At 38.2% G+C, this 565069-nt stretch overlaps 9 protein-coding genes and 1 long non-coding RNA gene across 52 annotated transcripts; 8 read left to right on the forward strand and 2 right to left on the reverse strand.

Moving 5' to 3' along the window:
- Window positions 1-27076: 27076 nt before the first annotated feature.
- On the reverse strand, window positions 27077-31994 carry LOC309632921. Of its 4 annotated transcripts, XR_014247141.1 has the most exons (7): window positions 31860-31994; window positions 31565-31639; window positions 30988-31132; window positions 30327-30429; window positions 28778-28918; window positions 28421-28520; window positions 27077-27398 (listed from the first exon to the last, which is right to left on the reverse strand). It is a non-coding gene; the product is annotated as an uncharacterized lncRNA (long non-coding RNA). The 4 variants fall into 4 exon arrangements; XR_014247143.1 differs by lacking the exons at window positions 30327-30429; window positions 30988-31132 and having other exon boundaries at window positions 31860-31979; XR_014247144.1 differs by lacking the exons at window positions 30327-30429; window positions 30988-31132 and having other exon boundaries at window positions 27077-27416; window positions 31860-31979.
- A 124-nt stretch (window positions 31995-32118) lies between these two features.
- IPPK (inositol-pentakisphosphate 2-kinase) lies at window positions 32119-88762 on the forward strand. 7 transcript variants are annotated; one of them, XM_082400937.1, is made up of 15 exons: window positions 32240-32366; window positions 35794-35998; window positions 40080-40127; window positions 42244-42339; window positions 45264-45330; window positions 47427-47548; window positions 48932-49021; window positions 57236-57294; window positions 57718-57790; window positions 61279-61558; window positions 63488-63638; window positions 64382-64484; window positions 70311-70406; window positions 83552-83631; window positions 86038-86319. In XM_082400937.1, the coding sequence occupies exons 2-15, from the start codon at window positions 35864-35866 to the stop codon at window positions 86261-86263; spliced, it is 1626 nt and encodes a 541-aa protein (XP_082257063.1). In that variant the 5' UTR covers window positions 32240-32366; window positions 35794-35863; the 3' UTR covers window positions 86264-86319. The 7 variants fall into 7 exon arrangements, with proteins under 7 accessions (XP_082257060.1, XP_082257059.1, XP_082257061.1 ...); XM_082400936.1 differs by having other exon boundaries at window positions 32261-32366; window positions 35797-35998; XM_082400938.1 differs by having other exon boundaries at window positions 32296-32366; window positions 35860-35998.
- On the reverse strand, window positions 88595-303923 carry CENPP (centromere protein P). Of its 5 annotated transcripts, none has more exons than XM_082400955.1 (9): window positions 303818-303923; window positions 281949-282130; window positions 279308-279396; window positions 267806-267894; window positions 244302-244398; window positions 106810-106923; window positions 90499-90578; window positions 89271-89362; window positions 88595-88924 (listed from the first exon to the last, which is right to left on the reverse strand). In XM_082400955.1, exons 2-9 carry the CDS (start codon window positions 281959-281961, stop codon window positions 88794-88796), a joined length of 705 nt encoding a protein of 234 aa, XP_082257081.1. In that variant the 5' UTR covers window positions 281962-282130; window positions 303818-303923; the 3' UTR covers window positions 88595-88793. The 5 variants fall into 5 exon arrangements, with proteins under 5 accessions (XP_082257081.1, XP_082257079.1, XP_082257077.1 ...); XM_082400953.1 differs by having other exon boundaries at window positions 303814-303880; XM_082400951.1 differs by lacking the exon at window positions 303818-303923 and adding an exon at window positions 303445-303807.
- On the forward strand, window positions 123137-164236 carry ECM2 (extracellular matrix protein 2). 4 transcript variants are annotated; one of them, XM_082400930.1, is made up of 10 exons: window positions 123137-127619; window positions 138850-139162; window positions 142851-143039; window positions 145210-145773; window positions 148077-148192; window positions 149832-149967; window positions 155406-155563; window positions 157734-157873; window positions 159229-159555; window positions 163174-164236. In XM_082400930.1, the coding sequence occupies exons 2-10, from the start codon at window positions 138874-138876 to the stop codon at window positions 163340-163342; spliced, it is 2088 nt and encodes a 695-aa protein (XP_082257056.1). In that variant the 5' UTR covers window positions 123137-127619; window positions 138850-138873; the 3' UTR covers window positions 163343-164236. The 4 variants fall into 4 exon arrangements, with proteins under 4 accessions (XP_082257056.1, XP_082257055.1, XP_082257057.1 ...); XM_082400929.1 differs by lacking the exon at window positions 123137-127619 and adding an exon at window positions 127669-128011; XM_082400931.1 differs by lacking the exon at window positions 123137-127619 and adding an exon at window positions 127669-128011 and having other exon boundaries at window positions 145213-145773.
- On the forward strand, window positions 176921-199206 carry ASPN (asporin). 2 transcript variants are annotated; one of them, XM_082400948.1, is made up of 9 exons: window positions 176921-177509; window positions 181016-181065; window positions 184378-184650; window positions 187802-187914; window positions 190106-190319; window positions 191378-191488; window positions 195037-195130; window positions 195521-195659; window positions 197938-199206. In XM_082400948.1, the coding sequence occupies exons 1-9, from the start codon at window positions 177463-177465 to the stop codon at window positions 198133-198135; spliced, it is 1239 nt and encodes a 412-aa protein (XP_082257074.1). In that variant the 5' UTR covers window positions 176921-177462; the 3' UTR covers window positions 198136-199206. The 2 variants fall into 2 exon arrangements, with proteins under 2 accessions (XP_082257074.1, XP_082257075.1); XM_082400949.1 differs by lacking the exon at window positions 181016-181065 and having other exon boundaries at window positions 177247-177509.
- Window positions 202915-220463, forward strand: OMD (osteomodulin). 2 transcript variants are annotated; one of them, XM_082400947.1, is made up of 4 exons: window positions 202915-210044; window positions 211801-211838; window positions 214104-215058; window positions 217656-219197. In XM_082400947.1, the coding sequence occupies exons 3-4, from the start codon at window positions 214119-214121 to the stop codon at window positions 217982-217984; spliced, it is 1269 nt and encodes a 422-aa protein (XP_082257073.1). In that variant the 5' UTR covers window positions 202915-210044; window positions 211801-211838; window positions 214104-214118; the 3' UTR covers window positions 217985-219197. The 2 variants fall into 2 exon arrangements, with proteins under 2 accessions (XP_082257073.1, XP_082257072.1); XM_082400946.1 differs by lacking the exon at window positions 211801-211838 and having other exon boundaries at window positions 202916-210044; window positions 217656-220463.
- OGN (osteoglycin) lies at window positions 225451-241188 on the forward strand. The gene is given in 10 exon segments (XM_082400950.1): window positions 225451-225589; window positions 225592-225644; window positions 226668-226704; window positions 226707-226732; window positions 226734-226916; window positions 228326-228422; window positions 233773-233931; window positions 235954-236156; window positions 238449-238544; window positions 239354-241188. Coding segments are annotated over 10 exon segments (1149 nt in total). The 5' UTR covers window positions 225451-225465; the 3' UTR covers window positions 239525-241188.
- Window positions 303924-303966: 43 nt separating the features above from the next.
- NOL8 (nucleolar protein 8) lies at window positions 303967-329006 on the forward strand. 9 transcript variants are annotated; one of them, XM_082400907.1, is made up of 17 exons: window positions 303967-304308; window positions 305194-305417; window positions 306135-306197; window positions 307574-307652; window positions 309384-309519; window positions 310042-310110; window positions 311743-313620; window positions 314900-315013; window positions 315499-315621; window positions 315908-315998; window positions 318826-318964; window positions 319614-319691; window positions 324261-324532; window positions 326070-326196; window positions 326772-326842; window positions 327974-328053; window positions 328526-329006. In XM_082400907.1, the coding sequence occupies exons 2-17, from the start codon at window positions 305279-305281 to the stop codon at window positions 328574-328576; spliced, it is 3510 nt and encodes a 1169-aa protein (XP_082257033.1). In that variant the 5' UTR covers window positions 303967-304308; window positions 305194-305278; the 3' UTR covers window positions 328577-329006. The 9 variants fall into 9 exon arrangements, 8 of the variants coding, with proteins under 8 accessions (XP_082257033.1, XP_082257031.1, XP_082257030.1 ...); XM_082400905.1 differs by having other exon boundaries at window positions 303967-304304; XM_082400904.1 differs by having other exon boundaries at window positions 303967-304209.
- Window positions 329007-332166: 3160 nt separating this feature from the next.
- IARS1 (isoleucyl-tRNA synthetase 1) lies at window positions 332167-412255 on the forward strand. Of its 6 annotated transcripts, none has more exons than XM_082400898.1 (34): window positions 332167-332277; window positions 338812-338937; window positions 339489-339645; window positions 340206-340325; window positions 341434-341516; window positions 344926-345043; window positions 349240-349387; window positions 357903-357990; window positions 358259-358319; window positions 361196-361291; window positions 364277-364399; window positions 364918-365009; window positions 365940-366038; window positions 368191-368317; window positions 369601-369674; window positions 370054-370248; window positions 372186-372272; window positions 373992-374075; window positions 375208-375352; window positions 376968-377088; window positions 381742-381833; window positions 382609-382686; window positions 383610-383731; window positions 384177-384279; window positions 384527-384610; window positions 386830-387004; window positions 389340-389452; window positions 391242-391337; window positions 392166-392342; window positions 393111-393216; window positions 400864-400989; window positions 402914-403057; window positions 403786-403938; window positions 411726-412255. In XM_082400898.1, the coding sequence occupies exons 2-34, from the start codon at window positions 338819-338821 to the stop codon at window positions 411806-411808; spliced, it is 3789 nt and encodes a 1262-aa protein (XP_082257024.1). In that variant the 5' UTR covers window positions 332167-332277; window positions 338812-338818; the 3' UTR covers window positions 411809-412255. The 6 variants fall into 6 exon arrangements, with proteins under 6 accessions (XP_082257024.1, XP_082257023.1, XP_082257022.1 ...); XM_082400897.1 differs by having other exon boundaries at window positions 332173-332310; XM_082400896.1 differs by having other exon boundaries at window positions 332201-332372.
- Window positions 412256-483490: 71235 nt separating this feature from the next.
- ZNF484 (zinc finger protein 484) lies at window positions 483491-519706 on the forward strand. Of its 12 annotated transcripts, none has more exons than XM_082400920.1 (6): window positions 483491-491783; window positions 501625-501669; window positions 503828-503929; window positions 509749-509875; window positions 510151-510246; window positions 516794-519706. In XM_082400920.1, the coding sequence occupies exons 4-6, from the start codon at window positions 509842-509844 to the stop codon at window positions 519019-519021; spliced, it is 2358 nt and encodes a 785-aa protein (XP_082257046.1). In that variant the 5' UTR covers window positions 483491-491783; window positions 501625-501669; window positions 503828-503929; window positions 509749-509841; the 3' UTR covers window positions 519022-519706. The 12 variants fall into 12 exon arrangements, with proteins under 12 accessions (XP_082257046.1, XP_082257047.1, XP_082257043.1 ...); XM_082400921.1 differs by lacking the exon at window positions 509749-509875 and adding an exon at window positions 509933-509999; XM_082400917.1 differs by lacking the exon at window positions 503828-503929 and adding an exon at window positions 497329-497474 and having other exon boundaries at window positions 483491-491717.
- Window positions 519707-565069: the final 45363 nt, after the last annotated feature.

Here is a 565069-nt window from a genome sequence, read left to right on the forward strand (position 1 = left end):
TTCTAGAGCAGATTGCACACAGCATGTGGGAGCAAGGGTGGGTAAAAAAGACCCTGTCTTCCAAATATTGGAGATCTGTGTTCTGATTGCTGCTTCTGATCATAAACGTGCAAAGATGTGGGCAGCCATTGTTGTTCCATCTCCTCCCCTTGTTGCAATTCCCTCCTCCTCTGGCTTAACTGACTTCCAGAGATTTAAAGGGCTAGCACCCTTCCCCCTGCCCCTTCTTTTTTTTTTTTTTCTTTTCCCCTTTCAGGAACCAGACTTTCAAGACTAGGACATTTGAAAACAACTGCATATATGAGGAAAATTACAATAAAAAGTGACTGTGCATGCCCAAGGAAAGGCTCAGAAAAGACCTAAAAAAACCCATTAAGTTTACACCTCAGACTGATCCTCAGCACAGAGACAGCCTACAAGAATAAAAATAATAATAACAGAAAGTGGAAAACTCTGGGAAAGGGGGAAGTCTCATTTAGCACATTTTTAGATCCAAATGTTCAGTGTTCAACAAAAAAAAAAATCACAAGATATACAATGAAACAGGAAAATATGACCCATTGAAGTAAAAAAATAATAATAATTTAACAATCTGTTCCTGAAAAAGACTGAATGGCTGAGGGACTTCTCTGGTGGTCCAGTGGGTAAGACTCTGTGGTCCCAATGCAGGGGACGTGGGTTCATTCCCTGGTCAGGGAACTAGATCCCACATGCATGCCACGACTGAGTCCACATGCTGCAACTAAAAAGGTCCCTCATGCCACAACTGAGACCCGGTGCAGCCTAAATAATAAAATAATTTTAAAAAATTTTTTAATTTAAAGAAAGACATAATGGTTGATATTATAGGCAAAGACTTTAAAGCAACTGTCTTAAAGATGCTCAAAGAACTAAAGGAAGATGTGGAGAAAGTTTTTAAAAATGTGAACAAAATGGAATTATCAATAAAAAGATTTTAAAAACTGAAAAGAAACCTAAAAGAAATTCTGGAGCTAAGTGAAAAAGAAAAATTCACTAGAAGGATTCAAAGGCAGATTTGAACTGGCAGAAGGAAGAATCAGTGAACTTGAAGATAGGACAATGGAAATTATTGAGACAGGAACAGAAAGAAAAAATGATTAAAGTGAACAGAACCTAAGGGAGTCCTGCAAATTGAAAGGACACTAGATAGCAACTCAAAGCAGTGTGGAGAAATAAATTTCTCAATAAAGGTGAATACATGGGCAATTATAAAATCTAGTATTATTGTAACGTGGTTTGTAACTATACTTTTTGTGTTCTACATGATTTAAGAGACTAATACATTTAAAGAAAATAAGCAATTATTAGTGTAAAAGCTAGTATTACTGTAACTTTGGCTTAAAACTCCAAATCTTGTTTTCTAAATAATTAAGGAGACTAATGCATTTAAAAGAATTATTAGTTTATGTTTGGGGGCACACAATGTATACAGATGTAAATTGGTGACATCACAACTGAAAAGGATGGGGGCAGAACTGTAAAGGAGCAGAATTTTGTATGTTATTTACGTTGTTATACATTCAAATTAAAATGTTATAATTTTAGGATATTATATGTAATCCCCATGGTGACCACAAAGAGAATAGCTAAGAAATATGCACAAAAGAAAATAAGAATGGAATTTAAACATTTCACTGCAAAAAATCAACTAAACACAAAGGAACACAGGAATACAGGAAATGAGGGACAAAGATAGCCATAGGACTATAGAAAACAGATAGCACAATGACAGAAGTCTCTCCTTCTCAGTAATTACTTTAAATGAAAAGGGATTAAACTTTCCAATCAAAAGATAGAGATTGGCAGAATTTATAAAAACACATGTTCCAACTATATGCTTCTATAAGAGACTCACTTGAGATCTAAAGACACAAACAGGATGGAATGTGAAAGAATGGGAAAGATATTACATGCAAATGGTAACCAAAAGAGAGCAGGAGTGACTATACCAATATCAGACACAATAGACTTTAAATCAAAAAAACTTACAAGAGACAAAAGAATCTTAACAAAATACTAACAAATATAATTCAGCAGTATATTAAAAAATTTATACACCATGACCAAGTGAGATATGTTCTTGGAATGTAAAGATGGTTCAATGTATGAAAACTGATGAATGTAATGCACCACATCAATAAAATGAAGGGGAAAAGCATGTAATCATCTCATTGAAGAAAAAGCAATTGACAAAATTCAACATCATTTCATAATAAAAACACTCAAAAAATAGGAATATAAGGAAACTATCTCCACATCGTAAAAGCCATATATGAAAAATCCACAGCAAACATAACACAATAGTGAAAGGCTGAAAGCTTTCCCTCTAAGATCATAACAAGGCAACAATGCCTGCTTTTATTACTTCTATTCAATATAGTACTGGAAGTTCTAGCCAGAGAAGTCAGGCAAGAAAAGGAAATAAAAGGCATTCAAATGGAAAGAAAGAAGTAAAATTATCTCTTTTTGCAGATGATATGAACTTACGTGCAGAAAATCCTAAAGAACCCACAAAAAAGATCTGATAAACTGAGCAAAGTTTTAGGATACAAAATCAATGCACAAAAATCAGTTGCTTTTCTGTACAAGAACAATGAACAATCTGAAAAGGAAATTACAAAAGCCATTTCATTTATAATAGCAATGAAGGAGGTAAAATACTCCTTCATTGCTATTATAATTTAATGAAGGAGGTAAAAGACTTGAACAACAAAAACTACAAAACATTGCTGAAAGAAATTAAAGAAGACATAAATAAATGGAAACACATCCCATGTTTATGGATTGGAAAACTTAATATTGTTAAAATGTCAATATTACCCAAATCAATCTACAGCTTCAATGCAATCCCTATCAAAATCTCAATGACATTTTTTGCAGAAATAGAAAAACCCAACCTAAAATTCATATGGAAATCTAAGGGACCCCAAATAACCAAAACAATCTGGAAAAAGAAGAATAAATGTAAAACCTAAAACATTAAACTCTTAAAAGAAAACATAGGACAAAACTTCATGACATTGGATTTGGCAATGATTTCTTGGATATGATGCCAAAGGTACAGGCAACAAAAGAAAAAATAGACAAATAGGATTTAATTAAATTTTTTAAAAAATTGGTATATCAAAAGTCCTTATCCACAGAATGGGAGAAAATATTTACCAATCATATACCTGGTAAAGGATTAACACCCAGAACATAAAAAGAACTCCTAAAACAAAAACAAAAAACCAAACAACCCATTTGAAAAATGGAGAAAGGACTTGAGTAGACACTTCTCCAAAGAAGATATTCCAATGGCCAATAAGCACATGAAAATATGCTCAACATCACTAATCATCATGGAAAAGCAAATCAATACTATGAGATACCAGCTCACACCCATTAGGATGGCTACTATCAAAAAACAGAAAAAATAAAAAAACACAAGTGTTGGCAAGGCTGTGGAGAAATTGGAACCCTGTGCACTGTTGGTAGGGATATAAATGGTACAGCCACTGTGGAAAACAGAATGGAAAATGAAAAATTAAAAATAGAATTACCATATGACCCAGCAATTCTATTTCTGGGTATATATATCCAAAGGATTTGAAAGCAGGTTCTCAAAGAGATATTTGTACACCCGTGTTCATAGCAGCATTATTCACAATAGCTGAAATGTGGAAGCAACCCAAGTGTCCACCACTGGATGAGAGGATAAACAAAATGTGGTATATACATATACTTAGCCTTAAATAGAAAGGAAATTCTGAGACATGCTTCAACATGGATGAACCATGAGGACATTACTGAGTGAAACAAGCCAGACACAAAAGGACAAATATTATGATTCCACTTATATGAGGTACCTGGAGTGGTCAAATCATAGGGACAGAAAGTAGAAAAGTGGTTGCCAGGGACTGGAGGAGGGGAGAATGAGGAGTTATCATTTAATATGTACAGAGTTTCCCTTTCATAAGGTGAAAAGAGTTACGGGGTTGGATGGTGGTGATGGCTGCACAACAATGTGAATGTGTTTAATACCACTGAATTGTACACTTAAAATGGTTAAGACGTTAAATTTTATATTATGTGTATTTTGCCATAATAATTTAAAAACTAAAAAAAGAAAAAGTACATTGAATCATATCACTCCCGTCTAAAAATTCTTCCACAGTAGTGGGGTAGGTTGTGTGTGTTTGGAACACATATGGGAACACTGTACTTTCTGCTCAGTTTTTCTGTAAACCTAAAACTGCTCTAAAAAGTAAAGCTTATTAATTAAAAAAAAATTCTTCCAGGACTTCTTAGTGCACTTAAACAAAGACCCCTCCTCCTCATCCTGCCTTCCTTTGCCCTTCCCACCTAACTTCAGTCCTGCTGGCCTTCGGTCCCCTGAGCAGGCTTTTCTCACATCCCTACTGTCGATATGATACCCCCCCTCCCCCATTATAGCTCTCATTCCTCTCTTCTCTGGGATGACATGCACAATGCTCCACCATGGGCCTCAGACAAACCAGTGGTATTTTCCTTCCTGGGAATGTATGTACAGTGGTCAGTCTCAGGAGGACAATTTCCACCCAGGGGGCATTTGGCACTATTTGGAGACATTTTTGGTTTGGGCAGTGTGCTACTGTCCCCTACCATAATCCAGCTCTTTTTCATTACTGCCTACAAGCACTTGCATTATCCAAAGATTCAAGGAAGTTCCATTGTGCCTTGGACCTTCTCCCCAAGTCCCCAAAACCTCCTCCCTCACCGACCCCTGCAGGGGCTGGCTCTGGTGACCCGCCTGCTTCTTATACTATCCTGGCGAGGCCTCCTGGGCATCTTCTGCTCCCCCCTTCAGTCTCTTGGGGACTTTGCTCTGTTCCTGCCCTTCACGCACCACTAGGTCAAGCTGAGTTCAGAACCCAAGTCTCGACTGTGTATGTTCTCTGACACCAGGGGTTCATCCTCACTGCTTCAAGCGTGGGTCTTCACTCCACCCTGGTCCACTGCTCTCTGTGGCCCAGGCGAGGGCCAGTTGCAATCCTGCTGAACCACAGGCAGGCTGAGATGTTTCCTGACCTTCTCTTGGCTACAGAGTTGCTCACCCACAGCGCGCAATGGCAGGGAACACAAAGTCCAGGGCACCCTGCTGGACACGTGAGGCTCTTCCCTCCTTCACTTTTGCTAAATCAGGTAAATGAGCCAACACCCTCAGCCCAGTCTGCAGGCCACCATGTATCCCCAAGGATGGCCTTTGTCTCTGCCTTTCACAGTCCCCCCAGAACAGACACCGCCTCCTTCTCCCGGTCTTGTGCCATAGTCCTCTACCACGTTCATTCTCCTTGCTCATCATTTCTTAGTCACCGACTGCCTGGAGCACTCCTGAGAAACACCATGCACACTCGGCATGGCAAAGCGGCGGTGCTACGTGCATGTCCCAAGGGGAGAGAGAGAAGAGTTTGGTTTTATTCACTCATTCATTCATCCATTCACTGGACAGGTATTTATTGAGTGCTTACTGAGAGCTAGGCATGGCTGGACACTGGAACACACGGGCACCACAGTGGCTGGGCAGTTATGGGGTTAAGGTCCAGTGTAGGATGGGGGAAGACATTGAAGAAATATACAAACAAAAAATGAACTTGTGTGGTGGTAGATATATACATCCTACCCATCCCCTGGTAACCACCATTTTACTCCTTTTTTTTTTTTACAGCTTTAATTTTTTTTTAATTTTAATTTTATATTGGAGTATAGTTTATTAACAATGTTGTGTTAGTTTCATGTGTACAGCAAAGTGATTCAGTTATACATATACATGTATTTATTCTTTTTCAAATTCTTTTCCCACTTAGGTTATTACAGAACAACCAAGAAGGACCTACTGTGCTATACAGTAGGTCCTTGTTGGTTATCTATTTTAAATATAGCAGTGTGTATATGTCAATTCTAAACTCCCAATCTATCCCTCCCCCACCCTTCTGCCCTGGTAACTATAAGTTCATTCTCTAAGTCTGTGAGTCTGATTCTGTTTTTTAAATAAGTTCATTTGTATCATTTTAGATTCCACATATAAGCAATATCATATGATATTTGTCTTTCTCTGTCTGACTAACTCCACTTAGTATGATAATCTCCAGGTCCATCCATGTTGCTGCAAATGACATTATTTCATTCTTTTTAATAGCTGAGTTATATTCCATTGTATATATGTACCACATCTTCATTATCTATTCATCTGTCAATTGACATTTATGATTTTTTTAAAGATTCTACATATGAGTGATATCATATAGTACTTGTCTTTCTTTGCCTGATTTATCTCTCTTAGCATGATGTGATCAAAGTCCATCCATGTTGTTGCAAATGGAAGGATATTTTCCTTTCTCAAGGCTGAATAATATTCCATTGTGTATATATATTATACCATATCTTTTTATCCATTCATCCGTTGATGGGCATTTGGGTTGTTGCCATATCTTGGCTATTGTGAATAATGTTGCAATAAACATGGGTGTGCATATATCTCATCGAAATTCTGTTTTCATTTCCTTTGAGTGTATACCCAGAAGTGGAATTGGTGGATCATATGGGAGATCTATTTTAATTTTTTGAGGAACCACCATACTGTTTTCCATAGTGGTTGGACTAATTTACCTTCCCACCAACAGTATATAAGGATGCCCTTTTCACCACATCCTATCCAGCACCTGTTGTCTCTTGTCTTCTTAGGCATAGCCATTTTAACAGGTGTGAGGTGATATCTCATTATGGTTTTGATTTGCATTTCCCTGATGATTAGTGATGTTGTGCATCTTTTCATGTGTTTGTTGTCCATTTTTGCCCGTTTTAAATTGGATTTTTTGTTGTTAAGTTGTGTTAGTTCTTTATATATTTATATATATTTATGTATTTTGGATACTAACCCCTTATCTGATATTTGGTTTACAAAAATATTCTCCCATTCTGTAGGCTGCCATTTCATTTTGTTGATTGTTTTTCTTGCAGTGCAGAAGCTTTTGAGTTTGATGTAGTCCCATTTGGTGATTTTTGCTTTTGTTGTTTGGCATCATGTCCAAAAAATATCATTGCCAAGACCAATGTCAGTGAGTTTTTTTCCTTTTTTTTTTTTTTTAAATGTTTTCTTCTAAGAGTTTTATGGTATCAGGCCTTTGTTTCTATGTTTAAGTCTTTGATTCATTTTGAGTTAATTTTTCTGAGTGACATGACATAGGGGTTCAATATCATTGTTCTGCATATGTTTCTCCAGTTTTCCCAGCACAATTTGTTGAAGAGACTATCCTTCCCATATTGGGTGTTCTTGGCTCCTTTGTCAAATATTAGTTGACCATAAATGCTGGGATTTAATTCTAGGCTCTTTATTCTGTTCCACTGGTCTATGTGGCTATTTTGTGCCAGGACTATATTGTTTTTATTAGTATGGCTTTGTAGAATAATTTGTAATCAGGAAATATATTACTTCTGGCTTTGTTATTTTTCCTCAGGATTGCTTTAGCTATTTGGGATTGTCTGTGGTTCTACACAAATTTTAGCATTGTTTCTTCTATTTCTGTGAATGCATTTGTTATTTTGGTGGGAATTGTATTGAATCTGTAGATGGCTTTGGGTAATATAGTCACTTTAGCAATATTTATTCTTACGATCCATGAACACAGGCTGTCTTTCCACTTGTTTGTGTCTTTGATTTCTCTTTTTTTAAAAAAATATTTATTTATTTATTTAGTTTATTTGGCTGCACTGGGTCTTAATTGCAGCATATGGGATCTTCCTTGTGGCATGTGGGCTCTTAGTTGTGGCATGTGGGATCTAGTTCCCTGATCAAGGATAGAACCTGGGCCCCCTGCACTGGGAGTGCAGAGTCTTAACCACTGGACCACCAGGGAAGTCCCATGTCTTTGATTTCTTTCTGCAAAGTCTTGTAGTTTTCATTGTATAGATCTTTCACTTCCTTGGTTAAATTTATTCCTAGGTATTTTTGATGCTGTTTGAATGGGATGGTTTTCCTTCTTTTCCTGATTTAGTGTAAAGAAATGCCACTGATTTCTGTAAGTTGACTTTGTAACCTGCCACTTTACTGAAATCATTGATTAATTCCAACAGTTTTTTCATTGACTTTTTTGGGATTTTATATATAAGATCATATCATCAGCAAACAGCAACAATTTTACTTCTTCCTGCCTCATTTGGATGAATTTTATTTCTTTTTCTTGCCTAATTGCTCTATCTAGGACTTCCAGTACTGTATTGAATAGGAGTCGTAGGAGTGGGCAACACTTTCAGTTATTACCCTTTCAATTTTTCTCCATTGATTACAATGTTAGCAGTGAGTTTATCATATATGGTCTTTATTATGTTAAAGTATGTTCCTTCTATACCCACTCTGTTAAGGTTTTTATCATGAAAGAATGTTGTATTTTGTGAAATGCTTATTCTGCATCTATTGAGATGATCATGTGATTTTTAGCTTTCAGTCTATTAATGTGATGGATTACATTTATTCATTTGCCTATGTTGAATTCTCCTTGCATTCCAGTGATAAATCCTACTTGGTCATGGTGTGTAACCCTTTTTAATATATTCTTGATTCTGTTTTCTAATATTTTGTTGAGAATTTTTACATCTATATTCATCAGGAATTTTGGTCTATATGCATCTATATTCTTTTCTTGTGATATCCTTGTATGATTTTGTTATCAAGGTAATGCTGGCATTGTAGAATGAGTTTGGAAAGATTCCCTCTTCCTCAGTATTTTGGAAGAGTTTGAGGAGGACTGGTATAAATTTTTCTTTACATGTTTGGTAGGATTTATTGGTAAGGTTATCTGGTCCTTGAGTTTTTTGTTTCGGGATTTTTTTGTTTTGTTTTTTTTTATTACTGACTCAATCTCTTGACTCGTTATTGGTATGTTCTGATTTTCTATTTCTTCCTGATTCAGTCTTGGTAGGTTGTGTGTTTCTAAAATGAATCCTTTTCTTCTAGGTTGTGTAATTTGTTAGCATATAATTGTTCATAGTAGTCTCTTACAATTCTCTGTATTTCTGTAATATCAGTTGTAATGTTTCCTCTTTCATTTCTTTGTTTTTTTCATTTCTAATATTATTTATTTGAGTCTTCTCTCTTTTTTTCCTTAGTCTAGTGAAAAGTATGTCAATTTTGTATCTCTTTTAGAAGAACCAGTTTTTAGTTTTGTTGATGCTTTCTATTGTCTTTCTGGTCTCTATTTTATTTCCACTCTGATTTTTATTATTTCCTTCCTTCTGCTAACTTTGGGTTTAATTTATTTTTTCTCCCTAGTTCCTTAAGGTTTAAGCGTAGGTTATTTATTTGGGATCTTTCTAATTTCTTAAAATATGCATTTATTGCTACAAACTTTCCTCTCAGAAGTGCTTGTGCTGCATCCCACAAAATTTGATATGTTATATTTTTATTTTCATTTGTTTTGGGATAATTTTTTATTTCCCTTTTGATTTTTTAAATATATTGGTTGTTTAGAAGTGTGTTGTTTAGTTTCCACATATTTGAATATCTACTCACATTCCTCTTGCGTTGATTTCTAATTTCATGTGATTACGGTCAGAGAAGATAGTTGGTATGATTTTAATCTTAGATTTGCTGAGTCTAGTTTTGTGGCCTATGATATGATATATCCTGGAGTATGGTCCATGCGCATTTGAAAAGAATGTGTATTCTTCTGCTATTGGATAGAATGCTCTATATATGTCTGCTAAGTCCATTTGTTCTAAAGTGTGGTTCAATCCCAATGTTTCCTTGTTTATTTTCTGTCTAGATGATCTATCCATTGCTGATAGTGAGGTATTAAAGTCCCCTACTGTTTCTGTGTCGTTGCCTATTTCTCCCTTAAGATCTGTTAGTATTGGCTTAATATCTTTTGGTGCTTAGATGTTGGAGGAGTATATATCTATGGTTGTTATATCTTCTGATATACTGACTCCTTTATCATTATATAACATTTTTAGCTTGAAGTCTATTTTGCCTAATATAAGTACAGCTACACCTGCTTTCTTTTGGTTACCATTTGCTTGGAATATTATCTTCTACCCCTTCACTTTGAGCCTATGTTTGTCTTTGGAGTTGAAATGAGTACCTTAAAGACAGTAGATAGTTGAGTCTTGTTTTTTAATCCATCCAGCCACTCTGTGACCTTTGATTGGTAAGTTCAAACCATTTACATTTATGGTGATTGTTGATCTATGAGGACTTACTACTGCCATTTAATCTTTTCTTTTCTGGTTGTTTTGTATCTCTATTGTTTCTTTTTCCTTGTGCTTCTGTCTACCTTTTTAAGTTGGTGGTTTTCCATGATGATTTGCTCAGTTTCCCCTTTTTAAATGCTTCATGTTTTTTCTCTAGATTTTTGTTTCGTGGTTACCATGAGGTTTGTATAAAATGTCTCAGAGATAAAATAGTCCTTTTCTGCTGAAAGCAACTTGTCGTCATTTGTCCACACAAATTCCATTCTTTTTCCTCCTCCCACTTTATATTTTTATTATCACAAATTATTCCTTTTTATGCTGTGCCTTGCTTGCCAAATTGTAGTAGCTATGGCTATTTTTAATGCATTTTTCTTTAACCTTTATGATATAATTAAGTGTTCAACACTCTATTCTAAAATAAAGTTACAATTTTCTGATCCTGTCTATTTATCACCTTACTCAAAGTTTTTTGTACTTTTGTCTTTTCATTTCAGGTAGAAGAGCTCCTTTCAAAATTTCTTGTAAAGCAGGTCTAGTGGTAATGAACTCCCTCAGCTTTTGTTTCTCTGGGAAAGTCTTTATTTCTCCTTCATATATGAATGATAACTTTGCTGGTTAGCATATTCTTGGCTGGCAAATTCTATCTTTCAGTACTTTGAATGTATGGTTCCACCCTCTCTTGGCCTGTAGAGTTTCTGTTCAGAAGTCTGCTTATAGTCTAATGGGGAGCTCCTTGTAGGTTACTTTCTTTTTTCCCTGGCTGCTTTTTAAATTCTTTCTTTATTATTGACTTTTGACAGTATCATTATAATGTGTTTTGGAGAGGGTCTTTTTGAACTCAGATAGTAAGATGATCTTTTAGCTCCATGGACTTGTATGTCTAGTTCTTTTCCCAGGTTTGGGAAGTTCTCAGCTATTATTTCTTTAAATAATCTCTCTGCCCCCTTCTTTTCCTTCAGGTATACCCATTAATCTTATGTTGGCTCTCCTAATGGAGTCTGATAGCTCTCCTAGTGTTTCTTCACTTTTAAAAAGTCTTAGTTCTCTCTCGCCTTCCACCTGAATCATTTCTAGATTCCTATATTCCAGATCACTTATTCCCTCTTCCATCTGATCTGCTTTATTTCCAATGCTTTCTAATGTAGTCTTCATCTCCTTTATTGAGTTTTTCAGCCCCAGAATTTATTTGATTCTTTTTTTTTAGAATTTCAACACCTTCTGTTTATTAATTTTATTTCTGAGTTCACTGAATTGCTTTCTGAGTTTTCTAATCATTCATTGAATTTCTTCATAGCAGCTATTTTGAATTCTCTATCAGGAAGATTCCAGTCTTCTGTGACATTGATTTTGGTTGCTGGAAAATTGTCATTTTCCTTTTGTGATACCATTATCATGATTTTTCACGGTGTTTGATGAAATATGCCTTTGCTGCCACAGTTGAAGTATCAAACCCCTTTCTTATTTAGAAAAGGTTTTGCTTACTTTGATTTTAACAGTTCAATGGGTTGGCATTTAGAGGCATTTCTTTTGTTTTACAGCAGGTGGCACTATAGCAAAAGTTTTTGGTTTCTCTTACCTGTGCCGCCTCTTGGCTGTATTTGGAGCACATGTTCCACCCTCTACCTCTTCCGCAAGAGGGGTTGCTGGCACCCGCATTGCTGCTTGACCACCAAGGTCACTAGTGACCTATCCAGTTCTGGAGTAGTTGGGGTTGCAGGCCCCCCACCACAGGGTTTCTGGGGGTCTCAGGCATTGCTGCAGGGGAGGAGGGTTGTGGGGGCATTTAAAATTTTTTAAGTAACTTCCATTCTGATTTCCATAGTGGCTGCACCAGGTTACATTCCCACCAACAGTGTACAAGGGTTCCCTTTTCTCCACACCCTTCCCAGCATTTGTTATCTCTTGTCTTTTTGAGAATAGCCCTTTAACAGGTGGAGGTGATATCTCATAGTGGTTTTGAATTGCATTTCTCTGATAATTAGTGATGTTGAGCACTTTTTCATGTAGCTGATGGCAATTATAATATCTTCTTTGGAAAAATGTCTATTCAGGTCCTTTGCCCATTTTTAAATTGGATTATTTCGTTATTTTGCTAATGAGTTGTATATTTTGGATACTAACCCCTTATCAGATATAAGGTTTGTAAGTATTTTCTCCCATTCCAAAGGTTGCCTTTTCATTTTGTTGATTATTTCTTTTGCTGTTCAGAATCTTCTTAGTTTAACGTAGTACCACATGTTAATTTTCGCTTTTTATTGCTGTGCTTTTGATGACATCCAAAAATCCATTTCCAAAGACCAGTGTCAAGGAGCTTTTTCCTTATGCTGTCTTGTAGGAGTTTTATGGTTTCAGGTCTTGTATTTAGTTTTAGATTCTTGATTTTAGATTTAGATTATTGATTTTAGTTTTTTCTTTTTTCTGCTATATGCATTAACTGCTATAAATATGCATCTAAACTTTGATTCCACTGCATCCCACAAATTTTGGTAAGTTGTATTTTCATTTTGTTCAAAATATTTAAAAAATTTCTCTTGAAATGTCTTCTTTGATTCATGTGTTATTTAAAGTTTGTTTTTTAATCTTAGTTCACTCACGCTGCTATAACAAAAATACATAACAACAGAAATTTATTTCTCACAGTTCTGGGGGCTGGGAAACCCAAGATGAAGGTGCCAGCAGATTCAGTGTCTGGTGAGAACCTGCTTTTTGCTGTGTTCTCACATGGCAGAGAGCTCACAAGGGAGCTCTCTGGGGCCACTTTTTTTAAAGGCACTAATCCCATTCATGAGAACTCTACCCTCATGACTTAATTACTTCCCTAAGACCTTCACCTCCAAATGCCATCATGATATTCAGGATTAAGTTTAAAATTATGAATTTTGGAGGGTCACAAACATTCAGTCTAAAGCAAATCCGCATGTATTTTGGGATTTTTCAGCTATCTCCTATTATTGAATCTAGTTAAATTTCACTGCGGCCTGAGAGTGTACATTGTATGATTTCTATTCTTTTAAATTTGTTGATATGTTTTGGCGCCCAGAATGTAGTCTATCTTGGTGAATGTTCCATGTGAGCTTCAGAAGAATATGTATTCTGATGTTGTTGGATGAAGTAGTCTACAGTTGTCAATTACACCCAGTAGATTGATGGTGCTGTTGAGTTCAACCATGTCCTTAATGATTTTTTGCCTGCTGGATCTGTCTATTTCTGTTAGAAGGGTGTTCAAGTCCCCAAATATAATAGTGAATTCATCTATTTCTTCTTGCAATTCTATCAGTTTTTGCCTCATATAGGCTGATACTCTGTTGTTAGGGGACTTCACATTAAGGACTGTTATAACTTCTTGGAAATTGCTCCCTTTTATCATTATGTAATCACTTCTTTATCCCTGATAACTTTCCTTGCTCTGAAGTTTGCTGTGTCTGAAATTAATATAGCTATACTCACTTTTGATTAGTGTTAGCATGGTATCCCTTTACTTTCTCCATCCCTTTATTGTTCTCTTAAATAATATAGAAAACAAAAAGTACAGTTACAAGAGACTGTTATAACAATATTAGATTTTAGAATTGCCCATGTATTTACCTTTATTGAGATCTTTATTTCTTCATATGGCTTTGAGTTTTGTCTCCTGTTCTTTCCTTTCAATCTGCAGGACTCCCTTAAGCATTTCTTGTAGGACAGGTCTAATGGTCATAAACTCCCTTAGCTCTTGTTTATCTGAGAGTGTCTTTTTTTTATTGATTAAATTTTATTGTAAGGAATAAAAAACAATGTAATAAATATATCACCAATCATGTACATATACTGTAATATATACATAGTCATAATTCCTTTTTAACTAATATGTTTGATATAAATGATATTTCTACTGTGCTTAAAACCATCTTTTTTACGTTTAAAGTTTTCCTTTCCTATCTTTTTTGTTTGTTGGGATTTTCTTTTTTAAATATATATATATATATATATTTAATAATCACAGCGTGCATATGATTTTTTAAATTTTATTTATTTATTTATTATTTATTTTTGGCTGCTTTGGGTCTTTGTTGCTGCATGTGAGCTTTCTCTAGTTGCAGCGAGTGAGGGCTACTCTTTGTTGCAGTGCACAGGCTTCTCATTGCGGTGGCTTCTCTTGTTGTGGAGCATGGGCTCTAGGTGCGTGGGCTTCAGTATTTGTGGCACGTGGGCTCAGTAGTTGTAGTTCATGGGCTCTAGAGTGCAAGCTTTGTAGTTGTGGTTCATGGGTTTAGTTGCTCCGCAGCATGTGGGATCTTCCCGGACCAGTGCTTGAACCCGTGTCCCCTGCATTGGCAGGCAGATTCTTAACCACTGTGCCATGAGGGAAGTCCCTTAAATATTTTTTATACAATTTTAAAGGTTACATTCCATTTACAGTTATTACAAATATTGGCTATATTCTCCGTGTTGTACAATACATCCTTGTAGCTCATCTTACACTCAATAATTTGTACCTCCAACTCCCCCAACCCTATATTGCCCCCTCCCACTGTAACCACTAGTTTGTTCTCTATATCTGTGAATCTGCTTCTTTTTTGTTGAGTTCACTAGTTTGTTTTATTTTTTAGATTCCACATATAAGTGATATCATACAGTAATCTGTCTGACTTCTTTCACTTAGTGTAATGACCTCCAAGTCCATACATGTTGCTGCATCTTCTTTATCCATTCAGCCATCAGTGGATACTTCAGTTGCTTCCATATCTTTGCAGTTGTAAATAATGCTGCTATGAACATTGAGGTTCATGTATCTTTTTGAATTAGTGTTTTTGTTTTTTAAGGATGTATATGTAGGAGTGGAATTGCTTGGTCATATTGTTCTATTTTTTGTTTTTTGAGAAACCTCTACACTTTTCCACAATGGCTGCACCAGTTTACATTCCCACATTCCCCAGTGTGTGAGGTTTTCCTTTTCTCCACATCCTTGCCAACGTTCGTTTTTTGTATTCTTTTTAATGATAGCCATTCTCACAGGTGTGAGGTGATATCTCATTGTGGTTTTGATTTGCATTTCCCTGATGATTAAAGATGTTGAGCTTCTTTTCCTGGCCTGTTGGCCACCTGCATTTCCACTTTGGAAAAATGTCTGTTCAGTTTCATTTTTTAATTGGGTTGTTTGTTTCTGTGATGTTGAGCTGTACGAGCTATTTATATATGTTGGATATTAATCCCTTATTGGTCATATCATTTGTAAATATTTCCTCCCGCTTACTATGTTGTCTTTTCATTTTGTCAATGGTTTCCTTTGCTGTGCAAAAGCTTTTGAGTTTAATTAGGTCCCATTTGTTTGTTTTTGCTTTTATTTCCTTTACTTTAGGAGACAGATCCAAAAAAACATTGCTGCGATTTATGTCAAGGAGTGTTCTGACTATGTTTTCCTCTAGGAGTTTTATAGTATTTAGTCTTACATTTAGGTCTTTAATCCATTTTCAGTTTGTTTTTGTATATGGTGCTAGAGAATGTTCTAATTTCATTCTTTTACATGTAGCTGTACAGTTTTCCCAGCACCACTTATTGAAGAGACTGTCTTTTCTCCTTTGTATATTCTTGCCTCCTTTGTCATAGGTTAATTGATGATAAGTGCATGGGTTTATTTCTGGGCTCTCTATCATGTTCCATTGATCTATGTGTCTGTTTTTGTGTCAGTGCCATATTGTTTTGATTACAGTAGTATAGTCTGAAGTCAGAGAGTATGACTCCTCCAGCTCTGCTCTTCTTTATCAAGATTGTTTTTGCTGTTCAGGGTCTTTTGTGTTTCCATACAAATGTTAAAATTATTTGTTCTAGTTCTGTGAAAAATGCCATTGGTATTTTGATAGGGATTGTATTGAATCTGTAGATCACCTGGAGTCGTATGGTCACTTAAACAATATTGATTCTTCCAATCCAAGAACACAGTATATCTTTCCATCCCTTTGTGTCATCTTCAGTTTTGTTCATCAGTGTCTTATAGTTTTCTGAGTACAGGCCTTTTGCCCCCTTAAGTAGGCTTATTCCTAGGTATTTTATTTTTTGATGCAATGGTAAGTGGGATTATTTCCTTACTTTCTCCTTCTGATAGTTCATTGTTAGTGTATAGAAATTCAATAGATTTCTGTATATTAATTTAGTATCTGGCGACTTTACCGAATTCATTGACGAGATCTAGTAGTTTTCTGGTGGCATCTTTGGGAATTTCTATGTATAGTATCATGTCATCTGCAAACAGTGACAGTTTTACTTCTTCCTTTCCAATTTGAATTCCTTTTATTTCTCTTTCTTTTCTGATTGCTGTGGCTAAGACTTCCAAAACTATGTTGAATAAAAGTGGCAAGAGTTGGCATCTTTGTCTTGTTCCTGATCTTAGAGGAAATGCTTCAGCTTTTCACGATTGAATATGATGTTAGCTGTGGGGTTGTCATATATAGCCTTTATTATGTTGAGGTAGGTTCCCTCTATGCCCACTTTCTGGAGAATTTTTATCATAAGTGGATGCTGAATTTCATCAAAAGCTTACATCTACTGAGATGATCATATGGTTTTTATTCTTCAGTTTTATTCTTAATGTGGTATATCACACTGATTGGTTTGCGGATATTGATATATCCTTGTATCCCTGGGATAAATCCCACTTGATCATGGTGTATGATCCTTTTAATGTATTGTTGGATTCAGTTTGCTAGTATTTTGTTGAGGATTTTTGCATCTATGTTCATCAGTGATATTGGCCTGTAATTTTCTTTTATTGTGGTATCTTTGTATGGTTTTGGTGTCAGGGTGATGGTGGCCTCATAGAATGAGTTTGGAAGCGTTCCTTCTTCTGCAATATTTTGGAATAGTTTCATAAGGATAGGTGTTAATTCTTCTCTCAATGCTTGATAGAATTTGCCTGTGAAGCCATCTGGTCCTGGACTTTTGCTTGTTAGGAGTTTTCTAATCACAGATTCCATTTCAGTACTTGTAACTGGTCTGTTCATATTTTCTATTGCTTCCTGGTTCAGCCTTGGGAGATTGTACCTTTCTAAGAATTTATCCATTTCATCTAGGTTATCCATCTTATTGGCATGTAGTTGCTTGTAGTAGTCCCTTATGGTCCTTTTTATTTCTGTGGTGTCCATTGTAGCTTCTTTTTCATATCTAATTTTATTGACTTGGGCCCTCTCCCTGTTTTTCTTGATGAGTCTAGTTAAAGGTTTATCAATTTGCTTTATGTTTTCAAAGAACAAGCTTTTAGTAGTTGATCTTTTCTATTTTTTTTTTTTAGTCTCTATTTCATTTATTTCTGCTCTGATCTTTATGATTTCTTTCCTTCTATGAACTTTGGGCTTTTTTTGTTCTTTCTCTAGTTGCTTTAGATATAAAGTTAGGTTGTTTATTTGAGATTTTTCTTGTTTCCTGAGGTAAACTTTTTAAAAATTAATCTTTATTGGAGTATAGTTGATTTTCAATGTTGTGTTAGTTTCTGCTGTACAGCAAAGTGAATCAGTTATACATATACATATATCCACTCTTTTTTAGATTCTTTTCCCATATAAGTCATTACAGAGTATTGAGTAGAGTTCCGTGTGCTATATATTTTATATATAGTAGTGTGTATATATCAATCCCAATCTCCCAATTTATCTCTCCCCTGCTTCAGCCTTGGTAGCCATAAGTTTGTTTTCTACATCTGTGACTTTATTTCTGTTTTGTAAATAAGTTCATTTGTACCATATTTTTAGGTTCCACATATAAATGATATCATATGATATTTGTCTTTCTCTGTATGACTTACTTCACTCAGTATGACAATCTCTAGTCCATCCATGTCACTGCAAATGGCATTATTTAGTTCTTTTTAATGGCTAAGTAATATTCCATTGTATATGTGTACCACATCTGCTTTATCCACTCATCCATCAATGGACATTTAGGTTGCTTCCATGTCTTGGCTATTGTAAATAGTGCCGCAAAGATCATTGGGGTGCATGTATCTTTTCAAATTATGGCTGAGGTAAGCTTGTATCGCTATAAACTTCCCTCCTAGAACTGTATCCCATAGGTTTTGGATCATCATGCTTTCATTTTTATTTGTCTCCAGGTATATTTTGATTTCCTTTTTGATTTCTTCCATTGGTTGTTTAGTATCGTATTGTTTAGCCTCCACATGTTTGTGTTTTTTACAATTTTTTTTTGTAGTTGATTTCTAATCTCATAGTGTTGTGGTCAGAAAAGATACTTGATACAATTTCAATTTTCTTAAATTTAAAGAAGCATGCTTTGTGGCCCAGCATGTGATCTATCCAGGAGAATGTTCCATGTGCACTTGGAAAGAATGTCTATTCTGCTGCTTTCAGCTGGAATGCTCTATAAATATCAATTAAGTCCATCTGCTCTAATGCCTCATTTGAGGCCTATGTTTCCTTACTGATTTACTGTCTGGATGATCTGTCCAATGATGCAAGTGGGGTGTTAAAGTCTTCCATTATTATTGTGCTACTGTCAATTTCTCCTTTTATGTCTGTTAACAGTTAATTGCCTTATATATTGAGATGCTCCTATGTTGGGTGCATATATATTTACAACTGTTTTATCTTCTTCTTGGATTGATCCCTTGATCATTATGTAGTGTCCTTCTTTGTCTCTTGCAACAGTCTTTATTTTAAAAGTCTATTTTGTCTGATACTAGTATTGCTACACCAACTTTCTTTTGAATTCCATTTGCATGGAATACCTTTCTCCATCCCCTCACTTTCAGCCTGTCTGTGTCTCTAGATCAGAAGTGGGTCTCTTATGGACAGCACATATATGGGTCTTGTTTTTGTATCCATTCAGCCAGTCTGTGTCTTTTTAAAAATTATTTATTTATTTATTTACTTATTTATCTGCATTGCGTCTTTGTTGCTGCGCATGGGCTTTCTCTAGTTGTGGCGAGTGGGGGCTACTCTTTGTTGTGGTGCATGGACTTCTCATTGTGGTGGCTTCTCTTGTTGCAGAGCACAGGCTCTAGGCACACGGGCTTCAGTAGTTGTGGCATGTGGGCTCAATAGTTGTGGCATGGGCTCTAGGGCTCATGGGCTTCAGTAGTTGTGGCACGCAGGCTCAGTAGTTGTGGCTCACGGGGTCTAGAGTGCAGGTTTCAGTAGTTGTGTCACACAGGCTTAGTTGTTCCACAGCATGTGGGATCTTCCCAGACCAGGGATCGAACCCGTGTCCCCAGCATTGGCAGGCGGATTCTTAACCACTGTGGGAAGTCACAGTCTGTGTCTTTTGGTTGGAGCATTTAATCTGTTTACATAAGGTAATTATTAATATGTATGTTCTTATTGCCATTTTGTAAATCATTTTGGATTTGTTTTTGTAGGTCTTTTTACTTCCTTTCCTCTTTTGTTCTCTTCTCTTGTGATTTGATAACTTTCTTTAGTGTTGTAGATTCCGTTTTCTTATTTGTGTGTATATCTATTATAGATATTTGGTTTGTGGTTACCATGATTTTTTGATATAGCAGTCTATATATATATACATAATTGTTTTAGGTTGCTGATCTCTTAGTTTCAAATGCGTTTCAAATATCCTGCATTTGTACTCTCCTCCTCTCATGATTATTGGTTTAAGATATCATATTTGTGTGTGGATAATTTCCTACCTTTACTGTATGTTTGCCTTTACTGGAGAGCTTTCCCATTTTGTAATTTTCTTGTTTCTAGTTGTGGCCATTTCTTTTCCACCTAGGGAAGTTCCTTTAGCATTTGTTGTAAAGCTGGTTTGGTGGTGCTGAATTCTTTTAGCTTTTGCTTGTCTGTTAAGCTTTTGATCTTTCTGTTGAATCTGAATGAGAGCCTTGCTGGGTAGAATATTCTTGGTTGTAGGTTTTTCCCTTTCATCACTTTAAATATATTGTGCCACTCCCTTCTGGCCTGCAGAGTTTCTGCTGAAACATCAGCTAATAACCTGATGGGGATTCCCTTGTATGTTATTTGTTGCTTTGCCTTTGTTGCTTTCAATATTTTCTCTTTATCTTTAATTTTTGTCAATTTGATTACTATGTTTCTCAGCATGTTCTTCCTTGGGTTGATCCTGTGTGGTACTCTCTTCACTTCCTGAACTTGGGTGACTGCTACTTTTCCCATGTTAGTGAAGTTTTCAGCTATTATCTCTTCAAATATCCTCTCAGGCCCTTTCTCTCTCTCTTCTCCTTCTGGGACTCCTATAATGCGAATATTGGTGCATTTGACACTGTCCATTTACATTTAAGGAAAATTTTTTTAAATATAGATTCCAGATTCCATTCTTTTTCTAAAAAAGTATTTATTTATTTATTTTATTTATTTGGCTGTGTCAGGTCTTAGTTTTGGCACGCAGGCTCTTCGTTGTGGCATGCAGGCTCTCTAGTTGTGGTGCATGGGTTCCAGAGTGTGCAGGCTCAGTAGTTCTGGCACAAGGGCTCCAGAGCACATGGGCTCAGTAGTTATGGCACACAGGCTCTCTAGTTGTGGCATGTGGGCTCTAGAGTGTGCAGGCTCAGTAGTTGCGGCACGTGGGCTTAGTTGCCCTGCAGCATGTGGCATCTTAGTTCCCCAACCAGGGATTGAACCCACGTCCCCTGCATTGGAAGGTGGATTCTTAACCACTGGACCACCAGGGAAGTTCCCATTTAAAGTAATTATTGATATGTATGTTCTTATTGCCATTTTGTTAATTGTTTTGGATTTGTTTTTGTAGGTCTTTTTTCTCCCTTTCTTCTTCTTTCATTCTCTTGTGATTTGATGATTATCTTTACTTTTATGTTTGGATTCCTTTTTCTTTTTTTTGTGTGTGTATATCTTTCATAGATTTTTGGTTTGCAGTTACCAAGTGGATTTTGTATAGCCATATATATATTAAGTTGCTGATCTCTTAATTTCAAATGCATTTTAAAAACCCTGCATTAGTTCTCTCTTCCCTTCATGACTGCTTTTTATGTTATCATATTTTACATCTGTTTTATGTATCCCTTAACTGCTTATTGTGGATATATATGATTTTACTACTTTTGTCTTTTCACCTCCCTACTAGCTTTGGTGTGGATGATTTCCTACCTTTACTGTATGCTTGCCTTTACCAGTAAGCTTTTTCATTTTGCAATTTTCTTGTTTCTAGTTGTGGCCTTTTAATTGCTTCTCGGCCTTTTGGCTAAGATCAAGTGTAGTTGTGGCCTTTTGCTTTTTGCCTAGAGGAGTTTCTTTAACATTTCTTGTAAAGCTGGTTTGGTGGTTCTGAACTCTTTTAGCTTTTGCTTGTCTATAAAGCTTTCGATTTCTCCGTCAAATCTGAATGAGAGCCTTGCTGTGTAGAGTTTTCTTGGTTATAGGTTTTCCCCTTTCATCACTTTAAATATATTGTGCCACTTCCTTCTGGCCTGCAGAGTTTCTGCTGAAAAGTCAGCTGATAGCTTTATGGGAGTTCCTTTGTATGTTATTTGCTGCTTTTCCCTTGCTGGTTTAATATTATCTCTTTATCTTTAATTTTTGTCATTTTAATTGCAATGTGTCTTGGCATGTTCCTGTTTGGGTTCATCTTGTATGGGACTCTCTGCGCTTCCTGGACTTGAGTGATTGTTGTTGTTGTTGTTTTCCCCCAGGTTAGGGAAGTTCTCTGCTATTATGTCTTCAGATATGTTCTCAGGCCCTTTCTCTCTCTCTTCTCCTTCTGGGACCCCCATAATGCAACTATTAGTGCATTTGATATTGTCCCAGAGGTCTCTTAAACTGTTCTCATTTCTTTTCATTCATTTTTCTGTTCAGCGGCAGTGATTTCCACTACTCTGTCTTCAATTCACTGCTTGTCCCAGAGTAAGGTCTGGCCTGCTGTGGGCACACTGGTTCTGCAGGCTGTGGGATTGTGGTTTTCTTGCATTTGGTGTCTGCCCCCTCGAGGGTGAGGCTGGTTTAGAGGCTAGTGCAAGTTTCCTGGAGGGCCAGTGCCTGCCCCCTCATAGTGGAGCTGGGTCTTGGCCTGGTGGGCAGGGCAGTGTCTAGGGGCATGCCTAGAGACACATGAGATTTTGTGTGTGCCCTTTAAGAATGAAGTCTGTATTTTCCCCAGTACTGTGGGGCTTCTGATAGAAAAGCCAAATGCTCTTGGGTCTTGTCTTCCTGGCACACGATCCCGGGGCTGGGGAGCCTGACGTGGGGCTCAGAACTCTCACTCTTATGGGAGAATCTCTTCAATATAATTATTATCCAGTTTATGGGTTGCCCACCTGGGGGTATGGGACTTGATTGTATCATGAGTCCACTGCTCCTACCTGTCTTGTTGTGGTTCCTTCTTTATGTCTTTGGTTGTAGAAGATCTTTTCTGGTAGGTTCTGGTCTTCTTCATTAATGGCTGTTCTGCAGATAGCTGTGATTTTGGTGTGCTCCTGAGAGGAGGTGAGCTCAGGGTCTTTCTACTCCACCATCTTGGCTGATCTGTATTAGAGAGTGTCTTAATTTCTCCCTCACTTTTGCAGGACAGCTTTGCTGGATATAGGATTTTTGGTTGACAAATTTTGTTTGTTTTTTTCTATCACTTTGATATATTGGTCCATTGTCTTCTGGCATCCAGAGTTTCTGATAGCAAATCTGCTGATATTGAGGATCAATTGTATGTGACAAATGACTTCTCTCTTGCTGCTTTCAAGATTCACTCTGTCTTTGTCATTTGACAGTTTGATTATGTGTCTTGGTGTGGGTTTGAGTTCATTTTACTTGGAGTTGGTTGAAATCTTTGGATATTTATGTTCATGTATTCCATCAAATTTGGAACATTTGCAGCTACAGTTTCTTCAAATATTCTCTGTGCCACTTTTGTTCTCTTTTCTCCTTCTGGTACTCTCTCAATGCATATGTTGTTCTGGGTGATGGTATCCCACAGGTCCCTTAGGTTCTATTCATTTTTCTTGAATCTTTTTTCTTTCTGTTTTTCAGCTTCAATAATTACCATTGTCTTGTGTTTAAGTTCACTGATTGATTCTATCTTCTGTCTGCTCAAATCTGCTTCTAGTAGTTTTTTCATTTCAATTATTGTAATTGAACTAAAATTGTTTTAATTATTATAATTGAACTAAAAGTTCTTGAATTGCTTTTTAGCTTTTCTATCTCTTTATTGTTCTTCCCATTTTGTTCATACATCATTTTCTTGACTTTTTCTACGTCTTCCTTTAATTCTTTGAGCATTTTTAAGACAGTTGTTTTAAAGTCTTTTTCTAGTATGTCTGCCAGCTGGTCTTTTTTCAGAACAGTTTCTGTTGGTTTATTTTTTCCTTTGAATGGGCCATACTTACTGTTTCCTTATATGATTTTGTCAAACACTGGACATTTGAATCTAATAATGTGGTAACTCTGAAAATCAGATTCTCCCCCTTCCCAGGGTTTGCTTTGTTATTATTTTTGTTTTTTAGATTGTTGTAGGTCGGTTTTTGTGCTAAGAATTAGCCTGAGGTATAAACTTAAGGTCTTTTCTCAGGTTGTGCCTTTCCTTGGGCTTACACAGTGACTTTCTAATTTCCAGTATACACAGCTGCTATTGTATGTCCTAGTCTTTAATACGTTTCTCCCAAAAGGGGCAAAAGAAAAAAATGAATGGGGTGGCACCAGCCTTTTTACTCCCTTAAAAGTCATTTCAGCAGAAGGGGGAAGGGCTTACAACAATGAGGAGGTGTAAAAATATTGGCCACCCACCTCTTTGTACCTCTGTGATCAGAGGCAGCAATTAGTGATTAGAACACAGATCCCAAATATTTGGATGACATGGTCCTTATTGCCCAATCTGACTTTCTGGAACAAATGCATGGCTGTCCGCTATGAGTCAGGAGGCTGGGGGATGGGTAGCTACTACTGTGCTAAGAGCTGAAATTGACCAAAATTAACTGCAATTTACCATTCAAGTTTGCAATAGACCCTAAAGTTACCAGATAGTTACATCAGACAGATTCTGCTAGTGTAATTGTTGTTTGGGGGGAGATAGATTCCTGGTCCTTTCTACTCCCATCTTCCTAGAATCTTTTCTCTCCTTCACTTTTGAAGCTAATTTTGCAGAATACAGACTTCTTGGTTGATAGGGTTTTTCTCTCAACACTTTAAATATTTCACTCCATTCACTTCTTGCATTGTTTCTGAGGAGGAGTCAGATATCAGTCTTATCTTTCCTCCTCTATAGGTAAGCAATTTTTCCCTCTGGTGTCTTTCAGGATTCTCTGTTTTTAATTCTCTGCAGTTGAATATCATATGCCTAGGTGTAGTTTTATTTTGGCATTTAACCTGGTTGGTGTCCTCTGAGCTTTCTGGATCTGTGGTTTGATGTCTGACATTAATTTGCGGTAATTCTCAGTCATTACTGCTTCAACTTTTGCTTTTGTTCCTTTTGCTCTTTCTTCACTTTCTGGTATTCCCATTATACATATGTTACACCTTTTGTAGTTGTCTTGTGTATTCTTTTTTTTTTCAGACTTTTTACTCTTCACTCTTCAGTTTTGGAATTTTCTCTTGACATATCCTCATGCTTAGAGATTTTTTGATCAGCTGTATCCAGTCTACTAGTGAGTCAATCAAAGACATTCTTTCTCTGTTTCAGTGTTTTTGATCTCTAGCATTTTCAAAATTCTTTCTTAGATTTTCCATCTCTCCATTTACTTTGTTTACCTATCTGTCCTTACATGTTGTCTACCTTTTTCATTAGTGCCTTTAGCATGTTAATCATTGTTATTTTAAATTCCTGGTCTGGTAATTCCAACATTCCTGCCATATCTTAGTCTGATTCTGATACTTGCTCTGTCTCTTCAGACTATGTTTTTGCCTTTATTATACCTTGTTTTTGTTGAAAGGCAGACATGGTGTACTGGGTAAAAGGAACTAAATAGGTCTTTAGTGGTATAATATAAAATGTGGAAGTGGGGGAAGTCTTCAACAGTCCTATGATTAGGTCTCAGTTTTTTGTGGGCATGTTGACCTGGGATCTGATCTTCATAAGTAGCTCTCAGTTTTTTCCCCAACTTGGGTGGGACAGGATGTTTGGAGGGGGTTGAGAGTGGGGTAGTTCCCTCCTCCACATGGAAAGCTAGAAGGGGTTGAATATTTATATTAATATTATTAATAATATTTAATATTATTAAAGGATATTACCCTTTCCCCAGGTTGGTTAGACTCTGATAGAACCCAAATAGGTTAGGCTCTGGTAAAACAGTTTCTCCTGAAGGCAGACCTTTTAGGAAGTACAGAATGCTCTGTGTGTTTCAAAATGATTACTTTTCTCCTCCTCCTGCTGGAAGCACAAGGGGATTTTTCTCCAACATTCACTGTGAGAAACCTGCTAGTGCTCCTGGAGGTAAACTTACAAAAAGTGTGGAGGCCCCCAGTGAATGGGGCCTATGGAGTTTTTAATCTCTCATACTTGTCCACACTGAGCCTCCAGCAATTAGTCAATTACAATTCAGGTTTTCCTACCCAACATTGGTTCCTGCAGATGTCTCTGCCTGAGGGTTTCTACTCCAGTAAGCTGATTCTCTGTATCTACCTGTCTCCCCAGTTTTTGTGGCAGCAATTTGCCCTGTGACCTCACTTCTTCGACAGAGTTAAGATTTGTTGATTTTCAGTTTGTTCAGCTGTTTACTTGTTAAGATAGAGTGACAATTTCCAAGGTTTTTACACGTCAGACCAGAAACCAGAAGTCCTATTTTTAATAGGCAGCACATATATATGTACAAAATTTAAAAAGGAAAGTTACACAGAGTATACAGGATTTTTTTTTTTGCTACCATCACATTTTACTCCTAGTATGTTACCAATTTCTTGTATCCTTTCAGATACCCTATGCTCATAGAAATATTTGGCTGATCAGATATGTATGTTTGTGTTGTATATTTTTATATGAGTGGTATCAATGTACACAGTATCTTAAAATTTACCTTTCTCATTTAACAACGTATCTTGGAGACATTCTTCCTTTGTAATAGCTGCATAATATGTCTTTGATGGATAATTTAGATGTTTTCAACTTCCTTTTTTTTCTTTTTTAATGTTATGTGCATGCAGTTTTGTGACTTTTGTTGTGCTGAGATTTTCTTTTTAGTGGTATTATGTACATTCATAATGTACATTCACCACCCTCCATCTCCAAAACTTTTTCCTCTACCCAAACTGAAACTCTGTAGCTTTTTAACACTAATTCCGTTACCCCTCTCCCCAGTCCCTCGAAACCACCATTCTACTTTTGTCTCCATGAATTTGACTACTCTAGGTATTGATACCTCAAGATTTTAATTTTTAATGTAGACAAAAAGTTATCAATCTTTTGTTTGGATTGTACTTTTCTGTGTTGTCTAAGATGATAATGATGTCCTGGGATGCCCTTATTGGAAGGGTTGGGCCTCCTTAGTCATGCTGTGGCACCATCACCCTTTCCCCTGGACTTTCCTGGAGTGTAAAAGCTGGAGAAAGGAGAAGGTGGATGGGGAGCAGAAATTCTGGGCATCAGACCCCAGGAGAGTGACTAATTCAGGTAACAGTATGCCCAACATCATCATATCCCTGTGTGGAAAGAGGCCAAGTTCCCTCCAAGGACTCTTGACTCACCTTCCAGTCAGGATACCTTGGAGTTGGTGGGATTACCTGAGGTCAGCAGTTCAGGTGGCCTGAATATCCGGGAGTCCACCCTCAAGAGCACCTGCCTAATTCTATGTAGTTGAGCATCCTGAGGCCACTGCATGCAGAGCTTTATTATTTTTTTCTAATTACAAAGATAACTCATACATTTTATGCCAAATTCAAACGTTACAGACACATGTAGTGTAATCAATGCACATCACCTGTGGTCCCATCCCCAAAGAAAATCTCAGTACACAGCAAGGCACATATTTCTTTTTTTTTTTTTTTAGGTTTATTTATTTATTTTGGCTGTGCCAGGTCTTAGTTGTGGTTTGTTTGTTTATTTATTTATGTATGTAGGCTGCGCTGGGTCTTAGTTGCAGCACGTGGGATCTTCGTTGCGGCATCTTTTAGTTGCTGCATGTGGGATCTTTAGTTGTGGCATGTGGGCTTCTTAGTTACAGCATGCATGTGGGATCTAGTTCCCGGATGAGGGATCCAACACGGGCCCCCTGCATTGGGACTGCGGAGTCTTACTCACTGGACCACCAGGGAAGTCCCAGGCACCTATTTCTTGATTGTTTTTCTTTTCTATTCAAAGACAAACACCTATTTCTGTATTAAACATACCATGGCCATCTTTCCACATTCATACATAGTGATAGATCTATCTAATTTAAAAAGTATTGAGAATGTATTCATTTAAATTTTTATTACAGAAGTGTTACATGAATACATACTCTGAGTCAACAACATACAAATATAAGAGGAAAGTGACATTCTTCTTTCGTTTCTCCTGCTCTCCTCTTCCCAGATGGGAAAATTTCCTTTCCCTTTTCTTTGCATTTACACACAGACACAACACATACACACACACTTGTTTCACTTAACCATAGACCTTGAACATCTTTCATGTCAGTACATACCTAACTCATTTCCTTACTGCCTGTATAATTTTCAAGTATACCATAACTCAGTGGTTCTGGGATTCATGTGGGGAAGTTGTTAGAACATGGGTTGCTAAGCCCCTCTGCAAGTCTTCTGCTGGGGTGGGCTGGTGCAGCCTGAGGCTGTCCTGAGGTGCCCACATTGGGAACCAAGTACTGTCCATCACTCTTGTGTTTGTACAAACATCCTGTACATATCTCTGAGCACTGGAGGGTTTTGTAGGGTAATTTGTAGGCATGGAAATGGGTCAAAGGGGATTAGCTATAGCTACAATACTTTTAATGATATGGCCAAACTGGGCTCCAACAATGCAGACCCTCTCCTCCACAGTGCACACGTCCTGCCTGTCCCTTGTATACCACTCGTATCAAACATTGTGCAAAATTGTTTTTATTTTGCCAGTTTGATATATATTTTAAGATATATACTTATTTTAATTATTTAATTATGAAAGAAGCTGAACAATGAATGCCTTCCTTTTTGTGAACTTTTAATTTTGGATTTTAGATTTATAGAAGTGTTGCAAGATAGTACCAAGTTCCCAAATGCCCTATCCCAACTTCCCACCATGTTAACCTACCTAACTATGGTACATTTCCCAGAACAAAGAAATTAACAGTGATCCATTACTATTAACTAAACTCCAGATTTTATTTGGATTTTACCAGTGTTCCCACCAATGTCCTTTTCTGTTCCAGCATCCCACGTTGCATTTAGATGTCTTGTCTCCTTAGGCTCCTCTGGTCTGTCCATGTCTCCTATGACCTGGGCAGTTACAAAGACTCTTGGTCAGTTATTTTGCCAAATTTCTCTCAATTTGGGTCTGTCTGATGTTTCTCTAATGCTTAGACAGGGATTATAGGTTTAGGGGTGAGGGGAATACCACAGAGGTGAAGTGCCTTTCTCATCATGTCATGTCATATCAAGGGATACATGATATCGCATGCTTCCTTCAAAAATAAAAACTGTTTAGTAAGGAAAATTCCAGACACACATAAAAATAGGAAGAATAGAGTAAGTACTCATCACTGGGCTCCCAGTCACTAGTGTTTTGCCACTTTGGTTCTGGATGGCTTTTCAATGTGGTTGGAAGATGAGTTTCCCATCTCATCTTTCTTCCTTTTCTCTTCTCCTCTTTCCTTCCTTCCTCTCTCTCTCATTTCCTTTTTCAAACAGAAAGGGGACACTGATTAACTGTGGTGGGAATCTAGCTGGGACCTAGATGGAGGAGCATAAAGAATCTAGGCAAAATGTCCTCATGTAGGAATCCCAGCTAATGATGGCCTTTTGGTCTTTGCTTCACTTCTAGCTTTTTCTTGAAGAGGTGACTGGTCCAGCCCAGGGTACCCTTATTATTAGCTTGGACTCTAGGATCTGAGTGAAAGGAACCCAACTCAAATTGTTTAAGCAAAAGACAGAATTCACTAGCTCAGAAAATTAAAATCAACTGAGTTGGACTCAATCCTCTGGCTCACTTTGTGTCCCCTTTCTTGCCACTTTCCAGCTGTTTCCCCTCTGTTGCTGCCACCTGTGGTGCCTGGATCACTGCTGACAGCATGTGGTGACCCCCCCCCCCCCAGCTTCTCAGCTGAGGTTGATTCTCCCCACAGTCATTTCAGTGCAGGCCAAAGGTGTGCGCTTCGTTGGATAAACCTGGATTACTTCCCTGCGCTTCCTGAACCAACCACTGGGAATGTAATTCTTGATTGCACAGCCTTGAGGCTAGAATCAAGTTCATTTAAGTCAGACCACATGGGTTAAATAAAGGAAAAGGTACTTCCCCTAATAAAAACTGGGTTTATGCTATAAAAAAGAAGGGAGTGTGGATCCAGGGTATGAAAAACAACTGATAAACCCTGTTTATCTGGGACACCTTTCTCATGTCTTTCTTTTCCAGCCTTTCCTTCTCCCAACCCCTGCAGATGAGCCCACTCTCCTTTGTGTCCCTCACTGTTACCCCACCATGATTCTTTCAAAGCACTTGTCCCTTTGATAAGGTGGGTGTGGTCCACCCTAGGAGCATCTGTGGAGAATTTTTAAACAATCATAAAATCAAGATTTAATCTTTTAAATAACCATACACTAGTAATTCTAAACAGTGTCAGCGATAAAATGTTCCTTGAAAAAAAACCCCAACAAACCAAGATACAGAACATTTCCAGCACCACAGAGGCTTCCTTAAGGAAATGTTTTAATACTTAACAATCTGATCTGAATTCTGCATTCACAGATGCTGAGAAAATCTCAGACATGTTTACGGTCCCCTGGCCTTGTGGTGGTGTAGGAAGGCCTTCTCACCCTTTGTGAGTGTCCCCCCACCCCCACCCCTTGGGGATTACTTACCTCCAGGAGTGGCCTGTTTCTGCCCCCATTTCTCAACCATCCCTGGAGTGGGGCCTGAGCCTACCTGGGCCAGTCCTTTGGGGCCCAGGGTGGGGGAGATGTTCAAAGCTATCAGCTCATTTTCCTGACTCACTGGCTTCATTTCACTACTATTCCCAAGGCCTTGCCAGGTGCTCTAAGCTGTTCTCAGAGTAGGGTCTGCAGGTCTTTCCTTGTTGAACCACATACCTGAGGCTGGGTTTTCTTCATATACTTCAACCCTAGCAATATATTGCAACAGATTCAATGCAGAAGCAGATGTGAGACTCCAGCTATCTTCTATGAAGCCAGACTTTAAAGAAATTTGCAAAAATGTAAAACATTTGCCACTCTTCTCTATATTTTGGGGAATTATAGCTACTTTTCTAAAAAAGGTAATGTTTATTTTAAAATGAAAATAATTTTTAAAAATTTGTTTTAATTTATAATATGGTAAACATGGAAAGATATAACCCATATTAGCAAAAACTTTTTGAGGCCCTCAATCTTTTTTTTTTTTTTTGGCCACACCACGCTGCTTGAGGGATTTTAGTTCCTCGACCAGGGATTGAACCTGGGCCCTTGGCAGTAAGAGCATAGAGTCCTAACCACTGCACTGCCAGGGAACTCCCGTCAATCATTTTTAAAGAGTATAAAATGGTCTTGAGAGTAAGAGTCTGAGAATCGCTAGTCTAATTTAATCCTCATAGCAGCTCTATGAGGTGGTCTCATTAGTCCCACGTCAACAGTGAATAAATTGAGGCCCAGAGAAAGGAAGAGATCTGCCCTTTGCTTCACTGTCATTAAGTGGCAAGGGCAGAATTCAAACCTCCTGCTCAAGGTTTATCCCTCAAGATTCAACGAAACCTACTCCTCCTGTAGGCAGATAGGGTAGGGGAGGTCCCCGGAGAAAGAAATCCAGGCATGGCTTTCTCGACATAAGAAAAGCCATTTTTGGCCTAAGTCATTTTAAGCCTGGCCACAACGCTTGCCCTTCAACAGGTCTCAGTAATGATCTTAAGAGAAAAAAAGAACAAACTGTTATCAGGCAAGAGAAGTAACAGTAGCAAAGATAATATATCGGTAGTAAAGACTCTCAATTCTGTTTCAATGGTAAAGATTAGTCTGAAGTGCTCAACTACCAGATCAGTTTGGACCTAAGGGATGATGTAGACCTTTTCTGACCCTCATGACTTCAACTAAAGCTTGGACTCTGACTGCCCAAGCCCTTTATGAATACGCATGTTCCCTTAGCTTAAAACTTCCTCAATTTTGCTACCTGGGGAGACACTGCTTTGGGAAAAAGCCGCAGCATTCTCCTTACTTGTTGCAAGAAATAAATCCTTCCTTCTCCCACTCTTTGTCTTCTGGCTTGACACCCACCAAAAGGCAAAGCCAGTTTTTCAGGTAACACTCCCAACAAGAGCGCCATTTAGGAGTCCACTTGCCTCTTTGAGCTACGTATCCTCATTTGTAAGGTGTGGACCACAATGTTTCTACTTCCTGGGACTACTGGGGTGATTCTGCATCAGGTAAAGAGCAAACGAGGATATTAATAACCCGATGAGTGAGAAATGTATCCCATTCTGCAGGAAAGAAGGCTGAGGCCCCATGACTGAGCGGGCTCCAGCTCTAGGGACCACCCAACCCCCGGCCCGCCTGGACCGTCCCCTTCCAAGCACCCGGCTTGCCTGGACGTCCCCCGCCCCCAGCCCCACTGGGACCCCCTGGCTCCTAGCGCACCAGTACCACTCTAATCCCAGCCCGCCTGGACTCATGCTCCCCAGCAGGCCAGTCCTGTTCGCCGGGTAGCAGCCGACTCCTCCCGCTTGCCTCACTTCCGGCGCCCAGGCCGGAAGCCTCCCTTCCGGTTCTCAAGATCGCGCTCCGGAAGTGAGTCACTGTGCCAGCACCTAAGATGGCCGCCAGTCCATCCACCACCGTGGTCAACAGAGGAGAAGCGGGCGCGAACCCGGAAGTTGCCCGGCTCGGCCATGGGAGATGTCGGGGGCGTGGCTTCCGGCGGCCAGCGCCTGCGAGTGCGGGCGGCTGGGTCTAGCTGAGGCGGCGGCTGACAGGAGCGCCTCCCCGGTCGGCTGCGGCTGGTGCCTAGGCGAACCAGCGGCCCCCAGCTCGTGGCCCCGCGAGGCTCCAGGGCCGCACCGTGGGATGGACGAGGGGAAGATGGACGAAAATGAATGGGGGTACCACGGTGAAGGCAACAAGAGCCTAGTGGTGGCCCACGCACAGGTGAGCGGTTGACTGTCGGCGCGGTTCAGGGCCCTTACCCTACTCCCGGTGGGTTCCGCGTCCCCCAAGCACCCCCTCCACTCAGGTCGGTTCTGTATCCCCTCAGGACCCACTACCCCCGGATCGGTTCCCCAGCAGCCCTTCTTCCGGTCGGTCGCGCGTTCCCCCAGTGTCACTGCCCCGCAATAAGTTTCGCGTCCCCCCAGCATCACCCCTCCCCGTTGGGTCAGTTCCGCGTCCCGCTGGTGTCACCGCCTTCCCCCAGAGCAGTTCCGCGTCCCCCCAGCGCTCTCCTCCGCCTAGGTTGGTGCCATGTCTCCCCAGCACTCTCCTCCCTCCAGATCGGTTCCCTGTTCCCCCAGTGTCACCTTTTCCCTCCGGGTTTGTTCCGCGTCCTTCCAACGCGCCCCATCCCGGCCTCACACGGTGCCGCCTCCGACTGCCCAGCTGCGGTGAGGCCGTCCGGAGTAGCCTTAGGGAAGATACAGGGTACCGGCAAGGTCAGGAGAAAGAAGCCAAGTGCTTGGGGTGCTGTTACCTCCCTGAGATGCAGGGAATTGCTGTTCTCCTGCTGCTGTTGTTAATATTAATGGAGCATTGTCTGCAGGTTCTTCTCCAAAGTCTTTTAGAATTTAAAGAATTTCCCTTTCTTAATTCAGTAAGGAAGAGAGTTTCTGAGAGTGCAGTGAGGACTCCCAGTGAGTTGAATCCGGGAAGAGAAGCTTGTGGATTTGTGTGAAGGCCCAGATCTCTCTGACATCTTGCTGTCTGATACAACCAGGCAGGAATGTGGTGGGCTGGGGGAGGAGTGATAGGTGTCATTGAGGGCTTAAGAGTATGGGAGTTGCAGTTACACAGAGCTGGGCAGAATCCCAGTTCTACCACTGCCTGGCTCAGGCTCAGTTTCTGCATTTGCAAAGTGGAACTAGTAACAGAATCCCCTTTGCAGAATTGCTAGAAAGATGAGGAGCTGGACAAGTTATGCAAGTGATAACTATCACCCACCTTGGACTTGGCGGTTAATAGCTCTGACCCAGCCCAACAGCTCCTACGGGAAGCTCATCTTCCAATTCCTCAGTAAGATTGCATGGTATATCTTCACTTTATGTAAAGCTAATTAAGACTTCTTTTGGCTAATGTACTGAGTTTCAAAAGTAGCGTCAGATGAAGTAGCAAGTTCCAGACTCAGTGTAAAAGAACACCAGGCCTTGGGCACTCAGATGCCTTCTCCATTGTTCCTGACAAGCATGTGTCTACCCTCCAGGACAACTGGCCCCTTCCTTTGTTGCACAGCCCCAGATGTTAGGGTCATGTTTCTTTTTCCTTTTTTTCCCCCCACTTTTAAACTGAGTCATCAGGCTATCCTGTACCTGTTCTCTTCATTATTTTAAATCTAAATTTGCTTTACTATGCTCATTCCTGCTTGGTTGTCATTTGAATTTGAAGATTATCATCACGAGTAGTCTTGTAAGAAAAGGTTCCCACCAAGTGAAGATGCTGAGTAAAGGGAGAACTCTGCACCTTGAGTGTGGAGAAACCTTTGTGCTTTGCCTGGGCCTTGAGGGAGGACAGAGCCCTGGAAGGCAGCTTTCAGGACCCTGCTGTGCCCAAGGAGAGGGTGTGTGTGTGTGTGAGTGGGATAGAAGAAGGTGGGTGAGCACCAAGTATTTCTGCTCCCATGGGTGGACTCTCCAGACCCACCTCGTTCATTCTGAAGTAGAGGGTGACCCTCACCAGGTTTCTTTCAGATCGGGAGACGATCTCTTTCTCAGAGGGGGAATCATCTACTTTCAGAATTGAAAGGTCCTTAAAAAATGATGAGTCTGTCCCCTCTCCTTTCCAGTGTCAGAACCCGACATACCTTCAGCCAGCCAGTCCTGAGGCCTGGCATCTGCACTGGAGGAACATGGGATAAGACACAGACAGACAGCCTTCCAGGCTGGTGGGTTGGGAGGCTTCCAGGAGCACAGGACTTGTAGAAAATGGGGCCTGGATATGGAGGAGCTAAGTGCAGGCCGAAGGAGGGCCATAGTGTGGGGTGTGCTCAGGGTTGGGCAGTAAGAGATGACAGTGTGAGACCTGAACGGTATGCCAGTTCTTGACAGGTTGCTGTCAGTTTTCCTGTGGCCCAGTGCTCAGCATCCTTGGGTCCAGCTGTGCAATTTAACCCTTTCCCAGGCACTGGCCCTTGGCCCTGGCACTGACCCTCTGAGGTGCTCCAAGGCTGTGGCCAACCTGACACTGTACTCTAGTGGGTGCCTGGAGTCCCCGGCACTGACCCTGCGGGGGGTCTTGGGCGAGGACATTTCCCTTGTGGGCACGTACTTTCCTTTCCTTACTGTAGCCTGAGGGTGCTGTCACTTGTTCTAGTGGCTGTGCCATACTTGTGTTCATGCTGAGCTGTGGTCACGAAGCCTGGCGCTGCCCTCAAGTGCGCTGCTGCCAAGTGGGATTTCTCTCCGTGTGGTGGTGTTGCTTTTTCATCTGCAGTGACCCTTCTTTACCTTGGTCTTGTTCGCTTTGGCTTGGCATCCTGTCCTGTGAAGGTCACTGTAAGTCTGGTTTGTCATTTGATCTCGTATGTGCCTTCAGTTGGGGGAGTCACCCAGGGCAGGCCAGGCAGAGACTCCTCCCCAGGCACTGAGCTGCCTTCCAGCTGCCCTTGCCTCTGGGGTGCAGGGCAAACAGGGGCCCACTCCCTTCATCACACTAAGCTATTGTGACGTTTTCCTCCTTATTGACAGAGGTAACATGAAAGACCCGCCAACCAAGATCTTTTATCAAAAGTTTGTGCCTGATCTTTCAGGTTTTATAGCTTTTCTAAGATTCTGATCGGGCTTCAGATCCTTTCTGCAATTGTTTTGATGCCCTGGGGTGTTTGTCCTGAAGATATGGGGTTCAGGCAGTCAGGAGCTGTGTGTTTCTCTTCTCTTGTGTTTTAGGATTTGTAGATCATACTTCTTAATGGAGCTGTTGGAAGCAAATGAGTTGTTCTCTCTTTTTTTTTTTTTTTTTCTTTCTTTTTTTAATGGCGTATTCCCAAGTCTGGGCTTAATTTTCTCCTGAATCTAGTAGAAAGAGTCTTAACGTTCTGTTGCCTGTAGTATTTTTTTTTAACAAGTAACTTATTCTGCATTTGAGATTTTTAATGATATTCATACAGGTTGATACAGCTGATGTGACTTCTTGGTGATGTCTCATTGGAGAGCTGTGCATGTAACCCTGTCTTTATTCCTGGGATCACCTGCAGTTGAATGGTTAGGATTTGTTATTTCCAAAATATATTCCCTTTGGTGGTTTCCAGTCCTGGCCTTGGTGAGTGCTGAGCTCTGCCTTTCTAGCATGTGGGGGTCTGCTGGTCTAGGCCTGGTATCCTAAGGTGGCATGGTCACTTCCCCCGCCCCGACTATACCTTCTTCCTCCTCAGCAGAACTCAGGACAGCAGCTGCCCCTTTTACCAGGAAGGTAAGGAAGGTTTCTGTGTCTGCTGCAGAAGGATGAGACCACAGCACTGGGTCACCTACCTCTTGGTTTGGACACCTGCTCTGCGGCCATCATGTGGCCTTGGAGAGCCTGGGGTCCTTGAAGGCTCCCCTCTACAACACCCTCACTGTGCGTTCCATGCATTTGTGGTATGTCTTTATAAAACATTCTCATTTTCTTCTGGCTGTTGGATTTTCCATCTTTTAGGGACCATCTGAACACCTCTTCTGCTGCAGCCCCCGAGTGTCCTGTCCCCAAATGTCACCTGGGCTTACACCTCCACTGTCCTGTCCCCCACCTCACAACTTGCATCTGTGTCTGCTTCAGTCCTGAGGCAGCTGTGGGTCCATACAGGCAGGTGAAACTTGGGAAGGAAAATGTCCTGCCCATTCCAGACACCTGCTGTCCCCACCTGTGGTCTCCACCGCCTGTCTGGCCTCACTTCGGAGTCCTTGGCTCCCCTCTATGACAGGGGTTCCCAACCCCCAGGCTGTGGACCGGTATGGGTCCGAAGCCTGTTAGGAACCAGGCCACACAGCAGGAGGTGAGTGGCGGGCAAGCGAGCGAAGCTTCATCTGCCGCTCCCCATCGCTGACGTTACTGCCTGGACCACCCACCCCCCGGCCCCTGCCGTGGAAAAATTGTCTTTCACAAAACTGGTCCCTGGTGCCAAAAGGGTTGGGGACAGTTGCTCTATGAGATGTCTCGAGTCACCCTCCATCTGTTCTGTCTGAGGCTGTCAGCCCAACAATGCATCCCACACCTTGTCCCTCTTATCCTTCTGTGGGCCCTGGGGTGTGTTTCTGATTGCCTCTGGTCAGCAGAGCCAAGTGACTTGGCTTGGTATTCTGTCACGGGTATTCTGATGGAAGACCTGGGCTGTGCCTGAGTTGGGTGTCTGTGGGTGGTGGCCTCACTGAGAAGCATGGCTGAGCCATTTTGGGATGCCTGGGGCAGCACCCTGAGGGTCGATTCCTTCTGTTGTTGTGTTTATCTTAGTCTCCCTTTCCCTTGAAAGTTGCCTGATCTCTGCTTCCCTGGGGTCTTCTTGGGGCCCCATCCTGGGTTATATCCTCACTCTGGTGGAAGACCTGACTTGGGCTTGTCCTCCAGCAGTGAGGCTTCAGCGATTGATCACTTCACACCTCGTCTTTGCCAAGAGGCCCTGGGCCCTTAGGCTTCACATGGGCAGATGACCCTTTTATATATTGTTTTTGTGGTCTTTTATTTTTATTTAATACCAAGCATTTGTTCCTCTCTCTGCCCCAGAAAATACAGAATACTAGAAGGAAGAAAGTAAAAAGCATCCAATGTCTCCCTACTAAGAAAATAATTTTTGTTAACACTTGGTGCCCTTCCTTCTATTATATGCTTTTATTGGGTACTTAAGCATCCTATCTGTCTGTTTTTGTTTTCTGCTTTTTCACTCAACCCTACAGCATAAATATGTAGATAATTCTTCAAACAAGTTTTTAAGGCTGCAGAGCACTTAGGCAGCCAGAGTTCCTGTGCTGTCAGACATTCACACTGTTGAGCTGTTGTGAGCCAGGCTTTGCTGATGTCTCGGTGTTTTGAGGACCTGGGTGGGTTCTCAGAGGGGATCGAAGGAACATCTCCTGGCACATGACATGCCAGTACTCCCCCACCCCCGCCATGGCCTGGGACCCTCACAGCACTGAATGCTTTCTACTCCTTTTATAAGTGGCGTGTTGTACGTTTTGAGGTTGTTTAATGTGTATGTGTTTATATGTGTCATTTCTCCATTCACTGACTTTTTCAGCTTGTTTAAAGTCTTTGATTTTCATCTAGTGTTCCACGGTATGAGAGAGCACACCGTGATTTTCTGTCCTCAAGGACAGAAAAGGTGTGGCCCTGGCCTAAGATTCCCTGTCCTGCTTTGGAACAGGGAAGAGCTGCCTCTGCCCCAGACTGTGCAGAAACTCTTGTTAAGCCCCTCTTCTTAGTCTCACCCTTTTCTCTTCACGTTCTTAGCATTTTATCCTAGACACTATGAAGAAGGTATGTTTTAAAATCTGGTTTCAGATATTTAGTTTAAAAGGAAAGGAGTTGTTTCCTTCACAACTGGTTAAGACCTTGTGAGCTGGCAGGACCCTGGTGCTTACCAGATTATGCGTTGGTTTCGGCTCCTTCATGGGAATCTCCCCGTGGGTGGCTGGATCAGTCCCACTCCATGCCATGGGTGGCCCTTGGACTAACTGCATCTTTGTGCCAACCAGGGCTGGTGAGGTTCATTTCTCACCTTTTCTCTGCTGTCCACTTGAATAGGTGTTGTCTGGGCCCATGGCCAGCCTCGTGGCATGTAACAGGGCCACCAATCCAGCCCAGGCAGACCTTTACAAGGGGCAGTTAGCACTCGCCGTCCAGAACAGGTGTGCCCACTGAGTGCTTGTGTTTGTGGAGACTGGCCTTCAAGGCTGACACTGCAGCTCCTATGGGGCAGGTGGGCAGTTTCTGGCGATGGTTTTAAATGGGTCCCTAGAGAAAGCAGTTTTCCTTGAAGCAGACACAACATGACACTCAGAATTTCTTAGCAGGTCTTGAGAAACAGTGAAGTCCAGGTGAGAAGTGAGGGTGCTTTTAGGGGGGCTGAGTTTCTGGAAAGTTGCCTAGAATTAGGGTTTCTGCATATCAACTTTTGTTTTTCCTTGAATTTTGATGGACTCCTTGGCCAGTTGATGCCCATGATCGAATATTGATGTCTGCCTGGATTTGGGAGGGGTTAGGGGCATGTGCACGTCCTCGACCTTTGCTTCCCCAAGTCTGGGCTTGGGGCTCAGGGAGGTGATGGATGTCTGGGGTTTTGAGAGGAGTGTGCGTCGTCTGAGTAGGGCAGGAAGTGCCAGGGGGGCTGTGGGCTAGGGAAATGGATCTCATCTCTATGGGCCTTCCTTGCTGTCAGCCATGTTTTGGGTTCTAAAGCTGCACTTTCTGAGCCTCTTCAATCACCAGCTCCTCCCACCCCGCCTAGATCCCAGTGCTCCAGACGGTGCCTGAGCTCCTGCACCTCTGCTCTCCTCCTCCTGTTCACTGCTTCTCTCTTGGCACAGTCCAGGTTCCCGACCCAAGCCCTTCTGCCTGGAACTCCCTGTCTCCATGGGAATGGTTTCCAAAGTTGTCCACATGGAATTATCTCCCCCATTACCAAGGCTCCACAACACATCCAGGTTATTTCCTTGGAGAATGGCCATTTCAAAGGCTGTACTAGTTTAAAAGGTTATTTTTTTCCATTTTTTAAAACTTTTTTTTAACAATTTTGTAATGTATGTTATATGAACATTGTAAAAAATTGGAAAACCCAAATAAACAGAACTTTAAAAAATAAGTTCCCAGTTGGTGCTACCTGGACACGCGGTTACCTATTCTGAAGCCCTTTCAGACAGTTCATACAAACTCAGCATGCACATACTTTATTTAAGATTTTTTGTTTTACAAACTTTAAAAAATGAAGAGTAATAAATCTACAGAAAAGTGGTCAGATCATATGCGTATATACAGCTTGATTATGACAAAATACATGGACCCGTGTTCTCATGACCAGCCGCTTCTAGAGCCTTTCTTAGGGACCATCCCACCTGCCAGAGATCTTAGTCTTGTCTGTTTTTGAGCTTTACATAAATAGAACTATACCCATACATCATTCTCTAATACACACACACACACACACACACACACACACACACACACACACACACACACACGTGTATGTACATATTTATAAAGATAGGTTCATTCTATAAGCCCTATTCTGTCATCTTTTTCATTTATCAGTAGATGATGACTGTACCTTTGTGTCTGTGAATATGGATCTTCCTTATTTTCTTGTAAATGACGGCATAGTATTCCATGGTCTGGAATATGTCCCTCCGTATTTAACCATCCTACTAATGTTGGACGTTTAGGTTGTTTCCATTTTATTTGGAATTATAAACAGTACTTTTATATGCAGTAGCTAAAATCTTCTGTGCATCTTTAATTAAGATAAATTACTGGGAGTGGGCTGGCTAGGTCAGAGAGCACAGGTTTTCCTGGTTGCTCTGTGTCTTCGGACGTGTGACCCAGTACTGGCCCCCACCTCCTCCCCGGGGCACTGGCTGCCTGTGGCGCTTCCAGCATCTGCACTGCTGAGGATGGCTCCTTATCCACAGCCACCCACCCTTATCCCCGGGCTTTGGGTGGGTACTAATCAGACTTTGTTTTATTTTCCAATAGCGTTGTGTGGTGCTTCGTTTTCTGAAGTTTCCTCCTAATAGGAAGAAGGTAAGATCAGTGGATTTGCCACCCAATCATTAAAATAATTATTTAAGAAAACTTTGATTTTTTTCTGATGCAGAAGTTTTAATGCTAACTTTAGAAATTTGAATATGATACAAGCATTCAATGCCGAAAGCAGTGTGTCCATCTTTCTTGCTGGAATCAGCACTTTGACCTGCTGGGGTCACTGTGGGTCATCATGGTTAGTCCCTGGGTACTGAGCCAGGAGCCTCCCTGACTAGTTCAGAGAGCTCTGCTTGTGGCTGGGGAACCCAGGGCCAGGTCTTGGCTTTGCCTTGGTGATTTCCTTACACCCTGCTGCCTAAGTTTCCCCATCTGTGGAATTGTATCAATGAAAATGAAGTCTGTGATGCTGTGGTAGACAGTCAGTGTTACAAGTCACAACAGGCAGTTCAGATGGAGCCTTGTGTTTCTATTCACTGAGTCAACCAGGCAGAGTACCGTGGACACCCTCAGAAAGCCATTGTTGTTCTGTTGTATGCCCGCTGACCACTGAGTTGCAGTGTCTCTCTACATTGAGGCGGGATTTCATTGTGGTGTTTATCTAAGTGGTCTCAGCGGTCAATATGGCATAGCCCTGTGGGATCCTTTCCTCTTTCATGGTCTGGGGGGAAGGAGGGAGGTCCAGAGGGGCTAGGTGTGAGCATAGGCTCTTATCTTAAAAGGGGAGAAAAGGCAGGAGCTGCAGGTCACACCCACACAGTGGGGGCAGGGCTGGTGGTTGCTGGGTGGTGAGTAGAAATTGGGCTCAAGATAAGGGTGTAGGAGACATGAGTCACCACCTCACCTCGTTTGAGTTATGGAGAAACAGCCAGAAAAGAAGGTGAGGTGGATGGCTGATGGGTATCAGTGGTGGCTGATTGTGCAAATGAAGGGCACACTTGCAGGTTAGCTTCATAGAAAGAAAAGCGGGGACTGTGGGAGAAAGCTGGGGGCTGCCATCACAGTGGGGCTGCAGTGAGATCTGGGGACAGTGTGGTTAGTGCAGAGAAAGATGGCACAGGATGGGAGGGTGCAGCGGCTGAAGAGAATTGTGCAGGGTGGTTCTGTTTCTGTGGAATCCAGGTGGAAACTAGAAACATCTCGGAGGCTGCCTCTAGCCCCCCTCCCCTCCCCTCTATCCCCACTCAGGGTCTACAGAGCCTAGCCTCGGTGAAGGGCCAGCGTTCTCTGGATGCCTCTATTTTCAGTTTTTCCTGTTTACATTTATTGAGGCAATGTCTTCCAAGGTAACAAGTCGCCTTTCTTTATTATATAAATGGCACTGTGTGATGCCAGCTGCATTATTTGTGGGGAGTTGTGTGTGTTAATTCTGTCAATAAGAAGAGCTTTTTGTCAGAAACCCTGTGTCCACAGCTCTACGTATGGAGCCACTGGGCGTGTTCTGGGGTTTTTTGTCAGGCTTTGTTCTAATACAGTAGTCCCCCGGAATGCAGACTGTGGTCTGCCTGTTTTATGGTGCCTGGGTGGCAGCTCAGACTGAGACCTCCCCAGAGCCTGAGCCATGTGTCAGGCACCTCCCAGCCTGTGGTTGAAGAAGACAGCCCTCTCACTCCTGAGCGAGACCTGTGATCAACCCTTTGTACTTCTCGCCTTGGGTCAGAGTGAGGGATACAGGAATGATTTCCTGTCTCACCTAAATCTCACAGCTTATTGATTCTTTAAGAACCTCTGAGGAGAAAATATTTTATTTCTACATCTGGAAGCTGAAGAATAAAATCTAAATATCTATTGATTTTTGGATGGGACAGATTTTTAAAGTCGAATTCCTCAGAAGGTGTGCACGGGCCACTGGCGGAATCCACATGTGTTCCTGGTGGGGAGGAAGGCAGGGGCACAGATATGGTTCTCAAACTTACGGTTTCACAATCACATGGGGCCCTGAGTACAATGCAGAGGTGGGCCTGGGGGCCTTGTGGGACAGAAGCTCCAGTAAGTGTGGCATTCTTCATGGTGAGGCTCACCTTCCTCCAGGTCCAGGGCCACTGGTGGCTTTTTGTGGCCACATACATGGCAGCCCTGTATGTGACGGGGGCTCGTGGTGGTGTCAGAGTCTAGGAGGTCCCGGTCGTTGAGGTCTTCTTGTCCTTCTCTTTTGCAGACCTCGGAAGAAATATTTCAGCACCTACAGAACATAGTGGACTTTGGCAAAAATGTCATGAAAGAGTTTTTGGGAGAGAACTATGTTCATTGTGGGGTAAGTGATTTTTTTTTTTTTAAATGTAGTCTAAATTCATGGGCCTGTTCTGTATCAAAGTACCAACTTCTCAATTATAGTTTGGAAGTTGCTTAATGATACCGCCCCCCCCCCCACCCCCACTGTGTTAGTTACAAAGTTTCCAAGTGCTTTTCTCATTTGTTGCACTGTGAAGTAGCAGAGCAGATAGTGTTATTCCCATTTTCTAGCAGGAGGTTCAGAGATACTTTGTCAGACCTTCACTTGCTGAGACGCCTGGTCTTCACCATCCTGCCCTCATGGAGGCATTCAGTTTGGTGAGAGCTCTCTAGTGAGGTCCAGGCAGCAACACTGACCTTCAGTGGGCACCTTTGAGCAAGTTAGGGAGAAAAGGGGACCCCCATGCTGGGAGGTGTGACCTGGTCTCGTGGGAGAACCCAGCTGAAGCCCATGTGGGGTGATGGCCTCCACCTACCTGCAGGTGGTCTGCGTTGCTGGCTTTTTCTGGTCTCAGTGACCGAGAGGAGTGCCTGTTACAGGCAAAGTCTGCTGTTCGGACACTCATGGAGAGGGCAGCGTAAGAAGCCACAGTGGACTGGCCCTGTGATCCTGGCAGTCCTCAGAGCCAGTGGCCTTGGTCCATGCCTGGGACAGCCATTCTTCTGTCTCCACTTTGATCACTGCTGCTTCTCTGCTTACGCTGGCCTGACTGCTTGTCTTAGATCAGAGCCCTGAACAGACTAGCAGGTTTGTCATTTTGAACAGAGAGAGCACTGCCTCTGTTTTGTAAATTCTGTACCTTGTGTCCATCCTGAGAAAAATGATACCAAGAAGGTTGAGTACAAGTTTCTTTGAAGCTTCAGCATTGCCTAGCAAAGTAGAATTTAAATGGTTCCCACGGCAAAACATCCTCCAAGGAGGGTCGTCCTTTGACAGCTTAGGAAGTACTGTGGGTGGTGTTGCTTTGGGTCCCTTAGGGCTGTAGTCTAATCTGTAGGCTGGGGCTAAGGATCCTCCTCCAGGGTGACCCAGAGCCATGGAGCTGGCAGTGTGGTGCTGGCTGTTGACTGGGGGCCTCAGCACCTCCCAATGTGGACTCTCTGAAGGGCTCTGAGCATCCTTGTGACTTGGCCCTGACTCCCCCAGTACACCATCTGAGAGATGACATGTTCGGGAGTTGTGTCTGTCGTTTCCATGGCATCCTGGGCCCTTCTCGGGTCAGCCCAAGGCAGTGTGGGACTACACAGGGGCAGAGGTCACTGGGGCCATCCTGGGGGCTGGCACCACCCCTAGTGAGGTCCCCAGCTGTCCTGTTGAATTGTGAAAGCCTGAAACCCACCACCTGTGAGAGCCTGAGTCTCTGAGCTATCTGCATGCTGGGTGCCACCTACTTCTTGGCCTGGACGGTGTGTGAGTGAATGCAGGTATGCCGACTACCAGTGTCCTTCTTGGGGAGAGAGCATGCTCATCTGACCAAGTGGAAGTGTTTCTCTGTCTCACAGCACTTGGGGGCTCTAGACCTTTCTTCTAGGAGGGGCCAGCAGTGAAGGATAATGGTGAGGAGCTTGGGGTTCCAGCCGATGGCAGCCCGGTAGGTGGGAATAGCATTAGGATGTCCCCCCAGGGCCCAGGGCGTGCTCTAGTTCCAGGTTTGATTCTGTTTGTCCACAGTGCACAAGGCTCTGGGCATATGAGGTGAGCCCACCAGGTCACATTTCGGGAATATTCATCCCGTTGACATACCTCCTTCGCGTGAAGACACTGCCAGAGTGAAACACAACCTGCTTTTCCTCCAGGTGGTTGTAGTGTCAAGAGAGGACTGCCACTCAGGCCCAGCACTGTTGAAATGTGGGATACAGAGCACATCTCTGGCCCGAACAAGACCATGTTCAGGCAAAATCAGCATTTGTAAATGATGCTGTTTTCTCTGACTGATGGCACGAGCTGGGTTAAAGTGGAGCCCTGGGGAGAGTGTTTCCCTCTTCTGTGTCCTGGGATGAGACATAACTAGCACAATGGTGAGAGAGCAAGGCTCAGACAGAGTGACAGACGCACCCCTTGTGCCCGTGCTGCCTCCAGCCCTGCCTGGCTGGTTTGGGGACTGGTCTAGGCCTGTCTTCATGTGAGCTGGAGGTTAGGTGGGACAGGGCATGATGGAGAAGGTGTGGCATGTAGGTGGACAGGATCCCGGCATTCTCATTCTAGGCAGGTATCTTGTGTCCCCTTGGGATTTCTTTAGAAGTCAGAATTCTGCCACCCTGGAAACATTGGGAAGATGATGAGCAATGTGGATTAAATAGAAACTCTTAGTTTGGGAGACTGCAAGAAATAGTAGAGAGTAGTTGCTCCTTTGTTTTTTGCCCCAAAGCACCAAATATTGGCCATCCTGAGTCCTGTGGCTGATGGCCGCCCAGGACGTCTCACCCAGAGATTAATATTTGATCAGACCCTGTTCCGTGAGCTGCTTCTCAGATGGAAATGTGAGGAGCCTCAGGTTGTCTGAGGAGATAGCTGGTGAGGAACTTCTTGCAGGCAGAGAACTGCCTCAGGCCCCTGCTCTGCCGTCCACAGACACTGAGAATGAGGATGAGGTCGCCGTGAGAACAGAGGAGCCGGGTGAGGAGCGCCCTGTGGAGACTGACTGTGGGTGACATGGGGCACGCTTCTGGCCACCACCACTGTGGACACCAGCTGCTCTGACGAGGGCCTGTTCCTCTTAGTGCACAGAAACTTTAGCATCTCTGTTTAATCTGGACATGTCCTTAAAATAACAGAGCAGCTTTTATTTCTAAAACCCACATACTGAGTATTTTTTTTAATGTGGTAACATATACATAACATAAAACTTACCATTTTAACCATTTTTAAGTGTGTGGTTCTGTGGCATTAAGTATGTTCACATTGTTGTGCATCCCACACTGAGTATTTCTTATTTGTTCTTACAGGAAGTTGTTCAGCTGCCTTTAGATTTTGTGAAACAGCTTTGTTTAAAGATACAGTGTGAAAGACCAGGTAAGGGTTTCTAACTTACGAATTTATAATATTTCATTTGAAATGTGTTTGACGTTATTACTCATGTTAGGTAGATATAGATATAGTTTTTAGCAATTCTTTTGCCAGGAACTTTATAATCAGGGGTAGAAATCCTAGGAGCTCATGAATACAATTCTGGGCATCAGATTTGCAGATCACTGCAGGGAATATATGACCAAGAACAAATTAATAAAAATAAAAATGCATTTGGGAGCCAAGAGGGAGCTGAAGGAGTTCAGGGAGACTTAGGGAAGGGAAGGTGGGCTCCAGGGGGGGTCCTGGAGGAGTCCAAAGGAAAACCGGGGTAGACCTGAGCCATGGAGGGTGGGCTAGGCCCTAGAGGGTGGCAGTCCTGAGAGCCTTCTCCCAGAAGCTGGTACCACCCAACCTCCTCATCCTCTTGAGGTAAGGTGGGAGACTTGAATTTTTGTACCTCCCCGCTTCACCTCATGTACTTCCCCACTATCACCATACATACCCCACCCCCCATCACCATACATGCTTTCCACCCATCGCTACACATACCTTCCCCTAGTCACCTCCCAGACCTTCTCCTATCACCTCCTGTACCTTTCCCCACCTCCCGTACCTTCCCCAATCACCACAAATACGTTCCCCCATCATCTCCCAAACCTTCCCCCCATTACTTCCCATACCTTCCACTCATCACCAAACATACCCTCTCCCCATTACCTCCCATATCTTCCCCCATCACCACACATACTTTCCCATCACCCCCCAAACCTTGCCCCCCTTTACCTCCCACACCTTTCCCCTATCACCACACATACCCTCCCCCATCACCTCACGTACCCTCCCCGCAGTCACCTCATGTACCGCCCCACGTCACCTCACGTACTTTCTCTCAGTACCTCAGGTACCTTCCCTACACTTGATCGTGGCAGTAATGACAGTAACCATGTCAAAGCTTTTCCTTTCACAGTCAGAGGCAAAGATGTAAAATCTATGCTGTTGAGGAGTGAAGTGTCTCCTCCTAAAGCACAGCCAGGCAGTCAGGGTGTGCAGTGAGTCAATATAAAATCCTTTCTGTATTTGATTAGGAAAATGAAAGATAACAGGATACTGTGCCCTGGAGCCCTCAGTTTGGGGAGCAGTGAGGAGCAGGGCTTCATGGGTGGAGAGGACCAACGAAGAGGAAGGAGGCAGCAGCTTTGTTTGAAGCCTGGACTGTGTCTTGGCTCTGTTTTCCCCATCTAGACAAAGACAGACTGAGGCCTGCTGTGGTTCTGCCATCTAGTTACTAGTGCCAGTGCCACACAACATCATTAGTTTTATAATTGGCAGTTATACAACTTAACAGTAATAAGACCGTCCCCTGTTGTAATAATGACTCATAGTCAGCCTTGTTATGTGGAAGGACGAAAGCTGACTTCTCCTGGGACCAAGAGGCCATATCTTATGTGACTGTCTACAATAGAGCTTCTAGCAGTCAGTGCTGAGGAAATATTGGTGTTTGCATATTCTGAAGGAAGCTTTAAAAGGAAGGTAGTGGCTGTTGCCTCCTTCCTCTCTGAGCTCCTGGGTTAAGGGAGTCACAGAATTGGGGGGCAGTTCCCAAGATCACCCTCACTCCTGATGACAGCTGCATGTTTGGGGGTCCCCAGGACCAATCTCAGGTCTGATAATTTGCTAGAAGCACCCACAGAACTCACTGTTATCCTCATGGTTATGGCTTATTACAGGTAAGGGACACAGATTAAAACCAGCTGAGATAAGAGGGGTTAGGGTTTTTGCTGGGACTTGGGCATATAGACACAGCTGACCACCTATGTGGCTGCCCTCAGCCTCCAGCCCCTCTGGAGGTCAAGCTGATACTACAGGGCCCAAACTCCTACCACAGGTCACAGCATTATACTCATGTGACTCTAGGTCCCCAGGTAAACTCCTCAGGCAAGACATCCCAAGGCTTAGAGGTGACCTCTCAAGAGTGGAGGCCAAGGCCAGCCCTCTCTTGGGCAAGGCTGATCCTTCCCCAGCAGGAGTCCAAGTTGCCATGGAGTCATCTTGTCTCTCTTGCACTGATCCTCAGTTATTTTCCTTGCTCTGTTTTCCAGAATCTCGCTGTGACAAGGACCTGGACACTCTCAGTGGTTATGCTCTGTGCCTTCCCAATTTAGCCAGACTTCAGACCTACCGTTTTGCAGAGCACCGGCCGATTCTGTGTGTAGAGATCAAGGTGAATTTCTGTCAAGGGGGAAATGGTGTGGGGGAAAAGGGAAAGGTGGGTCCAGACTGTAAATCCACAAGTCATCTGCCTGGAGTGCACTGTGCCCATGCTGGGCCCCATGACCTAGGCAGCCCCCCAACTCCCGGAGAGTAGGCTTACTTCTTGCTCCTTCTGTGTGTGCCTCTTGCACCGTGCTAGTCTGGTTCCTTACCCTGGCCAGACCTGAGGGGCATGGCTTCCCAGACCCCCAGATTTCGGCTTGTTTTCAGGTGTCATAACAGGGAACCAGCCAGGGACAAGCCCTAGCCGATGGCCACCAGAAGGAGGCATGGGTTCCACTCTGCTATTTTCCTTGGAGGATGCAGCTTGCCAGGGCCTGTCTTGACCTCCTTCCCAGCTGTGCCTACTTGGCTGCTTGGTGACAGTGCATGCCATGCTCCAAGAGCTCAGCTTGAGGACCACCGTTTAGACTGGGTGACACTCTGTTCCTTTGCTTCTCAGGAGAGCCCTCCAGGAGGCATAGAAGCCTCTGTGACTCTCAAGGCCCTGGTTTGTCATGGCAGGAATCCTCAGGAGGAGGCAACAAAGGATGTCGCTTGTCTAGTGCAGGGCAGTGATTGCTGGATAAGGGCCAGGCCCCTGCTTCAGCTCTGTGGCTGAGTGTCCAGAGTGGCCACCTGAGTCTCCCTCAGGAAGCCTGCCAGATATCTTGTTATTTGTTTCCTTCCTCCAAACCTCTGGTGGTGACTTGTGGATCATGCTCTTGGCCCTGAGCATTCACATCCCTGGGTGTTCAGTGTGGACTGATGTTCTGTTTCTCCAACCAGAGGGTGAGTGTCTCAGGCGTCACAAATGATGGGCAGCGTGATCTTCAGTGCCCCGACGCTAGGCAGTGGTCTTTCATATTGTATGTGCCCAGAAATCATGGCTTTTAAAAGGCAACTAGAGTTTCAGATGTTCTGGGAGCCCAGCAACCATCAGATGGGCACCTTCCCATTCACACATTCTTATCAGAGGGACCAAGGGTTCTTCTTCTTGGGGCTGGAGTGTGTGGCATATCTGAACTCCTGGAGTCTTTCCAGTCTTGTTCTATGATGAAAACACAAAGCTACTCTGTGTTGTCAAGCTAGCAATTGAGGCATCACTGTTCTTCCCCAGTGAGAGTTCTGGCTTTGGATTCTCTAGCGGCAAAGAGATATTTATGTGATGCAGTGGGGGAGGCATCAATTCCCACTGGGGACTGAAGATAAAAGCAACTTTGGAGAATGTTTATATCTAACACTTGCTGATTCTCCTGGGAGCTGCACTTCATTATCCTGTAGTTATATGTCTACCTAAAGGTATGTGTTTTCTCCCTAAGCTTTTTTTCTTCCTTACTTGTTTATTTTGCAGCCAAAATGTGGGTTTATTCCTTTCTCCAGTGATGTTACGCATGAGATGAAGCATAAGGTGTGTCGTTACTGCATGCACCAGCACCTCAAGGTGAGAAGAGTTGACCAGCTGGGTTCCCTCCCTGCACAGAGCCTCGTGATGAATGGCTGGGCCACCTAGAGTTTTCAGAGGAGTAAAATAAAACATAGATATTATTTACTTTTTATTTCAAAAGTACTTTGTGTTCATCTTTTTCGTCTCAATTGAGATATTTGCATATCCTAAGATTTACACTTTTAAAGTATATAATCCAGTGGATTTTAGTTTATTCATAAGGTTGTGCAACCATCACCACTATCTAATTCCAAAACATTTCATCACCTCGAAAAGAAGTCCTGTGCCCATTAGCAGTCACCCCCTGTCCTGCCAACCCCTGGCAACCACCTGTCTCTGTGGATTTGCCTATTCCGGACATTTCCTATCAATGGAATCACACAAATTATGGCTTTTTATGACTCTCTTACTTAGCATAATATTTTTGAGGTTCATACACATTGTAGCATTTATCAGCACTTCATTCTTTTATGGCTGAATAATACTACATTGTATGGGAACATTTTGTTTATCCATTCATCTATTGATGGACATGTGGGTTTTTTCCTTTTGGCTATTGTGAATAATGTTGCTATAAATGTGCATGTACACGTACATATTTGAGTCACTGTTTTCAGTTCTCTTGGGTATATTCCTAGGAGTGGCATTGCTGGGTCTTAGGGAAATTCTGTTTAACTTTTTGAGGAAATGGCAGATTGTTTTCTACAGCTATAGCACCATTCTGTATTCCCACCAGCAATGAATGAGGGCTCCAGTTTCTCCACATCCTCGCTTGCACTTGTTATTGTCCCTGTTTGTGATTATAGTCATCCTAATGGATGTGAAGTAGTATCTCATGTGATTTTCATTTGCGTTTCTCTAACGATTAGTGATGTTGAGCATCTGTTCATGTGCTTATTGGCTATTTGTATAGCTTCTTTGGAGAAATGTCTGTTCAAATTCTTTACCTGTTTTTGAAATGAGTTGTTTGTTTTTTAGTTGTTTTAGGGGTTCTCTGTTTATTTTGGATGTTAATCTCTTTATCAGATATGTGATTTGCAAATATTTTCTCCCATTCTGTTGGTTGCCTTTTTACTCTGTTGATAGTGTCCTTTGTTGCACAAAAGTTTTAAATTTTGATAAAGTCTAATTTGTCTTTTTTTTCTTTCGTTGCCTATGCCTTTGGTGTCATATCCAAGAAATGTTTACCTAAACCAAGGTCATGGTGCTTTTCCCATATGTTTTCTCCTAAGAGTTTTATAGTATTAGCTCTTATGTTTAGGTCTTTGATCCATTTTGAGTTAGTTTATGTGTTTGATATTAGGTAAGGGCCCAACTTCATGTGATATCCAGTTTTCCCAGGACCACTTGTGAAAAGACCGTCATTTCTCCATTGAATGGTCTTGGCACCTTTATCAAAGATCTATTGGCCATATATGTGAGGGCTTATTTCTGGCCTTCTCTTGTATTCTGTTGGTCTATATGTCTGTCCTTATGCCAGTACCACACTCTTGATTGTTGTAGCTTTGTAGTAAGTTTTGAAATCAGGAAGTGTTAGTCTTCTAGCTTTGTTCTTCTTTTTCAAGATTGATTGTTCACGATTGTTTTGGCTATTTGAGGCCCCTTACAATTACATATGAATTTGAGAATTGGATTTTTCATAACTGCAAAAAAAGACTTTGGAATTTTGACAGAAATTCCAGGAATCTGTAGGTCACTTTGGGTAGTACTGCCATGTTAGCAATACTAAGTCTTATAATCCATGAACACAGGCTCTCTTTCCACTTACTTAGGTTTTCTTTAATTTCCTTTCAGCAATATTTTATAGTTTTCAGTGTACAAGTCTTTCACCACTTTGGTTAAATTTATTTCTAGGTATTTTATTATTTTGGAATATTGTAAATGTGGTTATAAATAGCTTCCTTAATTTCCTTTTTGGTTTGTTTACTGCTAGGGTATAGAAACACAACTAATTTTTGTGTGTTGATCTGGTACCCTACAACTTTGCTGAATTCATTTATTAGCTCTGGTAGCGTTCTTGTAGATTCTTTGGAATTTTCTATGTACAGTATCATGTCATCTGTGAATAGAGTTTTACTTCTTCTTTTCCAATTTAGATGTCTTTAAGCTTCACAATTTCCAAGACAGTGGCTGGGATTTTTGATAAGGATTCCAATGTATTGCAGATTAGTATGGGAAGTATTGCCACCTTAACAGTATTCATACTCTGTGAACACAGGATGTTTTTCCATTTATTTAGGTCTTTAATTTCTTCCAGCGATGTGATAAAGTTTTCAGCCTTTAAGTCTATGTGTCTTTTGTTGAACTTATTCCTAAATTTTTTATTTTTGGGGATGCTATTGTAAATGGAATTTTTAGAAATTTCATTTTCAGATTGTTTATTGCATAGAAATACAACTGATTTTTTAATATATATATTGTGATGAAATACACATGACATAAAATTTACCATCTTAACCGTTAAGTGTACAGTTCACTGGCATTAAGTACATTTACATTGTTGTGCAACTGTCACCATCATCCATCTCCAGAACATTTTTCATCTTGTAAAACTGAAACTCTGCATCCATTAAACAACTCTACATTTCTTCCTTTCTCAAACCCCTGGCAACCACCATTGTAGTTTCTATCTCTATGAATTTGACTACTGTAGGGACCTCATATATGCGGAATCACACATTATTTGTCCTTTTGTGACTGGCTTATTTCACTTACCATAATGTCCTCACGGTTCATCCATACTGTAGGTTGTGTGAAAATTTCCTTCCTTTTTAAGGCTGAATAGTATCCCATTGAATGTATATACCATATTTTGTTTATCCATCCATCCATTGATGGGCACTTGGGCTGCTCCCATTTCTTGGCTATTGTGACTAATACTTCTGTGAACGTGGGTGTACAAATATTTCTTTGAGACTCTGCTTTCAGTTCTTTGGGGTATATACCCAGAAGTTGAACTGCTGGATCATATGGTAATTCTGTTTTTAATTATGAGTACAGTATTGTATAGAAATAGTAAGAGTGGGCATCCTTATCTTGTTCCTGATATTAGGGGGGTAAAGCTTTCAGAATTTCACTGTTGAATGTAATGTTCTCAATGTGAGTTTGTGAAAGATGTTCTTTTAGAGTTTTTTTGTTTTGTTTTATTTTTATTAATCATGAAAGAATGTTAGATTTTGTCAAATGCTTGTCCTGCATCTGTTGAGATGATCATGAGTTGTTTTCCTCTTTCTATTAATATGGTGTATTACATTGATTGATTTTCGTATGTTGAACCACGCTTGTATTTGATTGATAAATCCCATTTGATGATAGGTGTGTAATCTCTTTAATATGCTGCTAATGTGGTTTGTTAGTTTTTGTTGAGGATTTTTTCTAGAGGGATATTTGTCTGTAGTTTTCTTTTCTAGTGATGCTTTTGTCTAGTTTTGGTACCAGGGTAATAACTGGCTTCATAGAATGAGTTAGGAAGTGTTTTCCATCTTTTACTCTTCAGTTTTTTGGAAGAGTTTGAGTATTGGTGTTGATTCTTCTTTAAACATTTGGTAGCATTCAGCAGCAAAGCCATCTGGTCCTGGGGTTTTCTTTGTTGAAAGATTTTTTTTAAGTCTTTATTGAATTTGTTACAATATTGCTTCTGTTTTTTTATGTTTTGTTTTTTTGGCCCCAAGGCATGTGGGAATCTTAGCTCCCTAATCAGTGTTTGAACCCACACCCCCTGCATTGGAAGGTGAAGTCTTAACCATTGGACTGCCAGGGAAGTCCCCGTTGAAAGATTTTTGATTACTGATTCAGCCTTTTGTTATGTCTGTTCAGATTCTCTATTTCTTCTTGAGTCAGTTTTGGTAGCTGTATGTTTCTAAGAATTTGTTCATTTCATCTAATTTGTTGGCATATAATTGTTCATAGCATTCCTCAAATTCTTTTTATTTCTGCAAGGTTGGTAGTAATGTCTTTTCTTTCATTCTTGGTTTTAGTCATTTGAGTCCTGTCTTTTTTTTTTCTTGATCTAGCCAAAGGATTGCCATATTTGTTGATCTTTTCAAAGAAAGAACTTTTGGTTTTGTTTCTTTTCTCAAATTTTCCCTTTCTATGCTCTTGTTTCATCTGTCTCTGCTCTAATCTACTACTTCTTTCTCTCTGTTTGCATTGGATTTAGTTTGGTCTCTAGTTTTTTAGGGTAGAAAAGTAGGTTATTGATTTGAGATCTTTCTTCCTGTTAATATAGGTGTTTACAAGTATAAATTTCTCTCTAAACATTGCTTTCTCTGCCTCCTATAAATTTTTTTATGTTGTATTTTCATTTTCATTTATCTCAATTTATTTTCTGACTGCTCTTTTGATTTCTTATTTGACTCATTGATGATTAGGAATGTGTTTAGTTTTCATGTATTTGTGAGTTTCTCAAATTTCCTTTTATTATTTGTTTCTAGTTTCATTCCACTGAGTTTGCAGAGTCATATCTTTTAAAATTTATTGAGACTTGTTTTGTGGTTTAACATATGGTTTCTCCTTGAGAATGTTTCATGTTTACTTGATTAGAATATACTCTGCTGTTGTTGAGTGGAGTGTTCTATAGATATTTGTTAAGTCTAGTTGGTTTATAATGTTGTACAAGTCTTCTGCTTCCTCGTTGATTTTCTGTCTAGTTGTTCTACCTATTGATTTAACATCTTAACCTAAACAATCTAACTCAATAACAATTCAGTTTCAGTAGTATACATAAACTCTGCTCCTATATAGCTTTGTTGTCTTCCCCCTCTGTTGTGCTGTTATTGTCATACAAATTACATCTTTATGCATTGTACGCTTGTCAATACAGATTTGTATAATTGCCTTATGCAGTTATAATAATTGCCTTATGCCATGCAGGGGACATTCTGTCTTTTGAACCAGGTAGAAGAAAAAAGTTACAAACAAAATATATTTATATTATCCTTTATACTTACCTATGTAGTTCCTTTACCCAGTGCCCTTTATTTCTTCATGTGGATCATAGTTACTGTCTAGTGCCCTTTTAGTTCAGCCTGAAGATTTCCCTTTAGTATTTCTTGTAGGGCAGGTTTTCTAGCAACACGTTTTTTTACGTTATTGTTTATCTGGCAATGTCTTAATTATTGCTTCATTTGAAAGGATAATTTTATAGACAAGACTTCTTTTTTTTATTTAAGAATTTTTTTTTTTTAATTTTATTTATGGCTGTGTTGGGTCTTCGTTTCTCTGCGAGGGCTTTCTCTAGTTGCGGCAAGCGGGGGCCACTCTTCATCGCGGTGCGCGGGCCTCTCACTATCATGGCCTCTCTTATTGCGGAGCACAGGATCCAGACGCGCAGGCTCAGTAGTTGTGGCTCACGGGCCCAGTTGCTCCGCGGCATGTGGGATCTTCCCAGACCAGGGCTTGAACCCGTGTCCCCTGCATTGGCAGGCAGATTCTCAACCACTGCGCCACCAGGGAAGCCCGACAAGACTTCTTGGTTGATAGTCTTTTTTCTTTCAGCACTGTGTGTGCCATCCCAGTGCCTCTGGCCTCCATGGTTTTCAGTGAGAAATCAACTGTTAATCTTATGGAGGATCCTTTGTACATCATGAGTCACTTCTCTCTTGCTGCTTTCAAGATTCTCTCTCTCTTTGTCTTTGGACAGTTTTATTATGATGTGTCTAGGTGTGGAGCTCTTGGACTTTATCCTAAAATCCACTGATTGTTTCTTCTGCCTACTCAGATCTGCTGTTGAGCCCTTCTTGTGACTTTTTCATTTTAGTTATTGTATTTTTCAATGACAGAATTTCTGTTTGGTTCCTTTTTATAATTTCTATCCTTATTAATATCCCCTGTTTGTTAATACATTGTTCTCCTTGTTTCCTTCAGTTCTTTGTCCTTGGTTTCCTTTAGCTTAAAGCTTATTTAAAATAGTTGAGTTAAAGTCTTTGTCTAGTAAGTCCAATGTATGAATTTCTCAGGGACAGCCTACTGATTATTTTTTTCCTGGGTATGGACCATACGTTTTTGTTTCTTTGCATGTCTTGTAATGATTTGTTGAATACAGGCATTTTAAGTAATATAACGTGACCACTCTGGAAATCAGTTTCTACAACCTTTCTAGGATTTGTTGTTGCTGCTTGTTGTAATTGTTATTGTTTTGTGATTTTTCTTTGCCAAGTTTGAGAAGTCTGTTCTTTGTTGTTTGTGGCCTCTGATGCTCCATTAGCTTAGGTGAGCAGCTAATGGTTTAACAGAGATTTCTTAAATGCCTGAGACCATTAAGTCTCCCAGGCTTTACTGAGGGGCTCTGTGTGTGTGTACTGGGGCCTGCCATCAACACTTATTAGCAGGGCGGTTCCAACTCTGCCTTAGCCTTCACTTCTGCAGAGCCTCAGATCACCAGGAGGTGGTGGCCTTTTCAGGTCTTTCTGGAGCTAGTGCATGGCCTCCTAGATGCCCAGGATATACTGGAGCTTTTCAAAGCCCTGTGTACATGTCGTTCCTCTGCTTTTTCTTTTTAGTTTTAGGTTTGCCACAACTGTTATCCAGTATCTCAGGAAGTCATGAAGTTAAACAGTTGCCTCTGAATATTTTTCACAAATGTCCCTGGGGGAAGATGCCCCTTTTGTAATTGGTTAGCTCTGAGTCAAGTCAATGAAGACAGGAAACCAAGAGACAGGTCAAATAATGACAACTTTCTGGGAATGAGGCTTTGGAGAAGCTCCTACACCATTTAGCCTTCTCCAGTGGCTGCCACACTTCTGTTTTCACTGTGATTGGGGATGTTGGTTTTTAGGGTTCCCTTGGTGCTAGACAGAAGGGGTAAGAATAAGGCATTAAAAGTGCCACATAGCTCACTGTTCTTATTTAGATATGGCCATTTTTCTTGTATAATACTTTCCATATTGTTGTAAGCCTTTGGTTAATTTTCTGGTTCCTGAAAATTTTGATCCTGACTGTTTTTGCCAGTTTTCTCCTTGCCCTTATGGGGGAGAGAATTTCTAGAGGTCCTTAGTCCATCTTTTCTTTGTGGTGTTATAACTTTCTAGGCTCTTAGGAAAAAGAAGGTATGTGAGCCATTCCCTTTAGGAGATGGTTTTCATTGTTACCATTCATTTTCAACATATATGATGGATTTTTAAGAACTGTTTTTTTGTTTTTTCTTTTTTGCTATGAAATTGTACCTGCTTGTTTAATTGATAAAATATGTAATTTTATGAATTAGGTCTCCTGCCTTGCCAGAGGTAACTCACATTGTCAGTTTGCATGTCCTTACAGACTTCTTCCTGTGCCAACAAAAATATACGTGTTATTCAAGTGGAAGTGAGGTGATGCCTTTCCATACACATATTCTCATGTGTGCACACATACCCTTTTATGAAGCAGATATGGAGTCTTGCCATAAGATATTGTTCTGCTAATTGCTTTTTTCACTTAAATAATCCTTGGAGATTGATTGTTGTGTATCCTTCAGGGCTTTTTCAATGCATATTTGGATACATGCATGTATAGATGCACATATCCTTTTTTTTTTTTTAAAGCAAAAGTGATTTCATGTGCATTGTTCTGCCAATTGCTTTTCTCCTTGAATAAATATTGGTGATTTTGAGCTCTGCCTCTTTCTGTTAGTGGCTGCATATTATTTATTCATTCCTTCATTCAACATGTGGCTTGCTGTGTCCTGGCCCATACGAGCAGATGTCCTTTGATTTATTTAGTTGTTTCTAGGTCTTGCTGTCAAAGTTAGGTCGCAGTGAATCCTTGACCCAGCGATTCCTCATACATTTGCCAAATCAGGGGGCACGCACATTTAAAATTTTGATGGAAACCAGCAAGTTGCCTTTCAAAAGGTTGCACCAATTTATCTTCTCGCTGACAACATGAAATTGCTAGTTGGGTGCACCCTCCCCTTCCTGGATATTATAATTGTAAAGATTTGTTCATCTGATTACCAAAATTCAGCCATGTCATCTTATAAAGGTGCTTGCTGCCGCTTCTCTGCTCATGTGGAGGGGCTGGCAGCTACGTGAGGCTCTCAGAGGAGGGCCGAAATTTCCTGGGGTCACAGTCAAGCCCCCTGCCCCAGCTAGTGATGTGCACTTGGAGGTGGTATCATCTGCTGGGCCCTTCAGCTGCCTTGGTCATCTCACAGTCACTTGGGCTGTTTTGTGTGTTAGAGTTGGAGTGCTCCCCCAATCCACCCATTGACACTATATGGTGGTTTCTTAACAGGTAGCAACTGGGAAGTGGAAGCAGATAAGTAAATATTGTCCCCTCGATCTCTACTCAGGGTAAGCGAACACTTCTCCTTTGTCCCTAGTGCTGCCTTTCTTGGTGGGGGGTGGCATTCTGTGCAGTGGGGGGTGGGAGTGGGCCGCATTCTGTGAGGTGGGGGCTACTTGCCTGCAGATAGCCAGGGCCCTGGCAGGGCCCAGGGTTCTTGCCTAGGGTCAGTGTTGCCTCCATAGGTTCCTGCAGATTACCCGTGGGAGCCAGTGGCTGGGGAGGTATTGCCAGAGGAAGGGGCAGAGAGCAGGGTGGGGATTAGGGGCAGGGATGGGGGTGCCTCTGTGAGGAGGGCTGGGGAGAATGCAGCTCCTTAATCTGCAAAGCTCAGAGACCTCGAGTGGCAGCTCTTGGGCATGTCCCCTGAGCCACGGGCAGATGAATGCAAAGTCTGCTTTAATTCTGTCGATAATACTTTCTCTTTTTAGAAATAAACAGAGAATGTACTTTGCTTTGAAAAGCTTGTTACAGGAGGCACAGAACAACTTAAAGATCTTTAAGGTAAGAGCTGCTTCTGTCTTATGGCACTTTTAGGGTGGGGCCTATTGGTGTCTGAACTGAGCTGGATGAACCCATGGTGCTTTGGTCCCTGACAGGGCTCTGTGACCTTGCAGGTGAGGGCATCTGGGCTGGGGCTGGCTTAGCATGATACTTTGGGTCCTTTTTCCAAGCCTCATTTCATGGGCATGTCATCCTGGGACTCCTGGGGTGTGTGACGGTGACTCCTTGACCACTGGGTGGCCTCGGGCTCCTTTGACACATAGACCCTGACTCTGGTTCTTGGAGAAAGATGGCCCTGACTGCGTCCCAGGAGTCCTGTGTGGTTGAGATGGGAGCAGGAGCTGGGGCAGGGCATCCTAGAGGGTGGCCACACCTGTGCCTTTCCTCCCGAGTAACTTAGGGAACTTGTAATTTGGGGATCTCCTTGTCAATTAGTGAGTTCTCAGAGTCCTGCATCCTGATCGTGAGAATGGTTCTGCCTGCAGAATATTCACCATGTGGCACTGGCACCTTCTGCTTCCTCATTGCCACCTGCTGCTGGCACCCTGACCAGACTTGCTGAGGCCCTGTGGTCCCCTGGCCTGCTGCTAGCAGGAGGAGGTGGAGAGGCTGAGGGACAGGAGTGTGGAGAGAGGGGGTGCGGGGAGAGGGGAGGAGGGCTGGCCCAGATCTGGAGGAGGGCTTGGTGTGGCCTGTGTTGGAAATGTGTCCCCTGGGATCCCCCTTGTCACCTCCTTTTCTGCTTACCACTGACTGCCCCCAGTCCTGGTTATCTTCTTATTAAGTGTGACATATAAGCGAGAGTTTGTGACAGGCTGCAGGTTCACAGGCTCTGGATCTGTGTGGAGTAGCAGGGCTGTTGGGTCAGGACAGCGTTGTGCCCTCTGTGTCCTGCTCCGTGTGGATAGTGCTCTTCTGCACACTGGATGCCCCTCAGAAGTGGGCTCAGAGAAGTTGGCAGGGAAGCCTATTCTTGCCTTGCTTCCCCTCATGGTTCAAAAATCTGGTCAGAGTGAATCAACTTTACCTTGTCTGCCTCCACCTTCCCAAATCTAGAAAAAGAGGAAATTTTAAAATCAGTTTTTATTTCTAAATCTTATAAAGACTTCAGGAATTGTATATTTAAATCCTAAAGATAAGTTCCCTTTCATCTGGGGATTTATTTGGAACCTATAATGAGGCTGGCATTTTGTCCTAAATGGACCCTTTTCTGACTGCCCCCGCCTAGGCTGGCCTGTCAGGCCCACACTTAAGCTGAGTGGCGAGTCTGGCTTGGCCCCTGGATGAGCTGACCTGTCCTGGGGCCTGGGACCTGGGACTGAGAACGCTGGCTATCTGCTGCTTCTGTTGAACTCAGCTTGAGGAAGAAAATCCAGAGGTTGAGATAATAGTTTCAAAAGAGATGGATTAAAAGAAGTGACATGGAATGGCTTTTTAAAATAATACCCGGAGCAAGTCAGTACATTATTGCAAGTGCCAGCACCTCTCAGGAGCAAGCTCTCTGGTTCTGAAACTCACGCCTTCCCTTGTTGTGAAGTTCCATGTGTGGAGAAGTTTCCTGGGCCACGGTCGGTGCTGCCACCGTGCTGTCTGTTGTTGGAGCCTTCTCCTTGTCTGTCTGAATGTTGTTCACAGACTCCATGTCTGTGGCTCTGTCCACTAATACTGGACACTTGTGAGATGTGGTGGGGGACATGCGGGGTTGTCACAGAGCCCAAGACGATAGCTCTCTGCCAAATGTCACATGAGGTGCTTGAGCAACCATATTTGTATATGTAAAATGCCCATCTACCTGGATTCCAGACATTGGGGAGAAGAGGCCTTCTATTGTCCAGGGGTCACTCAACTGCTTATGGGCCTGGAGGAGAGAGTTTCACGGTAGGCCAAGGCTGCCCCTGCACTGGACCGCAAGCCAAACTCTGGCCCTACCTCCTGGTTGCAACGCATGTTGAATGGTTTTGGCTTGGTACTTCATCTTGGCCTGCTTTCCTCCTGGGAGCTCCTGCTTTTCCTTTGCCTGGCGTACCCTCCTCCCTCTGTAAGGCCATCTCAAGGGTCAGCATCTCTTGTTGGTTTCCCCTGGTCCTTTGGCCAGCAGTGGCATCAGTTGTGTTCCCATCTCCCTGGACACCCACATCTGTGAACTCTGATGGTACTAACAGGGGGCTCCCAGGGGAGGCATCATGCTGCTGAATCCCAGGAACTTGCTGAGGGAGGAATGTCCAGTCCACACTTCTCACTGGATTGAATTGACCCCCATCTGCCACCTGGGGGCAGAGCAGGGATCGTCCTCATCATATTATCTACTACTGCATAACAGCCACTTATCATCTCACAGTTTTTGTGGCCAGGAATTAAGGAGCAACATAGCTGGTTCTGGCTCAGGGTCCCTCTTGAGGCTGCATCCCATCTGAAGGCTCAGCTGGGGCCAGGGCTCTGCTCCTAGGATGGCGCCACCACAGCCATTGGCAGAAGGCCTTAGTTCCTGGCCATGTGGGACTCCATGGGGCTGCTCAGTGCGGCTGCTGTGATCTGAGAAGAGAGTCATCAGGACAGAAGCCACAGCATCCTTTATAACTTAATCTTGCTGGGGGTATGCTATTGCTCTGCTCGTATTCTGTCAGTCACACAGACCAAACCTCCACAGTGCAGAGAGGACTACAGAGTATGAGTGTCAAGGGATGGGGGCCATTGGGGACCTACCTGGAGGCTGCTGACCACACTGTCTCACAGACAATAGGGGCAAGGGATTCATCACTCCCCTGGGATTGGCTGATGCTCAGGGGTGTGGGGACCAGGATTCCCTTAGGGGTTTTCCTCCTAGATACCACAGACCCCTGTTAAAAGTCACAGGGTTGCACCCACTGAGCATCCCTTCCTGTAGCCCTGGGAACATTGGTGCCATAAGGAGTTTCTTTGCTGAACTTGGTTTTAGAAGGCAGGATGGCCTCAAAGATGAAGATTTCTATACTAGTGATGCTGTTGGCCTTACCCACCCTGGCTGGAGCCTGGCTTAGTCTTTCGCAGAGGACAGAAGCCCTCTGGGATGCTGGCGGCCGATGTCCACACTGGCCGAGAAGTTTGCTCAGGGTCAGATGACACCATGTGTCCCTCAGTAGCACAGTAGTGTCACTTGGCCTCTTGAGTAACAGGCTAGGGCCTTTGGGAGTTTGTGCTTTGGGCCGAGTTTGCTTGAGGTTGCTAACATCCCAGGTGTTCTGGTCTGAGGGTTTGTATCTCAGGCCCAGGGCTCTGATCTTTGGTTCTTGAGAACTTTTCTCCTTTTTCATGTTCCAGTGGGATTTTTCTCTTGGTCAGTGACATGGTACATGAGGGTGGGTTTCCCCAGAGGGCTGCAGTATGCAGAGACCCCAAATGGGGGCATGTAAAATGTCTGGTCCTTTGGCCTGTCTAGTGGATGGGGACGGAGGTGTCTTCCTACCGGCCTGTTGGAGTTGACGTTTCCCTGTTTCTTTCCCTTCCTGAAGAATGGTGAGCTGATTTATGGTTGTAAAGATGCCCGCAGCCCTGTGGCTGACTGGAGTGAACTTGCACACCACCTGAAGCCATTCTTCTTCCCATCCAATGGCCTGGCCAGTGGGCCCCACTGCACAAGGGCCGTGATCCGGGAGCTGGTGCGTGTCATCACACGGGTGCTACTGAGTGGCTCGGACAAGGGCCGGGCGGGCACCCTCAGGTCAGGGCCTGGGCTGCGGGGCCCACCCGTCTGTGAAGCCAGCCCTTTCAGCAGGAGCCTGCGCTGCCAAGGTAGGCCTGGTGGGTGGGCTGGGTGCAGGGGGAGCAGAGCCTGTGGCATGGCCTGCGAGGGTCCTGCCTGGCCTCACGGAGCTTCTGTGGGAGCAGCCTCAGTCTCATCAGGGCTCCCCAAAGCTGGGCCTCCCTGTCTCTCAGCCCCAGGTGGGGATACTGCCTTTCTCATCTCTTATCTGGGTTTATAAGTTGCAGCATACATTTGGGCTATAGGGTTTTCCCTAAATATCATCCCACACATCTGTGCATCCTCTGTGGTTTGCTGAGTGTTTTCGCTACATTGTCCTGTTCCATCTCATTGCAACCCTGGGGATAGGTTTTCCTTGGCCTTTTTCTTAGATGGGGAGAATTGAGGCCCGGAATGTTGCAGTCCCACAGTGCAAGGCCCTTTAGGGCAGGTGGGTGGCCTCAGTGGGTGGCAGTTTGCAGACAAGTTGTGAACACAGACGTGAGGGACCTGTGGCTCTGGGTGCCTCCTACTCAAGTCCCCGTTCCTCACAGACTCGCTGTGGGCTGGCTTTGACTCAGTGGGCATCCAGACTTCAGGGTGATCTGGTGACTGATTTGGGTTTTTGCCATGAATGTTCATGGCCTCCTCGTTTGCCACCTTTGTCGTCTGCTGGCGGGCTCCACAACACACTCAAGTATGTGGCATGCGGAGCCATAGCCAGGAACTTATTTTGAGGGGCCAACTAGGAAGATTCAGATTATTCAGTTTTTGTGCTGATGATCCCTGTGGGTTCTTAGAGCCTCTGAGGATGGCCGTGGGGGTATGACATAGGAAGATGGTAGCCCTGCTCCTGCGTGGATTTTAGGTGCTACTGTTTTGCCGCACAGCTTCCTAAGCACAAGTCACCCTTCTTCTGTCCCCCATTTCACATTTTTCTTAGTACAAATGAATTTTGTGGGTATTTTTCTTGTTGCAAAAGTGATACCTAGTCATTTCAGACAATTTTGGTAAACTTATGCCCATATTTGGGTACTTAACTGCTTTTAAGTAGATGGAATGTGTTTGGAAGGACACACAGATGGACACTGGTCTCCGAGGCACTGTTGATACCTGTGGACTTTTCTTCCAGACCTTCCCTGCGTATGTACACACACATAAACCTGACCCATGGGATGTGCAATGTGTTCTACATGCTATTTTGTAACCTGATGTTTTTGCCTGATTAGTATAAATCTGTATCTATATCAGCAATTGTATTTTTTGAAATTTTATTGACCATGAGGTAGATATTCCACTGTATGAATAGCCTATAATTTTAACAAATCCCTTCTAGCTGGGCCTATGCACTTTCACTCTGTCTTACATGACTGAGCATGTTTTGCCAGAGGTGGGGGAGGTCAGAGGTCACAGTGTCAGAACTGCACATGGCCACAGCTGCTCCCTGTGACTCGGAATATTTGTTTGTTCATAGGACGTGGCTGTTTCTTTGAAGGGTGGGATAAATGGGCTGGGACTCTGTCTCCCCAGCCCTCGAGGCCCCCGGTGCATGGCAGGGGCCCGAGAATGCTCGAGTGTGGAATGGACCTTGTTTCCGCACCATCCCTGCCATGACAGCTCCCTGCTCAGTGTGGCCACTCGTCTCTCAGCATGGGCTGTGGCTCTGGGCTCCGCAGATGCAGTCTTGCAGTTTTGACGATGTCAACATGGTCGTTTTAAATTTTGTGCCTTGTCTTATTTAGACTGAGGTTCATCTCTCTAAACTCAGATCTGGGCTGGTGTGATGGAGGTTGAAGGATGTTGAGAGGAAGGAGAGGCACAGAGTGAGGTGTGGGTCACCTGCCTTTCTTTTGTGCCCGGTCCTGAACGTCCGCTTGTCCCAGCCCCAGCAGCTCCGTGAGGCAGGGTGCGGCCTGTGCCCGCCACCTTCTTTAGTCCTTGACAGTAAACCTCTCGTTTTCCCCTGATGTTCTTGGTAGGAAAAAACACCCCGGAGCGCTCAGGGTTACCGAAGGGCTGTCTTCTGTACAAAACCCTCCAGGTGCAGATGTTGGACCTGCTGGACATCGAAGGCCTCTACCCTCTGTACCGGCGGGTTGAGCGGTACCTGGAGGAGTTTCCTGAGGAGAGGTGAGGCCCAGGTCCAGGGCTCCCCTGCCCTTTCTGGGCCCACATGGGGCCCCGAGCAGCCCTAAGGGCAAGATGGGGATGAGGGGAGCAGGTCGCCCCAGTGGGAGGACAACACTGGCCTCCCAGGAGGATGACTCACCCCAGCTACCTCCCTTCCCTGCCCCCAGATGCCAGGCTCGGCCCAGAGATTCAGTGCCATGTGAAGGAGGACCAGGGTCCTGTCAGATCTGCGGTCACTTGCCCATTTCTAGAAAGGAAAGCACATCTTGTGAACCTGACAACCCTGCATTAGGCAGTTCCATGTCCTGAGTTGGAGCTGAGCCTGCAGGGGGCAGTGCTGCTCCACAGCCAGTGAGCCACGCTCACCCAGCCGCCGCAGGGCTTTGGCCTTCAGGCACTGCCTTGTCCATCTCCTGGCCATCTTGATGGGGGTTGCTAGGGTCCACACCTGTGGCATGTGGTGGAGGCTGGGGCCACTGCCCTGGCCTGGCTTCGCTTCCTCCCTAGCACCCCTTCACTAGCATCTCTTACCGGGACACCACTTGTCATAAACAAGAGACGTTCAGCCTTGGCTCTCCTGGTTCTGGTCTTGCAAGACGCTTCATAACGAAGTTTAGCATTAGGAAGAGATGAATCCATTAATGTTCTTTAAAACCAGATGAATAATTCTTAAACTGCTAACAGTTTAACAAACGATTTCCAGGCAGCTTTGTTATCCTGTTTTTTTGTGCTTTGTCCTTCAGAAAAACATTGCAAATAGATGGGCCTTATGATGAAGCATTTTACCAGAGGCTGCTTGATCTTTCCACTGAGGATGATGGCACTGTGGCTTTTGCACTGACAAAGGTGGGTAGATCCTTCCAGAAACACACTGTGTGCTTCTTAGGCTCTTAACACTAACTCGGGGTTTTCCTAAGAAGTGTTTCCCAGTACCTACCCCTGATGGTGAAAGCAGAAAAATTGGGGATTAAAAAAACGTGGCTAAAGTTTCCCCCAGATGGACTGGGCCGGGTGGTAATACGTTACTTTAGCTTCTAGGAAGCATTTCCCTTTGTTCACTTGGCTCCAGGCCACCCTGGGCCCAGCCCTCTCTCCACCCTCCCTGTACTGGGGTCCAGGACCTGAGGCCACTGCTCTGTGCTTCCTTCTTAGCAGCCTTAGAACAGGCTAGCGCCAACCATTCCTCTCCTTACAGCCCTCAGTGGGACTCTAGGCCCGGACCCTACCTGTGGTTGTGTGTGGCTGGCTTCCTTCCTCCCCATACCTCAGGCCAAGGGGCACCCTGGGAGAATCTCTTAGGGAAGAGGCCTGATCCTATTCTTTCCGGTTCTGTAAAATCGGAATTCAGGGGCTCCATGAACTTGGATAGGAAAAAATTTACATCTTTGTTTTCACTAACCTCTAATTGAAATTAGTGTTTCCTTCCATTACGAATGTGGCAACAAGCACTGTGTGGTCAGCAGGACCCCCAACTTTGCCATTAAGAGAAATCAGACCTTTTAATTTCACACTGTAGTTGCTACAGATATCTCATGATATCTTTATATTCTTCACTCCTGAGATTTTGTTATGTAATACTACATAATATATTTGTTTTAAAAAATAGTTCGGTATTTGACATGGTCAAGCCTCTATTTTTTATTTTCTGCATTAAAAAATGTTATTCCAAGAGGGATCCATAGGCTTCATTGGGCTGTCAAAGGTTTTGCTAAAACGGTTAAGGAACACTGTTCCAGTGGGAGCAAAGTGACAAAAAGGTAGGAACAAAACAGAGTGACCTCCTTCTCTACATCCTCTGGGCAGCTGCCCTGGAGCCCTTAGTTTAACTGTCCTGGTCCTGACAATGTGTCTGTGGTTCTCACTTGTTAAGAGTCCTCACTCTTGTCTTTGGCTGGGTGCTCCCTCTTCTGCAGCTGTTGGGCTTTTGAGGAGGTCCCCTCCAAAGCCAAGGGCCCTGAGGGAATAAGCTGAGGTGCTTGGGGTTAGAGCTGTCCTCAAGGTGGGGAGAGACCCAAAAGGGAGCCTCTGTCAGAATAAAGTGACGGACTGCCCTGCATTGTCTGCAACTTGGGTACATTGATTTAGGAATAAGTATCAGTATTCCATTTTTCAAGAGAAGAAGCATAGGACTTTACTTCCTTTTTTAGACATTTCTATATTTTTCAAAATTGTAATAAATAAGCATGGATTACTTTTTAATTTTATTGCAAGTTTTAAACCTCATATGTAAACATAATCTTGTAAGAGATTCAAGCAATCATTACACAACTATCAGAATGACTAAAATAGTAACATTGAAATAACACTGAATGCTGGTGCAGAGAAACTAGATTTGCAGACCTAAACATGCATGTGCCCTATAACCCAGCACTTGCACTCCTGGGCATTTGTCACAGAGAAGGGAAGACTCAGGCTCACCCAAAACCCTGTACAGGAGTGTTCATAGCAGCTTTATTTGTGATAGCTAGAAACTGGGCACAACTCAAGTGTCTGTCAACAGGTGGCCTACAACAGGTTATGTAAACTGGAACTGTTGAGCAGTAAAAAGGAATGAAATCTCAATACACACAACAATGTGGGTGAATCTTCAGAGAAATGTGCAGAGTGACAAAAGCCAATCCCAAAAGATCACACACTATGATTCTGTTTAAATGACATTCTTGAAATGACAAAGATGAATGGTTGCTGTGGGATGGGGAGGAGGTGGAAGGAAGGGGGTGTGATTATAAAAGGTCAACAAAGAGGGATCTTCTGGTGATGGAACTGCTCTGTATTTTAACTGTGGTGGTAGATGCATGAACCTACATGTGTGATAAAATACACATACGCAACACACAGGACTACATGTAAAACTTGGGAGATTGGAATAAGATCATGGAGTGTATCAATGTCACTATCCTGGCTGTGATATTATACTATATAGTTTTGCAAGATGTCACCATTGGGGGAGACTGGGTAAAGGGCACTCAGGATCACCTGCATGTGAACCTACAGTTATCTCAAAACAAATAATTTAATGAAAAATATTCAAGCAGTGAGTATATTGTATAAAATGTGATGTTATTCCTGCCCAAGCAATAGGTGTCCACTGTTAACAGTATGTATCTTTTCAGAACTTCACACTAACACGCACACACACACTCACTCATACCATTTGGGGGATTATCCACATTATATGTATTCTTCACTAGCTTGCATTTAACCTAACATGGCTTGAAGTCTGTGTTGGAATATAAGGGTCTGCCTCTTTTTTTGTTTTAGGGATTTAGGTTCTGTTAGTTGGAATCTGAAGAAGGTGGATGTGAAGCTGAAGCTGGGGGAGCAGGTTGAGAATATTCCTAGGCCACAGACTATTAAAAGTTCTTTCACGAATGCTCTTTATCTAATTGAACTTTGTACCTCTGATGAAATGAGAGTGGTGCGAATATTGTATTTATTTCGAAGCTCAGGAAACTGCAGCCCAGCGTAATTCTTGCTTTTTGACTATTGTTTAGTATTCTGTAATGGATGGAAGTCAGCAAACTTTTTCTATAAAGGGCCAGACACCACAGCTCTCATCCCAATCTAGAAAACTGATACTGGTGCACAGTGGCTTGGAATGGGCTGCAAGGGCCCATACGGTGACTACTATGGGCAAGGCACATGAGTCTTATCTGGAAGGTAGAGGAGGGTATATCCAGGGGGCCTGGTTTGGGGTTGACAAAATGTGTTTAGGTCTTCTTTCCAAGTTCTGCTTTTATATGATCTCTGGACCCCTAAACTGATGGTTCTCAGTCCTAGCAGATCCAACACTTTTTTCTAGCAAATACTGTAGCAAATACTATAGCAAATACTGTAACTCCCCCTTTACTATCTTGAAATGAAATTCATAGATAAAACCTACCTAAACACATCTTAACTGTAATATAGTTTTAACTGTAATATAAGAGGGGAGAAAAAAAAGGAAAGTATTTTGTCATAAAATAACATGTATTTAAATTAAAAAAAAAAAAAGGCAGGGGTGGCAGACAGTAAATGCTTTAGGCTTTGGCCATCTGGTCTCTGTTGTAGCTACTCAGCTCTGCCATTATATCTCAGAAGTAGCCAGAGACAAATATAAATGAGCATGGCTGTGTTCTAGTAAACCTTTATTTACAAAAACAGGTGGCAGGCTGGATTTTGCCCTTGGCCTGTAGTTTGCTGACTTCTGTTCACTTTTGCTTGTTAGTTTTTATATTCATTTTTTTCTCTGTTGTTTGGAAGTTAGACATCCTGCTACTGTCATTTTTCTGGTTACTTGTCCAATTTGACCATGCATATTTATAGACTAAAATTAATAATTTAACCCCCACTCCCACCCCAACACCTGCCACACAAACACATAATATTGGGTTGGCCAAAAAGTCCATCTGGGATACTTTAATTCCAGTTATCGCTCCCAACTTATATGCAGTTATTGTCATATAAGTTTTTGTCATATAACTTTTCTTGGGCGTATACCTAGTAGTGGAGCTGCTGGGTCAAGTGGTAACTTATGTTTAACTTTTTCAGGAACTGCCAGACTGTTTTCCAAAATGGCTGTACTATTTTACATTCCCACCAGCAGTGTACAGGGGTCCAGTTTCTCCGTATCTTTTACAGCACTTGTTACCTGCCCTCTATTTGTCTTATTCTTTAAAAAGAACAAAAATTGCAATTTACAGTATTATTTTATACAGGTGTTTGTTTAGATCTACCACGTTTACCCATATCTTTGCTTAACATTCTTACATCTCAGATCTTTCCTCTTTTTCCTATGAAAGTTTTATTGTGATATGTTACATACGATACAATTTACCTGCTTAAAGTATGCAATTTGGTGGTTTTTACTATATTCACAGATATGTGTAAGCAGCATCACAGTCAATTTTAGAACATTTTCATCACCTAAAAAAAATTCTGTACCCTTTAGCCATCATCTCCTTATCTTCTCATCCCCAACAGCCCTAAGCAGCTACTAATCTACTTTTTAAAAAACCAATTTATTTATTTTTGGCTGCATTGGGTCTTTGTTGCTGTGCGCGGGCTTTCTATAGTTGCGGTGAGCGGGGGCTACTCTTTGTTGTGGTGCGCGGGGTTCTCTTGCTGCGGATCACGGGCTCTAGGCGCGCGGGCTTCAGTATTTGTGGTGCGTGGGCTCAGTAGTTGTGGCTCGCAGGCTCTAGAGCGCAGGCTCATTAGTTTTGGCGCACGGGCTTAGTTGCTTTGCAGCATGTGGGATCTTCCTGGACCAGGGCTAGAACCCATGTCCCCTGCATTGGCAGGCGGATTCTTAACCACTGCGCCACCAGGGAAGCCCCCTAATCTACTTTTTATCTCTATAGATTTGCCTATTCCAGATATTGCATATGAATGGATTCATTCAATAGATGGTCCTTTATGACTGGCTTCTTGCACTTTAGCATAATATTTGCAAGGTTCATGTGTATTGTAGCAGGTATCAATACTTCATTTCTTTTTATGACTGAATAATATTCCATTGTATAGATATACTGTATTTTGTTTATCCATTCATCAGTTTGATGAGCATTTGGGTTGTTTTCACTTTTTGGCTATTATGAATAATGTTGCTATAAATATTTGTGTATAAATTTTTGTGTGGACATATTTTTACTTTTCTTGGGCATATACCTAGGAGTGGAGCTCAGGAGTTTCAGGAACTGCCAGACTGTTTTCCAAATGGCTGTACCATTTTACATTCCCACCAGCAGTGTACAGGTTTCCAGTTTCTCCATATCTTTGACAACACTTGTTACCTGCCCTTTTGTTTAGCCATCCTGGGGGGTATGAAATGGTATCTCATTGTGGTTTTGATTTGTATTTCCATGAAGACTAAGAGCATTTTTTAATGTGCTTATTGCCCATTTGTATATTTTCTTTGGAGAAATATCTATTCAGGTCCTTTGATCACTTTTTAATTATATTATTTGTTTCATTGTTGAGTTGTAGGGATTCTGTATATCGTGGATAGTAAGCCCTTATCAGATATATGATTTGCAAATATATTCTGTCAGAGAACTTTTCACTTTTTTGATAATGTTCTTTGTTGTAAAATATTTGCAATTTAAAAACTTTATTTGTTCATTTGAAATATAGTTGATGTACAATATTATGTTAGTTTCAGGTATACCACATAGTGATTTGACATTTGCATACATTATGATATGATTACCATGATAAGTCTAGTAACCATCTGTCCCCATACACAAAAAAGTGTTTAATTTTGATGAGGTCCAGTTTGTCTGTGTTTTTCTTTTGTTGTTTGTGCTTTTGGTTTCATATCTAAGAATTCATTGCTAAATCCAAAGTCATGAATATTTTCCCCTGTTTCTTCAAAGAGTTTTAGCTCTTAAATTTAGTTCTTTGATCCATTTTGAGTTAATTTTTATATATGATTTCAGGTAGAGATCCAACTTCATTCTTTGTATGTGGATATTTAGTTGTCCCAGCACCATTTGTTGAAGAGACTATTTTTTCCCATAAATGTATGGGTTTATTTCTGGATAGTCAATTGTGTGCCATTGATATATATGTCTATACTTATGCTTGTACCCTGCCTTGATTACTGTTGCTTTTTAGTAAGTTTTGAAATTGTTCTTTTGCAAGATTGTTCTGGCTATTAGGAGCCCCTTGTAATTTCATTATGAATTTTAGAATCAGCTTGCCAAGTGCTACAAAGAAGCCAGCAGAGATTGTGATAGGGATTGTGGTGAATCTGCAGATTGCTTGCATATGGCCATCTTTATAATAGTAAGTCTTCCAGTTTGTTAACATGGGATGCTGTTCCATTTATTCAGATCTTTGTTTTTCTTTCAACAGTCTTTTCAGAGATACATTTTGTACTTTGTTAAGTTTATCCCTGAATGTTTTCTTTTTGCTGTTGTAAATGAAGTTGTTTTCTTAATTCCATTTTTAGATTGATCATTGCAAGTGTATAGAAATACAATTTGTTTTTGTATATTGATCTTATAGCTTACAACCTTGCTGAATTTATTAGTTCTAAAAGTTTTTTAGTGAATTCCTTAGGATTTTCTCTCTATAAGATCATTTAGAGATAGTTTTACTTCTTCCTTTCCAGTTTGGTTGCCTTTTATGTCTTTTTCTTGCATAACAGCCCTTGGCTAGAACCTTTAGTGCAATGCTAAATGCAAGAATAGACCTCCCTGTCTGATTTGTTCCCGGTCTTATTGGGACAGCATTCAGTCTTTCATCATTATGTGTAATGTTAGCTTTGGGCTTTTCGTAGATATCCTTTATTGGGTTGAAGAAGCTCCCTACTTTTCTTAAATTGTTGAATGTTTTTATCATGAAAGGATGCTGGATTTTGTCAAATGTCTTTTCTGCATCAATTGGTATTTATTATCATGTGTTTTGTTTTTCTATAGATATGACATATTAATTTATTTTTGGATGTTAAAACCAACCTTGCATTCCTGGGATAAACCCCACTTGGTCATGGCATATGATTCTTCTTGTATATTGCTGATTCAATTTGCTATTATTTTGTTGAGGCTTTTTGTGTCCATTCTCATAAGAAGTATTGGTCTGTAATACTGGCCTTGTCGAATGAGTTGGGAAGTATTTCAGCCTCTTTTTTTTGGAAAGGTTTGAGAAGGATTGATGGTAATTCTTCTTTAAATATTGATATTTGATAGAATTCACCAGTGAAGCCATCTGGGTCTGGCCTTTTCTTTGTAGGTAGTGTTTTGATACCCAGTTCAGTCTCTTTACTTGGTATAGAAAATTGTGCTATTTATTCTTGAGTCAGTTTTTGTAGTTTGTACCTTTTTAGGAATTTTTCCATTTTATCTAAGTTGTCTAATTTATTGGCCTACAGTTGTTTACAGTTTTCCTCTTCTTCTTGAAGTATATCTTTTAGAAGTTACTTTAGTGAATGTCTTTTGGTAAATTCTCTTTGTATCTGTTTATCTGGATATATTTATATTTTGTCATAGTTTTGAAAGGTAATTTTTTCTAGGTACAAAGAAGGGGTTGATTGTTTTTCTGTTAGCATTTAACCATTTTATGCAACATTATCTGACTGTGGATGTTTCTGCTGAGATGTTTTCTGTCAGTCTAACTGTCCTTCCTCAGGAGGTGATTATTTTCTCTATGGTTGCTTTTAAAGTCTCCTCTTTTTAAATTTGACATTTTAGTGCAATGTGATTAGGTGTGGTGTACTTTTAATTTATTCTGCTTGGTGTATGTTGTGCTTTCTCTATTTGTGGATGTGTCTTTTATTAGTTCTGGAAAATCCTCAACCATTTTCTCTTCACATATTTTCGCTTCTCCATTATCCTATTTTCTTCTTCTGGGACTCTAATTAGATACATATATCAGACCTCATTTTTATCATTTTCTTCAGTTCTATCTTCCCATTCACTGATTCTTTCTTCACTTGTGTCTAATCTGTTCATTCATTTGTTCAATGAGTTTTCCATTTCATTAGTTATATTTTTAATTTCTCAAAGTTCCGTGTGGTTCATTTTCATATCTGCTTGGTATTTTTGATAGTTCCTTGTTGCTTGCCCTCTTTTAAATGCCATCTTTTATTTCTTTAAACAATTTATGAATAGTTATATTCTGTATCTAAGATACAGTAAAATTTTGGAGGTAAAAATCTCTTGTTATTTTGCTGACTCATCCTTGCTGCTTTGTTTGCTTGGGTTTTTAATGATGTATGATTGTGAGCTCATATTTGTTTGATTTTGATCTATGAGAATCTTGGGGACCTAAACAGGGGATGCTTTCCTCCAGAGAAAATATGGATCCTTGACTTAAGGGAGAAGTTTCAGGTTTAGACCCTGTACTCCATGGCTTATTCCTAGAAACCATGCCTGCACTGACATTGCCTACAGGGCAGCTTAGCCTTCCAATTGCTTCTTGCTCAAAACTCTAGTTTCAGATCTTTTGGGAGTGAGTGTGAGAAGAGGGGATTGGGTTGGGGATTTCCTTTACCTTCTGCAAGCCTAGCAGTGCATTAAAAGTGTTAACAGGGATATCATTGTTTTGTAGGAGGTGCCTTGGAAGTTCTCCATACACCTAAAAGTGTTGTTCTTTTTAGTATGGTCATATAATTAATTGTCATTAATTTGGGTGTTATCTTTAATTTGTTACTGTTAAAAATAATGTTCACATTCACATTTTTGTACTTTAACCCTTGTGCACTTAAGCATATCTTCCGGAGTGATTCTTAGAAGTTAAATTGCTAGATTTATTTTTTATAGATTCTGTCATATTGTCCTCCTGAAAAGATTTTGCCAATTTATAATCATTCTTGTAACAGTCGAGGGTCCTGTTTCCCACATGCCCTCCAAATTACTTGATATTTCTAGTATTTAAAAGTTTAATTTTAATTTTCTAAGCTTTTGTTTCATTAACCATTTGTAATGTGAAATATAACACATATAGAAAAGTGCACAGAAAAAGAGGTAAAGCTCAATGATTTGTCATAAAGAAAACTCTTGGAGAACTACCAGTTAGGTCTGAATATGGAGCACTGGCAGCTAATTAGAATCCCTATTGGTTTCCTGTACAGTTACTCCTCTTGCCTTTCTCCCTCAAGTTAACTATTGTATTGACTTACATACCTATAGTTTAGTTCTGTTTTTGAACTGTATTATTACAGAATCATGCATATATCTTGTGTCTTGTTTTTTTTTTATGTTCTATATAACATGTATAAGATTTACTCATGTTATTGCCTGCATTTCCATATTTTCAGTGCTTTGTAGTGATCTATTTAAATGGATATGCTACAATTCACCCATTCTACTGTTGATGGATATTTGAGTTGCTCCCAGTTTTGACTTATAAATAAAGTTTCTGCAAAACATTCTTGTACAGATCTCTTAGTGTACATGCACATACGTTTCTCTTGGGTATATTCCTAGGAGTGGAATTTCTGGGTCAGAGGTGTGAGCATATTTAGCTTTAGTAGGTACTATGAAATAGTTTTACCTGTTTATATCCCCTACAACAGGCTAGGGTAGTTCGACAGACTAGGGGGTTCCTGTGGCCCCATACCCTCTCTGCCACTGGGTTGTGGGTCTTTTTAATTTTAGCCATTCTAGTGAGTGTGTAATGGTGGCTTATTGTGGTAATGAGATTCAGCACCTTTTCATATGTTTATTGGCCATTTATATTTTCTTTTCCATGAGGCACCTATTTAAGTCTCTTGCCCAGTTTTTTGTATGGTTGTCTGTCTTTTTCTTATTGGTTTGAAGGAATTCTTTATGTATTCTGGATAGAAGCTCATTGTCAGATATGTGTGCTACAGATATCTTCTTCCACTTGCCATTTTACTCTCTTAATAAAGTCCTTTTCAGAAGGGAAGGTCATAATTTTAAGGCCTTTTTGAATAAATTTTATTTATTTATTTATTTATGGCTGTGTTGGGTCTTCGTTTCTGTGCGAGGGCTCTCTCTAGCTGCGGCAAGTGGGGGCCGCTCTTCATCGCGGTGCGCGGGCCTCTCACTCTCGCGGTCTCTCTTTGTTGCGGAGCACAGGCTCCAGACGCGCAGGCTCAGTAATTGCGGCTCACGGGCCCAGCCGCTCCGCGGCACGCGGGATCCTCCCAGACCAGGGCTCGAACCCGTGTCCCCTGCATTGGCAGGCAGACTCTCAACCACTGCGCCACCAGGGAAGCCCCTAAGGTCTTTTAATTTACATCTTTTTCCTTCTTTAGCAATCTTTATGTTTTATCTACCTTAAAGTCCCACAGATATTTTAGAAACTTTATTGTTTTGCCTTTCACATTTGGTGGGTACCTTCTGCAATTGATTTTTGGTATGGCATGAGGTAAGGTTTTATTTTCATATGCAGTTGTCCTAGAATCATAGGAATTGTCCTGATCACTCTAGAGTCAGAATGAATCTTGATACCCAGTAGAGTAAATCCTTCTACTTTCTTCAGGAATGTCTTTCTTTTAATTAATGCCTTGGCTTTTCTTGACCTTTTGCTTATCTATATAAATCTTAGAATCAACTTGTTCAAAAAAAGAAACAGACTCACAGATACAGAGAATAAATGAGTGGTTATCACTGGGGAGAGGGATGAGGGAGAGGCAAGATAGGGGCTGGGGATTAAGAGGTACAAACTACTATATATAAAATAAATAAGCTATAAGGGTATATTGTACAACACAGGGAATATAGCCAATAGTTTATAATAGCTATAAATGGTGTATAACTTTAAAAAGTTGTGACTCACTGTGTTGTACACCTGAAACTTATATAATATTGTACATCAATACACCTAAAAAATTTTTTTTAAAAAAAAGAATGAACTTTGTTCAGTTCTACAAGGAAAAGCAACAACAGACCTTTTGGGATTTTGATTGATTTGGTATTAAAATGATGACAAGAGTTGACATCCATACAATATTAAGGCTTCCAACATGGGCGTTTTCTTTTTATTAGGTGTTATTTAAAATCTGATAAAACATTTAATGATTTTCTTTAGAGAGATCTTATATTTTATTAGATATATTCCTAGATATTTGATGGTTTTAGATATAGATGGTATCTATGTGGATATATAGGAATGTAATTGATTTTTCTACCTTGACCTCTTTATCTGTCAACCTTGTTGAAGTCACTTACTAATTCTAACAATCTATAGCTTCTGTTGGATTTTCATTATATATAATCATATTGTTTGTGAATTTGATTTTTTTCTTTCTGATCCTTATACTTTTCACTTATTTATTTTGTTTTGCCTAACTGCATATAGTTAATTTTTGATTATGGGAATTCTAGTCTTGTTCCCACTCTCAAAGAGGAAGTATTTACCATTAAGTAAACTGTTTGCTGTAGGTTTTTTTGGGTGTTGCTTGGTTTATTTTTAAAATAAATAACCATTATCAAATTAAGAAAGTTCCCTTCTATTCCTGATTTGTTAAGAGTTTTTATCAGGAGTGGGTGTTGAGTTTTTCAATGCTTTTTCTGTTTCTGTTGAGAAGATCATGTGACTTTTCTCCTATTTTCTGTTAATGTGATTACAGGTACACCTCAGAGATATTGTGGGTTTGGTTCCAGACCACCACAATAAAGCAAATATCTTAATAAAGCGAGTTACATGAATTTTTTGGTTTCCCAGTGCATATCAAAGTTATGTTTACACTATATTAAGTGCACAAGAGTATTATGTCTTAAAAAATGTATACACCTTAATTAAAAAATACTTCATTGCTAAAAAGTGCTGACCATCACCTGAGCCTTCAGCAAGTAATCTTTTTGCTGGCAGAGGGTCTTGCCTCGATGTTCATGGCTAATGACTGATCAGGGTAGTGATCAGGGTGGTGGCTGCTGGAGGTTGGGGTGGCCATGGCAATTTCTTAAAATAAGACACCAGCGAAGTTTAACACATTAGTTGACTCTTCCTTCCATGAATGATTTATCTGAAGCATGAAATGCTCTTTGAAAGCACTTTACCCACAGCAGAACTTCTTTCAAAATTGGAGCCAGTCCTCTCAAACTCTGCCGCTGCTTTATCAACTAAGTTTACATCATATTCTCAATTCTCTGTCATTACAGCAATCTTAGCAGCATCTTCACTAGTAGATTCCATCTCAAGAAACCACTTTCTTTTTGCTCATCCAGAAGAAGCAAGTCCTCATCCAGTAAAATTTGCTCATAAGATTGCAGCAATTCAGTCACATCTTCGGGCTCCGCTTCTAATTCTAGGTCTCTTGCTATTTCCACCACATCGACAGTTACTTCTTCCACTGAAGCCTTGAACCCTCAAAGACATCCATGAGGGTTGGAGTCAACTTCTTTCAAACTGTTCATGTTGATCTTTTCACCTCGTCTCATGAATCATGAATGTTCTTCATGGCATCTAGAATGGTGAATCCTTTCCAGAAGGTTTTCAATGGACTTTGCCCAGATCCATCAGAAAAATTCACTGTCTATAGCAGCTTTAGCCTTAGAAAATGTATTTCTTAAATAATAAGACTTAAAAGGTGAAATCACTCCTTGATTCATGGGCTACAGAATGGATGTTGTGTTAGCAGGCATGAAAACAATGTTAATCACATTGTATATCGCCATCAGAGCTCTTGGGTGGCTAAGTGCATTGTCAACGAGCAGTAACATTTTGAATCTTTTTTCTAAGCAGTAGTCCTGAAGAGTGGGCTTAAAATATTTAGTAAACCATGTTGTAAACAGATGTGCTGTTATCCAGGCTTTGTTGTTCCATTTATAGAGCACAGGCAGAGTACACTGAGCATAATTCTTAAGGGCCCTAGGAATTTTGGAATGGTAAATGAACATTGGCTTCAGCTTAAAGTCACTAGTGGCATTAGCCCTGAACAAGAGAGTCAGCCTGTCCTTTGAGGCTTTGAAGCCAGGCATGGACTTCTCCTCTCTAGCTATGAAAGTCCTAGATGGTATCTTCTTCCGATATAAGGCTGTTTTGTCCACGTTGAAAATCTGTTGTTTAGTGTAGCCACCTTCATTAATTATCTCAGCTATATCTTCTCGATAACTTGCTGCAGCTTCTACATCAGCCCTTTTTGCTTCACTTTGCACTTTTATGTTATGGAGATTACTTCTTTCCTTAAACCTCATGAACCAACCTCTGGTAGCTTCAAAATTTTCTTTGTAGCTTCCTTACCTCTCTCATCCTTAATAGAATTGAAGAGAGTTAGGGCCTTGCTCTAGATTAGGCTTTGGCTTAAGGAAATGTGACTGCTTTGATCTTCTATCTAGACCACTAAAACTTTATACCAGCAATAGGCTGTTTTGTTTTCTTATCATTTGTGTGTTCACTGGAGCAGCACTTAATTTCCTTCAAGAATGTTTCCTTTGCTTTCACAACTTGGCTGTTTGATGCAAGAGGTCTAGCTTTCAGCCTGTCATAGCTTTCAACATGCCTTCCTCACTAAGCTTGATTGTTTCCAGCCTTTGATTTAAAGAGATGTGTGACTCTTCCTTTCACTTGAACACTTAGAAGCCATTGTGGGGTTATTAATTGGCCTAATTTCAATATTATTGTGCCTAAGGGAATAGGGGGGCCTGAGGAAGGGAGAGAGATGGGGGGAATAGCCAGTCGGTAGAGCAGTCAGAACATGCACATTTGTGGATTGTTTGTCATTTTATGTGGTCCCAGTTCCTGGTGCCCCAAACCAATTACAATTGTAACATCAAAGATCACTGATTACAGATCACCATAACATATATAATATAATGAAGTTTGAAATATTGCGAGAATTACCAAAATGTGACAGAGAGATATGAAGTAAACAAATGCTGTTGGAAAAATGGTGCTAATAGACTTGCTTGATGCAGGGTTGCCACAAACCAATTTGTAAAAAAACACATCTGCAAAGCACAGTAAAAACAACGTATGCCTGTAATCACACAATTTGTAATGATGTAATAATCTTTTTATATTTTATGATATTTGGTTTGCTAATATTTTGTTTAGGGGTTTTTGCATATATATTTGTGAGTGGTACAAGTTTTTGGTAATGTCTTTGTTAGGTTTTGGTATCAGGGGTATGCCTGCCTCCTAAAACATTTGAAGAGTGTTTGCTCATTTTCTGTTCTCTGGAAGAGGTGAAGTAAGGCTCGCATTTTTTCTTCCTTAAATATTTTGTAGAATTACATGTGAAAACATTTTGGCCCATAGTTGTCTTTGTAGGATAATTTAAAATACCTCAATTTTAGATTTTCTATTTCTTCTGTCAGTTTTTTTTTTTTTAATTAATTTATTTATTTTTATTTTTGACTGTGTTGGGTCTTCGTTTCTGTGCGAGGGCTTTCTCTAGTCATGGCAAGCGGGGGCCACTCTTCATCGCGGTGCGCGGGCCTCTCACCATCGCGGCCTCTCTTGTTGCGGAGCACAGGCTCCAGACGCGCAGGCTCAGTAATTGTGGCTCACGGGCCCAGTCGCTCCGCGGCATGTGGGATCCTCCCAGACCAGGGCTCGAACCCGTGTCCCCTGCATTGGCAGGCAGACTCTCAACCACTGCGCCACCAGGGAAGCCCCTTCTGTCAGTTTTGATAAGTTGTATTTTTCTAGAAATTTATCTAAAATTTTCAGAATTTTGACATATAATGTTTTGGTAATATTCTTTTATTATCTTTCAAAGTTTCATAAGATCTGAATAACACCTTTTTATTCCTGATCTATGGTATTTGTTTTCTCTCTCTCTTAATCCATCCCACCAGGAGTTTATCAGTTTTGGTAGTTTTGTAAAAATTAACTTATGTTCCTTTTGTACTGATCATTTTCTATTTCATTAATTTCTGCTCTTATTTCCTTTTTCCTTTTTTCTAGATAATTTTTTCTTTCTATAATTTCTTCCCAATATGAATGCTTACCTAAATAAGTTTTGGCCTTCTTATTTTCTAAAATATGTATAAAGCTATATATTTTCCTGTACACATGGCTATAGCTATATCCCACAAGCCTATTTTCAATATCATTCAGTTAAAATATACTCTGATTACTATTAAGATTTCTTCTTTGACCCATGGAAGCATTTGGAAGGGATTTAATAACACGTGGGGATTCTCATTATCTTTTTTGTACTGATTACTAGCAAAATTGCATTATGGTCAGGGAGCATACTCTATATGGGCCTTTAAAATTTGTTGACACAGCTTTTTGGTCCTTTGAAATTTGTTGTGATTTGCATTATAGATTAATCTTTTTTGAAAATGCTTGTGTGTGTACTTGAAAAGGCATCTCAAATTATTAGTTGCAGTGTTTTATATCTGCCCACTAGGTCAAATTAATTGTACTGTTCAGATCTTCTGTGACCTTACTGATTTTATGGTCTGCTTGGTCCATAAGAAAGATGTTTTGAAACTTTACAGAATAATTATGGATTTGTCTGTTTCTTCTCATTTATTTTGAGGCTATAATGTCAGGTGCCTTAAATTTAGAATTGTTATATCTTCTTGGTGAATTGAATTTTTCATTTTTAAGACATCATTTAGCATGTCTCTGGTAATAGTTTTTACTTTAAAGTTTCTTTTGTCTGATATTAATGTCACTTCTCTAGATTCTTTTGCACCCTGTATCTTTTTCTATGCTTTTATTTTTAATCTTTGTATTTAAAATATGGTTTGGTTTTCTATCCATTCTGACATTTGTCTTTATAATTTAATTGGACTTATACTTGGGTTTAAACCTTAATTTTTTTGCACCTGTCTTAGATTTCTTTTTCTCTCCTCTCTTAACTATCTTTTGGGTTGATTAATTTTTTTATCGTTCCATTTCCCCACTGTTTGCTCAGAGGTTTTAGTCTTTTACTTTCTTTTAGTGGTTATCCTAGCTATTGCAGCAAGTCTAATTAAAAGTCTTTTACTAAAGTCTAATATTTATACCTTTAACTCTCTTCTTGGACAATGCAGAGTTCTTAGAGTACATTTTACTACTACTCCTTACTTACACTGCTATTGTTGCTGTGTACTCTATTGTTTTAAACTCAAGAAGACATTATTATTATTATTGTTTTATACAGTCAGTGTCCTTTTACCCACATATTTAGCTCTTGCATTACTCTTCATTCTGTCCTGAATCTCTGACCTTATATTGGGGATCATTTTTTGTTTTTCTCTGAAGAATACCCTTTAATGTGTCTTTTATTGTAGGTCTGCTGGTGATTCATTCTTAGTTTTTGTTTAATGATATGTATAAGTGATTTTTTTGCATCGTTCTTGAACCTGTGTCCTGATGTCTTTCCTCAGTTTTGGAAAGTTTTTGGCCTTAACTTTTTCAAATTTTGTTTCTGCCCGTTTTCTCTCTTCTTCTTCCAGACTTCAATTACATATGTATTAAACATATTCTCTTTATCTTCCATGTCTCATGCCCTTTTCTCAATATTTTCCAGCTTGTTTTCCCTTCTGTGCTTCATTCTGGATTTTTTTTTTTTTTTGACCTATCTTCCACTTTAGCAAGTCTCTTCCGTTTTTTCTAACCTGCTGTTAAAACTATCTGTTGAATTCTTAATGTTGATTTTGTGTTTTTTAGTTCTAGAATTTTCAAACAGTTCATTTTTATAGTCGCCAGTTCTCTGAAGTTCTCAATTTTGTCTTTTATCCTTTGAGCAGAGCAGCATGTGTGTTTGGTACCTCCAATACCTGGAGTCCATGTGTATGTACCTCTTTCTACTATCGTGGGAGTTTTTTTGGGTTCATTTTTGGTTTTTTTTTTTGCTGATTTTCTCTCATGGCATCATGTTTTGGGCCTGGGTATTTTTGCTTGTGTGTCAGAAATTGTATTTGTATAATTATTTTAGAAATAATTTGAGGCCTAGGATGATGTCTTCTTCTACAGAGAGTTTTAGGTTTGCTTCTGCCAGGGACCTGGGAAGCACTAGCAAGCCAGGGTCATCTTAATCCAGTTTTGGTGACTGATGTCTTTGAAGCAAAGTTGCAGTTCCTGGTAAGGCCTGTCGAATTCTGGCTCACCCAGTCTTAAGGTGCAACATTTTGGATACTAACCCAGAGCGGGAATTCACCATGGTTACTGTCCCCATAAGCCCTGGAAGTTAGTTAAAAGTGCCTCTTGGCCGACCTTCCAGAATTGTCACCCACTCCCTGGACAAAAAACCCCCAAATGTCTTTGCCCTCCCCCTGGTCCAGCAATTCTTGCTGGTCTTATTAGCTCTGCCTTCAAGCAGATGTTTTTGATATTTTGTCGAGCTTTTTCTACTTGACTTCAGCAGTTGGGTTGGCTCCAATTATATACTCCAGCATTGCTTGAAGTGAAAGTCTAGCTCTTTCATTTTATGTCAGATATATATATATATATATCCAATGAGTGCAAACATTTTCACTGTTATAATTTGCATTTCCTTGATTAGTAGTAAGGTTGAGCATCTTTTCATATACTTACTGGCTATTTTTTCTCTTTTGTCAATTTATTTGGTCCATATCTTTTTTGGGTAGTTTTCTTTTTACATACTGATCTAGCACTTTATATATTCTCTTTTTTAAAATTTATTTTATTAAAGTATAGTTGATTTACAATGTTGTGTTAATTTCTGCTGTACAGCAAAGTGATTCAGTTATGCATATGTATACATTCTTTTTCATATTCTTTTCCATTAGGTTTATCACAGGATATTGAATACAGTTCCCTGTGCTATATAGTAGGACCTTGTTGTTTATCCATTCTATATATAATAGTTGCATCTGCTAATCCTCAACTCTCAATCCACCCCCTCCCCTAAACCCCTTCCCCTTGGCAAGCACAAGTCTGTTCTCTATCTGTGAGTCTGTTTCATAGATACATCATTTGTGTCATACTTTAGATTACACATATAAGTGGTATCATATGGTATTTGTCTTTCTCTTTCTGACTTACTTCACTTAGTATGATCATCTCTGGTTGGACCCATGTTGCTGCAAATGGCATTATTTCACTCTTTTTTATGGCTGGGTAGCATTCCATTGTATATATGTACCATATCTTCTTTATGCATTTTTCTGTTGATGGCCATTTAGGTTGTTTCCATGTCTTGGTATTGTGACTAGTAGCACTTTATATATTCTTGATGTTGATTGTTATATGTTGCAGATATCTTCTCCTATTCTTTAACAAGTCTTTTACATTTGGATTATGACTGTATCAAATAAAAGCTTTTAATTTTTAGGTATTCAAATCTCTCTGTCTTTTACGGCTTCTATGTTTTGTGTCTTGCAGATTAGGACATAATAAATATTTTATATTTCGTTTTTAATATTTATCTCTTTAATTCTTTTGGACTGGATTTTTTTGTGTACATTGTGAAATACCTGGTTTCTTAGCTAAATGAATAGACTGTTGGGAGAAGAGCTTCTTTTTCCTTCTACTGTAAAGATTTTTGTAGGCCTCAGGTAACCCACACTTGGGGTGCTTCCCTCTCCTTCCCACACACTCCTGCCTTGTGGAATAAACAGCTTGAATGTTGTCTTAGGGCAGTCCTCCTGGCTGTGTGACATGGAGGGGAATGACTGAAAGGGAGACAAGAGGTTATGATCTGCCATCACACAGATGTTGAGGCCAGTGATAATGTGTAAGGCCTACATCCTTTTTTGTAACTAGTTTATTTTTGTAAAAGTGAGAGGTATTCAATCTAAAAAATTCAAATGTTATATGAAAGTTCAAAGAAGAAAGGGGAAAGATGCCCCCAAATTGTACACAGAGGTGACCGTCTTTTGGCTCTTTCCGTGTATGTCTGTGATACGCATGTGAGCGCACACATGGCTTTATGTGTTGGATCCTACAAACCATTTCTGTGTTGTTTGAGTCAGCAGCCCTAGTGGACGTTGCTCCAGGCGTTACACATAGATCTATATGTGCTCGTAGCCCAGTGTTAAGAGCATGAACTTCAGAGTCAAAACACCTGGGTTTGAGTCTAGCCTAGCAGTGCAGAGTGGACAGGTCGATCTATGTCTGTTTCCTTATCCATAAACTGGGACACTAGCAGTGCCTGCCTGTGGGGTCGCTGTGGGGATGAAGTGAGTTAACACACAGTTGGTGATCCCTCTGTTTGCAGTGTCATTCATGGAAGCTGCATGACATTCTAGTGTGCTATGTGACCTGGGGACAGGGCCTTGGTGTGTGTCTGTGTGCCGCTATCTTGAGGTATAGAGTGATACGCTCAGTGCTGTCAGTGTGGCTAGCACATCAATAGCTGAGGCCACTTACTGCTTTTTCTTCCAAGGTGGGCTGTGATTGTCTTGCCGAAGACAAGTCCTAGGTCCCAGGTTTTGGAATCAGGGTCCATACACTGCCTGCAGTGAGAGGTCAGAGGGCAGCACTGGCCTCTAATGAGCTCTTTGGGACTGGGTCTTCCTAACCCACCCCCAGGTCTGGGACCAGTTCTTGGACCTCTCCAGTGGGGAAGGGTGTGTGTGGCGATGCTGTGGAGCTGACCTTTCCTTCCCCTGCAGGTTCAGCAGTACCGGGTCGCCATGACTGCGAAAGACTGCTCCATCATGATCGCACTCTCTCCTTGTCTGCAGGATGCAAGGTGAGGCACCTGCTACTATGTCGTGTGTCCTTGGTCTAGCAGGGTTTTGTGGATTGGCAAGAGAGTTGGTGTCCCTATATTTAGAGAGGCTCTGGCAGGATCATGTTTATTAAACAGAGGCCGATTTCCAAGGCCTACTTGATATCATGGGGATTATTAACTCTTGCTCTTTAGAAGTTTGTAATACAGTCAAAAAGACATTATTGAGAATAATTTTAAAAGCTTGTTCACTCAAGTTTACTATTATTTTCTAAGAAAATATCTCAAGGGCTTGGATACTGTGGTCCAAATTCCTTTCTCTCAAAGAAAACCCCAAGCTACCATCATGGCTCAGAGGCCCAAGAAGCTGTAGGGTCCTGTGGGCCTTATTTTTCCTCCTTTTACCAGGTCCTGATGTGCCAACCTTTATAGTCATTTCGAAGCCTTTAAAACAACATTCCATTGTTCTGCTTCCTCTTTGCAGCATCTTTTCCTGGACATCATTATTCAGTCCCTTCTCTGCCTTTTTTAGGAATTTAGGATGAACCTGATAATCTTCTCTCAGTGATTAGATGGCATCTTCAGCATTGATCTTCAGGGTGCCAAACCCCACACACAGTTTTGCAGAATGTTTCACAATCTTCTGATGTGTGTTCCTGGGTCAAGATGATCTCGTCACTGGCTGCCAGCCACCTGTTTTTCTGATGCTTTTGAACTAAACATTCCCAGGAGTCCTGCTTCTTGGCAGGCACAGAATTGTCCACTTTCTGATAGGAAACACAGAGGGACATTTATAGGGCATAACTGAAATATTAAAAAAAAAAAAGAAGATTGTTCTATTTAGTTGAAAACTCTCATTATCCCCTAAGAAAATGCCCCCAGTGGTTAGTGACAGGAATCCATTTGGATTAAGCAGTGTTGTTAGATGAGAGAAAACCACACAGATGTGATTATCTGTTGCCCTTCCTGAAGCAAGGATGCAGTCAGGATACAGAAATGTGAGGGGCTGAGGGCCAGGAGTCCTGACACCCTTGACCAGCTGCTCGGCAGAAACCGACATGGTGGGAGAGGAGCGGGGACACGTGTCCAGAAACTTCTGAGCCATGTGGTCACCAGTGTCATCCCCAGGGCAGAGAAGCATTTCAGGTGTCAGGAACCTCAGGCCTGGGCTCACTGGGAGCTTGAGGTCAACAAATGGTCAGACTCTCCTCAGCAGTGGGTCTTGGGCCGTGCTCCCACCAGCCTCTGTGTGATGGACTCCTCTCTTTATTCACATCATCTTATTGGGTGTTGGTTCTGATGTGACGTGAGGTATCCTATAAAATGTGCAGCCCTGTTGAGGGCCGGAGATGTTCACTGTCCCAGCCCTGCTGTGTGGAGCTTGGGTTTCCGGCTCTGAGACTGAGACTCAGAAGCAAGACCTTAATTTGTACATATGTTCTCTGCTGTTCAGGAGGGAGTAGCTAAGACCCCAGCAACTGAGCCTGGGATTCATTTTTCCTGTAAATAGTATTTCTGAGCAGGAATTGAGCTAGAGTCTAGGCCTTGATTAGGCTCATTAAATAGGAATGTTTTACCTGCCTTCCCTCTCCCAGGCAGGAGCTTTTGAAATTGGAATTTTGTTGGCTTGTTTTGTTTTTTTAATAATTTCGACATCTAGAAGAGTAGTACACATGGAGAAACCAGGACTCCTGAATACTTCTCTTGGGCTAAACTGAGCTTATATAATGTATTTAACCAATCATTTGGATGCATACTATGTATCAAGCACTCTGAGAGCTAAGTGATATATATAGCAATCTTAGTACAAAATTCAGAATTAGCCTGAAAGTGTTTTTTAAGTACAAGTAATTGTTCATATTTTGTTATAAGCATACAACTATTACAATATTTAGAAAGACCACAACTAAACCCTAAGAAACAAAATACCGAACACTGCAGATACAATGTGAGAATAAAACACGAAACTAGATCTCTCTCTCCAAATGTGAAAAAGTACAAAGGAGCAAGAGTTTCTCACCAGACATGCTAAAGGACACGAAAAGAGAAGTCTGTCCTCAACATTTTATCCATTTGGCTGTTGAATAGCCAGATCTACTTTCTGCATTTTCTTAGGTTTTGTAATACTTGGCTCACGATAAAGTAACTTTCTTAGCATTCGTTTATACTACTGGGATATGGTGAATATCAATCGAGTATTCTACATAATTGCTTTTCCATCTTTCTGCACATTAACTCTCTCTTGTCTGGTGTGCTGGCGGGTATCACAGTAGGTGCCTCTCTTGCAGAAGCTTCTAGCACTAGTGCATACAGTTGGCACAGACAGAGATGGAATGCATATTGATGCACAGAATGGGTGCTCTTTGTGAGTTGGGTTGAGAGGATTTGGGAGGTTTGTGTATTCTGAAATTGCTCTTTTGCTTCCAGCTCCGATCAAAGGCCCATTGTCCCTTCATCGAGATCCAGGTTTGCCTTCTCCGTGTCTGTGCTGGATCTTGACCTCAAGCCCTATGAGAGCATTCCTCATCAGTATAAACTGGATGGCAAGATAGTCAACTACTATTTAAAGACTGTACATGCCAAAGACGCCACCGTGATGTCGACTAGGTTCAAGGAAAGCGAAGATTGCACATTAGTTCTCCATAAGGTCTAACTTTTTTCCTGTAGTGGTTTTGAAACTTGAACATAGAATGTGAAGGTTGAATGATAGAGTTTCTGTTGCGTTGGGTGACTTTTGGCTGTGAATGTTTTTGCTTTTCAACCCCTGCTCAGGTGGGACTGCCTCTGGGAGACACAGAATGGAAGAGCACTAAAAACATCTTCCAGGACAAGGAATGTTGGACATGAGCCCAGCAGTGTGCTGTGTCCCAGGAGGCCCCTCTGGGCATTTCTCCCTTTCCACCCAGGGCTCACGTCTCATCCCTAAAAAGCCTTATAAGACACAAGGTTTGGATCTCCTACCACCAGAATCCTAACACAGAAAACTTGAATTGTCACATATACCTTAGAGTTCGGACTTTTAAGAAAACACAGATACTACTGGAACTTTCCCAGCTGAGTTACTTGGTCACTTTCCCAATGCAAGCCATGTGTCAGTGCAGGTTTAGTGGTTCCCTGCTGTGGAAAGCAGTAAGTTGTTGATATGGACATCAGTTTTGAGCAGTGGACTCGGAGTCCCTGTGGAGATGCCATACCCACCGCTCTGCACAGGGTCAGCAGGGAGCGTGGGACTCAGGGCAGGGGTTGACACCACTCATGCGAGCACTGACTTTTTTTTTGTGCTGAATGATTTATATCATCTTTAACTTTAGGGGAGACAAGGTGTTCTTTCCCACCTGAAATTGCTGCTGTGGGAGCTGGAAGCAGAGCTGCAACTCTGAGCTGCTGTGCCCAGCGTGGGTGTCATGGGGTGGCTGTGCTCCTGCCAGCTCTGTGTTCCTGGCATTTTTGGGTGTTTGGGAAACCTCAGCTACTTCTGCCAGAGCCAGCATCGGGTTTTCCCTCCTTCCCCATACCTGTTCCTCCCTTGGGTTTCACTAAGATGTGTGGTGATAGTGGCCTTGAGTGGTGCTGGACCACCTCCCCGTTGGGGCTGCCCAAAGCCCTGCTTCCGCAAGACTCCTGGCTGGCACTAAGAGGGTTCTTGTTGGGGTCACCAAAAGTGTGCCCAGCTGCTATGAAAACTGTTGGGAATCTTGGCTTCAGTTTTTTATTCTATGGTAGGTTGTATAGATTATTTATATCATCATTTTGAGGGACTAATGAAGGCTTATTGTAATATAATATTAGTGAAACCATGGGATTGTATGAAAATACTACACAAAAAATGAGAATATTTTGCTGATTGTAAATTTTTGTGGGGAATTTTGTGATAAATTGAGAATTATGCTTATTAGAATCAAGCCAGCTCTTCCAGAATTTATTCTCCAATTCTGTCCTATCATTTACTTCTTACTACCATTTACCACTTACTACTTAACTTCTACACTCAGAGGTTCAAAAACATATTCAAATGACACACACCTCTCATTCATGTGGTGTGTTGGGGTACAGGGGCTTTGGAGATTCCACTCATAGGGGTGTGCATGGAGCCGCGTTCTCGTGGGCAAGTTACAGGCTCCAGAGTGCGTGGAAGTAGGCAGCTGCCAGAGTTGTTTTGGCCTGAGGTTCCTTGTTGCTGGCCTGGGGTGAGGATGGTCTTGGCCAGGGTGTGCAGAGGACCCTGAGTGCCTGTGTGCAGAGCTCTGGAACGCCAGCTCCTCAAGGAGGTGGGCTGGGTAGCCTCCTGTTGCCTGTCCTGGCTGGTCTGGACTGTCTGAAAACCATCACCCTCTACTTGGGGGGAAGAGGTGATAGATGAGTGTCCCCTGCTAGAGGGTCTTGACCCAATCCTTTGCTCTCCTCACACTCCACCTCGGCCCCTGCTCTGAGGCTTTCATTTGATTGAAACAATGTTTTCACCCATTCTACTTTAAACTGGCAACTCAGGTCAGTGCAGCACTTAGACTCTGGGGGACTTTAATGAAAACACTGTTTCTTCTGTGCGGAGGGACCAGGGGTGCTAAGGTCCTGTGTGAAGGGACAGTGCCGTATTTGCTGTCTTACTGTGTTTTTTTATGCTAACCGCTCTACTTTTTTGTGGAAGACCAAGAAGAGTGAATGTCAGAGGACTTGCTGCTGAGAGGTGCTGTGAAAGCCTCCCCAGTGCTGCTTTCCAGAGCCAGGAGGCGAGGCGGGTGGTGTGGCTCTCCAGAGGTTTCCGAGGAATGTCTACGAGATGAGGCTGCGTTGGCAAGCCCTCCAAGAGTCCCTAGGTGGTGGGTGACAGGAGGAGGGCCGACCTTTGAGATGGGCTGGGGCCACCTCTGCCCTCATATTCATATCAAGGGGGGCGCACAGTGGCTCCCCACATCCCAGGGTGGACAGCACTCCTGTACTTCCTCAGATGTTGAGTTTACTTTTAAAAATACACTATATGTGTCACTTGTTTGGTATTTTGAATTTAAATAACTGTATTTATTTTTCATGTCCTGACAACTTATATATAATGTGCCATAACTGCATAAACATGTTCTAGAGGTAAGGTTTCTAAGTGGAAAAGAGCAAATTTTTATATTCAATAAAATCACATGCCTCCAGGTGCAGCATCTTACTTCTACGTGTAGTTGTTCCGTGTTCGGGAACTAGTTGCTTGCCTCTGTGTGAAGTGATTTAATCAGACTTTCCAGAGTGGCTTCAGTGCCCAGCACGCCCAGTAGGGCTCGGAAGCTGAGAGGAGCAGTTTCCATGACTCCGTTCTTGTCCAGTTCCAGGGCTGTAAAGAAAACAAACACCTGGGTAAGAAACTTCACCGAGACAATGCCCTCATTCTCTGCTGGCCACACTGAATGGGAAGGCAGGACGACTGAATCATGACCTTGAACAGAGCACTTACCCAAATGCCTGAGGCAGAGACATTGAACACTCAGCCTAGGAGGGCCGTGGGGGAGCAATCCCCCTTGCCTGTGCTTTTTGAGTGATTATGGACAAAAATATTTTGAAAACCGATTTAAAAAGTACATTAATGAAATTTTTGACTTTTGATTCTTGCCATGTAAACCCAGATGAAATAAGTAGGTGTCTGTGTTGAGCATAGTGAGAAATCACCAGAACATCCCTACCTTGCAGTGGCACTTTGGTGAGAAGATCCAGCTTTGGCAAAACCTTCCCTTCTTCATCTATTTGTATCCTCCAAACAATTACTAGTTCAAACCTGAAAGAGGTAAGATGCATTGCTAAGTGCTCTTGAAATCAGACTAAACTCTATGCAGCACCTGCCTCTCTCTCTAGAGGAGAGAATGCCCACCCAGGCAGGAGTGCTGCTCTCCTCCCAACCATCCTTGGAGTTCCTGCCCTTCCCCAAGGCCGTGCTCAGACTCCCCTGATCTTAAAGACCCACAGATGAAGAGAGAGTATGGCCAGTTAAACATGAAAAGATGTTCAACATCATGAACAAACAGGAAAATGGAAACTCAGACCATAGTAAGATACTGTTTTGTACCCACTGCATATTAGTGTGATCATACAAGTGAAGTACAGGATATAGAGCAATAAGAACTTAAAAATTACTGGTGGGAAACATAAATTGATAAACTACTTTGAAAATAATTTGGCAGTGACAGCTGAATCTGCCCTATGACCCAGGAATTTCACTTCTAGGTATATGCCTAAGAGAAGCTTGTGTACTTGTGTGCCAGAGGACATGAACAGGAATGTTAGAAATAGTGGAAAATGATGAATAACCCAAATGCCCAAGACCTGAAGAATGCAGAAATACATATATTCACCTAATGGAGTATAAGCACTGAAAATGAATGAACTACAGCTACATGCACCACCAGAGGTGAATTTTGGAAATAACGTTGAATAAAGCAAGTTCCAGAAGCTTACATAACTACAACACCATTTTAAGGCTTGGAAACAAAACATCTTTAGGCACAGGTCACAGAAGCACATCCTGTCCATGTGCACATAAAGGTGCCCATGGTGGGTGGAGGGAGACCCAGATGAGTTCTCCCCTCACTCAGTGCTTGCTGACTCCCCACATTTCTTGAAATAAGTTGGTGAAAATAGAGCTCCACCCCTCGTGGCCTCCCCTCCTTGGCCTCCTAAGGACCCCAGCAGTGAGACTGGCACCTTTTCCTTACAGACCCCTTCTGTATTTACAGTCCCCACATGGTCCCGCTTGTGCTCTCCTGCCATCGGCTGCTTATCTGTTATGACTCCACAGACATATCTCAAGATGTCAGTTAGGTGGTTTACATTTGTTTTCTATTTGTAACCCTCATTTTTAACAGGAAACAACCGTCTGGGTGTTGGGGAGGGACTTGGTGGGGCCTGTGCACTCACCCTGGTCGGCTGGGGCTCCTGATGCCCATGCAGCTGGAGGAGGCCCCCTCTGAAAGGTGCACAGCCTCTGGGTACTTTTCCTGTGGGGAGAAGAAACGGTTAGTGAAATCTGTGGGGCGCAGGGACGCTGTTCCAGGTGACTGAAAAGAAGCAAGAAACCCTTTTCAGGTGTCTCTTGCATTCCCTGAAAGTCTTTAATTTTCAGGTGTGCCATTTTCTCATCCAGGCATCATGGCGTCCTGGCCATGGCCATCCCCACTCCTGCCTTCTGTGGTCATCAGCACTGCCTGTTCTAGGTCTCCACTGACACACAGCCTCCAGGATTCCACACCATCAAGTGCCCAGTGTTAACAGGTTACACAACTCCATTCTGATTTCACTGGCTTGTCTACTCAGGGCCCCACAGCGTTTGGCCGACCTGCTTCCTTTGTCTGTCTTGTGACCTGGACAGCTTGAGGAGGCTGGTCGGGCATGCTGGCCAGCTGACCCACCAAGGTGATGCTGATCCTGATGACTGAAGTGAGGTGCTGTCTGCCAGGTTTCTCACTGTAAAGCAAATGTTTTTCTCTAGAGTGCTAGCATTTGACCTTAAAAGCCTTTCAAACTGAGGCCTGTGGGTTGGCCCCCACCACAGTGGATGCTTCCACCATCTGTCCTCACACTTGCTGCCGAATGGCCCTAGCCTGCATATTGGTAACTGTGGGCACATGGCTCCTGCACAGCCAGTGCGGGGCCACCTGGACTCTCCCAGTGACCTGTGTGTCTCCCCCAGGCATGGTGTCTGGCTATTCTGGATAATAGGGTTTCAGGGAGCATGCTCTACTAAAAGTTAGCTTCATGATGAGATCGTGTACCATTTTAGAGTCAAAAGTATTCTCTCTAAAGTGGAAATGAAGTCGAATTTCACGAGTTTCTAGGCTTGCAACTCTAAAGTAGGGTTGGCTTTTCCCTCCATGTAATGTAATAGTTCTGGAAATGTCTGCTTCTTTCTATTATTTGTAGCAGGCTCTGGGAACCTCTAGTATTAGACTTGACTTGTAGGTCATGAGAACAACAAAGCTTTGCAGGAATCTGAACAGAATGTTCACAACAAATAGAGTAATGAGTGGCCCCAGCTTCTCAATTCTTGGAAAACTTATTTTTGTTTGTTCTTGTGAGAACAGATTGCGGGGTTGGGGTGATATGATAGAGACTAAAAGTAGGCTCCACAGTGAGATTCTAAGTTCCAAAAGGGTCAGCTTTTGAAAGACACATTTTCTTTCCCTCTTCTCACAGCTCAACAGACACCTGGACTGATGCTGAAATCACATGGAAGCCTGGCCATGTCCCAAATCCAAACCCAAACCCAGCCATCGTGGCTGCCCCAAACCTCATGGAAGGAAAGTGAGGTGTGCTTCCTCTGAGAAATGTCTGGTCTAGCAGCCAGTCAGAGAAACCCCTCCTCCTGCAAGACAAGGGGCAGGGCTGGAACTGTGGGTGAGCAGAACTTGCCTGCTTCAGAGGATGGGGCCTTCCTGAGGATGCAGGTACTTGATGGGCTGAAGAAAATCAGCTCCGTCAAATGAGGTCTTGTGGGGACAAAGATGTGTCATAACTTCTAAAGGGTGAGCCACATATCAGTGGGTTTGTTGCCAGCGTGTGAGGCCAGTGCTCTCAGACCCCTGTGTGAGAAAGATGCTGATGGAGCGAGAGCACGTCCAAACACCAAGCCATTCTGACCAAAGGCTGGGTTGGGCCTGGTTTAAACTTAGATGATTTCTAATTTCAGCGAAATAGTTTTTATGAGAAAATATATACCTAAGTTTTTTAAATGGAAAGAGTGCTGGTTGATTTTTAAACCTCAGGCTCTTCTAAATTAGTAACAGCTGTATGAGGAATGTAAAGGAGAACATGTGAATGTGGCAGTGTAACTTCCAGGCTGAGCTGGAAGCACGTGGCCTGGGCCAGTTCCAGCCTGAGGCTCAAGGGCTTGGTCTGCTTCCAAGCAGACCTCACAGCCTCTCTAGGCCTTCTCCTCATGAGCAAAAGGAGGGTTTAGATTAGAAACTTCCTCTAAAAAAAATAAAATTTACTCCCTTTAGTTTATAAAATAAAAAACCAAAAGTAGAAACACTAACGTTAGGAAGAGATCAGGCATTTAGTATGTGTTTCTGGAGAGCTTTTAGGGGCTTGTGTGGAAAGTTCCCTTTTATACAAGTTAATAATATTGCCCTGTTTATCCAGCTTCATTCACTTGTCTGGTGACCTCAAATATTCAAAGCTGACAGAAAGAAAGCAACTAAAGGCTGAAAAGTAGCCCAGAGACGCAACATAAAAAGCACAGTCTAGATACTGTCAATGATAGTTAGAAATACAAAGGGTGGGTCTCATCCACATGGGACATGTACAGGTGGCTTTAAGGGAGAAGACAGAGAAATTGTGAAAAGTGATACAACTCCAAATGCAAAGTGGGCCTAAGGTCATAGCATAAGATCAGCACATTTCAATAGCGATTGAAAGTTTTACATATTACCATATTTGACATTCAGAAAAGCCAAATGAATCACCAAGAAAGGATTAAGATGATGTACTCTGATAAGGCAGCAATCTGGCCAAAATATTTTAGAATATTTAACATGAAAAAATAGCTTCACACAAAAAAAGTTGACTGGAAAGTTATCAGCCTGACCTGGACAGCACCTTAGATACTTCACATGCTGCCACTGGTGAAACTAAGGTCGAGGTCTGGTACCTAAAGGGAGCAAATGGGAGGCCTGTGCTTCCCAGTGTTGTTGGGAAGGCTGGGAACAGGCTGCATGGTGCAGGTCCTTTGCACACACTGGGCCTGTCAGCCTTCCATAGGCAGCTTGTCCTAAGCGGTGATTCAAAATGGGTGTTTATTTAGCTGCTTGCCATATGCCTGGACTTTGCAGTCAAGAACTCTCCTGGTGTTTATGATAGAAAAGATGGTAGCTGTGAGAAAGTTGCCAATTTGTTATTCATCCCAGTTTTCTACCTGAGATCTACTTTGCTGTTGGAATGTCTGCTGGATGCTGGTCCAAAGGGAAGAGAATTTTAAACAGAACTTTAGAGAAAACCAGCCTTGTGTTACGGATCAGTCATACCATCCTGGTTCACCCACCACCCCCACTTAAATGAATGGGAAACCTTGAATCTTTAGTTTAAATGTACCCTTGAGTGTCCATAGATATACTCATTCATCTTGACTTTAATATTTTCCCAAAGATTATGTCTGTCTGATTCAGTAATTTTTTCCCCTAAATTGAGGTATAATTCACATTAACAAAATTCACTCCTTTAAAGTGTATAATTCAGTGAGTTTTGGTATATTCACAAGGTTATGCAACCATCACCAGTTTCTAACTCCAGAACATTTTCATCCCCGCCTCCCCAACCCCTGCCCCGTAAAGAATCCCTGTTCCCTTTAGCTACTGTGCTGTTGGGGAGAGGTGGGCATGGGTAGGAAGATGTGGGACTCCCAACACAGGTCAGTCTGTGGAAGTGCCCATGAAGATGGCAGAGGTGGAGGCCAGGTGTGGGACAGGGACCACAGGCAAGGCTCAGGGAGGAGGGAGTGGTTGACTATGCAGCTCCATCTGTGGTGCTGGGACAAAGGTATTGGTGGGGCCATGAGGACTTGTGCTGGATTCTGGTGGATGAAGAAGAATCCAGGGTGAGGAAGGACACAGACACAGGCTGTTCCACAAGGAGCCCTTGTTGCCAGGAGAAGCAGGGAAACAGTGGAGCTGCCAGTGAGGGATATGAGGTGCTGGAATTGGGTGTGTGCAGACGGGAATGGGTACAAAGGATGGTGGCCAATCCTCAAATCATCATGGCATTGGGACAGACTTAGGTGGATGGTGGCAGAGGCAGCTGATAAAGTTAATTTGTAAATCAGGACCCATAAAATGGAAGTTACCCCTGAGGCCTGGCCCACGGCACAGATCTAAAGCTAAGTCAGCCTGCATATCTGGACAACACCTAACCCCAATCATAGTCCTCCAATTCAGCTTTAATGAGCTCACAGTACCCTAGAAAATGGGATCTCCTAGCCAATCCTTCCTTGTTTTTGTGTGGGCTCTTTAACAAGTCTATAAAACTCCCTTGGGAACAGTGTTCCCCTGCTTGTGAGGCCCTGGACTTCCCCAATTCATGGATTGTTTCATTTGAATAAAGCACATCAAACTTGTTACTCAATTATATTGCTTTTGTCATTTGACACCGTACACGGACTCCAAGTTGCTGGGTGTAGGAAGAGGAGGGAGAGCCCACCTACCTGTAGGCCTGGGTTGGGGCATCACCTGTAGCAGCTCTAGGCTGGGGGCCTGTGCAGCTCTGGGAGGGTGTGCAGCCAGAGTCAAGCTAGGCATCCACACTGTGCCCCACACCCAAAAGTCCTGAGACAACTGTTCCAGTTGTTCCCAACATCAGAAGGCTTAGAAATGCCTACAACATCTGCACTCAGAAGACAATTTGCTCTTATTTTAAAGATGAAGCTAACAAACGTTAAGTGGTTCCTCTGTGCCAGTCACAGGTGCAGTTTCTTTTTTTTTTTTAAAAACATCTTTATTGGAGTATAGTTGCTTTACAATGGTGTGTTAGTTTCTGCTTTATAACAAAGTGAATCAGCTATACATATATCCCCATATCCCCTCCCTCTTGCGTCTCCTTCCCACCCTCCCTTTCCTACCCCTCTAGGTGGTCACAAAGCGGCTATGCGGCCGCTTGCCACTAGCTATCTATTTTACATTTGGTAGTGTATATATGTCCATGCTACTCTCTCACTTCATCCCAGCTTACCCTTCCCCCTCCCTGTGTCCTCAAGTCCATTCTCTATGTCTGCGTCTTTATTCCTGTCCAGGTGCAGTTTCTTTACACACATTTTACATCTATATAATCACAGATGTCACATAATGATGTTATGGAGTGAACAAGTGTACGGTTTCGGGGGCTCTGAGGCCATTCTGCCCAGGTGGGACCCTCTGTTATCTCCCTGCAGGCTCACCCACAACCATTACACCCACAGTCAGTGGTCCGTTTCTAGAGTGAGCAGTAGATACGATACCCGTCACCCCTGGACACTCAGTGGGCGTTTCCCCAAATGGGGCCATCTTCCTGCTTTACCAAAACATAACATTCCAACCAGAAAATTTCAGATGTCCCCAGCTCCCCTCTGTGCCCGTCACAGCCCCTGCCCCCACCCCCAATCCCCAGTCTGTCCCTGCTTCAAGTCTTGGCGGTTTGGAGAGTAAGACCTCTTGGGCTGCAGATGGGCCTCAGTCCAGGTCTGACGTCGCCTCATGATGCTACATCGGGAGTGCCACAGAAATGCTGCCGTGCTTTTGGGGTGACCCAAAAGTCACCCTTTTCCCTCTGTAACTGGTATTTTCCAAGGGGACATCATGAGACCAGGCCACTGTCTGGCTCCTCAGCCAGATGTCCACTCACCAGCCTGGGCCTGCTGCTGCCTCACAGCTGAGTCAACCACACGAGGGTTGCCAAAGGGTGACAGTCTGTCTCCATCATTCCTTCCACATTGACGAGAAGATTTCCACCAGAAGAACGAGCTCTTACTTCTCCCTTATTTATTTATGTTTTATCAGTATTGACCCTAACTTATTCAACAGGTACCAGTGTTTCTCCAAGGAGCTAAGACCTGGGCTCGTTGCTCGTGGGGCTTCAGTGCATCCAGGCCCTCTCAGGGGAAAGAGCTTGGTAAGACAGGTTGGTGTGACACACGCACACACCACAGCCCCTTCGGAATCCTTCTGCACATGCATATTAACAAGCAGGAGATCACCCCAACACCTCGGTCCACCCCTCAGAATTCTCTAGCCTTCTTTCTTCTGTGGCTCTAAAATCACTCTATTCCTAGGAAGGAATAAAGTTTACACATATAATCCTTCTATAACTTCCCTGTTTAGAATGGAGAGGGAAAGGTTAGGCAAGCAAAATCAGTCATATGTACAGCCAAGAAACATACACCATGCAATCAATCTGAAGGCAAGTGTACCCTTAAAAGATCAACCCCATTAAGATTACTAGACAGTAAACATCACTTCAGGTGGGGATACAAGTCCAAACAGTAGTTCTGTTTTTAAGATTGTTTTTTTCATTCTAAGCTAATTGGGTAGCAATTGTATGCTTTAAAATGTAGTCTGTTCCCTCCCAGACTGATAATTAAAAAGGCAAGCCAAGTTGGTTTCTTTTAAAATAGTCAGAAATGATAATTAAGCTGAACGCACACACACATAAAAACATAATAATCAATGCTAGAAACTCTTTAGAGGTAATTTCACAACTTTCTCTTCGTAAAGTTTTTAATATGTAATTATGCAAGCAAAATAATGAAATGCAAGCAGATAATGAAAGTAATATTCCAGATATTCACTGGCAATTTTATCATTACTAAGGTTAAAACTCTCTCATTATTTCATAAATCTCAATGTCCAAAGCATTGAAACTGATTATAATTTAAAGTAACTATGGTCTAATTTAAATTTTTTCATAGAATCACAGACTTTTTGAGTTTTTAAGGTGTTTAGTTTCTTTTTCAAAAGACAAGTTACACACCCACACTGCCACACACAATTTATCGATCTCTTAACATTTGCAGGCCCTATGCACTTGAAATGCATTAGCTCATTAAATGTTCACAGCAGTCATATGAAACCATTGGTATAATGCCCATTTAAATGAAACTGAGGGGACTTCCCTGGTGGCACAGTGGTTAAGAATCCGCTTGCCAATGCAGGGGACACGGGTTCAAGCCCTGGTCAAGGAAGATCCCACATGCCGCGGCGCAACTAAGCCCGTGCGAAACAACCACCGAGCTTGCGCTCTAGAGCCCGCGAGCCACAACTACTGAGGTCTGCACGCCTAGAGCCCGTGCTCCCCAACAAGAGAAGCCACTATGCAATGAGACGCCCGCGCACCGCAACGGAGAGTAGCCCCTACTCACTGCAACTAGAGAAAGCCTGCGCGCAGCAACGAAGACCCAACGCAGCCAAAAAAAATAAGTAAATAAATAAATTTATTTAAAAAAAATAAATAAATGAAACTGAGGCTTGAAAAATTAAGATACTTGCTCAAGATTGCACAACTAGTAAATTGATTCAAACCTAAGGCAAACGGATTCCAAAACCTGAGCTCATAAACAATTCTACCATTTAACATTTCTAAATTCAAATATAGTTGTAATACACAGGTCAAGTGTGATTACAATCAACTTGTAGCATAATTCATGCTGGCAACTGATTTTGATGGTAGGAACAGAAACATATTTGTTGGGAAACATAATAGCCCCTACAGGTTTGTTCATATATTCCATGTGGTATAAGACTTAAGTCCCCAACAGTAAAGGGCTCCTCATCTAGTGAAGGCAACTTATTGTGTCTATTTTTTTTTGGGGCGGGGGAGAGGGGGTGGCCCGCACCATGTGGCTTGTGGGATCTCAGTTCCCCAGCTAGGGACTGAACCCCGGCCACGGCAGTAAAAGCCTGGAATCCTAACCACTAGGCCACCTGGGAACACCCCTGTGCTTATTTTTATTAGAAGTCCACAGTTTTCTCTCCAGAGGAGTCAGGTTGCAGTGTCCAGGCCCTTTCTGGAGGTTCCTAGCTTTTTCACATAGGCCTTCTGTCAGGGTGAGGATGGACTGACTCTCATATAGACTTTCTACTACTTCTTCTCCTATCCATAGTCGCTCTATCAGAGCTTCCACAGAACAAATCAACTTCCTTCAAGGGTTAGGTCTCAGCTTTCTCCGGTCCTCATCAAACAACACACTGTTATCTGCTTCCTGTATGTCACTGCTGCCTTCCTCTGGCCTATTCTTCATCCTTGTAAATTATGTCTTTTAAAACACTCTCTACTGTCATTTCAGAAGGGTTTTAGCAGGGTGCTCAACAAAGGCAGTGTGTTTCAATTGTCCATTTTTGAGGCCTTCCATGTTTATATTTTCAATTTTCCCTCATACTTGATGAATAGTTTGGGTACAGAATTTAAGGTTTAAATAATATTTAAATTACATTTTATATATAGAGCTAATGATATATGTCTAAACTTGTATTCTAGAGTCCTATGTTAAAATGCCTTCAGTTTTTAAAATGGGAAGAAAATATATGAACCATTGTCAACTCATGTCCGTACAAACAGAGAAACCCCCCACCCCACCTCTGGGACAAAATGAAATAGGGCACAAATAATCTATGTAAATAAAATTTTAAATGGTTGAAATTTTGGGGGCTTCCCTGGTGGCTCAGTGGTTAAGACTCCGCCTGCCAATGCAGGGGACACGGGTTTCAGCTCTGGTCTGGGAAGATCCCACATGCCGCGGAGCAACTAAGCCCGTGCGCCACAACTACTCAGCCTGCGCTCTAGAGCCCGCGAGCCACAACTACTGAGCCGGCGTGCCACAACTACTGAAGCCCACTCGCCTAGAGCCCATGCTCCGCAACAAAAGAAGCCACCACAATGAGAAGCCCATGCACCGCAACGAAGAGTAGCTCCTGTTCGCCACAACTAGAGAAAGCCTGTGTGCAGCAATGAAGACCCAACGCAGCCATAAATAAATAAATAAATAAATAAATAAATAAATGGTTGAAATTTTGTATTACATCAAATCCTGATGATTTAAGGAAAAATAAAATAAAATGAATATTAGGCAAGAGAATTAAAACGTGAGAGGGAAAACAAACCTTGGTAAAATAGTCCAAAGGACGATAATAATTTATTCTATTTGCACAATACTTTTAACTTTGCCAGGTCTTTATACATTTAATCACAGGATAACTTTATGAGTCAGGGATATAAAATTATGCCCATTTTAAAAATAAGAAAAAAAAAAGGCTCAGAGACTTGCAAGGCTGCTCCAATGACCCCAAGCCCAAAGTAAAGAAGCCAAGCTGAGCTGGCCTCCTGACCCCAATGCCTTTCTTGAAGCAAATTTCAGGTGACCCACAGTCTGGCTCAGTGCTGATCAAAGTGAGGGAGGTCAGAGTGAATTCACCCTAAAACCAATAAGGCTTATGCTTCAGGGACCAACACCCACCCCCTCATACATGGGTTGCTTTCAAGCCCCTCTACTGAATTTTTATTTTAAAAACAAACTTTTTAAAAACAGTTTTAGACTGACAGAAAAATCGGGAGGATAGTAGAGAATTCCTATATGATTAACATCTAATATTGGTGTGGTATATTTGTTACAATTAATGAACCAATCTTAGGACATCACTTTTATAACTAAAGTCTATACTTTATTCAGCTATCTTAGTTTTTGTTTAATGTCCTTTTTCTGTTTCAGGATTCCCACCCAGGATCCCACATGACATTTGTGAGAGAGATAGGAAAATTCACCTAGATCCTTACTCTATACACCTCCTTATGTCTTGCCATGGGTGTAAGTATTTTGCTTATTATTATTATTATTTTTAATAAGGGGCTCCCATTTTTCCCTTAAAGGCTCAAGAGAAAATGCATAGTTGTTTTTTGGGTCTTAGAATAACACACGTCTTGTCATCTGGCCACAAATGATATAAGCATCCCCTTCAGGACTGGGCAGTAGGAAGGGGCCAGCTGATCCTGGGCTTGACTTGAGATTCAAAACAGGTAACAGGAGAGTAGCAAACACGGAAAATGCTTTCATTTATGCATTTCTCTATAGACCATCCATGAATTGGCAAAACGCATCTTGTAACAATTCAAATTTTCAGCATGGAGTATCTCTTAAATTGATTGAGGGCAGAAGGATTTTCTTTGCTGCCTTGTCCTGAAACTGCTTTATTCTCCTAGAGGACCTCTTTATTATTTTTTTTAATGTTTGTTTATTTATTTATTTATTTATTTTGGCTGCTCCAGGTCTTAGTTGCAGCATGTGAACTCTTAGTTGTGGCATGCACGTGGGATCTAGTTTCCTGACCAGGGATCAAACCCGGGCCCCCTGCATTGGGAGCGTGAAGTCTTACCCATTGGACCACCAGGGAAGTCCCTAGAGGGCCTCTTAAGTAAAAGTATTTCAAGATCATCCTCTCATACATGATGAGGCCTACACACATGATGAACTTGGATTGACTAATTCATTCACTCAAAATGATTTGCAGAGTGTCTACTGTGTGAAGCTATTGTGGACTGTCAGACCTGTTTTTCTTTGCCTGGCAAGCTTTCTTATTACCCCTCCTCTGGTAAAAGACCTGTCCCTGTTCACAGGATTGGCTCAGGTCATCACAGACTGTCAGCTCCTCACAAACAGCATATGATGTGTCCTGGGCCAACTGACAGGTAGATGCTGGGAGGACAAAATCTTTTCCTACAGGGGTTGCTCAGCAGACAGCCTCTTCCAGGCTGTATGAGGCCCGTGTGTTGTCCTGACAGAGAACCAGCAGAGAACCATGCAGAGATGAGGGCCTCTCAACGGCAGGGAAAATCCTCTTATCTTGGTGAGATCCCCAAGCGCAGGCAAACTTTCTTTGATTGTCTGAACTACTCCAGCCCTCTACAACTACTGGAGTGACTAACTTTCCTTTTTTTTTAAAAAAATTATTTATTTATTTATTTATTTGTGGCTGTGTTGGGTCTTTGCTGCTGCGCGCGGGCTTTCTCTAGTTGTGGTGAGTGGGGGCTACTCTTTGCTGTGGTGCGTGGGCTTCTCATTGTGGTGTCTTCTCTTGTTGCGGAGCACAGGCTCTAGGTGCGTGGGCTTCAGTAGCTGTGGCACGCCAGTCCAGTAGTTGTGGCTCACGGGCTCCAGAGCACAGGCTCAGTAGTTGTGGTGCATGGGCTTAGTTGCTCCGCAGCGTGTGGGATCTTTCCGGGCCAGGGCTCCAACCTGTGTCCCCTGCATTGGCAGGCGGATTCTTAACCACTGCACCACCAGGGAAGTCCCTAAATTTCCTTTTTTGCTAAGCCAATGTGAGTTAAGATTCTGTCCCATCCTCTGTCACTTGCATTGAAAGAGCTCTAATAAAAACCACGGGCACTTTGTTATATGCTGGATATGTCCTGGTGAACAAAATAACACTGAGCATCAGGAAAGTACAAATAAAAACCACAATGGAATACCACAACATAAACACCTGAATGGCTACAAACAACTGACAAAACCAGTGTTGAAACTGAATTGAGCAACTGGAACCCTCACACCCTGCTGGTGAGAGTATAAATGGGCACAGTTACTTTGAAAAACTGTTTGGCAACACCTCAAAGCTGAACATACATCTGCCCCAAGATTCAGCAACTCTACCCAACATAAACATGTACATGTGTCACCAAAAGACATGCACACAGCAGCACTATTTACAATTGCCAGGACCTGGAAGGGCCCAGGAACAGAATACTGGGTGAATGCTTTGTGGCTTATCCACAGGACGGAAGGCTATATGGCAACGAGGTGAATGATCACCAGTTATACTCCACATGGACGGACCTCATATGGACACCGTTTGCAGTGACAGGTGCCAACCCTGTCCTGTAGAGTCCTGTGGCAGGTGGGTGGGCCCTGGCCCTGGCACTGTGGAAGAAATGACAGAAGGGCGCACAGGGGCTCTGGGGGCTGCTCTTGCTCTGCTTCCTCTTCTGGCCGGTGGTTCTATGATTTTGTAAGAAATTATCCAACTGTATATTTATGATATGTGCCCTTTTCTGTGTCTATATATTTCAACAAAAAGTTAAAATACAAAAGACAGCATCCCTGAGCCCATGAAGCATACGATCTAGTGGAGAAGACAAACATTAAACAAGTAAATACACGAATGCCTCCCCTCTACCACTGCCATCCAGCGTGGAGAATGCTTTGTTCTTTTCTTCATCTGGAAGCTCTGTAGCCATCAAGAGTACTTTGCTGTCTCTTTTGCGTCTTTTCCAACTCTTGTCATGTCTGTCCTGAAGAGCAGTGACCATAAATGCATGAAATATTGTGTACAGATGTTCCAGGATTTGGGACAAAGAACATAAAATCTATTTTCTTTTACCTGATCTTCCTAAATTAAGACTAGCAATCTGCAAGCCTTTCTTGATGTAGAGGTATCTGAAATACTGTTTTGGGAAGCAGTCAATATGTCTTTTCTTGGGTCACGATTAATAGCCAAGGGCACATCTTTTTGTTTTTTTTGGTTGCTGCGCAGCATGTGGGACCTTAGTTCCCTGACCAGGGATTGAGCCCGGGCTCCCTGCAGTGGAAGCTCGGAGTCTTAACCACTGGACAGCCAGGGAAGTCCCCAAGGGCACATCTTTTGATAAGTATTTTCTGGATTTTTTTTTTTTTCTTGAAGGTCTTATCTTATGCACAATAAATTTTTATTACTTTTATGTGTGCTCTGGATAATGTTTTCAGTGCATTCCCACCCTCTGGGTATTTCAATGTGTGGAAATGCTTAAAGTTGTCTGAAAATATGGAGATCTTACTGTTGACTCCCTCTTGGCTCATTTACATAGAAGTGCAATTGTTTAACACTTCTCTATTCTGAAAATATGGTCACATGATTTTGTTCAACTGGAATTAGTTGAATCACATTTGAAACAAAAAAGGGCCAAAAGATGCAGCTTAGAAATTTTTGTTCCATGAAAATTTTACTTGTAAAGACATTTGTTTGAATGTTTATAAGCTTTCTACTTATCTTTCCTAATCTCTTTCTATTAAAGTTCAGCTAACTTGTACATTTAAATAATATTTGAAGAAACATACTAATTTCCAGAGGCTGAGGCTGACCAAAGAAATGGAAAAGGCCTCCACAAACTTTAGCTTTATTTGGGAATAGAGAGACATCGTGTTGAAGGGCTGGAGGGGAACTCGGGCCCCAGGACCCCAGAGGCTTGCACAACTGTCCAATGTGGATTATGCGCCCAGCAATAAGAGAAAATGGAAACAGAGGATGTGAGCCAATAAAGTCAAGCTTTTTTTTTTTTAAAGATAAAATAGCCAAAGAACAGATTCTAATTTCCTAAAGGTCATACTTTAGCCTCAGACAAACACATATTCCATGCTGTTTTAAATATCAAAAGCTGTAAGCAGAGCATTTACACATTTGTAACAGAAAGAGGGTTCTTTACTTACAAGTGCCATAAGCACTGAATACTAACCAGATGTAGTTTACTGCCTCTTATAAAGAAGAAAACATACAGAGAAGAAACCAAAGTTTGAGCTTGAAAAAAATCTTAAAACAAGTGGTTAACAATTTGTTATACTAACAGAACTAGAGGAGTTGAAAGCCCTTTGCTGAAGCATGCCTCCACTGACACACTATTAGTGAACTTGCTTAAGCAGGGCCCTCTTGTTTCTTCCAAGAGCACTTGCAAATATATAGGCTTTTCTGCCCACACCTTTGTATGTGAAAGTGATGATGTTCTGGTAGGATGCTCCTAAATGACTGGCCTGAAGACCCTGACTTATGCAAACATGGTTATGAAGGTCTGAAAGCATTTAATTAATTACAAGAGAAAGGTGATTACCTCAAACATGTTTTTCCGAAGTAACCAATCTTCAAGTTCTTGAGGCAAGAAATATAATCAGCCTTTTCTTTTGGGGGGTGGGGTGGGCAGTGATGGTGATACTGTGCAGTTCGTGTTTATCAGAAAAATACACTATTTTAAACATGTTAAAAACACTGTAATCAAAGATTGGATAAAGACTAATAGAGTCAGGAAATGCAAACATATGGTTATTTTCAATTTAAATTACAACTAGACTTTGTAAGATAAGGTAGTTTAGAAATGCATTCAACAACAATTTGAACTATCATAAATAGCTTGAAGTAAAATAGTTCAGGGTGAAAAATAGATCTGCAGGATGCTTAGTTTGAAATCTACCTTAAAACCATACAGAACCACTTCAGATCCACTAGAGTATCTATTATAAAAAAGACAGACAGTAGCAAGTGTTGGTGAGAATGGGGAAAGTGGAAACCTCAGACATTGTTGGTGAGATGTAAAACGGCACAGCCACTTTGTAAAACAGTTTGACAGTTCCCTTTTTCCTCTTTTTTAAATGTCCTTTATAAATTCTGAGATGATACATTCACATACAAAGTAAAGTTATAATTGTTCCTTTAAACCTAGTCCCTCTTTTCACACAGAATCCTGTCATTCAAATCTTTCTGCACTGGACAAACAACTGAGGATATCTGACAAGGTAACATTCTTCTCTTTAAATATAGCATCTATTTCATTCTCTTTGTCTGGAACTCTCATTAGATTACGCTGAACCACCTAATTCCACGCTTCTTAACTGAACTCATTTATTTTCCATCTAACTACCTTTCTGTTCTTTGGGTGATTTCTTCAAATAAATCTTCTAATGTTCTCTTTAGTAATATTTAACGTGTTGTTTGACTTATCCACTGGTTTCTGCATTTTTAAAATTCTAATCACATTTAAAAAATTTAGAGTCAATTTGTTTCTTTTTCCAATAGGCTTTTGTAAAAAAACTGTCCTATATTTTAAATTAGATCTATTTGTTTAGTTATTACTTTGATATCTTAAACCTTGTACTTTGTAGTTTTTGTCCAGATTGTTCTATAATTCTCACTTAACAGAAGTTTGTTTTATGCAATTAATGTATAATTTTTAAAAAAATATTTTTTTAATTTATTTATTTTTGGGCTGCGTTGTGTCTTAGCTGCGGCACGCAGGATCTTTTGTTGCGGCGCCCAGGCTCTTCAATGCGGCGCATGGGCTTCTCTCTAGTCATGGCACACAGGCTCTGTAGTTGCGGCGCATGGGCTCTTTAACTGTGGTGCACGGGCTCCAGAGCGCATGGGCTCAGCAGTTGTGGTGCACGGGCTTAGCTGCCCCGCGGCATGTGGGATCTTAGTTCCCGGACCAGGTATCGAACCCTCATCCCCTGCATTGGAAGGTGGATTCTTAACCACTGGACCACCAGGGAAGTCCCAATTAATGTACAGTTTTTTAATGTGCACTTGCTTCATCTGGGGTCATTTTTGTCTGTGAGTTATGTATGTGTGAGAATTTCCCTCCAGGTAAGTTTCAGGGTGGCTTTTCTCAGAGCCTGGAGGAGTCCCTGTATCTACAATTTATATTCCTTTCCAGACTTGGGCTTCTACCTAGCCCACACGTAGGCAAGGTAAACTGAGACCCTGTATATATATCTATGTCAGGGATCTGAAGAGGTGAGTTTCTCCACCTGCCAAGTTCCCTGCAGCTTCTTTGGGGTGGCTGGCAGTTTTTCCTCTTCCTCTTTCAACTGACGGAAGTGTTTGAGGCCCCAAGCTCTGGGAGGAGGATCCACCCTAGCATCTGATGCAGCCCAGGCTGTCCTCCATCTCTGACCCAGGGCCCAGATCTGCTCTGAGATGCTGTGGGCTGGCCAACACCAGCTCCTGCTCTCGCTTTGATTTTTCTCCTTATTTCTGGCTCTCAGGACATTTTTACTTCTTTCTTTTGAGCTTGACTATGTACTTAAAACATGTTGTACTTAATCCAGAATTTCTGTAAGATTAAAATGGCAGGGGAGGGTACATATGGTCATCTCGGCCTGCCATATTTCTTTTTTTTTTTTTTTGGCCGTGCCACGAGGCATGAGGGATCTTAGTTCCCCGACCAGGGATCAAACCTGTGCCCCCTGCAATGGGAGTGTGGAGTCTTAACCACTGGACCACCAGGGAAGTCCCTGCCGTATTTCTTTAAGTCTCCTCTTGCTTTCTTTTTGGTGAGAAATATCACATTTTCATTTCTCTTTAATTATACAAGTAATTAACAAATGCAGTCTCACTATAAAAATTAAATGGTCAAAGCTAAGTTAAACTCTTCTTTGATATAAGCCCAATTCTAGTCTCCACCCCTCTCTCCCTGGATGAGTATCTTGCAGATCTCTTCTCATATTACAGATCTCTATGGACCCACAACAAATAGGAAAGTTACACCTCAATTAAAAATACCTCAATAGAGAAAATTTAATAAATACAATCATACTACACCATATTGTTTTCACATTTCTTTTCTTCACTCAACAATGTGTATTGAAGAGCTTTTCCTGTGAAGATAGAGTTGCTGTGTTCTTTTTAATGACTGTGTAGTATTCCACTGTGAATAATTTTCAAGGGTGTGTCAGCCTATGAGGGAAAAGTTCCTCAAAGGAAGGGGGTGCTTTCAGAAGAAGGAAGGGAAGGTGCTGGGCACCAGACAACTGATGTCCACCCTCTACTACCATGTTCTACCAGGCACTCATTGCTACATACTCTAAGTATGGTGTTGAGACCATTCCACAGAACATGATGGACACCCCCCACCAAACTTGGGGTCGGATGTCGACATTGATGGTTCCACACATTGCAAGAGGGTGTGAAGAGATTTATTACTCACATAATGAGGATTCTGGGAGGGAAGGGCAGCTAGTGTCCAGCTGTGGATGACAGTCATGAAATGAGCCAAGTTGATACTGGGGGCGGGGGGCAGTGGAGTAGTGAGGAAGAGTCCCTGAGAAAATATGAGGAAGCAGGATTAATTACAATGGTTTGATTCAGTCTTTGATTCCTATCTGACATGGAGCATAATGCTTGCATAGGGTTTGTGATGGTTCAAGAAACTGAACTAAGATGGATGGACTTGGAGGGCATTACACTAAGTGAAAGAAGTCAGACAGAGAAAGACAAATACTATATGATATTACTTATATGTGGAATCTAAAAAATACAACAAACTAGTGAATATAACAAAAAAGAAGCAGACTCACAGATACAGAGAACAAATGAGCGGTTACCAGTGGGGGCATGGGGAGAAGGGTAATATAGGGGTGGTGGAGTGGGCGGTACAAATTTTGGGTGTAAGATAGGCTCAAGGATGTATTGTATAATACAGGGAATATAGCCAATATTTTGTAATAACTGTAAATGGAAAGTAACCTTTAAAAATTGTATTAAATAAATAAATAAACTGAACTAAGGAGAGTCATCGAATTGTAGACAGAAAACATGGTCACTGCTAAGTGCTTGATTATTGCTATTTCTCCCTTCCAAAGACATAAATAAGCCATTTTCAGCATGAAAGCAGTTAAAATTTACTTTCACTGTTCTGAATTACAGATATCAAATGGCATACCAACATAAATAGATGATGGCATGGCTCCTCCTGCAATCGTGCTGGTGATTTCATAGTGAAAATATTGTTTGTTTCACTAAAGCCTGCTTGAAATTCGTCAGTTTAAAAGCAAAACAACTCTTAACCAGAGAGGAATTTGCTTTTTGTGTGTTATAACGAATGGTTTTTAACCACCTCTAAAAAAGAAAAAAAAAACCTCTCAGTAATTTAAGTATATATTCAGAAAAAATTAAATAAAGCAACCACAGTCCTTGAACATTGTATATAATAATTAAAGGACAATTCTCATGAGAAAGAGCTAAAAATTATATAAAATCTCAATAATTGGGACTTCCCTGGTAGCCTACCAATGCAGGGGACACGGGTTTGATACCTGGTCCGGGAAGATCCCACATGCTGCAGAGCAACTAAGCCCGTGCAACGCAACTACTGAGCCTGCGCTCTAGGGCCCGCGTGACACAACTACTGAGCCCGCGTGCTGCAACTACTGAAGCCTGCACACCTAGAGCCCATGCTCAGCAACAAGAGAAGCCACTGCAATAAGCCCACGCACCTCAATGAAGAGTAGCCCCTGCTCGCCACAACTAGAGAAAGCCTGCACGCAGCAACAAAGTCCCAACGCAGCCAAAAATAAATTTTAAAAAAAATCTCAATAATCACTTATAAGTATTGTTGTAAATGAAACAAACTAAAAAGAAATAATCAGTAAATATTTACTGACAGATTAATAGGCACAAAGCTTGCCTTAGGCTATACAATAGAGCACTCCAACAGTACAAAGATGTTCTCTTCAGGAAGTAAAGATAAATACATGCTGATTGAAGAAAGTTATATTAAATTTTAATAACTTTTCTCTTTCTTACAAAAGCTTTACCTGGGCTAGTCTATGTGAAAATACTTTTGGTAAATATATTTAACTCTGTACTATATTATATCACCAACACCCAGCCAAGCTTTTATGACCTGCACTTGCCCTAGAGTTCATAGTTGATAGGACCAGGGGTGAACACATGACCCAAGCTGGCTAAATCAGGTTTTCTGGAAAAATCTGAAATTGAGGGCCATACCACCAATCTGGGAAGTTGCTTGAACTGAAGGTAAATAGGCTTGGGTTCTTTGAAATGGGCCATTGGCCACATGCCTGTCAACACAGTGGGAGCTGTCCTGCAGAAGGCAAGACCTACTGAGAGGAGAATGAAGTGAACATACAGAAAATGGTAGAGATGATTTAACTCAGAAAAAGAAAGCAAGATGAGAGTCCGTGAGGACTGCCTGGACCATGAGGGTGACCTCATTCCTGGTCCCAGGCCCTTGGGAACCCCTAATGCCCTTCAATAAGAGGGTATTCTCAGTGTCCTTTCAATACACCCATGTTGTACTTAGGCTTATTTGAAGTTTCTATTACTTGCAATCAAAATGCATTTACAAACAAAATGGTCATTTCAATTCCATTAGTGACAATAAAGAGTATGGGATGGATAAGGGAGATATTTTTGCAGAAAGACTATCTAGGTCATCATGAGTGAACATAGATATTAAAAGAGAGGCAGAATCAAGCTCTGAATTATTTGTTCTTTGCCTTTGGTCAATCTCCTCAGTCCTGAAACAGTTCTTTTTAAACAATTTTTCCAGCTTTACACTTATTTTCCTATGGAAACAATTCAGTGACCTCTTCATTCTGCCATAGTTGGAAGTTCCACCACAACTGACTTTTTAAATTTTATTAAAAATTTTTTAATCTCTTTGCCTCTTTTTGATTAGCTTTTTAAAATTTTGCTTTTTCCCATATATTAGCTGGGATGTCACATGCTCTATTTCTGTATGTCAAATGGTTACCTTAGATATTTTATCATGCATACTCATCAAAGTCCAAATTAATCCATGTCTCAATCCTCCTCATGAACAAAGGACTTTACAGCGTTTTAATTTCAGTCACACTTGTACTTTTGAATTCTAGCTTAAAAAAAAAAGACTTCACTTGACATTATTATGACTTTATTATATGGTCACTGTTTGCTGTATTTACCATATTCTTTGCTCCTCTTGCTTCTTACATCTCAAACTTTCTTAGATCATTTTCCCTCTGCCTGAAGAATATCCTTTAATTCTAACATGAACATCTGTTAGAGGTAAATTCTCTCAGTTTCTACTTGTATGACTTTCACTTTTATTTTTTCCAAGTTTTATCGAGATATAATTGACATATAAGACTTTATTAGCTTAAGGTGTACCATGATTTGATATATGTATATATTGCAAACGGATCACTGCTGTGCCATTTTAATGCATGTTTCTGTATATACATGTGCACACGTTTCTTTCGAATATATACTTAGGAGTATGTGTATCTTCAACTTTTATAGATAATATCAAAGTGTTGGTACCAATTTACCATCAAACAGCAGTATATGAGAATAGCTATTGTTCCATATTCTAACAATTGGTACTATCAGTCTTTTTACTATTAATCATTTTGGTGGGTGTGCAATGGTATCTGATGGTGATTTAAAATAGATTTTCCCTCATTTGACTAGTGGAGTTGAACATTTACATGCATTTATTGGCCATTTGAATTTTGGGATCAGTCTGTTCAAATTGCTTGCCCATTTTTCCCTATCAGTTTTTGGAGTTCTTTACAAATACTGCCTGGGATATACCAAATTCTCAATAAAACACACTTGCCATATAAACTACTTATGATTGCTTTTGCCATTTAATGTACCAAGATATATCCCATAGCAGTAAACACAAATCTACTTTGTTATTTTTAAGGCAATAAGGCAAGCCACTGTATAGATATACAATATATTGTAACTTAACCAATTGTCTATTGATAATCTTTTAGGTTCTTTGTAATTTTTCACTATTTTATATACTACAATGAATATCCTTCTAAAATACTTTTGTACATTTGTAGAAGCAGAATGGCTTAATGTTGAGTAAAGGCTGATAAAATGACCTATATAAAAAAAAATCTATCAATTTATATTTCTACCAACAATGTGTAAAAGTGCTTATTTTGGAAAGAGTTTGAAAATTCTCTTCTCTTAGTTCCTGTAATTCTTGTAAACCTTGCCCAAAGGCCTGGATAAAGCCTTTATTATATATAAATGGATATATAAATAAATATATATACATATATATATAATATATGTATTCTTTTTCATATTCTTTTCCATTATGGTTTATTACAGGATGTTGAATATAGTTCCCTGTGCTATACAGTAGGATCTTGTTGTTTATCTATTTTATATATACTAGTTAGTATCTGCTAATCCCAAACTTCCAACTTATCCCTCCCCTTTCCCTCTTGGTAACCATAATTTTGTTTTCTATGTCTGTGAGTCTGTTTCTGTTTTGTAAATAAGTTCATCTGAATCATATTACTCAGCCATAAAAAAAAACGAAATTGAGTTATTTGTAGTGAGGTGGATGGACCTAGAGTCTGTCATACAGAGTGAAGTAAGTCAGAAAGAAAAACAAATACCGTATGTTAACACATATACATGGAATCTAAAAAAAAAAAAAAAAAGGTTCTGAAGAACCTAGGAGCAGGAGAGGAATAAAGACGCAGATGTAGAGAATGGACTTGAGGACACGGGGAGGGGGAAGGGTAAGCTGGGACAAAGTGAGAGAGTGGCATGGACATATATACACTACCAAATGTAAAATAGATAGCTAGTGGGAAGCAGCCACATAGCACAGGGAGATCAGCTCGGTGCTTTGTGACCACCTAGAGGGGTAGGATAGGGAGGATGGGAGGGAGACGCAAGAAAGAGGAGATATGGGGATATATGTATATGTATAGTTGATTCACTTTGTTATAAAGCAGAAACTAACACACTATTGTAAAGCAATTATACTCCAATAAAGATGTTAAAAAAAAAGAATCATTTTTTAGATTCCACATTGAAGTGATATCGTATGGTATTTGTCTCTTTCTGAATTATTTCACTTACTATGATAATCTCTAGGTCCATCCATGTTGCTGTAAATGGCATTATTTCATTCTTTTTTTATGGCTGAGTAGTATTCTATTGTGTGTGTATGTGTGTGTGTGTGTATGTGTGTATATATATATACACTACATCTTCTTTATCCATTCATCTGTCGATGGACATTTAGGTTGCTTCCATGTCTTGGCTACTGTTAATAGTGCTGCTATGAATACTGGGGTGCTTTATGTATCTTTTCGAATTAGAGTTTGCTCCGCTTATGTGCCCAGGAGTGGGATTGCTGGATCATATGGTAACTCTATTTTTAGTTTTGTAAGAACCTCCATACTGTTTTCCATAGTGGCTGCACCAATTTACATTCCCACCAACAGTGTAGGGGAGGGTTCCCTTTTCTCCACACCCTCTCCAGCATTTGTTATTTGTAGACTTTTTAGTGATGGCCATTCTGACTGGTGTGAGGTGATACCTCATTGTAACTTTGATTTGCATTTCTCTAATGATTAGCAATGTTGAGCATCTTTTCATGTGCCTCTTGGCCATCTGTATGTCTTCTTTGAAGAAATGTCTATTTAGGTCTTCTGCCCATTTTTTGACTGGGTTGGTTGTTTTTTTGTTATTGAGTTGTATGAGCTGATTGTAGATTTTGAAAATTAAGCCCTTGTGCATTACATCGTTTGCAAATATTTTCTCCCAGTCCGTACATCATCTTTTCGTTTTGTTTATGGTTTCCTTTGCCGTGCAAAAGCTTATAAGTTTGATTAAGTACCATTTGTTTATTTTTGCTTTTATTTCTATTGCCTTGGGAGACTGACCTAAGAAAACATTGCTATGATTTATGTCAGAGAATGCATCACCCAGATACCAAAACCAAAGATGCTACCAAAAAGAAAATTACAGGCCAATATCTCTAATGAATATAGATGCAAAAATTCCCAACGAAATATTAGCAAACTGAATCCAACAACACATAAAAAAGATCATACACTACAATCAAGTTGGATTCATCCCAGGGTCATGAGGATGGTTCAGCATATGCAAATCAATCAATGCAATACACCATATCAACAAAAGAAAAGAAAAAAACACACACAATCATCTCAATTGATGCAGAAAAAGCATCTGATAAAATTCAACATCCATTCATGATAAAAAATCTTACCAAAGTGGATACAGAGGGAACATATCTCAACATAATAAAAGCTATTTATGACAAACCCACAGCCAACAAAATAGTGAACAGTGAAAAGCCGAAAGCCTTCCCACTAAAATCTGGAACAAGACAAGGATGCCCAATCTCACCACTTCTATTCAACATAGTATTGGAAGTCCTAGCCACAGCAATCAGACAAGAAAAAGAAATAAAACAATCCCTTTTAAAATCACATCAAAAAAAAAAAAACCACTTAGGAATAAACCTGACCAAGGAGGTGAAAGACTTATATGCTGAGAACTATAAAAACATTATAAAGGAAATTGAAGACGATTCAAAGAAATGGAAAGATATCCCATGCTCTTGAATTGGAAGACTTAATACTGTTAAAATGGCCATTCTACCCAAACTAATCTATAGATTTAATGCGATCCCTGTCAAACTACCCATGACATTTTTCACAGAACTAGAACAAATAATCCTCAAATTTATATGGAACCATAAAAGACCCAGAATTGCCAAAGCAATCCTGAGGAAAAAGAACAAAGTTGGAGGCATAACCCTCCTAGACTTCAGACAATACTACGAAGCTACAATAACCAAAACAGTGGTATTGGCACAAAAACAGACACATGGATCAATGGAACAGAATAGAGAGCCCAGAAATAAACCCACACACCTACAGTTAATTAGTCTTCAACAAAGGAGGCAAGAATATAAAATGGGAAAAAGACAGTCTCTTCAACAAGTGGTGCTGAGAAAGTTGGACAGCTGCATGTAAATCAATGAAGTTATAACACACCCTCACACCATGCACAAAAATAAACTCAAAATGGCTTAAAGACTTAAACGTAAGACATGACACCAGGAATTCCCTGGTGGTCCAGTGTTTAGGACTCTGCACTTCCAATGCAGGTGGTGCGGGTTTGATCCCTGGTCAGGGAACTAAGATCCCACATGCCATGCAGCACAGCCAAAAAAAAAAAAAAAAGAGACCATAGAACTCCTAGAAGCGAACATTGGCAAAACATCCTCTAATTAGGTCTTGAAATCCCCCCTACCCTCATAGAGAAATCTTCTCCCTCTCTTGAATTACTGTAATCGTTTCTTAAATGGAGCCCTGCCCCTAGACTTGATCCTTCCACTCACTTCATAAGCCAAACTACAGAGTTATCCATCTATTGATAAAATGCCAAACTGGTTATGCTCCTCTCCTGTGGCCTTTGGGTAAAGCTCCAAACCTCCAACATCCCTTTTAGAGCCTGTGGAGATCTGGCTGCTTCTCTCCTGCACTCAGTCCTCCACACCTCACAATCACTTTCGCTTCCCAAAAGATGCCAGTTTTATCGGGCCTTTCTCCTACGCTATCCTCTCTGGCTAGAACATTCTCTCTTACCTTATCCCTCTGTATCCAAACTCTTATTTAACTTTTAAGTTTCAGTTTAAATATGTCTATAGTCATATTTAATCTTAGGTTTGAGATGACTCCTAGACACTGAAACAGATATGTCAAGAAAGCAGCTAGAAATTTCCAGCATACAGATGGTAATACAGATGATCAAACTTACCTGGAGAGAAATTATAGCTAGAGAAGAGGTTTCAGGCCTGAGATCAAGTCAATGAAGAGGAGGAATCAGCAAAGGAGATTATTAAGTGAGGCAAGGGAGTTGGGTTGTAAAGACCAAGAGATATGAGTGTTGGAAAGAGGGGGAGAATCATCTGTGCTGAATGTTGCTAGAAACTGCCCTGACAGCTCCAGATGGGTATCTCCTGCATATTTCCAATAACACCCCACAACCCAGCCACAGAAGTGATCATACTGTTTAATACCGAGGCAGCCATTTGTCTGATCCCTTAGTAGTAAGAACTGACTTTAATTGACTGTAAGTAAGAACTTTGTCAACCTTATTTATCGTTACAGATTTCAGCAGTGAGTTCAAGATGCACTCAGTAAAAAAAACTTGTTGAATGACTTAATCACCGGGACACATACGTGTAAGTCCTCAAGGAATTTACATACATTTGGGGAAAACATATGGAAACCATTATTTATAATACAAAGCAGGGTGTAATCAGTGCTGGCAAAGTAGTACAGCCAGCGTGCAATGGCTGAACTGTGGAACGGGAGAAAGCTTCCTGCAAAAGATGATACTGAAGTTAGGGACTGAAGAAAAGAGCAGGCTATCAGAAAGTGGAGGCTTGAGGTTTTTTGGGGTTTTTTTTAACACCTTTATTGGAGTATAATTGCTTTACGATGGTGTGTTAGTTTCTGCTTTACAACAAAGTGAATCAGTTATACATATACATATGTCCCCATATCTCTGAGGCTTGAATTTTTAAAACAATAAAAAGTTGTTGTTAATTACCCCACTGTGGCAAGGCAGAGGTTATTTACATATGTTCCTGTGAGTGGCAACACTCAAACTCTTCACTCTGGCAGAAATGCAGGGTAAAGATGAGCATTGTATTTAAAAATACTATTATTTATGCATTAGTTATCTCAACAGGGTATGACCATGGATAATTTTAGTCTTCTTTACATTTTCTAGCAATTTCTAAATTTACTATTCTGCTATAATTTGCAGGGAGGGGTTTAGTTTTATTCTTTTTAAGACCAGAGTTTCATCTGGGCAAATTGAGAAAAGAACTTAATTCAAAAACGATATCTTTGTACATACACAAAAAAGTCAGTAATTTCCAGAATACTATTCATAAAAATTCCACAAATCTTAGAAGAGTTTGAAAACTGCATTCACAAATCTGGCAGAATTAAAATTAAATTTCTGTTTAAAAATGGAAATACAACATAATAAATGAAGTTAACATTAATTTTTTCCTACTCTTGGATGCTGAAAGATTCTAATGGAAATGAAAAAGATGAGATCACCCACCAGTAACAGGGAAAAAATGAGGCCATGGACAAACACAGTGTGTTTTGATTTATTAAACCGCAAGCAAGCTTCACTTCATCCCCCATGAGTGATGGCTTAACCGGTTGCCAAAGTCTTCTTTTCCACTAAATACCTTTGTAAATATTGTGGTTACTCTGATTTATAGCCATCTCCTTCAGACAGTGTATCAGTAGAAAAGAATCCCTTTCCCAACAAATGTTAAAACTACCATATGTGTAATCGTCTCACAAACCTCACGCTAAGCATGGGTTTCAGGGTTTGCAGGAGGAAAATTATAGGAAAAGACCAGTTCTGGAGGCTGTGTCTGCGGTGACTCATCCCAAAGTGGGAACGCCATATCCAGAACGCCAGAGAGAAACACCTGAGTTGTCAACAGGGGACTTTTTTAAAGATAAGAACCTAGTCCCAGAGAAGGATGTGACTCACCCAGTCCTCCCTGGGAGGCAAGAGGCCAAGATGAATTCTGGCCCTGATGCCTCTGAAGTGACGTTTACCACGTCTGCTCTCCAAACACTCAGGCAATCTGGTTTTCATCTCGAAGGCGTCTGACTCCTATGGCTTTATGGGTGTGTGGAGCCATAATGGTGATGAGAGTCGGTTTCTGCTGATGTGGGCTGCAGAACATAGTTCTACCCATCCTCCCATTTCTGCTGGGGGAAGGAGCACTGCAGGGGTGAGCTGTAAAGTGACTCTAGCTTGACTGTTGTGGAAAGAAAGAAATCAGACTAACTTGAAGTCACTCTTTGTTCTCCCATTTCTCAGCAAGTCAGGCAAATCATTTAACTCTGTGAAGCTTTAGTTTCCTCATTTAGCCTCTGTAATACTTCAGCTTTCTTCCCCTGTAAACTGGAGGATAACAAGGTACATCATTGGGTTGAAGGATTTATTGAGCAATGTGTCCAGCAGAGAACTAGGCATCTGGCACAAAGTGGAACTAGTTAATGCTGCTGGTTCCTTTGTTTCTCTTCCATCTCCATCATGTATAGGAACAGGCGAGGACCTGATTCTGCCAATGCACATACTAAAAATGTCTATTCCTAGGTTATTTTGCAACTCTACAAAACTAAGTGTTATAATAACATGCGTTATATTTTTAGCTTTGAATGCACACTCTTATGGCAAAAAATGACTTACTGTAGTTTTTAAGAATGGAAATTAAACCATAAGTACCAAATGTGATTTTCTTTGCACAAAATTTCTCCTCTACAAAATTTAACCTAAACTCTCTTGAACTCTTGTCAGAATATTACAAGTGTTAAAACAGGTTAGTTTGGATAAGCAAAACAATATCCTGGCTATAGGGACATGATATAAACTCACATCTCCTTTCAAGCCTAAACTTAAATAAACATCTATAAAAAGTAGAGAAAAAACCAAAATTTAAAACCCCTCTGAGCAGTAAAACCAGTAATTAGGTAAATTTTGCATTTCTGTATTTCCATGAGTTATCTACAATAAGGAATACAGGAGGAATAACAAGTTTTGGAGGGTAGATAGTACATCTTGTTTTTCTGGATGTGCTGATGCAATGTGTGGGAGAGATCTAAGCCAAGTTGAACAAATGGAAGTTGGCAATTTGAATATAAATCTCAGGAGACAGTTTAGAGCTTAGAATAGATCCGTAGCTCAGTGGCATATATTAAAGCAATGTGATTACTGCTCGTTTATGTTTGCTTAATGGATGAACAAGATCTTGAGGGAGAGCAAGGACAGACAGAGAAGAGGGCTATGGAGGATGGGGAACATCAATGTTTACAATGTGTAAGTGGGTGGGGTGAGGGCAGTAAAAGATGATGAGAAAGAAAGTAAGAAAGATAGAAGTAAGAACAGACTGACTTCCAAGAATAGGGCAATCAATAAGAAAATGACAAAAAAAAAAAAGAAGGCTGATTAGATAGCTTCCGGGGGCCACTGGACATTTGAGAGGACACTTTCACAACAACCATAAATGCCACAGCAGAATCGCAGTAGTAGCAGAATTTGTTAAGGAACAAATGGGAAGTTGAATACATGGAGGCATTTCCTGTAGATATTCTTTTAAGAAATTAAGGAGAAAATGGGAAGATAAAATAGATGGCAGTTTGAGGACAGCCAGACAGGATATAGTAAGATTCTTTCTGGCTTACAGAAGCTGAATATATTAGTAGGTGAAGAAGAACAAATTATGATTATGCAAAATGCCATGATACTGATTCAAGGACACCAAGATTCCATTGAGACACAGTCACTGCCATCACTGAACACCTGGGCATGAATGTCACACTCTCGAGACAGTTGAATCATTTAGGTTTAGGTCATGAATACAAAAGAATGGATACCTGGGAGGTGTGAATTCATACACAAGACTAGACTGGCAAATATTAAAGGTCTCCTCCCAATCCACAGATAAGTTTATGAAGATGCTCTCTTCAGTCATGTATGAGAACCTACTTGCTTCTCACATATTTATTTGCTGTACGTTTTTTACCCAAATCAGATTATTTCAGAATAGTTTCCTTGATTTGTATTACACTACAGTAGTACTTTGCTTATCTCAAGAGCAAAGTACATTTAGAAACATACGATATCACAGAGGACATCATTTTTGGGAATTGTGGTGTATCATGAAACCACTACACCCAAGTCCTTACCATATGATTTCTCCACTCAGAATATTTCCTTCTCTGAAAACTATGGTTTCCACTCATGATATTTCTTGGTTTGTAATCCTAGTCCCACACTTAGACCTGGGTGACAGGGTATCTCTGGAGTCTCTGAAATGGGCTCCACACTGGTCCTCCTCTGGCTCTCCCCTTCCCACTAAGCAAGGGGCCCACATGCTTTCTCACAGCTAGCACCTCCCCATCAAGGTCATGCTCTGGGCATGCACCTAACACCCCAGAGTTTCCTGCCCTAGTGGCTTAGTTTCCAGGGCCCATGCAGGCCTCTTCCCTGGCTCTATCACCCTAAGGACACACCAGCTGCTAGTGTGAGCAACCCTAGGCTCAAAGGGTTTGCTTGTATGCAGTTGAGGAGGAACTTGGAAGCATGGGCTGGGTGTCCACACAAGCAGGTCAAAACTTGGAGCAGAACATGGCATGGGGTAGGAGGGAAATGGCTACCATCCTGCTCCTTCCTGAGCCACCATATTCTTGTGGAGGCAAATTCTGAGAAGTTCAGCTTTCCAGGTAGTTATAAAGGATGCTGGACAAGGTAAGAGAATGGAGCCCCAACATAATTTATTTAACTATTTCCTAGCTTGATTTATAATTTTGCACATTTGTAATATCATATATGAACCTTCATTTGTACTCTTGCCTCAATCCCTTCATCCTTTCCAGCCTCCCCAAATGATTGTTACTGCAGCACAATAGGAAATCAAACGAAGATGAAATGAAGAAATGATAGGCCCTAGGAACACTTGTTATATCAAATGTAACCTCTTACACTTTACTCAAATCTTAATACAAGGAACGGCACTAATTCATTAGATTTTTCCTCTTATCAAGACTCAGCAGGGCTTCCCTGGTGGCGCAGTGGTTGAGAATTGGTGCCTGCCAATGCAGGCGACATGAGTTTGATCCCTGGTCCGGGAAGATCCCACATGCCGCGGAGCAACTAGGTGCCACAGCTGCTGAGCCTGTGCTCTGGTGCCCACGAGCCACAACTGCTGAAGTCCGTGCGCCTAGAGCCTGTGCTCTGCAACGAGAGGCCACTGCAATGAGAAGCCCATGCACCACAACCCAGAGTGGACCCCGCTTGCTGAAACTAGAGAAAGCCCGCGCACAGCAACGAAGACCCAACGCAGCCAAAAATAAATAAACAAATAAATAAAGATACATGTCAACTAAATTAAAAAAAAAAATGGGCAGAAGACCTAAATAGACATTTCTCCAAAGACAACATACAGATGGCCAAGAGGCACATGAAAAGATGCTCAACATCTTTAATTATTAGAGAAATGCAAATCAAAACTACAATGAGATATCACCTCACACTTGTCACAATGGCCATCACCAAAAAATCTATACAATGAATGCTGGAGAGGGTGTGGAGAAAAGGGAACCCTCTTACATGGTTGGTGGGACTGTAGATTGGTACAGCCACTATGGAGAACAGTATGGAAGCTCCTTAAGAAGCTAAAAATAGAGTTACCAGATGATCCAGCAATCCTACTCCTGGGCATATATCCAGAGAAATCCATGGTTCGAAAGGATACAGGCACCCCAATATTCATTGCAGTGCTGTTTACAATAGCCAAGATATGGAAGCAACCTAAATGTCCATTGACAGATGAATGAATAAAGACGATGTGGTACATACATACAATAGAATATTACTCAGCCATTAAGAGAATGAAATAATGCCATTTGCAGCAACATGGATGGAACTGGAGATTATCATACTAAGTGAAGTAAGTCAGACAGAGAAAGACAAGTACCATATGATATCACATATGCAGAATCTCAAAAAAAGTGATACAAATAAACTTATTTACATAACAGAAACAGACTCACAGACTTCGAGAACCAACTTATGGTTACCAGGGGGGATGGGTAGGGGAGATGGGATAGATTGGGAGTTTGGGATTGACATGTACACACTGCTACATTTAAAACACATAACCAACAAGGGCCTACTGTATAGCACAGGGAACAGTGCTCAATATTCTGTAATAACCTAGGGACTTGCCTGGTGGCCAGTGGTTAGGACTCAGTGCTCCCAATGCAGGGGGCTCGGGTTTGATCCCTGGTCAGGGAACTAGATCTCACACACTGCAACTAAATATTCCACATGCCACAACTAAAGATCCTGCATGCAGCAACGAGGATCCTGCGTGCTGCAACTAAGACCCAGAGCAGCCTAAATAAATAAATAAATAAATAAATAAATAAATTCTGTAATAACCTAAATGGGAAAAGAACTTGAAAATGAACAGATACATGTACAACTGAATCACTTTGCTGTACACCTGAAACTAACACAACATTGTTAATCAACTATGCTCCAATATAAAATAAAAATTAAAAAAAAAAAAAGAAAATCCCTTAGCCCAGAAAAAAAATGATATCATCGAGTTCAGTGTCTGAGAATTACCTTCTGCAGCATTTCCAATAGAATGTCATCTGGTTTCTACTAGAATACTTTCAGTCTAGTGGACTCAGCATCTCAGTAGGCAGCTCAGTTGGACACTTCTAGTTATGAGAAAGGGCTTTTGTTTTTTAAAATCAACCCAAATCAGCCTGTCTGTATCCTCTGTCCATTGATTTTGGTTCTAGTCTCTGGAGCACAGCAGAACAAGTCCATGGCCTGTTTTAATATCTACAGTCTCTTCTGTCTTTGTTCCTCAGTCCCTCTAAATTCACCTGGCAGGGCCACTTCTCTCAAAAGCCAAGTAGCCGAATGTGAATGAATTCTTGTGCTACTTTCTGTTCCATTGGTCTATTGTTTTTCCTTGTGTTATTACCAAACTGTCTTAATTACTGTAGCTTCTTATATTAAGACTTGATATTTAGGACAGAAAGTCCTTTAGCCTTGTTCTTCTTCAAGAATGGCTTGGCTATTCTTTGGCCTTTGTATTTCCATGTACATTTTAGAATTTGTCTAGTTTAATAAAAACAAAAAAATACATCTTTTTCTTTAATTCTCTAACCATAGAAAGACACAATTCATTTTTATTTATTAATTGTATATCTGGAAAACATGTTAGATGATTTAATAATTTTTCTGAAAGTTATTTCAGATTTTCCTTTTCTTTTTCTATTGAGGTAACATTGATTTTTAACACTGTATAAGTCTCATGTGTACAACATTATATTTCTACTCCTGTATACCCTGCAATGTGCTCACCACTGAAAATTTATTTTCCGTCTGTCACCACACATTTGAGCCCCTTTACTCATTTCACTCTCCCCAACCCCTCCCCGCCACCATTTCAGATTTTCTATGTATACAACGATTTTACCTGGGCTAATCAGAGATTTTTCCTTCCTTTACTTAATTTTTTTTAAAAAAAATAAATTTATTTCTTTATTTGTTTTTGGCTGCATTGCTGTGCGTGGGCTTTCTCTAGTTGCGATGAGCGGGGGCTACTCTTTGTTGTGATGCGTGGGCTTCTCATTGCGGTGGTTTCTCTTGTTGCAGAGCACAGGCTCTAGGCGTGCAAGCTTCAGTAGTTGTGGTGCACGAGGTCAGTAGTTGTGGCTCATGGGCTCGAGAGCGCAGGCTCAGTAGTCGTGGCCCACGGGCTTAGTTGCTCCGTGGCATGCGGGATCTTCCTGGACCAGGGCTCGAACTGGTGTCCCCTGCACTGGCAGGTGTATTCTTAACCACTGTGTCACCAGGGAAGTCCTTAATTTTCTACTTATACCTTTAAAACATTTTTTTCTTTTTCTTGCTTTACTGCACTGGCCAGGACCTTCAGTGGGCCTGCTTGTCTTATTCCCAGAAAGGGAAAAATTTCAATATTTCAACATTGAGTATTTTTTAATAATAGCTTTACTGAGATATAATTTATATATCATTAAATTCACCCTTTTAAAGTATACAATTTAGTGTTTTTAGTATTTTCATAGTTGGGAGCCATCACCACTACCTACTTTTGGAACATTTTGGTGACTCTATAAAGAAACCCTGTACCCATTAGCAATCACTCCCCATCGTGCCATCCCAACTCTTACCCTCCTCACCCCAACAACCACTCATCTACTTTCTGCCTGTATGGATTTGCCTATTATGGACATTTCATATAAAAGAGTCACACAATATGTGGCCTCTTGTGACTGGCTTCTTGCACTGAGCATAATCTGTTTGAGGTTCATCCATGTTGTAGCATGCATCAGTGCTTCATTCCTTTTTATTGCTGAATAATATTCCACTGTAGAAACAGACCACACTTTATCCATTCATCAGCTGATGGATATTTGAGTTGTTTCCACATTTTGGCTGTTATGAATAGTGTAGCTACACAATTCAAAATTCGTGTATAAGTTTCCATGTGGATTTATGTTTCTCCTTCTCTTGGGTATATAGCTAGGAGTGGAAGTATGTTGCTTTTTTGTAGATAACTCTGACAGACTAAGGAGTCCCCTTCTATTTCTAGTATGGTAACAGCTTTTTCTCTCTTCCTTCTTTAAACATTAAGGTGATAATATAATGTTTGGATTTTATCCTTAAATCAACCAGGTATTTCTTAAATAAACCTGGTGTAGTCATGATATATTATCCTATTTATATACTGCTAGATTTGGTTTGCTAATATTTTACTATTTTTAAAAATCTATGTTCACTAGTCAGACTGATCTATAATTTTTCTTTCTTGTAATGTCCTTGTCAGGTTGCAGTATGGTATGGTTATGCTGACCTTAAAGAATTGTTTGGTAGAATTTGTTGATTAATATAGGCCTATAGTATTCTTTGTGGGAAGGTTTGAAATGATGGATTCAATAGTAGACAATTCAGATTTTCTATTTCTTCTTCTGACAGTTTTATTGTCTTTTTCGAGGAAGTATCCATACTGTCTAAATTTGCTGGCATAAAGTTGTTCATAATATCCTCTTATTTTAACTGTTTTCACTCTGTAGTAATAGAAATTTTCCTAGTCCTCATACTGGTGACCTGTGCTTTTTCCCTTTCTCCTGCATCAGTCTTGCTACATATTTTATTAGTTTTGTTAAAAAAAATTTTTTTGGCATTGTTGATCCTGTCTCCTGCATGAATTTTTCTATTTCATTGATTTTTTGGCAAACACTGCCAGGGCAAAAAGGTGCTCATGAACCCTCTCAGATCTAAACCCAGTGATTCTTTATGGTCTTTTTTTTAACCTCATCGACGATTTTAAGATGTTTTTAAATAGTGATCCAGTTTTTTTAGTTGTCTTTGATGGGAAGGTTGGTAGAATCATCCAATCCTCCAGTATTAGATATAAAAAACTGAAAATTTTAACTGTGTATTTAAAAATTTTATGCTACTTATATATATTACCTATTCAAAAATACGAAAATCATTTAAAAAATAAAGTGGCAGGTAAATGGACATTTTACGTATTTCCGGTGGGAGTATACATTACTAGAATGTTTTTGGAAAGCAATCTGGAAAAATGCACCAAAACTCAAAAAGGGGAAAAATCCAAATGTCCACTGATAGGGGACTGTATCATGGCATATGCATACATTAGTACTCCACTTAAATGTAAATATTCCTCTGAGAGGGTAAATTCAATGAAAGCAAATGAAGCACTGTCACACTTCAGTGTGAGTTAGCTGAAAAGGCATTTAACTATGGCACCAGGAAGGGATATAGACTAGGCCTGAAGCAAGATAAGACTCCCATTTCTGAGAGGGGAAATTTAGCTTTATCTGAGCAACTACACCCTTAAAAGAAAGACTAACTCATTGAAAATATTGAAAAGGTGACTTTACTCAAACACATGTTTTGGAGTTGGAACCCATGCTGGCTGTGCTTGTAGCCTGGGCACTCAGGGACCTGCTGACACCCTGTTTGGTGACCAACACCAAACTCTGCAGAGAGGCTGTCAGAGCCAAGCTTTAGAACATAGTTGTGGCTGCAGTAATAAAAAGGAGGAGAACACCAATACCAGCATTTCCCATGTACTACTGTGGTTAACATAGTTTCTGCAGGACTCATGTAACAGTCCATTAACCCACAAGATTTTAGAGCAGGGACCTCAGAAACTGTATAATCTGGTTCTCTGCAACTTTGCCAATCTTGGTATGATAATCTTGGCTATTCCTCTATGCTGCTATTTAAGTTTCTTCTTTTTCTGCTTGTTTAAAGTTTTTTTTTTTTTTAAGTTATTCTTTTTTTTCTGATCTGGTTATGAAAAGCTCAAAACATTATAAAAGTACAGAATTACATACTAAAATCCTCCCATAATTCCATCACCCAAAGATAACCACTAACAGTTTGTTGTTTATTTCTTCCAATTTGTTCTCTAGGAAGATGCTAAATTGTATACATGAAAAGAAGGGAACATAATAGCACGTGTACTATTTTAAAATTTCTTTCTTCCTCTTGGTATATTGTGGACAATTTTGCATGTCTGTATAACAGTTACTTCAGTCTCTCTACGTAGCTTTATGGCAGCCTACTGTTCCCTATCAGTATGTAACTGGTTAATTCCCCTCCCACCTTGGGAACAATGCTTCAAAGTACTTTCCTAGAGGCACACTTGTGCAGAGAAAGATGTGTTTCTACAATGGATTCCTAGAAGTGAAATGCTGGGACAGAGTATAGCTATTGTTAATTTGTCCTGTTTCTTATTTATTTATTTATTTGGCTCTGCCGGGTCTTAGTTGCGGCACATGGGATCTTTAGTTGCTGGCATGCGGGCACTTTTAGTTGGGGCATACGGGCACTTTTAGTTGCGTCATGCGGGATCTAGTTCCCTGACCTGGGATCGAACCTGGGCCCCTTGCATTGGGAGCGTGGAGTCTTAACCGCTGGACCACGAAGGAAGTCCCTATCCTGTTTCTTTTGAGGACAACTTAACAATAGTTATACTCTGTCCCAACATTTCACTTCTAGGAATCCATTACAGAAGAGTTTCTCAGACTCACAGACTTAGAGAACAAACTTATGGTTATCACGGGGGAAGAGTGGGGGGAAGGGATAGTTAGGGAGTTTGGGATTGACATGTATATACTGCTATATTTTAAATGGATATCCAACAAGGACCTACTGCATAGCACGACGAACTCTGCTCAATGTTATGTGGCAGCCTGGATGGGAGGGGAGTTTGGGGGAGAATGGATACAGGTATAGGTATGGCTGAGTCACTTTGCTGTGCACCTGAAACTATCACAACACTGTTAATGGCTATACTCCAATATAAGATAAAAAGTTTTTAAAAAAAGAACATAAGTTTCTGTTTGCCCCAAGCAATGTGTCCAATACTGCATGTCATCCACATTTTTTTCCTCTCAAAACAATGTATATATTTCAAATCAGGCCACATTTTTTTAAAGACATTTTTTTAGAGCAGTTTCAGATGCACAGAAAAATTGAGAGGAAGGTTACAGAGGTTTCCCATATATCCCTAGTCCCCACCATCACACAGCCTCCCCGATTATCAACATCCCCCACTAGAGTGGTGCATTTGTTATAACTGATGAACCTATACTGACACATCATAATCACCCAAGTCTATAGTTTCATTATGGTTCACTCTTGGTGTGTACATTCTATGAGTTTAGACAACAGTATAAACACGTGTATCCATCATTATGATATCATACAGAGTATTTCCACTGCCCTAAAAATGCTCTGTGTTCCACCTATTCATTCCTCCCACCACCAACCCCTGGCAACCACTGACCTTTTTACTGTCTTCATAGATTTGCCTTTTCCAGAATGTCACATAGCTGGAATCACATAGTACATAGCCATTTACGAACTGCTTTTTTTACTTAGTAATACGCATTTAAGGTTCCTCCATGTCTTTTCATGGCTTAATAGTCCATTTCTTTTTAGCAGTGAATAATATTCCATTGTAGGATGCACCACAGTTTATCCTTTCACCTACTGAAGGACATCTTGATTGCTTCCAAGTTTTGGCAACTATGAATAAAGCTGCTGTCAACATCTGTGTGCAGGTTTTTGTGTGGACGTAAGTTTTCAACTTATCTGGGTAAATACCAAGGAGCAAGACTGCTGAATTTTTCTAGGAAACCACTAAACTACCTTCCAAAGTGGCTGTACAATTTTGTACTCCCACGAGCAATGAATGAGAACTCCTGTTGCTCCACATTCTCACCCGCATTTGGTATTATCAGTGTTTTGGTTTTTGCAATTCTAATAGGTGTGTAGTGGCTTCTCATTCTTGATTAAATTTCCAAAGCTCTTTCCTGATTGTGGGTAGGTATTTTGGGGGGGAGATGAGGGCAACTCCTATCTCTAATGTTAGAATCTTCGCAAATGTTTGGTAATCTTGGGCTACCTGCTTATGTTAAAAACACTGACCCAAAGCTCTGAATGTGTGGGTGGAGATAGATAGTCAACTTTGTGCTTGTACTGGGTTGAGCTAGTCTGGATTCTGAACATGGGGGTTCCCATTTCTACTAGACACCCAAGGTCAAGTGGATGAGAACATGGGTTCAATTTGGGGGTAAATGCCTAATACTTGGAACAAATTATGGAGACATCAGTAAGGTTGGGGTCATATGCCCTGCTTCTCTTGAGTACAGTTTCCCAACGAATCTCACCATTCCTAGGATCTATAATTTCTAAACCTGGAACACCCTCAGAGTTACCTTGTCTCACACATGTTTTGTTGTCATCTGCCAGACAGAGCCTATGTACCTTCAGTCTTCAAGGAATTTCTCAACATTTCTTGTCTTCTAATAGTACTAATTATTTTGTAATGCAGTGTTACATTTTTAAAAACAAACATAGTTTTTGTTATTTTTAGGAATTTGGGTGGCCCATGTGCTCAGTCCATCATCTTGATTTGATCTATCCAGGTCATGTTAAGATTTTGGAAAAACAAAAATGTAGCTTCTCTCTGTCAAATAATTTAGACCCATGAGGTAAGTAAGAATTAAAAAAAATAGATATTATAATTACCTAGTCTACGACAGGCATTTTGTATGTGCTATTCATTCTATCTGCACAAAAATTTGAAAGATAGGTATTACGATCCCAGCTGTACAAAGAAAAAACTTTAGTCACAAACAGCAGTAACTCACCCAAGGTCCCCTATAAGCAGCACTGTGGGCCAGGAACCTTGATCTGTCTCCGACCTGCTTATTTGCAGATGAAGAAACTGAGGCTGAGGTAGATAACTAATTTGCCAGTTACCTTAATCAGAAGCCTCATAGCTCCCTTGCATATTTTCTTCTTATTGCTTAAGGTTGGAAGTTACATAATTTCAATGACATTAATATGTAACAGCATGCTGTTTTGTTAACAATATTGTGTGTGAGACTGGTGTGGCCGGCAGAGAGCCGATGAGAGAGTTAAATAACATTAACCCAATTAAAGGCATTCCAGGAATGCACAGTCCTCTAACTTGGCAACGATGACATCTCTGCAGTCTGACAAAGCTCAAGTGATACGCAGGCTAGTATGAACGTTAAGATTTTTAATGTAATTAGTCTATGAAAATCACTCATTTCTTAATCAAGCTCCACTTTTGTGCTTCCGACTCCACCTTCTCAGCCTACAGACTAATGCTTTTTTCCCCCTCTGCTGCTTTCCACTTTTCTCATGATTTAGAACAAATATTTGCCTTGGTAACTATTTTCCCTGGTTACTCTCTTGGCTGATTTTCTGCACAAAGAACCGAAAGGCATGTATCCCCAAGGGAAGCAGTTATTTTAGATTTTGCAAAGAAGTCAGTTAACATTTTTCAACATTCCCTTGTTTGTTTTAAAGAAAGCTCTGGTTTTGTTTCATTTTCATCTGGAGACTTAAATGACACCAAGCAAAGCCTACTTAGTTTAGATTTCCAGGTAAAATGTTTTAAATTTTAAGTTTCTACTAAAGCATGTGGAATGGTTTTAATATTTGGCTGTTTTATGTTGCAAATATGTTTAACCCTTGAGGAAATAAGCTCTTACTAATAGATTTTAAAAGTTTAAAGTGTACATTATTTTGTTTATTTGTTTTTTTCAGGATGACTACTTCTTAAGTATTTAAAACTTTATGAAATTAGGATTCAATATATTTTTATATGTTTAAATAGAATTACATGCTCAATAGAAGTATAAGTTGGTTTGAAAATTTCATTCTTTTCTATTTTTAAGTCCTAAAAGAGCATAAAGGATTAATTAAAAATGTTTTTCATTTTAAGCCTATAGAGTGAAGTTAAAAGGGATAATAGGCATCTCGCCCTTTGTGTAAAAGTTTAAAATTTAATTTAAACCCTTTAAAGCTTACTTAAGACAGATGACGAAGAATTTTAATGGAAAAAAAAACAATAAGTTAACCAAGATTTACAGATGATATTTAATGTTGGGATAAACACAATAAATGTTAAAAAGAAAGAAAATTTTACTTGATCAAAATAATACATACAGTGATTAGACCTATTGTGTCATAAAAGTTTACCCCTAGAAACATATTCACTCGATTATAAAGTTGTTTTTGGAGTAAATATTAAAGGCAATGTGAAATTCTATAAATCACTGAAAATAACAAAGGCCTAGGCATCAATGATAAAATTAGTATTGAGAGGCCATTTCATAAACATTATTTAAACATTTCAATTAGACTATTTAGATTCTGATTTTGTTAAAATTAAGATAGCTCTGTAAATTTATTTTTGTACGTATCTATTTAGATTTCTGGGTAAGTAAAAGTGAGCCAATTTGGGAGGGGGGTGGAAGACAAAGAGGGATGGGAATAATGGGAGAAGGGTGAGCTTGGGCAAAGTTCTGCTAAGTAAGAGGCTCAGGGACAATACGATGCCTGAGACCCTCATGGAAGTTTATCTCCAGAGCCCTTAGATCCAGGGCCTGACTCCTCATAACTCTCACCTACCACAGGATGGAGAGTCACATATATGACTGTCAAAGCAAGAATATCTCCATGTACAGATTTTATGTAGAGCACAGAATTTATGCTCTTTGTCAGAGCTCACTTCTCCTGCCACTCAGCAAATTCTACTTCTACCCTGTCTCACAGTGCAACTTTTCATATTGCTTTCCCCTGCTGCTGTTGCTATTTCTTCCCAACATATTACCTTGCTCTCTGAATGGACTTTGACAATTTTAGCCGCCAATCAGCTAGGGGATTTGCTCCTCCCTTACATTTTGCATGTTAGTTTTTCTAAAACTAATATAGATTACAAAAAGTTGTTCTAATATAGTTTCATTTCAGTGACCTACAGTAAAGGGTTTGAAATGACTGCAGTAATTAATGTACCTATATACTGAAAAAAAGATTGCATGCTGAGGTTAGTTGACATGAAAATAACTTACAGGCTGCTATTTGTTGAGCCAAGGTAAAATGGTGACAAGTCAGCATATGATCCAAGTACATACTGACTACAGGAGGATAATTCTGGCAGATGAAGTTATAAAAAGAACTGAGATTCAAGAGGGCAAACTAAGCAGATATCACTCTTTTCCTCTTACCAAATACCTAGAAATAAGAGAAGATATATTACAAACAAATACACACATGGATATATAGCTGCAGTAGGAAATAAGAAGGGGAGCTTCTGGTGAGACAGAAACTGTGAGGAATCCTTCAAATACAGAGAGAAGATGGGAATGAATTTAAAGAGGAAAACCATAGCCTTGAATAGGTATGGGAGAGAACTGTGTAAAAAGAGCTTCTGTGGAAAAGAAAGAAGTCATTAGAGTAAAAGATCCTAAGAAGGATACATTAAGGAAAAAAAAAACACCCCATACATTATAGTAAAACTTCTGAATATTAAAAATGAGTTCAAAATCTGAAAAAAAAACTTCTACAGAGAGAGGAAAAAAGATTTGTTACAAGAGATGAGAATCAGATTCAATTTAAACTTTTCATCAGTAACAGATATAAGAAACAAATGGAACAATACCTATGAAGTATTGAAGGAAAATTATTCTAAAATCATAATTCTATTTCCAACTAAACAAAATGATATTTTCTGACATATAAGAATTCAAAACTTTTACAACCTAAAACATTCTCTTAGAGAAAAATGATATATTTCAGGGAAATAAAACTAATCTGATGGAACTCATGCTTCTTATAATGGCAGACTATGCAATTCAGACCATTCAGCCTGCTGAGAATAATTAGAAAAAAATAGGAAAAATAACAGGGCCAATATTTGGGATAGGACTGGAATCCTAAGAGGTCTGGAACAGCTTTTCTTCTGGAGGCATCTGTGGAACCAGAAGAGGTGACTGAGAAGCTTAGTATAGCTTTAAAACAGCCTCTCAAGTCAAGACAGAAACAAAACTCAAGGAATGGGGCCAATCAAGTAGCAGGGGTGGCAGGGAAAAGTGATGCAGATGAAATCACCAGGTTTTGGTTTGGGACTTAAAGTATAATTATAATTAGTTATAGTGAAACTCAGCTTCAAATCATTCAATTTATGATTGATAGTGCCCTTAACCTCATGTCTGAATGTAAATCCTTTTAGGATAAATAATAAATATATCATTGTAGGCTTCAAAGTATATTCACAATTTTTCATATACAATGGCTGGCAATCAAATGCCATCAGGCATAGGAAGAAACAGAAGAAAATGGCTAAAAACCTAGAAAGAAATAACAGACAATAGAAATAGACATACAGAATGTCCTGAAATGGAGTTTTCAGACTCAGACTTAAATAAATGTGATTAATATGTTCAAAACGTGAAAAACAAGATTGAAAATTTCAGTAGAGAAACAATAAGAACCCACTGAAAAGCCGAAAAACTAAAAAAAACACAATAACAGAAACAAAGAAGTCAATGGATGGATTTAATAGCAGATAAACCACAGCTGAACAGATAATTAGTGAATGGAAGGGAGGTTAGTGGAATAACCAGGATCAATCACAGGGTGAGAGAAGGATAAAAAATACAAGAGAGGGAAAGTGACATTAAAGACATAATGAAAAGGCTATCATACATGTCACTGTAGTTTTGAAAAGAAAGAGGATAGAGAAGTAGGAAAGTATTATTTGAAGAGGTAAGGGCTAAGAAGTTTCCAAATTTGATAAATATCAGTCCACAGATTCAAGAAGTGCTATGAATCCTACATAGGATAAAAACAAGTAAATCATATCTATGTACAACAGAGTAAAACAGCTGAAAACCAAAGCCAAAGAGAATATCTTAAAAGCAACCAAAAAAGTTACTTTTAAAGGAGAAATAATTAGATTGACAGATGACTACTCAACACAAAATATGGAAACAAGAAGACACTGGAATGAAATCTTCCAAATGCTGAAAGAAAACACTTGTCAACCTAGAATTCCATATTTAGCAAATGCATCCTTTCAGAATGAACATGAGATATAAACATTTTCATATGACCAACAACCAAAAGAACTGGTCATCAGCAGTCCTGCACTAAAGGAATTACTAAAAGGTATTCTTTTAGGAAGAAAATAATCCTGATAGAAGACTGGAGATGCAGAAAGAAATAAGAAGAAAGAAAAAGGATAAATGTTTAGGAAGATCTAAATCAGTGGTTCTTAACTGGAGGCAGGCTGACTCCTTTCACCCCCAAGACACATCTGGTAATATCTGAAGACATTTTTGGTTGTTATAACTGAGAGGAAGGTGATAGTGGTATCTACTGGGTAGGAGCCAGGGATGCTACTAAATATACAAAGGCCAGCCCCCCCACCACAAAAAGGAATTATCCAACCCAAATGTTAATAGTGCTAAGGTTGAGAGAGCCTGATCTAAATGAACTTTTAGCATAAAATAATAATAATAATAATAATCTTTTGAGGGTTTAACATATATAAAGAATTAAAATATATGACAAAAGTAGTTTATGTTCTAGGATGAGGTAAGTAAAGTTAAAATCCAGAAAGAGGTAAAGGTACTAATTTATATTAGATTTGATAAGTCAAGGATGTATGTGGTAATCTCTACAAAGAACTTAATAGCAAAAAGTATACAATTACTAATGGAATAATAAAAACTAAGCAATCAATTAAAAAGAAAGCAAGCAAGAATGGAAAAAAAAACACACACACAGAACAGGCAGGACAAATAGAATACAAATATTCAGAAAATATATTTAAATTCAAACATATCAAGTGTTACAATAAATACAAATAGACTTTCTATTCCAATTAAAAGATAAAAATTGTCATATTGCACTAAAAATGATATGCTAATAGAAAATATATTGAAAATATGAAAGGCTGAAAGTAAAATGATGCAAAAAAATATATTAAGCAAACATTAATAAAAAGAAAGCAGCTACATTAATTAGACAAAGTAGATCTTATGACAAAACACACTACTAGAGATACAGAAAGTACCTAATGATAAAAGCACCAGAAATATATAACAATTCTAAATGTGTATATACCTATACCATGGCCTCAAAATATATTAATAAATATAACCAAAGTGGCTTATATTAAATTTCATCCAAAAATAAACCCAAGAGACAATATAGTTAAAAACAACAGAAAATCTATTATTACATTATTTATAAATTAAAAATTACAACTGAGGACATAAAAGTGCTCACTTTGGCAGCACATATACTAAAATTGGAACAACACAGAGAAGATTAGCATGGCCCCTGCACAAGGATGACAGGCAAATTTGTGAAGCATTCCATATTTTTACATAGAGAACAGACTTGTGGTTGCCAAGGGGGAGGAGGGGAGGAGGGGAGGGAGAGAGATGGGCTGGGAGTTTGGGCTTGGTAGATGCAAACTATTATATTTAGAATGGATAAACAACAAGGCCCTAATGTATAGCACAGGGAACTATACTCAATATCCTGTGATAAACCATAATGGAAAAGAATATAAAAAAAGAATGTATATATGTGTATAATTGAGTCACACTGCTGTACAGCAGAGATTGGCACAACATTGTAAATCAACTATTCTTCAATTTAAAAAAAAAGAAAAAAGAACATAAAAAATATTTCCAGAAGATATATGCACAAGAGTGTTTTGTTTTGTTTCGTTTTTTGGCCATGCCACGCAGCTTGTGGGATCCTAGTTCGCTGACTACAGATTGAACTTGTGCCCTTGGCAGTGAACGCTCGGAGTCCTAACAACTGGACCACCAGCGAATTCCCACAAGAGTGTTTACAACAGAGGAAAAGTGGAAAAAATTAAATATCCATCACCAAATTGTTTGTTACATAACTTATGGAACGAAAATAGAGTGCACAGACCAGATAGATTTACATACATTGACATATATATCCATATGACCACAATTTATTACTGAATGGAAAGAAAACAGATTGCAGTATATCGAACAATTCCATTTATGTTTAAATATATATGTTCATATATGTTTAGAAGGTATCATGAAAGATACCCTTAAACTAGGGGATGGGAAACTATGGCCCATAGGCCAAATTCTGTTTTCCAAAGTGCCATCAGAATACAGTTATGGCCATCCATTTACTTCTTGTCTATGGCTAGTTTTGGCTACAATAACAAAGATGAGTAGTTTTAACAGAGACTGTTGTCCTGCAAAGCTAAAAATATTTACTCTCTGGACCCTGAAGAAAAAGTATGTCTACCCTTGTACTAAACTATGAATTTTGGTTAAGGCAACTTGTTTTTTATGCCTATGTATCATTTTGAGTTTTTAAAAATTATGTACTAGTTTTAGAAACTTAAACACATCTTAAAAAGCATTGATAAAAAAAGATTAAGAACTCAGGAGAAAGAAAACTGTGTGAACATGGCTTTTATCTTTAAATCTCTTATGGGTCATGATGTGAACAACAAATTGTAGCTCAATCTAAGGAAGACTTTTCTGACAGAGCTGTCTGAACATGGAAGATAAAGAACTTCCCATTACTGGAAAAGCAGATGACTTCAAAGATTCATTCAAAATTTGAGTTCTATACAGTGAAGCACCATTATAAATGATATAGATTGCTAGGAAGCAAAAGCATCACCTGGCCACAATGAAAACACAAGCTGAAAGTAGGATCATAAATCAATGAACATGCAACTCTGACTAAATAAGCATATAAGCATACCACAGAGATGTTGTGTGTTTGGTTACAGACAACCACAATAAAGCTAATATTGCAACACAGGGAGTCACACAATTTTTTTTGGTTTCCCAGTGCATATAAAAGTTATGTTTACAGTATACTATATTCTATTTAGTGTGCAATAGCATTATGTCTAAAAAAATAATCAATGTTCCTGTCTTAATTAAAAAATACTTTATTGCTAAAAAAAATGCTAGCCATCATCTGAGCCTTCAGAGCATAATAATCTTTTTGCAACAGTAACATCAAACATAACTGATCACAGATCACCATAACAAATATAGTAATTTGGTAATAATGAAAAAGTTTGAAATATTTTGAGAATTACCAAAATGTGACAGCATGAAGTGAGCAAATGTTGTTGGAAAAAAGGAGCCGATAAACTTGCTTGATGCAGGGTTGCCTCAAACCTTCAATTTGTTAAAAAATGCAGTATCTGTGAAGCATGATAAAGTGCAATAAAACGAAGTATGTCTGTACTGTCTCTATAGTTTTGTCTTTTCCAGAATGCCATGTAGTTGCAGTCACACAGTACTAGTCTTTTCAGATTGGCTTCTTCCACTTAGTAATAAGCATTTAAGATTCTTCCATGTCTTTTCATGGTTTAAGAGCTTATTTCTTTTTAGCGCTGAATAATACTCCACTGTTTGGATGTAACACAGTTTATTTATCCATTCACTTACTTAAGGATGTCTTGGTTGTTCCCAAGCTTTGGCAATTATGAATATAGCTGCTGTAAACATCCATGTGCAGGTTTTTGTGTGGATATAAGTTTTCAGCTCATGTGGGTAAATATTAAGAAGCATGACTGCTGGATTGCAGGGTAAGAGTATGTTTAGTTTTGTAAGAAATTGCCTAACTGTCTTACAAAGTGGCTGTATGGTTTTGTATTCCCACAAGCAATAAATGAGAGTTCCTGCTGCTACACACCCTTACCTCACAATTTGTCAGTGTTTTTGACTTTGGCCATTCTAACAGGGTACAGTGCTATCTTGTTGTTTTAGCTTGTGATCTACTATTTTAAAAATCCATATTTGGGAGAAGAAAGTAGAAATTCTGGATGATAACTGTGGATTTGTCTACTTCTTCTTGCAGCTATACCAGTTTTTTTCTTCATGTAATTTGAATCTGTACTGTTCAGTGTATAAAGGCTTAGAATTGTTACATCTTCATGAATAGATCCTTTTATCATTACATAATGGCTCTCTTTATTCTTCTTCATCTTATATTAATATAGCCATCCCCTTTTTTTATTGAGTTAAATATGTCTTTTCTTAAAACTTTATTTATTCATTTTTTTTTTTTTTTTTTTGGCTGCGTTAGGTCTTCATTGCTGCGCGTGGGCTTTCTCTAGTTGAGGCGGGCGGGGGCTACTCTTCATTGAAGTGCGCGGGCTTCTCACTGCAGTGGCGTCTCTTTTGTGGAGCATGGGCTCCAGGCATGTGGGCTTCAGTAGTTGTGGCACGTGGGCTCAGTAGTTGTGGCTCGCAGGCTCTAGAGCACAGGCTCAGTAGTTGTGGTGCACGGGCTTAGGTGCTCCGCGGCATGTGGGCTCTTCCCGGACCAGGGGTTGAACCTGTGTCCCCTGCATTGGCAGGCGGATTCTTGACCACTGCGCCACCAGGGAAGTCCCCACTTTTCTTTTTTTTTTTTCCCCCACTTTTCTTTTGATTAGTGTTACCAAAGTATATATTTTTCCATCCTTTTAATTTTAACCCATTTGTATCTTTATTTAGCATGAGTTTCTTATAGGCAGCATAGAGTTGGGATTTTATTTTATTTTGTTTTGTTTTATTTTATTTTATTTTGTTGTGCTGGGTCTTAGTTGAGGCTTGCGGGCTCCTTACTTGTGGCATGTGAACTCTTAGTTGTGGTATGCATGTGGGATCTAGTTCCCTGACCAGGGATTGAACCCAGGCCCCCTGCATTGGGAGCATGGAGTCTTAACCACTGGACCACCAGGGAAGTCCCTAGAGTTGGGTCTTAATTTTTAAAAATTCAATCTGGACAGTCTCTGTGGCAGTTAATGAATTCACATTTAATATGATTTACATGTACTATGTTTTGGATTATTTTTATTATTCCACTTTATCACCTTTATTGGTTTATCAGCTATAACTCTTTTTTTGTTTAGTGGTTACCTTAGGGCTTATAGTATGCATCTTTAACTTATTACAATTATCTTATCTTCAGTTGATATTCCACTTTGCTTATAGTATTAGAACATTACAACAGTATATTTACACTTCCTCTTTCCTCCTTTCTGCTTCTGTTGTCATACATTTTACTTTCACTTAAGGTAGAAACCCCAAAATACAGTATTATTGTATTAATCAACACAACTGTTAAACAGATGACTGTATTAAACTAGCATCTTTTAAAGAGATTTAAAAATAAAAAAGTATTTATCTACAGATATGCCATTTCCTGTGGTATTCATTCCTTTGTGTAGATCCATAATTCTATCTGATATAATTTTCCTTCTACTTCAGCATTTCTCACAGTGCAATTCTGCTGGTGATTAATTCCTTCAGCTTCTCTATGTCTGAAAAAGTCTTTATGTTGCCTGTGTTTCTGAAAGACATTATCACTGAGTATAGAATTCTAAGTTGATTTTTTTCAGTACCTGAAAGTCATTGTTCCACTGTCTTCTGGCTTGTACTGTTTTGAATGAGAAGTCTTTTATTCTATTCTTAACTTTGTGTCTTTTCCTCTGGTCACTTTTAAGATGTTCCCCTTATTACTGGTTTTCAAGCAATTTGATTATGGTGAATATTTGACATAATTTTCTTCATATTTCTTATTTTGGGGGTTTACTGATCTTGGGTATGTGGGTTTATAGTTTTCATCAAATTTGGAAAATGACCAGTCTTTATTTCTTCAAATATTTTTGTGCCTCCCTAGTCCTTCAGGGACTGGAACTGGACATAAATTGATCTTCTTGAAGTTGTCCCACAGTTTGATGATGCTCTGTTCATGTTTTTTACTGGTCGTGTGTGTGTGTGTGTTTCATTTTGGATAATTTCTGGGACTATGTTTTCAAGTTTACTAATTTTTTCCTGCAATGTCTAATGTGCTATTCATCCCTTGCAGTATAGTTTTTCCTCTCTCACATTGTAGTTTACATCTTTAAAAGTTCAATTTGGATTTCTTTAAATATCTTTCCTCTACGTCTTGAACACACAGATTATGGTTTTAATAACTTTTAATGACCTACTTAATAATGATGTCAGCTGTGCTATGGATGGGTTGCAATAGATTGATTTTTCTCATCATGGGTCAACAATTCCTGTTTCTTTGTGTGCCTAGTAAATTTTTGCTGGATTTCCCAGTACTTGTTGGGTGCTCTGGGACATAGTTAAGTTGTTGCACACAGTTTGATCCTTTCTGGAGGCTTGCTACTCAGTTCTGTAAATGGGATCAGATCAGCCATTAGTCTAGGGTAAATTGTTTTCTCTGATGTGCCGATGCCCTTCTGAGCACTCTGCCTGATGCCCTTTGCAGTACAGGTTCTCCACTATGACTGGTGGACACACAGAGTCTGCCCAGTCTTTTCTAGCCCAAAGGATTTTTTCTTTTTGTCCTTCATGGTAGTTCTTTCTCAAGTGTTGAGTAGTTTACTCATACAAATGTGCTAATCATACTCGGTTGAAGACTTGATATCTTTGGAAGTCTTTTTCAGGGTAGCTCTCACCTCCCTGTGCTCTGCTCTGCAAACTCTTGCCTCTCTGGCATCCCCAGGACCCCAGGTTTTTTTTTTTTCAACTCAGGGAGATTGTTGGGCTCTGACTGGGTCCTCACCCTGGGCTTCAGCCTCGGCAGGAACTCCCTCCAGGCAGTGAGCAGGAGCTCAACTTGGATTTTCCCCCTCTCAGGGACTTCTGTTCTGTGCTAATCCATGGTTAAAGTTTGAAAAAGTATTCATTTCTCAAATATGTTTTTCAGCTTCACCATGTGCAGGGCCCTGTACTGCTCTTGAGACCAGCTGATTAAAAGTTACTCTTTGTCCCTCTTACCTCTTTATAACTGATACTAGTTTGCTGTTATTTTTATTTGGTGCAATTATGCTCTTTCCCCCCAACAAAGAAAATTATAACACTAGAGAATAAAATAATAAAATATAAGAGCTGGGAAAATGAATTGTGGATGATGTTAGTCACAGAATGACTTGGCAGAGAGGTGGAGAGAAACCTCCTGAGTAACCTCTGAAAACCTACAACACAGTGGTCCAGAGAGGGGTCGGCAAACTATGGCCTGGGGGCTAAGTCTGACCCACTGCCTGTTTTGGAATTTGTGTTCACAATTGTGTACATATTGTCTACTTTCATGTTACAAGGGTCGAGTGGAGTAGTTATGACAAAGAATGCATGGCCTGTAAAACCTAAAATATTTACTATATGGTTCTTTATAGAAAAAGTTTGCTCATGTCTGGTCTAGCAATAAAGTACTAAAAATTATTTGATTCTGACAGGAAAATTCTAAATTCTGACTTGGCAGTAATACTATAGCATAGAGCCCATATATTATATGTGTTATATCTCACAGACTTGCTGCTGAGGGATATAGGCAATTATAGGCCAATTTTCAGAGGTAAAAATTTAGTCACTAACTCTGAAATTCTGTTTCATTCTCATCCTAGGAATCAAATAGTGAAAAAGCAAGCATGAAGTTTTCAAGCTTGTATTGTTTTCTTCTGCTTCTCATTTTTCAAACTGACTTTGGACAAAATGAAGAAACTTCTAGGAAGGAAAGAAGGAAGATGTATTATAGAAGACAGAGAAAAAGTTCCTCGCCCATCCACAGATCCAGTAGACAGCTTGGAATTAAGCAAATGAGGATAGTTACACCAGCAGCAACACTTCCCATGGTTAACTTGGATTATAGTACGGAGGAAAAGTTTGAATCCTTTTTAAGATTTCCTGGAGTAGAATCAAGCTATAATGTGTTACCAGGTAAGAAAACAGTAGGAGAGAGGAAGAGAGAAAAACTCCAAAAAGAAAATTTAAAAAAAATTCAAGTTATTATATTATCTTTTGGTTTAATCTACAAAGATAAATTTTGAAATAATTTAAAAAACCATTTATAGAATATACTTATAATACAAATTATTGTAAAACAGAAAAAATATTACTTATCCTATAACTACATTTATAAAATCATAGTTACTATTTTGGTTTATTATTTCTAGTCTGTTTACTATGCCATGTATTTAAAATAGTTGTAATCATAATATAGTAATATACATGTCAAAACTGCTTTTTCATTTATCATGATAGATCATCTAGGATATAGAAATAAATGATTCAGATGAGTCTATGAACTCATGGCTATTAAATATTTTCAACCAAACATGAAGTTAAGCCACTGTATTTATTTTATATAGACCAAACTACTGAATTTTTAAAGTTTGAAAAGATTGGAAATTCTTCCGAAGATTTCAACTAGGCATTTTTAAACACTAATATTTAATGGTCCACATTTTTCCAGGTTTGGAAGGAAAAAGTAATTGTATTATACATATGGTACCATTACATAAAACTTTCAAAAGACAAAAGAATGTATCACCACATAATGTTCTGTGACCAATACTTCATACATTGTCTCAAGAAAACCAAATGCTTCTAAATGATGTTATTTCCACGAAGTTAACAGAAATAACATACAATTACCATGAAAATAGACAATTTAGGTCACATTTACAACATGATTGAGAGAAGAAAGAGACTAGAGGCAGGGAATTTAAAATGATGATTATAGCGAACCCATAACTCTTAAAGAACGATGAGGTCAATTTCCCTAATTAAGTGGAAAGATATCCAAGCTATAATAATAGAAAATAAAAAGGTTGAAAAGTAGTATGCATAATGTGATCTCAAATCTGTTTTAAAAAATATGCAGTATAGGGTGATGTGCATTAAAATGTATAGAAGATGTATACTAAAGATTTCTAAATTGTCCTAAAATGTTTTCCAGTGGTCTTACAGTACTTTTTAAAAAAATTGTGGTAAAATACACATGACATAAAACTTATCATTTAACTATTTAAAAGTGTACAATTCAGTGGCATTAAGTATATTCACAATGTTGTGCAACCATCACCACTATCTCGTTCCTGAACACTTTCTTCACCCTAAAAGGGAACTACATATATATTAAGCACTTACTCCCCATTTTCTCCTCCCCCCCCAGTCCCTGGCAACCACTAATCTTTCTGTCTCTATGAATTTGCCTATTCTGAATATTTAACATAAAAGGAGTCCTATAATATGTGGCCTTTGGTGTCTGACTTCTTTTACTTGGCATAATGTTTTCAAGGTTCACTCATGTTGTACGGTGTATCAGGACTTCATTCCTTTTTTATGGCTGAATAATATCTCATTGCAGAGAAATACCATGTTTTGTTTATCCTTTCATCCATTGATGGATAACTGCGTTGTTTCCACCTTTTGGCTACTGTGAATAGCACAGCAATGAACATTTGTGTACAAGTTTCTATCTGAATTCCCGTTTTCAGTTCCCTTGGGTATATACCTAGAAGTGGAATATAAGATACCTAGGAGCTGGGCCATGTGGTAATTATATGTTTAATTTATTGAGAAATTGCCAAATGTTCCCCACAGAAGCTATATCATTTTATATACCCACCAGCAATATACAAAGACTCCAATTTCTCCACATCCTTGCCATTATTTTCCATTTAAAAAATATAGCCATTCTTGTGGATGTGAAGTGGTATCACACTGTGGTTTAATTTGTATTTCCCTAATGACTAATGATGTTCAGCATCTTTTTATGTGCTTATTGTTCATTGTATATATTCTTTGGAGAAATGTCTATTCAAGTCCTTTGCCCATATTTTAATTGGGCTGGCTTTCTGTTGTTGAGTTATAAGAGTTCTTCATGTATATTCTAGATATTAGACCCTTATCAGATATTATTTGCAAATATTTTCTCCCATTGTGTACATTGTCCTTTCACTTTCTTGACAATGTCCTCCAATGGACCAAATTTTTAATTTTGATACAGTCCAATTCATCTATTTTTTTCTTTTGTTGCTTGTGCTTTCGGAATCATATCTAAAAATCCATTGCCAAATCCAAGGTCATGCTTTATTTTATGAATATTATATTTTAGATCTTATATTTAGGTTTTGATCCATTTTGAGTTAATTTTTATATTTGGCATGAGGTAGGGGGCAACTTCATTCCTTTGCATATGGAAATACAGTTGTCCCAGCACCATTTGTTGAAGAGACAACTTTTTTCCCCATTGAATGGGCTTGGCACTTTTGTCAAAAATCAATTGGTCATAGATGTAATGGGTTTATTTCTGGACTCTCAATAGTCCACTGGTCTATATGTTTATCCTTATGCCAGTACCATACTGATATAAGCTGATTATTGTAGCTTTGTGGTAAGTTTTGAAATCTGGAAGTGTGAGTCCTCAAATTTTTTTTTTTCTTTCAAGATTTTTTTTGGCTATTTGGGGCCCCTTATAATTCCTTATGAAATTGAGGATTAACTTTTCCATTTCTGCAAAAAAGGCTGTTGGAATTTTGATACACTATAGTACTTTTATAATCAGGAGACAACTCCTGATTATATCTATTTTTTTTTCCAGGGGAGAAATTGGATGGGTGGGATTAGTTTACTGTAAGTATCCAAATGAGAGATGGGTAGGGCTTGAATAGGGCTGACACAGCAGTAAGGGAAAGAAGGGGACAAATGTGAGAGCTCATTTGCGGGGACAGTGGCTCAACAGATGGAAAAGAGTTATCAGGAATAACACTAGGATTGGAAGGAAAACATCCCCTCTATATTCAAATTGACTGTCTAATGGCCTGCTTAGTTGACACACTTATCCATGTATCTACAACACCATATGTAGAGAAAACAATATACTAAAACCCACTGCACTGTGTACTTTAAAAGGGTATTTGAATTGTATTTCAATAACACAACAATTCTAAAAAAAAAAAGATTGATGCAATGTCTCATCAAGAATTCAACGTAAAAAGCACCACAAGCATACAGTCTGATTTCACCTCTCCATCTGCACATCAGGAAGGGTACAATGTGGGCTCATTCATCATTAGTGCTGTTCCAGCTCTCTGCTCTCTGGCACGTGATGGAACTATACTGCTTTTTCTCTTCTGAAGTTAGATGTAGCCATATAATTTGCCTTGGTCAATGTAATTAGACATGTTTAGAGCTTGTGTGTTATTTGCAACCTCACATTCCCACTGCTGTGGCCATCAGGGCAGCCTGCTTGGAGATGAAGCCTATTTTTTGTCCTGACAAACAATATCTACATTGGACAACTAGCAGGAACAAGAAATAACTGAGATTTGGGGGTTGTTTGTTGCTGTTGTATAACTTAACCATCCTGACAGATGCAGGATGGAAGTACGATTCAGGCTCAAGTTACCATGAGGAGGTCACTCTCAGAGCCTAAGTAAGAGGGGTTGAGAATACAGCATGTGAAAAGCATTTCAGAGGGTTACATCTGTAAGGTACTTTTATCCTATGCATGAAAGAACATAGAATGTTATTCTTGTGTGGCTCTATCACATTGGGCTCATTTCCATTCACAAGTGCTAGTAACCATACAAGGAATTTAAATGTTACTGTTCTTTTCTAGGAAAGAAAGGACACTGTTTGGCAAATGGGATGACCATGTATAACAAAGCTGTATGGTCTCCTGAGCCCTGCACTACCTGCCTCTGCTCAAATGGAAGAGTCCTTTGTGATGAGACCAAGTGCCACCCTCAGATGTGCCCCCAAACAGTTACACCTGAAGGAGAATGCTGCCCCGTCTGCTCTGATACTGGTACAAATATTTAGCCCAAACAAAATATCACATGTGATTTAGTCTTTAACTTCCATTTGTTTTTATTTTGTCACTACCTTAAATTTTAAATTATGATAAACTAGTCATCAGGGTACTTAAAATATTGGCACAATGATGATAAACATGGAAATTATTTGGGAAATTGCATGATAGGGGAGAGAAAAATAAAACATCTTGGCTTTAGAGTTCTAGCTCTATTAGAATGAGTAAACTCAGACCAGATCACATTCCACATTTGACTCACAGCATTACAGATGTAGTGATAGAATTTACATAGCAAACAGCTCCCATGTTCTTAGTATGCGTGAAGAGCTCTGCTTAGTTCCTTACATGCATTATCTCACTTAATTCAACTCAGTGTGTTTACAGTTATTAACCCAAATGAAGATGAAGAACTCATGGTGAACAAAGGGAGGAGTGGCTTGCATCTAGAGAGAATAAAGCCCAGTTTTCCCAGTCTATGTGCAGTCATTACTGCTCAGGTAATCCTAGGGAAATAAAGGGCAATGGCCCTGGAGCAGTGGCTTTCTTTTGTGGCACTGCTGTGCACAGAAAGATCACACTATGAGGTTTTGTTGGCTGCTCACTGTGCCTTATCCTATGAGGCTGATGCAGTAGAGGACTCTAGGGAGGAAGCCTCAGGACTCCTGCAAGAAAAGCCTGGCCGATAGCTTATGAAATAAATAAATACGTGTTAAATAATTCGATGGGAAGGGATACAGATATTTTCTGTTGCCTATGATCAAGGTAGATTGTTTCCACGCACACAGGATGATCACAGGGTGGTTACCTACAAAAGTCTCCTACCAGGAAGAAATTCAGAACATTTAGGAACTGTATTTTGGTGTATACTACTAATTATTTTACTAAGCTATTATGACTTTAGAAAATGTTAGAAAACAAAAGTGTTTAATGAAACGGACTCCTTGGGATATGAAACACAAGATTTATAAAGGCAAGATCCAGAAATTCTCAGACATTTTTCAAAGGACTTGAACTATTATTCTTGAAATGCTGTGGTTATTTTGGAAAAATAAACTTGGATATACAGAAAAGATTTTAAATGTTTCAATATGATAGTTTTAGTTTCACTTTGCTAATTTTTTCCTATTCTCCTTTTGCATGTTCTGTCAGAGATGTGAAAAAAATAACTCACAAACTTTATAATATATACTGAATTGAAATTTCAAGTAATTCCTTCACATAATTATATTTTGAGTTCTTTTTTTGGGGTGATTTACGTATGGCATTACATAAAATCATGGAAATGATTAAGTAAATTTTTATATTTTGATGAAAGAAAATCTATGTACTGAGCTCACTTTTCCCTAAAACTCTTCATTCGGAGGGTGAGTCTGAAGTCTGGTCTTTGTCAAGTCTTCCCCACTTTCTGCCAAAGATAATAACAGCTAAATACAAATGTAGATAAACTTTCTACGATTATATATTATGCTATCATCATCATGGAATAATAAAAAATACTCTTGTGCATATGTCTAGGTTAAAGAAACATCATTTAAGTCCAGGACGTCTTCTATAGGTCTCAAGCAGTAAAAATAATTTAAGTACAGAGTCTGGGAGGAAAACAGAAGAGAATTTTCTATAACTCTAAATTTCAGAGGATGCTTTTAGGCCCATGGAGCTGAAAGAAAATCAGACAGATATAATAAATCTATAAATAAAAGCCGATTTCACTACCATAAACAAGTAAAATGTACATCTCTTTCACTTTTTTATGTCTGACAGTGTACAAATTCTTACATTATCAATAAGCCTAATTAACTGAACAGTATCTACTATAAAGTTATCACATATGATTATATTACAATCTCACAATAGGACTGCTTATGGTAAGCAACATATGGTAATATTATTCCCTCTTTAGTCACCAGATAGCATGATACTTTAGTAAAAATAAGTATTAAGGCTCACAAGGAAAAACAAGAATTGCCTATAAAGTCTTACAAAACAGAAATAAAGTTTATTTATTTCTATTAAAACTTCAAACAAAAATTTCAAGATGCATTTCACATTTAAACTGCACTCATATACCTAGAGGGAATATTATTTACTAACCTAATTTTCACTATGATTTTTCCTTTCATTAATACCACAACTTGCCCCTGCTGTCTTCTCCTTATGTGGTCAGTAGCCTCCTATTTGCTACTCAGTAGTATAGCATTAAATGACAGAACTGAATTTTCTGGTGATTCTTCAGAACAAAGAGAACATACCAGTTTACTTCATAAGCAACAGCCGTCTCCTTGGGTGGAAATGCATCCAGCACTGAGAAAAGAGGAACTTCAATTTGAGGAGGATGAAGAAGAAATTAAACAAGATGAAGATAGGGAGCAAAAGGAAAAGATCCCTAGACCTGGAGATTGGGGGAGACCTCCCAATGAGGGACAGAGCAGAGAAGGGGGAGAGCAGAGACCTGGAGAGGAGGGGAGGCAGGCCCATCAACACAGAAACCCAGCAAGGGAGAATGAGGATGAGGATGAGGATGAGGACGAGGACGAGGATGACGATGACACCGTCAGAGGAGATATGTTCAGGATGCCCTCTCAACTCCCAATCCCAGCTACCCCCAGAGGCATACCACCTCTGCCAAGCAGGTGCTCTCTGTCATACAAAACCATCTCCTGTATCAGCGCTGACCTCACACAAATACCACCGCTAACAGCACCAGAGATAACAAGTCTGGAGCTCATAGGTAAGAGACGTTGACGTTCGCTTGATTTTGTGGTTAACTCCCATTGTCCTATGAATGTTATATTTTAATTTTATAATATAAATTGACCCCAAACAGATTAATTTCACAATCTTCAAACATAAAAACTTTGCAGAAGAGATAGGTGTTTACTGCAGAATAGCACCGTCAGGTATAAAGTAAATTCCTCCAAATCAAACCATGATTTCCCATTGACTTTTTTCTAAAGCCAGCTTTATAAGGTATAATTTATATATAGTAAAACATTATTAGCATGTTATTCTTTGAGGTTTTTTTTTTAAGATTTCTTTTTTTGATGTGGACCATTTTTAAAGTCTTTATTGAATTCGTTACAATATTGTTTCTGTTTTATGTTTTGTTTTTTTGGCTGCAAGGCATGTGGGATCTTAGCTCCCCAACCAGGGATCAAACCCGCACCCCTTGCATTGGAAGGTGAAGTCTTAACCACTGGACCGCCAGGGAAGTCCCTGTTATGCTTTGAGTTTTGACAAATGCTTACAGTCAATAATCTAGATATAACATCTCCATCACCTCACCAAACATAACATTTCCATCACCTCACCAAATTCTCTCATGTCCCTCCTTTCACCAGCCCTGATGTTTTCTGTCTCTAGAGTACCTTTTCTAGGATGTCATAGAAATGGAATCATACAGTATGTAGCCTTTTCAGCTGGACTTCTTTCATTTATCATAATGCTTCTGAGGGCTATCCAGGTTGTTGCGTTTATCAGTAGCTGGCTCCTCCTTACTTCTGAGTGGCGTTCCATTGTTTGGATAGACCACAGGTCTCAGGTGAAGAACATCTGGATTATTTCCAGTTTGGGGCAATTATGCATACAGTTGCTATAAACATCCACATATGGATGTTTGTGCCGACCTAAGTTTTCTTTTTCCTAGGGTATATACCCAGGAGTGGGATTGCCGAGTGATACAGTAAAAGCATGTTTAACTTTATAAGAAACTACCAAACAGTTCCTTAAAATGGCTGTGACACTCCTTCCAGCAATATCAGAGAGTTCCTGTTGTTTTCCCCCTTGTTTTAGCCATTGTGGTAGGCATGGAGTGGTCCAGACTTTTTGCCCATGTTCTTATAGGGCCAGGAAGAGCTCTGAGTGGAGGAATGGCAGGACAGATACGTGTGTAAGGCTGGCTGGTGGGCAGACTGGGACAGTGAATGAGTCTTGGCGATAAGGCCCATGCTGGGGATGGCTCTGAAGATGCAGGGGTGAGAGAATCTGAGTGGGGTTTCAGATGTGTCTTGGGGGAAGTAACAGAAATAAACTACCACAGAAATAATAAATGATCGTATAAATAAATACTCAATAGTCACAGCCTGACCCCTTTAATCAGGACAGCCAATCTGCAATAGGACACTTCTGGTGTTATGGCCTTCCTGATACCATGTTCACATGATCTCCTAAGGAATTCTTCTCATGCCCAGAGTGTCCTGCTCCAGCAACGCCCCCTCCTTCTGTAGCCTGCATGCCAGGTGTGCTCTGCCATTAAAACAAAACAAAACAAAACAAAACAAAACAAAACAATTTGTGAAAGTCTAAAGTCTTATGAAAGATGAATGACCTATGCTCAGTCACAGTATCTTGGTTTTATAAGAAGGTCACCACATGATTTTTATAGTACTCACTATTTCTGATAAGCTCATTTTCTGTATTTAAAAATCGTTGACTACTGTACTTAATTAAATGCCAAACCAAAACCCCATAAATTAAAGCATGCAGGAACTTCTATAGATTGAAGTCACAGAACTATAACATAAGATCTAGAGGCAATCTGAGAGATTATCTCCCCAAGCTTCTTACTTAGAGGAAACTGATGCTCAAAGAAGGCAAGTCACATGCCCAAGATTTCATTGTAAAAAACAGTATATTTCTGGTCCAGGGTCTAGGAAATGTCATTAGGGAAATACAAATAACTATAAAAATTAGTTTCTATAGCACCTTCCATAAACACATCTTTGCTGTAAAATGCATAACGTTAACAGAATTGTCTACCAAACCACATTCTGGCTGTTTTAAAGCAGCTTCATCTAAAACATGATGTACTAGAGCATGACAAGTCCTTAGAGTGAAAATTTTGACCATATGAAATAGTCTAGTCCCAGTCTTGTTTTTTTTCTAAACACTCATTTTCTTATATAATACATACTGTCCTTGCTATAAGTATTGCGTTTTCCTCCAGATAAAGCTCTCTTTTGCTATCTATGCATGTGCATGTATACATGTATTTATAGGCACATAGGCCTAAAACACAATTGCTACGTGTCCTAGGCAATTCTATCACCTCCATTCCGGATGAAGCATTTAATGGATTACCGAATTTGGAAAGGCTTGATCTGAGCAAAAATAATGTCACCTCTTCAGGCATAGGTCCAAAAGCATTCAAGGTAAATAACATGCTCTGACTTCTAACAGTCCACGTGGATGGCTTTCTCATGACTTGTACTGTCAGTGGGTGGAGATGGAGAAGGAAGGAAAAGTAAAATGTTTTATTGGAGTTTTCTCTGATGTCCCTAAACTGTATTCAAGTTTTATCTTGAATATAGTATATTGTTTTATAGGTTTCTAGCTGTTTTTTCTATGCTTTGTCCTTAAAGCACCCACAACAGCATGAATGACAAAACTAATGTTTTGAATTTATAGAGGAGTTTCTCCCTAAGTAGCAGAAAACATGTTGAAATATGGTCTCTTAGTACATGAGGTATTTCTGGGAAAAAAGGAGAGCTTATCCGGAAACTCTATTAACATTTTCAGGCCAGCAAGACAAAGCTTCCTTATTTTGTGCTATCTGCAAAATCTGATAAAGGATACTTCAGCAGGAGGGGGTTCTAGAAAAACAAATGGGCTCAGATGAAAATTAACATGGGGATACGCTAGGGAAAGAGAAAAGCATAGAGTAAACCTTTGAAAGAATCAGATTTAATTAAAAATTTTTTCTAAAAGGGAGAAAACAGAGTATCAAGGACTTTCAGAAAAACAAAGGCAGAAGAAAGGAGGGGTCTGTGTGTGTAAACAAATACTCATAAATGTGTGCGCTTAAAGAAGCCCAAGTAAAACAAGTTACATGCCAGGAGGTCAAACTTTATCCCCTTGGATGGTCTTCTGTCCACTCTTTGGACAAATCACTGGCCTCTTACAAGCTCAGTTCCTGGTTCTCATATAGATTCTGGACTGCAGACGAGAGAGCTCCAGACACTTGGTGTCCACGTTCATGTGAAAGACCTGGAGTCCTGCCTCATGCTAGCCGTCCTGATAGAAAAACAGTTGAGACTTGTGCATTTCCTGTATTTGATCAAAAAAGAGGACACTGCAGGAAATTACCTTTTTCTTGTTTTGGGATTCTCTGTCCCATTTCCAAACTGCTGAAATTGACTTTGAGCACCACTGATGTAAATCATTCTGTAACTTTGGTAGTGTAGGTTAGTTTGGTCAACAAACATGTGACTACAAATGTGGAAATGCACTCTCCAGACAGTCAAAACTGTTTGGGTACCATACAGAAACAGTTTGTGACATTTGTAGCATTTAATTTTGAAGAATTTCCACAATCATTAGTGCTGTTTTATGACTCTGTTTCTACTTAGTATAGATGGAAAACTTGAGTTCACAAACACATTGAAAGGGTTCAAATTGCTGTCTTGTTAGCATCTATGACAGATTCAGATTATTTAATGATTTAATTAACTTTGTGTCTACTGCTGAGAAGTTGAAAACCTAAGATCTAGGAAAATATGACTGGTCCAGTGGCGATAGGAGCTTTCTCTTGTTTTCTAAAGTCACCATAAAAATATGGGTGAGTGTGATGCAAAAATCACCAAACGTAGTTTGCTGAAAATACCAGGGAATAAATGCTATTAACAGGACCAACATCTACCTGGCAGGGAGAATATGGGGATTCTTGTCTAAACCTGAGCAACTGAAGGTTTGTGAAACTTTAGTAACTACCGTAAATTGACCATTAAATGACATATATGATTGTACATCTGTGACAAGATAAAAAAGTAATTTTGAGATTTGCCTTTTAAGCTTCTAAAGAATTTAATGCGCCTGAATATGGATGGAAACAATTTGGTAGCGATTCCTTCAGAACTACCATCTACATTAGAAGAACTTAAAATCAATGAGAACAATCTTCAGTTTATTGATGAAGAAAGTTTATCAGGTATTTAACATTTGACTTTATGATATGTGTCCATATAACCTTTCTTCTGTAGTTGTGTGGAAATTTTATTTGCAATATTGCTAAATGAATAGCTAGTAAAATTTTTTTAGGTCATGTTACCATTTAAGTTGATAAAATTTATTTTAACTATTGACTGGTGAAACTTTAAAAAATGTATTTTAAACTGCCCATTGTCTTAAAAATGCATTTTATAAATAAACTTACAGTGATTTCAGGTTTTCATCATTCACAATACAATAACTAAATTACAAATCCATAATATCCTAAGAGTTACACTAACATTCCCCACACAGCCAGGTGTTCTGGTGCTGTGTTTGTACCGATGTTTTTGGTATCAGTGGTGATAACACAGTATCATGGCTTGTTGAACGGGTCTCCTTTAATCACCCTTAGATGCTCAATACACCCCATACACAACTCCCACTGCCTCTCAACATTCTGCAGTTTTTAACTTGACATGTTTTGGCAAATGAGAATTATGCATAAAATATAAGTAAATGAGCATACTATGTGAGGCTGAGGGGTAATCCTACAAACAAAGTACATAAACTTTAGCACATGCACTCTATATGGCAGTCACTTTGGCTTTGACAGCCTTGTTCCCTAGAGAGTTGCTCTGGCACTTGTCCATGAGGCACATGCACCCCACAGGGCAAGACAAATGATGTCCATGGGTGTGTGGTTGCCACGACAGCCTGGCTTTCCCATGGATGCGCTTTAGTGAAGGTGCCCCACATTCTGTACATTTGATACAACTGGAATTTACTCTTCTTAAGACTGTTCCTGGACTAGCTGGATAACTAAAGTTGTCATATTATGAACTCTGTATAAAAGAGGCAGTATTATATTTACCTTTTCGTGAATTCTAGCTATGTCTTTGATTAGATTATATGCTTCTTTAAGACAAAAACTGCCTAATTTTTCTTTTTATCTTCCTAACAGTCTAGTGTAGTTCTTGAGGTATAGTGCTTAACATTTTTTATTTGATTTGAAATATATTTATTAGGTTAATGTTGATAACCAAGCCTTTAAAGGAATAAAACAATTCCATTATTTCCTTTCACTCCTCAAAAAACTTCATAAGGACAAAACACTTCTGGTGATGGGGAAAAAACAATAATGAGAACTGCCAAATCTGAGGATTACAGAGTTATGGAAATACTCTATTTCCAGATGGATTTCGGGGTACTTAACAAACAAAATTTGAAGGTCTTTTGTCATATGGAAAAGACATTAGAAAGTTCAATTTCTAACTGCTAGGTGAAACAGCCAAAGGAACACTTAATTTAGGACAAGTGTACTAATGGGTTATATGTGATCTACATGTGAGATGGTATTTCTAGCAGTGTTATCAAAATGACATGTTTTAAGTCCTTATTTGGAAGGTGCTCTCACACATTCCTACAACTGCTTCTCCACACGCACTTCTCCCTCATAAAAAAATTTCCATATTCCCAGAGGGTTGACTGTGTTCCAGGGTGAACTGGCCTCTTCCTCGATCCACCTCCCATCTCTACAGTCTGAGCACCTCACAGGCCTTGGCCCTGTGCAGGCGGCCAGTGAGGAGCCTCTGCACTGTCACCTTGTCCAGAGAGGCCCCTGTAGTGTGTGGCCCAAAGGCTCCTCTTCTCTTTGGCCTGTGTCTTTAGTCCCGTTCCAGGGCTGGTCCCTCAGGTACTGAGTTCTTAGTTCTGCTCTAATGCTGGCCCCTCAGGTACTGGGTTTTCTCTCGACTGCTGTAGTCACTGGGGCTCCTCAGCTCCTGTGAGTCCCACTGCTGTGGATGGTCAGGTTGGCTGGCAGTGAGCAAGGCAAGCCCAAGCACAGGCCACTGCCAGTACTGTGACACTACTTTTCTGGGTGGAAGCCCCTGGCTTGACCATCAGTGGCCTGTAGCACTTCTGTTAGCTCCCTCATGACCCTTCAGGTTTTATATATATAGTTCCAGAGAAGTGGGGAAGAAGGGCACTCCAGGGAGAGAAGCAGTATGTACAAAGGTGTGAAGAAACAAAACAATTTGGATACTATGGGAAATCCAGTTTCATGGATCTTGGATGCAGCGTGTGATGGGGAGTGAAGAACAAAAGATGATGTGAAAAGGTAGGAAGGAACCACACAACAGACAGCTCTGCACATGCTATGCCGAGGTGCTGGGAGTTCATCCAGAATCCACTGAGAGATGTGCATACCCACTATAGAGAAAAGGAAGGTCTTAAAATTGAAGGGAAGGTGAAAAAATAGAAGGGAGGGATAGCAGGAGAAAACTGGACATGCTAAAAAATGTTCCTGTCTTCATTAATGTTAAAAACAAAACAAAACCCATGATCATGGTGGCCTTTCTAGCAATGATGGTGGTGTGGCTATCCAGTCAGAATATCTATGAGATCAAGTTCTCACACAAGGTCTATCCATGTCTATAACCTGTCATGTAGCTCCCCGCCCACAATGGGAAGGACTTCCTACCAACTTTCTGCTAATAAATCCTCTTTCTGCCACATTCTAACCTACAAGAACCTTCTCTACCTCCATCCTTTTGCCTGTTACATATAGGAACGTACATACTATCTATGTATACACAATATACACATAAGCCAGAGAATAACCGTAAAGTAATGTATAATATTAATTTACATTGTTGTGTTTTGTTTCTCTTTCTTGTGAGGTCATGTAATGACCACCAGTCTACTTCTATTATCTATTTTCCTCTGAAAAACTTCTATTACATTCCAAAACCTCAACTATGTACTAGATAATTATGCTGGATTCTCAGTATCTTTAGTTGCGGAAATTAAGGAGTTTTGGTTATATGAGGAAATAGAATCACTTATAATTTACTAGTTGGCCTCCATAATTCCTCTCTGTCCTTCAGCTGATGTTAAACTCCAGCAGATTAATATTTTGTCATGCTGTTCCCTATCCAGAGGCTGCTTGTTGCCTAGAGAAGGAAAGTCAGACCTTATTTTCTGGTGCACAAAGGCCCTGCACAGCCCACCTCTGCCCTCTCAACAACCTTCATCCCCTCTTGCATATGGCCCACTCCAGGGCTGGTCTCTTTCCTACTCCTGAGCACACCCATGTGAGTTCATGCTTCCATGAGTTCACCTGGCTGCCTCACCCTCCCATGTCTACCTACATCTTTCTGTCTTGAGAATCTAGCCCCACTCACACTTCCGTACCACTCAAGTCTACACTGCCACCTCCTCCTTGTCATGTTCTAGAATCTATGATCTGTACTCCTGACGGTAGTGTCTTTTGTTTATCCTTAGACTATGTCTTACTTCTCTGATATGCCTAAGAGTAGGATCTGAGTTGCACAGAGCATTTCAGTGCAGTACCCATGACTTGAGTTGAATGTGAAAACATCCCCTATTCTGAAAATTTTGGCCACTGAACAAGCTCCAAAGTTACACCCTGAATGTCTGACTCAGACACCTCTGGGTATCTTCACTGCTGAGCTGTCCATTCTCCTTTAAGTTTCCAGTTGATTTGGTCATACCACTCCTGAGACCAGTAGAAACAATTTAGAAAAATCTTGTTTGTATAAAGGCCTTTCTTGGTAGCTCAATCTGAATGTGTGGAGAATTTTTGATCATTCTCCTTTCAAAACGTCCATCTGGCTGCACTGTCAGAGTGCACAGGAGTGAACACTGTGATGGGAATTCACTACTATAACTCCCTTGTTCAGAGACTGAGGGTTTGCCAGGCAGAGTGCTCCTTCAGTGTCCTGGAAAAAGGAACCACCCATTGCATTACATTCCTCATACATCCTTGATTATGCTGCCATTTCATACCTGTCTGTCTTTGCAAATACTTCGAATGACCCTCTACAACCTTCTACTTCTCATCTGCCTGCATTCCAAGTCCCTGCTTGGCCATTGCTTCCTCTGTGGGGTGCCCTGGCCCCCCAACTCCCTCCTCTGGCTCCTTATACAAACTTTCCTTTCCATACTGTACATTCTTGACTTCCTTTGTCATAGATTAATTGACCATAAATGCATGGGTTTATTTCTGGGCTCTCTATTCTGTCCCATTGATCTATGGGTCTGTTTTTGTGCCAGTACCACACTGTTTCAATTACTGTAGCTTTGTACTATAGCTTGAAACCAGGTAGTGTGATATCTCCAGCTTTGTTCTTCTTTCTCAAGATTGTTTTGGCTATTTGGGGTCTTCTGCGTTTCCATAAAAATTTTAGAATTATTTGTTCTAGTTCTGTGAAAAAGGGTATTTTGATAGGGATTGAACTGAATCTGTAGACTGCCTTAGGGAGTATGGTCATTTTAACAGTATTAATTCTTCCAGTCCATGTACAAGGTGTATCTTTCCATTTGTTTGTGTTGCCTTCAATCAGTTTTTTTTCATGAATGTCTCTTGGTTTTCTGAGTACAGGTCTTTTACCTTCTTGTTTAGATTTATTCCTAGGTTTTTATTCTTTTTGATGCAATTGGAAATGGGACTGTTTTCTTAATTTCTCTTTCTGATAGTTTGTTGTTAGTGTATAGAAACTCAACAGATTTCTGTATATTAATTTTGTATCCTGCAACTTTACTGAATTCATGTACTAGTTCTAATAGTTTTTTGGTGGCAGTCTCTAGGATTTTCTGTATATAGTATCATGTTGCCTGCAGTGGCAATTTTACTTCTTCTTTTCCAACTTGGATTCGTTTCACTTCTTTTCCTTGTCTGATTGCTGTGGCTAGAACTTCCAACACTATGTTGAATAAAAGTGGTGAGTTTGGGCATCCTTGTTTTATTCCTGATCTTAGAGGAAATGCTTTCAGCTTTTCACCGTTCAGTATGATACTGGTGGTAGGTTTGTCTTATATGTTGAAGTATGTTCCCTCTATACCCACTTTGTTGAGAGTTTTTATCACAAATGGATGTTAAATTTTGTAAAAAGGTTTTTCTGCATCCATAATAAAAGATCATTTGACTTTTATTCTTCAATTTGTTAATGTGGTGTATCACATTGATTTTTTTTGTGGATATTAAACCATCCTTGCATCCCTGGGATAAATCCCACTTGATCTTTTGAATTTGGTTTGCCAATATTTTGTTGAGGTTTTTTGCATATACATTCTTCAGTGATATTTGCCTATAATTTTTTCTTTTTGTGTGTGTGTGGCGTTTTGGTTTTTGTATGAGGGTTACAAACTTTCATCACACAGCACAACAGTGATTTCTCTACAGGTCTGCCTCTCCTGGACCAAGCATTCAGCATTGAGTCCTGGCTGATCTGAGCATTTGGGATTTGCAAAGTACTAGGGAAAAGGCTCTAAGGGGGCAGGGGGATACAAATAAAGAAGCTACAACATCAGTCCTCCAAATAAACTGAACATTTCACATGAAATTTTGAAAGCCTATAGAAATTACATGTTTTTTAGTTATCCTAATGTTACAATAATTTTATTTTTTTATAGACTTAAATCAATTGGTCACCTTAGAATTGGAAGGAAACAGTCTCAGTGAAACCAATGTCAATTCTTTAGCTTTCAAACCTTTGAAGAGCCTATCCTACCTGCGTCTGGGAAGAAATAAATTTAGAATTATACCACAGGGTCTTCCTGCTTCTATTGAGGTACCAATATCTTACTTATAATATTTTATATTTTAAATACAGCACACTATGACAAAACAAACAATATATTTTAAAAGGTTATTGTGATGCATATTAAACTCAGTAGTTTTGGTGCTATATACAGAATTTACTATAATTTGAGCACTGTTTTCAAACAATACAAAATTATGAATCAAAATTATAACTACTAGTAGAAAATCTTGATAAAGTGAAAATTGGTTCTGCCGACGGCTCTTGGGGAGAGAACAGGGAAGATGAACTGAGTATTCAAACGGAAACTACAACTTGCAAAAAGTACCTTGACTTGCAAAACTGTCCCAAACTGGAACTGTGACGTTCATCCCAGTCTGTTCCACCCAGAGTCCCACATGGACTAGCAGTGACCCTGTGAAAATGGACAAGATTTGCAGAGAAGGCTGATGACTGTGCCAGCAGCACCACCCCCCCACCCTCTTCCCACAGCTTACTAGTTCTAACTAGCTCCTACCAAGGGCCCAAGCACTGTCCTGTCTCCATCCCCTCTGGAGACACTCCCTGCTGCCCAAGTGTGTGGTCTCCCTTGCTACAACAAGGAACACACTTAACTAAGGGGGGACTCTGGGGGGCCTTCTCTGCTGAGTGTACGCCCCAACTTCCTGCATTAAGAACAGAGGCCTGGAAGATCCAGCTGACTCCTAGGCCACCTCCTCTGAGTTCTGTTTCTGCCACATACACAATCAGGCAGCAGGACGAAGCTTCCCACTGCTGTGGACGCAGTGAGCCAAGAGAGGGCCATTAATCTCGATATGATACTGCTGCTACCACAGCCACCATGCTTCCTCTTCCTACTTCCAGATTAAGATAGACCTTTAGAATTTACCAAAATTGTAAAGATTGAGGTTCTATAACCTGGCTTTACCTCAGAATCACTTGGATTCTAAAGAAATACAGATTCCTGGACCTATCCCAGACATGCTAAATCAGGTTCTTTGGAGAATGGGGTCAACAATTTATAATTTTTAAAAAAATTAAAATTTTAGATAGATCATGCATGCACACAGTAAAACACACACACAACACTTGAATAGTACAAAAGAGCAATGTGTCTCTATTCCACGTCTGACCCTCTCATCCCTGGTTTCTCTTTCCAAAGACCCTCTCGCTAGCTTCTTGGAGGTGCTGTCCATGCAAGTACATGTGCTGTGAATCCTTCCAATGCACTGCTTCACAGCTGCAGTTTCAACGTATAAATGAGTGTGCTCTGATTTAGGTTGGAATTTATACTTTAAAAAGCTCACGAGTGATTCTAATATACAATCAAGTTTAGGAACCACTGATCTAGTTCACCCCGAAATATGTATGAAGGTAAAAGCAAAAAGCTAAAAATCACTTTACCCACTTCCAACAATACCAAAATTAAATGACAAAGAGGGGGAAATTACTACAACAGGAATAGAAAGTTACTCTGAATATATATACCAATTGTACTTCAGAATTCCAACAAGATTCCTGAGTGAAAAATTCCTTGTAATGCTAAATGAATTTAACTTGAAGGCAGCTAGCTGTTGAAAACTTACTAATAGTTCTAGCAAACTTCACCCTGATGTTAAATGAAGGCTCTTAATTAACTGTTAATTAAAGTAATTATAATACAAACAAATCTAAAAAATGTGAGCCTAAAAAAATTACAGACAGCATGGACTGGTAGGAAGCAGGCTGACCTAAGCTGGGGCCAGCCAGCATGAGTTTCCCTCATGTATTAGCTGTGTAACCTTGCAAATATCTTGCCATCTCTCCAGGTCTGAGTTTCTCTACTGCTAAATGGGGATAATTTCTACTTATTTCCTACTTTTTAGGATCTTGAAGCCCAAATGAAATAATTTATGTGAATAAGTTGTTTTGTAAATTAGAAAGCTTTATACAATTATTATGGTATGCTATACCATATATCATTTTATGGTTAAAAAATAATTAAATAAAATTCATTTAATTCCATAACCATGACAGATAGTACATTTTATTTTACTAGTTAGAAAATCTGACAACTTAAAAATATGAACTCATTTTGAAGTGCTGCAATACTCTTTAGCTAACACTAGTGACAACAGTCTATAACCTGATTTCAATTCTGTGAGATTGAATATATTTATCAACTAATATGAAAAAAATAAGTCTCTTCTCTTAATTATAGGAATTATACCTAGAAAATAACCAAATTGAAGAAATAACTGAAATTTCTTTTAATCATACCAGAAAGATCAATGTCATTGTACTACGTTATAATAAAATTGAAGAAAATAGAATTGCTCCTTTAGCCTGGATAAATCAAGAGTAAGTACATGCTACAATCTGACTTTCTTAGATGATTTCTTTCCTTTGCCATTATTAAACAGGGTATGAACATGGGCAAGTGAGGGAGGTGACAGCATTCTTTCTTAGTGAACCTCCCCCTACATAAAACTTGGCTATTTGCATAGACTTCAAACCATTCATGATATGACTGATGTTAGGATGGCCATGGTCACTGCTGCTGGGGACACCCTACAGTGTGCAAGTGCTAAGCCCAAGCAGTGTGACCTTAGGTCTGATCACTGTTCTGCTCTCTGCTGACCTCACAGGCAGTCATGAAGTTTAAGTGAGATGACCCCTTCCCATAGTGAGGAAGGAAGCTGCCCTCCTCTCCCTTTCTCCCTCACCATTAGGTGGAAGCACCAGCATTCACTGTTCTATACCACACTGTCTTCATTCCTTCAAACTATTTCTCTATTTCAAGTGCTACAAAACAGACTAAAGAATGCGTGACCCGATAGCGGAAGCAAAAAGCAGAGCCCATCTTCCTGGAGAGGAATCAGTGGCCCCAGGCTGTAGCCTCAGTGAAGGGCAAAGTGTGGAGGCCTTGCTCATCAGGAAGGAGAGGATTAGCTACACAGGGAAACAGGGTCAGGCCCTGGCAGCAGCTGCATCAGAGCAGATCTATAGTCATGTGGTGAGGGAATGAGGGATCTGAGTGGCACCATGGGGACAGGCATCTTTCAGAAGCAGGACAGAGATGAAAAGAGGCCTTGAGGGCCAATTAGGTTTAGCAGGATGTGGCAGTGGCAGGGCAACTGAGTCTTCATCAGGTGAAAAGTCTTCATGGGGTGGGCAGAAGCCGCAGGTGAGGCTCTGAAAAAAGCCAGATAGCTCACCACATTTCCCAGATCTTCTGGCTTATTAACAACCTTTTCTAGATGCCTCATTCTCACCCCAAGTCCCAGATCCCAGGTCATCAGATCAAATGTGGAACAAGAATGCAATAACCCCTCAACACTGCTACTTTCTTGCTGGAACCAGAGATGATTTTAGGGTTTGATGTCAGCTAGGACTCTGGACTTCATTTCTCATACAAGTTTGACCTTCGAGATATTTGGGGGACCTCTTTGGGTCTGAGCATTACCCCTGGGATATGAGTTTTTCTCTCTGAACTCTGGTGCTCCTCTATTAGAGAGGAACTCAAGCAGCTCTGTGGTACCCGGGTAAGAGCACTAGCCTTGCAGCCAGACCACCATACAGCCACACTTGCACTGGGAATCATTACAGCACACTGAGTACTGGCAGGAAAATGGACAAGCATCTTGACTGGCTTGTCAAAACTTTGAGCTTACAGTCACTGCTCTGATGTCCCCACTCTGTTTACTCTTTTCTAGAAATCTAGAATCAATTGACCTCTCCTACAACAAGCTCTACCACGTCCCCTCCTATCTACCCAAGTCGCTGCTGCACCTTGTGCTCATCGGCAACCAGATTGAGCGCATCCCTGGCTTTGTGTTTGGCCACATGGAACCAGGCCTGGAATACCTGTACCTGTCATTTAATAAACTTGTGGATGATGGCATAGACCGAGTTTCCTTCTATGGGGCTTATCATTCTCTGCGAGAGCTGTTTCTGGATCATAATGAATTAAAATCTATACCACCTGGGGTACAAGAAATGAAAGCACTACATTTTCTGAGATTGAACAACAACAAGATACGGTAAATTTTGGCCTTTTCAAGTATACATTTAACTTGTCATGGGTGACAAAATATAGGATTAAACAACCATGACATGATGTCTGGAATTTACTTTAAAGAAAAAAAGTGACAAGAGGTTGCATTAAACAAGATTGGCAAATGTTAATGATTGTTGAAGCTGGATGATAATAGGTATGTAAGGATTCACTATAGTGTTTTTTCTACTTTTCTATGTATGCAAACTTCCATAGTAAAAAAATGTAAAAATAGAGTATGATTATATAATACCTAGAACCTTAGAGGCATGTTCAAGTGAGACTTCAAGGCAGTAGACTATGGTGCTAATCCCACCTCCATATGTAATTTCAAACACTGTAATCTGTAGAACACAAAACCTAAGTATATGCTAAAATTAAAATTGCTTCTATCTAGATTTTTCTGAAGACAAAATTCTGAATAAATTTATTGAGACTCAGCTCCCTCACTTCTGAGGATACATTTTTCTGTGTGTGTTCCGTCTGCTGACAGAGTCATCACCCCTGCCTAGAAAGTATGAATGTCTCAAGAATTAATCTGGAACGCTTTGTTAGTGCAGCCAACGAGGGAGGCAGACCCCAGAGCTCTGTGGTCTTGTCCTTGGAGATTATACCCCTTACTCTTTTACCTGTCTCTACAATTCCAAACATAAACTCCTGAAAAATAAAACAAAGAAAGAGTCAAGAGTTTATAGGGGAAAAGGTGGGGATGGGAAAGGCTTTAAAGATTCAGAGTCAAAATTTTTTGGCCAAAATAATTCCTAGGTCATGCTTATATGCTTCCTATTGCATTGCATCAGGAGGCATACAATATCTGTCCCATTCTGGTGAGATTTAGGTGGTCATGGCCTGTTATCTCCATTATAACCTTTCTCCTCCACCACTGAACCAATGGTTTTTTCACTCACAGATGCTTATTGCTTGCATCTGTTATTTCCTTAGGGGTAATAAAGTGGTGAATTTCTATTTTTGTCATTCTTTCCACATTTTATAGCTGGACTTCGTCTGTAAATAATATTTTCTTTTCAACTAGGGCAACTTTGTTACTCTGAAAGGTAGGCTCAGCTCTTTCCTTTAAACTGCCTAGCAGAGTAAGAAGTTGGTTACAAATTTGTAACTGTGTGAGGTGATGGATGTTACCTAAACTTATGGTGGTGATCATTTCAACCACATACACATACAGCAAACCATTACGTTGTACACTTTAAACTAATACAATGTTATGCCAATCTTTATAAAACTGGAAAAAAATATACATATGCATTAAACATGAATGAAAAGGACTATAAAATATATGAAAATTTTAATAGTGGCTGTCTCAGGATAAAAAAGAAGTTAGTGCCTAAATATTTTTGCTTTATTATTTTGTTTTTGGCTTTTTCTCTTTCTCTGGAGGATCAATATGAACTTATTATGGCTTTATATATTAAGAATGTTTCAATCAACTGCAATTATTGTTCTTAAACTGTCCCATCTTTGGCCAATGGTAGCCCTTCGAGTTGGTTCCTGTGTCCTTGGATAGGCCTCCGTAGATCTTGGATGGCTCACTTTTATATTCCCCACTACAGCCCGATGCCAGCCTTCTTCCAAAGAGCCCTAGCTCCTCTCACTGGGGAATCGTGTTCAGAGGCCCCAATCTGGGCACCAGGCATCTTCCTTTCAAATGTGTTGTTACTGTTTCAAGGCCTTTCAGTGGACTGCCAGAAATATATATTTTGTGAAGAAAAAAAAAATGAGTTCATACAGATATTCCCAAGTCAAATTTAATGTTACAGAGAAGTCCTTCTGTTTTAAACTTGCTTATCTTACACTGAAAATCTAGGTTCCCAACAATAACCTATATTTACTATAAACAATAGTTTCAAAATGATAATACCATTATTACAACTAACAACAAAAGTATTTAATTAAGTTTATTATGTTTTTAGTAGTTCTATTTGTCCTTAGAATATGTTCCATGAAGGATGTATAGATTAAATACAGAAGTTTTCTCTGTAACAATAGGTCAACAACTTAATATTCAGATAGGTCTTCAATTTGCTTTGGTTTTTAGGAATTGCTACTTTCTATATAATATTTTTCTATGCCTGTCCCTTATACCATATTCCACCCTTTCCCATAGGTTAAGTGTTTTAAAATTTATTTTTGGCTGTGTTGGGTCTTTGTAGCTGCGTGTGGGCTTTCTCTAGTTGCGGTGAGGGGGGGGCTACTCTTTGTTGCAGTGTGCGGGCTTCTCATTGCAGTGGCTTTTCTTGTTGCGGAGCACGGGCTCTAGGAGCGTGGGCTTCAGTAGTTGTGGCACACAGGCTCTAGAGCACAGGCTGAGCAGTTGTGGCGCACGGGCTTAGTTGCTCTGCGGCGTGTGGGATCTTCCCCGACCAGGGCTCGAGTCCATGTCCCCTGCATTAGCAGGCGGATTCTTAACCACTGTGCCACCAGGGAAGCCCCTAAACTTTTAAATTAATTTCCCATTGATGATCCCAGTGTTATTTTTTTTAAATATAAGCATACATACACACATTCATATTCCCCACTGCCTCTCACAATTATTATACAAATTATTACACAAAAGGATTATTATTTTTTTCTCTCTCTCTGGAAAGAGTGTATATTTTTTCTGTTCTTCACTTTTAAAAATTATCAGTATATCCTGGCTATCACTCCATATCAGTATGTAGAGAGTTTCCTCATTCCTTTTTACAGTTGAATAGTATTCCACTATATGGACATTTTATTCAGCCAGTTCCTTATTGATAGACATTTGATTGTTTCCATTTTTTTATACTATAAATAATGCCACAATGTACAACTCTGTTCAAATGTAATTTTGTATTTTTCCAATCTAACTTTGGGATAGATCCCTAGAAGTGGGATTGCTGAGTGAAAGGTATAAAATGCCCATGTAATTTTGCTAGATACTGCCAAATTCCTATCCATGGGGCTGTACTGTTTTGAATTTCCTTCAGTGATGTTTGATCCTATAGAGCCTCACCATCAGAACATGTTAATGAACTTTTGGATTTTTTTGGGAGGGTGCTGGGCAAATCTGGTAAGTGAGAGTGGTATGCCAGTATCATTTCAATTTACATCTTTCTTATCATGAATGAAATTAAGCATCACGTTTACATGCCATTTCATTTTCTCTTCTGTAAACTGGTTACCCAGGTATCTTTTTTTTTTCTCATTTCCCTCTCCTCCTAGGTTTTTAGGTCTTTGTATATTAGCCCTTTATCTGTAATATAAGTTGCAAACACTTTCTCCTAGTTTGTGACTTGTCTTTTAACTTTGCATTTAAAAAAAAAAAACACCTGTAGTCAATTTATTAATCTTTTCTTTTAGTGCATCTGGTTTTTGAGTCACACATAGGAAGATTTTTCCCCCACTCCCAGGGTATGAACATGTTTTATTCTACTATTCTATGGCTTCATTTTTTCACATGTAGATCTTTGACATATTTGAATTTTTTTCTGGTGTATAAGAAAAGGATCCAATTTTATTTTAAAAACAAAAGAGTTTTTAAAAGAAATATAAAATTTAGCTCCTAAATTATGAAGGCAGAATATTACTTGGATCATTTATGACTTGCATGTCTATTTTTCCTTAGGGATATTCTTCCAGAACAAATTTGCAATTCTGAAGAAGATGGTGATTCAACCCTGGAACATCTTCATCTTGAAAACAACTATATTAAAACAAGAGAAATATCATCCTACGCATTTTCATGCATAAGATCATATTCAAGTGTCGTTCTTAAACCACAAAATATCAAGTAATTCCACATTTTTCTTTGTTATTTGTAAATTATACTCACATATCTGTTTCAGTAGCATCTTTCATCAATGAGAGAGATATAATGTCATGTTATACTTAGTATCATTATGCTAGCCAACCTGATTCGCCAACGCACATAAGAACAACCAGACATATCTACAAGGTTTAGTCTTCTAGCAGTTTTAGTGAAGGTTTCAGTTTTACACTCTAGAAAGAAGCCATCTCATTGCAAAGTTTTCTCATGAGAATAGGATGTTGTGTGCTACTGAACTAGACTGGGAGAATCTAGAACAAAATAAGCATGTCCTTTACAACAGATCTTAGTATTGCTATTAGCTAAGAACTCCCTGAGTCCTTTTAAAAATTATGTATATTATGGTTCAAGACCAAGAAGTTGATAACAGGAAAAAATAATAGGTAGAATTTATGAACTAGTGTTCTGTTTATTATTCTACTGTTAAAGCAATAATTTATTAATTTTCTATAAGACCCTATGATACAATTACTGGTATAAATAAACTTAATTATTGTCTTAGCTTTAGTTCCTTCTATTAATTACACGTGTGGAACTAAAACACTACTATAAAGTTAATTTCCTGGTTTTGAGAATTGTACTATGGCTAAGTATGTGGTTATTAACATTAGGGGAAGCTGGGAAAAGGGTATATGTGAATTCTATATGATTTTTGTAATTTTTCTGTAAGTCTAAAATTTCTCTGTAAGTCTAAAAAGTTTAACAGTATTTTAAGATCACCCTCATTATTCTTTGCTCAAGATCAAAAGATTTTATGGGAAGCAGTGGAGTTTGCTTAAAATATATGTTAATTTTCCTTGACTAAACCTTGTAAATGTAAACCTAATGCATAAATTAAAAAAAATTTTTGCTCCTCTGGTCATTGTTAGTACCTCTTTTCTTTGCCCTAATTTGCTCAAATGTATCCTTTTACTCAGTTCAATTTAACATAAAGCTATTAGTATTCACTATATACTAGACCCTAACAAAACCATACAATACATTAAACTTTTCATTATGTAATGATCTTTTATCTTTATTTCTAAAGTAATTTGTAAAAGACACATACAGAAACCACGTTGACTTTTCTTGTTACTCTCAGTTTTGTACCTTGAAAAAAACACCAGATTAGGAACTTAAGTTCTAGGCTTGGCCCCCTTGGGCAGGTTACTCTAATTTTTCAAACTTCAGTTATTCAATTTTTTAATAGTTCCCTCACCATCCTCAGAACCTTCCAGCCCCACTTCACAGGGTCATTACGAGAACCAGAGAATAAAAAGCATCTGGGAAGCGTGGTATGACAGGTGAGTATACTTATAATTGCCAACCTTTCATATAAAATTGACAGCAACCAGCAAACCAGCATATTCAACCAAAGTTGATTATTATTTGGACAGCTTTCAAGATGTGTAAGTTTGATTTATCCCATTTAAGCTAATGTTATTTCTAAGCCCCTTTTCTTAATATCTAGGTTTTTGAGATTACAAAATGAACAAGAATAATAATATGATACAAACTGTTAGAATCAAGGGTCAAAGGCTTAAGCCAAGTGGCTAAGAAGAGAAATAAAATCCTATGGAACAAAAGTTGAGATTTATAACTAGTTTAGGAATGTAGATGCATTGTTAATTTAAATTGGCCAAGTTGAATGTAAGAGACAGATGAAAACAAGAAGATATGATTATTCATTTAATCAACAAGAACCCCTGTGCAATGCTTCTTGCTGTGTGAATATAAACACATTGACATAAGTGGCAAACTAAACAGTAAACAAAATTAGTGTCAGAGGGGACTCAAACTGACTCAAACTGAATAAGGTGAGTCAAAAGAATTAGCATCCTGGATGACACTGAAACACTCCAGCATTCATTTCTCATTCTGACTTTAATCAGATGTGTCCCAGGTGCTGTTCTACAGAGACAGGGATGAATAGATCAGATGAGGTCTCTGCCCTCTGGCGATGCATACTGTGTTAGGGGCAATAAGCAGGAAATCAAATAGACAATCAAAACAGGCCAAGTGTGATGAAGTCAGCAGAACAGGTTGGTGATGCAATGAAGCATGCTGGGTTCCTGAGGTCCCTCTGCCTGGCCCTGGGGGTACTCCCAGATCGTGGGTTTCTAGAGTGTGCAAACAGCACAAGTTGCAGTAAGACACAGCAATCCCTGGAAGCCTTGGAGTAATACCAGGCCCAGGAACACACTGAGACCCTATCGTGCACTCAGGGACACCCTGTTGGGAGCGGAATCTCTAGAAAGGCTAAAAATCAGAATGATTGATGAAAGCTTTGTTTTTAAGTTGGAAGATGCTTTTATTTCTGATTTTATAATTTAAAATATAAAATATGTCTAGCATTGAACTTGTTTGCTTTGAAACTTCATCATGCTCTGGATAGAAGCTTTAATTCCATTTTTAAAAAAGTGATAAATGTCCATATAGCAAACATTCTTCATGATATATAATGTTTAAAATAAAGAGGTGTTCTGTTTGGCTTCAGAAATATGCTGTAATTACTAATACATATGTACACTAAGGAAATCCTGGCCCAGCTATGGTCTGAAAATATTAATGGTGTGTCATCTTTGCACATAAGTACAAGGAGTACTAACTAACTTTTCAATTTTGAGATTTGGCTTATTGTAGATTAAAATATTTCAAAAAGCACTAAAGATAAGATGTGGTTAAAAAAAACATATAGCCTAGAATCATAAGGAAATAATTACACCAGGAATCAGGACACCTGGGTGCCCATCTTGGTCTCCAATAATTATGCAGTCATTTTACTTTTCTGAGATCACTTGATTCAATTATAAAATAGCATGCTGTGTGAATATAAATGCATTGATGAACACATCAGTGGTTTTCAAGCATGGCTCATTAGGAGTTCATGGTGCCCTGGGGTGGAAGTGTCCCTGAAGAGGAAGTACACAGACTCTCTTCAGACAATACAGCTTTGCTACCATCAGAAAGGGTTAGCTGCCACTGCTCCTGCCTGCCTCCCTAACCACCCTTATTTCTTGAAACCAGTAGACAAGGTACTATATAAATCACACATCAAATTTTAAGAATCATAAGGAACATTCAGCCAAAGTCCCTGGTCCTTATCCTCTGCTCAGCTCCTCCCACACTTTCAGAGAACTTCGCTGGAGAGCTCTGGTCTGAAGAAACGCTTCTCAGGTATGCAGATTACAGCTGCCTGGACACAGCCAACCTCTGAGTATGCCAGGGCAAGGAAGTTTAGTAGATGTGTCTGTTCCTTTGGAGCTCCTAGGGTGGGATCAGCCCTGAGCACTTCTGCCACAACCAAAGACTACTGACCTCCAACCTGAAACACCCTGAAAGGCAGTCAGCATGAGTACGTGTTCTGTAGGACAGGCACAACATGGCACAGTGTTGTAGCGTGCACAGACTGGGCTCACATCCTCGTCTCTGTTAGACTGTGTCACTCCCTATGGAGCAGGCAGGTCAGGATGACCCCAGCATCCTGAGGGTGAGTGTGTGGCACTTGGGAATGACAGGGAGTAGGTGGCTGAGTCTGGACTTAACGTGCATCTTCTGAATGAAGTCCCCAAAGTGGAAAGTCTGGACACCTGAGAGTGCGTATGGCACACCTCTAAATCTGAGGGTGCAGGGCACCTGGTTTGGCAGGCGCTGCCAACAGGAGCAAGAAGATACAACAATCTCTCCCTGGGCTTGTATTGTCAAATGACTCTACACACATCCCTTAGGAGTCAGGCTTGTGAGGTTAAAGTTAACTACTCTTAGGGATGACTGCTTTTATTAACATGGAAAACAACACCCACTACACTAGTTGAAATCTGCCCCTGGTCTGCATGGACACCACTAAGAGCAGTGAGGATGATACCCCATTCACACATAAGAATGTGATTATTCCAATAACTGTTCAAACTATGTAGTATAAACCTTTAAATTCATTGGGAAGTGTTAATAAATTATAACGCTTGTTTCAAGATAATTTTAGATTTGGTAAGTATGTGGAAACTTAAGCCACAGATGATGGGTATATGGCTAAAGGATAAAATCCCAAATTTTTACTGGTGCCACACATTATGTTAAGCATAATGCTGTGTGCTATAGGCAAAAATGGCTTCTCTGAATTGACAAATTTAGATCAGGAGTAATAAAGAAAGCCTGTGGTATATATGATACGGGAAATAACTAGCACTGAGTTTGGAGAAGAAAAGATCAACAGGCTTGAGCTGGGCCTTGAAATAGGATTTGAATCAGTTGAGGGGGAAGGAATGACTGACTAAAAGAGGCATGAGCCAAGCATAGTTGAGGTTCACCAATGGAGGAAAGATTATACAGGAAATAAGAGGCCTGGGATGGCTTGGAAGGCCAGTAAGAAGAGACCAGACTTACTGTGATGAGAAATGTAGTGCACCACCAAAAACCTCTGAAGGGAGGAGTATGTCATGAAAGCAATGGCTTCAGGAAGGAAAAAGAGCCACCACTGTAATAATCTAGAAACAGAATAAGTGGGACCCACACAGCACAGGTGACAGGAAGAACAAGCAGGAACAGGAATAGGTATGACAGAGAGTTTGAAAGAAAGAAAAAAATATCTACATTCTCATCGTGGAGATTAAGTCTGAGGGCAAGTATGCCATAATTAGTGACCATCTGTGGTCTTCTGAGGGGCTCAATCTCAGAAGGACATTATGAGCCATGAATAACTGAGAATATATTAAAAATAAAATGAACTGATTGAATGTAAAAAGAAAGAAAGAGAATAAAGAAAAGAAAAGAGAAGAACTACTAGTGGATAGCGATCTACCCTGTAAGGGACACACACAAAGAAGAGAAAAGGAGACAAAAAGGAGAACTGTTCTGAGTCTCATTGATACTGCTGAGAAGCTGTGAGAAAGGGACAGTTTGGGTGAGAATATGTTGAAGTTGAGGGGGGTGGTCACCATGGAATTCAGGCAGGAGGATGGGAATGCACTCAGCTGGAGTGGAATCCAAAGGAAAGGATACACATTGAGGGGCAGGTGAAGAGAAGGGCAGGGGAGCGGAACCCTAATGAGCACCGACTTCCAATTTCAAGGGGAGCAAGTACACCATAAGTCTCCATCTGACTTGAGCCATATGATCTGACCTCAAGGAACTTCCAAGGCACAAGACAAGCTGTGCCTAGAAGCCCAGCTCCCTGGGAAGTGACCCCTCCCTTCGGCACTTGGCATCTGTTCCACCAACCTCGTGAAAGACAGATCTGGTATTATGAGTTAGGTCTGCATTGATTATTTCTTTGCATGTGGGGTGTTGTACGGTAGATGGGTAGTAGGTGTATCTTGTTTTCCCCAAAAGATTGTAAAATTTAGAAGACAGACAATTCATTTCTTGGATCCCTGCATTCTGTGTACAAAGTAGGTACTAAAATGACTGTTGATTCCTCAGTCTAAACGATCAGCTCATGAGTTGTCCAAAGTTGATATTAATACTACTCCTAAACAAGACAAAAAGAAATCTGCAAAATTTAAGGATTTTTAAAGGAAAAGCAATAAAGATTTATATAGGGTCATAAAATTAATAAGGAATAATTTCTCTTATTAATATTTCCTGACATGGACATTAGAAGGCACAGAGTATATTTTATAAAAAATTAAGTCATGCTTTGACAACTGTTAATACTTAGTAATCAACTGATTGTTCTCCATAACAGCAACTTTGACGATGTTTTCCAAAGCCATCATTTAAACAACATGAATTACTAGGTTCATAGATGCTGACATAAAAGAATGAAATACTCATGTTCTGCTGTTTAAGTGAAACCTCAAAGGGCTGGGTAAAACCCTCTATGATATCTATTCCATCTCTTTCCCTTATTTAGAAAACAGAAAGTTTCCTCATAGGAGAAGTACTTACAAATTGGTGATAACTGAATTATTCATCTGTCCATAGTTGAATTCAGACTCTCAGTCAACTTAAAATTCAAAAATATTAAAAGTACTTATGAAAATAGAAGTTTCTGGCCAGCTCTAACATATACCAGATGACTCCAGGGGCCCTTAAACCCTAGAAGTCTGTGAAACATTTCAAGGCCCAACTCTTGAAATGAAAAAACAAGAACGAGTATCTTGGGTCTGAACTGGAATCCTTATTAGCTGTGGGCTTGGTCAAGTTACTTAGACTCTGATTTCCAGTTTCCTTGCCCACGAAACTGAGGAGAACATCTGCCTACCAAGGCTGCTGGGAAGGTTAAATAAGGTGATGTCCATGACAGTACTGAGCACAGGGTGGACGTCAGATGAGTGTCCATTCCTTCATGGATAGGCATTAGGAAACCAGCAGGTAGGAAGGTTCAGTGACTTGCTCAAGGCTGCCAAGTCTCATAATACGGTAGATATTAACTATTAAAGGAGATTGATTCCTTAGATTGTGATATACAGTGGAAAAAGGAGTGGGCCTATTACAGTAGGGCAGGAGTCAGCAAATGCTCTCTGTAGACGGCTGCACTCAAGTGGGACTCTGCAGCCATATCAGCGTCTCTCTTGAGCTTGGCAGTCTTTGTGCTGTGTCACTGCATGCTCATATCCATCAGACAGAACAGAATGAAACCAGCTTAGAACAAGGGCTAAGCAAGGGCTCGAGCCTTACTTGAGCAAGGACTCTCTAAACACAGAGTAAAACCAGGACTCACAGAATCTAAACTACTTATTGTCATAGATATGGCAATAGTTTAGAAGCAGATTAAAAAAAAAATCCTGATTATAGGAAACAAAAGTAATTCTGACTTACAAGTGTGATTCACTGTAATAATATAACACCAAAAAGGGAGAAAAAACTGTATTTAAAATAGCCAAACTAGAAGAATATGTGATCAGTAAACCTGTCCTGCAGATGGATTCCTACCTCAGAGATAACCCACAAGTGGGTCTACGGGGATACAGTAAGAGTCTGCATGTAAGCCTTGGCCAGGTGCAGCATGCTCTGGGCAGATGGTTCTCCTGGGGAGTTTAAGTATTTACTATCCTTGTAAACATCAGCTCTGACTAAACCTACTCCAACAGACCCAGAGGCATTTGTGAAGGATTTTCAGAGCAACTAAAATCTACTGTAAACAGTATAGATATGTGTTAGTATACATTTCATCCTATATGTCTTAAACAACGCTTTGGCATATTCTATCTAACATATTACTCACATGTCGTTGCTTCAACATGCTGTACAGGAACAGTTGAAACTATAAGTCATGTTGGAATTTGGTCTGTCACACACTGTTATGTGCAAAGAGGTGAATGTTTCTAACTAGATTAATAGAGCTTAGTGATTACACAACTAAAAAATAAAGGCATGACTGTTTCTTCTTTGACATTATGTTTCCCTTTCTACATGAAAATGGATTAAAAAACTTACAGTCTAGCATATTTTTCCCTTTGCACAAAATGTGAAGAATGTGAATCCACACAAGGGAAAGCAGACTGCATTAAAAATAACATGTGATTGCTCTAAACGCATATTAGTTTGGAAAAGAAAAGGAATACATCATGTTATTAGAATGTCATGGTGTGTTTCTAAGTAACAGAATCTCTGTGGTCAAATAAACTTACATTGAACTATCAGCTGATACAAGCAAATCTTTTTATAAATTGGAATCTGCTGAAGGTTCATTTGCTTTACATAAGTTGAGAATTACATTCACAATTACAAAATTTATACATGAACTGTCTGAAATGCTAACTAGTATGTGATACTCAAAATAAAGAATGCATTATAAATTGTAAATCTACTCTAGGTCAGTAGTTCTTAACTATTTGAAGGATGGACCCCTCCCTTTGAGGATATGATAGAAGCTATGATGGACCTTCTATGCAGAAAAATACACATATACAAACACTTTGCATGTATCAAAAGGCTCATAAAACCCATCCTAAATCCTCTAGGGATTCTTGTACAATAGCTAAGAATCTGTACGTAGAGTAACACCTTAATTAACTTAAAATAAATTTTACATGTAAATATTGCACTAGAGTCAAAGACAAATCAGAGTTAAAATTAATTTAAGGCAAATTGCCTTATTTCCCACAACTATTTAGCATCTATTTAGCAATATTTTTATGGCCATAGAAAAGTTGAAAGAATACAGTGAACATCTACATATTCTTCACCTACATTCACCAATTAATATTTTGTCACCTTCATTTTATCTTTTTCACTCTTTCCATATCCCTGTCTATACATATATATATGTATTTGTGGGGTACAGGGGCTGGACCATCTGAATGTAAGTTGCAGATATCATGTCACCCTAGTACTTCAGTATAAGTCTCCCAAGAACAAGGACATTTTCTTACATAACCATGAGACAATGATCACATTCTCTCACATTATCAACCCCCAGAAATTTAACATCAATTCAGTTTCAACATACAGTCCATATTCAGATTTTCCCAACTGTCCCAACAATGTCCTAAATTGCTGTGTGTGTTGTGTGTGTATATGTGGCTCAAGATCTAATCAGAGTTCACTTGCCTTTAGTCTCCTATAATCTAGAGTAGCAATTCTCTGCCTGTGTTTCACCCCTTCACTTTTTGAAGGGTCCAAGCCAGCTATCATGTAGAATGTCCCCTAATATGTATTTGTCTGATTGTTTCCTTATGATTAGATTTAGGTGAAACGTTTTTGCCAAGAATCCCACATAGGTGATGTCATGTACTTCCTTTTGTATCATATCAGGAGGCACAAAATGTCGGGCTGGCGTGTTATTGGTGATGCTGAGACATTGGTTAAGGTAGTGTCTTCATCTTCTTGTAATAAAGAAATATCCTGCAAGGTAAGACTTTAGGTCTGTGTGAATATCTTGCCATCCAATAACCTTTCACTTAGTGGTTTTAGCTCCCATCTTTGCCTAAATCAGTGACTATGTTGGAGGTTTCACAGTGGTGATTTTCTAACTCTGTGATTCCTTCTGTATTCATTAGTTGGCATTCCTCTACAGAAAAAGCTATGACCCTTTTGACCCTCTTCCCTCTGTTATAAAAAGGATTTTGCATTTGATGTGTTATAATCCATTGCCATTCTTATTTGAGGTATTCAAACTGTGCCTTCACCTAGCTTCTATGTTCTGTTCACAGTCCGCAGTAATCTCTGAGTGCTTTTGTGCCTGCTGGTATGATGAAATGTTTCAGGCACACTTTACAGATTCCCTGGCCCTGATCTATTACTTGACATTTTTCTCAGGGGCCTTGCTCCTTCTAATGAAAAACGGCCCTTAGAAACACAGATCTGGAAGTTAGATGCGCTCACTGCTTTTAGGTCTTCTCAGCTGAAAAAGCCTGGAAATTTATTTAAAACAAAACCATTACTTGCACCCATTCCTGAAAGCAAACTGACCTTTGAGGCATTACTTAAAAATATTTGATACCTACATTTTTATAAATTCAACTCAATTCATTTTAAATGACAATTTATGGCATTAATTCATCTTCAGAGCAAAACATCCAACAGGATGATGACAGGCGCTCAGCCTGCAAGTTGCAGAAGCAAGTCCTTACCAGCACAGGGTATAGAAGAATGGGAGCTGAGAACCAGGGACCAGAAGCCCATCTGAAGAAGGCTGTTGCCATGAGCTCAGCCAATTGCTAGAACTGCACAGGAATTCAGGGCCGGCTTTGTCAAACTGAGTTTTTAAGATATGGTAAATTCAGACTTTGATATAAAATTTCCTGGTTTTTAAAAATACCATATGCTCCAAACAAACCATATCTGTGGGCTGAATACTGCCCATGGGTCATGATCTACTGTCATAAGTCAATTCTCATTATAAATCACAGAGCCTAGTCCACCATGAAGGATGCTTGAACATTCAAAACAACCCATAAAATCATATCAAACCCATGAATTCACTTCTTTCAGAAGTCTTTGTGAATGCCTACTATATACAACCTCTGTTATGCATAAAGAGCATACATTATTTACACCCTGGGATTTGATGGTCTAGAACATTCTTAAACTAGGTATTTGGAAGGCACATATCCTCATTCCCTCAGGGTTTCCCTGACAATCCCCCATCCCATTTTGCTTTTCTTCATGGCACTTAACACCGTTCTTTGAATAAACGGATGGACAAAATTTTCCTTGTAATTTCTACTATGAGAGACTATTACACAATCCATTCCAATGTACTCAGAAGGTTAAGGTAAACAGGGGAGGAAGCACCAGATACCAGCTGACAAACATCATAAAACTCAATCGTCCTAGTGATACTTGAGCTTGGGAAGGTGTCTCATGTGACCACAGTCACCCCTACTCCTCACCCATTGGAGTTTTAATTTGCGTGAGATGATTTCTAAGGTCCTTTCCAGTTCTCATTTGTTTGGGCTTTGACCATTGTTCTCCATTTCTACATTAGCAGGTCAGGAAAGGGTCTTAAAAATTATATGCAAGCTTGGCTTAAGCAATTTATTTTTATTTTCATCATGATTGGAATATATTGGGCCATGCAAGAAATTTGTGTTGATGTTCCTTCTATGCAATCAATGTTTCTGTTCATAAAATGTCAGTAGAGCAAATATTACTTTTCTAATTTTGAAACTTATCTTGTTTAAAACATAATAATGTGCAGATTATTCATGATTCCCAAATACACTGTTTGATATAGTAACACTAATTCTCCAGTATTTAGACCAAGCCCCAGTGAGGCAAAACCCAAACAATAAAAAACAAACATGTAGAAAAGAATTAGGTCCCCTTCATAGGACCCTTATAGGAACCAAAAAAGGAAGATTTTTTCCCTCACAATACTCTAGGGAAGAGGAGGTACACTGATGTGTCTGGAATGACAACCTGCAAAGGTGTGGAGAAAAAACTCCCGTTTATATCCAAATGGTGTGTTTGTGCACGCTGGGCTATCTCTGCAGTTGTGAGGTAAAGCTTCCCACCTGCAGCTCCAAGACTGTGGGAGAAGTTTTGGGCCCTGGGCTGTACCTCTAGTCACAATGTCAGCAGAATAGGGTGAGTAAGCCAAAAAGACCACCTGCATCTTGGCATTATACTCCAGGGCCCATTTCTTTCCCTAAGCCTTCTGACTAAAGATCACAGCAACATGCTGGAGGAAGAGAAGCTCAGGGCTCACAAGTGAGGAGAGGAGAGAGGCTGCAACACATCTTTAGAAAAACAATCTCACAGGAAGTGCCTCCCAGCTCTCTAGACAAGGTGGCAGAACCCTGCCTAGACGGATGGTGGCGGGGCAGATGCCATGACTGAGAGGAGAGGTGAGGAGAGGCTGGGAGAGTGACATGGGAGAGGAACACTGTGTGAGCACAGGCAAAGGTAGAGAGTGGGAGGCACACATCCCACTGAGAGGAGGAGCTGCCACTCAGCCCCAGCCAAGTGTTGCTGTGCAAAAACAGGAGCCACCCAGTGGCAAGGCTTTACTTATCAAGAGAAGTTGAAACTTCATAATTTTTTTTTTAATATTTATTTTATTTATTTATTTTTTTGGGTGCGTTGGGTCTTCATTGCTGCGTGTGGGCTTTCTCTAGTTGGAGCAAGCGGGGGCTACTCTTCGTTGCGGTGCACGGTCTTCTCATTGAGGTGCCTTCTCTTGTTGCAGAGCACAGGCTCTAGGTGCATGGGCTTTAGTAGTTGCAGCACGCGGGCTCAGTAGTTGTGGCTCACGGGCTCTAGAGCACAGGCTCAGTAGTTGTGGTGCATGGGCTCAGTTGCTCCACAGCATGTGGGATCTTCCCGGACCAGGGCTCAAACCCGTGTCCCCTGCATTGGCAGGCATATTCTTAACCACTGTGCCACAAGGGAAGCCCCACATTTTTAAATATAGAGCAATTCTACCTGACAAAAACACATACACATGAGCCTCAAATGACAGATCAAGGAATGCTTAAAAGTTCATAGCTACACTCCAAATGGAAATTAACCCAGCTGAATGAATGTATATATATATGTATATACATATAAAATATATAATTTCTGGCATATTCATACAGAAGAATGTCATATAATATAGGTATACCTTGGAGATATTGCAGATTTTGTTCCAGACCACTGTGATAAAGTAAATATTTCAATAAAGTTACACGAACTTATGGGTTTCCCAGTGCACTATACTGTGATCTATTAAGTGTGTAATATCATTCTGTCTTAAAAAAAAAGAAAAAAACTTAATTAAAAAGATTTTATCGCTAAAAAATGCTAACCATCGTCTGAGCCTTCTGCAAGTTGTAAAGACCACTGATCATAGATCACCATAACAAATATAATAACAAAGGAAAAGTCTGAAATATTGCAAATTACCAAAATGTGACACAGAGACATGAAGTGAGCAAATGCTGTTGGAAAAATGGCAGCAATAGATTTGCTCGACACAGGGTTGCCACAAACCTTCAGTTTGTAAAAAAACACAGTGTGAAATGCAATAAAGTGAAGCGCAATACAAGAAGGTATGCTTATAATGAGAATGAACAAACTATTGCTAACCACAATGACCTGGATGGATCTCTAAAACATAACGTTGAATGAAGAAAGCCAGACTCAGAAGAGAATGCACTGTATATATAAAGTTCAGAAAGCTATGGTTTTTGAAGTCAGACAGCGGCCTCCTCTGAAGAGAGAGTGATTCTGAGGGGTCTGGGAGTGCTGGGATTTCTGGATCAGGTGTTTGTGAAAATTAATTGAGCTGTACCATTACAATGTTTATTTTTTTGTAATGTATACTTCAGTTAAAGGTTAAAAAAACAAAACACTGTGAAGGACACAGATTTTTGCCCAAGGAGCTTCCCATTTATGGCCACTGCTTTGATGGAGCTCGGGTTAATAAAATCCAGTTCAACACTCACGATGTCCCAATTCATCAAGGTAACAGACAAATGTTTTGAACTAAACATAGCTGAATAAATGGGAACATGAGCATTATAACCAAACAGGAGGCCTGCCAAACCTCAGGTGCTGCACCCAGAGCAGGCCTAAAGATCTGCAGAGGCCAGCATACGGGACTGTCTGATGTGAGGGCCACAGAAGTATATTTTATTTAAGTGGGGGCTGGGTGTCCTGCACACTTGGAGGCACAGTACTTTTTCTATGGCCTGCTTCCACATGTGCCATTTCTCTGGGAATCAGGAACAAATGACAGTCAGATTCTTTGTGGCAGGAGAGACCAGACTCTGCTAAACTACTGGAAACACGCTTTGCAAACAGGCTGCCCCCCAAATCTGCACGTCATGAAGATGTTAGTTTGGCGTTACCTAGTACTTAGGTACCCAGACTTAGAAAAATGTCCTCTTGAAGGATGATGTCTTAATTGATGTGGGAATTGGGCATTCTCTCAGGCCTAATTGTGAATGTTGTCTTCCTGCTCCCATGTCCTCCCTAAATGCTATGTGGTCATAGGTGATATTCTCTTGAAAAGTGAAAGTCCAAGCAGGCTTCACCTGTATCCTTGCATCAATGTCTGTATCACAGCATATAGGCTGGGGCCAGAAGCATTATATAGGGCCTGGTCTGCAGTTCCCCTGACATGCCTGTGGCAGGGCTAAAAGCTTTTAAAGAAATTCTTGAGATGTATGCTTGATGTAACAGCTTCAGTCATCAGAAGAAAATTAACAGCATGGCTCCTTTCTTACATACATCTGGAGATTGGGTTTACATTTCAATAACGTACTCTTTTAGTACTCCTTCCTAAAACTGGTAAATATTTTGTTAGTCTATATAGAGTGAGTGATTTTTAAATTTGTAACTTATAAGTATTCATTCATTTAAGAATTTCATAAAGCCTTTTTTTCAAATCAGGTATTTGTTGAATGACTTCGACTGCACTTTCAATGGCCAGTTGCCATGAATTATTAAACTCTCTCTTTTTTTTTCTTCAGAATCTTCCAGTAGACGTCTAGAGTTTAGCTAGAAGTCTTGGCTACGATACAAACAGTGATGGAAAACATATGAGCAGTAACAAGTTTTAATCTCGCTTCTCAGTACTAACATGGGCTAATCTGTGGAAGCAGCTTATTCCAGTGTCACCCAGGGTGCAGCCACACCAGGCTCTGCAGAAGGGTGTTTTTCTTTTAAATGTAATACCTCCTCATATCTTCTTCTTAAATAGTAGCTGAGAACATTTACGTTATAGATAAGTAGTACATGGTGGAAAATTCTACTTTCAAGAGAACTTACTCTCTTCTTACAAGGTATGTTTTCATGTCTTTTTTTCATGTACTAGTGTACAATTGTTTTAGTCAATACTAAGAGGACATTAATGTTATTAACATAAATGCTTGTAAATTATATAATATAGTTTAAAGTTTATCTGTATAATTTCTTAAAAAATAGCACTTAAATACATATCTAAAATTACTCTAGCTTTTATGTTTTACATATAATGGATTTACTTTCAACATAATTGCGACTTTTTTAAATAGCTAAATGATAACCTGTCATTATACTTTACCATAAAAGTTAACATGATTGATTTTTAAAATCATTTAAACAAATATCTTGTGAATATGTTCTTTTAAGAAAATAACATTACCTTAATAATGAATGATAAGAAAGTTTGGGGATATTACAAATACATTAAGTGAAAACAGTAAAAAAATTTTTCAAAATGTGAAACTATGATATTTTCTAAGGTATTTTAAAAATATACGAGTTATTCAAATGTTTTTACTTACATATTTGAATATTCATATTTTGCCTTGATAAATGTCTTCCTTATTCTTATGTAATGAAATGACACTGGACAGTTAAAATGGAGATCCATATAACTCTAAGAAAGAATATTTATCAGCAATAGTTTAATTAGCCCTGTATTCAATGTGAAAGATTAGAAACTTCTTTTCACAAAATACAGTCAGAATGTAAAACAAAGACTTCCTTTGTCCCCTCCCAAAGTAAATTTTTCATTTAATATGAGATTTTAAAAAATTAAACAATGTATTTGATATTCTACTCCCTCGTAATCTAATACAACACAGCATTCTTTCTTGTTAACCTATTTGGAGGTGTGGCAGCCATAAACAGTAGCCACATGGTATATAGGATTAAGTCACAAAGAATCTGAGGGGGGTCTATATCTCTCTAAAAATAAGTTAAAAATCCCACCAAGAATCGAGTTGTTTAAAAAAAAAATCATAAGCCCACACACGTGTAAAAGCATATTGATGTTTTCAGTATTTAGCCATATAGGGTAGTGGTGGAAAGAATTGAGGATATGCAGTCTTCTGTTACAACTACTTAATTAAAAAAGAATATTCAGATATCTGATCTGAGGTTTGAGATGAAAGAGATTAACTTTACAAGCACAAGTTTTAAGGAAGCATAGGAAACAACAGAAAAATGAAGAAGTAGGAGTTTTTTGTTTTAAAGACAGTAGCTAGGTTGCTAGATGCATTGAAAAACTGATGAAGGACAAAACATATAAAAGGAAAAGCAGCCAGCAAGTTCTTCAGTCAGCTGCTATTTATACTTTCAAGGGAAAGTTAAGTATTTCTTTAAGGAAATCATAGGCTTTAAAAGTATCAGTTTCCATGACAAAAAGGTACTGTGAATAAGTTTCCAAAGTTTAACTTACTTGTCCATTTACAAGGCTGGGCCTTGACTACACCTGAATTTAGTCTGGATTCCTTCTGCGAATACAGAGCATGTTATATCACATTTATATACTGAAAACTATTATTGGTACTTGTGAATCGAGAGGAATTTCAGCCAAGCAGAACTTTAAGCATAGGATTTAAAAGCACAGTGACTTATTTTCCTAATAATAGTGTCTGAGAGGAAATACCATTGCACTTAGACAAATTTTCCATTCAAGTTTGTGGAACATTTAAGCAGAAAATAGGAGCTTATTTAAGTTCAGAAAGACACTTCTCAAGCTACACTTCCAGGCCTGAGAACGTGGCCAAGCCTCTCACCCCATCCTCTCCGAGGAGAGTCTGGTTACTGTCTGGAAGTCACTGTGGGAATAAGACCCATTTAGAGGAGGCCAAGCAGAAGGGTGGACAATGCAGCAGTGAGGAGGCCAGCTTCGGCTTCTTCTGCTATAAAAGAGGGCATGGTAGCAAAGTCTCAAAGGCCTCTCCTGGCTCTAATGTGCCATGGCTTAGTAATAACAGCAGTAGCACTGAAATAATATTTCAAATATTATTCAGAGTAAGAGAAACTTGAAACCAAAATTCAAAGTTTTCCATGAGTAAGAAACTCTGGCAAAACATCTAAATCAGGGAAATACTGAGCTTTCTTGAGAACAAGACATAAACATTTTTAAAGGTTTTAAAAATAACATAATCTAAATACTGCCAAAACTAAACGAATAAGAGCTTGAGCCATATTAATAAACTCAAAATTTAAAAATAAGACAAACAACTAAGAGTCATCATTTAAATGAGAAACAATATTCCCTACACTCTCTGAATAATGGGGAAAAACACTGCTATTTAGTGTTCCCTCTTGGACATTCCAATATTTTTCTACTGATAAAAAACTGCTTAACTAGAATAGGGCAAGGTTTGGGGTCTATAATCACTTGTTTTTTTTATCAAGGCTTTGCCATCTCAAATGAAGGGAATAAATGGTTAATTCCTCATGGAATCAAGGTTCTCATGACTTCTCTTTTCAAGTAAACAGGATAAGAGAATGCAAAAAGATCAGGTTAATTTCATATAACTAACAGAAGACAGAAGTAGCACAGAGAGAAGAATATGACAGAAGGCATTTTTGGTCTCAGTATAAAGAATTTCCTGTCAACCACAGATGGACAGCAGTGGAACTGGATGCCTCTTGAGGAGGTGTGCTCCCAGAGTCCTCTCACTGGAGTCATGCAATCAGAGAGCAGACACACCACCTGGTCCACAATGTTCTGGAGGAAACTTCAACACTGGGAGGGAGTTTCAACTAAATGACATTTCCTGCTTCCACATGTCTCCTCTCTCACTCACCAGGGAAGGGTCCAGGAGGGCATGACTGGTGGCTGCCCCCACCAGCCAGCAACTGGAAAGCTTCCCAACTACCACAGACAAGCCACTGCCTAACATAGCAGGCCAGAGTCGCCATCTTATCTAAGGCAGGGATGAACTCATGTAGCTTATCAGTGTAAGAAAGAAGAGACAGGAAGGGAGGGACACTGGCTGAAGCTCCTCCTGACCCCACAGGTAGGCTGACCAGCAGCCCTTTGGGAGGGGACATGTAAGAGAAATAAGCCCCCTCCCTCATGCTTGGCTTTCTTCCTCTCTTTCACCTGAGCACTGGTCTTCCGTGTCTCCTCCCAGCTCTGCTCCTCATACCAGTGTCCCTCTAAGTCTGTCACAAATGCTCTGCTCCCCCTCATCCCAGCCTGCACCCCGCTCCAGGGCTCTCCTACATCATAGGGCAACATGACTGCAGCAGGAAATGGGGTTTGCAGGAGTGAAGGCAAATCCCTGGCCCTGCTGCCAGGCTACAGGGAAAGCCAAGACATTGCATCCTGGCTTCCCACCGTGGATCTCTAACATATTCCTCTTGCTATATGTATTTTTTAAAGTTTTACAGTTTTCTTAGGTCTATATTTCTCGTATATTATGCATTACATAGATTTTTCTGGTCTAGACAGGGAAGCTACAGCCTATTTATCTCTAAGTTTCTACAAAAATAATGAAACTCAAACAACGAACCAACTCAAAAATAACTTTTTATTAAAACTCTTTTATCTCCCATGGACCAGAGTAAATGGTGCTAGCCCTCAAGAAATTGTGGCTCCAGACTATTTTGAAGGTAGGCACTGTTGGTTGAATTTTGAGGGGGCAGTGTATGGGAAACCTTTAACTGTACTGTCTAATGTTTCTAGAAGTGTTAAGAAAAGGCAAAAGTATATGGAGGACCAGAGCAAAGACAATTTTCTTGCAGATTGCTATTTAAAATATTTAAAAGGCAAAATAATAATTTTAAAAATATGCACCATAGACAAAATAATCCTTCACTCATAAGCCCACTACCCCTCTTATTAGATTTGTGTATTCTATTTCAACCTTTTTTTAGTGTATGTATATTTTATAGATGTCTTTATTTCTATTGGTCTCAAATAGTAAACTGAGATTTATGAGGAGTACACAAACTTATGGTGAAGAATTTTATTTTCAGAGTCTGGGGACCACACATCTGGAGATTCTTCCAAAATGTTAGAGCCACAGTGTACACAGCCAGCACTGACCACCCACAGTTTAGTTCTATTTACTAACTTGAGCATTTATTTTTTAGTTTTCCTATTAGCGTACCTGACATTCAAGTATTAACTTTTACAACAATCCCACACTTACCTGAGAGTAGTGGATTAGGAGCTGTGGTTGTTTTTTGAGCAAGGAAGCGTGGGAGAAGTGGATAGGGAGAAGCATGTCCATTGAACATCCAAACATGTTCTACTTCATGGATTATGTATCCTAACCCTGTGCCTGGTACACAGTGGGTACTTGATAAATGCCCAATGAAAAACTCCAGCAACCTCAAAGAAAGCCAGAGACGTGACCTCAAATGACATTTAATTCACTAACTTCTCTACCAAGGTCAAATAAGGTCAGGGGCAGCTATGGACCTAGAAGATAGAGCTGCGATGCAGAACAATCTTAAAGAATAAATTGGTACCAGAGACAAGCTTTGGTTTTGCTAAGGACCAAGAGCTAAATTAGCTCAAGAATGAGAATTGTGGAAGTCAAGGCAAGGCAGGGCACCAAGCATTAAGGAGCCAGGAACCACAAAGAAGCCTATGGTCAAGAAACATAATGGAGCATAGTTAGGCAGGCAGCTAAGAAGCAGAAATGATGTGCCAAAGTGATGCTGGAAATGAAGCCTAGTTGACCAAAACCAGGTGCCTGTGCCAGGATTCCAGAGTGACTGGAATAGTAACCTGCCTGTCCCCAGGGCCGGCTGACAGAAGCTGCTGGCCCTTGAGTTGCCAGCACAATCTCTCTCTGTACCATACAAATCTGACCACACAACCACTCCCATTTCCACCCTCCGAAAGCTGTGAGTGCACTCCTTTATGTACAGATGTATACAGGACAGCAACGTGTGGACTGGCTGGAAAGGAGGAGATGACAGAGGCCACTAGATAAAAGAAGATAAAAGAGAGTGCTCCTTTGTGGGTTGCAGCAGAAGATGCAAAGAATGGGTTGGGACACATGAGCTCTAACTCAATTTCCAGTTCAATTTGGTTATGTGGCCTTGGGGAAGCCACTGAAGCTCTTTGCACCTCTCAGGCCTCCTGGTTAATGTGAGAGACGTATCTAGAATAAACTGAATTGACAATTCCACAAGGCAGTGTAGAGATGGAAGGACAGAACTGGTTCTGAAGTGGGATTCAGAATAAGATTATAAAAATATAAAAAGCTTTTGCTGTTCTGTGTCCTGTAATCTCCCCTTTCCTAGCACAATTGAGTGTGAGTTCTCATAGGGAAACCTGATAAGGCTGGTCATGTCCAGCCACCCAGTGGGCAAAGTGTACTTGTTGCCATATAGATTTCTAAGAGTTAAATAATGTTAGTTATCAGGTTAATCACTGATGACAGTAGGGTTTTTTAAAAAACCTTTCTCTGATGATTAAAAGATATATAAATGAATATTTTAATTAAGTTAGTTAATTCATTTCTGATTCTTAAGTCCAAAAAAAAGCAAGGCTGTGGAGAGATATTAAAGCTGATTTCTGGGTTCTAGAAAATTGTAAGAAGCTGGCATAATTCAAGGATTTGGAGAGCCAGGTCTTACTGAGGCTGGACCAATTCTGACTGACTCTAGAAGCCCTCTGTGGCTAAGGTGCTATCTGGTGCTCAGGCATAGCAGGACAGCTACACTGCTGGATGACCTGGCTGGGTGTGGACTCCCTCCTGCCAGGATACAGCCTCACCAATGGGCATTATGTGAAGCTAACTGCATGCCCCAAAGAGAAGACAGGCATAAGTCTGTTTTAGACGATATCATAATGCTTTTAATTTTTGAAAATTACGAAGAATGTATGTTTCACAGTTGATGGTTAAGAAACCATGATATGTAAACATACCTGTGGGAATATCCACCATCAGATGACAACAAATCTATTCTCAGAAGGTTCTCACTCGTACATTCCAGTTTTGTGTGGGCTTTAAAAAATACAACTGAAAGCACCCCCTGCCCTCCCCCTGCAAAAAAACTAAACAAAAGGAACTCAGTGGAAAGATGAGTAAGAAAGAATAGCCTGGACCTCAGATGCTTTGGATCAAGTATTAGATAATGGAACAGATTGGAAGGAAGAAATCCAATAACACTGTGGGAAAAGTAACCAACTCTGAGATTGAGGCTGGGGAGGATGGTGCGAGAGAAGTTAAAGAAAACTTCCAGACGTACTAAGTGGACATGAAGGATTTTACTTTAAAAGTGACATAGATATTAAGGCAATGGAAGGATTTTAGGAATAAATAGTCAGGTATGATAATCTGTTTTTGTTTTTAAAAACATTTATTAGTTTACTAAGTATAAATGTAGTTCTTATTGCTCAGTATAGAAATTAAAGAAAAAAAAGGATACAAGTAATTCATGACTCTACCATCCAAATATTATCATCAATTAGGTATATTTGTGCCAGGTTTTGTGTGTGTGTGTGTTTGTAAGTATACTATGTATAGCTTTTTTATATTTTCTTTTATTTCAAAAAACAGTTTTTCATATTTTTAAATATCTTTGCAAACATTTTGTGGGTTCCAAGGTATTTCATGGAATAAATAAACCCTATTTTATTTTACTATTTCTCTTTAACTATTAGTATTATCTTTAATTTTTTTGCTATTATATATGATTCTCTGATGAACACCTTTATGCACATTAGAATTGTTTCCTGAGACTAGATGCCAAAAGTAGAACGGCTAGATGAAAAATAAAGATATTTATAAAGCTTCCAATGCATATTGCTGAACTGCTTTCCAAAAACTTTTAATAAACTTACTCTCACACTATTAATAAATTAGAATGCCATTTCATTGTACTCTTGCCAGCTCTGAGAAATGTACAGCAGCAGGAACTGTATTTATTTAAACTTTAACTTAATCCTCAATGTCTACTTAGTTCTAGATTGGTCCCCTACACAGGACAACATGAAGGAGTATGTGCTGCTAGTGTTCTTGACTTTGTGCTCTGCCAAACCCTTACTTCACCCTTCGTACCTGACACTGAAGAATATGATGCTCAAGGACATGGAAGACGATGGTGATGGTGATGCTGACAACTCTCTTTTTCCAACAAGAGAGCCAATTAACCCCTTCTTCCCATTCGATCTGTTTCCAACATGTCCGTTTGGATGCCAATGCTACTCGAGAGTTGTACACTGTTCTGATCTAGGTAAGGACACACGTCAACTTGTTTTGTAGAATAATGTCGTTTTGACAAAATTTAAAGAATAGGGAAAGACCTCACTGAAATTTCAAAAATCAGCTGATTGTAAAGGAATTTTTCATTTAAATTTTTGAAAAGTATAACAAACCCCGAAGTACATCCAAACTTATTTTTAAAATCCAGAAAATCAGAGGAAAACAATGGAAATTTCATATACAGAACATTTCCTTCTCTTCCCAAATTTGAATCAGTATTTCATTTTAATTTCCTTTAGAGAGAATGGATGTCACTGTGGTTTCATCTTATAGAGTGTCAGCTGGTTGAAACTGTGCTTCCTAGCAAAATTCTACCATAACAAAATAAGTTGCCCATCCAGAACAATAAATAGGTTATAGAGTTTGTGAAATCTCTAATCTAGACATTTTAAAGGTAATACTCTATTTGTTTTGAATGGTTTGGGTTTAAAACTATCTAGAAAATAAATGGTTGAACTAAAAACCACTTTCTAAAGTCTCTTAAAAATGTGTAATTCTCTGCTGAGTATTTTATTCTTTTAATACTTCTAATGAAGGTGCTCTCAAATAGAAGGGCATACTCAGGGAGAGGTGTAACAGGAATGCACATCAAGAATTGTTGTACTCAGCTATTTGCAAAAGAGGAGATGGCTCAGACCTGACCCACTGTGGGAAACCAAAAGTATGGCACACACCTCCCATTCTGGACCTGGAGGCCCATTAAGGCCACTTCCAGAGAGCATATGAGCAGACAGTGCCTCTGAAAGCTTTAGATTCATTTCCTACTGCCACAGCATTCGTGGCAATAGTCAAAGCTTGTAACAGTGAACTCCAGAGACTTTAAAAAAGTGTGTTATTATGGGACATAATGAGAAAGGTGAACAAAAAACATCCAAAAAAGAGGATATTATTATGAGCTAGAATCGCTGGTAAAGTCTTAATGGAATATACAGGCCAGGAAAAAATGGGTTTTAAGCTTTACCTCTGGCATTCTTGTGAGAAAGAAATGACAAGATGCAAACAACGTTTGCTGGTCTGGAAGCACAGGCAAGAATGACTGTGGGAAGAGTGGCAGGAAGGAGAAATGTAGAAGCTGAAACAGACCCTGGTGTGAGAAAAGGTTAGATTAGGGAGTATCGGAAGGTCTTTTTTTTTTTTCTTTTGGTACTGTCGTTTTTAAGCTGCATCCCAGGCAGGAAAAAACTTCACTATCAATTTGTAGAGTTGAAGCCTGAGAAAACACTTTGCTAAACAAAGATCAGGATAAAAATGTTATGTATCTACTTTGATACTGCTGGATGTAAACTGGGTTGGTTCTGGGTAAGACTTTGACTAAGGAGATGTTCACCTTTAGCACACACCATCCTTGTGTTCACTCCAGCACAAAGTCATCTACTTCAACTTAAAGACCTTGAAGGAAACACTGCATAGCTCTGCTCCAGTATGTGACTGTCATCAAAGAACTGAGAAAAACCAAACTGCCTCATGACAGACAGTTGGTTGCAAATAGTGTTTTACTTACATGGTCTCTTGAATATTTAGCTTTGAAAAAAATCTAAATAAAATTCGCCCAAGAATATCTGTAATAGTATGACACATACCTTTAAAATGACACAGCACTGTTAGCAGCATATAGTGGTCCCCCATGACAACTGAAGATGAAAAGGACACTTAACAATCTTTTTCCCGCAGGAAAGGAAATTTTTTTCAGAGCTTCTAAATTCATCAGGGGTAGTGTAGGGGAAGGTTTGTCAAAGTTTATGTTACTAGATCCTGTCTGCAGAACCTCTACCTTCCTATAAGACCTTCCACTTCATTTTCTAAAACCAAAGTAATCTCCTAACAAAACTGCTGTTACCTTGGTAACCCATCAAGTTACCCCCTTTCCCCCCTTTCCATCTATGTCAAACTTCTTAAAAGAATTGTCAATTTTAAAGTATAAAGGGCAAAGTATTGAGGGCTGTCAAGTGGAATGTTGATATTCACAGTATTTCAATATTGAATTCTTCAATTTGGGGTTATTAAATATAATACTACTCTTCAGGAGTAAGGATGGCTCCACTAAAAGTGTAGTAATATCTGAAACTCACTTTAAAATACATAAGAAAGATAAATTGATGGATGGACAGTAAGTACAGTATAGTAAAATGTTGATGGGAGAAAAAGGAATATGAGTTTTCACTGTAAAATTCTTTAAACTTTTCTGTATGCTTGAACATTTCAAAAATAAAATGTTGGGGAAAACCAAGAAGGCCCCATGCTCGTCAAGCATAAATACCATATGGAATGTCTGACAACAATCAGAGGTGCACACGTTCAGCCATTTAGGGAAAGCAAGGAAAGTAAGGAAGAAATGCGCCACATACAGCTTCTGGCAATTTTCTGCTTCTTTAAGAGAGGAAAAACACATTTAAGTCTTTAAATAATGTAATTAACATTTACTGAGTACCTGCACAAAAAGGAAGATGCAGCTGCTGAGATGAGAGAAAAGAAAGCTATTACTAGAGCACACAGCTCGAAAAGAGCTAAGGCTGTGGGTGATAAATTCAGTAAAGGTATACTACACACCTAGATGTTAACGATATGTTATGGATGAATAAGTTTCCATAAATCAAATAATTTAGGACTAATTAGAGGAGCTCATTATTAAAGGAAATGGGTAGTAAACTTTTTGATAGTGTACACGAAAATAATTTATCTATTTTCTAAGCACAACTTTCTACATGTTGATGCTTCTTAAAATGATCAAAACCCACAGGCTCCAATTTAGCACTACAACTGCCTGAAAATCTGCAAAGAATGTTAATATTCTTTAGTCAAAAGTGCATCAGCAGAAGCTGTGCCTCAGCCGTAGGTCTCCTCCTTGTAGTCATATTAGAACCCCCCAACTTAGCTCCATTTAATGTCACCTTGCAGCAGACTGAATGGTGATAGCTAGAACCAGCTAGACATCTTGTAAAAATAAAGTTACTTGATAAGATCTTTCGGCCTTTCCAAAGAACAATGTTTTTGTCATCTGTTACATGTTAAGTCATCTATTACTTAATGGTAACCATGAATTTTTAAAAAAGCACATTTCTATCATATCAGCAATTTCATCTTTAGCATATAACATATATGCAATGTGTTTGTTTATTTCTCAGGTTTGTCCTCTGTCCCAAGCAACATTCCATTTGATACCCGAATGGTTGACCTTCAAAACAATAAAATTATGGAAATCAAAGAAAATGATTTTAAAGGACTCATCTCACTTTATGTAAGAATATATGCAAATATTTAAGTGAAAATCTCTGTCACTGCTAAAATGATTGCTTGTATTTGTGTTTGCGTAAACAAGTCTTACTTTTCTGTGTATGATGAGTGACAAAATCCCTCTTATTCAGCAGTGGTCTAGTTAATGAAAAATTATAGATTTAATTCAATTAATAATTTAATTCAACTGATGTTTACTGAATAACAGCCAGGTGGAAAGGCAGTGGGCTAAGAATTCATATAAGTGGTCCTTATGATCTATTTAGGTTCTATTTAGGTAATCATAGTCATTATACACTAAAATAATAAAACTGATTATTTTCAGGAACTCATTAATGTACAATGTAAGAAAAGCAGTACCCAAACCCACAAAGCTCTAACAGCAGCACGTGCAATATAACGTAATTGACTAAATATACCTGTATGGCTTTTTTTTCTAGATCTCTAAAGATGAAAAAGAACTTTTCCTTACTATACTCATTAATATTTCAATTTTCTAAGATTTAAAAGATTCTTATTTTTCTATTTAGCATTTTGAGCCTCTAGATTTTAGCAGGTAAAATTTCTAATTCTATTTGAAATTGGGTTTGAGGGAGGGCCTGATTCCACACTGTCACAGACATGGGGTGTGCGGCACACACAGAAAGGAGTATATTTTACCAGTGGTAACAAGATGTATTTTAAATTCTTCTAGGCTTAACCTATCTCAGTTGAAATTGTTAAAAGTAGTGATGTGTCTGAAAGGAAGGTAAGAAAAAGGAGACACTAAGGACCTATGGTGAAACCAGTAAACATAATAAGTAAAGGGAGTTTAACTGCCGAAGTATTTGTATTTCTTCTGTGAAACAGCAACAATGTGAATAACACCAGAAAGGCGTATGTATATGAAGTCATTCTGGAAACAATGGGAAGATTGTTGTAGAATGGAACCAGGGACAAAAACCATAAAAGGAAAGAATCTAGAGCTGCTCCCTGAAAGAATGAGAGGATCCAGATTAGCAGAGAGGAATAAAAAGTCCTAGGAGTGCCATTGCCCTTGTGAAACATTGAAAATTGTTTCTGCAAAATCTGGCACGTTTTGAAAATAGTTACTAGGTGAGTGGCAAGCCCTGGTTACCAAGGATTTTCCCAGTTTTGGTTCTGAAGTTCCGCACCCCAGCAGATCAAGATGGCTGCAGTCAGAACACTCAACATGTCGCAAAGGGCTTGGCTGTGGGGAACAAAGATTCAGGCTGCATTAAGCTCTTTCACTCTGGGGTTGTGTCTTCTCTGGAGAGTGCTGCCACGTTGCACTGAGAAATAGTCACAGAACTGAGAAGAGGTTGAGTCATTCTCCAGAAACTACTACCATTTTCCCAGTGTCTAAAATATGCCAGAATGCTGAGGGCACTTTGTAAGAGTTTATTCTTACAGGCCTCTATTCTGGGGAAAATGGTAAACATTAGTAAACAAGACAGAGGTGAGGTTTTAAGAGTAGATAAAATCATGCAAAAATGTATTTGTTGTGTACTGAAGTAAATTTTGTAGAGTGAATAGCTTTTAAGATAAGATAAAGAGGGCTTCCCTGGTGGCAAGTGGTTAAGAATCTGCCTGCCAATACAGGGGACATGGGTTCGAGCCCTGGTCCGGGAAGATCCCACATGCCGCGGAGCAACTAAGCCTGTGTGCCACTACTACTGAGCCTGCGCTCTGGAGGCCGCGAGCCACAACTACTGAAGCCTGTGCTCTAGAGCCCGTGCTCCACAACAAGAGAGGCCACCGCAATGGGAGGCCCGCGCACCACAACTAAGAGTAGCCCCCACTCGCTGCAACTAGAGAGAGCCCGCGCGCAGCAACAAAGACCCAACGCAGCCAAATAAATTAATTAATTAATTAAAAAAAAAAGATAAGATAAAGATAATACTATCCATCACTTCCATGAAGAGAAATGGGAGAGGGGAGCCTTAAACACGTGTCACCAACTCAAAGACAAACCAAAGGTGTGAAACCAATCGTTAAAGCTTTGCACTGTTCCAACTCAGTAGTAAATTTTTTTTTTTTTTAAGCTTAGATTGGGCTGGAGAATTATTTACATGGTTAATAAAGTATATGACTGACATAATTTGCATTGATTTCCATGAGTGACGAATCACTGTAGAATACTGGTAAATCAAATCCACTTCCTGATATGGTGTAACTTTCTATGCTTTATCTAGGCTTTGATTCTGAACAACAACAAGCTAACAAAGATTCACCCCAAAGCCTTTCTAACCACAAAGAAGTTGCGAAGGCTATATCTGTCCCACAATCAACTAAGTGAAATACCACTTAATCTTCCCAAATCGTTAGCAGAACTCAGAATTCATGACAATAAAGTTAAGAAAATACAAAAGGACACATTCAAAGGAATGAATTCTTTACATGTGCTAGGTAAGTTTTTGCAAATAAATGGAACATTTTAAAATTATAAGCAATATGCAGATGTAGAGATCTTTATCATCATTAACAACTTTAGGACTGATAATTTCCAAAATTAATTTTTTGAATCTAATAAGCTGTACCTAGATAAGCGATTCATAAATCAATGAAAGTATCAAACAAAATTTATAGCACTTAAAGAAATACACCTTTTGCAATATAAATACACATGCACTCTGCACTCTCAAGAATCCCTTAGTGTGGTTTCTGTTTTCTGACTGCTCTTAACTGGTTAGAATCTGTTATTCTTATTTAATTTAAAGGTATCATTTTTAATGTATTGTAAAAACTACTCAAATACAACCTACAACATTAATTCAGATATTATTTGGAATGTACGTCTAACTTTTCATTATCTGCTTTGAAGATTATTCAGCTAAGGCGTTTTTAATTGTATACTTCCAATTCTACACACTATTTTACTTCTAACACCCATGGTATAACCATGTCATCTTCCCCTACTATATCCATTCAAAATTCCTAACCAATATTCTCATTCATTTATTTACTCATTTAATTCAACCAAGTGCCTGGCACTTAACCAAATAGCTTCACTTTCTGGCATTCCTCAGTTATATTTCTGTTAGTCAAGTAATTTCTAATTGACTTACAATTTTAAAAGTTTAGGTGACAAATAAATAAATGTACACTGGAAAACACAAAGGTTTTGAATTATATGAAGGATGGTCTTTTTTCCTATGTTACATTACTATAACGAAACCTTGATTATGATCATGGTTGGAAAAGAGTGATAAGTAAGTTATTGACTTAGTAATTCAAAGCAAAATAGTAAAGCTGTTATACATTCCAGCCTATGTAATACAAAGCAGTCTTTTTCTGAGACTGACAGAAAGGAGAGTAGATAGACACAGAAACAGATATACTGAGTGAAGGAGAGTGAACGATAATGCTCACATTTCTTAGAATTTTCTTGGGATGTGCTTCTCTGCATTGTGAGTTTCCTTCACATACAACATATGTATGCTAAATTATATAATTTCCCCCCACAGAAATGAGTGCAAACCCTCTTGATAACAATGGGATTGAACCAGGGGCATTTGAAGGGGTAACAGTGTTTCATATCAGAATTGCAGAAGCAAAACTGACCTCAATTCCTAAAGGTTTGTATTTATACAGTATTTTAAACAGTCATTTTAAAATGACCATTAAACGTAAGGTTGTAAAGTGTACACACTGTCAAAACCACAGTGCAGTTAGAATCCTTTTTACCAGTATATCTGGTCAGTGTAGTATGAAATTTAGTGTTTTCTCATGTACACATCAAGAGCCATATGTAGTTCTTTTTTCTTTTTTTGACAGTATGAAACCAGAATCTTTTTTTCCCAGTACGAACAAACATTAAGAAGCAAAGAACTTTTTATTTTCTGTCTCTTTCCTAACATTTACTCATCTACACTTGTCATTCTGTGAAGTGTCTGTTAGAGGTGAGAATTCTGTAGAGAAGAAAGAGGAAGAAGCACAGGGCCAGAGACCTTTCTCCCAGCCTTGCAGCAGTGGTTCAGGGTGGGGCTTGTGAGGAGGGACTGGGGCAGACGCTGGCTCTGGCAGGGATAGGTGTATACTCTGGGCAAGGCACTCTATACCTCATTTTTTTTCCACAGGGGTGCTGTGCAGATTAATGGGCTGATGCACAGAAAGGTCTGAAGACAATGTTGGGCACATAGTAAACGCTCTCTCGTGACATAACCAATACCAGAATGAGCACTGTGCTCTTTATCATATGAGCTGAAGCTGGTGCCTCAAAGTAAAATGCTTCTTAAGTTTGCTACTGGACCAGTTTTCTAATGCATTATTTCTAAGCTTCCAGCCTGATGATTAACTAGATTGGATTTGCCTTTCTCCAAACCCATGCTCAAGGTCACACCTTCCTCCTCCCTGACAAGTTCTCTCTCTCTTCTATGCTAACACCTGGATCAGAAATAACCCCTATGATTAATAACACATTTTCCTTTCAAACAGCCCTGTCTTTCAGTTTCCATAGTAAAAGCAGCAATAACCTGTTTTCTTCTAGTTTACTATAACCCCTTTTCTACTACTCAGATGATCCAGAAGATTAACAAAACAAATATATGCTGATAATTTAAAAGACCCAGCAAAGCTGCTATCATTAATTAAGCAAAGCTGCTATTATTAATCTTTCATTTAGGAGGAAAATTATCTAAAGTAAAAGTGGAAAGACAATTTTTTTTAGTATAGAAAAAATCAGTTTAATTCAGAATTACACAATTAAAAACAACCTTAATTTAGGTTCAAGGAGATGGCTGTTTTTCTACAAGAAACCTAAAATATTATATTTACCTTCTAATCTTTAGAACAACAACAACAAAAATACATACTGTACCTAACAAGTTAAATAAAATCCCTTTCATAAGCTGGAAGCTGACATAGAGTGAGGGGGAAGAGGAAGAGGACAGGACAGAGTAGAGGCAGAGAGGATAAGAGGATATACTGGAGCAGAAGAGTAGGGCGCCACCCCAGAGCTGTGGCTCTGAGGTCCCGCAGTTATCATTGCTCTTTATATTTACATCAGCAGATTTCTTATACTACAAAACATCCTGAGAGTAATTCTCTTCAGGTTTCAAAGTGTATCTTAAAAATGAAGTTTTAACTCCTCATGAAATTCTCAAGATTCTTCCGAAGTTATAAAGGAACATTTTATGTCTTTAGAAATTTAAATTTCAAATCTCCAAATTTACATAACTACTGCTTTAAGATCCTTATGACATTCAAAAGCCAGTTTTTTGTTTTTATGACTTATTTGCTCAAATGTTAAGGCTGACTGCCCAAATGTTATAATTCAATCATCACTACCCATTGTGACAGGATGAATTAGGCTGAGGTCCAGAGGGTTCTTACCAGACCTGACAAGTTAACATAAGAAGAGTGAAACTGTTTTCCTTCCTATTCATTTGGAAAATTCTGTTACATAATAGTATTGTGTTGAGGGGAGGAGAGACCTGTTTGAAGATAGGGTAGGTATAGAAATATCTGTATGAAAGTATACTATATATGTTGGCAGTCACTGAGCTACCCAAATCCATGAGAGGACAGTCCCCTTAAATTCTACAAACCCTCTTCCAAGAAGTTTTCCTGACTCAACATGCACAGAGATTTCTCTTGTCTTTGACTTGCTACAGCATATTCTAGAATAGACTGGCACACTCTATAATATTTTTCTAGTGATTTCTGTATACATGATAGACTTGCTCAATTAGTGTTTAAGGTCTTTGAAGACAAACTTACCTTCAACAGTCATTACTACTAATAAAATAAGGAAATGTTTCAGCAAGAGTTGAAAAACGAATGCATTTCCTAGCTAGCTAACAAGAACTTTTGACTGAAAAATAATATCTTATGTGTAGGATTAAGAAAATGAGATATGACTGAATTTTCTGGTTAGTCTCTTTCATTCCAGCTTCAGTTAATCTGGGGAGGGCTGGGGTCAGACATGAAAGTGTGAGAAGAGAAGGTGCAAACATTCACAAGGTACCTGCCATGTGCCAGGTGGCACTAAAGATGCTTCTCTTAATTTATGCAGAAACTACTATTAATTGAAAAGAATAAATACTGCAGTGGATCAAACATATCAAACAGGGAAAAAATCCATATGTTCATAATGATATAAAAAAAATTCATTGGTCACCTCTGGGCATTGCACCAATTCATTACTTGAAAAAAAATCAAGCATTTATGCTGCTTTTTCTATAAAAACTGTATTATAAAGTAAGTAAATAATTAATGAAAGAAAATTCTTTAGAGAACAATCTCACCTAATAAATGAATAACGAATGACAAAATCAGAAAATCACCATTTTCCCATTCTTAATGAAATAATAAATCTAGGTAGCAGTAATCAATGAATGAATGCAAAGACTGTCAGATGAAAGAGTGATTTGCTGAATCTAATCTGGTCTCTATATCTAACTACAGGTCATAAGAAATAAGGGGGCTAGAAACCATGATAAACTATATTATGTGGAAGCCAACAGCCCAATCTACAAAGGAGTATCTCAAGCAAATTAATATCTGAAACAAATCAATAGAAGAAGGAGAAAAAGGAAAGAGTAATAGAAGAAGAGATTTAAGAGATATAAGACCCAAATATACCCTGTAAACTTCATTTGGATCCTGACCTGAGCAAGTCAACTGTAAAACAATACACCTGAGATCATTAGGGAGAGGAATACTAGATGATAGTAAAGAATTGTTGCTAATTTTGTTAGATGTGATACTAACATGATGGTTATGTAAGGGGAAAAAAAGATGACCTTATGGGTTAGAGATGTCTAGTGAAGTCTTTACAGGTGAAATGACATTATGTGTGTGAAATTTGATTTTAAGTACTCCAGCAAAAAAATAAATGAATAAAAACAAGTCAATAAACAAATCAATAATAACTATTGGCGTAGATGAAACAAGATTGGAAAAATGGAGATAATTGTTGAAGATGGGCAACAGCATGGTGTCCCATAATACTAGTTTCTATTTTTGTATATGTTTGAAATTTTCCATAATAAAAAGTTAAAAAAAAAGCAGATTCCCCCAAAACTGCCTAAGCCTATAATGTGAAACTTAACAAGTAAACAAATAATCAATAGGGCTTGGTCTTAACCTGATCTAACATACATATGTCTTTTCTTATCACTAGAACTACCTTCAACTTTACTGGAGCTACATTTAGATTATAATAAAATTTCAACTGTGGAACTAGAGGATTTTAAACGATACAAAGATCTGCAAAGGTAAACATCCCCCAAATCCTAACTTGGAAGTGGTAGTCCATATGATGAAGATATTAATGAAACTTCTTGGAGAATGTGTACAGGGACATAAAATTAAGGGAAAACTAGAAGGAACTGCTATCATTCTGTCTCAGTAATGGAAGAGGGACAGCAAGTGGAATGAGAAAAGGGACACTTTCCAAATGTCCCTTTTGTTGCATATAGGTTAGATAGAAAATTTTCTGACAGTGGAGGAGAGGGCTGTTACATCCTGAAATAGGTTATTAAAGGAAACCATGAAATACCTTTCTCTGAACATATATACAAATATTTCTAACTCAGTTGTGGTGTTTGCAGCTAAGTGTATCATACCATCTGCTCAAGAGTTGATGCATTTTATGTTATTTTTAGGCTGGGTCTAGGAAACAACAGAATCACAGATATCGAAAATGGAAGTCTTGCTAACATACCACGTGTGAGAGAAATACACTTGGAAAACAATAAACTGAAAAAAATCCCTTCAGGATTACAAGAGTTGAAGTACCTCCAGGTAAAACATTCTACTTGTGTTTTGCAGATATTAGTACTTTTCTTTGTTTTTATGAAACATATTAGTATCTGGAGCAAAGACCAATCAAGTAGCAATGGTAATTCACACACTAAAGACCCTCCAGGTTGCCCGAGGTGTTTTATGCCAAGGAGAGTGTTAGAATACCAGTTTCTATTGAGATATCAGCTAAAACGCTCAGGTACCCATTTCCATCCCTCTGTTTCTTCTACTGAAACTGCTAAGGCCATTGTGGTGAAGGTACGGACACAGCTAATTTCAGGTTTCTGGGGTGGCAGTGGCTATGTAAAGGCAGGACCGGTCAGGAGGAAATCAAGTAGAATTATATAACCTTTCATTCTGGAAACATTTCACAAAGGCAGAGCATGTGGATGAAGTCCCAGGTATTTTCACTATCAATGTGGTGCCACATTAGAAGTGTGCATGCTTTTTAAAAACTCAGGCCAGAATATATAATCAAAAGTCAGTATTTGGAGCATTAAGGGTGCACATTTCTTGTTCTTCATTACTAGAAAACTTTTCCTTCTAATCTGGCAACTCTTGACTAGCTGGGAGGGGCCACAGAATTGTTGGAGAATCTGATAAAGCTTTAGATACTCCCAAGAACAAAAATGAGACAATATTTTCACATAATTTTAGGAGTTTCACAGATCCTCCTGATTCCCATCTGTGGACCTCAAATTAAGAATCCCTACTTAATCTCATGTCACCTTAGTCCATATTTCTCATGTGCTTTCCTTGATATACAATTCCTCATCTTCCAAGGAAAAACACATTGAGAACAAAACTGGGCCTTGAGCCACTTGCGTCTAGGTTTCTTTCTAATTTTTCTTTAAACAAGTTTTGTTCACTACACAAATAGAAGCCTGTGAAATAGAAGCCATCAAAATGGATGTACTATATAGGCAGATGCTCATTTCAAGATTATGACTTTTGCTTTGATTTTTTCAAATGCTGCGTTTAAATGTTTATTTAACCAGTGAGCACGACCAGAGTCTTTCCTCCCTCAAGCTGTCCAGTCTTTGAGTACTTTACTCCACAACGCTGATCCCAGCTTCTGGGTGTCTTAAATCTATCCATACTATTGCTAGCATTTTTAAAAATGAACAGAATTATAACACATAGTCATAAGGATACAATTCAACGGATGTCCACAAAGCAAACACACTCATGTTCAGCACTGTTCCCCATTCTCAATGAGGTCAATGCTGTGGTAAACTACATCTTGCACTGCTGCTGGGCTGCCAGGAAACCATATGATGCATCTGTCACAAAATCTCCAAGATTAATAAAGGACGGCAGGGACTCCAACAGAAAACTAGAGGTTTTAGCAGTGCCTACAGTTCTCATGACTGGCTCAGATCAATCTCACCAAGGCAAAATCTAGAGGTAACAACGGCTAGAACTGGTATCTTAGCCTTGCCAGCAAAAGGCTCCTTCTTTCTAATATGCCAAAACACTGTTAATTAAGCAGATTGTTTTTTTACTTCCCAGAAATCTCAGTTGCCAAAAAAATCCAAAGAAGAAATTTAAAGGGCTATTAAAGGGAATGAAGGGAAGGTCCTATATTGTCCATTCTTTCTGAGTAATAATTTAATAAGACACATACACAGCCTATAAAATTGTATTTTATCCATTGGTGCAAATAAAAATTCAACTATTGATGTTGTATTATCGATACATATTTAAGATGTCGATAGACATATTTTTCTATAAAATTTACAAAAAAGCAGCTCTACACTTCTCCCTTTGATCACAGAAAATGCTGGCTAAAAATTCTTCACATTCATATTGCAAGTCTAATTCTTAGAGCATTAAATTTCATTCTTCTGCTCATTTCTAATACTTTTAAAACACATTATTGTAAATATGGCACTGAAGTAACCATACACACACAGACACGCACACACCTATACGTGTGTGCGTGAGTGTGTGTGTGTGTGTGTGTGTGTGTGTATAGAGACAGAGAGACAGAGACAGAGGAGAGTGGCATGTGCTGACCAGGCAGTGTGCCCTGGGCACTGGCATGAATCCTACGCCACACTTCACACATAGAGCACTTTTGTATATAACACAGGAGCCTGAGTCCTTGTAATAAGTATTTAACAGGCATAAACAGGCACATATACTTTAAGCAAAATATATTCAAATCAGTGTAAAATAAAGAGACAAACCCATGAACAAATGCTGACTATAAACAGAATATCTTCTTTTTACATTTATCATGTATTTTTAATCCACTCTTTTCCCACTACAACAGATAATCTTCCTTCATTCTAATTCAATTACGAAAGTGGGAGTGAATGACTTCTGCCCAACAGTGCCAAAGATGAAGAAGTCTTTATACAGTGCAATAAGTTTATTCAACAACCCAGTGAAGTATTGGGAAGTACAACCTGCAACATTTCGTTGTGTTTTGAGCAGAATGAGTGTTCAGCTTGGGAACTTCAGAAAGTAATAATTAGTAATTAGTGATATCCATTTAATGTAAAATTCAAAAATTGTTACATTTGGAATACTTGAACTCTATTTAAAATGGTGGTATTATGCACATAAGCAAAAAATCTATTCCCATGTGTTAAGTCCACTGACTTACTGTACGACAAAAAATTTCAACAGAATTTTGCAAAAACTATTGATACATCAGGAATAAAGGAAATAAGTATCTGTTGCAGTTTCCTTTTACATATAAATGATTTTGCATAAATCTCATGCTTGAATGTTCTTTCTCAGTAACAAAAAATAAGACATTCAGTATTTAACACTTTGTTATCAAGTGCATTTAAAAAAGAACTGTACTGTAAATGGAATGCTTGACTTAACAAACTTTGTGCTCTTTCATCTGCTATTAGAAAAAGAAAATTGACAAGTATGGTTATATAAAGAGTATCTTATATTATTCTTATTCTGTCTTTAAAAACTTGGGTATTACTGTAATATTTCTAATAATGTTTAAGTATGGTTTGATATAATCTTATTCAAATTCTCATGCCTTAGAGACTTACTGTCTTTATGTTTAAAACTCCTTATAATAAAGCCTTCAGTAAGTGTTTATTACCAACTCAACAGATGCTATTCATAACAGCTTTTTTCAAGCTGTAGCACATGCTTTTCTTTTTAACTATTATTACCTGATTATAAAACCTCTATAGAAATGCATAGTGAGTGTTTATATAAAATCTCACACTTTTTATTATCACAGTTATTATAAGCTTTTAACAGTGTATCAATTGTTAGGTTATATAACACTGTCACCTCAATGCTGAGGAATATTTTTGAGATGTCCCTTTGTAAGACCTTCCTTGGAAGAGACTGGATACTATCAACTCTACACCAAACTGTCTCCTTAAATATGCACAAACTGGATAACTCTGAAAAACACACCTGGTATAACTGAATAGGCAGAGCATTAAACAGAATGCACAGCTCTGTATAAAAATTAAGAGGACTTACATATATTTTTGTTGGTGTTCAACATAAGTAAAACTAGAAAATAAGGAAAACATTAAAATATTGGTTTGAAATAAAATATTTTGCTTCGGTTTAATTTTTCTTCTCCCATTCAGGAACATAAACTATTTTTCATAAAACTCTTATATTTTTACTAAAACATTTTTAGTAAAGTGTTAATGCTTATTCTTAATAATAGTACCGAAATATCCCAAATTATACCTGTGCCATGAAAGATAATCACCTTTATGGTAAACCACCTCAAAAACTAGACTTTAAATAATTTTGGGGAGAGCAGTGCCTTACAGATATGTAAAATGGGGTGGAGGGTCTGGATATCCAGGTCAAGAATGGGTAAATAGGTCTTCTTCTTCATAGTGAGGTTCCCCAACTCTGGCACTGCTGACACTCTAGGCTGGATCATTCTCTGTGGGGAGTGCTATCCTGTCCTTTGCAGAATGTCTGGCAGCTCCCTGGTCTCTACTCACTAGATGCCAGCAGCACTTGCACGCCGGCCCCACAGTGTGACAATCAACAATTTCTCCCCAAAACACCAATGTCCCGGGGGAAGGGGTGGAGCCAAATTGCAGCTGGTTGAGAACTACTGCTTTATAGGAAATTTACTTAATTTCTAAATTCTGACACAAATTTGGAAACCTGAAACAAAATAGTTAGTATTTTTGTTTGGTAAAACTGTAGGGGCAAGACTAAAGTGTGATTAAAATAATAGCACCAGTAGTGATGTAACAGAAAGAGCCCAGGGATACAGAGCTCTCAGTTGGAAAAACATACACAGAAGTCCAGTTCCACTTATAGTCTTGGGCAAATCACAATCTCTTTGAACCTGTCTTCTCATCTATAAAGGGTAGGGATGAGAATACTGATCAAATAAGTTGCTATAAGAACTGAATAATAAAAGTATATGTGAAAATGCTTTGTAAACCATAAAGATTCATGAAACATGCATAACTGTTACACTGGACAATAATTTACTGCAAGAAAAATTAAAGATTAAGAAGTCTTTTAAAAACAGAAGAATACCTAACAATGATAATCATCCTAAAATTAAAATGTTCTAAAGTTTTAATAGTTTTAATAAATAAAATTCATTTTTCTTTCTTTTTTAAAATCCATTTTCTACAATATATCATAAAAATAAAATTGTGACATCATGCCACTTATAAGAACATAAGTAGAAGTGAAATGTTCCCTGAAATTGTAAGAATCCAGTTCTTGAAATTAAATTAAATTCATAAGGTTAGTGCTAAGGTTAGAATCATCTAAACAAATAGATTAGTCTATGATCTGAATGGAGAAGCTTAAAGTAGCTAAATTAACCTTTTCTAAAAAGAAAAGACAGCAAAATTTTTAAAATACTGGAAATGATTCCTGAAATCACTGCAATTAATTTCCTGTATTTAATGTTTGTGTTTTTCATCCCACAGCTGTTAAGCATTTTTGGTTATATGTTTGCAAAAGACAAATCACTAATAAAAATCATAAGCAACCAAAACTGCATTAAAGCTTCTGCCACAATCCCATTTTATGGTAAATACAAAATATTACCCAGTTGAAATCCATTAAAGTTTGGAAACAAATGAATTACTACAACTTACTGGGTTTATTAAGGACTTCAAGGTAGAAAAAAAAAATCTCATTGACCATCTATCCTTATTTCCTCCCAAATACTACAATAAAAATGATCACTGAATTCATGAAACAAATATAATACTTCTAGAAAATCACTTGAAGTCACTAAAACTAAAGCTTTTTTCCTAAATCAATTTTGTTCCTCCTTAAACTACTGCATTATTTTTCTTTTGTTTTTAATTCCATCTTTTGGGAAAAGAATTGTCTTACCTTGGCCTTAATTACTTCTCTACTCACATGGTCCTTAACCTACTGCAACTGACTTAATTTTCTTGAATTTATTTTCCCCAAATTGTACCATATGAATAATACTTAATAATAATAGGTGGTATGTAAAGAACATTTTCAGACATTCTTCCAAAAGCCTTACTTGTATTTATTCATTTAATCCTCACAATAGCCCTGTGAGGTAAAAAGAAACAAAACTGAGTCATTTGTAGTGAGATGGATGGACCTAGAGTCTGTCATACAGAGTGAAGCAAGTCAGAAAGAAAAACAAATACCGTATGCTAACACATATATATGGAATCTAAAAAAAAAAAAAATGGTTCTAAGGAACCTAGGGGCAGACGAAGAGAATGGACTTGAGGACACGGGGAGGGGGAAAGGAAAGCTGGGACGAAGTGAGAGAGTGGCATGGACATATATACACTACCAAATGTAAAATAGGTAGCTAGTGGGAAGCAGCTGCATAGCACAGGGAGATCAGCTCAGTGCTTTGTGACCACCTAGAGGGGTGGGATAGGGAGGATGGGAGGGAGACGCAAGAGGGAGGAGATATGGGGATATATGTATATGTATAGCTGATTCACTTTGTTATAAAGCAGAAACTAACACACCATTGTAAAGCAATTATACTCCAATAGAGATGTCAAAAAAAAAATAAAATTAAGATATACAGTGTAAAAAAAAAAAAATAGCCCTATGAGGGAGCTACATTTACTTATTCCTATTTTTTGGGGGTGTGAAAATTGGAAAACAAAGATTGGATACCTTGTGGCAGACCTAGGATTTGATCCCAGCAGTCTGGTTCCAGGTTTTAACCACGATGACACACTAATTTTTTAGTCAGTGATCAACCTTATAAAAAGGTAGACAGTGCTTCCTCCTGGACATTCTTTGCTTACTTGGCTTCCACCTATCATGCCTTTCAGGTTGCTCTTTTTTTTTTTTTTTAATAGTTAAGATGTACCATTGTACTTTATTTATTTATTTTTAAAATTTACTTATTTAATTTATTGATCTTTGGCTGCATTGGGTCTTCGTTGTTGTGTGTGGGTTTTCTCTAGTTGCGGAGAGCGGGGGCTACTCTTCGTTGCAGTGCGCGGACTTCTCATTGTGGTGGCTTCTCTTGTTGCGGAACACGGGCTCTGGGCGCGCGGGCTTCAGTAGTTGTAGCACGCGGGCTCAGTAGTTGTGGCGCACGGGCTTAGTTGCTTCGTGGCATATGGGATCTTCCCGGACCAGGGATCGAACCCGTGTCCCCTGCACTGGCAGGCGGAATCTTAATCACTGTGCCACCAGGGTTGCTCTTTAATGGCTAGTGTTCCCCAATATTGTTTTGGCCTCTTCACTTTGCCCCTGGTAATCTCATCCATTTCTAAACATTAGCCATAATGTCTCATGTGAAGGCCTCTGAAATCCACGTCTCAAAAGTGGATCTTAGGTATCACCTCACACCAGTCAGAATGGCCATCATCAAAAAATCTACAAACAATAAATGCTGGAGAGGGTTTGGAGAAAAGGCAACCCTCTTGCACTGTTGGTGGGAATGTAAATTGATACAGCCACTATGGAGAACAGTATGGAGGTTCCTTAAAAAACTGAAAATAGAACTACCATATGACCCAGCAATCCCACTATTGGGCATATACCCTGAGAAAACCATAATTCGAAAAGAGTCATGTACCACGATGTTCATTGCAGCTCTATTTACAATAGCCAAGACATGGAAGCAACCTAAGTGTCCATCAACAGATGAATGGATAAAGAAGATGTGGCACATATATACAATGGAATATTACTCAGCCATAAAAAGAAATGAAATTGAGTTATTTGTAGTGAGGTGGATGGACCTAGAGTCTGTCATACAGAGTGAAGTAAGTCAGAAAGAGAAAAACAAATACGCCATAAAAAGAAATGAAATTGAGTTATTTGTAGTGAGGTGGATGGACCTAGAGTCTGTCATACAGAGTGAAGTAAGTCAGAAAGAGAAAAACAAATACGGTATGCTAACACGTATATATGGAATCAAAGAAAAAAAAAAAAAGGTCATGAAGAACCTAGGGGTAAGACGGGAATAAAGACACAGACCTACTAGAGAATGGACTTGAGGATATGGGGAGGGGGAAGGGTAAGCTGTGACAAAGTGAGAGAGTGGCATGGACATATATACACTCCCAAATGTAAAATAGATAGCTAGTGGGAAGCAGCTGCATAGCACAGGGAGATCAGCTCGGTGCTTTGTGACCACCTAGAGGGGTGGGATAGGGAGGGCGGGAGGGAGGGAGATGCAGGGGGAAGAGATATGGTGATATATGTATATGTATAGCTGATTCACTTTGATATAAAGCAGAAACTAACACACTATTATTGTAAAGCAATTATACTACAATAAAGATGTTAAAAAAAAAGAAAAAAAAAGCGGACCTTGCTGGGGAGTAACAAACTCTCAAAAGCAAACCCAGGGCTTCCCTGGTGGCGCAGTGGTTAAGAATCCGCCTGCCAACGCAGGGAACAGAGGTTCGAGCCCTGGTCCGGGAAGATCCCACAGGCTGCAGAGCAGCTAAGCCCGTGCACCACAACTACAAAGCCTGTGCTCTGGAGCCGGCGAGCCACAACTACTGAAGCCCACGCGCCTAGAGCCCGTGCTCCACAACAAGAGAAGCCACAATAATGAGAAGCCCACGCACCACAACTAGAGAAAAGCCCGTGCACAGCAACTAAGACCCAATGCAGCCAAAAATATATAATTAATTAATTTTTTAAAAAAGTGCTTAACCCATCTTTCAAGACTTCCATGATCTACATTTAAGTAATGCTTTTTGAGCTTTTTAGTTCATGTTTACATCTTTTTATACTCCAGCTGAAGATTACTTGCTATTTCTCAAATATGGTCTGTATTTTCCGGCTTCTGTGTCTTTATTAATGCTGTCCTTTGCATCTATCAGTCTTATCCAACCTCAAATGTCTGTGTCAAAGGTCACCCATCTCAGTTCATCTTCCTGATTCTCCCATAAACAGATGTGGCTTCTCACACCCCACCCTCCAAATCTTCCCAGTATTTTGATGTGTTTCTCTTTTGTACTTATCACAATCTAACTTATTATAGCTATTTATACATGGGTTGTTTTCTTCACATTCTCTAGAGGATTGTAGATATCTTGAGTGTAAGCACTTGATTGCAAAGTCATCTTTGCATCCCCTTTTTCTCCCCCCCCACCAAAGCCTACCACACTTCATTGGCTCAAAACATTCTTCTGGATTAAATCAGCAAAGGGTGCTTATCGAAGGGAAAGAAAAAGCCTTTATCCTCATTCTAACAAGGCAATGTGTTTTTATCCTACATATCTTTCTTTCATCCTAGAAGCTCCTCCTCCCGCTCCAGTTCTCCCACAGACCTATACTCACCTGATGCAGATGTGCTGTGTGTTCCACATTACTCTGAAGTAGGGGCAGATGGCATTTTTTCCCATTGCACATTTTTTCTCAATACAGTTTCTATCACAGGCTCTGGGGAGCTCTAAAACAGATCCCCCCACCCCATCAGCTCTGACCAGTGCTGTAACAAGGTACATATTCCCAGCAGTGACATCTCTCCCTTGGTAAAATAACAGCATGAAAATAAAGATAACTGCTTTAAAATGAGCCCTTCCATAGTCAAGGGAAAGAGCTTACAGAGGGCCCTTTAAAATGAGACCTTCTAAAGAAAGGGGAAGGGCTTACTGAGGGACTTTTAAAACGAGCCCTTCCATAGAGAGAGGAAGAGGTTACAAAGGCTGGAAGGGGCAGAAACACAAGGACAAATTAGGCCAAGGGGCAAAAGCATGTGCCATGTTCAGCTCTACATGGAGGGTGCAATGAGTCATATGAATTCCTAATATTAAAACTTGCAGTTTGAGTGCTGGAGATTTCCTTTTTTTTTTTTTAATTTTTAGTTTTTAACACTTTCATTGGAGTATAATTGCTTTACAATGTTGTGTTAGTTGCTGCTGTATAACAAAGTGAATCAGCTATATTTATACATATATACCCATATCCCCTTCCTCTTGCATCTCCCTCCCACCCTCCCTATCCCACCCCTCTAGGTGGTCACAAAGCACCGAGCTGATCTCCCTGTGCTATGTGGCTGCTTCCCACTAGCTATCTTGGCATGGACATATATACACTACCAAATGTAAAAAAGAGATTTCCTTTTTATTAAGGAAAATTTTCAATAGAAGCAAAAGTAGACAAAACACTACAATGAACTTTCATCTACTTCTCACTCAGTTTTTAAAATTACCAACTTAAGCCAATCTTATTCATTTAAACTCCCATCACTATTATTATTTTTAATAACAGCTTTATTGTGGATATAACTCACATACTGTACAATTTACCATTTAAAGTATATCGTTCAAAGGTTTTTAATATATTCAAGCTTAGCAGCCATCACCACAACCAATTTCAGAACATTTTTATCACTCCAAAAAGAAACCCTGTCCTGATTAATGTCATTTACTCCCAGCCTTAGGTAACCGCAAATCTACTGTTTCTATCAATTTGCCTATTCTGGACATTTCATATAAATGGAATCATATAATATGTGGTCTTTTGTGACTGGTTTCTTCCACTTATAATGTTTTCAAGGTTCATTCATGTTGTAGCATGTGTCAGTACTTCACTCCTTTTTATTGCCAAGTAATATTCCATTGTATAGATGGACCACACTTATTCATCCATTCACCAGCTGATCAACATATAAGTTGTTTCTACTTTCTGGCTGTTATAAATATGTGCATTCAAGTTTTTGTGTGAACGTATGTCTTCACTTTTCCTGGGTATACACTTAGGAGTAAAACAGATGGGTCAAACGGCAACTTTATGTTTAACTTTTTGAGGAACTGTAGATTGTTTTCTGAAGTGGCTGTGCCATTTTTAATTTTCATCAGCAATATATGTAGATTCCAATATCTCCACATCCTCACCAACATTTGTAATTGTCCATATTTTTTATTTCAGCTATCCTAGAGAATGTGAAGTGGTACTTCATTGTGGCTCTGATTTGCATTTTCCTGATGACTAGTGATGTTGAGCATCTTTTCATGGGTTTATGGTACATTTGTTATCTTTGGAGAAACATTTATTCAGATCCTTCACTCATTTTAATATTATTATTATTATTATTGAGTTGTACGAGTTCTTTATTTATTCTAGACACAAGTTCTTAATCAGATATATGATTTGCAAAATTTTCCTCCCATGTGTGGGTTGGTTTTTTTTTTTCCACTTTCTTGATAGTATCTTTTGGCACAGAAAACAATTTAAATTTTAATGACATCCAATTTACCTATTTTTTCTTCTGATTCTTGCGCTTTTAGTGCCACATCTAAGAAACTGATGCCTAACCGAAGGTCGTAATGACTAACATTATATTTTCTTCTAAAATTTAACCATATTAGCTATAACACTTAGGTCTTTGTTCCATTTTCAGTAAATTTTTGCATGTGTTCCAGTTGTCTTAGCACCATTCGTTCAAAGCAGATCAAGATAAAAAAGATTTCTATCACTCCAGAAGGTTCTTCCGTGCCCCTTCCCAGTTCATACTCCCACTTCACCCAGCAAACATCCATTCATTCACTCACTCCACCAAGCAGACATCCCAGAACCTTGCCACCCTCTCCTAAAAATTTCAGTATGTGTCAGTACTTCACTCCTGTATAACCCTCTCCTAAAAATTTCATTAATAACTGTTAACTTGAGTAAACATAAGTAATAGGAATTCTGCTTCCTGGATCCACATGGCCCACCCTCTCCTTTAACAAAAAAGAAAACATTCCCATTAATTTGGCATTCCCATTAATTTGGCAAGGGAAACGCATCTTATAACCCTTTCCTGAGTCTGAAAACGCTATTGCTTTGTACTCAGTCCCAGTCAGTGAAAAAAAAAAAATTTAATGGATTATACAGACAACTACTTTTTAATTGTGTATATTATCTTGGAACTTTACTCTGTGAGGGTGGGAAGTACTGGCTGCTCCATGAGCCTTTGAATGCTTCCTTGCTCTCTCTTTGCCGTCTGCGGCTGGTAGTATGCTGGTCTTTTTAAATTCTTCTCTCTATACCTCCTTATTTGATGAAGTTTCTATGATGTCTTCTAGTTTTGTTATCATGTGGCTTATTGATTTGAATTGTACTTTTATCTCATGTGGTTTACTTAGGAGTTAACCAGGAGAAACACAAAGCAACAGTCCAATTGTCTGAAGAGTAAAGATTTGCAAAATATCTTCTTGAAATAAGAGCTATCCTCTCAAAAACAATTAGAAAGAAGGTACAATATCATTTGCATATGATTCGTATGTACCTGAAAAACCCAAGAGAATCAACTGAAAAATGATGAGTGTCACACATATTAACAAAAAATGGGTATCCATAAACATATAAAAACCCCCTAAAAATAAATAAGAAAAAGATAACACAACAGAAAAATGAGCAAAAAACATTAACAGGCATACCTCAGAAGAGAAAATCCAAATGGCTTAAAAACATTTGAAAAAATGTTCAGCCTCTTTAGTAATCAGGGAAATGGAAATTAAAATCACGAGTAATACCATCATATACCTAAAAATTGGGGGGAAAGTTAGATAATGTCAAGTATTAATGAGATCTAAAACAACTGTAGCCTTTCATTCCCACCACCTCCATTTGCTTACCTGTAACCTCCCTCCAGCGGTGAGACACCTGGCTCCCCCATTCACCACACACTTACATAACCATTCCTTTCCAGCATACATCACAGTAGTGTCAGAACTATTGACTTAAACCCCTGTGCTCATTCATTTTTACCCCTCTGCCTTGCTTTGTTCTTCTCCATTGCACTCCACACCACTTGATATGTTTATTTTCTCTCTTCCTCTTCAGTGATAACAGGGACTTTTACTGCTGGGTTCTCAGCACCTAAAACTGCCTTGAACAAAGTAGGTGCTCAACAAATATTAGCTGGATGAATAAATGAATTAAAAATCTTTATTATGGTTTATTACCATAATTACCAGTCTCAGTCAGACCTTTCCTAGCCAGCACTAGTTATTTGGCTCTGAGATAGTTTATCTACTTCAGTCAAATTATAATCATAGAATATAATTTAGACTTTCATCAATTCAACTGACTTCTCTCCCTAATTGCTACAATTATAACCACCAACTGAGGGAATTCCCTGGTGGTCCAGTGGTTAGGGCTCTGTGCTTTCACTGCCGAGGGTGAGGGTTCAATCCCTGGTCGGGGAACTAAGATCCAACAAGCCGTGCAGCACGGCCAAAAATAAATAAATAAAATTTTTAAAAAATTTTAAATAAAATAAAATAACCACCAACTGAAACAGTGAACTATCACAATCACTTGCATCTTCTAGTTTTCCTCTAAGGCCTGACTCAAACCAACCTTCCCACCCCCTGCCAAACCTAAACCTCCTGGACACCATCAACCTTATTTAAATTTCCTAGACACTTTCAATTTTGAGTGTTGTAGCTATCTATTGATAAATATTTTCACATTTGTTAGGAACATGAACAACATAATCACTATCATAAGTTCAAATCACAGAGTTAAAAGAATAATTTAATAAAAATTAAGCTGTTAATTTTACATTAACCTTCCAAAAGAACTGTGAGGGCATGTAGAATGATTTTTGGAAAAAGTACAGATTTGCTCTCTTTTCCTTAGTGTGGAAGTCTGAGTTTTAAGAACAAACACTAAAAGGAAACATATGGAAAAGATCAGTAACAAGATGAAATCTTGGCCCAAATATGGTCTGCCACGTTTTACATACCAGTGTCTCAAATAATAGATGAGATTTTTACAGTATTGCCAAAACATCTCTTGAAACACTGTACACTTTTTTAAAATCTGAAGTATAATGAAATAAATCTTGTGCGTTCTTTATAAAAACCTAATGGAAAATACTATTTTGAGGAAACAAAAACAAATTCCAGGAATCACTTTACCTTATTAGTTTGTACAAGCTTGAAAGAATCTCCCAAAGAATGAACTCAAAGTTCACTGCCAAGAGATACAAGTTAACTCTCTGTTTAAAATATGAAAATATTGGTATAAAAATATAGCATTTAAGTAGTTAACTGCCACTCTTCAAGAGAGAGACAACTCAGTGAAATTTGTAAATTTTCTACATCTGCAAAATAAAGGCAATAATAGCTGGTCAACAGAAGTTCCTAATTCCATCTTATTCAATACTATAAAATTACTTTTTGGACTAGTGAAGACAGACAAATCAGAGATTTGTCTTCTGAGTGAATTCCATAACTAAGAGATTAATTTTATTTCAAAGGTTATTAGAACGCATGCTAGTGGATGTATTTGGGAGGAAGGTGAGAAACGGGATAGCTGATAGAAAAGAAGGTATACTTCTTTGTATGGAAAAGTAATATATTTAATCTGTGTCACCAATGACCATCTATTTCATTTTTAAAATAAACTAGATGTGAAATGCTGTATGTTTCTAATCCCGGTTCCTTGTCTTAATAAAGGGAAGCACTGGTGTGAACACACAGTATCAGACAACCGAGGTCTCAAGATGACTCTGAGTTCCACCTTAAAATGCCAAGACACTGAGCTCCATGTTACAGTGGACCTTACTTTGAAGAATTCTTTGGCATGAAAATGAAAATAAAAACAGTAATCAGTACATGCTGTTTCATTTAGTTCTGTTTGCCTTTCATACTAGAGGAAATTCTTGCCATACCTCAAACCAAAATTAAGGGGAAAAGAAAGAAGTAAGCCACATAAATCTGACCAAGAACACAAGCATTTTAATTTGAGTCCACAAAGTTTTGGATAATGAAAAGAAATACATAATTTTAATTCAACCCAAGTATTTTCCAAGTAGATTATATTTGCTTAAATTGCTATAGCAATCCAAGGGACAGCCCTGCCTGGACACACAGTTACTGTGGATTTTTAAGAGATTCAGTTTAAGAATTTAGGAATTTCTGATTCATTTACAGGATTTGCAAATTCATCAGCCCCTGAAAGCTAAAGCAAACTCAACAGGTATGATGATAAAATGATTTTCAATTTTTAAAGAAAATATTCCTACTGTTAAAAATATATTTGATTTAACATTAAAATAGATTGTAGCCATCATAAATGCACATTTTTATAAGCAATATCTGGTAAAAGCTACATTAAAATTTGATTAGCAAAAATATTCAGGGAAATAATATAGGGAATTTAATTTTCTAACTTAAAATTTACCCAATAAATGATCTTTGTTTAGATTTTTTTTTACTTTGAATGAAAGATTCTCACGTTAATGGAATAATTTTCTGTTTCTCTCTCCCTCTCCCTCTCCCTCTCTCTCTCTCTCAACTTTAAGTGACAAAAAACCGGCGAACGCCTTTGAGCCATACATCTGAGCAATGCTAGAGATTCTGGTTTTAGAGAAATGGGTATTTGTACAAATTTCACTAGAAATTTTCTCAAAATTTCTTTATTAACCAAATCCCTGATATTACGATGTTGTTTGCCTCTTCCTCAAAGAGAAAACACAAGTACTCTATCTAGCACTGAAGGTTCTAGTTTCTTGGGTTTCAGTTAATTAAGATCCAAATTTATTATGGCTAAAAATAATTTTGAGACTTTCATATTTTTAATAGCAAAAGAGTTTTACTTCCTTAGGCCTTGTGTGTGATAGTGATATACACAACTTTAATTTTACAGAGTTAAATTTAAAACTGCTTTGGAAAAAATTCTGAATCATATCCTAATACTTGGTTTCTTATATTTTAGTTTCTGTGGCATACCAATAAAACAATTAAGTTTTTAAAATAATAAAATGCTATGAAGCTTTCCAATTACTTTAAACTTTCCAGGACAAAGTTCCATCTCATTTTGATTAGTAATTTAAATTAGAACTTTCTTGATGAAAGCACGAGTGCTTTTTTCCAGGTAAGAGAAATGTTATGACATAGAAACTTTTTTAGCTATAATATGAAAAATTTATATTAATGAGTAATTTAAAAAACCTGGTAACATATTTCACTTTGCTTTAAACTTTCTTTTTCACATTTGTGATTTTTCTACTAAACAAAGTAAGGAATACAGGTAGGAAAGTGAATACAGTATATTGTGACAGAGAAATATTCAACAGAAAAGAGAACAGCCATGTTCTCTGTGAAAATGTTCATTTAGAGAAATCACTGTGGTGAAATAAATGCCTAGAAATAATCAACATTAGTAGCAATAAACATCACTAACAAGATGTAATCTATAACAAAAAATCAATCATGCATTCAACAAATCTGTGAGCACTTACAAACTGTGCATTGTACTAGAGTCTGTCAAAAATTAGAGGGTGAGAAATGAGATGATTGACAGTGGGTTATAATGTTTTGCTATGAGTTATCCTATAGGAGACAAGGCATAAATTGCCGAACATAAAAGGCAGAAGTAATAAAAATATGCCTTGCAAATGGCTGGTAAAAGATTAGCTGAATGAAAAATTTGGATAAAAAGAAATAAGAGAGCACTATAACAGGGAAAATGATCAGGGGTGAAGTTGAGGAGTAAGAAAAATAGAAAATAATGGGTATATCAATGGAGATGGAATGGATTTCAGACCAGAAAACAGCACTTATTGAAAAGGGAGTGGGACAAGGTTGAGCTACAGGGCCGAGGCCCTCAGTGGATGAGGACAATGATGACGAGCTCAGATTTAGAAGAGAAACTGTCTTCAGGGAAAGACCTTTCTTCTTAGGTGGCCAAGAAGACCAAAAGCAGATAATACTAAGAATCCCTTTATTTTCAGAGAGGCCCTCGTCATGAGGTCTTGATTCCTAGGCAAAGGTAAGTGCTGAACCAAAAGTATCATCCAGGTCTCCTTTTTCCCCAACAATTTCTTGTAGTTGTTGAACAGTCATGACTTTAATTCTCAAATGTAAGGTTACTAACTGATGATTAATGATGTTCTAACACAAGGATAAAATTCAGAGTTCTGATGAGCAGTACTCTTTTCAAAGTTCAACTGTGTATCAGTCAGCTTCTGAGACCCCCTACATGGCCTGACCCCGCACAGCTGCATGTCTCTGCCTCTTTGCTTCTACTTTCATCTCAACTCCATGGTGCAGTACTTTAAATGAAGTATGACAAGCACTTTAAAAAAAAGTTGATATGTTATAGTATAATGAGTATAATAATATACTTTTAATACATAAAATATTATCAACTAGAGAGTAATATGTATAGGGTGTTCTATACCCATTCCTGGGAATCTCCCAAAGTCTTGGCCAAATGATGTCTGCAAAGGTTTCCCTGTCTCCCCGAAGCAGGGTTAAGCCACTGGTTCCCACAGCACTGGTATCTCTGCTGCAAACCATATTTCCCTCTGCCTGAGAATATGGTTCACTGTGCTGTGCCTCTCTTGTCCACTAAATTGTATGCACTAAATTGTATGCTCATGTCTTCATATTTTCTTCATTTCCGTGTTTCCCACCAAGCACAATGCCTCACCCCTAAAATTCAAGACAATCATCAAGTAACCCAATCAAACTAACTAAATCACTAGTAATATTTGCAAGGCTCTTTTCTAACCATGTCCCCACACAACATCTAGTACAGGGTCACTAATTACAGCAGGTGAAAAAGCACTCCTAATCATACCCACTGGGAGCTTCCCAGTGCCCTGTCTGGGTCAGCCAGCACTGAACACTGCCCTTTGGGATGAGACCACACTCTTTCACTTCTCCTCCCAGGACTCTATCTTACTTCATGCATGAACACTGCAGTGTGAAGATTATGGCTCAGCTATATTAATGAATTAAACTAGGTGTTCATTCCCAGAGCGCAAATTCCTGAGGTCACAATTTAGGCCTCTAGGTTCTGGTTGAGATTGGCTGTAACAGTCTTATTTTGCTCCTTCAACAGTTAACCACCGCATTCCAAACATCTCACCCTTTGTTGCTTACATGTTTTTGCTCATCTCTTCTATCTGCAAATCTTCCCTATTTCCCTCTGTGAGAACCCTCATATTCCTTCAAAGTCTAATTCAAATGCCATGTCCTCCATGAATCACATGGATAAAAAGGAACAATGGATGGAGTCTATTTAGATTTGCGAAAGGAAACTTTATGAATTTCAAAATCAAAATTGTTTAAAAGATGAAACCATTACCATTTTGGCATTTTACGTAGGAAGGGATAAGATTAAATAGAAGTCAATATATTAGAGTAAATGATTGTCTATTCTATTTTCTTGGTGAAAAAAGAGGCAAGGTCATCATCTGATTCTCCACTAAGACCTAAACTCCTGGGAGACAGGACAGTGTGTTTTTAATATCTGTGCATCTAGAAATTAACTCCAAAATATTAGTGGAAAAAAAGAAGCTAGGAAGGTAATAGGAAAAATGTATAGAATAACCAATTAGAAACTAATTTTGTAGAATGTAAATATTGTGTGTGTTTGTGATTTAAAGTAGTTATTCAAGTAAAGTCAGAGACAAAATAATTGGATTCTGCAAACTATTTCACAGGGAAAATTTGAAGTCACAGTCTTGGACAGAAAACACTAACAGGAAACATGATAGTTATTTTTAATATCTCAAGCTTTCACATAAAATGGAGTGTTCTATGTTCTTCCAAAGAGCAGAAAAGAACATCAGCAAACAAAAGGTGCAGCGGGAAAATTTTGGTTAATATCAAGAATCTCCTAAGTAACTAAAACATAGAGTCTCTCTTCTCATAGGCAGTAAACATCACTGAAGGGGCCAAATAGTCAGTGAGAACATCCAGCATTTATACGGAAAGAGCACTTGGCTTTGGGGTGGAGAGATGTCATGCTATCATTGTAAATCTATAGTCTAGTAAGCAAGACAAATCGAGATTCTCCTAAAAGATGGTTACTTAGTCTGGTTCAATGCAGTATGTGACTTTTTAAAAAATACCACCTTATACACTAATTTTGGTCTGAGCAGCACCCATTAATTCTGGACATTCTTTTATATATTTCAATACAGATATAGATATTATGCATTTTATATAACTGTCAATTTATATACAAATTATTCTAAGTTTACTCACTTTTCCCACAATATATTTCCTTTTTGCCTTGTAATAGGACAAAAAAAGGAACATGGGCTTTTCAAGTCCAGTATGTGTCCTTTTCTTCTTTCTTGGAGTCAAAGTATATTGCCAGTATGAAAGTTATCAATGGGATGAAGATTATGACCAAGAACCAGATGATGTCTACCAACCAGAATTCCAATTTCATCAAAATGAAGATTATGGAGTTCCATTTCATCAGCATACTTTAGGTTGTGCCAGTGAATGCTTCTGTCCACCTAACTTTCCATCATCAATGTACTGTGATAATCGCAAACTCAAGGCTATCCCAAATATTCCAGCATATATTCAGCAAGTTTATCTTCAGTTTAATGAAATTGAGGCTGTGACTGCAGATTCATTCATCAATGCCACTCATCTTAAAGAAATCAACCTCAGCCACAACAAAATTAAATCTCAAAAGATTGATCATGGTGTGTTTGCTAAATTGTCAAATCTACTACAACTTCACCTACAGCATAACAATTTAGAAGACTTTCCATTTCCTCTTCCTAAGTCTTTGGAAAGGATTCTTCTTGGTTACAATCAGATCTCCAGACTGCAGACAAATGCTGTGAATGGGCTAGTAAACTTGACCATGCTTGATCTTTGTTATAATCAAATTGATGATTCTACATTACAAGAAAAAATCCTTGCGAAAATGGAAAAACTAATGCAGCTTAACCTATGTAATAACAGATTAGAATCAATGCCTCCTGGTTTGCCTTCTTCACTTATGTATCTGTCTTTAGAAAATAATTCAATATCTGCTATACCAGAAAATTACTTCAATGAACTCCCAAAACTTCATGCTCTAAGAATGTCACACAATAAACTACAGGACATCCCATATTATATTTTTAATCTTTCCAACCTTATAGAGCTCAATGTTGGACACAACAAACTGAAGCAAGCATTCTATATTCCAAGAAATTTAGAACACCTATACCTAGAAAATAATGAAATTGAAAGTATGTAAAATTTCATTTTTTGTGTGTATTGGTTTTATTTTTATTATTTATTTATTTTTAATTATTTACTTATTTATTTTTAATTTTTATTTTATATTGGAGCATAGTTGATTAACAACGTTGTTAGTTTCAGATGAACAGCAAAGTGATTCAGTTATACATATACATGTATTTATTCTTTTTCAAATTCTTTTCCCATTTAGGTTATTATAGAATATTGAGCAGCGTTCCCCGTGCTATAGAGTATGTCCTTGTTGTACATGTCAATCCCAAACTCCCAATCTATTCCTCTCCCCCACTCTTCCCCCCTGGTAACAATAAGTTTGTTCTCTCAGTCTGTGAGTCTGTTTCTGTTTTGTAAATAAGTTCATTTGTATCATTTTTTTCTTAGATTCTTCATATACGTGATATCATATGATATTTTTCTTTCTCTGACTTACTTCACTTAGTGTGATCATCTCCAGGTCCATCCATGTTGCTGCAAATGGCATTATTTCATTCTTTTTCAATGGCTGAGTAATATTCCATTGTATATATGTATCATATCTTGTTTATCCATTCATCTGTCGATGGATATTTAGGTTGCTTCCATGTCTTGGCTATTGGAAACAGTGCTGCAATGACATTTGGGGTGCCTCTATCCTTTCGAACCATGGATTTCTCCGGATATATGCCCAGGAGTGGGATTGCTGGATCATATGGTAGCTGTATTTTTAGTTTCTTAAGGAACCTCCATACTGTTCTCCATAGTGGCTGTACCAATTTATATTCCCACCAACGATGTAGGAGGGTTCCCTTTTCTCCACACCCTCTCCAGCATTTATTGTTTATAGATTGTTTGATGATGGCCATTCTGACTGGTGTGAGGTGATATCTCATTGTAGTTTTGATTTGCATTTCTCTAATAATTAGCGATGTTGAGCATCTTTTCATGTGCCTCTTGGCCATCTGTATGTCGTCTTTAGAGAAATGTCTCTTTAGGTCTCCTGACCATTTTTTAATTGGGTTGTTTGGTTTTTTGTTATGGAGTTGTATGAGCTCTTTATAAATTTGGGAGACTAATCCCTTGTCGGTTGCATCGTTTGCAAATATTTTCTTCCATTTTGTAGGTTATCTTTTCATTTTTTTAATGGTTTCCTTTGCTGTGCAAAAGCTTTTGAGTTTAATGAGGTCCCATTTGTTTATTTATTATTTTATTTCCATTACTCTAGGAGATGGCTTAGAAAAGATATTGCTGTGATTTATGTCAAAGAGTGTTCTGCTTATGTTTTCCTCTAAGAGTTTTATAGTATCTGGTTTTACATTTAGGTCTTTAATCCATTTTGAGTTTAATTTGTGTATGGTGTTAAAGAATGTTCTAATTTCATTTTTTTACATGTAGCTGTCCAGTTTTCCCAGCACCATTTACTGAAGACACTGTCTTTCCTCCATTGTATAGTCTTGCCTCCTCTGTCGTAGATTAATTGACCATAGGTGTGTGGGTTTATTTCTGGGCTTTCTACCCTGTTCCATCGATCTATATGTCTGTTTTTGTGACAGTACCACACCATTTTGATGACTGTAGCTTTGTAGTATAGTCTGAAGTCAGGGAGCCTGATTCCTCCAGCTCCGTTTTTCTTTCTCAAGATTTCTTTGGCTATTCGGGATCTTTTGTGTCTCCACATGAATTTTAAGATTGTTTTGTTCTAGTTCTGTGAAAAATGTCATTTCATAGGAATTGCACCAAATCTGTAGATTGCCTTGGGTAGTATAGTCATTTTGACAATATTGATTCTTCCAATCCAAGAACATGGTACATCTTTCCATCTGTTTGTGTCATCTTCGATTTCTTTCATCAGCATCTTATAGTTTTCGGAGTACAGACAGGTCTTTTGTCTCCTTAGGTAGGTTTATTCCTAGTTATTTTATTCTTTTTGATGTGATGGTTAAGTTGGATTGTTTCTTTAATTTCTCTTTCTGATCTTTCGTTGTTAGTGTACAGAAATGCAACAGATTTCTGTGTATTAATTTTGTATCCTGCAACTTTAATGAATTCATTGATGAATATCATTGTCTTTTAAAGACAGAAAGAAGAGTATTTTGACCTTTTAAAGAACGAATCTTTGAAAACTTATGCTTTACAAATTGCTGAAAATGGTTGCTTTCAAGCTGGCTAGGGAAATGGCAGAAATTGGCCCCAGAGAAAGGTGTACTCCAAGGTTTATAGTCTTTTCTATTAAATGTTATCACCTTGAACATTGAGAATTAGTACTGTAGGGTATACAAAGAAATATGAGATCCTGAGTAGTGGAACTATAGATGATTTTCACTTTTTTCTTTTTGAGATTGTTTCTACTAAGAATTTATTACTTAAATAATTTATTTAATACTTAAATAATTACTTAATAGCCAGTGAAGCCATCGTTTATTTTGATAATACAAAATTCATTTATAGTTTCATTTTTATTTTATTTGATTACTGTAAAAAATAATTAAACCTAATTCCACTTACAAGTATTTTAATTAATAAAACTATACCCCATAAACATTTAAATAAAATCCAATATAGGATTATGGATGTAATACAGCAGGATTAATTTTTAATTTGTATTTTTCAGATATCAATGTCACATTGATGTGTTCATCTGTTGACCCACTACATTACCATCATTTAACATACATTCGTGTAGATCAAAATAAGCTAAAAGAGCCAATAAGCTCATACATTTTCCTCTGCTTCCCTCATATACACACTATTTATTATGGTGAACAAAGAAGCACTAATGGTCAAACCATACAACTGAAGACCCAAGTGTTCAGGAGATTTCAAGATGATGTTGACAGTGAAGATCACGATGATCACCATGAAGCCCCAGAAGAAGAAGGAACAGAAGAAAACGTTGACCCTCACTATTATGGAAGTCAAGAATGGCAAGAAACTATATAAGTATACATTTATAACGTCACAAAATCTTATTATTCAATATAAATTTAACTAAATATGCATAGCTCATAGTAATATACCTGGAATTGTGTACTAGTATGAGATCAGATTGAATTTAGGTTGTTGACAACATTTGCATCATTACACAGGATTAGAACTTACTCAAAATGATACAAATCTTTAGCAATGTAAATTAGAATGATAAGTAGGAATCAAAAACTACACTTTGAATATTAAATTATCATCATGTTGAGAAAAAAAGCAAGTATGACCACTTCTATTAACAGTAATTTTTCTAATAATGATGAAAGACGTAGTGTTAGAAGCTAAGAACTGTAAACCATGTGCTTCAAATCACTATGAGCATAGTGTTTAAATGCCAGAATGTTATATTAATGTAACAGCAGCTACTCATTTAAGGAATAGACTATTTTTCTGACCTAATGTCCAGAAAAGCTTTCACACTTGTATTTGAATATCATCACCATGACAGCCACCGCCCTGGTCCTACCACTTAGAGCACAGAATGATATACTTGATTTTCAAAAGAGGCTACCGTACTAAGGATCCAAGGCACACAGACTTATGAAATCAACTAGTCTTGTTTTTCTCTCAGAGCATGAAAGCAACAAATATTTAAACCCTGTATTTGGACACCTAAAAAACACCAAATCATCTTATCACAATTCGTATTTTAGCAAATTTCAGCAATTGTACAAAACAATCTTGACTGCGTTCCAGTGTTTCTATAGTAAATTCACTAGAGAAAGGTTTTAGTTACATAAAGATTTGCTAATAAATAACTGCTCTGTTCACAAGGTTAAGTTAATGTTAGCACAAGAAAGTATATCAACATAATTAAACACTTCTATTTTCCTAGCACAATATATTAGAAACATATATGTATATCAGTCAATGTTTATTTACACAGTGTTAAAGTTGAATAGAGTTCCTTTGAAATTTGAATGACAGGCTTTGATATCTTCTTTAAATTCTTAAAAATCATATATCATTTTGAAGCATTTTAAGTATGCCTTATAATGAAGTATAAATTCTATGATGAACTTTCTTGATTTACCAGGCTAATATTTCACAGAATTCCTCAGATAAGGAATAAACACAAATCTGGAACTGCCTACACAGGAAACCCCTCAAACAAACAGTAACAATTTAAACAGTATGCAAAAAGACAAATTAAAACTATATTTTAAATGCAGTTTTCTAGTGGTGAGTCTATTTTTCTGGAGATGACAGTTTAAAATGAAGCCTCTAATGCTCTTTATATCTTTGAGTAGGTTATTAGCATGTAGCAGAAACAGAACACCCACATGTCCCCAGGGACAAGCTCAACAACCCAGAATGAACATGAACAACATTCCATTCATTCATTCATTTAATTAACATTCAGCAAGTCTTTTGGTATGCAGGGCTTAGTAATGAGAAGTCAAACAGAATACATATGTGCACCTGTGACGCTATGAGACACAGGTGTGAGGGTAAAGGTAAGAGCAAAACGTTAGTGATGTGGGTAAAGCACATTTTTCCAAAGAGGTAAAAAACTTTAAGGATCATCTCCCCCTTTATTGAAATTTTTAAAAATCGGGTTATAAATTTAAACATTTATTATGAGCTAGTATGTGGAAAATACTGTGAGTGTTTTAGGAGATCAGAAAGAGAAGACTATTTCTTACCCAGAACAATTTAAAATTTAATGAGGAGCCATCAGGAAAATGCAAATCAAAACCACAGCAAGATACTCCTTTACATTCACTGGATGGCTATAATCAAAAAGGCAGACAAATAATAAGTATTAATGAGGAGGTACAGAAAGTGGAATCCGCTGGTGACGAAGTCAAATGGTGCAGCTGCTTTGGAAAGCAGTCTGGCAGTTCTTCAAAAAGTTAGTTACCTATGATCCAACAATTCCACTCCTAGATATATACCTAAGAGAACTGAACACATATGTTCACACAAAAACATGTACACAAATGTTCATAGCAGCATTATTCATTAATAGCCAGAAAGTGGAAACCACTCAAATGTCCTTCAGCTGATGAAAGGATAAACAAAATGTGGTATATCCACACAATGGAAAATTATTCAGCCAAAAGAAGGAATGAAGTACTGATACATGTTACTACATGGATGAACCATGAAGACATTATGCTAGTGAAAAGTCAGTCACAGAAGACCACCTATTGTATGATTCTATTTATATAAAATGTCTAGAAGAGGCAAATCTATAGAGACAGAAAGATTATTGGCTGCCTGGGGTTGGGGGGCAGGAGAATAAAGGGAAACTGGGGAGCGACTGACAATGGATAGAGTCTTTCTTTTGGGGGTGATGAAAATATTCTGAAATTGATTATAGTGATGATTGTACAAGTTTGGAAATACTAAAAACTATTGAATTGTACACTTTAAAAAAGTGAATTGCATGAGATGTGAATTATTTCAATAAAGTTGTTATTTAAAAATTTAACATAGACAATAAGATCTAATAACTCACTCTAACAAAAGGAAGAAAGAAATACAATGTGGCAGTAACTGAAACACGATGTGAACACAGATATACCGACTTTATTTCTGGCCAGGATGTGAAGCAGTTGAAGGCTTCAAAGAGGTGGTACTTTGATGTGTGAGTAGGGACTGATTGGCAAGAGTGGAGAAAACAAGGTCCCAAGGTGAGATTAATATAAAAATGTGGTAATTACTTATTTCAACTCTTGCACAGTTAAAACCCTCCAAATTTTCAGAATTCTGGAGCACCTATTTTTATCTCCTCCTAAATTGACAAATGAAAGAATAGGCTTAGTGAAGAAAAAAACTGCACAGTTTAGCAGTTCGTAACAAGGAATTTGAAATCAGATATACCTTGGTAGAAGCCTGACTTCACACTTGTAACTAAGCAAGATGACTCTCAGTAAGTTACTTCTTGAAGCCTCCCTTTCTGCATTTCTATAAGGAAGGTGGTTCTCACAGGGCTGTTACAAGGACAAGCAGAGATAGTGTACATACCAAAGCATTTAACAAACTGCATGCCAGTTACAGGTACCCTACAAGCAGTAATTACTGCAGTATGTCCAGCCCAGCAGCCCACTGGATATATGTGCCGCCAGCCATCAGCTGTGCTTCGCATGCCTTGGCGCTCTCTCTGGGACCCTCTAGAATGGAGTTAGCATCTTTCAGGTTCCTTGCAAGGTTCCACTTGTACAAAAGATTAGTAAACAAGACAGAATTTACTAAAGATTTCATTAGGGAGAGAGAGGAGGGAGCTTAAATCATATACCCGCAACAAACATATTCCAAGTCATTATTTGATGGTTCAGCTTTCCAAAGCACCTCTAGATGGCCTACAAGGGTGGGAAGCAGAGTTCCCTCCACCCCTCAAAAGGCACTTGGCTGCCTGGCTCCTCTGGCTAGAGTAGTCAAACTCTTCCTGTCTATTAGGAAGAAGAGGTCACCTCTGCTCTCTCTTTAAAGGCATGTATATATAAACATGTCACAAAATGTCCCCCAGTTGCAGGGCCAAGTAAGGAGGCAGGTTAACAACCATCTTTTGTTACTCAAAAATGTCCAGAGGAACTCATGCTTACCCCAAGTATTTCTCATTAAAAAGAAAACAAAACAAATAACCACCAATGCTTTCCCTAGGAGGATGGAAGAATAAAGTTCTACCTCCTACCAGAGCTGCAAACAAAACCAGATGATATATTTATATCAGGAAAGAAAAAGATGAAAATTCATCAATTTTCTCATTACACTTCAAAGTATTAGCTATATTAGCTCTGAGGCTGTGTGTTTGTGACCACTAACAAATAAATCCAAATCATACCATGAACCCAAGCTTAATTAGCAAACATATTAGAAAGGAAATAAAAATAAAGGATATTTAATAAATTTGCTTACAATAATACTGGTTGAGAATGTTTAGCATGTGTTTAAATATTACCTGAAAACTATACATTTTTACTTTATTCCTCAAGTTGGAACCACTAACCCAAAATGCAGATGTATACATATCATGTAACATACTAAACCAATTCCATGGGGAAAAAAACAGAAGAAATAAACCTGTCTCTTCTGTATACTTTTACTGTAGCAAAGGATTCATATGACCCAAGGAAAGCTAGAACTAAAACCCCAATTTCCTGATTCCAAATCCATCTTTTCTAAATCTTAGAAATAAAGAATAACAGCAGCTGGAAACAAAATTAAATCATAACCGCTAAAAATCCAAAGTTTCTTACATGTTCCAATTTACTAAATAAGTATAACCTGGTATGCCTAGCAAGTAAATAGCACGGCATTTATGGATATGTCTGTCACTGCATGCTTAGGTTGCAAATTTATTATACGTAGACTTATGTACTACTCAGAAAAATTAAAATCACAAATACGATACATTTTTAACATTAACCCTTCTTTATATTGAGTCATAATTCCCCTCCCTTTAAACTTAAGCCTTTAGTCTGGGAAGTACTTGGGTTCGCATCTTTATCTCATTTGACCAAACAACTAGGCTTCAGGCACAGGCAGAGATTTGAGATGGAGATTCAAATCATAGACTTCCCATAAAACCCTAGAATGTTCATTAGAAACAAGTCAGAGGTCATTCCCACACTGAAGGGGAGATGACTACACAAGGCAAAATTCTGGGACACCTTCAAAGATATAAAACCCTATAAAGATACCAAGGATAAAGTGACAGGGTCACCAAGAAAAACTCCACAGAGATAACCCTCTCAATTTTGGATAAATGCCTGCTCTTGAGCCTTCGCTTTCATCTTTTATTACTGTTCAGTGAAAGCTAAATAGTTTTCTACTAGGATACAATAGTTCTTTCTGGAGTAGAAAACAATCTAACTTTGAAACATATTTTGTACTGGAAACTATGTAGTAAAGAATTTGACCCCAAAGAGGGGTTTGGGCTTTGCTGTCAGCTTCTAGGAGGTAATCTCTATCTCTGTTTAGAATGGGGGTTAACACATCCAATCTTAGGGTGGGATGGGCCATACCAAATAGTCTTAGGTTGGCCATGCCAGAAAGACAACCATGTGATTTAGGATGTGTAATATAGTATCAGTCAACCTGGGGGCAGAGTTCAACCATGTGGGATACTCAATCAATTGATCATGCGTATGTAATGAAGTCCCAGTAAAAACTGAACTGTGAGGCTCAGTAGTGCTTTCCTGGTTGGCAATACCCATATTCCTTGTCATACATCAATGCCGGGTGGGTAACGCATCCTGAGAACAATGGAAGCTCTGCACTTGGAACCCTCATAGACTCTGTCCAATGCGTCTCTTCCTCTGGCTGATGTTTATGTGTATTCTTTCCCTGTGATAAACCATAACCATGAATAGAATGGCTTCCAGTGAGTTCCATGAGTCCTAGAAAATTATCAAATGTGAGGGTAGTTTGGGGAACCCCCCAAACTTTCAGTTGGTATAAGAAATGAGGATGGTTTTGGGGACTGTGCTCTCAAACATTAAAGTCTGGCTAACTGTGGGTGGGAACATACATATTTTCCAGTGTAATTCTGAATATTTCTAGAATCTTACCTTGTGTAGTCATCTCCCCTTCAAGTGTGGATGTGACCTCTGACTTGCTTCTAACCAACACAATATTGCAAAGAGATGGCATATATATGATTATGGGTGCATGACTGCTACAAAGAAACTGTGAGATAATAAATGTGTGTTATTTTAGACCATTAAACTTGTAATAAATAACCAATAAAATAGATAAGCAGTGATATTCTTCAGAAATGCAACATTAGAGGGATACTTCTAAAGTGAAAATAGAATCATGTCACTCCCTGGCTTAAAAATCTCTCAGTGGTCTCTCACTGGCTACAAATAAAACTCAAACACCTCAGCAAGGTATAAAAGACTCTCCTTAATCTGACCTCTAGTCCCCTGTCTGATCTCTTAATATGCGCCACCCACCTCATCTCTTCTCTCTCTCCCTCCAAGCTCCAGCCATATACAACTAATTATCCATTTCCTTAATGATCTACCCTCCCCACCTGTGTGCTGCTCCCATTCCTAGAGCACTTCTCCCTCGGCCTGCCCCCCGCCCCCGCCCCCGCCCCTCATTTTCTCTAGAGAAGTCAGTATGGTGCAGCCTCTGTGGCTTCACCCTTTCCCAGGCCACTGCAGAACTCTGTGCACATTTCTGTGTAGCAGGTCTCTCACTGTGCATTCTGTCGCTTGTTTGCTGCCCTTCTTGCTTAACTTACAAACCCTTCCTTTTTGAGGGGAGAAAATGAATTTTGTTTGTCTGAGTTTATTTTTCTGTAGTACTGGCAGAGAAGTGGCACTCAATAAACTTCTACTAAATAAATGAATGCCAATAAAACTATATTTACTGGTCATAATTTTTCAAGAAAAAAATGTTATATCCACAAAATAATTTTCATTAGTACAAAGTGTCAAACTGTGTTCATTAGTAAACCATGAATCTCTAAGATTCTCTAAATCTATTCAACATCTATGCAGTTCATTTCTCAACATCCCATTAAACCTGCCACACAACAGAAAACAAATCAATATCTGCTGTTTCATTATTAGATCTTTTCAAAGATTTTAAGGCCATAAAATTGACAATTTACATCAACCAAAACCAGAGAATATCACAAATAAATTTAAAATAATTCACATTCAGAAAAAAACATGAGTATTCAAGTCTTAGTTTATCCAAGCTTTAATTCAAAAAACTCTAAAGCCAATTTTGAATAGAAAAAGAGAACAAATTAGTATTCTTTCATTTTCTACTTTTTAATAAAGTATTTATCCATATCCATATTTATTGAATTTTTAGCTTAGAGGAGAAAGAAATGTTACCTTGACTGCTAAAAGTACCAAAGAGTGATAAAATTTAAACAAATCTTTAAAGATGTTCACACAGTTATCTAAATACCACTTCAACTTAAAAAAATCAAATTTAATATTAAAATAATTAAAACAGCTTCCTTCATTTAGCAAACAAAAATATATTTTACTATCAACCCCCAAATTATAAATAAAATTTATTTTTAAAAAGCTAATTCTGACACTTGAGTTTTTGTTATATGTAACAAAATAAAGGGGGAGAGGGACCCCAAATGACTAAACTAAAAAATAATTTGTGCTATAACTAATTTCTACACCAGAAACTTTTTAGCTATATACTAATTAAAGTACTAGAACAACATTTTTACTCTTCATAAAATTAAGAGCATAGATTATGCTTTAGTTTGGTGTTTTATTTCGTTCAAAAAGCAGATGTTTTATCTCCTGGGAAAGCATTAAAATGAAAAGCATGATTTTTAAACTATGTCATCTTCATAAACTAATATTCACAAAAACATGAGTATTTATTACACAAGGTAAAAATAACAAAATTATGGTAATCAGTAGAAGCAATCTGAGTACAGCAGTTACAAATATTTTAAGCACAGTTCTCTAGTACAACACACTACATTTCATCCTAGAGAAAGAATGTTGGCAAAGATCTCTACCACATGGAAACTGCTTTTAAAGCTGTTGGGCCCTGAAATTCTATTCAGCAGTTTGAAATCAATCCACAGCTTTTCTCATTCACCCTCCCACTTGGGGCTAATGCAAGCCATGACCATCTACTGAGGAAAACCACAAAAAACTTCAAAACAGCTACAACGGTAGGCTCTTTTTTCACATATTATTTTAAATATCATTTGTTAAAATGTGACATCTAACAATCTTAGTAAATGTAAAGGCCACCTTTCATTTTTTTATGTTTCAGTTACTTTGAACAATTATTTTTTAACAAGCACTTAAGTATACCATTGCATAACTTTAATGTCCATGCAGGCAAGAACAAGGTGTTGCAAAAGTCACAAAACCATGTAATTCTTAATTTTCAACCATTGATTTTTGACAAACTGGTATCTACAATGCAGCACCAGCAACTATGAGTGATTCTGTCTGAAGTTACTTATGAAAAAGTGTAAAATGTGCACCACCAGATAAAATCCAGCAGTGAGCCTAAAAGAATCTTTCCCATTTCATTCCCTCTAAATCTTTGATTAAAGTTCTATATTTTTTCTAGCCTGCAATACTATTTTTGCATTTTTCATAGTTTAAATTTTAAAAGAAATGCTATTAACTAAAAGAAATGATATCTATAAAAATTATAAAACTAAGAAAATTTAAATTATGGCTTTTCCCATATTCTGTACCACTTAAAAGTAAGTGTTAATGACTACTTTTCATAATGTTAAATTTAAAATTTAAATTTTGAAACTGTTCCTGGAACTTGTTTCTGCTCATACCAATACAATCAAGAGTGTGTATAAAGGAGCAAAGTTGAAATATGATATTTTTTAACTCACATGAGACAGGATCATGGGACTTCATTTTAACTGTTTATATTACAGGTATCCTAAGAAGACTTCAATTACAAACAAGTACCTTTGTTCAAGGCACCTAATTATTAAAAAACTGAAATTATCAACATTGCTTGGATATTTGATAGAAAAGGAACCAAAACCATTTTCTGAAACTATTTTTCAGAATGTGGCTGATACACAAAAACGTTTAGCATCTAATTAAAGATCACTAAGGGTTAAATACTTGTTCTCTGGTCCCTACTGCGTATACCCTGCCAAAAAGTCCTCTAAGCTTTTAAATATTGCTTCAATGGTCTACGTTTTTATTTCCAGGGAAAAAGGGAGTATTGTCCCACAGTCAGCAGGCCACTAGCTTATTAACTTCCAGTCACTTTCATTTTTGCTAAAATGAAGACTCTGCAATCTACACTTCTCCTGTTCCTGTTTGTGCCTCTGATAAAGCCAGCACCACCATCTCAGCAGGATTCACGCACTATCTATGATTATGGAACAGATAATTTTGAAGAAAGCTTATTTAGCCGAGATTATGAGGATAAATCCCTGGATGGAAAAAGTATTAAGGTATTTTATTTCTACTCTAAATTTAATTTCTAAAATAGTCGCCCATTTAAATGTATGTTTTTGTTTTTTCTGAATGTGTCTGATAAGGTAAGAGGAAAGGAAAAGCACATTAAATGCTTCAAAATAATTCAAAATAACTGTCCTAAGATGATATTTTTAAAGTATGCATGCTTCCGAAATTAATACATAGAATCCATGATAACCAAACAGTATCTATAGCAACCAAAACATAAGATTTAAGGAAAACTAAAATTTAAAACATAAAATTTAAAGAAAATTAAACTTTAAGATGATCTCTGACCAGTTGAGATTTATATGTTAAGTAATATTACATAATGTCCTATATATGCATATTAAAATAAAATAGGAGAAATGTGTATTAGGAGAAATAAAAATGAATCACCAGCTTAAGGTTTATTGTTTTAGGAAGAAGTGGTTCAAGGAAATAAAGAGTACTGCTTATTTTGTATCTACAGCATTTCACAATAATTCACATATGTCAACTACACAGTATCAAAAAATGAAAACTACTTAATATAGCTTAATTTTTAATCGGTCTTAACAATTCAGACTCCATCACTTTACCAAGTAACTGTAACTGTCATTGTCTACAGGGATGACTTTCATACCACATCTTCATATTCTACTTGTACGGGGGCTAAGTAATTACTTGTGGTTTTACTGGCACACAGAAATGAACACTGGGAAAGGAAAAAGTTAATACAGCACATAAGTATCTGTTGCCTGCCTACCGTGTGTCTGTATGTGTGTCTCTCTCTCCCTCTCTCTCTCACACACACACACATACACACACACACAAATGGAAAATGAGTAATGCAGCCAAATATATAACAATGTTGATTGCTTCAAAAGTTCTCCACTATAAATAAGATGACAAAGATTTTAAGACTGAACAGTTATAATTGCTTCTTTCTTTTTTTTAGTACAGATGAGCAAATGTTAACACTACAATTTCTTTCAATGGAGTTCGTTAATATGCTAGTATTATTATTATCACATATATATAATATAGGTATATATAGTTATAGCTCAGGGAGAAAAAAGGCCCACTATAACAACAAGTCGTTGGCTCACATGGCTGATTTGAATCTATCAATCAGTTTAAAGAATACTTTCAAAAATCTCCTGGTCCCTAAAAAGTAGTAAGTAAAAAGTTATCTGCTTCTTCTCTTCACATTGCTTTAGGAGTCTCTCTAACTTAATATAAATGCAGGGACCAAGATATTTGCGAAGTGGAGTAGAATTCAACGACATTTAATAGACAAATGGAAAGGGGAGAGGCTGTTCAACCAGAACACTTATAGGAGAATGTTGTCTGTAATCCCTCAGTTTTACAGTCCAAATTGGTCTTTGTCACACCTGATAATAAATGTTTATTTTTTCAATAGGAAAAAGAAACTATGATAATAATACCCGATGAGAAAGGTTTTCAATTACAAAAAGATGAGAGTATAAAACCATTATCCCCCAAGAAAGAAAATGATGGTAAGTATGAATACTCTATCATCAAATTTTTTTAAAGGAGCTTTAAAAAATAGCTTATAATGGAACTTTATTCCTTATAGTAATCAAAAATTGCATCAGGATATAGTAGATCCAAACAGTGGAATTTTATCTCTAATGATAAAGTCAAACAGGTATATTGTGAGTTTTCATCATTTGCCATCCCACATTATGAGTGAGAAACGTGGAATAGGAACATTCAAGAACAAAGTTTAGCCTCTACAAAGTGTGTGCTTCTGTCTATATAAAATCAGTTGAAGAAATACTTGTTAAACACCAGTTATTTTCAAATACTATGTAGCCTGAGTATAAAGTAAATAAAATATAATTCTTGCCTTTAAGAAACTCACAGAAGAGAGACATAGTTATAGATATAAATAATTATAATGTACATTTCAATTAAAACAATAGAAAACTTATAAAATTACAAAGTCCTACTTATTAGTTTCTATTTGGTTTATTCTTGCTCTATCACAGAACATTACTTCACATGACAATATGAAAAAAAAATCACACACTAATCTCTATATTGCTACAATAAAATTAAAATGTACAAAACCAGAAAATATATCTTAAGAAATTTGAGAAGTATCATAGTGAAAGTAGACTTGAAGAAATGGAAGGACATTCTTTGCTCTTGAATAGGATGATTTAATATCATAAAGATGTCAGTTCTCCCTAAATTTACAACAATGAACTTCTTTAAAGAGCTGGTAAGGCTGATCCTCAAGTTCAGAAGGAAAATCAAACCTGCATGAAATCACCTATTAGAACATACTTTAAAGCCTGCATACTTAAAATAAGTGTAATACTGGTGCATGAATGAAAGTCCACAGACAGAAAGAAATACATGTAGAAATTTAGTAAATAATAAAGGTAACATCTTTAATCACTAAAGCAAAGATGATATTTTAAAAAACTGGGGCTGGGACAACTAAGTAGTCAACTGACAAGGGATACAATTAGATCCCTATCTTACACAGAAAAACTCCAAATAAATTAGGGTCTAAATGCAAAAAGTGAAACCATACAAATAGTAGAAGATAACCTGGGTGTGGGGTATCTCAAAATCCAGAGACGATAATATAGAAAAGATCAATAAATTTGACTCTATAAATGAAACATCTGCATGGCAAAAACCATCATAAGCGAAGCCAAAGGCAACTGAAAACTGAGAAAAATATTTGTAATATATATCACTGATAAAGAGTTAATATCTCTAATTTCTAAAGAACAAGTAAAAATCCAGGAAAAAGAAACTGATCAAAAATCCATTGGAAAAATGGGCAAAAGATATGAACAGACAATTCACAAAATGATATAAAAATGACCCTTAAACACATAAAAGGTGTTCAATCTCATATGTAAGTTTAAATTATGTTGAGATAAAATTTTTTAACCTATCTGACAAATATATTAATATATTCCATTGGCAAAGTGTAGGGTATCAGACACTGACATACGTTGCTGGTGGTAATACAAATTGGTAGAATGGACAGGAATTTGGTAATATCTAACGAAACCTAATATGCATTTACTTTGTGACACAACAATTGACTTCTAGGAATTCACCCGAAAGATATACCTCCAAAAGTAAGAAAACACATATGCAAAATCTCTGAAGCATTGCAAAATATTGGAAACAATCTAATTATCCATACATTGAAGAGTGGTTGAATAAAGTATGGTACGTCCACCCAGGGGAATACTGTGCAGTTGTAAAAGTGAAGGAGGATGATCTCTGTAACTAATATGGAGTGATTTTCAGAAGAGATTATGTGAAAAAAAAAATGCAATAGAGTATCTACAGTATGCTGTCTTTCACCTAAGAATGAAGGGGATGTAAGAGAATATACATACATCAGCCCACTTTGTGAAAAGAAATTCAAGAAGGGGAATTAAAAAACTGAGACTAGTTACCTATGGGTTACAGATGGGACTAGGGGTGGAAAGGAGGGGGAGATGGTAACTAGGGGTACTGGGGGAAGGTGTTAGAACTTCTTGGAGTATACACTTGTTGTGTAGATTTGATTTTAGAATGTTATATTCACATAAGCAAACAAACAAATACATTTATAAATAAAACCAACTAGGATAAGATAAAAAGAACCCAAATTGGCAAACAAACAGAAAAATAGAAACTTAACTGCATTTCAAATCAATAACATACCACACTACAGGGGGAAAAATCTAATCGAAGTAACCCTTAAACACAGTATTTTGACTGTATACTTTCAGGCTAAAGACAAAATAAAATAGGCAAATACTAAAATCCTAGTGGGTAGGTTTGTTTTCCATAGTATTATAGGTTAGCAATAATGAAACTACTTAATGTGTGTTCTGGGACTGAGTAAAGTAAATGCACAGTGGATCACGAGAGCCAGGTTTCTCATTGTCAGAGAAGGGTGTTACAAATATGGTAAGGGGTAAGGCTAGAATGAACACTGTGGAGATGGAGTGGAATGAAAGATATCAGGATCAACTCCTGGTTTGTATACAGAGATACAGAAATAGATATATACATGTTTGCCTCCCTGTATGAGTGTGTATGTGAAAATATGCATATGATGTGTTTATGTTTTCATATGAGCATATGACACATATATACATGTATATATGTCTGCATGTGTGTACTTGTGTATTATTATGTCCATGTCTATATACATATACTCGTGTGTATGTATGTGTATTATATATGAAGAGAGCGCCAAATAAAAATACATATATTTCCCAGGCCTCTTTGCTGAAAAAGCCCAGAAGCAATGAGATCCCAGGAGCAATGAGCACATCCACACCCAAATGTTGGTTTCTAAATACCATTCTCCACTAAAAGGGACCAGTACTCCTGGAAATAATAGCTGATTTCAGGCCTGGGGCAAGGAAAGGGCAAGATTGGTCTGGGACATCTTAGCATGCCAGAAAATAAGTAAGTTCTCAAAGAACAGTGGGGACAACTAATCTTTAAAATTAATCAAAATATAAAAAATACATAGGTATAAATGTGTAAAAGATGTACAAGACCTGCTCATTGAAATCCAGACAATATAAAGGGATCAATTGTTATTCATTAAAATAAAAAATGTTTGCTCTTCTTTTTTTTTTTTCTGGCCCCACCATGCGGCATGTGGAATCTTAGTTCCCCAACCAGGGATGGAACCTGTGCCCCCTGCAGTGGAAGCGCGGAGTCTTAATCACTGGACTGCTGGGGAAGGCCCCAAATGTCTGCTCTTCAAAAGACATTGATAAGGAAATAAAAAGACAAGCCACAGACTGAAGGAAAATATTTGCAAAACATAAATCTGACAAATGATTTATATCTACAGAACATACTTTTATAATTCAAAAATAATAATACAAAAACTTATTTAAAAAAACAGGCAAAAGATATGAATAGACACTTCACCACAAAAAAATATGTGGATGGCAAATAAGTATATAAAAAGATGCTCAGCACATTAGTCATTAGGAAAATGTAAATTAAAACACGCGATACCACAACAAACCTTACTTGAAAGGCTAAAATAAAAAAGTCCAACCATACATACCAAATGTTGACAAGAATGTGGAGCAACTGGAACTTTCACACACTGCTAATGAGAATGTAAAATGGCACAACCACTTTGTAAAACAGTTTAGGACATTCTTCAAAATGTAAAATACATACGTATAATAAGACCCAGCCATTCTACTCTTAGGTATTTATCCAAGAGAAATGAAAGCGTTAAGTCCATACATAAATGTTCATGGCAGCCTTCTTTGATATAGCCAAAAACTTGAAACAACCCAAATGTCCGTAAGAGATGACAGTATAAATTGTGTTTATTGAGACAATGGAATAAATTGGAATGAACTCAGTAATAAATAGGAATGAATTACTGATACATACAAAAACAGATGAATCTCAAAATAATTATGCAGAGTGAAAGAAGCCAGACAAAAGAGTGTATACTGCATGATTCTTTTGATATAAAAGTTTCAAAAATGCAAACTAACATATAATGACAGAAAGGAGATTAGTGGTTGCTGGGAGGGAGAAATTACCAAAGGGCATGAGGAAACTTTTGGAGTGATGGATATGTTAATTATCTTGATTGTGGTGATGGTTTCATGGGCATGTACACATGTCCAAACTTATAAATTATACATATTAAATATGTGCAACTTACTGTATATCATGGAACCATAAAAAGGCTGTGGGAGGATAAACAGAGCTTAAGAGTTCTCACTGACTAATCTGTGACAATGTGATTATCAAAATAAATAAGACAGTAACGTATTATGGGATACGTTCCCCATGGAATGAGGAATTCATAAGTTCATACTGACAGAAATAAACAAATAAGAAGGGAATGGTCCACCTTATATCAGAATGCCAACTAACAAATGTAGAAGAAATGATGGAATTAGAAAATAATTGGCAATTATCCTAGTAATAAATGATTCAAGTAAGAATCTTCAACAGATGATAAAACTAGAGGGTGAAAGTTTGATGACAAACCTGATGTTTAGAATCTCAAAGTACTCCTCTAGAAGGTACAAATTACAAAGTGAAAACAGTAATTTTACAGAGTGAGAACCATGGCAGATACTAACTGAACCAAGTGACCGAAGACAGCATCATAAGGAATGAGACAGATACATGACACTGAGGATGTAACATTATTTCCATGGTATTCCTGCCAAAAAATGAGGAACCTCATATAAACCCTAATTGAAAGACATTCTGCAAAATAAATGCCCTGAAAATAAAAGTTTTAAAAAATTCAAAAATTTCCTAAACAGTAAAAGGTATGAAAAACAAAGACTAAGGAACTGCTGCAGGTTGAAGGAGATGAAAGATGCATGACAAGTAAATGCAATGAATGACGTAGGGTACAATAGGGACTCTAACAGTGCCCATGATGACTCCAATTTTTAAGTTAATAGTTTGCTTATTTAACTAAGTGGTTTCTAAACTCATTAGAAATGTGTTTGCACCACTCCAAGTGATAAATCAAGCTAATATTTACCTTAAGTCCTGCTTTATGATTTTTGATACTCCAATGAAAAAATGTAACTGTCAATCAATTCAGCAATTAAATGATCACTGCTAAAACAGAGAGGAGAATAAAAGAGATTGTGGATTACAGAATTTAAAATAAAATTCTGGTGAGTTATCAGATACAATATAGATTACTAGCTATCATGGCCATAACGTCTTTCCTGTTATCACCCGTAATTCTGTAAAGGATCTTTTCAAATTGGTAATAACATTCATGATAGCAAGGATTTTAACACTAGAGGTCAAATATTTTTAAACTACTGATTTTTATGATTTTGTTTCCCAATTTAGAAATGCCCACATGCCTGCTATGTGTTTGTTTAAGTGGCTCTGTATACTGTGAAGAAGTTGACATTGATGCTGTACCACCCTTGCCGAAGGAATCAGCCTATCTTTATGCACGATTCAACAAAATTAAAAAGTTGACTGCCAAAGATTTTGCAGACATACGTAAGTTAATTTTAAATAAGATATTAGTGTTAACTCGTGTTAGTATTTAACTCATATAAACACAAGTTTCTAGGTACCTGTGGCCTATCACATGTACGGTAGTGACTGTTGAGGTATTTTAAGTATCCACCACACTTCACAAAAATCCACTGGTTTACTGGTGAATCTCCTTTCCATTCAGATGTTCCTGTCATCTTTCTTTACTGGTGACTTCGGAGTCTATGTTGACAGCCCATCTAACATATGGGCAACTATATCTTCTCAACCCCAATATTTCAAGATCCATTTGCCTCAGCCAGTCAGCAGTACAAATATAATCAGGATATTTCTCCAATGACAATGTTTTATTTTCTACCTTCACTATGAAAACATAGAAACTGCTTTTTCTTACTTTAACTCATGGTTCTTAAATCTGGCTGCATATTAAAGTATTTTTGATACCAGGTCCTAGTCCCCAGAGATTCTAATTTAGGTCTCTAAATTTAGAGGCCCAGGTGTTGTCATTAACCACAACCAAACTCTTCAGATGACTCTAATACGGAACTAATGCTGAGAGCAGTACCATTTAACTCCTTCCCAGATCATTAAAAATCTTGGACTTCTGGTGTCCAATCAAAGCTTACAACAGCTGCCAGGAGGGTGTTGCCATGAGCACACCAAAATCCCCTACTTCTGCAGTATGAAGTCCAAGTCTGGATCACTAATCCGTCATAAATTTTCTAGATTCCAATGCTGTCAAGGGCTTCTGAAGAAAGTCACACCAAGAAATGCACACTGGCCCCACTATACATTTACAAGATTAGCCATAACTGAATTCATGCTGTCACCAGTAGCTCCCAACTGACTGAATACAGTTGTTCCTCTTTTGTGGATTCCATGTTTTCAAACTCACCTACTTGATAACATTTATTTGTAACCCCCAAAATCAATACTTCTGGCACTTTCATGGTCATTCGCAGACATATGCACAGTGGCAAAAAATCTGAGCCATCCAGGATAGGCTGAATGAGATGCTTGGCCTTTTGTTTCAGCTTTTATACTGTAAACAAGTATCCTGTTTACAGTCTACTTAGTGCCACATTTTTCACATTTTTGTGCTTTTTGCTGTTTAAAGTGCTCCCTAAGTATAGTGCTAAAATCCTGTCTAGTGTTCCTAACTGCAAGAAGGCTGTGATGTGCCTTACAGAGAAAACACATGTTAGGTAATCTTTAAGTGTGAGTTACAGTGCTGATGGCTGTGAGTTCAATGTTAATGTATCAACAATATATACTAAGTAAGATGCGTTTAAAAAGAAACACACATAACATTTTCTACTGACTGGCTGATGAAAATGTGTGATGAGAGGCTCTAACCCTGTATATTCCCTAGGAGCAATGGTTCCATATTCACTAATTCAGCATTTGCATTGACTTTATAGACATGACCACCTTGAATAGTGAGAAGGGACCATATTTTCTAATCATCCCAGACGGACAAAAGTGATGCACACATAAATACACATATTGAATTTCTCTCTCAGTATGCATTACGGTAATAAATTAGGGAACATTTTTGCCTTTATTGTTGTCAAGCAATAAGGCATGGAGAGATTAAGATAAGATATCCACAGTCACAATACAACAGGCTGGCAAAAAATCCAGAAATATTTACATGATTTTATTCAATCAGATGTAATGCTTACTTTCCATAATTTGCAACAAAGAGTTTCTTTCAAACTACTTGAGCATACTGAGAATTCAAACAAAAAAGGATGGAAGGACTCTATTAATTTTAAGTTCCCTTCCAAACCTGAGATTTTAGAACTTCAGTGAGAAACACCATCAGTGTCAAGCACAGAGTAGATGCTCAGTGTTCAACAAAACTTACTGAGCTACTAATTGTAGACACTCTGCTAGGCACTAAAAATAAAAGACGTTTGAATGACTTGATAAACAAATGCTTTTCCTCAGTCCAGACAATTAAGAATTTAACTTCATATATTTTTAAAAATTTTCTTATTTTTTGTATATTTTTCCTTCAAGCTAACTTAAGGCGACTTGATTTTACGGGAAATTTGATTGAAGATATAGAAGATGGTACTTTTTCAAAACTTTCGCTGTTAGAAGAACTTACACTAGCTGAAAATCAACTACTGAAACTTCCAGTTCTCCCTCCCAAGCTTACTTTATTTAATGCAAAATACAACAAAATCAAGAGTAGAGGAATCAAAGCAAATGCTTTCAAAGTAAGTATTTTATAGTATGACTGAGCACAATATAAAAATATCAGTTATACAGCCAATAATAACATGATAAAAGAAAAAGAAACTATGGTCTAGAATTTTGTTTTAAAACTATTTTAATGTAATAAATGAAGATATTATTTACATGATAAATAGTGATACTACTAGGCTTATTCAGTCTAGTTTATGCCTGTACCTCACTTAAAATACCTTTATCTTGTTTCATGGGACTACCTGGTGTCACATCTTTTTCCCTTGTTCACACAGCAATATTTATTTATACAGACAAGGTTTGCACTCTCATGGCACCAACAGTCTGCAAAACCTCAAAATGGGAGTGTTCCTGTGTTTCTTTTTTCCTTACAATATTAGTAATTTACAAACACCAGAAAAAATCATGTTCTAAAGTAAACACTGAATTTTATTTTTAATACTTAAAAGTATTAGACCATAGAATTCTGTAGGTAGACATTCTTTTGAATTCTGTGATGGCACCTAATACAAAATTCTGTATGTAGTAAAAATTACATATATTTCTTAATTTAGTAAATCAAGAAAATAAATGCACGTGAAAAGGGCAAGGTGATTTACTCTGATTTAGATAGCCAGGTTGTCTCAAAATGCAGAGTCTACAGGGAAGCAACCTCAGCCCAGGACTTCCATAGCTCTGGTGTACTCATTCCCAGTCCTGGAAGAAACCCCAGATAAAAGGATGAGACAATCACGCTACTGTTGGCAACAGAAGACCTCGTTAAAAAGGAAGGTTTGTAGCTCCTTATGACAACTCCTAGCAGTTCTTCAGAAGTTAAGGGACTCTTAGGGGACTTTTAAAAACTGGACTCACTTTAAAAACAAAAAAATGCTTGTAATTTGAAGATATGCAATTTGAGCAGGTAAACCTTTGAATAACTGGCATGTTAAAGACCTACAGGAGTAGGGACTTCACTGGTGGCACAGTGGTTAAGAATCCATCTGCCAATGCAGGGGACACGAGTTCGAGCCCTGGTCCGGGAAGATCCCACATGCTGTGGAGCAACGAAGCCCATGCACCACAACTACTGAGCCTGCACTCTAGAGCCCGTGAGCCACAACTGCTGAAGCCTGTGCATCTAGAGCCCGTGCTCCAGAAGAAAAGCCACCACAATGAGAAGCCCACACACCGCAACAAAGAGTAGCCCCCACTTGCTGCAACTAAAGGAAGACCACGTGCAGCAACAAAGACCCAATGCAGCCAAAAATAAATAAATAAATAAAATAAATTTATAAAACAAAACAAAACAAACAAAAAAGACCTACAGGAGCTAATCAACATTTCACAAAAGGAATGTTTGAATATTTTGGATTTTACACGTGGATTACAGAAGGGATTCATGACAAGTTGGCATGAAAATGATAAACTCAGATATTTTCTAGTTTTGCTTAATGCCCTAGGCTGCCAAAGCCACTGGTAAAATCAGGTTACTCTAATCCATGTTAAAGAGGCCCACTGGGGAAGACAGGAGCTTGGTGCCCATATGGTGAATTGTAGGATGCTTAAGAAAGGATTAAAATAACAGCAAATTAATTCTAAAAAAAAAAAAAAAAAATACCGAATTCTGTCACAGGATGCGTATCAAAGGTAAGGTAAAAGATTATTGTCAGGGGAAACTACATCTTGAAATCATATTATAAAATTATACACAATAATGGATTACTGATCATGAAGAGTAATCCAATGTAGAGTCCTTGGGGCATAAAAAAGTCATACTTAGCTACGTATTTAATAAACTGCTTTGGGAGACATCTTACTAACAAGCATACACATCTCTTAGGAATATTCATTTTACTACAAATTGGTGGAGCTGAAATGGAAAGTTCTGAAGGTTCAAGAGAGGTTATGGCAGTACCAGGATGCAAATACAATCCTGCATAAGAATTAACCTTATTACCTGCTCCCAAGAGAAATTTAAAGGGCCCCAGAAATTGGCATGAGGGCTGAGGCTGAATATGATGGTATTCAGAAGTGAGATGAGTGGACAGAAATGTGGGGATGCATCAGGGCTCTACTGCCCTTCGTAAAGGACCAAATATACTACTTGTAAAACCAAAAACACCAAACAACAACAACAACAACAAAACAAGCAAAAAAATCCCAACAAACCTAAAACTACCATACCAATGATTAATAGTATTGATATGTGTCTATATCTATACCTATGTATTTATACATATGTATATGTGTGTATATAGCTTGAATCATGTGAAGAAATGCAATGAGTTCAATAACACTTAAGCAAAAGCACCTTTTCCTTACAGAAATTGAATAACCTCTCCTTCCTCTACTTGGACCACAATGCCCTGGAATCTGTGCCTCTTAATTTACCAGAAAGTCTGCGTGTAATTCATCTTCAGGTATGATTGCTCCTTTCACATTATCTGGCTTTAATTCAAATTATTATGGGTCAATCTTACGATTCATTAGGAAGATCACTTATTTACATGTAAATTTTGCCCATCAAAAGTATTAATATTTAGCCAAATGCTCTCTCCTGCCCAGAAGCCCTAGTTCTATCCAGAGTACAACCAAAGGACCAGTAACAAGAGGTGTGAGGTCTGCTCTTATAGTAGGATTTGTCTCCAGGTGTGCACTTGGCATCTCCTAGTTAACCTGACATGTGGATTTGAAGTTAGGGGACACTAAGACCTCTGGTTTATGTTTCTTTCTCCAAATAGCAGTAAACACTTGCTTTTGGAGACTTCCCAGCTGACCTTATTGTCCAACATCAACTTAGGGTAATAGAAAAGTGAAAAGGGAATAAAAATAAACTAAAAGTGGTCTTTTACCATCATAAGAATTCCCATTTGTTCTTTTTATTTCTTTAAAGTATATTTAAGGAAACAGTACCCATTTTGAGTTGACACTCTAGAATAGGATACTTTATCCAGCTATTATAATCTTATTTATACTCAGAAATTTCTGTTATATGGGTTTTGCTCTTAGAAATAGCCAGTAGTCTGTTCTTCCAAAGTAATACTGTAGACTTTAAAAAGGGAGGCTCAGATTGCTCAGCAAGGGTTTTTATTACCATGAAGATATATGCACAGTATGTACAATATTTTAAAAATCACTTTTTAGATAAAATATTCTGTGAGATCTCATTACACAACATACAAAAGAATGATTTCGGGTTTCTAAACAATTTTTCCCTTTTATTTTCTAGTTTAACAACATAACTTCAATTACAGATGATACATTCTGCAAGGCTAATGACACCAGTTATATTCGGGACCGCATTGAAGAGATACGCTTGGAGGGCAATCCCATCATCCTGGGAAAACATCCTAACAGTTTTATCTGCTTAAAAAGATTGCCTGTAGGGTCATACATTTAACCACTATCAATGCAGCACATAAGCTAAAGTACACACATACTTATAATCTGTCTCAACAATGTCTAAAGGAGCTTAAGTATTTAATATTAATTTTGTATCCTACTATGAAGGAACTTATGTTTTAAGCAAAGATGTTCAAAAAACCTTACATATAACAACGAGCAAAAAGTAAGAGTGAATCTCTAAGTTCAAAACAAAGTAATGTGAAAATATTTGAACAGCATTACAAAATCCCCGCAGTTTATACTAGAGTACCATTTAAAAGGTATGTTTTTATATAAATACCCACATTTAAGACGTATTATGAAGTGAAAGGATAAGTCCAAGAAACTTTCAACTGTTTGTCTTTCCGGGCTTCCACTGGATCCCTAAAGCATTTAAGGCATATGTTCCAAAAACTTTGAAAAGCTAAATATTTCCAGGGATCTCTCACTTTTCTTTTATCATTCATACATTATTCATTATGAAGCAGGAACTCTGTTTTCTTTCTATTAAGGCAGCTACTATATTTTTACTTAGCCTCAGAAATAGGAATATAGTCTCATACCTAGGCAAAACTTTCCAAATAAAGCATAATTTTACTCTCTGATAAAGAGCTAATATAGTAATGTTCAGTTATTCTGCTTTGTGATCACACAATTAAAGGCTTTAGTAAAATAGTACAAAATTTTCTTTAATCTAAATATTAACATTCTAAGTCCACCATAAAACATTTTAGGAAGCCAAGCACATCAAAATCAGTATGCTTATAAAAAAACCTGAAAGTCCATCCTGTTTCTCAGAACATAGCCATAAAATTCTCCACTGTAAAGGCTTTCAATTATGATATATACTGCAAAATATTTTCTTTTTATACTATAGGAATGAGAATCTCATCAATAAATTTATCCAAATGTAAGACATGAAAACAAAGTGAATTCTGTGGTGTTACTACTACACACCACCTTCCCACCCACGCATACACATCCATGTTCTTGAGAACAGACCACACATTCACAAGAAAGCATCTCAGCAACATTTTCTAGAGACCCATGATTAACTGGTATGTTTAAAGATGAGAATTCATCTTCAATCTAATAGTGATGATAAAGTTCCTAAAATTACTTTCCTCTTGCGCAAACCCCACTCAAAAGTCTTAGTTTCCACAATGCTTTGGGGTTGCATATAAAATGATCAGTGCTTTAGAAACAAGAGTCTGAATGTGTATATAAAAATTGCCGACATTGTTTCCAACATAAATTATGCACTAGAATCAAGTTGGTCTCTGTATACTATTCCCAGAACAAACACTATTGGTGGTTTTCCATTTGCTTCTGTTTTTTCCGTACCTAGAATGACCTCCTATTTTTCAATTTTCCCATTTGTCAAGGTTGACCCCAAGATGAAATTTTTTCACTAAAACACCTGTGATCTCTTAACGCCACAATAATTACTGCTACAACACTAACGTGTTCACTGATTTTATTTTGGTAACTGGTAACAATAACTATTATACTGCTTTCTCATTTTGTGTGCGAGCCTCATTTCTCTGTGACTGAAAGCTCACTGAGCGCATTGAACACATCCAATATCCCCTTTATACATTCAAAGTGCTAGCATAATAGTGAGCACATCTAAATTGAATATATAGTAAATAGTGCAAAATAAAATCCATTTAAACAGAAGGGCTCTGTTTTATTTGGAAAAATAGAATATTTAAACTATCACAATCTTGAATAAATCAATAGAAATAAATTGTAACTTCATCTGGAAAAACAAACTTAATAAAGGATTGCTGAGTGGTGGAACCAACACTGGGGAAAGGGGTCAGTAAAGACTTCCTTCCCATTTCCAGATGTCAGAATAATAATGTATTCCTATGTTCTTTATATTACTAAACTTAAAGGGGAAAAGCACCATAAAATAACTCACAAATTTTAGAGAATTTAAAAGCCAGTGGTTTATATAAAATAGCAATTAGGAAAGAGCACTGGTTTAAAAGTCTGAATTATGGAATTATCTTAAAAAATAGTTTTGAGACTTCTAGATAAGAAGATATGAACCTAGGTACCCAACAACCTTATATACACCCTTAAGTCACAAATAAAATAATGAAGTAAAATAATGCTGATCCCCATTATCTTAAATAGATATTGCTTCATTCTTGACACTGATAATGAAACAGAGGATTAAAATTAAAAATATTTTACCCCTACAAACATTCCTGAAAGAAACTAAACAAGATATGCATAAATGGGAAGACATCTTGTGTTCATGAATGGAAGACTGAATAGTTAATATGTCAGTGCTACCCAAAACAACTTCAAAATGATAGGAACAGAGTAAAGGGACAAAGCAGGTGATTAAATAGTTAATCCCACTAGGGGACTGTAAGTAAAGGAAAAGTATGGGAGACCCCTGTAAGTTAATGATCGCTCAAGAAAGCAGGTTTGCTTAACCACAAAACCAAGCATGCCTGCTTAGCAACAAAACCATGCAACAGAAACATGAGACATGCCCCAAACAATATACAATGGTGGCATGAGACCCACATCCTGCCCAGTGAGCTCAGTAAGTTAATGACCCCTAGGACATGCTCTCTGCACATATAAAAAACAATAATTTATGGAAAAGTGACATTTCAAAGTGAAAGACCCTCATTGTATGGAGACCTGAAATAATATTTCCATAGCGCCATGACAGTCCTGGCTTGACCACGTAGGGACAAGAAAACTCCCCTGTCCAACCTGGAGGACTAGCTGATGATGGAAACTTAACATCTACTCAAGAATGAGGAAGAAGGTGGTCTTTTCCTCCTCCCCACTTTTCCTTTGATTATAAAACTGTAGCCAACTAAGTTCTCAGGGCGCAGCACCCTCTAGCCCATCTGCTTTTAACTTACCTATCACTTTGTCTCTTGCTGAATTCTTTCCACGATGAGACATAAAGGACTGGAGCTCCTTGGAACCCCCCGAAACGCCACCTAGTGGTTTCAAAAGCAATCCCTAACAAACTCCCAACGACATTTTTAAAAGAACTGGGAAAACCCACCAAAATTCATATGGAATCTCAAGGGACTCCAAACACCAAAAAGAAATTTGAAAGGAAGAACAAAATTGGAGGATTCACACTTCCTCATTTCAAAATGTAACTACAAAGCTACAGTAATCAAAAGTGTGATACTGGCATAAGGAGAGCCGTACAGACCAACTGAATAGAATAATGAATCCAGAAACAAACCTTTGCATATATAGTCAAATGATTTTTGACAAAGGTGTCAAGACCACTCAATGAGAAAAGGACAGTCTCTTCAGCAAGTGATGCTAGGAAAACTGGATATCCACATGTATAAGAATGAAGTTGGACTGCTGGCTTACAGAATATATAAAAATTAACTCAAACTGGATTAAACACCTAAACTTAAGAGCTAAACTATAAAACTCTCAGGAAAAAATAAAGACAAAATTCTTTATGATGTTGAATTTGGCAATGATTTCCTGGATATGACACCAAAAGCACAGGCTACAAAAGAAAAGAAAATAAATTGGACTTCATCAAAATTAAAAATTTCTATGCATCAAAGGACACTATTGAGAGAATGAAGGAATGGCAAATTAGTGTTTAATGGAACAGATTTTTACTGGTGATGGTTGCACGACAATGTGATGTTTCTTTCCATTCTAGTAACCTTGTCACCAGCAAAGGACCAGCTCAAAGAAGCACTTTATCCTCTACAGGAAAAACACACCAATTATACTTCTACACTTGCCTTAAAAGCACCTAGAGGAAAATCAGTTTGAAAATGGGACTAGTGCTCACATTTCCCACAACCCATTCTAATGTATAAGTAAATGGCCGTATTAGGTGATTCATTACCATAACTGCCAGCAGACTTCTCAGTCATTACTGTATTTTACCAATTCTGAAGAAGAGCTATTTAATTGTTCTGGTGCAAGAGCACCTGCAAGTAAACAACATAATCCTGAGCACTCCGCAAGGGACCACAGTACAGGTACAGTACAGGTACTGACATGTTTCATTCTAAAGAAAATCTTATGCTTGACAGATATTACTAGCTCAACCAAATAAAATGCAAAAAATGATGATGATGATAAAAAAAAAAAGAATCCAAAATAAATGAGAATTAGTACCAGTCATAAAAACAATAGTCACTCAGTATTTTGAGGGAACCTGAACCTTGAGATATTATTTATGTTAACTCTTTCAGAACTGGTTTCTGTGTGCATCACTGCTGTCAATAATTTGATACTATCTAACTAAGTAGAACCTGGGGGATTACAATGCAGCCAAATATAGTTCTAGTTATGACAGAAAACAAAGGCAATTAAAAAAAAGTCTCTGAATGTATCTGTATCAGACCTAAGAAGCGTTACTTTACAAGAATCAGACTTCAATATTTAAACTTGAAATATACAATAAATAAGAAGCTCAAAATACAGAGTGTGGCTCAGGAAGTAAAGATTACACTGTGACGTTACAAGGCTGCTATGCCTATGTCCTTTATTAGCATTTGGCATTTTACTTCAAGTGTCCTTGACAGATTAATTTTTCAAAATGTGTACTGTAAAATAAATAAGACTATATTCTTTCAATATAAATCGTTAACTGACTTGTACAGAAGAATTCCTCCTTCATCTATACCAAATAACTAAAAATCTAGAAACCAATAAAAATATTTTCTATTGTTTGAAAACGTTAAGAATGTTATCTTAAACCCCCAAATTAACATCAGCTTCACTTTCCATATACGTTTAAATTGAAAGACTTTAGACTCTACCTTGAAACGTTTAAATGTGCGCTTACGATATTCACACCATTCCACAAAGAAGTGTAGGCTTCGGAAAAACATAAACAAATCTCTTCTTTCTTCTGCTCTGTAGAAATAAAAGGCTCTATGATTAATAAATATCGTTTATTATCGTTCATTTAAGCCCTCCATCTGGCTTTATCTTATTATTGTTTTTTATAGATCCGACACTAAAGCTAAAAAAGTACTTAATATATTTCTATACACTGAACTCTGCCCTTTTGAGTATGTGCCCCTGTGTGATTTCTCAGGCTAGAATTCCCTTTTCTCCATCTTCAAATGTTTAAATCCTACCCATCTTTCAAGATATCACACAAATGCCACTTTCTCCTTGATGTCTCATTTGATGACCTGTGGTATAATAAAGAATATATCTGGGCTTTGTCACTAGTTCCTAACACAGAGCTTCTAACACTCTTGGAATTCCTGAGTGACAAGAGTGCCTTTTTTAAGCTAATGAGGTGAATCAGGGTGGTCCCTAGGTAGCCTTAGGATGGGGACTGTTCACCAGAAAGACCAACCACATGATTTAAAAGTTGGAACTGTGGGCTCACCAGTTCTCCAGGGAAGAGAGGGGAGCTGGAGGAGTTTAATCACATGGCCAATCATGATGCCTATGTAAGGTAACCCCAATAAAACGTCTGGACAACAAAACTCAGTGGCACTTTCAGGTTGGTGAATGTGTGGATGTGCTAGGAGGCTGATGTGCCCAGATTCCATGAAGAGAGGGCACAGAAGCTCTATGTTTATCTTCCTCCCCCAGCCCCCACGGCACCCCACCCCACCCCTAGACCTTTGTCTATGAATTGTTTCCATTTGGCTGTTTCTGGGTTGTAACTTTTACTGAAGTCTAGCAGTCTTATGGAGGACTTTGCCCTTAACCTGTGGGTCTCTGCTAAATCTGGGTAGTGTCAGAATTGAACTGAATTACACGACACCCAGTTGGTGTCACAGATTTATTGTGTCTCACCACCTCACCATATGTCCTATTCCAAAATAGCTAGAAATAATTTCATTCCTATGCCTATGAGCTCCCATAGGAATTTAGCTCAATTCTCTTAATACTATACCTATTGTTATATTGACACCTACAAACACTTCTGAGCAACTTATAGGCAAGATGCATGTGTTCATTTAATTATTCATTCGATAAATGATTGTGGGAGTAGAGTTCCCATTCTAGTCACAGTAGAGTAAGCACATTGAACCTGAAGGCTCCCATTAATTACAATTTAGAAACATGGAAATAACACATAAAGCAAATATTGGAAGATTCTGATATGTGGACAGAAGAAGCAAAACAGGTAGAGACTTCAGGAATTAAGCGAGGACCAGATAATGAGTTCCTTGGGGTTCATTTTTACCTCTTGTACATCCCAATCTGGATGCCAGAGCAGACTGAAATTAAAAAAACAAACAAAAAGGCCCAGGGAAAGACTGCTCCTTCTAGCCAGCAGAAGTCATACAAGATGAGGAGTGAAGACACTGCTTTTAGTGATGATTATTTGGACTTGACACCAAAAGCTAAGGCAACAAAGCAAAAATAAACACGGGACTACATCAAACTGAAAAGTCTCTGCACAGTAAAGGAAACCATCAACAAAATGAAAAGGCAACTTGGCGAATGGGACAAAATACTTGCAAACCAAATATCTGATGGGGTTAATATGCAAAATATATAAAGAACTCACATACCCCAATAGCAAAAAACCCAAACAATCAGATAAAACAGGCAGAGGATCTGAATATAAGCATACCTCAGAGATATTGCAGATTCAGTTCCAGACCACCACAATAAAACAAACATCGCAATAAAGCGAATTGCACATATTTTTTTAGTTTCCCGCATATTAAAGTTATGTTACACTATAGCTTTATGTCTAAAAAAAAAAAAGCAACAAGGTACAGGTCTTCCCTGGTGGCGCAGTGGTTAAGAATCCACCTGCCAATGCAGGGGACCCAGGTTTGAGCCCTGGTCCGGGAAGATCCCACATGCCACGGAGCAAATAAGCCTGTGCGCCACAACTACTGAGCCTGTGCTCTAGAGCCCACAAGCCACAACTATGGAGCCCACGTGCCACATCTACTGAAGCCTGTGCACTCCAGAGTCTGTGCTCTGCAACAAGAGAAGCCACCGCAATGAGAAGCCCACACACCGCAATGAAGAGTAGCCCCCGCTCGCCGCAACTAGAGAAAGCCCGCGTGCCGCAATGAAGGCCCAACGCAGCCAAAAATAATAAATAAAAATAAATAAATTAATTTAAAAAAAACAAGGCATATATCTTAATTAAAAAATACTTTAGGAGTGGGGGAGAAATAGGTGAAGGGTACCAACTTCCAGTTATAAAATAAATAAGCCACAGAGATGTAATATACAGCATAAGGAATATGGTCAATAATATTGCAATAACTTTGTATGGGAATGGATGGTTACTAGACTTACCATGGTAAACATTTCATAATGTATGAAAATGTCAAAACACTATGTAGTACACCTGAAAATAACATAATATTGTATGTCTACTATATTTCAACTTAAAACTAAGTTTTGGGACTTCCCTGGTGGTGCAGTGGTTAAGAATCTGCCTGCCAATGCAGGGGACATGGGTTCAAGCCCTGGTCCGGGAAGATCCCACATGCCGCGGAGCAACTAAGCCCGCGCGCAACAACTACTGAGCCTGCGCTCTGGAGCCCGCAAGCCACAACTACTGAGTCCACGTGCCACAACTACTGGGGCCTGCGCGCCTAGAGCCTGTGCTCTGCAGCAGGAGAGGCCACCGCAATGAGAAGCCCGCGCACCGCAACGAAGAGTGGCCCCCGCTCACCGCAACTAGAGAGGGCCTGTGCGCAGCAACGAAGACCCAACACAGCCAAAAATAAATAAATAAAATAAAATAAGTTTATTAAATAAAAAAAATAACTAAGTTTCTATAAGATATAAATACACTCGCTATATATTTGGACCCAATCAGTCCATGTCTGATTGAGGACTCCTGAATATTAAACTGATCTAATGTTCACAATAAAGAGGAAAAAGTTCACAAGAAAAAAGATCACTTTACTGCTAAAAACTGCTATCCATCATCTGAGCATTCAGCAAATCTTTTTGCTGGTGGAGGGTCTCTCCTCGGCATTGATGGATGCTGACTGATGAGGGATGTTTACTAAAAGTTGGCATGGCTGTGGCAACCACCACCTTTATTCTTCAAATAAGACGACAATGAAGCTTGATGCATTAAGTGACTCTTCCTTTCATGAACGATTTCTCTGTAACATGCAATGCTGTTTGATAGCATTTCACCCACAGAACTTCTTTCAAAACTAGCGTCAATACTCTCAAACCCTGCCACTGCTTTATCAACTAGATTTATGTCACAGTCTAAATCCTTTTTTGTCATTTCAACAATCTTCACAGCATCTTCACTAGGAGTAGGTTCCATCTCAAGAAACCACTTTCTTTTTCTTCATCCATAAGAAGCAACTCCTCATCAACTAAAAGTTTTGTCATGAGATTGTAGCAATTCAGTCACATCTTCAGGCTCCACTTCTAATTCTAGGTCTCTTGCTACTTCCACCACACTTGCAGTTACTTCCTCCACTGAAGTCTTGAACCCCTCAAAATCATCCACGAGGGTTGGAATCAACTTCTTCCAAACTCCTGTTAATGTTGATCTTTTCACCTCTTCCAATGAATCATGAATGTTCTTTCTTTTTTGTTTTTTTTGGTTTTTTTTCTTTTGGCTGCGTCGGGCCTTAATTGCGGCATGCGGGATCTTCGTTGAGGCATGCGGGATCTTTCATTGCGGCACACAGGATTCCCTCTAGCTGTTGCGTGGGGGTTTTCTCTTCTCTAGTTGTGGTGTGCAGGCTCCAGGGCACGTGGGCTCTGTAGTTTGCAGCAGTGGGCTCTCTAGTTGAGGCGCGCACAAGCTCAGTAGTTGTGGTGCGCGGGCTTAGCTGCCCCGCAGCATGTGGGAACCTAGTTCCCCAACCAGGGGTCAAACCCAAGTCCTCTGCATTGGAAGGTGGATTCTTTACCACTTGACCACCAGGGAAGTCCCATGAATGTTCTTAATGGCATCCAGAATGGTGAATCCTTTCCAGGTTTTCAACTGACTTTGCCCAGATCCATCAGAAGGATTCACTATCTATGGCAGCTACAGCCTCACAAAATATATTTCTTAAATAATAAGACTTGAAAGTTGAAATTATCCCTTGATCCATGGGCTGCAGAATGGATGTTGTGTTAGCAGGCATGAAAACAACATTAATATCATTGTACATCTCCATAAGAGCTCTTGGGTGGCCAAGTGCATTGTCAATGAGCAATAATATTTTGAAAGGAATCTTTTTTCTAAGCAGTAGGCCTCAACAGCGGGCTTAAAATATTTAGTAAACCATGTTGTAAACAGACATGCTGTCATCCAGGCTTTCCATTTATAGAGCACAGGCAGAAGAGATTTAGTATAACTCTTAAGGGCCCTAGGAATTTTGGAATGGTAAATGAACACTGCCTTCAACTTAAGGTTACCAGTGGCATTAGCCCCAAACAAGAGAGTCAGCCTGTCCTTTGAAGCTTTGAAGCCAGGCATCGAATTTTCCTCTCTAGCTATGAAAGTCCTAGATGGTATCTTCTTCCGATACAAGGCTGTTTTGTCTACATTGAAAATCTGTTGTTTAGTGTAGCCACCTTCATGGATTATCTTAGCTATATCTTCTGGATAACTTGCTGCAGTGTCTACATCAGCCCTTGCTGCTTCACCTTGTACTTTTATATTATGGAGATGGCTTCTTTCCTTAAACCTCATGAACCAAACTCTGCTAGCTTCAAACTTTTCTTCTGTAGTTTCCTTACCTCTTTCATCCTTCACAGAATTGTAGAGTTAGGGCCCTGATGTGGATTAGACTTTGGCTTTAAGGGAAAGTTGTGGCTGGTTTGATCTTCTATCCAGACCACTAAAACTTTCTCCATAGGTGCAATAAAGCTGTTTCACTTTCTTATTTGTGTGTTCACTAGAATATTACTCTTAATTTCCTCCAAGATAGACAGATAGATATACACACACATAGAGATAAATATCCCTATCTATCTATCTATCTATCTATCTATCTATCTATCTATCTAATGGAATATTATTCATCCATAAGAAGAAGGAAATCCTGATATTTGTAACAACATGGCTGGACCTTGAGGACATTACGCTAAGTAAAATAAGTCAGAGACAGAAAGATAAATACTGTATGATCTCACTAGTATGTGGAATCTAAAAAACAAACAAACAAAAAACAAACTCAGTTGCGGAGAACACATTGATGGTTGCCAGGGGCAGGGGGTATGAGGTCGGCAAAATGGGTGAGGGTGGTCAAAAGGTACAAACTCCTAGTTATAAAATAAGTAAGTCATGGGGATGTAATATACACCATGGTGACTGTAGTTAATAATACTGTATTGTATATTTGAAAGTTGCTAGAAGAGAAAATGTTAAAAGTTCTCATCAGAAAAAATAAAAAGTAACTGTGTGGTTATACATGTTAACTAGAGTAATTGTAATGATCATTTCACAGTTTATACATATATCTAGTCATTATATTGTACACCTGAAACTAATATAATGTTATATATCAACTATATCTCAACAGAACAAAACCAATGTTCAAAATCATGCAATTTAATTTACTGGACATAATATTAATAAAGTTTCTTTTGTGGTTTATTACTTAAGAGCAAAAGTTTTCAAAAATTAGGCAATAAAATGTTTGATGCAGTTAAAAAAAAGAAAAAAAAAAAAAGATGAGAAAAGGGAAACCATGCAGTACAGAACCCTAATGCCAAAGAGGAGCCGTGTCCCTAATCCTCCCAATTAGGCAACTAGTACTGCTGGTAATAAGCAAAAGCATAAGCATATGGATCAAGGGAAGAGAATTGAGAGTCCAGAAATACAAGCATAGATCTATGGTCAACTGATTTTCAACAAGAGTGCCAAAACCATTCAATGGGGATAAGAATAGTCTCTTCAAAAACTGGTACTGTGACAACCAGATATCCAAATGCTAAAGAGTGATGTGGCACCCTTACTTTGCACCATATGTTCTAAACTCTAAATGGATCAACGACCTAAATATAAAAGCTAAAACTATAAATTCTCAGAAGAAAACACAGAGGCAAATATCGACCTTAGATTTGGCTGTGGTTTCTCAAATGACAATAAAATCATGAACATCAAAATAAAATATAGATAATGTAGACATCATAAAAATTAAAACTTCTGTGCATCAAACGACATTATCAAGAGTGGAAAGACAAGCTACACAGTGGTATTTGCAAAATATATATCTGAAAAGGGTCTAGAACCCAAAATATAGAGAAAACTCTTAAAACTCAACATAAAAATCGTAAAAATGCTGTAACAAGCTATCATGAACATGGTTTAGAGAAATACAAAAATAGAAAATATCAACAAAGAAATAAAGGATAATAAGAAGATTCAAATAATTTAGAACTGCAAAATACAATAACTTAAATACAAATCTCATCACAGTGGGCTTCCCTGGTGGCGCAGTGGTTAAGAATCCAGCTGCCAAAGCAGGGGACACAGGTTCGAGCACTGGTCTGGGAAGATCTCACATGCTGTGGAGCAGCTAAGCCTGTGCGCCACAGCTACTGAGCCTGCACGCTAGAGCCCGCGAGCCACAACTACTGAGCCCACGTGCCACAACTACTGAAGCCTGCGCGCCTAGAGACCGTGCTCTGCAACAAGAGAAGCCACTGCAATGAGAAGCCCGTGCACTGCAACGAAGTGTAGCCCCCCTTACCGCAACTAGAGAAAGTCCACGTGCAGCAACGAAGACCCAATGCAGCCAAAAAAAAAAAAAAAACCTCATCAGAAGTGTTCCATAGCAGAATGGAGATGGCAGGGGAAAGAAACTTAAAGATAGACCAATAGGAATTATTCAATACCAACAGAGAGAGAAAAGATTGGGGGGGAAAAGGTAAGAGATCCTCAAAGAGTTGTGAAATAATAACAAAAGGTTTAACCTTCATGTCATCAGTCTCAGAAGGAGAGGGGAAAGGGCCTGGGACTGAAAAAATATTTGAAGAAATAAGGACTGAGTACTTCCCAAACTTGACTAAAAAAATATACCTACAGATTCCCAAAGATGTCTAAGCCCAGAGAAATGATGATCACATTTCTAAAAATTAAAGACAAAGAAAGTCCTTGAAAGCAGGCACAGAGAAATGAGGCATTATAAATAAGGGAACAATGGTTTGAATAACTGTCTATTTCTCATCAAAAACCATGGAGGCCAGAAGCAAGTGGCACAACATTTTTTAAGTGTTGAAAGAACAGAACTGTCAAACTAGAATTCTATATCCAGAAAGAATCTACCTCAAGAATGAGAGTAAAGACATTCTCACATGAAGAAAATTAAGAAAACTTGCTGCCAGAGCCATCATTCACTTAGTTTCCTTTAACTCTTTGAGCATATTTAAAACAGTTTCTTTGTCTAATAAATCCAAAGTCTGGGCTTCCTCAGGGACAGTTTCTATTGATTGATTACTTTTTTCCCTGTGCATGGGCCTTACTTTCTTGTTTTGTTTTTCGTTCTGCCTGTTTTGTAATTTTTGTTGAAAACTGAACATTTTAAACACTATAGTGTGGCAATTCCTGGAATCAGATTCTCCCTCTCCCCAGGGTTTGCTGTTGTGCTTCTTGTTCCTTTTGTTGGTTTAGTGACTTTTCTGAGCCAATCTGTATAGTCTATTTTTTGTTGTGCATGACTACGTAAGTCTGCTCCATTAGCTAATATCTTGACAGAGATTTACTTAAACACCTTGAACCCATGTCTCCAAGTCTTTGCCAAGGGGCTTTCTCTTGGGCATAACTTCAATACTCAGCAAGGCAAATGACAATACTACCTTAGCTTTCACTTCCTGCTTTTGCACAGCCTCACGGTCAGCCAGTAGTGAGAACTTAGGCCATCTCAGGTCTTTCCTGAGCATGCACACAACCCAACACATGGGCAGGACCTTCTAGAGTCCCAGGGATAGGTCAGAGATTTTTGAAGTCCCTAGCCATTGCATTCTACAGCTTTTCTTTTTAAGCTTTTTCGTTAACCTATTAATTGCCCCAGCTGTTATCCACCGCCTCAGGCACCCATGAAGTTTAAAAATTGCCTCCAGGGAACTCCCTGGCAGTCCAGTGGTTAGGACTCAGTGCTTTCACTGCTGGGGCCCAGGTTCGATCCCTGGTCGGGGAACTAAGATCCCACAAGCTTCATAGCGTGGACCAAAAAAAAAAAAAAAAAAGCCTCCAAATATCTTCAACAAATTCTCCCAGAGAAAAGCCTTTCACACTAGATTAGTTCTGAGTCAGGTCAAATAAACACAGTCTTGAAAGTGAGATCTTCCAGGGAATAAAGAAACAGGTCAAACAATGACAATTTACTGGGAATGTGGCTTTGAAGGAGTTTGAACCTATTCTGCTCCCTCTGGTGGCTGCCAGGCTTGCTGGTTATCACCAGGATTACAGGCTTTTTGTTGTCAAGGCTAACACAGAGCTGGTAAAGGAGAGCTAGGTATAGGGCATTTAAAAAACACAAAGCTCACTCTTGTTATCAAGATTCTGCCGTTTTTCCTGAATAAATGCTCCCTGGATTGCTACAACCCTTTGGTTCATTTCTAGGATTCCAAAAAATTTGATTCTGACAGTTTTGGCCAGTTTTTTTGTTGCTTTTACAGAGGAGAGAATCTTCAAAGGTACTTACTTACTCTGCTAGTTTCACTGACATCTATGCCTTGAATTTTAAAAGGACTCAGCCAGGGCTCTGTATTAATCATGTCTTTTATTTTCTGTATTCTGATGCTTTGACATCTGGGGCCTTGCTGACCCTGAAGAAACTGTGCCTCCCAAGATTAGCCCATTCCTAGAGATAGTAAACAACTTGCTCCTGAATGCTTTTCTAACGTGATACGACCAGTCCAGAACCCATATCTCAACCACCTCCTTTATATTTGCTATTCCTCTATCCACTTGCTCAGGGCTAGGTACCAGAGGCATCTAGTGACAGCCCCTATGACCCACAGCCTCCTGAAATTATTCAAACTAGCCAACCTAAGCCTGCTCACCCTGACTCACCTTTTCCTTACCTCAGAAACCACAGTAAAGGCTCTTGACCAGTTTCCCGTTCTCCGTCTCCTGACCTACTCTAGTGCTTCTCCCTGTGGTCCCCAGCGGCATGATGTACCCTTCCCTCTTAGGAACCAACTAAGTAACAAACTATCTTTTCAATGGTAATCGTCTTCCTGATCTGTTGGCCTTACCATACTCAAATAATTTTTTAAAAAACCTATTAAAATAGGTTCCCATGCATTTATTACTAACTTTTAAACATTAGCCATGTAGTATATATGAGCATAGATGTTTATTTCACATGTAAGCTGTTGGTTCCTGTAGAGAGCAAAAAGACTACCCCAGAACACATAAACAGTAGTGGTGAGGTTTATTCTCTCCATACTTGGTCACTCAGCCAAATTGTCCTGTAACCATGAGTTAATAAACTCATTGGAACTGCTTCTCAGAGGGACCTCACCAACGAGTCTTTGTGGAAGCTATAGTGATATTTCTGTGAAGGTAACTAATTCGGTGCAGCTCTTAATCACTGAGTAAATGGCCCTCTGAAGCTGCTTTGAAGCTAATCTTGGTGAACTCATCAGAACTTGGGATAGTAAGTAACTTGTGGAAGTCAATAAGGGGATTAATTGAATTGTGATTCTTGGAAAATGACCTAAATTGCCTCAGACATATGAAAAACGAGCATGTCTGCATAATAATCATTCAGCTTACCTGTACAATGACTAATCTGAGGAGTAGTTTTGTCCTAAATCCCTTCCAGTTACAGCTTTTTACGCTTTTCTGTGCTTTTTTTTTTTTTTCTTCAAAAATAACAACAGAAATAGTGAAGAAAGCATCTGGCACATAGAATTCATTCTCAAAGAATCCTTGTAACTCGATCAGTTGAGTATATTGTAAATAGTGGTGGACATGTATTCTTACTGAAGGAGTTTAGGAATCTATGCCACAAGTAATATCACACAATAGGGAATCTGTAAGATGAAGTAATTCCATGTAGAGTGGGTGGCCCAGAGAAACAGTGCTTTGTAGATCCAGTTTCGCTGAGAAGCATTCCCCAAATATTGGCAATCACTCCATGTTGTAAAGGGGAGACCTAGCTCATGGATATTCTTCAAATAGCTCTATTATTCCAATTTCAATAAGTTCCAGTATTTCTCAGAAATATTTTTATTCTTTGATTTGTTATTCTTCATATAAACTTTTGGAATGGGGCAGAAGCTTGCAAATACTTTTATCCAGTTACTTCATTTTGCAGATAGAACTCCACAGAGTTTAAATATCTTTCCTAATTCAGTGGTTAGTCATTAGTTTAAAGGAGAAAACCCAACGAAATGTGTTATATGAAGGTACACTGTCCTTGTTATCACATATTTGTGATTTATACTAAGGATAAGATATGCATACTAAGTGATTATAATGCAAGGCAAAATAGGATTCATTTTTAGAGAGTACCTAGAGTTGGTAACCAGCTGGGTACAATTAGGCAAGTTTAGCTCCCTGACTTACTTATAGTCACCCTCTCAGTGAGGCCTTCTCTGACCATGCTATTTAAAAATGGACACCTCTCCCTCATCCTGTACATTCTCTATTTCCCATCTCACTTTATTTTCTCCCATACCATTTATCTCTATCTAATATATTATTCATTTTATATATCAGTTTATTTATTGCCTTTTCCTCTTCCTAGAAAATAAGTTTATGAGGGCAGAGATGTTTTGTTTTGTTAACTGCTACATATTAAGCACATACAATGTTTGCCACGTAATAGGTATGCACTTACATTCCCATAGCATTTATCCCATCATCATTTAGCACATGTTATTGGTTTTGCTCATTTACTAGTTTGTCAGCTTCATGAAGTCAGAAACTATGTATCTTTTGTTCAGTTATATTCTTAGAGACTAATACAGTACAAAGTACATAATATGCTTTCAACATGCATGTATTTATTTATTTTTAAGTTTTCATACTGGGGCAGGAGAGGTATATTTTAAGCCTGGAAAGTCTTTTTATCCCTGAATATAAGGAAGTGCTCAAAAATATGAAAAGAAGAGTAAAGAATTATAAACCTTTAAAAAAAAGAATGAATGATATCATAACTATAGCAAATAGATACGTACACATATACACACATATTGATACACAGGGGTGAAGGGAGATATATTTCTTAAGCACAAGGACTAATGCTTATTGAGAAATGTAAAGGGAAGTGCTGGAGTTGAAAAATCATCATTTTGTAACCACCACAGTAAAAAGTAGATCAGATATGAATCACCAGGGGTGCTAAATATAGGCAGAAATTTTAATGAAGAGTAGTATCTGCATGATCATAAAGTATCTCCCCATAGACTGTCTATTAGTTGTAAGGGAGGAAAAAAAGCAGTGATGATACAGTGGAGAATCAGGCAACAGTTTGACTGATGATCAAAATTAACATCACCTGTGAGGGACAGCTATCTGAGACAGACAAAACATCGCCTATACAGTATTTTGCCTGAGAATACATAACAGTAATTGATGATGAGAAAAAAAATCAAAGACTAAATTAAAAACATTCTATGAGTGGCAGGGAGGGGGAGGTGGAAGAACTGTATTTTTTAAAGATGGCAAAGTCATAAAAGGCTCTAGAATTGCTCCAGATTAAAGAAATCTATAAGACATGACAGCTAAATGCAATACTTGACTCTAGCCTGGATCACGTACTGCAGAGGAAAAGAAAATACAATAAAGGACATTATTAGATCAAATAACCAAATTGGAATATGGATGGCAAAGTAGATAAAAGTATTATATCAATGTCAATGTATGGAGTCAATCACAGTACTATAAGAGAATACCTCTACTCAGATTGCACACCAAAGTATCTAGGAGAACACAGCCATGATATATGCATCAGGAAGAAAAACAGAAATGGTAAAAATCTGGGTAAATATAATAATCTATCACTTTTAAATTCTTTAAATTATGTATCATGGTTGAGAGTAAAAAACCATTACTGTCTGATGGGGTTTTCAGTGCATACATATGAATGTAATTCATATAAAAACTATAACATGAAGCAGGGAGAGAAAGGGATCTATACTGTTATAAGGATTCCCAGACTGTAATTGCAGTGGTAAAGTATTAAATCTAAGTAGACTGTTAAAAGTTAGCTTATGCAGTTGAAATCCCTCCAGCAGCCAATAATAATAATAATATAATAATAATAATACTTTTTAACGTCTGACAGAAGAAATTACTCTCCAAAGAATATAGGTCCATAAAGAGCAGTAGTTACTTCATTAGAGCTTACAAGGCCAAAATGACAAGATGTTTTAATCTCCATTAAACAAGGGAGCAAAAAATAAGCTCTTAATCATGTGATGAGGGAGTGAGCCAAGAAATAAATCTTAAAAACTACAGTGGCTAAAGTTTAAACACACACACACACTACAGACACCCAGAGAAAGAAAAAGACTGTTCTCTTACATAACTTTTTTAAAAGAACTGTATTTAAAAGTGGATTAAGTCACAATTCCTTCACCCCCATTCACATCTCCACAGTCTTCCATTATAGAAAGAAAGTGTGTGTGTGTGTATGTGTTTGTGAGAGAGAGAGAGAGTGTGTGTGTTTGTGTGTGTGTGTGTGTGTATCGGCTCTTAGAGCTGTAAGAGTGATTGCAATTTATCTATTTTCCCAAGCATAGTTCAAACTTCACTAAATGTAAAACAGATGTTATGTATTTCCTTCACAAAATGTTGACAGTGGCACATTTCAAATGCAACTAGAGTAATCAAAAAAGTAAAGTAACTCCAAATGTCTCTTTCTCAAGGATAAAGCAAAGCATAGAGAGAAATTTGTAATAACACTTTAAAATTTTTATTTAAAAATTAAATTCCTAGGAATATTAGGTCTAAAATCAAAAGATTATCACAACTTAATTCACTAAAATATTATCAGTTACTCTCACACACTGCCGGTGGGGATGCAAAATGGTATGGTCAATCTGGTAAACAGTTTGGCAGTTTATTATAAATTTAAACATATTCTTATCACATGACCCAGGAATGCCACTTCCGGTTATTACCCTAGACAAAAGAAAACTTACATTCACATAAAAACCTCTATTGAGCAGCACTATTCATAATCACCAAAACTGGAAATAACCTGAATGTCCTCCAATAGGTGAATGGATAAACAAACTATTATCCATAAAATGGAATACTACTCAGAAATGAAGAGACAGATGAGTCTCAAAGGCATTATGCCAAGTAAAGAAGCCAGTCTCAAAAGGTTACACACTGTGTGATTTCATTTATTTGACGTTTCGTAAAAGGAAAAATTCTAGTAATGAAGATCAGAGCAAGTTTTGCCATGGTTTAAGAGTGGGGAGAGGGTATAAGGGCTTTTTTGCATCGATGGAACTGTTTAATACCCTGATTGTAGTCATGAGTACACAGGAATGATCTAATCAGAATAACACACAAGGAAAAAATTGAATTAAATGAACAGAGCCACAGGGACACGTAGGACAATACCAAACGATTTTACATTCATGTCATCAGAGACCCAGAAGCAAAGAAGAAAAAGTGTTGAGTGAAAAAAATATTTGGAGAAATAATGGCTGAAAACTTCTCAAACTAGGTAAAAAGACATAAACTTACAATTCAAGAAGCTCAGAAAACCCCAGGGAGGATAAAATCAGAGAAATCCATGCTTAAACACATCATAATCAAACTATTGAAAATTAAAGAAAAAGAAAACTTCCTGAATCAGACAGAGGAAAACAGATACATATCATATAGAAGAACGAGGATTCCAAGACAGTGGATTTCTCAACAGAAATAATGGAGGCCAGAAGGAAGTAAAACAACATTTTCAAAGAACTGAAAGAAAAGAACTGTCAACCCAGAATTCAGTATCCAGTGAAAATACCCAAACACATGGCGGCTAAACAATTGTTACCAAATAACCAAGAGATCAGTGAAGAAATCAAAGAGGAAGTCAAAAATACCTAGAGACAAATTACAATGAAAACATGATGATCCAAAACCTATGGGATGCAGCAAAAGCAGTTCTAAGAGGGAAGTTTATAGCAATACAAGCCTACCTCACGAAACAAGAAAAATCTCAAATAAACAACCTGACCTTATACCTAAAGGAACTAGAGAAAGAAGAACAAACAAAACCCAAAGTTAGCAGAAGGAAAGAAATCATAAAGATCAGAGCAGAAATAAATGAAATAGAAACAAAGAAAACAATAGCAAAGATCAATAAAATTAAAAGCTGGTTCTTTGAGAAGATAAGCAAAATTGATAAACCTTTAGCCAGACTCATCAAGAAAAAGAGGGAGAGGACTCAAATCAATAGAATTAGAAATGAAAAAGGAAAAGTTACAACAGACATCACAGAAATGCAAAGCATCCTAAGAGACTACTACAAGCAACTCTATGCCAATAAAATGGACAACCTGGAAGAAATGGACAAATTCTTAGAAAGGTATAACCTTCCATGACTGACACAGGAAGAAATAGAAAATATGAACAGACCAATCACAAGTAATGAAATTGAAACTGTGATTAAAAATCTTCCAACAAACAAAAGTCCAGGACCAGATGGCTTCACAGGTGAATTCTATCAAATATTTAGAGAAGAGCTAACACCCATTCTTCTCAAACTCTTCCAAAAAATTGCAGAGGAAGGAACACTCCCAAACTCATTCTATGACGCCACCATCACCTTGATACCCAAACCAGACAAAGATGCTACAAAAAAAGAAAATTACAGACCAATATTACTGATGAATATAGATGCAAAAAGCCTCAACAAAATACTAGCAAACAGAATCCAACAACACATTAAAAGGATCATACACCATGATCAAGTGGGATTTATCCCAGGGATGCAAGGATGCTTCAATATACACAAATCAAACAATGTGATACACCATATTAAAAAAGTGAACAATAAAAACCATATGATCATCTCAATAGATGCAGAAAAAGCTTTTGACAAAATTCAACACCCATTTATGATAAAAACTCTCCAGAAGGTGGGCATAGAGGGAACCTATCTCAACATAATAAAGGCCAAATATGACAAACCCACAGCAAACATCATTCTCAATGGTGAAAAACTAGAAACATTTCCTCTAAGATCAGGAACAAGACAAGGATGTCCACCCTCGCCACTATTACTCAACATAGTTTTGGAAGTCCTACCATGGCAATTACAGAAGAAAAAGAAATAGAAGGTATACAAATTGGAAAAGAAGAAGTAAAACTGTCACTGTTTGCAGATGACATGATACTATACATAGAGAATCCTAAAGATTCCACCAGAAAATTACTAGAGCTAATCAATGAATTTGGTAAAGTTGCAGGATACAAAATTAATGCACAGAAATCTCTTGCATTCCTATACACTAATGATGAAAGAGAAATTAAGGAAACACTCCCATTTACCATTGTAACAAAAAGAATAAAATAGCTAGGAATAAACCTACCTAGGGAGACAAAAGACCCGTATGCAGAAAACTATAAGACACTGATGAAAGAAATTAAAGATGACACAAACAGATGGAGAGATATACCATGTTCTTGGATTGGAAGAATCAATATTGTGAAAATGGGGGCTTCCCTGGTGGCACAGTGGTTGAGAATCTGCCTGCCAATGCAAGGGACATGGGTTCGGGCCCTGGTTTGGGAAGATCCCACATGCCGCGGAGCAGCTGGGCCCGTGAGCCACAATTACTGAGCCTGCGTGTCTGGAGCCTGTGCTCCGCAATAAGAGAGGCCGTGATAGTGGGAGGCCCGCGCACCGTGATGAGGAGTGGCCCCCGCTTGCCACAACTAGAGAAAGCCCTTCCACAGAAACGAAGACCCAACACAGCCATAAATAAATGAATGAATAAATAAAAATTTTTAAAAAAATGGAAAACTTTAAATAGTAAATGTAATGTATTAATTTAAAAAAAAATATTGTGAAAATGACTATACTACCCAAAGCAATCTACAGATTCAATGCAATCCCTATCAAACTACCAATGGCATTTTTTTGGAACTAGAACAAAAAATCTTAAAATTTGTATGGAGACACAAAAGACCCCGAATAGCCAAAGCAGTCTTGAGGGAAAAAAATGGAGCTGGAGGAATAGACTCCCTGACTTCAGACTATATTATAAAGCTACAGTAGTCAAGACAATATGGTACTGGCACAAAAACAGAAACATAGATCAATGGAACAAGATAGAAAGCCCAAAGATAAACCCACGCACCTATGGTCAACTAATCTATGATAAAGCAGGCAAGGATATTCAATGGAGAAAAGACAGTCTCTTCAATAAGTGGTGCTGGGAAAACTGGACAGCTACATGTAAAAGAATGAAATTAGAACACTCCCTAACACCATACACAAAAATAAACTCAAAATGGATTCGAGACCTAAATGTAAGACCGGACACTATAAAACTTTTAGAGGAAAACATAGGAAGAACACTCTTTGACATAAATCACAGCAAGATCTTCTTTGATCCACCTCTTAGAGTAATGGAAATAAAAACAAGAATAAACAAATGGGACCTAATGAAACTTCCAAGCTTTTGCACAGCAAAGGAAACCATAAACAAGATGAAAAGACAACCCTCAGAATGGGAGAAAATATTTGCAAACGAATCAACGGACAAAGGATTAATCTCCAAAATATATAAACAGCTCATGCAGCTCAATATTAAAAAAACAAACAACCCAATCCAAAAATGGGCAGAAGACCTAAATAGACATTTCTCCAAAGAAGACATACAGATGGCCAAGAAGCACATGAAAAGCTGCTCAACATCACTAATTATTAGAGAAATGGAAATCAAAACTACAATGAGGTATCACCTCACACCAGTTAGAATGGGCATCATCAGAATCTACAAACAACAAATGCTGGAGAGGGTGTGGAGAAAAGGGAACCCTCTTGCACTGTTGGTGGGAATGTAAATTGATACAGCCACTATGGAGAACAGTATGGAGGTTAGTTAAAAAGCTAAAAATAGAATTACCACATGATCCAGCAATCCCTACTGGGCATATACCCAGAGAAAACCGTAATTCAAAAAGACACATGCACCCCAATGTTCATTGCAGCACTATTTACAATAGTCAGGTCATGGAAGCAACCTAAATGCCCATCGACAGATGAATGGATAAAGAATATGTGGTACATATATACAATGGAATAGTACTCAGCCATAAAAAGGAACAAAATTGGGTCATTTGTTGAGACGTGGATGGATCTAGAGACTGTCATACAGAGCGAAGTAAGTTCATAAAGAGAAAAACAAATATCGTATATTAACGCATATATGTGGAACCTAGAAAAATGGTACAGATGAACCGCTCTGCTGGGCAGAAATTGAGACACAGATGTAGAGAACAAACATATGGACACCAAGCGGGGAAAGCGGCGGGGTGGTGGGGGTGGGGGTGTGATGAATTGGGAGATTGGGATTGACATGTATATACTCATGTGTATAAAATTGATGACTATTAAGAACCTGTTGTATAAAAAAATAAATTAAATTATATTAAAAAATTGAAAGAAAAAAGAAAGAGAAAGACAAATACCATTTGATATCACTTATATGTGGAATCTAAAAAATGGCACAAATGAACCTATCTACAAAACAGAAACAGAGTCATAGACATAGAGAACAGAGTTGTGGTTGCCAAGGGGAATGGGGAGAGGGAAAGGGATGGACTGGGAGTTTGGGGTTGGTAGATGCAAACTATTATATTTAGAATGGAGGGGGCTTCCCTGGTGGCACAGCGGTTGGGAATCTGCCTGCCAATGCAGAGGATACGGGTTCATGCCCCGGTCCGGGAGGATCCCACATGCCGTGGAGCAACTAGGCCCGTGAGCCACAACTGCTGAGCCTGTGCGTCTGGAGCCTGTGCTCCGCAACAAGAGAGGCCATGATAATGAGAGGCCCGCACACCGCGATGAAGAGTCGCCCCCGCTTGCCACAATTAGAGAAAGCCCTCGCACAGAAACGAAGATCCAACACAGGCAAAAATAAATAACTAAATTTATTAAAAAAAAAAAAAAAAAGAATGGATAAGCAAGGTCCTAATGGATAGGACAAGGAACTATATTCAGTATCTTGTGATAAATCATAATGGAAAAGAATATAAAAAAAGAATGTCTATATGTGTATAACTGAGTCACTCTGCTGTACAGCACAGATTGGCACAACATTGTAAATCAACTATACTTCAGTATGGATAAGGGTTTAAGAGCGGATTATGGGAGACTGGGATTGACATATACACACTACTATATATAAAATAGATAACCAATTAGGACCTACTGTATAGCACATGGAACCCTACTCAATACTCTGTAATGGCCTATATGGGAAAAGAATCTAAATAAAGAGATGATATATGTATATGTATCACTGATTAACTTTGCTGTACACCTGAAACTAACACAACATTGTAAATCAACTATACTCCAATAAAAATTTTAAAAAAATTTGTTTTAAAAGAGCAGATTAGTCAGAAAATGAAGAAATAATTACTGAACTGAAATACAGATCTGAGGAACAATCAGGAATAAGCACAAAGATATGAAGAGATAGAAAATATAAAGAAAGGGTAAGATGGATGCAGAAGATAAAAAATAATATGTCCCAAATTCCAGAATGAGAATCAGAGAAAACCAAGAAAGAGTTCCACTTCTACTTAAGATTTAAAAAACTGCAGAGAAGGCCACTCTCAACCTAACATCATGGAAAATCTGAATAATCTATAAAATCATAAACTTTCTTGAGCCCATCAAGGACCTGAGGTTACAAGGCAACCAAATAAATTAAAATTTTTCTCCCTCTAAGGAGAAACAGGACACAAACTATTCACCCTTGTTTAAACATAGGGGAGGGAAGCAGCCACCATACAAGTGGATAACAAGAAATCAGCTAAAATTTCAACAAATACTTAAAGGACAAATGTGGGGTGGATGTCATTTTGGAACAGATGGGAACCTCAGACACAAAGGGACTCCACCAGAAAGATCATGGCAGGAGCCCAGAGAGAGCTCCCCTCAGTGGCAGTGGCACAGGCACAAAGAGGTGATCAGCTGCTGCTGGGGTACAAAATGAAGCCAGAACTTCTCTCTGGAGGAAGCAAAAACCCTAAGCTGCTAAAAGAAGCAGCAGCAAAGCAGTGCAAGAAAAAAAAAACCCTTGCATCCAAGGGAGGAGTAAAAGTCAAACCCATTTGACTCTGGGAGAGGGACAGAAAACACTCCTGCTACCAAGAGAAAGATCCATTGCTTTGGAAAAAGGGGCAGAAGCTTAAATCCCTCTGTTGCACGGGAGGGGTATGAAACCCTTTGGGTGCATGATCCTACACCAAAGGCAAGCATAACCCTGGGGTGTGGGGGGAGGGGCAAGGAACTCTCTCCCCGCAAGATCAACCCCAGACCCAGGCTGAGTTTGGCTGCACTGGGGAGGAGGAGCAGGAAAACTGGTGTTCTCAACCCCTGAGGTGCAGGACCTGCCCAATACTAAGGATGGACCATGGAACACAGATCTCCCTTTGTTCCCACCATGAGCCTAGCACCAAGAAACAAGCATCAACACCTACTGCTGAGGGAGTGTCAAGTGCAGGGAGAAACATTCCCCTCTGAAATGCAGATATACAGGGACTACTAAGAGTTGAGAATGAAGCTGGAACACTGATGAAAACCCTCCAGATTCCCAAACCCTATTCTAAGCATAAGGAAGAACTGAATTTTAAGTTGAGTTTGAATTCACTGCTGGAAGAATTTGAAGCCTTTGGTGCCTAAAAATAATGAAAGAAACAAAAATCCCAAACCCAGCTCAACTGCTGACTACCCTGAATTAAACCCCATACTAAGAGCCTGATAAAAGAAATGTACCCATTTCAGGGCATAAATACTATTTGTTTCAGACTCTACTGTTTTCCACAGACAATGTCCATCAGTCAATAAAAAATTATGGAACACAAAAATTCAAGAAAAAACAAACTATTGTAGACTAATCACCAGAACTGAACTCAAAGATGACTCAAATGTTGGTAATATCAGATTTGGGCTTTAAAATAACTATCATTGGGCTTCCCTGGTGGCGCAGTGGTTAAGAATCTGCCTGCCAATGCAGGGGACGTGGGTTCGAGCCCTGCTCCGGGAAGATCGCACATGCCGTGGAGCAACTATGCCCGTGTGCCACAACTACTGAGCCTGCGCTCTAGAGCCCGGGAGCCACAACTACTGAAGCCCGCACGCCTAGAGCCCGTGCTCTGCAACAGGAGAAGCCACCGCAATGAGAAGCCCACGCACTGCAACAAAGAGTAGCCCCCGCTCGCCGCAACTAAACAAAGCCTGCGCAGAGCAAAGAAAACCCAACGCAGCCAAAAATAAATAAATAAATAAACAAACAAATAAATAAATTTAAAATGAAATAAAATAACTATGATTAAAAATCAGAGACAGAAATAAGAATGGTGGGGCTGGGCAGAGAAGGAAATGGGGAGCTATTGTTTAATGGGTATGGATTTTCAGTTCTATAAGATGAAAAGAGTCATGGAGATGGATGGTAGTGTTGGTTGTACAACATTACGAATGTATTTAATACCACTGAACTGTACATTTAAAAATGGTTAAAAAGGTAATATATATTATATATGTTAATATATAATATATAATGTTATAATGTTACACACACACAAGTGCTTGCAAAACTGGTAAAATCTGCAAAAGCTCTCTGGATTTTACTAATATCAATTTTCTGGTTTTGATAGTATACTATAATTATGCAAGATGTTATCACTCTCAGAGGCTGGATGAAGTGTATATAGAAATCTCCTTGTATATTGTTTTTATTGCAACTTCTTGTGAGTCTCTAATTATTTCCAAATTGAAAGTTTAAAATGTGTAAGAATAGATAACTGTTGAAGGTGCCTAATGGGTAGCTACAGGTTAATTATACTATTATTTTTACATATCCATGTATCCCCCCACTTTTCAAAAGTTTGATTCACACCACTTCACTTTTACCAAAGACCTACATTATTACCTCTTTTTGCTAATTGAAAGAAATCTGATAGAAGAATTTTCACTTTTACGAAAAAAGGCAAAAAGTGAAAATAACATTCAGGGTTTGTTTTGGAGCGAGCCATCACAAAGGCAACATGCACCCTGAGCAGTGAAAGTGGCACCACCAAGCTCCTTCCCCAGAAACTACACTCAGCATCTCAGCATCAAGCCACCATAGCTTTGAACTGTGTCTGTGAGCATTTGTGCTGTATCTTGACTTATTTTGTACATCTGTTAGCAAAATGTGTCCTGAGGTAACTGCTTCTTCACTTTACACCATTCTGGCTTACAAAAGGTTTCATAGGAATGCTCTATTTTCAGATGTGGGGGAACTTATATTTAAAATTTTCCATAATAAAACATTAAAGAAAAAAATAACTATGATTATTAAGTTAAAAGATCTAGTGAAAAAAGGTAGATAACATTCATGAAGAAATGGGGAATTTCAGCAGAGAGAGAAAAATTAAGAATCAAATGAAAACACTAGAAATAAAAAAACATTACATTAGAGATGAAGAATTTCTTCAATGGGCTCATTGGCAGAATGGACTTCAGCTGAGGAAAGAATCTGTGAACTTTAAGATAGGGTAATAGAAATTATCCAAAATGAAATGCAAAGAAAAAAAGAGTGAAAGAAATAGAACAGAGCATCCAAACACTGAGACAATATATCAAATGTTCTAACATATGGCTAATCAGAGTTGGAGAAGAAGAAAGAGAACAGGACAGAAAAAGTATCTGAAAAGATGTGGTTGGGAATTTTCACATAAACACACCTTAGAAAGAGCACAAACTGTCAAAAAACAATATTAATAGAAACATTTGAAAGCAACCCCAAAAATGCATGCACACACAAAAACAATATAGCAGACTTCTTTTCACAACCCATGTACTCCAGTAAACACTGGAAGGATTGCTTTAAAGATGTGAAAGAAAAACTGTCAATACAATTGTCAATGGTCAACAACACATTCCTGGTTTTCCTCCCATCTCCCAGTTTTCTAATTTCTTTGCATGATCCTTTAATTCTATTCAGCAGGACATTTTAGAATTCCTTAAGCTTCAGTGGCAGTCCTTTTCCTATTTTCACTCTATATTCTCTCCATAGGCAATCTCATTCCTGCTCAAAGTTTTAACTTTACCCACTGGCAGATAACCCCATTGTTTATATCTCCTACCTACACCTCTTCTTAGCTTCCTACTTCTTATTTTTACTTCAGTGTTTCAAAGGCACTTAAGTTCAACATGTCCAAACTGAACACCAACTCATCTGACATGGTCTTCTTCCAACTTTTCCCATCTCAACAAATGCAATCACCATCACCAAGGAGTTAGCACCTGTCAGTGACTCCTGACTCCTCTTATTTAACCAACACCATGCCTATTCAATTGTGCTTCCTAAATATCCCCCAAATCCATTCAGCCCTCTATCTCAACCACCATTATTCTAGTCCAAACTACAAACTTCTGTTTCCCTGAACTGTTTTATAGGCTAGTCACTGACCCTCCTGTATCCAATTTTGCACCCCTTAAATCCCTTCTCCCTGCAACATCAAAAATAATTCTTTCCAGGATGTCACACTTCTGTCTTCCTTAGGCTCTGCTTAAAATCTTTCAATAGCTTCACATTGGTCTTAGGACTATGGTCAAACTCCTTATATCAAAATCCATAGTGTGGACCTTACATACGTTCCTAACCTCATCTTATACCATACTCCCCTGCTCTTGCCCTCTCCCAGACACTCTGGCCTCCTGTTCCCCCCCTAGCACAGTGCCTATGTATAAGCTATCCTATCTAGGACCTCTTTTGTTAGTGTATGCCTGCTCATTTTTCAGATATCAGCTCAAGTTTCAGGAAATTATTCTATGTTCTCCCTGAAAGTCAAATTCCTGATACATGCTTCAACAGCACTGTGCAACGCTTATTTGTAGCATTTGCCACAACCATAATTTTAGATTTATTTCTGCAATTATTTAATCTGACTTCACTACTAGGCTATAAATTCCATGAGGATCAAGGATTATATCTGGTTTTGCTTACATTTTATTTTAATGCCTAGCACATGGTGAATGTACAATAAATTTTAATTGAGTGAATGAGAGACATAGAAAATATAGGCTTAAATATAAGCCACAATAATGGTGTTATGCTTTCAGAGATACTTTGATATTTACTTATCAAGAAAAAAGAACAGGTAAACTTAAAATTATAAACTGAAAGAAATTCCTAAGAAAAAAAAAGGAAAATATCTTACCTAGACACAAATTCACTTAATTCTGAATATTCGGTGGGTTCCATTATTATGCTGAGGTCAGTAATAACAGAAGATAAACTCTCCTCATTCTAAAACAGAGACAAAAAAACTTTTTTGTATCAAAGCACAGTCAACTTTTAAATAAAATAAAGAGACAAAACTACTTTCAAAATATGTAAAATGAAATGGCACCAAGTAATAGGAAAAAGTAACCAAGAAAAAGTACTGCAAATATGGGTTACTTTTTTTTTTTAATTTTTATTGGAGTGTAGTTGATTTACAATGTTCTGTTAGTTTCACGTGTACAGCAAAGTGAATCAGTTATACATATACAGACATGCACTCTTTTTTAGATTCTTTTCCCATATAGGTCGTTACAGAGTATTGAGTAGAGTTCCCTGTGCTAAATGTCCTTATTAGTTATCTATTTTATATATAGTAGTCTGTATATGTCAATCCCAATCTCCCAATTTATCTCTCCCCTCCCCTTTTCCCCCAGTGACCATAAGTTTGTTTTTTACTTCTGTGACTCTTATTTCTGTTTTGTAAATAAGTTCATTTGTACCATTTTTTTAGATTTCACATATAAATGGTATCATATGATATTTACCTTTCTCTGTCTGACTTACTTCACTTAGTATGACAATCTCTAGGTCCATCCATGTTGCTGCAAATGGCATTATTTCATTCTTTTTTTATGGCTGAGTAATATTCCATTGTATATACATACATCTTTATCCATTCCTCTGTTGATGGACATTTAGGTTGCTGCCATGTCCTGGCTATTGTAAATAGTGCTACAATGAAGACTGGGGTGCATATATCTTTTTGAATTATGGTTTCCTCCAGATATATGACCAGGAGTGGGATTGTTGGATCATATGGTAGCTCTATTTTTAGTTTTTTAAGAAACCTCCATACTGTTCTCTATAATGGTTGTACCAATTTATATTCTCACCAACAGTGTAGGAGGTTTCCCTTTTCTCCACACCCTCTCCAGCATTTATTGTTTGTAGATTTTTTTATGATTGCCATTCTGACTGGTGTGAGGTGATATCTAAATAGTTTTGATTTGCGTTTCTCTAATAGTGATGTTGAGCATCTTTTCATGTGCCTCTTGGCCATCTGTATGTCTTCTTTGGAGAAATGTCTGTTTAGATCTTCTGGCCATTTTTTGATTGGGTTGTTTGTGCATGTGGCTATCCAGTTTTCCCAACATCATTTATTGAAGAGACTATCCTTTCCCCTTTCTATAATCTTGGCTGTTTTGACATAAATTAATTGACCATATATGCATGGGTTTATTTCTTGGGTTCTCTATTCTGTTCCATTGACATATGTATCCATTTTATGCCAACACAATATTGTTTAGATCACTATAGCTTTGTAATACAGTTTGAACTCAAGATGCGTAATGGCTCCAGGCTTATTCTTTCTCAAGATTGCTTTGGAGGGACTTGGTGGCACATTGGTTAAGAATCCGCCTGCCAATGCAGGGGACACAGGTTTGAGCCCTGGTCCAGGAAGATCCCACATGCCGTGGAGCAACTAAGCCCATGTGCCAAAACTACTGAAGCCCGCATGCCTAGAGCCCGTGCTCTGCAACAAGAGAAGCCACCACAATGAGAAGACTGCACACCACAACGAAGAGTAGCCCCCGCTCACCGCAACTAGAGAAAGCCCACGTGCAGCAACGAAGACCCAATGCAGCCATAAATAAATAAATAAATAAATACATTTATTAAAAAAAAAAAAAGATTGCATTGGCTATTTGGGATCTTTTGTGGTTCCAAACAAATTCTAAGAGTTTCTTCTATTTCTGTGAAAAACATCGTTGGAATTTTGGTAGGGATTGCACTGAATCTGCAGATAGCTTTTGTCAGTATGGACATTTTAACAACATTAATTCTTCCTATCTATGAGCATGGAGTATCTTTCTACTTATTTGTGTTATAAACTTCTTTCATCAATGTCTTATAGTTTTCAGTGCACAGCCCTTTCACCTCCTTGGTTAAATTTATTTGTAGGTATTTTATTCTTTTTGATGCTATTGTAAATGAAATTGTTTTCTTAATTTCTCTGATAGTTCATTATTAGTGTATAGATATGCAACAGATTTATTGATTCTGTATTCTGCAACTTAAGTGAATTAGTTCATTTGTTCTAACAGTTTTTTTGGTTCTTTTTTTTTTAGTGGAGCCTTTAGGGTTTTCTATAAATAATAACATGTCATCTATGAATAGTGACAGTATGACTTCTTTCTTTCCAATTTGGATGCCTTTTATTTCTTTTTTTTAATCTAACTGATCTGGCTAAAACTTCCAATACTGTGTTGGATAAATACGGCAAGAACGGGCATCCTTTGTCTGATTCTAGATCTTACAGGAAAAGCTTTCAGCTTTTTACTATTGAGTATGAAGTTAGCTGTGAGCTTATCATATATGTCCTTTATTATTTTGAGGTATATTCCCTCCATACCCACTTTTTTTTAACATTTTAATAATAACTTTATCTTTTTCTAACATCTTTATTGGAGTATAATTGCTTTACAATGTTGTATCAGTTCCTGCTGTATAGCAAAGTGAATCAGCTATACATATACATATATCCCCATATCCCCTCCCTCTTGTGTCTCCCTCCCACCCTCCCTATCCTACCCCTCTAGGTGGTCACAAAGCATCAAGCTGATCTCCCTGTGCTATGAAGCTGCTTCCCACTAGCTATCTATTTTACATTTGGTAGTGTATATATGTCAAGGCCACTCTCTTACTTCGTCCCAGCTTACCCTTCCCCCTCCCCATGTCCTCAAGTCCATTCTCTATGTCTGAGTCTTTATTCCTGTTCTGCCCCTAGGTTCGTCAGAACCTTTTTTTTTTTTTTTAGATTCCATATATATGTGTTAGCATACGGTATTTGTTTTTCTCTTTCTGACTTACTTCACTCTGTATGACAGACTCTAGGTCCACCCACCTCACTACAAGTAAGTCAATTTTGTTTCTTTTTATGGTTGAGTAATATTCCATTCAACTGTCGATGGACACTTAGGTTGCTTCCATGTCCTGGCTATTGTAAATAGTGCTGCAATGAACATTGTGGTACATGTTTCTTTTGGAATTATGGTTTTCTCAGGGTATATACCCAGTAGTGGGATTGCTGGGTCATATAGTAGTTCTATTTTTAGTTTTTTAAGGAACCTCCATACTGTCCTCCATAGTGGTTGTATCAATTTACATTCCAACCAACAGTGCAAGAGGGTTCCCTTTTCTCCACACCCTCTCCAGCATTTATTGTTTGTAGATTTTTTGATGATGGCCATTCTGACCGGTGTGAGGTGATACCTCATTGTAGTTTTGATTTGCATTTCTCTAATAATCAGTGATGTTGAGCAACCTTTCATGTGTTTGTTGGTAATCTGTATATCTTCTTTGGAGAAATGTCTATTTAGGTCTTATGCCCATTTTTGGATTGGGTTGTTTGCTTTTCTGATATTGAGCTACATGAGGTGCTTGTATACTTTGGAGATTAGTCCTTTGTCAGTTGCTTCGGTTGCAAATATTTTCTCCCATTCTGAGGGTTGTCTTTTCGTCTTGTTTATGGTTTCCTTTTCTGTGCAAAAGCTTTTCTATACCCACTTTGTTGAGGTTATTACCATAAATGGTTGCTGAATTTTATCAAATGCTTTTTCTGCATTTATTGAGATAATCATATGATTGTTTATCCTTTTTTGTTAATGTGGTGTAGCACATCAATTGATTTGCAAATGTTGAACCATCCTTGCATCCCTGGAATAAGTTCCACTTGATCATTGTGAATGATCCTTCTAATGTATTGCTGAATTTAGTTTGCTAATATTTTGTTGAAGATTTTTACATCTATGTTCACCAGGGATATTGGCTTATAATTTTCTTTTCTGTGCCCTTGTCTGTTTGGGATATCAGGGTAAGCTGGCCTTGTAAAGTAAGTTCAGAAGTGTTCCTCCTCTTTTTGGAAGAGTTTGAGAAGCACTGGTATTAATTCCTCTTTAAATGTTTGGTAGCAGTCATCAGTGAAGCCATCTGGTCCTGGATTTTAGTTAGTTGGGAGGTTTTAAATTAGTGATTCAATCTCCCTATTAGTAACTGGTCTGTTCAGATTTTCTATTTTTTCCTGATTCAGTCTTGGAAGGTTGTTTTTAGGAGTTTATCCATTTGTTGGTGCATAATTGTTCACAGTAGTCTCTTATGATCCTTGGTATTCCTGTGGTAGCAGTTGTAATGACTCACCTTTCATTTCTGATTTTATCTGAGTTTTTTTTTTTCTTGGCGAGTCTAGCTAAAGATTTATCAATTTTGATTATCCTTTCAAAGAATCTGCTCTTAATTTCACTGATCTTTTCTAAAGTCTTTTTAGTCTCTATTTCACTTGTTTCTGTTCTGATCTATGTTCATAGGTTTTTTGTTTGCCTTGTTTATTTGTTTGTTTTTGGCCCCACCAAGTGGCTTGCAGGATCTTAGTTCCCCCACCAGGGATCAAACCCAGGCCCTTGGCAGTGATAGCACAGAGTCCCAACCACTGGAACACCAGGGAATTCCCTCTGATCTATGTTATTCCCTTCCTTCTGGTAACTCTGGGCTTCATTTGTTCTTCTTTATCTTTATACCTCAGTTCCTTGAGGTATGAAGTTAGGTTGTTTGAGATTTTTCTTGTTTCTTCAGATGGGCATATATTGCTATGGTCTTCCCTTTCAGAACTGCTTTTACTGCAGCCCATAAGTTTTGGTATGTTGTATTTCCATTTTCATTAGTCTCAAGGTATTTCTTTATTTTGCTTCCATTTCTTTTTTGACCCATTGGTTGTTCAGTAGCATGTTTTTAATCTCCACATATTTGTGAAATTTCCAGCATTCTTCTTGTAATTGATTTCTAGCCATACCACTGTGGTTGGAAAAGATGCTTGACATCATTTCAACTTTTTTATATTTAAGACTTATATAAGTTAAGAATATATGTTCTATCCTGGAGAATGTTCCATATATACCTGAAAAGAATGTGTATGGTGTTGCTTTTGGAAGGAATGTTCTATATAATTCTGTTAAGTCAACCTGGTCTAACGTGTTCTTTAAGGTCAATGTTTCCTTATTGATTTTCTCCCTGATCTATCCATTGATGTATGATCAATTTAAGGTCCCCAATTATTATTATATTGCTGTCTGTTTCTCCTTTAGGTCTGTCAATATTTGCTTTGTATATGTAGGTGCTCCTCTGCTGGGTGCATAAATATTTATAAATGTTATATCCTCTTATTGAATTGACCCCTTTAGCATGATGTAGTGCCCTCCTGTCCCTTATTATCGCCTTTTTTTAAAAGTCTATTTTGTCTGATATAAGTATAGCTACCACAGATTTCTTCTGGTTTTCATTTGCATGGAATATATTTTTCCACCCCTTCACTTTCAGTCTGTGTGTGTCCTTACACCTGAAGTGAGTCTCTCTCTTTTTTTTTAATTTTATTTATTTATTTATTTTTGGCTGTGTTGGGCCATCATTGCTGCATGAGGGCTTTTCTCTAGTTGCGGCGAGCGGGGGCTACTCTTCATTGCAGTGCATGGGCTTCTCATTGTGGTGGCTTCTCTTGTTGCAGAGCACAGGCCCTAGGTGCATGGGCTTCAGTAGTTGTGGCATATGGGCTCAGTAGTTGTGGCTCACGGGCTCTAGAGCACAGGCTCAGTAGTTGTGGTGCACGGGCTTAGTTGCTCCGCCGCATGTGGGATCTTCCCGGACCAGGGCTCGAACCCATGTCCCCTGCATTGGCAGGTGGATTCTTAACCACTGCGCCACCAGGGAAGCCCTGAAGTGAGTCTCTTGTAGGCAGCGTACAGAGGGGTCTTGTTTTTTATTTGTTCATCTACTCTATTTCTTTTGATTGGAGAATTTAGTACATTTACATTTAAAGTAATTATTGATAGATATGTACTTAATGTCACTTTGTTCATTGTTTTCTAGTGTTTTGTAGTTTCTCTGTTCTTCTCTTGCTTTCTTCCTTTGTGGTTAAATGACCTTCTTTAGTAGTATGCTAATATTCCTTTCTCATTACCTTTTGTGTATCTACTATAGGTTTCAGCTTTATGGTTACCATGAGGCTTACAAATAACAACTTACATTTATAACAGTCTCTTTTAAGTTGATAACAACTTAAACACATTCCAAAGCTCTACATGTTTACTCTCCCCCTCAACGTTTTATGTTCTTGATTTTACGTTTTACATATTTTTATCATGTATATCCCTTAAATAATTATTGTACTTAGTTGTTTTTACTATTTTTGTCTTTTAACCTTTGTATTAGCTTTATAAGTGATGAATTCACTACCTATACTACATATTTACATTTACCAGTGAGATTTATACTTTCACGTTTTCCTGTTACTAATTAGTGCCATTTCTTTTCAGCTTAAAGAAATCCCTTTAACATTTCTTTTAAGGCTGGTTTAGTGGTGATGAACTCCTTTAGCTTTTGCTTATCTGCAAAATTCTTTTACCTCTTCTTCGATTCTGAATGATAACTTTGCCAGGTTGATAATTCTTGGTTGGAAATTTTTTTCTTTCAGCACTTTGAATACATATGCCACTCTCATCTGACCTGCAAAGTTTCCGCTGAAAAATCTGCTTAAGGTCTTTAGGGTGTTCCCTTGTACATAACAATTGTTTTTCTCTTGCTGCTTTTAAGAGTCTCTCCTTGTTTTCAAATTTTGATATTTTGATTTTAATGTGTCGGTGTGGGGTTTTTGCGGTTCCTATTATTTGGAACTCTCGGGGGTTCCTGGATCTGGCTAACTGTTTTTACAGTTTAGGGAAGTTTTCCACCATTATTTCTTCAAATATGTTTTCAGACCCTTTCTCTTCTCCTTCTGAGACTCCTTATAATGTGAATGTTAGCACACTTCATGTTGTCCCATAAACCCCTTAAGCTATCTTCACTTTTTTTTCATTCTTTTTCTTTTTTGCTGCTTTGATTTGGTGAACTCCTGTGCCCTGTCTTTGAGTTCACTGATCTCTTCTTCTGTCTCATGTTGTCTGCTGTTAAAATCTCCGATGTATTTTTCAGTTCAGTTACTGTACTCTTTAGCTTGGGGACTTCTGTTTGGAACTTTCTTATACTTTCCGTATCTTTGTTGAAGTTCATGTTTTCATCCATTCTTCTCCTGAGTTTGGCTAGCACCTTTATGACCATTACTTTGAACTCTTTATCAGGTAAATTACTTATCTCTGTTTCATTAAGGATTTTTCCTGAGGTTTTATCTTGTTCTTTCTTGTTTTGAACATATTCCCCTGTTTCTTCATTTTACTTGATTATCTATGTTGGTTTCTATGCATTAGATGAAACAGTCACCTCTCCAGTCTTGAAGGGCTGGCCTTGTGTAGGAGATGAACCTTACTGTTCAACCCTGCCCTAGTTCTTGGTTGTCTCTCAAACCTTTGTGATTATCCAAGCTGCCAATTTTATTTTTTATAGCTCCCAGTAGTTGAAGTTGTGCCAGGACCAAATATTCTTTTTAATTTAAAATTTTCCCTATTTTTGAATCTTTTTTTTCATTTCATTGCATTTCAGGGAGAGTAGTTATGAAAACATACTTAACTGTCACTTCCCCCAGAAACTGCCACCCATTTGACTTATTATGCTGCATGGACTATGAATGCTGACACATGTTAATTCTCACGTTCTTGTAACTCCTCACAAACAGTACAATAGCACTAACAACACCAGAGAGTAAATCTGGGGAAAAGAGTTGTATGCTCCAACTGCATCTGACAATAACAGCTGTGCCAACATGGGTAATCATTCAAACATTCTGGGTGTATTTCCCTATAAGAGGGTTGACCTAGATAATCTATAAGGTCACTTTTGGTGCCAGCATTCTATTAATATGATTTTAGGTCACTTTGGTTTCTAACATTGTACTACCATGATTTTATTATAACAATATTCTATAAGTAAGATAATTTTATTGTTTAGGTTACTTTTTAATTTTCTGATAGTTAAACATCTCCCTCTAGTGGAAATTTTGTTTTAAAAAGTGTTTTAGAACACAGAAGGTTGCTATTTATTTACGACTGCTTTTTTTCTATCAGTCTCAACTATAAAAATCTGCTCAACACGTAAAATGGTAAAATTATTTTAGAAGGCAGTTTGGTACTATCAATCAGAATTTACATGTAAATCTCCTTTAAGCTGGCAATTCCACTAGAGATATAGTTCTAAAAATATACTTACCCAAGTAGGTCTAGAACATCTGAGGGTTTACCAATAAATAAAAAAAATCATAAAACTGGAAAGGTGCAGAGAGAAAGGGAGTGTTCTTAACATAGCCTGGGACAGCATGCTCTTTTTGTAGCAAATTAGGTAAAACCAAGCAGTTGAAAAGCACCTACATACTTTGAAATGTATATAATGACAACTTATGTCCCTTTAGAGATTCAGCAATTACTGTGTTCTATGTCTTTCAAAGAATATAAATTGTTCCTCTCCTTAGATTTTTTTTCCCCTGCATCCCCTAAAGCACGTAGGACAGAAACTGCTGGTAGTCCCCAATATTTGTACTTCATTCTTGCTCCAATTTTTTCACTGGCTACATGGCCATGCATAATGAAGACTAAATTCCCAGCCTCCCTTGCACTAATTTAATGGCCATTGGAATGTAGGTGAAAATGATGGGTGTTACAACTTCTGAGAAGTGTCCTTCAATAGAAAAGATGAGCCCTGGTTTGCTCAGCCCTTTTTCAATGTCTGAAATGCTAAAGTGATAATTGCACCATGATTTGGAAGTCACATGTGTGATGGCAGAGCCTGATGATCATGAAACCACCATACTAGCCCTTGAAAACATATCCTGCAATTTTGTTTAAGCAATAGAGAAATAAACTTCTAGTACTCTGAACCTTCCTTATTTTTAAGTTTTCTGTTATGTGCAGCTCAACTAATTCTAATTCATTCAGCATGTGAGCTAACAGTATAACTTTAGGCCAATACTAAATGGTTACAAAATTTTCAATCATGCTTTGGTGGTATGAGGATCAGAATATTAGCTTAAAAGGTGAGGTCTGGGCTGGTGCCATTACTGCCTGGTAGGAGGTAGGAAGCATAGCCACTATAGCAGGGGTAGCACGTCCTGTATGGTAGGGCCCACACGGCTCTGGTCCTGTCTATGTGGCTTCATGGTGGCCACCCAGGACCATCAAGCTAAGCTACTGTGGGAGCTGCAGGGGCTCAGTGCCAGTTCATGCTGGGAATGCCTCTGGTCAGGTAATAGCCATTCTTCAGAAGCATGTTACATTCTAAAAAATGCCCCCAAACTCAAACCTCATCCTTGATCTAACTCATGATGTGATCAAATTACCACTTGATGCTTTTCTTCAGAGGCTTAAGGTGACCACAGTATGGAACTTCAACAAAATGAAATTAAAATATTCCAGTCTATTTTATCTCTCAGGCCAAAGCCCCACTAATGAGCACACTAATCAATCTTTGGCCACAACCTATCCTGGAATGTATAGCTCCACTGAGCAGCTCGTTCACCTCAACTTCAGATGGTCTTTCTTTTTTCAGTTGGACTTGTGGACAGCCTCCCAAGGATAAGCCTAATTTTGCTAGCAGTCTAGCTTCTCTCCAGATAAGTCAGGGAGTGACTATAAAAAAGGTGAATGCCAACAGCAGAAAAAGCCTGTAGGACCCCAAGGCTACTAGGATGCCCCTGAGCAGTTTCCTGGACAATGTATACACTGATAGTGCAGATGTTCTCAGACACTGAACTAGACCTCAGACGTCTGACTCTGCCAACCCGACACAGATTATAGGCCTGGCCATTAATGGAGGCCAGAATGCAGGTAAGCATTTGGTATCTCACCACTCTGAGCTTAGGATCACATTAGGCATAAAGAAAGAAAAGGCAGTTGTCCAACTATGCATCCTTATGCAATGAGACAACATCCAGGAATTCCTGGGCCACACAAAGGAGAGTCTGGAGTCCTGGCATGGGCTTTTCATCCTAAATGAGATCAACCCATTTGGGTCCATATTCTGTTTTAGTCTTCAGCAGATGATTTTTGAGGTCATACAGAACTACAATATCATCTTGGTGACTCTGCATGGCTCCAAGGCCTGGTGCCAACCTGGGAACAGTTTACCTTCCCTAGGGACACTCATCACCCATGTCCATGACATCCTACTCAACCGGCTTTGGCAATGCCACACTGTGGATGTTCTTGGTCACTTTGACAGACTAAAAGGGGATACTCTGAGGTGGGAGCAAGCTGGAAACTCTGCCATCAGATGAGAGGCCTAGATATCCCTCAGTCAGTTCTCAGCCTGCCAGGGTCTGTGGTGACAACCAGGGACATAGACTGCAAAGAGTATTCAAGAAGCAAAACCTCTAGCCCAGATACCTGGACCCAATTACTCCTGACTAGTTGGGGGCAGTTTTTGATATGTGACATCAACTCCTGTTGCATACAAAAAGGGACAACTTGAGGATGTTTCTGTGGCTGAGGATAAGCATGAGGAACTCCGGCACATGACTGCGAATGCAAGCAAGCAGCAGATCCATATGACTTGGTTGTGACAACTGGTCTACATCCACTTTAGTTATCTGATGAACTGAGGCCAAGGCAGCGTGCCTGCCCTTCCCTGTTCCTCTCCTCTACACATACTCCCTGTAGGCCCAAACTCATAAAACCAACGGGTTGAAATTGCCTTTTGCTATCAAAGCATGTGCCCAGGATTGATCATTTCTCAAAATTATGCCTGGATCCCATTCTTCTTGGAGCCAGACTTTGAAGATGTCTGAGCCTTGTTCTGCCCTATCCTGGCCAGGGGCTGCATGTTAATATTCTGTCTGCTTTCTGATTTTATGTGAAAATCCTAACCAAGAGTATCTTCCTCCCATGTTGTTTCTCAGCAGTCCTGTATAACTTGCTGGCATAACCATGAACCACCTTGAAGTCTAACCCTCCAGCCCTGAGCAGTCTTCAGGTTGTAGTAATCCCACATGGCCACAACTATAGGAGAGGCCCTGAGCAAGAACACCAACTGTGCTGCTCCCAAATACCTGACACACAGAAAATTGTGAGATAATAAATGTGTTTTATTGGTTTAAGCTGTTAAATTTGGGAGAAAATGTTAAGCAGCAATAGATAATAGATAATAGATGACTGAGATATCAGCTGACGACTGAGGGCATCCAAGACTGTTCCCATGACCTCAGGGCTTGCACTGGAAGCCCAGGAACATCTTACTACCTGCCCTCCAATAAAGCACTATGCTTTCAGCAACAATCCTACTGTATGCAGTTGCTGGGGTATTCATACTTAAAAATTTTTTTAATGGTACCACTTTGCACAAATGTGCTACAAGGGGGCCCTAGCTCAAGAATGTCTCCTCAACTCAGCCACTGCTGAAGACTGGGGTGTGGGAGTTTTTATTTCATAGCAGCAGAATCTGTGTTATCTATCACAATGTATTCTTAATTTACCTGGATTTCCAGAAGCTGAAATTCAAGTTGAAACGTAATCATGTGGCAATCTCCTGATAATCTGTGTCTCTGCAGAACTTTCTTTATACCTGTAAATCAGAAAAATAAATATTTTTGTTTGCAAAAAACAATTTCCTTTAAATATCTATTATTTAATTTTGTGTGGATACCTATAATATATGTGGGTGTATGTGTGAGAATGTATTTGCATTGAAAATACCTGGAAGAATGTACACCAAATTGATCGCCTTTGCAAAATAAGATTAAAGACAACTTGTACTTTCTAGTTATCGATTATACCAAAGATTAAGGTAAGAAACAGAAATATGCTAGTATGACCCTAGACAAATTTGAATCATGATAACTGTTAGATATTTTTCATTTTTTCAACATTATCTGGTTCTAGTTAGACAATAAATTAAATCCATGTATTTACCTCAGTTAACTCTCAAAACTTTACTAAAATGACAGCAAAAGTATTTTTTTTAGGTATAACATGAATACACTCAAATGCATAAAATGCCCTATTCTTAAGTATACAGTATGATATATAGATATAGATATAGATATAGATATATTTACAAGTGTTTCCCATGTAACCACCACTAAGATCAAGATACAGAAAGTTTAAAGTACCCCATAACGTTCCCTCATGCCCTTTCCAGGCTATACACTATGTCCCCAGCAAGAGATAACCATTATTCTGACTTTATTACCATCTACTTTTGCTAATGAAGGTATTTTTAAATGGGCACAATTCTCTTTTTTTTAATTTTTATTTTTATTTATTTATTTTTTTAAAGAAATAGGTAGAGCTTCTTTTTTTTTAAATTTTATTTATTTTTGGCTGCGTTGGGTCTTCGTTGCTGCGCATGGGCTTTCTCCAGTTGTGGTGAGTGGGGGCTACTCTTCGTTGCAGTGCGAGGGCTTCTCATTGTGGTGGCTTCTCTTGTTGCAGATCATGGGCTCTAGGCATGCAGGCTCCAGTAGTTGCAGCACACAGGCTCAGTAGTCGCGGCACGTGAGCGCTAGAACGCACGGGCTTCAGTAGTTACGGCACATGGGCTCAGTAGTTGAGGCATGCGGGCTCTAGGCGAGTGGGCTTCAGTAGTTGTGGCACACGGGCTCAGTAGCTGTGGCTCGCGGGCTCTAGAGCACAGGCTCAGTAGTTGTGGCACATGGACTTAGCTGCTCCGCGGCATGTGGGATCTTCCGGGACCAGGGCTCAAACCCGTGTCCCATGCATTGGCAAGCAGATTCTTAACCACTGTGCCACCAGGGAAGTCCCCACGATTCTCTTTTTTTTTTAAACTGAAGTATAGTTGCTGTACAATACATATACATTACACGTGGACAATATAGTGATTCACAATTTTTAAAGGTTATACTCCATTTACAGTTATTATAAAATATTGGCTATATTCCCCATGTTGTATAATATATCCTCGTAGCTTGTTTTATATCTAATGGTCTGTACCTCTTAATCTACCCCTATGTTGCCCCTTCCCCCAGAAGGGCACAATTTTACAAGGATAAAGAGAAAAAGATGAGAGTAACCTAATTTTAGAAGCTGAAAATCAGATGGATAAGCTAGATATTACACGAAAAAGTGGAACTAACCTGGCAGATCCAGGAAAATTAAAACCTAAGCCAGCAATGGGGAAAGCTCAGAATCAAGCCCATTCAAAGGCATTCTGAATGGGCACCACCAAGTACCTCTACAGATGGGGTAAACCTGGGGCACAAAATAGAAAGACTGAGACTTTTGTACAGTAAAATCTCACTCTCCATATTCTCTGTATTCCATCTATTCCTTTCAAGTACTTGAAGTGTCTAAATTTCATTTCTACATGTAATTCAAAGTTTCACTCAGGTGAGCTGCCCACCACCTTCTGAGGGTCACTCTTCCTCTCCCTGGTCATAAGGGTTATTTTGGTGGAAAAATCAGGAAGCATTTCCTAAAGTGATTCCTTCTTCTAAACCAAGTTCCCAACATCCAATCGCACAGCTGAATTAGCTTCCCCTTACTTGTTAGTGCATCACAGATCCTTGGTAATAAAACGTAAGTCATTGGGACCAGAAACCCTCCTCTGCCAAATGGTCCAGCTCTTGAAATATTTATCTTGGCCACAAGGCCATGTTCATTAGCAGCAGAGCACCACAGATGACACTGCTCTCATGTCAGTAGTGAACAACAGCTAAGATTTACAAATTAATGCTGCTACTGTTCTTAAAATTGCTTATGGCTGTTACTTGACTATTAAGTTACTTAATGACAGACTGTGTCTTCTTTAATATCTACCTCAGGCAGCTTTTAAGAGTATTACACACACTGTGATATTGAATAGACACTTGACAAAACAAGTTTACCACAACCACACATTCAAATCGTTATCTTGCAGAATTTTAATTCAATGATAAGACAACCAATTTCCTATGTATAATAAGGTAAACTTCAATACCACTTCTAGATTAAAATTAATGCTTACTCTGGAAATTCCCTGGATGCATAGTGGTTAAGACTCAGCACTTTCACTGCCGTGGGCCCAGGTTCAATCTCTGGTTGGGAAACTAAGATCCCACAAGCCACACAGCACAGCCAAAAAAAATAAAAAGAAAAAAGAAAAAATCTAATGCTTACTCTTTTCTGTCATCTCAGTGCTCGTTAGGTCCTCTGTCTTCTTGGAGTAATGTCTTATACTGATGCCAGTAAGCGTACTTAGAAACTGAAGTTCTGATTCTAAATGTCCAAGATGACTTCTCAGATCTTTTGACAATTCCCATCCTTCAGAATCTGCTTGGTATATTTCTCGAAATGATTTTCTAAAAAGCAAATGCCACAAATAATTACTTCAATTAAGAAACCACTAACAAGAGTTTCAACTAATATCTATAAATTTCTTCAAACCATTCCCATTTTATCCTTCTTACTCTCTTCCCATTAAAACTAGTAAGATTTTTCTTAAAACCAATGTGGCTACTAACACTGCAATCATTAATCTCAATATAAAACAAACCTAACCAAGTTATAATACCATTTTTCTACATATTAGAAACAGCTATAAAATAAATTATAACAGGAGTACTTTGTAAAATTAAAATGTCTGTTTAGGCTGGAATATTTAAAGTGTTCCAACCTAAATGTCTGATATCCCAAGACACCTCAAACTATTTTAAAAGATATGATGAACCTAAAAACAAAATAAATGAGCTACCTTCAACTTCTAAAACAAGTGAAGTATCACAGAGCATTTTATACTAAGAAAGAGATTCTTGCGAAATTGAAGAGAATAGAGGCAAAAATTCCAAACGAATAACGAATAGCATAATCTCTAAACAACACTGTGATCAGATATTCTGCACTGAAAACATATAGCTCTGTTTTCCTTGAAAAAAGTAAAATTTCAGCAAATAATCACAATAAATGATATTTTATTTTTTGTAATCCTTTCTTGCCATCATGCTATCAGCCACATTCTACACTGCTGACTCCCACTATCTTAAACATGCTTTCCTTTCCTTCTGGGGCATGATTATCCTGATTCTCATTCTACATCTTGGGTCTTCCACTGTCCCTGCCTTTTGTCTCCGGTGTTAGAAGAAAACCCTAACACTCTTGCCTCTGCTCTTCTGAATATGCATTCTCTCATTCCAGAAGAATATTTGATGATTAATCTTAGCTCTTTTATGCCAGTAACTCCTAAAACACACCTTTAATCATCTCTTCTTCCTGCAAGGTAAATTTAACTTGATAAAGCATCAAATGTTTTCTTCTTCAAATTAGTTTTTCCTTCAAATTTCCCTACTCTTGTTAATGATAAAATCTGTCCCTTGATATAGCAGGTTCCATTTCTTGAGGGTCACCCTTGCTCTATTACTCCTCTCACATCTGGATCTAAGGTCATCTTTTCTGCTCCCCCACATAGCTATCCCTCCTTTTCTATTTCTAATTCCACTACATTAGCCTATGTTCTTATGACCATATACCATGTCTATAAAGAATAACCTAACTATATCTTCACACTGGTAATTCAAAACTTGTATAAAGCCCGTAGAAACTTTTTAAACTTTGTTTTAATGCTAATTTAAAATATCACTATAAGTATATTCTATGTCATCTGAGAGACTACAACATGCTCTTTTGTATTTGTGTTTTGAAAATTAAATAAAGCTAATGAAAAAAAGAACAGAGGTAATCTTCATATAAATGAGTTCCTTCCAAGTGAATACTAAACAATGACACAGCAAACTACGGATGAAAATTTCAAGGTATTTCCAACAGAGCAAACTGATAAGAGAACTAAGTAATCACATTAAAGGATAGATATGCAGAACTCAAGAAAGAACTTGTGGCTGAGAAAGGGAAAAATGCGGAGTTATTGTTTACTGGGTACAAAGTTTCTCTGTGGGACAATGAAATTATTTTAGAGATGGATAATGATGTGATGGTTGCACAACAATGTGAACTAAACTATATACTCTAAAAGGGTTAAAATGGTAAGTTTTATGTTATGTATATATTACCACAAAATAAAAAGATAACCTGCATATTCTCATTCATAGCAGTAACTTACTTTGAGCAAAACATCATTGGTCCATTACAATTAATGATGCTATTTTGAATGAATTGGGGATATGGGTTTTATGGTTTTATAGTTTTATTTATTATTTGCAAATTTGTCTTAGTAGCATATATTTTTTTGCCCAAAATTAGATGTTCACAAGAAGATTTTTTTCTTTTAAAGCAAATCTACACAAGACTTGAGTTTAAAACTCAATGATCTAGGATTCTATGAAGATGGCAGAGTAGGAAGCACCAGGAACCTATCTCCCCAACTAGGAAGCAATTGCAGTGGCAGAATCTGTCTGATATAACTTTTTTGGAACTCTGGAGACTGCTGAAGGCTTGCAACTTCATGGAGAAGGCTTAAACATACATTACAGTAAATCGTGGGCAATTTCAGCTCTTAGCACAGTAGTAGCTACCCATGCCCCCTCCAACAACATGGCAGGCAGCTGTGCACATGTTCTTGAAGCCACCTGCACACAGCTTAGGGGAGCAAGAGTGGGCAAAAAGGACTCTGTCCCCCAAATATTGAGTATCTGTGCTCCAGTTGCTGATTGCGGCTGCTGATCACAGAGATGCAGACAAAGAGGAGGGTAGTCACTGCTGCAAGCCCCTACCCTCTGGCTGAGGTAGCATTAAGGATATTTAAAGAGCTGTTGCTTTTTGTTTCCCACCGTCATTTTTGCCTTTTCCTTTTCAGGAGTCAGACATTAAAGACTAGGACATGAAAAATCAAACTAAATATGTGGGGAAAGTTAGAAAATGATTGCACATACCCAAGTAAAAGCTCAGAAAAGACATAATTAGACATTAAGTTTACACTTCAGGCTGATCCTCAGCACACAGACAGCCTACAACAACAACAACAACAACAACAACAACCTAAAACAATAACAAAAAAGTGTAAACACTGGGGAAAAGGGGGGAGAATCTGATTTCCAGAGTTACCACATTATTAAATTAAAATGTCCAGTGTTCAACAAAATATCAAAAGGCATACAAAAAACAGAAAAGCATGGCCCATTCAAAGAAAAAAAAATATTCAAAAGAATCTGTCCCTGAAAAAGACTTAATGGCAGATATATCAGACAAAGACTTTAAAACAGAAGGCTTAAAGATGCTCAAAGAAATAAAGGAAGATGTGGAGAAAGTTAAGAAGACGATGTGTGAACAAAATGGAAAACATCAGTATAAAGAAAGAAAACCAAAAAGAAATTCTGGACCTGAAAAGTACAATAACTAAAATGAAAAATTCGCCAGAGGAATGCAAAGGCAGATTTGAGCAGACAGAATAACGAATCAGTGAACTTGAAGATAAGACATTGGAAACGGAGACTGAGGAACAGAAAGAAAAAACACTGAAGAAAAGCAAACAAAGCCTAAGGGACCAGTGGGACACAACCACAAGGACCAGCGTATGCATTGTGGGAGTACCAGTAGGAAAAGCAAGAGGAAAAGGGGAAGAGAGACTATTTGAAGAAATAATGGTAAAGGGCTTCCCTGGGGGGCGCAGTGGTTAAGAATTCACCTGCCAATGCGGGGACACAGGTTTGAGCCCTGGTCCGGGAGGATCCTACATGCTGCGGAGCAACTAAGCCCACACGCCACAACTACTGAGCCTGCACTCTAGAGCCTACGAGCCACAAATACTGAGCCCGCATGCCACAACTACTGAAGCCTGCGCACCTAGAGCCCATGCTCTGCAACAAGAGAAGCCACTGCAATAAGAAGCCCGCGCACTGCAACGAAGAGTAGCTCCCGCTCGCCACAACTAGAGAAAGCCTGCATGTAGCACCAAAGACTCAATGCAGCCAAAAATTAAAAAAAAAAAAAAAAAAGAAAGAAAGAATGGTAAAAAGTGTCCCAAACTTGATGAGAGACATGAATGCTAACATTCAAGAAGCTCAACTAACTCTAAACAAGATGAACTCAAAGAGGGTCATAATGAGACATAATCAAATTTTCAAAAACCAAGGGTAAAGAGAGATTTTGAAAGCAGCAAGAGAAAAGCAAATCATCACATACAATGGATCCTCAATAATATAAGAGCAGATTTCTCATCAGAAGTTTTGGAGGCCAGAAAACAGCGGGCCAATATATTCAAAGTGCTAAAAGAAGAAAACCATCAACCAACAATCCTTCTGGCAAAATTTTCTTTCAAAAGTGAGGAAGTGGGACTTCCCTGGTGGTCCAATGGCTAAGACTCCGAGCTCCCAATGCAGGGGGACTGGGTTTGATTCCTGGTCAGGGAACTAGATCCCACGCGCTGCAAATAAGAGTTCACATGCTGCAACTAAAGATCCTGTGTTCCGCAACTAAGACCTAGTGCAGCCAAATAAATAAATATTAAAAAAAAAAAAGTGAGGAAGAAATCAACACATTTTCAAATAAACAAAAGCTGAGGAAGTTTGTTACCACTAGACATGACCTCCAAGAAATGCTCAAGGCAGTCCTGTAAAGTAAAATAAAAGTACACTAGACAGTAACATGAAGCCATGTGGAGAAATAAAGATCTCAATAAAATTAGTATATGAGCCTATAAAATCTACTAGTATTGTAACAATGGCTTGTAACTGAACTTCTTTTCCTACATGATTTAACATTTTAAAAAATTAGTCTAAAGGTACTATGAGTATAACTTTCATCTGTAACTCCAAATCACGTTTTCTACAAAATTTAAGAGATGAATGCATTTAACAGAATTATGAGTTTATGTTCAGGGGTCACAAAAGTATAAGGATGTAATTCTGTGACATAAAAAAACAAAAACAATGGAGATGGAGCTGTAAACAGGCAGAATTTTTGTATGTTATTGAAATGTGGGTATAAATTCAAATTAAGAGTGTTGTAACTTTAGCATATTATTTATAATCCCTCTGATAACCACAAAGAAAATAGCTAAAGAATATATATCAAAGCAAATGAGAAAGAAATTTAAGCACTTCTCAAAAGACAGAAATGCAGGAAATGAGGGACAAAAGCGCTTAAGGGCGCACACAAAAAAAACAAAGAGCAAAATGACAGAAATAAATCTCTCCTTATAAGTACTTATTTAAATGTAAAGAGGTTAAATCCTCCAAACAAAAGACTGAGTTTGGAAGAACTGATAAAACCACAGGCTTCAACCATATGCTGTCTATAAGAGAATCACTTTAGATAAAAAGACTAAAAGTGAAAGGATGGAAAAAGATACTCCATGCAAAAAGGAACCGAAAGAGAGCAGGACTGGGGATACTAATATCAAACAAAATAGACTTTAAGTCAAAAGAGGTTATAAGAGACAAAGAAAAAAAAAAATATATATATATATTAATGAAAGGTTCAATACAGCAAGACATAAAAATGATAAACATTTACAAACCTAATGACAGATATCAAAATACAGTTTTCCTTCAGTATCTGTAGGGTACTGGTTCCTTGACTCACCACAAATACCAAAATCCATGGATGCAGAACCTGTGGATACGAAACCTGCAGATACAGAGCTGACTATATTTCAAAGCAAAAACTGAGACAGTTGAAGGGAGAAATAGTTCTACATTAAACGTTCAAAGTGGCTACATAAGAGGATCATGAATTCACCTCCTCCCATAGTCACACCAAATCTACACCTACATATGAAACAATTTTCTCTGAAAGAAACCCAAAAACTAGCTGAGCAACTCCTACACATCAGGCAAATGAGAAAAAGCCTACGTTGAAATGGATAGTAGAGGCTGAGACACAATCCACATAAAAGCCACCTGTTGCACGGCAACCCACAATCAAGAGGGACTAACAACTCTGACCTGCTCCCTGAGGAGTGAAAGGTGTGAACACCACAGCTGGCACCCCAAATTTTAAGACCAGCACCTGAGAGGCAAGCCCCTAAAATATCTGGCTTTGAAAGCCAACAAGCCTTGTGCCCATGAGATTTACAAGGCTATAGGGCAGGGGTCTCCAAACTTTTTGGCACCAGGGACCAGTTTCATGGAAGACAATTTTTTCACAGACTGGGGCGGGGGGTGGGGGATGGTTTCGGGAAGATTCAAGCACATTACATTTATTGTGCACTTTATTTCTATTATTATTACATTGTAATATATAATGAAATAATTATACAACTCACCATAATGCTCACAGGAGGCAGAGCTCAGGTGGTAATGTGAGCTGGGGAGCAACTGTAAATACAGATGAAGCTTCACTCACTCGGCCACCACTCACCTCCTGCTGTGCAGCCCGGTTCCTAACAGGCCACAGACCGGTAGTGGTCCGTGGCCCAGGGGTTGGGGACCCCCACTATAGGGAACCGAGAAACAGTTCTTAAAGGGCTCATGCATGCAGACTCACCTACCCCCGAACCCAGCACAGAGGCAGCCAACAAAAAAGCAACCAGTGTTTCTGTTTAAGAGGCCTACTTCCTTACCTTAAAGCTTTGGCCTGAAGGCTTCTAATTTAACATCATACAAGAGCCTATTTAAATACCTTCAAAGAAAGAGGCCAGAGCATCACCTTTGTACTCTCTCTGTCTTACTCCATATCACCAGTATCTCCTGGAAAGGAGTTTGTGCACCCTCTGGAACCCTGATTTTTGTGGCTGCTGCCCAGTTGGACACCTCTTATTCACTGGGCTCTGGCAGTCAACAGAACTTACAGCAGAACTTATTGTGGGTCCCGTAGCACTGTAACAAAAGGAGAAATAGTTCTTAAATGACTAATGGCCCCAGGGCACAGTGGAGATACAGCAGACTAAAATGCACTCTTAATCTTACTGTGAAAGAGACAAATAAGCTTATCTTCAGAACTGGAGCCTGAGTGGCAGGCTTATCATTAAACACACATTCAGGGCCCAATTACAATCCTCTGCAGAGACTGAGGAGGCCAGAGGATGCTACCCTTCATGCTTTCCATCTGACCAGGCCCCAAGTCATCAGTGTCTCCAAGACAGGGGCTTGTGCACCCCAACTGTTGTGAATGCTGTCCAGAGGACACATCCCTTTATAGCCTGGCTCTGGTGGCCAGAGGGCTTACGTTCATGAGTTCGAAAGAAAAGTAACAAACGAAGAAACACTTCTTACCTGGCTATTACCAGGGCTCAGGGCAGAGGGAGCAGTCTTCCCTGAAAGAGGTATATTTGCATACTTTAAAAGCTCCTCCCTGAGCTTCTTCTTGCCAATCAGCCTGAATCTACCTGCTGACTGAGAACCTCCCCTTTGCAACACTGACAAGTCTTGAGGTACCCTCAACTACTGGGAGCAGCTAAGAATAAATAGGTTGCTTGGACAACACCAAGGTATGAGAGAAAACCAAGACAGAGTTGAACAATAAAGTTCATCTACTACACGAGGTCACTCTTCCAAGACTGCAAGAAAGGGCTGTTTTATCTAATACATAGAAACCAACACAGAGAGTCAAGAAAATGAAGAAACACAGGAATATGTTCCAAATGAAAGGACAAGATAAAGCCTCAAGAAAAGACCTTAATCAAATGGAGGTAAGTGATTTACCTTATAAGCAGTTCAAAATAATGATCATAAAGATGCTCACAGAGCTCAGGAGAACAATGGATAAACAAAATGAGAATTTCAACAAAGAGAGAGAAACTATAAGAAAATACCAAGTAGGGGTCATAGACCTGAAGACTACAATAACTGAACTGAAAAATTCAATAGAGAGGTTCAACATCAGACTAGATGAAACAGTAAAAAGGATCAGTGAACTTGAAATTATGGCAATATAAGTTATCCAATCAGAGCAGCAAAAAGGAAAAAGAATGAAAAAAAAAGCTAAAATAGCTTAAAAGACTTATGGGGCAACAACAAATGGACCAGCTTTCAAATTATAGGGGTCCCTGAAGGAGAGGAGAGAAAGAGGCAGAAAACTTATTTGAAGAAATAATTGCAGGAAACTTTCCTAACCTGGGGAAAGAAACAGACATCAGATCTAGGAAGCATAGAGAGTACCAAATAAGAGGAACCTAAAGAGACCCAAGTAAGAGGAACCTAAAGAGACCCACATCAGACACATTAAAATTAAAATATCAAAAGTTAAAGACAAGGAGAGATTCTTAAAAGCAGCAAGGGAAAAACAACTTGTTATGTACCAGGGAACCCCAAAAGACTATCAGAGTTTTCGGCAGAAACTCTGCAGGCCAGAAGGAAGTGTTATGATATATCCAAAGGCTGACAGATGAAAACTGCCAACCAATAATACCCTACTGGCAGAGTGATCCTTCAGAAGTAAGGCAGAGATAGTTTTCCAGACAACCAAAAGCTAAAGGAGTTCATCATCACCAGATAGGCCTTACAAGAAATGTTAAAAGAACTTCTCTGAAACAGAAGGTCAATAAGTAGAAGCAGGAAACAAGAAAGTATAGTTCTCACTGGTAAAGGTAAATATATAGAAGAATTCAGAATAATCTAATGGTGCAATGGTGGTAGGTTAATCACCTAAAAGCTAATATGAAGGTTGAAAAACAAAAGTAGTAAAAATAACGATAAATACAACAATTTGTTATGGTATACACAATATAACAAGACCTAAATTGTGACATCAAAAACATAAAACATTGGGGGAGGGAGTAAAAATGCAGAGATTTAGAATGTGTTAGAACTTAAGTTATTGTCAGCTTAAAACAGACAGTTATAAACATGTTTTATGTAACCCTCATGGTACCCACAGAGCAAAAAGCTACAGTAGACACAAAAAGATAAAAAGGAATCTAAGCATACCACTATAGAAAATCACCGAATCACAAAAGGAGAGAGCCAGAGATGAAGAAAGGAGCAATGGAATTACAAAACTTCCAGAAAATAAAATGGCAATAAGCACACACCTATCATAAATTACTTTAAATGCAAATGGACTAAATTCTTCAATCAAAAAGCACAGAGTGGCTAACTAGATTTAAAAACCAACAAAAGACCCATCATGCTGCTTACAAGATACTCACTTCAGATGTAAGGACATACACACTGAAAGTGAAGGGATGGAAAAAGATATTCCATCCAAATGGAAACTAAAAGAAAGCTAAAGTAGCATATTTATATCAGAAAAAAAAGGCTTTAAGACAAAGTTGTAATAAGAGACACAGGTGGTCGTTATATAATGATAAAGGAGTTAATCCAACAAGAGGACACACTGGTAAATATTTATGCACCCAATATAGGAGCACCTAAATATATAAAACAGTATTAACAGACTTTAAAGAAAGAAATAGACAGCAATACAACAGTAGGGGATTTTAGCACACCACTTACATCAACATGTAGATCATCCAGAGAGAAAATCAACAAACAAACATTGGTCTTAAATGACACATTTAGACCCTAAGAACTTAACAGACATAGACAGAATATTCCACTCAGAAGAAAGACTACACATTCTTCCCAAGCACACAAGGAACATTCTCCAGGATAGGTCATATGTCAAGCCACAAAACAAGTCTTAATAAATTTAAGAAGACTGAAATTATATCAAGCATCTTTTCCAACCACAATGATATTATACTAGAAATCAATTACAAGAAAACTAGAAAATTCACAAATATATGGAGATTAAACAACATCCTACTAAACATGACTGAATGAGTCAAAAGAAAAATCAAAAGAGAAGTAAAAAAATACCATGAGACAAATGAAAACAGAAATAAACACACCAAACTATGGGCTGTAGCAAAAGTCATTCTCAGAGGGAAGTTCATAGCAATAAAAAGCAGTAACAAAAAATCTCAAATAAAAAACAAATGAAGCCCAAAGTTAGTAGAGGGAAATATCAAAGACCAGAGAAGGAAAAGAATGAAGTACAGCCTAAAAATGTGATAGAAAAGATCAAGGAAACCAAGAGCTGGTTAGTCAAAAAGTAAACAAAATAGACAAAACTTCAGCTAGAATAATCAAAAAAAAAAAGAGAGAGAGAGAGAGAGAAGATACAAATAAAATCAAAATGAAAGAAGAGACATTACAACAGACACCACAGAAATACAAAGGAAACCACTCACGTCATAAGAAGGTATGAAAAATTATATGCCAACAAACTGGACAATCCAAAAAAAACAGAAGAACTTCTAGAAACATAGAACAAGACTGAATCATGAAGAAACAGAAAAACTGAACAGACAATTAATAATAAAGAAATTGAATTAGTGTTTAAAATCCTACCTACAAACAAAAGTCCAGGACCAGATGGCTTCACTACTGAATTCTACCGACTATTTAAAGAAGCAAACCAATCCTTCTCTAACTCTTCCAAAAAACAGGAGAGGGAAAACTTACACAATCATTTTATGAGGACTTTACCCTGAAACCAAACTCAGACATGAACACTACAAGAAAAGAAAATTACAAGGCCAATAACCCTGATGAACATAAACGTAAATCCTCAACAAACCATTAGCAAAGCTAATTCAGCAATACGTTAAGCAACATACACCAGGAACAACTGGGATTTAGTCCAGGAATGCAAGAATGGTTCAAATCTGCAAATCAGTGTGATACACCCCATTAACAGAATGAAGGATAAAAACCATGTGATCATCTCAATAGATGCAGAAAAGTGTCTGACAAAATTCAACATCCATTTATGATCAAAACTCTCAACAAAGTGGGTACAGAGGAAATTTACCTCAAAATAATAAAGGCCACATGACAAGTCCACAGCTAACATCATACTGAACAGTGAAAAGCTGAAAGTTTTTCCTCTGAGTTCAGGAACAAGACAAAGGATGCTCACTTTCACCACACTTATTCAACATAGTAATGGAAGTCCTAGCCAGAACAGTTAGACAAGAAAAAGAAATAAAAGGCATTCAAATCAGAAAGGAAGAAGCAACACTGTAACTATTTGCAGGTGACATGATATTATTTAGAGAAAACCCCAAAGACTCTACCATAAAACTGTTAAAACCAGGAAACAAACTAGTGAAGTTGCAGGATACAAAACCAATACAAAAATCTGTTGTGTTTCTATACACTAATAACAAACTATCAGAAAAAGAAAATAAGAAACCAACCCCATTTATAACTGCATCAAAAGGAATAAAATACCTAGGAATAAATTTAACAAAGGAGGTAAAAGACCTATACACTGAAAATTATAAGACACTGAAAAAAGAAACTGACAAAATACTAATATTTGAAAAGATATTCCATGCTCATGGATAAGAAGAATATTCTTTAAATGTCCATACTACCCAATGCAATCACCAGATTCAATACAATTTCTAACAAAATTCCAATAGCATTTTTCACAGAAGTAGAAAAAAATCCTACTGTTTGTATGGAACCACAAAAGACCTGGAATAGCTAAAGAATTCTTGAGAAAGAACAATCCTGGAGGCATCATAAGTCTTGATTTCAAACTAGATTACAAAGCTATAGTAACGAAAGCAATACAGTATTGGCATAAAAACAGACACATAGATCAACAGAAGAGAAAAAAGAGCCCAGAAATAAACCCATTCATACATGGTCAATTAATTAATGACAAAGAAGCCAAGAATACACAATGGGGAAAGGACAGTTTCTTCAATAAATGGGTTGGGAAAACTGGACAGCCAGAAGCAAAAGGATAAGGAACCACTATCTTACACAATACACAAAAGTTAACTTAAAATGGATTAAAGACCTGAAACTATAAAAATCCTAGAAGAAAACATAAGCAGTGAGCTCCCTGACATTGGTCCTGTCAATGATTTTTTGGATTTGCCACCAAAAATTTAGGCCAGAAAAGCAAAAATAAACAACAAGTGGAACTACATCAAATTAAAAAGCTTCTAGACAGCAAAGGAAACTATCAACAAAGTGAAATGGCAACATATGGAATGTAAGAAAATATGTGCAACTCATTTATCCCCTAAGGGGTCAATATCCAAAATGTATAAGGAACTCATACAATTGAATAGCAAAAATCCACATACAATCAAAAATGAGCAAAGGATTTCAATAGACATTTTTCCAAAGAAGACATACAGAAGGCCATGAGGTACATGAAAAGGTGCTCAGCATCATTAATCACCAGGGAAATGCAAATCAAAACCATAAGAAGATATAACCTCACACTTCTTACAATGGTTATTATCAAAAATGCAAGAAATAACAGGTGTTGGTGAGGATGTGGAGAAATAAGAATACTTGTGCACTGTTGGTGGCAATTTAAATTGGTACAGCCACTACTGAAAACAGTATGGAGGCTCCTCAGAAAGTGAAAAATAGAACTACCGGGGAAATTGACAGTAACACAATAATAGTAGGGGACTTTAACACCCCACTTTCACCAATGGACAGGTCACTCAAAATGAAAATAAATAAGGAAACACAAGCCTTAAATGACACATTAAACAAGAGGGACTTCATTGATATTTATAGGACATTCCATTCAAAAACAACAGAATACACTTTCTTCTCAAGTGCTCATGGAACATTCTCCAGGATAGATCATATCTTGGGTCAAAAATCAAGCCTTGGTAAATTTAAGAAAATTGCAATCATATGAAGTATCTTTTCTGACCACAACGCTATGAGACTAGATATCAATTACAGGGAAAAAACTGTAAAAAATACAAACATATGGAGGCTAAACAATACACTACTAAAAAACCAAGAGATCACTGAAGAAATAAAAGAGGAAATCAAAAAATACCTAGAAACAAATGACAATGAAAACACAATGACCCAAAACCTATGGGATGCAGCAAAAGCAGTTCTAAGAGGGAAGTTTACAGAAATACAATCCTACCTCAAGAAACAAGAAAAATATCAAATAAACAACCTAACCTTACACCTAAAGCAATTAGAGAAAGAAGAACAAAAAAACCCCAAAGTTAGCAGAAGGAAAGAAATCATAAAGATCATATCAGAAATAAATGAAAAAGAAATGAAAGAAACGATAGCAAAGATCAATAAAACTAAAAGCTGTTTCCTTGAGAAGATAAACAAAATTGATAAACCATTAGCCAGACTCATCAAGAAAAAAAGGGAGAAGACTCAAATCAATAAATTAGAAATGAAAAAGGAGAAGTAACAACTGATACTGCAGAAATACAAAGGATCATGAGGGATTACTACAAGCAACTATATGCCAATAAAATGGACAACCTGGAAGAAATGGACAAATTCTTAGAAAAGCACAACCTTCCGAGATTGAACCTGGAAGAAACAGAAAACATAAAAGGACCAATCACAAGCACTGAAATTGAAACTTTGATTTAAAATCTTCCAACAAACAAAAGCCCAGGACCAGATGGGTTCACAGGTGAATCCTATCAAACATTTAGAGAAGAGCTAACACCTATCCTTCTCAAACTCTTCCAAAATATAGCAGAGGGAGGAACACTCCCAAACTCATTCTACAAGGCTACCATCACCCTGACACCAAAATCAGACTAAGATGTCACAAAAAAAGAAAATTACAGGCCAATATCTCTGATGAACATAGATGCAAAAATCCTCAACAAAATACTAGCAAACAGAATCCAACAGCATATTAAAAGGATCATACACCATGATCAACTGGGGTTTATCCCAGGAATGCAAGGATTCTTCAATATATGCAAATCGATCAATGTGATACACCATATTAACAAACTGAAGGATAAAAACCGTATGATAGTCTTAATAGATGCAGAAAAAGCTTTTGACAAAATTCACCACCCATTTATGATAAAAACTCTCCAGAAAATAGGCATAGAGGGAACCTACCTCAACATAATAAAGGCCATATACAACAATAACACAGCCAACATCATTCTCCATGGTGAAAAACTGAAACCATTTAAACTAAGATCAAGAACAAGACAAGGTTGCCCACTCTCACCACTATTATTCAACAGCATTTTGGAAGTTTTAGCCACAGCAATCAGAGAAGAAAAAGAAATAAAAGGAATCCAATTCGGAAAAGAAGAAATAAAACTGTCACTGTTTGCAAATGACATGACACTATACATAGAGAATTCTAAAGATGTTAACAGAAAACTACTAGAGCTAATCAATGAATCTGGCAGAGTAGCAGGATACAAAATTAATGCACAGAAATCTCTTGCATTCCTATACACTAATGATGAAAAATCTGAAAGAGAAATTAAGGAAACACTCCCATTTACCAGTGTAACAAAAAGAATAAAATACCTAGAAATAAACCTACCTAAGGAGACAAAAGACCTGTATGCAGAAAACTAAAAGACACTGATGAAAGTAATTAAAGATGATACGAACAGATGGCGAGGTATACCACGTTCTTGGATTGGAAGAATCAACATTGTGAAAATGATTATACTATCCAAAGCAATCTACAGATTCAGTGCAATCCCTATCAAACTACCAATGGCATTTTTCACAGAATTAGAACAAACAATTTCACAATTTGTATAGAAACACAAAAGACCCCGAATAGCCAAAACAATTTTGAAAAAGAAAAACGGAGCTGGAGGAATCAGGCTCCCTGACTTCAGGCTATACTACAAAGCTACGGTAATTAAGACAGTATGGTACTGGCACAAAAACAGAAATACAGATCAATGGAACAGGATAGAAAGCCCAGAGATAAACCCACCCACATATGGTCACCTTATCTTTGATAAAGGAGGCAAGAGTATACAATGGAGAAAAGACACCCTCTTCAATAAGTGGGGCTGGGAAAACTGGACAGCTACATGTAAAAGAATGAAATTAGAACACTTCCTAACACCATACACAAAAATAAACTCAAAATGGATTAAAGACCTAAATTTAAGGCCAGACACTATCAAACTCCTAGAGGAAAACATAGGCAGAACATGCTATGACATAAATCACAGCAAGATCCTTTTTGACCCACCTCCTAGAGGAATGGAAATAAAAACAAAAATAAACAAATGGGACCTAATGAAACTTCAAAGCTTTTGCACAGCAAAGGAAACCATCAAAAAGATGAAAAGACAACCCTCAGAATGAGAGAAAATATTTGCAAACGAAGCAACTGACAAAGGATTAATCTCCAAAATACACAAGCAGTTCATGCAGCTCAATATTAAAAAAACAAACAACCCAATGTAAAAATGGGCAGAAGACCTGAATAGACATTTCTCCAAATAATATATACAGATTGCCAACAAACACATGAAAAGATGCTCAACATCACTAATCATTAGAGAAATGCAACTCAAAACTACAATGAGGTATCACCTCACACCGGTAAGAATGGCCATCATCAAAAAATCTACAAACAATAAATGCTGGAGAGGATGTGGAGAAAAGGGAACCCTCTTGCACTGTTGGTGGGAATATAAATTGGTACAGCCACTATGGAGAACAGTACGGAGGTTCCTTAAAAAACTAAAAATAGAACTACCATATGACCCAGCAATCCCGCTACTGGGCATATACCCTGAGAAAACCATAATTCAAAAAGAGTCATGTTCCACAATGTTCATTGCAGCACTATTTACAATAGCCAGGACATGGAAGCAACCTAAGTGTCCATCGACAAATGAATGGATAAAGAAGATGTGGCACATATATACAATGGAATATTACTTAGCCATAAAAAGAAACAAAATTGTTATTTGTCGTGAGGTGGGTGGACCTAGAGTCTGTCATACAAAGTGAAGTAAGTCAGAAACAGAAAAACAAATACCATATGCTAACACATATATATGGAATCTAAAATAAAAAATGGTTCTGATGAACCTAGGGGCAGGACAGGAATAAAGACACAGACGTAGAGAATGGACTTGAGGATACGGGGAGGGAGAAGGGTAAGCTGGGACGAAGTGAGAGAGTGGCATGGACATATATACACTACCAAATGTAAAACAGCTAGTGGGAAGCAGCTGCATAGCACAGGGAGATCAGCTGGCTGCTTTGCAACCACCTAGAGGTGTGGGATAAGGAGGGTGGTAGGGAGATGCAAGAGGGAGGGGACATGGGGATATACATATGCATATAGCTGATTCACTTTGTTACACAGCAGAAACTAATAAAACATTGTAAAACAATTATACTTCAATAAAGATGTTTAAAAAAATTACAACAAAAAAAAGAATAGAACTACCATATGATCAGCAATTGTACTGCCGTGTATTTATCCGAAGGAATCAAAAACACTAACTCGAAAAGATATATGCACCCCAATGTTCACTGCAGCATTATTTATGATAGCCAAGACATGGAAACAAACAAAGCATCCATTGATCGTTAAATGGATAAAGAAAATGTGGCCTGTATATACATGGAATATTACTCAGCCATAAAATGAATGAAATCTTGCCATTTGCAACAACATGGATGGACCTTGAGGGCATTATGCTAAGTGAAGTCAGACAGAGAAGGACAAATACTATATGATCTCACTTATATGTGGAATCTAAGAAACACCAAAAAGAACAAGTTCATAGATATAGAGAATAGACTGGTGGTTGTCAGGGGCAAGGGGGTGAGGGGGCGGTAAGGGAAATGGGTGAGGGTGGGGTGGTCAAAAGGTACAAACTTCCATTTATGAAATAAATAAGTCATGGGGATCTAATGTACAGCATGGTGACTATAGTTAATAATACTGTATTGCATATTTGAAAGTTGCTAAGAGAGTAAATCTTCAAAGTTCTCATCACAAACAATTTTTGTAACTATGAATGGTGATGAATCTTAAGAATTTCTTGTGATCATTTTTTTTATATATACAAATGTGAAATCATTATGTTGTACACCTGAAAGCAAAGTAATGTTATATGTCAATTACAGCTCAGTAGAAAACAAAATAACAGTTGGAGACTTCAATCCCCCACTTACAATGATGTATAGAAGGACCAGACAGATTAATAAGTGACAGAAAATTTAAACACCACAGTACACCAATTAGGTCTAACAGACATATATAGAACACCCTACACGACAAGAGAATACAAATTATTTTCAAATGCAGGTGGGACATTTTCCAGGATAGATCATATACTGGGCAAATAATTGAGTCTCAATGGATTTTAAAAGACAGGTATTCTACAAAGTATTTCCTCCAACCACAACGAGCTGAAGTTAGAAATCAGTAACAGAAGGAAAACTGAAAAATTCACAAAATTGTGAAATTAAGCAACACACTTTTAAATAACCAATAAAGAAGAAATCCCAAGGGAAATGAAAATATATTTTCATTCGTCTTTAAGGCCAATGAAAATGAAAACACAACATATCAAAACTTAGGAGACATAGCAAACATAGCACTAAGGACATTTTATAGCTATAAACACTTAAATTAAAAAAAAAAAAACAAGAAAAAAAACAAGAAAGATGTCTAATGAACAACCTAATGGTAAAACTTAAGAAACTAGAAAAAGAAGAATGAATTAAACCCAAAGCTAGCAGAAGGAAGGAAATGATAAAGATTAGAACAGAGATCAGTGAAATAAACATTAAGAAATAGAGAAAAATCAATGAAACTAAAAATTAGCTCTTTGAAATAAAATCTGAAAAGAATTTTCACTTTTACAAAAAGAAGGTGAAAAGTGAAAATAGCGTTTGGGGTTTGTTTTGCAGCGAGACATCACAGAGGCAACATGCACCCTGAGCAGTGAGAGTGGCACCACCAAGCTCCTACCCCAGAAACTACACTCAGCATCTCAGCATCAAAACTGCCATAGCTTTGAACTGTGTCTGTGAGCATTTGTGCTGTATCTTGATTTATTTTGTGCATCTGTTAGCAAAATGTGTCCTGAGGTAACTGCTTCTTTGCTTTACACCATTTTGACTTACAAAAGGTTTCATTGGAATGCTTTATTTTCGGATAGTGGGGGGGAAACTGTATTTGAAAATTTCATAATAAAAACCACTCAAAAAAACCAGGAACAGAAAGAAATTATCTCACCATAATAAAAACCATATATGGACAACCCACTGCAAACATCATACTCCATGGTGAAAGACTGAAAGCTTTTCCTGTAAGATTAGGAACAAGGTAAAGATGCAGCTTTCACCACTTCAATTCAACATAGTACTGAAAATTCTAGGTAGAGCAGTTAGGCAAGAAGAAGAAATAAAAGGCATCTAAATTGGAAAGGAAGAAGTAAAATTATCTCTGTTTGCAGATGGTATGATCTTAAATGTAAGAAATCCTAAAAATTCTACAAAAAAACTGTTAGAACTAATAAACGTATTCAGCAAAGTAACAGGATAACAAGTCATCACATAAAAATTAGATGAATTTCTATACAACAATGAACAATCTGAAAAGGAAATTACAAAAACAATTCCATTTACAATACCATCAAAAAAGAATATAATACACAGCAATAAACTTAATCAAGAAGGTAAAAGACTTGTACAATGAAAACTACAAAGCATCACTGAAAGAAATTAAAGAAGATATAAATAAATGGAAACACATCTCATGTTCATGGATTAGGAGGTAATGTTATTAAAATGTCAATATTACCCAAAGCAATCTACAGGTTCAATGCAATCCCTATCAAGATCCCAATGAGGTTTTTTATTTTAAAAATAGAAAATGCCATCCCTAAGATTCATATGGAACCTCAAGGGATTCCCAATAGCAAAACAATCTTGAAAAAGAACAAAACTGAAGGATTCATATTGCCTGATTTCAAAACTTATCTCAAAGATACAGTAATCAAAACTGTAGTACTGGCATAAAAACAGACATACAGATCAACGTAATAGAATACTTAGAGAAGCCAGAAATAAACGTTCACATATATGGTCAAATGATTTTTGACTAGCATGCCAATACCATTCAAATTGTGCTGGGAAAACTGGATATCCACATGCAAAATAATGAAATTGGACCATTACCTAACATATACAAAAACTAACTCGAATTGGATCAAAGGTGTAAACATAAGACCTAAAACAATAAAACTCTAGGAAGAAAACGTAAGACAAAGCTTCACGATATTGGATTTGGCAATGATTTCATGGATATATTCAATACCAAAGGCACAGGTAACAAAAGAAAAAATAGACAAATTGGACTTCATGAAAAAAATTTTAAAATGTACATCAAAAAACACTATACACAGAGTAAAAAGGCAACTCACAGAATGGGAGAAAATATTTGTTAATTGTATATCTGATAAAGGATCAATATCCAAAATATATAGAGAAACTCCTAAAACTCCACAACAAAAACCCAAACAACCTGATTCAAAAATGGGCAAAGGATTTAAATAAACATTTCTCCAAAGAAGATATACAAATGGCCAATAAGTACATGAAAAGATATTTAACATCACCTATCATTAGGTAAATGCAAGACAAAACTACAGTGAGGTACCACCTCATACCCATTAGGATGGCTACTATCAAAAAAGAGATAACAACAAGTGTTGATGTAGATGTGGAGAATCTGGAAAACTTGTGGACTGTTAGTGGGAACGTAAAATGGTAGAACCACTGTGGGAACCAGTGTGGTGGTTCCTCAGAAAATTAAAAATAGAATTAACATATGATCCAGCAACTCCACTTCTTGGTATATATCCAAAGAATTGAAAGCAGGGTCACAAAGAGATATTTGTTCACCCATGTTCATATCAGTATTATTCACAATAGCTAAAACATGGAAGCAAACGAAGTATTTATTGACAGATGAATGGATAAGTAAAATGTGGTATATACATACAAGAAAATATTACTCAGTCTGAAAAAGAAAGGAAATTCTGCTATATGCTACAATATGGATGAAACTTAAGGATATTATGCTGAGAGAAATAAGCCAGTCACAAAAAGATAAATATGTATGATTCCATTTATATGAAGCAATAGAGAAGTCAAATTCGATGGAGACAGAAAATAGAATGGTGGCTGTCAGGGGCTAAGGGGAGTTGGGAAATGAGAAGTTATTATTTAACGGGTATGGAGTTTTAGTTTTACAAGATGCAAAGAGTTATGGAAAGGGATGGAGGTAATAGTTGCACAATATTATGAACATTATACTACTGATATGAACACTGAAAAATGGTTAAGATGATACATTTATATGTATTTTACTGAAACTGAAAAAAAAAAAAAAAGCTTGGTACACAGGTCCTAAACTTCTTTCTCCATCATAGTGAAAAGAAACTTTATATTAAATCCAAACACCTTGGACTCTTCCGACTTTCTCAACTTGATCGAGGAGACTCAGATTACATGGATAGTCTACATACTATCCTGAGCTAAAAATGACATACTGTGGCCAGTAAAGAAATCATCTTTCATCATGGTGCTTCCTCACTTTCTGAAGTGCATAAAATCATCAACGGTCAAGTTAAAAAGTAGATTCCGACTCAGTAGGTCAGGGTTGGGCTGAAATCTGTATTTCTGTTCAACCCAAGTGATGCTAAAGCTTCCAATCTGTGGAGCACCCCTGGAGTAGCAAGCATTCTGATACATTTACACCCTCACTTGCGGAGGAACATATTTGTTCCCTGTTCACCTACTTCCCTCTCCTCTTCTCTCTTACTAGTTACAGCTTCCTCTACCTTCATGATCCCTTCCAACATGCATGCAAACATTTTCTTTAGAACTCCTCCTTCCCAATTTCAACCAACTCTTGTCCAGTTAGTTCAGGAAAATCTTATTCTCTCTGCATCTATGTCAAATTAGAATTGACTAAAAAATGAAGACAGTTTCTGCTTTTCAAGCAGCTTGCAAGCTTGAGACAATAGGTACATAATTAACTGTCATGGACCCCCTTCTCTCCTTCTCCAGTTAAGCAAAGTGCCTGGGCTTTGAAGTTTGATTTTTGGATTCCAATCCAGCTCTAACACTTACCTTCTCTGAGACTTCAGGAAAGCAACTTAATTTCTCTGAGCCTCAGTTTCCTAACTCTAAAACGGGGTTAACAACAGCACCTAACTCAGAGGATTGTCGTAGGTATTAAAAAGAGATGATGTACGTAAAGACGTTTGCATCTCTCAGTCTAGCACTTAGTAAGTAATAGACAGACCATGGCTATTGATAGTAACAAAGACGTTATGATGCCACCGCTCTATAGTAGACGGCACTCTTCAGTTATTTCTACCTATTAGTGCATATGGCTCTGTTCGCCTTTAAACAGGGAGTTCCCCCACTTCCTTTACAGGGATGCTTCCCCTCCTGCAGTATATGACAATCACCTTCGCAGCTTTTGCCAAATTCTCCTATAGACTACATTGCCTAGTCTTCTTTATATCAACTTACTCTTTTACCTAAATTATTTCTCAAAGGAAATTTCGTATCACTACCGTAAGCGAAAAATCAGTATCACTTGCCACAGTTAGGTGACTCATAAAAACAAATACCATGAAACCAGAGTTTTTAAATTCCAACTAGATACTGCTGCCCACTAAAGGCAAGATTGCTAAGGAGATAAGCAAGACTTTCACCTTGATAGTTACTAGCAACAGAACACCTTAAAATGAAATACCTTAAATGAAAACACCTTCCCCATGAGTGTGATTAAATCAGTTAATATATGGTAATACGTTTACAACGGGGTCCACGCGTGTACTCATCACTCTCAGCCCTGTTGGAACAGACAGATAACGAGTTCCCGCCCACGTCTGGTGCTCGGGAAAAGTCTGTGGGGAGGTCCGGGGCGCCTGGAGTAGAGATCTTCACCCTTCCCACTGGGCCTGAGGAAGGCCACGTACCGAACTCGGGAGGTGTCTTCCCCGGGCGCCGGCGGCTCCACGCACGCCCGCCTCAAAGCGGTGATCTCGGCTTCCAAAGCGCGGGCCTCAGCCCGCTGAGAATCCATAGGGCCGCGCTAACGGGAAGCTGCCTGACAGAGGCGCGCCACGTCCTGTTCTTCAAGCCTCGCGCGCTGCTGGCGTCGACCATCCCGGAACTCGGCGGGGGAGGCAGGGGAATGACGCGCGATTCCCGCGCTTATAACCCACGCTCGCAAGCATCCCAGCCTCGTTGCCATCCCTGCTTACGTTTCCACAGCTGTCCCCCAGCAGTCCCTACGCTTCAAGAGAGTTGACTCCCTCGAACCCAAAGCCCGAGGGCATACCTACCCACCCCGACTTGGTGGCGCCTTGGAGCAACCAGGAAGAGCAAGTCACAGAAGAGGAGGTTCCGGGAGCACTTAAGGGGTGGAGTCTCTTTATTTTTCTTCCCCTCCCTCACTTCCGCCGACCATATCCAGGAGAACACAAGGTGATAACCCTCTTCAGTATGAATTAGGGAATTTTAATTTGGGTTCTTTCGCGGATGTTGAGGCAGGGGACGGAGGCATCGCGGTCGCCCGGAAGCCTGGAAACGAAATAAAGAGCACTTGGGAACTGTGCGTGGTAGTGGAACCTTAGGATGCTGGGTTGGAAATCCAGTAGGAAGGAAGAGAGGCGACACTTGTTGGGACACGTGACTAGAAGTTACGGCCCTAAACTGCGCGGGATGTAAAAAACGAAGTGGTGAGGAGTGGGTTTGTGGCATGGGATGTGCCGAGGCCAATTGGCCTACCTTCTCCCTTCTCGTCTTTGAGTCTTCTCAGAGGAAGAAGGCTAGGGTGGGTAGGTTGGGGGCGGAGGAAGCTACCAGGAAGATGTAGGCCATGGCTCACGCCTAGATCAGGAGCGATGCTCAGGGCTTTTGGCGCTGTTTTTGGGGTCGCGCGTGGGAGGAGTCTGGGAGCTGAGCGCCAGCCGGGTGCTAAACGAGATTAGAGATCTCATGAAAAGCCTCAAATCTCAGTACCTCTGGAAGAGTTTTCCTGAGTCCCTTCTAATCCAGCAATTTCCCTAGTATAAAGAATTACAGGTCCTGAAATTAGATTTGGGTTATAATCTTGGCTTCACCGCTAATTCTGAATGGCATTGGGAAAGTGACTTAACCTCTCCTGCTAATCTGAAAAAAGATGCCTGCAAACTATTTTGTACAATGCTGGCACATAGTGTTTTTTAAAAAGTCTGTATTAGCTATATCAGTTGCTTTTTCTATGCCTGAACAGCACTTTGTAGATATTTCTGTTGTGACATAGTATTGCAATTGCAGCATTTGCTTACTTCTCATGTGACTTTGAGGAGCTTGAGGATTGAGAGCTTTTTATATTTTCGTCTGCTAACCTGTCCCATCCCATTTCTGTCAGCGTTTGTTAAAGTGAATGAATAAAGGGAAAACACCTAACAATATGGATAAGTAAAATCGGGAGGAGTAGAGTGTAATATTGTGGTCATTTAGAGGGAAAGTATGTGCCTGTACCTGTGTCTGTGTGTAGAGGTGCTGTTCCAAAATGCATTCATGAAGAATGTGGATGTAGGCCTTGAACAGAGTCTCCAGAGATAAAATTTGGAGCAATACAATAGGAAGTGAAACACAGCTCCAGGCAACCAGTTTGGCATAGAAGGTTCAGGGAAAGGGGTTGAGGGTTTTTGTTTGTTTTGTTTTGTTTTGTTTAGATTTGAGAAGATTTAAGGGAAAGAGCTCTTCTCTGTAGATAATTATTTTTTCCACTAGAAATACTTGAGTGTATGCCCAGCCTTGATGAAAGCCAACAGAGAAACGAAGCGCCTTTTTGTGGGTGGCCTTGGCCAGAATATTTCTGAGGCAGACTTACAAAATCAGTTCAGCAGATTTGGAGAAGTTTCTGATGTGGAAATCATCACTCGGAAAGATGACCAAGGTAAATTTATAGTTCTTCATGGGTAGTTAAAGGCAAATATAACTGAAGTCAAGTATCACAAAATAAAGGAACCCAAGAGATGAATGTTAGCCCTGAACACTGAAAGTGATATGTATCTCATTACGTGATACTGTTGTACTAACCCCCCACCCCCCATCCCTCCCCCTCCTATGCTCTGGAGGTGTTACGTGTGACCTGGAACTTGCCCAGAATTACGTTTCTGAAATCAAAAATTTCTAAATTCCCAAACATCCGGTTTTTGTTTTTGTGGGTTTTTTTTTTGGCCGCACGGCTTACTGGGATCTTAGTTCTCCAACCAGGGATTGAACCCAGACCCTCAGCAGTGAAAGCGCGGAGTCCTAACCACTGGACCGCCAGGGAATTTCCAAACATCCAATTTCTGAAACATGTAGCTTTCAGTTTTCAGAGCTAAAATTCTAATAATTAGTAGGGTCCTATTAAGTAGAATATCACTAACATACAAACATGCAAAGTGTTTCCTTAACTGAGTACTTGACATTTTTCTCTTACGTATTTTCTTTTGGAATATTTAGATAATCATGCTTTAAAAAAATGCAATCTTTGTATCCAATGATAAATAAACAAGGTTTTCCTTTGAAAGAGTAAGTTTCTAAGAGCTCTTTTTTAAATTTAGAAACTTAATAATTTTTACATTGTTCTCTGGGTAAGAATTTAAATTTTTTTTTTTTTTTTTAGGAAACCCACAGAAAGTCTTTGCATATGTCAACATCAGAGTAGCAGAAGCAGACCTGAAAAAATGTAATGAATGTTTTCTATACTATTTACCAGTCCATGTCACCATGTAATTTGGAATAACTTTCGTTCTAAACCTAAACATCCACCTTTAACTCATCCTGAGGGACAACCACGATCAAGAGAATTTCCATATCCTACAATTCAGGAGGTTTAGGTTCATTCCATAATGAATGACATACGGTAGCACATTGCCAGTGAGTTTGCTCAAAAATGGCATTCTCAAATATTTTGGACAAGGGACCACACTTTAATAGAAACTACCTGTTACACATATCCCACTGGATATTATGAAATACCCACCTCCCCAGTGTGTTCATTTCTCAGCAACTAATTCTTGTTATTAAATGCTGTTAGGAGAGGATTTTAGAATATGCCCTTATAAGATCATATCCTTGAAATTGTGAAATCTCCATCGATAAGTTTAGTAAAGCTGAGGGCCACCTGTGACCTTCAATGAATAAAGAGGGGGAGATAATTCATACTGCCACTGATGTAGTAATGCATTCTAATTATTTGGAGACTGAAAAGTCAAAAGACACTGAGTAGGAAACATGCTAATAGAGAAGGAGGGCCATTGGCCTTTTGTAATTTCATTTTCAAAAAATTGATTCGTTCAGTTAGGAAATAGATATGACAAATATGTTGCAGTTAAGAACACATCAGTTCTGCTGTATGACCTAGCAGTTTATTTAAACTAGAAGACCCGGTTTGCTTATCTGATGTATGACCAAGATACTGCTTATCTCATAATATTACTGTGAAGATTAAGTTGAATAATACCTTTGTACTTAGCATAGTACCTACCTTATAGAAATTTCTGTTAGTGGTAATTATTAAGGAAGCTGATAGCAGATGTTGAGAAAAATCAACTACTAGGGCACAGTAGTTTAAACACAGTTTAGTTACTTGCAGCTAATATGTTTGCAAGTTTCACAGTGATAATTAGTATGAGGTGATAAATAAAAGTGAGGTGCTGCAGGATTCCAGTGTCCTCTGATTCACTCTAAGAAAATTACATTAATGTTTTATAGTTTTAGTGTGAGAAATAACAATGAAATGTTAAATAAATACCAGCCATTTGCCACAGATTCCTGACGTTACTTTATAACCAATGACAAATTTTGCTTTATGGTTTACACATTTGCCTCATTCAAATCTTTCAATTACACAGGGAGGTAGGGAGTGTAAGGATCTAATAAGTGGTCAAGATGAGAATGGGACCTAAGCCTTCTCCTTCCAGGTCTCATTTTCTTTATTCTATTTCCTCTGTGTCTTTGTGGTAAGCAGGTTTTCTTTTTTTGGTACTAATTAGTAAAAGCACATGCTGCTATATATTTTTGCATTGCCATGTACTTGGGTACTAATTCTTTGCTTTATAGGTATGTCTGTTTTAAATAAAACAAAATGGAAAGGTGGAACACTACAAATTCAGCTAGCAAAGGAAAGTTTTTTGCACAGGTAAGATTTGCTCTACATGATTTGACCCAATGTTTTTTATATTGTAAGTGGTTTTATATGTTCACTTAATTGATTTGAAGCTATCAAATAATGTACTATTACAGTTTTAGCAAATATATGCATTACAAGTAGAGCTAAAATCCTTCTTAACTGTGACTCACTGTGACCCCAGACCCCACCAAAGAAGATAATGTAATGCTCATATATACATATATTTTAACCCATAAAAATATATACTTATTTCAACTTTTTTTTTTTTTTTTAAAAGCAAGGTTTTTTTTTTGTTTTTTTTTTTTAAATTTATTTATTTATTTATTTTTGGCTGTGTTGGGTCTTCGTTTCTGTGCGAGGGCTTTCTCTAGTTGTGGCGAGCGGGGGCCACTCTTCATCGCGGTGCGCGGGCCTCTCACTGTCGCGGCCTCTCTTGTTGCGGAGCACATGCTCCAGACGCGCAGGCTCAGCAATTGTGGCTCACGGGCCCAGCTGCTCTGCGGCATGTGGGATCTTCCCAGACCAGGGCTCGAACCCGTGTCCCCTGCATCGGCAGGCAGATTCTCAACCACTGCGCCACCAGGGAAGCCCTCAACTTTTTAAACACAACCTTTTGTGATGATGTAGGTCTTCCCCCTTCTTGTAATGACTGTTTAGTACTATTTTAGAAAATGGCTGTGCCACAGTGTAGTTAGTCATCCCCCACTCATGGACATTTAGAACATTTCCACTTCCTCTTGATAAGAGAAGACTCTTGAGGATGGTCCCTCTGGGGTTTATGTCAACAAAAGGAGTTGCTATGTCATAGTTATGCACATTTAAAATTTTAATAGACAGTACCAAATTGCTTAAGTTGACTTTAGGCTGTTAATGAAAGCGTCATACAAAAACATAAAGATAATAGGAAATCCCTGTATGAGAGGCATAAGATTAATTATGCATGTGATTTAAGAACAAGGCAATGTAAAAACTATTAAAGCATTTTAAGATCCTAAAAGTATTCTTAGGGAGAAAAGATTGTATGAGATTGGGTGCTTCCAAAATAGGAGACATTTTAGGAATGTACAGATGGAGTGACCAAGAGCGTTTTAAGATTGTTGTGGGCCAAAGAAATGGCACAAGGAAAAATAAGGTCTAAACCAAGTTTTGAGGGAGTGGTCTGGTGACAAAGGTGAGGATTTGATTTTATTCTTCAGCTGGGGGCCTCTGTGAACAGGGTAGTGATGAGATTTTCATTCAGCAGCACTTTGCTGCCTGTTATATGCAGGAACTGGGGCCCTAGGCCTGAGCAGGTGAGCACACAGTACTGCTGCCTTGGAGTGTCTATGCAGTTATGCCTGGGGAGCATGAATCTTGGAAGTTGGAATGTAAGAGAGACAGACCAGAGGCAAAGAGGCCAATGAGAATTGGTCAGCACGGTTGACCAGGCCTGTATAAGGTGGCGGAGTTTGAATTGGAAGATTGAGTTGGCGTTCTGCATTCTCTTTGTTGTGAGAGTAGAAGTATTCAAGACTTAGCATATTAGGCTCTGAAAGACACCTCTTCCTCATAAGGAAGAGTGAAAGGATTAAGGATAGATAAAATGCCAAAAGTACATAAGTTGAAAGGGAAAAACTGAGAGACCCTAAATGATCTCTATAAAGTTAAACAGCTTTACAGTATTAAAAAACAAAACAGAAGCACTGTTAATAGTGTGGTTGGTTATTTTAACTCTTATTTATATTTTTCTGTTTGATTCAGGTTGGCCCAGGAGAGAAAAGAAGCAAAAGCAAAGAAAGGAAAATCAACAACAAGCAACACCAACTTGTTAGAAAAGATGGGAGTGGTGGATTTCCATGTGAAAGCTGTGCCAGGGACAGAAGTACCAGGGCACAAAGTGAGTCTCCTCTGGTAGCCTGAGTAGCTCAGGAACCAATTCCTGAGACCAGGTGACCATGAGCATCATGTTTTAAAGCAATTGCTTTTTTCTCTTGCTTTGAAGCAGTTAACATAGATAGTGCTTTATGGTCTTCAGATGCATTTACAACTCTTGGGAAAGCACAGTTTTCCCCATTTTAGAAAGAGAAATCAAAACCCAAGTGGAGGCAGGTCTCCCAGGGGGCATAGGTGGTGAGGAGTGCAGGCAGGTCCCACGTTTGCCTTTTTAATGGCTGTTATTTGTGTAGCATCCTACATGGTTTATATGGGATGAATAACTGCCCCAATTTTCCTCCTTTCTTTTTCCTTTCCTCATACACATTTTTGAGCACTCGTGTTTCATTATCAGAAAACTAAACCCAACAGTAATCGTGGTCCACTATGAGTTCAGATATTTTTAAGTGATATTTATGCAATGTGGTTAATCTTTTCCATTTGTGACAAGTATAGTAAATATATTCTTTTTTTTTTTTTCTTTTAGAATTGGGTTGTGAGTAAATTTGGAAGAGTCTTACCTGTCCTTCACCTAAAGAATCAACATAAACGTAAAATATCCTTAGCAATTGGCCTTTCAGAGAAATTATTGTTTACTACGATGTGGATATTTGCAAAAGTTTACTTCATACCTTTAGAATTTCACTGCCTCTGTCAGTAAATCTTTAGATGTTTGTGTAACAGTTTTTATGTTCCCAATTTCTAAGTAAGGTAAGACCCACCTACCTACATGTATGAAACAATTAGAGGATAATGAGAGAATGTAATGAGGTTTTATGCAAGTGATACAAATGATGATTGTTAAAGAAGCACGTTGACTTACTAATTTATACCTCATTCTTCTTGTTTGACATGGATTCAAAGCCATTGCCAAAGGAGCTAAAGAAGGACAAGGGAACACAGCACAATCATTAAACAAGGCTTTAGAGGAAGTGGGATAAGTTTCACATTAATTGAAAAGAGATAGGAAGGAGTCTAGGAGAGAGGAAAATAGTAGGTAGAAATGTGTAGACAGGCAGAAGAATGGTGGATGGGGAAATAGTATGGAACCCAGTATGAGCAAATTCAGATGCCCGTTCCCCTGAGGAAATGAGGTCAGATTGTCTAAGACCTTGAATTCCTAGTGTCATGGACTTCTGGGCAGAGGGTGTTTTTTGTATTCTTTTAGCTCTAACCCTGTGTGTCATGGGAAGCAGAAGCAATTTCAGGTATTTCGAACAGAGGTGGGTCCTCACTGTTCACGGCTATTGAGGCCCCTGGAGCCCTGGCCACAGCTGCTGCTTCTGCTGTCCCTGCCAGTGGCACTAAAGTCAGGGAAATACTTCTTTCTTCTTCACCTTCCAGCTTCCAACCAATGGTACCACTGGCAGCAAAGAGGAGGATTTGGAAGGACAGTGTAAAGCCAAGAGACAATAGACACTGTTTGGCACAACTCACATATAATTGTCCATGTATTCAGTAGTTACTAAATGAACAAAGGGACTTTTCAGTAGTGATAGATTAAAGCAACTTATACTTGTCTATTCATATGTTTTAGGAAATCAGCAAATGCCAGCTGTCACTACAGCACAGTGACATTAACTAGAATCTTTCTGGACAATGTCAGCAACAAAGACCTGGTAAAGAATTATTAGCCTTCTAAGAAAGACCTACAAAATGCAGAGAGTGAGTAAAATGTGAAATGGATGTCATTGAGCTAAGAGAATCAGATCTAGGATGAGCCAGCATTGAGAAGACAGGAATGGCCAAAAAGTTTGAGAATCTTTGAGTCTCAGGTTTGAGATACCAACACTTAGTATCTAGCTGTGCCCCCTCTGGGTTCCTCTCTATACTCCGCTTTATGGTATTAGCTCAGTGGATAGACTTCTCAGATTTACAGAAAAGTCTTGTGGCCTCTTGTACCTAGAATATAATCTGAATCGGTTTGCTGTGATATACACATGCAGCCCAAGTAATTTCTGCCAATTAATAGTGATGGTTCTTGGTTTTCACTCTGGACATGCCATGGACATGTCAGTTCCAAAGACCCTGAGTCACCTAATGAGGTCCTTATTTTGTTTGATAGGAAACTGAGGGTAAGATGAGTCAATGACTTGCTCAAGATTAAACAGTATTCTTTTTGCTTTACCAGTTTGATAGGTTTTTCTAAAACCTATTGCCTTTGTTTTTTTCCTTGACTGTTGGTGACATCATAAAGTATGATCCCTCAAAATACTGCCACAACCTAAAGAAAATAGGGGAGGATTTCACAAATGCTATCCCCATATCCAGCCTCACTTGGGAATTGGAAGGAGGGAATGATCCTATGAGTAAGAAACGACGAGGAGAATTCTCTGACTTTCACAGCCCTGCCAAGAAGATAATAAAAGTGCAGAAGAATGAGGGTTTCACTGCATCTCTGGCTTTGAGACCAAAACCTAGTAGCATAATGGGGAGTCCACATTTAATACAACAACAGGCTGCACAAAATACACCTCATAATTCCATTACTCCTAAATCACCCTATGTACCTGATTCTGATAGTCAGAAACTTAAAAATGTATTTTTTCAGACGTCTGACTTAGAAACTACCAAAAAGAGAAATAGCATGTCTGATGATGATATTGATTCTGAAGATGAATTAAGACTAATGATTGCAAGAGAGGAAAACCTAGAGAAAACTACATGGTCCTCAATAAATGGATCTGAAAATGATCCCTTTGAAGTTGTAAGAGATGATTTTAAATCACATTTTCACAAATTTCATACTTCAACAGGTTTAGGCATCAAAAATAATGTCTTTTGCCTCAGTAGTGAAGATAATGTTATGGGAAATGATTGTGACTCTGATTCAGGAGATACAGATGAAATCATTGCAATGAAAAAAAATTCTGATAAGATCAAAAACAGTGTAGAATTTTCACAAACAGAAAAGTCTATGCACAAGAAAACTTATTTGAAAAATAGAAAAAAATGTGATCTTTCTGTTGATTGTATTAAAGTACAAAAAAGAAAAAACAAAGAGATAGCCCTCAGTCACAGAATTAAGCCTCTTAGTTGTGAATCTCCGATTGAGTCCAGTAGCAGTGAAGATGCTGATTCTGTATCAGAATCAACCGAGTCTGAAGGAGATAAGGAGTATAACACCATGATGAAAAACTGTCTCCATATGAATCTCACTTTAGCTGATTTGGAACAGTTGGCTGGCAGTAACCAGGAGGCTCCAAAAGGGGATACTGAGAACAATGGCCAGAAAACCACTGCCAAGTCTGACAGAGCCTCTAAGAGCCACAGAACTCCAGGTGGCCTCCACAAAGGCCAACAGTGTATTCATCCTGAGGAGATTGTGGCTTCCCTTTTAGAAGGAAAAGAGAACACACATGGAAAACAGGAACCAAAGGAAAATACCTTAAAGCCAAAATTCCAGGCTTTCAAGGGAGTAGGCTGTCTCTATGGAAAGGAATCAGTGAAAAAATCCTTGAAAGAGAGTGTTGCCTCTAACAATATTAATGAAGATCATAAATCCTTGAAACTTGAGGATCCCAGGAACATGTCCATGAAAAAATGGTCCTTGTATGCTAATGGCCCATCAAGTAAACTGACTCTTTTCCAACATGCAAAGAAGGCAAATGACTCAAACCAAATTCAGCCTCAAAAGAGACAGTCTACTTTTGAGAGCCAGGCTCACAAGGTGGTATTCCCTAGCAGTTCAGAAAAGGGAAATGGAAATCCTATTTCTAGTCTGTTGCCACTAAAAGATAAGAAATCTTTGAGTCTTGGTGCCAAGACTCCCAGGAGAGGCTTTGATGAAGACTGTTGCCGCAGGACTGGAAAGTCAGGAGAGAGCTCCGAAAAGAGGCCTGATCTGTGCAGCCGCAAGGCCCCTGAGAAATCACCAGAGGTCTCCTCCAGGAGAGACCCTCAGGGAAGCAAAACTGACTTCCCACTTTCTGTTAATAGTTCATCAGATGTTAATGCTAAGGATAAGCACGCTGAAGATAATCAGAAGCGTTTGGCAGCCTTAGAGGCAAGGCAGAAAGCAAAAGAAGTACAAAAGAAGTTGATTCACAATGCTCTGGCAAATTTGGTGAGTATATTTTCAGTCTAGGAATTTAACAAGAACTTGTTTCCAAGTCCAACCTTTCTTTCCCACGAAGGTAGACGGGCTCCTTTAGAGCTGAATGTTTGTGTTTTGTGTCCTTGTATCTTTAGTAGATCCGGATATCTCTTTAGAAGCTGTAACTGATATAGTTAAGTGATATGTCCTAATATGTCTGAATGTACGTATAAATCACTTGCCAAGTGATTCATATCTTACCAAGGTTTACTGTAATGAGTCTTTATTCATTCTTTCAACAATTGTTAACTACCTGTGAAATTCCAGGCCTTCACAGCAAGTGCTAGATTTACAGAGAGGATCACTGTTAGGTGGTCGGTATTGGCTTACAGTGTGGTGGACAGAAGGTCACAGTTCCATGGGATGAGAAAGAAGTACGCCTGTGTGCTCTGACAGCACACTGGAGGCATACCAATTTGTTGGCAGTGGTGGGGGGGAGGGGGGTGGGGAGCCAGTGCTTCCTCAGCTGAACTGATTCTAGTGTGAAAGCATCAGTGGGAATTGGTCTGGCAGAGGTAAAAGGGTACGAAGAGAGAGGAAAGGCATTCCAAGATAAAGGAATAGTTTGTACAAAACTGAATATTTGCAATCAGTGTGATTAAATGTATAGAGTACAAGATGGTGAGAAATGAGATGAGAGGGATAAGTAGGGGTGAGGTGTGAAGAGGCTACAGGGGTTGGACTTTATTCTCAAAGCTGTGAAAAGACTAAAGAACTTGAAGCAAGGGAATGGAGATTAGTTGTGTATATATCGGAACAGGAGTTGGCAAACTAGATAGAGCTCACAAGCCACTAGCCCATGGCCTATTTTGGAAGAACCTCCAAGCTAAGAATGGTTTCTACATTTTTAAAGGGTTTAAAAAAGAAGAAGAATACAGAACCAAAACTATATGTGGCTTGCAAAGCCTAAAATATTTACTCTCTGGTCCTTGACAGAAAAAGTTTGCCAACTTCTGTTTGGGAAAGATGGTTCAGGACATGATGAGAACAACAAATCAAATGGGACAGACAGCCTGTGGGAGGTCTTGAGCCAGAACCAAGGCAGTGACAGTGGGAATATATTTTTAAAATAGCAAGAAGGTCCAACTGATGGGACTTGGTAATAAACTGGAAATGGAGAGAAAGAGAAGTTTCTATCTTGGGATGATGGCATCATTCACTATATAAGAAAATAGGGTCAGAAATAGACTTGCTAGGGGAAGGAGATGAGGGGTTGTCTTAAGGGTAATGCTTTTGATGCCCACTCTAGGATGGTTATTCAGAGGACAAGCCAATGCACATCATCTTTGGTTCCAACAGTGAAAGTGAAACAGAGGAGACATCCACTCAGGAGCAAAACCATCCAGGAGAGGAACCAGTAAAAGTAAGAAATTTAGGATGTCCATGTCGGCATTCCTATACTTTTGCAGATCCATTTCTGCTTGTTGCATACCAAGACTTGCACACAACTGCTGGGCTCAACATAAAATCCTCTGGGAGCCATAGTGAAACCCAGGGCTCCCCTGACCATCACGCATGGATACCACAGGGGCCTTAGAGATTTTCTCCTACATAAATCTATCCACATCATCTGCCAAGTGACATCAATATTATTGAAACCCTGCAGAAAGTGTTCACACATTTAATAACTCCCCCCATTCCAGGCTGCATTAGGAGCCTCTGGATTTAGTGACCCAAGGGGCCAAGTAGATATCACTGAGTCAGAAGTTTCCATTCTAACCACCATCCAGTCTTTCCTGGGAGATGCATCTGGGTTGTTGTTCCATACATGTGAGGAGGAAGATTACATAATGAAGGAAATACTGTCTTGGTTATTAATAAATGTTTCTATCTTTACCTATGTAACAGGAAGCCGTGGGTGGAGCCTCTGGGAAGCTCTTTGACAGCAGCGATGATGAGGAATCTGGTTCCGAAGATGACAGTAACAGGTTCAGAATTAAACCTCAGTTTGAGGGCAGAGCTGGACAGAAGGTTAGTGAAGACTGAAAATAATAAAACTTGCAACATGTCCTTATTTTTCGACATAATCCTTAAATCTATGCTAGTGCAGGCAGACCTTGACCCACACTCCAGTGTTAAGGTGTTTATTTTAATAGTGAGTCCTCCATGACCCTCTCTGATTGGTTCATGGGTAGGTGAGGTTATGCAAACATTAATGTAGTGAATTTCATGGCATGGAGGTATACTTGGAAGGTCTTGTTTATAAGTTATTTCTTGGGAATATGGCTGTCAGTTGTCTTTGTGTTTTGTCTTATAGCTCATGGATTTGCAGTCTCACTTTGGCACTGATGACAGATTTCGCATGGACTCCCGATTTCTAGAAAGTGATAGTGAAGAGGAACAGGAAGGTAAATGCCTTATTGTCCAAACAAACAGTCCTGATGTCAGAGCTGGGGGACCTTGAGAAGTCATGTAGTCTAGCTTCTTCACTTAACACATAGAGAAACTCTGTACCCCAAGACACTGAATTGTGGAGCTTGTAATCCAATAGTTAGCTTACTCAATACTTCTTGAGTTTGTACATATTAATTTATTTATAAAATTATAAATACCTGAAGCTGCCAGAAAAGACAGGAATAGTTAGCATCCACCAAAGATACCATCTTCCATCATCCTGTTCCTGGCATTAGAGAGAAGGCAAGGACCCTACCTGTCAGTAGATCAGGTCCTGGTGAGGCTGTGGAAGACGGTTACATCACACTTGGCTTACTTAAAGGAAGTGTTTATCTTCCCTCCAGCGTGTGTGCTGGGTGCAGGTTTTTAAAAACAATGTACCATTAAATGTCACTCTACGTAAATTCATCCCATGTGAATATATCTAACAGCAGTGATGCTACCAGAAGCATCCTGATTCTGCTCTTACTTCTATACTGTTTTCTACACCAGTGGTTCCAGACTTTCTCTACAAGATCTTCTACTCTTATCCTTTGCAAAAGACCTTACCTCGTACCTCCTACCATCCTCACTTGAGGATGGCCACCTCAAGTGAGCTCCCTGCTTTCCTTTCCAATCTCAGAACTACTCTGTCCTTACTTTTTTCCTCTTCATGAGTTAATCTAATCTGCATCTTAATCTTCCTCATTCATACCTCCTGTTAGCTTCCTTTCTTATGCACATCTTCATACTTTCCCTTTCTTCTATCTCTTCCCTCTTTCTACAGACATACGTCTCATAGGTTCAAAAAGCCATTTCTTAAACCCTGCCAGTTTTCAAGTTGCCACTCCTATCTTTTTTCAGTTCTAAACCTGAAATGAAAAAATAAATTGCACCTAATTTAGAAGCAGTTGGCTTTTTATTGAAAATACAACCTCTGGAAATGATGCTCTTGATTCTTTCAGGTGATTATTGTGTATATTGTACATTTCTGAAAACAAGTGTTCAGAGAGTAAGTTCTCCAGGATCCACAGCAAATTATGTTTCAGAGCTTCTCGCTCAAAATTCCATGTTGAAAACAGGAATGGACAGAACCTTGGGAATAGCCTAGAAGCTATACATAGAGTTTACTTTCTAACTTCTGCCACTTTTGTCTGTCTCTTTACAACTCTTTAGTATGCATTCCCTGGACATACTAACTGGTTCACCAGATGCAGTGGCACCTTCTCAAGCTTCTTCAGCCTGCCTGTAGCATTTGTCACTGTTGATCATCCTTCTTGAACTGTTCTTTTTCCTTGGCTTCCATTGCACTATAACTTCCTTATTTTCTTCTTAATTCTCTGTGCCTAATTTTCCCTTTGCCTTTAGATATGTAAAGGTTCTTTAAGTCCCTGTGGCTTTAACCTTCTTTTGTGCATGAATATTTTCCAAATCTGGGTCATCTTTGCTCCTGACTGTTCTGCTGAGCTCCCAATTATTCTTTTTTCAATGCCTGATGGATATTTCTCACAGGTGTCCCTGAACGCATGTTAAAACGCAGCAAATCCCAAACTGAATTTACTCTCTCTCAGGTGCTCTGGACCCTTCTGTTTCTGTTGATGGTACTTCCATTCTTAGGGCAGTCAGACATAGAATCTCTGTCTTTTGTTTCTTTCCTTCCCAGCTTTTGAGGCTGAATTTTTTGTGAGTCGCACAAAGACTGTCCTGCAGGTAAGCAGCCTACAAATAGCTTGCAGCCAGTCTACAAATACCCTGAGCCCTTTCTAGCATTGTGTTCTATTTCCTAATGGTCAATATTAGGGTAAAATTGAAAGTACCATTTTCTAAAGTCAAAAATTGTTGAATATTAGCAGTTTCATATGGTTTAACCTAATGCAATGTAAACTCTTTGCACTTTCTTATTTCAATGTACGTATTCATTTCTTCCCTTGCCTGGCATGCTCTCCTTCCTCCTCAGGGGATCTACATTGTCTTTCCTACCTTAGACTCCACCTGGTTTATAAAACATTTCTTAATCCAATTGAACATAATCTTTACCTCTTTTGAACCCTTAGACACTTTTGGGTCATCTCTATAGAGAACTTATTCAAATCAGCATTTTATTCTGTTTATTTCTGTTACTTGGTTGTTTATATCCTGCAGTAATTTGAAAAGGTCTTTAAGGCTCACTTAGACTTCTTTTGTATTTCTATCTATAATCCAGACTAGCTGTTAAATGTTTAACTTTGTTCTCTGATATTTGTCTGTTTCTAGTAGCTAAGGATAACAAGCTTCTAGGGTTCCACAGTGCCCTGTGTGTAGGCTTTCTTCCTGCAATATTTATTACTGAATCTAAAGGCTAAAGTAACTGTCTACTAACATCATATTAATAGTCAGTAAAATTAGCATCTTTCACTATCTTTCATTTTTAGATTTACATGTAATTTAGATTAATTTTTAGAAAGTTAAAAAATCAAAGAATCTCTAATCACTTTAGTTTTATAATTAGTATCTTGCTCTATTACATTTGTCAATCTTTACCTTAAGAACTTTTAGACTTGCCACTGAAAGCCATTAAATTCAGATTTCATTTTTATAATTACAAACAGAAATGGGAATTTTGTTTGCTGGTCATGCAGTTTCTAGATTCACTATGACATTGGGGATCTTGGGGATAGGGAGGTTAGCAAAACAAGGTTTAACTTTTCTTCTTCATATCTTAATGTGCTTTGCACATGTTTAGGTGCTTGATAAATATTTGATTATTGAGACTTCTCAAGTTATGTTTGCCAAGAGATTACTAATTATCCTCTTCCCTCTAAGAAATAAATGAAAAGAAAACTGCTGAGGAAGAAGAGCTTGCTGCAGAAAAGTTGAAAGCCCTGAATGTTGTGCAGAGTGTTTTGCACATCAACTTAAGCAGTTCTACAAGCAAAGGATCAGTAGCTGCTAAGAAATTTAAGTATGGTTTATGTTTCATCCCATTCTGTCCTCTTTTCCTTTGCCATAAAACGAGGCCATTTTAAACTTCCTGGGGAGAGCAGTTAGCAACATGTATCAGACCCTTAAAATTATACTTACCTTGACCTAGTGATTCACTTCAAGAAACTAATCTTAAATTATTTCTGTATTTATTATTAGTAAAAAAATTGGAAAACTGTTTAAATATTAATAAATGTAACTGTTTACTATGGAAAATTTCCATCATATAACCTAGAAAGACTAGTGTAATGAAACCCCTGTGTACCATCACCCAGCTTCTACAATCACCAACATGTGACCAGTTTTCTCTTTGACACCTTTACTCACTTCCCCCTACTTTCCTCACTGAAATATTTTATGCAAATCCCAATAGCATATCATTTTATCCATATATTTTAGTATGTTTAAAATAATATTAAACATTTTTAAAGATCCAGGACAAGTCAAAACTAGATAATTTAAAATATGATTGCTTCTAAGGAACTCCTAATACACTTCTTTGATATTATGTGGCTTTTTCTTGCTCAAAAAGTGGAATTGCCTTGGTATTGCATTATAATTTGCTATTAGTTTTTTGCATTAATGTTCTGAATTGTCTCTTCCAACTTATCACTCTTTTTTTTTAATAGGGACATCATACGTTACGATCCAACAAGGCATGACCATGCCACTTACGAAAGAAAAAGAGGTGATAAACCAAAAGAAAGGTATATTAAGCTACTACTTCTAGTAGCAGGTTCATTTGAATTAATCTCATTTCAGACAGTGAGAAAAGTAGATAGTAACAAGTATCACATCCATTGGTCCCCATTGTATTTAGTTTAAGAACAGGGAAGGGGGAAAGAGAGGAATTATTGATGTGGTTGAGAGAGTCTTACTTTTGACAAAGGAATCTCATGCATAGAAATGATGATATGTGCCCCTTCTCTAGTAGGTGTCTTCTACTTATATTAGTTTCCTGTGGCTTCTGTAACAGATTGGTGACTTAAAACCACAAAAATTTTTCTCAAAGTTCTGGAGGCTAGGAGTCTGAAATCCAGATTATTGGAAGAGCTGTGTTCCCTCTGGAGATTCGGGGGGGAAAACTCCATTTCATGCCTCTCTCTTAGCTTCAGGTGACTGCCAGCAATCTGTGGTATTCCTTGGCTTGTGACTATATTATTCCAGTCTCTGCCTCCATCTTCACGTGGGCTTCTCATTTCTATTTGTCTCTCATCTTTGTGTCTGTTATAAGGACACTTGTGATTCCATTTAGAGTCTGCCTGGATAATCTCTTCATTGCAAAATCCCTAACTTTATTACAAAGACCTTTTTTTCAAAATAAGGAAATATTCACACATTCCAGGAATTAGGGCCCGGACATATCTTTCTGGAGGCAACCATTCTATCCACTGCACTACTCTAGTGTGGTAGGAGCGTCTATTTCTTATAGATATGCTGTCATTTTGATAAATATGGCAAATATATGGAGCAACCAGTAACTTTGCCTGATTTAATTTTTTGATTTTCCTACTATTTAAAATCACTAAAGGCACTGTGGTATCCTGAATTAGATCCTGGAACAAAAAAGACACTTGTAGAGAAACTGGTGAATTGGGAACAGAGTCTGTGTTTAGTTAATAGTAGTGTACCAGTGTTAATCTTTTAGTTTTGACAATTGTATCATATCTATGTAAGATGCTACCATGAGGGGAAACTAGGTGAAGGTTATTTGGGAGCACTGTTTCCAGTTTTTCTATAAATCTAAAATTATTCCAAAATTAAAGATTTCTTTTAAAAAGAATCGCATACCAGACCAAAGTAGAACATAAACATTCCCTGCAATGTAGGATTCCACATTGCAATGTGATTCTGGGTAGTCTCTGGAGAGGTTGCAGTCAAAATGTTGCTTGGGGCTTCAGTCTCCGAAGGCCTGACTAAGCCTCGCGATGTACTTCCAAGATGGCTCACTCACATAGCTGTTAGCCAGTTCCTCACCTTGTTGGCTGCTCCATTAGGCTGCTTAAGTGTTCTCATAACACTGACCCAAAAGAGAGATAGAAGGAGGAAGCCACAGTATATTTTATGACATAGTCTTAGAAGTCACACAGTGACACATCTGCCTTATTCAATTTTCTTGAAATAAGTCACTAAGTCCAACCCATAATTTTATAGGGGAAGGGGAGATTAAGCACTCATTCCTGAAGAGAGAGGCATTGAGGAATTTGTGGACATATTTTAAACTACCACAACCTGTCCTCTGGTTGAAAATTGTTTTATATTCCTACCATATGCAGAATATGCACAACCCTGCTCTAGACTCCCCAGAAGTCTCACCTTTTTATAGTGTCAGTTCAAAATCTAGGATGTTGTCATCCAAATTAGATTTGGTGTAGATGAGGCTTATATGTTGTAGTTTCTTGGGTACAGCACCTTGAATACAGTTCTTTTTCATCGGAATACCTGCTAACTAAAGAGACAGTTGTCTGCCCCTCCCCCAACATAGTGGTGGGACAACATAGGATAACCACTGTAAACACTATTCATTGGAGGAACACAGGAGGCACAAAGGAGTCACTGGTCCATAGTAGTTCTGAAATCTAGGCAGGCAAATGTTGGGAGTTCTTTGATTAGAACTGAAAGCCTGGGAATAATGCTCCATGGTTCTTGCCTCTGCCTTTTGGCTTATCCTTCCTTGTTTATGAATGGTAGCCCATGTTTGCAGCTGAGTAATTTTCTCAGCCTGCTTTGCTTGTAGAAATGTGGGAGTCCAAAAGGCTCTTCATTGTGAAATGTCTCTGTACCTATCAGTCCAATCTAGTAGTGTTTCTGTTAATATAATTCTCTTAAAATACTTGTGGGTTTCCTGTGAATCTTCTTGGGGTTCACTCCATTAGACAAAAGTCACACCCACAAATCACTGTAAGATAAGCCTTTTTTACTGTGGGGTTCTGCTGAGACTGCTGAGAGTCAATACCTTTTAAAGGAGTTTAACTCCTCAGAAGCCCTCTTGTTTGAACAATTGAAGTTTCTGAGCTATGTTTAGGGTCTTAACAAAGGATTTTATTTTATATTTAGACTGGTCTACAAAGTTTTCTCTTCAGAGTCCAATAGTAAATATATTAGGCCAGATGGTCTCTGTTGCAGTGACTCCACTCTGCCTTTGTAGTAGAAAAGCAGCCATACACAATACATAAAACAAATAAGGGAGACTGTGTTCCAATAAAACTATTAGTAGGACACTGAAATTTGCATTTCATATAATTTGTATATGTTATGAAATCATCTTTTTATATTTTTCCAATCATTTCAAACTATAAAAATTATTCTTAACTTGCAGTCTGTACATAAATAGGCAGCAGCTTGGATCTGACCCAAGCTTTACCAATACTTGCTTTACACCATATTTTCCTGAGAGTCTTAGATTTGTTCTTTGCTTAGAAGACGTTTCTTAAATTTCATGTCATTTGCCTTCTAGAGAGTAGGAGTCTTCAAAACCATGAGGTCCTAGCTCCTTATAAAAAAAATTATGCCTTTAGTTTCACTATCTCTGCTCATATTTTACTGTAAGCAGCAAGAAGAAATCAGAAAATATCTTCAACAGTTTCCTGGACATGTCTTTAGCTAGTTCACCCGTTCATTAGGTACATTTTATACTTCCCAGTTAATAAAGGTGACAGTATTTCTAAACCTTCTGCCACTATGTAGCAATGACCTCCTTTCCTCCATTTTCCAATAGCATTTACCTCACTTTTCTGCAATTCTTTACCTGAAGCCTCAATGGCCGTGTAGTTTCTACTAACAGTTTCTTCAGGGCTCTTCAGGCTTTTGCTAACACCCGCCTCACTGACCTTCCAACTTCTGCCTATTGCCTGGGCTCTAAAGTCACTCCTACATTTTGGGCTTTTATAGCAGTACCCCACTTCTAGGTACCAAAATATGTATCAGTTAGGTATTGCTATGTAAAAAATTGCCCCAAAACTCAGCTTGAAACTAAATTTTTATTAGGTCCCAGTTTCTGTGGGTCAGGAATTTGGGGGCACTTCACCAGGTAGTTCTAGCTCAGAGGCTTTCAATAGGTTGCAGTCAAGATGTCACCTAGGGCTGCAGTCTCTGAAAGCTTGCAATCTGCTTGCAAGATGGTTCACACACTTGGCTGTTGGCAGGAAGCCTCAGTTCCTTGCCTTATTGACCTCTCCTTTTGGCTATTTGAGTGCCCTCACAACATGGGATCTGGCTTCTCCCAAAGCCAGTGATCCAGAAAGGGGAGAGAGCAAGGAGAAAGCCACAGTGCATTCTATAACCCTGCTCTCAGTAGTCACACACCATCACATCTGCCTTATTCTGTTCCTTAAAAGAGGTCATTAAGTATAGCCCACACTCAAGGGATGGGGGAATTAACTTCTGCATCTTAAAGAAGGAAGTATCAAAGGACCTTTGGGCCACTTTTAATACGACTACATCATGGTTCAATGATAATCACTTGGAACTGTCTAAAGAACACCATTTTTCATAGAGCTCAGTTTCATAGGAGGCGTATCTGCCTTAAATTCTAACCAATGGTTTAATGAAGCATTAAAACTTTCTCTCTGTAAGATAGTCTCCACCAATAAGATGATCATTTAGGACATTATTATTTTAGGTAATATAGTTAGAATATTTGGCCTAGTAAATAGAGTAGACTCTAATAGAAAAGAGAATTTTAATCTTTTACTAGCTAAAAACTCAATATTGGAGACTGCCATGTAACTCTGGTTTAAGATCAAAAAGAAAAACATATTCCTAAACATAGAGCAGGTTGATGGTAATAGAAAAATTTCATTCCCAAACAGACTAGATTTAGCACATTTATAAGGCATTTCTAAAACAGAATTATGACTAAATCCTTTAATGTCAGTGTCATAAAACTCATAGAATTTTAGAATTTGAAAAAGTCTTATAAGTCATGTGGTTTAACATGGTTGATTTTACAAATGAGGATACTGAGGCCCATTGCAGTTAAGTGATTTTCTTACTCATAGCTAATATCTTAGGTGTGACTTCTGAAATGTAGTTCAGAGGATAAGAGATAGGAGAATATGATTCTTGTTTAATACTTGGAGCTGTTTGAAATAGTTTTGTCTATAAAAAGCTTTTTGGTTAAGGTTCTGCCTTTATGAGTTTTATATGTAGATCCTCTTGGTTGTTGAAAGGATGGGACTAAAGTTATCCAAGGTGTTTTTCTTTCCTGATTTCTGGAAACTTTCCAAAAATTGACTTTTTTTGTGATGCACATATCTCTATATATGTCAATGCAGTAAAGCAAAACGAAAGAAGAAAAGGGAGGAAGCTGAGAAGCTACCTGAGGTATCTAAAGAAATGTATTATAACATTGCTACGGATTTAAAACAAATATTCCAATCTACAAAAGATACCATTGAAAAGGAAGACAACACACCTTGGAATGAGGACTCTGATGGAGAGAAAGCCGAAGTAGTCCAGGACCCTACAGCTCTGATGACTGGGGATGAACAGCCCAGCGGGTTCACATTCTCCTTTTTTGATTCATACACTAAAAATGTAAAGGAAGGTACATTTTTTTTTAAACGTTTTCATTTCAAGCGGTTTGAACTTAATTGATTGAATCTACTGTAACTGTAATGATTTAACCTTAGCTGAAGAAAGGATTCTTTCTTCCATCTAGATAAACAGTATTACAGTATTATAGTCAGCATTACATGACCATAAATGTACTGTGCCTAGAGCTGTGTTTAACACAGTAAGAAATTGTTCTTGCATTTGGAAGCAAACTTCTAGATAGCTGCCATATGAAGGGAAGCCAGAGAATAATGTGCAGCATCCCTTCTAATGTTGAGTAGAAATAGTCATGAAGAAGTATAAGAAGTCATATATTTAAATAGCTTTGTATCTTAGATGCAGTTGGAGAAGCCATGACTTCAGGAAAACCAGTGCTATATGGTAGGGAAAGGGAAGAAATAGGTAACTCTGGCTCTATACAAATAAGCTATGTCATCAATACACCAGTTGTTTCAAACTTTATCCTTGGAGATTCGCCAGAACCTAGAGAAAAGTATCAGCACCAGTATAAACAATTTGGCATTCCATTTCAGGAGGTTTACCTCTGAAGTCCTACATAGTCTAAAAGTTAAAAACACCTATTCCTTAGGAAGTTGCTCCTCACCTAGTGTTTAAGATGAAGTGTAGCTTTTCTGGAAGTTCATTGTAAAAAGCAAGATATACCTATACAGGAGAATACATGCACAGCTAACAATAAGCTCTATTTTAAAGATGAGCAGTTAAAGTAGTATCCATGTGTTTAGCAGGTGAGTATTAAATGCCAGCTTTGTAGTGCTCCGAAAGGAGGTATAGCAATCTAGTCGTTTTTCCAAAATTGTTCTAAATAAGACACAATATATCATTGCTCTGCTTACTTCATTCTCTTGCCTGTGTTGTCCATTTGAGTACCAAGGTCAGCCCTAAACTGTTGAACAGAGTTGATATGATATAGATAACTGTCTTTAATTCTTCTAACTTTGAGAGCCATGTGTGAGAAATTGACCTTGAAATGAGTACTAAGACACCTCAGCAACCTGGGAGATGTGTTTTGTGTACTTAGAAAATTATGAGGACTTGTGAGGTGATCACCCACATCTTATAGCAGAAGCTTTTTCAGCAGTTTTAGAAAGAGGCTTTGGGAATTGAAAATATAAAGATATGTTCCTTTTCTCATTTATGAATAAGCAGGAAGGCAACCTGGTTTCACTGCATCATGTTACAGTTTAGGCTTCTCATGCTAGCACAGGTGCCATGCTTATTTTTTTTTTTCTTTTAAATTGTGTTGCTCATTTATAAACCTTTAGTTTGTATATGTTTTTATAGTGTTACTATATTCCTTACCAGATCACCGTAGCAATGCCCAAAAATATGATAATAGCTTCTCTCAATATTTGAAAATCTAAAAAGATACTACATATTTTGAATTAATGATTAAGATATTTGAAATTTAGAAATATGTGTGCATGGTGAAAGTAAACAAATTAGTGTGTCCACAAATAATTGGTCGTTAGGTTACAATTCTGTCATCTTTCATTGTCATGACGATATAGAGACCTATAGAGTTGAGGCAGTGAAACCTGGGAAGATTGCCTGGCAGGGAGACCCTCGTTTCCAAGACAGCAGTTCAGAAGAGGAAGATGTTACTGAAGAAACAGATGACAAAAAGCCCAGCCCTGGGTAAGTAATGTGTTTCTGTCCAGGTTTATTTCATAATTCATAAAATCTGAGTTAGACATGCTTTAGAAATGTTATAGAAGTATCTAAGCTTAGCTTCTCAAGACAATTTTCTTTTTTTTGGCTCCTTTAGAGAGTTCTGTAGCCTTTTTGTAATTGTAATTGGGAGCATGTTTCCTTTTCTTTGAAATTTGGATAGACTGGGTAGGGGATATGACGTGCATGGGGAAGAAAACCTGCCACTGAAGTCCCTGATCTGGAAAGAGTATGCTTCAGCTCGTTGGCTCCTACCCCATGGGAAACACTGGCAAATTGGGTAGCAATGGTGGGGTGAGAATATCAACAATCGGCACAGGGAAGATAGAGCTTGTACTTAAGTAAGTCTTCGTTACCAGAGTTTCAGGTAGAAGAGAAGAATGTTGAATAGAGAAAGGGTGGTATCACTTTAACTCAGGAAAGAAAAATGAGCAAAACACAAAGCGTATATATTTAAGGAATAGTTCATTTATACTTACAGTGTAAACATTTCTTAAATATTGAAATTAAGTGGCCAATTCTCTCTTTCTCTCTCACTTCAGAGAAGTATCATTACCTGAGAAAGAGACCACTAGATTTTTCTTTTTCTCTAAGAATGATGAGAGACTTCATGGTAAGTCAATTTTTTGATTAAATGGTATAGAACAGGTAATAGTACAGCTCTCACCATAGCGCATTCTGATATACTAACATGCGTCCAAGTAAGAACTGATTGGGAAAAATTCTGATCCTTTGCAATGTCATGTGCTTTAGCCCCCTCTGTTAGACAGATGCATGTTGACTTGCAAAGCTCTGGAAAACTGAAAGCTCCCACTTGCCACTTCCCTCACTTGTTCACTATCCTCAACAAGGGCTTGTTTTGTTCCAGGGGCTTACTGAGATACTAGACGTACAAAACTCCTAAGTCTTTAGTACCCTAAAAAGTTCACATGAACTATCTCAATATCTTGTAATAACCTATAATGGAAAAGAATCTGAAAAAATATATATATGTATAACTGAATCACTTTGCTGTACACTTGAAACTAACACAACATTGTGAATTAACTATACTTCAGTAAAAAAAATAGAAAAAAAAGTTCACATGAAAACTCTGAGGCTGCTGATGAAGTCATTTCTTTTTTTTTTTTAAAATATATTTATTTTATTTATTTATTTTTGGCTGCATTGGGTCTTTGTTGCTGTACGTGCGCTCTCTCTAGTTGCAGTGAGCGGGGGCTACTCTTCATTGCGGTGTGCGGGCTTCTCATTGCAGTGGCTTCTCTTGTTGCAGAGCACTGGCTCTAGGCGTGCGGGCTTCAGTAGTTGTAGAATCCGGGCTCAGTAGTTGTGGCTCACGGGCTCTAGAGCACAGGCTTAGTAGTTGTGGTGCACAGGCTTAGTTTCTCCGCGGCATGTGGGATCTTCCCGGACCAGGGCTTGAACCTGTGTCCGCTGCATTGGCAGGCAGATTCTTAACCACTGCGCCACCAGGGAAGGCCCAATGAACTCATTTCTTAAGCCTAACACAAACAGAAACCAAGTTACATAATAGTAAATGGTTTATAAACAGTAAAATCCTAGTAGTTCTACATTTTCATTTTGTAAAGAAAACAAAATATTTTTAAAAATTAGCATAAATTGGCCGGGGGCGGGGGGGAAATGGTCTTAACTAGAATTGAAGACCTTGATAATGCCAGCACTAGAATATTGTCTGTTTTAATATTAATGGGCTGTCTTATCCTTCTTTATTTTCCCCTTTTAGGTTCTGACTTATTCTGGAGAGGAGTGGGAAGTAATATTAGCAGGAATTCTTGGGAGGCCAGAACAAACAGCTTGCGTATGGTGAGTAGTTGTATCTTCATATTAATTTAAAAGATATGGTGTTATCTTTGTGTTAATATTTGCCTGGTGTAAGAATATAGGAGGGCATGAAACTTAAGATAGCTGAGAACGTGACTTAAATGCTCAGAATTATAGTGCTGGAAGAGAAGTTTTAAGTTGTTTACTTCAATCAACCCATGGTGCAGTAAGGAGACTGAAGAGTGGCCTCACTGAGTGACTGGAATGAGTTCTGGCCATGCTTATTAAGTAGCAGGAAATCATAAGACTTTTGAAAGACTGAATTACAGTTTCCATTGTAAACACTTAAAGCCAAAAGTTTGAATATCCCCTGTACATTCCAAGTGAGCACTTCCAAAATGGCTTCTACAACCCTGACATTGAATAACCTAAATTTTACTTTATAGTTACTAAACACCTTGGAAAGTATTTACCTCTATTTTTAACAAAGGCTTTTGGTTTTATGTTTTTCTAGGACTGTCGGAAGAAACATAAAGATGCCAAAAGGAGAGTGAAACCAAAATAATAAGTGTCATCATTAGTTTTGATACTGAATGTGAACAAGGCTCACCTGTGGAAATTGGAGTGATCTAGAAAATAAGTTTAGCTGACAAAGAAGAATTCAGAGTGAAGGAATATTCAGAATCTTATCTGGTGGATATCATTCTGGTTGCTTTCTTTTTCTGTAGATTTCCTCTTCATTTGTTCCTAACTAATTACTTCAAATAATTAACCTGAACATTTTTTTTAATGAAGCACAAGATAGTCCCTCAAAATACTTTTCGTATATAATCTCTTTGCCCTCCATCTTCCATAACTAATGGCTATCTTCTGACACAAGGTTTACATAAAGCCTTTTAAAATATATGGATCAGAGCACTTGTATTTTCCAAGTTACATTTCGTGTGAATTATACTTGAAATATTTCTGATTGTATCAAATACACCTTACCTCCATCTTGTGGTTTTTGTTTAAGAGGTTGAAAACAAATCAGCCTTGAGTTCTGTACTTGTGTCCTGATGAATAAGCTAACTGAAATGCAGGATATTTCAGACCAACATCATGGGAGAGTTCTGTGAGGACCAGAAAAGGATGCCAAATGCAGAGTTTTCCTGTCCTTGGCCTCCATGAATTGAGGCCAAAATTCTAAATCCCAAAATTCTAATTAGACTAGAGGCTTTTGAAAAATCCAAGTGTCTGAAAGATATGTAGTCACAGTTAGGAGTCAAGACCCTGGGTCCAGATAGGGAAGCAGATTTAATACCTCATTAAATCACTGTGGCTAGGATTCAAGACAGATAAGCCTCTATCAAACTGGGCTCTGTACAAAATTATGCTATATATATAAAGTCCCAAGGGATTATCATTGAGCCATACTGTGTATATCTGAAATTAAGTATTTATTGATTTACATCTTGATCAAATATAAACTCTTTGAGGGCTGAGATATCACCTGGTTTGTTAACGGTTACGTCCACACTGTCTAGAACTATGTCTAGCACTAAGTGGGTGCTTAGTAAACAGGGTCCAAGGAACTAAGTAGCTGAAAAGTCATTCAAGATTCCTGTGCTTCCAAGACTTCAGACTTTGTGTAAAGCGGAAACCACCACTCAGGAGGATAAATAATCCAAATATTCCACCTTCTCTTGATGTTGATTATATTTATACCTTCTTATCTATTGCTGCATAGCAAGCCATCCCATTAACAGTCGTTCATTTTCCTCACAAATAAGCAACTTGGTCAGGACTCAATGGGGACTGCTCATCTCTACTCCGTGTAATATCATGGGAGTGGCCCAGCTGGGGCTAAAGGATCTATTTCTAAAATGGACTGCTCACTCAGTGCCTGTCCATTGGTTTCCTCACAGCATGGCAAATAGGTTTCAGGAGTAGGAAGCAGATGCTGCCAGTCTCTTAAGGCCTAGTCCAGAAATTGGCTCAGTTATTTCCACTGTATTCTACAGGTTAAAACACACTGAGCCCACCCAGACTCAAAGTGAGGGGACATAGATCCTCACCTCTCAGTGAGAAGTGTCCAGAGTTTTTGGCCATGTTTAAATGTTACACCCTCCCTTCTCCAGAGCAGACAAGTAACATCAAGTAGCCTTCTGCATTCCGTTTCTGCTCCCCAGATACAACCACCTTCAAAAACTTTGTTTCCTCTGATATTTATCTCTGAATTTCTACCTAACATGCTTATGCTGTGATTTCTTGGTTTTTCAGTTTTAGACATTAAATTTAGACATCAGACATTTTAAAATACTGGGCTGGCCAAAAAGTTTGTTTGGGTTTTTCCATACCGTCTTATGGAAGACTCAGATGAACTTTTTGGCCAACCCAATAATTAGACCTATCATCCCCACCTTTTTTTCCCTTGGACACATCTGTCTGGAAGCCCTCTGTCCTGCTCTAATCTGGGCTGTCTGGACAGATTATAAAAATGAACTGAACAAGGTGGCAACTTGAGGAATGTGAAAATTAAAACATTCGAAATACTTATAGTTAATAAGGTAAAGACACTACTAAATATATGTGTAGAAGTAAGTTAAGTTATTGGAGAGTCATCCCTTTGGGCAAGGACATAAAATCCCCTACTCTAATCCCTTTAGGGTGCTCCTAAACCATGTATGACTTGAATGAATGCTACACAGACTATCAAAGTGTTCTTAAACTTATCAAGGAATGCCTTATACATATTCTCAGATAGATTAGTTTTTTTCTGTCCTTTTATTGGATACACTAAACAGTTACATACAGAATTACTCTCAATTTGTCAAGGGCTAAAATTTCCGTCATAGTCTCTGGTGAGGTCTACTGTCCTTTGCATGGCTCTGGATTCCTTGGTTTTTTTTTTTTTTTTTTTAAGTATTTGTTTTTATTTATCCATTTACGGCTGTGTTGGGTCTTCGTTTCTGTGCGAGGGCTTTCTCTAGCTGCGGTGAGCGGGGGCCACTCTTCATCGCGGTGCGCGGGCCTCTCACTATCGCGGCCTCTCCTGCTGTGGAGCACAGGCTCCAGACGCGCAGGCTCAGTAGTCGTGGCTCACGGGCCTAGTTGCTCCGCGGCATGTGGGATCTTCCCAGACCAGGGCCCGAACCCGTGTCCCCTGCATTGGCAGGCAGATTCTCAACCACTGCGCCACCAGGGAAGCCCCTGGATTCCTTGGTTTTTAACCAGCAGATCCAAAAGGTGCTGGGCAGACTCACAGCAGTGATAATAAATACATAAGTAAGCAGACTAATATGCAAATAATTTTGTTTCCAATACAGGAAACACACAATAATTCTAAAGCTGGTTGTCAGGCATTTCCTTCCTTTTTATCTCTCTCCATATGGCTGTTACCATCACTTCTGCAGTAAAATTCATGAGACCTCTGCAGGTGGCACTGAAGGACACAAAAGGAGAGGCTTCTCTGAACACCACTGACCACCAGTGCTTCAGCTCCTCACAGACCATTTTGTGGCCTCTGCATTTCCCTGAGAAACAGGAGGGTCTCTTCAGATAGGTGGGTCAAGAGTTTTAGTATGCAACAGAATTATCCAGGATGCGTGTTAAAATGCATATTTTTGTGACCCACCTCCAGAGACTCAGCAGGCCTAGTCCATGCCCCAGGACTCTGCATTTTTGCAGACTCCAAGGTGGTTTGGTGTAGGTCTCCACTACACCAGAAAACATAGTCCTAGTGCCTAGGGCTGCTTTCCTTAACGGTCATCTAGTAAAGCAGCCTTGAGACTGCGCACTCACGGCCCCGCAACATAATTACTGAGGCTACTATCGTTGGATTTAGTTAACCCCTGGTGAAATGCACTTACGTCTTGTGTACAGTGAACACCGACAAAGGCTGTGTAACAACGCCCAGGACGCACAACAGCCTCCTCTCTGTGCCCCTCCCAGTCAGTCCCCACCCCGGAGGCCACAAAATAGTCGTGTCCACCACCGTCGCCCTAGGTGCGTGAAAGACGCAGCGCGTCGCCGCCACGCCACGGAGTCGCACAGCCTGCTAGGTCACAGAGCAACGCTTGGTCGGGTGGTCGTGACTTGGAACCCACGCGGCCAATCGGCGTCCGGCTTGTTGACGCGTGTCAAACGGCGGACGCTGATTGGCCGATGCAAACCAGGCCACTTCCTCTTAGCTTCACGCTTTCGGGGAGTTGCATCACCTCTAGACTCTTGACCAAGGCGTAGACGGGGCTCATTCCGAGGTACTCAGGCTCGGAGGCCCCTCAGGTACGCCTGGTACTGCTCGCGGAGGCTCCTCAGGTACTCCCCATCCTGCCCGCGGGGCCCCTCAGGTCAACCTGTCCTGCACACGGGCCCCTCAGGTACGCCCCTTACTGCCCACTGGGATCCACGGTCCCCTCCGGTACACAAGATTTTTTTTTTTTTAATGTTTATTTTGGGCTATGGGTTAGTTACGTGCATATCCGTTTCCAAGGAAAACATTGGGAGGGGGTCTAAGTGGGGCGAAAGAACTCAGCACCAGGTACCAATCCTGGCTTGGCTCTCGGGCCGAGGATTACAACTCTTGGAAGTTTCTCAGCTTCAGCCTGGTATCCTGGTAACACTTGAACTGTTGGGTGGTTCTGAGAATTTGGTGTGATCGAGCTTACTGGAGTTCAGAAGATGGACGATATTACTTGGAAGTCTAGGTATTCATAAGAACAAAGTCTTAGGCTCCCACGAATGGGCATTTATTGCTGGGTGCCTGGGATTAGAGGGGAATCCCCCGTCCTCGGCTCTTACACAGTCTAATAACACAGTATTCCAAGTGCACAGAGGAGGAAGACAGTTCCTAAGTGGGATTTGGAAGTGGGAGAAGGAGAAGGCTTCTCAGGAACTGCAGTGGGTTTGGAGCCTTGAAGATGAGAAGGAACTTGGGGATATGGTGCAGGGGACTGTAGTATAATGTATAGCAGGATTTTAAAGTGTGTGTGATTCAGGAGATGGGGAGTTGTTGTAGTCACTGCAGCTTCGTGTGAGGAACAAGTGGAAGATGATGCTTGGCTTCCAGCCTTATGAATTTGTGGTTTCCTTCTTGAGTGAAGTGGTGTTTGAAATGAATCCAGAAGAGAAGATAAGTTTTTTATTAGGTTTGACAGTATTACTTCTAGCATTCATTCAGGTGTTGCAGAGAGGTCAGGAAGTATGAAACTAGAGGCAAAGCAATTGTTTTAGGGATTTCTAAGTAATACGATGAACTTTTACAAAGTAAATATCAGTAAAATGGTGGACAGTATATCTTCTTCATAAGTGATTAGAGAGTGAATTGTAGGGAAGAGAAGGCAGCTAAATGCAGATTGCACTCTTAAATGTTTTTGGAAAGATGATATAGTGACTGGGCAAAGGCAATAGAGTAGAATTTGTGGACAAAGGAGTAATGATAATAATTTCCATAGATGACATGTGATTGCTCTGATAGCCATTATTTCACTTAACATTAAATTAGCATTGTATTTACAGACTTTATTTTACAGGTGGCAGAATTGAGGTTTAAAGGTTGAGTAACTTTTCCTGTAAGTCACATACTAAGTTGTGGCACCAAAACTGTCAAATTCCAAAGCCAACCCTCGTAACCATTATCCTTGCCAAGAGGAGCCCCCAGAGTGGGATATTGGAAAGGCAGGTGGGGGAAATATCACTGATGGAAACTAAGGATGCTGACAAAGGGATTTGTTCAAACTTTTTGAGCACTACCATGTGTAAGCACATGGTAGGATAGTAAGAGGTTAGATAGTAAAATGCTTTTGCCAGCAATAAGTTTACAGTTGAATTGGAGAGACATGGGCATGCAATACAAATAAACCATAATGTGTAGGAGAGGAGCAGATTCCGGGGAGGGGGATATTAGTTTTGTAAAAAGGGGATTGGTAAATCCCCATAGAGCGGAGTACATTTAAGCTAAGTAGTTCTAGAGTATTTGGAGAAAGGGCCTGAACGCAAAGCAGTTTTGTTTCTCAGCAGTGTCAAGAATGTGATGTAGTTGGAGCTGGAGTTTTGTAAGAGTAAAGGCCAGGAGGAGTAATTGTGGGTAAGATCATGCTACCCCACTGAAAAGTCTGTACAGAAACCATTGGGAGTGAGGAACCATTGCATTTTTCTTTTTTTAATACAGAAGTGATACTTTCAGAACTTTTCTATTAGAAAGGTGGTGTGTAGGATGTATAGTATTTATTTTTCCCTTTATTTTTAAACTTTTTATGATAAAGTTAATACATACTCAAAAGTAATCAAAACAGAGTAATATGAAGTAAATAAAAATCTGTTCTTTCACGCCTTCCTCATCTAATCCTATTCTCTTGTGGTATCCATTGTTAAGTTTGGTGGGTAGCCTTCTAAATTAAATACAGAATTACTTAAACATAGACTTAGTGTATTTTTAATCTCTTGAAAATATTATAATACACATAGTATAAATTGCTATAACTGTGACTTGCTGTTTTCTTTCTCAGTATGTATAAGGAATATATATATTTGATATATTATGATTTATTATTTTTAATGCCTGCATGGTATTGATGTACCATAATTTATTTTAGTCTAATCTATTCGTGGATATTTAAGTTGTTTTCAGATATTTGTCTATAGAAACGCTTCAGTTGATATCTTTGTACATATTTTATACATTTGTGTAAGTAAATCTCTGGGTTATATGTTAATAGGATATAAGTAGTCTGTGAAAAGGCTGGAGATGGACCCACCTCTTGGGTTAAATTTGACTTAATGTAACAAGTTATGAAGACCTGAGAATGAGGAAGAGGGAATAGAGAAATAGACTTAGAAGTCAGACCCACATGACTTGGTGATCAACTGGATGTGGGGATCATCTGGTAGTATTAAGGGTGACTCAGAAATGTCAGGTAACGGGAAGGAATAGTGGAACTACTAGTACAGTGGAATTAAAAATGGGAGCAAGTGTGGCAAGGAAGATCATGAGATTTATTTTAAACAAAAATGTTTTTGGTATGCTTTTCCAAGATCTGTGGAGGTAAATACAAGTAAAGGTGAAAGAGGGTATCTAGAAATTGCTGAACAGGAAGTTGAGGCTAAAGAGGTCTGAAGGAGTCATGGAATAAGGAAGATAGTGGAGGCCTTGGATTATAGTTAAAGGGAAGAAGAGGAGGTTGCTTCCCTGAGCATGACCTGGCAGGGTTAATCTCCCTCTTCTTTCTGCTCCCCCTTTCCCCCAAGAGCCCTGTGGTTACTGGATGCTGTTGTGCAGGTACAGCTCTCCAGTGGATGTGAGGGGCCAGAGCAATCCTGTGATTTATGCATGGGGGCCGTTTCTCCTCGGCAGCCGCCATAGCCCGGTCACTGATACATGGCTCTTCCTGGAATAGTCTATACCATTGCATGGGTCTTTGTGTTTGGCCTAATAATGCAGTGGTTCTTAATCTTTGGGGGGAGTAGAAGCTCTCTAGAAAATTTTATAAAAGTTAAAAGCCATCTTCACAGAAAGCTTAAATCTCGTTTTCTCAAAAAAAAAAAAAGTTCAGATAGATATTCCAGAATAATGGTCAGAACAGTTTAAGAGAATGACTTAAATTTTGATGTGCATGCTCATTCCCTAGGATCTTGTTAAAAAGCAGGTTCAGACTCGTCAGTCCAAGGTGGGGCTGGTGAGTCTGCTCTAATCAACTTCCATAGATGCTGGCAATCATAGGACCAGCCTTGACAAGCATTAGGGGGTGACAGAAATAAATATGTTGATATCTAAAGATCTGTTAGTCTTCAAATGTAACCCCTTAAGTTTCAATTGGCCTCTAGTAAGGTTGTCACTGAACCAGTAGGACTCCTAGTAAATCAGTAAATGCACAAACACCTCTCTCCATCCTTCAAAGGCTGGAAATTATAACAAGAACTGAAGATCCAAAATGCCTTTCAACTTCTGTTTAATAACATTTAATGGCACACTCTAATCAGAAATGGATAGTTGAGTTAAATGGCCCACCTGTTCTTTCCTTATTTTTTTCCTATATAAAACTCAAAGGTACTCTCACATCTCAAAAATAAATGACAGGGGGACAAAAGGAAAGACACCGCTTGTAACAAACTTTAAAAAATGTTTTTTCTGATGTTAAAAATGTTTATTAAACAGATCACTCATTTCCATGTGTGACTCAGACCTCAGTGGCATAAATCTCATTTTTTATAGATTTTTCTCTTATGTGCAAAATCAATATCCTTTTAACTTTTTATCCCTTGTCTTGGCTGCTAGGAAGCTCACAGTCATATTTTGAATCAGTGTTGCTAATTGATAAAAGCATAGGAGCTGCATGATTTAAATTTTCCCTGATCTTGAATTTCCATATAATTTTTAGATTCCCTAATTTTATTTTTAATCAATGTGTGTATTTGCCATTTCATGGTTAATCTTTTGGTTAGTCTCTTCACATTCTCTGTCAAATAAAATAGACTAGAAATGAGTTAACATAGTAAGGACTGTATTTGTCTTTGAAACTCCATAATTTCTAGCATAAATTTATTTTTTATTTGTTTTTTATAAAAAAAATTTTTTTGATGGCATGGGTCAATTACTGTACTTAGGCTTTGATGTTTTCAGAATTGGTTGAGGTATGTAAGTCTCTTTGCTCCTAGAGTCAGTTATCCCAGACTGTTACAGTTCTTGTGTTCTTAAGATTTTCCACCTTCTCTGTTGTTTTCTCATTATTAGCAATTCTGTCCCCTTCTAATCTGATGTTGGCTTGGAAATCTGGTCACCAACCTTATTAGAATTATAAAGTGAGAATAAATAGGCTTTGAGGAGGAATGGGCTCGAGGATGCTCACTAGATAGTTAAGCCCTGACTGATCAAGTGTTTCTGAAAGAGGTTATTAACAAACTTCTGAAAAAAGATACTTTAAGACTTATCTCACCAGGCACTAAATCAGAGAGATATAGAGTTTGTCTTTTACAAAAATCATGAGTAAGCAACAAAAGTGATAAAATGTAAAATTAGAATGAGCTAGGAATTATTTGAATGTGATTCTCATCTTTTTAGCTTCACAATTTTTTTAGGTTTTGCCTGTTTTCCTCAGAAAGATTAGGTTGATTCAGCAAAAGTACTTTCTGTCCTGTGAATGTAGGTAAGAATTTTTACCTACTTTGAGATTTATTTTTTCAGATTATTAATGAATTTTTAGTATCATTAGATAGAATTGCCAAGATTTTCTTTTTTTTTTAAGCGTGTTGTCTGCAATTACTAAATGTTATACTGTAGTTGTAGAATAAGTGAAGAGTGTGAATTGGACACAAATTCTGAAATAAATTTAAAAGTACCATATATTTCTACTTCATACCATATACAGAAATAACTCAAGATGGATCAGTGGCCTAAATATAAGAGCTGAAACTTCACAACCTTGTTATCTGTAGTGGTTTCTTAGATATGACACCAAAAGTTGAAGTAGCGAAACCAGTAAATAAACAGGACTTCACCAAAATTAAAAGTGTTTGTGCTTCAAAGAATATACCATGAAGAAAATAAGAAACAAGCCACGGAATGGGAAAAAATTTTTGCAAATCCTGTAACTGATAAGGGGATTTTATCTAGAATATAAAGAACTCTTACAACTCAACAGTAAAAAGACAACCCAAGTAAACAATGGGCAAAGGATGAATAGACATTTCTCCAAAGAAGGTATGAAATGGCCAATAAGCTCAACATTACTAATCATTAGGGAAATGGAAATCAAAACCGCAATGAGATACCATGTTATACCCACTAGGATTTCCTATAATCCAAAGATGGACGATAAGGAGTGAGGATGTAGAAAAACTGGAATCTCATTCTCTGCGGGGAGAATGTAAAATGACACAGCAGCTTTGGAAAACATTTTGGCAGTTTCTCAAAAAGTTAAACACAGTTACCATATTACCCAGCAGTTGTACTCCTAGGTATTTACTTAAGAGAGCTGGAAACACATGTCCACATAAAAACTTATACATGAATATTCATAGCAGCTCTGTCCAAAAGTGGAAACAATGCTAATGTCCATGAACTGATGAATGGATAAACAAAAAGTGGTATATCCATATGATGAAATATTATTCAGCTATAAAAAGCAATGAAGTATGAGTACATATCACAACATGGATGAACCTCAAAAACATAATTCTAAGTAAAAGAAGCCAGACGCAATAGGCTGTATGTACATAATTTCATTTATGTGAAATGTCCGGAATAGGAAGATCCAGAGAGGCAGAAAGCAGATTAATGGTCTCCAGGAGGCTGGGGAAGAGGAGAATAGACAGTGACTGCTAATGTGTACAAGTTCTTGGAGGGCAGAAGAGGGAGTAGTGAAGAAAATGTTCTGGAATTAGTGAGTGGTGGTGGTTGCCCAACCTTGTGAATATACTTTAAAAAAAAAAAAAAAAGGTAAAAATGAATTGTACACTTTATTTTTTTTTAATATTTGTTTATTTATTTGGCTACACCAGGTCTTAGTTGCAGCATGCGGGACCTTCATTGCAGCACGTGGGATCTTTTTTTAGTTGTGGCATGTGGGATCTAGTTCCCTGACCAGGGATCGAACCCAGGCCCCCTTCATTGGGAGTGCGGTCTTAGCCACTGGACCACCAGGAAAGTCCCATATTATATACTTTAAAAGGGTGAACTTTATGGTATGTGAACTTTACCTTAAAGAAAGGGGAATTTTTTTTAAGTACCAGGTAGTATCATGGCTAGTGATAGGTACATTTATTTTAATGTATGTTATTCCTAGATTTCTCTTTTGAGAATAATAAATTTGATTTCTCTTGCAGTAACAAAATGGTTCAGCAAGTTCCAGAAAACATCAATTTTCCTGCTGAAGAAGAGAAAATCTTGCAGTTTTGGTCCGACTTTAATTGTTTTCAGGAATGCTTAGAGCAATCAAAACATAGGCCAAAGTATGTGAATTTCTTTGGTAAAGGTAGAGTCTTTAAGAATAAGAGGTCTTCCAAATAGAGTTTTTATATCACTCTCTTCCTTTCCACTTTTCTCATTATCACCACCCTCATTTAAGCATTTAGACTAGTAGTGTGATAGCCTCCTATTGGGGTACTTCCTGCCTCTAGTCTTCATTCACCTAAAGACCAGTCCTTTCTTTAATTACTGTTTTCATCATGTGTCTCCTGTGCTCAAAAACTTTATCATAGGTGTTTGTTTCCCTATTTTATAGATAACTCAGGATCAGGATGAATAATTTCCCTTATATCATGGAACTAATTAATGAAGGATGGATGGTCCAATACAGGTCTCTCCAACTCTGTCATAATTAGCTTTTTTAAAGGCAGGGCCTCCAGTAGATATCTAATCAGTTATGTCTCAGTTTCCTAGCCTCGCAGCTTTTCTTCTCCCCAAAGGCTCTACAGTTACAGGAGCTATCTATAGAAAAATGCTGTCCTAAATTTTTGCTGTCTGTTTTAAAGTAACTTAACGTATTTTTATTACCTCTTAGATTTACCTTCTATGATGGGCCTCCTTTTGCAACTGGACTGCCTCACTATGGACATATACTTGCAGGGACAATTAAAGATATAGTTACAAGATATGCTCACCAGAGTGGGTTTCACGTTGACAGAAGATTTGGATGGGATTGTCATGGTTTACCTGTGGTATGTTTGAGTCACCAGCCTTATAATGTTTTGATTTTTTAATAAACATTAGATTTCATTATATAATATGTTAAAGTATGAATTTTTGCTATAATCAGACTTTCTTCATTTTTTTTAAATTTTTATTATTATTATTTTTTTAATTTTATTTATTTATTTATTTATTTATTTATGGCTGTGTTGGGTCTTCGTTTCTGTGCGAGGGCTCTCTCTAGTTGTGGCAAGCGGGGGCCACTCTTCATCGCGGCCTCTCCTGTTGTGGAGCACAGGCTCCAGATGCGCAGGCTCAGTAATTGTGGCTCACGGGCCCAGCTGCTCCGCGGCACGTGGGATCTTCCCAGACCAGGGCTCAAACCCATGTCCCCTGCATTGGCAGGCAGATTCTCAACCACTGCACCACCAGGGAAGCCCTCTTCATTTTTATAATACTATTTATAGTTTGTTTTCTCTGTAGATTTTCTGAGAACTAATTTTTTTTAATCTGTTTTATTTTCTAGTTTTGTCGAATTGCATTTGTTTCATAGGGCAGGGATGTTAACAATCTTACTGCAAATTTTCAGGAATATGAAATTGATAAGACACTGGGAATCAGAGGACCAGAGGATGTAGCCAAATTGGGGATTGCAGAATATAACAGTCAGTGCCGAGCAATTGTGATGCGATATTCTACTGAGTGGAAGGTATTTTTGGTTACTTTAAGTAGAATGAAAAAAAACTCTAGCTTTTAAATGGGGGTTGAAATGTTTTATGGTTCCTTGTGCTTTTTATGAGATGTGCCCAAAAGTGTAACAAAAGAGGGGTTGATAATCCTCTTTAATGAGTGTTTAGCTTCCATCTTCAACTCCATTACTTAAACTGTTAGCTTAAACTGAACCCTCTCTTTTCTGATTTCTGTGTGCTTGATTGGTCTTCCATGTTTAATCTCCTACCTACCCACAGTATATGACAGGAATCATGCTGTCCTAGCAAATAGATTGGCTTGAATCTTGGCAATAAAAAAATTCAGATGTTAAAAACAATTCACATTTGTACACATTGTTTTATATTGACTCCCATCTTGCCCACTGCTTCTCTTAGTAATAGAGCTCCCACAACTGGTACATTTTAGTAACTGTCTGGTGCCAGCAGAGCTCTTGTCCTCTCTTATTCTGATGTGCTTAGGAACAAAGGTCCTCAACTCCCCCTTTCCTCCGTGGCTCTCAGATTAATATATATGTACAACTTAAAAACATGTCTGGCTTTTATTTTTTTCCGTCTTTACTCTCTTACCACTTTGACTGTCAAATTTGCTATTCTTCAGAAGTAACATCATCCCCTTCTCAGTGTATCATATCAGAAGGCCTATGATGCTGATAAGTCTCATTGGTGTTGTTCACTTGGTTCACTAAGGTTATTCTGTCAGGTTTCTCCATTGTAAAGTTGCAGTTTTTCCTTTGTAATTAGTAAGTACCCTGTTCCTTATCATACTATGACTCAGTAATTTTAGCAACCATTGATGATTCATGCCAGCAACCGTTAGACTTGTGGTGTTTGCCAAATGGTAGCTTTGGTAGACTTTTATAAAAGAATGTTAATACTTGTAAATAACATTCCCTGCATGTAGGATGAATGCCAAGAAAACTTGTTCTTAACCTTACAAAATGTGTTGTTTACAGTATACATTTACTTGAACCATTGATTGTTCTGTTTTTCCAAAATCATCATATATAGTGATAATAGAAGTAAAACAAATTGCTATACAATAACAAATACCATTGTCTAAAAACTCTAATATTCATATTTTTTAAGTCTACTATTACCAGACTTGGCCGATGGATTGACTTTGACAATGACTACAAAACTCTCTATCCACAATTCATGGAATCTGTCTGGTAAGTTTATTTGAAGTTGAAATATAATGACTATTTTGTTATATTAGATAGTAGAGATGCTCTAGCATGAATCCGCTTGTTTTCAGATCCACAATTATCTGAAATCTTTGGGGATGTATTTGTTTTGTTTCTGTTTTTAAAGACTTAATTTTGCTGTGAACCTAAAAATGCTCTAAAAAAATAAAAGAGGAAGCTATACAGATTTCCCATATACGCTGTGCCTCCACAGATACATAGCCTCCTCCATTATCAACATCCCCCACCAGAGGGATACATTTGTTACAATTCATGAACCTACCTTGACAGATCATAATCACCCAAAGTCCAGAGTTTACATAAGGGTTCACTCTTGTTATGCATTCTGTGGATTTGGACAAATGTGTGATGACATATATCCATAATTCTAGAATTATGCATTGCCCTAAAATTCCACTGTACTCCACCTATTCGTCCCTTCCACCCCTAGGTTTATTTTTGAATTCAGTAAATTTTGGATTCTAGAAAGGTATTAGGTTATCCATATGTTCTGTAGTATATAATGGCCCTAGCAGATTGAGCAGCAACCTGTAATCAATTTCATTAGTGTTTCTATATCAGAACATATAACTATTCACACTAAGTAAAATAAATGAAGAATATAAATGGCCTGATGTGAGTTAAAGGTTTTTTTGTCAAATTAACTAGTACCAAATTTTAGGAAAATTAGGTTTCAGAAATGGGTTTGTTGTTTGAAGGAATTAAGTCTAAGAGGTGTGTACTTGAATTTTTTACTAAGAGAAGTTGTATATGCAGTCACTGTTTCATGAGTTTCGAAATGAATTTTGCTTCCTTTTACTATTACAAGACAACTGTTGCAATGCCAGTCTTTTTTTTTTTTAATCTATTTTATTTATTTTTGGCTGCTTTGGGTCTTTGTTGCTGCATGTGGGCTTTGTCTAGTTGCAGTGACTGGGGGCTGCTCTTCGTTGCGGTGTGCATGCTTCTCATTGCTGTGGCGTCTCTTGTTGCAGAGCACAGGCTCTAGGCATGCGGGCTCAGTAGTTGTGGTACACGGGCTTAGTTGCTCCGTGGCATGTGGGATCTTCCCGGACCAGGGCTCGAACCCATGTCCCCTGAATTGGCAGGCAGATTCTTAACCACTGCACTACCAGGGAAGCCCAATGCCGGTCTTGATAGGTGATTTAACCTGAGCCTCCTACAATAGTCTGAGAATCATTATGTATCAATAATGGGCAAATAGTTATTATGGTTGCAAAATGACCTATGTACATAACTCAGGCCTTGAGGGAGTCCTACTTTTGTTAAATTATGCAAGATTACAGGTGAGTTGCAAAGCTCTTTTGTAGGATACATATTTTTGTGCTGTACTGTAGGTGCTTGTGCCTCTTACTGTCGTCCTATCTACCTGATTACATTTCTGTTAGTCAAGATCTGTTGCACATGCTTGGCACACGCCTTTGCCTTTGAGGAGCTAGATACCGTGGGACAGTTCTCAGACCCTCTGACTCTGATGTGCCCCTGTGGGTGCATCTCCAGACCCATGTACCCAAGGGTGAGAGCTGATTAAACTCTCTGACATGGCAGAAACTTTGGACAGGGAGGCTTCCCATTTCTCTGAGTAGTTGGAGTTCTCATGATTCGGGCATTCTAAAAAGCAGGGTTTCTCTTAAACTTCTGAAAAAGAAGGTACTCTTTATGCTCTAGATCAGGACAGTTTAGTACTTAAATGTGGTTAGTATGACCAAGAAACTGAATTTCTAATTTTAATAAATTTAAATGAGGACATGTGGCTAGTGCTACCATGTTGGACAATATAGCTCTACATCAGACTTCTTAATTTACATAAAACATACTTGAATCGGGGGAAAACCGTTTTCAAAGCCTCTTGCTATTAGAATGTTAGTTATTCCTGAGGAACGTGTTGACATATAAATAAGGCATATAGACCTAGGGTGAATATTTAAAAAATAGTAGGAGATACATTTAAAATGATAACATTAATTTGATGGTGATAATTTAGATTGAGTTGGTGCTTTTGAGTATATAAAGTACTTCCACATGAATTTTCCCAGATGATCTAGAAAGTCCTGTGGATTGGGTTAGGACCCTCTTTGAGGTAAAGGCGAGTGGTTGTGACTTGCTTGAGATCACTCAACTAACTATATGGCTCTTAGGCTTGAATCTTGGTCTTATGATACAAATCTGACACTTTTCCTCTGGTCTCCTGTTAATGTCCTTGCATCAGAGAATATAATTTAAGATTGAGTTTAAACTTGGGAAATTTGTTACAAGATGTCACCTTTTAGGCTTTGTCCAAAGCCAAAGGAATACCATGAAAATACTTGCACAGTTTTACATAAAAATGTATTTTAACAAATGGGAGAGAATTTAATTCATTTATTGTACCAAGTACATAGGAATCGAACTGTAAAAATGAGTTAAAGACAAGTAAGGATTCCTACCAAATGAATTCTGGCACCCAATTGGGAAAGATGAGTAGTCACCACAAGAGAACCTGGGATGACTGTTTTCCAGTGTCTTGCTACATTTAGCTTAAAGCAACATGTTTAAGTGTTTAATAAAAGTTTTTGACTGACTGTAGGAGAGAGATCTGATCCTAATCCCAGTGGTTTATACTTTTTAAATTGCCTCTGTAAAACTGTCCATTACAGTGAAATTTAAGCAGTATACTAGAAGACTATTAAGAAAAACAAAAAGTCTGGGCTTCTCTGGTGGTGCAATGGTTGAGAATCCACCTGCCAATGCAGGGGACACGGGTTCGATCCCTGGTCCGGGAAGATCCCACATGCCACGGAGCAACTAAGCCCCTGCACCACAACTACTGAGCCTGTGCGCCTAGAGCCCGTGCTCCGCAACAAGAGAAGCCACCGCAATGAGAAGCCCACACACCGCAACGAAGAGTAGCCCCCGCTTGCTGCAACTAGAGAAAGTCCGCGCGCAGCAACAAAGACCCAACACAGCCAAAAATAAATAAATAAATAAGTAAATTTAAATTAAAAAAAAAAAAGTCTGAAATCCCAACCATAGTTAACATATTGGTGAAAATCTACTTTTTTAGCATTTCTAAAAATGTAAATATGTATACTGATACATACAGTTTTACATAATTGGTACCTCATTGTACAGTATGGTGTCAGTTGCTTTTCTCAGTCAACATCAAGTCATGAACACCTTTCCATGTCAACAGATATTTGCACTTTTAATGTCTACATAATATCTCATTATACTGATGTGTTGTAATTTACCGGCTATTCACCAGTTGAGAGACATTGTGTTTCCACTTCTTTGGCTGTGAGAAACTACAAACAGAAACTGGCATAAATGTTTGCATTTGGGAAAATAGAATTATGGTTATGTAACTGTAAAATTCTGTCTCTTTACTTGCCAGGTGGGTCTTCAAACAGCTCTATGATAAAGGCCTTGTTTATAGAGGAGTGAAAGTCATGCCCTTTTCCACTGCATGCAATACTCCACTTTCCAACTTTGAATCTCACCAGAATTACAGGGTATGTGAGATGTCATTGGCGTTAAGTTATGTACTCAGAAGTTAAATGGCTGTGGTGATCATGGTAACTTAGTCCCAGTGTGGAACCTTAGCCTGGGGAGTGATGTGAATGATGTGTCTTAATGTGATAGGTTTTGCTTGTTTTAACCATATTTTGATGCCTCTCTTTGTTTAATAAGTCCAGCTCTGCTCTATTTTCCTCCAGTCACTGTTTCATAAGGGTTATTGCTTAGGGTGTTTTTGTGCCTCATCTGAGGCTTTGTAATATCATTTATTTGTTAAAAGTACTTGGAGGAAAATCTGATTTGCGATTGGTGGTGTGTTATGATCTTTGATGAATGGAATAACTTGCTGTCATTGGTATAAGAGTTTAGACGTGTCTGTTGTTTACAAAGTGTACTGCTTTACCTTATCCAGGGAGATAGTAAAGACTGTAAGTCTTCAGGAATAAGAACTATCTGTTCTCTTGTATGTATATTCAAGGGGTGTTTTATTTCTGAGTTTATCTAACCCTCTTTGTTTTTAAAGGATGTTGATTTGTTTGGAATTCTATCTCATGGCTAAGGTTTGGAAAAGAGAAATGTGCTGTAAATAAACAAATGTGGTATATTTACCTACATATCATTATTATTAACTCTTACATTTCAAAAGCACTTTTCGTCTTACAGAATGCTTTCAACATCCCATTGGATCGTTGCATATCCTTGTGAGGTCGGCATGATGATGCCTGCCTGTTGTCCCCTAAATACCCTTCTATGGTGGTGCTCATGTTATTATGTTTTTTTTAATAAAATATTTTAAGCACATAAAAATGTAGAGAATAATATACTAACTATTGAGTACCAAAGACTGAAGTTTTGTCAAATCTTAAAATATTGCTGTATTTGCTTACTTTTTAAAAACACTTTAACATGGAGAATTTCAAGCATATACAAAAGTAGACAGAATAGTTAATTAACAGAATAATTAACTCCCATGTCCTATCATGTATCCCCTACAATCTCTATGGTCAATCCTGCCCCATCTACACACTCCACTTATTTCTCCCAGACCCTTTTTCAAAAGCAAATTTTAGATATATCATTTTATCAATAAGTAATTCATTATATATCTTTAATAGATAAGAAATATTTCTTTAACATTACCAGAGTACCATTATCACACCTTAAAAAGTCATCATCAATCATTTTTAATATTCTTAATATTAACTATTCTGTAGTTGTTTAACTCCTGCATATCATCAGTGTTCACATTTCTATTTGTCTCATAAACAGCATCCTTTTTTTTCCCCTCAGGTTATTTCTAGTTGGTTTTTTTTGTTTGTTTTTTCTTGTTTGTTTTGTTTTAATCGAGACATAAGGAAGGTTCATACATGGTAATAGTTGTCTTTTAGGTCTGTTTTAATGTGTAGGTCTCCATTTCTCTTTCTATGTTTTTCTTTTTCTTTTTTTTTCCCCCTTGCAAATTGTTGTTTGGGAAACAGATATTGTCTTGTAGTTTCCCACAATCTTGAGTTTTGATGATTACATCTCCATAATCTAATTTAACATTTTCTCTGTCCTCTGCATTTTATAGAAATACGTACTTCATTTTTATGTTTGTTTTGTTTATGGTTTTTTTGGTGGGGTGGGTTAAATTTTACCTATAATTCAATGCACCAATCTTAAGTATACCATTTAATGGCTTTCACGAGGAGAATTCCCTGGTGGTCCAGTGGCAAGTCTTCTGTGCTTTCACTGCCGAGGGCACAGGTTCAATCCCTGGTTGGGGAAGGAACTAAGATCCCGCAAGCCTCGCGGCATGGCCAAAAAATTAAAAAACGAAACATGGGTTTCACTAAATGCATCTGTTGTTGTTGATTTCAAATACATCAGATGTCACAGATAGCAGTTGATTAGTTTTGTCTGGTTCTGTACTTTGAAGAAGTGGAAAGATCCACTATGTATTCTGTTTCTGGCTTTTCTCACTCAGCATTATGTTTGTGATAGTCATCCATGTTATGTGTAGTTTTGGATCTTTTGTTCTAATTTCTGTGTAGGTGAATATACCACAGTTTGTTTATTTACAGCACATTTCTCTTTTCCATTTCCTTCTTCACATCCTGATAGGTAACCACTATGCTGAATTTGGTGTTTCTTTTTCATGCATATTTTTATATTTTTGTTATCTGTATAAGTATCCATAAACAGTATTTAGTGTTGTTCGCAAGTTTTTAAATCTCATTCATTGTACTTATTCTGCACCTTGCCTTTTATACTAAACATTATGTTTTAAAGTTTCTTCATATTGATACATGTAGCTTTAAGTTTATTTTTAACTGCTGTACAGTGTTTCATATAACAAATAGACTACAATTTATCTATTCATTCTTTTGATAGATATTTGAGGTGTTCAGAGGGCACAGCCTTTTTTTTCTTTTTAAATGGTAACAATTGGTGTTGCTCCAAACGTTTTGTAATATAAATCCTTGTGTACTATGCTGGAATTTTCTTTGGTAACTAAATTTTTACATGTTAGAGCCTCATTATAGCTTGTTAGGTCCTAGGGTTTTCAAAGTTTATACTCTTCTATAAGTAAATAAACACATTCTCTTATTGGGAAAGAGCAAGCTATACGGAACTAAATTGAGTTACAGAAGAAAGTCCTTCCAGCTTTTCCAAAAGGTAAACCAACCTGTGGTTATATAAAAATATTTATTTTTTATATTGCCTAAATTTTTAGTTTTTGGAAGTCTGGTTGATGTGATTATTTTTGAGGCTTATGCTCATTGTGGAAAATTAAGAAGCCATAGAAGATATAAAGAAGAGGGAAAAAAATTATAATCCCAGTACCCAAAGGAAATCACTGTTAATGTTTTATTTAGATTTCCCTTTAGAGGCTTTTTAATTTTTTTATGTTTATTACTATACATACTAAAATTAATAATTTTTATATCTTAGTACCTATTTCCTGGCTTAATAAGACAACACTTTTTTGCTCCTCCATTTACTTGCTCTATTCCATATACTTGCACAAAATGAATATATATGTGAAGCCAACACCCAGATAAAGTTAAAGAAGAACCTTGTCAGTCAACCTGTCAAAAGCTCTCCCTTCTCATGGTCCCTTCAGTTTAGCATGTATCCCCCCACTCCTCTATAGCAACCACTGTCCTCACTTCCAACCTCATTGTTTGCTGATTCTGTACTAAATATAAATGGAATTGTCCAGTTTGTTCTTTTTTTGCGTCTGGCTTCTCTTGCTCAAGATTATGTTTGTGAAAGTCATCCATGTTGTGTGTAGTTGTAGATCATCATTTTAATTACTGTATAGTATTTAACTTATCCATTCTAATGTTGATGGACATTGGGTAATATCCAGTTTTTGGCTCTTATCAGTAGTACTACTGTGAGCATTCTGGAACTTGTCTTTTGGGGAGCATATATACACATTCCCAGGAGTGGGATTATTGAGTCATAAGGTATACTTACATTTAGCCCTAGTACAAGAGTTGGCAAACTTTGTAAAGGGCCAGATAGTAAATATTTTAGACTTTGTTGGCCAGATGATCTGTCAGTCCTGTCAAAACCATTCTTAGGTCTTGGGCTCTATAAAAACAGGTAACGGCCAGATTTGACCCATGGACCATGGTTCATTGCCTCCCACTCTAACCCCAAAGGGATTACACTTCCACTAGACAGTTCTGATTACACTGCATCCTTGCCAGCACTTAGTATTCTCTGTCTTTTTTCACTTTGGCCATACTATGAGTGTGTACTAAGGATTGTGTTTGTTTTTAATTTTTGGCATAATTTCAGACTTCCTGAAAAGTTGAAAAGAATTCTCATATACCCTTCAATTCAAATAAAGAATAACACTGTTTTCCAAAATCGTTATTTTATTGACCTAATTCTTTATGGACTTATTATAAAATAGATCATTGTAATAGTGAAACCTCATTTATGTATCCCACTTGCTACACTATAAATGTTTTATTTGTGACCACTAAGGTAATTATTAAAGCATTTTCTTTATGTAAAAAATGTATTTGGAATTTCTCGCTTTGTATTTTCTTTTTACAAATATGGCAGATTTTTTTTAAAGCTCAGTTTATTCTGAAAATAAAAGTTTATTTTATTCTTTAGGATCAGTTCGTTTTTCTTCCATGTCTACTATTATGGAGTCTGTAAAAAAATACTTTATCTCATTTTATTTCAGGATGTTCAAGATCCTTCAGTATTTGTAACTTTCCCTTTGGAGGAAGATGAAAATATATCTTTGGTTGCCTGGACAACTACTCCCTGGACTCTACCTAGTAACCTTGCCCTGTGTGTTAATCCAGATATGCAGTATGTGAAGATAAAAGGTAAATGTGAGCCTGGTTACTTATGATCAATATGAATAAAATAATTTTAATGAATTTTGGGAAAGAATGAAAGCTTACATTTCTTCCCTTTTTTTTTTTTTTACTTTTTTTATTGAGGTATAATTGACATACATTATGTTAATTTTAGGCTTACAACAAAATAAACATTTGTGTACATCATGAAATGAACACCATAGTAAGTCTAGTTAACATTCATCACCATACATATTTACAGAACTTTTTCTTGCGGTGAGACCTTTTAGGATCTACTCTCTCAGTAACTTTTGAATATGTAATATAGTATTATTAACTATAGTTGCCATGCTATAAATTATATCCCCATACCTTATTTTATAATTGGAAGTTTGTACCTTTTAACTCCCTTTACCCATTCCACCTCCCCCACACGCATACACACCCCTGCTTCTAACAACCACCAGTCTGTTCTCTGTATCCATGAGGTTTATTTTTGTTGTTTTGACTTCATTCTTATTCCACATATAAGTGAGATAATACATTATGTGTCTTTCTTTGACTTATTTCACTTAGCCTAATGCCCTCAAGGTCCATCCATGATGTTTTAAGCAGCAAACTTTCATTCTTCCTTACAGCCAAATAGCATTCCATTGTACATATACATACCATATTTTGTTCATCAGTCCGTCCATTGATGGACACAGGTTGTTTCCATAATTTGGCTATCATAATTAATGCTGCGATGAACATGGGGTGCAGATATCTTTTCAAGTTAGTGTATTCATTTTCTTTGTATAAATACCCAGAAGTAAAATTACTGGATCATATGTAGTTGTATTTTTAATTTTTTGAGGAACCTCCCATACTCTTTTCCATGGTGGCTACACCAATTTACATTCCCATCATCAGTGCAGAGATTCTCTCTTCTCCACATCCTTGCCCGCACTTGCTGTCTCTTGCCTTTTTGAAAACAGCCACTCTAACAGGTGTGAGGTGATACCTTATTGGGGTTTTGATTTGCATTTCCCTGATATAAGTGGTATTGAGCATCTTTTCATGTACCTGATGGATATCTGATTGTCTTCTTTGGAAAAATGTCTATTCAGATCTTCTACCCATTTTTTAAATTGGTTTGGTGGGTTTTTTTGTTTGTTTGTTTTGCTATCAAGTTGTATCAGTTCTTTATATATTTTGGATATTAGCCCCATATCAGCTATATGATTTGCAGATATTTTCTCCCATTCAGATGGTTGCCTTTTCATTTCGTTGATTACTTTTGCCGTGCAGAAGCTTTAGTGTGATGTAGTCACACTTTTTTTTTGTTTGTTTTTATTTTTGCTTCTGTTTCCTTTGCTTTTGTTGTCAGAGCAAAAAAAAAAAAAAAAGACATTGCCAAGACCAATGGCAAGAAGTTTATCAACTATGTTTTCTTCTAGGAATCTTATGGTTTCAGGTCTTATGTTAAAGTCTTTAATCCATTTGTGTTCATTTCTGTATATGGCATAAGAGAGTGGTCCAGTTCTCCCAACACCATTTATTGAAGAGATTCTCCTTTCCCCATTGTATATTCTTGGCTCCTTTATTGTAAATTAATTGTCTTATGTGTGAGTTTATTTCTGGGCTCTCTGTTCTGTTCCATTGATCTATGTGTTTGTTTTTATGCCAATACCATACTGTTTTGATTACTAGAGCTTTGTAATATAGTTTGAAATCAAGGAGTGTTGTGCCTCCAGCTTTGTTCTTCTTTCTCAAGATTGCATGGACTATTCAGGGTCTTGTGGGTCCACATAAATTTTAAGATTGTTTATTCTATTTCTGTGAAAAATGCCATTGAAATTTTGATAGGAATTGCACTGAATCTATAGATTTCCTTCAGTAGTATGGACGTTTTAACAATATTAATTCTTCAAATCCATGAGCATGGAACACTTCCATTTATTTGTGTCTTCCATTTCTTTCATCAGTGTTTTAAACTTTTCAGTGTCTAGGTCCTTCATTTCCTTTGCTAAGCTTATTCCTACATATTTTATTCTTTCTGATGCAATTGTAAATGCAATTGTTTTCTTAATTTCTCTTTCTGATAATTCATTATTGGTGTATAGCAATGCAACAGCTTTCAATATATTGATTTTGTATGCTGCAACTTTATTGCATTTATTTATTTTTATTTTTTTAAATAAATTTATTTTTATTTATTTTTGGCTGTGTTGGGTCTTCGTTGCTGTGCGCGGGCTTTCTCTAGTTGCGGCAAGCGGGGGCTACTCTTCATTGTAGTGCACGGGCTTCTCATTGCAGTGGCTTCTCTTGTTGCAAAGCATGGGCTCTAGGTGCATGGCCTTCAGTAGTTGTGGCACACAGGCGCAGTAGTTGTGGCTCGTGGGCTCTAGAGTGCAGGCTCAGTGGTTGTGGCACACGGGCTTAGTTGCTCTGCGGCATGTGGGATCTTCCCGGACCAAGGATCGAACCTGTGTCCCCTGCATTGTCAGGAAGATTATTAACCACTGTGCCACCAGGGAAGTCCCTCCATTTATTTTTTAGTTCTGAGTTTTTGGTGGAGTCTTGAGTTTTCTATATGTACTATCATATTATCTGCAAATAGTGAGTTTTATTTCTTCCTTTCCAATTTGGATACCTTTTATTTCTTTTTCCTGCCCAATTGTTCCGGCTAGGACTTCTAATACTATGTTGAATAAAAGTGGCAAGAGTGGGCATCTTTATCTTGTTCTTGATATTAGAGGAAAAGCTTTCAGTTTTTCACCAAAGAGTATGATATTAGCTGTGAGCTTGTCATATATGGCCTTTATTATGTTGAAGTACATGCCCTCTAAAAGAGGCATTTTTAGTAGAAGTTGTTCAAGTAATTTTATCTAGCTCCAAAGAGATTATCAGGATAAAGTTGGGGGTTTTTTGTTTGTTTGTTTGTTTGGTTTTTGGCCACACCACACAGCTTATGGGATCTTAGTTCCCCAACCAGGGATCGAACCCGGGCCCCCGGCAGTGGAAGCATGGAGTCCTAACCACTGGACCACCAGGGAATTCCCAAGGATGTTGTTATTATCAAGTAACGAAAAAATCTCTTAACTCCCTGGGTTTGTGGAAGGCAGGGCCTGGATATGTATTGTTTAGGGCTATGCCCTTATAACCCATTACCTAGAACAAAATAAGTATTCAATAAATATGAACTAAATGAATGAATGCTTAAAAGTCTTATCATGATAGATAGGAGGAAATAAATAGACAATAGATGGGTCACACTAGAAATAGAACACAGTTAATTCATTAAGGAAAACTGAGTTGGATACAATATTAGAGAACATCTGAAATTTTCTCAGAAAGTTGCTTAAGTCATGCTTAAGTATTATTTTAAAAATATTCTTTACTTTGATTTTTAAATAGACATCAGTATTAGTAATCAGGACATAGTTTATACTTATAACTTAATAAACTTATTACAAATTATACAAAAAATAAATGTATTTACTAGAATCAGTAAAGCTGTTGGGGCTGGGAGGTAGCATGAACTCTCTGGTCACGTGTCTTATGATTTATTGTTTGGGAATCTGTTCTTAGGTATGTCATAATCACTCATATGTGCTAATAACCCTCGGGAAATTTGCCTTTTAATAAAATTTCTTAGAAACCCAGAAAGCCTCTACTAAATAATTTTCTAGTGGTGAATACATAGGTATGGTGTTATGTAGCAGGATATGTTTTGGAAGGAGAAATCTGATAATGAGTTTCAAATAGCACAACAAAGCCAGTTAGCTTCCAGTGTACTTCTAAAGCTGGAAATAATCCAACTGTTTGGGCCTCCTGAAAGGATAACCATGCCTGTTTCACGTTGGTGAATTCTAAGGCTTGAGGCAAGGGATCCAGAAAGGAAGCTGTAAGAAGTGGACAGAGTGAAGGTCAAGAGTATATTTTCAGGAGTTTAGAGGAAAATAATATAAGAAAACATGTGGAACACATCTTAGTTTACTGATTCCTACTCCCCTCTTCTGCGTGTCCAAGCAGCTAGTTTATCTACTTATTTCCCCTGGCCTAGGAAAAGGACTATTTTTTTACCCAGAATTTCCTTCTTGGTCCAGCGTAGAAGTAAATACTACTTTGTTTTTGTTTTTTTTTTTAGTTTTTTATTTAATTTTTATTTTACATTACAGTATAGTTGACTTACAACATTGTGTTAGTTTCAGGTGTACAGCAAAGTGATTCAGTTATACATACACATATATCTATTCTTTTTCAGATTCTTTTCCCATATAGGTTATTACGGAGTATTGAGTAGAGTTCCCTGTGCTATACAGTAGGTCCTTGTTGATTATCTATTTTACATATAATAGTATGTATATATGAATCCCAATCTCCTAATTTATCCCTCCTCCCAGCCTTCCCCTTGGTAACCGTAAGTTTGTTTTCTAAGTCTGTGAGTCTTTTTCTGTTTTGTAAATAAGTTCATTTGTATCATTTTTTAGATTTTACATATAAGTGATAACCATGTATTTGTCTTTCTGTAACTTACTTAGTATGATAATCTGTAGATCCATCCGTGTTGCTGCAAATGGCATTGTTTCATTCTTTTTTATGGCTGAATAATATTCCATTGTTTGTGTTTTTTTGATGTAGAGCTGCATGAACTGTTTTTTGTATTTTGGAGATTAATCCCCAGGCGGTCTCTTCGTTTGCAAATATTTTCTCCCATTCTGTGAGTTGTCTTTTCCTTTTGTTTGTGGTTTCCTTTGCTGTGCAAAAGCTTTTAAGTTTAATTAGGTCCCATTTGTTTGTTTTTGTTTCTATATTCATTACTCTGGGAAGTAGATCCAAGTATTGCTGTGATTTATGTCAAAGAGTGTTCTGCCTGTGTTTTCCTCTAAGAGTTTTATAGTATCTGGCCTTACATTTAGGTCTTTAATCCATTTTGGGTTTTTTTTCTGTATGGTGTTAAGGAGTGTTCTAATTTCATTTTTTTACACATAGCAGTCCAGTTTTCCCAGCACCACTTAGGAAGAGGCTGTCTTTTCTCCATTGCATATTCTTGCCTCCTCTGTCGTAGATTAATTGACCATAGGTGCGTGGATTTATGTCTGGGCTTTCTCTCCTGTTCCATTGATCTATAAGTCTGTCTTTGTGCCAGTACGATGCTGTTTTGATTACTGTAGCTTTATAGTATAGTCTGAAGTCAGGGAGCCTGATTCCTCCAGCTCCATTTTTGTTTCTCAAGATTGCTTTGGCTATTCGAGATCTTTTGTGTTTCCACACAAATTTTAAGATTTTTTGTTCTAGATCTGCAAAAAATGCCACTAGTAATTTGATAGGGATTGCACTGAATCTGTAGATTGCTTTGGGTAATATAGTCATTTTGACCATATTGATTCTTCCACTCCCAGAATGTGGTATATCTTGCCATCTGTGTCACCTTTGATTTCTTTCACCAGCGTCTTATAGTTTTCTGAGTACAGGTCTTTTGCCTCCTTAGGTAGGTTTATCCCTAGGCATTTTATCCTATTTGATGCAATGATTAAAAAGAAAAAAATTACATTTCTTTTCTTTTCTTTTTTTAATTAATTAATTTATTTATTTTTGGCTTCGTTGGGTCTTTGTTGCTGCGCGCGGGCTTTCTGTAGTCGCGGTGAGCCAGGGCTACTCTTCGTTGTGGTGTGTGGGCTTCTCATTGCGATGGCTTCTCTTGTTGCAGAGCACAGGCTCTAGGCATGTGGGCTTCAGTAGTTGTGGCACACAGGCTCAGTAGTCGTGGCACACGGGCTCAGTAGTCATGGCTCGCGGGCTCTAGAGCGCAGGCTCAGTAGTTGTGGCGCACAGGCTTAGTTGCTCCGTGGCAGATGGCATCTTCCTGGACCAGGGCTTGTGTGCCCTGCATTAGCAGGCGAATTCTTAACCACTGCACCACCAGGGAAGTCCTACATTTCTTTTTGGAGTAAAAATAGAAGTTTTTGAAAAAGTATTAGATTTAATCAGAAAAATAACCTCTAAGAGCATTTTCATTTCTGATTGAAAAATTAACACAAAACATAAAAATTAAAATTAACACAAAAAAATTGTATAGAGATATAAAAAGTAAAAATTTCATATAATTTTCAGATTATAATACTTTTATGCATCATGCTCCTATTACAGAATGAAGAACCTGAAATTCAAAGGGGTTGGCGTATCATTGCTATTAGGAATCTCCAGTATGTGTTTTCTCAACACCACCAAGCAATTAAATCAATTCAAGCACTAGCTATCTGGATCTAGAGTCAGATATCACAGGTCAAGAGCTTAGTCCTACAAAACTGCCCCCTGCCACTGCACCCCCCCCTTTCAGATGTCAGTCACAAGTTCCGATTGTCACCTGGGCTTCTCACCAACCCATGACTTCCTCCTTGGGTCTGAAGAGCAACTCACAGAACTCAGAAACATTGTACTTACTAGATTACCGGTTTACTATAAAAGGAGATTGTAATGGATACACATGAACAGCCAGATGAAGAAGTGCATAGGGTGAGATCTGGAAGGGTAGCAAGCACAGGAACTTCTCTCCCCAGAACTGGGGTGGGCTACTCTCATAGCATGTGGATACGTTCACTAACCTGGAAACTCTCCAAACCCCATCCTTTTGGGTTTTTATGGAGGCTTTATTACATGGGCACAATTGATTAAATCATTGGCCATTGGTGATTGAACTCAATCTCTGACCCCTCTCTCCTCCCCAGAGGGGGCTGGAGGTGGAGTATGAAAGTTCCAACCCTGTAGCCATGTGCTTGGTTCACCATCCTTAGGTTACCTAGGGGTTTTACAAAAGTCACTCCATTAACGTAACAAAAGACACCTTTGGTTCCCATCACTTAGGAAATTCCAAGGGTTTTAAGAGCTCTGCCAGAACAGGGATTAAGACCAAATATATATTTCTTATTATATATCATAGTATCATAGAATTGGTACCAGAACTTGAGAACTTTGTACCTTTCAAATATTCCCTGGTGTCAAGTTAACCATAGTTTCAAAGAGGCCCTTTCCTAGAGATTTATATGAAAAAAGAAGGTTGGTACCTTCAGGTTTCTATAGTTTATGGGGAACAGGGGGAAGTCAGGGAAAGAAAAGAAAAACTCATAGCCAGAAAAAATCTGTCTTACAAGGCAGTTAACTTGATTCACAATAGCTTGTGCTATCAAGGGAAGAATATTGAGAAAGGAATGGGAAAGTGTTGGGTGTCAGATATTTTTATCATTATTTAGCTGTGCCTTAGGAGTAGCTAAGACCAAGAGTTGGTTTCTTACGATATCAACTGGGAAGGAACTGTTTCCATATAGAGCCTGGCTCTGGTGTCCACTGCTGCTTCTCCCTGCAAGTGCATTTCTGTCTGTTATAAGTTTCCTGTGTTGCCTGTGGGTCATGGTCATTCCGTAGTGAGCCTGACAGCCTTAAAGGCCATCTGGCTGAGATTTCAATCATGTCATTCATCCGCCTGCATACAACTCTTTTACTTCTTGGACCATGTGTTCTGTGTTTTTTTCAGAAAATATAGACTCCACTTATAATGAAATTCCTGTGAGGTCAGAACTGGTGGGTGGCAACATTATTTGTGGTAGTTTTTCAGTGAATTGCAAAGGCCTTCACAATGATCCATAGATGCTCATTTTTCTTAGAGCCTTAGTATATTCTTGGGTATAGCTTTAGTATATTCTTGGGTATGTCATACTTTACATGTGGACGTTTAAATTAACCTAAATTTTTGTAAGGCAATTTGTTAGTATCTATTAAATTTTAAATGTTTATGCATTTGTTTCAGCTTTTCTCTTCCTAGGATAGTATCCTCCAGAAATGTTTCCAGTATGGGTACAAAGACATGTATAAGGATATTCGTTATCCCAGTGTTCATAGCAGTAGCAATTTGAAAACAGTTTAATTGTCTAGCATGAATTGGTATGTTAAAAATAACTTGTACCTCCATAAGATGGAATACTATAGAGCTATTTAAAAGAATGAGAAAATCTATATGTGCTAACATATGAGAAAATGTTCACAACGTATTATGTGAAAACAAATTACAAAACTGTATTGAGTTATATCCCATAATTATTAAGTTACATGTTTACATAATATGTATGTTAATATATACATAGAAAAACACCTGGAGGAATAGACACTGTGTCGAGGCGGGGGGCGGGGTGGGGTGGGGAGTTTGAGATTATGGGAAACTTTTACTTTGTGATCTTCTTGGTTTGCTATTGTTACGGATTTTAAACACTCATATATATTACTTTTGGTAGGAGAAAATAAAGATTAATTTACTTAAAATGAATAGAGGTATAGTTAACAACAACTGATGAGCTGCCTTAACAGCATTTGATGTTTTTGTCTTTTTCGTATTTGGAAAGCACGTGTGCCCTAGCGTTCTTTGTGGTATTCCTCTGTCAGTGCTGAGCACATTGGATGCAGGTGATATAGGAGCCCCTGGAGGGAAAAATATGCAGATGCGTGTCTTTAGCGTAAGCCAAAGCTTGAATATCATTGAAGTCCACTTTTTCCCTTGCTCTCATAGATGCTGTCAGAGGAAAATTATACATTTTAATGGAAGCCAGATTATCAGCCCTCTATAAATTGGAGAGTGACTATGAGATCCTTGAAAGGTGAATATACAAATCATTGATTTGTACGTGTGTGTGTGTGCACGTGCATGTGTGTGTCTTTAGCTTTAAATAGTGAGATACCTTATTGCCCAAAAGCTATATTATTCAAGTTTAGTTTTAAGTACTAATACCAAGTACATTCAGGTCACACGTTCCAGCACTAATGATTTAGGAACAGGGAAACCAGAAGGGAATGGTAACTTGATGTGGCTGCAGCCTCATTTCTTTGATGATTTTAATTGTGAGTTTGCCTGTCTCTTTTTTCTAGATTTCCTGGTGCCTATCTCAAAGGCAAGAAATACAGACCCCTGTTTGACTATTTTATAAAGGTGAGCTTAGAGACTTCTACCACAGGAGCTCTCCACAACCCATGTATTTGATAACTGGAGTGGTATTTATATTTTCTTATTGTTATATTGTTCATACAAGTGTGCCTAAATCCAAAAATCTGTTTTAGTATTACAAAAATTAAATTCTGTTTGTATTGCCTTCTTGTTTTAGTAATTAAAATCCTATAGGAATTTTTAAATACTTTTCTCAAATTACATAAGGAATCAGTTACATTGATAAGATTTAATGTATGTATATTTGTATTGTTTATAGTCTGCACATCACCCAGGAAAGTCATTGAGGTGTTTTTTGTTTTTTGAGTTTTGTTTTTACAAATTTAAGATAGTGCTCAGATAGTGCTTTTACAAAACTGTGTGTGTAAAAGTAAACAGAGTTCATTTCAAGGAATTGATGAGGTGGGTGCTTTAAGCTCAGACATTTAGTAACTTAGTTCTTATAAGAATCACAAAGCTATTTTATGTGGTTTTCCATTTTCTGGCAACAGAATCCACAGCTGCAGCTGTAAACCCCACCACCAACAACAAAAGAATAAAGTCAGCAGGAATTTCCTGTTGGTTCTTATTTATAGGTCTTGGAGTGAAATAATGAGCAACGCTCTCAGACCTGGTTTTACACATTATGTGGAAATTATATTCAGTTGGACGTAGCATTAGCCAGCAAAACCTTACACCATAGCCCAGGATAAAATATTTGCTTACCTCCGTTCTGATTCAGTGTAGGGATAGAGTTTGGCTGATGCAGGTGATCTCTGCCATTTGGGCTCTGTCCACAACGTCACATCTGCCTCTACATTTTTGTGCACCTCAGTGTTTTCCCACGTTTCTTATCTCCTAACTAATGGCATTCCTCCTCATTCCATGTTGCTGCTGATGGATTTCCAAACACTTTACCTGGTCTGGTCCCTCCCTGTGAGCCTGCAGTCATTTGCCAGCACATTCCTCACTGGGTATTCTCCACTTGACACAAGGCAGTCCTACTCTCTAACCACATTCCCTAATGTTGATTTAAACATATCCTTTGCTTCCATCACACTGACCCTTTCTTTTCCTCCCTCCCTGCCTTTGCCTTTGTTTTTATTGTCTTCCTCCTCTTTTTAAAAAAACCCTCACCTTTCTTTAATGTCATATTAGCTTGACACTCTTCAAGGCTAAACTCAGGTGCCATCTGAAAAAAAAGTATTTTTTGAAATGCTTCTTTGGTTTCTCCCTCTGAAAAATATCATTCCTGCATTCTTCTCTTCTATATCATAACATGTTTTGTTTTTTCTTGTATTTGTTTTTATTCGTCTTAAAACCTCTTACACTAGATCCCTTTGAGAACCTAAGGAAAGTTTAACCCTCTCAGAAAATGCACATGGACACAATAGATAGGAACTTTAGGTTAAATCAGAAGTCTGTCTGGAATATGCACTCATTTCGTACTGACCTAAGTTATTTAAGAACAACAACTATCCATTCATTTAGCTTCCTGAAATTTCTGGAACGTTTGGTGAGTTTTAGAAAGATGCTGCAAATTCTTTGAAGACAAAAATCATCTGGTGTATACCTAAAATACACATGTTCTGAAATATTAAGTGGGAGCTATGAGAGTAGATGCTGTCTGTGAAGGATAGCACTATAGCTCTCTGTGTGAATGCTAACCCAGTTCAGCCTTGGCAGGGGAAGGATCTAAAACTGGACTTTGAGAGATAGGAGTGCAATGCAGGGTTTCTTTGTTAAAAACCCTCTACAGTTAGAAACAGTAAGATACCTTTGTATTCCCTATTCTTACATCTAAGAACCCACATATTATCTCTCCATGTTTAAACTATTGAAGACATACCTTTTAGCACCTATCATACCACACCAAAAATATTTCCAGGTGACTTGGGTTATAGCAATTAAAAATTCATAGTTATTTTTCAAGTTTAGTTTTAAGTGAATGCCAAAGAATTAAAGAGTTGTGATATAGTTGAAAATAAAATTGCGTTTGGAACCAGAAGACCTTCTTTCAGGTCATTACTAGTTGTATGATTTGGGCAAACCATTTCATCTTTGTTCAGAGTTTGTTCATCTGTGAAATTCAAATACAACCAGAATATTTTTAAAACATGAGACTGCTGATGCAGGATTATAGGATTTTTCACAGGATTATAGGATTAAATGTGAAAATAATTTCTGAAAGTACTTTTTGCAAAGGCAGAGAGGTAAGAAAGCAAAGGGTCAGTTTGGCTGAAACAAAGGGTATGTGAAAAGAAATATTAAGAGATGAAGGTAGAAGAAGTAGGTCTGTAGTGTTATGTGTATGAACCTGACTTTATTGTTGTTACAAAGAAAATCAAACTGAAAACATTTCCCTTCAGTGTTACAGTAGGTGGAATACCTGTAACTAGAACTTGTAACTCAGCTCCCATCCCGATTCTTCCAAGGTTTGCCTTTTATTACTGAATAACCTGATCTGGACTGAAAGGAAAAGGAGCAGCAAAGCATATGCAGTGATTGAAAATATACCAGGAAGCGAATCGTTAAGGAAGCACATCGTCTGAGACATTTTCACGATAAACTGCATTCTAGGGCAGGGGTGAGGTTGGAAGAACTGATGAAAAAGCACAGTTTTGTGGCGAAGGAAGTTAGAAATTTTTCTCTGCAAGTCTTCAAATAATTATTTCATTTATAAGTGATGAACTGTTATTCATGGAAACGATGTATTGAATTAGCATGTTTCTTCCCAATCTGAATTATTCTGTCTTTTCTATTTCTGAAAATAATTTTGCATGTTAAAAGATTTTTCAGGCTCTTACCAAAAACTGTTATTAAATTAATATTATGGTATGGTATTGTTTTATTCTTTAAGCCTGATAACCTTTCTTTTCCAGTGTAAAGAGAATGGTGCTTTTACTGTGCTTGTTGACAACTATGTGAAGGAGGAAGAAGGCACTGGGGTTGTACACCAAGCTCCTTACTTTGGTGCTGTGAGTAGTATATGTCTTGCAAATGCATTTATGAGAAGTAAACGTCAGTGGCCACTGAGTCGTGTGTGTGTGTTTGTGTGTGTGTGTGTGTGTGTGTGTGTGTGTGTGTGTGTGACAGGGAGAGAGAAGAGAGATGTTTCTCACTGTTGTTCACACTATGGAGTTAACCTCGTTTCAGGCTCACTGCCCCCAGAGATACCTTATAAAACTTGCATCTGTAATTCCTTCACCCTGAGCTGATTTTTGAAAATGGTGTGCTAAATCCTGAGTGTTGCTGGGCATTTAGTCTTTCTAAAAGGCATGCTATGTTTTCATTCATTCACTATTTACTTGCTATACGCTTTGCCATTTATGATATGCAGTTCTGGGAGTTTTGACAAGGGCATAGAGTCATACAGTCACCACAACCATCAGAACGCTGAAAGGTTCCATCACCTTTGCTGTGTTCTTGACTAAATAAATACTATATGATCAGAAGGGAGAATTTGACCTCTTTCCTCAAAGCTGTGCAGTGCGGTTAATTTTAAGTTTTGCCCAGAGTAATTTTTCAAAAAATGTAATCTTTTTAATGTAATTTGTATATGAATAAAACAAGAGCATAGGGATTAAGGGCACACACTTAGAACCAGACCTCACCTTAGGTCAGAGCTCTGCCACTAACAGGCCATCCCTGGGTAAGTTACTTAGCCTGTCTGGACTTCCTTTTCCTCCTCTGTGACATGGAATGATAGTACCTGCCCGTCTGGGTAACTACAAGGATTAAATGGAATCATCCATATAGAGCGTTTCGCACAGTGCCTGACCATTGTAAGAGTGTGTACAGTCACTGCTTGGCGTGTAGCACCCACTGGGGACCTACAAATTCCTCTTGGCTTGATCATTTTGTCAGTGAGAGAGGCAGTGAAGCTAGTCTGTCTCCGTTGGTCTTTTTTTTTTTTCATACTTAACCTCTGCAGGGATTTTTATTATGGAAGTCTTCAAACATACACAGAAGTAAAGAAAATATAATAATTCCTTATGTTCACATTATCCAGCTGCTTTAATTATTAATTTGGAATTTCTGTTATATCTGTCTCATTCCCTGTCCCCTTCCCCAACACCTTTTTTATTTTGGCTGGAGGGTTTTGTAGCAAATCCTCAACATCATATCTTTCATTTACAAATACTTCTGTATGCATCTCTGACTGATAAGGACTTTTGTTTTTAACATAGCCACCATGCCATTATACCCAATAAAATTAACAGTTGCTTAATATCACCTAATACCTGGTCAGTATTCAAATTAGATGGAAAGTAAGCATTCTTGATAATACTATTTATTGAGTTTTAGGAACTAGTCAGATTTCAGCTATTCATTGTAATTTTAGGGTCAACTGGTGTCATTGTTCCACTGATAATAAATAATGAAAAGGTAACTTCTTGGTATGTATCTGTCCTGAATGCCAGGCAGGTTAATGTTGTAGAAGATCAGATCTTTAAATTTCAGCCTTTAACCCCACTTGGTAGACGTTTTCCAAGAGACCTTCCATGTTGCGGCTTTGCCAGACAATGTGCTATGTGATCTCTCCACAGAGTCTATGCACTTCTACATGACCATGTTGAACGTCACCTGTTATTCTGGCTCCACTCAGGAATGCTGCTCTTAGCTAGTCAAATTGAGTAGGGCTGTTTGCGCTATACTAAATGGTTCAAATTGCTGGACTTTGGGGCTTGTCCTGTCTGTGTTGCTTAGTGTTTTTTTTTCAGGGTCTTCCTTCATGGCCAGGCTGTCATTGCCTTTGGCTGTCGTGTGCCACACGCACATGTCGCATCACACTAGGCAGCCTCTCAGCATAGCGAGAGTTGAACATAGGCCCAGGTGGAGCCATACTGGCTTTCCAGTTTATCTTGGCGTCAAACCAGGGTATGGTTTCACTATTTAGTCCAAGACAGTCCCTTTAATTTTAGATTCAAACAGCATAGCACGGAGGTAAAGACCTTGGACTCTAGAGCCAGGCTGTTTGGTTCTGAATGTGAGCATTGCCACTTTGCAGCTGAGTTATTTCTTTGTGCCTCAGCTTCTTCATCCGTAAAATGGAGATACTTGCTGGTTTGTCTGAGGGGAACACATGATGAAAACCTAGTACATCTATCTGCCTTCCTCACAGGATCGTTGTAAAGGTTAAATGAGCTCATGTAATGTAGTCAGATGTTCAGAGCACTGTTTGATATAGCACTTTATGTGTTTGCCCTGATTATTGTTAACATTGCTCAAAATGTATTCCTGAAGCATTGTGGTGTACCCAGCCTGCCTGGGGCCCATATTACTTATTTGTAAAGTGAATAGTTCGGGGTTTTTTTGTTTGTTTGTTTGTTTGTTTTATTATTTTTTTTAATTTATTTATGCACGCCACACCACGCGGCTCACGGGATCTTAGTTCACCGACAAGGGATTGATCCCAGGCCCTGGCAGTGAAAGCGCCAAGTTCTAACCACTGGACCACCAGGGAATTCCCGTAAAATGAATAATTTGGATTTAGATCACTGTTGCCATCCTTTCAGGCACTCCTTGACAGGATGCAGATACATATGCACATCAGGCATTGTGCAGTACTAAACAGTTCATGCCTTACACGTGTATGTTCTCCTGCTTTGTGCATACATGTATGTATATACATGCTGCTGTTATAAATCAAATTTGATTTTGTTCTAATGTATTCATATGTGGCATCTTTCTTCTTACTTAGTGGATACTCAGCTATTTTAGGGGTTTGTGAGTAATGGCTGGGAAGACTGATCTAATCCCCTAACCCTGCTATAGGGCTCTGGATTCTCTGAATGATCCTTGAGTTAACTTCAGTTGAGAGGATAATGAAAGTTGGATACATTTATATGTCAGAATACTGAAAAATTCTCCTATAAATCTATTGCCTCATATGCTCCTCTCTTGCCACACCCACTCTTAACTGTTTTATTCTTCCCTTCTACCTTTCTCCTTTTCCCCAGGATGACTATCGGGTCTGTATGGATTTCAACATCATTCAGAAAGACTCTGTCCCTATTTGCCCTGTGGATGCTTCAGGCTGTTTCACAGGGGAAGTGACAGATTTTGCAGGACAGTATGTGAAGGTCTGTATCTTTATGGCTTAGAAAGGTGTCAGTTTCATCGTACTTCTTTCATTAATCAGTTTTTTGTTAAATAGCTTCCATATGTGGGATTTTTTTCCCGAGGAAGTAGATTTTGTTTTGTTTTGTTTGAGCACATAAAATCAGAAAAAATAGACATATTATCAGCTGCATTCCAAGGGTCTAGTATCTTCAGAGGAAGCATGCTGTAATTTCAAAGGTAGGAATCAGAAAAAGTGGGCTCTGGTTTGTGACTCCGGAAACAGCTTTGTGACCTTGGGGTAATCATTGCTGATTGAAAACTTCACTACCTTAAGTGGTCTGGAACATACTTTAAAAGTACTTAAAGTTACCCAGTGGCTGAAATGTGGACCAAGTATTTTTATAGTACATTTGTTATTTGTGCCTTTTATTCATAGTAAAGGTATCAAAATAACAAAGTTTAGTAATATACTTAATTATATTGTATTACTAAGTATTGTAGGATATTTTAATGGCTAGATTTTAAATTTTTTTTAAAGGATGCTGACAAAAATATCATCAGGACCCTAAAGGAACAAGGTCGACTTCTTGTTGCCAGCACCTTCACCCACAGCTACCCTTTCTGCTGGAGGTGAGATGAAATGTAGCTCGAGGTTCAGCTTTGTGGATACATTTGATATGTGTGCCCATTCCATCAATTCATGGTTCCCATCTCATTTGTATCCTTTAGAGTTAGTGTTTGAAAACTTCATTCTTGTTTTAAGGAGAATTTTATGAATTCATATATATAGTTATTTCATTACTTAGGTGTAAGAAACATAGGCATATACCAATATGTATTGTGTTGGGATCACAGTTCTCTAGGATGAGATATGTCTCTAAAATTTTCTAATGGAATTTAGTGAGAAATATAATGTGCAATTTTTTTTTTTTTTTTTGGCTGCATTGGGTCTTTGTTGCTGTGCATGGGCTTCTCATTGTGGTGGCTTCTCTCGTTGCGGAGCATGGGCTCTAGGCATGCAGGCTTCAGTAGTTGTGGTGTGTGGGCTCAGTAGTTGTGGCTCATGGGTTCTAGAACACAGGCTCAGTAGTTGTGGCGCACGGGCTTAGTTACTCTGCGGCATGTGGTATCTTCCAGGACCAGGGATCGAACCCGTGTCCCCTGCTTTGGCAGGCGGATTCTTACCCACTATGCCATCAGGGAAGTCCCTGTGATGCAAGTTTTAATATAACATCATACTATAAAGATGTGGGTGAAAATGGAATGTTCAGTGGCATCACGTTTTGTTCCCATGTTTCCTCTTTGCTGAGGTTGACATCATTTCTTAGTCAACTGTCACACAAGCAGAACTATATTTTTTCTTGTTCTCTTATTAGCTTTCACCCTCTTGTGAAAGATGGAGGGAGATGACATAGACATTAGTATTTGCAATAGAAATAAATATCAGTAGGAGGCCTAATAGTTGGTGGTGATATCAGTAAGAAACTAAAGGTCAGTCTTACCCTTTGCCCCTGCATACCTCAGTCTGCCCAGCCACGTTCTGCATTTTTGCTTCCGCAGGTCAGACACTCCCCTCATTTACAAAGCAGTGCCTAGCTGGTTCGTTCGGGTGGAGCATATGGTAGACCAGCTGCTGAGGAACAATGACCTATGTTACTGGTGAGCAATAAGATGTGTGTCTTCATAATGTCCTTTGTCATGTAGTTAGTACTGGTTTATACTTCCCTCAAGTTATAGTAATTTTAAAAGCCATCTTTTATTGTATATTGTAATAATAGCTATTTTTCTGTTTATTCAGGAACACAAAATAATTTAGATAATATTATATAACAGAAGAAACAGCCCTCTTATGACAGGACATATAGGGGAACATTTTTCTTTTTTAAACCCAATGGAAATGAGAAGTTGCCATTTATTTGATTTAAAGAATGGAATGACTTTGGAAAACTGGCTGTACTCTCAGAGTCCATTAGCTTTAAATAATAGTCATTTTCAGGATATACATTTATTTTTGGATATACAAAAGCCATTTACACTTACTATTTTTGACAGTTGTTGAGTTCCTAAAATATGGCGATGTCTTGTGTACACTGGTTTCATGGATAAACACTGCAGGGACAGAAGCCTTTCTCTCCTCAGCTAATATCTAAACTGCAGAGAGGTGTTACGGTAGTTCCTCCATTTTTCCATAGGGGGTATGTTCCAAGACCTCCAGTGGATGCCTGAAAACGCAGATAGTACCAAACCCTATACTGTATATACTGTGTTTTTCCTATACCTACATACCTATGATGAAGTTTAATTTATAAATTAAGCACGGTAAGAGAATATCCAAATTGCCAGCATCACTGCTTTTGCCCTTTGGGGCCAATTTTTAAGTAAAAAGGGTTATTTGAACACAGGCACTGAGATAATCAACAGCTGACGTGGTAGCCGAGATGGCTGCTAAGTAACTAATGAGCGGGTAACATATACAGCCTGGATACACTAGACAAAGGGATAGTTCAGTTCCCAGGCAGGACGGAGTGCAAGGGCGCAACACTTCATCATGCCACCCAGAAAAGTGTGCAGTTTAAAACTTAAGAACTTTTTACTCCTGGAATTTTCCTTTTAATATTTTTGGACCACGGTTGACTGTGGGTAACTGAAACCATGTAAAATGAAACCACAGATAAGGGGGGACTACTGTACTTCAACCTGTAGGTGCAAAAATGATACAAAACTAAATCTGTGTATTCCAGAAGAATGTTTTTCCCTGAGAGTTTTGAGGGTAATCACTATTTCTTATTTTCCCCAAGAATCCAACTTGACTTTAAGTTGTGTTCTCTGGGGAAGTAAGAAATAGTGCATTTGATTTTGGAAGAATGGGAAGAATCTCAGGGCAGTAAAAGAAAACTATAGCTTTCTATATTTCTTAGCAAACTGAATTTCTCAAGAGCAAAATGTTTTTTCATTTTTATACCTAAGAAGCTCTTTAGTTTCCTAGTGGAGTGCTGAGTATAGAATATTCATATGGCTGCCTCATTGGGGGTGGTGGCGGGAGGTGTGCAGGCCTGTAAACTGACCTAGGATGGTAACTGCAGCACCTGAGAGGACAGAATGTTTTGGAGCCTAGGTGTGCCCTAACTCAGCCTTGAGCTTGGCAGCGTTTCCTACAAAGCTGAACCTTAAAGAATAAGGAGTCATTTACCAGTCAGAAGCTATAAGAGCCTTGGGTAGGGGAGTGGCTGAGGGAAGGAGGGTGGCGGGGTGAAGGTTATCGAAGTGGAGGGATGGCATGGACAGAGGCAGTGAGGTAAGAAGCTGCATTCTAAGGAACTTGCCTTACTGCTAGAGCCTAAAGTGCAGTGGCAGGGGGACTGCAGGTGAGCCTGGAGAGGCAGCTTCCCACCAGCTACACAAAACCCCCACCTATTCAGACTCTTACTTTGTATGTGATTAAGAGCCCTTGCTAATGAGTTTCAGTAAAAGCGCTATTGTATGGATGACCTGAAGACTAGATCTAAGTAAGATCAGGCTAGCTGTCGTCATGGTGATTGGTTAAAGGATTGCGGCAGTCCTGCAGTTGGAGAGCAGGACAGGGAAGCTTGTGTGCTGTGGGGTTTCATATTACAGAGCATCTTCCTGGGATGGATTCATAGCAGAAACAGCCTCTGTGGGTCTTCTCGTGCTGTCCATTTGGAAGACATTCTCCTAGGAGTGAGCTCAGCATTTCCAGAATGTTAGGTTCATAAAGGCTTATGCAGATCTAATTTACAAATTTACTTACTAATGTTTTTATATGATTGGTTATCTGATCTGTTTATTGCAGGGTCCCAGAGTTTGTGCGAGAAAAGCGATTTGGAAATTGGCTGAAAGATGCACGTGACTGGGCAATTTCCAGAAACAGATACTGGGGCACTCCTATCCCACTGTGGGTCAGCAATGACTTCGAGGAGGTGAGGCAGGGCAGTGTTTACTTGTGTTGATTTTTGCTAAAGCACTTCATTCATGCATCTCAGTATGGGGTAAAAGAATATGGTTTCTTTTTTTCTTTGCCCCTTTCTTATTGCATCAGTTTTTTTTTTCTTTGTTCCTTCCTAGAATTATGACATAAATAAGAATATGTTTTTAAGATTTTAATTTATTTTTACTTTAATTAAATATAGTTTTAAATTTCCCTCTGTGTAAAAGTGAAAAATATAATTTGTATTTTTCTCGAGAAACTCCTCACATTGTTTATCTTGTTTGCTCAGAACTCTTTTTCTCCTTTTGAGTTTCTGATGAACAGAACAGAGACTCCACCCCCTGCACTAAGTCACAGCATATTAAAACGGCCTTATAGTGATAAAAAAGGACAACTGAAAAAAATTACCAAAGCATTGCAGACCTTTAATTTAAAATCAATGTGTGTGTGTGTGTGTGTGTGTGTGTGTGTGTGTGTGTGTGTGTGTGTCTAAATAAATACATACATAGGTATATAGATGTATTCCCTCTGTCCAATGCTGACAGCATTAGAACAGTCATGAGCAGCAGCAGCAGCCCAGGGACCTCAGTAAATCTCCAGTAGGGACCTGAAAGGCAACAGTGAAGTAGCTGAATCAGAGGACTTTTCAGGACTGAGCAGGAAGGGCAGAGAAAGAGGCTGTGGGTATTCAGTAGGTAGCAGATGACTTCTGGGTGTGAACCCACAGCAGCTCCTGCTGGTGCAGCCTAGCTACACGGCCCCTGTTAGATGACTCACCCTGTTCTGAATGCCCCTGCTGGGCCCATCTCCCAGCCTCCTTACACGAATATAATCCTAATGTCTTGCAATCTGACTATTTGGTCCAGTTCATGCACAATAAATTAGTTCCAGCTTTGACTTGAGAAGATTTCAGATTAAAGAGCCAAGTTCAAGTGCCAGGAACAAACTAAGATGCCTTAGAGTAACAGTCTAGGCATTTCACTTATGCTGGTTATTTTCGGCAGAGATTTGGACATAGTAGACCCTCAAGAAATACTCGTTGAGATGATGGCTGTGAAATTCTCTCCTTGTAGGAAATCCCTCTGATATAGGGATAGGTAGCAAAGAAGTGAAGTCTGCTCACCAATTCAGACAGTGACCTATAGTCTTTCATGAGGTAAGCCACCTTGATGATAACTCATGAAGATCAAAGGTTTCTAAACCTAAACATGAATGTTACATAAATTAACTCTGTTTGATCTTTGGCTCTGAGGTCTTTTAACTTTGTTTTGACAGGTGGTGTGTGTTGGGTCAATGGCAGAACTGGAAGAACTGTCAGGAGCAAAGATCTCAGATCTCCACAGAGAGAGGTCAGTTTCTGAATGTTTAATTCACTTCAGTTCAGTATCGGGCTAGGTAGCCTGTTAAGACATGGTCTCTGTATCAGATCACAGAGCTACATGTAGAAATCAAACACTAGTTTGCTGAATTACTTTGTTGTTGATGATTCATGTCATATTAAGGAAAGGTGGCCTCTTGTCCTTGAGTTAGATGTCAGGAGACTTTGGTATATAACCTTCCAGATGGAGCCCTGATGGTGCTCTCTGAAAGCCTGTGAGAACTGCCGATATTTCTGTTTGCAGATGCATATGAAAGAGCTGTGAGGGCATTGTGTTTCCTCTTGGCAATTAAACTGTAATTTCTGTTTTGCTTAAAATTAATAGAAGTGGCTACTTCTTTGTTTACTAGCATTGACCATCTGACCATTCCTTCACGCTGTGGGAAGGGATTGTTGCATCGCATCTCTGAAGTGTTTGACTGTTGGTTCGAGAGTGGCAGCATGCCCTATGCTCAAATTCATTATCCATTTGAAAACAAGAGGGAGTTTGAGGATGCATTTCCTGCAGATTTCATTGCTGAAGGCATTGACCAAACCAGAGGATGGTATGTTTCTTGTTCTTTAAAGCGTTTTTATATTTATTTATTTATTTATTTATTTATTTATTTATTTTTGGCTGCATTGGGTCTTTATGCTGCACGTGGTCTTTCTCTAGTTGTGGCGAGCGGGGACTATTCGTTGCGGTGTGCAGGCTTCTCATTGCGGTGGCTTCTCTTCTTGCGGAGCATGGGCTCTGGGCACGCAGGCTTCAGTAGTTGTGACACACGGGCTTAGTTGCTCTGCGGCATGTGAGATCTTCCTGGGGCCAGGGATCGAACCTGTGTCCCCAGCCTTGGCAAGCGGATTCTTAACCACTGTGCCATCAGGGAAGGTCCCTCTTTAAAGTGTTTTATTGCTTTGATTTAACAGGTATTTTACTGAGCATTTAACATTTATCAGCTGGGTGCTGGGGAGATTGTGTCAAACAAGACAGGCTCTGCTCCTGCCCTCTGCCCCTCACCACTAAACATACCATAAAAGTGTCTTTTGAGCAGGAATCTCACACTATATTAGGGCTGTAGTTTTAGAGTTTGAATTGTTTCTTTGACATTTTGAAATACAGAGATTTTGGTGTATGGAAAGATTAAGTGATACAAAACAATTAATGTGTCCTTAGTTTGTTTACTTCAAATCATTCACACAAGTGTTTAGTGGGTATTTCATACAAGATACTGGAGTGGGTGCTACAAATTGGAGGGTTAGTTGAAAATGTACTAAGATGTTAAGGCTAGCCTCATAACATGCTAAAAAATCCAGGTTTAAAATTTTAAAAAAGAAAAAAAAAGCATGGTGGGGAGGACATTGGCATTGGTTTTATCTGATGCCTTACCCAAAGCAGTACCCTCATTCTCTTAATTAGGAAAAGATGAATTACCTTCTCTTCATGCATGAGCTTGGCTGATCCAGGTTCTAATTATACTTTCATTAGTAATGTTTCTGCAGGAGTGTTTAGAGAATGTTGGTATCATTTTCTGTCTTTACAACTTGTAGTCATCACAAACTGATGGAATTCCAGCCTTAATGTTCTTAATGTTTTCAGCTTCCAATCCATTTTTCTATAGAAACAGCTACCATATACAAACTCCTGTTCTTAGGGAGGGCCAGATGACTCACCAATAAGTTGTTTCTCTGAGGAGTTGCCATGTCTGGCAACTGTTGAAAGCCTTCACGTGGGTCCCCATGTGCACATTGCCTCCCTCGCCTTCTGTCAGGTATGGGCTGCCTCTCATAAGAACCAGGGTCCTCCTGACCTGATTTCCATCCTCATTAGTTGTGTCTGGTGATGTTCTTGGGATGCAAAATCAGGTCAGAGATGACACAAGTGCATTACTTACTGGGACAGCTTACATGGATGTGATAGAGTTCTTTTAGGGAACTAGCTAGCTAGCATATAAACATGCATGATATCTGATAGAATAAAAACATTTTCTATGTTCATATAGACTAGCTTTTAACTTTTGGATGAGAGTGCTTTTTTCATCTTTTGTCATCAGACTGTCCCATATGACCTTGTGCTAAAGGCAACACATCTCTGGATTTCCAGCCTGGCATTTCTGGGAGGTCCTGAGAGGCCACCAGTGCTGCCCTGCTCTGCCTTATGGCTGTCCTCAACTAGCTCCCCAAGGAAGGTGATAGTACTGTCCCCAGCAGGGGGTCAGTACCTCACTCCAGGGCTTTATTTGCTTTAAATAAAGTTCATTTTATTTTTTCTAGTGAGAAGCTTTAATATGACTGGTCTGCAGTGGGTCCTGTGCCTAATTTTTCAGCACTCCCCAGATGATTCTGATGTATCCAGGATCAAGAACCATTGCTTTGTGATTATCAAGAAGTGTAACTTACCTAAAATAGAAATTCAGTCCAATAAGTAAACACAGTTTTTTTTCCTATGCTTGAATTCCTTTTCTTATTTTATTGAACTCTTTGTTTGTGGGTTTTTTTCCAGGTTTTACACCCTGTTGGTGCTGGCCACAGCTCTCTTTGGACGGCCGCCATTCAAAAATGTGATTGTAAATGGACTCGTCCTGGCAAGGCAGGTGCACTCCCTTGTGTAATAATGAGTTGCAGTTCCTGATCTCCTTTATTCTTACAGCATGTTCTGGTTGGATCTAACCATTCTTTGTGAATAGAGGAATTTAGGAATGCCCCAGCTCTGTTCCTATTCTCTTCCTTCCTTCTGCCTTTATACTTCTTCCTGCTCTCCCTTTTCATCCAACTCCTGTCTTGTGCTCTTCTCAACCTGTAACATTCTGTCTCTACGTGTTCCTATGTCTTAGGAGAAGGACTGCATTAAGAGCTAAGCCTAATGGAGGAGGACAGAGGGGAGGACATGTGTCCCATGATACTACTAGTGATAAAATAACATTTGTCATTTAGAATTTTATAAAGTACTTTTGCTTATAGCTCTTATTAAATCTGTACACTGGTCCTTTAGTATAGATTTTTGTCATCCTGTTTTTAATATATGAGGAAGCTGTTGGTTTTAGAGGCTTATTATAGAGGAGTCTTATTTTTTCCTTTGCTTCTACTGCCTCTAGTCATTAAAAGTAAAAACAAATAAAAAGAAGAAAATGAAATTTTTATACCTAGATACCTTGCTTCATGTGCTGTTCAAGGCGGGGGATGACACCTGGCACTGTACCAGGCTCTGTTTTGAGCATTTACACGTCTTCACTCATTTATCCCCAGAACTATTTGAAATGGGTCCTTTCTTTGTCCATTTTGACATTTGAGGAATTTGAAGTGCAGAAAAATTAAGGTCATACAGCAAAAGAGTGTGAAATTCTAGTTCTATACCCAGGCAGTCTGGCTCTATAGTCTGTACTTTTTTTTTTTTTTTAATTGAAAATCTTACTGAATTATAGTTGTAAAAATTAATAGAGACCCCTCGTTTGCTTTGCCTGGTTCCCCCAATGGTCACGTTTTTGAAACTGTAGCACATTGTCATAATCAGGATGTTGATTGAATCACCAGTCTTATTCAAATTTCCCCAGTTTTACTCATTTGCTATTGCATGCAGTATTATCTCATATATAGGTTCCTGTATCCACCAGCACAGTCAAGATACTTGGCCTGTTTCAACATCACAGGATGCCTCTGTTGCCCTTTTATAACCATACCCACCCCACTCCTTCACACCCCTCCCACCTCAGCCTTCAATCCTAATCCCCATCCCCTGGCAACCATTAATCTATTCCCCATCTCTGTAATTTTGTCATTTCAAGTATGTTATATAAATGGATTCATATCATATATAACCTTTTGTGATTGGCTTTTTTTGCTTACTGTAATTCCCTGGAGATACCTCAGGTGGTTTTATGGATCCATAGTTCTTTCTCATTGCTGAGCAGTGTTCTATGGTGACCCACAGTTTGACCTTTCACCTGCTGAAAGACATTGAGGTTGTTTCCAGTGTTTGCTGACTATGAATAAAGCTGTGAACTTTCAAAAATAAAGGTTTTGTGTGACTATAAGTTTTCGTTTCTCTGGGATAAATGCCAAGGCTGTGTTTTTTCACTGTTACACTCTGGCATCTTCCTGCTGCCATTTATCCCAGAACTTCTCCATTGACTCGCTGCAGTATTCAAAAAGAAGCTTAAACAGACATTAACAAAACAACCTATTGTTGTGCCTTAGTAGTAGCTTGTGTCCCATTTGCACTTTGTAGTATTCCAATTTGTAGATAATCTGTAACCACATATAAACTGTGATGTTGACTTATTTAATTGGTGTTTCCCTTCTGTGTTTCAAGTGATGGCCAAAAAATGAGCAAACGCAAAAAGAATTATCCAGATCCACTGTCAGTCATTCATAAATATGGTGCTGATGCCCTCAGGTACAAACCAGTGTTCTGCCTTGTGTGTATTTGTCATTTCTTATTAAGCATCTTACATTCTGTTAATCATGTTTTCAGTGATATTAATCATTCTATTAATTTGGTTTATAATTAGCTTTTTTAAAAAAATGCACGTCTGTTACATGGAGAATTACATTGGTATGGTGTTGACTTTAAATCCCCAAGGTGGTTTTCTAAATAGTAAAGATGTTTCTATATCTATAGGTCTTTTGGAAGAAGAGGCTCTGTGTTGGATTTTATTAAGCAGCACAAGTACTCCCAGGCTAGTTGCTGGAGCCTTTGCCTCATTCCTTCTGTAGGTTCCCTGTCTTATTGATATTAGAATTCTCTTATATCATTTATTTCAATTTTACACTTACTCCTCAAATAGCCATATGAGGTACAATTTATGCTAGAGCAAATAAAAATACTGAAAAGTTTTTAGAGAAATGTGAGATACTGCTTGAAATAGTCATAGTCATAAACGTTGAGTGCTCAGGTTAAAAGGCACCACAGAGATCTTATTCAGCATCCTCCTGTTACGAACACAGAGACCCACACCCAGGGGCTGTGGGCTAGCACGTTCACAGTTGCCATGTCGCCCAGGAGCAGTTAATGGGGTGTCCTGCAGCCCCCAGTTATCTGTTAGACTCACCTTGGCATAGCTGACAACTTGGGCCTCTTAATTCTTTGTGCTGAAGGCTGTCCTGTAAGATGTTTAACAGCATCCCTGGTCTCTGCCCCCTGAGTCCCTGTGTGCTGGCAGAGCACATGTGGCTGTTCCTTGTGAATCCCTGATGCCTGCACATATGTCCTGTAAAGAGGGCCTGGCTTCTTCCTCTTAGTGTTGCCATACTGCCTGAGGCCTGTGCTGGGACCAGCCCAGGGCATGCTTCTAGGTTAGTTCAGTGCCATATTTTGGTGTGGCACTTTTGGTCTCCCCTTTATAATTTGCTAAGTCTCTTACACAAAATAAGAATTTTGTCAGTTTTAAATTGACTGTTAGAAGCGTATTTATAATTCCTCACTTTTGTAGAAAAAGGGCTGATTTGGGTATTGCCCTGTCAACATGTCAGTAATATTTGGTTTACTGTCTACGTCCCTTTTCCATGTAATTTTTCTCCTCTTCCAGATTATACCTGATTAACTCCCCTGTGGTGAGAGCAGAAAACCTCCGCTTTAAGGAGGAGGGTGTTCGAGATGTCCTGAAGGATGTGCTGCTACCTTGGTACAATGCCTATCGCTTCTTCATCCAGAACGTCCTGAGGCTACAGAAGGTGTGGGTTGCAGTGCTGTGGGGTAGGGTCTGCCCCACTGAGCTGGGTTGAGCTGGGTTTGCAAAAGATGGTCAGGGGTCAGCTGTGAAGCAGAGCTCCATGGGAGACAGGAGCTAACAGGCCCCGTGGGTGGGGGCTCAGAGCCACTGGGGAGGCCATAGATGAAAGTGTGACAGGTGTCTGGGGTCCATGCTGGGCCAAGAGCACAGGACCGGAACTTCACCATTTGGGTAAGATGCTCACCTCTGCAAGACACAGAAGCCACACCTGTTGAAGAAGAGTTGCACTGGATATTCATTTAGCCAGCCAAATTGGTGCTGGGGACTTAGTGATGGGGGAGCCAGTAAAGAGTCAGCTACTATCAGAGTGAGTGCCTAGTAAAGGCTGCTGCAGATGGGTGGTCAGGGAAGGCCACTTGATGAGTGCATTTGGCCTGAGACTCTGGAAGTGAGAGAAGTTTTCATTGGGTTGCTGGGATGAAAAATAGTGGTTGTGATATATATGAAAGTGCCTCAGAGCAGTTACCTGCTGGCCTGGGAGGCATCCTCTGAGAAGCCCCTTCCCTTACCTCTACTAACTGCTCTCAGGCCAGCAGGCTTCATTGCACATGTGCCTGTGCATGCTTCCTAGACTCCATTTGGGGTCAGGGCTCAGGTACCACTCATCTTTTTATCTCCAACACCTTAAAAGTAGAATTCCTTAGTAAACTACTTTTGACTAAACATGTGATATTATTCCTTCCTGAGAAACTGGTTGGAGAGCTGAGCTTTGAGCATCGCATTCCAGCAGGCTGGTCACTCACTTCTTGCTGCCTCTGGCTCATCTCAGTCTGCTAATGAACCCTCCCAAGAAGAACAAGGTCTTTGGGAACAACACCCCTAGTGTTCCTATCTTTTGGATCCCACCACCTCTCAGGCCAGCAGTCCTAAAGTGGGTCTACTTTGCAGGCTTCTTCTGGTGTGGGATTCAGGAACACAGGCTGGGTCAAACCACTCATAGTTGGGGCTCATCTGGGCATGGCAGAAAGATGCAGGCTCCAGCATCAGAGCAAGAGTCAGCATGGTCACTGCCTTGCCATCCTGATGGTGATGCCGTTGAATAGGGACAGGTAAAGTAGGCCTTCAGGATCGAGGAGGATTTGCAAAGGAAAAAGCAGGGGTGGAATAGAGCATTCTGGGTAAAATAAGTAATTTAAGCAAAGACATTAATTCCTAGTACTCATTTTCAACTTACAGACAGTTGCCAGTCCTAGCCAGCTTTGCTGTCCTTCCTTCCTCAGGTTTAAAGTAACTAAACCGCCTACTTAACGACAAGATGTTGGAATATTTCTTAATGCGTAATTACTCTTTGGTGCATAGGAATCATTTTTTCCTAAATTCTCTTTAGTTCACTCAAAAATGTAATTCATTAATAGAGGACTTAATGTTCCAAGTTTAGAGTTTACTTGGAAAATATTGCTAAGAATCAGAAATTTAGATTGCCAACAGGGTCTGGGTTTTTGTGGTGTTTTTTTGATTTGTTTGGATACTTTCAGTTTAAATAATTAAAAAAATTCATTTCTCTACAGTAGTTTCCCCCAAGCATGCAGAATGTTTCAATAATTGTCACTTCCTAGGAGGAAGAAATGGAATTCCTTTACAACGAGAACATGGTTAAAGAAAGTACCAACATCACAGACCGGTGGGTCCTGTCCTTTATGCAGTCGCTCGTTGGGTTCTTTGAGACTGAAATGGCAGGTGTGTCTCTCTTGGGCCTTCTTCCAGGAATAAGGAGTCTTCTCTTTATAATTGTCCTTTTGATATTTAACTGTTTTTCTTTATAAACATAGAGGAATTTTTTTTTTGAAGTATAGTTGATTTAAAATGTTGCGTTAGTTTTTGGTGTACTGCACAGTGATTCAGAAATATAAATGTGTATATATATATTTTTTCATATTCTTTTCCACTGTAGGTTATTATATGATATTGAATATAGTTCCCTGTGCTATACAGTAGGACCTTGTTGTTTATTTTATTTATAGTAGTTTGCATCTGTTAATCCCAAACTCCTAATTTATCCTTCCCCCACCCTCTTTCCCCTGTGGTAACCATAAGTTTTTTTTTTTTATGTCTGTGAGTCTGTTTCTGTTTTGTAAATAAGTGCATTTGTATCATATTTTAGATTCCACATATAAGTGATATCATATGGTATTTGTCTTTCTCTTTCTGACTTACTTCACTTAGTATGATAATCTCTAGCTCCATCCATGTTGCTGCAAATGGCATTATTCTTTTTTATGGCTGAGTGGTATTCCACTGTATATGTATATGTGTGTGTGTGTGTGTGTGTGTGTGTGTGTACGTACCATATTTTCTTTATCTATTCATCTGTCAGTGGCCATTTAGATTGCTTCCATGTCTTAGCTGTTGTAAATAGTGCTGCAGTGAACATTGGGGTGCATGTATCTTTTCAAGTTCTCTCCAGGTATATGCCCAGGAGTGGGGTTGCTGGATCATATGGCAACTCTAGTCTTAGTTTTTTAAGGAACCTCCATACTGTTTTCCATAGTGGCTGCACCAATTTACATTCCCACCAACAGTGTAGGGGAGGGTTCCCTTTTCTCTACATCCTCTCCAACACTTGTTATTTGTAGACTTTTTAATGATGGCCATTCTGACTGGTGTGAGTGATACCTCATTGTAATTTTGATTTTCATTTCTCTAATAATTAGCGATGTTGAACATCTTTTCATGTGCCTCTTGGCCATCTGTATGTCTTCTTTGGAAAAATGTCTATTTAGGTTTTCTGCCCATTTTTTGATTGGGTTGTTTTTTTGGTATTGAGTTGTATGACCTGTTTACATATTTTGGAAATTAAGCCCTATCAGCCGCATTGTTTGCAAATATTTTCTCCTAGTCCATAGGTTGTCTTTTCATTTTGTTTATGGTTTCCTTTGCTGTGCAAAAGCTTATGTTTGATTAGGTCCCATTTGTTTATTTTTGCTTTTATTTCTATTGCCTTGGGAGACTGACCTAGAGAATGTTTTGCCTATCTTCTCTTCTAGGAGTTTTACGGTGTCATGTCTTACAAGTCTTCAAGCCATTTTCAGTTTATTTTTGTGTATGGTGTGAAGGAGTGTTCTAATTTCATTGATTTACATGTGGCTGTCCAGCTTTCCCAACACTACTTGCTGAAGAGATTGTCTTTTCTCCATTGTATATTCTTGCCTCCTTTGTGGAAGATTAATTGACTGTAGGTGTGTGGGTTTATGTCTGGGCACTCTAAACATAGAGGAAATTTTATAGAAATTTTGAGAGATACAGAAAAATAGATAAATATTTCTCTTTACCTCTCAAATATAATTTTAAGGCTTGTTAGTTGTAGAAATGTGTTGTTCCAAGGCCTTAGAGATTGTCTTGGGGGGATGTCTAGTGACCTCACCCCTCCACAGATACCACACAGGCCCATGGAATCACAGGCTTCAGTAGTGGATGCCCATGAGTTCAAAACCCAACTGCACCACTTGTTCCCTGCGGGAAACGTTACCTAATCTATGAGCCTCAATTTCTTTCTCCGAAAAATGCCTGGTAAGAGTTAATATAAGGCTGGGCTTCCCCAGTGGCGCAGTGGTTGAGAATCCGCCTGCCGATGCAGGGGACACGGGTCCGATCCCTGGTCCGGGAGGATCCCACATGCCGCGGAGCAGCTAGGCTCGTGTGCCACAACTACTGAGCCTGTACTCTAGAGCCCGTGAGCCACAACTGCTGAGCCCGCGTGCCGCAGCTGCTGAAGCCCGCACGCCTAGAGCCCGTGCTTCACAATGAGAGAGGCCACTGCAGTGAGAGGCCCGCGCACTGCAGCGAGGAGTGGCCCCCGCTCGCCGCAACTAGAGAAAGCCCACGTGCAGCAACGAAGACCCAACACAGCAAAAAATAAATAAGTAAATAAATAAAATTTAAAAAAAAAAGTAAATATAAGGCTCAGATGGAGATTATGTACATACAGTAGCTAGCAGATAATAGGTACTTAATAAGTAGTAGTTGTTATTAATATGTTTTTAATTTATTTTTAGGTCTACTTTATTAAGTAAGTAGTCCCTGTTCAGCCTGGAAAAATTAGGAAATACAGAAAAACAATAATGAAGTTGACATTTCCTCACATTTCTCTTACCTAACAACAATGAATTTGATTTTAGACAGAGGTTGGAAAAGTAGGTTATGTTGGTTTCCTAGAAGTTGGAGATGGAACAACTGTAAGTCAAGGTGAGAAATTCCAGAAACTGTTAACCTGGATACCTGAGATGGGTCTGAGTGTATATGGGTCTGATAAAGTCTGTGGGCAGGGGAGAAAAGATGGCATCCCTGTGTGCACCCTCCTGACATAAACCAGCCTCCCCCAGCGTCCTGTGGTTACCAGGTGCTGTTGTTCAGGTACAGCACTCCAGTGGATTCGAGGGGCCAGAGCAATCTGGTTCATACAGGGGTCTTCCCTTCCTCAGCTGGTACATAGCTCTTCCTGGAATAGTTGGTGCCTCTGTGCTTGGCACAAATGGATGGTTAGTCCAGGAAATTTTGAATGTTTTATCAGTCATCCTGAAGGACTGCACCCACTCTATTAAACATATGTAATAAGGGTCATATGACTGTCAGACTGTTGGACAGATTGACATAAGTGAAGATGGAAATGAGCGTGCAAAGCAGACATCGGCACTTGCGTTCTCACCACACTCCCTGGGATACCTACTCATAGCTGTGTCCAGTTTTCCCTCCTGAGTGATATAAATGAATGGGATTGTTGCCTGGGGGCCCTTGCCATCTTTAGACAGCAGCGGCTGTGACCTGAGAATGTATATCCTGGCTGGGACCTGCTCTGCCTGGGAACTAGAGGTTTGGCAGCAGTTGTGCACACAGCCGAGTGGTAAGGGCCAGGTGCAAGAGGCTAGGTGGTGCACGTTGAACTGATGAGAGGGGCTTCAGACCCAGATTGCCCAGTGCAGTTCCCACTCCACCAACCTGTCAGCTTAGTGCCCTTGCCTCCCTCATCAAAATAGAATTCTGAGAACTAAATAGGTAGCATCCTTGAAGAGTCTGCAGTTGGTATTAGTGATTTCAGTGGTAGCTGCTGCTCCCTTTTATTATATATGGGCTTTGTTTACCTTATAAGAGTTGAAACTCTTGAACACTCTGGCTTCCTAGAAGGTGAAAAGTGTAGTGAACCCTAGAAATAACTTAGATGGGCCTCTGTCTTTACAGAACAGGCCTCTGATCACAAAAATTGCCTCTCTAGAAATGTATGACCAGCGAGTGCCTCTGGTCTGGGGTCCAGTTGTTGGTCTAGCAGCACCTCAATGCTAGTCTTTTTGAACTGCAACAGAGAACAACTCTGCCCTTGGCAACTTAACCACTGTGTTAGCTTAGACTAGGAACCTCATTAACAGTCACTGAACTCTTAATATAAATTGTGGTGTTTTTTTATGATTTTTGGTCTTACTCTCCTTGTTTTTGGTGTTTGTTTTTGTGCAACAGAGAGTATCAGTTAAAGGGGAGGTGAATGGCAAAAATCCTGAAGATAAGTCTGGGCCTCAAACAAAGTTGGCTAGACGCCCTTAACTTCCTGCTTGCCCTCTGAGTTCCTCAGGGGAGCCTTCAAATTTTTCTGATTCTTCAAGGTTCTTCTCTCCTTCCAATACCTCCTTTAGGTTTCTTTCCTTGACTATTTTAACCTTTAGAAACCCCGTTCTATTTTATGCACAGCCCCTGCCTGAGTTTCTCAGTGGCAGCACTGCTGACGGTTTGAGCTGGGTCATTCTCTGTGGTGGAGGCTGGCCTGTGCATTGTAGGTTGTTGAGCAGCATCCCTGGAGTCCACCCACCAGATGCCAAGAGTGCCTACCTCCCCAGTTTGACAACCAGCATGTCTCTGTAGACATTGTCAGTGTCTCCTGCAGAGCAAAATTGCTCTGGTTGAGAAGCCCTTATCTGTGCTATGCCTCTTAGAATCTAATTAGAGCTTTTTAAGTGTCTGTCTTAGTTGAGGTCAAGGTAGCACAATGGAAGAAGTCAGGCTTTTGTGGTACTACCACCTGATACGGTTCCAGATAAATGGTGCCTCGTGGAGTCATCTGGCGGGCAGCCTCGGCCTCTCAGCCACACATACGGGGTTTCCTGTTTTCTCACTGACACTGGGAGTTTGCATGTAGCTCACAGGGTGGTTTGTGCATGCCCCTAGACACCTTGACAGCTATATAGTACGTCCTCAGTTTTGATTGTTTCACTTTGGTACTTCTGCCTCCTTAACAGGTGTGACAGCCCTTGGATGGCAGGGGCTGCTTGCTCGCTCTTATATCCAGCCCTGTCCTAAGCACCCAAGATGCTTATGTGTTCTCACTGCCTGATTGGTTGTTACTTTTAGCTTACAGACTCTATACTGTGGTTCCTCGCCTGGTCAAGTTTGTGGATGTTCTGACAAATTGGTATGTCAGGATGAACCGTAGAAGATTAAAGGTAAGTGCAGGCTGCTGTTGGGAAGAGCAGAAAGTGTAGGAAGTATGAGAGTTGAGGAAAAATGAGAACAGCCAAAAGGAAAAAGAGCATTTTCAAATGCTCTCACTCTTTTAAGCTATCTTTTTCCTTTTAATTGCATATTAACTGTATTGCCATTTGATGGATGGGGGAACCCATAAGTTTAGAAGACATCTTGCATATTTTCAAAACACAATTATGGACATTCACATTAGAGGGAAAGTCTCAGGCCAAACAGGACTGTACTGAGCAGACCTCTTAAAATCTGAAATAAATTCATGCAGGTAATTTGCAGATGTTTTTAGGTAGAGCTGTGATATTGAGAGGGGCACCTCCTCACTTCTACCTCTAGAGGGACAGTTACTTATTGACAAGACTCGTCCTTAGGCCTGTTGGGGATATAGGATGAGTGAAGCATGGATCCTGTTCCAGGACTTAAGCTGTACGTAAGCAACAATGGTAGAAAACAAGGAGTGAGGGATGCCCAGACCACTGTCCATCAGTACTGCCTTCAAATGTGTTAATGATAAAATCCCGTAACAAAACAATAATTTTGTTTTTGTTAAAATATATTACACACACACGTACATGTATGTGTGTATATGTACATATATCTAGAAGGACATACACTAAAATGTTTAAAGTCGTTATCTCTGGGTAACTTAATTATGGTTGGGTTTTCCCCTTTTTATTATCTTTCTTTTCTTACAATGAACTATTGGTTTTAACAGTTTAATGTGTGTTTTTTATTCACTAGGGTGAAAACGGGATAGAGGATTGTGTCATGGCCCTGGAGACCTTGTTTAGTGTTTTGCTTTCTCTGTGCAGACTTATGGTAAGATGCTAGCCCTGTGGGCTGCTTGTGGTGCCCGGTTGCTGCACTGTCCTCCATCTGTATCTATTCTGTATTTGTTCCACTAAAAATAGAAACAGAAGTGTTAAAATAATCTAAATTTCTAGTTTCTTTTCAGAAATCTCGTTAGCTTATCTATGTCAAATAAGGGCTAAAAAACATTAGCTTTAAAAGCTAGATTCTTTCTTTTCACCCCTGGCAGTACATTTCAGGTCAAGGTCCTTGCATCTAGACTCAAGAGCGACATACCTCATCTTAATGTAGATTCCTGTAATTGTCTGTGAGTAGTGGGGAAGTTTTTGAACTAATAGCTAACCAAACAAAAATATATTGCAAACAGTATTTTACTTGAGACGTGTTCCTATCAATTGAAATATTAATTAAATGACATACAAGTAAAAATTCCAGTTTTAATTTTCTGTATCTTATTTCTGCTATTCCAGTTTAATGTTATAAGGCTTCTATTTATTTCCTAAACATACATGGAATGAAAACCTGCTTTGTACCAGGTCCCCTGCCTGGTGTCTCATGTCTGACCTCATTCCCCTTCATCCTGTGAAGCAGGTGGTGTTTCCCCAGTTTACAGAGGTTTAGGGACATTGATTCCTCTGCATGTTGACTTGACTTGCATGTGGTCAGGGACTCCTGTTTTTATTATAGACATCCTCAAGAATGTTTTAGGCACTTCTGGCTGTAGTCCTGCTGCTGTGTTTCATGAGTGTCTAGCTCGCCAAGTTCAAAATGAGGTCATTTCTCTTTCATAGGGCATGTTTTGTAACCTCATGTTCACTTCTGTGCATATTCCCATATCATTTCTTTAAAATGTTTATGTAGTTGCTTCTCACTCTGAGATCAGTTAATGATGGCTACGTATGAATGACCCGATGTCTTCTGTCCTTACACAGGCCCCCTATACCCCTTTTCTTACTGAATTGATGTACCAGAATCTGAAGACGCTGATTGACCCTGTTTCTGTCCAGGACAAGGACACATTCAGTATCCACTACCTCATGCTGCCCCATGTTCGGTAAGAATCAAATATACATAAGCCTCTCCTGGGCCAGGGGAAGGAGAGTTGCCAGAGATGCTCTCAAGTGCGGCCCCCAGCTCCCTGCTCCAGCCCCTCCATGCCCTGCCTCCCCGCTGAGCTGCTCCTCAGGCTACAGAATGGATAGGAGGGATGCTTAGTGTGGAATCCCCTGTAGAGCTGTGGCAGGTAGGGGTGGGTAGGCCTGTTGGGATCGCTTTGGGGAGCTGCTAGGCACTAAGCAGCAGGCTCAAGCTTGCTGCCTGCTTCTCAGCGCGTGCCCCAGAGGCAGGCATGTGCTGTCCTTCCCAAGAGCCTCCCTGGGAAGCCTAGCTACACCATCGCATCTCTAGCCTGACCCTCTTCCTCACTTAAGCATGCCTATTCTTTGGAATTTTCTCCTTTTGAATCTAATCTCTTTCAAATCCCTACCTCTACCAACCAGAGAGGAATTGATTGACAAGAAAACCGAGAGTGCAGTATCTAGAATGCAGTCTGTGATTGAACTCGGGCGAGTGATTCGAGACCGCAAAACTATTCCGATAAAGGTTTGAGATTTTATTTCTGTTTTGCATTGCACATACCTAGCTAATTATGGTTTGGAGTATTTTCTTAATATAAAGAGCTGCCAGCAATGGTGTAAATTTCTTTTCTGCAATAAGGGTGTGAATGACTTAGTACTAGTTATGCCTGCTTAGTCTGGAGCTTGAGATTCAGATAAAACATTTAACATTCATTTTTCTGCAGTTTAGAGGACTGGATGCTTATGAACTTTCCCTTCCATTTTCTTTCTAGTATCCTTTGAAAGAAATTGTAGTTATTCATCAGGATCCAGAAGCTCTTAATGAAATTAAGTCATTGGAGAAGTATATCATTGAGGTAAGACAGTTGATTTGTTTGATTTGGTCCAAACAGACTTCTTTCCTTGGGAAGATTATTTTGGTTAGTACTCTTTAGTCAACTACACTTTGAGTGTATCATTTGTCCTTTTCCTTTTTATATCAGTATGTACATAAATTTAACCATCCATGGAATTTTACACTTTGCTTTTAGACTCATCATGACTTTTTACAATGTAATTGTAATTCTTTAACAGTGATTTCAACGTCCATGAATTTTTCACCTTTGTTGGATCATTTATCCTTTCATCCACTTCTCTTCCCCAAAGTACTTTTTGATAACTAACACCAAAAAAATCTTTGTTCCTTCAGATTATACAAGTATCAAGTAAACACACACTGGTTGTAAATAAGCACTAGCATCGAGTACAAAGCAAGTCTCCTCTTAACCCTGGCCACTCCCTGGTGTCTCATCACCCACTTGTTCACTAGGTTATCTCCTGCTGGGTTGTTCCTAGCATTTTACATACGTGTACACACATTTGTACATACATATACACACATGCACACATCACTGGTTTTATTTGTGAATAGAGAGGATCATATATGTAGTTTTTAACTTATTTTTTTTTCACTTTATAGTATTTCTTAAACAACATCCCATGTCAAAACATAGAGATCTAATTTATTCTTTTTGTTCACTTCCTGGCTGCATCATAATTTATTTAATTACTCTTATATTGTTGGAAATTTAGGTTTCTGATTACAAACAAAAGGGGTGTGTGTGCGTGTGTACATGTGCAAATATGTCACAGTATGGATGTTGGATAGGTTCCTGGAAGTGGAGTTTTGGGGTCAGAATTTTAAACTGTCATGTCAGTTATCCTCCCAAAAAGCTTTTACCCTGTGATGTTTTAAAAAGAAATATATTTCAAATTTCATTTTTATTTCTTTCACAGGTAATGTTTAAATCTTTATGATAGAAAATAATTAATTTCTATATTTGGTTTTGAATTGCCTGAGAATTCCAGACAAATATTAGAAACCAAGGAGTTTATAACTGTTTAGAAACTTAGAGTTTAAAACTAAAGAGCTATAAATTCTATAATTAATGCTTAAGATATGGATGATAAAAGAATATATTTAAATAGAATATCTTAATCACTCTGAGAGCAAATAATATAGTAATGTATAATGGCAAAACCAGAAATTTCCCTATAATTTGCTTCAGTTGACAGTTCCATGATATCTCATTTTCATATTTCCTACTGTGCAGTCACCATTTCCTGCTACGTTAGTAATCCTTAACTAACTAGTATGATGGAGACATGAAATGTTAAGATTTTTTCCGAAAATATTTATTTATTTATTTATTTATTTGGCTGCGTCCTGTCTTAGTTTCGGCACGTGGGATCTTCAGTGTGGCATGCAGGATCTTTTGTTGCAGTGTGTGGGCTCTTCATTGTGGCGCACAGGCTTCTCTAGTTGTGGCTCACAGGCTTAGTTGCCTCACAGCATGTGGGATCTTAGTTCCCCAACCAGGGATTGAACCCACGTCCCCTGCAATGGAAGGCAGATTCTTAACCACTGGACCACCAGTGAAGTCCCGAAATGTTTTGATTAACTGATTCTTCTGGTTAATTGATAGTTAGATTTGTGGTGCTTTGAAATTTCTTGAGCAAAGGTTACCCTTAAACATGAAGTCCATATTTCTAATACTACAGTCCTTGTTAGTTGTGTTAGGCTCAACTTGATTGATCTGGACAGGTTTTTTTCATACCATACAATTATTTATTAGTATTATTTATAGAGCTGTGCAGCCATCACCAAAGTTTTGTAGCATTTTCATCATCCCAAAAAGAAACTCAGTATCCATTAGCATTCACGCACCATTTTCCCCTCAATATCCCACCATCCTCTGGCAAACATAAATCTATTTTCTGTCTCTGGGTGTGCCCACTCTGGACATTTTCTATAAATGGAATCATACAATATGTGGTCTTGTGTGTCTGGCTTCTGTGACTTAGCACTAAGGGTCATTCATGTTATAACATGTATGCGTGCTCCATTCCTTTATATTGCTAAATAATAGTCCATTATATGGATATACCACATTTTATTCATTCATTCACAGTTGATCAGCATTTGGGTTATTTCCACTTTTTGGTTGTTGTGAATAATGTTGCTATGAATGTTTGTGCAACTTTTTGTGGACATGTTTTCATTTCTTTTTTATTTCATCTTGTCTACCAAATATAGGAATTGAATGTTCGAAAAGTTACATTATCTACAGATAAAAACAAGTATGGCATTCGCCTAAGGGCAGAACCAGATCACATGGTCCTGGGGAAGCGTCTGAAGGGAGCCTTCAAGATGGTGATGACATCCATCAAGCAGCTGAGCAGTGAGGAGCTAGAGCAGTTCCAGGAGAGTGGTGGGTATCTGTTTTATTGGGGGCACCATTTGTGTCCTCAACCTGATGGGTGTTTCATACTTAAGCTCTCATACTTAGGCTCCTCTTTGATTTCTATTGTCACAGCTTTTTCTTAAATAAGAGCTTTTCTTTTCTGTTCATAAAAATATTTATTATGAATAATTCTGATAATTTAGAAAAAAGTAAAAAAAGTAAAGAGAATAAAAATGACCCATAACCGATCACCCATCCATTTAATGTAGATTGAATGCCTACTGTCTGGTATTTGTTATGTTAGGTGCTGGAGTGCTATTAAAATTCTGATTTATATAATTACAGCTTTACAAAATGGAAATCACATTATAATCTTAAATTTCACATTTTTCACTCATATTTTTACATTTTATGTTATTTTGTTTTTATTTATATTTTTATTTTGCATTTTCACTTTACATTATAAACATTTCTGTGTGTTATTAGTCTTTAAAATGCTGTTTCAGTAAGTGCTGAAAAAATTTTCCTTCCTGTGGATACCGGATAGTGCCTTTAACCAGTCTCTGATTGTTGGTGCTTTAGGTTGTTTCCATTCTTTTAATAGTATAACTAATATTTCAGTGAATATTTTCACATGTAAGTGTTTTGTGGAATTGATTCCTTTTGGCTAGATTTCTAGATAGAAATTACTGAGTCAGAGGGGTAGACCTTAAGTTACCATTGAACTCTATAAATGCTAATGTGGGCCTAGAAAAATCTACCCTAGTGAGAGAACAGAACCCCCTGAGATTCACCAGCCAGTGGTATAGAGTGTTATTGTTATCAGATGTTGCTTGTAGAGAAAAAGATGGTGACTTTTTAGAGGTGCCAGAATGAAGACTGGAAGATATTCAAAAGAAAAAAGTTATGTTTTAATATTAATTCAAAATTTAAATTTAAATTTTAAAATACTTATGTATTTTTAGAGAAAGGGATTTAGCATTGAGGTTTGGGGCTTCTTGCGAAGGAGGACTGGGTCAGAACTTATCATAGTTTCTCTAAAATATCTAGAATACTTATGTTGGTCTCAGTTGAGCAAAACTGGAGTCATTCATTCAGCAAATATTTTTTAAGGTCCTTCTGTTTGGTTGGCACTGGGAACATAGAGTTAAGTAAGGCAGACATTGTCCTTACCCTCATGGTGCTGGCAGACACTAAAGATTTATGGACATAATCATAGTTTTGATAAGTACACTGGAGGAAATGTTTAGGGAGCTTTTCCAGGTGCCCAGGAGTTCTCAGCTCTGCCATGATTAGAATCATATGTGGTCTAATTATGGCCACTTGAAATCCTATAGCAATCCTAGGGCATGAGTTGTTTGATTGTTAGGGTTCCCTCTGAAGTTGAAAATCATAAGCATGGAAGTGTCATGAGGAAAGATTTAAGGATTCAGAAATCAGATGGGTAGTTATGGGAAATTGGGGGAAATGTCCCGAAGATTCCCCAAATTTTTAGGTAAAAATTATAAAACATAAGAGGCTAGCAACTAAAAGTTGAGTCAGTACTAATTTAACTTGATTTGTTAAATTAACAAAATTAATCAAAGGATCAGCCTTCAAGTCACAAATCTTAAGTTGTTTCACCAGTTAGTCAAAATATTAAAAATTCCTCAAATAAACCTTATTTGAAACGGAAAGCCTACAGTTTCTAAGCTGTAGTTTCTGAATGGACTGTTCTGCATTGAAGGAAAGCAAAGTAGTTTTCAGAATGCAGTGACATAAAGTGAAAATGACAGCCAGTTGCTCAAAGACCAAGAAGAGCATTTGTGAGTTACCATAGTAGGCTTTCCTGAAGATGGGAACTGCCATCCTTAGCTCTTTATACGTTCTGCCTACCATGAATAGGCATGATGCTCAGAACTTCACATTGTCTACCTCTTTTCACCCTCACTGCACTCTGATAGGCAGATAATAGAACACCAGGGTCCTACAACCAGTGAGTGGTAGGCCTAAGTCCAGTTTGACTCTACAGACTGTGCTTTCTTCATTATAGCATGCTTTCTCCATCATAAACATGCTTGCTCATGTTTATGATGGAGATTCGTTGCCTTCTGGCACATGTCTTTGGACCTGGGAGCTTATATACAACGGTAGATATTAGTGGTGATTTAAGTGTCCTCAGGATAGCTTGGTGCAGTCTAAAGAAAGTTTGTCTCATCCTTGACCTCAACAATGACATGAGTGCAGAGGACATGATCTCTTGAAGACTGTGTAGCTTGATTATATGAAGGTTTTATTAAAGAGTGGCAAAATATATTGGTAGCAGGGCAGCTTGAGGAGTGGGGTACTGATTGAGTAACAGTGGCAGTTGTTTCCCCAATAGGGACCATTGTTGTGGAAGGCCATGAATTGCATGAAGAAGATATCCGCCTCATGTACACCTTTGATCAGGCAACAGGTGGAACGGCACAGTTTGAAGCACACTCAGATGCTCAGGTATTTTTCTGTTCCCTAGAATATTTCTTTACCAAAAGATAAGAACATAAGAGGAGAAAACATTTACCTATGCCTCTCCTGACAGTATTGGCAGCTTGTCTCAGGGTAAAATAAACGAGTTATTTATTTTAGATTAGCCTTATTAAACTTCTCTATTATAACTTCTTGACATATGCATTTCTTTAATGAATACATAAATAGATATTTTGTGACTTTATGCATGCAGTTGTCCTAAGTGTTGGGTCATACAAAAATGAGTAAGATGTAATCCCACCCTTCAAGGAATGAGTCTGTCATGGAGATAGAAAAGTAAGTCAATTCTTATTACTCTACTTGATAAGTTATCTAGTAGAAATAAGTGCTCCTATTTGAAGTCTGGGGTAGCAGTGGGGGTGGTTAGAGAGCACCCCTTGAAGAGGATGTACAAGCAGTTTTGCATTCTGGGGTCTGTGTTTTTTTGTTGTAATGGATCATAGCATCTCTTCACTCTTGACCAGTCTTCTCCAGGCAGATAGGTTGTAAGGTCTCCATTGTGAGAGTGAGGGACCTGCTGGAGTCCCTCTGTGCTTAATATGCTACATACAGGGGAAGATGGGGAGTACCTCGTATGAGGCAAGCCAGCCTCCTCAAGCCTTTACACAGGGTTGTTTTTTTTTTTTTTTGGCGTGCCATGTGGCTTACGGGATCTTAATTCCCCGACCAGGGATTAAACCGAGATCCCCAGGAGTGAAAGCACCGAGTCCTAAACACTGGACCATCAGGGAATTCCCATACACAGAGTCTTAAATATGATGTAGACAGAACTCCATATGGGCAGACAGTGGTAAGGAGCCAAAGGTGAAGAAACTAGGAAAGAAGGAATTGGGGCCAGGGAAGGAGATTTGTAAACAGTGAGAGGGTGCAGTCCTTTCTGATTACAGCCAAATTAGAGAGTCCTGAAGTCGTCTATACTTAAGGAAGTGTTGTCTGTGATGCTTCTGAGTTTCTTGACATGATTTGTGTATTGTGGGCCATGGTTGCCCTGCCATGACACATTATCCACTTCCAGTTTGCCTCCTGTGCCTTCATGAAGTGGAGCAAGTTTGTTAACTTCTCTGATTGAGTGTCCTCAAAAACGTAAATGGGGATGATGCCTAATTTATATGTATATTCCCCTCTTATAATAGAAGGGACACTGTCATTATTACCACATCATCATTGACAGCCTTTATGACCAATGAGATTAAAAAGTAGATAAAGTTGACAAGAAGGTGGCAATTTAAACTAAACCATATAAAAAAGTATGGTGGCCCATTGTAGAAATTGTGTCTTGAATCACACCAACAAACCAAAGAATAGAGTCATGGTTAAAGAAAACAACAGAGATGGCTGCTTTGAGCTCTTCAGTCCACTTGTTTATGGTGGATCCATTGTGAAAAGTTGTGCTGCTGTAAGAGCTTCATGATTGGTGATTTTATTTATTAGAAGAGTTGATATGATTCATTAGATAGACAAAAAGCAGAGTTACATGAGAGACTCTCTTGAAAGTCGGTCTCAGGACATCTCCTGTGAGCAGCACCCTACAGAAGAAAAATGAAAAGTCTCACCTTTCTCCAGAGATGAAAGAATAGCTGTTTACAAAGGAGGACCCAAACATAAAGAAACTACGTTAATTTTGTCTTTGGCTCAGTTGTGTGACTAAAGAGTGCTGCATTATAGACTTCTGAGAATTTAAACACCATTTTGCTGAGTTTGAAAGAACCGTTTTTCTATATTTGATTGTCATGGTGTGCACCATTCATTCCTACAGGCTTTGGTTCTCTTAGACATCACCCCTGACCAGTCAATGGTGGATGAAGGAGTGGCTCGGGAAGTCATCAATCGTATCCAGAAACTTCGAAAAAAGGTCAGCTTGTCAGATTAAGAACAAGCTACTGTTTGGGAGTTTTGTTTTGGTTTTTTGTTTGGTATTTGTTTTGGTTTTAGGGGAGGAGAGGAGAGGCAGGTAATATAAGCCATAGTAATTCATTAATGATGATAAGTTACTGATCTGTGGTCCATTCAGATTGTACTCTTTAGGAAACGTAGGCCACTTCCTTTCTCTCCTTGTTCACTCCCAAGCTGGATGTGGCTCTTTTGTTTCTCTGATCAGAAGCTTTCAGCTAACATGTGCTCCTTGTCCTCCTTTTTCAGTTCTTTAGGGCCCACAAAACCATCTTCTGGATAGATAGTCCTCGTGACTGGCACATAAGGTCATCAGAGCTGACAGCGAGTGTCTCTGAGGAAGGGCAGAGATGCAGTCAGTGTGGAAGGACGCCTAGCTCAGGGAGAGATTGTTGAATCTGGACAGAGTGAGGTGGTTCTTCCTCATTCAGAAGTTGGGAGCCAGGACAGGTGCACAGAACATATTGCCTGCCCCTACTGGATGAGAGAGCCAGGGAGCTTCTGTCCCAAGGAGGACTCCCACAAGTCCTCCTCCTCTGGCCAGGTTTCTGAGACCTGTAGTTCAGTGTCTGAGGTGGCCACTCCAGCAGATAATGGGATACTTGTAACCTCTGTCTCAGTTCAGAGCTGTATGAGTTGTTACTTGATCACTCCTTTTTTCAGAGAATTGGTCAGGATACTGTACCCTTCCATAATGATTCAGTGTGGGATTGTCAGCCCTGTTTAACAGCGCCTTACATTTTAATTGACAAATGTGCTTCCCTTTTAAATTTTCTCCATGTGCTTTCAGTGTAATCTGGTTCCAACTGATGAAATAACAGTTTATTATAAAGCAAAATCTGAGGGAAAGTATCTGAATAATGTTATCAAAAGCCACACAGAGTTCATATTTGCCACCATAAAGTCTCCTTTAAAACCATATCCAGTTCCTACATCAGATGAAATCCTTATTCAAGAAAAAATGCAGGTGAGTTCTGAGTTCTGTTGAACATTAAGAGATTTAGGATTAGATTTTATGTTAAGTTTATGTAGTTATATCTCGATGTTCTGTCCCCCGGTAGCAATTAGTATAGTACACAGTCCTGAAGTATTGCTCTGGAGATAGTGAGTAGAGTCCAGAAGAGAAAAAAAGGAAATTAGAGCTGTTCTCTTTGGGAAGGTAACTAGGATATACATAAGAATTGCCAGGTTAGATGACTGTATGGTGCTGTTTTATCTAAAACTATAAAAGTCAGTATTGTGGATTCTGGTGCTTACTGTTAAACATAAAGAGCAATTGACTTGAAAAGCAGTTTACTTTTATGGTAGTAGGTTATACATAAAAATACAATTTCATTTCCTGTTCTTACGTTTTAGATGTAACTCTGAAAATCTGACCAAGACATGAAAGGTATTGGTCAGTGATTCAGAAGTATGTCTGATAAAAATTCTTTTCTATATCAGTTAGTCATTTATTTAGGCATATGTTCCTTGTCTTGTTCTACTTTGTATGGGACAAATGGAATAGAAAAGCAGGACCTGAATGTGACTGTCTTTTCAGTGGCACAAGTTACAAGATGGATTCATTTTCTATTTTGCATGTTTTTTAAGGAACAAGGGAAAAAGAGGGGAAAAATTGTAGCTCTTCACTGTTTTAGTGTTGAGATTGAATATGCTCTCAGAATTGTATAGAGCTCTTATTCGACACTGTGGTCAGATGCTACAGTTACCTGGTCACATATTCTCATGTGCTTAGTTAAAAGGGTCTGACCTGGAAATTACACTCACCAGAGGATCTTCCATGCCTGGCCCTGCTTGTGCATATGTCAATCTTAACATTTGTACAGATGGCAGTGAGCAAGGTAAGAGTGAACTCCATTGTTTGTATTTTATTTTTTAATTAAGCCTATGAATGTTTTTAAGGCTATTACAAGAGAATTGGTAAAATTGGATAACTTTTTCTTTCTAATTGTCATCAAAATGAATCCACAAAAGTAAGTGATTGAACTAGCACTTCTAGAAAGATGGAGTAGACATACTTTTTCCTATTCCTCCCACAAAGTACAGCTAAACACCCCAGACATGATATATAAAAACAAGCATAAGAAGACTCTTAATGGTGGAGGGAAGAAGGCAGACCAACTAGGGATCTTGGGAACAAGTAAGAAAACAGTGGAGAGTTCCCTGGTTTTTCTTTTTGCTTCATGTATCCCAGGCTTGGAGCCGAAGAAGCTGGCAACCTGGAAATGCCAGTGGGCATGGATGTAAATACCCCAACAAAATCCTGCTTTCTGCAGGTGGGACCAGGAGAGTGGCAACCTAGCAAGACAAAAAAACTTCCAGACAGTAACTGCTCTACTCCACCCAAGCAAGACAGAAGAAACTAGGCTCTACTACCATTCACACCAGCAAAAGCCAAGTGGGGAACCTAGACCTTTGCCAGGCTGAGGACCCTCAAGCCCTCACTGCCATGGTGGTGTCAAAGAAGACCAAGCAGTGAGCTGGGACTTTCATCCTACCTGGGTGATAACAAGCTCTTTTGCCCAGTAGTGTCATTGAAGACCACGTGGAGAGCCTAAACTTCTATCCCCATCAGGCTGTAACAAGGCATCCCTTCCCCTCACCACTGCCCAGCAGTAGTGAGGCCACATATCCCACCACCCTGTCAAGATGTCAGTGAAGGCCACATGGGGAGCAGTAAGGAGGCATTCCTACTCTTTGTGGCCAGGGGAGGTATTAGTGGAGGTCTAGAGGAGAGCAGGAACTCCTTTCTTGCATCACCTTACCCCTCACCACCCCCCCGACCCCCGCCCCAGAAGTAACAAGGAGTCCTGACCTCAGTGTCAATGCAAGCTAAATAGGGAACCCGGACTTCTCTCACTAAGCAGTGATGAAGCAGTGTTCCCTTTCCCTCGCCAGTATAATGTCAAACAAAGTCAACTAAAATAGAGGATGTAAATAAGAACCAGAGTCTCATAATGCCTAACATGTCCAGGTTTTAATTGAAAATTACTCATTATACCAAGAACTGGGAGATCTTAAACTGAATTAAAAAAGTCAGTCAATACATAGGAACATTAACATGACAAATGTTGACATTATCTGACAGAATGTAAAGCAGCCATAATAAAAATGCTTCACAGAGCAATTACAAACACAATAGAAACAAGTGAAAAATAGCCTCAGCAAACAAGTAAAAGATATAAAGAATAGAATTAAAATATTAGAACTGGTAAATACAATAATTAAAATGCAAAAACTCAGTGGGATGGGCTCAACAACAGAATAGAAGAGATAGGAAAGAATCCATAAACAGGGAGAAATAACAATAGAAACTACCCATTCTGAATAACAGAGTTAAAAACAGAAAAGCTGAAAAAAATGAACAGAGCCTGAAGGATCTGTGAGATAATAACAAAAGTTTAATATTCTTGTCACTGCATTCTGGAAGGAAGAGAAGAAAGGACAGGACTGAAAAAGTATTCAAAGAAATAATGTCTGAAAACTTCCTAAATTTGGCAAAACACATAAACCTACAGATTCAAGAAGCTAAGAAAACACCATACAGGATAAATCCAAAAGAATTTGCATCAGGCATAACATAGTAAAACTTCTGAAAACTTAAGGCAAAGAAAACATCTTGAAAGCAGTGACAGAGATGTTGCAATACCTAACTTCTAGGGGAAAAACAATTTGAATCATACTGGATTTCTCATTAGAAATCAGTAGAGGTCAGAAGATGAATGGACAACATTTCTCAAATGCTAAAAGATGAGTATTGTCAACCCACAATTTTATATCAAGCAAAAATATCTTTCAAGGTAAAGGGATAATCAAGACATTCTCAAATGAAGGAAAACTAAAAGAATTTGTTACTAGCAAGACTTACTCTAAAAGAATAGCTAGAGGAAATTCTTAAAACAGAAAATGATAAAAGAGGCAATCTAGGGACATCAGAACAGAGGGAAAAAAAATTGAAAGAGTCAAAATATAGATAAATTCAACAGACTTGTCTTCTTGAATTTTTAAAATTATGTTTGATGGTTGCAACAAAAACTTAAAACCTCTAAATGCATATGCAAGGAATATTCAAGATAGTTATAAATAGGGAAGAGCAAAGGGCTGTAAAGGGAGTTAAGATTTCTATACTTCTCTCAGACTGGTAAAATGTCAGCACCAGTGGTTATGTATATATAGTGTACCACCTAATGCAACCACTATAAAAGCCTACACTAAAAGATACATACAAAAACACTAAGCAAATAAAAATGGAATTCTAGAATATGTTCAAGTATCCCACAGGAAGCATGGAAAAAGAAAGTAGAACAAATACAAAGCAGAAAATAAAATGGAAGGCTTATACTTAACATCAGTAATTACACTAAATGTAAATGGTGTAAATACATCAATTAATAGAGATTGGCAGAGTGATAAAAACACATTACCCAGCTTTTTGCTGCGTACAAGAAAGTCCTTAAATATAACAAAATAGGTAGGTTGAGAGTAAAAGGCTAGAATAGGATATACCATGCAAGCATTACTCAAAGCAGGGTGTCTGTGTTCATTTCAATGAGTACACTGTATAGCAAAGAAAATTACCAATGATATTAAATAATGATACAATGTCAACCCAAAGGAAAATATAATGATCCTAAAGGTATATGTACCTAACAACAGAGCTGCTTAAATACGTAAAACAAAAACTGTTAGACCTTGAACAAGAACAGAAAAATCCTTAATTATAGTTTGAGAGAACAGTTAGACAGAAAATCAGAATCTAATCAGCATTTATGGAACACCCCACCTAACAGCAGCAGACTACACATACTATTCAAGTTCCCATTTACCAAGGTATATTCTAGCCTAGGCCTTAAAATAAACCTAATCAAATTAAAGAGTTGAAATCATATAGAGTATGTTCTCTGACCACAATGGAATCAAACTACAAATCAATAACAGAAAGGTAAAAGCAAAATCTCAGGACATTTGAAAGCTAAAAAACATACTTCTAAATAATCCATGATCGGGGAAAAAGTGTTAAGGAAAAACAAATGCGTAAAACTGAATGAAAAGGAAAATACAGTATCAAAATATGTGGATTACAGCTAATTTGTATCTCTGAAGACTAACATTAGAAAAGAAGAAAGTTTCAATCAATAATCTAAGTTCCAACCTCAAGAATCTAAAAAAACAAAGTAAGCAGAAAGAAGGAAAATAAAAATAAGAGCAGAAATCAAAGCAATTGAAAATAGAACAATAAAGATAATGAAACAAAAAATGTGGTTCTTTGAAAAAATTAATAAAATCAGTAAACCTCTAGTGAGACTGACATAGAACCAAAGAAAACACTATTTACCAATATCAAGAATAAAATAGTGGGCTTCCCTGGTGGCGCAGTGGTTGAGAATCTGCCTGCCAATGCAGGGGACACGGGTTCGAGCCCTGGTCTGGGAAGATCCCACATGCCGCAGAGCGACTAGGCCCGTGAGCCACAATTGCTGAGCCTGCGCGTCTGGAGCCTGTGCTCCGCAACAAGAGAGGCCGCAATAGTGAGAGGCCCGCGCACCGCGATGAAGAGTGGCCCCCGCTCGCCATAACTGGAGAAAGCCCTAAGCACAGAAACGAAGACCCAGCACAGCCAAAACTAAATAAATAAATAAAAATTTTTTTAAAAAAAAGAATAAAATAGTAAAAGTTTACTGTACATCAAAAAAAAAAAGAATAAAATAGGACATCAATACAGACTGCAGAAGTCAAAAAGATAAGCAAATACTGTGAATAACTCTCTACACATAAATTTGACAACTTGGATGAAATGAACCAGTTTCTCAAAAAGCACAAACTGCCTCAACTCACTCATATGAAATAGATAATTTCAGTAGCCCTATAGCTATTAAGGAGATAGAATTCATAATTTTAAAACTCCCTAGAAAATTTGATTGTAAATTTGATTTTCTAGTTGAGTTTAATGCCATCACTGATGGTGTTGCACAATACAGATGTCCATCAAAAAGGACATAGACATATTCATAAAGTCGGTTCCTCATACCAGTGAAAAGTAATGAAATGTATCTCTATGTATAAATTTTTCTATATTTAAAAAACATTTTCAATGAAAAAAGCAAGTTTCACAATTAAATATACAATAGCGAGCATTCATGTAAATTTTAAAAATACATCATTACACATTGTTTATAAACATATAGAATTATGAAATATGAGAACATGGACTTGAAAAACAAAGTTCATAATAAGTCTTGGGAAAGGGAGGAAGGGAAACTGAGGAAAAAAATAAAAGAGATGGCAATTTTTAAAAAGTAATGAAACTCTCAAGAAATCCAGATCCAAATGGTTTTGCTAGAGAATTCAACCAGACTTTAAAAGAATAAACACCAGTTCTACACAGATCTTCCAGAAAATAGAAGAGGAAGGAATACTCCCTAACTCACTTTATTCCATAATAAAGTATTGACACTAAAACCAGATACAAACAATACCAAAAAAAGAAAACTACAAATATCTCTCATGCATATAAATGTACAATTCTTACCAAAAAATCATGACATTGAATATAGCAGTATATACAAAGAATTATGTATCATAACACATGAAGTTTATTCCAAGGTTACAAGGCTGGTTCAGTATTCAGAAACCAATCAGTATAATCTACCATGTTAACAGATTAAAAGCTTATAAGATTATACCAGTTAGAAAAAGCATTTGACAAAATTCAGTGTTCATTCATGATAAAAAAAAAACTGTCAGAAAAATAGGGAGAGGAACTTCATCAACTTGATAATGAGCTTATGTAAAAAACCTATAGTTAACATTATACTTAATTGGAAGAGATTGAATGTCTTCTGTGTAAGATCAGAACCAAGGCAAGGATACCTGTTCTCATTACTCTTATTCAGCATTGCATTAGAAGTTCTTGCCAGTAGAATGAGGCAAGAAAAGAAAAAAAAGAACAAAAGAAAAGGCATGCAGATCAGAAGGGAAGCAATAAAACTGTTTCTATTTGAAGGTGACATGATTGCCTACATAGAAAATTGCAAGGAATCTACAGACTGAGATGTATCCTGGGACCCCTCCATTGCTTTGCCCACCGGCACTGTTACCAGCTATTCCCAGGATGTTTGTGTATCCATTTGGACCTGTGATGATACCTCGGGCAATACGTGGTCCTCTACCCTGCTGCACAAGTTCAGTGATGTGTGGCCTGTGAGCTGGTCCATCATTGCCAACATTCTGCCTGTCTTAGGTGGAGACAGGTGATCCTGTGGAAGGAATTAGTCGCAGGAACAGAGGATGTGCATAAGAAATGTCAAAAGGGCCAGGGTTTTTTGTCAGCTTTAGTCACAGAAGGCCAGCAGAATGAGCAGTGACAAAACAGTTGGGGCCTAGCTGCCCCATCTGCTGACTTCAATACTGCTCCTTTCTGGACCAACTGACCAAACAACTAGGAAGAGTTCACAACTCCAACAAGATTATTTTCCCAGGATTGATTTCAAATGCAACCACAATTTATCATCTACATCAACATGATGTGATATGGTTTGTAATTTACTGTCTGACTGAAAGCATTCATGTTATGAGGAAAAAACTACAAATGATCTTTATATTATTTTAAAGTATTTTGGCTAGTTTTATATACCATTTGGGTTTAAACTTTAATTGGGAAGGTTTGTTTCCAAAGTAATTGAATAAAATCATATTACTTTTTAAAAAATCATATTGCTTATAAAAAGAAAAAGTTTTTCATCAAATTCACAGGATATAAGATAAACATACAAAAATTAATTTTTATAGTCTAGCAATAAACACATGGAGAATGAAATTTAAAATGTAATACCATTTACAATTGCTCAAAAAAGAGATACTTCGGTATAAATCTAATAAAACAGGTACAGGACTTTTATGCCAAAAACTACAAAATAATGATGAAAAAACCAAAGATCAGAATAAATGGAGAGGGGCTTCCCTGGTGGCGCAGTGGTTAAGAATCTGCCTGCCAATGCAGGGGACACGGGCTCGAGCCCTGGTCTGGGAAGACCCCACATGCCGCGGAGCAACTAAACCCACGCGCCACAACTACTGAGCCTGCCCTCTAGAGCCCATGAGCCACAACTACCGAGCCCACGTGCCACAACTACTGAAGCCCACGTGCCTAGAGCCTGTGCTCCGCAACAAGAGAAGTCACCACAATAAGAAGCCCGCGCACTGCAACAAAGAGTAGCCCCCGCTCGCCACAACTAGAGAAAAGCTCACGTGCAGCAACGAGGACCCAACGCAGCCAAAAATAAATAAATAAATAAATAAATTTAAATAAATAAATAAATGGAGAGACATGCTGTAATCATGGGTTGGAAAATTCAATATAATAAACGTGTCAGTTCTCCCCCAGTTAATATATAAGTTTAACTCAGTCTTGTCAAATCTCAGCAATATTTTGTTGTAGATATAGCCAGATTTTCTTGAAAGAGAAAAAAAATAAAATAGTTAAAACACTTTGGAAAAATAAGAATATAGTGGGAGAAATCACCCTACCCAACTTCAAGACTTATCTGAAGACTTGTGTGGCATGAGCATAGAATAGACACAAAAATCATTGTCACAGATACAGAATACAGAAATAGACTCACAATAGACCACAAAATGTGGCCAGATGATTTTTGAGAAAGGAGCAAAAGCAACTTAATTGAGTAGTCTTCATTATATGGTACTAGGCAGTTAGATATCCACATGCAAAATAATGTCCTAGACCTAAGTCTTACACCTTCTACAAAAACTAACTTAAAAGGGATCACAGACTTGCTTCCCTGGTGGCTCAGTGGTTAAGAATCCGCCTGCTAATGCAAGGGACATGGGTTCTAACCCTGGTGCAGGAAGATCCCACACGCCGCAGAGCAGCTAAGCCTGTGCGCCACAACTACTGAAGCCCGCGCACCTAGAGCCCGTGCTCTGCAACAAGAGAAGCCAGCTCAATGAGAAGCCTGCATACCGCAACGAAGAGTAGCCTCCACTCCCGCAACTAGAGAAAGCCCGCGTGCAACAACAAAGACCCAACGCAGTCAGAAATAAATAAATAAAATAAATGTATAAAAAGAAAAAAACATAAAACATTTAGGAAAAAACAGAAAATTTTTAGAATTCAGGATTAGGCAGAGAGTTTTTAAGACTTTATACCAAAAGTCCAATCCATAAAAAGAAAAACTGATAAATTGAACTTCTTCAAAATTTTAAATTCTGCTTTGTGAAAGATCCTGTGAAAAGGATGAAAAAACAAGCTACAGACTAGGAGACGATCTTTGCAAACTGCATATCCAACAAAGGATGTATCTAGAATATATGAAGAAGTCTCAAAACTCAACAGTTTTTTTTTAGATCTAATTAGAAAATGGGAAAAGACATTTACCAAAGAAAATATACAAATGATGTGTTCCCCTTGACTTTTTATTCAAATTTAACTTTTTTTTTCTTCAGTTTCACTTATATTTTTGGCTTTTTAGGTGGAGTACTACTTCTGGAAAATCCAAAAGGAGATAATAGGTTGGACCTTTTAAAGCTGAAGAGTGTTGTTACTAGCATTTTTGGTGTAAAAAATACAGAGCTGGCTGTCTTCCATGGTGAAACAGGTATGTAGAAAGTCAAAAGATATTCATCTATGTCCTTTGACACGAGATTGATCATTGAGGATCTTAATTTGGTAACATAACCTTTGCCTTTTTCCTGACTCTGGGTCAGGGCCAGCCTCTACAGTAGTGCCTGCCTGCAAGTGTCTCTTTGTGCCTTCTTTGTGTGATATGGCTGAAAGAACACTAGACTTACTAGGAGATGAAGGTTCTAATCCTACCCTTTCCTGTTAGCCATGTGATGCATTCTAGGCTTCAGAGACTTCCCTGTTGTGTTTTAACTTTATTAAACATAGTGTCTGCGTCTTGCTAAATCCAGATTCTCAATGAGACAAGCCTAAATAAAATTTTAAAGAATTATAAGTACATTTCCTCCCACTGTCATGGGTTGAATTGTGACATCACCACCCAATCCCCCACCTCTACCCCAAGATGTGTTGAAGTCCTTATATTTACCCCCAGTACCATCTAATGTGACCTTCTTTGGAAATAGGTTCATTGCAGATATAATTAGTTAAGGTAATACTGGAGTAGGGTGGGCACTACTCCAATATGACTGGTGTCCTTATAAGAAGAGGGCCATGTGAAGACATAAACAAAGAGGGAGAAGGCTATGTGGTGACAAAGGCAGAAATTGGAATTAGGCAAACCTGCAAGCCAAGAAACACCAAAGATTGCTGGGAACATCCAGAAACTAGGAAGAGGAAAAGAAGGATTCCCTTACAGGCTTCAGAGGGAGCATGGCCCTACTGACACCTTGATTTTGGACTTCTCACCTACAGAGAACTGTGAGACAATAAATTTCTGTTGTTTTAAACCCTCCCACCCACCCCACCCCACCTCCCTCCCCAGTTCGTGATTCTTACATTAGACAAAGGAAACTAATACCATCAACAAACCTGAATGTTCATTTTCAGAAACTTTTAAATATCAATAGCTTAAAAGAAGAAATCTAAATGGCCAATAAATAAAGGGAAAATTGCTGAACCTCAATAGGAAAAACCACAATGAGGTACTATCACATGCAACCGAATTGGCAAAAACTAGAAAAATTTCACAGTATCAGATGTCAGGGATATTATGTAATAGGAACTGTCATTCCCTGTTGGATTGTAATTTGATAGAAACACTGTGGACAGCCATTTGCTGTTTTATCTGTTAAGGGCTGGATAAGGGAAGCAAACATGATGTGGGGAAACTGAGGAAGTTAAGGTTTGGAAGACAGATGGTTCACTGGGGGCTCTGAGAAAAATCTCTGACCAGGATCCACCAAGGGGAGCTGGTAAGTAAGTCAGTGGACAGCTTGGATCTCTATCTCAAGTCACTGTAGAATAAGAAGCAAGGACATACTGGAACTCACATATGTCTAGCTCATTGTCCCCTCTGACCCAGCAGGCGGCAGCCTGTGAAAGCTGAGTAATGCCTGAGCCCCACCTTAACCTTTAGTGGCATAGTGGCTGTAACTCATCTTCTACCCTAAGCAATGTTTAATTGTATATAAATGAAATTACACTGTGTGTGTTCTGTGTGTCTTGCTCTTTTCCACATATGTTCATTAGTCAACTTATCTTCTGATCATAATTATCTTTTTTTAATATAAGCGTTCTTTTCATGGTAAAGTTTAGGATTCTGATATAGGAGGAAATTTTAAAAGCTATAATATGGAGGAAAAATACTAAAAGGGGAAAAAACAATTTGCCTTATAAGTTATGAATATTATGCTATTTTGCAACATTAAGATTTCCTACTATTTGCATGTCATTAAAGCCTGATTTTGTAGAAAAGAGTATCCTTTGATAAATAGAAATAAAGTGGAAAGCATCACTGTAAAGATACATGATAGTTTAATAATTAAATAGGAAAAAATGAATGACTTCAGCTCTGAACTTTCCCCCTGAAAGAATGATTGTTTTGTTGTTATTTTTAGAAATAAAAAACCAAACCAACTTACTGAGTCTTAGTGGAAAAACACTTTGTGTGGCTGCAGGATCAACTCCCTCTGTGGTCGACAGTCCTAGTACTCTTCTCTGTCAATATATCAACCTACAGCTCTTGAATGCAGACCCACAAGGTGCGTGCCTCCCCTAGCTGTGAACACCCTCAGCAGGCAGGTTATGGTGTGCTAGATGTTAAGATTTCCTTTAATGTTCAATATCTCTGATTTATATGGATTTTTTAAGTCAGCTTCAACTTAGTAATTTAAAATGTAGACTCCAACACTTCTTTGGGGAATACTCACGGCTTGTTTCTTTTGGTGTATTTATGTAGAAACACCCCTCCATCTGACATGGTCAGGAAATGAGGTAAATTGGTTAGGTAAAAATTACAGCTAAATGAAGCTGAACTGTTTAAATGTCAGAACATTGTAGTCTTAAATTTTGCCTTCTTTTTTTCTTGGAAAATGTTCTGAGAACTGTTGTACATATCCATGCCTTAATCAACAGACTAGATCGATACTTATTTTTCCTTGATATTTTAGGGTCCTCATTGTGCACATTTATTACTGTCTTCAGGCTCTTCATTTGACTGTTTACTGAATATCTCTTCCCTAAACTACTGGACTTTTATACTAGTTGTTTTTTCTTCTTCCCTTTCTCCTTTCCCCCTGTGAAATATTTAAGACTGTTTCTGCAGACTGTACAATTAATCCCACTCTTGCTCTTGTACCCACTGCTGGCTTTCAAAGCCTTTAGCTCTACCCATTAGAACTGTCTACTCACTACCTCCATTAGGGATCCACTAGCTAGAGGGTGAACTCTCAGGATTTAATCCATTTTGGGTTTTTTTTTTTTTCTGTAGAGTGTTTAATGGGAACAGTAGGCACTCTCCTGCTTGAAAATCCACTAGGGCAGAATGGACTGACCCACCAAGGTCTTCTGTATGAAACAGCCAAGGTGTTTGGCCTTCGGAGCAGGAAGCTAAAACTGTTTTTGAATGAGGCTCAAACAGAAGGTGAGGAGATCATAGAACATGCTAATTGTTTTTCATTTTTGTTTTTATTTTATTGAAAATAGATTGTGATGCCATCAATTATATGTGTAAGAGATAGTACTATTATCTTTTTTTCTTTTTTTGCTCTTTCTCCAGAAATTTGCCATACTATAAATGTTAAAATAATAATAATTATAAGGATGATATGTATAAAATAGATAATAAGAAAAAAATAATTAAAAGGATGATTACTTTTTTGCTTTGGAAATAATCTAAAAATTATATTGGTATGTTAAAATACATGCTTCTAGGTAAATTAGCTTATTTGCTGGTCCTAAAATTGTCCTCTTCCCCGAGAATCAAAATGATCACTGTATTTTAAAATAACAGCTTGAAGGAAACATAACTGACATTGTACTTCCTCCTTTACAACTTATAAAGCATACCTTTTCTCGGTGAGCTGCATAAAAATGTGAAGAGCTAGGTCATTAGTTGACATATTCTCCATTCCATAATTCAGAAAACAGAGAGTCAGGATAAGGCACAGGCTAGTGTCTTCGAGGATATGTTTTCTCTTTCTCCCACTTATATCATCCAGTACTGTGATTTCAGCTTCTGTGGCTGTTCTGACAACTTCTCTAGTGACATTTTAGCCCTCCCCCAAGTTCTATTCTATATTCGATTCCCTATTACACATGGGTGTTCATTTTAATGCTGCTGCCACTGGAATCATTTCCTCAAACAGCTTCCCCTGATGGGATCTGGGTTTTTCTGTTTATAGCCATCCTTCTTGTCATCCCAACTCATAAACCTTTTACCATTTCATCCTTTTATTTATTCAGCCTAAAGCCTGGGATTTATTGGACTTTCTGAGTCAAGATTTGTGTCTCCTAGCACTGGTGGAAAGTTGCTAAGCATTATCTTTTCCAAAGTTAGTCTTTTAATTTTCTGCAGTTTGAATATGCTGTGCCTGGGTATAAATTTTTTGGTATAATGCATTATTCATCTCTGTTACAGAGTTTTGATTTCTAGCATTTCCTTTTAATTCTTAGAATTTCCATCTTTCTGCTTACATTACCCATCTGTTCTTGCATGTTGTCCACCCTTTCTATTAGTGTCCTTAACATTAATCCCAGTTATTTTCAATTCCCAATCTGATAATTTCAAAATCTCTACCATATCTGAGTCTGGTTGTGTTGCTTGCTTTGTCTCTTCCTACTGTGTTTTTTTCCTTTTTAGAACGCCTTGTAATATTTGGTTGATAGCAGTACATGATGTACTGGGGAAAAGGAACTGAGGTAAATAGGCCTTTATTGTAAGGTTTTATGTTTATCTGGCTAGGAGTTAGGCTGTGTTTATTGTTTACTGTTGCTGTAGGTTCCAGAGGCTCAAATTTCCTTCTGTTGTCTTATGGTTTCCCTAGAGATTCCTTTTTAAATATGGTTGGAGCTTTGCCCATTCTTTCAGCTGTAATGCCCTATTATCATACAGGAGCCCATATGATGTTGTAGTAAAGTATGGGGGGAGGAGAAGTGGGGGAAGTGTTCTATAATTTTGAGTAGTTCTCAGTCTTTAGTAAACCTGTGCCTCTGGGCTGTGACCCTCACAGGTGTTACTCAGCTTTAAAATTTTTCCTCTTTAGGTAAGAAAGGAAGGTAAAGGGGGCTAGAGGTGGGTATTTCCCTTTCCCTGGGTCAGTTAGGCTTTGGTTAAAAAGAAAAAAAACAGTTACTGATGAGGAAGAACTTCTGCCATTTTACTGGGAATTTTTTTCTAGAAGCCTTGTACCTTTTTTGTCATTTCCTCCATTACTGCCACCTTTTGTATTCAGTTCTTTTTTTGCAGTTTACTGTTTTCTTTTTTTACTTCCTCTTGTGTGTGTGTTTTTTAAGACATTAGTGTTTACCATGGGGATTACAATAAGCATCCTAAATTTATAACAATTTAACTTGAATTGATACCAGTTTGACTTCAATAACATACAAAAACTCTGCTTCTATACAGCTCTGCCCCCGTTTATATTCTTGTCAGAAATTATATCTTCATAATTATGTTCCCCAAAGCATAAGTTCTTAACTGTGTTTTATGTATTTACTTTTTTTTTTTTAACTTATTTATTTATTTTTGGCTGTGTTGGGTCTTCGTTTCTGTGCGAGGGCTTTCTCTAGTTGTGGCAAGCGGGGGCCACTCTTCATCGCGGTGTGCGGGCCTCTCACTAGCGCGTCCTCTCCTGTTGCGGAGCACAGGCTCCAGGTGCGCAGGCTCAGTAGTTGTGGCTCACGGGTCTAGTTGCTCCGCGGCATGTGGGATCTTCCCAGACCAGGGCTCGAACCCGTGTCCCCTGCATTAGCAGGCAGATTCTCAACCACTGCGCCACCAGGGAAGCCCCCTATGTACTTACTTTTAAATCATGTAGAAAACAAAAAGTGGAGTTAAAAATAAATGCAACAACAATATGGCTTTGACTTACTGTCTAGCATCCTTTCATTACAACCTGAAGGATCCCTTTAGCATTTCTTGGAGGGCAGTTCTAGCAGTAATGAACTCCCTCAACTTTCTGTTTATTTGGGAATGTCTTAATTGCTCCTTAATTTGTGAAGAAAAATTAAGAAGAAAAAAATCTGTTTTGCAAAATGGAGAATTCTTTGTTGATAGTTTTTTCTTTCAGCACTTTAAATATGTGGTCCCACTGCCTTCTGGCTCTCATGGTTTCTGATTAGAAATTAATCTTTTAATCTTATTGAGTATCCTGGTATTTTGCTTCTCTCTTGCTGCCTTCAAGATTTGGTCATTATTTCTTCAAATATTCTTTATATTCTTTTCTTCCTGAAATTCCCATAGTGTGTATGTTGGTCCACTTGGCCTGTGTCTCAGACGCCTCTTAGGCTCTGTCCACTTTTCTTCATTCTCTTTTCTTTCTTCTCCTTCAGACTGGATGATTTCAAATGTCCTATCTTCGAGTTCACTGTTTCTTCTGTATGCTAAATTATGCTGTTAAGCTTCTCTAGTGACTTCTTAATTTCAGTTATTGTACTTTTCAGCTCCAGAATTTCTGTTTAGTTCCTTTTATAATTTCTCTGTTGATATTCTCATTTTGTTGATACATTGTTTTCTTGGCTTGTTCTTTGTATGTGGTTTCCATTGACCTTTCCATTAGTCAGTTATTTTCCATTTAAGACAGTTGATTTAGAGTCTGTCTAGTAAGTCCAAGTATCTGTGCTTCCTCAGGGACAGATTCTGTTAATTATTTTTTCCTGTGAATGGGCCATACTTTCCTATATCTTTGTATGCCTTGTAATTTTTTTTGTCTTTGAAAACTGGATATTTGAATGTGGTGACTCTGGAAATCAGGTTCTATTCCCCAGGGTTTGCTGTGTTTGATGGTTGAAGGCTACAGTCTTCTGTTTGTTTATGACTTTTCCAAACTATTTTTACAAAGACTGTATTCTTGATTGTATGTAGTCCCTGAAGTCTCTGTTCCTTTAGCTTATGTTCAGCTATTATTTTGACAAGAGATTTCCTTGACCTCCAGGAACTAAAAATTTAAAAACAAAATACCTACTTCTCCCAGTCTTTAAAGATTGGCTCTGTTCTGGTCCACTCCTTCAGCTCAGCCAGGCTGTTTACAGTTCTGCCTTAGGCTTCTCTTCCTGTTTTCACTGAGCCCTGAAGATCAGCCACGTTTGGCCAAAAAATCTTTTTACCTTTATCAGAATCAAATGCTTAGGGTCTTCTCAGGTCTTTCTGTGAATGCATACTGCCCTGGGCATGAATGTGGCTTTCTAAATTATTCAGCATACAGAGGCACTTTTTAATGCCCTAATTGCCCAAACTTTTCCTCCCAGGCCTTAAGCAATCCATTGCCTGTCTCATCCATAATCTTTTGCCCCAGGCAGCCATGGGTTTTTTGTTTGCCTTTGGTTTTCATGCAGTGCCCATCACTTTTCCACCCTGAGTGAGTTCCAAGTAGGCAAAACAGAGACAAGCACCTTATGTAAGCCCTTCAAGTAGCTCCCAGACAGGTTAGAACAAACGCAATACTTTTGCTCTCTTCCTCCTGGAACTAGGAACCAGGGTCCCACACTGGAAACTCGGGCTACTGTCTTTAAGCCCACCACCAAGCTAGGAAGGAGGTGGTAAAGCACAAGTAAAAACACAGATCTTTCCTGCCATTTTCAAGTTGCCTTTTCTTTAATTCAACATTCACTTGGTTGCTGTAAACGTTTGATTGCTTTCTAGAGTTCTGACAAAGTTGATTCTGGCTGGCTGTTTTGTGATGTTTCAGTTGATGTCCACTTTAAGGGAACATTTCTTTAATTCTTTGGGGACACTGTCTACCCTGGCCCACTTTAAACTCAATTATTTTGGGCCACAGAGAGTGTTTAGAAAGTTCTGGTCCCAGTCATGCAAGGGGCCAGAATTCTCATGGGGACATGTTCTGTCTATCTCTCCCCAAACCAAGGCTAAGTGGGACAAGTCTCTATATTGGTTTACTGTGACTGGTGCAATAAATTACCAAAAACTGGGTGGCCTGAGACAACAGAAATGTATTCTCTCACGGATCTGGAGGCCAGAAGTCTGAAATCAGAGTGTCAGCAGGACTATATTCTCTAGGGGAGAATTTGTTCTTTGCCTCTTCCAGCTACTGGTGGTTCCAGGCATCCTTGTGGCTACCTCACTTTGATCTCTGCCTCATTGCCACCTCTTCTGTCTGTTTCTCCTTTTTCCAAAAAAGGTAACAGTCACAGTTTCCAGGAATTCAAGCATGGTCATATCTTTTGGAAGGCCATTATTAAACCCATAACATTCTCTTAACTGTTTTTCTCTGTGGTGAAGGATCTTTTTGAAATTTACCCTTTTGCCATGGGCTCCTTATTTGAGGTCTCAGTTTTTTGAGAGGGATTTCATTGGACTCCCCAGTTTGTGTAGACCCTAGGCTTTTTCTTCTCTCACTTTCATAGCCTATTAGTGCCAAGTCTTTAAGCCTCCAGGCCCACCAGAAGATCTTAATGTTCAGCTACCTCTTGGGATTCATGATATTTTGGACTCTGTGGATTTCTCTCATTTTCTTCCCTTGCTCAGCTATTTTTTCTTTAATTTTTTAAAAAAAATTTTTTTAATTAATGTTTTATATTGTACTTTAACATTTTCTGCTACATTATTAAAAACGAAAGCCTTCTTTTCTACTTGCATTTCTCTCTTTAATGAAGCACATTTATTGTACTTGAGATTTATTTTCAATAACTTTCCTTTGTCTCTTTACCCCTCACTAGTTTTAGGGCCTCATCATCTAATGAGACAGCCTGTCTGCAGGCTATATTCTTCCACCAAGATTGTCTTCATGCACATTCCTCCCTTGATGATGTTCCCCTGCTTGGATCCCCCAAGGCTCACCATTATCTAATGCTTCAGAATCCTTAGCTTTACACATAAAATCCTTCCTGTTCTGGTCCTTATCTGTCTTTCCAGTTATGTCCATGAAGCTTTCATTCTATCAGAAGGCTTTTTTTACTCTCCTTCCAACACATTTGGCTCTTTCATGATGGTTTGGTAGTCAACATCAACAAGTAGGTGTAGCTTCCTGTTTTGATAACCTTGTGTGAAACTTCAAAGACATTCTTTTTTTTTTTTTTTTTTTTTTTTTTTTTTAAAGATTTATTTTATTGATTGATTGATTGCTATGTTGGGTCTTCGTTTCTGTGCTAGGGCTTTCTCTAGTTGTGGCAAGCGGGGGCCACTCTTCATCGCGGTGCGCGGGCCTCTCACTGTCGCGGCCTCTCTTGCTGCAGAGCACAGGCTCCAGACGCACAGGCTCAGTAGTCGTGGCTCACGGGCCTAGTTGCTCCGCGGCATGTGGGATCTTCCCAGACCAGGGCTCGAACCCGTGTCCCCTGCATTAGCAGGCAGATTCTCAACCACTGCGCCACCAGGGAAGCCCCAAAGACATTCTTAACTTCTTTTTCTTAGCCCTCAAATCCATTGGTCACCAAGTGCAGTTGAGCAGTGAAAATGAAGAAGTGTCATTTTTACTTGTTCTATGCAACTGTAGGTACCTGGTTGAAACTGATCAAGGATAGAATCACATCCATGTGAATTACATATTAGTACTACTACCTATGATTCACAAACCAGATCTTACCTATAATGTCTTATTACCTTCTTTTTGCTCTGTAAGGTTGACTGGGCAAGTTTAGTAGGTAAAAGCTTGAAAGTTAACTTATTCACCCAAGATTATCGAGAAACCTGGTATTCTTTCCAATCCAGTATCTTTTCCCAATCTGATATCTCTTGCCTCATTTTCACTGTAGTCTTCCTCTCAAGATTATCTTTCATAAAATATTAATAATTTGGTAAATTAGAAGGATCCCATAAGGCTTACAGTTTTAGAAACTCACTGATGCCTTCTTGCTTGTTCCACTAGATTCTAAATATCTTCTCCAGCTCCTGTAGTTATCTATTAAGGAGGCAGCTTTTGAGAGTATTTTCTTATCCAGGGTTCCTGTTAGGTAGGACAGGAGCCATTTTTAGAGAAAGTTGGTCCTTTCTTTGAATTCAGATCTGGCTAGAAGCAAAATGCCCCACAGTAGGCAGAGAACTTTTTAAATTTTTCTCCTTCCTTCCTTCCTTCCTCCCTCTTTCTTTCCTTTCTCTTTCCTTCCTCCCTTCCTTCCTTCCTTTCCCTTCTTCTTCTCCCACCACTGCCCCACTCTTTTTCTGAGCTTTAATATATTCAGTGTGTTTTGATCTATAGTATTTGTGTTATACTTTTGGATGCTCAAATTTTTTTTATCTTTAGCTGTATTGGCTCCTGTGTTTTTTGACCTGAGTCTTTGATAAATTCTTGCTTTCTGACATTGCAAGCTGTCCTAGGTTTATCATGTATACTCTTTCTTCCCCAAACATGGAAACGACTGCTGTTTTTCCTGTTATAGGGTGTTAATATTTAGGAACCACAAATCTGAGCTGCTTGCTTAGCATTGCTTCTAGGCCTTTTCTGAAGACATAGGAAATATTGTCTGGGTGGGAGTGTGGGGACATCTTGGGCAGTACTCAGAGTTAGTTAGGTTAAGGGCACAGTCCTCCACAAGTCTGCCCAAAATTTCTAACCCCAAGTATAAGGAGTTAGGCTCCAACTACAAGCTCAGACAAAAGAGTTCACACAAGACCATTGTCACTTCTGGCACCAACTGCAAGTTCAGAGGGTTTCCAAAAGTCACCCTCAGGTCTGATAATTTGCTAGCAGGATTCACAGAACTTGTGGAAGCTATTGTACTCATGACTACATTTATTATAGGGAAAGGATAAAAACTAGAACCAGGCAAAGGGAAGAGATGCACAGGGCCAAATCTGGGAGGGGGTCCAAGTATGTAACTTCAGATTATCTCTCCGCAAGGAGGCATGGACAGTGTTACCTTCTAGCCTCAATACATGACAGTAGTACGTACAGTGTATTACCAACCAGGGAAGCTCACCTGAGCCTTGGTGTCCAGAGTTTGTATTGAGGCTTCATTACATACGTATGATTGCTCATATGGTTGGTCTTTCTGGTGTAGCCAGCTCCACCCTGAGTCATCTCACTAGCATAAACCATCAGGTGTGTTCAGGGGCCTACAATAAATAACAAAAGATGCTCCTATCACTCAGGAAATCCCAGGGTTTCAGAAATACCCCCAGTAGCTGGGACAAAGTTTAGGTTTCTCTTAAGATGAGGCCGAATTTCTTACTATCCAGGTGGTTAACATATTTTTAATATTCATCCAGAATAGGTAGAAAAATGATTTCTTTAAAACTTCTTCTTTTCATTCTAGAAATTACAGAAGAAATCCCCATGAAGACTTTGAACACGAAGACTGTGTATGTTTCTGTATTACCGACTACAGGAGACTTCTAACATTCAGTTATCTGTGTGGTTCAGTCAACCTTTCCCTGGCATATACCTCTTCTCCCCTCCCTCCAACCCTGGACACACACACGGACACAGACATATTGATATTTCCTTCAGGTGCATGTATAATATACTGCTTTTGGTCTAAAATTGAAATGGAATTGATCAAGTGACTTGAGACTTCACAGTAATAGTCACACTTAACCGTAAACACCTATGTAGTCATGTTGAGGAAAAGTTACAGTGTTACCTCAGCACTACAGAGTATATTTCTATACTTGAATTTTTAAGTATAGAACATAGTAGTTGTTTAAATGGTATAGTGTGTGTGTGTGTGCGTGCACTTGTATATATATATATATATCTCTGTATCTATCTATCTATCTATCTATCTATCTATCTATATATATATATATATCATTCTATGGCCTTTTAAAACTTATTTGAAATCTCTTGAAGGAATGGACAGTGTTATATATTTTTGCTACCTGGATTTCCCTGGGTAATTTGATGGAATATTTTAAGTTTTAGTAAATCAGAACAATAAACTTTCTCACAGATAATAAACATGTTAGAAGTAATTCATTCTCCCATAGTTCAGTGAAACTTGGAATTTGCAATCTTTAAAGAACACAAAAACTTAATAGTGACTTCCATATTAAGACACTAGACTAAATATCTAATTTCACTTCTTCCCAAAATCCTGTGTCAAAGAAGCAGATGCCAAAACAAAATTAGATGTGCAAGAATTTACTGGGGGAAGCATACATGAAAGATAAAGGGGAGAGGGTAAAGGCAAAGGTAGAGAGAGCCTTCAGGCAGAAATGACCTGACTTTGGACCCATGCCTTGCTCAGTCAGTGGCTGGGAGCAGCTGAGGGGGACCATGGCCTCAGCACAGATGGATCCATTGATCTGAAAATTTAGTAGCTAGAAGCTGTCAACCAACTATACTCCCTACATCAGATTCTCCCGAAAGGAGCTCTGAATGGTGCATCTCTAGCTGCTAGAATAAACGCATTCAAATCCATACCCACAAAGTTGGAGGAAACCACACAAGATAACAAGTGTTGGCAAGGATCAGTGAAACTGGAACCCTTTTGCACTGTTGGTGGGAATGTAAAATGTTGCAGTCACTATGGGAAACAGTATAGAGGTTCCTCAAAAATTAGAAGTAGAACTACCATATGATCCAACAGTCAACTTCTGTGTACATATCCAAAAGAATTGAAAGCAGGGCCTTGAAAAGATATTTGCACACCCAGGTTCATTGCAGCATTATTCACAACAGCCAAGAGGTGGGGCAACCCAAATGTCCACTGAGGGATAAATGGATAAAGAAAATGTAATCTGTACATACAATTGAATATTATTCAGTCTTAAGAAAGAAGGATGAACCTTGAGGACATTAAGCAAAGTGAAATAAGCCAGTCACAAAAAGACAAATACTGTGTGATTCCACTTGTATGAGGTACCTAAAGTAGTCAAATTCATTGAAACAAAATGCAATGGTGGGGCTTCCCTGGTGGCGCAGTGGTTGAGAATCTGCCTGCCAATGCAGGGGACACGGGTTCGAGCCCTGGTCTGGGAAGATCCCACATGCCACGGAGCAACTGGGCCCGTGAGCCACAATTACTGAGCCTGCGCGTCTGGAGCCTGTGCTAGGCAACAAGAGAGGCTGCGATAGTGAGAGGCCCGCGCACCGCGATGAAGAGTGGTCCCCACTTGCCGCAACTAGAGAAAGCCCTCGCACAGAAACGAAGACTCAACACAGCCATAAATAAATAAATAAATAAACAAAAGAACGTGAATTTCTAAAAAAAAAAAATGCAATGGTGGTTGCCAGGTGTTGCAGGGAAGGAGAAATGGGGAGTTGTTCAATGGGAATAGTTTTAGTTTTGCAAGTTTTAAAGAGTTCTAGAGGTCTTTTGCACAAAAATGTGAACATAGTTAACATACTAAACTTGATCCTTAAAAATAGCTAAGTTGGTAAATTTTATGTATCTTTTACCACAATTTAAAAAAAATTTTTGAATGTCAGAGGGACAGAAGCCAACCTGAAAGAGCTCCCAGTGGCCAAAGCTGGAACAGTTTGAACAAACATATAATGTAGTATTGAATTAAAATCCAAAGTATAAAATAAATATCCATGAGTACATGCTGATATAAATGATTGAATAAATAAATGAGAGAGGTGAGACAAATCTATATAAAATTCCAAATAATGTATATAGATACTCTTTCACAAGGTGGTGTACCTTAACTCCCCACACCTTGAGAGAGGACTGTACTTTGTGACTTACTTCGAAAGAGTAGAGTATGTGAAGGGGGCAAAAAGTAACTTCACAGTTTAGAAAACTGACAAACACTACCTTGGACAGGTTAACATCATCAGGCATGATAGCATATACTCTTTTTTTTTTTTTTTTAATTGATGCGTAGTTGATTTACAATGTGTTAATTTCTGCTGTACAGCAAAGTGATTCAGTTATATATATATTATTTTTCATATTCTTTTCCATTATGGTTTGTCACAGGGTATTGAATATAGTTCTCTGTGCTCTGACCATTTTTTTTTAATAACATCTTTATTGTACAGTGTTGTGTTAGTTTCTGCTATATAACAAAGTGAATCAGCTATATGGATACATATATCCCCATATCCCCTCGCTCTCTTGCGCCTCCTTCCCACCCTCCCTGTCCCACCCCTCTAGGTGGTCATGAAGTACCAAGCTGATCTCCCTGTGCTATGCAGCTGCTTCCCACTAGCTATCCATTTTACATTTGGTAGTGTATATATGTCAGTGCTGTCTCACTTCATCCCAGCTCCATTCTCTACATCTGCGTCATTATTCCTGTCCTGCCCCTAGGTTCATCAGAACCATTTTTTTTTTAGATTGCATATATGTGTGTTAGCATATGGTATTTGTTTTCCTCTTTCTGACTTACTTCACTCTGTGTGACCAACTTTAGGTCCATCCACTTCACTACAAATAACTCAAATTTCATTTTTTTTATGGCTGAGTAATATTTCATGGTATATATGTGCCACATCTTCTTTATCCATTCATCTGTCAGTGGACACTTAGATTGTATCCATGTCCTGGCTATTGCAAATAGTGCTGCAGTGAACACTGTGGTACATGTCTCTCTTTGAATTATGGTTTTCTCAGGGAATATACCCAGTAGTGGGATTGCTGGGTCATATGGTAATTCTATTCTTAGTTTCTTAAGGAACCTCCATACTGTTCTCCATAGTGGTTGTATCAATTTACATTCCCACCAACAGTGCAAGAGGGTTCCCTTATCTCCACACCCTCTCCAGCATTTATTGTTTGTAGATTTTTTGATGATGGCCATTCTAACCACTGTGAGGTGATACCTCATTGTGGTTTTGATTTGCATTTCTTTAATGATTAGTGATGTTGACCATCCTTTCATATGTTTGTTGGCAATCTGTATCTTCTTTGGAGAAATGTCTGTTTAGGTCTTCCACCCATTTTTAGATTGGGTTGTTTGTTTTTTTGATATTGGGCTGCATGAGCTGCTTGTATATTTTGGAGATTAATCCTTTGTCAGTTGCTTCATTTGCAAATATTTTCTCCCATTCTGAGGGTTGTTTTTCCGTCTTCTTTATGGTTTCCTTTGCTGTGCAAAAGCTTTTAAGTTTCCTTAGGCCCCATTTGTTTATTTTTGTTTTTATTTCCATTTCTCTAGGGTGTGGGTCACAAAGGATCTTGCTATGATTTATGTCATAAAGTGTTCTGCCTATGTTTTCCTCTAAGAGTTTTATAGTGACTGGCCTTAAATTTAGGTCTTTAATCCATTTTGAGTTTATTTTTGTGTATGGTGTTAGGAAGTGTTCTAATTCCATTCTTTTCCATGTACCTGTCCAGTTTTCTAGCACCACTTATTAAAGAGACTGCCTTTTCTCCATTGTATATTCTTGCCTCCTTTATCAAACATAAGGTGACCATATGTGTGTGGGTTTATCTCTGGGCTTTCTATCCTGTTCCATTGATCTATATTTCTGTTTTTGTGCCAGGACCATACTGTCTTGATTACTGTAGCTTTGTAGTATAGTCTGAAGTCCAGGAACCTGATTCCTCCAGCTCCGTTTTTCTTTCTCAAGATTGCTTTGGCTATTCAGGGTTTTTTGTGTTTCCATACAAATGGTAAAATTTGTGCTAGTTCTGTGAAAAATGCTATTGATAGTTTGATAGGGGTTGCACTGAATCTGTAGGTCGCTTTGGGTAGTATAGTCATTTTCACAGTGTTGATTCTTCCAATCTAAGAACATGGTATGTCTCTCCATCTGTTTGTATCATCTTAGATTTCTTCCATCAGTGTCTTACAGTTTTCTGCATACAGGTCTTTTACCTCCTTAGGTAGGTTTATTACTAGTTATTTTATTCTTTCTGTTGCAGTGGTAAATAGGAGTGTTTCCTTAATTTCTCTTTCAGGTTTTTCATCATTAGTGTGTAAGAATGCAAGAGATTACTGTGCATTAATTTTGTATCCTGATACTTTACCAAATTCATTGATCAGCTCTAGTAGTTCTCTGGTAGCATCTTTAGGATTCTCTATATATACTATCATGTCATCTGCAAACAGTGACAGTTTTACTTCTTCTTTTCCAATTTGTATTCCTTTTATTCCTTTTTCTTCTCTGATTGCCGTGGCTAGGACTTCCATAACTATGTTGAATAATAGTAGTGAGAGTGCACAACCTTTTCTTGTTCCTGATTTTTGAGGAGATGGTTTCAGTTTTTCACCATTGAGAACAATGTTGGCTGTAGGTTTGTCATATATGGCCTTTTTTATGTTGAGGTAGGTTCCCTCTATGCCCACTTTCTGGAGAGTCTTTATCATAAATGGGTGTTGAATTTTGTCAGAAGCTTTTTCTGCATCTATTGAGATTGTCATGTGGGTTTTTTAAAAAAATAAATTTATTTATTTTTTGGCTGCATTGGGTCTTAGTTGCTGCACAGGCTTTCTCTAGCTGTGGCAAGCAGAGCCTACTCTTCGTTGTGGTGCGCGGCCTTCTCATCATGGTGGGTTCTCTTGTTGCAGAGCACGGGCTCTAGGCGCACGGGCTTCAGTAGTTGTAGCATGTGGGCTCAGTAGTTGTGGTGCACAGGCTTAGTTGCTCTGCTGCATGTGGGATCTTCCCAGACCAGGGCTCAAATCCGTGTCCCCTGCATTGGCAGGAGGCTTCTTAACCACTGTGCAACCAAGGAAGCCCCTATCATATGGTTTTTCTCCTTCAATTTGTTAATATGGTGTATCACATTCATTGATTTGTCTATACTGAAGAATCCTTCCATTCCTGGGATAAACCCCACTTGATCATGGTGTATGATCCTTTTAATGTGCTCTTGGATTCTGTTTGCTAGTATTTTGTTGAGGATTTTTGCATGTATGTTCATCAGTGATATTGGCCTGTAATTTTCTTTTTTTGTGACTTCTTTGTCAGGTTTTGGTATCAGGGTGATGGTGGCCTCGTAGAATGAGTTTGGGAGTATTCCTCCCTCTGCTATATTTTGGAAGAGTTTGAGAAGGATAGGTGTTAGCTCTTCTCTAAATGTTTGATAGAATTCACCTGTGAAGCCATCTGGTCCTGGGCTTTTGTTTGCTGGAAGATTTTTAATCACAAGTTTCACTTTCAGTGCTTGTGATTGGTCTGTTCATATTTTCTATTTCTTCCTGGTTCAGTCTTGGAAGGTTGTGCTTTTCTAATAATTTGTCTATTTCTTCCAGGTTGTCCGTTTTATTGGCATATAGTTGCTGGTAGTAGTTTCTTATGATCCTTTGTATTTCTGCAGTGTCAGTTGTTATTTCTCCTTTTTCATTTCCAATTCTATTGATTTGAGTCTTCTCCCGTTTTTTCTTGATGCATCTGGCCAATGGTTTATCACTTTTATCTTCTCACAGAATGAGCTATTAGTTTCATTGATCTTTGCTTTTGTGTCCTTCATTTCTTTTTTCATTTATTTCTGCTCTGATCTTTATGATTCTTTCCTTCTGCTAAGTTTGGGGGTTTTTTTGTTCTTCTTTCTCTAATTACGTGTAAGGTTAGGTTGTTTATTTGAGATTTTTCTTGTTTCTTGAGGTAGGATTGTATTGCTATAAACTTCCCTCTTAGAATTGCTTTTGCTGCATCCCATAGGTTTTGAGTCATCGTGTTTTCATTGTCATTTGTTTCTAGATATTTTTTTATTTACTCTTTGATTTCTTCAGTGATCTCTTGTTTATTTAGTAGCGTATTGTTTAGCCTCCATGTGTTTGTATTTTTTACAGTTTTTTTCTGTAACTGCTATCTAGTCTCATAGCATTGTGGGCTGCAAAGATACTTGATACGATTTTAGTTTTCTTAAATTTACCAAGGCTTGATTTGTGACTCAAGATATGATCTACCCTGGAGAATGTTCCATGAGCACTTGAGAAGAAAGTGTGTTCTGTTGTTTCTGGATGGAACGTCCTATAAATATCAATTAAGTCCATCTTGTTTAATGTGTCATTTAAAGCTTGTGTTTCCTTATTTATTTTCATTTTGGATGATCTGTTAATTGGTGAAAGTGGGGTGTTAAAGTCCCCACTATTATTGTGTTACTGTCGATTTGCTGTTAGCATTTGCCTTATGTATTGAGGTGCTCCTAAGTTGGGTGCATAAATATTTTCAATTGTTATATCTTCTTGGATTGATCCCTTGATCATTATGTAGTATCCTTCTTTCTCTCTTGTAATAGTCTTTATTTTAAACTCTATCTTGTCTGATATGAGAAATGCTACTCCAGCTTTCTTTTGATTTCCCTTTGCATGGAATATCTTTTTCCATCCCCTCACTTTCATTCTGTGTGTGTCCCTAGCTCTGAAGTGGGTCTCTTGTACACAGCATATATACAGGTCTTGTTTTTGTATCCATTCAGCCAGTCTGTGTCTTTTGGTTGGAGCATTGAATCCATTTACTTTTAAGGTAATTATCAATATATATGTTCCTATTGCCATTTTCTTAATTGTTTTGGGTTTGTTTTGTAGGTCTTTTCCTTCTCTTGTGTTTCCTGCGTAGAGAAGTTCCTTTAGCGTTTGTTGAAGCTCATTTGTTGCTGCTGAATTCTCTTAACTTTTGCCTGTCTGTAAAGGTTTTAATTTCCCTGTCAAACCTGAATGAGATCCTTGCTGGGTAGAGTAATCTTGGTTGTAGGTATTTCCCTTTCATCACTTTAAATATGTCCTACCACTCCCTTCTGGCTTGCAGAGTTTCTGCTGAAAGATCAGCTGTTAACCTTATGGGGATTCCCTTGTATGTTATTTATTGCTTTTTCCTTGCTGCTCTTAATATTTTTTCTTTGTATTTGATTTTTGATAGTTTGATTAATATGTATCTTGGCATGTTTCTCTTTGGATTTATCCTGTATGGAACTCTGCGCTTCCTGGACCTGATTGACTATATCCTTTCCCATGTTAGGGAAGTTTTCAACTATAATCTCTTCAAATATTTTCTCAGACCCTTTCTTTTTCTCAGCTTCTCCTGGGACCCCTATAATTCGAATGTTGGTGCATTTAATGTCCCAGAGGTCTCTGAGACTGTCTTCAATTCTTTTTATTCGTTTTCTTCATTCTGCTCTATGGCAGTTATTTCCACTATTTTATCTTCCAGATCATTTATCCATTCTTCTGCCTCAGTTATTCTGCTATTGATTCCTTCTACAGTATTTTTTAAAATTTAATTAATTAATTAACTTATTTATTTATTTATTTTTAAACATCTTTATTGGAGTATAATTGCTTTACAATGGTGTGTTAGTTTCTGCTTTATAACAAAGTGAATCAGTTATACATATACATATGTTCCTATATCTCTTCCCTCTTGCATCTCCCTCCCTCCCACCCTCCCTATCCCACTGCTCTAGGTGGTCACAAAGCACCGAGCTGATCTCCCTGTGCTATGCGGTTGCTTCCCACTAGCTATCTATTTTACATTTGGTAGTGTATATATGTCTATGCCACTCTCTCACCCTGTCACATCTTACCCCTCCCCCTCCCCATATCCTCAAGTCCATTCTCTAGTAGGTCTGTGTCTTTATTCCCATCTTGCCACTAGGTTCTTCATGACCTTTATTTTCCCTTAGATTCCATATATATGTGTTAGCATACTGTATTTGTTTTTCTCTTTCTGACTTACTTCACTCTGTATAACAGACTCTAACTCCATCCACCTCACTACAGATACCTCCATTTCATTTCTTTTTATGGCTGAGTAATATTCCATTGTATATATATGCCACATCTTCTTTATCCATTCATCCGATGATGGACACTTAGGTTGCTTCCATGTCCTGGCTATTGTAAATAGAGCTGCAATGAACATTTTGGTACATGACTCCTTTTGAATTATGGTTTTCTCAGGGTATATGCCCAGTAGTGGGATTGCTGGGTCATATGGTAGTTCTATTTTTAGTTTAATAAGGGGCGTCCATACTGTTCTCCATAGTGGCTGTATCAATTTACATTCCCGCCAGCAGTGCAAGAGGGTTCCCTTTTCTCCACACCCTCTCCAGCATTTATTGTTTGTAGATTTTTTGATGATGGCCATTCTGACCAGTGTGAGATATGTCATTGTAGTTTTGATTTGCATTTCTCTAATGATTAGTGATGTTGAGCAGTCTTTCATGTGTTTGTTGGCAATCTGTATATCTTCTTTGGAGAAATGTCTATTTAGGTCTTCTGCCCATTTTTGGATTGGGTTGTTTCTTTTTTTGAAATTGAGCTGCATGAGCTGCTTGTAAATTTTTGAGATTAATCCGTCAGTTGCTTCATTTGCCAATATTTTCTCCCATTCTGAGGGTTGTCTTGTCGTCTTGTTTATGGTTTCCTTTGCTGTGCATAAGCTTTTAAGTGTCATTAGGTCCCATTTGTTTATTATTGTTTTTATTTCCATTTCTGTAGGAGGTGGGTCAAAAAGCATCTTGCTGTGATTTATGTCATGGAGTGTTCTGCCTATGTTTTCCTCTAAGAGTTTAATAATGTCTGGCCTTACATTTAGGTCTTTAATCCATTTCGAGTTTATTTTTGTGTATGTTGTTAAAGAATGTTCTAATTTCATTCTTTTACATGTAGCTGTCCAGTTTTCCCAGCACCACTTATTGAAGAGGCTGTCTTTTCTCCACTCTATATTCTTGCCTCCTTTATCAAAGATACGGTGACCATATGTGCATGGGTTTATCTCTGGGCTTTCTCTCCTGTTCCATTGATCTGTATTTCTGTTTTTGTGCCAGTACCATACTGTCTTGATTACTTTAGCTTTGTAGTATAGTCTGAAGTCAGGGAGCCTGAATCCTCCCACTCGTTTTTCTTTCTAAAGATTGCTTTGGCTCTTCGGGGTCTTTTGTGTTTCCATACAAATTGTGAAATTTTTTGTTCTAGTTCTGTGAAAAATGCCACTGGTAGCTTGATAGGGATTGCATTGAATCTGTAGATTGCTTTGGGTAGTAGAGTCATTTTCACAATGTTGATTCTTCCAATCCCAGAACATGGTATATCTCTCCATCTGTTTGTATCATCTTTAATTTCTTTCATCAGTGTCTTATAATTTCCTGCATACAGGTCTTTTGTCTCCTTAGGTAGGTTTATTCCGAGATATTTTACTCTTTTTGTTCCAGTGGTAAATGGGAGTGTTTCTTTAATTTCACTTTCATATTTTTCATCATTAGTGTATAGGAATGCAAGAGATTTCTGTGCATTAATTTTATATCCTGCTACTTTACCAAATTCATTGATTAGCTCTAGTAGTTTTCTGGTAGCATGTTTAGGATTCTCTGTGTATAGTATCATGTCATCTGCAAACAATGACAGCTTTACTTCTTCTTTTCCGACTTGGATTCCTTTTATTTCTTTTTCTTCTCTGATTGCTGTGGCTAAAACTTCCAAAACTATGTTGAATAATAGTGGTGAGAGTGGGCAACCTTGTTTTGTTCCTGATCTTAGTGGAAATGGTTTCAGTTTTTCACCATTGAGGACGATGTTGGCTGTGGGTTTGACATATATAGCTTTTCTTAATGTTGAGGTAAGTTCCCTCTATGCCTACTTTCTGGAGGGTTTTTATCATAAATGGGTGTTGAATTTTGTTGAAAGCTTTCTTTGCTTCTTTTGAGATGATCATATGGTTTTTCTCCTTGAATTTGTTAATATGGTTTATCACATTGATTGATTTGCGTATATTGAAGAATCCTTGCATTCCTGGGATAAACCCCACTTGATCATGGTGTATGATGCCTTTAATGTGCTCTTGGATTCTGTTTGCTAGCATTTTGTTGAGGGTTTTTGCCTCTATGTTCATCAGTGATATAGGCCTGTAGTTTTCTTTCTTTGTGACATCTTTGGTTTTGGTATCAGGGTGATGGTGGCCTTGCAGAATGAGTTTGGGAGTGTTCCTCCCTCTGCTATATTTTGGAAGAGTTTGATAAGGATAGATGTTAGCTCTTCTCTAAATGTTTGATAGAATTCACCTGTGAAGCCATCTGGTCCTGGGCTTTTGTTTGTTGGAAGATTTTAAATCACAGTTTCACTTTCAATGCTTGTGATTGGTCTGTTCATATTTTCTATTTCTTCCTGGTTCAGTCTCAGAAAGTTGTGCTTTTCTAAGAATTTGTGCATTTCTTCCAGGTTGTCCGTTTTTTGGCATATAGTTGCTGGTAGTAGTCTCTCATGATCCTTTGTATTTCTGCAGTGTCAGTTGTTACTTCTCCATTTTCATTTCTAGTTCTATTGATTTGAGTCTTCTACCTTTTTTTCTTGATGAGTGTGGCTAAAGGTTTAACAATTTTGTTTATCTTCTCAAAGAACCAGCTTTTAGTTTTATTGATCTTTGCTATCGTTTCCTTCATTTCTTTTTCATTTATTTCTGATCTGATCTTCATGATTTCTTTCCTTCTGCTAACTTTGGGGTAGTTTTGTTCTTCTTTCTCTAATTGCTTTAGGTGTAAGGTTAGGTTGTTTATTTGAGATGTTTCTTGTTTCTTAAGGTAGGATTGTATTGCTATAAAATTCCCTCTTACAACTGCTTTTGCTGCATCCCATAGGATTTGGGTTGTCGTGTTTGTCATTTGTTTCTAGGTAGTTTTTGATTTCCTCTTTGATTTCTTCAGTGATCTCTTGGTTATTACACAGTGTATTGTTTAGCCTCCATGTGTTTGTATTTTTTACGGATTTTTTCCTGGAATTGATATCTAGTCTCATAGTGATGTGGTCAGAAAAGATACTTGATATGATTTTAGTTTTTCTAAATTTACCAAGTCTTGATTTGTGACCCAAGATATGATCTATCCTGGAGACTGTTCCATGAGCACTTGAGAAGAAACTGTATTGTGTTGTTTTTGGATGGAATGTCATATAAATAGCAATTAAGTCCATCTTGTTTATTGTATCATTTAAAGCTGTGTTTCCTTATTTATTTTCATTTTGGATGATCTGTCCATTGGTGAATGTGGGGTGTTAAAGTCCACTACTATGATTGTATTACTGTTGATTTACCCTTTTATGGCTGTTAGTATTTGCCTTATGTATTGACGTGCTTCTATGTTGGGTGCATAAATATTTACAATTGTTATATCTTCTTCTTGGATTGATCCCTTGATCATTATGTAGTGTCCTTCTTTGTCTCTTGTAATAGTCTTTGTTTTAAAGTCTATGTTGTCTGTTATGAGAATTGCTACTCCAGCTTTCTTTTGATTTCCATTTGCATGGAATATCTTTTTCTTTCCCCTCACTTTCAGTCTGTATGGGTCTGTAGGCGTGAAGTGGGTCTCTTGTAGACAGCACATATACGGGTCTTCTTTTTGTATCCATTCAGCCAGTCTATGTCTTTTGGTTGGAGTATTTAATCCATTTACGTTTATGGTAATTATCAATATGTATGTTCCTATTACCATTTTCTTAATTGTTTTGGGTTTGTTATTGTAGGTCTTTTCCTTCTCTTGTGTTTCCTGCCTGGAGAAGTTCCTTTAGCATTTGTTGTAAAGCTAGTTTGGTGGTGCTGAATTCTCTTAGCTTTTGCTTGTCTGTAAAGGTTTTAATTTCTCCATCAAATCTGAATGAGATCCTTGCTGGGTAGAGTAATCTTTGTTGTAGGTTTTTCCCTTTCATCACTTTAAATATGTCTTGCTATACTCCCTTCTGGCTTGCAGAGTTTCTGCTGAAAGATCAGCTCTTAACCTTATGGGGATTCCCTTGTGTGTTATTTGTTGTTTTTCCCTTGCTGCTTTTAATATTTGTTCTTTGTATTTAATTTCTGATAGTTTGATTAATATGTGTCTTGGCGTGTTTCTCCTTGGATTTATCCTGTATGGGACTCTCTGTGCTTCCTGGATTTGATTAACTCTTTCCTTTCCCATATTAGGCAAGTTTTCAACTATAATCTCTTCAAATATTTTCTCAGTCCCTTTCTTTTTCTCTTCGTCTTCTAGGACCCCTATAATTCGAATGTTGGTGCGTTTAGTGTTGTCCCAGAGGTCTCTGCGACTGTCCTCAATTCTTTTCTTTTTTTTTTTTTCTTTATTCTGCTCTGCAGTAGTTATTTCCACTATTTTATCTTCTAGGTCACTTTTCTGTTCTTCTCCCTCAGTTTTTCTGCTATTGATCCCTTGTAGAGAATTTTTAATTTCATTTATTGTGTTGTTCATCACAGTTTGTTTGCTCTTTAGTTCTTTTAGGTCCTTGTTAAACGTTTCTTGTCTTTTCTCCATTCTATTTCCAAGATTTTGGATCATCTTTACTATCATTATTCTGAATTATTTTTCAGGTAGGCTGCCTATTTCCTCTTTATTTGTTAGGTCTGGTGGTTTTTTACCTTGCTCCTTCATCTGCTGTGTGTTTTTCTGTCTTCTCATTTTGCTTAACTTACTGTTTTTGCGGTCTCCTTTTTGCAGGCTGCAGGTTCGTAGTTCCTGTTGTTTTTGGTGTCTGCCCCCAGTGGCTACGGTTGGTTCAGTGGGCTGGGTAGGCCTCCTGGTGGAGGTGACTGTTGCCTGTGTTCTGGTGGGTGAGGCTGGATCTTGTCTTTCTGGTGGGCAGGTCCATGTCTGGTGGTGTGTTTTGGGGTGTCTGTGGCCTTTTTATAATTTTAGGCAGCCTCTCTGCTAATGGGTGGGGTTGTGTTCCTGTCTTGCTAGTTGTTTGGCATAGGGTGTCCAGCACTGTAGCTTGCTGGTCGTTGAGTGGAGCTGGGCCTTGGCATTGAGATGGTGATCTCTGGGAGATTTTCGCCGTTTGATATTACATGGAGCTGGGAGGTCTCTTGTGGACCAATATCCTGAACTTGGCTCTCCCACCTCAGAGGCACAGCCCTGACGCCTGGCTGGAGCACCAAGAGCCTGTCATCCACACATCTCAGAATCAAAGGGAGAAAAGAAAAGAAAGAAAGAAAGAAGAAGATAAAATAAAATAAAATAAAGTAAAATAAAATAAAGTTATTAAAATAAAAATTAAAAAATAATTATTAAAAATATTTTAAAAGTAATTAAAACAAACAGAAAGAAAGAAGAGAGCAACCAAACCAAAAACCAAATCCACCAATGATAACAAGCACTAAAACTATACTAAAAAAACCCAAAAAACTGACAGACAGAACCCTAGGACAAATGGTAAAAGCAGAGCTATACAGACAAAATCACACACAGAATCATACACATTCACACTCACAAAAAGAGAAAAAGGGAAATATATATATATATCGTTGCTCCCAAAGTCCACCTCCTCAATTTGGGATGATTCATTGTCTATTCAGTTATTCCACAGATGTAGGGTACATCTAGTTGACTGTGGAGATTTAATCCACTGCTCCTGAGGCTGCTTTGAGAGATTTCCCTTTCTCTTCTTTGTTCCCACAGCTCCTGGGATTCATCTTTGGATTTGGCCCCACCTCTGCACGTAGGTCACCTGAGGGTGTCTGTTCTTTGCTCAGATAGGACGGGGTTAAAGGAGCAGCTGATTCAGGGGCTCTGGCTCACTCAGGCCAGAGGAGGGAGGGGTACGGAATGCAGGGCGAGCCTGTGGCAGCAGAGCCCAGCATAACATTGCAACAGCCTCAGGCACGCCGTGTGTTCTCCCTGGGAAGTTGTCCCTGGATCACGGCACCCTGGCAGTGGCGGGCTGCACAGTCTCTGGGAGGGGAGGTGTGGATAACGACCTGTGCTTGCACACAGGCTTCTTGGTGGTGGCAGCAGCAGCCTTAGCATCTCATGCCCGTCTTTGGGGTCTGCACTGATAGCCACAGCTCACACCCATCTCTGGAGCTCCTTTAAGTGGCCCTCTCCTCGCGCACCAGGAAACAAAGAGGCTAGAAAAGTCTCTTGCCTCTTCGGCAGTTCCAGACTTTTTTGCGGACTACCTTACAGCTAGCTGTGGTGCACTTGCCCCCTTCAGGTTGTGTTCACCCAACCAACCCCAGTCCTCTCCCTGGGGTCTGAGCTCCGAAGCCCGAGCCTCAGCTCCCAGCCCCCACCCGCCCCAGCAGGCGAGCAAACAACCTCTTGGGCTGGTGAGTGCTGGTCGGCACCGATCCTCTGTGTGGGAATCTCTACGCTTTTCCCTCTGTACCCCTGTTGCTGCGCTCTCCTCTGTGGCTCTGAAGCCTCCCCCATCCACCACCCGCAGTCTCCACCCGTGAAGGGGCTTCTAGTGTGTGGAAACATTTCCTCCTTCCCAGCTCCCTCCCACTGGTGCAGGTCCCGTCCCTATTCTTTTGTCTCTGTTTTTTCTTTTTTCTTTTGCCCTATCCTGGTACGTGGGGAGTTCTTGCCTTTTGGGAGGTCTGAGGTCTTCTGCCAGCGTTCAGTAGGTGTTCTGTAGGAGTTGTTCCACATGTAGATGTATTTCTGATGTATTTGTGGGGAGGAAGGTGATCTCCACGTCTTACTCTTCCACCATCTTGAAGCTCCCCCCTAGCATTTTGACTAGAGATTTTGGGGGGGCTTTTTTTTTTTTTTTTTTGTCTGCACCCTGTGGCATTCCTGGATTGTTGGCTTCTTCAGCTCTAAGTCTAGGATATACAAGGCAAAAAGAAAACCCAAAGAACTGACCACCATTTTGTTCCTTGGGTCCTGTGATATTGTGATTTATAATGAACATATATTTAGTCTTTGTCCCTATTTCTGGCACAGAGCTCCTAAAATCCTTGTAATTTCCTGAAATGAAAGATAAAGGTGTCTCTTGTTATGTTAATAAGGTGACTTTTGGACAATGACTAATGATGAGGACTGATTGCCAGGAGAACCAACCATGTTATTAGAGGGTTGGAATTTTCAGTCCCACCCCCACCCCCCCCAACTTCCAGGGAGTGGAGAGGGGCTGGAGATTGAGTTCAATCACCAGTGGCCAGTGATTTAATCAATCATGCCCATGTAATGAGGCCTCCATAAAAGCCCAAAGGGCCAGGTTCAGAGAGCTTCTGGGATGGTGAACACTCAGAGATGTGGGGAGAGTGGCACACCTAGAGAGGGCATGGAAGCTCCTCATTTGTCCCCCATACCTTGCCCTATGCATCTCTTCCATCTGGCTGTTCCTGAATTATATCCTTTTATAATAACCTGGTAATCCAATAAATAAAATGTTTCTCTTGAGTTCTGTGAGCAGCTCTAGCAAATTTATCAAACCCAAGGAAGGGGTCATTGGAATCTATATCCTATCAGAAGCCCAGGTGACAACTTGGACTTGAGATTGGCATCTGAAGTGAAGGGATCAGTCTTGTGGATCTGAGCCATTAACATGTGGAATCTAATGCTATCTCCAGGTAAACAGTGTCAGAATTGAGTTGAATTGTAGGACACCCAGCTGGTGTCCAAGAATTGCATGATGGGGGACTTCCCTGGTGGCCCAGTGGTTACGAATCCGCCTGCCATGCAGGGGACACGGGTTCAAGCCCTGGTCCGGGAAGATCCCACATGCCACAGAGCAACTGAACCCGTGCGCCACAACTGCTAAGCCTGCGTTCTGGAGCTCGCAAGCCACAACTACTGAGCCCACATGCTGCAACTACTGAAGCCTGTGCGCCTAGAGCCCATACTCCGCAACAAGAGAAGCCACCGCAATGAGAAGCCTGCGCACTGCAATGAAGAGTAGCCCCCGTTGCACAACTAGAGAAAGCCGGCACGCAGCAATGAAGACCCAACGCAGCACAAAATTAATTAATTAATTAATTAATTAATTACCAAAAAAAAAGAAGAATTGCATGATGGTGTGGGGAAACCCCACCTCCCACACACTGAAAGTAAGTGCAGACCCTTAGGTCCCAAGAACCGTTGCCTTTCTGCCTTCTTCTCTCCACATTTCAGAGCCTTCTTATGTTTGATTTATTTGTAATTTCCAGGGAATTATTTGTACTTAGAGGAATGAACAGGGAAAAAGTACATCTACTCCATCTTTCCAGAAAAATAGAATTGTTCTGAGAATTATGTGAGGCAGTGATCCTCAACTAGAGGTGATAATGCCCCCCAGGGAAGGGAGCATTTGGCAAAGTCTGGAGACTTTTTTGATTGTCACAACTGGTTGGTGGGAGTGCTGCTCACATCTAAGTGAGTAGAGGCTAGGGATGCTGCTAAACATCCTACAGTGCACAGGATGGCTCCCCACAACAAAGAATTATCTGGCCCCAAATATTAATAGTGCCAAGGTTGAGAAGCCCTGCTGTGACTTTGTGAAAGGACATTATGAACTACTAGACACCATTTATCATTACCATCATGAGAGAAAAACATGTTTATGTGCATTTGAGCAAGCTGCCTCCACAGATCAAAGGTTTTTTCCCTGTTGTTTTACATCAGTATATGACAAGAATCTGGACATTTAAAGCTTCTACACTATAGGCTAAGAGATTTTAAGCTTCTATACTGTAAGCAGAGAGCACCAAGCACAGCACACTGCACACACTAGGCAGTTTATAAATGCCTACTATCCAGCACACAACAGAACTTTTCAATCTAGAGAGTTCTGTGGATCTTCCAAAGAGCAGACCTTAAGGAGAATAAGAAGATGACATTAATATAAGCTTCCAAGCAGGTACGTGAAAAAAAAAATATTCTAAATACAGGTATCAGGCATCAGCAACATTTTCCAGGTGCTGATCTGGCCTGAGGAGGATTCAAAGGAAAGAAAGATCCAGGTGGCAGATGCCAAACTACTAATGAACCTCAGGGTTCCATTTTAAATGCCCCTGTCTCCCAACTCCAAATGTTGTTCCTAATAACCTTAATAATCTCTTTACACTATCAAGGATAAGTATCAAGGGGTCTGTGGAGGGCTGTAAAAGCAGATAAGAGTAGAAGATAATGGGGTGAAGTTGGGAGTATAGAAATCATATCACAAATTTGTAGCATAGGCAAGAGAAGTGGAAATGTCAGTGCCTGACAAAACCAAAAAACTGCAAATCAGGGTTAGGCAGCCGCCTTGGGAACACAACTCAGATGGGTGAGGATGGATGGATGGATGGGACAGTTTATCCAGCCTAGACCTGACTCTACTGATATTAAACCAAAAATACTCAATTAACTTCTCAGATATCTTCATTTTCTTGCATAACATATTAAGGACTTATTACTTACCAAAACCTTTCTTCCTTTCTTGAGCTGGTAAGTATCAATTTATGTCTTCTATATTTCAGGAAGTACCCCCACATTCTAAAGTACTAGTGTTAACTAGTCTGTTTGCCTTACGTGTACACACACACAGGGAGACAGCCCAGTCCACTGGCTTTGGAGTACCTGGGTTTAAATTTATGGGTTCAAATTCAGCTCCTTGCCAGGTATCTGACCAAAGGTAGTTATTTATAACTCTCTCAGTGCTTGATTGCCCTCTTTTTTTTTTTTTTTTTTGGCTACACCGTGTGGCTTACAGAAACTTAATTCCCCAACCAGGGATTGAACCCTGGTGCCACGGCGATGAAAGCACCGAGTCCTAACGCCTGGACTGCCAGGGAATTCCCGCTTACCATCATTTTCTAATAGCAAGAATACTGTAAGGAATAAATGAAAAATGTCTGCTAAAGTTTCTACCACAGTGCCTAGCATTTTGATCCATGAAGGATAACTGTTGGTATAATAATATTTATATTATATATAATGTATTAATATAAAATATTATTATTGGCCTTCCACACCCTTCTCAATCTCTTCAACTGACAAGCACTCACCTAACCACTCTGTCTTTATCCATTCCTGTTGGCATATGTTCTAGCTTCCACTTCTGTGCCAATGAGATCTACATTCAGAATTCCAAGTCTGAAGTATCCTGGCTTTATACCTGTGTAAGATAATCTTTATTTGGTTTCTATATCAGTCAACAATTGCCACACTAATCCTGTATAATGAAACACCCCAAAACTCAGTAGCTTAACAGAACCATCATTTATTCTCATTCTTAAGTCGATAGGTTGGCTGGGAGTCAGCTGGTCCAGGCTCAACTGGATCCAACTGCAAATTACATATAGGTCTTTTCCATGTGTCTCTCTCATCCTCCCTAGACCACAGGGCTACCCAGGACAAGTTCTTATCATAGTGATGACAGAAGCTTCTGGAGGGGCAGTAGAAACACGTGACTGTTAAGCTTAGTCTCAGGGCTGGTACACTGTCACTTGTGCCTACCTCATTGGCAAGAGCAAGTCATATGACCATGCCCAACATCAGTGGGGCAGGGAAATAGACTGTACCTTCAGTGGAAGCATATGGAAAGTCACACAGCAAAGAGAAGAGATATGGAGAGGGTTGAAGAATTGGCAACAATAATGCAATTGAGCGTAGTTTCCTATACTCCTTTTGCTGATCCTCAATTTTTGTTGGCCCATTATGTGCCTCAGCCTCACACTTCAGAGCCCAGGCTTGAGTAACATTGTTTTCTTTCCTGCATCAGAGTGATTGGACAGAACCCATTGTTCATTTACCAAACAATAAACAAGGCATAATGGGGGAAACAATCATGAGTGAAGCCTGGTTCCTGCTCTCAAGGTATTCCCAGACTGGTGTAGAAGGTAGAACAAGAAAATAAATAATTCTACTAGAAAGTAGAATGTGGGGCGCACCCTAAAAGATAAATGCAATAAATTTACCATATGACCCCACAATTCCACTCCTAGGTATCTGTATGCAATAAATGAAAATACCCACACAAAAACCTGTACATGAACGTTTACAGTATTATTATTTATAAATGTCAATAAGTGAAAACAACACAAATGTTCATTAACTAATGAATGGACAAGGAAAATGTGGTATATTCATACAATGGAATATTATTTGGTAATTAAAAAGAATGATGTACTGGTACATGCTAAAGCATGGATGAATCTCAAAAACATTATGATAAGTGAAAGAAGCCAGACGCAGAAGACCCCACATATTGTACAACTGCATTTGTATGAAAAGTCTGGACATCAAATCAATTGAGACAGAAAGTAGATTAGTTGTTTTCAGGACCTGCAAGTGGGCAAGGGGATCTTGTTGGGGTTATGGAAATGTTCTAAAACTGAATTGTGGTAATGGCTGCACAATTTGTTATAGTTACTAAAATACATTGAATTGTATACTAAAAATGGGAAATTTCATGACATGTAAATAATACCTCAATAAAGTTGTTTTTAAAAAAAGGAAAAAATTGTGCAGCCAATGTACAGTGGCAACTATTAGATGTCTTAGGAAGTTAAATGTTACTACATATGTTGGTTTTTGTGATTTTTAAAAATGTTTAACTTGTGGTTTTCTAAATATTTCAATTTCGTACCTATTTCTGGATTCTTGAAAGAAGGACCCCAAATGATATATGCTTCAGATTTTAAAAACCCAGATTCATGACAATCTGATGGGTAATAACAGACATAAATGCTTTAAAAATTCAAGTTAAGATTTTGAATACTAAATTAAGATTTAACAATTCATTCAGTGACAGTGAAAGTTGAGAGAGAAGAACATTTTTATTTTCCCTGTACATATGTCACCAAAATGAATGGAGAGACATGGCATTAGATACACTAATACAAAGAAATAAAGCAGGAATGCTCTCTCACTCATGCTCTACCTGGCCAGGAGGGACTGTGCTCCAGGGATCCCCAGGTCCAGCCATGTGACAGAGGGGGCCCCAAACTTAGTGGTCTTGGATCCCTTTGGTCAGGATTCTTCACAAACGCTCTGTGTTGCCCAAAGTTGAGAAGAGACTGCAGAGAATGTATATTTGAGGCTGAAGTTTGACAGCCTATGTGAGCTGTGCTGTGACTGAGGAGAAATAAAAAGACAATTTAACATGGGGAGGGGAAAGGGTAAGCTGGGACGAAGTGAGAGAGTGGCATAGACTTATATATACTACCAAATGTAAAATAGATAGCTAGTAGGAAGCAGCCACATAGCACAGGGAGATCAACTCGGTGCTTTGTGACCACCTAGAAGGGTGGGATAGGGAGGGTGGGAGGGAGACGCAAGAGGGAGGAGATATGGGGATATATGTATATGTATAGCTGATTCAATTTGTTATAAAGCAGAAACTAACACACCATTGTAAAGCAATTAAACTCCAATAAAGATGTTTTTTAAAAAAAGACAATTTAATAAATGATGGCTGAAAATGTGCTTTTTAAAATTTAATAGTAGATATTTGTATATATTAGGTACCATTAAGTTAGGAATACTATATTCATTGGTTTGTTCATTCATTGCATTTATGTATAAAATTTATTTTAGCTAAAAACAAAAAACCTCCCACCCCCTGCCTCCAATTTGTTCTCTGTATCTATTAGCTTGATGTTTGGTGTGTGTGTCTGTGTGTGTGTGTGTGTGTGTGTGTGTGTTTGTGTTTCTATTTATTTTATAGTCTACATATAAGAGAGACCATACGGTATTTGTCTTTCTCTGTCTGACTTATTTCACCTAACATAATGCCCTTGAAGTCCATTCATGTTGTTGCAGATGGCAAGATTTCATTCTTTTTATGGCTGAAAAATTGAGATATATATAGATATAGATATATGTATATATTCATTCATCCATTAACGGCCACTAAAGTTGTTTCCATATCTTGGCCATTGTGAATAATGCTGCAATGAACATGGAGGTGCAGTTATCTGTTTGAATTACTGTTTTCATTTTCTTTAAATAAATACCCAGAAGTGGGATTGCTGGATCCTGTGATAGTTCTATTTTTAAATTTTTGTGTAACCTGTCTAGTATTATCTGTAGTGGCTAAACCTATTTACATTGCCACCAACCGTGCACAGGGATTCCCTTTGCTCCACATCCTCAAGGAAAATGCTTGTGCACTGTTGGTGGGAATGTAAATTTTTGCAGCCACTATGGAACAGCATGGAGTTTCCTCAAAAAATTAAAAATAGAAATACCATGTAATCCAGCAATTCCACTTCTGGGTATTTATCCTAAGAAAATTAAACACTAACTTGAAAAGATATCTACACCCCTGTGTTCATTGCAGCATTTATTTACAATAGCCAAAATGTGGAGAAAATCTACGTGTCTGCTGATAATGAGGGATAAAGAAAATGTGATATACACAATGGAAAATTATTCAGCCATAAAAAGAAAGAAATTCTGCCCTTTTTGACAACAAGGATGCACCCTAAGGGCATTATGTTAAGTGAAATAAGTCAGAGAAAGATACTGTATGATCTCACTTATACCTGGAATCTAAAAACAAACAAAAAAATGGAACTCATATATACAGAGAACAGATTGGTCGTTGCCAGTGGAGAAGGTGGGTGGGTGAAATGAGTGAAGGATGTCATAAGGTACAAAATTCCAGTTATAAAATAAATGTCATGTAGTGTACAGCATGGTAACTATAGTAAATAACACTTTATTGTATATTTGAAAGTCACTAAGAGAGTAGATCTTAAAATTTCTCATCACAAGAAAAAAATTTTTGTAGCTATGCGTGGTGACAGATGTTACCTAGACTTATTGGGTGATCATTTTGCAATATGTATAAATATCAAATCATTATGTTGTACACCTAAAACTAATACAATTTTATATGTTTATTATATCTCAATTTAAAAGTCAAAAACAACTCATCATAGTATAGAGGTTAAGTGCTTTGAAGTCAAGCTGACTTTTCCCCTCTTTCTCAAATTACATTGTAAGTTATATAACCTTAATTTCCTCATCAATAAAATGGGTTTAATATTAAAAAAAGAATTGTACGTACTCCAGAGAAGAAAAAATTTATTGTCAGAATCACATTAAATTTACTTAAGAAATTCCCTGCATTATGATAGTTAGTTTTATATAATGTATTCAGCAGCATAAACACTACATTATTTGGAACCATCCATATATGAAGTTGGTTACTGTGTGGTTCCATTTGTTTTCACTTTCCCAAGCTTCATACTCCACAGTGAACACAATTGTGATTTTAAATTGCTTTCCTTAGTTTTCCATAAAAATTTTGGAATTACATGCCTAACAAGAATTTCTATAAAACTGCTTTTAAAATATATCAACATAATAGCTTCCTCTTTGTACGAATTTTCTAGTTTAAGAAGACCTCAGCCATATTGTTCACTGTTCCACATTCAGTAAACTTATAGGTTTTTCTCCCTTGTGGGAGCTCTATATTGTGTAATTAGCTCTCACTGCCATGCAAAAGCCATCCTGTGTTAAGCACAGGTTTTCCCTACATTGAATCCTCTTATGCATGAGTTCTGGCTTTTCAGTCTTTTCCATATTAGTTGCTTTAATGAGGTTTTTCACTAGTATGAATTAAATGATCCTTAACAAATTGTGCATTACAGGAAAAGACTTTTCAACATCCAGTATGTTCAGAGGGATTTTCTTCAGCACAAATATTCTTCTGTCTAATGAGCTATTCCTTCCTAATGAAGTGTCTCCCATAATTATATTCATGGTGCTTCTCACCACTATGAATTAATGAGGTATGATTGCTGAGAGAAGGCTTTCCAACTTTCATTACACTCATGGGGTTTCTCTTCAGAATGAATCCTCTGACATCGGATGAGTTTTGGTTTCCTGCTGAAGGCTTTCCAATATTCAATACATTCATGGGGCTTCTCCCCAGTATGATTTTTCTGATGTGTCTTGGGACCTGCCTTACAAGATAAGGCTTTTCTACATTCTGCACATGCATGGGGTATCTCCCCAGTATGAATCTTCTGATGAATAGTAAGTTCTGTTTTACTTCTGAAGGGTCTTCTACACTATTCACATTCATGTGGTTTTTCACCAGTATGAATTAACTGATGCTTAATGAGGTGTCCTTTCTGGGAGAAGGCTTTCCAACATACAGTACTCTCATAGGCTTTCTCCTCAGAATGAACCTTCTGATGTCTGATGAGTTCTGGCTTCAATGTGAAAGCTTTCCCACATTCATTACATTCACAGGGTTTCTCTCCGGTATGAATTTTCCGATGCCTGATGAGGGGTGCTTTTAGGGAGAAAGCTTTTCTACATTTGGTACATTCATAGCGTTTCTCTCCAGTATGAATTGTCCAGGGCTTGCAGAGATCTAGCTTACATGAGAAGTTTTTCCCACACTCAGCACATTCATAGGGTTTCTCCCAAGTGTGAATTTTCTGATGTGTCTTGAGATCTACCTTATGAGAAAAGCCTTTTCCACATTCTGTACATTCATTGGCTTTATCTCCCATATTTATTTCCCTCTGATGTATAATGCATGTTGTCTTACTTCTGAAGGCTTTCTCACATATTTTACTATCGTAAGGTTTCTCACCAATATGAATTAACAGATGTCTTACAAGATGAGTTTCTGAGAGAACGCTTTCAAACATTGAGAACACTCATAAGGTTTTAACTGAGTATAATTTCTCCGATGGATACTAAGTTCTGAATTACTACCTCTAAGTTGACTTAAAATTTGCCTTGATTTGCCACAATTTGTTAATTTTCTAAAATGGAGCAAAGCAAAGCACCCCTTGTGAAATGATCCAACTTCTCATAAGGGAAGAAATATTCTTCAAATATTCCCACTTTTGTGGTTTCAAATCTAAATTCTTCATCTGAAAGGAGAAGGAAGATAAAATTGGCTCAACAAGACATATAAAATCAGACAGAAACCAAGCTATGCAGCCCACAATCAGATGTACTACTCTTCTGAATGCTGGTCTGGGGCTTGGCACATAGTTGGTGTTTAATAAGCAATTGTGAAAAACATCAGTGTCTTATCCTATTATAGCTCCTGTTCTCTGAATTTGTATTGATCATTACTTCCTTCCCCTATTGCCCTCATCCCTAGATACTTCTTTTCTTGCTTCTGAAACCACATTTCCCTTTAACTCTAATATTAAATCTTGACACTTAACACTTCCACTTACTGTGACTATTATAAACTTAGGCTTTTCTCAAATTTTATTATCATTTCCTCAAAACAAACAAAACAAATCAACCAGTAATAACCTAACTAGACTGTGCTGCCACAATATTCAAATTATATACGTAATTCCTGTGCTCAAAGCCCATCTGTAACACTCTTAGGCCAACAAATCCAGTTATCTACAGTATTTCACTAGTACCCACAAATATATTCTGTTCCAGTAGGATCAGAATACTAATTATTCTGTACAAAGTCAGGTTTATTGCAAGTTTGTGTGTATACAAATGCCTCTCTGCACCACTTAGCTTGCTTTTCTTCTTCTTGACTACTTATTCAAAACATGAGTGTGAGGGTATGTAACCAAGAGAAATTAGTGTACCATGCTCTGAAATAATAATTTTTCCTAACTTTTTCATACTACCTTCAAAGGTCTTTTTTCTGTGAATTCCTAACAATAACAATAACACTGATTTTGACAATTTCATATTCTCGAAGATATTTATTCTGAGCTGCTCCAATCTGCAGTGAAAGCTCTCTAGAACTCCTGCACAACTGTGGCCACGGGATCTACCTCCTCCTTCTTGCCTTGGATTCCCTCACTTATGTTGTTTGCTGGATCCTGATACTTTGATTCTATGTTTTCTTTTTCCAGTAGTTTCCTGATAGAATTGTGAATAGGAGATAAATTCTTTTGAGACCATGTATGTCTGAAAATGTTGGTATTGTATACCAAAACATAATTAATAGTTTTGTATGGTAGAAAAATTCTAGGTTGGAAATAATTTTCCCACAAATTTTTGAAGGTATTACTCTTTTATCTTCTATGTTCCATTATTGCTGTTGAAGTCTAAAGCCAATTTGGTTGCAGGTCTCTTATTTATGTTCTTTTCTCTTCCTCTTAGGAAGCTTTACAGATATTCTTTTGTAATTAGCATTTTGAAATTTTATGATTTGGATTAATGTCAGTTTACTTTCATCCACTTTGCTAGCCATCATTCAATGGACACTTTCAGTGAGAAAATTTTCTTAAATTATTTTGAAACAGTTTTCTTCCTCCATTTTCTCTCTTTCCTCTGTCTTCCATGTGTCTGACTCATACTCACTTGAGCAGAGATCACTTGGAATTTTCCCTTCAAACATTCCTGGATCTTCTCCTTGCTCCAACTTGAAGATCATATATGATTTAGGAACTGAAGATCCTGTTGATGAGAAACCACCTCAGACATGGTGTTAAGGATCATATAGTAAAGTTTCCACTTTGCATGTTAGCAAGATAAAAAAAGTTTATCAGTGAGAGAGAAATATAAATTCAGTATCCAAAGGGAGACTGTGAAATTGAGAACTTGAGGACAAAGTCAATATACACTTCATAAGTTCTCTGCCCCTATTCCCTTGCCCCCATTTAGTGTCAGCAAGAGAAAGCAAAAGCATCAGTCAGCGAGGCACAGTCAAGCCTACACAGGACAGTGACACTCACCCACAGATGCTAGGTGGCTGTAATTCTCAAGCATCGTGTCCCTGTACAGGGTCCTCTACAGGGGTGTCAGGTGCTACCATTCCTCCCAGCTGAAACCCACAATCACGTTCCTGAAAGACGTTGATCCTTGTGATAGAAAAACTCACTTTAATCTGAGGTTGTCTGCATTGGGTGATGACAAAGGGAGGTACCAAATATGAATTTTATTCATTTTCACCATGATTCATTACATAGGAGTTGTTTTCATTTTACTTTGCAAGACAAACCCAAGATCTGCGTTATTAGGTATGAACTTTGTTACTGATGTGTCATTGAATCTAGGCTTTTTTAATAAACAGAGCTAGAAATTTAAATTTTCCAAATATTAACAGTTCCAATTTAAATTTAACACAGTTTTTCCCCTTAATCTTTCAAATGTTTTATGTCTTTTTTCCCTCTTAGATTGAAAATCATATCTGCAAATATTACTAATATATTTACTTATATGCTTTCTAAACCAAATACATATAATAGTTTCAGAGTTATAGTACCAAATTACTAATGGTGGACCTAATAAATGAAGTTTAATATTTCTTTGAAGTTCTTTTTTGTCCAGAGAGCATATTCTCCTAAGGATGTACAGTCAAGTTACTATATTCAAAAGCCATTTGAAATATTCATTTACTAATTTGGTATCTATTAAGTTCAAAAACTCCAAGCAGGAAAAATACAAAAAAATGAAAAAAAGCATACTGAGACACATGACAGTCAAACTACTAAAAAGTAAGCGGAAGAAAGAGAAGGAAGACGAGAGGAAAGGAGGAAAAGAGAGGGAGGGAAGGATGAAGGGAGAAGGAAGGAATAGAAAAAATCTTTTAAAGAAAACAGGGAGTAGGAGTGTGAGACATATGACATTCAGAGAAACAACAATGAGAATGATAGCTGGATAGTGGGAGCCAGAGCACAACACAATGACATCTTTGAAATGTTGAAAGAATAGTACTGTCAACCTATAATTATATAAGCAGAAAAAATATCCTTCAAAAATTATGGTGATAGTTAACAATTTTTGAAGAAGAAAGTTGTAGGATGTATACCCCCAGATTTCAAGCCTTGAAATTTCAAGATTTATATAGCAATCTTACATAGTGTTGCATTAGTATAGATAGAACAATGGAACATAATAGAATCTAGAAATAGACCTATGCAAATAAGGTCAACAGATTTTTGTCAAAGGTGAAACTGAAATTGAATAGGCTCCTAATTCAAAAGACCTTTATTTTCAATAAACGATGCTGGAGCAACTAAATATCTGTTTAAAAAGAAAAACACCAAACTCTCACCTTGAAGGCCACATTAAGCAAACAAAAGAATAAATAGAACCCAGCACAGACTTCTTCCAAACCATCTAAGAAAGAAACCCTGACTTTCAGACCTTCAGAAAAAGTGTTTCTTTCATTTATATCACACACACACACACACACACAAAGGAACAACTACTTTAAACATGTATTAACTTTTTTAAGTTAAAACAAACTCAATGGTTTCTACATCACAGTACATATGAAAATTAATTCAAGATTGACATAAGTCTAAATGTGAAAGCTAAAACTATAAAATTTCTAGAAGAAAATAGAGAAGAAAATCTTCACAATCTTAGAGGACAGATCTATTAATGAGGACATAAAAAGCATTAGTCATGAAAGAAAAATAAATGGGATTCCTCAAAATTAAAAATTTTTACCCATCAAACACAATGTTAATTAAATGAAAAGGCAAATCACAGACTGGAAAAAATATTCTCAATATTTTTTGTATCCAGAATAAAACTGACAAAGAACTTGTATCCAGAATAAAACTGATTCCTTCAAGTCAGAAATAATTAAAAAGATAATCCAAAAATTTTGTGAAAGACTTGAATGAGCACTCATACCAAGATATATAAATGTCTGTAAGCTCATCAAGTGATGCTCAACCTTAGTCATCAGGAAAATGCAAAGTAAAATCACCATGAGATTCTACTGCACAACCACCGGGATAGCTAAAAAAAGATCAACAAACCAAGTGTTGGTAATGGTGTAAGAACAACTGGAATGCTCATATATAGCTGGCGGGAGTTGCATACACAGATACCTTAAAATTTGTCTGGCAGATTTGGTAAATTAAATATAAGCCTCCCCTATGATTCCAGCAATTCCATTCCTATATTCCCAAGAGAAAGGAATCTTATGTCCACGAAAAGACTTGAACAAGAATGTTTATAGCAGTTTTATTCATAATCATCAAAAAATGTAATCATCTGAAATATCCAACAACAAAATGAACAAATTATAGCATACAAGTAAAATGGAATTCTACTCTTAAGATAAGAATAATTAATGTATATAACAATATGGATAAGTGTTAAAAACGTTATGTGCAGTGAAAGAAGCCAAACACAAAAGAGAATCACACAGTAAATACTATGTCCATGTACATTTCACCGCATGTAACTTACACTCAATTTCTAAAAATTTAAAATGTGGGTAAATATAAAAGACAGCTGGCTATCTAAAACAAAAATAACACAGTATTATGGGGTTTATTATGTATATATAGAAGTAAAATATTTGAAAACAACATAAAGATCAGAAGGTTAAATGGAATTATACTATTGGAAGGTTTTTATGTTGCTTGTGAAATAGTATGTTGTTAATTAAATATCGACTGTTACAAATTAAAGATGCATATTGTATTCCCTGAGACAATTTTCAAAAGGGAGAACCACTTGAAAAGTCAATGCTTGATTAAGAAAAAGAAAGCAGAAAAAGAGGAACAAAGAACAGATCAGACAAATAGAACATAGATTGCAAGTTGGTGGACTTGAATCATATCAGTAATTATATGAAATGAAAATGAATTAAGCAATGCCATTAAAAGACAGATATTATAAAACAACATTTTTAAAAAACCTACATAAATATTTAAATCTTTTGTGCATCAAAACACACAATAAACAAAGTGAAAAGGCAACTGATGAAAGGGGAAAAATATCTTCAAATCATATGTCTGATAAGGGATTAATATCCAAAATATATAAAGAACTCATGTAATTCAACAACAAAAAAACCCATCTGATTAAAAAATGGGCAAAGGACTTGAATAGACACTTCTCCAAAAGATATACAAATGCAATAAGGATACGAAAAATGCTTAATATTACTAATCACTAGAGAACTGCAAATCAAAACCACAATTAGATACCCCCGCACATCCATTAGGATAGCTACTATCAAAAACACAGAAAATAAGTGTTGGTGAGGATGTAGAGAAATTGAAACCCTTGTACATCGTTGGTGAGAATATAAAATGTTACAGCTGCTATGGAAAATAATATGGCAGTTCCTCAAAAAATTAAAAATAGAATTATTATATTACCATGTATCAATTCCACTTCTGGGTATATACACAAAAAACTGACAACAAGGTTTTGAAGAGATACTTGTATATGTTCATAGCAGCATTCTTTGCAATAGCCAAAAGGTGGAAACAACCCAGGTGTGCATCTACAGATGAATGCATAAACAAAATGTGGTATGTACCTACAATGGAATGTATTTCAGTCTTAAAAAAGAAGAAAATTCTGACACATGCTACAACACAGATGAACCTTGAGAACATTAGGCTAAGTGAAATAAGCCATCATAAAAAGACAAATATTGTATGATTCCACTGATGTGAAATATCTAGCGTAGTCAGATTCATAGAGACAGAAAGGAGAACGGTGGTTGCCAGGGGCTGGGAAAAGGGGGAATGAGACGTTATTTTACAATGGATACAGAGTTTTAGTTCTGCGAAATTAAAAGAATTCTAGAGGTGAATGGTGGTAATTGTTGCACAAAAATGTCAATGTACCTATTACCGCTTAACTTAAAATTGGTTAAGATGGAACATTTTGTGTTATGTGTATCTAACCACAATTTTTAAAAAGACTCAACTGTATGCTGACTACAAGAAACATATTTTGAACTTAAGGACAGCTATGTTGAAAGTAAAAGGATGCAAAAAGATATACCATGAAAACACTAATTATAAGACCAGTACGGTTATGTTAATAGAGAAAAAGTAGGTATCAAGACATAAGTATTTCTAGCAAAGAGGGAAGTTTCAAATGACAAAAAGATAATGTCATCTGGATGACATAAAATCCTAAATGTATATGCAACAAATGTCACTTCAATATTAAAAGAACAAAAAGCAAAATAGGCAAATCTATAATCACAGTTAGAAATTTTCATACTACTCTCTTGTCTGTTTGATCAAACAAACAAAAAGTCAGTAAAGATATTGAACACTATCAAGCAATTTAACCTAATTGACATTTATAGAACATTACAACTAATACTCAGGTAATACACATTCTTTTCAGAATGTATGAAATATTTACCAAAATAGACCATATGCTGGATCATAAAATACGTCTCAATAAATTTTAAAGAATTGAAGTAATGCAAACTATGTTTTCTAATGATAAAGATATAACAGAAATCAACAATGAAAATATAACTATAAAATACCAAAATATTTAGAAATTAAACAAGACATTTCTATACATCACATGGAGCAAAAAATTCTAAATGGAAGGGAAATATTTGGAGGTGAATAATAAAAACACAACGTATTGAAGTTTATAAGATGCAGCTAAATCAGTAGTTAGAGAAAAACAACAAAAAATGAATACATGTATATTAGAAAATAAGGTTTAAACAAATGAACAAAAAAGAAAGCCAAGTGTTGGTTCCTTCAAATGATTAAATTGATAAACCCTGAACAAACCTAAACAAATGAAAAATATACAAATAACAAAATATAGAAATAAAAATAAAGATTACCACTAACGATTATACACAGATTAAAAAATAATAAAAGGACATCACCAACAATTTTCTGGCAATAAATTTGACAATTTAGAGAAAATGAACAATTTCTTAAAAGAAATTACTGAGTTACTAAAACTGACACAAAAATAATCTTAGTGACTAATATCTACTGAAGAAAAAGAATCTGAATAAAAGCTTTCCCACAAAGAAAATACCAGGCCCTGATGCCCTAATAGTAAATTTCCTTAAAATATTTAGAGAATCTTACACAAACTTTTTAAAAGAATTAGTAAAGAATGAGTCCGTCCCAATTCATGTTGAAGCTAGCATTACCTACCAAAATCTGACAAGTGCATTAAAATAAAAGTACAGACAAAAATACCTCGTGATCATTGATGCAAAACTTCTTAACAAAACAGTAGCAAGTTGGATCCAGCCATGTACAAAAAATAGAATTATACACCACGACCAAGTAGGTTTTATCCCAGCAATGCAAAAAAAATCAATCAATCAATACAATCTACCAAATTAAGAAAATAATGGAGAAAATTTATAATTATTGCAGTAGACGTAAGAAAAGCATTTGACATCACAGTTAAGGGTTAAATATCCCTTAAGGTGGGGTGCAAGGCCAACATGTCTACTTTCACTGCTCAATTCAACATTTACCAAAGGTCCTAGCTACTACACTACAGCAAGAAAAATAAATAAAATATGTAAAGATAAAAAGGAAGAAATAAAACTGGCTTTATTTGCAGATGATATAATTGTGAATGCAAAAAATCCAAAAGAATTTACAAATGAACTACCAAAGAAAATTTCCAAGACTGTAGAATAAAGTCAATATAAAAAATTGATTATAGTTCTATATACTACCAACATCCATTAAAATGAAATTAAAAAGCAATACTTCTTAGAAAAGTATCAAAAAATATTTTGATATACTGAGAAATAAACTTAACCAAAGATTCAAAAAACCTGCACACCGAAAATTAAAAATTACTAAGATATATTAAAGAAGACCTAAATAAATAGAAGGTATGTCAGCTAATGAATTAAAGACTCATTATCACTGAAGTCAAGTCTCCCAAAATTTATCCATAGGTAAAATGCAATCTCAATCAAAATCCAAACACCCTTTTTGTACTGAATGGGAGACAATATCTGCAAACAATATATCTAAGGGGTTGATATCCAAAATATATAAAGAATTCATAGAACATAATATCAAAACAACTTGATTAAAAAATGGGCAGAGGATGAGACTTCCCAGGTGATGCAGTTATTAAGAATCCACCTGCCATGCAGCAGACACAGGTTTGAGCCCTGGTCTGGGAAGATCCCACATACAGGAGCAACTAAGCCCGTGCACCACAACTACTGAGCCTGTGCTTTAGAGCCTGCAAGCCACACTACTGAGCCTGCGTGCCACAACTACTGAAACCTGCGTGCCTAGAGCCCATGCTCTGAAACAAGAGAAGCCACCACAATGAGAAGCCTGTGCACTGCAACCAAGAGTAGCCCTCACTTGATGTAACTAGAAAAAGACCGAGCACAGCAACGAAAACACAATGCAGCCAAAAAATAAGTAAATAAAAATTTAAAATGTGCAGAGGACCTGAACACATTTTTCAGAGAAGCCATACAACAGGTGCATGAAAAGATGCTCAGCCTCACTAATCATCAGGGAAATGCAAATCAAAAACACAATGAGCTATCACTTCACAATTATCAGAATGGCTATTATCAAAAAGACAACAAATAACAAGTGTTGGCGAAGATGTGGAGAAAAGAGAACCTTCGTGCACTGTTGGTGGGAATGTAAATTGATACAGCCACTATGAAAAACAGTATGGAGATTCCTGAAAAATTAAAAATAGAACTACCACATGACCCAGCAATTCCATTTCTGGATATTTATCTAAAGAAAACAAAAACACTAATTAGAAAAGATATATGTACCCCTGTGTTGATTGCAGCATTATTTGCAATAGCTAATATATGTAAGCAACCTAAGTGTCCATCAATAGACAAATAAAGAAGATGTGAGATATACGTGTGTGTGTGTGTGTATACTGAGTCATAAAAAAGTATGAAATCTTGCCATTTGACACAACATGGATGGATGGACCTGGAGATGATTTTGCTAAGTGAAATAAGGCAGACAGAGAAAGACAAATACTGTATGATTTCACTTATATGTGGAATCTGAAAAACAAAACAAATGAACAAACATAACAAAACAGAAACAGAGTTATAGATACAGAGAACAAACAGGTGGCTGACAGAAGGGAGGGGGTTGGGGAAGAAAGAAATAGGTGAGGGGGGTTAAGAGGTGCAAACTTCCAGCTGCAAAATAAATGTCACAGGTATGAAATGTACAGTATAGGGAATATAGTCAGTAACTCTGCAATATCTTTGTATGGTTACATATCATAACTAGAATTATCATGGTAATCATTTTGAAATGCATAGGAATATTGAATTACTATGTTGTGTAACAGGAACAAACATAGTGTTGTAGGTCAATTACTGTATTCTTAGAAAACAAACTCATAGAAAAAGAGATCAGATTTGTGGTTACAGAGGCAGAGTCAGGGGAGGGGAAATTGGATGAAAGCAGTCAAAATGTACAAAATTCCAGTTATAAATAATTGCTAAGGTTGTAATGTACAACATCATATGTACAGTTAACAATGCTGTATGTTATATATGAAAGTTGTTAAGTTAGTAAATCCTAAGAGGATTTACCACAAGAATAAAAAACTTTTTTTCTTATTTCTTTACTTTTGTATCTATGTGTGATGATGGATGGTCACTAAATTTTTTGTGATAATCATTTCATAATTTATATGTCAAATCATTATTTTGTACACCTTAAACTTTTACAGTGCTGTATGTCAATTATATCTCAATAAAACTGAAAGAAAAAAGCCAATTTGGAAATTTATATGGAAATTCAAAAGACTTAGAATAGCTAAAATAATCTTGAAGAGGAACAAAGTTGGAAGACTTATGCTAATTAATCTAAATCATTACTATAAAGTAACAGTAATTAAAGAAGTGAATTTTTGACAAAACAAAACAACAGATTATTGGAATAGAACAGAGAAATCAACTCACAATTATATGATCAATTGATTGTTTTAAAAGACACCAATGCAATTGAATAGAGAAAGAAAAGCCATCTCAAAATATGGTGCCAGAACAACTAGATATCAGTATGGGGGGAAAATGTAAGCCTCAACTCCTAGTATATAACTATTGTGACTTTATTAAATTAACATTTGTTAAGTAGAACCCCAGGATGTCTGGATGGTGAGCTGTGGTTCAACAAAAGACAAGGAAATCAAAACAGAAGTTTATTTCTCACAGGTTCTGGAGGAAGTACTCACATGACAGAGGGGTCACACTTCAAGGTCAAAGCAGAGTGTGGGCAGAGAAAGCCTGACACTACCTAGTACATGCCTTTATTAGGGTCTTTGGGTGAAATGCTTTGAGGTTCCCAGACTAAGCCAGATTGGTCAATTCAATCCCCCAAAAGAGCAAAGGTTTGGTATGTTCCTTGAGGTTCGTATCTAAGGGGAAGGCCCTGGGAGGCGAGGAGACTGACTATCACAAGGGCCATTGGGGAGTTCTATCATCAACTTACATTTAACTCTGTGGGCTGTTTTCTAGGACGTGTGCTGGAGGGAGGGGCTAGTGTCAGTACAAGGTCTCTGCAGGCTGTGTGGCCACACAAAATGGATGCTAAGACAGCAATATTATGGAGTAGTTTAACCAAACTGTCAACATACAGAGGAAGGTGGCCAAGATGGCAGTGTTGGAAGACCCTGAGTTCACCTTCTCCCATGGCGCACCAAAATTACAACTATTTACAGAGCAAGTAGCGATGAGTACTACCTGAAGACTAGCAGGAAATATTTTCTAGAACTAAAGATATAAAGAAAGAACCACAACAAGATGGGTAGGAGGGGTGGAGACATAGTATAGTCAAGTCCCATACCCCTGGGTAGGAGATCCACAAACGGGAAAATAATTAAAATTGCAGAGGTTCCCTCCAAGGAATGAGAGGTCTGAGCTACATATTGGACTCCCCAGCTCAGGGGTCCTGCATGGGGAAGATGAGCCCCCAGAACACTTGGCTTTGAAGGCCAGTGGGGCGACTTTGGGGAGTGCTGTGGAAAATAGAGACTCCACTCTTAAAGGGTGCACACACAATCTCACGTACTCCAGCACTCAGGACAGAAGCAGTAATCTGAAAGAAGCCTGGGTCAGACCAACTTGCTGATCCTGGAGAGTCTCCAGGACACAGACGCTGGCAGCAGCCATTTTGGGAAGCTTGTTCTACCATGTGGACACTAGTGCTAGCAATTGCATTTTGGCATCCTCCCTCTAACTTATTAGTGCCAGGACCCAGTCCTGCACACCAGCCCGTGGCACCAGTCCTGGGATGCCACAGACCAAGAGCTAGTTGGGCAGGAACACAGGAGTGTTCCCTGGTGTTCCCCTACACCAGGAGACAAGCTGCTGTAGGACCTCCTGAGTCTTCACCCACCTCAGAACCCAGTACTGACTACTGGAATGTTGGTATCAGCCCTAGGATGCAGCCTCAATCAACAGGGCATGGGTACCAGCCCAGGAACCCCCTGGACACTGGTCCTGCCCACCTGTGGGCCAACACCAGCTCTGGGATCCCAATCCCACAGCCAGAGTCCCCAGGCTTTGACCCTGCCCACCTGTGGGCCAGCACTAGCCCTTGAAGCCCCTGGGGCTCTGTAGCCAACCACCTTGTGACCTGGCTCTGTCCACCAGCAGGCTGGCATCAGGATCAGGACTCTCTTCCTTTGCAGTTGGCCATGCAGCCAGCTGTGCCATGACCTGGCCCTATCTACCAGTGGCCAGCAGCCACTGCACAAGGCAGAGCCTGGAAACCAACCAGACCATGGGCCAGGCATGCCTACCAGCACACCCACAGCAGTCAGCCTGCCTCAACAGAAGGGCCCACACAGCCCACAGAGAGGACATCCCTAGAACATATAGCTCTGGTGACCAGAGGGGAATGCACTGGTGGATCCCATAGGATGTTTCCTACATAAGCCCACTTCTCCAAGATCAGAAAATGTAACCAATTTACTAAATACATAGAAATAAAAACAGCAAATTAGGCAAAATGAGGCAACAGAAGAATATGTTCCAAATGAAGGAACAAGATAAAACCCCAGAAGAAGAACTAAGTGAAATGGAGACAAGTAATCTACCCAATAAAGAGTTTAAGGTAATGATAATAAAGATGCTCAAAGAACTTGGGAGAAGAATGGATAAACAGAGTGAGAACTTAGATGTTTTAACAGAGTTAGAAAATATAAAGAAGAACCAAACAGCGGTGAAGAATACAATAACTGAAATACAAAACACACTAGAAGAAATCAATGTAGATTAGATGATACAGAGGAAGAGATCAGGGAACTGAAAGACAGAGTAGTGGAAATCACTGAAGCTGAACAAAAAAAAGAATTTTTAAAAATGAAGACAGTTAAGAGACCTCTGAGACACCATCAAGCATACTAACATTTACATTATAGGGGTACCAGAAAGAGCAGAGAGAGAGAAACGGGCATAGGACATAGCTGAAGACATAATAGCTGAAAAATTCCCTAACCTGGGAAAGGAAACAGACATCCAGGTCCAGGAAGCACAGAAAGTTCCAAATAGGATCAACCCAGAGAGGACCACACCAAGACACATTATAATTAAAATGTCAAAAATTAAAGATAAAGAGAGAATATTAAAAGCAGCAAGGGAAAAGCAACAAGTTATGTACAAGGGAACTCCCATAAGGCTATCAATTGACTTTTCAGCAGAAACGCTGCAGGCCAGAAGGGAGTGGCACTATATATTTAAAGTGATGAAAAGCAAAAGTCTACAACCAAGAATACTCTACCCAGCCTACAATCAAGAATACTCTACTTTCATTAAGATTTGAAGGAGAGATCAAAAGTTTTACAAGCAAGCAAAAGCTAAAAGAGCTCAGCATCACAAAACATCTTTTCTTTAAGTGAAAAAGAAAAGGCCACAACTAGAAATATGAAGAATTCAAAAGGAAAAATGTCATTGGAAAAGGCAAAAACAGTAGTCAATCAACCACATATAAAGCTAGTAGGAAGGCTAAAATACAAAAGTAGTGATATCATCTATCTCCGCAGTAAATAGTTAAGGGATACACAAAACAAAAGGATGTAAAATATGATGTCAAAAACAGTAAACAAAGTGGGGTGGAGGAGTAAAAATGCAGGGTTGTTAAATGCATTTCAAATTAAGTTCAGCAACTTAAAATAATCATGTATATGTATAGATTGCTATGTATAAACCTCATGGTAACCACAAACCAAAAATTATAGAAGATACACACACAAAAAAGAGAAAGGAATCCAAATATAACACTAAAGATAGTCATCAAATCATAAATGAAGAGAGCAAAAGAAGAACAAAAAAGATAAATCAACTATACTTCAATTGAAAAACTTGAAAAAAAGTGATTGCATATATAGTTGGACAAAAAAATAAACCTACAAAAACAACCCCAAAACAAAGAATAAAATGTCAATAAGTACATACCTATCAATGATTAAATGTAAATGGACTGAATGCTCCAATTGAAAGACAGTATCTGGATGTATAAAAAAAACAAGACCCATATATATGCTGTATGGAATATTAGTCACAAAAAAGAATGAAACCTTGCCATTTATGACAACATGGATGGACTTAGAGGGTAATATTTAAGTGAAATAAGTCAGACAGAGAAAGACAAATACTGTACAGTGTGGGTAATATAGTCAATAATTATGTAATATCTTGTATGGCGCCATATGACAACTAGTCTTATTATGGTGACCATTTTGAAATGTATAGAAATATTGAATCACTATGTTGTGTACCAGAAACTAACACAGTGTTGTAGGTCAATTATACTTCAAAAATAAATAAACAAACAAACTCATAGAAAAAGAGATCAGATTTATGGATACCAGAGGCAGGGGGTAGTGGAAGGGGGTATTGAATGAAGGTAGTCAAAGGTACAAACTTCCAGTTATAAGATAAATAAGTACTATGGATGTAATGTACAACATGATAAATTTAATTACCACTTCTGTATGTTATATATAAAAAGTTGTTAAGAAAGTAAACCCTAAGAGTGCTCAACACAAGGAAAAAAATTTTTTTTCTGTTTCTTTAATGTTAATGTATATGAGATGTTGGATGTTCAATAAACAACTTACTGTGATAATTGTTTCATGATGTATTTAAGTCAAATCATTATACTGTACAGCTTAAAATTATACATGTCAGTTATATCTAAATAAAACTGGAAGAAAAAATAATTATAACACATACAAAAATTAATTCAAGATGTAAACTAGTGTGTTTAAAAGTATAAAGCTTCTAGAGAAAAAAAAGATAATTTGTTAGTAAACTTTGGGTAGGCAAAGATCATCATTATTATAGTTAACATAGCAGCATCATTACAGTTAACAGTGAAATGTTCAAAACATTCCCTATAAAATCTGAAAGTAGACAAGGACAGCCATAATCACCATGGCTACAGAACATGGTATTGAAGGTGCTAGACTTCATAGTAAGATTTTTAAAAAATAGAAATAAAAAAGGTTTGCAAAGGAAGAAATAAACACTCAAGATTCACAGAAATAAAGGTCTACACAGAGTGAACAGATGATTACACTTAACAAGAGAGTTTAGCAAGGTTGCTAGATGTCAAATTGATATACAAAAATCCATTGAGTTCTGTATACCAACAATAGTGAAAAAGATTAAAGATAACCCAACTTAAATTCAAACTCTCTATAAAATAAAATAACTACCTAGGAGAAAACATCTGGAACTCATTCAAAATAAGGAGAGCTGGTGGTTATTCAAAATATGTAAGTGCTTTTATCACTCAATAAAAATAAACAACACAAAACAATGGGCCATGAAAATCCAGTCAATAGAAACAAAAATACAAATGGTTAACACATACATACAAAACAGGCTCAAACTCAAAAGTCATTAAGAAATACAAATTAAAATGAGACATAACCCTTTAGATTGGCCAAATTCTTGAAATTAATTCATCTTTTTGAATAATATATGCATAGTAAAACACACAAACACACAAACATACCCACAAAATTTACAAAGTAGAAAAGGGTACAGAAAAAAGTAAGCTGTTTCTCCCATCTCTAGGCCCCATTCGTTGGTAACTGTGATCAGAACAATTACTCTTACCACTTTCTTATATATTCTGACAGGGACAGTTCAAGTATATAATAGCATATATGAACACTCCTCTTTCAACGCAATGGCTAGTATCATAGGCATAGTTTCTCATACTGTTAATGGGAAGTCAGGTTGACTATATCCATTGGCATCTTGAAAACACTTCAATGCCATAATCTTGCTGCCAGAACCAACCATAAAATCTACTTGCCTCCTGACATGTGTATGAGGAAGTTCCTTATTTCACTGCTCGGAACTGCCAACAATGTAAACCATTGAACGTGCCTCTGCAGACGTGGTTATCTAATTTTGTGGGGGAAATTGTACCCAGTAAAGGACAATCACACAGTTGACAATGGTTGAAGATGGATAATGATACACAGAGGTTCCTGTTACTGTTCTTTTGTGTATGTTTGAAATTTTCCATTACAAAGTTAAAGAACAATCAAGCCCCTTCATTCTCTGTCCTTTCTCAGAATTAGTGCAAAGTTGCAATGCAATCTGATTTTATTTAAAAAGATAAACTTTGTTTCATTATCTCCAGTTGATTTTTCAAAATTAAGTCTCATAAAAAATTTCCCCCGGGCTTCCCTGGTGGCGCAGTGGTTGAGAATCTGCCTGCCAATGCAGGGGACATGGGTTCGAGCCCTGGTCTGGGAAGATCCCACATGCCGCGGAGCGGCTGGGCCCGTGAGCCACAATTACTGAGCCTGCGCGTCTGGAGCCTGTGCTACGCAACAAGAGAGGCCGCGATAGTGAGAGGCCCGTGCACCGCGATGAAGAGTGGCCCCCGCTCTCCGCAACTAGAGAAAGCCCTCGCACAGAAACGAAGACCCAACACAGCTAAAAATAAATAAATAAATTTATTTAAAAAAAAAAATTTCCCCCACAATTTCCTAGGAGATTTTGGTCTTTCCTTTGAGTTGATGTTCTCTAAATACACCTTTTCTGTACCACTTACTCCCCAATCACAAGACCTCCTGTTTTTGCCTTTCCCTTGCATGGAACTGCAAAAACTTCCTGAAATCCATTGGCAAGCAAAGAGTGGTAGGTGTGGATGTGTAAACACAAAGCTTAACTCACCTGAGTCTGGGTCATCCTCTGCAATCTGGAGGAATGGTGGGCACTATGGCCTCACTGTCCTTGCCTCTGAGTGAGGGTGTCTTCCTGGGCTTTCCCTGGTCCTTACCCTATCTGATCCTCTACTGTGGACCTTGAGACAAGGGAAGCCACCAGCACCCAGGCTGAATCCCTGGTACTCTAAAGGAGAAGAGGCTTCACGGGGGCTGTGCCTGACCCAGGTACTCTGCAGGAACAATCACATAACAGAGGCAGGCATGCTGCAGGTCACTAAACAAGAAGAACACCATCAAATCAATTCTGGAGTCAGGCAGATGGGATCCAAGAGAGGCCAGAAGATAAGGACCTACAGGCCGGGAGAACAGGAAGATGAGCTTATAAGGCCCTTGTGAGAGCTTGTGAGGCCCTCAGCACAGCATCTGGCACAGGCCACACCCTCTGTATGATGGGGTATGATGCACCTCATTTAATCCCCAAACAGCCTGACTTAGAGATTGTCCATGTCACAGGTGACCCACATAACTTAACATGCAACCAGCACTCCTGATACTTAAAGCCCTATTAAGGCAAATGTAACCTCTTTCAGTGAAAACAAAACCCTGACCCTGCCCCAGATGGGCCTGCCACCCTGCCTCATGTGTAGGGCAGAGATGTGAACACAGGCTCCCACAAGTCTGGCTGATAGCACATAGGGATGAAATGAAATACAAAATTTTACTGTTGAAACATGTCTCCAAGACATCAAAAAGAAACCTTTCTCTACCTGACTTATTTCACTAAGCATAATATTCTCTAGGTCTATCCATGTTGTTGCAAACGGAAGAATTTCCTTCTTTTTTATGGCTGAGTAATATTCCATTAAATATATATATATATATATATTTTTTTTTTTTCACATCTTCTTTAACCATTCATCTATTGATGGGCACTTGGGTTGCTTCCATGTCTTGGCTCTTGTAAATAGTGCTACTATGAACATTGGGGTGCATGTATCTTTTTGAATTAGTGTTTTCATTTTCTTCAGATATATACCCAGGAGTGGAATTGCTGGCTTATGTGGTAGTTCTATTTTCAGTTTTTTGAGGAACCTCCATACTGTTTTCCATAGTGACTACATGAATTTACATTCCTACCAACAGTGTACAAGGGTTTCCTTTTCTCCACGTCCTCTCCAACATTTGTTATTTGTAGACTTTTTGATGATAGCCCTTCTGACATGTATGAGGTGATATCTCATTGTGGCTTTGATTTGCATTTCTCTAATAATTTGCAATGTTGAGGATGTTTTTCATGTGCCTGTTAGCCATCTGTAAGTCTTCTTTGGAAAAATGTCTCTTCAGGTCTTCTGCCCATTTTTTAATTGGGTTGTTTGGTTTTTTTTTTTTTTGATATTGAGTTGTATGAGCTGTTTATATATTTTGGATATTAACCACTTGTAAGTCACATCATTTGCAAGTATTTTCTCCCATTCTGTAGGCTGTCTTTTCATTTTGATTATGGCTTCCTTTGCTGTGCAAATGCTTTTAAGTTTAACTATATCCCATTTGTTTATTTTTGCTTTTATTTCTTTTGCCTTAGGAGACAGATCCAAAAAATATTGCTACAATGTATGTCAAAGAGTGTTCTGCCTATGTTCACCTCTAGGAGTTTTATGGTTTCAGGTCTTACATTTAGATCTCTAAACCATTTTGAGTTTATTTTTGTATATGTTGTGAGGGAATGTTCTAATTTCATTGTTTTACATGTAGCTGTCCAGTTTTTCCAGCACTACTTGTTGAAGAGACTGTCTTTTCTCCATTGTATATTCTTGTCTCCTTCGATGTGGATTAATTGACCATAGGTGCATGGGTTGATTTCTGTGCTCTCTATTCTGTTCCATTGATCTATGTGTCTGTTTTTGTGCCAGTACCATGGTGTTTTGATTACTGTAGCTTTGTAGTATAGTCTGAAGTCTGGGAGGATGGTACCTCAGCTTTCTTCTTTTTTGTCAAAATTGTTTTGGCAATTCGGGGTACCTTTTTGTTCCATATGAATTTTAGGGATCACTGGTTCTTGATTCACATAGGTGCACAATAAATATTTTCTGAATAGAGGAGTTTGAGCAAAGGACTGCAAGGAAGGCAAATATTTCTGTTCATTGACTTAAGTGAAGCTGCCATGTACCCTCTGCTGCAGATCCAGCTCATAATCCATTCAGTCATCAACATGGGAAATAAAGTGATCAAATTCTCATAAGTTAATTAACATAAAAGTTGACATTTCAGTTCAGTAAATAGTGGATGATGTTACAAAAATTACCATCTGTGAGGAAGAAAATAAAATAGAAGGTATATTAGCTTAATAGCTAACATTTGTTGAGCAGTTATTCTATGCCATACACATGTATTAACTCATTTAATTCTCTCAGTGGAGATGCAGAGAGTCAAAGAAAACTGCCCAAGGTCACAAAGGTCATAAAGGGTGGAGCCAAGATCTAAAAAATTCATGAGGCAACTTGAATGTGGTGATGGTTACACAAAACACATGGATACTACACCAAAAAGAGCTGATTTTATTGAATGTAAATTAAAAATAACTTTTAAAAAATTCATAGGTGGTAATTATGAAAAAAATTGGGGATGAGTTAAAGGGAGACAAATAACTTAGCACTAAGCACATGAATGCACTGTACTAATAACTATTAAAATCTATACTTGTGATCAGGGTATCAAGAAAGTCTCTACCAACTGACCCTGTTAATGACTACCCCCAATCAGTCAGCCATTCACTGACCTCACCTGATCCTCATCACTGAACCCATGGACCCTCCTCACTAAATTTCACTGACCCCAATTATTACAGCCACGAATTTCTCATTACTGAACTCAGTGAAAGCCATCACCGATTGCACAGACTCTCCTCACTGATGCCCCCAAACCAGTGTTACTATCCCATAGAGCCCACATTCCTGGCCCGACATCCATGCCATCAGCGAGCAGGAAGCCCCACATTAGTGTCCCCACATCGCCAAGCCCACACATCCCTGTCACTCACATCACAGAAGCCTGAATCACTGGAGACACAGTCATCCTTAGTGAGCCTACATTGACCTCACAGGTGTTGCATCAGTGATCTGGACACCATCAATCAATGCACTCACGAGAGAGACCAGTCATTCTGATTTGCATGGAATTAGCTACGTTCATGGCTCCACCTGGGTTTTCTGGGCTAACCGAGACAAATTGGTTAGCCTGGAACCAAAATTTACCACCCCATCAGCGAGCACAGAACACCCTCAGTGACTCCCGAACTCAACCATCACTGCCTGACTATCACTGAGTGTTACCATCACACTCTCTGGACCACAGATTTCTGTGCTTACACTGATCCCAGCAATAACAAACACGGAATTCCAAAATGACCCTCGCTTTTGGAACCTCTCTCCTCTGTCAGAACGAGCCTGAGGCTGTGCACTGATCACTGGGACCGCAGGACTCCTTGCCAACAGTAACAAACATGCCCCCCAGCCGCACCCCCACAGCCCTCCTTCTCTGCTGCTCGTGTCCAGGAACAAGACGACAGCGCCCAACTCATAGTTTTTGCTTTGAGACAGTCATATTGGGAAGGCCATTCTTCCATACGGAGTAGGCGTCTCCCGGGGACCTCAAGGATTCTCTCTGGAGGGAGGAGAATGGGAGGCGGGTGGATTCGGGTCCAGAATCGTTCAGGAGAAAGTTTGGGATTAAGATCTGGAAAAGAAAATCTCTCACCTGGAAAAGTCAGACCTGTGGCAGGATGGTGGGCTCTGTAGGGACACAGGCTAGGGCCTGGGGACCAGTCCAGATGGGAGCCCCAGGTAACAGGGCCTGTATTCAGCACTTCCCATACGTGACTCATTTCTCACATAAGAAAAACCGACTATCAGAAAGGCTTCCAAGCCCAGCAGTTAATCCACCTGGCTAACTCTCCTCTGTGTTGTATTCATTACCCTCATGGATTTCCAGAGCCATCAGGATGGTGACAAAGTCCCTCCTGGACCAAACCTGAATGAGGCTCCTCTGAGCACTCTTCTCCAATAGGCCCCAACCTTGGGCTCTGTTCTTGGACTGCTTAGTCTGGTATTAGCAAGAACACTAGAGTGAAAATCTCCCACCCTTGGTATCTGATCACCTTTAATATCTGATCAAATTACTCATCCTCACTCTCCATATCTTATCACCCTGGCTGGTTTTGGGCAAGAATCTTGTTGCATCCTCGAAAAAGAATTCCCCCTAGGCTTGGTGTTTCCTTAGTAGTTTTCCATCATCCTGCTCCTTGGCTATAAATCCCCCTCTTATTCTTGGTGTATTCAGAGTTGAGCCCAATCCCTCTCCCCTACTGCAAACCCCTTTGCAGTAGTCAGTGTAAATGATGCACCTATCATTATGGTCCAGAATAAAGTCTGCCTTGTTGTTTTAACGTGTCCAAATAATTTTTTCTTCAATAATAGGGAAAAAAAACCAATAGCTGAGATATGTTTATACCAGAAATACAGCTTTATATGAAAAATACAGCTTCCAGTCAGCAGAGGGAAAGAGGGAAACTGGATAAGTAAGGGCTAGGGGCAAAGAGCTTGGCATCTGGGAAATCAGACTTTGTCTGAACTCTGAACTCTCAAGAGGCATATGCCTTATGGCCTCCTATGAGCTCCACTATCTGCCCTCTTTGTCCCAGGCCCCTCTCCTTAACTCCCCCAAATCTCAGGTCAGCCACTCCTTTCACGGAAGCTGAGCCTTTGCCAAATGGCAGGTGCATATTAAATATGAGGTTAATATAAAATTCAGTCTTAGTTCTCTTGATCACATTTCTAATCTGTATTTTTTCCCCAGGTGTTTGCATACAAAGATATGACCTCCCTATCATGTACAGGGCCCTGAGGTAGGGCCTGATTCAGTGCTCAGGAAACTCTTCACCAGGGACCCTTTAACAGCCCTTCAGTTAAAGACCACTAGGAACACACCTGTAAAACAATTACAATGAATATAGGATGAAGAACATCATGGGGAACCATAGGGTGTCTTAGTAAGAGGAGTTAGAACCTATCATAGGATTTGGGCTTTGAATGATTTTGGGGTAGAGTCTCAGGGAGTGGGGGATTTGCTCTAGATTGGAATCTGTCGGAAGTGGCAATTTGATAATTATTTTGTGAGTGGCAAAGCAATCTTGTTTTTGTCTGTGCTTAGACAACATTATGAAGTGTCCTTGTTTTTGTTTCAATTTTTCATGGTCTCAGAGTAATCTTCTCTGAAGTTAGTATTCTGTGAGATAGTTTATGTCCAACAAGAGAACAAAATGGCCTGGCTGTGACTATCAGACCAGCTTGTAGTAACATTGAGATCTAGCTATGAAGCAAACATTGAAAAAATTGAACGGAGAAATACAGTCCTACAATAATATTTGAAGACCTCAACACTGCACTTACAATAATAAATAGAAAAACCAGAAAGAATATCAGTAAGGAAATAGAGGACTTGAACAACACTATCAACCAATTGGACCTAACAGATATACAAAATAATCCATCTATAATAAAGGTTATGTATGAAAACCCCACAGTTCACATCATACTCAAATATTGAAAGACTGAAAGCATTTCATATAAGATCAGGAACAAGACAAGACTTTCCCTACATCTGGTCATCATAGTAATGGAAATTCTAGCCAGAACATTTCTACAAAATATCAATGAATAATCTAAAAAGGAAATTAAGAAAACAATTCCACTTACAATATCATCAAAAAGAATAAAATAGTTAGGAATAAACTTAACTGAGGAGGTGAAAGACTTGAAAACTACAAAATGTGCTGAAAAAAATTAACAAAGACAAATAAATAGACATCCCATGTTCAAGGATTGGAAGACTCAACATCGTTAAGATGTTAATACTATCCAAAATGAACTACAAATTCAATGCAATCCTTATCAAAATCCCAATTATGTTTTCTGCAAAAATAGAGAAATCTATCCTCAAATTCCCATGGAATCTCAAGGGACTCCAAATAGCCAAAACAATCTTCAAAAAGAAAAACAAGACACAGTTACAGAAAGATAGAGAAGATGAAAAGGCAGAGGGCTATGTACCAGATGAAGGAACAAGAAAAAACCCCAGAAAAACAACTAAATGAAGTGGAGATAGGCAACCTTCCAGAAAAAGAATTCAGAATAATGATAGTGAAGATGATCCAGGACCTCGGAATAAGAATGGAGGCAAAGATGGAGAAGATGCAAGAAATGATTAACAAAGACCTAGAAGAATTAAAGAACAAACAAACAGAGATGACCAATACAATAACTGAAATGAAAACTACACTAGAAGGAATCAATAGCAGAATAACTGAGGCAGAAGAACGGATAAGTGACCTGGAAGACAGAATGGTGGAATTCACTGCTGCGGAACAGACTAAAGAAAAAAGAATGAAAAGAAATGAAGACAGCCTAAGAGACCTCTGGGACAACATTAAACGCAACAACATTCGCATTATAGGGGTCCCAGAAGGAGAAGAGAGAGAGAAAGGACCAGAGAAAATATTTGAAGAGATTATAGTCGAAAACTTCCCTAACATGGGAAAGGAAATAGCCACCCAAGTCCAGGAAGCGCAGAGAGTCCCATACAGAATAAACCCAAGGAGAAACACGCCGAGACACATAGTAATCAAAGTGGCAAAAATTAAAGACAAAGAAAAATTATTGAAAGCAGCAAGGGAAAAATGACAAATAACATACAAGGGAACTCCCATAAGGTTAACAGCTGATTTCTCAGCAGAAACTCTGCAAGCCAGAAGGGAGTGGCATGATATACTTAAAGTGATGAAAGGGAAGAACCTACAACCAAGATTACTCTACCCGGCAAGGATCTCATTTAGATTTGATGGAGAAATCAAAAGCTTTACAGACAAGCAAAAGCTAAGAGAATTCAGCACCACCAAACCAGCTCTACAACAAATGCTAAAGGAACTTCTCTAAGTGGGAAACACAAGAGAAGAAAAGGACCTACAAAAACAAACCCAAAACAATTAAGAAAATGGTCATAGGAACATACATATCGATAATTACCTTAAACGTGAATGGATTAAATGCCTCAACCAAAAGACATAGACTGGCTGAATGGATACAAAAACAAGACCCATATATATGCTGTCTACAAGAGACCCACTTTAGACCTAGGGACACATACAGACTGAAAGTGAGGGAATGGAAAAAGATATTCCATGCAAATGGAAATCAAAAGAAAGCTGGAGTAGCTATACTCATATCAGATAAAATAGACTTTAAAATAAAGAATGTTAAAAGAGACAAGGAAGGACACTACATAATGATCCAGGGATCAATCCATGAAGAAGATATAACAATTATAAATATATATGCACCCAACATAGGAGCACCTCAATACATAAGGCAACTGCTAACAGCTATAAAAGAGGAAATCGACAGTAACACAGTAATAGTGGGGGACTTTAACACTTCACTTACACCAATGGACAGATCATCCAAAATGAAAATAAATAAGGAAACAGAAGCTTTAAATGACACAATAGACCAGATAGATTTAATTGATATATATAGGACATTCCATCGAAAAACAGCAGATTACACGTTCTTCTCAAGTGCGCACGGAACATTCTCCAGGATAGATCACATCTTGGGTCACAAATCAAGCCTCAGTAAATTTAAGAAAATTGAAATCATATCAAGCATCTTTTCTGACCACAACGCTATGAGATTAGAAATGAATTACAGGGAAAAAAATGTAAAACAGACAAACACATGGAGGCTAAACAATACGTTACTAAATAACCAAGAGATCACTGAAGAAATCAAAGAGGAAATAAAAAAATACCTAGAGACAAATGACAATGAAAACACGACGACCCAAAACCTATGGGATGCAGCAAAAGCGGTTCTAAGAGGGAAGTTTATAGCTATACAAGCCTACCTAAAGAAACAAGAAAAATCTCAAGTAAACAATCTAACCTTACACCTAAAGAAACTAGAGAAAGAAGAACAAACAAAACCCAAAGTTAGCAGAAGGAAAGAAATCATAAAGATCAGAGCAGAAATAAATGAAATAGAAACAAAGAAAACAATAGCAAAGATCAATAAAACTAAAAGTTGGTTCTTTGAGAAGATAAACAAAATTGATAAGCCATTAGCCAGACTCATCAAGAAAAAGAGGGAGAGGACTCAAATCAATAAAATCAGAAATGAAAAAGGAGAAGTTACCACAGACACCGCAGAAATACAAAGCATCCTAAGAGACTACTACAAGCAACTTTATGCCAATAAAATGGACAACCTGGAAGAAATGGACAAATTCTTAGAAAGGTATAACCTTCCAAGACTGAATCAGGAAGAAACAGAAAATATGAACAGACCAATCACAAGTAATGAAATTGAAACTGTGATTAAAAATCTTCCAACAAACAAAAGTCCAGGACCAGATGGCTTCACAGGTGAATTCTATCAAACATTTAGAGAAGAGCTAACACCCATCCTTCTCAAACTCTTCCAAAAAATTGCAGAGGAAGGAACACTCCCAAACTCATTCTATGAGGCCACCATCACCCTGATACAAAAACCAGACAAAGACACTACAAAAAAAGAAAATTACAGACCAATATCACTGATGAATATAGATGCAAAAATCCTCAACAAAATACTAGCAAACAGAATCCAACAACACATTAAAAGGATCATACACCACGATCAAGTGGGATTTATCCCAGGGATGCAAGGATTCTTCAATATACGCAAATCAATCAATGTGATACACCATATTAACAAATTGAAGAATAAAAACCATATGATCATCTCAATAGATGCAGAAAAAGCTTTTGACAAAATTCAACACCCATTTATGATAAAAACTCTCCAGAAAGTGGGCATAGAGGGAAACTACCTCAACATAATAAAGGCCGTATATGACAAACCCACAGCAAACATCATTCTCAATGGTGAAAAACTGAAAGCATTTCCTCTAAGATCGGGAACGAGACAAGGATGTCCACTCTCACCACTATTATTCAACATAGTTCTGGAAGTTCTAGCCACGGCAATCAGAGAAGAAAAAGAAATAAAAGGAATACAAATTGGAAAGGAAGAAGTAAAACTGTCACTGTTTGCAGATGACATGATACTATACATAGAGAATCCTAAAACTGCCACCAGAAAATTGCTAGAGCTAATTAATGAATATAGTAAAGTTGCAGGATACAAAATTAATGCACAGAAATCTCTTGCATTCCTATACACTAATGATGAAAAATCTGAAAGAGAAATTATGGAAACACTCCCATTTACCATTGCAACAAAAAGAATAAAATACCTAGGAATAAACCTACCTAGGGAGACAAAAGACATGTATGCAGAAAACTATAAGACACTGATGAAAGAAATTAAAGATGATAGGGTGTGGAGAAAAGGGAACCCTCTTGCACTGTTGGTGGGAATGTAAATTGATACAGCCACTATGGAGAACAATATGGAGGTTCCTTAAAAAACTAAAAATAGAATTACCATATGACCCAGCAATCCCACTACTGGGCATATACCCAGAGAAAACCGTAATTCAAAAAGACACATGCACCCGAATGTTGATTGCAGCACTATTTACAATAGCCAGGTCATGGAAGCAACCTAAATGCCCATCAACAGACGAATGGATAAAGAAGTTGTGGTACATATATACAATGGAATATTACTCAGCCATAAAAAGGAACGAAATTGAGTCATTTGTTGAGAAGTGGATGGATCTAGAGACTGTCATACAGAGTGAAGTAAGTCAGAAAGAGAAAAACAAATATCGTATATTAATGCATGTATGTGGAACCTAGAAAAATTGTACAGATGAGCCGGTTTGCAGGGCAGAAGTTGAGACACAGGTGTAGAGAATGGACATATGGACACCAAGGGGGGAAAACTGCGGTGAGGTGGGGATGGTGGTGTGCTGAAGTGGGCGATTGGGATTGACATGTATACGCTGATGTGTATAAAATTGATGCCTAATAAGAACCTGCAGTATAAAAAAACAAACAAAACAACTAATACTAAACTTTCATTGGGTTATTTGTATGGAAATATGTTAATATAAATGTTTCAGACATTACATGAAATTTCTAAAAATCTTATATTTGTATTTGTATGGAAATATGTATGGAAATATGTTAATATAAATGTTTCAGACATTGCATGAAATTTCTAAAAATATTATATGTTCTGGTATAATGTTATAAGTAATAATCCTAGTTATTATTTTAAAATGTATATCTCAGAAATAACTAATTTTCTTGTCAACTGCATTATTATGAACTTTCATCAAATCTTTAACCGTGGTCATTTTTAAGTCTTTTGTCATTTACAGACAGTTCTGGGTGTACTCTGATGATTTTGCAAATATGTTCCTATAAAAGGGTTTCATCTTCAAGAAATTCATGGAAAAGACTCTGACAAGTACAGGTTTCTGGTAACTGACTGTACTGCTGAACTGAATGAATAAGCATTTTCAGAACTCTAATGAAAAACTGATGAACTCATAAAAGTGCTAACAAAAGATCAAGATGAAAAAAAAAATTAATTACATGGGACTGAGTGAACTGATGAGGATGAGTATAATTTTTGTGACTTTCTGTCTGAATTAAAAAAAAAAATCCCACAAGGACTCAGAGGCAAAGAATATACAAATCAATTTTCACTGCAAAGTAAAGGAGCTGTTACAGTGGAGGATTACTGGACTGAATGTCAATATTATGACATAGTATGAGTGTGTTTCATGTTTGGTAATTGCAATCATTGTTGCTTTTGTTGTGGTCATCCATGTACAATGCTTGGTGTCAGTCGATTTATCTCTTGTAAAAATAAAATACAGTGTGTGTGTGTGGAAAAAAAAAAAAAAAAAAAAAAGAAAAACAAAACTGCAGGGCTTACGCTTCCTGATTTCAACACTTACCTTAAAGGTGTAGTAATCAAAACATTGTGGTAGTGGAATAAAGACATACATATAGACCAACAGGATAGAATAGAGAGCCCAGAAATAAACCCTCCAATATATGCTCATGCTAAGGCTTGAATGTATATGCTCCCCCAAAATTCATATGTTAAAAACCTAATGCCCAGTGTGATGTTATTAGGAGGTAGGACCTTTGGGAGGTGGAGCCCTCATGAATGGAATTAATACCCTTATAAAAGAGACTCAAGAGGGAATTCCCTTGTGGTCCAGTGGTTAGAACTCAGCTGCTGTGGCCCGGGTTCAATCCTTGGTCAGGGAACTAAGATTCCACAAACTCTACAGTGAGGCAAAAAATAAATAAATAAATAAAAGAGACCCAAGAAAGCTCCCTTGTCCTTTCTTTCTTTCTTTTTTTTTTAAAAAAGGTATTTGTTTATTTATTTATTTTTATTTTATTTTGGCTGAGATAGGTCTTCGTTGCGGTGCCTGGGTTCTTTGTTGTGGCACATGAGCTTCTCTAGTTGTGGTGCATGGGTTCAGTAGTTGCAGCGTGTGGGCTTCTCTAGTTGTGACATGTGGGCTCCAGAGCGCACAGGCTCAGTAGTTGTGGTGCGTGGGCTCTCTAGTTGTGGCACACGGGCTCCAGAGCATGCAGGATTCTCTCTAGTTGCAGTGCATGGGCTTAGTTGCCCCGTGGTATGTGGGATCTTTGTTCCCCGACCAGGGATCGAACTGCCATCTCTGGCATTGGAAGGGCGATTCTTAACCACTGGACTACCAGGGAAGTCCCCTCCCTTGCCCTTTCTGCCATGTGATGTTATAGTGAAAAGACAGCCATCTATGTGGAAGCGAGATGCTGAATCTGTCAGTGCCGTGATCTTGGACTTCTCAGGTTCCAGAACTGTCAAAAATAAATGTTTGTTCTTATACCACACAGATTATGGCAGTTTTGTTATAGCAGCCCAAATAGGCTAAGATAGGGCAAATGATTTTTGAAAAAGGTGCCAAGACAATTGAATGGGAGAAAGGACAGTCTTTTCAATGAATACTGTTGGGAAAACTGCATACCCACGTGAAAACAAAGAAGTTGAGCCCTTAACTTACACTACATACATAAATTAATTAAAAATGGATTAAGAGAACTCTTCCCAGAGTCTCTGGCCTGCTGGCCTACTACATCAGATTTTGGATTCACCAAACCTCCACAATCACAGACTTGGTGCTCTAGCTGGGTGTCAGGCCTGAACCTCGGAGGTGGGACAGCTGAGTTCAGGACATTTGTCCACCAGAGACCTCCTGGCCCCACGTAATATCAAATGGTGAAAGCTCTCTCAGATCTCCATCTCAACAATAAGATCCAGCTCCACTCAACGACCAGGAAGCTACAGTGCTGGAGACCCTATGTTAAACAACTAACAAGACAGGAACACAACCCCACTCATTAGCAGAGAAGCTACCTAAAATCATAATAAGTTCACAGACACCCCAAAACACACCACTGCGCATGGTCATGCCCACCAGAAAGACAAGATCCAGCCTCACCCACCAGAACACAGGCAACAGTCCCCTCCACCAGGAAGCCTACAAAACCCACTGAACCAAACTTACCCACTGGGGACAGACACCAAAAACAACGGGAACTATGAACTTCAGCCTGCAGAAAGGAGACCCCAAACACAGTAAGTTGAGCAAAATGAGAAGACAGAGAAATATGCAGCAGAGGAAGGAGCAAGGTAAAAACGCACCAGACCAAACAAATGAAGAGGAAATAGGCAGTCTACCTGAAAGAGAATTCAGAGTAATGTTAGTAAAGATGATCCAAAATCTTGGAAGAAGAATGGAGAAAATACAAGAAACGTTCAACAAGGACCTAGAAGAACTAAAGAGCAAGCAAACAATGATGAACAACACAATAAATGAACTTTAAAATTCTCTAGAAGGAATCAGTAGCAGAATAACTGATGCAGGAGAACGGATAAGTGACCTGCAAGATAAAATAGTGGAAATAACTACTGCAGAACATAATAAAGAAAAAAGAATGAAAAGAATTGAGGACAGTCTCAGAGACCTCTGGGACAACATTAAACGCACCAACATTCGATTTATAAGGGTCCCAGAGGAAGAAGAGAAAAAGAAAGGGACTGAGAAAATATTTGAAGAGATTATAGTTGAAAACTTCCCTAATATGGGAAAGGAAAGAGTCACTCAAGTCCAGGAGGGCACAGAGAGTCCCATACAGGATAAATCCAAGAAGAAACATGTCAAAACACATATTAATCAAACTATCAAAAATTAAATACAAAGAAAAAATATTAAAAGCAGCAAGGGGAAAGCAACAAATAATCTATAAGGGAATCCCCATCAGGTTAATAGCTGATCTTTCAGCAGACACTGTGCAAGCCAGAAGGGAGTGGCAGGACATATTTAAAGTGATGAAAGAGAAAAACCTACAGCCAAGATTACTCTACCCAGCAAGGATCTCATTCAGATTTGATGGAGAAATTAAAACCTTTACAGACAGGCAAAAGCTAAGAGAATTCAACACCACCAAACCAGCCTTACAACAAATCCTAAAGGAACTTCTCTAGGCAGGAAAAACAAGAGAAGGAAAAGACCTACAATAACAAACCCAAAACAATTAAGAAAATGGTAATAGGAACACACATATTGATAACTACCTTAAATGTAAATGGATTAAATGCTCCAACCAAAAGACATAGACTAGCTGAATGGATACAAAAAGAAGACCTGTATATATGCTGTCTACAAGAGACCCACTTAAGACCTAGGGACACATACAGACTGGAAGTGAGGGGATCAAAAAAAGGATATTCCATGAAAATGGAAATCAAAAGAAAGTTGGAGTAGCAATTCTCATATCAGACAAAACAGGCTTTAAAATAAAGAATATTGCAAGAGACAAAAAAGGATGCTACATAATGATCAAGGGATCAATCCAAGAAGAGGATATAACAAATGTAAATATTTATACACCCAACATAGGAGTACCTCAGTACTTAAGGCAAAAGCATGCTAACAGCCATAAAAGGGGAAATCGACAGTAACACAATCATAGTAGGGGACTTTAACACCCCACTGTCATCAATGGACAGATCATCCAAAATGAAAATAAATAAGGAAACACAAGCTTTAAATGACACATTAAACAAGATGGACTTAATTGATATTTGTAAGACATTCCATCAAAAACAACAGAATACATTTTCTTCTCAAGTGCTCATGGAACATTCTCCAGGATAGATCATATCTTGGGTCACAAATCAAGCCTTGGTAAATTTAAGAAAATTACAATTGTATCAAGTATCTTTTCTGAACACAATGCTATGAGACTAGATATCAATTCCAGGAAAAATCTGTAAAAAATACAAACACATTGAGGCTAAACAATACACTACTAAATAATCAAAAGATCAGTGAAGAAATTAAAGAGGAAATCAAAAAATACATAAAAACAAATGACAATGAAAACACGATGACCCAAAACCTATGGGATGCAGAAAAAGCAGTTCTAAGAGAGAAGTTTATAGCAATACAATCCTACCTCAAGAAACAAGAAACATCTCAAATAAACAACCTAACCTTACACCTAAAGCAATTAGAGAAAGAAGAATAAAAAACCCCCAAAGTTAGCAGAAGGAAAGAAGTCATAAAGATCAGATCAGAAATAAATGAAAAAGAAATGAAGGAAACAATAGCTAAGATCAATAAAACTAAACGGTGGTTCTTTGAGGAGATAAACAAAATTGATAAACCACTAGCCAGACTCATCAAGAAAAGAAAGGGAGAAGACTCAAATCAATAGAATTAGAAATGAGAAAGGAGAAGTAACAACTGACACTGCAGAAATACAAAGGATCCTGAGAGATTATTACAAGCAACTATATGCCAATAAAATTTACAATCTGGAAGAAATGGGCAAATTCTTAGAAAAGCACAACCTCCAGTGACTCAACCAAGAAGAAATAGAAAATATGAACAGACCAATCACAAGCACTGAAACAGAAACTGTGATTAAAAATCTTCCAACAAACAAGAGCCCAGGACCAGAAGGCTTCACAGGCGAATTCTATCAAACATTTGGAGAAGAGCTAACACCTATCCTTCTGAAACTCTTCCAACATGTAGTCGAGGGAGGAACACTCCCAAACTCATTCTATGAGGCCACCATCACCCTGATACCAAAACCAGACAAAGATGTCACAAAGAAAGAAAACTACAGGCCAATATCACTGATGAACATAGATGCAGAAATCCTCAACAAAATACTGGCAAACAGAATCCAACAGCACATTAAAAGGATCATACACCATGATCAAGTGGGGTTTATCCTAGGAATGCAAGGATTCTTCAATATACACAAATCGATCAATGTGATAAACAATATTAACAAATTCAAGGAGAAAAACCATATGATTAGCTCAATAAATGCAGAAAAAACTTTTGACAAAATTCACCACCCAGTTATGATAAAAACTCTCCAGAAAGTGGACACAGAGGGAACCTACCTCAACTTAATAAAGGCCATATATGACAAGCCCACAGCCAACATCGTTCTCAATAGTGAAAAGCTGAAACCATTTCCTCTAAGATCAGGAACAAGACAAGGTTGCCCACTTTCACCACTATTATTCAACATGGGTTTGGAAGTTTTAGCTACAGCAATCAGAGAAGAAAAAGAAATAAAAGGAATCCAAATCAGAAAAGAAGAAGTAAAGCTGTCACTGTCTGCAGCTGACATGATACTATACATAGAGAATCCTAAAGGTGTTACCAGAAAACTACTAGAGCTAATCAATGAATTTGGTAAAGTAGCAGGATACAGAATTAATGCACAGAAATCTCTTGCATTCCTTATACACTAATGATGAAAAATCTGAGAGAGAAATTAAGGAAACTCTCCCATTTACCACTGCAACAGAAAGAATAAAATACCTAGGAATAAACCTACCTAAGGAGACAAAAGACCTGTATGCAGAAAACTATAAAACACTGATGAAAGAAATTAATGATACAAACAGATGGAGACATATACCATGTTCTTGGATTGGAAGAATCAACATTGTGAAAATGACTATACTCCCCAAAGCAATCCACAGATTCAATGCAATTCCTATCAAACTACCAACGGCATTTTTCACAGAACTAGAACAAAAAATTTCACAACTTGTATGGAAACACAAAAGATCCCAAATAGCCAATGTAATCTTGAGAAAGAAAAACGGAGCTGGAGGAAGAAGGCTCCTGGACTTCAGACTATACTACAAAGCTACAGTGATCAAGACAGTATGGTACTGGCACAAAAACAGAAATATAGATCAATAGAACAGGATAGAAAGCCCAGAGATAAACCCACATACATATGGTCACCTTATATTTGATAAAGGAGGCAAGAATATACAATGGAGAAAAGACAGCCTCTTCAATAAGTGGTGCTAGAAAACTGGACAGCTACATGTAAATGAATGAAATTAGAACACTCTCTAACACCATGCACGAAAATAAACTTAAAATGGATTAAAGACCTAAATGTAAGACCGGACACTATAAAACTCTTAGGGGAAAACGTAGGCAGAACACTCTATGACATAAATCATAGCAAGTTCCTTTTTGACCCACCTCCTAGAAAAATGGAAATAAAAAGAAAAATAAAAAAATGGGACCTAATGAAACTTAAAAGCTTTTGCACAGCAGAAGAAACCATAAACGAGATGAAAAGACAACCCTCAGAATGGGAGAAAATATTTGCAAACAAAGCAACTGACAGAGGATTAATCTCTAAAATATACAGGCAGCTCATGCAGCTCAATATCAAAAAACAAACAACCCAATCCAAAAATGAGCAGAAGATCTAAATGGCCATTTCTCCAAAGAAGATATACAGATTAGCAACAAACAAGTGAATAGATGCTCAACGTCACTAATCATTAGAGAAATGCAAATCAGAACTACAATGAGGTATCACCTCACACCGGTCAGAATGGCCATCATCAAAAAATCTACAAACAATAAATACTGGAGAGGTTGTGGAGAAAATGGAACCCTCTTGCACTGTTGGTGAGAATGTAAATTGATACAGCCACTATGGAGAACAGTATGGAGGGTCCTTAAAACACTAAAAATAGAACTACCATACGACCCAGGAATCCCACTACTGGGCATATGTCCTGAGAAAACCATAATTCAAAAAGAGTCATGTACCACAATGTTGATTGCAGCACTATTTACAATAGCCAGGACATGGAAGCAACCTAAGTGTCCATCGACAGATGAATGAATAAAGAAGATGTGGCACATATATACAATGGAATATTACTCACCAATAAAAGGAAACAAAATTGAGTTATTTGTAGTGAAGTGGATGGACCTAGCGTCTGTCATACATAGTGAAGTAAGTCAGAAAGAGAAAAACAAATACTGTGTGCTAACACATATATATGGAATCTGAAAAAAAAAAAGGTTCTGAAGAACCTAGGTACAGGACAGGAATAAAGACGTAGAGAATGGACTTGAGGACTTTCAAGGGGAAGGGGAAGGGTAAGCTGGGTCGAAGTGAGAGAATGGCATGGACATATATACACTACCAAACATAAAATAGATAGCTAGTGGGAAGCAGCCACATATAGCACAGGGAGATCATCTCGGTGCTTTGTGTCCTCCTAGAGGGGTGGGGTAGGGAGGGTGGGATGGAGACACAGAGGGAAGAGATATGGGGATATATGTTTATGTATAGCTGATTCACTTTGTTATACAGCAGAAACTAACACACAATTGTAAAGCAATTATACTCCAATAAAGATGTTAAAGAAAAAAATAGATTGAGAACCTAAGCATAGGACCTTAAACTATAAACCTCCTAGAAGAAAACTTGGGGGGAAAGCTTAATGACATTACATTTGGCAATGATTTCTCATTTATGACACTAAAAACACAATCAACAAAGAAAAAATAAATAAATTGGACCTCATCAAAATGAGAAACTTTTGTGAATCAAAGGACTGTATTAACAAAGTAAATAGTAAATCATGGAATGGGATAAAATGTCTGCAAATCATATATCTGACAAGGGATTGATATTCAGAATATATGAAGAAATATAACAATAAACACGAACAGTCTTGTAGTCTAAGTACATCCTATATTTAATCTGGCACTCCTAACTCTCTGATCCCATCAAACTCTCTCCAGTAGGGTCTTCTCTTAATTACCTTTCTGTTTTGGAGTCCTGCACCTCCTTGGAAGAGTCACTCAACGCCTCTGACCTGTTTCTGCCTCTGGGTAAAGGAGATAACAGCACCAGAAACCCAGGGTGGAATTAGGACTCCAAGAAAATGAGCTACCCAGTTATTAGCACCTAATACAGATGCCATAAAGAGCAACAAGTAAGGCCATTAAAATGGGCAAAGGATTGAATAGATGTTTCTCCAAAGAAGATATACAAATTGACAGTAAACACATGAAAAGATCACCAATCATTAGGGAAATGAAAAGCAAGACCGTGAGATAACACTTAACATTCATTAGTATATCTATTGTTTAAAAACAAAAAACTAAGAAACAAAATAACTGTTGGAGAGGATATGGAGAAATCGGAACACTCCTGCATTGCTCGTGGGAAAGTAAAATAGTGGAGCTACTGTGGAAAACAGTTTGACACTTCCTCAAAAAGTAAAACATAGCATTACCATATAATTCATCAATACCGCTTCTAGGTATATATCCCAAAGAACTGAAAGCAGAGACTCAAACAGATACTTGCACACCAATGTTCATAGCAGCATTTTTCTTAACAGCAAAAAGGTGGAAACAATTCAAATGTTCATTCATATAATAGATAAACAAAATGTGATATATACTGTACATACAGTGGCATATTATTCAACCTAAAGAAGGAAATTCTGACACATGCTTCAGCATGGGTGACATGTGAAGACATTATGCTAAGGGAAATTAGCCAGACCCAAAAAGGACACATATTGTATGATTCCACTTATATGATGTACTTAGAGTAGTCAAATTCATAGAGAAAAAAGTAGAATGATTGTTGCCAGAATTGAGATTAAGGAAGAATAGCAGTTATTGTTTAATGGGTCCAGTTTCAGTTGGGAAGATGAAAAAATTCTGGAGATAAATGATGGTGATGTTTTCAAAATAATGTGAGCATACTTAATGCCACTGAACTGTACACTTAAAAATGGTTAACATGGTAAATTTTACATATGTATATTTTACCTCAATTTTTTTAAAGCCAGTATTTTAATCCCCAATTAGGGAAACGAAGTAGGGGGTTCCTCTCATATTAAACAAAATGATCTCTTTTTTAGACAAAGGGAACAAATATTTTCCTCAGGTCCTTTTTGTTGTTGTTGTTACCTCAAGTCTCTAAAATGTTTAGCAAAATGTTGAATTTCATGCCATGGGATGATTTTTCAGTCAATTTTTTGTTTACATACCGTATTTGCAATTTCTGGCTCTGAGTTATCAAGAAAAAAAGTCAAAAGAGCATTAGAAATGTGAACAGCTGAAGCTAGTTCTGAATATTGTCTAAAGTTACTGTTTAGGGAAACAGTTTCTCATATTTCCTCATAATTCTCATATTAAATTTATATAATATTATAGGGAGGCAATTTTTGATTCTAAGTTTCATTTTGAAGCCTTCGAAACAGACAGTTGAACAGTAAAAATATTTTGTTGTTCTTGTTCTAAGGCACCTCTCATATGAACAACTTGTTCATATTCAAGTTCTGCAAAAGTGACCACTGTAATTCCAAAATGTTCTTGGTGTCTAATTGTGCCCGTTAGAAAGGTACACTTAGGAATTAGCATTAGAGTGAGAAAACAGAAAGAGAGTAGGTGCTTTGTGTGCAGAAGGCACAGTTTTAGTTTGAAAAAAACACATAAGAAATGCAAAGTAAGAGTGGTGCTTGTGACCCATGTCTCTGTAGCCATGGCCATCAATAGGGAGGGGGGTCAATGCTGCCTTGTTATTATAGGGCAGGGATGAAATACAGGGCACCCCACATATTCTTGGAGCCTCAGAACATGATGAGGAGAAGGGCACAGATTTTTTTGTGGTGTTTACTTGGAATTGGGTAGTACTATGGCCTAGATATCTGCGACCTCCCAAAATTCATATGTTGAAATCCTAATGAGGAACAGAGCTTGGCCAAGATGGTGGAGTAAGAAGACCCTGAGATTACCTCCTCTTATGGTACACCAAAATTACAACTATTTACAGAGTAACTATTGATGAGAAGGACTGGAATCTAACAGAAAAGATTTACAACTAAAGATATAAAGAAGGGACTAAAATGAGACAGGTAGGAGGAGCAGAGTCACAGTATAGTCAACACCCATACCCCAAGGTGGGCGACCCACAAATGGAAGGATACTTATGATTGCAGAGTTTCTTCCCAATAAGTGAGTGTTCTGAGCCCCATATCAGGCTCTCCAGCTCGGGGGTCTTGCACTGGAAAGACAAGCCCCCAGAACATTTGGCTTTGAAGACCAGTGGGGCTTACTTTTGGAGGAGCAAGAGGGCTGTAGGAAATAGAGACTCCATTCTTAAAGGGCACACACAAAATTAGATGCAGAAATCAGATGCACACAAATATCAGATGCAGAAAAATCTTTTGACAAAATTCAACAACTGTTTATGATTAAAACCTCGTCATCAAGTGGATATAAAGGAAATATACCTCAACATAATAAAGGCCATATATGATACGCCCACAGCTAACATCATACTCAACAGTGAAAAGCTGAAAGAGTTCTTTCTAAGATCGGGAACAAGACAAGTATGCCCACTTTTGCCACTTTTATTCAACATAGTATTGGAAGTCCTAGCCACAGTGATCAGACAATAAAAAGAAATAAAAGGAATCAAAATTAGAAAGGAAAAAGTAAAAGTGTCACTGTTTGCACGACATGATACTATACATAGAAAATCCTTAAGACAGCAACAAAAAACTAATAGAGCTCATGAATGAATTTGGTAAAGACACAGGATATAAAATTAATATGCAGAAGTCTGCTGCATTTCTATACAATAATAACAAACCATCAGAAAGAGAAATTAAAGAAACAATCCCATTTACCATCACATCAAAAAAAAATAAAATACCTAGGGATAAACCTACATAAAGAGATAAAAGAGCTGGACTTGAAAAACTATGAGACACTGATGAAAGAAATTGAAGACAACACAAACAGTTGGAAAGATATACCATGTTAATAGATTGGAAGAATTAATTTTGTTAAAATGCCCATAGTACCCAAGGCAATCTACAGATTCAATGCAACCTTTATTAAAATACCAAAGGCATTTTTCATAGAACTGGAAGAAATAATTTTAAAATTTGTATGGAAACACAAAAGACCCAGAATAGCAAAAACAATCTTGAGAAAGAAGAACAGAGCTGGAGGAATCGTGCGCCATGACTTCAGATTATACTACAAAGCTACAGTAATCAAAAGAGTATGGTACTGGCACAAAAGCAGACACACAGATAATTGGCACAAAATAGAGAGCCCAGAAATGAACCCACACACTTATGGCCATTTAATCTATGACAAAGGAGGCAAGAATATACAATGTGGAAAAAGTCTCTTCAGTATGTTGGTGTTGGGAAAACTGGACAGCTACATGTAAATGAATAAAATTAGAACATTCCTTCACACCATACAAAAAATAAACTCAAAATGGATTAAATATCTAAATGTAAGGGGGCTTCCCTGGTGGTGCAGTGGTTGGGAATCTGCCTGCCAATGCAGGGGACACGGGTTCGAGCCCTGGTCTGGGAAGATCCCACATGCCACGGAGCAACTGGGCCCATGAGCCACAATTACTGAGCCTGCGCACCTGGAGCCTGTGCTCTGCAACAAGAGAGGCCGCGATAGTGAGAGGCCCACGCAACGCGATGAGGAGTGGTCCCCGCTTGCTGCAACTAGAGAAAGCCCTCGCACAGAAACGAAGACCCAACACAGCAATCAATCAATCAATCAATCAATCAATCAATAAAAACGTGAATTTCAAAAAAAAAATCTAAATGTAAGATCTGAAACCATAAAACTCCTAGAAGAAAACATAGGTAGAACACTCTTTGACATAAATTATAGCAACATTCTTTCAGATCTATCTCCTGAGGCAAAGGAAACAAAAGCAAAAATAAACAAATGGGACTTAGCAAAACTTAAAAACTTTTGTACAGCAAAGGAAACCATTGACAAAACAAAAAGACAACCTACTGAATGGGAGAATATATTTGCAAGTGAATGATCATAAGGGATTAATATCCAAAAAATATAAACAGCTCATACAACTCAATACCAAAAAACAAACAACCCAATTAAAAAATGGGCAGAAGATCTGAATAGACATTTTTTTTTAAATTTTTTTTAAATTAATTATTTAATTTATTTATTTTTGGCTGTCTTGGGTCTTCGTTTCTGTGTGCGGGCCTTCTCCAGTTGCGGCGAGCGGGGGCCACTCTTCACCGCGGTGCGCGGGCCTCTCACTGTCGCGGCCTCTCTTCTTGCAGAGCACAGGCTCCAGACGCGCAGGCTCAGCAGTTGTGGCACATGGGCTTAATTGCTCCGCGGCATGTGGGATCCCCCCAGACCAGGGCTCGAACCCGTGTCCCCTGCATTGGCAGGCAGATTCTCAACCACTGCGCCACCAGGGAAGCCCTGAATAGACATTTTTTGAAAGAAGACTTACAGATGGCTAACAAGCACATGAAAAGATGCTCAACATCACTAATCATCAGAAAAATGCAAGTCAAAACCACAGTGAGATATCACCTCATACCTGTCAGGATGGCTATCATCAAAAAGAACACAAATTTTGGTGAAGATATGGAGAAAAGGGAATCCTTGTACACTGTTGGTGGGAATGTAAGTTGGTGCAACCACTGTGGAAAACAGTATGGAGGTTCTTTAAAAAACTAAAAATAGGGAATTCCCTGGTTGTTCAGTGGTTAATACTCCATGCTTCCACTGCCAGGGGTTTGGGTTCAACCCCTGGTCAGGGAACTAAAAACCTGCATGCCACATGGTGTGGGAAAAAAAAAAGAAGAAAAGAAAGAAAAAAGAAAATGAAAAGGCAAACTAACGATTGGGGAAAAAAATTAAAAATCAAAACAAAACTAAACTAAAAGTAGAACTACCATATGATCTAGCAATTCAACTCCTGGGTACATATCTGAAGAAAATGAAAACACTAATTCAAAAAGATACATGCACCCCAATATTCATGGCAGCATTATTTGCAATAGCCAAGATATGAATCCAACCTCAATGTCCATCAAGAGTTGAATGGATAAAGAAAATGTTGTATATATACACACAATGGAATGCTACTCATCCAGACCAAAGAATGGAATTTTGCCATTTGCAACAACATGGATGGACCTAGAGAGTGTTATGTATGCTTAGTGAAATAAGTCACAGGTAAAGACAAATACTGTGTGTTATTGCTTATATGTAGAATCTAAAAATAAACCTAAAAAATAATCTAAGAAAAAGAAACAAATGAATATAACGGAAAAAAATAGACTTACACATATAGAGAACAAATTAGTTTTTACCAGTGGGGAGAGGGAAGCGGGGATGTGCCAGATAGGGGTAGGGAATTAAGAGGTACAAACTACTATGTATAAAATAAATAATCTACAGGGATATATTGTACAGCACAGGGAATATAGCCAATATTTTATAATAACTTTAAATGGAGAATAATCTATAAAAATTATGAATCACTATGTGTACACCTGAAACTAATATAATATTGTAAATCAACTATACCTCAAGAAAAAAATAAATAAAATAAAGAGAAGTTAGAAAAATTCTAACCCCCAAAGATGATAGTATTAGGAGGTGGGCATTTGGGAGGTGCTTAGGTCTTGATGATGGACCTATCATTAGTGGAATTAGTGCCTTATAAAAGAGGCCCCAGAGAGATCCCTAGCCTCATCCACCATGTGAGGACACAGTCCACCATGTGAAGACACAGCAAGAAGGTACTGGCTATGTACCAGGAAGGGCCCTCAGCAGAAGGCAAACATGCTGGCACCTTGATCTTGGACTTTTCAGCCTCCAGAACCATAAACATTAAATTTCTGTTGTTTATAAGATACCCAGTCTGTGGTATTTCTTATAGCAGCCTAAGACAGGTCAAAATGTTTCTGTCCTGCTGGACTGCCTTCTTCCTTGCTTTTTGCTAAATAGAGCTGGCTTTTCTTGGGGGCAATTTTGTCTACATCCATTAGTGTTATAAGTTGTTATGTCTTCTTGGAGAGCTGACCCTTTTATCATTATGTAATGCTTCTCTTTATCCCTGATAATTTTCCTTGCTCTGAAGTCTGCTTTGTCTTAAATTAAAATAGCTACTCCAGCTTTCTTTTCATTAGTGAGTGTTAGCATGGTGTGTCTTTCTCCATCATTTTACTTTTAATCTATCTGTGTCTTTGTATTTAAAGTGAGTTTCTTGTAGACAACATATAGTTGGGTCTTGTTTTTTGTCCGCTTGGACAGTTTTTGTGTTTTATGTGTACTCAGTGTGTATTTAAACCATTGATGTTTAAAGTGATTATTGATATAGTTGAATAATATGTTTTCTTTCTATTTGTTGCCTTTGTTCTTTGTTTCTTTTTGTTTGTTTCTACTCTTTTTCAGCCTTCTTTTGTTTAACTGAGCAATTAGTATGATTCCATTTTATCTCCTCCCTTAGTGTGTCAATTATATTTCTTTTTAAAGACTTCTTAAGTGATTGATTTGAGTTTGCAAAATACATTTATGACTAGTCCAAGTCCTCTTTGAAATAACACAATACCACTTCACAAGTAGTGCAAATTACCTTATAATGGAGTATTATATATCCAATTCCTTTCTTCATCCCTTACAACATTGCTGTCATTCATTTCACTTATCCATAGGCTATAGTCACTGATTATTTTGTTGCTATTATCATTTTGAACAAATTATTATCTCTTACCTCAATTAAGAATAAGAGGGCTTCCCTGGTGGTGCAGTGGTTGAGAATCTGCCTGCCAATGCAGGGGACACGGGTTCGAGCCCTGGTCTGGGAAGATCCCACATGCCACAGAGCAACTAGGCCCGTGAGCCACAACTACTGAGCCTGCGCGTCTGGAGCCTGTGCTCCGCAACTAGAGAGGCCACGATAATGAGAGGCCCGCGCACCGTGATGAAGAGTGGCCCCCGCTTGCCACAACTAGAGAAAGCCCTCGCACAGAAACGAAGACCCAACACAGCCATAAATAAATAAATAAATAAGTAAGTAATTAAAAAAAAAAAAAGAAAACTGATTCCTTATAATACAGTCAAAAAAAAAAAGAATAAGAAAAATGAAAGATTTTATTTTACCTTCATTTATTCCTTCTCTAATATTTATAATATTTATAATATTTATGAGATCCAAGCTTTTGACCTATACATAATTTCCATTCTTTCTGAAGAATTTCTTTTAACATTTCTTGCAACGCAAGTCTTCTGGTGACAAATTCCCTCAATTTTTGTTACTTTTGGAGGTAATTTCACTGTATACTACTTCTTCAGCTCCTTTCTCTTTCTTCTTCTTTTATTCCCATTAATCAGATATCACACCATTTTTAACTGTCCCTTGGTTCTTGGATAACATGTTCTATCTTTTCCATTCCTTTTTTTTTTTTTAAAGGTAACTTACACTAAGTTTTCAGAGCTTCTCTCATGTTTCATACACCAAAGAGGTGTATTTTGGGGTGGTATATATTATTTATTTATTTATTTATTTATTTATTTATTTATTTATTTATTTATTTATTTATTTATGGCTGTGTTGGGTCTTCATTTCTGTGCGAGGGCTTTCTCTAGTCGCGGCAAGTGAGGGCCACTCTTCATCGTGGCGCGCAGGCCTCTCATTATCGTGGCCTCTCTTGTTGCAGAGCACAGGCTCCAGACACGCAGGCTCAGTAATTGTGGCTCATGGGCCTAATTGCGCAGCGGCATATGGGATCTTCCCAGACCAAGGCTCGAACCCGTGTCCCCTACATTGGCAGGCAGATTCTCAACCACTGTGCCACCAGGGAAGCCCCTTTTCCATTCCTTTTTATCTTTGCTTTTCATTTTGGAAAGTTTCTATTGACATATCTTCAACCTTACTGATTCTTGTTTGACTGAGTTCACTCTATTGATTAGCCTATGAAAGCAATTCTTTACCTCTGTTACAGAGTTTTTTATATCTAGCGCTTTCTTTTGATTCTTTCTTAAGAGTTTCTGTCTCTCTGCTTACATCACTCATCTATTCTTGCATGTTGTCCACTTTTTCCATTAGAGCCCTTAGCATATTAATCAAAATTGTATTAAGTTCCTAGTCTGAAATTTTCAACATCTCTGCTATATCTGAGTCTGTTTTGACACTTGGGTTCTATCTTTTTAAACTGTTTTTTGTTGTTGTTGTTTTAGTATGCCTTGTGTTTTTTTGAAAGCTGGACATGATGTGCTGGGTAAAAGTAACTGAATAGGTCTTTAGTATGAGGATTTATGTTTATGAGGATAGGAATTAAGCTGTGTTTAGAGTTTGCTGCAGCTGAATGTATCAGAGGCTATTTCCTCTAGTGCCCTTGGTTTTATCTCCCTTTTTGTGCAAAAATGCTATTGATGTGGTGGTAAAGGTGTGTGAGGGTGTATTCATTCTATATCCCTCTGATTAGGTTTCATTTTTAGTGAGTCTGTGCTCCTGGGCTGTGACCTTCACACAGGCTCCTCAGATTGTTTATCCTTTAGGTGGGTCAGAAAGGCTTGAGGGAACTGGAGTTGGGTATTTCCCTTCCTTTATGTGTCTTCTTGAAAGACACAAGCTGATAAAATTCACACAAGCAGAAATAGACTCTCTGTATAGGCCTATATCTCTTAAAGAAGTATAGGCCTATATCTATTAAAGAAATTGAATCAATAATTAATAACCTTCCTAATCAAAAAGCACCAGGTCCAGATGGTTGCACTGGTAAATTCTAACAACTATTCTGAGAAGAAATTATACCAATTCTTTACAGTCTCTTACAGAGGATAAGAGCAGAGAGAATATTTCCTAATTCTTTCTTTGAGATCAGGATTGTCCTAATACCAAAAACCAGACAAAAACTTTACAAGAAAAGAAAACTAAAGAACAATATCTTCCATAAATATAGATGCAAAACTCCTCAACAAAACATTAGCCAATTAAGTCCAACAATGTATAAAAAGAATTATACACCATGACTAAGTGGGATTTATCTCAAATATGTAAGGCTGGTTCAACACTAGAAAATCAATTCATATAATCCTTCATATCAATAGGCTAAAAAATTCAGATGACTATATTAATAGATACAGAAAAATAATTTGACAAAATCCAGCACAAACTTATGGTAAAACTCTCAGTAAACTAGGAATAGAGAGGAACTTTCTCAAGTTGATAAAGAATATTTATTTAAAAACCTATGCTAACATCATATTTAATCATGAGAAACTCAAAGCTTTACCACTAAGATCAAGTACAGTGCAAGGATGTCTCTTCTCACCACTCCTTTTCAACATCATACTAGAAATCATAGTTAATGCAATCAGACAAGAAAAGTAAAGAAAAGTTATACAGATTTGGAAAGAGAAATAAAACTGTCTTTGTTCACAGATGACATGATAATCTATGTAGAAAATCTGAAAGAATCAACCAAAAAACTCCTACTACTAATATGTGATTATAGCAAGGTTTCAGAATACAAGGTTAAAATACAAAAGTCAACCACTTTCTTATATATCATCAATGAAAAAGCAGAACTTGAAATTAAATTAAAAATACAGTATCATTTATGTTAACAACCCCCCCACCAAATGAAATACTTACGTATAAAGCTAACAAAATATGCATAAGATCTATACCAGGTAAACTACAAAACTCTGATGAATCAAATCAAAGAAGAGCTAAATAAAAGGAGGGACATTTCATGTTTATGGATAGGAAGGCTCAGTATTGTCAGGATGTCAGTTCTTCTCAGCTTGCTCTATAAATTCATTGTAATCCCAATCAAAATCCCAGCAAGTTATTTTGTGGATACTGACAAACTGATTCTAAACTTTATTTGGGGGAGTTCCCTGGTTGCCTAGTGGTTAAGATTCCAGGCTTTCACTGCTGTGGCTCGGGTTCAATACCTGCTTGGTCATGGAACTAGATCCCACATGCATGCCACAACTAAGAGTTTGCATGCCGCAACTAGAGTCCACATGCTGCAACTAAGGAGCCCGCCTGACACAATTAAGACCCAGTGCAACAAAATAAATAAATAAATAAATGTACAGTTCAATGATTTAAAAAAAGAAGATATACAGATGTTAAATAAGCATATGAAAAGATGCTCCACATCTTATGTCAGCAGGGAAATGCAAAATAAAACAACAATGAGATACTACTACACGTCTATTGGAATGTCTAAAATCCAGAACACTGAAAGCACCAAATGCTCATGCAGATGTGGAGCAAAAGGAATTCTCATTCATTGCTGGTGGGAATGCAAAATTGTACAGCCACTTTGGAAGACAGTTTGACAGTTTCGCACAAAACTGAACACACTTTACCATATGACAGCATTTGTGCTCCTTTCAACCCAAAGGACTTGAAAACTTATGCCCATACAAAAATCTCACATGGGTGCTTATAGCATCTTTATTTATAAATGGCAAATCTTGGAAGCAACCAAGATGTTCTTCAGTAGGTGAATGAATAAATAAACTGTGGTACATCCAGGCAATGGAATATTATTCAGTACTAAAGAGAAATGAGCTATTAAGCTATGAAAAGATATGGAGGGATTTAAAAAGCATATTATTAAGTGAAAGAAGCCAAAGGCTATATACTGTATGATTCTAACTATATGAAATTCTAGTAAAGGCAAAACTATGGAGGCAGGAAAAAGACAAGTTGTTGCCAAGGGTTAGGGTAAGGGAATGGGTGAATAGGCAGAGCACAGAGGATTTTCACAGAGGGTATCATAATGATGGATACATGTAATTATAAATCTTCCAAACTTATATAATGGACAACACCAATAGTGAACCCTAATGTAAACTATGGATTTAAGTGATTATGATGTGTCAATTTAGGTTTCTCAGTTATAACAAATGTACAATTCTGGTGGAGGATATTGATGATGGCGGAGGTTATGCAGGTATGGGGCAGGCAGTATATGAGAAATCTCTGTAGCTTTCTCTCAGTTTTGCTAGGAAACTGAAACTGCTCAAAAATTGGCATTCTTTTAAAAAATTCCTTTTTTGTCCTTTTAATATCCATGGGATCAGTAGTGATGTTCTGTCTTTCATTTCTGATACTAGTAATTTTGTCCTCTCTTTTTCTTAGTTAGCTTAGCTAGAGACTTATCAATTCCATTGATCTTTTCAAAAAACCAGCTTTTGGTTTTGTTGAGTTTCTCTATTAATATCCTGTTTTCAATTTTATTTATTTTTGCTCTAATTCTTATTTCTTTTCTTCTGCTTGCTTTAGTTTTACCTTGCTCTTTTTCTTTAATTTCCTAAGGTGGAAGTTTATTTTTTTAAAAACTTTATTAATTATTTATTTTTACAGTAGGTCCTTGTTTGTTATCTACTTTAAATATAGCAGTGTGTACATGTCAATCCCATACTCCCAATCTATCCCTCCCCCTCCCCCTTCCCTCCTGGTAACCATAAATTCATTCTCTAAGTCTGTGAGTCTGTTTCTATTTTGTAAATAAGTTCATCTGTATTCATTTTTTCTGTGATTTTGCATATAAGCAATATCATATGATATTTATCTTTCTCTGTCAGACTTATTTCCCTTAGTGTGATAATCTCCAGGTCCATCCATGTTGCTGCAAATGGCATGATTTCATTATTTTTAATGGCTGAGTAATATTCCATTGTATATATGTACCACATCTTCTTTATCCATTCATCTGTCAATGGACATTTAGGTTGTTTCCATGTTTTGGCTATTGTACACATTGCTGCAATGAACATTGGGGTGCATGTTTCCTTTTGAACCATGTTTTCCTCCAGATATATGCCCAGGAGTGGGATTGCTGGATCATATGGTAGCTCTATTTTTAATTTTTTAAGGAACCTCCATACTGTTCTCCATAGTGGCTGTACCAATTTACATTCCCACTAACAGTGTAGGAGGTTCCCTTTTCTCCACACCCTCTTCACCATTTATTGTTTGTAGACTTTTTAAATGATGGCCATTCTGACTGGTGTGAGGTGATATCTCATTGTAGTTTTGATTTGCATTTCTTTAATAATTAGTGATATTGAGCATCTTTTCATGTGCCTCTTGGCCATCTGTATGTCTTCTTTGGAAAATTGTCTATTTAGGTCTTCTGCCCATTTTTTGATTGGGTTGTTTGTTTTTTTGATATTGGGCAGCATGTGTTGTTTGTAAATTTTGGAGACTAATCCCTTGTCGCACATCATATCAAATATTTTCTCCCATTCTGTGGGTTGTCTTTTCACTTTGTTTGTGGTTTCCTTTGTTGTGCAAAAGTTTTTGAGTGTAATTAGGTACCATTTGTTTACTTTTGTTTTTATTTCCATTACTCTGGGAGACGGCTCAAAAAGATATTGCTGCAATTTATGTCAAAGAATGTTCTGCCTGTGTTTTCCTCTAAGAGTTTTATAGTATTTGGTCTTACCTTTAGGTGTTTAATCCATTTTGAATTTATTTTTTGTATGGTGTTAAAGAATGTTCTAGTTTCATTTTTTTACATGCAGCTTCCTAAGGTGGAAGTTTAGATTATTGATTTTAGCTGTTTCTTCTCTCTTAATCTATGCATTTAATATCATAAGTTTCCCTTTAAGCACTAATTTGCTGCATCTCATAACTTTTGATGAATTATACTTTCAAAATACTTTAAAATTTTCTCCTAAGACTTTTTTGATACATGTGTTATTTAGCAATGTGTTGCAAAGTCTCCAAAAATTTTGGAATTTTTCAGCTCCTTTTTTGTTGCTGATTTCTAGTTTAATTCCACTGTTGTCTGAGAACATACTTTATTTAATTTGTATTCCTGTAAATTTGTTAAGACCTGTTTAATGGCCCAGAATGTGATCTATCTTGGTGAATGTTCCATGTGAGCTTGAGTTCAATGTGTATTCTGCTGTTGTTTGATGAATTATTTTGTAAATGTCAATTATGTCCTGTGGATTGATGGTGCTGGTGAGTTCAAATATATCATTACTGATTTTATGCCTATAGGATCTTTCAATTAGTGATAGAGGAATACTGAAGTCTCCAATAGTAACAGTGAATTTGACTATTTCTCTTTTCAGTTCTACCAGTTTTTTTTTCCTGGTTTCATTGAGAAATAATTGACACACATTACTGTATAAGTAAGTTTAAGGTGTACAGTATGGTGGTTTGATTTACATATATTGTGAAATGATTACCACAATAAGGTTTAGTTAACATCTATTATCTCACATAGATACAATAAATAGAAAAGAAAAAAGCAATCTTTAAATTTATAAATATTATGAGATGAAAATTTAATACCTCCTCCCCTCATTCCTCATCTTCTATCCAAAAATTTTATCATACTTTAAATTATATCAATAATTAGTGTTTGCATCATTATAACAATGTAAATATAGTTCACTGCAGAACCTTTTAGAATACTGTGATTATATATCCTTTTAAAAAATAGAAGTATAATTGACCTACAGCACTATATTAGTTCCAGGTACACAACTTAGTGATTCAATATTTCTGTACATTACAAAATGATCACCACAGTAAGTCTAGCTACCATCGGTGACCATACAAAGTTATTACAATATTATTGACTATATTCCTAATGCTGTACATTTCATCCCCATGACTCAGTTATTTTGTAACTAGAAGTTTGTACCTCTTAATCTCCTTTACCTATTTCACTCAACCCCCCATCCTCCTCTCCTCTGGCAACCATCTGTTTGTTTTCTGTATCTATGAGTCTTTCTGGTTTGTGTTTTTGTTGTTGTTCATTTGTTTCAGATTCCACAGATAAGTGAAATCATACAGTATTCGTCTTTGTCTGATTTATTTCACTTAGCATAATACCCTCAAGGCCCATCCGTGTTGTTGCAAACGGCAAGATTCCATTCTTTTTTATGGCTGAGTAGTATTCCATTGTATGTATATGTGTATGAACATATATATATGTATTCATACATCTGTGTGAATATATATTCATATGTCTTCTTTATCCGTTCAATCTGTTGATGGACACTTAGGTTGCATCCATATCTTGGCTATTGTAAATAATGCTGCTATGAACATTGGGGTACATGTATCTTTTTGAATTAAGTTTTTTCATTTTCTTCAGATTTATACCCAGAAGTAGAATTGCTGGATCATATGGTAGCTTTTTTTAAAAATAAATTTATTTATTTTATTTATTTATTTTTGGCTGTGTTGGGTCTTCATTGCTGGGTGTGGGCTTTCTCTAATTGTGGCGAACGGGGGCTACTCTTCGTTGCAGAACAGGGACTCTAGGTGCGTGGGCTTCAGTAGTTGTGGTGCGTGGGCTCAGTAGTTGTGGCTTGCAGGCTCTAGAGCACAGGTTCAGTAGTTGTGGCCCATTGGCTTAGTTGTGCCATGGCACATGGAATCTTCCCAGACCAGGGCTCGAACCTGCGTCTCCTGCATTGGCAGGTGGATTCTTAACCACTGCACCACCAGGGAAGCCCCATATGGTAGTTTTATTTTTAGTTTTTTGAGGAACCTCCATACTGTTTTCCTCAGTGGCTGCCCCAATTTACATTCCCACCAACAGTGTACAAGTGTTCCTTTTTTCTCCATATCTTTGCCAACATTTGTTATTTGTGTTCTTTTTTTTAAATTTTTAAAATTTTTTTATTTTTTTTGTGTGTTCTTTTTGATAGTAGCCATTCTGACAGGTGTGAGGTGGTATCTCATTGCAATTTTGATTTGTATTTCTCTGATGGTTAATGATGTTGAGCATCTTTTCCTGTGCTTGTTAACCATCTGTAAGTCTTCTTTGGAAAAATGTCTATTCAGATCTTCTGCCCCACTCCCTTTTATTTTTTGGCCATGCCACATGGCTTGCATGATCTTAGTTCCCCGACCAGGAATTGAACCCTGGCCCAAGGCAGTGAAAGCACCAAGTCCTAACCACTGGACTACCAGGGAATTTCCCTCTGCCCATTTTTAGATTGGTTTGTTTGTTTGTTTGTTTTTTGATAGTGAGTTTTATATATTTTAGATATTAACCCCTTATCAGCAATAGCATTTGCAAATATATTCACCCATTCAGTAGGTTGTCTTTTAATTTTTTTAAAAAGATTTTTTTGATGTGGACCATTTTTAAAGTCTTTATTGAATTTGTTACAATATTACTTCTGTTTTATGTTTTGGTGTTTTGGTCATGAGGCATGTGGGATCTTAGCTCCCTGCCCAGAGATCGAACCCCAGTGCTGCACCCCAGCACTGGAAGGCAAAGTCTTAACTACTGGACAGCCAGGGAAGTCCCCTCTTTTCATTTTTTTTGATGGTTTCCTTTGCTGTGCAAAACCTCTAGCTTTATTTTGATTTATGTTAGCATGCTATATCTTTCTCTGTTACTTTAATTTGATCTATTTGTGTCTTAAAATTTTTTTTTGTTTAGTTTGAATCCACAGCTTTATTTAGAAATAATTAATATATAACATTATGTAAACTTTAGCTGTACCGTGTAATGATTTGATACACATATATATTAGAAAATGATTACCACACAAGGTTAGTTAATACATCCATCATCTCGCACAATTACAGTTTTTTATCGTGATATAATGGACATATAACATATCAGTTTCAGGTGTACAACATAATGACTTGATATATATGTATACATAGTGCATATATATATAACAAAATGATCACTATTATAAGTCTAATTATATCCATTACCTCACAGTAACAATTTTTTTCTTGTGATGAGAACTTTTAATATCTACCATCAGCAACTCTCAAATATACAGTACACTATTATTAACTATTTTCACCATACTGTACATTATGTCCCCAGGACTCATTTATTTTATAATTGGAAGTTTGTACCTTTTTTAAAAAATAAATGTATGTATGTGTGTATGTATGTATGTATGTATGTATGTATTTATGGCTCCGTTGGATCTTTGTTGCTGTGCGTGGGCTTTCTGTAGTTGTAGCTAGCAGGGGCTACTCTTCATTGCGGTGCATGGGCTTCTCATTGCGGTGACTTCTCTTGTTGCGGAGCATGGGCTCTAGGCATGTGGGCTTCAGTAGTTGTGGCTCATGGGCTCAGTAGTTGTGGCTCACGGACTCTAGAGTGCAGGCTCAGTAGCTGTGGTGCACGGGCTTAGTTGCTCCATGGCATGTGGGATCTTCCTAGACCAGGGCTCAAACCCATGTCCCCTGCATTGGCAGGCAGATTCTTAACCACTGTGCCACGAGGGAAGTCCCAGAAGTTTGTACCTTTTGACTCCCTTCACCTCATTCAACCACCCCCACCCCCATGGCTGACAACCACGAATTTGTCTGAGTTCAATTTTTTCCTTCTTTCTTTTTAAAATTTTCAAATATAAGTGAGATCATACAGTATTTGTCTTTCTCTGTTTGACTTATTTCACTTAGCATAATGCCCTCAAGGTCCATCCATGATGTTGCAAATGGCAGGGTTTCCTTCTTTTTATGGATTAATAATTTTCCATTATATATACATATGAAGGTCTATACAGATCCTTTTCCCATTATTTAATTGAATTATGTCTTTTTGCTATTGAGCTGTATGAGTTCTTTATATATTTTGGATATCAATCCCTTGTCAGAAATAATTGATATATAACATTGTGTAAGTTTAAAGAGTACCTTTCTCTCTACCTGGAGATAGTAGTGGATTTCACAGGTTAAGTGCTCCCCCCTATGCTGCCCCCCTACTCCCTCCCAGACTTTAGATTCCAATGGTAAGTAAGTTTTTGTTACATGTACTTCTGACAAACTGGCTATAAATCAGAGGTTCCCGTGATCTCCTCCTTGGTTTCCATTAATTTGCTAGAGTGGCTCACAGAACTCAGAGAGACATTTTACTTACTAGATTACCAGTTTATTATAAAAGGGCAAGGTATGGGGAATAAGCACTGCACTTCCATGTCCTCTCTGAGAGCGTCACTCTTCCCAAATCTCCATGTGTTCACCAATTCAGAAACTCTCTGAACCCCACCTTTTTGGATTTTTATGGAGGTGTCATTTCATAGGCATGATTGATTAAATTGTTGGCCACTGGTGCTTGATTCAGACTCTCTCCCCTCTCTGGAGGTCAGTGGGGTGAGACTGAAAGGTAGGAGTTCAGGGTCCCCTGGTTAGCTCCCCTGATAACTAGCCCCCATCCTTAGGTGTTTTCCCAAAGTCACCTCATTAATATAACAAAAGACAACTTTTTCATTCTTATCACTCAGGAAATTCCAAATGTTTTAGTAGCTTTGTGCCAGGAGTGGGGGGCCAAAGACCAAATATATATATTTCTTTTTATAAATCGCAATATCACAGCTTCCGAACCATTTGTTGTGTTACCATGTCTAAGCTTGTACTGCTTGCCCACAACAGGCCAATATGTCGAGAGACAAGGTATTGGGGCAAGGAACAGAGACTTTATTTGGAAAGTCAGAAAATCGAGAAGATGGCTGGCTAATGTCCTAAAGAACCACCTTAACTTGGAATAGAATTCAGGCTTCTTTTATGTTAAGGGAAAGGGGAAGCAGGAGGATTAAAGGGTAAAAGTGGAGTGCAGACTTCTTGGAGCCACCTGGCCTTCAAGGGAAGCATAACATTTCGTTGTCTTTCTGCTTGTTCATGTAGGCTGGATCACAAGCCTCCTGTAACAACTTAAAATTGTTAGCAGTTATTTTTACTCTACCATTCTTATCTCTGCTTATTAGCAAGATTTCTGGGCTGAAAGCGAACTTATCTACAACAAGTAGTAGTCATAACTATCTCAGGACCAGGGGATGGAAACTTTCCTCAGGGAACTTAATGAGCTATTTGGGCACAAGCAATATTTCTCTAATATTTAACTCTTTATGTGCAGGACTAGAGTAATAGAGTATAAGCTAAAAAATGAGGGAGGCTGTTCCAACTTGGTGTTAGTTCTGTTCTTCCTCTGTTACAGTTGGAAAGACTATCCTTCTGCCATTGAATTGTTTTTGCAACTTTGTCAAAAATCAGTTGGCTGTACTTGTGTACTATTTCTGGGTTCCCAATTCTTTTTCTTTGAACTGTCTATCTCTTTGCTAATATCACACTGTCTTGACTACTGTAGCTATATAATAAGTCTAAAAAATGAGTAGAATGATTTCCACTTTATTTTGTCTCAAAATTATTTTATTGAGCTGGCTGGGTCTTCCAGGGCTAGGTAGAATTAGAGTGGTGAGAACAAACATATTTGCCTTGTTCCCAAACTTAGGGGGAAAGCATTCAGTCTTTCATAATTTAATTTGATATTAGCTATAGTTTCCCCCCCTAACTTATGAAGTTAGGAAGTTCACCTCTACTCTTAATTCCTGACAGTTAAAAGAAAACAAGAAATGACTGTTCAATTTTGTCAAATGCCTTTTCTGCATCAATTGATGTGATCATGTGATATCTTTAATTTTATCCTGTTAATATGATGGATTACAATGATTGATTACATTGATTTAATTTATTCCATGACTTAATAAACACCACTTGGTAATAGTGTGTGATTATTTTTTATATATTTGTTAAAAACAAAATAACAGGCCCAAAATGGAGTCACTTATGCTAAACATCATGTCACCAAACTGACACATACCTTAATTACAGTTTCAGCTCTCCAAGAAATAAAATCTTAAGCCAGTCAATACGGAATCACCTGATCAGCATTTGTTAGGTAATCTGCCTGATAGATCCCTGTCATTCCCTAAAGGAAAGTAATCTTGCAATAACCAATCTGCTTTCTGCCTAATGTAACTTCCTTGTTTCTGCTCTCTTCTGCCCATAAAAAAATTTCATTTGCACAGCTTCTCAGAGCTCCTTTCTATCTGCTAGAAAGCTCCTTTCTATCTGCTAGGTTGGATGCTGCCAGATTCATGAATCGTTGAATAAAGCCAATAAGATCTTTAAAATTTACTCAGCTGAATTTTATTTTTAACATATTTAAAAATTCTATTTGCTAATACTTTGTTAAGGATTTTTTCCTTATCAACATTCATGAAGTATATTGATCTGCATTCTTTTTTTGTTTTTTTGGTACTGTCTTTCATTTTGGTATCAGGGCAATACTGACCTCATGAAGTTAGTTGGAATGTGTTCCTTTTTATTGTTTGTTCTGAAAGAGATTGTGTAGAATTTGTGTTAATGTTTAAATGTTTGTTAGAAATCTCCAATGAAGACATCTGGGTCTGAAGATTTCATTTTCAGATGTTTAAATTTTGACTTCAATTATAGGGCTACTCAACATATTTATTTTTTGCTGTGAAAGTTGTTGGAGTTTGTGCTTTTATGAGCAATTGGTGTATTTTTCTAAGTTGTCAAATTTATGTGTGTAGAATGGTTTTTGGTATCCTCTTTTTTTTTTAACATCTTTATTGGAGTATAATTACTTTACAATGGTGTGTTAGTTTCTGCTTTATAACAAAGTGAATCAGCTATACATATACATATATCCCCATATCTCCTCCCTCTTGCATCTCCCTCCCAACCTCCCTATCCCACCCCTCTAGATGGTCACAAAGCACCGAGCTGATCTCCCTGTGCTATGCAGCTGCTTCCCACTAGCTATCGATTTTACATTTGGTAGTGTATATATGTCAATGCCACTCTCTCACTTTGTCCCAGCTTACCCTTCCCCTTCCCCATGTCCTCAAGTCCATTCTCTAGTAGGTCTGCGTCTTTATTCCCATCCTGCCCATAAGTTCTTCATGACCATTTTTTTTTTTTTTAGATTCCATATATATGTGTTAGCATACGGTATTTGTTTTTCTCTTTCTGATTTACTTCACTCTGTATGACAGACTCTAGGTCCATCCACCTCACTACAAATAACTCAATTTTGTTTCTTTTTATGGCTGAGTAATAGTCCATTGTATATATGTGCCACATCTTCTTTATCCATTCATCTGTCGATGGACACTTATGTTGCTTCCATGTCCTGGCTACTGTAAATAGAGCTGCAATGAACATTGTGTTACATGACTCTTTTTGAGTTATGGTTTTCTCAGGGTATAAGCCCAATAGTGGGATTTCTGGGTCATATGGTAGTTCTATTGGTATTCTCTTTTTATTCTTTTGTTATCTGTAGGATCTACAGTGGTATCTTATATTTCATTCTTGTTTTTGGTAACTTACGTCTCTTCTAGAGGCTTGTCAATTTTATCACACTTTCCATAGAACTAGCTTATTGTTTTGTTTTCTCTATTGTTTATTGTTTTTTCAATTGTATTATTTTTTGCTCATATTTTTATTATTTACTTCCTTCTTGTTTATATTTTGCTCTTCCTCTTCCAGTTTATTAATGTGGGAACTTAGGTTATTGATTCGAGAATTTTCTTCTTTTCTAATGTAAACATTTAGCAGTATAAAATTCCTCTCACCACTACTTTACTTGCAAAGTACAAATTTTGATACATTTTTTTTCCACTTTCATTCATTTCAATATATTTTTTAAATTTCCTTGAGTCTTCTCTTTTGACCCATGGATTATTTAGAATTGTGTTGTTTAATTTACAAGTGTTAATTTCCCATTGTCTTTCTGTTACTGATTTCTTGTTTGATTCTATTGTGTCCAGGGAACATACTCCTGATGGAGAAAATTTTCACATACTGAGGTATGGAGAATTCATTTTGGCTTATACATGGTTCAGCCTGAACTTTGGGTGAACTAAAGCAGCCTGACTCATGGCCTGTCAAGTACATACAGCGCATCTGCTTTAACCATTAAGGCAAAGAATGTCTGTTTCAAAGATAAGGATAAATAACTCCCATCCTATAGCATCCAGTGTTAACACTCCCTCGAAGATAAAGTTCCCTTTCCAGACACCAGGGTCCTGCTCTCTTGCTGTATATGTAATAAATCTGTCTCTTTTGAAAGCTTGAAGGAATATACCCCTGTCATATTTGATGTATGCTCTTTGTTCTGTTAAGGTTTAAGCTTATGCTAAAAACCATGCTTCAGGGGAGTGGTTCCTCAGACCTATTTGAGAAGCTGTCTCCTGGGCTACAGTTCTCAGTTTGGCTCAAATAAAACTCTTTTATATTCCTGTGTTAGACTGTTTACTGATTATTTCCATCAATACTCTCTAAGATTTCAGTTCTATTAAATTTGATAAGATTTGTTTTACAGCCCAGCTTATGGTATCCCTTGGTAAATGCTCTATAGGTGCTTGCATAGAATGTTTATTCTACTGTTTGGGGGTGGAGTGTTTAATAATTGCTGATTAGATATTATTGTTTGACGGTGTTTGAAGCCACAGGAGTAGGGAAAAGGCCTGGGGCTGCTTGGGGTGACTGACTCTGGTCACCCAGAACTCTGGGTTGTTCCTGGTTTAATTCCAGGATACATACCTCTGGTCCACCTTTCCTCCTGACAACTCTTTAACTACACACAAGTCTACGTCACTTCAACATGGCCGCCCACAGGCCTGAGTGACTACAGGGGCGCAGCCATAATGACTTCAAATTTAAGACATTTAGAGAGGGGCGGGGTTCAGCAGAGCGCCATGTTGGATACTGGCAAGTTTTGGCAAAGAAGCCGCTACTGAGCATGCGCACACCCAGGAGGCGCCTAAGGAATTCCGCAAGGACAGGGAGGGATCCAGAAGAAGGAAGTGGGTGCTGTTGTCGTTCCAGTGATTAAATGACCACTGTCTTGAAAGAGCGTGGGTGAGGGGCTGGTGAGTGCCGGGGGTTTCCGAGGGCTGAATGAAGAGGTGTCGCTGATGTCCGTGAAGAACAATCGGGTCAGTGATGGAGGCGGTCAGTGGATGGAATAATAGGGGTCGGTGTGGTCTTGATGGTGGCTTCCCGGCAGATTGATAGTGGGGTCTTTAATGGTGGATCCGCGGAGACATGGGGTGGGAGTGATGGGGTCTATAATGGTGGATTCCCAGGAGGAGTGATGGGGTCTGTGGGATCTTTGATGTTGGATCTCTGGACGGATTCCCGGAGTCTGTGGGGGGTGGGGAGGATAACTGTGGGGCCTGAGTAATGAAGGCTCTGAGGGGGAAGGATGCTAGATCTTCATTGATTTCCTCTCTTTTTTCTGCTTACTGGTTTGTTTCTATTCCTGATATTTTAAAAGTTGTCGATGGAAATAATCAATAAATAATCATAATAGGAGTAGAAAAGAGTTTTATTTGAGCCAAACTGAGGACTGTAGCCCAGGAGATAGCGTCTCAGAAGGCTCTGAGAAACAGCTGGGTTGAAGCATGATTTTCAGCATAGTCTTATACCTTATCAGAACAAAAATCATACATCAAACATGACAGGGATATATTCCTTCAAGGTCTTAAGAGCACCAGATTTAGTACATATAAAGTGAGACAGCAGGACCCTGGTGTCTAGGAAGGGGATGCCATGGGAAGGGAGTTATTTATTTTTATCTTCGAAACAGACTTCTTTACTTTAATGGTTAAAGCAGATGTGCTGTGTGTGTTCACGCAAGTTCAGGCAGAATCATGTATAATCCAGAATGACTTCCCCATACCTCAATATGTGAAAATTTTCTTTATCATTATCATGGTACACTTTGCTAGAGATTTAAAAAATATATGGGGTTGCATTTCAATTTACCTTATTTTGATCCCTTCCATATCCAGATTAGTAGCTACTGTGTCATTCATAATATTTATGTATCATTTTTCTTTCCCTTTTTTACTATCAGTCATCTCAAGGTTTACTTTACTGGTCATTTTGAAGTACCAATTGTGTTTATACTCTCTACTGTTTTTATATTAATTTTATCTTTTTCTTTTTAGATAGTTTCTCTTTTATCTCCGTTTTATGTGAATTGTCATTCTTTCCCTTATTTTCCCAGTTTTATACTGGATACGTTTAGAGGTATAAAGTTTCTTTTATATACATCTTTATCTTTGAAATGTATAATTTCAGTTTGATGTTCCACTTTGATCCTGAGTTATTGGAGTTTCTTCATTCCCAAATTATTGATATGTTTTAATTGTTTATTTTAAATTTTATTATATTGTCATAAACTGTAGACTACAAAGTCTCAACTTTTAAAAATTTATCAAGATTTTCCTTGAAGACAAGTTACACAAGTTACATTGAACTTTGTTCAATGGCTATAGGAGAAAGTATGTTTTCTGTTTGTGTGGTACAAACTTCTCTTAATGTATATTAAATATAGCCTGTTCGTATTTTTCAAGTTTTTTTCTTTCCTATTTTTGGTCTACTTGATTCATCACATTCTGAAAAAGGTATAATAGTAATCTCTCACTAATAATTCACTTTGTAGTTCTATGTGCTTTTTTGCTAGCTTTATTTGTGTGTGTTTGGGGGAGAGACGTGCATAAACCTAATGGTTAATGCATATTGTATCATTTTTTTCATTTATTGGATGCTATTATTATAGGATCCCTCTTTTCAACAAAAAGCAATTTCAATTTTGAATTTCACTTTGGTATTTATATTGCTATCCCTGCTTTCACATTCATTTCATTTGGATGATTTACCTTTGTCCAGGGCTTTATTTTATATTTCTATTTGCCTCATTGTTTAGGTTAACTACTTATAATAGATACATTTTGGTTTTCTCAAATCCAACCTATAACCTAGTCTTTGTTTGTCAATAGGATAATTTTACCTTTTCAGTTTAGTGTAATAATGATTTACCTGATTTTTATACCTTCTGTTTTAATGTTTACTATTTATTTTAACTCATTTTCTTTTCCTTTTTCATACTTTTATTGGGTTGATGAAATTTCTGTTCATTGTTTCCATTCTACACCCCAGATAACTCCTGTTTTTTTCCTGAGATAGTTAGAAATGTTTTGTCATAGGATAGTATTATTAATTTTCCATTTAATGGCTTCCTTATCACATTGTCATCATCTTTTTTTAATAATTATATATCTCTTGCAAAAATTATTGCTGAACAATGTTTCTATTTGCTGTTTCTCATCTGATTTATTTTACATTTGTTTGGAATACTTTTGTGGGTATTTTCCTCAGGTAATGATAAGAGATATTCTGCAAGTGTTTTATTTCTGAAAATGTCTTTGGCCCTAACAGAGAAGTGGTTCTTTAGATGCTGCTTCTGATGTCAGTTAGCTTTCATTACTGCAGATGGGGCATCTTGATCTTCTTAATTCTTTTTCTGTAAATAATCTGTTCTTTCACACATGATTTAGATTTAGATGTGTTTTAGATTTTAAAATTTACCTTTAAAATTCAAGAATATTCCTAGGTTTGTTCACTGATTGAGCTCCAACTGGTGTGCGTGTTTGCATGTAAATTTGTTGGAAAGGCTAATGGTGTAGGCCTAGTGAATGGTGTGGATAGTGGTAGGAGTCCTTGGGTGATTTCTCAGAGTCCATCGCAGGTGCAGGTATGTCTGGAATTGCAGTCTTGGGATCACTGATGGAGATGCTTTGTGGGTAGTGTGGACAAAGAACACTGCCTGCCATTTCAGTAAACAAAGGATGGTGTGGCTATCAAGCCATCAGCCACTGCAGCCACCCCCAACTGTGCATCCAGAGGGGAATCCAGAATGGGGAAAAGCAGGATATTGGCCCTAGATAGTTAGATGCATGTCAAAGGAATGATTTCAGTGAGCCCAGACTCTTGCATCTCCCATATATAGGAAAGGGCTCAATTCATTAACTGGAGATGTCTGGATTTTCTTTAATTGACAGTAATCTTTTGATGTTCCAATTAGATGGTTTTGGTTTTGTTTTGTTTTGCAAAAACTCATGTATATTCTGGCTCCTACCTTACCTCTTTGGAACAGTCCCTCAGAGCTATCTGAGGGGCTGTATCCTGGGCTTAAGCCCTCAGTAAGTCTGCCGAATAAATAATAATCCTCACCTTTTAGCCTGTGCATTTTTTTTTCAGTCGACAGTAGTGATAAAAGTGTGGAGACCAGTTATTGGTACATGTGGTATTGTGATATAATAAGAAATATATATTTTGGTTTTCATCCACAGTTCCCAGCATATAGCTCCTAATGCCTTTATAATTTCCTAAGTGATAAGGGCTATAGGGGCTTCTTTTGTTCCTGTGTCTTGAAATAGCACCAAAGGGATAGGGTGAAATTAGTGGGAGTTTTTTACTATAAAAAGTTCCTTTCAACCACACCTGAAGTGATGTTTGGAAAGCCCCTAGTGAATTGCTGGATGGGGGCTGGTTGCCAGGGGAACCAAGCAAATTATTAGAGTTTTAGAACTTGAAACCCACTCCCTGGCTGGAGGTTGAATCAGTCGCCAATGGCCAGTTATTTAATCAATCATTTGTACATAGTGAAGCCTCTATAAAAACCCAAAAGGGTGGGTTTTGGAGAGTTTCTGGATTGAACATGTGGAGATTCTGGGAGAGTGATGCACTGCTTCTGACGTATCTTGCCATAACCATCTCTTCTATTCTACCTGGCTGTTTCTGAGTTATATTCTTTTATAATAAATTGGTAATCTAATAAGTAAAATATTTTCTTGAGTTCTATGAGCTGCTCTAGCAAATTAATGGAGACTGAGGAGGAGGTCATGGGAACCTCTGATTATAACCGATTGGTCAGAGCACAAGTAACAACCTGAACTTGTGATTGGCATCTGAAGTTGGGGTGGGACAGTCTCATAGGACTAAGCCCTTAACCTGTGTGATCTAGTGCTAACTCTTAAGTAGATGGTGTCAGAACTGAGTTAAATTGTAGGACACCCAGCTGGTGTTGTAGAATTGCTTGGTTTGGGGACCCCTCCTCCCAACACACACAATACACACACACACACACACACACACTTGGTGGCCAGAAGTGTTGAGAATAGAGGAAAAACACACAAGAGGAGTTTTTCCTTTTCAGGGCATGATTGATGTAGAACCAGGACCATGAGGTAGAGATGTTGGAGGTTCTGTGATCAGGGACTATAGAACGAGTGATTGTGATCTCATGGAGACAGCAGTGAGTAGTGGCTTGAAGCGAGATCCTAGTTCCATGCCCAGGAATTGGACCTGGGTAGCCTGGATGAAAACCAAGAATCCTAGCCCCTAGACCAGCAAGGGCAAAGTTTCCCTGGCTCTTGCCCCGTTTGAAAGCAAGAATGTTTCAAGGAGGCAGAAACCGTAAAAACAGGTACAAAGTTTATTATTAGAGACACAGCACAACATATGGGAGAGACACAGAGAAACAGTTCGTGTAGTTAAGACAGAAGCAAGGCAGAGATACACACCCGGAGAGAAAGAGTATGGGCGTCCTCCCTAATGAGGAGGAGTGAAGTAAAGAGGTGGTTAAATCATTTACATAAGGCATTTCGTCTGGATCTTTTCTTATCTTTGACCAGTTATCTCACTTCTTTTTCCACACCTGACCTATCCTAGGTCCCACCGTCACATGCATGCACATCTTTTTGCCAAGGTGGATTCCAGTGCAGAAGCCTGTGGGAAGGTTGACATCACCTATTATGGGGTGGCACCCCCTCCCTTTTTTGACCCCTGAGGAGCCTTTCTATGCATGTGTAGTTGGGGAGGTCTCCTTGACCTCAAACATGAGAAATATGTGGTCTATTTATCGTTTATCTGGGCAGGACTCAGCTCCTATCTGCCCCTGCCATTACTGTTATCTTAAAGTGTCCACTGGAGGCAAAGTGCAGCTGTTTACCCTGTTCCTGTGTTATTTCTATCTGGAAGTGTAAACAGGAAGATGGCTGTAAATGTCTAACCTGGAGCCCATCTATTTCTTGCCTCAAGAAATATAAACAGAGGCTAGTTGTAAACGTCTAGCCTGGAACCCATCTATCTTCTGCCTCAATTGCGGCCTGTGGAAAGCAGGACAAGGGAACCAGTGATTCTGATGTGTGAGTAATGGCTACTGGGGTGAGGTCAGTGTGCAGCAGTTGACAACTGTAGTAAGCAGATTGAGGAGTGGGAGTGAGGAACTGAGTGTCACGGTTGGTGATGACTTGAGGGGCTGGTGAAGTCAGATAATGTTTGATACAGTAATTGCATTCTATGTGGATTACTGATTTTGTAATAATAGCAGTAATTAATATTTAACAAGCACTTATGTGCCACACATGGACTGAGTGCTTTTCAAATATTATAAAATTGGTTTGTTTATCTTATAAGGATGAGGAACTGAGACTGAAGTAAGTTCTTCAGATTGTCACAGCTAGAAGGTGGAAGACCTGGGATTCAAATGTACATTGATTTGGCTCCACACCTCATATATTTCCCCTGTGCCACCCTGTTCCACGCTGTTTGATGCACTCTTGGGAGGACAGCTGAGAGGCTGTCACTGAGTGGCACTCTCTCTGTCAGAATCCCTTTGTGTTTCCACAGAGCCCTGAGGTCAGACCACTTAGTTGAGCCTTCAGGATCATTTTTTCAGACTCCAGCCCAACTTGGCCTGATAATCACTGGCAGTCTTTGGACCCTCACTCAACTTAGGGTTCCTGGGAAGATTGGAGTTTTAAGAAAACACAGAGGTGAGGCTCATTGTGAACATGCCAGCCAAAAAGAGCTTGTCTCATAGATTCCATATCCAGTTCAAATCCTGGCTTGGCAGAAATGTGACAGTTCCTGCGAGTGGGGAGGGGGAAGCCCAGAAGTACGAATCTTCTCAGAGGTGGACTTGCTGAAACAAAGCATGATCCTTTGCAATGTGAACAATGCATGGCTCATGTCATGTACTCCAAGGCTGTTCCCTGTAGTGGGAGAGGATTTAATTTTTTAAGTTTTTATTATAGAAAATTTCAAACATACAGGAAAGTAGAGAAAATGTTGTAATGAACCTACAAATGCCCTCATCACCCAGTCTCAATAATTATCAACTATTTGCCAGTGTTGTTTCACCTATCTCTTCTCACTTGCTTTGTTTTAGTTATAATATCTTAAAACAAATCTTGGATACCATGTCATTTCACCCACAAATACTTTAGCATGCAAATCCAACGGATGTGGACTTTCCCCCCCCCACATAACCCCCAGGCCATTACTCACCTAACAAAAGTTACATTAACTCCCTAATGTCATCTGATATTCAATCTGTAGTCAGAGTTCTCTGATTATTGTGGACAAAGAAAGTTGTCACCTGCCATATCAGTAAACAAAGGATGTTGTGGTCAACAATCCATCAGCCACTGTACTCGCCCCCAACTGTGCACCCTGAGGGGATTCAGGATGGAAAAAACCAGGATACTGGCCCTAGATATTTAAGGTGCATATCAAAGCCATGATTTAATGAGCCCAGACTCTCAAATCTTCCCATACATAGAGAACTGCTAAATTCATTAACTTGAGATGTCTGGATTTTCTTTTTCTTTTCTTTTTTTAAAATTTTTATTGGATATAGTTGATTTACAATGTTGTGTTAGTTTCAGGTGTACAGCAAAGTGAATCAGTTATACATATACATATATCCACTTTTTTTTAGATTCTTTTCCCATATAGGCCATTAGAGTGGATTTTCTTTAACAGTAATCTTTTCATGTTCCAACTACCTATTTTTTTTTTGTAAAAACTCCTATATATCCTGGCTCCTCCCTTACCTTTTCGGAACAGTCCCTCAGAGCTATCTGAGAGGCTGCATCCTGGGCTTTAGTTCTCAGCAAGTCCGCCGAATAAAACATAATTCTCACCTTTTAGGTTGTGCATTTTTTTCAGCTGATGTTATCTAAAAAATGACTTTTTAAAACTTTTTTCCTATGAAAATTAAAAAAATACAAATGTAGAGAAAGTAGTATAAAGAAGCTTCATTTAGGGGACTTCCCTGGTGGTCCAGTGGTAGAGAATCCGCCTTCTGATGCAGGGGATGTGGGTTCGATCCCTGGTCAGGGAACTAGGATCCCACATGCCACGGGGCAACTAAGCCCGTGCACCACAGCTACTGAGCTTGTGCGCCTCAACTAGAGAGCCCATGTGCCGCAAACTACAAAGCCCATGTGCTCTGGAGCCCACGTGCCATAACTAGAGAAGAGAAAAACCCCACGCCACAACTAGAGAGAAGCCCTCACGCCGCAATTACCCATCAGTTTTCACAATTATCAACTCATGCCCAGTCATTTGTCATCTATCCCTTCCTCCAACATTTCTTCTCTTCTGCTGGATTATTTTGAAGCAAATCTCAAAGATTTTGTCATTTTATCCATAAATATTTCAATATGTAAAATTCCTTTAATAAAAATAGCCATGGTGCTATTATCACACCTTAAAAAATTACAATACAATTTGAAGTATCATTTTATGTGGATTGGATTGGTAAGATTTAGAGGCTTGATCAAATTCAGATTCCTTTTTTTGTTTTTGTTTTTTGGGGAGCAAGACTACTTCCCAGGTGATATACTTGATCAGGAGGCACATAATGTCTGATTATCTGTTTTGTGATGTGAGCAGCCATTGATGATTGTTTCTTAGATCCATATTTCATTATGTGTGCAAAATGGACGTTTCTATTTCTACCATTCCTTTACTTTGTCGACTTAAAAAAATGCATAATGTGAGAGTTGAGAGTTGTCTTGTTTGGGGCAAAATGAGGACTATAGCCCAGGAGACTGTTTTATATAGCTCTGAGAAACTGCTCCGAGAGGTAGGAGAGAGGGTCAGTATTATATATGATTCAGGTGAAGGGGGTGGTACGTACAGTCAAGCACACATTTTAGCAAAGTCTTGCTGCTAGTCCTGTGAAGGTTGCTGCTAGTCACAAGGAGCAGATGTCTCTGTTAATGATTTTAATGCCTTTCTAGATATGAGAAGATGCAAGAATTTGGGCTCATAAAATATTCTCCTGAAAATATCTTACTATCTGCAGGGCTGTTCTGCCAGTTTTTGCCAGAGCATCAAGTGCCTCATTCCTGATCTCCACCCTGAACTCCTTTCAGGATGTGTTGAAGGTCAGCAACTGCAGTGGCTAGTGGCTTAACCCTTGTAGAAGCAGATGGCAAGTGCCAATTTTTAGTTGGCAACTTGTAGCTGGAATAATTATATAAGCAGAAAAAGAAATTCATTCATGAAGTGTTTGGTTATGCTTGACTGACTCTTTTGCTTTTTGACAAGTTTCAAAAACAATGGTTTGATTCCCTAATACTTTCCAAAGGTGCTAGAAATGTTCTCTCTCTTGATCTGGATGGCAGATGTGAAAAATAGGGGAAAATGCTGTATATTTAATATTCATGTACTTTACATAAGTTATACCACACAAAAAAATTAGCAAAGAAGTAACCAAAATGTTGTTTATATTAGAAAGTGTACGTTAGAAGCAAAAATTTTAAAAGTCCATCATAAAAAGATACTGAGGAGGATAGGTCTAGGGTAAAAGGGACACAGTCCCCAGTGTATGAGTCTTGATTGGAACATGCTTTCAACAAAACAACAAGAAAAGGTTTTTTTGAGTAACTGGGAATTTTGAATATGAGCTGAATATTAAAGTGTTATAGAATTGCTAATAATTTTCTCAGGCATGATAATAATCTTTTAGGAGATTGATGTTATGAATTTAGGCATGAAGTGTCATGACATCTGCAACTTTCAAACAGTTCAGCCAAAAAAAAAATGTATATACACTAGTATACTCATATATATGTATGCATTTACATGTAACTATATGTGTATATAGAAAGATTAAACAAGTATGGCAAAATACTAATTGTTGAAACTAGATGGAAGGTATATGTGTATTTCTTGTACTAATAATTCAACTCTTTATGTTAGAAAACTCAATAAAAAAATTGGAAAACAGTGGCTTCAGTCAGTAAGTGACTTAGGTCTTAAGGTTTGTTATTAACTAGAACCAAATCCACTTACTATATTGTAGTTAAGACAAAGTTTCCATTGACAGTTCCCTTTTAAGAATGGGAAGAGGGAATTCCCTGGTGGTTCAGTGGTTAGGACTCAGCACTTTCACTGCTGGGTCCAGGTTCAATTCCTGTTCTGGGAGCTAAGATCCCGCAAGCCGCGGGGTGTGGCCCCCCCCCCCCCCCAAAAGAACTGTAAGCAAAGAACAATGAAAAAGCTAGCAGTCTCCCTTTTTTGGTCTTACTTGTGGATGTTCTCACTACTTGTGATGGGCTGGTCACAGAAGCTCAAAGCTAAATCATTAAAAAGTTACTTTGCTTTTTACTAACAAATAAGAAAAATATAAACATTCAAATTACTTATAATTTTACCATCACCCAAATATTATATCTGTTAACATATATTTCCTTCCAGATAATTTTCTCTATGTGCATTAATGCATTCATGTATGTGTGTATGTGTGTATGTACACACATATTGTTCAATGAAAATGGACTCATACTGTTTGGTACATATTTTTATTTTTACTTAACATTTTAACATATTTTTCTACAGTAGTTTAATTTTACATGACATTATGTCTATGGATGCCCTATAAAGTATTTAAAGCTGTCCACAATTATTGTTATCAAGATGTTTCTAAACTTTTTTTTTCTTTTTTGGTATTAGCTGTGGTAAAACTACTGGATTTAAATCTTTGTGCAACACAGGATGATTTTTTTATGATGTAGTTGTAGAAATAAGTTTTTGGGTCAGTTGCATGGACACTAAATGATGTATATGTCCATGTGTGCCATTGACACACTTCCTTCTCTCATCTGTCCCTCTGTCAATCTGTTTTTTCAGATCTCTGCCCCTTTCCCAGAAGAACCAGAAATGACCAAGTCCCTGGTGAGTTCTTATTTGTTCATGTATTTATTTGTTGCTTTCTTTATTTTTTAGTGGATTTTAGGAGGCATCTATTAACCCATACAGTAAATGTGTAAGTATAAATAAATGAAAACTAAGATCAGAGAAAGTAAAGAAGAGATTATCAACTCCAAGTCAAGCTTGGATTGTAGGTATATGTGAGTTGTGTGGCTTCACACAGTTATGAACTTTGAACTGTAAAATTGCCTCTGATCTTCCTGAAAGACATAGCAATGATGGAAGTGAAATACATGGTTTATATTGTTGAAAAGTAATTTATTTCATCTATAGTAACTATTTCCTGGTTCTTGATGTTTGAGAAAATTTTTGATAGATCTTCAGATGAATGGAGATAGGACAGTGTCTTTAACAACCCTGTTAGAAGTGTACTAACAGGTTTTCTATAGTGACTTACAAAGCAGTGCTTCTCACACTTGCACATGACTCCAGATTCTGATTTAATAGGACTGGGATTCCCACAGGATGTTAGTGCTGCTTGTGCAAGGACCACCTTGTGAAGCAAAGTTTTGAGTGAATGGATGTTGAATTTTGTCAGTTGCTTTTTCTGCATCAGTTGACATGGTCAGGTGATTTTCCTTTTTAGCTAATTGCTGCGGTAGATTACATTGATTGATTTTCACATATTGAGCCTGCCTTGCAACCTCTGAATAATTTCCACTTGGTCATGACATACACTTCTTTTTATATATTTGTATTTGCTAATATATTTTTTAAGGATTTTGTATCATGTTTAGGAGGGATATTGTTCTATTTTTTTCTTTCATTACTGCTATGCATGGATGAAAGTCCCAAAACTCCACTTGGTTTTTTTCTTTTTCCATACCACTCCCTTGGAGTGTGATGGGGCCCCTCTGTTCAGCCAGGCAAGAGTGGGAATCTAAGCTGCCCACTGGGTCTTTGCTGATGGGCATGGGATCAGGCCCAGAGTTTTCTGTTTATTTGTTATGTTTGGCTGGAGCATGTTTTGCCTAAAGGTTTTCTGTCTTTCTAGATTGCCCCTTTCCTGGTCTTTTAGCTAGAGAGAGCAGACTTTTCTTTGAGTTTTTTTGTTGTGCCCTTGTTGGTGTTTCTGGGTTGTAGGCTTTTCTAGTACTTGGTCAGGGCTGTATGAGTCAATAGACTTCAGGAAACTCATGCTGTATAGTTCCTTGGTTCCTGAGGTCCCTAGACAGTTTGCTTTTTTTTCTTTAAGCTTTCAGTCTTCTTATGTTTGCTTTATGGATAATGTCTATGGTTACTAGATGTACTTAGTGGGTGAATAGGGACAAGTGCATCTACCCTGTTTTTCCAGGGGTCGAAGTCAGTTCACTGAATTTTTTTTAAAAGGAGGAGTTATTTATATATTAAGCATGGTCTTTCTTTTTTTCAATTTTTTTACCTCTTTGTTCTTTGCATTTTAACTTTTAAAAGTAAATATTTAATTTTGAGTATCATTAAGGTTATAGATATGTTTACTCAATCAAATAGTTTTTTGAAGCTTCATTTAAAAAAATAACAAAACACCTGTTAGCTGCTCTCTTATCCCTCAAATTGCAGCTTCATAAAGGTGATCACATCACTCTGAACTCAACTGAACTAATTTTTTTAGTATTTATGTTCCTATGTCTAAATAACATGTTTATATTGGTACCTTTTGGTTTTCAGCTTTAGGCAGTTTCTACTGACTTAGCACAATGGAAAATAGGGATTTAACTCTCTTTCAGACACTTAAGGCTTCAACACTTATATGCACATTTCTTCTTCCCCTCCTTCTAATATAGGTATATCATAATTTTGGGTAAATCAATAGGCTGTATTTATTATTATGATTATTTTAATTATATTCACAGCTGAACCATTTATTTTACCTTTTATGCACTATTTTTTGTTTTACCTGGAATTTATTATTGTTTGGTTGAATCATTTGTTTCATTTTCCATATTTGGATCACTAATTCAACTTCACATTCTTCCCAGGTATATAAATATCTTCTCAATATGTTAAAATATATTAGATAATAACAGTAATCACAAACATTAATATAGTGCTTACTATATGCTAGGCACTATAAACACTCTCTATTAACTGATTTAATCATAACCCCTTTGAGGTATCTATAATCATTATCCTCATTTTACAGAGAAGGAAACAGATCCACAGAGAAGTAACTTGCCCTGGGTCACACTGCTAGTAAGTGGTGAAGCCAGAAGTAAAACCCAAGCAATTTGGCTCCAGAATATAGGTATTTATTTCAGCTGTTGAAAGAAGCTTCCTTTAGAGTCTTTGACCTGCTTGAAGTTGCTCTCTGTTTGATACTCATCCACTGACTTGGGGGTCTCCCTTTGGCATGATACTAGGAATTCCTTTCATGTCTCTCAAGTATTGGAGCTCTTGCTTTCTGGCTCTTTCCTGATTTATGCTTTCATTTTTAGAGAATATTTTCCAGTAGCTCTCTAGAAAGTATTGTGTGGAAAGTAAATTTTTTGAGACCTTGCATGTCCGGAAATATTTTTATTTTACCCTCAGTAATTTCATAGCTAATTCTAGATTGTAAGTCATTTTTACTCAGAAATTTTAAGCCATTCTTTTTACTTTTACTCTCCCATCTTTTCTTACTGGATGTAGTAGGCAGAATAATAACCCCCAAAGGTATCCACATCCTAATTCCTGAAACCCGTGAATATGTTACTTCACATGACAATAGGGACTTTGCAGATGTGATTAAGTTAAGGATTTTGAGATGGGGTGATTGTTCTGGGTTATCTGGGAGGGTCCAGTGTAATCACAGTGTCCTTATAAGTGAAAGAGGGAGGCAGAAGGGTCAGAGTCAAGGAGAGATTTGAAGATGCTACTCTGCTGGCTTTGAAGATAGAGGAAGGGACCACGAACTTCTTAGAAGTCAGATAAGACAAGGAAATGGATTCTCCCTTATAGCCTCCAGAAGGAGTACATCCAACACATTGATTTTAGCCCAGTAAGACCTATTTTCAACTTCTGACCTCCAGAACTGTAAGATAATAAATTTGTGTTTTAAGTTTGTGGCAATTTGTTGCAGCAGCAATAGGAAACCATTACAGATTTTGGTACCTGGAAGTGGAATGATGCTGTAACAAATACCCAAAAATGTCCAATGGCTTTGGAATTTGGTAATGGATAGAAACTGTAAAAATTTTGAAGAGTATAATAGCAAGAGCCTAGAATTCCTCGAACAGACTGATAATAGAAATACGAATGTTAACTCTGCTAGAGGACTCAGAATGAAGTGAGGAGCACACTAGGAAAAAAGTTATATTGTTTTAGAGAATATTTCAATTATTATAAACAGACTATTGATAGAAATATGGGTGTTAATGGTGCTGCTGCTGAAGACTCAGAAGGAAATGAGGAACATGTTACTGGAAACTAGAGGAAAAGGACATCTCTCTTATACAGTGGCAGAAAGCTTAGCTGAATTTTGTCCTGTAGTTATGTGAAAAGCAGATTTGTCAATGATGAACTTGTATTTTTCTCTGAGGAGATTTTCAAGCAAAAGGTTGAAGATGTAGCCTGGTTTCTTCTTCCTGCTTATAGTAAAATATGAATGTTAAGAGATAGATTGAAGGAAGAACTGTTGAGCAAAAAGGAACTATACTTGATGTTTTGGGAAATTTTGGGGCTATCAAGATTCCAAAAGATGCTAAAATTAGTTTCACTGTAGGAAAGTATGCTCTTGAGAGAAAGTCAAGGGTGTGGATAGATGCTTATATATTTTTCTAGGTTTTTAGAAAAAAACCTAGGTATTTAGGCATTTAGCAGGATGAATAGGGTGGAATGCATTTAACTTTTTTTTTTTTTTGAACTGGAAGTCTCAATCTTTGCTGTTAATTTGATTGTTTAGTTTATTTACATTTAATGCAATTACTGATATACTTGAATTTATATCCAGTTTTCTTTCTTTCTCTCTTTCTTTTTAAATTAATTAATTAATTATTTTGGCTGCGTTGCGTCTTCGTTTCTGTGCATGGGCTCTCTCTAGTTCTGGCGAGCGGGGACTACTCTTCGTTTTGGTGCCCGGGTTTCTCATTGTGGTGGCTTCTCTTTGTTGTGGAGCATGGGCTCTAGGCACACAGGCTTCAGTAGTTGTGGCACGCAGGCTCAGTAGTTGTAGTTCGAGGGCTTAGTTGCTCCGCGGTTTGTGGGATCTTCCCGGACCAGGGCTTGAACCCATGTCCCCTGCATTGGCAGGCAGATTCTTAATCACTGCACCACCAGGGAAGTTCTATATCCACTTTTATTAGTTTTATATTTGAAATGTCTGTTTAATATTATTTTTACATTCCTTTCTTGACTTTCTTTTAGATTAGTCAGAATTTTAATTTTTATTTTGTTAATTTGCTTGTTATACATTCTTTTATTTGCTTCCCTAGATATTACAATATCCATTTTTAACTCATTATTACCTTGCCCCCTTCTCAGTAGATACTAAAACACCTTAATTCCATTTGCTGCATTTAAATTCTACACATATTTTAAACTTCACAAGGTATTACTGTTACTGTTTTTGCATAGTCAGTATTTACAGTATTGTAAAGTGGGATTTGAGAAAGTTCTTGAATCTTTGAGTTGCTGTCATTCACCATTACTTTTTCAAATTTTTGCTTCTGCCTCATATTCTCCCTCTTTATCTTCTCAGACTACAATATGTTATTCCTTTTCACTGTGTTGTACATGTGATACGTCACATGCACTTGTGTTTATTTTATTTTAAAAAAAACTCTGTGGTCTGGTTTGGATATTTTCTGTTTGCTTGTCTTCTATTTCAGTAATTCTGTTCTCTGCTATTAAACCTCTCTCAGTTCTTAATTTTAGACACTGAATTTTTCAGTTTTCATTTGATATCTTTATTATAAGTCCCATTTTCTCTAATGAAATTCTCCATCTTTTCTTCTAACTCCAAAGCGCTGTAGGACTGTTTCTTTTGAATTTTTTTCCTCTGGTTTTGGATATTTAGCCCTGTTTTTTGATAGGCATAGGATTTCTTTTATTGTATCAAAACATGTATAAAGCATTGTAGAAGATCTAGATTATGATATCTTTCTCAATAGTGGATTCGTCTTTCCCTGAGCAGATAGAGTAGAAGATGAACATCTTTATCCAGTCAGTCACAATGTTATGCTGAATCAAGGCTGAGTTGAAGCCCTAATAATAGTCTACCTTTGGTTCACTCTGGCCATCTAGGATTTTCAGCTGAGAGCCCGGTTTGTCCTCTGTGGACCCTCCTCCTGATAGATGCCAACTCTGTCTTCTTACCAGACTACTAAAATTTTGCTTTGCTTTTCAGAGGCTATTCTGCTTAAGTGTTTAGTCTTCTGCCCATACAGCCCTAGAATTTGGCAGATGTCCTGAGGGGAAAATTGGCCATGTGTTTGAGTTCTGGTTTCTCTGTCACCCAGCTGTAACCTTCTACTTGTTCAAAGCTGGATTTTCACCTTTTGCCACACCCAGAATTGGTAAATATGCCCAGTGTAAAAGTGGCTGCATACATCAACTTAAATCTTCAATGTTCTCTTGAGAGTCTTAGTACCTAACAAGCTTCCAGTACTTCCAAACAGATGATTTCAGTATTTCATCTGGCATTTATAATTATTCTTGGAAGAAACACTGGACTGCCACAAACTATTGTATGCCATCTGGAAATGACAGTGCCTCAAAAGGGTCTCCTTCACATACCATATGTATTGCCCATTTAAAGTGTGCATTCAATGGGTTTTAGTATGTTCATGGAGTTGTGCACCCTTTTTCATAGTTTTAGAACATTTTCTTTCCCTCCCTACTCCGACTCATACCTTTTAGCTGTCACCACCCCCCACCCCCCAATTCCTTCCATTCCCCCTAGCTCTGGGCAACCAGTAGTCTTCTTTCTGTCTCAATAGGTTTGCCTGTTTTGGACATCTCATATTAATAGAATCATATAATATGTGGTCTTTTGTGACTGGCTTCTTTCATTTAGCATAGTATTTTCAAGATTCATCCATATTGTAGCATAAATCAGTAGTTAATTTCTTGTTATGGCTGAATAATCTCTTGTATGGATATACCACATTTTAAAATTCATCATTAGTTGACAGACATCGCATTGGTTCTATTTTTGACTATTAAGAATAATGCTACTATGAACATTCCTGTACAAGTTTCATGTGGATAAGTGTTTTTATTTCTATTGGGTATGTACCTAGAAGTGGAACCATTGGGTCATATTATTCCTTTTGAGGAAGTATCAGACTGTTTTACAAAGTGACTGCACCATTTTACATTCCCACCTTTACTGTAGGAGGGTTCCAGTTTCTCCACTTCCTCACTAACACTTGTTATTATGTGTCTTTTTTTTTTATTATAGCCATCCTAATGGGTACATTTTTCTGATGACTAATGACTAATGATTTAAGTAGTTTTTTAAATGTCAGAATGCAAATTTTAATGTCATTTATTATTTTGCTACAAAATAATAATAAAAATACAAATAGGTACAAACAGAGCATTTTTAAAATTATAATCATCTTAGTGAATTTGAAGGGGTATCTCTTTGATTTGAATTTCAATATCCCTTATGACTAAAGATATTGAGACCCTCTCATGTGCTTTTTTGGCCATTTGTATATCTTCTTTGGAGATATGTATATTCAGATTCTTGATCCATTTTTAATTGGATCATTTATCTTTTTATTGAGTTGTAAGAGTTTTTTATCTATTCTATACACAAGTCCCTTATCAGATATATAATTGCAAACATTTTCTCCCAGTCTTTGGGTTGTCTTTTCACTCTCTTTTTTTAAAGTACACCTTTTATATGTTTGTTTGTTTTGGCTGCACCGCAGGGCATGTGAGATCTTAGTTCCCCAACCAGAGATCGAACCCATGTCCCCTGCAGTGGAAGCGCAGAGACCTAACCACTGGACCACCAGAGAATTCCCCCTGTGTTTTCACTCTCTTGATGGTATCCTTTTAAACACAAAGTTTTTAATTTTGATAAAGTCCAATTTACCTAATTTTTTCTTTGGTTGCTTGTACTTTTGATTTTATATCTAAGCATCGACATATATATGCTACCAAATATAAAATACTTATCTAATGGGAAGCAGCAGCATAGTACAGGGAGATCATATGGGTGCTTTGTGATGACCTAGAGGGGTGGGATAGGGAACGTGGGAGGGAGGCTCAAGAGGGAGGGGATATAGGGATATATGTATACATATAGCTGATTCACTTTGTTGTACAACAGAAACTAACACAGTATTGTGAAGCAATTAGTCTCCAATAAAGATCTATTAAAAAAAAAAAAGAAATTATTGCCAAATCCAATGTCACAAAGATATACCCTTTTTAGCTAAAACTTAAGAACATTTAGGTGTTTTGATCCATTTTAAGTTTATTTTTTTAATATGGCATGAGGTAGGAGTCCAACCACATTTTTTTGCATGTGGATGTCCACTTGTCCTAGCACCATTTGTTGAAAAGACTGTTTTTCCCCTTTTAAATTGTTTTGACTCCTGTGTTGAATTATCAGTTTACCATAAATATGAGGGTTTATTTCTGGATTCTTGGTTACATTCCATTGAATTCTATCGTCTATACTTATGCCAATACCACACAGTTAATTGGAAAAAAAGCCTATTTTATTTATCTTTTTTAAAGAAAGAATTGACTTAGTAGATTGATGAGTGCAAAGTGAAAAGCAGAAGATATATTCTAAGTGAAGTGTTAATGAAATATGGCATACATAGAAAAGAATGCACAAATCATGTATGCAGCTTGTTGAGTTTTCACAGCTTATTCTTTTGTAACCAGCACACAGATAAAAACAAAACAAAATAAAACACCATAATATTATCAGAACCAGAGAAAGAATGGCATGATACTTTTAATATTTATTTTTTTCTTGAAATAATAATGTAAAATTTAGGTATTTAGTGGGAATCTTATATGTTGTATCATGTTAAAAATTATTAAAAACAAGTTTCTAAATATCTTGTTCCTGTCCTGCAATCCTGATCCTTTACATTGAATAAGCATGTGTTTTTCCAGGGATCAGTGTCTTTCAAGGATGTAACTGTAGACTTCAGCAGGGAGGAGTGGCAACAGTTGGACCTTGCTCAGAAAAGTCTATACAGGGATGTAATGCTGGAAAACTATTTCAACTTGATCTCAGTTGGTAAGCACAGCTCTGCTGGGTAAGGCTGTACCTAATTGAGTGTATTTTCTTTCTCAGTGGAATTTCTGAAATCTGTGAGGTTTCTGAGGTACGTGGGACTTCTAAAGACCGCAGGACATCTGAAGTGTGTAATAGTTTTGTCCTTATTTTTTGTCCTATGTTCTTAACAATATTATGAATATACTTCTGTTCCCCATGAACTTTTCTGGAAAGTAAATGGAATATTTCATTGTATGACCTCTGAAATCAAGTATTCTATCATTTCCTGTTATTAGGGTGTCAAGTTCCCAAACCAGAAGTCATTTTCAACTTGGAGTGGGGAGAAGAGCCATGTATGTTGGATGGTGAAATCTCAAGCCAGAGCTATCTAGGTGAGTAGGGAACAAAAAGCATAAGAGATAGTACGACCGAACTGCAGTTGTACTGGCAGAGGCTGACAACTTTGAAGTGCTACTAATATGATGTTTCTCAACATTCTGAACTTTTGGAACTGCATGGATAGAGTTGATATTTTCCCCTTGGACATCTAAATGCCATCCCCACTTCAGGCCCCTTCCAATATCAGTGTCTTCGTTGCTTGACTTTTTTTTTTTTTTTTTAACACAGTTCCCTGTGCTATTCAGTAAGTCCTTGCTGGTTGTCTATTTAATTAAATTTAATTAATTAATTAATTAATTAAAAATCATCTTTATTGGAGTATAATTGCTTTACAGTGGTGTGTTAGTTTCTGCTTTATAACAAAGTGAATCAGCTATACATATACATATATCCCCATATCTCCTCTCTCTTGCGTCTCCCTTCCACCCTCTCTATCCCACCCCTCTAGGTGGTCACAAAGCACTGAGCTGATCTCCCTGTGCTATGCAGCTGCTTCCCACTAGCTATCTGTTTTACATTTGGTAGTGTATATATGTCCATGCCACTCTCTTCATCCCACTTTGCTTGACTTTTTAGGAGGGATGTGCTACAATTACTGGTACATTGGATTTAGGATACTGCTTTTTTGCTTTTTCTCCCTTTTTATAGCATTTTTTATTCTTTTTACCTCCATCAAGGTTTTAAATCCTTTTCTTACATATTCAGGGGCTCATAGAGTTGTTTTTTTAAAAAATTACTGTGGGTCACACTCATGCTGATTTCTTTTCATTTTTTTTCTTTTCCCTTAGTGCTTCAGAATTGTCATCTAGAGATGGCCTTATTATATCTTCTCCCATGCCTCTCCTCCAACTGTTGACTTTGAGGGTACCATTACCTACATTTGGGGACAGTTTTTTGCTGTATGTGACATTAGTAATTATGCTTCCTGACATTTTCTTCCTACCTGGCTAGTGTAACACAACACTCACTAGGTCTTTCTGATTAATTTATTAATTTTGATATTTTACAAAAAGTTTCTGTACCTTGTGTGCAGGAAATTGAGTAAATTACAGTCCTCAGTTTGTAGTCAATATATTCATCACTCTGTTTAAGCTTCCCTTCTTATTTTATTTCTTTCATAACTTTTTTCTTTTTTTTTTTTTTGCCACACCCTGCAGCATGCAGGATCTTAGTTCTCTGACCAGGGATCGAACTGTGCCCCTCTGCAGTGGAAGCTCAGAGTCCTAACCACTGGACGGCCAGGGAATTCCCTATTTTACAATTTAAAAAATTATTTTATTTTATTTCTTTATTTATCCCTTTTAATCCTCACTCCCTACTTGTTTTTATTCTTCCCAGAGGCAACTGCTCTATTATATTTGATATGTTTGCAATCTATCCTTGAATTTGTGGGGTATTTATAAAATTTAAATTGTTGGTCCTTTTAATTTATAGAAATGGTACTGTGCTGTATGTCCTACTCAGTTTCTTATTTTTTTCTCTCAGAACTAAATTGGTTCATGTTAAATTTGCTCTTCTAGTTCATTTCTTCTAATTGACGCATACATTCCATAGTGTGTATATATGCCACATTTACTTGTCCAGTTTTCTAGCTACTACAACTAGTACTGTAATAAATTTCTTCATGAACTATTCTTATAGGAAATGAGAATTTCTTGAGGAAGAGTAGTGGGATTGTTTTATTACTGAGTATACTAATACTTTATTTCACTAAGTATAAACATGTTGTTTTCTAGATTGGATGTATTAGTCTGCAATCCCCTGAACATACAAGAGCATCAGTTTCTCCACATCCCTGCCCATATTTTTAATAATTTCACATAAGGTGGCTAATCTGATGGATTTTAATTTCTAACTATTGTTTTAATTTGTGTTTCTCTAATAACAAAATATTTTGAACATCTTATCATGTACCTTGTAGTAGATTCTGACTTCATTTTTGGTATTTGACTGCTGACACCTTCTAAACTTCACCACTGTCTCTTCACCTTCTGCCCCACATCTGGGCAAACTGACAAGAAAGCCCAGGTGGTCTCTCCCTTGGTACTAGTGGGAAGTTGCACTCTATCAGTCAGCTTAGCCCCACATCCCAACCACCATATAAAACCCAAGCCAGTTTCCTTTTCTTGCTCTCTTAAGTCACTTTTGGACCTGCTTAGGAGCTCTCCCTTTAAAAGCCTCATTGTGTGAGTAATGAACCTTTTCACACCTTATTGGTATGTGTGTCAAATCATTACTCTTGACATTTGAACCAAATTTGGGGTGGGAGTCCATTCCTCCTCCGCAGGTGACTTCACAGTTGGTGTAGTAAGCAGGATCTTTAGACGATGACCACCACCAAGGGGTCTTTATTCTCTTGTTCTGTGGCTTTACTGTTCTCTGGTGAGTACACACTTTGAGCTGTGCTACTTTATGCTACATTTGCTGAGTCCCACAAGTCTCTGTCATATTTTTTTTTTCTCTGTGGGTGGGTGAGGATATATTTATTCTCTCAGAGTATACTTAATAAGTGGAAATAAGAATCAGAGTAAATAATCACATTTATATGTATATTTTGTAGGCTGATTAGCAATAAGTGAAATTGAAATAAAAATGACAAACATAAAAACAGCAAAAAACAAATAAAAATTAAAACGATGATGGCAGGTACATTGAGAAACAGGTACAATGCTGAAAGCTCTGTAAGTTTAGCCAAATCTTTCTGGAAAGAACTCTGGAAACATATAATAAGTGATATTAAACTGAACATGCTTCCTGCCCTGGAAATTCTACTTTGGGGACATACTCCAAGAATGTTAGCAAAAGAAAAGTCAAGAAGTTGACACAAAGATGTTTATGGCTACACTATGTATGAGGATAAACTAAACAACCCAAATGGTCCAAACAGAGGAAAAACTACCATAGCTATAAAAAAAATTATAAGTATAGGAAGTACTAATATACAGAAATGTCCTGTGAAATGTTATGTGAAAGAAGCAAAAACAAATAATCTATCAACACAGAGTTTAAATACATATAATGTACACACAGACCTTAGCAGTGTTCATAAGATTTTAAACAATATAAAATTATAATGCTCTGTCATATTTTTAACCAATTGAAGTTGGAAGTTATTGGCATTATGGGACATATGTAAAGGACAACGCCTTCCTTAAAGTGACCTAGACCTATCTATGTGTCTCAGATTGAATCATGTGTCTCAATTCTGGCATAAGCCATGACTGACTCCAGAATCGTGAACAAGTCTTAACCTGTCACTGTTGGTTGTGTGTCTCAAGGAGGCATTGGCCCCCATTGTATACAGCTTTCAGGGGAACAACTGATACCTTACACATATAAGGGCCCATCAGGTGGCTGCTTGTGTGGAGGAAGAGCAGTAACAATGCAGCGTGCTGACAGCAGATGGCACACCTTTCAAAATTTTGTCATATTTTATTGTGCTTTTTGCTTTTCCCTGTGACTCATCTTCTCAAACAATTCTTTATGCTCTTTCTACGAATTTTTCTCTTTTAGAAAATATCAGTTAGATGCCCTCCTCCTTTTACTTTCCAGTGACATAACCAAAACCATGTCTGTATTTACTTATGCCCGGATTATTCTAACCCTATTTGGATGTGCTGTTTCCTTTTTTTTTAAACTTTTTTTCTTAGATGCTGATTAAAATATTCTGCTTATCTTGTCATAGCTATATGGTGCAAAATATTATCTAACATATGACAAATTCCTCTCTCAATGGGTTTATAAACTAAAGGAAAAACATGCCTCATGTTTGCAATTCACATTTATCTTTGTTTAGTTTCCATAATCATGTTTACTTTGTTTTAACATTTTCTTTAATGATCCCCCTGCATCTGACCCTTTATTTTCTGACCTATCTGCCTATTCAGATAATCCACATACTTATGCTTTGCTCTCAGGTTTCACTTACTCCTTGAATTGGACCTAACTATTACAGCATACATTGCTTTTTCCCTTTTCTAATTCTCCAACCCCCAGAAATTCAGAGAAAACGACATTAATTTGTGTGATAACTGAGTCTTTTACCTCATTTTAAAAATGTTTCCTTAGAGAATAGTTAGTGAAATTAACTTCCTTAATTTATGTGATAGGCAGAGGAGGTTATTTTGTGCTGTTTCAGAGGGATTTGAAAATTTTTCTGCTAGGAGTAATTCAAAGGGCCAATAATTGTAATTAGAAAGGGAAGATAACTGCAAGAAATGTTTAAAATTTCAGGCTTTGAGCATTAAGCATTTGTTATTGTACAAATCTATGCCGATTAAATATGACTATGAAAGGCTCAGAAATATCTGTGTTTGTTTTTAAGTTAAAAGAAAAGAGAGCCCTCCTAGAGTTGTGCTGAGATTTGAGATTCATTTTCAGAGCATAGAACCCTAAATGATCCATGAAGAAAATGAATTTTGAATAGGAACAGAGGATCAGAAAAAGGAAGCTTAATGGGGAAAAGGAACAGAATATATGTTTGGATTCAGTAATAAAATAGACTTTAGTGACTGGTGGAAAGATAGCTTGCATACATTCATTTTATTGGCCTGAATTATGACTCTGTATTTTATTGAATGAGTAATTCAATGTGTGACAGAGGAATCATGGATAAACTTTTTACCACAGGAGCAAATTTTTTACATTGAACATTGTTGGTAATAATGTAAATGTTGTCAGGCGTAGCAATGGGTTTATAAGCTAAAGAAAGTGAAAGGTTGCAAAAGATGAAAATCCGTTTTTTAGAAATCAGTATTAGAGGTCCTCAGGATTAATGAAAGCCATTAATGTGCGTGAGCAAAAATGTAATATAAAAATTAAAGAATGTGTTTGGGGACATTACAAGGCCCTAGAGATAGAATGAAATGGATATGAGGTTAGACTGTGTCTATATTCAAGAATAATCTGATTTTTACTTAAATATTTACTGAGAATCTACTATGTCTTACACACTATTCCAGAATTTGGAATATTAGTGATTCTATTCTGGGCAAGAATGGTATATTGGAGTAAAACTAAGCCCCTGTCACCGAGAGACCCCCAAGAAACAGTGACTTAGAGAATATAAACATTGACCCATCACATGACAGTTCCAAAGTGAGTGGTCCAGGTCTGCCAGGCCACTCTGCTTCCAATGACTATTTAGGGACAGACTTTCTAGAAAGTCATTGCACCATCATCTCCTAGAGCAGGGGTCAGCAAACATCTTCTGTAAAGGCTCAGAAGTAAATATTTCAGGCTTTGTGAGGCATGTGATTGCTGTCAAAATTACTCAATTTTGTTTTGAAGCCCCAAAGCATCTATAGACAGTACATCAATGAATGGATGTGGCTGTGTTCCAATAAGAACTTTATGGACATGGAAATTTGAATTTCATATAATTTTCATGTACCATGAAGTATTACTCTTCTTTTGTTTTTCAACCATTCAAAACTGTAAAACCCTTTCTTAGCTTTTGGGTAGAGGCCTGGATTTAGCCTGAGGGCTGTAGTTTTCTGATCTCTGCCTTACGCATTGCCAGCTGCAAGTCTGGAATATAGCCAGTGGGAAGAGAAGAGGGTTTTGGGAGACACACCCACTTCCTTAAGACCTTGGCCTGATTACAACAAATATAATTTTTACTCCCATTTGATTGGTGATAACTGAATTACTTGGCTTTACCTAATGACAAATGAGGCTTTACAGACCTATTGTTTTGAGGTAGACACATGCTTGGCTACAAGCTTAATACTGTTGAAGGAAGGGGACAGATTTTGATGGACAACTTTCAGTCTCTGCTTCAGAGTTGGCCCTTTTTGCTGTTGTATTCTTTCTATTAGATGCATGTATGTGCACCCCAAACAGGACATAAAGAATTGAATCATATACATACATTTATTGTTTGTAATGGTAAAGCTAATTCAGGATGACTGAGGCTACAATAGTTTTCTAAACATAAATAAGTTGGTATTTAAGGCAGAGTGCTTAATAGGGAAAAGAGAAAGCAGGGAGATTAGGATTTATAGATGAAGGATAGTAAGAATCTAGACTCAGAAACACTTCTTTTTAGCCACATAGTTTGTCACTTTGTTCCTCTGACACCTTATTATGTAGTTCTGCTACATGCACAGAACTGATATACTTCAGTTTGAATCTCATCTTCCCCAATTACTAAACATTTGATTTGGACACACTATTTAACTCTTCTGTGGCTCAGTTTCCTCATCTGTAAAATAGGGACAATAATAACACCAATAGCAAAAGGTTGTGATGATGTTTAAATGAGTTAGAACTTGGAAAAATGCCTGGCAAATCTAAATGCTATTGTTTATCAGACAGTAAATGTAATGTTAATGCTTATTTTATTATTGCATATTATTATATATAAAGAGATTACTACACATATATTTATTCATATTTTTTATATTTATCTATATTTATTATTATGTTTATATAAATCTCTTTCATTTCTCTGTGTTCACCCTGCATCCACTCTATGTATCATCCCTTCTGTGTTCTGCTAACTGTTCTTTGTGTGTTTTATTTTATTTTATTTTTTAGATCAGGGTATTGGTTTTGAAACATCACAACAGGGAATGTCTGAAGAAGTTTCAATCCAGTTTGAAAGAATTAATCTCTTCACAAGAGATGACCTGTATTCCATTTTAGAAGAATTGTGGCAAGATGATGAACAGACAGGGAGATGTGAGGAAAACCAGAACAAACATTTAAGTCATGTTGCCTTCATCAACAAGGATACACTAACTAATGAGGGAGACTGTGAATATGATAAAGACATTAGGAAAATATTTCATGTAAACACATACCTTGTTCCTTCAAGAAAAAGACTCCATAACTATGACTCATTTCAAAAGAGTTTGAAGCCTATTGTAAGCCTGTGTAATTATAATAGAAACAATGCAACAGAAAATTTTGATAAGATTATTGGATATGATAATATCTTTACTCATATGAATTCTCATACAGAAATGAATGCTTGTGAATATAATCAATGTAAGAAACTTCTGAGTCATAAGCAAACTCTCATTCAACATCAAAAATTTCATGGGGAGAACCTCTATTTATTTTCTGATTGTGTAAAACTTTCCACCCATAAGTCACACCTTTTTGTGCATCAAAGGATTTATACTGAAGAGAAACATCATGAGTGCAGCAAATGTGAAACAGTCTTCACTCGGAAGTCCCAATTTGCTGTACCTCAGGTTTATACAAGAGAGAAACCCTATATATGCACTGAATATGGGAAGGACTTTTCCCTCAATTCAAACCATGAGAAAACGCCTCACACTGAGGACACTGATTGTAAATGCAGTCCACATGGAAAAGCCTTTATCCAAAAGTCAGATCTGTTCAGACACCAGAGAATTCATACTGGAGGGAAAAAAACCTATAATTATAATGAATGTGGGGAAAATGTCTCTCAGAATTCAAACCTCAATATACATAAAAAAGTTCATACTGGCGAGAAACACTTTGAATGTACTGAATGTGGGAAAGCTTTCACAAGGAAATCAACACTAAGTATGCATCAGAAAATTCATACAGGAGAAAAACCCTATGTATGTACTGAATGTGGGAAAGCCTTTATCCGGAAGTCACATTTTATTACACATGAGAGAATTCATACCGGAGAGAAACCTTATGAATGCAGTGACTGTGGGAAGTCCTTTATAAAGAAGTCACAGCTCCATGTGCATCAGCGAATTCACACAGGGGAGAATCCCTTTATATGTTCAGAATGTGGGAAGGTCTTCACCCACAAGACAAATCTCATTATACACCAGAAAATTCATACTGGTGAGAGACCCTATATATGTACTGAATGTGGGAAGGCCTTTACTGATAGGTCAAATCTCATTAAACACCAAAAAATTCATACTGGAGAGAAACCCTATAAATGCAGCGACTGTGGAAAATCATTCACCTGGAAGTCACGACTCAGGATACATCAGAAATGTCATACTGGAGAGAGACATTATGAATGCAGTGAATGTGGGAAAGCATTTATTCAGAAGTCAACACTGAGTATGCACCAGAGAATTCATAAAGGAGAAAAACCCTATGTTTGCACTGAATGTGGGAAGGCCTTCTTCCATAAGTCACATTTTATTACACATGAGAGAATTCATACTGGAGAGAAACCTTACGAATGCAGTGATTGTGGGAAATCCTTCACAAAGAAATCACAGCTTCATGTACATCAGCAAATTCACACAGGAGAGAAACCCTACAGATGTGCTGAATGTGGAAAGGCTTTTACTGACAGATCAAATCTCTTTACACACCAGAAAATTCATACTGGTGAGAAACCCTATAAATGTAATGACTGTGGAAAAGCCTTCACTCGGAAGTCAGGCCTCCATATACATCAGCAGTCTCATACTGGAGAAAGACATTATGAGTGCAGTGAATGTGGGAAAGCCTTTGCAAGAAAATCAACACTAATTATGCATCAGAGAATTCATACAGGAGAGAAACCTTATATTTGTACTGAATGTGGGAAGTCCTTCATCCAGAAGTCACACTTAAATCGACATCGGAGAATTCATACTGGAGAGAAGCCCTATGAATGCAGTGACTGTGGGAAGACCTTTATTAAGAAGTCACAACTCCTTGAACATCATCGAATTCACACAGGAGAGAAACCATATATGTGTGCTGAATGTGGAAAGGCCTTCACCATCAGATCAAATCTTATTAAACACCAGAAAATTCATACTAAACAGAAACCCTATAAATGTAGTGACTTTAGGAAAGCCTTCAACTAGAAAGCACAACTCAGTATACATCAGAAATCTGATACTGGGGAAGTAGAATGCTCAGTGCCACAATCATGGTGTGGGGATAAAAGTTTTGAGGAGCTATAGCTTGACTAAGAAGCAAGAGGTAACCAAAGTCACTTTATCTAGTCAGAAGTATGAATATCTGGATCTCATAGCTGACGTCCAGTTTTATACATATGGGGAGACACTCTGGAGAAAGTCTTTAAGCAGTGTTTAATGGCCATGCTTGGTTACTTGGGATTGTCAAGCCCCTGCAAATAACAGTACATATGGAAGGAGATAACTTGGCAATCTTTCTTGTTTTACATTTTGGATAAGCAGCTTTATAAGTCAGGGCTGTTGAGTTTTTCATGCCCTGCATAGCAAAAATATTCAATGTTGACCAAAGGAATTTCTTAATGAACAGTGTTCTTAGAACAGTTTCTTAGAACAGTGTTCTAAGAAAAATTTTCATAGTCCAAGCACCCTAAGGACACTGAAATCAAGGCAACAGTATAGACAATTCAGGTCTATAATGAAGAAAAGCTAGAAGTTTTTGTGAAAATTGACATTAAAGGCACAAAGAAGGACTCTACTTTTTTTTTCTTTGGGAAGTCAGTATTATTTATTGTTTATAATGTTTATCAGTGTGTGGAAATTTGGATTAGTAAATTTAAAATTTACAATTTGACTTTGAGATTGGCAAATCAGAACCACAGACTTACCTGAATATTCACAGTCATCTTTAGGTAACCAATATGTTCCCTCGTTTACTAATTCCCTGCCATGGCAGCAGATAACTCATGCCCAAGAGGTATAAAGTGCTCCCAGCCTATATCCCAAAAGTTATCAGTGATGTAAGCAGCACCCCATAGACTACCTGTCACACTAGAACTGGCCCTGAGATCATGGAATTTAGCACTCTGCTAAATCTGTAGCACAGATTTAGCACTCTGGATTCTCAGCATCTTCCACAGAAACCCCTACTTTTTACTGATTTCTGTTTGAAAAAGAGATAAATTAAGAAAATGAGTTTTAAAACCTAGAATTCTTTCCTTCCAATTTCGTTAATGCATTCTCTACATATTTATTATTACATACTAGGTTATTATGAGGCAATTGTCTTGAATTTGAACTTGTATTCTTAGAAGATAGTTGCACATTTGGAGGAGTACTCCTATTTCCTTTCAATCTCTACAAATTAATCAATTGTGTTTCAAATCCTCTGTATTCTTAAACTTTTTTTGATCTTTTATTCTATCAGATACTAAAAGAATGTGTGTACTAATCTCCCAGAATAATTGTGAATTTGTCTCTCTTTTAGAGCTACCAGTTTTTGTTTTATATATTTTAAGTCTTTGTCTTTACATACATTCATATTTAGAATTGTTATACTCTTTCTGGTTAGTTGAAACTTCATCATTATAAAATGTCTGTTTTTATCTCTAGTGGTGCTTTTTGTCTCAAAATTTACTATGTAAGATATTAATACAATATGCATACTTTACATATTAAAGGCTAATGTAAATTAGTACACCACTTTCTGTATAAGGTGGAGAGTTAGAACATTAACTTTATTTCCTTCTTGACTTATATGGTATTGGTAGCATGCATTTTAATTCTGAATGTAGTTGACACATTCAATCATTACTGTTTCAGAGTCAATATGCATTTAAATTAATCCATATATTTGCCCTTTTTGTTACTTTTTTCCCTTCTTGCTCTTGAATTTTCCTTCTAGAATCATTTTTTTTTCTGACTGAAGAACACTTTTTAGTATTTCTTTTAGTGTATGTTTGCTAGTGACAAATTGTTTTCATTTGTTGGAAAATGTCTTAATTTTGCCTTCATTTTTAAAGGATGTTTTTACTGAGTATAGAATTCTAAGTTGGCAGTTATTTTCTATTAGTATTTTGAGATATTTTGTTATGATTTGTATTTCATTGTTTTGTTGAAAAGTAAGCTTTCAATCCAGTGTCCTTTGAAGGTTATGTTCTTTTTAAAATTCTTCTTTTCTCTCACTCCTTTAAAATCTATGTCTTTGTCTTAGGCTGTCAACAGTTGGACAGTGATATGCTTAGGTATGATGTTCTATGTATTTATCCTGCTTGGGGTTTGCAGTGTTTTTAAAATCTGGAGCTTAATGGTTTTTTTCTTTGGGTTTTTTTTTTTTTTTTTTTTGCACATTTGGGGAAATTTCTAGCTATTATTTATTCAAATTATGCATTTACTTCATTATGATCCTCCCCTTCTCCTAGTGATGACCCCATTGTCTAGATCCCAATAGTATTTTTCTGTTGACTATTGTTTCTTTTGAGTTTTGGTGATGTCTTGTTTTCTCATATACCTGGTGATTTTAAATGAACTGCTTAGACACTATATATTAAAAATTGTAGATATGATTAGATTGTCTGGATGATATCTTTCAGAGAGGATTTCCTTTGCTTCTAACAGGGGACCAGCCTAGGAACATGAGCAATCCCTGATTGCCTTCATCCAATCATGTACTGAGATTATTCGAAACTGGGCTGCAGTCCCTGTGAAGGCTTGTCTATTTTTTATCACTCTTATTCTTAGGGGATACCCTCAAGACTTAGGACTTTGGGAGATTTATCAGGCCCCTCCTCCTTAGAGGGAACTTAATTCTACTATTTGTCCCTTTAGTCCCATAAGTTTGTCAAAAAACTGTCTTAAGCTTCTCTTGCCCAGTATTTGCTTTAAGAATTAGCAAACACCTCTTTTTAATAAATAGTTCCAAATTCCAGAGGTTATGTCTTTAATCTTATTCTTGCAGTTTCTCACTTCCTTGGTGCTGTCACAAAGCTAAACGTATTTAATATTTTCTTCCACCTTTTTTAGTTCTCAGAGGGAGTACTGGTACAGACCACCTACATTGCCATTAACAGAAGTTTTCGATTCACTGAGATAGCTGTTGCTACTTAAGGAATGCAGAGTCCAGAAATATATTTTTTTTAATTACCAAAACTCTCCAAACTTTCCAAAAAATGAAAGTGCTCTGATTTGCAACATGACTTTATTCCCAATTTTTGTTGCTAAAAGTTAAGGCATTCACTCTTTTGTTAAACACTTTATAAACTTTGATACATATGAGACAATTACTTCTGGTAATGTGAAATTTTATTACGGTAGCTGCCAAACTTTAGCAAAAGGAGGAGATTGACTAAGAGCCTCTCAGATTCCTTCTTTGATAGTATGCCCCCCCCACCCCTTTGGATAATTAATAGAAAATTAAGTTAATGAAAACTGGTGTTAAGAGCCCAGCGGTTTGATTCTCAACTTTTTTATTCTCAGGTACATTTTAAAAAATACAATTCTACATTACAAAGCCAAAAAAAAAAAGATACTTTACTTTTCGTAAACACACAATTAATCTCTAGGAGAAAGGAAGAGTGTTTTGTGGACCTCCATGTATCTCAAGGGATACTTGGGATTTGATTGAGGAATGGATGGTGGAAAATTATCAGTGGAATATGAGAGCTAAATCTTAAGTAGGTAAACCCCAAGGTCAGTATAAATTAATTGGGGGAAATGTGGAGTGTAGACTTGACTTGGGAAAGTAGTGTGAGTTAGCCATATCTTTTTTTTTTAAACATCTCTATTGAAGTATAATTGTTTACAATGGTGTGTTAGTTTCTGCTATATAACAAAGTGAATCAGCTATACATATACATATATCCCCATATCTCCTCTCTCTTGCCTTTCCCTCCCCACTCCCTATCCCACTCCTCTAGGTGGACACAAAGCACTGAGCCGATCTCCCTGTGCTATGCGGCTGCTTCCCACTAGCTATCTGTTTTACATTTGGTAGTGTATATATATCCATGCCACTCCCTCACTTCATCCCAGCTTACCCTTCCCCCTCCTCATGTCTTCAAGTCCATTCTCTACAGCTGTATATTTTTATGACAGCACTATAATACAGTTCACTTGTATTTAGAGCAAAACTATTTTAAGACAGTTTTACAATATAAATTTTTAAATTAAAAATGCACTTTATATTAATTTTTCAAAAAGGAATCTTGTTCTGTGAATTCAGTAAATGTAAGAAAACGGTCACTCGGACCAGTATTTAATTATACATCAGGTAATTCATAGGGGAGAGTACTTCTTTGATTAAATGTGGGTAGGGCTGCATTCACAAATCATACTTCATTACAGAAACTCATTTTGGAGAGAAAAACCTATAAAAGCAGTCACTAGAAAACACTACACCTGGAAGTTATCAGAAAATTTCTGCTAGAGGAAGAAAAATGCACTAAATATGGGAATAGGTTCATTCAGAAATCAGTTTTCAGTATTCTGTATTTATACACAAGTAAAATTGTGTATTTCTTAAAAGTGAGAAAGTATTCTTACACAAGTCAGAATTATAAATTATTAATTACAAGTTATTCATACTACAGAGAGGCCCTATGATATTGTATATTGTATGTTATATGTCAAAAAGTCTTTGTCCATGAGTTACACCTTACTGGACATCAGATAAATAATTGAGAAAAATAAGTCTTCTAAGAATACATCATTTTCTTAAAATGTCACAAAATTCATAGTGGGAGGAAACTATATATTTGATACAGTGGAAGAAGCCTTCCTATAGAAGCAAATTCCTCAAGAAATATGATTCATCTTGTTTATTGCTTTAATTTCATGCCCATGTCTCTAGAACCAGTGGGGACAAATAGGTCAGTCCAAAAATCGCCTTTCTTTTAATTAAAAAAAATACTTAAAGACACATATGTGCACACACATAAAACTTTGTATAAATGTGACTTATAATATATTTTATCTCTTGAATTTTGTACTTTCTCCACTCTCAGCCACTCCAGCCATCAACAGTCTGTCAACAGATAAGCAATGCTGATGAACTTCTTTTATTTTTCTTTATACTCATAACCATATATAGACACATTAATATGCTATCTGTGCACACATATATGAGTGTGTGTTTCAATTGTCTTAATATGGGATTATACACACATTTTTGCATCTTTTGCACTCAACAGTACTTTTAACCAGCTGAAGAGTCCATGGTGTATACATGCCATAATTTGTTCAACCACTTTGCCACTGTTTATTGACATTTTTGTCACTAGGAAAAATGATCTGATAAACATCTTCAAGAGGTGACATAGCATAATAGGTTAGTGGACAAGCATAATCATGTCCTTACCTACTGGAGCTTTTTTTTTTCCCCCTGTAAGAGTGAGATTGATGGATTGAATTGTGTTTTCTTATTTTAATATATGTTGCCAGATTTCTCTGGAATAAGACTAGCGTTTCATATTTCTAACATTAGTATAAAAATGTGCCCTTCCCCTGTATTAAAAGTAGCTGTTACTCTTTAACCTTGAGGAGTTTTATGATTTCAAAGTGATAGTTTTATTTTAATTGACATGACCTCTTTAAAAGTTCCTTGGCCACTTTGCTAATCTGCAAAGTTGCCTTTATAAACCATCCTAAATTTTTCTTTTTGGATTGTCTTGTCAATTTGTAACAGCTTTTTATGTTCTAAAGGTAGTAACTCCTTTAAAAAAAAAAGCCTATTGTTTGTCTCTTGACTTTGTATATGCTATTTTCCCATTCATGTCTTATTTTTTACATGTTTAAATATGCCCATCTATTCTTCCACAGTTTCTGAATTTCTAGTCTTAGTTAAGCTTCACATATTATAAGATTTTTAAGTGTTTGTGAGGTTTTTTGTATACTTTGTATATCTTTTTTCTTGGATATGGATAGTCACTTTCACAGTTGTAGACACTGTTGGTTTGCTGAGCAATTCCAATACTCCTCTCTCACTGCTTACTCCATTAGCATCTTTTGAAGCTGGTAGTGGCCAAGTGAACTGACTCAGGCCAGGAGAAGCAAAACACTGGTAGTTCTGGGAAAACCTTTGCTTTCCTAAAGAAAAGGACAGACTTAGCTGCTGTCATCAATTTACCCTTTCTTCCTTTTACATGATGCCTGGGGCAGAGGCAACATTTTCTCGTAGGGGAGAGGCCAAAAGAATCAGAGACATGTCCTGACAAATATTTAATCAACACTAGCAGCAAGTTACCTCCTGACTTTTGCTATGTGATAAAAATAGACATGCTTTGTATAAACCATTCTATTTTAGATTTCTCTTGCATGGGAAATTATGCCTGAATTTATTCAGGCATCAAAATTTATAAAGTAGTCCATCTTTTCTCTATTAAAATAAATAGAAAAGATTTTTTAAAACCCCAGTAAACTAGATACCCCACAGAAACCAAAATGAAGTAGACAGATACCAAAATTAAACAAGATGTGTAATGACTAAAAACTACCACAGATACTGGGTCAATCAATAGGACCAGAAGAGAATACTACCAAGAGTAAATGATTTCCTAGCAACACATACTTGATCAAAATTGAAAAAGAAAAAACTGAAAAAAGTCAATAATCATAAAAAATTGTTAATGTCATTATAGAGCAACCATTTAAAATGTACCGGGACCATAGGAAAATACTTCTTAGATAGGACACACAAATAATGAACTATAAAAGAAAAAATGTTAAGTTTGACTTTTCAAAATTAAAAACTTGTCCTTTGAAAGGCACTGTTAAGAAAATGAAATGGCAAGATACAGAATGGGAGAGAATATTTGCAGTAGACATCTGACAAAAGATTTGTATTCTGAAAATATAAAGAAATTTACAACCCAATTGTAAAAAGGCAGATAACCGCACCCCCCACACACAAATAGCAGCAAATTCAAATAGAGATCATTCATGAAAAAGATATGAAATAGCCAATAAGGACAAGAAAGGATTTTCAACGTTAGCCATCAGGGAAATACAAATTAAAATCACGAGACACCTCTATACACTCATTAAAAACACTAAAAAGGATTGACATCATGTGTTGAAAGATGTGGAGCAACTGCAACTCATACATGGCAAATGGGAATATAAAATGACACAAACACTGTAAAATAGTTTGGCAAATTCTTAACAGTTAAACATACAACTACTATACAACACAGCCATCCCATTCCTATATTTAACCCAAGAGAAATAAAAACTTATGTCCATACAAAGACTTGTACATGAATGTTGATATCAGTTTTATTCATAATAGCTTCAAACTGGAAATAACCCACATGTCCATCATCAAGTGAATGGATAGTCAAAATGTGGTATATTCATAAATGAATACTACAATACTATTCAGCAATGAAAAGGAATGGACTACTGATATACGTAACAACATAAATGAATTTCAAGGGCATTCTGAGTAAAAGAAGCAGACACAAACGAGTATTGTATACTGAATGGTTGCAATTATATGAAATTCTAGAAATGAAAACTAACATATAGTGAAGTGACAAAAATCACATCAGTGGTTGCCTGGGGCTAGGGGCAGAGGGAGGGATGGCCAGCAAATGGGTACAAGAAATCTTTGGGGGATGATGAAAATGTTCTGTATTTTTATTGTGTTGGTGTACGCAACTGTCAAAATGCATTGAATTCAACACAATGGGTGCAGTTTATTGTATGTAAATTATATCAATAAAGTTGATTTAAAAAAATAACATGAAAAGATGGACTTATATATGAATTTAGCTCACGTTTAAAGACAAGATAATTTTATTCAAATCTTCCAAGTCCTAGAGAAAGATAGCGTTTCCCAGTACATTTTACTATTTTCATTGCACCATTGTGGTTTAAGAATATGCCATCACTATACAACCATCATAGTAAATACAATACAAAAATAATTATTGACTCATGTCATGTATGACTACACATGCATTTTAGCAAATAGAATCTTGCAGTATATAAAATGAAAACTAGTAGTGATTTTAATTTTAAAATTCAACAGTGCTGGAATATCAAGAAATTAGAATAAGTAATTAAATTAAAAGAGAAAAGCAATATGTTGATATCAATATTTACTGTAAAGTGATTAGTTCATCATTCTTTACTAATAGGCATAGTAGAAAACTACTTAAATATAGTTATTCTCTAATAGCAACAACAAATATTTTAAATGGAAATAGTTGAATTAAAATCAGTAATTAGAGATTTCCACTGGTACCATTATTGTTTAACATACTATTAGAAAATATGATGTATGAAATAAGATGAAAAATGCAAGTATTGATACAAACATTGAAAACAGAATTAAGAATAGATTTTAGTGGCAGGAGGGTTTTAAAACAGCAGACATGGCATTTAATTCTATGAGAAAATGTGATTCATTTTTTATTATTGATAATATATGCACCAGCCTAAAATATTTAAAACATTACAAAAGAAAGTGCAGGTAAATGCTACCTCCACTATTTCATGGTCCCCACATTCCTCTGCCGATTATAATCTTTGAAAATGTAAGCAGAAAATAGGCATGGCTTGCTAATTAGTCTAGATATTAGAACCCGTATATCTGTATCACTTATTTTTAAAATCTTACTTGTATATATCCTATATATACATTAATAATGGGTGTACCATTATTATTTACCCCATCACATTCTGATGGGCATTTGTTTGTATCTAGTATTTTTATATGTCAGAAAGTGTATAGTTTTTCATGAAGAGAATTTCCAGGTTGGGGATATTTTAAACTTATACATCATAGAACTTAAAAGATTGTCAAATTTTTCTGACAGTTTGATAAGTGAAACAGGTAACTATATATATATTTTTAAATTATATTTTCATATGAATGTGGTAGAATTTTGTGTGTTTAGAAGCCATTTTATTTCTTTTACTATGAACTGCCTACTTATTTTCTTTGCCCATTGTTTTACTGTCTTATTGTTTCTTTGTTTGTTCTATATACTTAGGAAATGATCCCTTTGTCATATACCATGCATATGGTTCTTACTAATCTGTCATTTCTCTATTGATTTTCCTTGTGATACATTCAGCTATACGTTTTTTTCTTTCAAATTTTATTTTGATATAATTTCAGATTTAAAGAAAATTTGAAAGAACATTACAAAATTCTCATATATCCTTTACCCAGATTCACTGAATGTTAATATTTACCTACCTTTACTTCAACTCTTTCCCCATTAAAATATGCATATGTCCACAAACACACACATACACACGTCATTTTTTGAACCTTAGAGAGTATATTGAAGATATCATTCCTCTTTATCCCAAATTTTTCAATTTTTATTTTCTAAAAACAAGGACATTCTCTTATATAACCACAGCACAATTACCAAAACAGGAATTAATACGGATTCAATGCTATTACCTAATCCACAGACTTTATTCAGATTTTACTACTTCATCAAATAACATACTTAATTGCTAAAGCAAATACTAGTTTATGTTTTACATTGTTATCATGTCTTTTTTTTTTAACATCTTTATTGGAGTATAATTGCTTTACAATGGTGTGTTAGTTTCTGCTTTATAACAAAGTGAATCAGTTATACATATACATATATCCCCATATCTTTTCCCTCTTGCATCTCCCTCCTGCCACCCTCCCACCCCTCTAGGTGGTCACAAAGCACCGAGCTGATCTCCCTGTGCTATGCGGTTGCTTCCCACTAGCTATCTATTTTATGTTTGGTAGTGTAAATATGTCCATGCCACTCTCTCACTTTGTCACATCTTACCCTTCCTCCTCCCCATATCCTCAAGTTCATTCTCTAGTAGGTCTGTGTCTTTATTCCCATCTTGCCACTAGGTTCTTCATGACCTTTTTTTTTCCCCCCTTAGATTCCATATATATGTGTTAGCATACTGTATTTGATTTTCTCTTTCTGACTTACTTCACTCTGTATGACAGACTCTAGGTCCATCCACCTCACTACAAATAACTCCATTTCGTTTCTTTTTATGGCTGAGTAATATTCCATTGTATATATGTGCCACATCTTCTTTATGCATTCATCCAATGATGGACACTTAGGTTGCTTCCATGTCCTGGCTATTGTAAATAGAGCTGCAATGAACATTTTGGTACATGACTCTTTTTGAATTATGGTTTTCTCAGGGTATATGCCCAGTAGTGGGATTGCTGGGTCGTATGATAGTTCTACTTTTAGTTTTTTAAGGAACCTCCATACTGTTCTCCATAGTGGCTGTATCAATTTACATTCCCACCAACAGTGCAAGAGTGTTCCCTTTTCTCCACACCCTCTCCAGCATTCATTGTTTCTAGATTTTTTGATGATGGCCATTCTGACCAGTGTGAGATGATATCTCATTGTAGTTTTGATTTGCATTTCTTTAATGATTAATGATGTTGAGCATTCTTTCAGGTGTTTGTTGGCAATCTGTATATCTTCTTTGGAGAAATGTCTATTTAGGTCTTCTGCCCATTTAGTCTCCTTAAATCTACAACAGTTCCTCAGTCTTTTTGTGCTCTTCATGACATTATTTTTTAACATTTTTATAGGAGTATAATTGCTTTACACTGGTGTGTTAGTTTCTGCTTTATAACAAAATGAATCAGTTATACATACACATATATCCCCATATCTTTTCCCTCTTGCGTCTCCCTCCTGCCACCCTCCCACCCCTCTAGGTGGTCACAAAGCACCGAGCTGAACTCCCTGTGCTATGCGGCTGCTTCCCACTAGCTATTGGTTTTACATTTGGTAGTGTATCTATGTCCATGCCACTCTCTCACTTTGTCTCAGCTTAACCTTCCCTCTCTCGGTGTCCTCAAGTCCATTCTCTAGTAGGTCTGTGTCTTTATTCCTGTCCTGCCCCTAGGTTCTTCATGACCTTTTTGTTTTTTTAGATTCCATATAAATTTTGTTAGCGTACGGTATTTGTTTTTCTCTTTCTGACTTACTTCACTCTGTATGACAAACTCTAGGTCCATCCACATCATTACAAATAACTCAATTTCGTTTCTTTTTATGGCTGAGTAATATTCCATTGTATATATGTGCCACATCTTCTTTATCCATTCATCTGTCGATGGACACTTAAGTTGCTTCCGTGTCCTGGCTATTGTAAATAGAGCTGCAGTGAATATTGTGGTACATGACTCTTTTTGAATTATGGTCTTCTCAGGGTATATGTCCAGTAGTGGGATTGCTGGGTCATATGGTAGTTTTAGTTTTAGTTTTTTAAGGAACCTCCATACTGTTCTCCATAGTAGCTTATCAATTTACATTCCCACCAGCAGTGCAAGAGGGTTCCCTTTTCCCCAAACCCTCTCCAGCATTTATTGTTTGTAGATTTTTTAATGATGGCCATCCTGACCGGTGTGAGATGATATCTAATTGTAGTTTTGATTTGCATTTCTCTAATGATTAGTGATGTTGAGCATTCCTTCATGTGTTCGTTGGCAATCTGTATATCTTCTTTGGAGAAATGTCTATTTAGGTCTTCTGCCCATTTTTGGATTGGGTTGTTTCTTTTTTTGATATTGAGCTGCATGAGCTGCTTGTAAATTTTGGAGATTAATCCTTTGTCAGTTGCTTTGTTTGCAAATATTTTCTCCCATTCTGAGGTTGTCTTGTCATCTTGTTTATGGTTTCCTTTGCTGTGCAAAAGCTTTTAAGTTTCATTAGATCCCATTTGTTTATTTTTGTTTTTATTTCCATTTCTCTAGGAGGTGGGTCAAAAAGTATCTTGCTGTGATTTATGTCATGCAGTGTTCTGCCTATGTTTTCCTCTAAGAGTTTAATAGTGTCTGGCCTTACATTTAGGTCTTTAATCCATTTTGAGTTTATTTTTGTGTATGGTGTTAAAGAATGTTCTAATTTCATTCTTTTACAAGTAGCTGTCCAGTTTTCCCAGCACCACTTATTGAAGAGGCTGTCTTTTCTCCACTGTATATTCTTGCCTCCTTTATCAAAGATACGGTGACCATATGTGCATGGGTTTATCTCTGGGCTTTCTATCCTGTTCCATTGATCTATATTTCTGTTTTTGTGCCAGTACCATACTGTCTTGATAACTGTAGCTTTGTAGGATAGTCTGAAGTAAGGGAGCCTGATTCCTCCAGCTCCGTTTTTCGTTCTCAAGATTGCTTTGGCTATTTGGGGTCTTTTGTGTTTCCATACAAATTGTGAAATTTTTTGTTCTAGTTCTGTGAAAAATGCCAGTGGTAGTTTGATAGGGATTGCATTGAATCTGTAGATTGCTTTGGGTAGTAGAGTCATTTCCACAATGTTGATTTTTCCAATCCAAGAACATGGTATATCTCTCCATCTATTTGTATCATCTTTAATTTCTTTCATCAGTGTCTTATAATTTTCTGCATACAGGTCTTATGTTTCCTTAGGTAGGTTTATTCCTAGATATTTTATTCTTTTTGTTACAATGGTAAATGGGAGTGTTTCCTTAATTTCACTTTCAGATTCTTCATCATTAGTGTATAGGAATGCAAGAGATTTCTGTGCACTAATTTTATATCCTGCTACTTTACCAAATTCATTGATTAGCTCTAGTAGTGTTCTGGTAGCATCTTTAGGAGTCTCTATGTATAGTGTCATGTCATCTGCAAACAGTGACAGCTTTACTTCTTCTTTTCTGATTTAGATTCCTTTTATTTCTTTTTCTTCTCTGATTGCTGTGGCTAAAACTTCCAAAACTATGTTGAATAATAGTGGTGAGAGTGGGCAACCTTGTTTTGTTCCTGATCTTAGTGGAAATGGTTTCAGTTTTTCACCATTGAGGACAATGTTGGCTGTGGGTTTGTCATATATGGCCTTTATTATGTTGAGCTAAGTTCCCTCTATGCCTACTTTGTGGAGGGTTTTTATCATAAATGGGTGTTGAATTTTGTCGAAAGCTTTCTCTGCATCTACTGAGATGATCATGTGGTTTTTCTCCTTCAATTTGTTAATATGGTGTATCACATTGATTGATTTGCGTATACCGAAGAATCCTTGCATTCCTGGGATAAACCCCACTTGATCATGGTGTATGATCCTTTTAATGTGCTGTTGGATTCTGTTCACCAGTATTTTGTTGAGGATTTCTGCATCTATGTTCATCAGTGATATTGGCCTGTAGTTTTCTTTCTTTGTGACATCTTTGTCTGGTTTTGGTATCAGGGTGATGGTGGCCTCTTGGAATGAGTTTGGGAGTGTTCCTCCCTCTGCTATATTTTGGAAGAGTTTGAGAAGGATAGGTGTTAGCTCTTCTCTAAATGTTTGATAGAATTCGCCTGTGAAGCCATCTGATCCTGGACTTTTGTTTGTTGGAAGACTTTTAATCACAGTTTCACTTTCAGTGCTTGTGATTGGCCTGTTCATATTTTCTATTTCTTCCTGGTTTAGTCTTGGAAGGTTGTGCATTTCTAAGAATTTGTCCATTTCTTCCAGGTTGTCCATTTTATTGGCATATATTTGCTTGTAGTAATCTCTCATGATCCTTTGTATTTCTGCAGTGTCAGTTGTTACTTCTCTTTTTTCATTTCTAATTCTATTGATTTGAGTCTTCTCTCTTTTTTTCGTGATGAGTCTGGCTAATGGTTTATCAATTTTGTTTATCTTCTCAAAGAACCAGCTTGTAGTTTTATTGATATTTGCTATAGTTTCCTTCATATCTTTTTATTTCTGATCTGATCTTTATGATTTCTTTCCTTCTGCCAATTTTGGGGTTTTTTTCTTCTTCTTTCTCTAATTGCTTTAGGTGTAAGGTTAGGTTGTTTATTTGAGATATTTCTTGTTTCTTAACGTAGGATTGTATTGCTATAAAATTCCCTCTTAGAACTGCTTTTGCTGCATCCCATAGGTTTTGGACCATCGTGTTTTCATTGTCATTTGTTTCTAGGTATTTTTTGATTTCCTCTTTGATTTCTTCAGTGATCTCTTGGTTATTCAGTAGTGTATTGTTAGGCTCCATGTGCTTGTATTTTTTACAGATTTTTTCCTGTAAATGATATCTAGTCTCATAGCATTGTGGTTGGAAAAGATAATTGATACAATTTCAGTTTTTGTAAATTTACCAAGGGTTGATTTGTGACCCAAGATATGATCTATCCTGGAGACTGTTCCATGAGCAGTTGAGAAGAACGTGTATTCTGTTGGTTTTTGGATGGAATGTCCTATAAATACCAATTAAGTCCATCTTGTTTAATGTATCATTTAAAGCTTGTGTTTCCTTATTTATTTTCATTTTGGATGATCTGTCCATTGGTGAAAGTGAGGTGTTAAGTCCCCTACTATGATTTTGTTACTGTCGATGTCCCCTTTTATGGCTGTTAGTATTTGCCTTATGTATTGAGGTGCTCCTATGTTGGGTGCATAAATATTTACAATTGTTATATCTTCTTCTTGGATTGATCCCTTGATCATTATGTAGTGTCCTTCTTTGTCTCTAGTTATAGTCTTTGTTTTAAAGTCTATTTTCTCTGATGTGAAAATCGGTACCCTAGCTTTGTTTTGATTTCCATTTGCATGGAATATATTTTTCCATCCCCTCACTTTCAGTCTGGATGCGTCCCTAGGTCTGAAGTGGGTCTCTTGTAGACAGCATATATACAGGTCTTGTTTTTGTATCCATTCAGCCAGTCTATGTCTTTTGCTTGGAGCTTTAATCCAATTACATTTAAGGTAATTATGGATATGTATGCTCCTGTTATCCTTTTCTTAATTGTTTTGGGTTTGTTATTGTAGGTCTTTTTCTTCTCTTGTGTTTCCTGCCTAGACAAGTTCCTTTAGCATTTGTTGTAAAGCTGGTTTGGTGGTGCTGAATTCTCTTAGCTTTTGCCTGTCTGTAAAGGTTTTAATTTCTGCATCAAATCTGAATGAGAGCCTTGCTGGGTAGAGTAATCTTGATTGTAGGTTTTCCCCCTTCATCATTTTAAATATGTGCTGCCACTCCCTTCTGGCTTGCACAGTTTCTGTTGAAAACTCCGCTGTTAACCTTATGGGGATTCCCTTGTATGTTATTTGTTGTTTTTCCCTTGCTGCTTTTAATATTTTTTCTTTGTATTTAATTTTTGTTGGTTTGATTAATATGTGTCTTGGCGTGTTTCTCCTTGGATTTATCCTATGTGGGACTCTCTGTGCTTCCTGGACTTGATTAACTATTTCCTTTCCCATATTAGGCAAGTTTTCAATGTAATCTCTTCAAATATTTTCTCAGTCCTTTTCATTTTCTCTTCTTCTTCTGGCACTCCTATAATTCGAATATTGGTGCATTTAATGTTGTCCCAGAGGCCTCTAAGAGTGTCCTCAATTCTTTTCATTCTTTTTTCTTTTTTCTGCTCTGCAGTAGTTATTTCCACTATTTTATCTTGCAGGTCACTTATCCGTTCTTCTGCCTCAGTTATTCTGCTATTGATCCCTCCTAGAGAATTTTTAATTTCATTTATTGTGTTGTTCATCACTGTTTGTTTGCTCTTTAATTCTTCTAGGCCCATGTTAAACGTTTCTTGTATTTTCTCCATTCTATTTCCAAGATTTTGGATCATCTTTACTATCATTATTCTGAATTCTTTTTCAGGTAGACTGCCTATTTCCTCTTCATTTGTTAGGTCTGGTGGGTTTTATCTTGCTCCTTCATCTGCTGTATGTTTCTTTGTCTTCTCATTTTGCTTAACTTACTGTGTTTGGGGTCTCCTTTTCACAGGCTGCAGGTTCATAGTTCCTGTTGTTTTTGGTGTTTGCCCCCAGTGAGTAAAATTGGTTCAGTGGGTTATGTGGGCTTCCTGGTGGAGGGGACTGGTGCCTGTGTTCTGGTGGATGAGGCTGGATCTTGTCTTCCTGGTGGGCAGGTCCATGTCTGGTGGTGTGTTTTGGGGTGTCTGTGGCCTTATTATGATTTTAGGCTGCCTCTCTGCTAATGGGTGAGGTTGTGTTCCTGTCTTGCTAGTTGTTTGGCATAGTGTGTCCAGCACTGGAGCTTTCTGGTCATCAAGTGGAGTTGGGTCTTGGCCTTGAGATGGAGATCTCTGGGAGATTTTCATCGTTTGATATTACGTGGAGCTGGGAGGTCTCTTGTGGACCAATGTCCTGAACTTTGCTCTCCCACCTCAAAGGCACAGTCCTGATGCCTGGCTGGAGCACCAAGAGCCTGTCATCCACATGGCTCAGAATAAAAGGGAGAAAAGAAATTAAGAAACAAAGAAGAAGATAAAATAAAATAAAATAAAGTTATTAAAATGAAAAATAAAAATAATTATTAAAAAGAAATTTTTTTAAAGTAATAAAAAGAAAAAGAAAGAAAGAAAAAAAGAGAGCAATGAAACCAAAACACAAATCCACCAATGATAACCAGTGCTAAAACCTATACTAAAAAAAACCCCCAAAACGGACAGACAGAACCCTAGGACAAATGGTAAATGCAAAGCTATACAGACAAAATCACAGAGAGAAGCGTACATATACATACTCACAAAAAAAGAAAAAGGCAAAAAAAATATGTATATCATTGCTCCCAAAGTCCACCTCCAAAATTTGGGATGATTCGTTTTCTAGTCAGGTATCCCACAGATGCAGGGTACATCAAGTTGATTGTGGAGATTTAATCTGCTGCTCCTGAGGCTGCTGGGAGAGATTTCCCTTTCTCTTCTTTGTTCACACAGCTCCTGGGGTTCAGCTTTGGATTTGGCCCTGCCTCTGCGTGTAGGTCGCCTGAGGGCATCTGTTCTTCGGTCAGACAGGATGGGGTTAAAGGAGCAGCTGATTCGGGGGCTCTGCCTCACTCAGGCTGGGGGGAGGGAGGGATACGGAGTTTGGGGCGAGCCTGTGGTGGCAGAGGCAGGCGTGATGTTGCACCAGCCTAAAGTGCAACGTGTGTTCTCCCAGGAAAGTTGTCCCTGGATCATGGAACCCTGGCAGTGGCGTGCTGCACAGGCTCCTGGGAGGGAAGGTGTGGATAGTGACCTTTGCTTGCACACAGGCTTCTTGATGGCTGCAGCAGCAGCCTTAGCGTCTCATGCCCGTCTCTGGGGTTCGCGCTGATAGCCATGGCTCACGCCCATCTCTGGAGCTCCTTTAAGCGGCGCTCTTAATCCCCTCTCCTCATGCACCAGGAAACAAAGAGGCAAGAAAAAGTCTCTTGCCTCTTTGGCAGCTCCAGACTTTTTCCCGGACTCCCTCTTGGCTAGCTGTGGCACACTAGCCCCCTTCAGGCTGTGTTCACACAGCCCACCCCAGTCCTCTCCCTGGGATCCTACCAAAGCCGGAGCCTCAGCTCCCAGTCCCCACCTGCCACGGCGGGTGACCAGACAAGCCTCTCGGGCTGGTGAGTGCTGGTTGGCACCATTCCTCTGTGCGGGAATCTCTCCGCTTTGCCCTCCGCACCCCTGTTTCTGCGCTCTCCTCCGTGGCTCCAAAGCTTCCCCCCTCCGCCACCAGCATTCTCCGCCCACGAAGGGGCTTCCTAGTGTGTGGAAACCTTTCCTCCTTCACAGCTCCCTCCCACTGGTGCAGGTCCCGTCCCTATTCTTTTGTCTCTGTATTTTCATTTTTCTTTTGCCCTACCCAGGTACGTGGGGAATTTCTTGCCTTTTGGGAGGTCTGAGGTCTTCTGCCTGTGTTCAGTAGGTGTTCTGTAGGGGGTGTTCCACATGTAGATGTATTTCTGATGTAATTGTGGGGAGGAAGGTGATCTCCATGTCTTAATCTTCCGCCATCTTGAAGCTCCTCCTCTTCATGACCTTTTAAATGAAGAGTATGGACCAGTTATTTTGTAGACTGTCTCTCTGTTTTTGTCTGATGTTTCCTCATAATTAGATTCTGATAATTTTCGTTCAAAAAACCATAGAAATGACTTTGTATTGTCACTTCATCATATCAGAAGTCATATGATATTGATTTACTTCATTACCAGTTATATTAACTTTGAGCATTTAAGGTTGCTGTCTACCAGGTTTCTCCCCTGTCAAGTTTCTGTTTTCCATTAATATTAATAAGTTCCCTGGAGGGGGGAATCTTTGAGACTATGTAAATATCCTTTAACTCCTCATAGATTCATCCACTACACTTAGCATTTACTGATGCTTCTTGCATGAATCCATTATTCTGATGGCTGCAAAATGATGACTTTCTAATTCCATATTTTTTCATGTGTATTAGATGACTTTCTATTTTTAAAACTTCATATTTTATTTTTCCAGCTTCATTGAGACATAATTGATACATAATGTGTAAATTTAAGGTGTACAATGTGATGATTGTATACACATTTATTGTAAAATGATTACTAAAATAAGGTCAGTTAACACTTCAATTACCTCACATAATTACCTTTTTTTGTGTGATGAGAACATTTAAGATCTACTCTCTTAGCAACTTTCAAGTATATAATACAGTATTGTTAACTATAGTTACCATGAGGTACATTAGATCCCCAGAACTTATTCAATATTAAACTATAAGTGTGTATCCTTTGACAAACTCTCATTTCCCCTGGCCCCCAGCCCCAGCAACAACCACTATACTCTCTCTGTTTCTATGAGATTGGTTTTATTAGATTCCACATATAAGTGAGATCATACAGTATTTTCCTTTGTCTGGCTTATTTCACTTAGGATAATGCCCTAAAGAGCCATCCACGTTGCCTCAAATGGCAGGATTTCCTTCTTTCTTATGTGTGAATAATATTCTATTGTGTGTGTGTATGTATGTATGTGTGTATAATGTTTTCTTTATCATTGATGGACACTTAGGTTGTTTCCATACTTTGGCTATTGTGAATAATGCTGCAATGAACATGAGAGTGCAAATATCTCTTTGAGATACTCTTTTCATTTCCTTTGGATATATACACAGGAGTGGAATTGCTGGGTCATATCTTAGTTCTATTTTTAATTTTTTGAGGAATCTCCATATGAGTGAACATATGTGTGTATATATCTTTTTGAGTTAGTGTTTTTGTTATATTCAAAAAATACCCAGAAGTGGAATTGCTGGATCATAAGGTAGTTCAATTTTTAGTTTTTTTGAGGAACCTTCTTACTGTTTTCCATAGTGGCTGTACCAATTTACATTCCTACCAACAGTGCACAAGAGTTCCCTTTTCTTCCCATCCTTAAAAACACTTGTTATCTCTTGGTTTTTTTTTGTTTTTGTTTTTTGTAATAGCCATTCTAACAGGTGTGAGGTAATATCTTGTGGTTTTGATTTGCATTTCCCTTATGATAAGTGATGTTGAGCATCTTTTCATGTACATGTTGGCCATTTGGATATCTTCTTTGGGAAAATGTCTATTCAGGTTCTCTGCCCACTTTTTAAAATGGATTGTTTCTTTTTTCTGCTACTGAGTTGTATGAGTTCTTTCTATATTTTGAATATTAACTCCTTATCCTAGGTATGATTAGCAGATATTTTCTCCCATCCTGTAGGTTTCCTTTTCATTTTGTTAATTGTTTATGTTGTTATGTAGAAGTTTTTAGTTTTATGTAGTGCCACTTATTGACTTTTGCTTTTGTAGCTTGTGATTTTAGTGTCATAAAAAAATCATTGCCAACATCTATGTCAAGAGCTTCTTCCCTCTGTTATTTTCTAGAAGTTTTATGATATAAGGTCTTATCTTTAGTCTTTAGTTCCATTTTGAGTTAATTTTTGTGAGTGGTGTGAGGGAGGGGTCCAATTTTATTTTTCTGCATGTGGTTATATAGTTTTCCCAACACCATGTGTTGAAGACTGTTCTCTCTCCATTGAGTATTCTTGGCTCCCTTGTCAAATATTATTTGACTTAATATGCATGGGTTAATTTCTGGGTTTTCTATTTTGTTCCATCGATCAATGTGTATTTTTTATGCCAATACTATACTGTTTTGATTACTATGGATTTGAAATACAGTTTGAAATCAGGGAGCATGATGCCTCCAGCTTTGTTCTTTCCTAAGATTGCTTTGGTTACTTGGGGTCTTTTGTGGTTCCATGCAAATTTTAGAATTGTTTTATCTATTTCTGTGAAAAATACCACTGGAATTTTTATAGGGATTGCATTGAATCTATAGATGGCATTGGGCAGTATGGATAGTTAAACAATATTAATCCTTCTGATCCATGGATATGGGACATCTTTCTGTTTATTTGTGTCTTCTTCAATTTCTTTCATCAATGTCTTACAGTTTGTTTGGTTTTGTTTTTTTGGCTGCACTGTGTGACTTGTGGGATCTTAGTTCCCTGACCAGGGACCAAACCTGGGCCCACGGCAGTGAAAGCACAGAGTCCTAACCACTGGACAACCAGGGAATTCCCTGTCTTACAGTTTTTAGTGTACAGATCTTTCACTTCCTTGGTTAAATTTATTCCTAAGTATTATATTGTTTTTGATACTATTGTAAATAGGATTCGTTTTTAAAATTTTTTTTCAGATTGATCATTTGTTAGTGTATAGAAGTGCAACTGATTTTTGTATGTTGATTTTACATTATCCTGAAACTTTACTGAATTCATTTATTAGTTCTAATAGTTTTTAGCAGAGTCTTTAGGATTATTTTTATATAAGATCATCTGAAAACAGAGATAGTTTTACTTCTTTATTTCTGATTTAGATGCCTATTATTTCTTTTTCTTGACTAATTGCTCTGGCTAGGACATCTAGTACTCTCTTGAATAAGAGTGGTGAGAGTGGGCATGCCTTTCTTATTTCTAATCTTAGAGGAAAAGCTTTCAACCTTTCACCACTGGGTAAGATGTTAGCTGTGTGCTCGTCATATATGGCCTTTATTATGTTGAGGTACATTCTTTTTATACTCAATTTGTTGAGAATCTTTATCATGAAAGGATATTGAATTTTTCAAATGCTTTTTCTGCATCTATTGAGAGGATTGTTTGATTTTTATCTTTAATTCTATTAATGTGATGTATCACATTTATTGATTGTGTATGTTGAATCATCCTTGTAACCCAGGGATATAGCCCTCTTCATCATGGTGTATGATCCTTTTAATGTGTCAATTGAATTTGGTTTAATATTTTCTAATATTTTCATGAGTTTTTTTCCATCTATATTCACCAGGGATGTAGTTTTCTTTTCTTGTAGTGGCTTTGGTATCAGAGTAATGCTGGTTTTGTAAAATGAGTTTGGGAGTGTTCTCTTCATCTGTAGTTTTGGGGGAAGAGTTTGAGAAGAATTGGCATTAATTCTTCTTTAAATGTTTATTACAATTCACCAGTGACACCATCTGCTCATGGACTTTTCTTTGTTGGGAGGTTTTTAAATTATTGCTTCAATGTTATTGATATTGGTTTGTGCAGATTTTCTTTCTTGATTATTCGGTCTTGATAGGTTGTATGTTCCTAGGAATTTTCCATTTCCTCTAGGTTATCCAATTTGTTGATGTATAATTGTTAGAGTAACCTCTTGTGATTCTTTGTATTTCTGTGTTGTCAGTTGTAATGTTTCCTCTTTTATTTCTAATATTATTCATATAGTCTTTTTCCTTTGTTAAAAGGTTTATCAATTTTCTGTATGTTTTCAAAAATTAGCTCTTAGTTTTGTTGATCTTTTCTATTGTTTTTCTGGTATCTACTTCATTTATGTCTGCTCTGATATTTCTTTCCTTCTGCTAAATTTGGGCTTTGTTCTTCTTTTTCTACTTCTTTGAGGTGTAAAGTTAGGTTATTTATTTGAGTTCTTTCTTTTTTCTTAATGTAGGCTAAAACTTTCCTCTTAGAATTTCTTATGCTTCATCTCAGAAGTTTTGGTATGTTGTATTTTTGGTTTTGTTTGTTTCAAGATATTTTCTGATTCCTTTTGATATCTTCTTTGACCCATTGGTTGTTCAGGAGCAGGCTGTTTAATTTCCACATCTTTGTGAATTTTACAGTTTTCCTCCTGTTAGTAATTTCTAGTTTTGTATCACTGTGGTAAGAAAAGATACTTGGTATGATTTCAATCATCTTAAGTTTGCTAAGACATCTTTTGTGATCTAACATATCATCTATTGTGGAGAATGTTCTTTGTATGCTTGAGTAGAATGCGTATTCTGGTTTTGTAATATGGAATGTTCTGTTATATGTGTGTTAGGCCCATTTGGTCTAAAGTGTAATTCAAGTCCACTGCTTCCACTCTCTGGATGATCTATCCATTGTTAAAAGTGGGGTATTGAAGTCTGCAACTATTATTGTATTGTCTATTTCTCTCTTCAGATCTGTTAGTATTTGCTTAATATATTTAGGTACTATGTTGTTGGGAGCATTTAAATTTACAATTTGTTTATCCTCTTGATAAATTTACCCCTTTATCATTATACAATAACGTTCTTTGTCTCTTGTTACAGTTTTTGGCTTAAAGTCTGTTTTGTCTGATGTAAGTGTAGCACTCCCTGCTTCCTTTTGGTTTCCATTTGCACAGAATATCTTTTTCCATCCCTTTACTTTGAGCCTATATATGTCCCTAAAACTGAGATGAGTTGTAGGCAGCATATCCTTGGTTCTTGTTTTTTAAATCCATTCAGCCACTATATGCTCTTGATTGGAGAATTTAAGCCATTTACATTTAAAGTACTTATTCATAGGGAAGCACCTATTAATGCAATCTTACTGTTTCTGGCTTTTTTTGTTGTTTGCTTTTTCTTTATTTCCTTTCTATTGTCTTCCTTTGTGTATTGATGATTATCCATAGTGATATACTTTGATTTCCTTCTCTTTATCTTTTGTGTATCTACTATATGTTTTTGCTTTGTCATTACCATGAGGCTTACATAAAACATAGTATACGTGTAACCATCTATTTAACATTGATAACAACTTAACTTCAATAATATGCAATAGCTCTGCTCTTTTACTCCCCTTCACATTTTTTGCTTTTGATGTCACAATTTACCTCTTTTTTTTAAACCTCTTTTTATATTGTGTATCCATTAACAAATTGTTATAACTATAGTTAGTTTTAATGCTTTTGTCCTTTAACCTTAACACTAGCACCAAGAGGTTAGCACACCACCATATTATAGTATTAGAATATTCTGAATTTGATGTATACTTACCTTTGGCAGTGTGGCTTTTATTTTAATATGGTTTCATGTTACTAATTAGGGCCCTTCATTTCACATTGAAAAACGCTCCAACATTTCCTGTAAGGCAGGTCTAGTGGTGATGAGCTCTCTCAGCTTTGGTTTGTTTGGGAGAGTCTTTATCTCTACTTTATTTCTGAAGGACAGCTTTTCCAGGTAAAGTATAATTCTTTGACAGTTTTTTTTTTCCTTTCAGCATGTTGAATATATCATCCCACTCTACTGGCCTGCAAGGTTTCTCCTGAAAAATCAGTTGATAGCTTAACTGAAGTTTCCTTGTATGTAAAAAAATTTTCTCTCTTCTTTTAAAATTCTCTCTTTGTCTTTGATTTTAGACAGTTTTGTTATAATGTGTCTTGGAGAAGATCATTTGGGGTTTAAATTTTGAAGGGACCTATGAACTTCATGAACTTAGATGTCTAAATCTCTCCCCAGATTTGGGTAGTTCTTGGCTATTACCTTTTTTTAAAAAATAAATTTATTTATTTATTCATTTTTGGCTGCATTGGGTCTTCATTGCTGCATGCTTTCTCTATTTTCATTATCTACAACAGTAGCAACAATCGAAGTAACCTCAGGCTCAGGAACAACTGGAACAGTTCCACCAACAGTACTAGAAGCAGAGGTGGAAGCACTTGCATTGGCTGCAGCAGCTGCTGCTGCTGCTGCAGCTGCTGCTGCAACAACAGCAGCTGCTGCTTCTGCAGCAGCCATGGTGCTCATTGTGGTTGGAATTTCTGTTGTAGGAACTGGGGCTGTTGATGTGGTGCACTCTTCTTGTTTACTGCTTTCTTCAGCTTTGATCATTGCATGCAGGTTTGATTTTGTAATAAGACTTCCAGCAACAATGGTATTCTGGTATCCTTCAAGATCTTCAAGTTCTTTAGGTTTCACCCAGTGGGATTCTTTTGTTTGAGAATTGTAATAGTAAGGCTTTCCAGAGTCAGACTTGTACTCCTTCCAAGGGCATTTAGATAAAAGTTGCTCAGCAGGAGTTTTAAGATCATCTGGTTTCTCCCAAGTAGACTGTTTTGTTTCAGTATTATAGTAGTAGGTCCTTCCATCAGGTGATTTATGTTCAGTCCACATTGATTTTGCACCAGATGTTGTACCTGCTGCTACATCCATATTATTTACTCCTGGTGGTAAGGCAGGCTGCATGGAAGCCTGAGACATATGAGACATCATCATTCCAGGCATTACTGAAGACATCATTCCAGGCATTTGCCCCATTGGTGGTCCTCCCATTGGGGGCATCATTTGCGGCATCATTCCATGAGGTACAGGAGGCATATTCGCTCTCTGACCCATAGGATGCATACCCATTGGGACATAATGCATGCCAGGGTGCCCCATCATGAGGCCTCCATGCTCGGCTCCCATCCCCAGCCTCATCGTTGGACTCAGACTGCTCTGCTGGCAGCCACTGCCGCTACATATACCAACAAGAAATGATCTGAGTGGCTGGCGCCCACTGGGGCTAAAGGTTAAAGGCTGCCCTGCACTACGGGGCAGGATCAGCAGGGCCAATAAGCTGACAGGCTTCCCCACTGTCCAATCAGACTGCACTGCCGACACGCAGCTCTTTGGCGATTCGCCCCCAGCCTCAGCCTCACTCGGCGTCGCCTGAGGCCACCAAGGGTTGGGTAGGGTGGGATAGGGGTGGAGTAAGCAGCTTCTAGTGTTAGCGGTGGCCGGGGCTGGATGCGCGCACGCGGGGCTCGAGGTGGAGGGAGGGGGCGGGGAAGGCGAGAGGAGGGGTTGTGAGGAGCGGGTTCGAGCTCAGTACGCACCAGCTGGCGAGCGCGTGCCAGGGTGGGGGTAGGAGGCGTGCCGAGTGGCATGGAGGGAAGTTGTGGTAGGGGCAGGGAGAACAATTCGACAAGGAAGGAGGAAAGGGCAGTTAAGGGAGGCGAGGGCGTGGGGAGCTGAGCTGCCGTTAATGAGGGAAGCCGGGGCGAGTGCAGGCGTAGAGGGGAAGAAGGGAGAAAGCAAATAGGTTCGGGAATGTGTATTAGAGGGGCATGGGCGGGCGCTAGGACCGAGCATTGGGGAGGTGCGGCTTTGGGGCTGCCGGGGCACGAGCTTGCATTTCCTTTCCTCTTTTTGTGAGTGTGTATGTGTATGCTTCTCTGAGAGACTTTGTCTGTATACCTTTGCTTTTACCATTTCTCCTAGGGTTCTGTCTGTCCGGTTTTTCTTTTTTTTTTAAGTACAGATTTTAGCACTTGTTATAATTGGTGGATGTGTTTTTTTGGTTTGGCTACTCTCTTTTTTCTTTCTTTCTTTTTTTTATTACTTTCTAATTTTTAAATTTTTAATAATTTTTTATTTTAATAACTTTATTTTATTTTATTTATATATTTCTTCTTTCTTTCTTTTATTTTCCCTCTCTTTTCTTATGAGCCGTGTGGCTGACAGGGTCTTGGTGCTCCAGCCAGGTGTCAGGCCTGAGCCTGATAGGTGGAAGAGCCGAGTTCAGGACATTGGTCCACCACAGACCTCCCGGCCCCCCATAATATCAAATGGCAAAAGCTCTCCCAGAGATCTCCATCTCAACACTAAGACCCAGCTCCACTCAACGACCAGCAAGCTACAGTGCTGGACACCCCATGCCAAACAACTAGCAACACAGGAACACAACAGCACCCATTAGCAGAGACGCTGCCTAAAATCATAATAAGTTCACAGACACCTCAAAACAGACCACCAGATGTGGTCCTGCCCACCAGAAGGAAAAGATACACCCTCATCCACCAGAAGACAGGCACCAGTCCCCTCCACCAGGAAGCCTACACAACCCACTGAACGAGTTTTACTCACTGAGGGCAGACACCAAAAACAATGGGAACTACGAACCTGCAGCCTGCAAAAAGGAGACCCCAAATGCAGTAAGTTAAAAAAAATGAGAAGACAGAAATACACAGCAGATGAAGGAGCAAAGTATAAACCCATCAGACCAAACAAATGAGGAGGAAATAGGCAGTCTACCTGAAAAAGAATTCAGAGTAATGATAGTAAAGATGATCCAAAATATTGGATATAGAATGCAGAAAATACAAGAAATGTTTAACAAGGACCTAGAAGAACTAAAGAGCAAACAAACAGTGATGAACAACAGAATAAATGAATTTTAAAATTCTCTAGAGGAATCAATAGCAGAATACCTGATGCAGAAGAATGGATAAGTGACCTGGAAGATACAATAGTGGAAATAAGTACCACAGAGCAGCAGAAGAAAAAAGAATGAAAAGAATTGAGGACAGTCTCAGAGACCTCTGGGACAACATTAAATGCACCAACATTCGAATTATAGAGGTGTCAGAGATGAAGAGAAAAAGAAAGGGACTGAGAAAATATTTGAAGAGATTGTAGTTGAAAACTTCCCTAATATGGGAAAGGAAATAGTCAATCAAGTCCAGGAAGTGCAGAGAGTCCCATACAGGATAAATCCAAGGAGAAACATGCCAAGACACATATTAATCAAACTATCAAAAATCAAATACAAAGAAAAAAAATTAAAAGCAGCAAGGGAAAACCAATAAATAACATATGAGGGAATCCCCATAAGGTTAACAGCTGATCTTTCAGCAGAAACTCTGCAAGCCAGAAGTGAGTGGAAGGACATATTTAAAGTGATGAAAAGGAAGAACCTACAACCAAGATTACTCTACCAGGCAAGGATCTCATTCAGATTCGATGGAGAAATTAAAACCTTTAAATACAAGCAAAAGGTAAGAGGATTCAGCACCACCAAACCAGCTTTACTACAAATCCTAAAGGAACTTCTCTAGGCAGGAAAAAACAAGAGAAGGAAAAGACCTACAATAACAAACCCAAAACAATTAAGAAAATGGTAATAGGAACATGCATATCAATAATTACCTTAAATGAAATGGATTAAATGCTCCAAACAAAAGAAATAGACTGGCTGAATGGATAAAAAAAGAAGACCCAAGAAACCCACTTCAGACCTAGGGACACATACAGACTGAAAGTGAGGGGATCAAAAAACATACTCCATGCAAATAGAAATCAAAAGAAAGATGGAGTAGCAGTTCTCATATCAGACAAAATAGACTTTAAAATAAAGACTATTACAAGAGACAAAGAAGGACACTAAAGAATTATCAAGGCATTCATCCACGAAGAAGATTTAACAATTGTAAATATATATGAACCCAACATAAGAGCACCTCAATACAAAGGCAAATGCTAATAGCCATAAAAGGGGAAGCCGACAGTAACAAAATAATAGTAGGGGACCTTAACACCCCACTTTCACCAAATGGACAGATCATGCAAAATGAAAATAAATAAGGAAACACAAGCTTTAAATGGTACATTAAACAAGATGGACTTAATTGATATTCATAGGACATTCCATCCAAAAAGAACAGAATATACTTTCTTCTCAAGTGCTTATGGAACATTCTCCAGGATAGATGATATCTTGGGTCACAAATCAAGCCTGGATAAATATAAGAAAATTGAAATTGCATCAAGTATCTTTTCCAACCGCAGTGCTATGAGACTAGATATCAATAGCAGGAAAAAATCTGTAAAAAATACAAACATATGGAGGCTAAACAATACACTACTAAATAACCAAGAAATCACTGAAGAAATCAAAGAGGAAATTAAAAAATACCTAGAAACAAATGTCAATGAAAACATGATGACCTAAAACCTATGGGATGCAGCAAAAGCAGTTCTAAGAGGGAAGTTTATAGCAATACAATCCTACCTCAAGAAACAAGAAACATCTCAAATAAACAACCTAACCTTACACCTAAAGAAATTAGAGAAAGAAGAACAAAAATACTGCAAAGTTAGCAGAAGGAAAGAAATCATAAAGATCAGGTCAGAAATAAATGTAAAGGAAATGAAGGAAATGATAGCAAAGATCAATAAAACTAAAAACCGGTACTTTGAGAAGATAAACAAAATTGATAAACCATTAGCCAGACTCATCAAGAGTCCATATATATGGAATCTAAAAAAATAAAAAAGGCCCTGAAGAACCTAGGGGCAGGACAGGAATAAAGACTCAGCCATAGAGAATGGACTTGAGGACACATGGAGGGGGAAGGCTAAGCTGGGACGAAGTGAGAGAGTGGCATGGACTTATATACACTACCAAATGTAAAATAGATAGCTAGTGGGAAGCAGCCGCATAGCACTGGGAGATCAGTTTGGTGCTTTGTGTCCACCTAGAGGGGTGGCATAGGGAGGTGGGAGGGAGTCGAAAGAGGGAGGAGATATGGGGATATATGTATATGTATAGCTGATTCATTTTGTTATACAGCAGAAACTAACACACCATTGTAAAGCAATTATACTCCAATAAAGATGTTAAAAAAATTAAAAAAATATAAAATATAACGACTATGATCTTATGCCATGGGTTCTAATGGAAAAAGTAGACTGCATGAGAGAACAGATGGGCAATGTAAGTAGAGATACAGAAATTCTATGAATCAAAAAGTATGCTAGAGATTAAAATCCACAGTAACAGAAATGAAAAAATGCTTTTGTTGGCCTCATTACTAGGCTGGACATGACGGAGGAAAGAATCTCTGAGCTAGAGGATATCTTATTAGACACTTCCAAAATGCAAAAGCATAGAGAAAAGAGACAAAGAAGAACAGACTATCTATGGACTGTGTGCTACTGCTAAAAAGGAACATATATGTAATGGGAATACCAGAAAAAGAAAAAAGAGAGAAAAGAACAGAAGCAATATGTGAAGCAATAATGACCAAGAATTTTCCCAAATTAATGTCAGACATCATACCACAGATCCAGGAATCTCAGAGAACCTCAAGCAGGAAAATGCCAAAAAACTACCCCTAAACATTTCATATTAAAACTACAGAAAATCAAATATGAAGGAAAATCTTCTAAAAAGTCAGAGGAAGACAACTTACCTATAGAGAAGGAAAGAAGAGAATTTCATCTGAATTCTCTTCAGTAATCATACAAGAAGAGAGTAGAGTGAAATATTTAAATGTTGAGAGGACCCACTAACCTAGAATTCTGTACCCTGTGAAATGATCCTTGAAAAGTGAAGGAGAAATCATTTTCAGAAAAGCAAAAATTGAGGTAAGTTGTCACAAGTAGACCTACCTTGCAAGAAATGTTTTAGAAGGAAAGAAAATGAAATTCAGAACTAAGATCTATATAAAGAAAAGAGAGTGTTAGAGAAAGGAAAAATAAAAGTAAAATAAAATCTTGTATTTTTTATCCATAATTAACCTAACAGTTTGTTCAATATAATAATAGCTTAAGTATGCTTATATGTGTTTAAATATATGTATGTCATGTATAATTTTGTATGTGTAAGTGAAATAAATAACAGCAATAAAACAATGGACAGGAAGAGAGCATAAGATACGTTTGTTATTATAAGTATTTGTACTACTTATGAAGCAGTATAGTGTTATTTGAAGGTCGACTTTTGTTAGTTGTAAATGTATATTGAAAGCTCTAAGGAAACCACTCAAAAAAGTTTAAAAATATATATAATACATATCCTAAGAAAGGAGAGAAAATGGAATAATATACAATGCTCAATTAAAACCACAAAGTGAAGAAAAACGTGAAGGACAATAATAAGACCAAAGAAGAAGAGCAATGAATAGAAAATGTAAAAAAAAAAGTTAGATATTAATCCAAATATATCAATAATCACTTTAAATATCAATGGTATAGATACATCAATTAAAAGATAGACATTGTCAGAGTGGATAAAAAACCAACACCCATGTTTTCTAAAATGAACCTACTTTAAATATTGACACATATTAAAAATAAAAAGAATGGAGAAAGATAAATCATTGTAACAGTAATCAAAAAAAGGCAGAGAAGATTGGGAAGATGGGAGAGTAGAAAATATCAGAAATCTGTCTCCCCACATAAACATTTACAATGGCAGAATCTGTCAGATGTAATTATACTGGAGTCTACTGAAAGTTTGCAACTTCCAACGGAGATTTGTATGGTAAATTGCAATTAACTTCTGTCAATTTCACCTCTGAACACAGTAGCAGTTACCCATTTCTCATTCCCAGCCCTGGGGCAGGCAAGCTGTGCACATGTTCTTGGGTTGCCTTGCACATAGCCTGTGGGAACCAGATTAGGCAAAGAGGATGCTGTCCTCCAAATATTGGGATCTGTGCTCTGATCACTTATTGTTGCTTCTGATAACAGAGATGCAGAAAAAGAGCTGGTACCATTATCATCGAACCTCCCCCCATTGTTATAAGCATCTATTTCTCTAGCTGGAGTGGCTTCCTGGAGATTTAAAGAGCTAGCGCCCTTTTTTTCCTCTTCATTTCCCTCCTCCTTTTGGGAGCCAGACATCAAAGACCAGGACATTAAAAACTAACTGCATATATAGGGGAGTTTGCCCAAGGGAAAGTGCAGCTCAGAAAAGAACCAAGAAGATCAATTTTCAGCTCAGACTTATCCTCAGCACAGAGACAGTCTACAACAATGAAAACAATAACAACAGAACCAAAATAAAACAGCAAACCCTTGGGAAAGGGGAAAATTGAATCTCCAGAATTAACAAATTTTTATATCCAAACATCCAGTTTTCAACAACAAAAAAATCACAAGGCATAAAGAAAGAAAAGTGTGGTGCATTCAAAGGAAAAAATAAACCAAGAAACTGTCCCAAAAAAGACCTGACGGTGGACCACTAGAAAAAAAATTAAAACAACTATCTTAATGATGATCAAAGAAATAAATAATGACATGGAGAAAATCAAGAAAAAGATGTGTGAAGAAAATGAAAATATCAGTAAAAAGACAGAAAACCTAAAAATTATCCAAAATGAAATTCTGGAGCTGAAAAGTATAATAACTGAAATTAAAAATATGCTACAGGGATTCAAAGGCATATTTGAGCTGGCAGAAAAAAGAATCAGTGAATTTAAAATTATCAAGTCTGAGGAACAGAAAGATGAAAGAATGAAGCAAATTGAACAGACTTGAGGGACCTATGGGACACCATCAAGAAGATCAACATACCATTGTGGGACTTCAGAAGAAGAGAGAGAGAACAGGACAGAGAAAATATTTGAAGAAATAATGGCCAAAACCTTCCCAAATTTGATAAAAGATATGAATATAATCATCCAAGAAGCTCAACAAACTCCAAGTAAAATGAACTCAAAGAGACCCACCCTAGACACATTATAGCAGCATTATTTACAATAGCTAAAACGTGGTAGTAATGCAAGTGTCCACTGACAGATGAATGGATAAGCAAAATGTGTTATATATATATACATATAGATAAGCAAAATGTATATATATATGTATATATATATATATATAAAACAGAATATTATTCAGCCTTAAAATGGAAGGAAATCCTGACATACACTACAACATAGGTAAACCTTGAGGACATTATGCTAAGTGAAGTAAACCAGTCACAAAAAGACAGATACTTCAGAGATTGGTTCAAGATGGTGGAGTAGAAGGGCATACGCTCACTCCCTCTTGTGAGAGCACTGGAATCACAACTAACTGCTGAACAATCATCGAGAGGAAGACACTGGAACTCACCAAAAAAGATACCCCACATCCAAAACAAAGGAGAAGCCACAGTGAGATGGTAGAAGGGGGTGCAATCACAATAAAATCAAATCCCATAACCGCTGAGTGGGAGACTCACAACCTGGAGAACACTTATACCACGGAAGTCCAACCACTGGAGTGAAGGTTCTGAGCCCCCCATTAGGCTTCCCAAACTGGGGGTCTGGCAACAGAAGGAGGAATTCCCAGAGAATCAGACTTTGAAGGTTGGCAGGATTTGATTGCAGGACTTCGACAGGACTTGGGGAAACAGAGACTCCACTCTTGGAGAGCACACACAGAGTAGTGTGTGCACCAGGACCCAGGGGGAAGGAGCAGTGACCCCGTAGGATACTGAACCAGACCTAGCTGCTAGTGTTGGAGGGTCTCCTGCAGAGGCAAGGGGTGGCTGTGGCTCACTGCGGGGACAAGGACACTGGCAGCAGAAGTTCGGGAAGTACTCCTTGGTGTGAGCCCTCCTGGAGTTGGCCATTAGCCCCACCAAAGACACTGAAGGCTCCAGTGCTGTGTCACCTCAGGCCAAACAACCAACAGGGAGGGAACCCAGCCCACGAATCAGCAGACAAGTGTATTAAAGTTTTACTGAGCTCTGCCCACCAGAGCAACACCCAGCTCTACCCACCACCAGTTCCTCCCATCAGGATGCTTGCACAAGCCTCTTAGATAGCCTCATCCACCAGGGGGAAGACAGCAGAAGCAAAATAAACTACAATCCTGCAGCTTGTGGAACGAAAACCACATTCACAGAAAGATAGACAAACTGAAAAGGCAGAGGACTATATACCAGATGAAGGAACAAGATAAAACACCAGAAGAACAACTAAGTGAAGTAGAGACAATCTTCCAGAAAAAGAATTCAGAATAATGGTAGTGAAGATGATCCAGGACCTCGAATAAAGAATGGAAGCAAAGATGGAGAAGATGTAAGAAATGTTTAACAAAGACCTAGAAGAATTAAAGAACAAACACCTAGAAGAATTCAAGAACAAACAAACAATGAGATAACAATACAATAACTGAAATGAAAAATACACTAGAGGGAATTAATAGCAGAATAACTGAGGCAGAAGAGTGGATAAGTGACCTGGAAGACAGAATGGTGGAAAACTGCTGCAGAACAGAATAAAGAAAAAAGAATGAGAAGAAATGAAGACAGCCTAAGAGACCTCTGGGACAACAATAAACACACCAACATTCGCATTATAGGGGTTCCAGAAGGAGAAGAGAGAGAGAAAAGAGCTGAGAAAATATTTGAAGAGATTATAGTTGAGAACTTCCCTAAAATTAGAAAGGAAATAGCCAACAAGTCCAGGAAGTGCAGAGAGTCCCAGGCAGGATAAACCCAAGGAGAAATATGCTGAGACACATAGTAATCAAATTGACAAGAATTAAAAGCAAAGAAAAATTATTAAAAGTAACAAGGGAAAAATGACAAATAACATACAAGGGAACTCCCATAAGGTTAACAGCTGATTTCTCAGCAGCAACTCTACAAGTCAGAAGGGAGTGGCACAATATATTTAAAGTGATGAAAGGGAAGAACCCAAAAACCAAGATTACTCTACCTGGCAAGTATCTCATTCAGCTTTGACAGAGAAATCAAAAGCTTTACAGACAAGCAAAAGCTAAGAGAATTCAGCACAAGCAAAGCAGCTCTAGAACAAATGCTAAAGGAACTTCTCTAAGTGGGAAACACAACAGCAGAAAAGGGCCTACAAAAACAAATGCAAAACAATTAAGAAAATGGTAATAGGAACATACATCTCGATAATTACGTTAAATGTGAATGGATTAAATGCTCCAACCAAAGGAAACAGGCTTGCTGAAAGGATACAAAAACAAGACCCATATATATGCTGTCTACAAGAGAAAGTGAGGGGATGGAAAAAGATATTCCATGAAAATGGAAATCAAAAGAAAGCTGGAATAGCAATACTCATATCAGATAAAATAGACTAAAATAATGTTACAAGAGACTAGGAAGGACACTACATAATGATCAAGGAATCAATCCAAGAAGAAGATGTAACAATTATATATATTTGCACCCATATATATATATGCACCCAACATAGGAGCACCACAATACATAAGGCAAATGCTAACAGCTATAAAACAGCAAAACGACTGTAACACAATAATAGTGGGGGACTTTAACACCTCACTTACACCAAATGGACAGATCATCCAGACAGAAAATTAATAAGGAAACACAAGCTTTAACTGACACAATACACCAGATAGATTTAATTAATATTTATAGGACATTCCATCCCAAAACAGCAGGTTACACTTTCTTCTCAAGTGCACACGGAACATTCTCCAGGGTAGATCACATCTTGGGTCACAAATCAAGCCTGGGTAAATTTAAGAAAATTGAAATGATATCAAGTATCTTTTCCAACCACAATGCTATGAGATTAGAAATAAATTACAGGGAAAAAAACGTAAAAAACACAAACACATGGAGGCTAAACACTACGTTACTAAATAACCAAGAGATCATTGAAGAAATCAAAGAGGAAATCAAAAAATACCTAGAGACAAATGACAATGAAAACACGACTATCCAAAACGTATCTGATGCAGCAAAAGTAGTTCTAAGAGAGAAGCTTATAGCAATACAAACCTATCTCAAGAAACAAGAAAAATCTCAAATAAACAATTTATTCTTACACCTAAAGGAACTAGAGAAAGAAGAACAAACAAAACCCAAAGTTAGCAGAAAGAAAGAAATCATAAAGATCAGAGCAGAAATAAACAAAATAGAAATAGAAAATGATAGCAAAGATCAATAAACTAAAATCTGGTTCTTTGAGAACATGAACAAAATTGATAAACCTTTAGCCAGACTCATCAAGAAAAAGAGGGAGAGGACTCAAACCAATAAAATTAGAAATGAAAAAGCAGAAGTTACAACAGACACCCAGAAATACAAAGCATCATAAGAGACTACTACCAGCAACTCTATGCTAATAAAATGGACAACCTGGAGGAAATGGACAAATTCTTAGAAAGGTATAACCTTCCAAGACTGAACCAGGAAGAAATAGAAAACATGAACAGACCAGTCACAAGCACTGAATGTGGAAATGTGATTAAAAATCTTCCAACAAACAAAAGTCTAAGACCAGATGGCTACCCAGGTGAATTCTATAAATATTTAGAGAAGAGCTAACACCCATCCTTCTCAAACTCTTCCAAAAAATTGCAGAGGAAGGAACACTCCCAAACTCATTCTATGAGGCCACCATCACCCTGATACCAAAACCAGACAAAGATACTACAAAAAAAAAGAAAATTACAGACCAATTTCACTGATGAATATAGATGCAAAAATCCTCAACAAAATAGTAGCAAACAGAATCCAACAACACATTAAAAGGATCATACACCATGATCAAGTGGGATTTACCTCAGGGATGCAAGGATTCTTCAATATACGTAAATCAATCAATGTGGTACACCATATTAACAAATTGAAGAATAAAAACCATATGATCATCTCAATAGATGCAGAAAAAGCTTCTGACAAAATTCAACACCAATTTATGATAAAAACTCTACAAAACGTGGGAATACAGGGAACCTACCTCAACATAATAAAGGCCATATATGACAAACCCACAGCAAACATCATTCTCAATGGTGAAAACTGAAACATTTTCTCTAAGATCAGGAAAAAGACAAGGATGTCCACTCTCACCACTATAATTCAACATAGTTTTGGAAGTCCTAGCCACGGCAATCAGGGGAGAAAAAGAAATAAAAGGAATACAAATTGGAAAAGAAGAAGTAAAACAGTCACTGCTTGCACATGACATGATACAATACATAGATAATCCTAAAGATGCCACCAGAAAACTACTAGAGCTAATCAATGAATTTGGTAAAGTTGCAGGATACAAAATTAATGCACAGAAATCTCTTGCATTCCTATACACTAACAATGAAAGATCAGAAACAGAAATATAAGAAACAATCCCATCACCATTGCAACAAAAAGAAAAAAAACCTAGGAATCAACCTATCTAAGGAGGTAAAAGATCTGTACTCAGAAAACTATAAGACACTGATGAAAGAAATCAAAGATGACACAAACAGATGGAGAGATATACCATGTTCTTTGATTGGAAGAATCAATATTGTGAAAATGACTATATTACCCAAAGCAATCTACAGATGCAAACCCTATCAAATTACCAATGGCATTTTTTACAGAACTAGAGCAAAAAATCTTAAAATTTGTATGCAGACACAAAAGACACCAAATAGCTGAAGCAATCTTGAGGGAAAAAAAAAACAGAGCTGGAGGAATCAGACTCCCTGACTTCAGACTATACTACAAAGCTACAGTAAACAAGACAATATGGTACTGGCACAAAAATAGAAATGTAGGGCTTCCCTGGTGGTGGAGTGGTTAAGAATCTGCCTGCCAATGCAGGGGACACAGGTTCAAGCCCTGGTCTGATAAGCAACTAAGCCCATGTGCCACAGCTACTGAGTCTGGACTCTAGAGCCTGTGAGCCACAACTACTGAAGCCCTTGCACCTAGAACCCATGCTCTGCAACAGAGAAGCTACCGCAATGAGAAGCCCACACAACGCAACAAAGAGTAACCCCTGATCACCACAACTAGAGAAAAGCCTGCGCATAGCAACAAAGAACCAATGCAGGCAAAAAAACAAAAAACAAAAAACAAAAACCCAGAAATGTAGATCAATACAACAGGATAGAAAACCCAGAGATAAACCCACACACCTATGGTCAACTAATCTATGACAAAGGAGGCAAGGATATACAATGGAGAAAAGACAGTGTCTTCAATAAGTTGTGCTGGGAAAACTGGGCAGTTACAAGAAAAAGAATGAAATTAGAACACTTCCTAACACCATACACAAAAATAAACTCCAAATGGATTAAAGACCTAAATGTAAGACTGGATACTATAAAATTCGTAGGGTAAAACATAGGAAGAAAACTCTTTGACATAAACCACAGCAAGATCTTTTTTGACCCACCTCCTAGAGTAATGGAAATAAAAAAAAAATAAAGAAATGGGACCTAATGAAACTTAAAATCATTTGCACAACAAAGGAAACTATAAACAAGATGAAAAGACAAACCTCAGAATGGGAGAAAATATTTGCAAACGAATCAACAGACAAATGGTTAATCTCCAAAATATATAAACAGCCCATGCAGCTCAATATTAAAAAAACAAACAATGCAGTCAAAAAATGGGCAGAAGACCTAAACAGACATTTCTCCAAAGAAGACATACAGATGCCTAGAGGCACATGGAAAGCTGCTCAACATCACTAATTATTAGAGAAATGCAAATCAAAACTACAATGAGGTATCACCTCGCACCAGTTAGAATGGGCATCATCAGAAAATCTACAAACAACAAATGCTGGAGAGGGTGTGGACAAAAGGGAACCCTCTAGCACTTTTGGTAGGAATGTAAATTGATACAACCACTATGGAGAACAGTAAGGAGGTTCCTTAAAAATAGAATTACCATAAGACCTAGCAATCCCAATACTGGGCATATACCCAGAGAAAACCATAATTCGAAAAGACACAGGCACCCCAATGTTCATTGCAGCACTATCTACAGTAGCCAGGTCATGTAAGCAACCTAAATGCCCATCAACAGATGAATGGATAAAGAAAATGTGGTACATATATACAATGGAATATTACTCAGCCATAAAAAGGAATGAAATTGGGTCATTTGTAGAGACCTGGATAGACCTAGAGACTGTCATACAGAGTGAAGTAAGTCAGGAAGAGAAAAACTAATATCGTATATTAATGCATATATGTGGAATCAGAAAAATGGTACAGATGAACTTGTTTGCAAGGCAGAAATAGAGACACAGATGTAGAGAACAAACGTATGGACACCAAGGGGGGAATGCAGGGGTGGTGGTGGTGGTGGTGGTGGTGGTTGTGGGATGAATTGGGAGATTGGGATTGACATATACACACTAATATGTAAAAAATAGATAACTAATAAAAAAATACTATATGCAATTTTCAAAACAGACAAATACTTCAAATACAATTCTGCTTACTTGAGGTACTTAGGGTAGTCAAAATCATAGAGACAGAAAATAGAATTGTGATTGCTTGGGGATAGGGGAAATGGAGGATATTGTTTGATGGACATAAAGTTTCAGTTTTACAAGATGAAAAGATTTACAGAGCTGGATTGTATATACATATACCATAAGTATATTGCACATCATTATAACTGTATTTAATAACATTAACTGTACATTTAAAAATGGTAAAATTTATATTATATGTATTTACTGTAATGAAAAATGTCAAGGAGAAATAAAGACTTTCTCAGACAAATATAATCTGAGGATATATGTTCCCTTTAGATCTGCCTTGCAAGAAAGGATTTAAGTTTTTCAGAGAAGGTAAATGATATAGGTCAGAAACTCAGATCTATATTAAAAATGAGCATTAAATAAGTTAAAATGAAATCTTTCATGTTTTTGATTCTTAATTGATTTAATAAATAACTCTTACAAATGTACTGATAAAAATGTATTGAATGTTTCCATCATTTGGGTAACTGAAACAAATGACCGCAATGTAACAAGAGAAATTGTAAATACTATTATAAGTAACCTGTACTACTCATGGAAAAAAGCATTTTTAAGAGTTATAATTCGTATGCTATGGGAAGAGAGTAAATGGAACAATATAAATGCTCAATTAAAAGCAGAGAAGGCAGAAAAACAGGAGAACATAAAAAGGAAATAAAGGACAAGGGCAGTGAATAGAAAACAGTTACGAATATGATAGATATTAACCAACTTGATTAATGATCAAATTAAATGTGAATAGTCTAAATAAAACAATTAAAAGAAGAGATTGATGGAATGGATAAAAGCAAGACAAAATAATATGTTGTCAAGAGGAAATCCATTTTAAACACACAGATAAATTAAAAGTAAAGTGATGGTCAGAGGGAAGACAGCAGAAGGAAGAAGAACTACAATCCTGCAGCCTGTGGAACAAAAACCACATTCACAGAAAGATAGACAAGATGAAAAGGCAGAGGGCTATGTACCAGATGAAGGAACAAGATAAAACCCCAGAAAAACAACCAAATGAAGTGGAGATAGGCAACCTTTCAGAAAAAAGAATTCAGAATAATGATAGTGAAGATGATGCAGGACCTCAGAAAAAGAATGGAGGCAAAGATCGAGAAGATGCAAGAAATGTTCAACAAAGACCTAGAAGAATTAAAGAACAAACAAACAGAGATGAACAATACAATAACTGAAATGAAAACTACACTAGAAGGAATCAATAGCAGAATAACTGAGGCAGAAGAACGGATAAGTGACCTGGAAAACAGAGTGGTAGAATTCACTGCTGCCAAACAAAATTAAGAAAAAAGCATGAAAAAAAATGAAGACAGCCTAAGAGACCTCTGGGACAACATTAAATGCAACAATATTTGCATTATAGGGGTCCTAGAAGGAGAAGAGAGAGAGAAGGAACCCGAGAAAATATTTGAAGAGATTATATTTGAAAACTTCCCTAACATGAGAAAGGAAATAGCCACCCATGTCCAGGAAGCGCAGTGAGTCCCATACAGGATAAACCCAAGGAGAAACACGCTGAGACACATAGTAATCAACTTGGCAAAAATTAAAGAAAAATTATTGAAAGCAGCAAGGGAAAAATGACAAATAACAAACAAGGGAACTCCCATAAGGTTAACGGCTGATTTCTCAGCAGAAACTCTGCAAGCCAGGAGGGAGTGGCATGATATACTTAAAGTGATGAAAGGGAAGAACCTACCACCAAGATTACTCTACCCAGCAAGGATCTCATTCAGACTCGATGGAGAAGTCAAAAGCCTTACAGACAAGCAAAAGTTAAGAGAATTCAGCACCACCAAACCAGCTCTACAACAAATGCTAAAGGAACTTCTCTAAGTGGGAAACACAAGAGAAGAAAAGGACCCACAAAAACAAACCCAAAGCAATTAAGAAAATGGTCATAGGGACATACATATCAATAATTACCTTAAACGTGAATGGATTAAATGCTCCAACCAAAAGACACAGGCTTGCTGAATGGATATAAAAACAAGACCCATATATATGCTGTCTACAAGAGACCCACTTCAGACCTAGGGACACATACAGACTGAAAGTGAGGGGATGGAAAAAGATATTCCATGCAAATGGAAATCAAAAGAAAGCTGGAGTAGCTATACTCATATCAGATAAAATAGACTTTAAAATAAAGAATGTTACAAGACACAAGGAAGGACACTACATAATGATCAAGGGATCAATCCAAGAAGAAGATATAACAATTATAAATATATATGCACCCAACATAGGAGCACCTCAATACATAAGGCAACTGCTAACAGCTATAAAAGGGGAAATTGACAGTAACACAATAATAGTGGGGGACTTTAACACCTCACTTACACCAATGGACAGATCATCCAAAATGAAAATAAATAAGGAAACAGAAGCTTTAAATGACACAATAGACCAGATAGATTTAATTGATATTTATGGGACATTCCATCCAAAAACAGCAGATTACACTTTCTTCTCAAGTGCACAGGGAACATTCTCCAGGGTAGATCACATCTTGGGTCACAAATCAAGCCTCAATAAATTTAAGAAAATTGAAATCATATCAAGCATCTTTTCTGACCACAATGCTAGGAGATTAGAAATGAATTACATGGGAAAAAACATAAAAAGCACAAACACATGGAGGCTGAACACTACGTTACTAAATAACCAAGAGATCACTGAAGAAATCAAAGAGGAAATCAAATAATACTTAGAGACAAATGACAATGAAAACACGACGATCCAAAACCTATGGGATGCAGCAAAAGCAGTTCTAAGAGGGACGTTTATAGCTCTACAAGCCTACTTCAAGAAGCAAAAAAAATCTCAAATAAACAATCTAACCTTACACCTAAAGAAAATAGAGAAAGAAGAGCAAACAAAACCCAAAGTTAGCAGAAGGAAAGAAATCATAAAGGTCAGAGCAGAAATAAATGAAATAGAAACAAGGAAAACAATAGCAAAGATTAATAAAACTAAAAGCTGGTTCTTTGAAGAGATAAACAAAATTGATAAATCATTAGCCAGACTCCTCAAGAAAAAGAGGGAGAGGACTCAAACCAATAAAATTAGAAATAAAAAGGAGAAGTTACAACCGACACCACAGAAATACAAAGCATCCTAAGAGACTACTACAAGCAACAGTTTGCCAATAAAATGGACAACCTGGAAGAAATGGACAAATTCTTAGAAAAGTATAACCTTCCAAGACTGAACCAGGAAGAAATAGAAAATATGAACAGACCAATCACAAGTAATGAAATTCAAACTGTGATTAAAAATCTTCCAACAAACAAAAGTCCAGTACCAGAGGGCTTCACAGGTGAATTCTATCAAACATTTAGATAGGAGCTAACACCCATCCTTCTCAAACTCTTCCAAAAAATTGTGGAGGAAGGCACACTCCCAAACTCATTCTATGAGGCCACCATCACCCTGATACCAAAACCAGACAAAGATACTACAAAAAAAAAGAAAATTACAGACCAATATCACTGATGAATATAGAGGCAAAAGTCCTCAACAAAATACTAGCAAACAGAATCCAACAACATATTAAAAGGATCATACACCACGATCAAGTGGGATTTATCCCAGGGATGCAAGGATTCTTCAATATAAGCAAATCAATCAATGTGATACACCATATTAACAAATTGAAGAATAAAAACTATATGATCATCTCAATAGATGCAGAAAAAGCTTTTGACAAAATTCAACACCAATTTATGATAAAAACTCTACAAAACGTGGGAATACAGGGAACCTACCTCAACATAATAAAGGTCATATATGACAAACCCACAGCAAACATCATTCTCAATGGTGAAAAACTGAAAACATTTCCTCTAAGATCAGGAACAAGACAAGGATGTCCACTCTCACCGCTATTATTCAACATAGTTTTGGAAGTCCTAGCCACAGCAATCAGAGAAGAAAAAGAAATAAAAGGAATCCAAATTGGAAAAGAATAAGTAAAACTGTCACTGTTTGCAGATGACATGATACTATACATAGAGAATCCTAAAGATGCCACCAGAAAACTACTAGAGCTAATCAATGAATTTGGTAAATTAGCAGGATACAAAATTAATGCACAGAAATCTCTTGCATTCCTATACACTAATGATGAAAAATCTGAAAGAGAAATTAAGGAAACAGTGCCATTTACCATTGCAACAAAAAGAATAAAATACCTAGGAATAAACCTACCTAGAGAGACAAAAGACCTGTATGCAGAAAACTCTAAGACACTGATGAAAGAAATTAAAGATAATACCAACAGATGGAGAGATATACCATGTTCTTGGATTGGAAGAATCAATATTGTGAAAATGACTGTACTACCCAAAGCAATCTACAGATTCAGTGCAATCCCTATCAAATTACCAATGGCATTTTTTACAGAACTAGAACAAAAAATCTTAAAATTTGTATGGAGACACAAAAGATCCTGCATAGCCAAAGCAGTCTTGAGGGAAAAAAACAGAGCTGGAGGAATCAGACTCCCTGATTTCAGACTATACTAGAAAACTACAGTAATCAAGACAATATGGTACCAGCACAAAAACAGAAACATAGATCAATGGAACAAGATAGAAGGCCCAGAGGTAAACCCATGCACTTATGGTCAACTAAATTATGACAATGAGGCAAGGATATACAATGGAGAAAAGACAGTCTCTTCAGCAAGTGGTGCTGGGAAAACTGGACAGCTACATGTAACAGAATGAAATTAGAACACTCTCTAACACCATACACAAAAATAAACTCAAAATGGATTAGAGACATAAATGTAAGACCGGACACTGTAGAACTCTTAGAGGAAAGCATAGGAAGAACACTCTTTGGCATCAATCACAGCAAGACCTTTTTTGATCCACCTCCTAGAGTAATGGAAGTAAAAACAAAAATAAACAAATGGGACCTAATGAAACTTTAAAGCTTTTGCACAGCAAAGGAAACCATAAACAAGACAAAAAGACAACCCTCAGAATGGGAGAAAACATTTGCAAACGAATCAACAGACAAAGGATTAATCCCCAAAATATATGAACAGCTTATGCAGCTCAATATTAAAAAAACAAACAACCCAATACAAAAACGGGCAGAAGACCTAAATAGACACTTCTCCAAAGAAGACATACAGATGGCCAAGAAGCACATGAAAAGCTGCTCAACATCACTAATTATTAGAGAAATGCAAATCAAAACTACAATGAGGTATCACCTCACACCAGTTAGAATGGGTTTCATCAGAAAATCTACAAACAATGAATGCTGGAGAGGGTGCGGAGAAAAGGGAACCCTCTTGCACTGTTGGTGGGGATGTAAAGTGATACAGGCACTATGGAGAACAGTATGGAGGTTCCTTAAAAAACTAAAAATAGCATTACCATATGATCCAGCAATCCCACTACTGGGCATATACCCAGAGAAAACCACAATTCAAAAAGACACATGCCCCCCAATGTTCATTGCAGCACTGTTTACAATAGCCAGGTCATGGAAGCAACCTAAATGCCCATCAACAGACGAATGGATAAAGTACATGTACATATATACAATGGAATATTACTCAGCCATAAAAAGGAACGAAATTGGGTCATTTGTTGAGATGTGGATGGATCTAGAGACTGTCATACAGAGTGAAGTAAGTCAGAAAGAGAAAAACAAATACTGTATACTAACACATATGTATGGAATCTAAAATAAAAACGGTTCTGATGAACCTAGGGGCAGGACAGGAATAAAGATGCAGACATAGAGAATGAACTTGAGGACATGGGGAGGGGGAAGGGTAAGCTGGGACGAAGTGAGAGAGTCGCACTGACATATTTACACTACAAAATGTAAAAGAGACAGCTAGTGGGAAGCAGCTGCATAGCACAGGGAGATCAGCTTGGTGTTGTTTTCACCACCTAGAGGGGTGGGACAGGGAGGTTGGGAGGGAGGCGCAAGAGGGAGGGGATATGGGGATATATGTATACATACAGCTGATTCACTTTGTTGTACAGCAGAAACTAACACACCATTGTAAAGCATTATACTCCAATAAAGATGTTAAAACAAAAGTATAAATAAAAAAAAAAGGAAAGTACCAGTAATAATAATGTTTTCCTGGGGTCTCAGCCGTCAGTGTCCTTTCACCCACTGTGAGATGCAGCCCACCTCCACTGCCCCAAGTGGTCCTCCACTGCCTCTGGGCTGGTCTCTGGACCTGTTGTGGGCACTGTGGGGACCACTAAGACTCTGATATGGCCCAACTCCCACGTGCACTTGCCCCCAAAGTCCACAGCTGCCAAAGCCAGACTGTTTTTTGTGGGAACACTCATTGTCTACTCAGATATTCCATAGATGCAGGGTCTACCTAGCTGATCATGGGGATTTATCCTGCAGCTTGTGCAGCTGATGGAGAGATTTTCGATCTTCTTCCTTATTCGCCCCATTCCTGGGGTTCAGTTTTGGTTTTATCCCCACCTCTGCGTGTGGGCCACCCACAGGAGTCTGGTCCTGAGGCTGCCCTGGAGCACTTGGGTCTGCCCCAGCGAGGGCAGGGCGTGGAGGTGGTATGACTGCTTCAATCGAGGGAGGCCTGGCGACACCAGATGTGCAGGGAAGCTGGCAACCACAGGCACAAGAGATATGGCCCTAGTGAATGCCTTTTCTGGAGTCAAGTGGCAGGCGTGCAAGGGCCAGCCCTGGGAGGGCTTTTTCTATTGCCTGGCAGCAGGTGCACGAGGGCCAGTCCTGAGAGGGCTTTTTCTATTGCCCATCAGCAGGCACCAGTGTGTGGGGAGAGAGAGGCTACAATATTGGCTCCACCCCCTGTGTGTGACTCATCAGTAGTGCCCTGCTTCCATGGCAGTCTGGTCTTCGTCCGTAGGCATCTCCTGCTGCAGATTTCCTCCCTCCGGTCCCCTCAGTCTCCCCACAGCCAACAGCAGTCCTTGCCCTGGGCCTGTTCTCCAATCCCCACGCTCCAGCTCCCAGACCCCTTGCACACCAGTGAACACACGTCCCAGTCCGGGGCATGTAGTGCTGGAGCATGGACCGTCTGTGTAGTTCTCACTCTGTCCTGTCTGCCATAGATCAGCTGCTTCACGCTCCTCCAACAGCCTCAAATGCTTCCCTTCTGTCCCAACCGATTTCCCCATTGAAGAGGGGGCTTCCCCAGATGCGGGAGTCTCTCCTCTGCTTCAGCTGACCTGCCCCAGGGTGCAGGTCCCATCCCCCTTCCTCTCCTCCTCCTTCTCCCTTCTTTCTTTCTTCCTACCCAGTTATGTGGGGATATTTAGTCCCCTCCAGTGTCCATGGTCTTCCGCTAATGTTCAACCAGTGTTCTGTGAGAACAGTTGCATCTGTAGATGTATTCCTGAGGCATCCATGGAGAGAGATGAACTCCATGTCCTCCATTATCTTGGATGTCTCATGAGGTTTTGATATAGCAGTCTACATATGTACAAAGTTGTTTTAAGCTGCTGATCTCTTCCCCACCTAGAGGGGTTCCTTTAGCATTTGTTGCAAAGCTGGTCTGGTGGTGCTGAATTCTCTTAAGTTTTGCTTGTCTGTAAAGCTTTTGATTTCTCTGTTACATCTGAATGAGAGCCTTGCTGGGTAGAGTATTCTTGGTTGTAGGTTCTTCCCTTTCATCACTTTAAATATATCATGCCACTCCTGGCCTGCAGAGCTTTTGCTGAGAAATCAGCTGATAACCTTATGGGAGTTCCCTTGTTGCTTTTAATATTTTTTCTTTGTCTTTAATTTTTGTCAATTTGATTACTATGTGTCTCAGCATGTTCCTTCTTGGGTTTATCCTGCCTGGGACTCTCTGTGCTTGCAGGACTTGGGTGACTATTTCCTTCCCCATGTTAGGGAAGTTTTCAGCTATTATCTCTTCAACTATTTTCTCAGGTTTTTGCTCTCTCTCTTCTCCTTCTGGGACCCCTATAATAAGAATGTTGGTGCATTTAATGTTGTCCCAGAGGTCTCTTAGGCTGTCTTCATTTCTTCTCATTCTTTTTTCTTTATTCTATTCCATGGCAGTGATTTCCACCATTCTGTCTTCCAGGTCACTTATCCATTCTTCTGCCTCAGTTATTCTGCTATTGATTCCTTCTAGTGTATTTTTAATTTCAGTTATTGTTCATCTCTGTTTGTTTGTTCTTTAGTTCTTCTAGGTCTTTGTTGAACATTACTTGCACCTTCATTCTTTCTCTGAGATCCTGGATTATCTTCACTATCATTATTATGAATTCTTTTTGCAGAAGGTTGTCTATCTCCACTTCACTTAGTTGTTTTGGGGGCGGGGGTTATCTTGTTCCTTCATCTGGGACATAATCCTCTGCTGTTTCATTTTGTCTAACTTTCCGTGATTGTGGTTTTCATTCTGCAGGCTGCAGGACTGTAG

The sequence above is a fragment of the Balaenoptera borealis genome, assembly GCF_965194805.1.
Source record: "Balaenoptera borealis genome assembly, chromosome: 8".
Classification (NCBI taxonomy): domain Eukaryota; kingdom Metazoa; phylum Chordata; class Mammalia; order Artiodactyla; family Balaenopteridae; genus Balaenoptera; species Balaenoptera borealis.

Bases quoted from the DNA above. Each gene is read 5' to 3' on its own strand.
- IARS1 (XM_082400895.1), top strand. The intron at 384,280-384,526 runs GTTTGAGATTTT...TTTTCTTTCTAG, and splicing joins GCAAAACTATTCCGATAAAG to TATCCTTTGAAAGAAATTGT. The intron at 392,343-393,110 runs GTGAGTTCTGAG...TCATGTGCTTAG, and splicing joins TTATTCAAGAAAAAATGCAG to TTAAAAGGGTCTGACCTGGA.
- IPPK (XM_082400937.1), top strand. From the start codon at position 35,864: ATGAGACCACAGCACTGGGTCACCTACCTCTTGGTTTGGACACCTGCT. The intron at 63,639-64,381 runs GTGAGGCCCAGG...TTTGTCCTTCAG, and splicing joins GAGGAGTTTCCTGAGGAGAG to AAAAACATTGCAAATAGATG. The intron at 70,407-83,551 runs GTAAGTCTTCCA...CTTCCCCTGCAG, and splicing joins ATATGGCCATCTTTATAATA to GTTCAGCAGTACCGGGTCGC.
- CENPP (XM_082400951.1), bottom strand. From the start codon at position 303,551: ATGGATTCTCAGCGGGCTGAGGCCCGCGCTTTGGAAGCCGAGATCACC. The intron at 282,131-303,444 runs GTACGTGGCCTT...TTTGCTTTTTAG, and splicing joins GAAGACACCTCCCGAGTTCG to AAAATCATTTCGAGAAATAT. The intron at 267,895-279,307 runs GTAAATTAAGAA...TCTCTGTTTTAG, and splicing joins TTCAGCTTCTGGAAATCCAG to AATGAGGAGAGTTTATCTTC.
- ASPN (XM_082400948.1), top strand. From the start codon at position 177,463: ATGGTGGAAAATTCTACTTTCAAGAGAACTTACTCTCTTCTTACAAG. The intron at 187,915-190,105 runs GTAAGAATATAT...TGCTTTATCTAG, and splicing joins AAGGACTCATCTCACTTTAT to GCTTTGATTCTGAACAACAA. The intron at 190,320-191,377 runs GTAAGTTTTTGC...TTCCCCCCACAG, and splicing joins GAATTCTTTACATGTGCTAG to AAATGAGTGCAAACCCTCTT.
- ECM2 (XM_082400930.1), top strand. From the start codon at position 138,874: ATGAAGTTTTCAAGCTTGTATTGTTTTCTTCTGCTTCTCATTTTTCAA. The intron at 155,564-157,733 runs GTACCAATATCT...TCTTAATTATAG, and splicing joins GTCTTCCTGCTTCTATTGAG to GAATTATACCTAGAAAATAA. The intron at 159,556-163,173 runs GTAAATTTTGGC...ATTTTTCCTTAG, and splicing joins TTGAACAACAACAAGATACG to GGATATTCTTCCAGAACAAA.
- OMD (XM_082400947.1), top strand. From the start codon at position 214,119: ATGGGCTTTTCAAGTCCAGTATGTGTCCTTTTCTTCTTTCTTGGAGTC. The intron at 215,059-217,655 runs GTATGTAAAATT...TGTATTTTTCAG, and splicing joins AGAAAATAATGAAATTGAAA to ATATCAATGTCACATTGATG.
- NOL8 (XM_082400901.1), top strand. From the start codon at position 304,230: ATGGGATGTGCCGAGGCCAATTGGCCTACCTTCTCCCTTCTCGTCTTT. The intron at 305,418-306,134 runs GTAAATTTATAG...TTTTTTTTTTAG, and splicing joins CACTCGGAAAGATGACCAAG to GAAACCCACAGAAAGTCTTT. The intron at 306,198-307,573 runs GTAATGAATGTT...TTTGCTTTATAG, and splicing joins AGAAGCAGACCTGAAAAAAT to GTATGTCTGTTTTAAATAAA.
- ZNF484 (XM_082400911.1), top strand. From the start codon at position 491,763: ATGTCCGTGAAGAACAATCGG. The intron at 491,784-501,624 runs GTCAGTGATGGA...CTGTTTTTTCAG, and splicing joins TGTCCGTGAAGAACAATCGG to ATCTCTGCCCCTTTCCCAGA. The intron at 509,876-510,150 runs GTAAGCACAGCT...TCCTGTTATTAG, and splicing joins TTTCAACTTGATCTCAGTTG to GGTGTCAAGTTCCCAAACCA.